We start from the raw sequence: 488,216 nt of genomic DNA, 5'->3' as shown, positions 1-488,216 counted from the left end.
TGGCACCTTAGAGACTAACCAATTTATTTGAGCATAAGCTTTCGTGAGCTACAGCTCACTTCATTGGATGCATACTGTGGAAAGTGCAGAAGATCTTTTTATACACACAAAGCATGAAAAAATACCTCCCTCCACCCCACTCTCCTGCTGGTAATAGCTTATCACATTGTAAGGAGAGTGGTCACTTTAGATAAGCTATTACCAACAGGAGAGTGGGTTTGGGGGGGGACCTGGATTTGTGCTGGAAATGTCCCAAGTTGATTATCATACACATTGTAAGGAGAGTGATCACTTTAGATAAGCTATTACCAGCAGGAGAGTGGGGTGGGAGGAGGTATTTTTTCATGCTTTGTGTGTATAAAAAGATCTTCTACACTTTCCACAGTATGCATCCGATGAAGTGAGCTGTAGCTCACGAAAGCTTATGCTCAAATAAATTGGTTAGTCTCTAAGGTGCCACAAGTACTCCTTTTCTTTTTGCGAATACAGACTAACACGGCTGCTACTCTGAAACCATCATCATTGCTGTGTACCAGTATTAAATTGTTTGTTTAATTGTTTGTTTGTTTCAGGGCTGTTACTCTGAAACTTATCTAAAGTGATCACTCTCCTTACAATGTGTATGATAATCAAGGTGGGCCATTTCCAGCACAAATCCAGGGTTTAACAAGAACGTCTGGGGGAGGGGGGGAGGAAAAAACAAGGGGAAATAGGTTACCTTGCATAATGACTTAGCCACTCCCAGTCTCTATTCAAGCCTAAGTTAATTGTATCCAATTTGCAAATGAATTCCAATTCAACAGTCTCTCGCTGGAGTCTGGATTTGAAGTTTTTTTGTTGTAATATCGCAACTTTCATGTCTGTAATGACGTGACCAGAGAGATTGAAGTTCTCCGACTGGTTTATGAATGTTATAATTCTTGACATCTGATTTGTGTCCATTGATTCTTTTACGTAGAGACTGTCCAGTTTGGCCAATGTACATGGCAGAGGGGCATTGCTGGCACATGATGGCGTATATCACATTGGTGGATGTGCAGGTGAATGAGCCTCTGATAGTGTGGCTGATGTGATTAGGCCCTATGATGGTGTCCCCTGAATAGATATGTGGGCACAGTTGGCAACAGGCTTTGTTGCAAGGATAGGTTCCTGGGTTAGTGGTTCTGTTGTGTGGTATGTGGTTGCTGGTGAGTATTTGCTTCAGGTTGGGGGGCTGTCTGTAGGCAAGGACTGGCCTGTCTCCCAAGGTTTGTGAGAGTGTTGGGTCATCCTTCAGGATAGGTTGTAGATCCTTAATAATGCGTTGGAGAGGTTTTAGTTGGGGGCTGAAGGTGATGGCTAGTGGCGTTCTGTTATTTTCTTTGTTAGGCCTGTCCTGTAGTAGGAGACTTCTGGGTACTCTTCTGGCCCTGTCCATCTGTTTCTTCACTTCTGCAGGTGGGTATTGTAGTTGTAAGAATGCTTGATAGAGATCTTGTAGATGTTTGTCTCTGTCTGAGGGGTTGGAGCAAATGTGGTTGTATCGCAGAGCTTGGCTGTAGACAATGGATTGTGTGGTGTGGTCAGGGTGAAAGCTGGAGGCATGTAGGTAGGAATAGCGGTCAGTAGATTTCCGGTATAGGGTGGTGTTTATGTGACCATCGTTTATTAGCACTGTAGTGTCCAGGAAGTGGATCTCTTGTGTGGACTGGACCAGGCTGAGGTTGATGGTGGGATGGAAATTGTTGAAATCATGGTGGAATTCCTCAAGAGCTTCTTTTCCATGGGTCCAGATGATGAAGATGTCATCAATATAGCGCAAGTAGAGTAGGGGCATTAGAGGACGAGAGCTGAGGAAGCGTTGTTCTAAGTCAGCCATAAAAATGTTGGCATACTGTGGAGCCATGCGGGTACCCATAGCAGTGCCGCTGATTTGAAGGTATACATTGTCCCCAAATGTAAAATAGTTATGGGTAAGGACAAAGTCACAAAGTTCAGCCACCAGGTTAGCCGTGACATTATCGGGGATAGTGTTCTTGATGGCTCGTAGTCCATCTTTGTGTGGAATGTTGGTGCAGAGGGCTTCTACATCCATAGTGGCCAGGATGGTGTTATCAGGAAGATCACCGATGGATTATAGTTTCCTCAGGAAGTCAGTGGTGTCTCGAAGGTAGCTGGGAGTGCTGGTAGCGTAGGGCCTGAGGAGGGAGTCTACATAGCCAGACAATCCTGCTGTCAGGGTGCCAATGCCTGAGATGATGGGGCGCCCAGGATTTCCAGGTTTATGGATCTTAGGTAGTAGATAGAATATCCCAGGTCGGGGTTCCAGGGGTGTGTCTGTGCGGATTTGATCTTGTGTTTTTTCAGGGAGTTTCTTGAGCAAATGCTGTAGTTTCTTTTGGTAACTCTCAGTGGGATCAGAGGGTAATGGCTTGTAGAAAGTGGTGTTGGAGAGCTGCCGAGCAGCCTCTTGTTCATATTCCGACCTATTCATGATGACAACAGCACCTCCTTTGTCAGCCTTTTTGATTATGATGTCAGAGTTGTTTCTGAGGCTGTGGATGGCATTGTGTTCCGCATGGCTGAGGTTATGGGGCAAGTGATGCTGCTTTTCCACAATTTCAGCCCGTGCACATCGGCGGAAGCACTCTATGTAGAAGTCCAGTCTGCTGTTTCGACCTTCAGGAGGAGTCCACCTAGAATCCTTCTCTTTGTAGCGTTGGTAGGGAGGTCTCTGTGGATTAGTATGTTGTTCAGAGGTATGTTGGAAATATTCCTTGAGTCGGAGACGTCAAAAATAGGATTCTAGGTCACCACAGAACTGTATCATGTTTGTGGGGGTGGAGGGGCAGAAGGAGAGGCCCTGAGATAGGACAGCTGCTTCTGCTGGGCTGAGAGTATAGTTGGATAGGTTAACAATATTGCTGGGTAGGTTGAGGGAACCATTGCTGTGTCCCCTTGTAGCATGTAGTAGTTTAGAAAGTTTAGTGTCCTTTTTCTTTTGTAGAGAAGCAAAGTGTGTGTTGTAAATGGCTTGTCTAGTTTTAGTATAGTCCAGCCACGAGGAAGTTTGTGCGGAAGGTTGGTTTTTTATGAGAGTATGCATTTTTGAGAGCTCATTCTTAATCTTTCCCTGTTTGCTGTAGAGGATGTTGATCAGGTGATTCCGCAGTTTCTTTGAGAGCATTTGGCACAAGCTGTCAGCATAGTCTGTGTGGTATGTAGATTGTAATGGATTTTTTACCTTCAGTCCTTTTGGTACGATGTCCATCTGTTTGCATTTGGAAAGGAAGATGATGTCTGTCTGTATCTGTACAAGTTTTTTCATGCAGTTGATAGATTTCCACTCCATACGGCTAAATGCAGTGCCTTGCATAATGACAGGTTTCAGAGTAACAGCCGTGTTAGTCTGTATTCGCAAAAAGAAAAGGAGTACTTGTGGCACCTTAGAGACTAACCAATTTATTTGAGCATGAGCTTTCGTGAGCTACAGCTCACTTCATCGGATGCATACCGTGGAAAGTGTAGAAGATCTTTTTTCATGCTTTGTGTGTATAAAAATACCTCTCCCCATCCCATTCTCCTGCTGGTAATAGCTTATCTAAAGTGATCACTCTCCTTACAATGTGTATGATAATCAAGGTGGGCCATTTCCAGCACAAATCCAGGGTTTAACAAGAATGTCTTGGGGGGGGGGGAGGGTTCTCCTCAGATGGTCCATCCTGGTTCCAAGCCCCCACCAGCAGCTCCAACAGCTGCTGTTCCTGCAAGCAGTGGACAAAGAAGGCGGCTGCCAAATGACCTTATAAGGGAGCATTGCGCAACTTTAAATGGGCATGTTCCCTAATTGATCAGCAACGTTAACAACAAAACAACATTAACTGGGACGACTTTAAGTGAGGAGTTACTCTATTGCAAGGGCAGCCATGGAAAGGACAGGAAGCAAAGGGACAAGAGAGAAGAGAAGACAGATGAGGTTGTATACCCCGTACTGGGAGTTGATCGCCAAGTAACACATTTATTTTTCATGCTTGGAAGATTCCAAACCTCTGAGCAGCTGCAAAACCGCTGCTGCTGCTTGAAGACCTGCCTGCGAAAATGTTCCACTTTCCTTACGTGGAATTCCCTCTTCTCCTCCCTCCTGCCCCCCCCCCCGCCCCGCACAAATCCCCCCTGCTCAAAAGCCAGGTCAGGCCAAACAACCCCAGGCCAGTAATGGCTTGTATAGAAACCAGACTGTCATGGCTTTTGGACTCTGTTACCTGGTGACCTCACAGAACTAGGAACTGAGATCTTCTTAGCTCCAGAAAGGGGAGGTCCTCAGTGTCCTGCTGGGGACCCAGCATATTTCTAGCCCCAGAAGGGCCTTCAAGCTTTTGTTACTGGCTTTCATTAGCAGGCTTTTATGGATCCCTCTCAGCACAGTACCAGCGCCTTTCTGTAGTCCAATATTCTGGGAGCTGAGCCTCCACCCTGTAGCTGCTGCAGATTTTCCTAACAGTTGTAAATCATGTAAATATGGCCCTTGGTGGAAGGATACAAAAATAGTCCCAATAACACTTTTTTTAAAAAATCCCCCTCTAAAGCATTCCTTAACCATTTTCTCTTAACCAGCAGGGTGCAGGCAGACTCCAGGATGGTGCTAATCCCTAGCATAAATGTGCTGCACTAGTATGAATAGTAACTTGCACCAGTGTTGCGGGGAAAGGGGCGTATGCTACAGTCTATTTCTAGACCAGTGCTAAACCCCAATGTAGACATGGCCTGAGGTATCAGGGCTTGCCAGACACACCCTCAGAGACCCCTTCAGCAAAGTGCAGTCCAAAGGTGGTATTTCTAACATAACAAAAAACAAGCAAAGCCCTCACCTACACATCCCTTATCTTTTATTTGACACCACCCCTTTATCCATCAAAGAGGCACAAACCCAGCTTTTTAAAAATCCTTTGCAGGGCTCCTTTAAGACAATAAACTTAAGTGTGCAAATTCCTGCACAGGGAATGTTTAGGGAACAGGCTTTATTATGGCACAAGACAGGCTTGATCTTGGTTTGGTCTAGCTTTGGAAACACTTAGAAATAAGTCACGGGTTTTTAACAGTGATGGTGATTGGAACCAATGCCAAAGGTAAATGGTGGATTTGCCATCTCTTGATGTCTTCAAATCCAGACTGGCCTTTCTGAAAGAGCTGCTTTCTGATCTAGCTTAGGAAACACTTAGAAATAAGGCACAGGTTTTTAACAGTGATGTTAAAAGAAGGTGTAACAGTAGGGGGGGAACCATGGGGAAATAGTTTTGTGAACTATTTCCCTGTGCTAATTTTTTCCTCTACTGTTACTCACACCTTCCTGTCAACTGTTTGAAATGGGCCACCCTGATTATCACGACAAAAGTTTTTTTCTCCTGCTGATAATAGACCACCTTAATGGATTTGTCTCATTAGAGTTGGTATGGCAACCCCCATCTTTTCATGTTCTGTGTGTGTGTGTGTGTGTATATATATATATAATCTTCCTACTATATTTTCCACTCCATGCATCTGATGAAGTGGGTTTTCGCCCACGAAAGCTTATGCCCAAATAAATTTGTTAGTCTCTAAGGTGCCACAAGTACTCCCCGTTCTTATTGTTAGGAATGTTTGTTGATAAGTAGTTTATTGAAGTCAGGAGAGGTGATGACATTATGATGTGTCCTTATGAGCTGTATGTTTTGTAAAAATTAATTATAAAAAGGCTAGACAATAGAGTGTACTTTGGAGCAGTTCTCTGAAAGGATCCTGAGAGACTTTTCTGAAACCATACTCCCCAGCAGGGAAGTGACCGGCCATCGCGGCCCTGCTGTGAACTACTCAACACCATCTCAAATTCTAGGTAATGATTTAGATTCATAGATATTTAGGTCAGAAGGGACCATTATGATCATCTAGTCTGACCTCCTGCACAATGCAGGCCACAGAATTTCACCCACCACACCTAAAAAAGACCTCACACCTATATCTGTGCTATTGAAGTCCTCAAATTGTAGTTTGAAGACCTCAAGGAGCAGAGAATCCTCCAGCAAGTGACCCGTGCCCCATGCTACAGAGGAAGGCGAAAAACCTCCAGGGCCTTCCAATCTGCCCTGGAGGAAAATTCCTTCCCGACCCCAAATATGGCGATCAGCTAAACCCTGAGCATATGGGCAAGATTCATCAGCCAGATACTACAGAAAATTCTTTCCCGGGTAACTTGGATCTTACCCCATCTAAAAACCCATCACAGGCCATTGGGCCTATTTACCATGAATATTTAATTACCAAAACCATGTTATCCCATCATACCATCTCCTCCATAAACTTATCGAGTTTAATCTTAAAGCAAGATAGATCTTTTGCCCCCACTACTTCCCTCGGAAGGCTATTCCAAAACTTCACTCCTCTGATGGTTAGAAACCTTCGTCTAATTTCTAATCTAAATTTCCTAGTGGCCAGTTTATATCCATTTGTTCTTGTGTCCACATTGGTATTGAGTTTAAATAATTCCTCTCCCTCTCTGGTATTTATCCCTCTGATATATTTATAGAGAGCAATCATATCTCCCCTCAACCTTCTTTTAGTTAGGCTAAACAAGCCAAGCTCCCTGAGTCTCCTTTCATAAGACAAATTTTCCATTCCTCGGATCATCCTAGTAGCCCTTCTCTGTACCTGTTCCAGTTTGAATTCATCCTTCTTAAACATGGGAGACCAGAACTGCACACAGTATTCCAGGTGAGGTCTCACCAGTGCCTTATAATTTGGGGTGTTCTGAACCTATTGCTTATGTTCTAGTGTGCTTAAATCTAATAAATTGTAGTTTTTAGGTAAGAGCTTGCTTACTTGTAACAATTTTTCATCAGCCAGAAGCGCTGTGTTCCCACTGATTTATTCCTGACACTGCCTGGAGTGAAACAGTTAAGTTACCACTGCTTTGGGTTCTGAAAACCCTGGGTAACACAGCTAAGGAATGTAACAAACATCATCCCTGTCTCCTTTACATGCACCCAGTTCTCCCCCTCCAGTCATTTGTCCATGGATTGGCTCAGAAAAGAGGAGCATTACTAATCAACAAATGTGGTCTCTCTTCAACCGATGGAAGTGAATTCTGGAGCCAAGGGCTCGCTGCCCCAAGTCGATGGTAGACAGAACTCATGCTGGGCCTCAGGTAAGGCAGAGGGAAAACTGCTCTTAGTGCGGCATCTCCTGAGCTGCCCAAACATGGCCAGGGCTGTTAGTGATGAACACATGCTGGCTGATCTGCACTAGTGAGTGCTATTTGGGTTCTTTACTTTCTTATTGTTTTTTTATTTCAAAGCAAATAGACACTCCCATGCCCCTTATTAGAACTTAGTTCTTTTCCCAGACACCTCTTTTTTGCTATAGTCCATCGGTAACAGATGTTTCCAAGGACAATAAACTGACCATCTACTACTTCATGAAAGCCTTGTTTAACCTATCCATCGTGATCACCTGCTCTAACCTTCAGTGACATTGGAAAGCCTGACCCTAATTTTCTCCCCAAATGCCATTCTTTTTACCCTTGCACTGTGGGCAGAAATAGCTCACTGCTGAAGGAATAATGTAGGGTACCATTAGCCTGTAGGAAGAGAGGCTGGAGTCCTTTTGTTAACTCTAGCTATTGGTGAAGGAAGTCCTGCTGTAAGTCAATACCAGGAGCCAGGGAGCTACAACTACAACCCTCTTTCACACATGACCTTTCTAAAAGGTCAAACTAAATGGCTTTCAAACTAAGTTCCTCAGACTTTGTATCTTAGCCATAGTTGCTACACACAGTGGGCCAGATCCTCAGCTAGTGTAAAATACTGTAGATCCATTGCTGCCAATGAAAAATAAGAGAAGATATAGGGTTAAACCCTCCTGCATGACTTCAAAGAGATTGTCTTAGGCTGGCCCAGACAGATTTTGTACTAGTATAACTATGTTGGCTAGGGAAGCGATTTCATATAGTTATACCAGTACAATCCCATGTGTGGATACAGTTATACTGGTATAAAGCTGCCTTATACCAGTACAACTTATTCTCCTTCCCATACAGGAATAAGCAACATCAGTAAGAGGGCTTGTCCGCACGTGGACTCTTTCAGGAATAGCTACGCCTACCTGCATAGTTGCTCAAATTATTCATTGTACGTAAATTTGCTGCCAGATGGAGCCCTTCTTTCTATAGAGGAATGAGTCACTGCCTGTGATTTACATGTTTCAGAGTAGCAGCCGTGTTAGTCTGTATTCACAAAAAGAAAAGGAGGACTTGTGGCACCTTAGAGACTAACCAATTTATTTGAGCATGAGCTTTCGTGAGCTACAGCTCACTTCATCGGATGCAACATATGATTTACATATTCACTTTGCATGTGTGCAAACAAACTTTCGCTGAGCACTGTTTGACTCTTGCTGGAGTGGGAGGGTCTGATGCGGTACAGACACCCCACAGCAGGTAGGAAGGGGTTAAAGAGCAGCCATGGGATCGGGCAGCCCCGCCCTGCACACCTGTGACTGATGCCAGGTTTGGAGGAGATGCTTACCAGGGAGAAGCCCAGCTCAGAGGACCCCAGCCCTGGGAGGGCATCAGGCCTCTACCCCTCAGCTCCCAGAGGGGAGCCCAGCTGCTGTCAGGCTCCTGCACACAGCGGGTGCAGGACGATGGCCAGGCTGCTGGTGGGACAGGAGGCATGGTGCTGGGCTCTACTGCTGTTAGTTTGGTTTTCATGCTTTGCTGCCGCACCCCCTGGCTTGAAATGGTTTCCATCATTAACAGTTTGGTTTCAAGTCTCTCAGCACCCCCACTATAAAAACGGTTCCAGCACCCCTGGCTGTGGCAGCGGCTGAGACCACGAGCCTGGCCCCAGGGCAGGGTGCAGACAAGGCGAGCCCCTGCACCCAAGCTGGGCTGGTTCAGGAAGTAGCTGAGGGAAGAAGAAAGAGGGCTGATGAGGCAGAAAACCCACTTGCTGGGTCCCTGGGCTGGATCCAGGGTGGAGGCAGGGACTGGGTCCCTACAGGCTCACCAAGGGAAGGGGATGGGAGGCGGGGTCCTGCATGGAGGACCCAGATACAAGGTCTAGAAGTACTAAGGGGTCAGGATTCAGACCAAAGATCTGCTCTGAGGCAGTGGACTCTTTTTTGAGTTGGACTCTTATTCCCCCCTGTCAGGGTTCCCTCCCCACTCTGAACTCTGGAGTACAGATGTGGGGACCCGCATGAAAGACCCCTTAAGCTTATTTCTACCAGCTCAGGTTAAAAACTTCCCCAAGGCACAAATCCTATCTTGTCCTTGGATGGGTACTGCTGCCACCACCAAGTGAGTTAGACAAAGATTCAGGAAAAGAACCACTTGGAGTTCCTGTTTCCCTAAAATATCCCCCCCAAGCCCCTTCACCCCCTTTCCTGGGGAGGCTTGAGACCAGATTCTTAAAAAACAGAACTTTTTTATAAAGAAAAAAAAGTAAAAGAAGCACCTCTGTAAAATCAGGATGGAAGGTAACTTTACAGGGTAATCAGATTCAAAACACAGAGGATTCCGCTCTAGGCAAAACTTCAAAGTTACAAAAAAACAAGCATAAACCTCCCTCTTAGCACAGGGAAAATTCACAAGCTAAAAACAAAAGATAATCTAACGCGCCTTGCCTTACTTACTTACTCTTTTTGAACTATTGAGACTCATTTTAGGATGATTTTAGGAGAAGGAGTTTTCTGACCTGATGCTTCTCTGCTTCCCCAGTGAACACACAAACAAAGAGCCCAAACAAAGCCTTATCTTCCCCCTGCGCAGATTTGAAAGTATCTTTTTTCCCCATTGGTCCTTTTGGTCAGGTGCCAACCAGGTTATTTGAGCTTCTTAACCCCTTACAGGTAAGGAGGAATTCTAGGTTACCCTTAGCTGTATGGTTATGACAACCCCTAAAGGGATGTGGCCTGGCTGGAGGACGGAATCACAAGGTAAAGTAAACTATCAGCAGACCTGGATGGCTGCCTGGTGAGGGCCATGGAGCAGAAGACCCCACAAGGTCATACCCAGTCACAAGGGGGTGTGCTGGCTGATGAGGCACTTTGTGACTGAGGGGGTTATTTAAGTCACATGACGTCGTTTCTGGTCCCTGATTAGATGACTGTAATTTTTCAAAAAAGCGATAATATATACCCTGGTTTGCTCATTAATATTTTTAAACAAAAGGAGACTCTGCGGGAAGAACCGCCGTTCCGCAAATGCTCATGACCAATCCTCATCAGCCATGAATGGCCAAGAATAGCAAATAAGAAGGGCTATGAAGGTGATTGGACTGAACAGCCATAGGATGTTTGAACAAATGTTTGTAAACAGCACTACCTATTAGATGGGGTGGGATCTGAGTTACTACAGAAAATTCTTTCCTGGATATCTGGCTGGTGAATCTTGCCCATATGCTCAGGGTTCAGCTGATCGCCATATTTGGGGTCAGGAAGGAATTTTCCTCCAGGGCAGATTGGAAGAGGCCCTGGAGGTTTTTCGCCTTCCTCTGTAGCATGGGGCTCGGGTCACTTGCTGGAGGATTCTCTGCTCCTTGAAGTCTTTAAACCGTGATTTGAGGACTTCAGTAGCTCAGACATAGGTGAGAGGTTTTTTGCAGGAGTGGGTGGGTGAGATTCTGTGGCCTGCGTTGCGCAGGAGGTCGGACTAGGTGATCATGATGGTCCCTTCTGACCTTAGTATCTATGAATCACGCTGACCAACACTGTCTCTTTTTCATTGTATTGCCCCATCTGGCCATATCCATTTGTTGTTGCTTGTTTTATACTTAGCCCAGGGGTGGGCAAACTTTTGGGCCCGAGGGCCACATCGGGGTGCAAAACTGTATGGAGGGCCGGGTAGGGAAGGCAGTGCCCCCCAAACAGCCTGGCCCCTGCCCCCTACTTGCCCCCTCCCACTTCCTACCCCCTGTCTGTCCCCCTCAGAACCCCTGACCCATCCAACCCCCCCTGCTTCTTGTCCCCTGACCGCCCCCTCCTGGAACCCCCCACCCCAACCCACCTGCCCCCGGGATCCCAGCCCCTATCCAACCCCCCCAATCCCTGTCCCCTGACTGCCCTGACCTATCCACACCCCTGCCCCCTGACAGGCACCCCGGGACTCCCACACCCAATCCAACCCGCCCCATTCCCTGACCCCTGACCGCCCCAGAATCTTCACCCCATCCAACCACCCCCTGTCCCCTGACTGCTCCCCAGGACCCCCTACCCAACCCCCACACTGCAGCGCGCACCACTGCCGCCCCCTTACCATGTTGCTCAGAGCGGCAGGAGCTCGCAGCCCCACTGCCCACTCGGTGGCGTGGCTGCGGGGGAGGGGAGACAGCGGGGGAGGGGCCGGGGACTAGCCTCCCGAGCCAGGAGCTCAGGGTGTGGCCCATGGGCCATAGTTTACCCACCTCTGATTTAGCCTGACAGCCAGGGCCACCCAGAGGATTCAGGGGGCCTGGGGCAAAGCAATTTTGGGGGGCCCTTCCAGTGGCATAGCCAGGTGGAGCAAACAGGGGAAGCGAACATAAAAAAAGGTGCCAGCCGCTTATAATCACCCAGCAGCACTCCGGGTCTTCGGCGGCGAGCCCTTCGCGCGCTCCGGGTCTTCGGCGGCGAGCCCTTCGCGCGCTCCGGGTCTTCGGCGGCGAGCCCTTCGCGCGCTCCGGGTCTTCGGCAGCACTGAAGGACCCGCAGCCGAAATGCCGCCGAAGACCCGGAGCGCCGCTGGGTGAGTAAAAATTAAAAAGGAGCCAAAAAATGTAAAAGGCGGCACTTGTGCTCAGTGGGAGAGCGGCTGCTGCCCGTTTCCCCCCTTTGCTATGCTACCGGCCCCTTCCCTGTCTCAGACCTCAGACTTCAGACATTCTCGTGGGGGCCCCTGAGGGGCCTGAGGCCTGGTGCAAATTGCCCCACTTGCCCCCTCCCCCCGGGTGGCTCTGCTGACAGCTCATTGTGGGAGGGACTGTCTCTATACAGAGTCTAGCACACTGGGATCCTGGGCCATGGCTGGGGTTCTTGGCACTGCTGCAATATTAATTAATATTGGGGTCTTCTGGCAACATCCAACCAGCATTGCACAAGAGCACTCCAGGGTTTGGTTTCCAGTCCAACTACCACCTTCCTACGTGACATTGTCCAAATTATTTGGCTTTCCTGTGTCTCAGTTAAGCAGCATAAATCTAGGGCCAGCATTGCCCCTGCTATGTATGCCGCCCTGGGCTATTATTTGTTTCTTTGTGAGATCCACTAGCTGGGTTGTGCATCCAAGCCAGGACACAAGCTCTGCAAAGTATGTCAATTTTAGAAAAGGCTCAGTAGATTGACTGATGCACTCTATATTTAGGTTAGATATTAGGAAAAACTTTCTAGCTCTAAGAGTAGGTAAGCTTTGGAAGAGGCTTCCCAGGGAGGTTGTGGCATCACCGTCATTGGAGGATTTTAAGAACACAGACTCATAAACTTCAAGGCCAGAAGGGACCATCACGATCATCTACTCTGACTTCCTACACATCGCAGGTCACAGAACCTCACCCACCCACTCCTGTAACAAACTCCTAACCTCTGGCTGAGTGACTGAAATCCTCAAATCATGATTTAAGTTACAGAGAATTCACCATTTACACAAGTTTAAACCAGCAAGTGACCCCACTCTAAACTCTGGGGACCCTCATGAAAGACCCCCTAAGTTTATTCTTACCAGCTTAGGTTAAAAACTTCCCCAAGGTACAAACTTTGTCTTGTCCTTGAACCGTATGCTGCCACCACCAAGCGTTTTAAACAAAGAACAGAAAAAGAGCCCACTTGGAGACGTCTTCCCCCAAAATATCCCCCCAAGCCCTACACCCTCTTTCCTGGGGAAGACTTGATAAGAATCCTCACCAAATTGTACAGGTGAACACAGACCCAAACCCTTGGATCTTAAGAACAATGAAAAATCAATCAGGTTCTTAAAAGAAATTGTAATTAAAGAAAAGGTAAAACAATCACCTCTGTAAAATCAGGATGGTAAATACCTTACACGGTAATCAGATTCAGAACATAGAGAATCCCTCTAGGAAAACCTTAAGTTACAAAAAGACACAAAAACAGGACTATACATTCCATCCAGCACAGCTTATTTTACCAGTCATTAAACAAAAGGAAATCTAACACATTTCTAGCTAGATTACTTACTAACTTAACAGGAGTTGTAAGTCTGCATTCCTAATCTGTTCCTGGCAAAAGCATCACACAGACAGACCAACCCTCTGTTCCCCCCTCTCCAGATTTGAAAGTATCTTGTCCTCTCATTGATCATTTTGGGTCAGGTGCCAGCTAGGTTACCTTAGCTTCTTAACCCTTTACAGGTGAAAGGGTTTTGCCTCTGGCCAGGAGGGATTTTATAGCACTGTATACAGAAAGGTGGTTACCCTTCCCTTTATATTTATGACATGCCCCATGCTGAAAAACTCCCAGGGCCTCCGCCAATCTGACCCAGGGAAAAATTCCTTCCTCACCCCAAATATGGCTACCTGTTAGACCTTGAGCATGTGGGCAAGATAGACAGACACCTAGGAAAGAAGTCACTGTAGTAACTCAGAGCCCTCCCCATCTAACATCCCATCACCAGCCATTGGGGATATTTGCTACCAGCAGTTGCAGATAAGACACACACCATTGTAGATAGTCTCATCATACCATCCCCTCCATAAACTTATCAAGCTGAGTCTTGAAGCCAGGTTTCCCCATCCCTGGCTGCTCCCCTAGGAAGGCTGTTCCAGAATTTCACTCTGATGGTTAGAAACCTTTGTCTAATTTCAAGACAAAACTTGTTGATGGCCAGTTTATATCCATTTCTTCTTGTGTCCACATTGGCCCTCTACAATAGAAACTCAGAGTTATGAACACCTCAGGAATGGAGGTTGTTCGTAACTCTGAAATGTTTGTAACTCTGAACAAAATGTTATGGTTGTTCTTTCATAAGTTTACAACTGAATATTGACTTAATACAGCTTTGAAATTTTACTAGTCAGAAGAAAAATCATGCTTTCAACCATCTTAATTTAAATGAAACAAGTTTCCTTATCTTGTCAAATCTTTTTTTTAATTTCCCTTTATTTTTTTTAGTAGTTTACATTTAACACAGTACTGTACTATATAGTATTTGCTTTTTTGTGGTCTCTGCTTCCTAATTGCATACTTCCGGTTCCAAATGAGGTGTATGGTTGACTGGTCAGTTCATAACTCTGGTGTTCGTAACTCTGAGGATCTACTAGACTTAAATAATGCCTTTCCCTCCTTGGTATTTATCCCTCTGATGTATTTATAGACAGCAATCATATCTCCCCTCATCTGTCTTTTGATTGAGCTAAAAAAGCCAAGCTCTTTGAGTCTCCTCTCCTAAGGTAGGTTTTACATTCCTCTGATCATCCTAGTAGCCCATCTCTGCACCTGTTACACTTTGAATTAATCTTTCTTAAACACAGGAGACCAGACTTGCACGCAGCATTCCAGATGAGGTCTCACCCGTGCCTTGTATAATGGTACTAACACTTCCCTGTCTCTACTGGTGGGATCTGAGTTACCCAGAAAAGAATTTTCTGTAGTATCTGGCTGGTGAATCTTGCCCATATGCTCAGGGTTTAGCTGATCGCCATATCGTCGGGAAGGAATTTTCCTCCAGGGCAGATTGGAAGAGGCCCTGGAGGTTTCTCACCTTCCTCTGTAGCATGGGCCACGGGTCACTTGCTGGAGGATTCTCTGCTCCTTGAAGTCTTTAAACCATGGTCTGAGGACTTCAATAGCTCAGACATAGGTGAAAGGTTTTTCGCAGGAGTGGGTGGTTGAAATTTTGTGGCCTGCATTGTGCAGGAGGTCAGACTAGATGATCATAATGGTCCCTTCTGACCTTACTATCTATGAATCTATGAATACCTCACCTGATGCATCCTACAACTGCATTAGCCTTTTTCACAGCTGCATCACGTCGACGGTTCACAGTCATCCTGTGATCAACCAGTACACCCAGGTTTTTCTCCTCCTATGTCACTTCCAAGTGATAAGTCCCCAGGTTATAGCAAAAATTCATGTTGTAAATCCTTAAGTGCATGACCTTGCACTTTGTACTATTAATTTTCATCCCATTTCTATTACTCCCATTTTCAAGGTAATCCAGATCTTCTTGTAGGATATTCCAGTCCTCCTCCATATTGGCTATACCTCCCAATTTTGTGTCATCTGCAAATTTTATTAGCATACTCCCACTTTTTGTGCCAAGATCATAAATAAAAATGTAAAATAAGACTGGTCCCAAGACAGATCCCTGAGGAACTCCATTAATAGCCTCCCTCCAACTTGACAGTTCACTTTTCAGTATGACCTCTTCTAGTCTCCCCTTTAACCTGTTCCTTATCCACCTTTCAGTTCTCATATTAATTCCCATCTTCTCCAATTTAACTAATAATTTCCCGTGTAGAATTATATCAAATGCCTTACTGAAATCTAGGTAGATTGGATCTACTACATTTCCTTTGTCTATCAGTTATCTTCTCAAAGAAGGAGATCAGGTTGGTCTGGCACAATCTACCTTTTGTAAAACCATGTTGTATTTTATCCTTATTACCATTTACCTGTATGTCCTTAACGACTTGGAGCAGGTCCTCAAAGAATCAATCCTGAAGCACTTGCATGAGAGGAAAGTGATCAGGAACAGCCAGCATGGATTCACCAAGGGAAGGTCATGCCTGACTAATCTAATTGCCTTTTATGATGAGATTACTGGTTCTGTGGATGAAGGGAAAGCAGTGGATGTATTGTTTCTTGACTTTAGCAAAGCTTTTGACACGGTCTCCCACAGTATTCTTGTCAGCAAGTTAAGGAAGTATGGGCTGGATGAATGCACTACAAGGTGGGTAGAAAGCTGGCTAGATTGTCGGGCTCAACGGGTAGTGATCAATGGCTCCATATCTAGTTGGCAGCCGGTATCAAGTGGAGTACCCCAAGGGTCGGTCCTGGGGCTGGTTTTGTTCAATATCTTCATAAATGATCTGGAGGATGGTGTGGATTGCACTCTCAGCAAATTTGCGGATGATACTAAACTGGGAGGAGTGGTAGATACGCTGGAGGGGAGGGATAGGATACAGAAAGACCTAGACAAATTGGAGGATTGGGCCAAAAGAAATCTGATGAGGTTCAATAAGGATAAGTGCAGGGTCCTGCACTTAGGACGGAAGAACCCAATGCACAGCTACAGACTAGGGACCGAATGGCTAGGCAGCAGTTCTGCGGAAAAGGACCTAGGGGTGACAGTGGACGAGAAGCTGGATATGAGTCAGCAGTTGCCAAGAAGGCCAATGGCATTTTGGGATGTATAAGTAGGGGCATAGCGAGCAGATCGAGGGACGTGATCGTTCCCCTCTATTCGACATTGGTGAGGCCTCATCTGGAGTACTGTGTCCAGTTTTGGGCCCCACACTTCAAGAAGGATGTGGATAAATTGGAGAGAGTCCAGCGAAGGGCAACAAAAATGATTAGGGGACTGGAACACATGAGTTATGAGGAGAGGCTGAGGGAGCTGGGATTGTTTAGCCTGCAGAAGAGAAGAATGAGGGGGGATTTGATAGCTGCTTTCAACTACCTGAAAGGGGGTTCCAAAGAGGATGGCTCTAGACTGTTCTCAATGGTAGCAGATGACAGAACGAGGAGTAATGGTCTCAAGTTGCAGTGGGGGAGGTTTAGATTGGATATTAGGAAAAACTTTTTCACTAAGAGGGTGGTGAAACACTGGAATGCGTTACCTAGGGAGGTGGTAGAATCTCCTTCCTTAGAGGTTTTTAAGGTCAGGCTTGACAAAGCCCTGGCTGGGATGATTTAACTGGGAATTGGTCCTGCTTTGAGCAGGGGGTTGGACTAGATGACCTTCTGGGGTCCCTTCCAGCCCTGATATTCTATGATCTCTAATAAACCTTCTGTTCTACTGGCTGGCTAAGAATCACGGTGGATGTGAATCACAGGAAGTGGGGGTACAGGGCCCTGACTCCCCCATGCTTCATGACAACTGGTGTTAGCTGTGGGATCTACTGCATCCCGTGGATGGCGCTTCCTGCAGTGTGACTGGGGAGCAGTAAAATGATGGGGGATTGACGGGGACCTGGCGTGCTGAAGATTCAGAGAGGAGTGGTTTCGGGGGGCGGAGGAGATACGCTTAACCCCCTGGAGTGTGTGACCAGCGAGAAAGACTGAAAGAATAACGGGGTCCCCTTGGGCACTACGGCGAGCAGTCTCAGGGGCAGAGAAGTCTGTGACTTGACCCCGGGAGAGAGGTGGTGACCTGGAGAAGGGCTGGCACACTAGGGGGTCCGCCTGGAAACCGTGGGGATCTGAGAGCACCCAGGCCTGCGAGTGGCCAGCAGGAAGATGTACGCTAAATGCCTTAAGAGCGACCTGGTGGAGCTGAGCAGGCAGAGGGGGCTGCGCATTGGGAGGCTCACCAAAGAACAGCTGATTGCCCAGCTGGAGGAAAAGGATCGCTCCGATGCACCAATCCCTGCCTCTGAGAGAAGCAGCCCAGCAGATGCAGCGCAGGCCCCGGTCCTAACCCGGCTGGGAGGGGTCAGATGGCTGCTGAGGGCAACCTGAGACCGCTCCTACCTATGCCTAGGGGAGGGGCTGGGAGGAGCCCAGCGAATACTGAGGGCACCCTGACCCCGGTAGCCAGCTGGGGATCCTCCCGGTGGAGCTCCCCATCCCTGGAGCTGAGGCGGCTGGAATGGGAGAGGGAGATGAAACTGAGAGAGCTGGACAATTGAGAGAAGGAGCAACAGGACAGCAAAAAGCAGCATCAGCATGAGCTGGGACTGGCCAAGCAACTCGCATGGTGCCCTGGTCGTAACGTGTAGCCAGAGCCAGTAAGGGGTACTACGCCCTGACCTCGGGGAGGGTACCTTGCCAGAGGCGCAGGACCCCACCCAGGAGGGGAGTGAGTGCCCAGGGACATGTCTCAGAGAGGCTGCAGCCTCAGACCCAGAGCTGGCGAGAGGGAGCAGATCCCCATCCCTTCTCCAGCCGCTGAGTTCCAGGCCGAGTTGAGGAAAGATCCCTCCTTGCGGAAGCTCAGTGACCTGGCCGACCTCAGTGCGGCACAGACCATGGGGAGAGGTTGCCAGGAGAGGTTCCTGTGGGAGAAGGGGTTCCTGTACCGAGAATGGGCAGCCCCCAGGGAAATGGAGACATGGGGGATCAGGAGGCAGCTGGTGGTCCCCCAGAAGTATCGCTGCAAGTTACTGTACCTCGCCCATTACATCCCCCTCACAGGGCACCAGGGAATCCGGCGCACCCGGCAGAGGCTGCTACAGAACTTTTACTGGCCCGGGGTCTTTACCACCATCTGGTAGTATTGCCGATCCTGTGACCCCTGTCAGATGGTGAGGAAGGCCCGGGACAAGGGGAAACAGGCTTTGAGACCTTTGCCCATCATAGAGGAGCCTTTCCAGAAGGTGGCCATGGACATAGTGGGACCTCTCAGCAAGACGACCCAGTCAGGGAAGAAATACATTCTGGTGGTGGTAGATTTTGCCACTCGCTACCCCGAGGCAGTGCCCGATCTTCCATCGAAGCAGACACTGTGGCAGATGCGCTGCTGACCATTTTCAGCCGAGTGGGGTTCCCCAAGGAAGTCTTGACAGACCAAGGCTCCAACTTCATGTCTGCCCTGCTCCAGTGCTTGTGGGAGAAATGTGGGGTCCAGCACAGCTGGGCCTCAGCGAATCACTCCCAGTCCAATGGCCTGGTGGAGAGGTTCAATGGAACCTGAAAATGATGCTGAAAACCTTTAGGAACCAGCACTCGCAGAAGTGGGACAAGTACTTACCACACCTGCTGTTCACCTACAGGGAAGTGCCCCAGGAGTCTACCGGGTTCTTGCCTTTCAAATTGTTATATGGAAGGAGGGCAAGGGGGCGCCTGGACCTGATGAGTGATGAATGGGAAGGGAAGGCCACTCCTGGTGGGGAGTCAGTGGTGGAGTATGTCCTGACCTTCCGAGAAAGACTTGCTGAGCTCATGGGCCTGGCCAAGGAGAATCTGGCTAGAGCACAGAGGAAGCAGAAAGTCTGGTATGAGCGCATGGCGCGGGCCCGCACCTACGCCACTGGGGATCAGGTGATGGTTCTCATCCCCATGAGAAAAAACAAACTACAGGCCACCTGGGAAGGCCCTTTTAAGGTTGTCAAGGAATTAAATGAGGTAAACTATGTGGTGGAGCTGTTGAACCGGGCACACCAATGCTGAGTGCACCATGTGAATATGATGAAGCCATATTATGACAGAGGGAATATGGTGCTGGCCATGTGTGGACACTGGGCGGAGCAGGGAGATGACCCTCTAGTAGATCTATTCCCTGAGACAGGAACTGGCTCCTCCCAGGAAACAATTCCCCTCTCTGATCAGCTAACCCCTGCCCAGCAAGCTGAAATCACAGGGGTGCTGCATCTGTACTGACAGCTGTTTTCCAACCAGCCTGGACTCACTAATCTGACTGTCCACCGGGTGCAGACAGGAATGCACCTGCCTATAAGGTGCTCCCCCTTCCGAGTCACAGGGAAAACTGCTAAGGACCTGGACAGAGAGGTCAATGACATGGTGGCTTTGGGGGTGATCCAGCAGTCCAGCCCTTGGGCCTCGCCGGTGGTGCTGGTCCCAAAAAAGGACGGGTTGATCCAGTTCTGTGTGGACTATCAGAAGCTCAATGCCATCACTGTATCTGATGCCTACCCCATGCCCAGGCCTGATGAGCTCCTAGACAAGCTGGGAAGAGCTTGTTACCTTACCACCATGGATCTTACAAAGGGCTACTGGCAAGTGCCACTGGATGCAGATGCCCGGCTAAAATCCGCCTTTAGTACCCCTCTGGGGCTCTATGAGTTCCTGACCCTGCCTTTCGGCCTCAAGGGAGCGCTGGCCACCTTCCAGCGCCTGGTGGATCAGCTACTGAGGGTGATGGAGAGTTTTGCCGTGGCGTATTTTGAAGACATCTGTGTCTTTAGCCGGACCTGGGAGGACCATGTGTCCCAGGTTAGACAAGTGCTGGACTGACTCCAGGAGGCTGGGCTGACCATAAAAACGGAGAAGTGCAAGGTGGGGATGGCCGAAGTGTCCTACCTGGGCCACCGGGTGGGGAGCGGCTGCCTAAGACCAGAACCAGCTAAGGTGGAGGCGATCAGAGACTGGCCCACTCCCCCAAACCAAAAAGCAGGTACAAGCCTTTATTGGGATGGCAGGGTACTATCAATGCTTTGTGCCCCACTTTAGAGCCATAGCTGTCCCCATCACTGAGCTATGCAAGAAGGGGAAACCAGAGAAGGTGGTCTGGACCGAGCAGTGCCAGAAGGCTCTCTGTGCCCTGAAGGAGGCTCTGGTCAGGGGCCCGGTTCTGGCAAACCCAAACTTTGACGAGCCCTTTATGGTGTTCACCAACACCTCAGACATGGGGCTGGGGGTGGTGTTAATGCAAGAGGATGAAAAGGGGGAGAGACACCCCATCATGTGCCTGAGTAAGAAACTGCTACCCTGAGAGCAGAACTACATGGCCATTGAGAAGGAGTGCCTGGCTATAGTGTGGGCCCTTAAGAAACTAGAGCCGTACCTCTTTGGGCGACACTTGTACACCGACCGCTTACCCCTGACCTGGCTGCACCAGATGAAAGGAGCCAACACCAAGCTCCTGAGGTGGAGCCTGCTCCTGCAGGATTATGACATGGACGTGGTCCATGTGAAAGGAAGTGCCAACATGATAGCGGATGCGTTGTCCTGCAGAGGGGGCCCTGGACTTCCCCAGGTCACTGGTCAGAGTGACCCTGCTCAGTTCTGTCTCGAAGGGGGAGAAATGTGACGCAGCAGGGAGGGGGGAGTGTTGACCTGGGAATGTTGCAGGGGAGTTTCATTGGGGATGGGATACCTGAGAGCCTGTAACCTCAGCCAGGAGGGGGATGGGGGAGGTAACACCTCTGCCAAGGAAACTGGACAAAGGCTGGAGGAGGAGCTGGGGGAAGCTGGGTGAGACACTGAAGGGGTTTTTCAGTTTGGAGTGGGCTAGGGAAGAGGGGAGAGCCCCAGAGAAGGGGGTCTAAGCTCTCCACACCCCCCAGAACGACCTGACAAAGGGGTCCTGTTTAAGCCTACAAGCTCTGGGTTGGATTGTATTCCTGTTATCTCTAATAAACTTTCTGTTTTACTAGCTGGCTGAGAGTCACGGTGGATGTGGGGATACAGGGCCCTGACTCCCCCATGCTTCGTGACACCCCCCCAACCCAAGCCTAAAAAAAAAGAAGGCAAATAACAAGAACCCATCATATAATCTTTTTAAAAGCCCTAATGATTTTTGCATTTGCCTCATGAGTCTGGAATCCTGCTTATTGAATAGATGGGATTGGCCATACCGAGTCATGCTGATGTAAAAATGAGAAGAGACTCACCTCTAGTTAGAACCAAGGAAAGAATCAATAATGAATGTTTATTAATTGAATTTATTTATTTTACTACTGAAAAGCTAAGCACAAGCAGATCACGAAATTCTCAAGTGTTCTGAGAAATTATTCACACATTTCCTTGCAATTTACTCATATTTCCAAATATTTGAAATTTAGACTGTGTTGCTTAGTTACATATGTCACATGATATTATTTTAGTTCTGAACTACAGAGCAAGCTGTGAATTGGTTGCTCAGCTCTGCCCCTAGTGGCAATTTTACAGCTTTGCCACAGCTTAGATTCTGCACAGTAGTTAAATGTCCTGAGTTGAAGCTTTCCTAACCCAAAGGTATAACCTTCCTCATGAGTGAATGGTTTGTTAATATTAAAGTGATTGTCCCCAGATGACCACAAACAGATAATTTAAGACCATGTTTCTCCCCCCCCCCCCCCAAGGAATGAAAGATGGTTGACAGTGTTTCTTTTAGCTTGCTAAAATCTGACCATCTGGTTCAGTGGCTTCTTTGGATTTATAGTACATACCTATGAAAGGGGTTAATGGTTATGGACATGAAGACTCAATTAAGTATCTGGTAGTACAAGATAGAGCAGTGCATGATGAGACCTGTAGTTTCTGCAGGCAGCAGCAATTGGCACAAGTTTATGCAAGAGTTAGGTATAGGTCTTGGGCACTTGGCAAATTGCTGATGCAGCCATCATTTGGGCAGTTTGGTGTTCTTAATGTAGATGATAACGTGATCTACTGCACATAATTGCAATGAAGGAGGATGTCAGGCAGGCAAATATCCCTCCCCAGCTCTCCATGCCTGATGGAATGGCTGACTCAGGAACAGACTGAGTCACAGGAGTTCATTTCAGGCAGTCACAGTAAATATAGGCAGGATTGCCGGGAGCCAGTGACATTTTTCCTAGGAACAGTATGAACCCTCTGACAGAGCATGGCTGATACATGGGAAGAGAACACAACACCATTTGCAAAGGGTTTCTAAAGGAAGTATCCATCATGTGTTACAAACATGCAGTTTGTCAATGGAGAGGCTCAGCAGGGACTTGGGAGAGTCACCTCTCCTAGCAACAGCCAACCTGTTCATAGACTTACTGAGGCACACAAACAGCCTATACTGTCCCTTGGTACTATCTCACTGTCATAGATGGTGCATGGGAGGAAGTCTCACCGTGCCAAGTCCATTCTTAAAACGAAATGCTGTCTTTTTTTATTTTCAGTCAAATATGTTTCAATAAGAGGCTGTCCTTGAGTGCCTACTCAGGTGCATGAGCTAGTGGAAAATGCAGCTGCTCCCTTGTGTAGTGATGTGTCTCACATGCAAACTGTTACACCTGTGGGATCAGATTCACCCCTGGGCCAGAGCAAAGCTGTTGTACAATTCAAGTCCACTCACACCCTAGAGCAGATACACTCAGGCTTGCGAGCTGCAAGTGGCTCTTTAATGTGCCTCCTGTGGCTCTTTGCAGCAAATCATATTAAAACACTGTATGATTTAATTACTAACTGTCATAACCATACAGCTAAAGATAACCGAGAATTCCTCCTTACCTGTATGGGGTTAAGAAGCTCAAATAATCTGGTTGGCACCTGACCAAAGGGACCAATGGGGAAAGAAGATACTTTCAAATCTTGCTGGGGGGAGGCTTTGTTGGTGTGTTCTCTGGGGAAAGCAGAGAAGCATCAGGTCAAAAAAACTTGCTTCTTCTATAAACCATCCTGTACAAGTCTCTGATATTACGAAAAGAGTAAGTAAATAAGGCAAGGCATGTTAGATTACCTTTAGTTTTCAACGTGTGAATTTTCCCTTTGCTAGAGGGAGGTTTATCCCGGTTTTTTGTAACTTTAAAGTTTTGCCTAGAGGGGAATCCTCTGTGTTTTGAATCTGATTACCCTGTAAGGTATTTACCATCCTGATTTTACAGAGGTGATTCTTTTACCTTTTCTTTAAATAAAATCCTTCATTTAACCATAAATTAAATTCTTAAATTCTTCATTTAAGAACCTGACTGATTTTTCCATTGTTCCAAGACCCAGAGGTTTGGGTCTTTGATCATTCTGTAACCAAATGGTTAGAATATTATTCTCAAGCCTCCCCAGGAAAGGGGGTGTAAGGGCTTGGGGGGATTGCTGGGAGAAGAGGAACTCCAAGTGGTCCTTTTCTCTGGTTCTTTGTTAAATCACTTGGTGGTGGCAGCGTTACTTAAACCCAAGGTACAAGGGAGACTTTGTGCCTGGAGAGTTTTTAAACTAAGCTGGTAGAAATAAGCTTAGGGGGTCTTTCATGCAGATCCCCACATCTGTACCCTAAAGTTCAGAGTGGGGAGGGAACCCTGACACTAACCAATCAGGATGCTTTTACTATTGTGACGGACTCAGACCAGAAAGATATAAGAGAGTGGAGGAAGGCAGGTATATCAGCCTCAGCCTGTTGGGATACTGGAAGTGGGCAGGCGGAGCTAAAGGACCCTCCCCGCCCCCAGCCTAAGGGGAGGATCCACAACGTCCAGGATCTCAATTAATTACATGGGACAACTAAAGATATAAGAGGGACTGTTACCCAAAATTGGGCCAGCTAGTAAGCTTAGGGAGGACTAATGACCCACCAAAGTTTGGCAGAGAGCAGCATGTTTATTATACTGATAGCTAAGCTCAAAAGAAGGGGGTGCGGTCACACTCATACTCATGCTCCCAAGACAGGCACGGTGCTGAAGATGTCAGGATCCTTCAAGGTAAGCATCCCACAGCACAACGATGGATGGTGCGATGAAGGTAAGTCTTCCCAAGGCACGACGAAATGCAACATGGCAAACCACTGGCCAGGTGGTCCTCCCATTAGTCCTCCCTAAGCTTACTAGCTGGCCCAATTTTGGGTAACAGAGACAGGAGTGAGGTCACAGGGCTAAACGAAGGGAACCTGATGGGGATATTGAGCAGAGAAGCCCAGACAGCACCCACTGCTCCTCAAAGGCATCAAGGGAGCCAGAAGACGCTGCCCAGAGGAACTCTGCCCGGATGCGTGAGACAAGGGAGGAGCGGAAATAGGCCCCACAGTCTCAGAGCACCCCCTCGTCTAACATCCTCCTCCTGGTGTTGTAGATGGCTACTTTGGCTAGGGCCAGGAGGAGATTGACAACGAGGTCTCGTAACTTAGTGGGGCCACAGATAGGGTGTGCAAATATAAACAAGTTGGGGAGAAGTGCAGCCAGAACCTCAGCAGGAGGTTCTGGAGGAGCTGGAATAGGGGCTGCAACCTGGAGCACTCCAGATACACATGCACTAGGGTCTCCCTCATGCCGCAAAAGGGGCAGGTGTCCAGGATGGGGATGAACCACTCCAAGAAAATGCCTGTGCTTACGGTTCCGTGAAGGAGCTTCCAACTGATATCCCAACGGGCTTCAGAACTAGGGTGGAGTATAGGCTGGCCCTCCAGGGTTCCTCACCCTCCAAAGGTGGTAGGAGGTCCCACCTCTTTGTGACAGGGTGGGATGCAAGGGTGAGGATATGAAGGGTGTGGAGCACAAGCATGTACAGATGTTTCCTTGGCGCAGTCCGGAAACGAGCTGGCTGCAGCTCATGGTGAAGGGGTTGGGTGGCTGGGTGGGTCCCCAGGGCAGGGGCCCAATGAAAAGGTCCGGAGGGCCTGGGGTGTAGGGTGTAGGTCCTCTCTCAGGACCCCATCGAGGTAAGAATGATCAGTGGGCGGTAAAGCGGCCTCACCTCCTGAAGTACGCGCTGGGGAGTACGAGAGCCGGAGAGCCCCATGACTGAGCGAGTGTCAGGGGATCCAGACAGTCTCCCCAGTCACAGTCCAGGAGGTCTCCGAGTCTGGTGACTTCTGCCAGGACCAGCCTCTGTTGCACCAAGCGGGACTCTGCCACCTGCACATGGAGCTGAGGGTTGTGTACCAGGGGCTCCGCGAGGAGATCTGCCCCCTTGGTAGCCGTCATGGACCTGGTTGCCAAGACCAGTTTCCGGGTCTGGAGGAGGTCCTCATAGAAGACTGGCAGCCCGAAGAGGTCTTGTGGAAGACCCCTCAGATGGGAGATAAAGGAGCTGCCAGTCGTATTGGAAACCTCGGAAGCTGTGCAGGAAGGCGTGCGCCAACATTCTCTTTGCCAGACAACCTGCACCATAAAGGAGTCTTTGCAGGGCCTGGAGGCAGAAGACGTGGACCTGAGTGTGCAAGCACTTCAGGCCCTGTTCTCCCTCTTCCAGGGGCAGGTGGAGGACCCCTGCAGAGACCCAGTGCAGTCTTGGCCAAAGGAACCCCAGAACCAGCCTCTGGGGATGAGCCAGGAAACCCGGGGCTGGGACCAGAGTGTTGAGCCAGTGCCAAAGCATGGATAGGACTAGCTGGTTGAGCACCAGTGCCCTCCCCCACAAGGAGAGGCACCGGAGTAGTCCTGTCCACATCTGCAGCCGCTCATGTCAGGGTTCCCTCCCTATTCTGAACTTTGGGGTACAGATGTGGGGACCCGCATGAAAGACCCTCTAAGCTTATATTCCACCATTTTAAGTTAAAAACTTCCCCAAGGCGCAAATTCCTTTCCTTGTCCTTGTATGGTATTGCTGCAACCACCAAGTGATTTAACCAAACATTCAGGGAGGGGCCACTTGGAGCCTTATCCCCTCCCAAATATCCCCCCCACACTCCTTCACCTCCATTCCTTGGGAGGCTTTAGAATAATATATCAACCGATAGGTTAACAAAATGAGCACAAACCAAATTCCTGGGTTTTAGGACACTGAAAATCAATCAGGTTTTTAAAAGAGAATTTTACTTTAAAAAAAAAGTAAAAGAATCACACCTGCAAAATCAGAATGGAAGATAACTTTACAGGGTAAATAAAAAGATTTAAAACCCAGAGGATTCCCCTCTGATTCTGCTTCCCAGTTACAAAATAGGAATAAAATTACCTCTTAGCATAGGGAAAATTCACAAGCTAAAACAAAAGATAATCTAACACATTTCCTTGCTATTACTTACAATTTCTGTAATTTTAGATGTATCATTTCAGGATCTTCTTAGGAGATGTTTTTTCCTGCCCTGGTCCCTCTCTCTGTTCGAGAGGGCACACAACAAAAGAGCACAAAGTATCTTCTGTCCCCATTGGTCCTTCTGGTCAGGTGCCAACTAGTTTAATGGAACTGATTAACCCCTTACAGGTAAGTGATTCTGTACCTCTGGCCAGGAGGGATTTGATGTTACTGTATACATAAAGGTTGTTACCCTTCCCTTTATATTTATGACAGACATCCTGCCCTCCAACCCCAGCCAGTTCTCCAGCGGAGACGGATGCGTGGCAGAAAGGTAAATGCCAAGATAGAGCAGTGGACCCATGTTCCACTGGATGGCTTGAAGCGCAGGTGGGAGGGAGCTCGCCTGCCACCCATCCCCGACCACCAGATCAGAGTTCTTGACCCAGTTGATCCGGGCGGAGGAGGCCACTGAGTAGATGGCCTGGCAAGCCTCCACCTGCACCGGGTGGCCTGGGTCCTGGACCACGAGGAGCACGTTGTCGGCATGTGCTGACAGGACCAACTGCAGCTCCGGCTCCCAAAGCACCAACCCCATCAACCTTCGGCAGAGGAGACAGAGGAAGGGCTCGGTCACCAGAGCATACAGCTGGCCTGACTACAGATACCCCTGACGCACCCCACGCACGAAGCTGATGTACAGTACCTGGAGATAACCCATGAACTGGGGTCTGAAGCTGAATACCCACAGAGTGCCTAGGAGATACCCATGATCCACCCTGTAGAACATCTTCTCCTGATCCAGGGACAGAAGGGCGAATGACAGACCATCCCTAGACCTGAGCTCCAAGGATCCCTGACCAAGTACAGATTATCAAATATGGTATGGTCCAGGATGGTGTAGGTCTGGTCAGGGTGGACCACGTCCGCAAGCACGGACCCGAGCCACAGTGAGATGGCCTTCACTACGACCTTATAGTCTGTGCTGAGGAGCGAGATGGGACACCAATTTCAAAGGTCACGGGGATTCCCCTTCTTTGGAAAAAAGGTGAGCATGATTCACCTGCATGACAGGAGAAGGACCCTGCTCTCCAAGGACTTGACCCAGATAGTGTCAAGGTCTGGGCTGAGGAAGTCCTAGAACACATGGTAGTACTCCACGGTCAGCCCATCCATGCCTGGGTATTTATTCATGGGCATGCGGGAGTTCGGCCAGAGTAAGAGGCAGCTCTAGCCAATCCCGGTTGCCTGCGCTGACCATTGGGAGTCCATCCCAGAGCACTCTTCAAGCATCAGGATCGGTCGGATTCAGGGAGAAAAGGCTCACATAGAAGGCCCTGGCCCTCCTGTGCATCTCCTCTGGATCCGTGAGGTGGATGCCATCCTCTTCCAGAAGGCAGGTGATGTGCTTCTTAGCCCCCCTCTTTTTCTCCAGGGCATAGAAGAAGCAGAAGCCGTGGTCCATCTCCCGAAGGAAGTAGATGCAGGATCGAAGAAAGGCACCCTGGGCCTGATGATCCTCAAGGGCTTGGAGCTCCTCCAGCTTCTCCCAGCACGCTCCACAGAGGGATGGATCCTCAGGGCTGGCAGCCAGATGCCTCACCACCCCTAAGACCTCCTGTTCCATCTGCTCTATCGTCGCATCCCTCCTCCAGCTGGCACCCAGGGTGTAGTCACAGCAGAAGAGCCAGGCGCACACCTTCCCCAGGTCCCACCACCGCTGCACTGAGGGAAAGGCATGCCTCTGTCCTTGCCAGGCTGGCCAGAACTCCTGGAAGGACACCACAAAACCCACATCCTCCAGCAAGCTGTTATTAAAGTGCCAATAGGCCAGCCCCAGCCTCTCCGCGCTGAGAAAGGCTGTCATGGTCACCAGATGCTGGAGGAATGGGCCCATGAATGGTGACAGCATGATAAGTAAATGCAGTCCAACCGGGAGTGGCACGACCGATGGGCCACCACCCGGACAAAGGTGAATGTCAACAGGTCGTCTGGGTGGTGATCGCGCCAGACATCCATCAGAGAATGATGGTTGACAATCTCCCGGAGGACATCCGCAACAGCCAGACACCGCTTGGTCCCCGAGCAGTCCTGCTCCTCAAGGTTGGTGTTAAAGTCCCCACACAGGGCCAGGCACTCATGAGGATCCAAGAAGCTGAGGAAGGCAGATGCCTGTTGAAAAAATCGCAGCCATTCTGGGCCTGATGTCAGGGCATAAATGTTGATGAGATTCACCACCAGGCCCTCCATGCAGACCCGGAGGTGCAGCAGGCAGCCTGACACAGCCTTGGCAACCCCCAGCACCTTGGTCTGTAGTTCGGGGGAGAATAGGGTAGCCACTCCAGCCATATGAGCTGTGAGGTGGCTAGAATAGACCCTGTCCCCCAACTCCAGCCACCAACTTGCTTCGGCAGCTGGATCCATATGGGTCTCCTGCAGGAAAACCACAGAGTACCCCCCTTCCTGAAGGAAGGGGAGCACCTGGCATCTGCAGAGACCCACCCTATAGCCCTAGGTGTTTAGTGTAGCGAAAGTGATGGGCACCATAGGGAGGGTTGGGGGGACCCTCGCTGGCACCCAAAGTGACACTCGCCTTGGAGCTTAGGTGGCAAGGAGGCAGGAGAGGCTCCATCAGAGGCCCCCTGAAGGAGGCACTCCAGAAGAGGGGCAGTGCTGCCCCCATTGCTGCCACATCTTTCCCAGCTGACTCTGGTGGATGGAACTCACTTGGGGACAAGGCAGAAGCCTCGGCATCTATGGCCCCCTTCCTGGTCTTACACAGCACATCGGAGGGGAGGAGCTGAGCCTGAGCCTTCCGCTTGACCCGCTTCCCCTGTACCAGACCCAGCCCTCCATGGTGTCATCTGCAGGCTGGCTAGCAGGGGTCAGGCCGGGAGGCAAGGGCGATGGCACGGGGATTCGGGGCGGTAGCAGTGGGGTGACACAATGGAGGGAAAACTCCTCATGGGGCAGGCCTTCTCCCACACCCGGCGGCACCCCCGCCACACCCTCCTTCACAGCAGGAGGATGCCCCATCACCCATGCTAAGGCTGAATCCCAACTCTGTCAGTCCAAGTGCAGAAGTGGGGCCTGCAAGGATTTTAAAAATTAATACTGGCCACTCCAGGCTTGTGTTAAACTCCCAGGGTTACAGCTTTTCTTTGACCTTGGCTTGGTAAACGCTGCCACCACCCAAATGCAAAAAAAAAAAAAACCCTTTGAACCCTAGAATGAGCACTTTGGAATTCCTCCCTGTGGGGCACCCTCAAGCCCTTTCACCCCACCCCACTCTCAGGGGAAGAGCTGAGAAAGAAAACAAAGGAAATTAGCTGTGGCTACCAGCTAATCAAAAAACATGCACAAATTTCTTAGGACACCAAAAATCCAGTCCTGTTCTTAAAAAGGTGAAATTTATTAAAAACAAAAAGAAAGAAAATACATCTGGAACTTAGGCTTATGTTAGATTTTAAAAGAACAATTTCAAAAACCAAGCACCAAAAATAGCTTTCTTGTGGGTTCAGCTTAAAGGTTACAAGCAAACGAAAGCATCTGGGGTTAGCACAGAGGAATCCACAAGCCAATAAGAAATAAAATGGGGAGGAGGTGACCAGCCCTCTGAGGAGAAAGAAGTGGCTCGGGACTATTTAGAAAAGCTGAACTGGGAGGAGAGGTAGATACGCTGGAGGGTAGGGATAGAATAGAGAGGGACCTAGGCAAATTAGAGGATTGGGTCAAAAGAAATCTGATGAGGTTCAACAAGGACAAGTGCAGAGTCCTGCACTTAGGATGGAAGAATCCCATGCACCGCTACAGACTAGGGACCGAATGGCTAGGCAGTAGTTCTGCAGAAAAGGACCTAGGGGGTTCAGTGGATGAGAAGCTGGACATGAGTCAACAGTGTGCCCTTGTTGCCAAGAAGGCCAATGGCATTTTGGGATGTATAAGTAGGTGCATTGCCAGCAGATCGAGAGATGTGATCGTTCCCCTCTATTCGACATTGGTGAGGCCTCATCTGGAGTACTGTGTCCAGTTTTGGGCCCCACACTACAAGAAGGACATGAAGGCATGAAGGACAGAGGCTATAACAGGGACCTGCAGCAGTGCCGCGTGAAAATTAAGGAGCTCAGGCAAGCCTACCAAAAAACCAGAGAGGCAAACGGCTGCTCTGGTTCAGAGCCCCAGACATGCCACTTCTATGATGAGCTGCATGCCGTTCTAGGGGATGCAACCTAATGGCCCGTGATGGGATGTTAGATGGGGTGGGATCTGAGTTACCCAGGAAAGAATTTTCTATAGTATTTGGCTGGTGAATCTTGCCCATATGCTCAGGGTTTAGCTGATCGCCATATTTGGGGTCGGGAAGGAATTTTCCTCCAGGGCAGACTGGAAGAGGCCCTGGAGGTTTTTTGCCTTCCTCTGTAGCATGGGCCACGGGTTTCTCTGCTCCTTGAAGTCTTTAAACCATGATTTGAGGACTTCAATAGCTCAGACATAGGTGAGGTTTTTCACAGGAGTGGGTGGGTGAGATTCTGTGGCCTGCGTTGTGAAGAGGTCAGACTAGACGATCATAATGGTCCCTTCTGACCTTAGTATCTATGAATCTATCCCAACCCTGTGCTTCGACTCCATCCAAGAAGTGGGAGGCAACATGGAAGCGGGTTTTGGGGACAAGGAAGATGATGATGAGGAGGAGATTGTAGATAGCTCACAGCAAGGAAGCAGAGAAACCGGTTTGCCCAACAGCCAGGATCTGTTTATCACCCTTGGCCTGGACCCAGTACCCCCCGAACCCACCCAAGGAGACGTAAGCCTGGGATCCCTCTCAGAAGCCTTTCATGTTCATTGGTCTCCAGATCCAGATCCCCCCAGATGTTCTGGTTTAACTTGGATTTAAACTTGGAGAGTGGTCAGTTTGGATGAGCTATTACCAGCAGGAGAGTGAGTTTGTGTGTGTGGTTTTTGGGAGGGGGGTGAGGGGGTGAGAGAACCTGGATTTGTGCAGGAAATGGCCCAACTTGATTATCATGCACATTGTGTAAAGAGTTGTCACTTTGGATGGGCTATCACCAGCAGGAGAGTGAATTTGTGTGGGGGGGTGGAGGGTGAGAAAACCTGGATTTGTGCTGGAAATGGCCCACCTGATGATCACTTTAGATAAGCTATTACCAGCTGGACAGTGGGGTGGGAGGAGGTATTGTTTCATATTCTCTGTGTATATATAAAGTCTGCTGCAGTTTCCACGGCATGCATCCGATGAAGTGAGCTGTAGCTCACGAAAGCTCATGCTCAAATAAATTGGTTAGTCTCTAAGGTGCCACAAGTACTCCTTTTCTTTTTGCGAATACAGACTAACACGGCTGTTACTCTGAAACCTTAGTATTTTTGCGCTTCAGGGCAGGGGAAAGCAAGTCACAAAGTTCCATGAAAACGCCCTTACGCATGCGAAAGTTTCGCAGCCACTGGGAATCGTCCCAGACCTGCAACACTATGTGGTCCCACCACTCTGTGCTTGTTTCCCGGGCCCAGAATCGGCGTTCCATGCCATGAACCTGCCCAACTGACACCATGATGTGCATACTGCAGGGGCCCGTACTTTGTGAGACGTCTATGTCCATGTCTTCATCACTCTCGTCACCGCGCTGCAGTCGCCTCCTCCTTGCCTGGTTTCGCTTTTCTTGTAGGCTATGGTTCTGCATATCCTGCTGGATAATGCGCGCGGTGTTTATAGTGCTCATAATTGCCACGGTGATCTCAGCAGGCTCCATGTTCCCAGTGCTATGGCATCTGCGCTGAAAAAAGGCTCAAAACGATTGTCTGCTGTTGCTCTGACGGAGGGAGGGGTGACTGACAACATGGCTTACAAGGTTGGCTTACAGGGAATTAAAATGAACAAAGGGGGTGGCTTTGCATCAAGGAGAAACACAATGGCCGCCTCAAAGATAGAACTCAAAACCCTGGGTTTAGCAGACCGTTCATTTCACGGAGGGAGGGAGGGAGGAATTTTTTTACAAATTTTTTTCTCTGGAGGTCCGTTATAGGGCAAGGAATAACAGGCTGGTTGGTGGGGGGGAAAGGTGGAGGAGGGTTGTATGGGGACAGGGTAAGCTTCACGCATGTAATAAATAGTTTGTTATTAAGAAAAAATGGGCTCTCGTCTACTTCCAAGCTCTCTGCATATCTTCTGAAGATTTTACACGCATGTTTATGTTCATGTCTCATATATATATATACAGCTTGCTCAAACCTGCATATAGTGAAGTCAGCTTTCATACAGGATGACTTGAAGCATAAGCATAACTTTGCTATAACCAGAGCCAGACTTTAGAAATTGTGGCTTCAATTATATTCCTGTAGGGCCTCCACTTCCCTCTCCACTTAAGAACATAAGAACGGCCATATTGGGTCAGACCAAAGGTCCATCTAGCCTAGTATCCTATCTTCCGACAGTGGCCAATGCTATTTGCCCCACAGGGAATGAACAGAACAGGTAATCATTGAGTGATCCATCCCCTGACACCCATTCCCAGCTTCTGGCAAACAGAGGCTAGGGACACCATCCCTGTCCATCTTGGCTAATAGCCATTGATGGACCTATCCTCCATGAACTTATCAGTTCTTTTTTGAACCCTGTTATAGTCTTGGCCTTCACAACATCCTCTGGCAAGGAGTTCCACAAGTTGACTGTGCATTGTGTGAAAAAATACTTCCTTTTGTTTGTTTTAAACCTGCTGCCTATTAATTTCATTTCACTTCTTGTAGCTAAAGGGAATTCCATAGGTACCTTATAGATTCTAAGGCCATCTAGTCTGATTTCTTATACAGCGGCCATAGAACTTCCCCACAATAATTCATAGAGCAGATCTTTTAGAAAAGCATCCAATCTTGATTTTAAAATGATCAGTGCTGGTAAATTGTTCCAATGATTACTTTAACCATTAAAAGTGTACACCTTAAAACCAGTCTGAATTTGCCTAGCTTCAAGTCCCAGCCATTCGATCTTTATATACCCTTCTCTGTTACACTGAAGAGCCCATTATTAGATATTTGTTCCCCATGTAGGTACTTATAGACTAGAGGTGGGCAAACTGTGGCCCACGGGCCACATTTGGCCCGTGGGACCCTCCTGCCTGGCCTTTGAGCTCCCGGCTGGGGATGCTAGCCCCCAGCCCCTCCCATGCTGTCCCCCCTCCTGCGCAGCCTCAGCTCGCTGTGCCACCAGCGCTCTGGGTGGTGAGGCTGCAAGCTCCTGCCAGGCAGCGCGTCTGCGAGAGACTGCGCGGCGGCGTGGCTGGCTCCAGCCAGGCGGCGCGTCTGCCAGTCCTGGTGCTCTGAGCGGCATGGTAAGGGGGCAGGGAGAGGTGGAGGTTGGATAAGGGACAGGGGGTTCTGGGGGGCAGTCAGGGGACAGGGGGCGGTTGGATGGGGCAGAGGTTCTGGTGGTGGGGGCGGTCAGGGGATGGGGAATGGGGGGGGGGGGGTTGGATAGGCGTGGGAGTCCCGGGCGGGGCTGTCAGGGGGCGGGGGTGTCGATAGGGGTCGGGGCAGTCAGGGGCCAAGGAGCAGGGGGGGTTGGATGGGGGTGGGGTCCCGGGGGGGGCGGTTGGGGCGGGAAGTGGGAGGGGGTGGATAGGGGGCGGGAGTCAAGCTATTTGGGGAGGCACAGCCTTTCCTACATGGCCTTCCATACAGTTTTGGAACCTCGATGTGGCCCTCAGGCCAAAAAGTTTGCCCACCTCTGTTATAGACCATAATCAAGTCACTCTTTAACCTTCTTTTTGTTAAGCTAAATAGATTGAATTATTTGAGTCTATCACTTCCAGGCATGTTTTCTAATATTTTAACCATTTTCTCATCATTCTTCTCTGAACCCTCTCCAATTCATTAATATCCTTCCTGAACTGTGGACAGCAGAACAGGACACAGTATTCCAACAGTGGTTGTACCAGTGCCAAATACAGAGGTAAAATAACATCTGTGTTGCTACTCAAGATTCCTGTTTATGCATCCCAGGATTGCATTAACTCTTTTGGCCACAGCGTTGCACTAGGAGCTCATGTTCAGCTGATTATCCACCTCAAGTCCCAAATTATTTTCAGAGTCACTGGTTCCCAGGATAGAGTCCCCTGTCCTGTAAATTTAGCCCACATTCTTTGTTTCCAGGTGTATACATTTACATTTAGCCATATTAAAATGCTTATTGTTTGCCTGCGCTCAGTTTACCAAGTAATCCAGATCACTCTGTATCAATGACCTGTCCTCTTCATTATTTACCACTTTCCCAATTTTCATGTCATCTCCAAACTTTATCAGTGATGATTTTATGTTTTCTTCCAGGTCAGTGATAAAAATGTTAAATAGTATAAGGCCTAGAACTGATCCACCTGGAATCCCTTTTTGAAACAGCCTTGCTCAATGATGATTCCCTGTTCAGTTACATTTTGAGACCTATCAGTTGGACAGTTTTAAATCCATTTTATACGTGACATGTTAATTTTATATCATTCTAATTTTTTATCAAAATGCCATGCAGCTCCAAGTCAAATGCCTTACAGAAGTCTAAGTATATTATATCAACTCTATTACGTTTTCCACCAAACTTGTGATCTCATAAAAAAATATATCAAGTTAGTTTGACAGGATCTATTTTCCATAAATCTAGGTTGATTTGCGTTAATTATGTTATCCTCCTTTAGTTCATTATTAATCAAGTCCTGTCGCCACTCCATTATCTTGCCTGGGATCAATGTCAGGCTGATAGGCCTATAATTATCCACATCATCCTGTTTACCCTTTTAAAAAATTGGCACAACATTAGCTCTCTTCCAGTGTTCTGGAACTTCCCCAGTGCTCCAAGACTTATTGAAAATCATCATTGATGGTCGAGTGAGCACCTAAGTCAGCTCTTTTAAAACTCTTGGATGCAAGTTATCCGGACCTGCTGATTTAAAAATTAATTTTTTAAAAAAAATATAACTTTAAAAGCTTCTGTTTAACATCTTCCAGAGATACTAGTGGAATGAAAAGAGTGTTATCATCACCACATGATGAGACTGCATCATCTGTTTTTCCCCAAATATAGAACAGAAATATTTATTGAAAATCTCTGGCATTTCTGCATTATTATTAATAAATCTACCATTTCCATGTAGTAATGGACCAGTACCATTGTCTAGGTTATTTTTGTTCTTAACATATTTAATAAACTCTTTATTGTCCTTAACTCTGCTGGTCATATATTTCTCCTTGTGTCCCTTGGTTTCTCTTATCAATCTTCTGTGATTCTTAAAGTCTGATATATAGTCATTACTATCAACTTCCCCTTTCTTCTGCTTGGTTTTTATATATAAGTTTTTACAAGTGCCTTCACTTCCCTTCGAAATCAGTTCAGTTTTTTAGACAGCACAGCCTTCTTTCTCAATTGCAGCTTTTTGGGCACCTAGTAAGGTGTTCTTCAATGATTCTCTCTTATCATTTACATATTTGTGATTAAATTCTTCCTCCCAGCTGATTTGGCCTGGATTTTATTCTGATTGCACACTATAAATAAGATCAAGTCATGATCACTTATACATAAGCTATCCTTAACATTTACTTCTGTGATTAGTTCCTCTATCTATTAGGACAAAGACAGAGGATGTGGAAAAAGCTAATGTACTCAGTGCTTTTTTTGCTCTGTCTTCACGAACAAGGTCAGCTCCCAGACTACTATGCACTGGGCAGTACAGCATGGGGAGGAGGTGACCAGCCCTCTGTGGAGAAAGAAGTGGTTCAGGACTATTTAGAAAAGCTGGACGAGCACAAGTCCATGGGGCCGGATGCGCTGCATCCGAGAGTGCTAAAGGAGTTGGCGGATGCGATTGCAGAGCCATTGGCCATTATCTTTGAAAACTCATGGCCATCGGGAGAGGTCCTGGAAGACTGGAAAAAGGCTAATGTAGTGCCCATCTTTAAAAGAGGGAAGAAGGAGGATCCGGGGAACTACAGGCCAGTCAGCCTCACCTCAGTCCCTGGAAAAATCATGGAGCAGGTCCTCAAGGAATCCATTTTGATGCACTTAGAGGAGAGGAAAGCGATCAGGAACAGTCAGCATGGATTCACCAAGGGCAAGTCATGGCTGACTAATCTAATTGCGTTCTATGACGAGATAACTGGCTCTGTGGATGAGGGGAAAGCAGTGGACGTGTTGTTCCTTGACTTTAGCAAAGCTTTCGACACAGTCTCCCACAGTATTCTTGCCAGGAAGTGAAAGAAGTATGGGCTGGATGAATGGACTATAAGGTGGGTAGAAAGTTGGCTAGATTGTTGGGCTCAACAGGTAGTGATCAATGGCTTCATGTCTACTTGGCAGCCGGTATCAAGTGGAGTGCCCCAAGGGTTGGTCCTCGGGCTGTTTTTTTTCAATATCTTCATAAATGATCTGGAGGATGGTGTGGATTGCACCCTCAGCAAGTCTGCAGATGACACTAAACTGGGAGGAGAGGTAGATACACTGGAGGGTAGGGATAGGATACAGAGGGACCTAGACAAATTAGAGGATTGGGCCAAAAGAAATCTGATGAGGTTCAACAAGGACAAGTGCAGAGTCCTGCACGTAGGACGGAAGAATCCCATGCACGGCTACAGACTGGGGACCGAATGGCTCGGCAGCAGTTCTGCAGAAAAGGACCTAAGGGTTATAGTGGACAAGAAGCTGGACATGAGTCAACAGTGTGCCCTTGTTGCCAAGAAGGCCAATGGCATTTTGGGATGTATAAATAGGAACATTGCCAGCAGGTCAAGGGACGTGATCGTTCCCCTCTATTTGACACTGGTGAGGCTTCATCTGGAGTACTGTGTCCTCTTTTGGGCCCCACCTTACAAGAAGGATGTGGAAAAATTTGAAAGAGTCCAGCGGAGGGCAACAAAAATGATTAGGGAACTGGAACACATGACTTATGAGGAGAGACTGAGGGAACTGGGGATATTTAGTCTACGGAAGAGAAGAATGAGGGGGGATTTGATAGCTGCTTTCAACTACCTGAAAGGGGGTTCCAAAGAGGATGGCTCTAGACTATTCTCAATGGTAGCAGATGACAGAACGAGGAGTAATGGTCTCAAGTTGCAGTGGGGGAGGTTTAGGTTGGATATTAGGAAAGACTTTTTCACTAGGAGGGTGGTGAAACACTGGAATGCGTTACCTAGGGAGGTGGTGGATTCTCCTTCCTTAGAGGTTTTTAAGATCAGGCTTGAGAAAGCCCTGGCTGGGATGATTTAGTTGGGGATTGGTCCTGCTTCGAGCAGGGGGTTGGACTAGATGGCCTTCTGGGGTCCCTTCCAACCCTGATATTCTATGATTCTTAGGTCTAATATAGAATTTCCCATGTCGGCTGCAATACTTTTTGAGTTAGGAAATTGTCATCTACTATGTTTAGAAACTGGGTGCCTGGCAAGCCTAGGCGGGCTTGGGCCCAGCTGCGTGGGGAGAAGGGCCCAGCCGGGGCGCTGATGAGATGGCTGATTGGGGCCCAGAGGTGGGGACCAGGCGCCCCACTGTGGGATGGACAGGGGGCTGGCGGGCTGGCAGCTGTGGGGGGACAAGGGGCCCAGCTGAAGAGTGGAAGGGGGGCTGGGCTGGGGCCCACCTGTGGGGATTGTGGGGGCTGACTGGGTCCCAGCTATGGGGGAAAAGGGGGCGGGGCGGGGCTGAGTTGTAGGGGGAGGCCGGGCTGCTGTGTGCGGACCCCAGTTCGGGAACAGCCCAAGGCGAGTTTCTCTGGGTTTCCACAGGCCCCCCGCGAGAGGAAGAAGCGGCCCCACCGCCCTCCTCCGCGGGGCTTTGGCGAATCTCTCCGAACAGCCGAGCGCTCACGGAGCGAGCCGAGCCCTCTCGGCCGCGGGGCCGAACGCTCCCTTCCCGAGGATCTCCGAAACGGCCCGAGCCCGACGCCCGAGTCCCCCAGGCCGCTTTCCAGACAGGCCCGGACGGTCCCTCGCCGAGGATGTCCGGAGTGACCCGACGTTTCCCGAGGGCGGCGGAGCCGAGGATCTCCGGAAGCAGCCGAAGTGTTCCGAAAGTCCTGAGGCCGAGCGGCTCCGGAAAAGTCCGAAGCTTTCCGAACGCGTCGGGGCGAGCGGCTCCGGAGCGGTCCGAAGGCGCCCGAGCGTCCGTCCTGCCGGACTGCTGGAGGCGGCCGCAGCGCCATGTTTGATGCTCCGCTCCTTCAGTGAGGAAAATCCGCCGGAATCGCCCGAGAGCCGCCACCGCGAAGGGCGCCGCTTCCCCCGGGGCGGGGGACCGAGACTCCCTGCCGCCGGCGGCCCATGAGCAGCGCGGCTTGAGCGGCCCCGCCGGCCCCTCTCCCCGCCCCGGCCCTCCCGGAGGCGCGTTGTCACGGAGACCGGCCGGTGGTGCCGGGCCGCCCCCGCGCTGTGCCCCGGCCCGCTCCCCGCTCCTCCGGCCCGGCTCCTCCCTGCCCCGCTGCCCGCACACAGCGGCTGGTGGCTGCGCTTTGCCATGAGTTTACCGCAGAAAGCGGCTCTGAAGCCCGGCTCAGCGGCGGCGGGGACCGGCCCCGGGAGCGGGGCGGCGGCGGCAGCGGGGCCGCCTCCCCCCGCGGCTCCTCCTCACCCGGCCGCGGCAGCGGTGGCGCCGCCGCCTCCTCACCCCAACATCAGGGCCTTACAGACCCAGCCGCCCCAACAGTATCCTTTACACCGGCCAGGCCCCTCCCGGTCTGAGCCCCCTCACAGGGAGGGATGGGTGGCGGGAGCTGAGCCCCCGCAGGGAGGAGGGTGTGCAGGGGCCGCGCCCCCCGATATAGCGAGGTACCGGGGGCTGGAGTCCCCACTCACAGGGAACGGGAACTGCAATCCCTAATCTCTATAATTGGGGCTTGCTTCAGGGTTGGGGTGCACCCCCGAAGTATATAAGGAAGGAGGACTGAACCCCTTTTTCGTGGAGAGAAGGGGGGCTGAGGGGGCTTTGTATATACGTATGGAATGGGGTTTTTACCCTTGCTTGTGGAGATGGGGTTGCATGCACTTATTTTTATGGGAGGGATGGGAGCTTTTATCCCCTACTGTTGCAGTGGTGGTGAGGGGGCTATATTTTTTCATATATAGAGAACTGGGGATTACGCCTACTGATAGTGGTATTGTGAGAAGGGGTCATAGCCCCCTGTACTTTAAATAACGAATGCAGTGTGAGCTATACCTATCTATTCATGGAGAGAGCTAATGGGACTTCACCCCCTTCTTTGGGGAGGTACAGGATGACTACAACCTTTGCCCTCAAAGTAGAAGTAGTGCAAATAATAAATGTCAGTTGTGCTGTGACATATATCGGGTCATGTTGAGGTAAGTGGGTGGTTTTTTTTGTTTTGTTTTTTAAATTAAGTTGAAGAGAGAGCCCAGCTCCCTGGCTAATCTGAATTGTGGATTTTTTAAATTTATTAAATTATTTGTAGTGGATTATTATTTATAGTGGAAGTGAATCTAATGTGGAAATGTCACACTAGGCACCTTTCTCCGTAAAGCAGCTTGTGGTGGGAGGAGGAAATTTTCAATAAGAAACCCACCAAAAATGTTAGTGATTTAAGGAAAGGTCAGTGTTTCTTTCAGTGAATGTTTTAAAGGTCTTTAATTCTCTGCAACTGGACCTGAAGTCTGGAGGTAAATACTGCAGAGATCAGCAGGAAAGTACTGTGTCTGTGTATATGAGCTGTAGCTCACGAAAGCTTATGCTCAAATAAATTGGTTAGTCTCTAAGGTGCCACAAGTACTCCTTTTCTTTTTGCGAATACAGACTAACACGGCTGTTACTCTGAAACTTGTGTATATATACACATGTTTTACATTTCTAGTGTTTGCAAAAAGAAAAGGAGTACTAGTGGCACTTAGAGACTAACCAATTTATTTGAGCATAAGCTTTCCTGAGCTACAGCTCACTTCATCGGAGGCATTCAGTGGAAAATACAGTGGGGAGATTTATATACACACAGAACAAGAAAAAATGGGTGGTGTTATACACACTGTAAGGAGAGTGATCACTTAAGATGAGCTATTACCAGCAGGAGAGCGGTGGGGGCAGGGGAAGAAAACCTTTTGTAGTGATGATCAAGGTGGGCCATTTCCAGCAGTTAACAGGAACATCTGAGGAGCAGTGGGGGGGAAATAAACATGGGGAAATAGTTTTACTTTGTGTAATGACACATCCATTCACAGTCTCTGAAAAGTTATTGATTTTTCAGTGACTTTTGAGAGCGTATTAAGAGAGCTCCCCATTGAAAATCAGTGGAAGTGAAATGATGTTTATCAATATGTTAACCTAACAATATGTTTCATGCTCTAAGATGACTGTATTGGTGGTTGTCAGCTGGAAGTGTTAGTTTTGCTTTGTGTTAGTGCTAATCCGTATTTTTCAAATAAGGAAATGCAGAATATTTTTATAAAGAGGTCGAGCTGTCTAATGTGTACACAAAGAACATATTTCTTATACAGCATATAATGGGTTTACTACTCTTACTTTCATTTTGAGGTGAGAAATGGCCTTTCATAATCTGTTAGGCCCGCTCTTTTCTTGAACTTCTAGAGTCGTTCTTGCTGCTAACCCCCATTTTTTTTTTTTAATCAGGAGACTGTTGATACAGATCTGTTTGGGTCAAAGTTAAGTCTTTAGAGACTTAAGAGTGGTAACCGAAGGGCAAACTCTACATTTGTCCTAGTATTTTTGGCTAGCTTGTAATATACTGAAATTTTTAAAAGTACTTACTGAATAGTGAGGATGTCTTAAATGTTTTTTTTTCCTAAGTAAGCATGTCAGTGATATGTAAAACTATTGCTGGGGGAACTTGCTTAGTTTTAAGTGATGTGCTAGCTGGCTGGCTTTTACATCTTAAGTCAGTGCTCAGCTGAAGGTCTGTCCAGCAAGGTGCTGCATTGTCTGAATAGGGTGGTTGTTGTTTTTTTTTTTTTTTAAACTTTCCACTTGTTATACAATACTTTTGTGTCTTGGCAGTTAAATGGTTTCTGCTTGCCTGAATGCATGAGGGTGCTAGAGTTTCAAAAGCATTTTCTTTTAAAGTAATCATTAAAAGCGTCTTGGAGGGATTTCCAACTTCAATGAATGCTAGTTTAGTTTGGCTTGCAAGATTGGCATATACTTTTGAGGTTAAAACTGGAAAATGCCATCATGTTTGGTAAGTTCTGTGGTGCTATTTGACCAAAGGCATTTTGTGAGTGTGTTAGAGGAAGGAGAGTGAATTAATCCTAGACGGGAGTCTAAAGGGCTCACAGCAAGAGTGGTTGATTCTGTCAAAAAGGAGCCAGTAGTGGTGCTGCATCATGTCACCTCACATGAAAGTGACTAGGCTCTAAGAACAAGAGACCTAAAAGAAAGAAGCATACGGTAAATAAGGTGAGTTTAACATGTGTAAATCTAGAGGAGGACCAATGATCTGATCGGATTTTATTATTTATTTTAGTGACTTGATTCTGTTATGAAGACTTTTATTTAATTAATAAAATGCCTCAACCTTTAAAGCTATATAAACTGTGTTTGTAATATATACACATGCTCCGTTCTCTCTTCCATTTTTCCTTAAATATATTTAGATGTCCCAGATATTTTTCTCTGAAATCTGGAAATGTATGTAAATAGTAAGTGAAAGCTGTTACCTAGTATAAATTGTAATGTGATTGTGAATATTTTTGGAGAGTATTTTTTGGAGGGCAGTTCCTTAGAAACTTACTGAAATCCATTTTTATTTTTAGTTCTGTTTATTTTTTTTAATGTTTTTATGACATCAAGAGATCATTACCTTACAGCAGATAATTTACAGCAGCAAGTGTCCTTCTGGCAGCATGGGGTGAGCTGCATATGGCAAGATCCTTGTTTGCTTCCCAACACAGTAAAGTATCAGGGGGTAGCTGTGTTAGTCTGTATCCACAAAAACAACAAGGAGTCAGGTGGCACCTTAAAGACTAACAGATTTATTTGGGCATAAGGTTTTGTGGGGGATTTATTTGTTGATGCAAATGGTCAGTGTGCTATACACTGATAGTTGTGTGAAGATCTGAATCAATTTTGCAAAGCTGAAATTGAGCTTATAAGGTTAGTTCTGTGTCCTTGTGCCTTCAGAAATATATATGCATCTCTAACATTTCTTATACTCTGTTAATTTAATTAATAATAGTTATCTGTACACTTTGCTGTAAGAATAGACAGGACTGTTTAGGAGGAGAGCTGGTGTCCATCCACTCCATGTATGTTTGCAGAAAAGAATGAAAAGTGAGACATGATCTGAAGGATTGGTGGGGTGAGGAGGAGAGGGGAATTTTTTAAAAAGGAAAGTGAAACTTAATAGTGATAGGTGTAAAGAACAGAAATGTTTCTAATGAGGTTCCATTCTATTGTCCAGCATGTTGAACAGGAAGTTATTTTTGTGTCTGCTGCAAAACAAAGATGAGCTCGGAAAAACAATCTTAACGTGTAATGATTTAAAGGGTTAATTGGTGTCCTATAAAGAAGATCAACTGAAATAATTTTGTAGCTACAGTAGTAGCATGTGTCTTAAGTCAAACCTGTATTTTCAAATGAAAACTTTCAAATAGAACATTCATCAGTCAAACAAAGCATCTAAGTGAAATTAACTCTGAAATGTGGGAAAACCCGCTAATATTTTGAAAGTTGTGTGTGTGTGTGTGTGTATCACTGCAGAGTGACATAATACGGAATAAGAACAGGAGTACTTGTGGCACCTTAGACTAACAAATTTATTTGAGCATAAGCTTTCGTGGGCTACAGCCCTCTTCATCGGATGCATGCCTTGGAAAATACAGTAGGACGATTTTATATACACAGAAAACATGAAACAATGGGTGTTACCATGCACTCTATAACGAAAGTGGTCGGTTAAGGTGAGCTATTACCAGCAGGAGAGAAAAGAAACCTTTTGTAGTGATAATCAAGATGGGCCATTTCCAGCAGTTGACAAGAACGTTTGAGGAACAGTAGGGGGGAAAAATAAACATGGGGAAATAGTTTTACTTTGTGTAATGACACATCCACTCCCAGTCTTTATTCAAGCCTAATTTAATGGTGTCCAGTTTGCAAATTAATTCCAATTCTGCAGTCTCTCGTTGGAGTCTGTTTTTGAAGTTTTTTTGTTGTAATATTGTGACTTTTAGGTCTGTAATTGAGTGACCAGAGAGATTGAAGTGTTCTCCGACAGGTTTTTGAATGTTGTAATTCTTGATGTCTGATTTGTGTCTATTGATTCTTTTACATAGAGACTCTCTGGTTTGGCCAATGTACATGGCAGAGGGGCTTTGCTGGCACATGATGGCATATATCACATTGGTAGATGTGTAGGTGAACGAGCCTCTGATAGTGTGGCTGATGTGGTTAGGCCCTATGGTGGTGTCCCCTGAATAGATATGTGGACACAGTTGGCAACAGGCTTTGTTGCAAGGATAGGTTCCCGGGTTAGTGGTTCTGTTGTGTGGTTGCTGGTGAGTATTTGCTTCAGGTTGGGGGGCTGTCTGTAAGCAAGGCCTGGCCTGTCTCCCAAGATCTGTGAGAGTGATGCGTTATCCTTCAGGATAGGTTGTAGATCCTTGATGATGAGCTGGAGAGGTTTTAGTTGGGGGCTGAAGGTGATGGCTAGTGGCGTTCTGTTATTTTCTTTATTGGGCCTGTCCTGTAGTAGGTGACTTCTGGATATTCTTCTGGCTCTGTCAATCTCTTTCTTCACTTCAGCAAGTGGGTATTGTAGTTGTAAGAATGCTTGATAGAGATTTAATAGGTGTTTGTCTCTGTCTGAGGGGTTGGAGCAAATGCGGTTGTATTGTAGAGCTTGGCTGTAGACGATGGATCGTGTGGTGTGGTCTGGATGAAAGCTGGAGGCATGTAGGTAAGTATAGCGGTCAGTAGGTTTCCGGTATAGGGTGGTGTTTATGTGACCATTGCTTATTAGCACTGTAGTGTCCAGGAAGTGGATCTCTTGTGTGGACTAGTCCAGGCTGAGGTTGATGGTGGGATGGAAATTGTTGAAATCGTGATGGAATCCCTCAAGGGCTTCTTTTCTATGGGTCCAGATGATGAAGATGTCATCAATGTAGCGCAAGTAGAGTAGGGACGTTAGGGGACGAGAGCTAAGGAAGCGTTGTTCTAAGTCAGCCACAAAAATGTTGGCATATGTGGGCCATGCGGGTACCCATAGCAGTGCCGCTGATTTGAAGGTATGCATTGTCCCCAAATGTGCAATAGTTATGGGTGAGGACAAAGTTCAGCCATCAGGTTTGCCATGACATTATTGAGGATACTGTTCCTGACGGCTTGTAGTCCATCTTTGTGTGGAATGTTGGTGTAGAGGGCTTCCACATCTGTAGTGGCTAGGATGGTGTTTTCAGGAAGATCACCGATGGATTGTAGTTTCCTCAGGAAGTCAGTGGTGTCTTGAAGATAGCTAGGAGTGCTGGTAGCGTAGGGCCTGAGGAGGGAGTCTACATAGCCGGACAATCCTGCTGTCAGGGTACCAATGCGTGAGATGATGGGGCGTCCAGGATTTCCAGGTTTATAGATCTTGGGTAGTAGATAGAATACCTCTGGTCGGGGTTCTAGTGGTGTGTCTGTGCAGATTTGTTCCTGTGCTTTTTCAGGGAGTTTCTTGAGCAGATGGTGTAGTTTCTTTTGGTAACCCTCAGTGGGATCAGAGGGTAATGGCTTGTAGAATGTGGTGTTGGAGAGCTGCCTAGCAGGCTCTTGTTCATATTCTGACCTATGATGACAGCACCTCCTTTGTCAGCCTTTTTGATTATGATGTCAGAGTTGTTTCTGAGGCTGTGGATGGCCCTGTGTTCTGCACGGCTAAGGTTATGGGGCAAGTGATGCTGCTTTTCCACGGTTTCAGCCCGTGCACGTCAGCGGAAGCGCTCTATGTAGAAGTCCAGTCTGTTGTTTCCCTATGTTTATTTTTCCCCCCTACTGTTCCTCAAACGTTCTTGTCAACTGCTGGAAATGGCCCATCTTGATTATCACTTCAAAAAGTTTCTTTTCTCTCCTGCTGGTAATAGCTCACCTTAACTGATCACTCTCGTTATAGTGTGCATGGTAACTCCCATTGTTTCATGTTCTCTATGTATATAAAATCGTCCTACTGTATTTTCCACTACATGCATCTGATGAAGTGGGCTGTAGCCCATGAAAGCTTATGCTCAAATAAATTTTAGTCTCTAAGGTGCCACAAGCACTCCTGTTCTTTTTGTGGATACAGACTAACACGGCTGCTACTCTGAAACCTGTCATAATACGGAATATAAATGAATTAAATCTGGCTTTCTGACCACCGGCTTTCTTCTGCACTGGCATTAAGCTTTCAAATTACCTATAAGAAATTGGATTTAGCTGAACTCCATTTGTCCATAGTAAGGGTTGGTCTAAGCTGAAAAGTTACATTAGCATAGCTGCATCTCTCTGAGGTGTGAAAAATCCACAGCCCTGGGAGAGAACTTAAACCAACCTGACTCCTGGTGTAGACAGTGCTAGGTTCTTCCATTGACCTAGCTGCTGCCTCTCAGAGAGGTGGATTAACAGCCCCTCCCTTCACTGTAGCAAATGCCTATGTTGAAGTGTGACAGCAGCTGCAGTGCTTCAGTATAAACACTCGCTAAAGCAGTGGGCAACGCTTTCCTCTCCCTGTAGTTAGTTCACCTCCCTGAGAGGCGGTAGCTTGGCTGACGGAAGAACCTAGTGCAGTCTACACCAGAGGTTAGGTTGGCAGAGCTACGTCTCTCAGGCGTGTGAATTTTTCACATCTCTGAGAGACGTAGCTGTGCCAATGTAATTATTCAGTGTAGACCAGCCCTAAGATTCCTTACATGAAGGTATGCATCAGACTGCAAGCTCGCCATGGATCTTGTATTTCTGCTTAATAGAACTTCTAATGTGTATTAACTAAAGAGTTTCAGAGTGGTAGCCGTGTTGGTCTGTATCAGCAAAAACAACAAGGAGTCCTTGTGGCACCTTAGAGACTAACAAGTTTATTTGGGCATAAGCTTTCATGGGCTAGAACCCAATTCATCAGATGCATGGAGTGCAAAATACAGGAACAGGTATAAATACATGAAAAGATGTGAATTGCCTTACCAAGTGTGAGATTAGTCTAACAACAATTCAATTGACAGCAGGATACCAAGGGAGGAAAAATATCTTTTGAAGTGGTAATGAGAGTGGCCCATTTCAGACAGTTGGCAAGAAGGTGTGAGTAACAGTTGGGGGAAATTAGTATTGGCGAAATTAAGTTTAGTTTTTGTAATGACCCAACCACTCCCAGTCTTTATTCAGTCCTAATCTGATGGTGTCCAATTTGCATATTAATTCCAGTTCTGCAGTTTCATGTTGGAGTCTGTTTTTGAAGTTTTGTTGTTGAAGAATTGCCACTTTTAGGTCTGTTATTGAGTGACCAGGGAGATTGGTGTGTTCTCCTACTGGTTTTTGAATGTTAGGATTCCTGATGTCAGATTTGTCCATTTATTTTTTTGCTTAGAGACCGTTCGGTTTGGCTAATGTACATGGCCGAGGGGCATTGCTGGCACATGATGTGTTTCCTTTCATAGTAACCCTGTATGCTCATCTATAACGTGTTTGAAAACTTGAGTATTTTTGGCATGTTGTTCTACTTTACTTGGTGACCACCCTTGGTGTTGTACAAGTGTCATTTGTAAAGTGTAAAAAAGCAGAAAATGGCTGAAAACTTAAATATTGGACAGTGACAGACTGCAAATCCCAGTGTTGATTGAAGCTGGTGATGATCTAAAAAACCCCTCTCTGCTAAGCTTGTAGCTGTTTTCCATTGCTTCACGCTGACTCAACAGACATTCTAGGCTTCAGAGTCACCCAGAGTGACCATCCTGGAATCTTACTATATAGATAAATAACTACTTTTTGAGTCTTTAAAAGAAATGTCTATATACTCTAAATAAATTTCATTGCTCAGTATAATTAGATCATCAGTTTCTTTCCAGCACCAGCGTGGACAGCAGGAAATAGTGCATTATAAAGGACAAACAGATTGATTTGTACTGAACTTTAATAAAATTGCATATCTGCTTAAAGTTTATAATCCTGGCTCTTCGGGGTTAGTTGAATACTGTACCGTAGAGCCAAATTACGGCCATCCTGAGTTCTGTGGTGGTGTGAGTGGATTTTTTTTTTCTTTTTCAAACTTGTTTACATTTGGAACCAGTTCAGCTTTGTGGTAGCTGATGGTCTCAAAGCAGGCAACAATAAACTTGACGTTAGCTTATCACTTTAACTGCTGCAGAGTGAGACTGGACATATCTCGGCATGGTTATTTTCAGGGTTATTGTAGTTACAGTTTATTTGGGGGTGGGTCATTGGTGGGTTTTTTTTTTTTTTTTTTTTTTTTTTTTTTATAATTCTGTTTCTGTGGTAAGAGACTCCAGGCATTTAAGCATAGATGAGGCTGGTGAGGAGACTCTTAGGATTTTTTGTTACAGTGCCATTACTATAGCAGCTAAGTGTTTCCCTAGTAAATTAGATCTATATAGCAGGGTCCCTAATTGACTTCATGGAGTTTCTGCTTTTCAGTTTTTCTTGGTTATAGAATAGAGGGGGGCAAACTATGGCCCGCTGGCCATGTCTGGCCCGCAGGACCCTTCCCTCTGGCCTCCGAGCTCCTGACAGAGAACTGGTTCAGGACAGGCTTGCTGAGGAGCCAGCCCAACTCCCCAGCAGCAAGGTGAGCAGGGTGGAGGCTAGCCCCTGGCCTCTCCCCTTCTGCGCTCCTCCCTCCCTGCCTCCCTCGCAGTCACAGTTCCCCCAGCACCTGGGCAGTGTGGCTGCAGCTCCGGCCTGGCGGTACGGCTATAGCGCGGCCAGACCTGGAGCTCCAGGGTGCCATGGTCAGAGGGAGTTCCGGGGTGGGGGAGGCGAGGAACGGGCCCTGGACGGGGCAGAGCAAACCACGGCCCCCCTCCAGGGGCAGTGAGTTGTATGCGCCCGTGGTGCCTGGGCTCCAGCAATATTCAGGGCCTAGGGGCCCAACTCCACCAATGTTTGGGCCAGGGTCTGTCCCCCCAGCCCCACCTGACACCCCAATGCACCTCCCCCGAGTGTTCCCTGGTCCCCTCTTGCTGCCCCCATGCACCTCCCCCAGGTTTCCCTGCCTCTCCCCTGCAGCTCCGTGCTGAGTTCGCTCTGCTGGCTCCCGGCATCAACTGCCACTGCAGGGTCCTGTGCCCCCCACTCACTAGTGGCAGGGCAGGCTGCCCTTACCCTGTCCTTCCGCCTCGGACCCTTCCTTTTTCTGACAGGACTCTCCACCAGCACAGGAGGGCCCGCCCCACCTGCAGTCACCACTCCTTCCCCATCCCTCACCCCCAGTGAGGCTAAAGTGAGGGGCAGCAGGAGGGGAGGAGGCGCACATGTGATGGCAGCACTCACCACAGGGGAGGCGAGGGGGCTTCCTGGATCTGAGAGGGGCCCTAGGAGCACATGCAGTGACAGTGGTGTGGGGTAGAGTGTCCTGCTGGGCGTGAGAGGGGGGCCCCTCCCCCAGAGCTCACTGCTGCTGGCGGGGAGAGTGCTAGGGGAAGTCCTCCGCTCTGGCCCCAGCTCCGGGTCAGTCTTCCTGCCCCCCAAATTCATCCCCAGCCCTGCCCCACCCCAGAGCCTGCACCCCCAGCCAGAGCCCTCATCCCCCCACACCCCAACCCTCTGCCTGAGCCCCTCCCACACCCCAAACCCCTCATCCCCAGGCAGAGCCCTCCAACCCAACTAATGGAAACTGCGTGACCATGGGAGACTTCAACTTCCCAGATACAGACTGGAGGACAAGTGCTAGTAATAATAATAGGGTTCAGATTTTCCTAGATGCAATAGCTGATGGATTCCTTCATCAAGTAGTTGCTGAACCGACAAGAGGGGATGCCATTTTAATTTGGTTTTGGTGAGTAGTGAGGACCTCATCGAAGAAATGGTTGTAGGAGACAACCTTGGTTCGAGTGATCATGAGCTAATTCAGTTCACAGTGAACGGAAGGATAAACAAAAATAAATCTGCGACTAGGGTTTTTGATTTCAAAAGGGCTGACTTTCAAAAATTAAGGAAATTAGTTAGGGAAGTGGATTGGACTGAAGAATTTATGGATCTAAAGGCAGAGTAGGCCTGGCGGTACTTCAAGTCAAAGCTGCAGAAGCTATTGGAAGCCTGCATCCCAAGAAAGGGGAAAAAATTCATAGGCAGGAGTTGTAGACCAAGCTGGATGAGCAAGCATCTCAGAGAGGTGATTAAGAAAAAGCAGAAAGCATACAGGGAGTGGAAGATGGGAGAGATCAGCAAGGAAAGCTACTTTACTGAGGTCAGAACATGTAGGGATAAAGTGAGAGAGGCTGAAAGTCAAGTAGAGTTGGACCTTGCAAAGGGAATTAAAACCAATAGTGAAAGGTTCTATAGCCATATAAATAAGAAGAAAACAAAGAAAGAAGTGGGACCGCAAAACACTGAGGTTGGAGTGGAGGTTAAGGATAATCTAGGCATGGCCCAATATCTAAACAAATACTTTGCCTCAGTCTTTAATGAGGCTAATGAGGATCTTAGGGATAATGGTAGCATGACAAGTGGGAATGAGGATATGGAGGTAGATATTACCGTATCTGAGGTAGAAGCGAAACTCGAACAGCTTAATGGGACTAAGTCGGAGGGCCCAGATAATCTTCATCCAAGAATATTAAAGGAATTGGCACACGAAATTGCAAGCCCATTAGCAAGAATTTTTAATGAATCTGTAAACTCAGGGGTTGTACCGTATGATTGGAGAATTGCTAACATAGTTCCTATTTTTATGAAAGGGAAAAAAGTGATCCAGTTAACTACAGGCCTGTTAGTTTGACATCTGTAGTATGCAAGGTCTTGGAAAAACTTTTGAAGGAGAAAGTAGTTAAGGACATTGAGGTCAATGGTAAATGGGACAAAATACAACATGGTTTACAAAAGGTAGATCGTGCCAAACCAACTTGATCTCCTCCTTTGAGAAAGTAACAGATTTTTTAGACAAAGGAAACACAGTGGATCTAATTTACCTCGATTTCAGTAAGGCGTTTGATACGGTGCCACATGGGGAATTATTAGTTAAATTGGAAAAAAATGGGGATCGATATGAAAATTGAAAGGTGGATAAGGAATTGGTTAAAGGGGAGACTGCAGCGGTGAAAACTGAAAGGTGAACTGTCAGGCTGGAGGGAAGTTACCAGTGGAGTTCCTCAGGGATCAGTTTTGGGACCAATCTTATTTAATCTTTTTATAACTGACCTCCGCACAAAAAATGGGAGTGTGCTAATAAAGTTTGCAGATGATACAAAGCTGGGAGGTATTGCCAATTTAGAGAAGGACCGGGATATTATACAGGAGGATCTGGATGACCTTGTAAACTGGAGTAATAGTAATAGGATGAAATTTAATAGTGAGAAGTGTAAGGTCATGCATTTAGGGATTAATAACAAGAATTTTAGTTATAAGCTGGGGACGCATCAATTAGAAGTAATGGAGGAGGAGAAGGACCTTGGAGTATTGGTTGATCACAGGATGACTATGAGCCGTCAATGTGATATGGCCGTGAAAAAAGCTAATGCGGTCTTGGGATGCATCAGGCGAGGTATTTGCAGTAGAGATAAGGAGGTGTTAGTGCTGTTATACAAGGCACTGGTGAGACCTCACCTGGAATACTGTGTGCAGTTCTGGTCTCCCATGTTTAAGAAGGATGAATTCAAACTGGAACAGAGAAGGGCTACTCGGATGATCCAAGGAACGGAAAACCTGTCTTATGAAAGGAGACTCAAGGAGCTTGGCTTGTTTAGCCTAACTAAAAGAAGGTTGAGGGGAGATATGATTGCTCTCTATAAATATATCAGAGGGATAAATACCGGAGAGGGAGAGGAATTATTTAAGCTCAGTACCAATGTGGACACAAGAACAAATAGATATAAACTGGCCATTGGGAAGTTTAGACTTGAATTAGACGAAGGTTTCTAACCATCAGAGGAGTGAAGTTTTGGAATAGCCTTCCAAGGGAAGCAGTGGGGGCAAAAGACCTATCTGGCTTCAAGATTAGACTCAATAAGTTTATGGAGGAGATGGTATGATGGGATAACATGATGTTGGCAATTAACTGATCTTTAACTATTCATGGTAAGTAGTCCCAATGGCCTGTGATGGGATGTTAGATGGGGTGGGATCTGAATTACTACAGAGAATTCGTTTCTGGGTATCTGGCTGGTGAATCTTGCCCACATGCTCAGGGTTCAGCTGATTGCCATATTTGGGGTCGGGAAGGAATTTTTCTCCAGGGCAGATTAGAAGAGGCCCCGGAGGGTTTTTGTCTTCCTCTGTAGCATGGGGCACGGGTCACTTGCTGGAGCATTCTCTGCACCTTGTCGTCTTTAAACCATGATTTGAGGACTTCAATAGCTCAGACATAGGTGAGAGGTTTATTACAGGAGTGGGTGGGTGAGATTCTGTGGCCTGCGTTGTGCAGGAGGTCAGATTAGATGATCATAATGGTCCCTTCTGACCTTAATATCTACGAATCTATGAAACCCCAAACTCCCTCCCAGAGCCTGCACCCCTGCCCCAGCCCAGAGCCTGCACCTAGCACCCAAACTCCATCCCAGGGCCTGCACCCCAGACCCCCCTCTCCTACCGAAACTCCCTCCCAGCGCCCAACCTCTCACCGTTTTGCACCCAAACTCCCTCCCAGAGCCTGCACCCCAATCCCCTGCCCCAGCCCAGGGCCTGCTCCATAGCTCTCCTCCACCCCCCCCCCCCAAACTCCCTCCCAGAGCCTTAGGCAGGTCGGGGGCGGACTTTGTGGGAGGCAGGTTCTGGGCACCACCAAAATTTCTACAAACCTGCCACCCCTGCCCCCCTCCACCTCCAGCATGTTTGGCCCCTGTCCCCAGCAGCGAAGCCAAGACAGGGAGTGAGCCCTGCCCAACTGTCAGGGAGAGCAGCCAAACGAGCAGGGGAAATGCACAAGGAAAGGACTGAGTCCCCCTTTCCCCCACCCCACAGGTAACGTGGGGTGGAGAGAGCAGGGAGGGTTGGGTAGGTGGTCCGGGGGTGGGGAGCAGGGGAGACTGGATAGGGACGGGGGTCCCAGGGATGGTCATGGGGTGGGGAGCAGGGGTGCTTGGATAGGATGCAGGAGTCCTGGGGGGCAGTCAGGGGTGGGGAGCAACACAGCATGGGGAGTAGGTGGCCAGCCCTCTGTGGAAAAAGAGGTGGTTAGGGACTATTTAGAAAAGCTGGACGTGCACAAGTCCATGGGGCCGGATGTGTTGCATCTGAGAGTGCTAAAGGAATTGGCGGCTGTGATTGCAGAGCCATTGGCCATTATCTTTGAAGACTCGTGACGAACGGGGGAAGTCCCGGATGACTGGAAAAAGGCTAATGTAGTGCCAATCTCTAAAAAAGGGAAGAAGGAGGATCCTGGGAACTACAGGCCAGTCAGCCTCACCTCATTCCCCGGGAAAATCATGGAGGAGGTCCTCAAGGAATCTATCCTGAAGCAGTTACATGGGAGGAATGTGATCAGGAACAGTCAGCATGGATTCACCAAGGGAAGGTCATGCCTGACTAATCTAATCGCCTTCTATGATGAGATTACTGATTCTGTGGATGAAGGGAAAGCAGTGGATGTGTTGTTTCTTGACTTTAACAAAGCTTTTGACACGGTCTCCCACAGTGTTCTTGTCAGCAAGTTAAGGAAGTATGGGCTGGATGAATGCACTACAAGGTGGGTAGAAAGCTGGCTAGATTGTCGGGCTCAACGGGTAGTGATCAATGGCTCCATGTCTAGTTGGCAGCCGGTATCAAGTGGAGTGCCCCAAGGGTCGGTCCTGGGGCCGGTTTTGTACAATATCTTCATAAATGGTCTGAAGGGTGGTGTGGATTGCACTCTCAGCAAATTTGCGGATGATACTAAACTAGGAGGAGTGGTAGATACGGTGGCAGGTAGGGACAGGATACAAAGGGACCTAGACAAATTGGAGGATTGGGCCAAAAGAAATCTGATGAGGTTCAATAAGGATAAGTGCAGGGTCCTGCACTTAGAACGGAAGAATCCAATGCACTGCTACAGACTAGGGACCGAATGGCTAGGCAGCAGTTCTGCGGAAAAGGACCTAGGGGTGACAGTGGACGAGAAGCTGGATATGAGTCAACAGTGTGCCCTTGTTGCCAAGAAGGCCAATGGCATTTTGGGATGTATAAGTAGGGGCATAGCCAGCAGATCGAGGGACGTGATCGTTCCCCTCTGTTTGACATTGGTGAGGCCTCATCTGGAGTACTGTGTCCAGTTTTGGGCCCCACACTACAAGAAGGATGTGGATAAATTGGGGAGAGTCCAGCGAAGGGCAACAAAAATGATTAGGGGTCTGGAACACATGACTTATGAGGAGAGGCTGAGGGAACTGGGATTGTTTAGCCTGCAGAAGAGAAGAATGAGGGGGGATTTGATAGCAGCTTTCAACTACCTGAAAGGTGGTTCCAAAGAGGATGGTTCTAGACTATTCTCAGAGGTAGAAGATGACAGGACAAGGAGTAAATGGTCTCAAGTTGCAGTGGGGAAGGTTTAGGTTGGATATTAGGAAAAACTTTTTCACTAGGAGGGTGGTGAAACACTGGAATGTGTTACCTAGGGAGGTGGTAGAATCTCCTTCCTTAGAAGTTTTTAAGGTCAGGCTTGACAAAGCTCTGGCTCGGATGATTTAATTGGGGATTGGTCCTGGTTTGAGCAGGAGGTTGGACTAGATGACCTCTTGAGGTCCCTTCCAACCCTGATGTTCTATGATTCTAGCAGGGGGATTGGATGGAGGTGGGAGGCCAAGGGGGCTGGAATGGGGGCGGGGGCTAGGCCATTCCTCGCTGTTTGGGGAGGCATAGCCTCTCCCAGCCTTCCCTACCCAGCCCTCCAGAGAATTTTTGTACCCAATGTGGCCCTAGGGCCAAAAAGTTTACCCACCCCTGTTATTGAAGCTCTCCTTGGGTTAAATATATATACCTATATAATAATATAAATTGTTTTAAAAATTCCCATTACAGTGAAAAGGATGTTTCCCAGAGGAGTGCCTTAAGATGCCCTAACCTAACGATGGCCAGACCAGGCATAGGATTAGTCTGTCCTCTGGGAGCTGGTTCCACAGCTAACCCTCGTAATAAGCGAACTTTTCGTCTTTGGTACTTACTTGTTTTGTGATCAGCATTGTCCCATAGAGTTCAGCTGATGAGGTGGGTAGTGGATGACGTTACAGTCCTTGATGTTGCTTACGTGTTGATGACTTTGAAGATTATGACCAAAGCCTTAAACTGCTGATTGAGGTTGCTTGGAAACCAGTGAAGGGATCTAAAACATGGGTGTTGTACTCGTGGCAGCATTTGAGGAGGTGGGCTGGTGCATTGTGCACAAGCTATAGCTTCTGCTTTGCTTTCATGTTCAGCCCAAGGTACAGTGGGTTATAGTAATCCTGTGTTGAGGTAACCCTCTACTCTCCACTTCCAGTCATAGTTGCCTTCAAAGAGTCTACACTGCACTGGAACCAGAGATGTGGGGGGGGGCTTTCACTATTTTATTAATGTGGTCTGCATTTGTGACAAAGTGGGGAATTTTATATAATATTTTTATGACATCTGTGCATGTCTCAGGTTCCCTATGTACTTTAGTTTGCTAACCCAGTGGGTGCAGAAGAGTTAAATAGTGCTCTTGGAGCAGAGCAGTAACATGAGGTGGTATCACGTGACTGTGTGGGGTGGAATGAATGAGTCACCAAAGGACTGTCTGAAGCTGACCAATGTCAATGGAGAGGCTGCAAAGACAATGGAAGCCCCAAAGACTGAGCAACTTGCACTTTTCCACTGAAATCTCTGGAGGCAGAACATATGAACTCAACAACGGTCTGCAGGAATGGGACAATGGACTGAGAGGTGTCAGGTGCCTGGTATGAGAGTTCTCTTTTGGAAGAGACTTAAGAGCTCTCACCTGGGACAGATGAAGATCCAGAAAGAGATTCCATGGCAGCTTGGCTGGGAAGAACACTGGTTTAAGTAGAATGGACTATGTCTTAATCTTTTTCTCTATGCTTGCCTAGGGACTTTGGAACACAGCATCACGGTCAACTAATAAACTCTACTCTGTTTTGGAAAGACTGCCTGGTTTTGCTACAAATACTTGATGAGCTGCATTGGTCCCGGAAGAGTATAAAATTGTTTGAGCAGGAGTCTATCTCAGTTGGACTAACTGGACAGAGCTCATGATGTGAAACTGGAGTGCGGGAGCCAGAGAGCGGTCTCTGAGTTGTTGAGGCTGTGTGATCTGTAAGGAAGAGTGGGACCCTGTGGGGGTCTGGCACACTGAAGGGTTTCCTCAAAAGGAATGTTTAAAAGCTGGGCTGTAGCACAGATCCTGTCTTTCCATGACAGTAGTGTCACCTTATGTTAAAGCTTAATGAAACATCGCTGGATCTGTTTTGAGTACAAGTTCTTAGGCCGTAGAAGGAATCTTCAAAAATTTCAGTCTGTTCAAGGAACAAAGGAGGAAACAGTGTGGCCTTCTTATAGCTACCTTAAAGAAATAAAAATCTTAATATTGTCTCATACTTTGGGAGGTGCATATTAGGGAGGGATTCTCTTGAACCCTGAGGTTCTCCTTGCTGCCACATCATCACGACTCTTCTGCAGAGGACTGGACATATGCCACTCATTGCATTGCCAAAAAAAGTTACTGCGTCTCAACCACTGGGCCATCTTCTGCGTTACATTCCCCGCTCTAGCACATCTTGCTATTCGTTCAAATGAAAATCGTATTTGATTTTGTTTGTTGACAGGAGGTGAAGAAGATTTGTTCTTGACTAGAGTACCTGTAATTTTTCCTCTAGGAATTGTAGAAGAGCAATATCAGCAATACAGGAATTCCTTTGAGAGTAAACATTGATTGTCTTTGACTCGTGTTTTTTAAAACTACAATATTTTCTGTTAAAGAATAACAGTAGCAGGTGAGGTCTGTATCTAGTAGCATTGTAGTAATTAGATTTCATACTTATGTAATCCTCTGGTTCTTTGAGTTTGTGCACTATTTAGTTTGAAATGATTTTCCTAGTTTTTTTTTGTTTACGATACTGAATCAATCACAGTGGTTAAATATATGTAGTACAGAAATATAAATATGTAGTACAGAAATGTTAATGTAGTACAGTGGTTAATTATATGTAGTACAGAAATGAACAAGAACAATTGTTACATTTTCTTTTTGTGCCAAATGCTGGTAACAATTCCTGCCTCCTCTTAATGGGTAAGTGTCCTTTGGCTTCAGGCTCAAGTTAAGATAGTTAGATAAATACGTGTGCCTTGCACTGCTTTCTTTATATTTAAAAAAAAAAAAGTTGTCAAATTCAGGCTCTCTGACTGTATGAAAAAGTTAATTTTATAGCTGGGTGATCTCCATCGTGAATGCCCTGTTGCCTGTCCTCCTGGACTTCAATACTGGAGATAGTCAGCAAAAGCTTTCTAGTAAAAGCAGCTGCCTTAATGAGCCTTATGGGAAGAGATGATGTCAGAGATAGTCGGGTCTCATGCAGTTCAGGGTTTTATAAAAATGTTAACCAATACCTTGAATGACATGATCCCAGTTTCCTTTTACCAGTGCTGAGTGTGGCATTTATGCTTGCTTGGCTCACTTAGGAGGTGGGCAGCTGCATTTTGCAGTAACTAAGGCATGGGTGGTTTTTGAGAGTTCCAGGAAGAATGCGTTACTACAGCAGTCCAACCAGGAGTTGATAAAAGCATGGGTAACTGGTAAAGTCAGCATCAGAAAGATTATTGATTATCACTACAAAAGATTTTCTCCCCTCCCCACTCTCCTGCTGGTAATAGTTCATCTTAAGTGATCACTCTCCTTACAGTGTGCATGATAAACACACATTTTTTCATGTTCTGTGTGTATATAAATCTCCTCACTGTATTTTCCACTGAATGCATCCGTTGAAGTGAGCTGTAGCTCACGAAAGCTTATGCTCAAATAAATTGGTTAGTCTCTAAGGTGCCACAAGTACTCCTTTTTGTGAATACAGACTAACACGGCTGCTACTCTGAAACCTATCAGGAAGATTGCAATCTCTGGGCTAGCTGAGGATGGTAAAAGGCACTTGAAGACTATTCTGCTGTCTGGGAATCCAAGAACATCAGTGAGGTCTAATGATTGCAGGGAAGCCAAAGGTATAGATGAATTCCACAGTAAAATTTTGGAAGTGTATATATTTTGACAGAAATTTGAGTTATAGAATTGAGTATTGGCATACAGGGTGTATTACAGCCCAAAAATCTCTGTCCTCTGGGGCCTCAAATCTGTTACATAGGAGGATGATGGGATGGAATCGCGTGAAACACCTTGGGGAACATGAGCAATTGCCTCTTGTGTCCTTTGGGTTCTCCTTGAATAGAATGGTTGAAGCCACTGTAAAGTGATCCCATCTAGTCCTATGGCAACTGACTGACCAAATACTAGCATCTTGAATATGTTATAAATTATCCTAGTAACAACCACTGTTAATTGTTATGCTTGTGCTTTCCTTTTTGCTAGGAAAAGAGGATAATTAAGATCCAAGTAATAATTCAAAATTTACCGGGTTTGTATTTTAGGATCTAGAGGAGTGGTAGGGAACCTTTTTTCTATCAGGGGCCATTGACCCACAGAAAAATTCAGTCGTGGGCCACACACATCCCTGCGTTGGGGGCAGAGGCTTGGGGCTTCCTCTAGGCTCCTGGGTGGGGTCAGAAATGGGGTTCAGGGTATGGGAATGGGCTGGGGCAGGGGGTTGAGGTGGGGGTGAGGGTTCCGGCTGGGGGTACAGACTCTGGGGTGGGGCTAGGGATGAGGAGTTTGGGGTGCAGGAGAGGGCTCCAGGCTGGACAGGGTATTGGGGTGCAGGGTCTGGGAGGGAGTTAGTTTATGGCAGGGGGTTCGGGGTGAAGGCTCCAGCTGGGTGGCGCTTACCTGAGGTGGCTCCTGGTTGGCAGCGCAGCGGGGCTAAGGCAGGCTCACTCCCTCCCTGCCCTGGCCCTGCGCTGCAGCACATCTGGCCCCTAGGTGGAGGAGCAGCCAGGGAGCTCTGTGCAGTGGAGGGATCTGTCCAAGTCTCCTTTATGACAGTTATGATGTAATTGTAGTGAACATGGCTGGTATGTACAGTTTAAAATGAATCTGCATTATTAAGACGTCTTGAACTTTTCACTGGAAGGTAAATTGGCTAATGTTTTATTCCCCCCTTGTCTATTTCATTGTCTTCATTGTGTTTTCAGGTCTGACAGACCTACTTAGAACTCAAAAGAATGCTGAAAATACCCTTTAGAAAGAGCGACAAATTAGAAACTCTCATTCCTTCTTTTCTGCTCCTATTTAGACTGTAAGTTTGTCTTAAAACTTTCAATACTAAATTCAGTTCGAGGAAAATGAAGAGCGTATGTATGCTCTTCAAAACCCTCCCTCCCACCTCTGCCCCACGTTTACCTTGATCATGTTAAAGGTTGCTAAAATGTCACTGATGTGTAACCATGCCTTAAGACTACATTGTACTAGAGAGTTTAGTGGCGCAGCTGCACCAATGCTGCTGCACTGTTGTAAGCTCTCTAATGTAGCCGCTCTAAGCTGACGGGAGACAGCTCTCCTGTCGGCTTAACTACTCCAGTCCCTGGAAGCAGCAGAAGCTATGTTGACGGGAGAAGCTCTCCCACTGATATAGTGCTGTCCACACTGGTGCTTATGTTGGTGTGACTTATGTTCCTCAGGGGGACGATTTATTCACACCCTGAGTGACACAAGTTATGCTGACATAAGTTGTAGTGTAGAGGCTATGTCTACACTAGAGACCTTACAGCGGCGCAGCTATACCACTGCAGCTGTAAGGCTCCCAAGTAGCTGCTCTGTGCTGATGGGAGAGAGCTCTGCTGTCTGCATAATTAAACCACCCCCAGCTAGTGGCAGTAGCTGTGTTGGATGGAGAAGCTCTGTGTGACTCTAAAGCTTGTCTACCTCCCCCCGCAATATTCTGGGACCAATATGGCTACAACTACACTGTAATGAACTCCGAACACATTTAGGCACTTTTCAGAATCTCACTCCTAATTCCCCATAGCTTGAAGAACTTGGATCCAGCTGATTTTATGATAACTATTTTTAGATACAATGCTGGTTTTAGGGCTTCTCAAAACACTAAGTTGTACTGTAAAAGTGGCAAAGAGTCCTGTGGCACCTTATAGACTAACAGGCGTATTGGAGCATAAGCTTTCGTGGGTGAATACCCACTTCATCGGATGTATTCACCCATGAAAGCTTATGCTCCAATATGTCTGTTAGTCTATAAGGTGCCACAGGACTCTTTGCCGCTTTTACAGATCCAGACTAACATGGCTACCCTTCTGATAAGTTGTACTGGTTTCACTTAGATTGGTTTTTAAGTCAATGTAGGTAAACTGATGCAAATCCTATTTGGAAGCTCATATCAGTTTAAAACTAGCTTTGATGGTTTGATTTGTGCCTGTAAATTTCCTGATGCAAATGAAACCAATATAAACCAGATTCAAACTGATGTCAGCATGTCCACATACTTTGGTGCACTTGTTTAACTAAGTTGTCTTAAAATAACCTCTTTAGTTAAACTGGTGCAATTTTGTGTGTGGACCAGGTCTTAGGGCTTGACTTTACTCCTGGGAGATTGATGCCGCTGCAATCGATGCAGCGGGTGTCGATTTAGCGGGTCTAATGAAGACCTGCTAAATCAATGGCACAGTGCTCTCCAGTACTCTGGCTCCCCGAGAAGAGTAAGGTAAGTCCACTGGAAAGCGTCTCCCGTCGATGCAGCACAGTGAAGAAACCAGGGTAAGTCGACCTAAGCTATGTCGACTCCAGCAACGTTATTCATGTAGGTGGAGTAGCCTAACTTAGGTTGACTTACCCCTGTCGTGAAGACAAGCCCTTAGATAGCAAACAGGAGTCTGTAGGAAACATTAATAGTTAACATCCAAACTTACCTAACAAAGCTATAAAGGAAAAAATAAATTCGGCATTTTTCCAATCTTTGTGCATGTGAGAAAATCTTGACTCCCTTGGAAGAAAAGGGGCTTGATGTGCATTGGGGAGACTGTTGCATTTTTTTTTTTTTTTTGAGCTCTTAATTCAGTTTCTCTAAGGAAATTCGTTTAATTGAAAAAACACTTTGCAAAGGATGATTACTACAACGCTGTGGCAGAAAATTTATTTCCTGTCAAACAACACATACTCTGAAGATAAATCTTACTAACCTTACGATTTTGGAGGTTGGCAATCTTCGTAGAAATGTTTGAAATTTAAGGCTTGTCTAAACGTAGCTGCACCGGTTTCACTAGAGGTGTGATAAAATGCTTTAAATCAGTGAAACTTTATGTGTAAACTGTATATCTGAACATTAAGGCCTGATTTTCATTTTCATTTGTATTTTCTTCCAAATGGCAATGGTAGCAAGTAGCCTGATAAATTTTGTTTTCAGCTTCTTGGGCCAGACTTACTTTTGTTGTGAGTTTATTTATTATTGCATTGTATTTGACTATACTGTGGTATTTCTCGGGGAACTGCCATGTTAATTTAAGTATAGTAAGTCGTGGATGTTAGCTGATAATCCATTTTATGCATAGTGCACTAGTAAAAATGTGGTACATTATATTAGCTTTAACCCAGTGGTTAGAGCACTTTCCAGGGGTGTGGGAAACTCAGGTTCATATCTCTGCTCTACATCAGGCAGATGGGGTGATTGAACCTGGGTGTCTGAACCTGATTGAACCTGGGGGCTTAAAGCTTATAAGGGGTGTACCATCACCTCCTTCACTGTTGTCACATAATTTTTTTTCAATTCAGTCAAAACTGTTTTGCAAATTTGTGTAGAGTTTGCCATAGTTTCTTGACCTAAAACTGCATTTTTAATTGAATAAACTATTTGCTGAAAATTTTTTCACCCAGTTCTAGACCTGAGGTCAGAGGAGGTGCCTTTTGCTGTGTTTGTGGAGATTCATACAGATCTGACAAAAGTGTAAATCATGGAAAACTACCATTTACGTTACACTCGCCCCTTGGTTTTCTGAAACTTCAACTTGCATTGTGCATGCTCCTGAACTTGCCTGCTGCTGCTCTAACTACTTAACTTCCTTTCCAGACCCTGTAATACATCTAGGGCTTCTGATTTTAGATTTTAACCAATAAACACAGGTAAAACACCTCCATACAAAAAGAAAGAAATTGGTGTTTATACAATAAACACTGGGAATGGTTACTTGTATCCAAGGGCTTGTCTACACATATCAATAATGTGGAGTATGGGGGTATGATTTCTAAAGCGCACTAATGTATTGTCAGGTTTCAGAGTAACAGCCGTGTTAGTCTGTATTCACAAAAAGAAAAGGAGTACTTGTGGCACCTTACAGACTAACCAATTTATTTGAGCATGAGCTTTCGTGAGCTACAGCTCACTTCATCGGATGCATACCGTGGAGACTGCAGCAGATATTATATGCACACAGAGATCATGAAATGATGATGATTGTTTCATGATCTCTGTGTGCATATAATATCTGCTGCAGTTTCCACGGTATGCATCCGATGAAGTGAGCTGTAGCTCACGAAAGCTCATGCTCAAATAAATTGGTTAGTCTCTAAGGTGCCACAAGTACTCCTTTTCTTTTTGCTAATGTATTGTGTAGACCCTGCTGGTGTGCTCCTAAGAGTCCCTTGTGCACTTTAAGATAGAACTGTTTGAAACAGTGCAACATTAAAGTGCATTAGGGAATATTACAGTATATACAAGGAGGTCAGAAAACGCCTTATTTTTGGACATCTAGTTAAAACTCAAATTGCTAAAATAAATGAAAAATGAAATTTAATAAATCTTGAAAAACAGAAGCCCTAAATACAGTTCAGGAATCTTGATTCCCAGCATTCCATTACTGTCTAGCAAATAGTTGTGAAATTTACTAGCAAAGTGTGTTTTTATGTCCACAGAACAGCCAAGAGGGGATAATTGTCTTCTAGTACTAGTAGTTATTCCTTTAGCTCAGTCTGGTTAGATTTAGTACATTCCCTTCTCTGTTCGTTATCTTCTGGATCTCATCCTCTCCTTGCATCCTTTACTTTCTTACTGCCACTTTCGAAGATTCCCACTGTGTAGAGATTCTAACTCTAGCCAAAAAGAGCTGGATGTAAACTCCTTTTAGAGTCTTTCATTGTTGTTTTGGCCAGAGATGCCCACTTAAAATGAATGCCAGATATCCTTTTGGAGAGCTGAGTACTCAGATTCTGTAGCACTCCTGTACCCTTTTGTCTCTGGGAGTGAACACAAGACTCGGTCCCTATTTCTGATGACACCTGGCAGGGAAAGATAACAAATATTCATGCCTATCTAATAGTCTTCAAGTCTTTTCTTTCCCACCTAATTCCTACTACAACAGAAATTAGGGTCCCAATTGCCTAAACCAGTCCAGCCTCCAGACTTTAAATACCCAGCAGGTAACATTCTGTAAAGTGTATGACTGCCAGAGCTGAAGTCCTGAGTAACTAACTGCACAACAGAATATGAAGGACATATATGTTGGTCACAGCCCCTTTCGATACTTGTGCAACTGAATGGATTATATATGAAACTGTTTGATAGAACTGTGTATATATCATATGAGGTTCTCTCATCCCTGTCTCCCTTTCATTTCTGTAGGAGGCAAAGTATAGACAAAGTCTATCAGTTTCTCCAGGTTTGTTTTGGAAATCTCCCCTAGGTGCAGCTGGACCTAGTAACTACAGTGGGGGCTCTATTATAGGTAGGACATGTGACTCCTTGCTCAGGTTACCTACAACTGTGAACCACTGTGTTACCACTCTGCCTCAGCAAGAGTGAGCCTTGCTGCTGCTAAGGTGTGAGTCAGCTCCCTGACTTACCAGCTTGTCTGCCTTGCCAGCAAACTCCTCGGGACTCGTCCCATCCAAATTTTGCCTTGCAGGTAACAAACAATGATCTCCAGTTTCCCAAGTTCCCAAGAGGCAATTTTCTGCAGTATCCAGTCCCTCTCACTGGACCTTCACAGAAGTTATCAAGTTTGCTGTTAGTTCAGTTGAGGATTTTACCCTTCAGTCTAATACAGAGCACTGGGATGGTTTTGCAATAAAACAAGAATAAGTGTATTAATACAGAATAGATATTTAAGTAGTGATTAAGAATAGAAGGGACAGATATGAATACAAATAAAACAAAACAAAACATGCTATCTAGTGACTAAAACTTAACTTCATCCAGTTGCAATCTTTTGTAGATTTCTCACCTGTAGTCAGTTTCCAGAAAACTCAACTCCCTTGGATGAAGGATCCAAGTTTCTATAATTACAACATAAGAACAGCCATACTGGGTTAGACCAAAGGTCCATCTAGCCCAGTATCCGGTCTTCTGAGAGTGGCCAATGCCAGGTGCCCCAGAGGGAATGAACAATCAACAAGTGATCCATTCTCTGTTGCCCATTCCCAGCTTCTGGCAAACAGAGGCTAGGGACACCATCCTTGCCCGTACTGACTAATAGCCATTGATAGACCTATCCTCCATGAATTCATCTACTTCTTTTTTTGAACCCTGTTATAGTCTTGGCCTTCACAACATCCACTATCAAAGAGTTTCACAGGTTGACACTGCATTGTGTGAGTGGAAAAAATACTTCCTTTTTTGTTTGTTTTAAACCTGCTGCCTATTAATTTCATTTGGTGACCCCTAGTTCTTGTGTTATGAGAAGGAGTAAATAACACTTCCTTATTTACTTTCTCCACACCAGTCATGATTTTATAGACCTCAATCATATCCCCATTAGTCGCCTCTTCTCCAAGCTGAAAAGTTAGTCTTATTAATGTCTCCTCATATGGAAGCCATTCCTTACCCCTAATCATTTTGTTGCCCTTTTCTGAACCTTTTCCAATTCCAATATATCTTTTTTGAGATGGGGCGACCACATCTGCCTGCAGTATTCAAGATGTGGATGTACCCTGGATTTATATAGAGCAGTGGTTCTCAAAGTGTGGGTTGGGACCCCAAAATGGGTTGCCAGGGCTGGTGTTAGACTTACCCCAAGCCCAAGCCCCACTTCCTGGGGCCACAGCCCAAGGGCTTCAGGGATGGTGGGACTTGGGCTTGGCTTTGCCCCCCTCCCTGGGCTCAGGCGGGCTCAGGTTTCAGTCCCCCTTCTGGGATCATGAAGTAATTTTTTTTTGTCAGAAGGGGGTTGCAGTGCATTGAAGTTCGAGAACCCCTGATATAGAGGAAATATGATATTTTCGGTCTTGTCTATCTCTTAATGATTCCCAACATTCTGCTCCCTTTTTTGACTGCCGCTGCATATTGAGTGGATGTTTTCAGAGAACTATCCACAAGTGACATAAAAAATGTTTTTAAAAACATTTGAGCTCTGGCCATTTATATCCATCCAGTGATGGATAACAAAATGGCCTTTTTGTTTCTGTTTATATCTTCCCAAAGTTTATTGATCCTGTTTCAAGAGGCAGGAGGGCTTCCAAGAGGCAGCCGGGCTTCCAAGAGGCAGCCTTCATTCCATTGAGATTAAGGGGGTCACCTTCCCCCACTTGCTTGTCTGATGGGTGTCTCACTTGCTTAATTTGTATCGGAGACATGGTGAAGACAGCGAAACAACTTTCTTTTGTTTAGGACAGGCTGGGTTAGGCTCTGCCTGCCAAGCGCATTTTGGGAACATATTTCCAGTACACATCCATGATTCTTTATGCACCACGCATATGTATATTAAGCAGTAATATTAATGACTAGTGTGTTACCAGTTTGCATATGTCATAGTACATGACACCTTTTAGGTACAGATTATGACAACAGTTAGTTGAGGCAATGAGTGTGTCAGGCCTGATGATAATTATGGGGTGGTGTGCCCCCTGCCAGTTGGCATTGAGGGGCTCCCTGGGTCACAGGGTACATGTTTCTTTACGTCAGTGTCCTTCAGCTCTGCTAAGAGTGGGCTTAGAGGACAGCAAAGTGACAGGAAGAAAGAAAGAGAGGGGGAATTACTTGAATATACAAGGACTGAGGATCCTTGAGGTCTGTTTGTTTTGTTCCTCCTGATGTGCACTTCTCCATTACCAAAACGCTTTCCCTGCATTTCTGGCGGGGAGAATCTCTTGGGATCGACAGTGGTCCTACTTATTATGGCTTGTGGCTCTGAAATGGAAGTTAGTAACAGTACACAAGAATAATTGATGGCAAACTCCCTTTTTAGGTATATTTTTCAAGGGTGCTTTTCTGAAACCATTTTGTTTGTGTGACATAACACCTTCTCGTCACAGTGCACTTGGGGAACAAAAAATAGATTTTCATGCTGTGTTACCTACTGCTCTTCCTTCCACAAAGTAAACCTCTGTTTACATGATTTAACCCTAATTATCTGCTCTAACTAAATGTAAAATTATACAGTTCTCATCTGGTTATGTATTTGCAGTGTAAATTTGGATTAGAAATTAGCTTTGTGACTGATTTTAAGTAACTTGTGTACATTTAAAAAAAAAGTGTGTGTGAGAGAGATTTCATATATGAACTAACAAAGGTTACTCTACTGTTGGATTTATTATTATTTAGGCAGGGTATTAACATGACACTAATTTAATCATAAATTCCTTTATTAAATCCAAAATTCAAATGGTATTTATACAATTGCTCTAAACATACCTAAAAAGCCTAAATAATAAGCAATTTACTATACCCTAACAACAAAACATTTGATCACGATATTTACAAACAAGCTAACAGCAGGGGTGCTTACCCCATATTGATTGGCTCCAACTTGGTCAAGCAGGTATTAATAATGAAATCTAAGAGTTCACTTGTTTATTAAAAGGTATAAAAAAGTAAGGTCATTGCCAGTTACTGACTTCAGCTAAAAAACAGTTTGAGATGGTTTACCCTTTTTTCCAGTCTTAATCCAGATAAGATTTATAATCTCCTTTCTCTCCAAGGCTGTTCCTCCATATCTCTTCCTCTTCTTGCTGACAACAGTTTTTCCTTTGCGCCTGTGTTCACATAGGCCCTAATTGTTGATAACATTGGTATGTGGAGTAGAAAGGTCCATGTTGGCTTCTTCTAAGACAGATTCTTTGTCTTATTTAAAACCATCTGCAGTCACCCCATTGGTCAGGGGCCATCTTATTAGAAACTTATTTTATTATTTGTTTAAACCAGGCATCCTCCTTGCTCTATTCCTTCTGTCTTTATAACCCATTGTTTTCAAGGCCTACCATCTACTTACTAGTCAGAGCCTTTCTTTACACCACATATATTTCCTTAATCAGAGTTTATCTTAAATTGGTTCTTTAATTTCATATTCATTCTACATCTACCAAATTACAGGATATTGTTCATTTTAATTGATTCTGTACAAATACTGCATGGCATGTATGACATAGTTATGGTTCATACTGTACATTCTGCTTAATTGGGACATAATCCAGTGAATCATTTTGAACACAGCAATGCTAAAAAGTAATTAAAATACAAAATTTTGTGGTAGTGGTGTTATTATTAAGGTTATGTGCTTAAACAGTTAATTGTCAGAAAATGTGAAATTTAAGGCTGAATGCACATTCAACCTTATCTCTGCCTTCATATGCCATTATCATAGTTTGTAACATTGCACACTGTATCTTAAATATACACTACTATTCAGTTCTTACACACTTTCACAGTGTGTGGCTAAAGATATAGAGGATAGCAGACCAGCCAGATCTGCTATTTTAGCTTTACTTCTGTGTGGGCAAGAAGGTAGGGAGAGTGTAGGGCAGTACAGTGGATTGTTGGTTCCAGCTGGCCAGGTTTGGAAGCAAAACTTTGTTCTCTGTAGACTCTCCCTTCCTTAGGTTGCTACTATGTATGTTCAAATAAAACAGGTTAGGGAACAGTCAGCCCTCTCTTGTGTAACTCCTTAGGTAGGGTATGTCTACACTACAGTGTAACCTCAGGCTCAAAGCCTAACCCTCGCCCTTCTGTCTACACATCGCACTAAACCAGAGCTTAACCCAGGACCCTAAGGGGGTGGAGGGTCCAAGTCTGAGTTAAGCCAGGATCCAGGGTTCAAGCCCTGTTGATTTGCAGTGTAGATGCAGCCCCACTGGATTTGTGTTCTGGGAATCCACCAAAAGTATTCCATGTACCAACTTTCTTTGTCCTCTGGACCGTTAAGTTTTCCCACACTACACGATGAACAAAAGGTTAGAGCGGTCACATTTTGGGAGGGTGCTAGGTAGTCTGGAGTATGAGGGGTTGCCTGCAGTGTAGATGCTGGAGCCCCAGGTTTCAGCAATTCCTAACCTGGGGTTATAAATAAGTGTAGATCAAGCCCTAGGTTTACAAACCCAGGGTCTTCTAACGGCCGTTCTGCTAACCATGGGTGTTTACATTGGAATGTAGACATATCCTCAGTGTTCACCAAGACACTTGCTTACAGTAATACTTTTCTTTTCACAGTACCTTTTGTATCTTTGTTCATTGTCAATCAGGAGACTTCTCTTCATTGTTGCCCACAGCCCAAATCTGAGAGGGAAATATGGCATTTAATAACTGTTTGACTCTAAAGTTTTATTTCATCCACCTCCTTCTCCTTGGGGTCTGGGTTCTCTCCCTTGATCTTAAATCCATATGTTAATGGGTATGAAATCATCATCACAAGTGTAAGTGGTTTGTATGGTCATCTCTTGATACAGTCTCAAAACATTGTAGACTGGAAGCTTTATCTTCAAATGTGCCTTTAGACACCCCCTTTTTAGTAAAGATTCCTTGGTTCCTCACTTCTTCCTCCAACACCTTTCTGTATGGCTTGTAGTTTGTGTTCTATCTGAAGAGATGACTAGGCATATCTTATCATTAGAAGTTGCTGTCCAAGGATTCAGAAATAATATATTTTACCTGTTAGTTTATTTTTTTTACTCAATATATCAATTTGAAAGATGCACGTTCATTTGTATCGCATGCATCCCATCCATTTCTGTGGCAACTGGCATGTAGCCAGGATAGCATTCTCTAACACATCTGTTAAATTGCACAGTATTCATTTTGCATTTAAATACAGGGTTTAAATATTTACCACATGCTTAGTAGTCAGAGACTGGTGTGGAAGAACGACTGGCAACAAAGAAGGTTAAAATACCTTTTTTCATTCACTTTCTCTTGTACCCTAAGTATGATTACAAAAGAAAATATTCTGGGAGAATGAATTTTTATTTTTCCTAATGTTGGCACACATTGAAAAATTACTTGTTCAAGATGCATCCTTTCCAGGTTTGCTTCATTTCTAGGTGCTGAATGGCTTTGTTTTAGGACTTCATTAAAATTAGATTTCAGTTCATTTTTACATGGAAGAAACAGACAGAAAACACTGTTGTGCCTTGTCAATGCTTGAGTAAAAAGAGACCTTTCTGTAATCATTTCAATATGACTGGTGCTTTTTGCTGCATGAAAAGTAAAGCAGGATCTTTTCTGTGTTGGAAAAAGGCTTTGAGACATTATTCTTGAAATAATCTCTTGAGCAGGCTGATTAAGAAACACACGAGACATTAGATTTAATCAAGATTTGAATAATGGAGTTCGGATTGACTGTCACTTTAGAAAATCAGTTATTTTTAGAACTGAATGAACCAGCATGCATTATTCCCTGAATAGTCTATCCTTGGGGTACAGATTGTCCAAAATACCATCTGACAATCTGGGTCCTCTCCCTTAATCATATACCCTTATGTTAATGGGTACGAAATCACCATCCTTATTACAAAACATATAAAGAATTTTGCCATGATGCGATAGTAAAGAAAGGCATGCATTATGAGCCACAGCTTTTGAAAGCATCATCTTAAAGTCTGCTCTGAAAAATGACACTTAAAAATTGTACCGTCTACTCAGTTGACCCATGTATTCAAGGTTAAGTTTGCTGACTTTAATGCCAAAAATGTTTTACTCATAAGCGCTGCATAGCTACTGTGACAAAGTTCCTTCTTTGGTGGGTATTGCGCTTATTGGCGGATTTTCTCGCCTTGGAGCTTCACGGCAGCCCTCAGTTTGGCCATTTTCATGAGTCCACAGTCCAGGTCAACTCCTCCTGTGTCTGACCAGGAGTTGGAAGGTTTGGGGGGAACCTGGGCCCGCCATCTACTCCAAGTTCCAGCTCAGGGCCCTGTGGAATGCAGCTGTGTAGAGTGCCTCCTGGAACAGCTGTGTGACAGCTACAACTCCCTGGCCTACTTCCCCGTGGCCTCCTCCCAACCCCTTCTTTATTCTCACCATATGACCTTCCTCCTGGTGTCTGATAATGCTTGTACTCCTCAGTCCTCCAGCAGTATGGGTTCTTACTCTCAGCTCCTAGTGCCTCTTGCTCCCAGCTCCTTACACGCGCACCACAAACTGAAGTGAGCTCCTTTTTAAACCCAGGTGCCCTGATTAGCCCGCCTTAATTGATTCTAGCAGCTTCTTGATTGGCTGCAGGTGTTCTAATCAGCCTGTCTGTCTTAAATGTCTCCAGAAGGTTCCTGATTGTTCTGGAACCTTCCCTGTTACCTTACCCAGGGAAAAGGGACCTACTTAGCCTGGGGCTAATATATCTGCCTTCTGTTACTCTCCTATAGCCATCTGGCCCGACCCTGTCACACTACAGTAATTAAGTGAGCGAAATTCTGTTTTCTTGTGCCTCATAAACAATCTAAATTCCAGTCAATTACAACTATGTGATTTATTATGTGGAAGGCAGTGAAACTGACCAGATATAAAGGTGGGCTTCAGTTGGCCTGCAGAACCTTTATTCTCAGTGGTGATGTGCAAGATGGAAAGAAATCAGCTTGATTCTCAGCCCTAGCTGAACTACAGACCCCACTTCAGTCCCTGGCAAAATCATGGAGCAGATCCTCAAGGAATCTATTTTGAAACACTTGGAGGAGAGCAAGGTGATTGGGAACAGTCAACATGTATTCACCAAGGACAAGTCATGCCTGACCAACGTGATTGCCTTCTATGATGAGATAACTGTCTCTGTGGATATGGGAAAGTGGTGGGTGTGATATATCTTGACTTTAGCAAAGCTTTCGATACAGTCTTCCACAGTATTCTTGCCAGCAAGTTTAAAAAAAAGTATGGATTGGATGAATGGAAAAGTTTATCTTTGAAAACTCGTGGCGAACCGGGGAAGTCCCGGATGACTGGAAAAAGGCTAATGTAGTGCCAATCTTTAAAAAAGGGAAGAAGGAAGATCCTGGGAACTACAGGCCAGTCAGCCTCACCTCAGTCCCTGGAAAAATCATGGAGCAGGTCCTCAAAGAATCAATCCTGAAGCACTTGCATGAGAGGAAAGTGATCAGGAACAGCCAGCATGGATTCACCAAGGGAAGGTCATGCCTGACTAATCTAATCGCCTTTTATGATGAGATTACTGGTTCTGTGGATGAAGGGAAAGCAGTGGATGTATTGTTTCTTGACTTTAGCAAAGCTTTTGACAAGGTCTCCCATAGTATTCTTGTCAGCAAGTTAAGGAAGTATGGGCTGGATGAATGCACTATAAGGTGGGTAGAAAGCTGGCTAAATTGTCGGGCTCAACGGGTAGTGATCAATGGCTCCATGTCTAGTTGGCAGCCGGTATCAAGTGGAGTGCCCCAAGGGTCGGTCCTGGGGCCGGTTTTATTCAATATCTTCATAAATGATCTGGAGGATGGTGTGGATTGCACTCTCAGCAAATTTGCGGATGATACTAAACTGGGAGGAGTGGTAGATACGCTGGAGGGGAGGGATAGGATACAGAAGGACCTAGACCAATTGGAAGATTGGGCCAAAAGGAATCTGATGAGGTTCAATAAGGATAAGTGCAGGGTCCTGCACTTAGGACGGAAGAACCCAATGCACAGCTACAGACTAGGGACCGAATGGCTAGGCAGCAGTTCTGCAGAAAAGGACCTAGGGGTGACAGTGGACGAGAAGCTGGATATGAGTCAACAGTGTGCCCTTGTTGCCAAGAAGGCCAATGGCATTTTGGGATGTATAAGTAGGGGCATAGCGAGCAGATCGAGGGACGTGATCGTTCCCCTCTATTCGACATTGGTGAGGCCTCATCTGGAGTACTGTGTCCAGTTTTGGGCCCCACACTTCAAGAAGGATGTGGATAAATTGGAGAGAGTCCAGCGAAGGGCAACAAAAATGATTAGGGGACTGGAACACATGAGTTATGAGGAGAGGCTGAGGGAACTGGGATTGTTTAGCCTGCAGAAGAGAAGAATGAGGGGGGATTTGATAGCTGCTTTCAACTACCTGAAAGGGGGTTCCAAAGAGGATGGCTCTAGACTGTTCTCAATGGTAGCAGATGACAGAACGAGGAGTAATGGTCTCAAGATGCAGTGGGGGAGGTTTAGATTGGATATTAGGAAAAACTTTTTCACTAAGAGGGTGGTGAAACACTGGAATGCATTACCTAGGGAGGTGGTAGAATCTCCTTCCTTAGAGGTTTTTAAGGTCAGGCTTGACAAAGCCCTGGCTGGGATGATTTAACTGGGAATTGGTCCTGCTTTGAGCAGGGGGTTGGACTAGATGACCTTCTGGGGTCCCTTCCAACCCTGATATTCTATGATTCTATGACTATAAGGTGGATAGAAAGCTGGCTAGATTGTCGGGCTCAACAGGTAGTGATCAATAGCTCGATGTCTAGTTGGCAGCCGGTAACAAGTTCATGATCTTTATTTATGATCTGGATGATGGGATTAATTGCACCCTCAGCAAATTTGCAGATGACACAAACTGGGGGGAGAGGTAGATACGCTGGAGGGTAGGGGTAGGGATAGGGTCCAGAGTGACCTAGACAAATTGGAGGATTGGGCCAAAAGAAATCTGATGAAGTTCAACAAGGACAAGTGTAGAGTCCTGCAATTAGGACGGAAGAATCCCATGCACAGCTACAGGCTGGGGACCGACTGACTAAGCAGCAGTTCTGCAGAAAAGGACCTGGGGATTATAGTGGACGAGAAGCTGGATATGAGTCAGCAGTGTGCCCTTGATGCCAAGAAGGCCAATGGCATATTGGGCTGTATTAGTAGGAGCATTGCCAGCAGATTGAGGGAAGTGATTATTCCTCTCTATTTGGCACTGGTGAGGCCAAACCTGGAGTTTTGGTCCCCCCCCCACTACAGAAGGGATGTGGACAAATTGGAGAGAGTCTAGCGAAGGTCAATAAAAATGATTAGGGGGCTGGGGCATATGACTTACAAGGAGAGGCTGAGGGAACTGGGGTTTTTCTTTGAGTGATTGCTCATGTGCATTCCAATAGGTATGTGCGTGCGCTGCGTGCACGATCGCCGGTAGCTTTTCCCTAGTGGTACCCTTTGGGTTGGCTGTGGAGATCCCTAGAGTGGTGCCTCCATGGCGGTGTATATATGTTCCTGCCGACCCACCGCCTGCTCAGTTCCTTCTTACCGCCCATGACAGTCGTTGGAACAGCTTAGTCTCTTGCTTTGCAAGTGCCTTACCTAGTGGTTCCCTTGTTTCTAGTGTACATAGTTGTTAGTTAGTTGTTAATAGGTGTAGATCAGATTAGTTTAGCATACTTCGGGGGGTTTCCCCCCGATCTACTGTCCCTGGCGCCGGAGCATGCCTTGGTCGCAGGGGTTTAAAGCATGTGAGAGGTGTGCAAAACCTATGCCAACAAGTGATCTGCACACCGCCTGTCTCAAGTGCCTCGGGGAGGGCCATTAGACAGATAAGTGCTCTATTGCAGGAGCTTCAGACCCAAGACTAAGAGGGAATGGGACTATCACTTGAAGCTCCTCTTGATGGAGTCGGCCCTTCAGCCACAGCCTGAGCTGACTCCAGCACCCTCGGTGCACAGCGCACCGGCCTTGGTGCGGGATGTCCCGGCACCAAAGAAAGAATCCACAAGGGAGCACCAGCACTTCTCCCCGGCCTGCAAGGCCAGCGCCTTGTGGCGGCACCATTCACAGTCTCCAGTGCCGCATAAGGAAAAGAAACCAGACAGGGGATGTTCCGCGGTCAGGAAGCTAAGGGGGGATTCCAGTGGGGCGTGTCCTCCGGTGGGACACCCTCGGTCTGGTCCGCAAGAACCACTGCCATTGAGTCCAGTGAGAACAGATTCTCCTACCCACAACGATTTGGAGGAAGAGCTCGATCTCCCCTCCACTCCAGACACACATGAGGTGGCTCAAGACCTCATTGATACAATGACCCAGCACCTGGCTCCGCAGGTAGGGGGCCCAGCCTCGCAAACTCAGGCGCTGCCAGTAGCATTGGCGACGGCACCGACTGTGGCGTCATGCCCATCACCTCTGGCAATTCCAACACCGGTCACCACACCGATGCTGATGGTGGCACTGTCGGCTGCACCCATGGCGGTGCCAGCACCGATGGCGGCACCGCGGTTGATTCATCATCGGGGGAAGCCCATGATGTTGCGGCGCCAATCTCCATCTCCCCGGTACCGCTCCCTCGCACTGAATACTCATCAGAGACAGACGATTCAGCGTCTGAATCTCGATGCAGCCACTCCTGGTCCTGGCACTGATCCCGGCATTGTAGGTCGGTGAAAGAACCGGCACCAGTCGCCACTTGGCTGGCCCAGTGCAATGGCCTTTTTGGACCCCCTGGGCCTACCACCAGCCTTAAGATCAGGGATCTAGGCCGGTATCGGTGGTATCGGCCCCCCGTGCCCCTCCATCAGCAACGTTGATGGCACGCTACACCCGTAGGGCCCCTGAGCGGGACAGGGCTGTTGAGCGGGCACAGTCAAGCACGGCCCCTCCTCCACCGATGTCGGTGGCACCTGAACCTCTGGTCGTGGGGTGCTCCGAGGTACCTGACCCAGCCTCCAGAGAACCTGAGGGGCAGGAAGACCCTGTCCCGGGAACCTCTTCCTCCTCTTCGCCGGACGAGGTGGTGTCGGGCACCTGCAGCACTCTACCACAAATGGATACCAAAGGCCACCAGGAACTGCTTAGGAGGGTAGCAGTTAACCTCAATCTCCAGGCAGAGGAGGTTATGGAGGACTCAGATACGATGGTGGACATCCTCACCCCCGAGGGTCCTTCCAGAGTAGCTTTGCCCCTCATAAGGACAATTGAGAACATCACGAAGGTGCTCTGGCAAACCCCAGCCTCTATACCACCAATGCTACTTTGTGCCACAAAAGGGCTGTGAGCACCTGTTTACCCACCCCCAACCGGGGACTCTGGTGGTTGATGTGGCAAACCACGAGGAGCGGCAGGGTCAACCAGGCCCTGCACCTAAGTCACATGAAGCCAAGAAGCTGGATCTCTTTGGCCGTAAAATCTATTCGACTGGAGGGGGGGGCTCTAGCTTCGGGTAGCGAATCAGCAGGTGGTGCTTAGCCAATACGCTTTCAGTTCCTGGAGCTCATTGGCTAAGTTCTAGGAGTTAATCCCGGCTGATTCTCACAGGGAGTTTGGTCAGCTCCTTGAGGAGGGTAGAGTGGTCTCTAGGACCGCCCTCCAGGCAGTCCTGGATGCAGCGGACTCTGCGGCTAGAACCATGGCCACTGCCATTGCTATGAGGTGCAGTGCGTGGCTTCAGGTTTCAGGGAGCCCACCTGAGGTCCAAAATACAATTCAGGACCTCCCCTTTGACTGTGAGGGCCTGTTTGCTCAAAATATGGATCCGCGCCTGCATAGCCTGAAGGACGCGTGGGCAACTCTGAAGTCTTTGGGGCTACACAGCCTCAGAGAAAGCCCTTTAGACCTCAGCCACTGTCCTGTTTCTACCCCCGGCCTCCTAGGTGGGATCCACCTAGGAGGAGGGGCAGAAATAATAGGAGGTGCCCACCGCAATCCTCTTTGGGCCAAGGCCAGGGTTCGACCAAACAGCCCCCCTTCTTGGATCCTTTCTGTCCGCTCCCCCATGTTGTGAATCAGCTCTCCCCCTTCTACCGTGCTTGGTCTTAGATCATGTCAGACTGCTGGGTCCTCAGCACAGTGGGGGCTGGATATTCTATCCAATTCTGTTCCCTCCCATCCCCCTTCCCCGTCCCTCTTCAGGGACCCTCTTACGAGCAACTCCTTTTACAAGAGGTACAATCTCTCCTAGCTCTAGGGGCAATAGAGGAGATTCCTCAGGAATTCAGAGGCAAGGGGTTCTACTCCCTCTATTTCCTCATCCTGAAGGCCAAGGACGGGCTTTGGCCTATCCTGGACCTATGAGACCTCAACACATACATAAAAAAGGTGAAGTTTTGCATGGTCTCTCTGGCCTCCATCTTTCCCTCCCTGGATCCGGGAGACTTGAAGGATGCGTGTTTTCACATTGCTATTATTCCAGCCCACAGACGCTTTCTCAGATTCATGGTCAGTGGCCAGCACTACCAGGTCAGGGTGCTCCCATTTGGCCAGGTGCAGGTGTTTCCGTATTTGGACGACCGGCTCATCAAGGCCGAGTCCCAAGCACAGGTGGTGAAGCACGTATCCCTGGCCCAGGCTACATTTCACAGGTTGGGACTTGTATTGAACGAGCCCAAGTCCACATTGACCCCCACACGAACAATAGAGTTAATCGGCGCTCTCTTGGACTCCGGAACTGCGTTTCAAAGTGCTTACAGACATTATCCAGACCCTCCTCCGCTTCCCCCAACTACCGCCAGGAATTATATGAGACTACTGGGGCATATGGCTGCCTGTACGTACATGGTACAGCATGCCAGCCTGCACTGCCAGCCCCTCCAGATGTGGTTAGCGCAGGTGCACAGACTGGGCAGGGACCCATTGGACTCAATCATGACCCTCCAACCTCAAATTCTCCACTCTCTCTAATGGTGGCTGCAACCACAGCTAGTTTGTATGGGAGTACCCTTTGCAAAACTGCAGCCTGCGCTTTCCCTCGTCACAGATGCCTCGGCACTCGGTTGGGGAGCGCATCTGGGCAGTATCAGAACCCAGGGCCTCTGGTCCCATGCAGAGCTATCGCTGCACATCAACGTGAGGGAGCTTAAGGCGGTTCACCTGGCATGCCAAGCCTTTCAGGCCCATCTGCAGGGCATCTGCGTATCGGTGCTCATGGACAATACTGCAGTGATGTTCTATATAAACAAACAGGGTGGTGCTCGTTCCTCTCCCCTCTGTCGGGAAGCCCTCACACTGTGGGACTTTTGTATCACCCACTCCATACACTTGCAGGCGTTGCATCTTCCGGGGGTGCAGAACGAGCTGGCAGACTGCCTCAGTCGCTTGTTCCATGGACACAAGTGGTCCCTCAGACTGGACATCACTTACTCAATTTTCCAGAGGTGGAGCTCTCTACACATGGACTTGTTCATGACACGGAGCAACAGGAAGTGCCAGAGATTCTGCTCCTTACTGAACCACAGCCCAGGCTCCACCGCAGATGCCTTTCACCTGTCATGGACGGGTCATCTGCTGTACACGTTCCCGCCATTCCCCGTCATATACAAGGTGTTTCTCAAGACTCGTCAGGACAGGGCTTCCTTAATTTTCATAGCGCCAGTGTGGCCCCGCCAGCACTGGTTCACTATGTTACTGAACCTCTCAATGGACAGACCATGTAGCACTCCCTCTCTGTCCAAGCCTAATCTCACAGGACCACGGCCGTCTACAGCACCCCAACCTGGAGTCGCTCCACCTCATGGCCTGGAAGCTCCATGACTGAACCCTCTTGAGCTTCGGTGTTTGCACTTGGTTAGGGAGGTTCTGCTGGGAAGTAGGAAACCCTCCACTCGAGCCACGTACCTGGCTAAGTGGAAGTGTTTCTCCATTTGGTCTAAACAAAAGGAAACTGAGCCGCAATCAGCCCCAGTTCCCCTTATTTTGGACTATCTTTTAGATCTCAAGCACCAAGGGTTAGCAATATCATCCCTAAGGGTACACCTTGTGGCCATTTCGGCCTTCCACCCGGGAACAGCGAGGGGTTCAGTGTTTGGTAATCCCATGGTGAGCAGGTTTGTTAAGGGCCTTGACAGACTTTATCCTCCAGTATGTGAGCCCGTCCCCACCTGGGACCTCAACCTGGTCCTGTCCTCACTCACGGGGTCCCCCTTTGAGCCCGTGGCTACCTGTCCTCTCGGCTACCTTTCCTGGAAGGTGGCTTTCCTAGTGGCTATAACCTCTGCTAGGAGGGTATCTGAACTCAGGGCACTGACCTCCGAATCTCCGTACACGGTATTTTATAAAGACAGGGTGCAGCTATGCCCCCACCCTGTGTTCCTGCCTAAGGTTGTCTTCCAGTTTCATGTGAACCAGGACATATTTTTATCTGTGTTCTTCCCTAAACCCCATGCCACTCACAGGAAGCGCATGTTCCATTCCTTGGACGTTAGACGGGCCTTAGCATTTTACATTGAACGCACAAAGCCATTTTGTAAGTCACCATAGCTCTTGATTGTTATTGTGGAAAGAATGAGGGGGCTCCCAATCTTATCGCAGCGCATCTCGTCATGGATCACGTCCTGCATCAGGACTTGCTATGACCTAGCTAAAGTTCCAGCCCTGTCGATTACGGCGCACTCTACCAGAGCGCAGGCGCCATCCGCAGCTTTCCTGGTGCAGGTGCCTATCCAGGACATTTGCAAGGGGGCAACCTGGTCTTCAGTCCACACTTCTTTACTCTCAGGCAAGTAGAGTACTTACACCTGTCAGCATAGATAGCATCTTCACTAAGCACTACAGTGGCACAGCTGCAGCTCTGTACGTTTAGACAAGCTCTTAACTTTGTCTAGCAGGTAACAATCGGTGAACTCCAGCTCCAGAGCTCCTCAGAGATATCTGTGTCTCTGCAGTACACAGCCCCATCACTGTACGTTCACAGAAGATAATCAGTTTTGTTGCTCCTTTAAACAGTTAATACACTGATGTCCATTAATTTAACTGATGTTTGTCAAACTCTCTTATTTCAATCAGATCACTGAATTTGTTTATAGTACGAGTAAAACAAGTTTGTTAAACAGTCATAGGTTTAAGTGATACCAAGTATGAGGAATAAAGATAGTGTTACAAACAAACAAAAGTATAAATGTACTTTCTAATGATTAAGATTTAACTTACAAGTTGGTCTTTGTTCAAGGTAGTTTTCTCACAAGTCTTCCCTTTTCAGCAATGGCTGACTAGCTCTTAGCCAGGATCCCTGCAGATTCCAAGGTTCTGGCTTTCCGTGTGTTCTTAGGTGAAGGATAACCGAAAGTCTGTCTGTGTGTCCTTATATCTCAGTCTGCCTTTTTTCAAGGGTCAGATTGATCTCCTGGGGATCAGTCACCAGTTTTCTCTAGGAGGCCGATTCCATCTTGATTAAGGTATCCCCAGTGTGTTCCAGTGTGATGCTTTCTGCTGCAGTTTTGCAATGTAAATAACCCTGTAGTAATTCCTGATGCCAATTTACTAGTGTCCATTCCTTTGTGATGTAGACACATTGATTCCCCAACCACCTTGTGAGCTTTGATGCTTCTGTTCACTGAATATGTAAATTGCGGTCCCATTGTCACTGGTCAACCCTGTTTAATTTGTATTCAGGATCTGAGCAGACTGGTTTTCTACTTTGTTCAAATACAGACTTTAAAACATTAATATAAGAGGGCATCATAACTCCACATACAGCATTGTCACATACATTTCATACTGATATTAATGACCAGCATGGTGTTAGTTTTCAAATGATACCTCCATAAGCCATATTCTGTACGCCTTTCATTGCATTATTGTGTAGGACGTGAATACAGGGATTCCTGGGGTCACAACTAATATAGATATCTAAGTGCTGTGTGTCAAGTAAACTGGTGATCCCGAGTTGAAGCTTACAAACTATGTACTATTCATTTGGGAATAGCAGATGTAAGAATTCTGTGAGTGTTCAGTGGAACAGGGCTGAGCACTACAGAGGGACATTTGGAGTACTCTGAGGCTGGTGTGTGCCTATCGCTAATCTGTACAGAGAGAGGCCTGTGGAGGCCTGGAAGATAGTGCTTGTGCTGCCAGAGGGTGGTCATTTCATGGAGTTGATCCATAGCAGGTACAGACAGGACTCCTTCACAGTAAGGGCAGGTGGTGGTGAGGTGCCTCACAACCCTAGGCACCCCTGGGAAGTGTCACTGTATCCTGGCCTCTGTAATCCCTTTCTTGGATTCCATGGGCTGATTCATGACTCTAGATTTACAGGATGCATACTTCCACCTTTCAGTACACCCTGCTCACAGGAAATACTTGTGATTCTTGGTAGGCAGATCTCACTGTCAGTACGAAGTCCTACCCGTTGGCCTCTCCAGGGCTCCACAAGTGTTAATTAGAGGTCTGGAAGTCAGAGCCACACAGCTGAGGCAGCAGGGAATCCAGGTGTATCCCTGTCTTGATTGGCTGGTGTGAGGAAAATCCCCACAGCAAGTGTCTGACTCTCTTCAAAAGACATTAAACCATTCTGGGGCTTAGAATCAACAGAGTGGGGAAAAAAATCTGCATTGACCATAACCCAGAATATAGAGTTCACTGGTAGATTTGAAGAGCATTCTTACCTATTCAGAGGTTCCATACTATGACAGACTTCATAAGGCAGCTCAAGACTCACCCCAGTACACCAGTGAAGGCTAATTATCTCTCAAATACCCTCAACCTTTGCAAGTGTGGTTGAAATCAGTGTTTCTGTCTGATTGGTCACTAGTCCTTGAATTCTAGTCTTCCATTAAATAGGTGGATAGGAGGATTAATAGGTGTGCCCTGGAGTGCCTCTGAATCCCACTACTAACAAAGAGTCTGGTTATGGTTGTCTTCATCCAAGGCTGAGCGCATCTTGAATGCTTCAGAATTGTCCTCCACATCATATTTCACTGATGATGGTTCGTATGGGTGGACTTATGTGTAATGTTTCAGAGTAACAGCCGTGTTAGTCTGTATTCGCAAAAAGAAAAGGAGTACTTGTGGCACCTTAGAGACTAACCAATTTATTTGAGCATGGGCTTTCGTGAGCTACAGCTCACTTCATCGGATGCATACCGTGGAAACTGCAGCAGAATTTATATATACACAGAGAATATGAAACAATACCTCCTCCCACCCCACTGTCCTGCTGGTAATAGCTTATCTAAAGTGATCATCAGGTTGGGCCATTTCCAGCACAAATCCAGGTTTTCTCACCCTCCAGCCCCCCCCACACAAATTCACTCTCCTGCTGGTGATAGCCCATCCAAAGTGACAACTCTTTACACAATGTGCATGATAATCAAGTCGGGCCATTTCCTGCACAAATCCAGGTTCTCTCACCCCCTCACCCCCCTCCCAAAAACCACACACAAACTCACTCTCCTGCTGGTAATAGCTCATCCAAACTGACCACTCTCCAAGTTTAAATCCAAGTTAAACCAGAACATCGGGGGGGGGGGGGGATAGGAAAAAAACAAGGGGAAATAGGCTACCTTGCATAATGACTTAGCCACTCCCAGTCTCTATTTAAGCCTAAATTAATAGTATCCAATTTGCAATTACTATTTAAGTAATTTAATTAATAAATTACTTAAGTATTTAAGTAATAGTAATTTGCAATTACTATTTAAGCCTAAATTAATAGTATCCAATTTGCATACCAGTTTCCACGGTATGCATCCGATGAAGTGAGCTGTAGCTCACGAAAGCTCATGCTCAAATAAATTGGTTAGTCTCGAAGGTGCCACAAGTACTCCTTTTCTTTTTGCGAATACAGACTAACACGGCTGTTACTCCGAAACCTGTCAATTTGCAAATGAATTCCAATTCAGCAGTTTCTCGCTGGAGTCTGGATTTGAAGTTTTTTTGTTTTAAGATAGCGACCTTCATGTCTGTGATTGCGTGACCAGAGAGATTGAAGTGTTCTCTGACTGGTTTATGAATGTTATAATTCTTGACATCTGATTTGTGTCCATTTATTCTTTTACGTAGAGACTGTCCAGTTTGACCAATGTAAATGGCAGAGGGGCATTGCTGGCACATGATGGCATATGTCAGATTGGTGGATGTGCAGGTGAACGAGCCTCTGATAGTGTGGCTGATGTTATTAGGCCCTGTGATGGTGTCCCCTGAATAGATATGTGGGCACAATTGGCAACGGGCTTTGTTGCAAGGATAAGTTCCTGGGTTAGTGGTTCTGTTGTGTGGTATGTGGTTGTTGGTGAGTATTTGCTTCAGGTTGCGGGGCTGTCTGTAGGCAAGGACTGGCCTGTCTCCCAAGATTTGTGAGAGTGTTGGGTCATCCTTTAGGATAGGTTGTAGATCCTTAATAATGCGTTGGAGGGGTTTTAGTTGGGGGCTGAAGGTGACGGCTAGTGGCGTTCTGTTATTTTCTTTGTTAGGCCTGTCCTGTAGTAGGTAACTTCTGGGAACTCTTCTGGCTCTATCAATCTGTTTCGTTACTTCCGCAGGTGGGTATTGTAGTTATAAGAAAGCTTGACAGAGATCTTGTAGGTGTTTGTCTCTGTCTGAGAGGTTGGAGCAAATGCGGTTGTATCGCAGAGCTTGGCTGTAGACGATGGATCGTGTGGTGTGGTCAGGGTGAAAGCTGGAGGCATGCAGGTAGGAATAGCGGTCAGTAGGTTTCCGGTATAGGGTGGTGTTTATGTGACCATTGTTTATTAGCACTGTAGTGTCCAGGAAGTGGATCTCTTGTGTGGACTGGACCAGGCTGAGGTTGGTGGTGGGATGGAAATTGTTGAAATCATGGTGGAATTCCTCAAGGGCTTCTTTTCCATGGGTCCAGATGATGAAGATGTCATCAATATAGCGCAAGTAGAGTAGGGGCTTTAGGGGACGAGAGCTGAGGAAGCGTTGTTTTAAATCAGCCATAAAAATGTTGGCATACTGTGGGGCCATGCGGGTACCCATAGCAGTGCCGCTGATCTGAAGGTATACATTGTCCCCAAATGTGAAATAGTTATGGGTAAGGACAAAGTCACAAAGTCCAGCCACCAGGTTAGCTGTGACATTATCGGGGATAGTGTTCCTGACGGCTTGTAGTCCATCTTTGTGTGGAATGTTGGTGTAGAGGGCTTCTACATCCATAGTGGCCAGGATGGTGTTATCAGGAAGATCACCGATGGATTGTAGTTTCCTCAGGAAGTCAGTGGTGTCTCGAAGGTAGCTGGGAGTGCTGGTAGCGTAGGGCCTGAGGAGGGAGTCTACATAGCCAGACAAGCCTGCTGTCAGGGTGCCAATGCCTGAGATGATGGGGCGCCCAGGATTTCCAGGTTTATGGATCTTGGGTAGTAGATAGAATCTCCCAGGTCGGGGTTCCAGGGGTGTGTCTGTGCAGATTCCTGTGCTTTTTCAGGAAGTTTCTTGAGCAAATGCTGTAGTTGCTTTTGGTAACTCTCAGTGGGATCAGAGGGTAATGGCTTGTAGAAAGTGGTGTTGGAGAGCTGCCGAACAGCCTCTTGTTCATATTCCGACCTATTCATGATGACTACAGCACCTCCTTTGTCAGCCTTTTTGATTATGATGTCAGAGTTGTTTCTGAGGCTGTGGATGGCATTGCGTTCCGCATGGCTGAGGTTATGGGGCAAGTGATGCTGCTTTTCCACAATTTCAGCCCGTGCACGTCGGCGGAAGCACTCTATGTAGAAGTCCAGTCTGCTGTTTCGACCTTCAGGAGGAGTCCACCTAGAATCCCTCTTTCTGTAGTGTTGGTAGGGAGACCTCTGTGGATTAGTATGTTGTTCAGAGGTATTTTGGAAATATTCCTTGAGTCGGAGACGTCGAAAATAGGATTCTAGGTCACCACAGAACTGTATCATGTTCGTGGGGGTGGAGGGGCAGAAGGAGAGGCCCCGAGATAGAACAGCTGCTTCTGCTGGGCTGAGAGTATAGTTGGATAGGTTAACAATATTTCTAGGTGGGTTGAGGGAACCATTGCTGTGGCCCCTTGTAGCATGTAGTAGTTTAGAAAGTTTAGTGTCCTTTTTCTTTTGTAGAGAAGCAAAGTGTGCGTTGTAAATGGCTTGTCTAGTTTTAGTAAAATCCAGCCACGAGGAAGTTTGTGCGGAAGGTTGGTTTTTTATGAGAGTATCCATTTTTGAGAGCTCAGTCTTAATCTTTCCCTGTTTGCTGTGGAGGATGTTGATCAGGTGATTCCGCAGTTTCTGTGAGAGCGTGTGGCACAAGCTGTCAGCATAGTCTGTGTGGTATGTAGATTGTAATGGATTTTTTACCTTCAGTCCTTTTGGTACGAAGTCCATCTGTTTGCATTTGGAAAGGAAGATGATGTCTGTCTGTATCTGTACAAGTTTTTTCATGCAGTTGATAGATTTCCACTCCATACGGCTAAATGCAGTGCCTCGCATAATGACAGGTTTCAGAGTAACAGCCGTGTTAGTCTGTATTCGCAAAAAGAAAAGGAGTACTTGTGGCACCTTAGAGACTAACCAATTTATTTGAGCATGAGCTTTCGTGAGTTACAGCTCACTTCATCGGATGCATACCGTGGAAACTGCAGCAGACTTTATATACACACAGAGAATATGAAACAATACCTCCTCCCACCCCACTGTCCAGCTGGTAATAGCTTATCTAAAGTGATCATCAGGTTGGGCCATTTCCAGCACAAATCCAGGTTTTCTCACCCTCCACCCCCCCACACAAATTCACTCTCCTGCTAGTGATAGCCCATCCAAAGTGACAACTCTTTACACAATGTGCATGATAATCAAGTTGGGCCATTTCCTGCACAAATCCAGGTTCTCTCACCCCCCTCCCAAAAACCACACACAAACTCACTCTCCTGCTGGTAATAGCTCATCCAAACTGACCACTCTCCAAGTTTAAATCCAAGTTAAACCAGAACATCTGGGGGGGGGGGGGGAATAGGAAAAAACAAGGGGAAATAGGCTACCTTGCATAATGACTTAGTCACTCCCAGTCTCTATTTAAGCCTAAATTAATAGTATCCAATTTGCAAATGAATTCCAATTCAGCAGTTTCTCGCTGGAGTCTGGATTTGAAGTTTTTTTGTTTTAAGATAGCAACCTTCATGTCTGTGATTGCGTGACCAGAGAGATTGAAGTGTTCTCCGACTGGTTTATGAATGTTATAATTCTTGACATCTGATTTGTGTCCATTTATTCTTTTACGTAGAGACTGTCCAGTTTGACCAATGTAAATGGCAGAGGGGCATTGCTGGCACATGATGGCATATATCACATTGGTGGATGTGCAGGTGAACGAGCCTCTGATAGTGTGGCTGATGTTATTAGGCCCTGTGATGGTGTCCCCTGAATAGATATGTGGGCACAATTTCCACAGTATGCATCCAATGAAGTGAGCTGTAGCTCACAAAAGCTCATGCTCAAATAAATTGGTTAGTCTCTAAGGTGCCACAAGTACTCCTTTTCTTTATGTGTAATGTGTTACAACAACAAATGCCAGAGGTTTTGTTTCACTGGAGACGTAAGCCTGGGATCCCTCTCAGAAGCCTTTCATGTTCATTGGTCTCCAGATCCTATATATGCCTTTATTCCAATACCCATGATACCCAGGTTGTTAAGGCAAGATGATGACCACATCACCACGATAGCACCTACATAGGCAACACAACTCTGCTAGGAGACCAATCACCTTGCCCAATGTAGTCTCTCACCTTGCCCAATGTCCTGTCTCTGGATCTGACATCCTTGCACCTGACAGCATGGATACTGTCTGGATGACAGATACCGAGAGGAGATGTTCTGCTGCAGTTTAGGACATCTTGTTACAGAGCAGGAAACCTTTGACTAGGCTGATGTACGAGGCCAAATAGAAGAAGTGTTTCTATCCCAGGCAGTTCAGCAACATCTCTCGTTGCTGGTGGCTCTGATTTCCACAAATCTGATGTACCTACTTCCCCTGAAATTATTGGGTTTGTCCCTCAGTTCCATAAGAGTTCAGCACTGGTCTTTCACCACTGTTGGATGAGAGAAGTTTCTTAAAGGGCTTACCTATATTTTGGGAACCTCCTCCTCCCTGGAATCTTAACTTGGTTTTGACTGAACTGATGGGTTCCCCATTTGAGCCTGACTACCTGCTCTCTTTACCATCTGTCTTTAAAAACAGTCTCTCTGGTAGCTGCGACATCAGCTAGGGAAACAGGGGTGATTGAGGCCCTCGTAGTGGGTCTTCCCTACTCAAGTTTTCATAAGGTCAGAACCACTCTTAAAACATCACCCAAAGTTTCTGTGCAAGGTAGTCTCTGACTTTGACATTGATCTATTCACCTCCCACTTTTCTTCCCTAGACCATATTCTATCCTGAGTAGAAATGATACTCCACATGCTAGATGTCATAAAAGCCTTTTTTAAATTTAGATATGACCATATGTTCATTCAGGTGCATGCCTAGACTGTTTGTGGCATTTGCTGAGGGACAGTCTGTGTCTCAGACGTTGTCCAGGTGAGTTTCGAATTGTATTGAGACTTACTGCAATTTAGCTAAAAAAGATCCCACAGGACAGATTAGAGCTTAAGTGGCCTTTAGAGCTTCTAAGGGTAGTATCCCCATTTCAGATATGTAAAGTAGCAGTGTGGAGCTCTGTCAACACACTAGCCACTCACTGTTCCCTAGTTCAAGTGTCCAGATCAGATGCTAGTATTGGTAGGGCAACCCTATAATATCTGGGCAAGTCGAACTCCTTTTGCCCATCTCCAGGTGAATAGACAGCTGCTTGTTAGTCACCAACGGTGGAGTCTGAGCTTAAAGAAGAATGGTTACTTACCCTAAATTAACTGTGGTTCTTCCAGATGTGTTGTCCCCAAGGATTCCACAACCTCAAATAAATTGGTTAGTCTCTAAGGTGCCACAAGTACTCCTTTTCTTTTCACAACCTGTCCTCTGTCCCTGCTAGGCAGAGCTCTGTTCTCATGGGATTCTTACGGGCAAAAGAACTGAGTGCAGGGGGGTTAGGTTCCAGGGAATTTTTTTCACCCGACAAAAGACATTATATACGTATATAGTATAAATTTTAAACAGTTTTAAACAAACAGTTCAATATTGTACACAGCAATGAATGATTGTGAAGCTTGGTTGAGGTGATGGAGTAAGGGTGGAATATTTCCCAAAGAATGCCTTGCTGCTAATTGATGAATAGCACTCGGCTGAGCCCTCAAGGGTTAATATGCAGCTGTTAATGTAGCCTCACACTCTACAAGGGAGCATGGACTGAGGCAGGAGGGAGGAAACACAATAGATGCAGGGCAATAGCTGCAAACACTTCCCTGCAAAAACTGAACATGATGATGAGCCCACGCTAACCAGCTGGAGCACACCACTCCCTCCTCCTGACAGCACATGAACGGCTGCACAGGTGCCGCCTTTCCAAAGTGCTGGAGGGTGCGTGCATGAGCGAGAGATTTGCATTGCCCCTTTACATACGCTGACACCACTTCAAGTACGTTGCCCTTTTAAGCAGATCGGACAGGAAGCAACAGCTTCCAGCAAGCTCCCTTCTTTCTGCCCCTGAGCCCTGTCCCCCTCCTCCACTTTGTGGAAAGGGGGTATGGGGGGGAGGGGGAGCTGGCAGGGGCAGGAGAAGGAGGACATCCTGATATCAGCACTCTTCTCCACTCCTCCCCCAGCAAGCAGGAAGCTCCCAGGAGCAGCTCCATGGCAGAGGGCAGAGCAGGAGCAGCAGGGCAGTGGGGGGAGGGCCACCTGAACTGCTGCTGGGCAGCTGCCGAGCCACGCCTTACAGGGAATTTAGGAGAGCGGGGGAGGGGGGAGGAGGGTCGAAGGAGCTGTCTGCTCCCCTGGTTCTAATTTCTACAAGGAGGGGCTGCTCTTCCAGAGAATCCTGCAAGCAGTGGACAAAGCAGGCAGCTGCCAAATGACGTTGTAAGGGAGCATTGCGCAACTTTAAACGAGCTTGTTCCCCAGTTGATCAGCAACTTAACAACGTCAACCAGGACAACGTTAAGTGAGGAGTTACTGTATTAGCCATGGTCTATACTACAAACGTACATTGGTATAACTACATTGCTCTGGGGTGTGGAAAATCCATACCCTTAAGCCACACGGTTATACCGACTGAACTTCCAGTGTAGACAGTGCAACTACCAACTCTCAGGGAGGTAAGGTACTTACGCTGATAGGAGAAGCTCTCCTATTGGCGTAGGTAGCATCTTCACTAAGCTGTGCTGCGCTTTACAGCTCCATTGCAGCACTGTAAGTGTAGACAAGCTCTTAAAATTTTTAATAGGAATGCAACTGGATACATGCAGTAACTTCATTTGGATTATTAAAGCTGTTTTAAAATGCTTTCTAGTTGCTCCTAAAATATTACTGAAAAGGAATATGTTACTGCAGACAGGAAACTTGCCTGTGGGAGGTGGATTTACAGTGCTTGAGTTTTCTCTTTATAGCCAGCTAAAACTGGAGGAAAGCCAAACAGATGCAAGTTGCAACTAACATGTTTATGGGGTCCTTGTTTATAAATTTAGTAAACATCTGCTAGTTCCACTTGTCATCTGTGTTCATGTGGATTAGTCAGCTTTTTTCCTGTAAGGCTATAATTTTTGAAAAGACAGCAAATCTTCTAACGATAGACTAATTCTCTCAAATATCCTGAGCATTGGTGACTTAGAGGAGACTCTATTCGGGGTGGGTAGAAAGGGAGGAAGGACCGAGAGAAAGCTAATATCGAATCATACTTTACCACTACTCTAGCGTGCAGCATTTTGACTAACTATTGAGACCCACTAAGTATTTACAATGATGCTAACAAGTTTAGATTTTTACTATTTTAAGTTTTATAAAGTCAGAATTGAATTCTGTTTTAGGCTTCAGAATATTGTACTGTGGATAAGAATATTTATAATGTGGAGCATTTGCTTTTATACTGTACATATCTTAGATGTTTAGCTTTTGATCTTGCTGGATAATTATCTTGAGATGTAGGGCAGGTTTCTAAATTTAAGGACACTGAGGCATGAACTCCAGTGTTTTGTCAATACAGAAAGTGGAACATTAACTCATTGTTAGAAGAAAAGGATTGTAGAAATAAAGGGTACATTTTAGGAATAAGGATTTATTTTCTGTAGTTTATTTATATTTGAGAATCATTGGGAACTAGATGTCCAGTTCCTGGAATTTGTGTTCCCTTAGTCAGGTAAGGTTCTATGTTAGCAGAGCATGTTCTTTCAATTTGTGTTTATCAATGGACAATAACTGGATTACTGACTGCTTGGAAAGCTCCACTGTGTTTTTTGCAAGCATCCTCTCTTGCAGCTGAGGAGATGTCCCCTAAAGAGACAGCAGCACTCTTCTTCCCACCATTACTTTCTTTCTGCTATATACTGGGACATTCAAAGGGCATGCATTGATTAGAAAGACAAAGAATCCTTTCAGGCCCTGGATTTAGCCACAGCCAGTGTGTTGGGCTTTTGTGAATACTCTCCCTTCCCCTTTCTCTTTCACCACCCCTCACTCTCATTGTTAATGTTTCAGGAGCAACAGTTAGAATTTTGGAACTATTTTCACTTCCTTCTTTAAAAAAAAAAAAATGGAAAAGAATGGGGGCGGGGGTGAGTGCTTTGTCTTTGTATTCTTCTTACAGTATTTTCTTACAGGCCTTTGGAAAAGGCGAGAGAATCATGTAAACAGATATAAGCAAATCTCGCTGTATAAGTGGATCATGGAAATAGAAGGTTAATGCTTAGATCTGTGTGCAGACTCTGTACATATAGACAAAATGGTTTGTTCCAGTGCTTGAGAATATTAACTGCATTTTTCTTTGAATTATTATAATTTATTGTTTGGATTATTGCAGTGCTGAGGATTAAACTCTAGATTGTCATCCCTTTTTTAAAAGTTATCCAATTAAAGATAAAGGCAATTGTTAAAACAACTTTTTTTCAGTGCATTGATGCATGGCAAAATGATACTGTTCTGCAGTAGTAATTCAAAATATTCTGATTCAGATTCTACATTGTTAATCATTAACATCAGCCTAAAGCAGTTCAGGTGTTCTGTTGTCTTCACTTATTAGTGGGAAGAAACAAAGAACAAGATACTTATATATATCCCATCATATAGTAGTAAATGTGAAAGCTCTTAAATGATTAGTGTCCAGTGGTTACCAAACGTCCATGTAGGATTTTCTGGCTCAGCATGCCTAAAATTAAAGGAAGTAAAATGCATCAAGCAATTAAATAGACTGAAGTATTGCATACGGTTCTTCTTAAGTAAAACATAAACATTGTCAAAAGTTAATCAGTAATATAGAAAGGACTATTGCTCATCTCAAAGTACAGAAAATAACTTTTCTTTGGATCCTTCAAGATCAAATGTGCCATTGATTGACACTTTGTCTAGTGAAGTGGAAGAGCAGAAGGCTGAGTTTGATCCTGCAAGTGAGATGTTCCACTGCCATTGAAATGTACTAATAGTCTCTGTTCCAGGTTTCTGATCAACTCTTCAGCCTCAGCTTTGTTCAGAAGCACTATTAGTCTTTGACACCCAAAAAAGGCTAATATGAATTTCTGATTATGCTCTTAAAAATATCTTCTTTTAAATGGCAACCTTTTTTTATGCTAACATCATCTCAGTGTAGCATAAAATAAGTAGGTAGAGAAATATTGAAGTACCCTTCAAGATAGATTTAACTTCACATGCCCATTTCAAAATGTGGCAAGTGAAGAAATGGAAGAAAAAATTATGGAACTAAAAAATTAAACCTTGATAGTAATGCAAGATGGGTAATCAGGCATGAGAAATGACCCTTTACTGGACCTTTTACTGCTAAACAGGTAAAAATGATTCCCACTTCTGTGTCTGAAAAGAAAGCTGCAGAATATTTTGTCCAGGTTCCTGAAGATGCCATTTGGGAATGCAGGAGAAAAATATGAGAAGGAGGTGTTTTGTCATTTGCTCAAACAAAAGCAAAATGAAATATGAACTTTTCTGGTACAGTCCTCTTAAATTTCTGATGTATGGAGGTTCAGCACACTATTAAAACTGTTGAAACAAAAGTAGCTCCCTGACACGCATGGTTCAAAAAATTTTCTTGACAGCCATTGGGCCTATTTACCACTAATAATCAAAGATCAATTAACTGTCAAAATCATGTTATCCCATCATACCATCTCCTCCATAAACTTACCGAGTTTAATCTTGAAGCCAGATAGGTCTTTTGCCCCTACTGCATCGCTTGGAAGGCTATTCCAGAACTTCACTCCTCTGATGGTTAGAAACCTTAGTCTAATTTCAAGTCTAAACTTCCCGATGGCCAGTTTATATCCATTTGTTCTTGTGTCCACATTGGTACTGAGCTTAAATAATTCCTCTCCCTCTCTGGTATTTATCCCTCTGTTGCTTGGAAAAGTCATGATTAGGGCCCTACCAAATTCACGGCCATGAAAAATGTGTCACAGACTGTGAAATCTGGTCTTTTGTGTGCTTTTACCCTATACTGTACAGATTTTACGGGGGAGACCAGCATTTCTAAAATTGGGGGTCCTGACCCAAAAGGGAGTTGCAGAGAGGTTGCAAGGGGGTCATGGTATTGTCACCCTTATTCCTGCACTACTGCCTTTAGAGCTGGGTGGCCAGAGAGTGGTGGCTGCTTAATAAGCGCCCAACTCTGTAGGCAGCAGTGCAGAACCAAGGGTGGCAATACCATACCATTCTTACTTCTGCGTTGTTGCTAGCAGCAACTCTGTCTACAGAGCTGGTCTCCCCGCCAGCAGCCGCTGCTCTCCAGCTCTGAAGGCCGCACTGCCGCCAGCAGTAGTGCAGAAGTAAGGGTAGCAGTACCACAACACTCCCTACAATAACCTTGCAACCCCCCCACAACTCCTTTTTGGGTCAGGACCCCTACAATTACAACTCTGTGAAATTTCAGATTTAAATAGCTGAAATAATGAAATTTATTATTTTTAAATTCCTGTGACACTGAAATTGGTCAAAATGGGCTGTGAATTTGGTAGGGCCTTAGTCATGATCATCAGCTGAGTCAATGAAGCTGAGGAGCAGTATGATCTAGTGAATAGAGCACAGAACTGGGCCGCAGGAGAGCTGGGTTCTATTCGTGGCTCTGCCCGTTATCTTCTGGGTGATCTTAGGAAAGCCTCTGTGTCTCCATTTTCTACCTGTAAAGTGAAGACCATGATACTTCTTTAAGGTGCTTTGAGATCTACTGATGGAAAGAGCTAGATGGCATTACATTATTTGCTGACCGAGGAAGAAAACTTTGCATATTATTTCAAAGTTTAGTTCACATTTGGAAGGCTTCCTGCACAACCGTATGTGCTGAAACTTAAACTGATATTAAACTGATAGCTTTAGACCTTTTCACTTAGCAGGACAACTTCTCATTGTCAGTAGTGAATAGCTGATGGAATTTTTTCATGCCTTGGTAAATGCTGTTTTTTAATGCTATTAATCTTGTTACATAAAATTAATAGAACCATGGCATTTAGAAGTAAATACCTGGAGTAAGATTGCAGTGCTGCAGTGCAGTCAAGTGGGGGAATCTGAATTTAAATAAAGCCCTGTCTGAAACCTTTTCAATTGTGTGCATAAAGAGGTGGGCCTTGCTGCATGGCTAGAAGGCTAACCACATTTGGGCTTTTGTGGATCAAAGAGGGAAATGAATTCTAGGGCTGATAGGCCTTCACTTCCATTAAAAATAGCATTATTCCTGGGGGAATTCTGCACCACTGCATGTGCACATGATTCATGTGCCATGCATATTTTTAATTTTTTGTGCAGAAAACAGCTTCTGCTGGAAAGTTGCTGCAGTTCCGCCTTTTGGCCATCAGAGGGTACTGTGGTGATAGAACAGAGCAGCAGCTCCTGGCCAGCTAGGGAAGAGAGAGCCTGTGCTTGTCAAGCCAGGTCAGGAGACGGGATATGAGGAGACAGTGTGGGGCTGCTTGGCAGTCACAGACTAGGGCTCATAAGGGCTAGTGGGGGAGGACAGACTGGGGCAAGGCCACGGGAAGGCAGGGGATGGCTGAGTAGGTGCACAGAGACACATGGGGGAGAGGGTGCAGGGACATCTGGGGAGTGGGCTGGCTGAGGGGGTGCAGGATCACAGTGGGTGTCTGAGTGGGAGTGGAGGGACATGTGGACAGGGGATGCAGGGACACATGGGGACAAGGGCAGATGTGCCTCACTGAATGGGGGAGGCTAGAGGTCAGCCGGGGTTTGCATGGGGGAAGCTCCCTAGCAATCCCCCCTCCCCGCCCCCCAAAAAAACCTGTTCTATACTTATTCCCACCCATATCCAACAACCCTCCAAGTTCACAACCCAGACTCCTTCCCAGCAGTTAATTTTCTCTCCCTCAGCTCCACTGTTACCCCTGACTCTCCCAAGTCTTTGCACTGCCTCTGAGGAGGGTGGGAAATATGGTTCTGTATTGTAGTTTAAATGAATTATTAGAGTTCTATATTAATATGCCTAGTAAGGAATCTGTCAAAAATCATTTCCTGAATTTCAATGTTGATAAATCCAAAGTAATTCACTTTGGAAGACATAATTTCAACTATCCATGTAAAAGGATGGGGTCTAAATTAGCTGTTATCACTCAAGAAAGAGATCTTGGAGTCATTGTGGATAGTTCTCTGAAAACATCCACTCAATGTGCAGTGGCAGTTAAAAAGGCAAACAGATTGTTGGGAATCATTAAGAAAGGGGTAGATAATAAGACAAAAAATATCCTATTACCTCTGTATAAATCCATGGATTCACCAAGGGAAGGTCATGCCTGACTAATCTAATCGCCTTCTATGATGAGATTACTGGTTCTGTGGATGAAGGGAAAGCAGTGGCTGTATTGTTTCTTGACTTTAGCAAAGCTTTTGACACGGTCTCCCACAGTATTCTTGTCAGCAAGTTAAAGAAGTATGGGCTGGATGAATGGACTATAAGGTGGGTAGAAAGTTGGCTAGATTGTCGGGCTCAACGGGTAGTGATCAATGGCTCCATGTCTAGTTGGCAGCCGGTGTCAAGTGGAGTGCCCCAAGGGTTGGTCCTGGGGCCGGTTTTGTTCAATATCTTCATAAATGATCTGAAGGATGGTGTGGATTGCACTCTCAGCAAATTTGCGGATGATACTAAACTAGGAGGAGTGGTAGATACACTGGAGGGCAGGGATAGGATACAGAGGGACCTATACAAATTGGAGGATTGGGCCAAAAAAAATCTGATGAGGTTCAATAAGGATAAGTGCAGGGTCCTGCACTTAGGACAGAAGAACCCAATGCACAGCCACAGACTAGGGACCGAATGGCTAGGCAGCAGTTCCGCGGAAAAGGACCTAGGGGTGACAGTGGACGAGAAGCTGGATATGTGCCCTTGTTGCCAAGAAGCAGTGTGCCCTTGTTGCCAAGAAGGCCAATGGCATTTTGGGATGTATAAGTAGGGGCATAGCCAGCAGATCGAGGGACGTGATCGTTCCCCTCTATTCGACATTGGTGAGGCCTCATCTAGAGTACTGTGTCCAGTTTTGGGCCCCACACTACAAGAAGGATGTGGATAAATTGGAGAGAGTCCAGCGAAGGGCACAAAAATGATTAGGGGTCCGGAACACATGACTCATGAAGAGAGGCTGAGGGAACTGGGATTGTTTAGTCTGCAGAAGAGAAGAATGAGGGGGGATTTGATAGCTGCTTTCAACTACCTGAGAGGTGGTTCCAGAGAGGATGGTTCTAGACTATTCTCAGTGGTAGAAGATGACAGGACAAGGAGTAATGGTCTCAAGTTGCAGTGGGGGAGGTTTAGGTTGGATATTAGGAAAAACTTTTTCACTAGGAGGGTGGTGAAACACTGGAATGCGTTACCTAGGGAGGTGGTAGAATCTCCTTCCTTAGAAGTTTTTAAGGTCAGGCTTGACAAAGCCCTTGTTGGGATGATTTAATTGGGGCTTGGTCCTGCTTTGAGCAGGGGGTTGGACTAGATGACCTCCTGAGGTCCCTTCCAACCCTGGTATTCTATGATTCTATGGTATGCCCACACCTTGAATATTGCATGCAGATGTGGTCGCCCCATCTCAAAAGATATCTTGGAATTTGAAAAGGTTCAGAAAAGGGCAACAAAAATGATTAAGGGGAATGGAACAGTTTCCATATGAGGAGAGATTAATAAGATTGGAAAGTCTCAGGTTGGAAAAGAGACAACTAAGGGGGGATATGATTGAGGTCTATAAAATCATGACTGGTGTGATCCTGCTTTGAGCAGGGGGCTGGACTAGATGACTTCCTGAGGTCCCTTCCAACCCTGATATTCTAGGATTCTATGAAAGAAAATAAGGAAGTGTTATTTACTCCTTATCATAACACAAGAACTAGGGATCACCAAATGAAATAAATAGGCAGCAGGTTTAAAACAAACAAAATGAAGTATTTCTTCACACAACGCACAGTCAACCTTTGGAACTCTTTACCAAAGGATGTTGTGAAGGCCAAGACGAATAAGAGGGTTTAAAAAAGAACTTGATAAGTTCATGGAGGATAGGTCAATCAATGGCTATTAGCCAGGTTGGGCAGGGATGGTGTCCTTACACTCTGTTTGCCAGAAGCTGGGAATAGGTGACGGGAGGATCATTTGATGATTACCTGTTCATTCCCTCTGGGGCACCTGGCATTGGTAACTGTCAGAAGACAGGATACTGGGCTGGATGGATCTTTGGTCTGAACCAGTATGGCTGTTCTTGTGTTTCATTGTCCGTATTGTTACAGATGTACTTGCTGACAGGGATTTTGAAATAAATTACCAAAAATAATTGAAACTGGTGTGATTATATTGTGTTTATTTTGACAAATAAAATATACAGAATTTTGCAGAAATTTAAAATATTGTGCTTAGAATTTTTAATTTTTTGGTGCAGAATTTTTAATTTTTTGGCACAGAATACCCCCCAGGAGTAAAAATAGGGAATGTATCTAGAAAGCTGAATTGAGAAAATTGCCCTTTCTAAAATGACAGTTTCAGAGTAACCACCGTGTTAGTCTGTATTCGCAAAAAGAAAAGGAGTACTTGTGGCACCTTAGAGACTAAGCAATTTATTTGAGCATGAGCTTTCGTGAGCTCATGCTCAAATAAATTGGTTAGTCTCTAAGGTGCCACAAGTACTCCTTTTCTTTTTTCAAATAAATTGGTTAGTCTCTAAGGTGCCACAAGTACTCCTTTTCCTTTCTAAAATGTTTTCCAACAGAACAGGTTGTGTTCCTTTTGTGGCAGAGCAGGAGCTCTCCAGTTCAGTGGTTTTCAAGTGTTTTTTTGCCATGGTAACCATGATACCTTTAATTATTTTGAGACACACCACCATATTGTCTCCAGATTAACACATGAATATTCATGAGCCAGAACAAGGCTAGTAGGGTTAAAATCAAAACAACCATAGCAGTTAACAATAGATTGCTATCTGTCTTTTGTGCCAGAATTAACATTTTCAGCAGTGGAAACTAACATTAAAGCTAAATACAAGAACTCTGGACAAAAGCATGCTCAGTGGAGAAAGTGACACACTTGAGAATATTTTGGGATGATAAGCAATTAATAAGTAATTGTTTCTTCTCATTGCCAAAATAGTCTTTCCAATGGTGTATAACTTTTTAAATGCAATCTAATTAAGTCCCACTCAGAGTATTGCCAACCTCAAGAGATCCAAAAATAAATGAGACACACCCCAGCAACTCAGGAGACTGGGTCCCCAAATGTGGTTTTTTACAAAGAGATTATATTGTTTTTTCATTCACGATTGCTGACCTGCTCGTGCCCATCCCCAGAGAGAGAGAGAGAGAATGTGTTAGAGCTGCCCGTGCTCCCAAACGGGTATGAGGATTTTGGCCCCTGCTGAAGGAGGTCTCACCCCCACATCTGCCTGTCCTCTGCCCAACAATAAATTTAACCTCCAAATCAGTCCTCCCCCTATCCCCTGCCCCCATCACTTTTGTCCTTATTCTCCTCCAGTCCAGCTTCATCTCACCCCAATTCTGCCCTGTCCACACTCCCCTGTTCAGCCCCTCTGCCTCACCTCTGCTTCTCCTGGAGTTCTCCCCTCCCCCGCACTTCCAACCTGGGGGCCTACAGTGGGGTCCCCGTTCCCCTATCCCTGGCTGGCAGCTGCAGTAGAGAAGGAGGGGCAGAGGAGCTGACCCATTGCTCACAGGAGGGGAGGGGGGAAGGAGAGGGAAATTGAGCTCTAATGGGTTGTTCTGCCCCTGGAGGAGGCAAGACAATGAAGCAGATAGCCAATCAGAAGGCAACTTCCCCTCCTTCTTTCCCCTCCCCCACTTTGCAGGACTCAGATTTGCTATCTTAACCTGGCTTTGGGAATGGAATGTGTCTGATGGATAATATTTGAAATGGCCCTTGTCCTGGAGAGCAAAAGTACAGAATGCAATCCATTGCTGACATGAATTAAAATACACGGGAATAGTTTTTTTTGTTCTCACATGTAGTTTTTAAAAGATTTCTGTGGCACACCTGTTTGGGCCTGAGGGCACACCAGGGCACCGTGGCCCACCAGTTGGGAAACACTGCTCTAGTTTTCTGTTAACAGCTCTCTTGTCCTAAGTACTTTAAAATCTCTATAGTTAACCAGAATGCCTTGAAATTTGGTGTGCCTTATGCAAGTGCAGGGCTTTGTTTGTGATCCAAATTCGGGATCATTTGACTGAGATACACCCCTTGAAAAAAACCTGAGCTTTTCTTAACGTTGACAGATTCTTGTAATTTATTTTTGCTCATAGCAGGAGATCAAATCAGCACTCAGATCATCACAGCACATCTCAGATGCTCAGGGTTTACTCCAACAGAGTGCATGGCACCCACCAGTCGTTTGGGGAAATCAAATCTGTTCATGTGCCTAATGATTACACTGAGTATGCACGGACAGAAGAGTTAACAGGATTGTTAGCTTTTTAACTTTCCCACTAGCTAGATATTTTAAGGGGATAAGCTGTAACCCTTTGAATCTAATCCATCCATTCGTTGTCAGTTTGAGTCCCTCCTTGGGCAGAAAATTGGAAAAAGTTGAATGCCTAATTACTAAAATTTCTGGGGTGTCTGTGTGTGTTAATTCAAGGGAACGTAATCAAAGTATTTTTGTAAAAATAAATAAGACCTATAAATGCTTGCTGGCTGGGAGGAGTGTGTGGGGGGAAATAGAGGTGAGAGGTTGGGGATATGTTGAAGGGAAGGGGGATAAATAGAGAGAAGTGGTAGGGGAGGTGAGAGGTTGGGACAGTGAGAGGGACAGGGTGAATGGCGGGAGAATAGGGACAGAGTATCAGCCCCACATTCTCCCCTTTTGTGGGTTCCAGGATCTGGGAGACCTTTACCCCTCTATTGGGGTCTGACTGTCCCCTTCCTGCCCCTTTATGGGTGCCAGGTTTGGGGGGGGCTTGCATGCGATCTACAACTGCCACAATGACCACTGAATCCTATCAAGAAGTTTTCTTTCTTAAAAAAAAAAACCAAAAAACAATCCTCCCCCAACCCTTGGAAATTAAACTGCAAAAAAACTTTAATACAAAGTAAAGATTTCCTGTTGACAGATCATGTCCTTCCAGAATGCCAAGTTCAGCAGATCTTAGACTGAAGAAAACTAGGAAATAGAGTTAAGGTACACATACATTTAACCTTAACTCAGTCTTCTTTGGGTGATGCCCCATAACATACAGTACATGCTCTCACTCTGCCTTTCCAGTGTAAAGGAGTTACTTGCACGCGCCCTAAACCCAAACACTTAACCTACTGGACCGTGTTTATTTGACTTCATATGTTTAGCAGTAGTTCTAATCAAAGTGGGATAATGAGGTATCCCTTCTCTTAATCCTGTCGTGTCCTTGGCCCAAAAAGCTGTTACAAATATTGTATGCAGTAGTGTTGTCGTGTTGGTCCCAGGATATTAAAGGGACAAGGTGGGTGAGGTAGTATCTTTTATTGGACCCACTTCTGTTGGTGAGAGAGAGAGAAATTTCTGAGTTATACAGAGCTCTTCTTCCGTTCTGAAGAAAAATTTGGATTCTTCAGACCAGAATGTAGCTCGAAAACATCTCTCTCATCAATAGAAGTTGGTCCAATAAAAGATAACTTACCCACCTTTTCTCATTTAAAACTACTGTGTGTTTCAGCATAAACACTGATGTCTGGCAATTGTCACTGGGAGTGACTTTTTTTTAGGTTTGCTACAACTGAATATTGAATTTATATACTTCATCTGTCCTATTAACTGATATCCTCCTCTTGATTTGTAAGTATTTCTGGAAGATTGCCACAACTAAAATCTCATGTATTAAAAGTGCTCACGTGTGTTTTGACCTTTAGTGCCATTTTTTAAACAACCTATTTTCTTCCCTACCTTTTGACGTCTTAAAGCTGTATGTTTGTGGTGATTTCCAGTCATATATTAAGACAGATGTGACTGCACTTCCTGCCTTACTGCTTGAATACCCAAACTTTTGGTTTGATTGTTCAAATAAAGTGAGATCTTTTAACAAAAAAAAAATATGGTCATGTGATATTATGAATGCACTGCGTCACAGGGCTGATTGCTGGAAATGTTTGTGGAAATAAAGTCAATAAAAAGTGGATTAACATCGTTACCTGACTTGTTAGTGAATGAATATTATTAGTCAATTATTGCCTGACTTAGACAATAATAATTACCATAAACAATTACCTGGAACAGTTCTTTTTTTCCAGAAGAGTCAACCCTTGACTTAGTCTCTTAGGCCTTGTCTACTCTATGGAATTTAAAAACAAACAAACAAAAACCAATCTCTCAAACTCATGTGTATTAATTTTGGTTTGGCTGAAGTGGTAAAAGCACTAGTGGGAGTCCTACTATACACAAAGCTCTGTTAGGTTCTGTCGTTTTTTTAACAATACAGTAAACGGGTAGGTTTGACGGACACAGGTATAAAAAAGCCAGAAGCTGCTAGATCCTGGTCTACAGTCAGACTCCTATCTGTGCTAATACTGCTGGGGAATAAAAAAACAAACAAAAAGCACTACAACCATGGTATGGATATGGTGTTACTAAAACCCAGGAGCTGATTCAGGAAATAAGTGTGATTGAGCCAATTCATTACTGTAATATAATTAAGTTAAACCTTTTTACAGGGGCTATTGTGTACTAAAAGATACCAGACTTAGCTTAGACTGCAATAAATATTAGGGTAGCCAAAGATGGATTTTCTCTTTCGTTTGAATTTAAAATTCTTTCAGCTTCTTTTTTCCTTCTATATTCCTTTATTGTTTTCCCCTACATTGTGAGCTCTAGCTTCTCTACTCGAGAAATTAACTAAATTGTATGAACATAAATGGTTTCAGAGTAACAGCCGTGTTAGTCTGTATTCGCAAAAAGGAAAGGAGTACTCGTGGCACCTTAGAGACTAACCAGTTTATTTGAACATAAGCTTTTGTGAGCTACAGCTCACTTCATCGGATGAACATGAATGAAAGAAATAAATGAATGAAAGAAATAAAATGAGCTAACTTAAATACTCTCTATATTTTTTCTTGCTTTCATGTTCCTCTATATCCTTTCCCCTGTTCATTCTGCCATCGTCTTCCTTATTTTTTCTCTTCTTTTTGTTTGCATAGAAAAATAAGTATGGGTTGGATTGTGTATGCATTCCGTAGAAGGCAAATGGATTGGGGTAAAAATTTCAAAAGCAACAGTCCCATTTTCAAAAGTGATTTAGAAGGCTAAATGTCATTAAAAGTTACTGGGACTTCCATGCCAAACTCACTTTTGAAACTAGGAGTTGCGCCTTGTGTACATGAAGCAGCAATGCTCACTATGGGATTATGTGAGATTTCTAAACAGCATTGGGTTAATGTGTTTGAGAGAACCTTTTTAGTGTGCACCAGCAGAGTCTACCTGGACCTATTAATGTGTAACACATTCGTGTGCTTTAGAAACTACACCCCATTACCACCCTATATAAACAAGCCCTTAGACTCCTAAGTCTCTTAGACACTCCTGAAAATTTTACCTTACACCTCTGTAGTTTGGAAAGGAGAAGGCAAAAGGAAGAGATAGATATGTCTGAAATAATTAATGATACAGGACAAGCCAATCATGTGACTCTTATCTTACCCTTATCATAAAGGAGAAAATACTCAATAAAATTTAAAGGGAGCAAACTTAAAAAAATCAGTCCAGTCAGTGTATAATTAACTCCCTCCCACCTGAATTAAATACTCAGCAGTCAGAATGCAGTTAATTGGTTAATTTACAGAACCTAATGACACAGAATATTTTTAGGTGTATGGCTTAACATAAAATAATACACCAAAAATGGTATCTGCAGTTGACTAAATAGAAGGAATAGAACTAAAAAGGAATTGCTGTCAATTCTTATGTTTCAGGTTATAAGCTTGAGATCAGGAAGAAATTTTCTTCCAGTAATATACTGGAACACAGGTGTAACTTGGGGCTTTATGCCTTCAAGTGAAGCATCTGGCAATGATGATTGCCAAGTAAATGGACTGTTGTTCTGGTTGTACAAAACAGTTGCTCTGTTCTTAAAAGAGGCTGTGAAATAGATGGAGAAGACTCTTCTGGACCACATAGCTGTTGTAGTGATATCTTCACAAAGGGACACTTAGAATATTAGCGTTAGAAGAGATCTCAGGAGGTCATCTAGTCCAATCCCCTGCTCAAAGCAGGACCAACACCAACTAAATCATCCCAGCCAGGGCTTTGTCAAGCCTGACCTTAAAAACCTCAAAGGAAGGAGATTCCACCACCTCCCTAGGTAACCCATTCCAGTGCTTCACAACCCTCCTAGTGAAATAGTGTTTCCTAATATCGAACCTAGACCTCCCTTACTTCAACGTGAGACTTGATACTGCCTAAGGAAAACATGACTTCTTAAAGCACATATTTTGCATGATTAGGGAATGCAAAAATTCTCCCGCCGTCTGCATTGAGATTGTGATAGAAGACATTGCAAAGTTAGTTTTGTTTGTGTTATGGTGTGGTGTATTTTAATAGCTCTTTTAATATAGCGGATTCAGTAAATCCAGAAGAAAGCAACCTTATGTTGAAACAAAATATTTGTAATGATGACTTAAATAGCTAATGAATTAATGGTGCAATTATAGTAAAAATACCGAATTCTTAAGGTAAGGTTGTATTAAAGCTGTCTAATGAAGTGTTTTTATATTTTATTCCTTAAATGTGTCAGACATATACTTTTGAATTTTCAGTTTTCTCTTTATTTAAATATTTGTAACTTCTAGTTTTTCTTTGCCTGATTTGAAATAATAAATTGGATGTATATTTTTCCGTATCTCAGCACATTTAAAATATCAGTCTGTGAGATGAATCTTGTTAGAATTCATATTTTATTTTTAATCGAGTGTCTGAAAGGTAGGATAACCAGATGTCCCATTTTTAAAAGGACAGTCCCGTATTTAAGCCCTGCTGTAGGTGTCCCACCTTTTTCTTAAAAACGGACAAATTTTCCTGTATTTTCCACCCTCCCCTCCCCCCATAAGTACCAGTGGGTCCTGCTGCTGACCGGATCCCTGCTTGCCAGCTGCCCGCCCACCAGCAGGGGGGGCGGGTCCAATGACCAACAGTGCGTGTGGGTGTGCAAAGTTGGTGGTGGGGCGAAGATGCAGGGCTCGGGGACGGCCACTCTCCCTGCTGGTTGGTGAGCGCAGCAACCGCTGTGTCTCGGCTCTCAGCCAGCAGGGCTCCACCCCCTGTCCCATTTCTGGCTGGTGCTGGCTATGCGCTGTGGTGGCCGGTGAGAGTGGGCAGGTGCCAGGTGGTGGCCAGTTATGTGTCATCTCTGCCCACCCATCAGCCCTTTACATGCTCTCCCTTTTGCTGTCCTCTCCCTACTTTTCCCCGCTGCTCCTCCATATCCCCCCGGCCGGCGTCATCCACCTATCAGCACTATATGGAGAACCAGCCCCTGGTCGGAGTGCTCAGCTCACCAACAGCCTGGCCAGCAGGCTCTGTTCTTCCCCCATTGCTTCTGGCTGGGCCGGCTCCCCAGGAAAGCCTGAGACTCTTTGGCCTGGGCTACCTGCCAGGAGGAGCCAAGCCCTGCATGTACCAAAGCCCTGCACAGCGCTGGCACAGGGAAGCCTCTCCGCTCCTCAGCTAAGCTCTGGAGTGGTAGAGGGGAAGCGATTTCCAGCCTGTTCGCGTTCTAGCCCTGCAGGCTCCACAGCAGCCTCCTGGGCAGGGGCTTAGCACGCTATTCACCCACCCACCCCTCCTTGGGTCCTGCCCCCAGGGAATGCGGGCCTGCTTTGTCCCCTAGGCACCCTCCTCTGCTGCCAACCCCACCTGTCTGGCTGGGTTTGCTGAAGCCCCTGCAGTCAGGTTCCCTGGGCCCTGGTGTACAATGCATCCTTAGGGCTTAATCCCTTCCTGCACACACTGTAGCCAAGGGACAGGAGGTGATTGCGTTATATCGGTGGGTGGCCAGCAGCAACCTGCAGTTATTAGCTGCCTTTCAACACAGTGCTGGCAGGCGGGGACAAGCGGCTTCCAGCCATGGTGATTGGGAGGGGGAGAGATGAGCTCTGCAAAGATACGGGCCAACTCATCTGTCTCCTCCTCCCATGTGGCTGAAAGCAGCTCCCGTCCCTTCCCTCCTCACTAAACTGGGAGGAATGGTAGATATGCTGGAGGGTATGGGTAGGATACAGAGGGACCTAGACAAATCAGAGGATTGGGCCAAAAGAAATCTGATGAGGTTCAACAAGGACTAGTGCAGAGTCCTGCACTTAGGACTGAAGAAACCTGTACACTGCTACAGACTAGGGACCGAATGGCTCGGCAGCAGTTCTGCAGAAAAGGACCTAGGGGTTACAGTGGACAAGAAGCTGGATATGAGTCAACAGTGTGCCCTTATTGCGAAGAAGGCTAATGGCATTTTGGGCCGTATAAGTAGGAATATTGCCAGCAGATTGAGGGACATGATCATTCTCCTCTGTTCGGCACTGGTGTGGCCTCATCTGGAGTACTGTGCCCAGTTTTTGGCCCCACACTACAAGAAAGATGTGGAAAAATTGGAAAGAGTCCAGCAGAGGGCAACAAAAATGATTAGGGAGCTGGAGCACATGATTTATGACGAGAGGCTGAGGGAACTGGGATTATTTAGTCTGCGGAAGAGAAGAATGAGGGGGATTTGATAGCTGCTTTCAACTACCTGAAAGGGGGTTCCAAAGAGGATGGCTCTAGACTGTTCTCAGTGGTAGCAGATGACAGAGCAAGGAGTAATGGTCTCAAGTTGCAGTGGGGGAGGTTTAGGTTGGATATTAGGAAAACCTTTTTCACTAGGAGGGTGGTGAAGCACTGGAATTGGTTACTTAGGGAGGTGGTGGAATCTCCTTCCTTTGAGGTTTTTAAGGTCAGGCTTGAGAAAGCCCTGGCTGGGATGATTTAGTTGGGGATTGGTCCTGCTTTGAGCAGGGGGTTGGACTAGATGACCTCTTAAGGTCCCTTCCAACCCTGAGATTCTATGGTTCTTGCACAGTGCTGAATGGCTGCTGCTGGCCACATTCTGGTTTGAACCTTGGCAGAAATCTGGGGAGGAGGGCATGTGACCCTGTCTGCCCCCCCACCATATGTTGCCTTGGGAAGATGCAGTACCAGGAGAGGTGGGTCCGTCCCAGGGCACAAGCCAGGCATAGAGGTTGGACAGCGCAGGGCAGGGAGGGTCAGGTTGGTCAGTCACCCTCCCTGTGTTAGAGATGTGTACAGGAGTGTGTCACCCTTCCCGTGTGACCCAGAAAGCCTTAAAGATAAGGTAAGTAAAAAGAATCCAAGTGCTCAGTGTTTCTTTTTAACAGGGGCTCAATCAACTTGATGTTAATTCCGTTTGTACTGCATAGTTCTGATTGATTGCCATTAAACTCACTTGAATATGAGTGATTGGGCCAAAAGAAATCTGATGAGGTTCAACAAGGACTAGTGCAGAGTCCTGCACTTAGGATGGAAGAAACCTGTACACTGCTACAGACTAGGGACCAAATGGCTCGGCAGCAGTTCTGCAGAAAAGGACCTAGGGGTTACAGTGGACAAGAAGCTGGATATGAGTCAACAGTGTGTCCTTATTGCCAAGAAGGCTAATGGCATTTTGGGCTGTATAAGTAAGTGCATTGCCAGCAGATCGAGGGACGTGATCGTTCCCCTCTATTCGACATTGGTGAGGCCTCATTCGGAGTACTGTGTCCAGTTTTGGGCCCCACACTACAAGAAAGATGTGGAAAAATTGGAAAGAGTCCATCAGAGGGCAACAAAAATTATTAGGGGACTGGAACACATGACTTATGAGGAGAGGCTGAGGGAACTGGGGATGTTTAGTCTGCGGAAGAGAAGAATGAGGGGGGATTTGATAGCTGCTTTCAACTACCTGAAAGGGGGTTCCAAAGAGGATGGCTCTAGACTGTTCTCAGTGGTAGCAGATGGCAGAACAAGGAGTAATGGTCTCAAGTTGCAGTGGGGGAGGTTCAGGTTGGATATTAGGAAAACCTTTTTCACTAGGAGGGTGGTGAAACACTGGAATGTGTTACCTAGGGAGGTGGTGGAATCTCCTTCCTTTGAGGTTTTTAAGGTCAGGCTTGAGAAAGCCCTGGCTGGGATGATTTAGTCAGGGATCGGTCCTGCTTTGAGCAGGGGGTTGGACTAGATGACCTCCTGAGGTCCCTTCCAACCCTGATATTCTATGATTCTATGAATTTTACGAGGTGTCCCATATACAGCATAGGGAAATACGGTCACCCTACTGAAAGGGATGAACCATATAGCTGTGTCCTGGATTGCCACTGATTCCTTTTGAACCTGTTTACAAATCTTGTCTGTACGATGTAAGATTGTAGTAAAGAAAAGATGAAACTAGTTAATAAGGGGGGTCTGGTCCCTGCCTCCTTCCCTTCTCCCAGAAGGTGGGTATCACTTGCAGCTCCCATTGACTTCTCTTCAAGGTTTGAGTGCTCGGCACTTCAGAAAATCAGACTGTGTTCTTTTCGTTTTCATAGACTTAGTATCCTTGCCCTTGATTCATATCATCTGTGTCTTCATTCATTTGAAAATATGCTTGCGTGCAGACACACAGACTAATGGTTGAGGGTTGAGCTGTAAATTGTTTGTTTTCTCTGAAATGACAATAACAGTCGAGGCGTGACTCCATCAATCTCCTCATTAAGAAAGATAAGTCTGTGATGGGATCAGTGGAGTACAACCTGGAACTGCTGGAGTGTCACTGTGCCCTTTTACCTCTCCAGCAAAACATTCTCTCACAATGCTTTGCTAGTGACAAGCAGCAGACCCCTCTGGGCACTATTATCACTCAGCACGACAGCATGTGGAGCCCCACACCCAGCTAGATTACATGAATGCTTCCAGAGCCACTCACGAATCGCACAGAGAAAGGCACCAGCAGATCTCCCAAGCCTCCAGCCTTGCACCCTAGAACTGTACTGCCTTGCCCTAGTCAGAAGCCTTACCAGTGTAAGTTCATTATCTGGTCTGCCCATCTCTCAAGGGGGAGAGACCACACACTAGCCTTTGTAAACTGAGCTGAGATTTCCCAAGCACTTCAACCAAAACACACTGTTTTAGGTAAAATATAAAACAGATTTATTAACTAGAGAAAGATAGATTTTTAAGTGATAAGTAGTAGGCATAAAAAGTCAGAGATAGTTAAAGAAAATAAAAGGTAAGCATGCAGTCTAAATCTTAAACCTTATTTAGAGTGAGCAATATTTGGATCAAGCAGTTTTTCTCAACCCATTGGATGTAGCAGGTGGGTTACGGTCTTTAATACACAGGCTTTCCCTTTAAACCTGGGACCAGTCTCCTTAGTTGAAATCTTTGTCTTTCCAGCATTCGTGTTGCTTCCAGCGTAGGTGGGGGAGGAGAAAAGTAATTACATGATGTCACTGTCCCTTGCTTTATATTCTTAGTCCATGTACCTGGAAAGAAACTAGCCCAGGCATGCCTGGAGGGCCTTGCTGAGTCACAGGGTGGTTCAGCCTCCTGTATTGCATCTCTTGCAGAATTGTAAATCACTTGTTTATAACTCCCCTGCTGATTAATGGTTGTTTAACAACCGCCTAGGTGTGGATCACCTCTTTTGTTGTCACTGGAGAACGAGCAAGGGATGACTCCCAAACTTACAGCATATTTCAATAAGAATCATACAACAAAAGCTCATAACTTCATACACACTAATGAGATACATATTTTGACAGGACTGGGGTTCCCGCAGATCATGACCTTTCCTATCATAATTACATGACAGTGGTGAATATGGGGTTCCGTGATGCTGCTTTGAGGTACAGAGTGCTACTAAATCCTAAAGAATTTCTTTTCAGGGCTGTCGTCTATAGCAAAACAAGGATTCAATTCTATGGCAGAACAGTGGAAAGAAAACTCTTTTTGTCAGTAGAGTATGTGGCTAATGCAAAGTGGATGACCTTAGTAGCAAAAAGGATTTTTATGTTTGTGAGTTTGTTTTTATAATTGTTATGTTCTACTTCAGATTGAGTAGCATCTAGTAGTATAATAATCTGACCAGTAACTAAGTCAAGCCATCAAGACAATGACTATAGTGTTCTGTTAACTGCCATCCCGTGAAGATAGTACATATTATACAACAGGGTTTCATTACAGCAGGTGACAAACCCCAATAATTGCATGATGATTGAATTGTTGTTAAAAATCACTCTTGATTTATATACCCACTTTCCCTACGAAGGCACTCACTAAAAGGAGCATTGAAGTGTAAAGCCTTATATGTACACAAATTTGCATCTAAAAATTGCTTATATCAATTTGGCTTAATTCATTAAGGAAGCTATTTAAGTTAAATAGATATAAACCTTGTTTAAATTGAATTGAGTGTCCAAGTAGGTTGTGCACTTCAGTAATTTTTAAATTACTTTTAGTTTGAACTAGCACAACTTTGTGTGGACTAAACTCTTCAGGATGCTGCAAGTTTGACTAAGGGCATGTCTACACTGGCAGAGTTACAGCACCGCTCAGAGCGCGCTGAAGGGAAACCGCTGTTGTGTGTTCACACTGTCAGTTGCCTGCGCAATAGTGTGTTCACACCTGTGGCACTTGCAGTGGTATTTGAAGCAGTGCACTCTGGGCAGCTATCCCACAGAGCATCTCTTCCTCTTCTGCCGCTAAGAGTTGTGGGAAGATGAGGGGGTCGCGGGGCATCCTAGGTTCTGTCCCAATGACCCGTAATGCATTGCTTCGCATCCCAGCAATCTTTGTGCTTCCACCTGCATTTGGTGCCATCTTTTAATGGTTTGTGTACTGCGCACTCTGCCTCTTCGGTCTGCAGGAATGGATCCTGAACTGTTGATCAGTATGCTGCTCGCTCTGACCATATGTCATGATGGCAGTGGAGTTATTCCTTAAACTACAAAGGCAAGAGGAGTGCAACATTGATCTCGCCACGTGTACTAGCAAGGACACGAGATTGCTTGTGGCATTCATGGAGGTGCTGACCACAGTGGAACGCTGCTTTTGGGCTCGGGAAACAAGCACTGAGTGGTGGGATCACATTGTCATGCACGTCTGGGATGACGAGCAGTGGCTGCAGAACTTTTAGATGAGGAGAGCCACTTTCATGGGACTGTGTGATGAGCTCGCCCCAGCCTTGAGGCAAAAGGATACGAGAATGAGAGCTGCCCTGCTGTTGGAGAAGCGCATGGTGATTGCACTGTGGAAGCTGGCTACTTCAGACTGCTACCAATTGGTTGCCAACCAGTTCGGAGTGGGAAAGTCGACCGTTGGACTTGTGTTGACAGAAGTGTGCAGGGCCATTAATCGCATCTTGCTATGAAAGACTGTGACTCTGGGCAACATGTATGACATTATGGCTGGCTTTGCATAAATGGGCTTCCCTAACTGCGGAGGAGCAATAGATGGCATGCATATTCCAATTCTGGCACCAGACAACCTGGCCACCGAGAACATTAATCGCAAGGGGTATTTCTTAATGGTTCTCCAGGTGCTTGTGGATCACCGTGGGCGTTTCACAGACATTAACTCAGGCTGGTCCAGAAAGGTGCATGACACACGCATCTTTCAGAACATTGGCCTGTTCAGGAAGCTGCAAGCAGGGACTTCTTCCCGGACCAGAAGATCATCGTAAGGGAAGTCGAAATGCCCATTGCCATCCTGGGAGACTCTGCCTACCCCTTAATGCTGTGGCTTATGAAGCCATACATGGGGCAACTTGACAGCAGCAAGGAGCGGTTCAACAACAGGCTGAGCAAGTGCTGAATGACTGTTGAGTGTGCTTTTGACCGTTTAAAGGCCCACTGGTGCTGCCTCTATGGGAAGCTGGACTTGGCCGATGACAATATTCCTATGCTTATAGCCACGTGCTGTACGTTCCATAAAATTTGTGAAGGGAAGGGTGAAAGCTTCACTCAGGGCGGGACCACTGAGGCTCAGCACCTGGAGGCTAGAGACCAGGGCTATTAGAGGGGCGCAACTTGGGGCCATAGGGATTAGGGATACCTTGAGGCAACAATTTGAAACTAAAATGCACTAATATTTGTTGCTATGCTTGGGAGTGCACTGCTTGTAATACTAGGACGTGATTGTGATTGGTACAGACTATGCAATATGGAAGTTTAACATAATTGTATGTTGCTTTGCAGGGCTGTTTGCTTTTAATTAATAGAATAAAGATTGCTTTCAAACCAACACAGTTTTTTATTAAAAAACAACAACTGGAGGAGAGTGTCAAAAAAAAAAAAATCAGCACTGAGGGGAATGGGGGAAGGGAAAGTCCCAGGAGGAGGTGGGGTCCCGGGCCAGCTAAAGATTTGTGTATGTCCAGGGATCATATTCAACCTTCTCCTTTGGAATACAGTGCAGAGGGTGCTGTACTTTAGCAGGGCCAAACTGCAGAGGACTGGGTGTTGTGGGTAGTGGGAGTCTGCAGTGCTGGACTTTGATGGGGGAGGAGTGGAATGTCGCAGGTATAGACTGGAGCCAGGAGATTGATAAGAGTGTGTTGACGGTGTCTGTGGGGAGCATGGGAAAGAGTTTTGTGACAGCAGCTGCAAGGGAGGGCAGGCATGGAGCTACTAGGTTTGCAGTGCTAGTGTCACTTGGAGCGTGTCCTCTTGGCCCTCCATAATGTTTTAGAGTGGCTTCATTCTGGCATGCTCCGTTCTCCTTTCAGTCTCTCTTTTCTCACTGTCCCGCCACTCCTTCAGTGCTTGTTTCTCAGCTGCAGAGTGCATCATAACATCACACAGAAAGTCCTCCTTAGATCTTTGTGGCTGCTTTCTAATACTGCGCCGCCGTTCAGCTGCCGATAACGAAGAGGGAGGCTGGGCTCCCAAGGTCATCTCTGTAAAGTTTAAATGCAACATTTTACAGAAGCAGTATTGTTTGCAACACACAGAACACTGATTTAAAACACAGCCGGTATTCACACACCTGTCACTAACTGGCTGACCCCAGGCAAGCACACATGAGCCACAAGACCCCAGAATGGTGAGCAGGGGCAGGGTAAATCACTCTTACCGGACCCTGCTGTACACTGGGCACATGGCTCTTGGGGAGAGCCAGCAGTGTAGGTGGGGGCCTGATAATCATTCCTGTCCCCACATTTTCCACAGGATGTGATCATTATGGGAGATAATCTCACTGCTGAGGGTGAGCAGGGAATCAAGGGAGGGTCTTCTCCAAGACTGCGGCTTCTGCCCTGGCCCTTATGCAGCTTGTCTGTGTGCAGCAATGGTACTGTCTGTAACCAGAAAGCAAAAAATAAGACATCTGTAAGATCTGGCATGTAGTGGAAGAAGACTTGTACTGAATAAAAGTAAAGAACATTGATGCAAACTCACAATTCATTGTCTTTTGAAGCAAGAACTTTATTTCTAGGTGAACATATTAGAAACTAGTGCAGCATAATTGTATTTAAATGTGAACAGACACCTTGTTAAACATTTCAAACAATTTGAGTAATTTGAGCAGCAGCTAGCCTTTCAAATTGAAATCCAGTACCGGGTGCCCAAAAATCCTTCAGTTCAGTGGTTCTCAACCAGGGGTACATGTACCCCTGCGGATACACAGAGGTCTTCCAGGGAGTACATCAACTCATTTAGATATTTGTCTAGTTTTACAACAGGTTACGTAGAAAGCACTAGCAAAGTCAGTACAAACTAAAAGTTCATACAGACAATGACTTGTTCATACTGTTCTATATACTATACACTGAAATGTAAGCACAATATTTATATTCCAATTTATTTATTTAGAATTATATGGTAAAAATGAGAGAGTAAGTAATTTTTCAGTAATAGTGTGCTGTGACACTGGTATTTTTATGTCTCACTTTTTAAGCAAGTAGATTTTAAGTGAGGTGTAACTTGGGGGTATGCAAGACAAATCAAACTCCTGAAAGGGGCACAGTAATCTGGAAAGATTGAGAGCCACTGCTTTAGCTAACCAAACAGCTGCTGTGTACATTTTAAATACATTTAAGGATGTTTAAAGTGAAGTAAATCTAAGTAATGATGTGGTTTTCTTAAATTATTCTTACTCCCATGGGATTTTATTCATGAGGGGATTCTGCACCAAAAAACTAAAAATTCTGCAAAATTCTGCTAATTTTGTCAAAATAATGCAATATAATCACACCAGTTTCAATTGTTTTGGTAAGTTATTTAAACTAATATACAGAAAAAAGTCACAATAATAATTCAGCATTTCCTAAACACATGAAAGTTAAGTTACAAATACTTGGTAACTAATACCCTGCATTCCAGTTATAATCCTGGATTTTCATTTAAATTCCATTACAGAACACCAAACAGAAAAAAAAAAAAAAAAAAGAGAAAGTCATTTCAAATTGCTTAGACTTTCACATGTGAAAGTCATACAGTTTTGCTAATCATTGTCCTGGACCTAGCTGGGTACTTTGGAAAGTGCTTGGTTCCGATTATCCTGACATTTTATTGACTGCTTGGTAAATGTTTTATTTGCCCTCAAAAGACTTTTTTTTTTTTTTTTTAAGGGGTAAGTAAAAATCTAACCCCATTGTGCCACTTTGACACAGGAAAAAAGTGAGAGATTGCATAGATCTTCCTAGCCGATTCCCTTACTGTCATTTATAAGGCTTTACATCACTCTGTCAATGTAGGGGCCTTAAAACTTCTACAGGTTTTTATGCTCCTGGGGAAATTGACTGAGAATGGGAACAGTTAACTAACAATAGAATAAAAAGAAAAGGAGTACTTGTGGCACGTTAGAGACTAACAAATTTATTTGAGCATAAGCTTTCATGAGCTACAGCTCACTTCATTGGATGCATTCAGTGGAAGTGAGCTGTAGCTCACGAAAGCTTATGCTCAAATAAATTTGTTAGTCTCTAAGGTGCCACAAGTACTCCTTTTCTTTTTGTGAATACAGACTAACATGGCTGCTACTCTGAAACCTAACAGTAGAATAATTAACAATGTTATTATGCAGACAGGTTACTACATTTCTGCCTCAGAGACTGAGATCAATTAACCAGGAACATTAACAAAATGTGTTTTTTTTGTTTTGTTTTACAAAAGCTATTTGCTTTAACTTGATACTAATATTTAATTAAGTGTTTTTTCAATTCTCAAGAAGTTACATTTTACTAGGCAGCTACATTTCTGCCTCAGGGACAGAGCCTTCCTCCTGCATAACAAAAAGACCTACCCTCCTCCATGCCCTTCAAACCTCAGTGTCAAGTGAGGGTCAAAGTCTCTCTTGCTTGTTGGGCAGCTCCACCCCCTGACAGTGATCAACGTCTTCCTCATGGGCAGGCACGCCAAGCCCTCCCCCCCCCCCAACAGTGATTTGCGTCTCTGAAGCTGCTCCAGGCACGCTGGAACAGACGCGCTGCTTGGGCTGCCAGGGAACAGACGCGTATCCCCCCGCAGATTTCTTTTGTTTTTTTTCTGTGCAGGGGGCATAAAAATATGCGGGCCATATGAATTCTGTGCCCCTGCATCAGTGCAGAATTCTGTCAGGAGTAAATTTATATTTCCATTAATCCGTTTAGTGAATGCATGTGAAAAATGAATCACTAAACTCGGTACATTTTAATTAGTTGAAGTGCCTCTGAAGGGGTTGCTGGTTACACTGAGCTTGAAAGTGGAGTTTGTAGAACTTGAAAGCATTCTCTCACTTTAAAAAAAAATCTTTTATCTCTGTAGGATTTAAAAAATTTGCAAACCTCTGATCTGAGTCATTGAAAGTTTCTCTTCAAAACACATTTTGAGGCAAACATTTTGATAAAGTGACAGACTTGGCTTGTTTTGCGATAATCTGTTTTAGTGTTCTGATCACGTGATGCTAGATATCTGGTGATTAAATTGGTTTGGAATGTATGGAGATGGAGGTCTAGCTACACCCATCTGTATAATCAGAATGCAGAAAACTATAGCTAATATCTAGAAAAGATCCATATTCTGTAACAGTGGTTTTCAACTTTTCTTTCACTTGTGGACCCCTAAAAAAAAATTTGAGTGGAGGTGCGGATCCCTTTGGAAATTCAGCCTGTGGTTCATGAATGCCTACCATAGAAGTCTTAGACTGAAAACTGACTGAACAGAATTCAGCTATAAATGTTGCATGTGCTCAGCACGGCATTTGATGTAGCATGAGAAAGGGTACTAAACTATGAGTTTCTATGGTAATGAGAACACTTCCGGTTTTTGACCTGTGTGTGGGGTTTATCACATACTTTTGATCAGTAAAACAGAATGCCTTCTCTGGGATCTGAAACTTTATTTTCAGAGAGCATGTCTCAACTGCAAAATTAAATTGACTTAAGTCGACCTATAGCCACCGCAATAATTAAATTGGCTCTTCATGTTTTCTGTTGGTGGTATGCATCCTCACCAGGAGCGCTGGCACTGACTTAAGTGGGGCATTGTTGGGGACTGACAGCCAGAGCCCTGTTGCCCTGGGGTGGCAGGGCTCCAGCTGTCAAAAGCAGCAAGAGGTGATGGAAGAAACAAAGTGTCTACATGGACACAGTTGACCTAAGTACATCACCTAAGCACTACACCTCTTGTGGAGGTGGAGTTACAACGTCAGTGTAGCAGGCAAGTTAAATTGGCAGGAGGAATATTGTAGCATAGACACTTACACAGGTTGACGTAAGCTGCCTTACATCGACATAACTCTAGTGTAGACCAGAACATAGCCACCTTTCACAGACCCCTTAGACATAGTCTGCGGACTGCCAGGTGTCCGCAGACCACAGGTTGAAAACCACTGGTCTATAAGATTACACATTAAACACAGGGGATGCCAAGTTTTTGTGTTGACAGAAATGGTTCTGAAGTTCCATTTGTGTTTGTTTTAAAATTGCCTTTTTTGTAGGCCATTCAGGTACTGATTTTACTTTTAGGGTGGGAGGTAGCAAAAACATCCCTTTTGGCTTTTCCTATTTATGCTGTTTCAATTATAAAATGTAAAGGAAATGGTATACTACTGCCCTTTTGAGAATGGTTTGTACTCTATTACATTTATTCCTTAAATGCAATAATTTAAAGTATTTAGAAAATTAGTTAAATACTCTCAAAATATACGGGCTAGTATGTGATGTAAATCACTTGAAATATGTATTCTCCTCCGTACTGGTGTATGGTGTATCACTAGGGTTGCCAAATTTGGATGGCATATTCCTGGAGGTTTTATCACATTATATAATCATTAAAGATTAATATTTAAATTCCTGGAGACTTCAGGACAATCCTGGAGAGTTGGCAACCCTATATACCACCCCATTTTAAAAAAAAAAATCAGTTTGTATAGTGCAGTTGATTTGAGCTTGGCTGACCTTCAGCTGACCTGAGAAATGTTTGCTTATGTGTTAGAATTCCTTTGTTGTGTCAGTGGTTATCACAATGAAGACTCTTCAATTCCATCTCTGTCAAGTGGCACCATTTATTGAGAAGATCTTGGAGAGTGTGTTGTCAACTTTGGCTGTGAGTCTGCAAGTAGATTAAGACTGTGAAATATGACTCAGGTGTTTCAATCTATAAGAATCATGACCATGGAATAAACTGGAGCAACAGTTTCCTGGAACATGATTTTCACATCCCTAGCTTTATAAAAATCAAAATACAGTGCTTCAGTTACCAATGAAAAGTTTGTTTGAGTTAAGTCTGCAAAACAATCTGCACTTGTTTTACATTTCTGCCATGCAAGATGGGGATGCGTGCATTGTTCCCCATAAATCTAGTCCCCAGTGTGTATTTCCACATGAAACTTTTTCAAATATATGTGTGTGTGTGTGTGTGAGTGTGAGAGAGAGAGAGAGAAAGAGACAAACACACCCATCCATCCACCCACCCCTCTTTAGTGATTCATTAGGCCAGTTCTCTCACTCATTCTCAGTAATCCAGTGTTGGTGGAAGAACATCTTCTGGAGATATCTTTGCATTTGATCTTTGGGCTGACTCTATTTCCAGTGTATTCCCCTGTGAGAGCTAACAGCTTATTTTTAAGAGAAGATAAATTTGTAAAATTGAGTGATTACAAACATGGTTTTATATAACTTGCTAATATGTGAAAACGAAGCAAGGAAAGTGATTAGCAGAAAAGGAAAACACACAAAAGGGTTACAAGGTAAGAATTGTGAACATGTACATTGTTTTAGGTAAAAGAACGTTATTTATTTCAACAGCAACATAGGTGTCCTTGTCACAGTAAGACAGGTTCCAGCTGCAGCAAGCTTACGTGAATGGAAACAATTGGATCACTACCCAAGGCAATGCCTTATGCAGGACATGGTGTAGAGTAGAGCCAATTCCACAAGCCTCTTCTAAAAGCCAGCTAAATTATTTTCTCTCAAGGCATGTCAGGAAGCGTCTTGCACATGAGTAGAGTGTTCTGGAGCCTTCCTAGAGAGGAATTTGTTTTACTGTATAAATTGAGTGCTTTGACACAGATCAAAGTGGAAAATCCTCTTGTGACAAAGACCTCTGCTACCTTTAATCTATGAGACCCTACAGCCTCTTTCCTTGTGTTTGCCAGCTGCAGCCTAATGCAACAACTAACTGGGATAGGATGTCTTTCCTGAGGCCCTTTGAGTGAAACTAAGGGGGTATACGTTCCAGAAACTTTTACTCTTCAACATCTCAACAGACCAGACCAGGGGGATGAGGTGGACGAGGCTTTCTTCCGGCAACTAACAGAAGTTACTAGATCGCAGGCCCTGGTTCTCATGGGAGACTTCAATCACCCTGATATCTGCTGGGAGAGCAATACAGCAGTGCACAGACAATCCAGAAAGTTTTTGGAAAGTGTAGGGGACAATTTTCTGGTGCAAGTGCTGGAGGAACCAACCAGGGGCAGAGCTCTTCTTGACCTGCTGCTCACAAACCGGGAAGAAGTAGTAGGGGAAGCAAAAGTGGATGGGAGCCTGGGGGGCAGTGACCATGAGAGGGTCAAGTTCGGGATCCTGACACAAGGAAGAAAGGAGAGCAGCAGAATATGGATCCTGGACTTCAGAAAAGCAGACTTTGGCTCCCTCAGGGAACTGATGGGCAGGATCCCCTGGGAGAATAACATGAGGGGGAAAGGAGTCCAGGAGAGCTGGCTCTATTTTAAAGAATCCTTATTGAGGTTGCAGAAACAAACCATCCCGATGTGTAGAAAGGATAGTAAATATGGCAGGCGACCAGATGAGCTTAAAAGTGAAATCTTTGCTGATTTGAAACACAAAAAAGAAGCTTACAAGAAGTGGAAGATTGGACAAATGACCAGGGAAGAGTATAAAAATATTGCTCAGGTATGCAGGAGTGAAATCAGGAAAGCCAAATCCCACCTGGAGTTGCAGCTAGCAAGAGATGTTAAGAGTAACAAGAAGGGTTTCTTCAGGTATGGTAGCAACAAGAAGAAAGTCAAGGAAAGTGTGGGCCCCTTACTGAATGAGGGAGGCAACCTGGTGATGGAGGATGTGGAAAATGCTAATGTACTCAATGCTTTTTTTTGCCTTTGTCTTCACAAACAAGGTCAGCTCCCAGACTACTGTACTGGGCAGCACAGCATGGGGGGAGGTGACCAGCCTTCTGAGGAGAAAGAAGTGATTCGGGACTATTTAGAAAAGCTGGACGAGCACAAGTCCATGGGGCTGGATGCACTGCATCGGAGAGTGCTAAAGGAGTTGGCGGATGCGATTGCAGAGGCATTGGCCATTATCTTTGAAAACTCATGGCCATCGTGGGAGGTCCCGGACGACTGGAAAAAGGCTAATGTAGTGCCCATCTTTAAAAAAGGGAAGGAGGAGGGTCCTGGGAACTACAGGCCAGTCAGCCTCACCTCAGTCCCTGGAAAAATCATGGAGCAGGTTCTCAAGGAATCAATTCTGAAGCACTTAGAGGAGAGGAAAGTGATTAGGAAAAAGTCAGCATGGATTCACCAAGGGTGAGTCATGCCTGACTAACCTAATTGCCTTCCCTATGACAAGATTACTGGCTCTGTGGATGAGGGGAAAGCAGTGGATGTGTTATTCCTTGACTTTAGCAAACCTTTTTTATGGTTTCCCACAGTATTCTTGCCAGCAAGTTAAAGAAGTATGGGCTGGATGACTGGACTATAAGGTGGACAGAAAGCTGGTTAGATTGACGGGCTCAACGGGTAGTGATCAATGGCTTCATGTCTAGTTGGCAGCCGGTATCAAGCGGAGTGCCCCAAGGGTCAGTCCTGGGGCCGGTTTTGTTCAATGTCTTCATTAATGGAGGAAGGCGTGGATTGCACCCTCAGCAAGTTTGCAGATGACACTAAAGTGGGAGGAGTGGTAGATACACTGGAGGGTAGGGATAGGATATAGAGGGACCTAGACAAATTAGAGGTTTGGGCCAAAAGAAATCTGATGAGGTTCAACAAGGACTAGTGTAGAGTCCTGCACTTAGGATGGAAGGATCCCATGCACTGCTACAGACTAGGGACCGAATGGCTCGGCAGCAGTTCTGCAGAAAAGGACCTAGGGGTTATAGTGGATGAGAAGCTGGATATGAGTCAACAGCGTGCCCTTCTTGCCAAGAAGGCTAACGGCATTTTGGGCTATATAAGTAGGAGCATTGCCAGTAGATCGAGGGACGTGATCGTTTCCCTCTATTCGACATTGGTGAGGCCTCATCTGGAGTACTGTGTCCAGTTTAGGGCCCCACACTACAAGAAGGATGTGGAATAATTGGAAAACGTCCAGCGGAGGGCAACAAAAATGATTAGGGGACTGGAACACATCACTTATGAGGAGAGGCTGAGGTAACTGGGATTGTTTAGTCTGCAGAAGAGAAGAATGAGGGGGGATTTGATAGCTGCTTTCAACTACCTGAAAGGGGGTTGCAAAGAGGCTGGAGCTAGACTATTCTCAGTGGTAGCAGATGACAGAACAAGGAGTAATGGTCTCAAGTTGCAGTGGGGGAGATTTAGGTTGGATATTAGGAAAACCTTTTTCACTAGGAGGGTGGTGAAGCACTGGAATGGGTTACCTAAGGAGGTGCTGGAATCTCATTCCTTTAAGGTTTTTAAGATCAGGCTTGAGAAAACCCTGGCTGGGATGGTTTAGTTGGGGATTGGCCCTACTTTGAGCAGGGGGTTGGACTACGTGACTTCCTGAGGTCCCTTCCAACCCTGATATTCTATGATTCCTCATTGGCAACTAGGGATAAAGGGGGAGGGGAGAACCCAGGCCCGCCCGCTACTCTAGGTCCCTGCCCAGGGACCCTATAGCTGGCAGCCAGTTACTGCCCCACCTCCTATTCCCACTGCCTACTTTCCATGGGCCACTTCCCCGATAGCCCTAGCACCTACCCTGCCCTTGCTTCACGGCCTCAGTCTGGCCATGGTCAGCTAATAGCTCCCCCATTGTTCTGCTACCCTGCTCAACACTGCAGTATTTCTGGTGCTCCTCAGCAGACAGTCCTTCCCCCTTGCCCTCTAGTGGGAGACTCTCTTGCTCTGCTGAGCAGCCCTTTATATATGGGCTGCTCCAGCAAGCCTTCTCTTGATTGGCTCTCCCAATGAGCCCTTTCCTGATTGGCGGGGTTCTGCACAGTCTCTCCAAGGCTGCCTTGACTCTTCTCCTGCCGGCGTGGGGCAGCCGCCCCACCACAGGACCATATGATAGAAACTGTAAGGAACACAAGTTTTGCAAAAGACCTTCTTCTTGCGCACACATTTTACTTATAGAGTTCAAGAGATTTACAGATCTATGGAAAAATAACCATCATCTGAGTGCACTGAGTTGCTCCAGAGTTCTTATCACTCCTAGAGTTCTTCGGAAGGCATAGCAACATTACCTCCCTGAATGACATCAGTTATGCTGACAGAAGCATTCTTCTGTTAGCATCGTTGCATTTACACTGGGCATCATGTCAGCATAGTTATGTTGGCTAGGGTGTGTGGGTTTTTTTGTGTGTGTCCATCTGCCTGGTTGGTATAGCTCTGATGGCTAAACTTTGTAGACCAGGCCCCAATCTTCTCATTCTGGTGATGGTCTGCTTGTTTGGTGCAGAGTCTGTCGTGTTTAAATACAAGTAAATTTTCCTGCTTCTCTTCTTATGCTGGGATTTTCTATGATCCAGTCGTCAAGTGGGTTGCTGTCAGAGGATAATTGAAAGCCAGGGCTTAGGTATTAGCCCCAATTGTCCTGCCATTCATGGTTGATGGCCCTGTTTCAGCTTCTCAGATTTAGGCTATGTCTACACTTGAAATGCCATAGTGGCACAGATGCAGTAGTGCTTCAGCAGACCCTTCCTACAGCCATAGGAGGAACACCAGCCTTTCTTGTCAATTTCAGGGGCTGAAGAGGGGAACTGTGAAACTGACAAGAATGACAGCCAACAGCTGATGTAAGTAATGCAGTGTCTACACAAATGCCAGGTTGCCTTAACTACACCAACATAAGTGCTGCGTCTCTCATGGAGGTGGAGTTATGATGTTGGTGTAGGAGGGCACTTTCATCTGCAGGAGAGAGGCTGTAGACACTGATATAATTAGGTTGACTTAAGCTGCCATACATTGACCTAACTCTGTAGTGTAGACCAAGCCTTGAGGCTATGTCTACACTTAAATCACTACATCTGCACCGCTGTAGTGCTGCAGTATAGCTACTCAGTACAGAACTCCCGTCTCTGTAGTTAATCCACCTCCCCGAGAGGCAGTAGCTAGGTTGATGGACTAATTCTTCCCTCAGTGTAGCACTGTTTGCATAGGGACTTAAATTGGCTTAACTATGTTGCTCAGGAGTGTGGATTTTTCACACCCCTGAGCAACATAGTTTGGTCAAAGTAATTTTCTTGAGTAGACCAGCCTATAGTCTGTTTTCTGTCACAAAATGGAAGTTCTGATCCACACTGGCTGTTACAACAATTAATTATGTTAATAAAATAAAATGGGATTCATAAGTTTGTATAGACGTATTGTACAAACTTTCACATCCTCTGTAGAGAGGTTACATAATGAATTTGCAGTTGAATATAGACTTGATAATCTATGGTCTTTTCCATCTGTATTTGATACTGTATAGTGTGAAATCCAAGTTTCCTTTTTATTTGTTTTATTACCTAATGTTTTGTAGACCACATAAGATTATGACATAAATATATACTACAGTAACTCCTCACTTAAAGTCGTCCTGGTTAACGTTGTTTCATTGTTATGTTGCTGATCTATTAGAGAACATGCTTGTTTAAAGTTGGGCAATGCTCCCTTATAATGTTGTTTGGCAGCCGCCTGCTTTGTCCACTGCTCACAGAAAGAGCAGCCCTTGGGAATTAGCTGGTGGGGGCTTGGAACCAGGGTGGACCAGCAGCCCCCCATCAGCTCACTGCTCCCCTAACTTCTCTAAAAAGAAAGGAGTACTTGTGGCACCTTAGAGACTAACAAATTTATTTGAGCATAAGCTTTCGTGAGCTACAGCAGGCTATCAATTGCAGGCTACATGCTCAGCAGGCTATCAATTGTCCGGCAGTTCAGCTATCCCTCCTGCCACTGCCGTGTGCTGCTCCTGCCCTCTGTCTTGGAGCTGCTCCCGGGAGCCTCCTGCTTCCTGGGCAGGGTGGGGGGGAAGGGTTGCTAATGCCAGGGTGTCCCCCTCCACCCGCTCCTTTACCCCACCTCCACAGAGGGAGGCGGGGGTGGGACATGACATGGCTCAGGAGGAGGGAGCTTGCTGGCAACAGCTGCTGTCTCAACTTCCTTAAAAAGGCAGTGTACTTAGAGTGGGGTCAGCATACTTACAGGGGCTATGCACGTGTCTCTCTCTCTCTCTCTCTCTCTCTCTCTCCTCCCCCCCCCCCACACACACACGGTGTGTGTCTCTGTCTGCCATGCTGTCTCCCCTCTCTCCATTCCTGCTACCTTGTAAACTGTGAGGCTACGTTAACAACAGTGTGTTAACCCTTGCAGGCTCAGTTGAGTGCTAGTTCATCATTTAGCAGTAAGGCATCCCCTGGGAAATGTCCCACCCTCTGACTCCACCACCTCAACCAAGCTTCACAATCATCATTGCTGTGTACAGTATAAATTTTTTTTTAAACTTATACTCTGTGTGTGTGTGTGTGTGTGTGTATGTATGTATATATATATATAAAATTTTGTCTGGCAAAAAAAAATTCCCTGGAATCTAATCCCCCTATTTACATGAATTTTTATGGGGAAATTGGATTCGCTTAACATCGTTTCGCTTAAAGTAGCATTTTTCAGGAACATAACTAGAACATTAAGTGAGGAGTTACTGTATTTAAACAAGTGAAGTGATTAAAAGTTCTCCATGACAGTGTACACAGTGTTCCTGTCTGTGCATGAGTTACATTTCTGATTCTCTTTCAGTCAAACTGATTTATGAGGGTGCTGGCTAGTTCTTCCCTCATAGAGTTTGTGTTGAGTGGTATGCATCAGAGATTGGTAGAAGGCCTGTTCTTATTTATCATCACTAGTGATTGTACAGAGGAGACAAAGTACATATTGAATTCATACTTTGATACTAATGGGGAGATTTTGCAAACGTTTATAAAGACAGATAATCAATATGGCAATATCTAGGGCAAAATTTTCTGAAACGGGTATTTATTGGAATTGATATTTTAAAAGCATTAAGACTAAATGAAGGATTTAGAGGTGAGTGTGTGTGGCAGATTTAGTATGCCCTTTTAATGCAATATGGCAGCAAAAAGCTAATGCAGTTTTAGTATGGCAAGGCAGAGGCAGTGTATCATGCCACACATGGCAATTCCTCTCTATTTGACACTGCTGAGCCTACATGTACAATAGTAGGTATAGTTGTGGGGATCTCTAACATATGTCACTGAACTGGAAGGGAGATACAATTAATCAAAACAGATCAAGAAGCCGGAGGGGTGTGTTTATGAGGAAAGAGTAAAAGTAATATGAGTGATTGAGGGGTGGAAGGAGAATAATATAGTCTGTCAAACATTTTAAGGGGGGTGTATGCTTGAAAGCCAAATTTTATTCTTAGGCTGGGATTTTCAAAGGAACCTAGAGGAATTCATCTCTCAAATCCCATTGTGTTTCACTGGAGTTTCTGTGCCTAACTCCTTCCTTGCTAATGACATGGCTGGAACAAAAGAAAATGGAAATTTTAAAAAATGATTTATGATATGCTCAGACCTCTGATTCATAGTTTTATTTTGATATCTAAGCACAGTGCGCCAGAAAACTGTGCATCTGGGATAATTAAAATAAGCTACTATTTTATGCAGATTGTTTCTTTTAGGGTTTTTATAGGCATGCAGTGTACACCATAGGCATATTACTAATTTCCTGTGAGTGACATTATCCTTCATTAAGGCTTTTTATTAATCCATAGCCTATTATTTATAACTGTCTGCATCCCCTCTGTTAATGCTCCTAGTGTCTACCTTGGGTGATTATGGTTATGCTGTGGGCAGGGGTGGACAATAGATTGGCAAGTGAGTGTGTACATTTCAGATTGTTAGCTTCTCCCCAGTTCTTTATCAATTAAATTAAGCCTCTTCTTTAATAGATCCTTTTGTAAAGTTAAATGACTGTCACATTTTGATTTTGTGATGTTGTTTGTCTCTTACCTCTGTTATAATAAACACTGCTTAGCTCTATGTTTCTAATGCAGTCTGTATAATACTGGGTATCTGTTGTACCCAGTAGAAAGAAAATGAATGAGGCCGGGACCCTGTGGGAAAAATAGCATGTGATCAAGTAATTAAAGAAACTGTCAAAATGCATATGTACAAGGGGACTGAATTAAGGTACAGGCAACCCTAATTCTGGCATTTTCTAACTTTGTAGTGCTAGACATTGCAACCTTAATGTTCTTTGAATGTAGGGTTTTATTTGTATAATAAATATAAATATTTCAAAATATGGTGAGCATATGATTTCATTTTGATCAGTTTATTTCCTAGCCTCTCATATGTGACGTGTCGTATGGTATGGGTTTTTTTGTTTTTTTTCTGAAGATTGTAGTTGTTTGGCATATTAGGCTTCCTTTCCTTGGCTTCTGAAAAGTAGCCTATCAGAACAGGGATTTATTTTGAAGGGCGAGTTGATTCATGAAGGACTTACTAAATAGTATGGGTTTGTGGTGTTGCAAGTTATTGTATTTGGGGGGAGTAATCAGTTATTTTGTAATGGACCAGCTGAGAGGTAAAGTTGTATTGCAAATGTGATGTGGTTGAGAAGTTTAGGCTGAGACTTCGTTCTCCTTCGAACAAGAAACAATGGGATTTCCCAAACCCTCCATATAAATTATCTGTATTAAGCATAGTGTATTTTAGGTGAGTCTACCCATTTAAAAGCTTTATTTAATTCTAGCTTTTATCAGGTGGTAGTCTGTTTTGATTTTATCCTTCTTGGGCTTTCCAGCAGGAATGTACAGTTAACTCCCTTCCTTTTTTGGGGGGCTACATAAAGCTAAAATAAGGCAGAAAAAGTGGGAGGTAGAGTGATTAGCTGCTGTTCCACCGGAGCTGATGAGCATGGAAACATGAACTGTAATAGAGAAAAGAATCTTTGCATTCTTCTACCAGCTTCCTTGAAATTTGGCATTGACAGTCTTGGAAAATGCTTTATATGCCACTGAATCTTTTGTGACTGCCATTTTTGAACAGAGATAAAGCTTTATGTCTTAAACAGAGTTTGGAAGAAGCACTAACTAGCCAATCGAACTCTTAAATCGATGTATGTCAGCAGATAGGTATTGATGGTATTGCTTAAGGACTTCCATTGTAGCTATCGCTTTAAGAATATCTTTGTGCTCTGCAGTGGTGCAGAAGCTTTTCTTGTAAGGGCAAGATAGACGCAGGCTTTAAGAACAAGTAGCAGGGTGGTGTGAATGCAGCCTTATGCTAATAGCAAACCAAAAGAGGAAGACTATGGATTGCACTCAGGATTTAAGAAACAAATTTCTTATTAATTAATCAAATTAATCCTTTTATGGAGGTGCTCAGTGGAAATTAAAGTCCAGTGCCAGGTAAGAATGAATGTGGTTAACAAAAAGCCTCAACGAGGGGTGGATCATCATGGAGTTTCAGTACCTGCTATGTATTGAATAGCTCTGACTATTTCAAGTTTCTCTTCCTTAGTATTATATAAATAAAGCAGGTTTGAGTTATTGTCTTAGCATTATTTTCTGAAAGTCTCCAGAGTGTCAGTGATCCAGGTTCCAAACCCTGCTAAACTAGAGCATCTGCAATTAGGATTTTATATATTCTGTATTTTTACTGAGTATCTTAAATACAGAAAAAACTACAATAGTGATGTATGGTGCTTTACAATGTATACCATTTTTACATCTTTACATAATTTTTTCATTCTTGAAACCAAAAAGCTAAAAAGGATTAAGCTGACTGTTTGCATTTGTTTTTGTTAGTCTGAATCATGTGGTTTCTTGATCTTCTCTGTAATTTTGCTGACAGTTTTAACCTTTTATTTTAAGTCATTTAATACAATGCAAGTGGGATCATGTATAGAGTTTACATAACCCTAAAGATAGCTGGTGGGAGACTTGTTATATTTCTGCAAGAAAATAGAAGTCCTTATTCTGGAGTGCTTCAGATACAAGTTGTATTGCCCTTTCGGTGGTCATGGATTTTTTTATTTTTATGAAAAGATGGTTACTTGTTATGCCAAGCAGTAAGTGATGAAAGAGGCCAGTGATTCAGACTATGTTAAAACCAGTTGCTGGGGCTGAAAATGAGCTTGGGTGACAGGAACCATTATGGGGAAAATGCATCCATTTTAAAAACAAATGTCGTAGATGGTTTCAAGTCCATTCTTGAAAGTGCATAGCATCACAGAGAAACCATAGACATTCTCGTTATGTGATACTATAATAAATTGCTATATATTTTCAGTTTTAGATAACACAATCTAAAAAATGTACAAAATCTTGGCATGTCTCTTTCGTGCATTAATGCAAAAATGTAGACTCTGTGGAGAGGGAAATTCTGACTTCGTTATTTGTCTAGAGTTGGGTTGTGGGAAAGGATTGAAGTAATGGTTGTACAGATATTTTTTTAACTGCTCTTCCACCTGTTTTGAATACTCTGTAAAACGATAGTTACTATAACAGGTTGGCAAAGAGTCCTGTGGCACTAGACTAACAGATGTATTGGAGCATAAGCTTTCATGGGTGAATATGTCTGTTATTCTGTAAGGTGCCACAGGACTCTTTACCGCTTTTACAGATCCAGACTAACATGGCTACCCCTCTGATACTTATAACAGGTTGGTAAAGCAATAAGTTTTATTTTCTCAAAAAACAGAATGGAGAGTGGTAAATAGTGGTATCCCCCCAGGGGTCTGTATTGGGACCAGTCCTATTCAACATATTTATAAATGATCTGGAAAAAGGAGTAAACATTGAGGTGGCAAAATTTGAAGATGATACAAAGCTACTCAAGATAGTTAAGTCCCAGGCACACTGCGAAGAGCTACAAAAGGGTCTCACAAAACTGGGTGACTGGGAACAAAATGGCAGATAAAATTCAGTGTTGATAAATGCAAAGTAAATCACATTGGAAAACATAATCCCAACTATATAAAATGATGGCGTCTAAATTAGCTGTTATCACTCAAGAAAGAGATCTTGGAGTCATTGTGGCTAGTTCTCTGGAAACAGCCACTCAATGTGCAGCAGCAGTCAAAAAAGCAAACAGAATGTTGGGAATCATTAAGAAAGGGATTGATAATAAGACAGAAAATATCATATTACCTCTATATAAATCCATGGTATGCCCACATCTTGAATACTGCGTGCAGATGTGGTCACCCCATCTCAAAAAATATATATTGGAATTGGAAAAGGTTCAGAAAAGGGCAACAAAAAAGATTTAGGGGTATGGAACAGCTTCCGTATGTGGAGAGATTAATAAGACTGGGATTTTTCAACTTGGAAAAGAGACGACTAAGGGGGGAAATGAAAGAGGTCTAGAAAATGACTGATGTGGAGAAAGTAAATAAGGAAGTGTTATTTACTGCTTCTCAGAACACGAAAATTAGTTGTTACTAAATTAAATTAATAGGCAGCAGGTTTAAAACAAATAATAGGAAGTATTTTTCACTCAATGCACAGTCAATCTGTGGAACTCCTTGCCAGAGAATGTCGTGAAGGCCAAAATTATAAAAGGGTTCAAAAAAGAACTAGATAAATTCATGGAAGATAGGTCCATCAATGGCTTATTAGCCAGGATGGGCAAGAATGGTGTCCCTAGCCTCTGTTTGCCAGAAGCTGGGAATGGGCGACGGGATGGATCACTTGATGATTGCCTGTTCTGTTCATTCCCTCTAGGACACCTGGCACTGGCCACTGTTGGAAGACAGGATACTGGGCTAGATGGACCTTTGGTCTGACTCAGCATGGCTGTACTTGTATTCTAAAAACATCCAATTTTGAATTCAAAATTGTCTGTGATGGAGAATCCACTACAACCCTTGGTAAATTTTTCCAGTAGTTAAGTACTCTCGCCATTCAAAATGTATGCCTTAGTCTGAATTTGTTGAGCTTCAACATCCAGCCATTGATCATATTATACCTTTCCGTGCTAGGCTGAGGTGCCCATCATTAAATATTTGTTCTCTATGAAGACACTTACAGACTGTAATCAGGTCACTCATTCAGCCTTCTCTTTGTTAAGCTAAATGGAGTGAGATCTTTGAGTCTATCACTATACTATTACTGTTGCTATATTATTCATTTTTGTGGCTCTTCTCTGGACCCTCTCCAATTTATCAACATACTTAAATTCTGGACACCAGAACTGGACACAGTATTCCAACAGTGGCTGCACTAGTGCCAAAACAGAGGTAAAATAACCTGTCTACTTCTACTTTGTTTATGCATCCCACTGGGGCCACAGCATCACACTGGGAGCTTATGGTCAGCTGATTATCCACCACGACCTCCAGTTCTTTTTCAGAGTCACTGTTTCCTAGATTAGAGTCCCCCATCCAGTAATTAAAGATTAGGGCTCTCAACTGAATCACAGGAGACTTGAGTTCAATTCCCTCTTTTGTTATAGACTTCTTGAACAAGTCACTTAGGGTATGTCTACACTACAGGGCCTGTGTTGGCATAGTTATGGATTCTCTTCCAATAAGCAATGTTTCTTCTCAGTGTTTTCTCTACTTTCACAACTGCTAGTTTGAACTATAAGGGCATAATTTTATTACCTTAACTAGGTTGAATCAGGTAAATTTGGTATTTTGCCCTTTGTTTTATACATTAAACACTTTGCACACAAAGACCGACCATAAACCATAGCCACAGAATAAACCTCCGCTGCTTTTGCTCAATTAGATAATAAAACTGTTCCATCTCTTGGGTTACTGTACTGTATCTTAAACAAGTTTTGGGAAAGGGGTGGAAGAAGGATGGAATGGCAAAGGTAGCCTTTCACATTTCCTTGTTGGCTTCTTTACAAAAATGGTTACCCACAGACGGAAACGAAAGCTTCCTTTGAATCAACAAGATTGATTCACATGATCAGCAGGAAACGTGAAGTTATCCTTTCTTCTGAAAGGCCAAATGCTATTGCTTTCCACAGCTGAAGCAGAATTCTCAGTGTGTGAGAACCAAGCCTCACTGCTGTCATCACCACAAAGTGCTGCAGGCTATTCAATAACTCAACCTGTACACGTTGGATACTATTATCCTGCCCTGGGGATACAGAGAACTCCCACTAAATTCATATCCTGCAATGAGAGAATAGGTCCTGTTGAATATGGCTTGCTTAAAACTTTAGATAACAAATAACTCAGTTTTAGGTAAAGGACAAATGTCATCTTAAGTTATTATCTACGCAGCATCATTGGAATACATGGTACTTTGCAGACATAAATAAAATAGCTGATGGTATGTTTACACTACAGTCACTACAACAGCAAAGCTACAGCGCTGCAGCTGTGCTGTACTAGTGTCATAATCTAGAAACTTCCTACACTGATGGAAAGAGCTCATCTGTTGATTTAGATAGTATACCTCTCCAAGAGGCCGTAGGTTGATGGAAGAATCCTGTCAACCGAGCTGTATCTGCTCCAAGGGTTAGTTCAACCTAATTTCAGAACTCAGGGTGCAAAATTTTTCACAGCCCTGTGCAAGGTAGCTATGTCAACCTAAGTTTTAGGTGTAGACCAGACTTCAGGGTTTCAGAGGGGTAGCCCTGTTAGTCTGTATCAGCAAAAACAATGAGGAGTCCTTGTGGCACCTTAGAGACTAACACATTTATTTGGGCATAAGCGTTCGTGGGCTATAACTGACTTCATCAGATGCATGGAGTGGAAAATACAGCAGGCAGGTCTAAATACACAGCAAATGAAAAGATGGGAGTAGCCTTACCGAGTGGGGGTTCAGTGCTAATGAGGCCAATTCAGTTAGGGCGGATGTGGCCCATTTCCAACAGTTGGCAAGGAGGAGTGAACATCAACAGAGGGAAATTATTTTTTGTAGTGACCCAGCCACTCCCAGTCTTTATTCAGGCCTAATTTGATGGTGTCAAGTTTGCAAATTAATTCCAGTTCTGCAGTTTCTTGTTGAACTCTGTTTTTGAAGTTTTTTTCTTGAAGAATTGCCACTTTTAAGTCTGTTATTGAGTGTCCAGGGAGATTGAAGTGCTCTCCTACTGGTTTTTGAAAGTTACAATTCTTGATGTCTGATTTGTGTCCATTTATTCATTTGCGTAGAGACTGTCCGGTTTGTCCAATGTACATGGCAGAGGGACATTGCTGGCACATGATGGCATATATCACATTGGTTAGATGAGCAGGTGAACAAGCCCCTGATGGTGTGGCTGATGTGGTTAGGTCCTATGATGGTGTCCCTTGAATAGATATGCGGACAGAGTTGGCAACGTGGTTTGTTGCAGGGATTGGTTCCTGGGTTAGTGTTTTTGTTGTGTGGTGAGTAGGTGCTGGTGAGTATTTGCTTCAGGTTGGGGGGGCTGTCTTTAAGCAAGGACTGGCCTGTCTCCCAAGGTCTGTGAGAGTGAGGGATCGTCCTTCAGGATAGGTTGTAGATCCTTGATGATGCGTTGGAGAGGTTTTAGTTGGGGGCTGAAGGTGATGGCTAGTGGTGTTGTTATTTTCTTTGTTGGGCCTGTCCTGTAGTAGGTGACTTCTGGGTACTCTTCTGGCTCTGTCAATCTGTTTCTTCACTTCAGCAGGTAGGTATTGTAGTTGTAAGAATGCTTGATAGAGATCTTGTAGGTGTTTGTCTCTTTCTGAGGGGTTGGAGCAAATGTGGTTGTATTGTAGAGCTGGGCTGTAGACAATGGATTGTGTGATGTGGTCTGGATGAAAGCTGGAGGCATGTAGGTAAGCATAGTGGTCAGTAGGTTTCCAGTATAGGGTGGTGATTATGTGACCATCGCTTATTTGCACAGTAGTGTCCAGGGAGTGGATTTCTTGTGTGGACTGGTCCAGGCTGAGGTTGATGGTGGGGTGGAAATTGTTGAAATCCTGGTGGAATTCTTCAGGGAGAAATTCTGGCTCCGTTAAAGTCATTGGGAGCTTTGCCATTGACTTCAGTGTGGCCAGGATTTCACTCCAACACTCTGTCCTATAGAGTTTACAACTTATTCCTATTTTGGAGAAGCAGAACTAAAGACTTTTCTTTAAAAAATTGTAGGAAATGGCAGGCAATAGAGATTCATAGATTACAAGGCCAGAAGGGACCACTGTGATAATGTAGTCTAACCTCCTGTATAACACAGGCCAGAGAACTGCCCAAAAATAATTCCTAGAGCATATCTTTTAGAAAACGGAACAGTTTTATTATCTATTGAGCAAAAGCAGAGGATGTTTATGGTGTGGCTATGGTTTATGGTCTGGCTTTTTGTGGAAAGTGTTTACTATATAAAACAAAGGGATAAATACCAAATTTACCCCGATTCAACCTAGTTAAGGTAATAAAATTATGTCCCTTATGTTCAAACTGGCAGTTGTGAAAGTTAAGAAAAGAAGGAACATTGCTTATTAGAAGAGAATCCTTTATATCTTTATTTAAAAAAAAATATTAAGATATGGGCTGAGCACAGTCTTGGAAGTCAGGGATTCCAGTTTTCTATTCTCAGCTTTGTTGCTGATTCTGTATATAGGCATGTTTACCTCTGCCTAGCTCTAATATTGTGATATTGCTAATAATGGAGGGATGTTGGGAGGATTAAAATTATGAAAGGTGATCTCTGTAATAAATATTATTATCTTTTTAATTCTTGTTTAAATATTCAAATTAGCAGAAATTCAAATTCTGTTTTGAGCTTCCTTGCTGCAAAAGTGACATTCTTCATGACAGTTTCATGGAAACACAGTTTAAAAGGTTGCAAACAGTTTTCGATGCTGCTCTAACAGTGATAGAACTGTTCTAGGGAGAGCTTCAGCATTTAAAAATCAAACATTTTATTTAGTTTTTAAACACTCAAGTAGTTGGTCTTCTGATTGTTCAAGTAGTATTAAAGGCATGGAATTGGTTTATATGCTTTGTGGCACTGACAATAAGCTTTTTTGTATTGCTGATATCACAGTGGCCACTGTCAACAGAAGGCTCAGAAATACTCTTTGTAAGTAAAGGGTTACAGGGCCTGATCAGCAGGATGCTGTGGACCGTCAAGTCTTTAGAGTTAATGGATGTTGAAGATTGGCATCTTGCAGGATTAGACCCATGATTAGATAGTTTAGGCTCAAAATTTAGCTTTTGTGCATTTATTTTTCTTTGAACAAATCCTAAGTGTTTGTTTTCATGGTATTTAAAAAAAACAAACAGTGAGAATATATTTTAGTTCGAATTTGGGCAATCTCCTGTAGCATCCTGAACACTATTAAGACAGTAGTTCTCAAACTTATTTGATCGCGCCCCCTTCTTTGTGTCGGTAGTATGTTGCGCCGTCCCCCCTTCTTCCCCCACCACACAACTACATATACAGATTAAAAAAAAAAGACTGCAACTCTCACTAAATATTACAAACAGTAAGGCATTGATTCAAACAGAGCCAATGATCCATTGTAAGAGCAAAAGCAAAACTGATTGTGGTTGATGCTTACAATTAAATGTGCACACCCCGTCTTAGCAAACGGATTAACGTACAGATGGCAACGACTTTGTCTAATGCTATGCAAGTTTAACAGAAATCCATCAAAATGCACAGCGCCATCTGAGGACCTGATATGTCTGGAGGAATCAGCTTTTGTAGTTATTCATTGCTGTGGGTAAAATGTGCAAAGTACATTTCTCCCCCTGCCTGCCCACAGCGCCGCAACCCGCTCCTCCCCCGCCCCCCCCAACACATTCTGGCATAAGAACCTCTGGAATAAGAAACGGAATGTGAATCTAACGGAAAACAATATAGAACTGATCATTCTGAAATGTAAATATGATTTTAAAAATGTCTGGTATTACTGATTAAGGCCCTGATCCTTCAAACCCTTGAAGGCAATGAGACTATTCTTGTGCGTAGAATTAAGTGTGTTACATTTTCAAGATTAGAACCTTAAAGAGTTTCTAAAAGTAAAGAAATGTTGTTTTTTAAATATCTTTTTGTATCCCTGTACAAATGTCATTTCCAAATAAATATCAGGTTAATTATCTTTAGAAGGTCTGTTTTCGTGGTTTACTGTAGTATCTTTCCAATGTAAAATTGCTGAGAAGAGCAAGATGATTGCAGCTTTCTTTTAAATCACAGTGCCAACATATTAAAAATTGGATTATACTGGCAGCCCCCTTTAGAAGTGATTGTGGTGGATGGGGGGAAGGATTTAATGGTTTTAAAAAACCAAAACAAACAAGGAAACAATTATAATTTCCACATGATTACCAAAACAGGCCAGGCTTATGTCAGAGCATTCAGTGCTGATTAGCAGAGTTTGTCTCACTGAATGTAGAGTTTATTTTCGTATTCTTTAAAGAGCAGAGGTAGGTGTAAAAAGAAAAGGAGTACTTGTGGCACCTTAGAGACTACCAAATTTATTTGAGCATAAGCTTTCGTGAGTGACAGCTCACTTCATCGGATGCATGCAGTGGAAAATACAGTGGCGAGATTTTATATACACAGAGAACATGAAACAATGGGTTTCAAATATACTTTAACGAGAGTAATCAGGTAAGGTGAGTTATTACCAGCAGGAGAGAAAAAAAACCTTTTGTAGTGTGACAAAGTTCCTCCTATACCTTGGTGGGTCTTGCGCTTATTGTTGGATTTGCTTGCCTTGGAGCTTCACGGCAGCCCTTAGTTTGGCTGTTTTCATGAACCCACAGTCCAGGTCAACTCCTCCTGTGTCTGACCAGGAATTGGGAGGTTTGGGGGGAACCCGGGCCCGCCCTCTACTCTGGGTTCCAGCCCAGGGCCCTGTGGAATGCAGCTGTCTAGAGTGCCTCCTGGAACAGATGTGCGAGAGCTACAACTCCCTGGGCTACTTCTCCTGGCCTCCTCCCAACACCTTCTTTATCCTCACCATAGGACCTTCCTCCTGGTGTCTGATAATGCCTGTACTCCTCAGTCCTCCAACAGTATGCTTTCTCACTCTCAGCTCCTAGCGCCTCTTGCTCCCAGCTCCTCACACGCAAACCACAAACTGAAGTGAGCTCCTATTTAAAACCCAGGTGCCCTGATTAGCCTGCCTTAATTGATTCTAGCAGCTTCTTGATTGGCTGCAGGTGTTCTAATCAGCCTGTCTTAATTGTCTCCAGAAAGTTCCTGGTTGTTCTGGAACCGTCCCTGTTACCTTACCCAGGGAAAAGGGACCTACTTAGCCTGGGGCTAATATATCTGCCTTCTTTTACTCTCCTATAGCCATCTGGCCCGACCCTGTCAGAGTAGTGATAATCAAGATGGTCCATTTCCAGCAGTTGACAAGAGCATGTGAGCAACAATGGGGGGAGGGGGGAAAATAAACATGGGGAAATAGTTTTACTTTGTGTAATGACACATCCACTCCCAGTCTTTATTCAAGCCTAAGTTAATGGTGTCCAGTTTGCAAATTAATTCCAATTCTGCAGTCTCTCGTTGGAGTCTGTTTTTGAAGTTTTTTTTGTTGAAGAATTGCCACTTTTAGGTCTGTAATTGAGTGACCAGAGAGATTGAAGTGTTCTCCGACTGGTTTTTGAATGTTATAATTCTTGACGCCTGATTTGTGTCCATTGATTCTTTTACATAGAGACTGTCCAGTTTGGCCAATGTACAAGGCAGAGGGGCATTGCTGGCACATGATGGCATATATCACATTGGTAGATGTGCAGGTGAACGAGCCTCTGATATTGTGGCTGATGTGATTAGGTGTCCCCATAGGGATATTACCCATATTTGTCCAGGAAATCAATTCTTGAGGGATATACTTACTCACTTTAGGAAACCTGAAGGATTGTATCTGCTTGGTTGAATGAGAGTGCCTTTGGAGATGTTTGTGTATCTGCTTACACTAGAGAGGTGGTTTTAGATGTTTTAACAAATAAAATGCGTTCTGTTTGTACCATGCTCTTGTCATTATAGAACACAATCCTTTTTTCCATTTTGTTTTCCTTAACTTGATGTACTGTAGAATTCCCAGAAGTCCTGTGCAGCAGCCCCTTGAGGACCGGATCTTCACTCCGACAGTCTCAGCTGTGTTCAGCACTGTAAGTATGTAAGGGCAGTTCTGCAAAATCCTAAACTGTCAGTTTTCTGGGGTTTTTTTGTTTTTTTTTTAAAGAAGACACATTTTTCTTATGCATATAAGCAAGTAGAAATTGTTATGCACTTTTAGTAATAGCAAAAAATAAACTTCGTTACCCCCCTAAAATTGCTCCTCGTTAGCACAGGATATAAAAAACCATTTTTTTTTTTTGGCACATAAATGGAGAGCAAGACCTGTTGAGCTATACCCTTATTTCTTAAACATTTGCAGTTCTACGCACAGAATTTACAGTTGAAATTTCTAAGCGTGCTTCGCTAAGTAAAAATGTTATCAGCCATATTCTTAGTCCGTCTGCTCCCCTTCTCTTCAAAGAATAACTTGATGGAACATATTAATTACTGCACAATTCTATCAAGACACTGATGTTTCTATTTCATAAGAAAAAGTTATGTGGGATAGTTGTTCTTCATGATCATCAGGCTCAAAGGGTAGTGATCAATGGCTCCATGTCTAGTTGGCAGCCAGTATCAAGCGGAGTCCCCCAAAGGTCGGTCCTGGGGTCAGTTTTGTTCAATATCTTCATTAATGATCTGGAGAATGGTGTGGATTGCAGATGACACTAAACTCGGAGGAGTGGTAGATACGCTGGAGGGCAGGGATAGGATACAGAGGGACATAGACAAATTGGAGGATTGGGCCAAAAGAAATCTGATGAGGTTCAATAAGGATAAGTACAGGGTCCTGCACTTAGAATGGAAAAACCCAATGCACAGCTACAGACTAGGGACCGAATGGCTAGGCAGCAGTTCTGCAGAAAAGGACCTAGGTGTGACAGTGGACGAGAAGCTGGATATGAGTCAGCAGTGTGCCCTTGTTGCCAAGAAGGCCAATGGCATTTTGGGATGTATAAGTAGGGGCATAGCGAGCAGATCAAGGGACGTGATCATCCCCCTCTATTCGACATTGGTGAGGCCTCATCTGGAGTACTGTGTCCAGTTTTGGGCCCCACACTACAAGAAGGGTGTGGATAAATTGGAAAGAGTCCATCGAAGGGCAACAAAAATGTTTAGGGGTCTGGAACACATGACTTATGAGGAGAGGCTGAGGGAACTGGGATTGTTTAGTCTGCAGAAGAGAAGAATGAGGGGGGATTTGATAGCTGCTTTCAACTACCTGAGAGGTGGTTCCAGAGAGGATGGTTCTAGACTGTTCTCAGTGGTGGAAGAGGACAGGACAAGGAGTAATGGTCTCAAGTTGCAGTGAGGAAGGTTTAGGCTGGATATTAGGAAAAACTTTTTCACTAGGAGGGTGGTGAAACACTGGAATGCGTTGCCTAGGGAGGTGGTGGAATCTCCTTCCTTAGAAGTTTTTAAGGTCAGGCTTGACAAAGCCCTGGCTCGGATGATTTAATTGGGGATTGGTCCTGCTTTTGAGCAGGGGGTTGGACTAGATGACCTCCTGAGGTTCCTTCCAACCCTGATATTCTATGATTCTATCATTCCCCTCTGTTCGACATCGGTGAGACCTCATCTGTGTCCAGTTTTGGACCCCACACTATAAGAAGGATGTGGAAAAATTGGAAAGAGTCCAGCAGAGGGCAACAAAAATGATTAGGGGACTGGAACACATGTCCTATGAGGAGAGGCTAAGGGAACTGGGGATGTTTAGTCTACAGAAGAGAAGAATGAGAGGGGATTTGATAGCTGCTTTCAAGTACCTGAAAGGGGGTTCCAAAGAGGATGGCTCTTGACTGTTCTCAGTGGTAGCAGATGACAGAACAAGGAGTAATGGTCTCAAGTTGCAGTGGGGGAGATTTAGGTCGGATATTAGGAAAAACTTTTTCACTAGGAGGATGATGAAACATTGGAATGCATTACCTAGGGAGGTGGTGGAATCTCCTTCTTTTAAGGTTTTTAAGGTCAGGCTTGACAAAGCCCTGGCTGGGATGATTTAGTGGGGGCTTGGTCCTGCTTTGAGCAGGGGGTTGGACTAGATGACTTCCTGAGGTCTCTTCGAAGCCTGATATTCTATGATTCTGTGATGATTCTATGATTCTAATTATGAGGGGAATTCAGGTTGGAAATCTAGCAATGTTTATTTTTGCATACGTGATAACATTTTTCAATTCATGACTTTTATTTTTCAAATAGTAAGAGCCAGAAGCCCATTACTCCTTTAGAGCTTCAATATACTGAAAGCTAGTATGCAGCTCTGATTGTGGGGGAAAAAGAAAAGTACAAAGAAAAATAAATGCTTCAGTTTTCCAAAAAAGTATTACAAACTAATGTATTTAATTACCAAAAATACTCTTAAACTCTTTTTGAAACGTTTTGGAAAAAAGGAAGAAAAACTTGTAGATCTTAGAAACTCATGTTTAGCATGATAGCATAAATTACTTATGGAAACGTCTTTTAGTAGAGGTGCTTCTGCTTATTTGGATGACTGGCAGATGAAGGGGTCTTCTCCTCAAGATGCAGAATCCAAAATAATTTGTTGCCTTTTCCATCTAGGATTCAGGATAATCATGGAAAAGAACTCTGACCCTTTGTCAGAGTTTATTCCACTTGAGAGACCTCATCAACACAGTGGAAGGGAAAGGTTTTCTTGACTCAGGTGGGATCAGTGGTTCTACCCTCTGTCACCCCACATTTCCCTGAGAATCAGGGAGTAGCTACAATAGTGGGAGGACTCAGATAACCTATCCACAAGGGTTCCTTTGGCTGCCTCGCAGTGTGTATCTGTTGCAACAGATACTGGTCTGAAAGGTTACAGCACAACACCGACCAGTCTGTTGGTTAAAAGTTTATGTGCGCGAGTAGTTTAAAAAATGGCATGTCAACAGACTTGAGTTGCAGACTGTTTGCTGATGTTAGCAGTCATGCAGTGGATTCAGAACCAACCTTTAATGCAAACCAGTGAAGTGTCTTTGATAGCAATCATAATCAAACAAGAGGAACAAGAAGGAAGACACAGACTGTTGAAGCTAGGGTTAGCATATTTCAGGTTTCCAAAAAAGAGGATACTGCTGAAAAAGGGGGAGCTGAGGAGGGGAGAACAGTAACTAGCCCAGTATCCTATCTTCCAATAGTGGCCAATGCCAGAATGAATAGAACAGGTAATCATCAAGTGATCTATCCCCTGTTGCCCATTCCCAGCTTCTGGCAAACAGGGTTGCCCATTCCCAGTTCCTGCCCATCCTGGCTAATAGCCATTGATGGACCTATCCTCCATGAATTTATCTAGTTCTTTTTTTAACCCTGTTATGGTGTTGGCTTTCACAATATCCTCTGGCAAAGAGTTCCACAGGTTGACTGTGCATTGTGTGAAGAAATATTTCCTTTTGTTTTTATAAAACCTGCACCCGATTAATTTCATTTGGTGACCCCTAGTTCTTAAGTTATGAGAAGGAGTAAATAACACATTCTCCACACCCGTCATGATTTTATAGACCTCTATCTTATCCGCCCCCTTAGTCGTCTCTTTTCCAAGCTGAAAAGTCCCAATCTTACTAATCTCTTCTCATATGGAAGCTGTTCCATACCCCTTAATAATTTTTGTTGTCCTTTTCTGAACCTTTTCCAATATATCTTTTTTGAGATGGGGCAACCACATCTTCACGCAGTATTCAAGATGTGGGCATACCATGGATTTATATAGAGGGAATATGATATTTTCTGTCTTATTATCTATTCCTTTTTTAATGATTCCCAACACTGTTACCTTTTTTCACTGCTGCTGGACATTGAGTGGCTGTTTTCAGAGAGCTATCCACAGTGACTCCAAGATATTTCTTGAGTGGTAACAGGCAATTTAGACCCTATCATTTTATATATGTAGTTGGGATTATGTTTTCAATGTGCATTACTTTGCATTTATCAACATTGACTTTCATCTGCCATTCTGTTGCCCAGTCACCCAGTTTTGTAAGATTCTTTTGTAGCTCTTCGCAGTCTGCTTTGGATTTAATTATCTTGAGTAGTTTAGTATCATCTGCAAATTTTGTCACCTCACTGTTAAACCCTTTTTCCAGATTATTTATGAATATGTTCAACAGCACTGGTCCCAGTACAGACCCTTGTTGGAAACTACTATTTACCTCTCTCCATTCTGAAAACTGACCATTTATTCCTACCCTTTGTTTCCTGTCTTTTATCCAGTTACTGATCCATGATCTTCTCTTTTATCCCATGATACCTTACTTTGCTTAAGAGCCTTTGGTGAGGGACCTTGTCAAAGGCTTTCTGAAAATCTGAAGTACACTATATCCACTGGATCACCCTTGTCCATGTCAAGGAATTCTAGCAGATGGGTGAGGCATGATTACCTTTTACAAAAACCATGTTGACTGTGCCCCAACAAATCATGTTCAGCTCTGTGACTGATAATTTTGTTCTTTACTATATTTTCAATCAGTTTGCCTAGTACTGAAGTTTAGACTTATTAGCCTGTAATTGCCAGGATCACCTCTGGAGCGTTTTTAAAAAATTGGGGTCATATTAGCTATTCTCCAGTCATCTGGTACAGATTTTAATGATAGAGTACAGTTGGGAGAGCTGGAGGGAATACCTGCAGCAGGGTATTGCTAGAGGTGGGGGGCAGCATCTCTCCCTGTTATAGAATCATAAAAGACTAGGGTTGGAAGAGACCTCAGGAGATCATCTAGTCCAATCCCCCTGCTCAAAGCAGGACCAACCCTAACTAAATCATCCCAGTGAGGGCCTGGTCAAGCCGGGCCTTAAAAACCCCTAAGGATGGAGATTCCACCACCTCCCTAGGTAACCTATTCCAGTGTTTCACCACTCTCCTAGTGAAATAGCTTTTCCTAATATCCAGCCTAGACCTCCCCCACTGCAACTTGAGACCATTGCTCCTTGTTCTGTCATCTGCCACCACTGTGAACAGCCTAGCTCCATCCTCTTTGGAACCTCCCTTCAGGTAGTTGAAGGCTTCTATTAAATCCCGCTCCCTCTCCTTCTCTTCCGCAGACTAAATAAGCCCAGTTCCCTCAGCCTCTCCTCATAAGTCATGTGTTCCAGTCCCCTAATCATTTTTGTTGGCCTCCGCTGGACTCTGTCCAATTTGTCCACATCCTTTCTGTAGTGGGGCCCAAAACTGGATGCAATACTCCATATGTGGCCTTACCAGTGGTGAATAGAGGGGAATAATCACTTCCCTCGATCTGCTGGCAACGCTCCTACTAATTCAGCCCAGTACGTCATTTGCTTTCTTGGCAACAAGGGCACACTGTTGACTCATATCCAGCTTCTCCTCTACTGTAATCCCTAGGTCCTTTTCTGCTGAACTGCCACTTAGCCAGTCAGGCCCCAGCCTGAAGCAGGGCATGGAATTCTTCCCTCCTACATGAAGGACTCTGCATTTGTCCTTGTTGAACCTCATCAGATTTCTTTTGGCCCAATCCTGCAATTTGTTTAGGTCACTCTGGACCCTATCCTACCTTCCAGCATATTTACCTCTCCCCCCTGCTTAGTGTCATCTGTGAAGTTGCTGAGAGTGCAATCCATCCCATCATCCAGATCCTTAATGAAGATTTTGAACAAAATTGGTCCCAGGTCCAACGCCTGGGGCACTCCGCTTGATACCAGCTGCCAGCTAGACATTGAGCCATTGATCACTACCTGTTGAGCCTGATGATCTAGCCAGCTTTCTATCCACCTTATAGTCCATTCATCCAATCCATAATTCTTTAACTTGCTGGCAAGAATACTGTGGGAGACAATATCAAAAGCTTTGCTAAAGTGAAGGTATATCACATCCACTGCTGTCCCCTTATCCATAGGGCCATTTATCTCATCATGAAGGCAATCAGATTGGTCAGGCATGACTTTCCCTTGGTGAATCCATGTTGACTGTTCCTGATCACCTTTTTCTCCACCAAGTGCTTCAAAATGAATTCCTTGAGGAAATTCTCAATGATTTTTTTTGGGGACTGAGGTGAGGCTGTAGTTTCCCAGATTCTCCTTTGTTCCTTTTTTAAAGATAGGGCTATAATTGCCTTCTTCCAATTGTCCGGGACCTCCCCTGATCGCCACGAGTTTTCAAAGATAATGGCCAATGGCTCTGCAATCACATCGGCGAACTCCCTCAGCACCCTCGGATGCATTGCATCTGGCCCCGTGGACTTGTGCATGTTCAGCTTTTCTAAATAGTCTTTAACCTGTTTTTTCACCACGAAGGGCTGCTAACCTCCTCCCCATACTATGCTGCCAAGTACAGCAATCTGGGAGCTGACCTTGTCTGAAGACCAAGGCAAAAAAAAAAGCGTTGAGTACTTCAGCTTTTCCCACATCATCTGTCGTTTTCACTGACCACCTTCTTTTTGCTAACATACCTGTAGAAATCTCTCTTGTTACCCTTCACATCCCTTGCTAGCTACAACTCCAGTTGCGGTTTGGCCTTTCTGATTACACTCCTGCATGCTCAAGCTGTATTTTTATACTCCTCCCTAGTCATCTGTCCAAGTTTCCAGTTCTTGTAAGCTTCCTTTTTGTGTTTAAGCTCATCGAAGGTTTTTTGTTCTTTGTGTGCTTGCTCATGTCCATTCCATATGAGATGTGTGTGCTTGCCACATGCACCGGTGCTGGCAGTTTTTCCTCAGCCATATCCATAGGGGACTGGCTCTAGCGCTCCCTGGAGTGGTGCCCACAAGTTGCCTAGTATAAGAGGCTCCGCAGACTCCCCCCACCCTCAGTTCCTTCTTGCTGCCAGTGACAGTGCTGGAATTTCTGCTGCTTCGGCTAGCATTGTTTCGGTCTCAGTTCTTGCGAACTTTGAAAACCTGTAATGTAGTTGTATATAGTTAGTAGTTCCGTACTTACCCTTAGTAGTAGTTCTTCGTTAGTTCCAAACAGGACTCAGCCGTGGGACGGGGCATACCCTGATCCCCAGGCTTTAAGTGCTGCAATTGCTGCAAAGAGCCTATGCCCATCAGCGATCCACATACCAGCTGCCTAAGGTGCTTAGTCGAGGGGCACATAAGTGATGTGCCGTATCTGCACGTCCTTTAAACCTAGGGCGAAGAAGGAGTGCAATACCCTTTAGAAAGTGCTCATTGTGGAGTCGGTCCTCACTTCGGCACCAGAGCAGTGGTTCGACTCCGAACCGAGCACCGTGGTCTCCGTGTGCAGTGCTCTGGCGGTGCTGTCTATGAGCCGGCACTGGTCCCCCTCTATGGCTCCAATCAAGAAGCCAAAAAAGACTGTGAGGGAAAGATCTCCTACCTCCAGTAAGGGTAAGGAGCGGGCTGGGGATGAGCCACGACCCGTGCTGGACAGCACAATGTCCCCCTCGGGAAGTCGGGCCCCAGCTCAAGTTGAGCGGTGCAGCTCATCCCACACTTCACCTGTGACTCTGTATAGCAGCACAGGCCCTGGCCAGCTTCAGGTGCCGTCGATGGCCGAAGTCCTTCAAGCAGCTCAGGAGATCCTGATACTCCCGCCCTCAACGGCTCCAGTGGTACCTTGGTCTCATGGAAAACTCATGTTGGGACCTGTGTGTGTCCCCCCGCCTCAGTGGCACTGTTACCCATTGAGAGGAACATCCTGCCATTACTTGCCCGCCTTTAGTTGTCATGCCTCAGGACGAGAGAGGCAGGCTCAGTGGAGCCCTCTTCAGTCGCCGCACAGAGGGCACAAGTTGAGGTGTGTCTCGCCAGTAGATTGGTGCAGATGCTCTGAGGCATGTGCCACCTGACAAGAACTTCTGGACCAGCCCCTACTGTCTCCAAGGGCCCGGTATCGAGCATGGGACCAATCGAGGATCAGAGACTGCAGATCGCCTGGCCATCATCGCCCGTCTCCCAGCAGTAGGTCCCCTACTTCATAGAATCATAGAATATCAGGGTTGGAAGGGACCCCAGAAGGTCATCTAGTCCAACCCCCTGCTCGAAGCAGGACCAATTCCCAGTTAAATCATCCCAGCCAGGGCTTTGTCAAGCCTGACCTTAAAAACCTCTAAGGAAGGAGATTCTACCACCTCCCTAGGTAACGCATTCCAGTGTTTCACCACCCTCTTAGTGAAAAAGTTTTTCCTAATATCCAATCTAAACCTCCCCCACTGCAACTTGAGACCATTACTCCTCGTTCTGTCATCAGCTACCATTGAGAACAGTCTAGAGCCATCCTCTTTGGAACCCCCTTTCAGGTAGTTGAAAGCAGCTATCAAATCCCCCCTCATTCTTCTCTTCTGCAGGCTAAACAATCCCAGCTCCCTCAGCCTCTCCTCATAACTCATGTGTTCCAGTCCCCTAATCATTTTTGTTGCCCTTCGCTGGACTCTCTCCAATTTATCCACATCCTTCTTGAAGTGTGGGGCCCAAAACTGGACACAGTACTCCAGATGAGGCCTCACCAATGTCGAATAGAGGGGAACGATCACGTCCCTCGATCTGCTCGCTATGCCCCTACTTATACATCCCAAAATGCCATTGGCCTTCTTGGCAACAAGGGCACACTGCTGACTCATATCCAGCTTCTCGTCCACTGTCACCCCTAGGTCCTTTTCTGCAGAACTGCTGCCTAGCCATTCGGTCCCTAGTCTGTAGCTGTGCATTGGGTTCTTCCGTCCTAAGTGCAGGACCCTGCACTTATCCTTATTGAACCTCATCAGATTTCTTTTGGCCCAATCCTCCAATTTGTCTAGGTCTTTCTGTATCCTATCCCTCCCCTCCAGCGTATCTACCACTCCTCCCAGTTTAGTATCATCCGCAAATTTGCTGAGAGTGCAATCCACACCATCCTCCAGATCATTTATGAAGATATTGAACAAAACCGGCCCCAGGACCGACCCTTGGGGTACTCCACTTGGGAAGATCCTTCTGGCAACCGGCCCATATTAGCTCCCAGTCCCGTTTGATGTCCCAGAGGGGGTTCCATTCGACAACCCCACTCAGTCCATCCAGTTGGTGTCTGACGCCTTGGACCTCGGCTGGGACGCACATCTCAGCGCTCTCCAGACACAGGGGATGTGGTCACCGGAGGAGGCGAAGTCGCACATAAACATCAAAGAGTTCTGAGTAGTCTGGCTGGCGTGCGGAGCTTTCCTGCCCCACTTGTCGGGCAAGGTAGTATGAGTCCTGACGGACAACACAGCCTCAGTCATAGAATCATAGAATATCAGGGTTGGAAGGGACCTCAGGAGGTCATCTAGTCCAACCCCCTGCTCAAAAGCAGGACCCATCCCCACTTAAATCATCCCAGCCAGGGCTTTGTCAAGCCTGACCTTAAAAACTTCTAAGGAAGGAGATTGTTCTACAATGTTCTACAGCAAGAGACAAGGGGGAGCATGTTCGTTGGCACTCTGTCAAGAGGCACTCCTTCTATGGGACTTCTGTATCAGCTATGAAATCCACCTGGAAGCTTTCAGAGTAACAGCCGTGTTAGTCTGTATTCGCAAAAAGAAAAGGAGTACTTGTGGCACCTTAGAGACTAACCAATTTATTTGAGCATAAGCTTTCGTGAGCTACAGCTCACTTCATCAGATGCATACTGTGCAAAGTATAGAAGATCTTTTATACACACAAAGCTTGGAAAAAATGGGTGTTTACCACTAAAGGTTTTCTCTCCCCCCACAAACCCACTCTCCTGCTGGTAATACCTTATCTAAAGTGATCACTCTCCTTACAATGTGTATGATAATCAAGTTGGGCCATTTCCAGCACAAATCCAGGTTTTCTCCCCCCCCCCACCCCCACAAACCCACTCTCCTGTTGGTAATAACTTATCTAAAGTGATCACTCTCCTTACAATGTGTATGATAATCAAGGGAAGCTTGTCACCTTCCCGGTGCCAGGAATATGCTGGCAGACCAGCTCAGCAGGGAGTTCTCCTCTCACCACGAGTGGTCGCTCCATCCAGAGGTAGCCTGCATGATCTTCCAAAGGTGGGGAACTCCCCAAGTGGACCTGTTCGCTACCTGACAGAACAGGAAATGCCACCTGTTTTGATCTTGGGAAGGTCTAATCAAGGGCTTCCTCTATGATGCCTTCCTGCTGTCGTGGTCAGGGATCCTGATGTATGCATTCCCTCTGATTCCACTCATCAACAGGTCCTGGCAAAGATCAAGAAAGACCAACACAAGTTGTCATGACCTCGCCAACATTGGTTTGGCATGTTCATGACATTGTCAGTGGCCCCTCCCTGGCCCCTTCCCAACCGCCTGGACCTGCTGTCACAGGACAACGGTCGGCTCCTACACCCCAACCTTGAGTCCCTCCACCTCTCGGCATGGATGCTGCATGGCTGAACCCGGAGGAACAGACCTGTTTGGAAGCAGTCCAACAGGTCTTCCTGGAGAGTAGGCCCCCTTCAATCAGACTGACTTACCTGGCCAAGTGGACGAGATTTTCCCACTGGGCATCCGAACGTGGCATCTCTCCCTCGCGTTCTTCCATACAGTCTGTCCTGTACTACCTGCTCCCTTTGAGGAGCCAGGGCCTGGCACACTCTTCCATTAGAGTGCATCTAGCGGCCATCTCCGCTTTTCACCCGCCGATCCAAGGACAGGTGGTGTTTTCCCATGAAATGATGATCAGATTCTTGAGAGAGCTTGAGAGACTCTTCCCGCAGGTTCAGACTCCTGTCCCATAGTGGGATCTTAACTTGGTCCTCTCTAGGCTCACAGGCCCGCCCTTTGGGCTGCTAGGTTCATGCTCCTTTTCCCACCTGTCATGGAAGGTCGTTTTCCTGGTGGCGTTGACATTGGCAAGATGGGTCTCTGAAATTAAAGCCTTGACCTCAGAACTGCCATACACGGTCTTCTACGAAGACAAGGTTCAGCTGTGGCCCCATCAGGCATTCCTGCCGAAGGTGGTATCTACCTTCCATATGAGCCAGGACATCTTCCTCCCGGTGTTCTGTCCCAAACCTCAGAAGACCGGTGAAGAGAGGCATCTTCACGCGCTGGACGTTCGAAGGGCCTTGACTTTTTCTTTAGAATGTGGCAGGCCTTTCCGTAAATCAACTCAGCTCTTAATTGCTGCGACAGATAGGATGAAGGGACTTCTGTTGTCCTCGCAGAGGATTTCCAGTTGGATCACCTTGTGCATAAGAACCTGTTATGACCTGGTGGGGGTTCCACCGCCGTCAGTTGTGGGAGCCCACTCGACGAGAGCGCAGGCGTCTTCGGCGGCATTCCTGGTGCACATCCCTATCCAGGACATCTGGAGAGCTGCAACATGTTCCTCTGTCCATACGTTCACGGCTCATTATGCCATTACTCAGCAGGAGATGATGCTGGATTTGGCAGAGCTGTGTTGCAGTCGACACATCAGTGAACTCCTACACACCTCCGGTGGTACTGCTTTGGAGTCACCTAATGTGGAATGGACGTGAGCAAGCACTCATAGAAGAAAAGACAGTTACCTTTTTCATAACTGCTGTTCTTCGAGATGTGTTGCTCGTCTCCATTCCACAACCTGCCCTCCTTCTGCACTGTAGGAGTTTCAGGCATGAAGGAACTGAGGGTGGAGGGAGCTGGCGATGCCCCTTATACCGCTCCATGCGGATGCCACTTCAGGGGCCGCCAAAGCCGGTCCACTACAGATATTGCTGAGGGAAAAACTTCTGGCACCGGTGCATGTGACGAGCACACACACCTAATAAACACTGGACATGATCAACACATCTCCAAGAACACCAGTTAGGGGAAAGTAAGTGTCTTTTAAGCCAAGCTGGTCGCCGGCCATATTTGCTATTCTTTCTGCACATCAGGATGGTTTGTTCCTGAACCCTCAATAAGGCTTCTTTAAAATACAGCCACCTCTCCTGGACTCCTTTCCCCCTCATATTAGCCTCCCAGAGGATCCTGCCCATCAACTCCCTGAGTGAGTGAATGTCTGCTTTTCTGAAGTCCAGGGTCCGTATTCTGCCGTTCTCCTTTCCTCCTTTTGACAGGATCCTGAACTCTACCATCTCATGGTCACTGTTGCCCAGGTTGCCACCCACTTCTCCTACCAATTCTTCCCTGCTTGTGAGCAGCTTGTCCCCAGCACTCTCCAAAAACTTCCTGGATTATCTCTGCACTGCTGTATTGCTCTCCCAGCAGATGTCAGTGTGATTGAAGTCCCCCATTAGAACCAGGGTCTGTGATCTGGAAACTTCTGTTAGTTGTCCGAAGAAAGCCTTGTCTACCTCATCCTCGTGGTCTATAGCAGATGCCATCCAAGACATCATTCTCCTCTAAACTTAACGCAAAACTCTCAACAGGCTTTTTTCCTGTTCCATACTGGAGCTGTGAGCAATCAGACTGCTCTTACATACAGTGCAACTCCCCCACCTTTTCTCCCCTGGTTGTCATCATAGAATATCAGGGTTGGAAGGTTCCTCAGGAGGTCATCTTGTCCAACCCCCTGCTCAAAGCAGGACCAATCCCCAACTAAATCATTCCAGCCAGGGCTTTGCCAAGCCTGACCTTAAAAACTTCTAAGGAAGGAGATTCCACCACCTCCCTAGGTAACCCATTCCAGTGCGTCACCACCCTCCTAATGAAAAAGTTTTTCCTAATACCCAACCTCAAACTACCCACTGCAACTTGAGACCATTACTCATTGTTCTGTCATCTGCTACCACTGAGAACAGCCTAGATCCATCCTCATTGGAACCCCCTTTCAGGTAGTTGAAAGCAACTATCAAATCTCCCCTCATTCTTCTCTTCTGCAGACTAAACAATCCCAGTTCCCTCAGCCTCTCCTCATAAGTGATCTGTTCCAGTCCCCTAATTCTTTTTGTTGCCCTCCACTGGATGTTTTCCAATTTTTCCACATCCTTCTTGTAGCGTGGGGCCCAAAACTGGACACACTACTCCAGATGAGGGCTTGATCAGTCTTAGCAGACATTCTGTCACATCTTGAATTCTAGCTCCAGACGAGCAGCATGCTTCTTGAGTTTCCTGGTCTGGATGGCAGAAGGATGACTCAGTCTCCCTTAGGGGAGGGAGTCCCCGACCAACACCACCCTTCTCTTCCTCTTGGGAGGTGGTCATGGAACCCGCATCCCTAGGACAATGCATCCCATGCCATCCAGTTGATGGGGTCTCCTTTTGATCCCTTCCCTCAGATGTCAAGTATCAGGGGGTAGCTGTGTTAGTCTATATCCACAAAAAGAACAAGGAGTCCGGTGGCACCTTAAAGACTAACAGATGACTCTTCCAAACCATTCTCTGCCATAGTACCTATGTATAGAGCCTGAAAATGGTTTCTTACCTCTATCTGCAGTGGGGTAGAGGGGTTCTCCTCTTTCTAGGTGGTAGGACATGTGACGTGAGCCCAGGATGCAGTGATAGCTGTCAGCCAGCTCCTTCCTTTGGGACCCCTTCCCCAGGGCTGAGCACTGAGACCTGGGTGGGAGGAATCCAGCAGCTGTGGCTTGCAGGAGAATGGACCAATCATCTGCAGATGCAGGGCCAGGACCAATCAGGAAGCAAGATGTTGAAAATCGCACCCTAGAGATCCAGTAACTTCCAGAACTTATAACCAGGTGGGAACAATCATACCATCATGTATTGTGTATGTACAACATATGGTATTTAAATATAAATTTTAAATTTAAAATTTAAATTTTAAATATTTGATATAGTTTTGAAAAGAAATTAGATTATTTTTCTATCCATTCTTTGGCAAAAAAATGTAATAAATGTGAAACATCTTAAAATGATTGTTCATTATCACTTTTGATAATGTACAATGACATACCTTTAAATGTTGGTATCCTGGGATAGTCTAAGATATGAAATAGGGAAATCTGGGAATATCCCCTCTCCAGTAATATAAAGCTCTAATTTCTAGCTCTGCATAGTCATGAGATATTGAACCTTAAACCCACCACTATTCAAGACTGAACATTTTCTTTCTTGGGCCTCAGGCAGATACAATTTTGGGTAGAAAATTTCACATTTTTTGGAGGAAAAAGAAATGTTTCTCATCCAAGTTGATTTTTGAACTTGATTTTTTAGCTTCTGTTTGAAGCTGATTAGAAGTTTGGAATGTTAGAATAAGTCTCAGAGATGATGGATTATTATGCAGGGGGCACATGGGTGATAAGAGGTGCCTGCATGAGGCTCTCCAGTTTATCCCATGAATATTAACTCCACATATTTTGGGTTTGTGTGTAGCAAACATAATATCCATTACGTATTCTATATGATCTAATGTTTCTTTTGAATCTTGAAATGCTCAGGCATGAACATCTGCTGTGGTGTACAATCAGTAATTCCTTTTTCATTACTGTGTTTTATAAGTTGTACCATTGCTTTGTGTGGAATTTAGGTTTTGAAATCATAGCATAGGGGTGTAAGACTGACAGTTTGGGAATGAGCAGCTATGATTCTAATTGAAGGATTAGGAATCTGCAGTCTACGTATTGACACAAAGTTGAGACACCCTGTTGTGTCAGTTACTTTATCTCTGAATTAGGAGTGGGGCAAGTCATTGAGATGTAATGTTGTTTCACTTTAAATAAATAAGAAATGAAGTGCAGAAGTATTCTTTCCTTGCCTATTCTGATACATGGTACATTCCTATTGTGGATAGTACTGATTTCAGACACTTTTTGGCACCTGATTTTTCAGGATTCAGATCGGATATGTATGGATTTATTTTTCATAAATATATACTAATTTTTAGTATTACTCATTAATTATTAATCATTAATAAAGTGGAAATCTTGTAGCTTTCAATGTGAGCCACAGTTAAGTTGGCCCAAAAGGTTCAAAGAATCAAATGAGAGGGACACCTATTTTATTGCAGGGGAGAAATGGCAGGTGAGGGAGGAATAGGTAGATGAATTTAATTTGACATATTAAATGAGACTGTTTTGGCCTTGGGTACCTCCAAGAACAAAAGTGATACAGTATATAGTGCACAACAAAACTTCATTTTTCCTTTAGATTGAATATTTTGTTCAGTGAAATTGCATCTATGTGGTTTAAAACAAACAAACAAAACCCCAGCCCTCTTAAATGTGTAACCTGTAAAACATTAAATAAACTGAGATTTAATCTTTCACTTCTTTCTAAACCCAGTGATGGAATAATTGTTTTAATTTAATCAACTAATTCTGAGGGGTAATGGGTTTTAATGCAAGCATCTTAATCATACATCTTATTATTAAAGGGGGATAAGTTATCATGCCATATCCTCAGGAGCTACAGTAGAGTTTTTTCTCTATGCAGTTTCCTTACAGCAGCATTTAATAGAATTCCTTATAGCTCAGGAAATTACTTAGTTCATATCGTTTAAGAAAATTACTCATAGGTCAAATCTGTGCTTCAGAGCCTGAAGAGTCCTGAAGGAGGCCAGGGGGGCAATCACATTGTGTTCCTGTCTTAAAATACTCATACATCCAAATTATACCGTTATCAATGGGAGGGGACAAAAAGAAAGGAAGCTGATTGGTAACTCAAATGCAATGGAAATAAATCCCAACCTTAAATATTTCATAGCTTAATCATTCCACGATATATGGCGTGTAACAGATCAAAGACTCACCGACGCGGAACCACCTGCTGGTCGTCTGGGAATTAGCTCTTTTCCAGCCTCGAAGTGCCCCCTTCTGGCCGGTGTCTTGCCTGCGTCAGGCCCCCATGTCCCTCCCGGACCCCGGTGCCCTTTTCCTTGGGGTTCTGCCCCAGCAGTACCCCCACACTCTGGGTCTTCCTTCCCAGGGGAACCCCCTCCCCCTATACCCACCTTGCCTCAGTGGCTACTGCCAGTCCTCATCTAGCCCCCTGTCACGGGGGCAAACTGCAGTCTGTAATGGCCACTCATCATTGGCGAGGGGGTTGGACCAGCTGTGTCTGCCTATCCCCAGGCTACACCTCTTTAGCTCAGGTAGTTGAAGGCTGCTATCAAATCCCCCTCACTCTTCTCTTCTTCAGAGTAAATAACCCCAGTTCCCTCAGCCTCTTTTCTTAAGTCATGTGCCCCAGCCTCCTAATCATTTTCATTTCTCTCCGTTGGACTCTCTCCAATTTTTCCACATCCTTTCTGTAGTGGGGGGCCCAAAACTGGATGCAGTATTCCAGATGTGGCCTCACCAGTGCCGAATAGGCAGCGCTCCTACTAATGCAGCCCAATATTGTTAGCCTTCTTGGCAACAAGGGCACACTGTTGACTCATATCCAGCTTCTTGTCCACTGTAATCCCCAGGTCCCCAGCCAGTAGCAGTGCATGGGATTCTTCCGTCCTAAGTGCAGGACTCTGCACTTTTTTAACTTGCTGGCAAGAATACTGTGGAGACCATGTGAAAAGCTTTGCTAAAGTCAAGATATATCATGTCCACCTCTTTCCCCATATCTACAGAGCCAGTTATCTCATCATAGAAGGCAATCAGGTTGGTCAGGCATGACTTGCCCTTGGTTAATCCATGTTGACTGTTCCCGATCACCTTCCTGTCCTCCAAGTACTTCAGAATAAAAGATAAAATGCAACTAATATCTAACTTAACAAGCTAAATAAATTCAAAGCAAAGGATTCTCTCACTACATGCTTCAGCAGTCTTACTGTCTGGAATCCTTTCAGCCAGGACTCCTCCCCCAATGCAGTGTTAATTTCCTTGTCCTTCAGGTGTTGATGCCATGGGCAAAGAGAAAGGGAGGAGATGATTTGGGGTTTCTTTATACTTAATCATCTCCATTTTTGAGGTTCAGGAGACATCAAGTCTGTGGGGATGGGAACCTTCAGCTGTTTCTTTGCTAAGATGTACATTTCTTGTTTACACCCTTTATCCTGCCAAAGAATGACCCCTTTACCAGATGATAGTCCATTTGATTTCAGAAAAGGGAGCTACACAAAAAATGAAGTTAGTTAAACAGAAATTAAAAAGATGAAAAACCAAAAGTGAAATCCCTGGAAGCTTCATGGAAACTTTTTAAAGACACCATTATAGAGTCTCATTTTAAATGTATACCCCAAATTAAAAAATATAGTAAGAGGACCAAAAAAGTGCCACTGTGGCTAAACAACGAAGTAAAAGAAGCAGTGAGAGGCAAAAAGGCATTCTTTAAAAAATGGAAGTTAAATCTTATGGAGGTAAACAGAAAGGAGCATAAACTCTGGCAAGTGAAGTGTAACAATATAATTAGGAAGACCAAATCAGAATTTGAATAATAGGTAGCCAAAGACTCAAAAAGTAACAGTAATTTTTTTTTAAGTACATCAGAAGCAAGAAGCCGGCTACACAAACAGTGGGGCCATTGGACGATCAAGATGCTAAAGGAACACTCAAGGAAGATAAGGCCATTGTGGAGGAACTAAATAAACTCTTTGCATTGGTCTTCACAGCTGAGGATGTGAGGGTGATTCCCAAACCTGAGCCATTCTTTTTAGGTGACAAATGTAAGGAACTGTCTCATATTGAGGTGCCATTAGAGGAGGTTTTGGAACAAACTGATAAATTTAACAGTAATAAGTTACCAGTCCCAGATGGTATTCACCCCAGAGTTCTGAAGGAACTCAAATGTGAAATTGCAGGATTACTAACTGTGGCATGTAACCTATTGCTATCATAGTGTCTGTATATAAATTCATGGTGTTACCAGTCCCCCCCCCCGGGTGCCACCTGGAACTGGGGTATCACTGAGCCTTCTGACCCACCAGCCTGGGCTCTCTCTCACATTATGCTGCTCTGACAAGCTACAAAGCCCTCCAGCCTGCACTTCCACTAGCGTTCACACACACCCAGCTGCAGTTACACGCAGGCTCTCTAGGCCAGGAGCAGACAGTCTCCTCTAGCTGTTGAGCGGGACGAGTCTGGCTGCTGGGGTGCGTACCAGGCTACCTGAGGTGAAGCAGGGTTGGGGAAGGCTAGAGAAGCTGGGAGGCTCCAGACTGGAAAAGCCCCGGGCTGCAGGCCTGGTGGATGGTCCAGGATAGGTACAGGGGTTGCAGAGGGCCGCCCAAAGGTAGGCAGAGGCAGCAGGTCCAAACCCCCCCTTGCCTGTGATGATTGGCTTATACACTGCAGTCCGCCCCAGTGTGTGGGGGCTCAATGGTGACTAGCAGTAGCCCAAGACTGAGGTGAGGTGGGGATAGTGGGTGGGAGTTCCACGGGGAGGAGAGACCCTGAGACTGTGTAGTACCCTGGGAAAAAGGGGCCCCAGGGTCCCAGAGGGACATGGGGGACAGCGGCAAGCGGGACGCCAGCCTGCAGAGGGCGCTCCGGAGGCTGGAGGAGCTAATTCCCTGAGAGACCAGCAGGAGGCACCGCGTGGGTGAGTCTCGCCCTGCTACATCGTGGTAGAGAAAGTGGGCATAGGAGGTTCGACCCCGATACAAGGGGCAGGGCAAGGACAGCGGGACTATTTCCCGGAGACTTAAGAGCAGCAGGAAACAGGGGATGGTAGATCTATGGGGAGACCCCAGGTGTTGTCCCTGGGTGGGCACCGGTGTCAGGGCCCTGGAGGAAGGGGGCTGATGACCTGAAGAGGGGCCAGGAGACCCAGAGGGAACTATGGGAGGTGCAGAAGGCCCTCCAGAAACAATTGGGCCAGCTGGTGAGGGAACAGCAGGCCCTGGTAAGGCTCCTCCGAGGAGAGTTTCGGAGGAGCTGCCGAAAGCGGGATGGACAGCCCAGGGCTAGGAGGCCGGCGGCAGAGCAATGGAAGTGTTATCCCTGTTTAAGGCAAGGACATGTAAAATGGGACTGTCCCTATTGCGATGGGGGCAGGTGCCTCACCCAGAGGAGGGGCAGGGGCAGGGGCGGGGCGAGTCCTGAAGACAGTCCGCCAGGTAAGGGAACCAGGGCATCTGTCGACATGTTCGGCCTGTGGAGAAAGAGGCCATCTCTGGAGGGACTGTCCATGCCCCGGGGGTTCGACACAGGGCAACCCAGGGAGGGCTAGGCCCAGAAAATGGGGGGAAAAGGCCCAAGCCAGCAAAGAGGCGGGGCTCCTGCTGGGTCTGCCAGAGGCCAGGCCAACTGAGAAGGCACTGCCCTCTCAGGGGAACTGAGGTATGGCGGAAGGAGGTGCCTGAGGGCTCGGAAGGGCCGAACTTGGAGTTGCCGAACTTGGCAACCGGGATGGAGGAAACCCAGCGAGAGTCATAGAATCAAAAAATATCAGGGTTGGAAGAGACCTCAGGAGGTCATCTAGTCCAACCCCCTGCTCAAAGCAGGACCAATCCCCAACTAAATCATCCGAGCCAAGGCTTTCTCAAGCCTGACCTTAAAGACCTTAAAGGAAGGAGATTCCACCACCTCCCTAGGTAACACATTCCAGTGCTTCACCACCCTCCTAGTGAAAAAGTTTTTCCTAATATCCAACCTAAACCTCCCCCACTGCAACTTGAGACCATTACTCCTTGTTCTGTCATCTGCTACCACTGAGAACAGTCTAGCTCCAGCCTCTTTGGAGCCCCCTTTCAGGTAGTTGGAAGCAGCTGTCAAATCCCCCTCTCATTCTTCTCTTCTGCAAACTAAACAATCCCAGTTCTCTCAGCCTCTTCTCATAAAGCATGTGTTCCAGTCCCCTAATCCTTTTTGTTGCCGTCCACTGGATGTTTTCCAATTTTTCCACATCCTTCTTGTAGTGTGGGGCCCAGAACTGGACACACTACTCCAGATGAGGCCTCACCGATATTGAATAGAGGAGAATGATCACATCCCTCAATCTGCTGGCAATGCCCCTACTTATACAGCCCAAAATGCCATTGGCCTTCTTGGCAACAAGGGCACACTGTTGACTTATATCCAGCTTCTCATCCACTGTAACCCCCAGGTCCTTTTCTGCAGAACTGCTGCCTAGCCATTCGGTCCCTAGTCTGTAGCGGTGCATGGGATACTTCCATCCTAAGTGCAGGACTCTGCACTTGTCCTTGTCGAACCTCATCAGATTTTTTTTGGCCCAGTCCTCTAATTTGTCTAAGTCCCTCTGTATCCTATCCCTACCCTTCAGTGTATCTACCTCTCCTCCCAGTTTAGTGTCCTCTGCAAAGTTGCTGAGGGTGCAATCCACGCCATCCTCCAGATCATTAAGATATTGAACAAAACCGGCCCCATGACTGACCCTTGGGGCACTGCACTTGATACCGACTGCCAACTAGACATGGAGCCATTGATCACTACCTGTTGAGCCCGACAATCTAGCCAGCTTTCTATCCACCTTATAGTCTATTCATCCAGCCCATACTACTTTATCTTGCTGACAAGAATACTGTGGGAGACCATGTCAAAAGCTTTGCTAAAGTCAAGGAATAACACATCCACTGCTTTCTCCTTGTCCACAGACCAAGTTATCTCATCATAGAAAGCAACTAGATTAGTCAGGCATGACTTGCCCTTGGTGAATCCATGGTGACTGTTCCTGATCACTTTCATCTCCTCTAAGTGCTTCAGAATTGCTTCCTTGAGGACCTGCTCCATGATTTTTCCAGGGACTGAGGTGAAGCTGACTGGCCTGTAGTTCCCCGGATCCTCCTCCTTCCCTTTTTTAAAGATGGGCACTACATTAGCCTTTTTCCAGTCGTCCGGGACCTCCCCTGATGGCCATGAGTTTTCAAAGATAAGATTGCCAATGGCTCTGCAATCACATCCGCCAACTCCTTTAGCACTCTCGGATGCAGTGCATCCAGCCCCATGGACTTGTGTTCGTCCAGCTTTTCTAAATAGTCCCGAACCACTTCTTTCTTCAGAGGACTGGTCGCCTCCTCCCCATGCTGTACTGTCCAGTGCAGTAGTCTGGGAGCTGACCTTCTTCGTGAAGACAGAGGCAAAAAAAGCATTGAGTACGTTAGCTTTTTCCACATCCTCTGTCACTAGGTTGCCTCCCTCATTCAGTAAGGGGCCCACACTTTACTTGGCTTTCTTCTTGTTGCCAACATACCTGAAGAAACCCTTCTTGTTACTCTTAACATCCCTCGCTAGCTGCAACTCCAGGTGTGATTTAGCCTTCCTGATTTCATTCCTACATGCCCGAGCAATATTTATATACTCATCCCTGGTCATTTGTCCAGTCTTCCATTTCTGTAAGTCTCTTTTTTGTGCTTAAGATCAGCAAGGATTTCACTGTTAAGCCAAGCTGGTCGCCTGCCATTTTTACTATTCTTTCTACACATCGGGATGGTTTGTCTCTGTAACCACAATAACGATTCTTTAAAATACAGCCAGCTCTCCTGGACTCCTTTCCCCCTCATGTTATTCTCCCAGGGGATCCTGCCCATCAGTTCCCTGAGGGAGTCAAAGTCTGCTTTTCTGAAGTCCAGGGTCCGTATTCTGCTGCTTTCCTTTCTTCCTTGTGTCAGGATCCTGAACTTGACCATCTCATGGTCACTGCCTCCCAGGTTCCCATCCACTTTTGCTTCCCCTACTAATTCTTCCTGGTTTGTGAGCAGCAGGTCAAGAAGAGCTCTGCCCCAGTTGGTTCCTCCAGCACTTGCACCAGGAAATTGTCCCCTACAGTTTCCAAAAGCCACCATTCCAAATTGTCCCCTACAGTTTCCTGGATTGTCTGTGCACCGCTGTATTGCTCTCCCAGCAGATATCAGGATGATTGAAGAACCAGGGCGTGCGATCTAGTAGCTTCTGCAAGTTGCTGGAAGAAAGCCTCGTCCACCTCATCCCCCTGGTCTGGTGGTCTATAGCAGACCCATAGCAGTTATGGTCTTGGCCTTTACAATATCCTCTGTTAAGAAGTTCCACAGGTTGACTGTGCGTTGTGTGAAGAAATACTTCCTTTTATTTGTTTTAAACCTGCTGCCTCTTAATTTCATTTGGTGACCTCTAGTTCTTGTTGTATGAGAAGTAGTAAACAACACTTCCTTATCTACTTTCTCTACACCAGTCATGATTTTATAGACCTCAATCGTATCTCCCCTTAACGGTCTCTTTTCCAAACTGAAAAGTCCCAGTCTTATTAATCTTTCCCCATATGGAAGCCGTTCCCTACCCCTAATAATTTTTGTTGTCCTTTTCTGAAACTTTTCCAATTCCAATATCTTTTTTTGAGATGGGGTGACCATATCTGCACACAATATTCAAGATGTGGGCATACCATGAATTTATAGAGAGGCAACATGATATTTTCTGTCCTATTTTTTATCCACTTCTTAATTATTACCAGCATTCTGTTCGCTTTTTTGACTGCCACTGCACATTGAATGGATGTTTCCGGAGAACTATCCACAATGACTCCAAGATCTCTTTCTTGAGTGTTAACACCTAATTTAGACCCCATCATTTTATATGTATAGTTCGGATTATGCTTTCCAATGTATATTACTTTGCATTTATCAACATATAAATTTCATCTGCCATTTTGTTGCCCAGTCACCCAGTTTTTAGAGATCCTTTTTGTAGCTCTTCACGGTCTGCTTGGATATTACCTATTTTTAGTAATTTTGTATCATCTGCAAATTTTGCCACTTCACTGTTTACCCCTTTTTCCAGATCATTTATGAATATGTTGAATAGGTCTGGTCTCAGAACAAACCCTGGGGGACACCACTATTTACCTCTCTCCATTCTGAAAATTGATCATTTATACCCACCCGTTGTTTCCTATCTTTTAACCAGTTACCAATCCAAGATAGCACCTTCCCTCTTATCCCGTGGCAGCTTTCTTTGTGTAAGTCTTTGGTGAGGGACCTTGTCAAAAGCTCTCTGAAATTCTAAGTGCACTATATCCACTGGATCCCCTTGGTCCAGATGCTTGTTGACCCCCTCAAAGAATCCTAGCAGTTTGGTGAGGCATGATTTCCCTTTATGAAAACCATGTTGACTCTTCAACAAATTATATTCATCTATAGTAGTATCCATTGGACCGTGAATCCGCCTCATGGTTTCAACCGAGGCGACAAAGGGAGTGAGGGACTGAGCATGCCCTCAGTTCCTTCTCACTACCACATAGTCTGAATTGGAGCCTCTTCTGTTCTTGCATCTCGTGTGATGCATTTCCTAAATACAGAAAAAGACTACTATAATAACAAAATATTAATTAAATACAAGAGTAAAAGTAGTTTTAGAGTTAGCGATAGATAGCTTTTAGGATTTTAAGGAATTGGGATGCTGTTTTACTGTCTGCCTTCCTTTCCCCTCACCCTGATTATTCAGGCTGCTATTGAATGGGCCAAGCAGCAACATCCGCTTTCCACTCCCAACAGACAAGGAGGGTAAGAGATTGGTCCTCCTAGGTTGTAAGGTCTTTTTGCCAGCCAGCCTTCAGTTTCACATCTCTAATTACCTGGAATTATTGGCAAAATGACTTTTTGAATTATGGCCAATTAGTGGACTTTGCAGATAAGCTTCCCTAGCAGGATCATGCCCACTTCCAGGCTATTTTAGAAGAAGGAAAACTGGTCACCAGGATGATTCTTCAAGCTGCGGTGGATTCGGTGTAAGAGATTGGACCTTCTAGGTCATAAAGTCTTTTCTTCAGCTAGCCTTCAGTTTCAAATATCTAATTACATGGCATAACTAGTAATACGACTTTCTGAATTAAGGCTAATTAGCAGACTTTGTGGAGAAGCTTCCTTGACAGGATCATGACCATTTACAGGCTTAGAGGAAGGCAAACTGGTTGCCAGGACAACACTCCAGGCCTCAATAGATTTGGCAGATATCTTCATGAACTGTGGCCACAAGGATCGTCATGAGGAGAGAATTCTGGTTGCATTTATCTGTTTTCCTATGGGAGGTACAGAACACATTTGAGGACCTCCCTTTCAATGAGTCTCAACTCTTCAACCAGAAGACTGATGATTGCCTGCACTTCCTCAAAGAGTCTAGAGCAGTGGTTTTCAAACTGTGGGTCATGACCCAGTACTGGGTCATGGAATGTAAGGCACTGGATCGCGGCTGCTCTGGTGAGCACTGCTGACCAGGCTATTAAAAAGTCCCATCGGCGGTGTTGCCCGGCTAAGGCAGGCTAGTCCCTACCTGTTCTGACACTGCACTGTGCCCTGGAAGCGGCCAGCAGCAGGTCTGGCTCCTAGGTGGGGGGGCCACGGGGCTCCACACACTGCCCCCACCCTGAGCACCGACTCTGCACTCCCATTGGCCGGGAGCTGCGGGGGAGGTGGTGCCTGCGTATGAGAGCCACATGGAGCCGCTTGCGTGCCTCCGCCTAGGAGGCGGACCTGCTGCTGGCCGCTTCCGGTGTGCAGCATGGTCCGCAGTGCCAGGACTGGCAGGAAGCCTGCCTTAGCACCCCTGCTGCGCCACTGACCCCAACCCTGTGCCCCAATCCCCAGCCCTGAGGCCCCCCCACAACCCGGAGCCCCCTCCTGCACCCCAAAGCCCGCACCCCCAGCCCACAGCCCTGACGCCTTCCTGCACCCCAACTCCCTGGCCCAGCCGAGAGCCCCTTCCCATACCCCAAACCCCTCATCCCCAGCTCTGTTGGGTTGCGGGCATCAACAATTTTTTTCAACTCAGTCACCAGAAAAAAAAAGTTTGAAAACCACTGCTCTAGAGCCATTCTGCAATCGCTGTGTATTTATACGCCAGCATCCAAGCCTAAATTCGATCATCCACCTCCTGCAAAATGGTATAGAACTCCTTAGTTCTTTCATCAGTTTTGACTTCCCTGCTGTTTCTCTTCCTCTCCTCCCTGGGGTTGAGTGTAAATGTATAGAAATTGATGTTGGACCCCACACGCTCCCTGGAGTTCATCGGGGCATGCATTGATGAGTTCTCTGCGCATGCTTGCCTACCAGAGTTCAAGTTCCTGACCCCATTAGAACTGATTACTATGGACACTTCCAGTCCTTCTGTAACGGCCAGAACTTGCCTTTCCCTCCTTGGCCACATGGCTGCATGCACATATGTTACAGCCTTTGCTCATCTTTGCTTCCGCTGTTTACAGATGTGGCTGCAGAGATCCCGTTCCCTGACGCTCCATTCCATGGGCACCTTACAGACTTTCTCCTCTCCTCCTCCCGCAATGTTCTTTCCTCCCTTTGGTGGTGGATGGACCCAGGTCAGGTTTGCACAGGGATGCCTTTCCTTTCATCCTCTCCAAGCATGATGATCATTACAGATGCATTGCTTTTGGTGGTAAGGAGAGCATGACTTGCATTTCTCCTGTCCATCCACTCCCATCATGTCACACACCACCACCACTTATTACAGGAAAAAAAAGCAAGGGAGCAGAAGGTCACCAGTGCTTTGTGCGGACGTGGTTCGCCTTTGGGAATGGTGCATTGTACACAGTCTCCTATTGTTAGTGGCTTACCTCCTGGGAATTCAGAATGTGATTGCAGATGCTGTCAGCAAGAATTTCTTGGCTGACCACGAATGGGAGTTGCACGACTCAGTAGTCATAGATAGTTTCGACCACTGGGGGCTCTAACCAGGGATCTTTGTCTCCTATGCCAACAGCAAATGCACTCAGTACTATTCTAGGAGAGGGCTTTGTGCCCATTCTCACAGTGATGCCCTAGTTATCTGTTGGTTGGGCCAAATCAGTTATGCCTTCCCCCCCGTCACCACTCCTGCGCCGTGTTGTCCACAGGGTCCAGTGGAAAAGAGTGATGGTCATCCTGATTGTCCCATTCTGGCCTCGCCAGTTCTGGTTTCCACATCCTCTCCACCTGTCAAAGCATTCTCCATTTCTGCTGCCGACGTTTCTGGAACTGCTCACACAACACATCAGCAGGATCAGACGTCCCAAGCTGCAGACACTTCCTCTGAGAGCCTTGTTTTTTGATGGGCATCTTTGCTAAACTGGGAGTGTTCGTCGGCAGCGTGTGATGCCCTCTTGAGTAGCTGGAAAGAATCCACCTGGCGGTCCTACCGAGCAAAATGAAAACATTTAGCCTCCTGGGCCCAGCAGAAGGGTCTTTTCCTTTACTCTCCTGTCCCTGAAAGTGTTGGGACTCGCTCTCAGTTCCATTAGGGCACATGTAGTGGCTGTTAGCGCGTTCCACCCCTCTGTGGATGGGCACTCTGTCTTTGCTCCCCCCTTGAGTGCCAGGTTCTGGAAGGACCTGATATGCATGTATCCTCCTGTTCAGCCCATTGCTCCCCAATAGGACCTCAAGACCTTGATCTTGTCCTAGCGACATTGATGAAATTGCCCTTCAGACCTCTGGCCTCCTGGTCCCTGTATCTCCTCTCCATGAAAGTCACCTTCCTGGTACAGTAGAACCTCAGAGTTATGAACACCTTAGGAATGGAGGTTGTTCGTAACTCTGAAATATTCATAACTCTGAATAAAATGTCATGGTTGTTCTTTCAAAGTTTGCAACTGAACATTGACTTAATACAGGTTTAAGAACGGGGAGTACTTGTGGCACCTTAGAGACTAACAAATTTATTTGGGCATAAGCTTTCGTGGGCTAAACCCACTTCATCAGATGCATGCAGTGGAAAATACAGTAGGAAAAATATACACACACACAGAGAACATGAAAAAAAATGGGGGTTGCCATACCAACAGATGGGGGGCGCATCTCTGCTGTTGCCTGATTGTGTAATTCCGATTTCAAATGAGGTGTGTGGTTGACTAGGGAGTTCATAACTCTGGTGTTCGTAACTCTGAGGTTTTACTGTAGCTATTATTTCTGCAAGAAGGGTAGGCAAACCCGTCCACCCCCTTCACCATGTTCTATAAGGACAAAGTTTTCCTATGCTTGCATCCCATGTTTCTGCCGAAAGTTGTTTCCTGCTTTCACCTCAACCAACCCATACACTTACCTGCCTTCTTTCCAAAGCCACATGCCTCAGCAAAGGAACCATACCTTCACTCCCTCCATGTCTGTAGAGCCCTGGCCTTTTATCTGCAAAGGATGAAGCTGTTCAGGAAGTCCCCTAGATTGTTTATCGCTATAGTGGAAAGGATTAAGGGGCAAGCCATCTCCATTCAGTGGATTTCTAAATGGGTTTTGGGGTGTATTACACTCTATCAATTATCAGGATAGTCTTCACTCATCAGAGGCACGAGTCCACTCCAGGAGAGTGCAAGCCTTGACTACGGCCACACTTCATGACATGCTGCTCATGGACCTATGTAGGGTGGCTATGTGGAGTTTGAATGCATCCTTTTTCTTGACATTAGTCTCTGGTGCAAAGCTATGCAATGGATGCCTCATACAGCATGGCTGTTCTCCATTCCACATGGTTCTGTCATTTTCCTCGCAACCTCCTCCTAACTGGGTATCGCTTGTGAATCACCCTCAATGTAACACAGTAGGGACCATCATTCGAGGAGGTTACTTACCTGTAACTGGAAGTTCTTCGGGATGTGTGGTCCCTATCTGTTGTTCAGTCCTGCCCTCCTTCCTCTCTGCTGCGGATCTTTTCTATTTGCGGTGGAGAAGGAACTGAGGGTGCTGTCGGTCCACCTTGCCCTTTGTCACCTTGTTCTAAACCATGAGGCGCAGCAACAGCGCATGTGTGCGCCAAAGGAAAGTGCTATTTTCAAAGCTATTCTCCAGCTCTGGATGTATGGTGCATGCATATAACCCTCAGTGGAATACAAATAGGGACCACACATCTTGAAGAACCTCCAGCTACAGGTAAGTAACCTCCACTTCTAAATCTGGACTGATCATCCCAGAATTTACTTCCATAGGGGTCTTTTTGGTAAGAAAAATGTGGACTGCTACTGAACAACTGAAGTGTATGTAGCAGCCACATCTGTATACCATGTCTCTGTGTAAGGCAACTTTGCTTTTGGTCATTCTGTACTGTGGTATGGAAGAAGCGTTTGGCAATTAGAACAGGGGACTGCGTGTCTGGAATCTTGGGTTCTCTACTTCACTCTGGAAGGAGTATTGTTAAGTGAGTTAGAGCAGAAGAGTGGACGTTATGACCAATGTTCCCTCTAATTTTTTCCATCCATGTGAATGAAGAATGAATTTTGTTACATGCACCAATATCGAGGTAATGTGTGGATGTCCGCCACCAGTGGAAACCAAAAAACTAGATATATATTTTTAAAAAGTTACCATAGGGATAATTACTCCAGCCAGGACAGGTAGGCATTTTAGAACTCACTACTCAAAGAATTAAATTTAAGCATGAGAGAGAAATAAAATTATGAAATGTATAGACCAGTCAAGAAACTAAAATAACAGCACTTGGAAAAAATAAAATTACAGAGAATATCTGTGCATTGCAGGAAGTAACAACAACAACACAAGTATGCGTGGGGAGGTGAGTGTGAAAGAGACTGTGTGAGAGAGAGAGCGAGAGAGAGGTGTGTGTTGGCTGCTGGGGAAGTCAGAGAGACTGTGTGCTGTCCCTTTAAGCACAGTGGCACTCACCAGAAGGCTTGCTGTTCAGTCCGTAGCAGCTGCCAGCAGCTCCGTTCTGCTCCTGAGCCCTGTCTCCCCTTCCGTGCTCTGAGGAGATGGGATACATGGATAGGGGGAGGCTGGGGGAGGGGGACGCCCCTCCCTCCCTCTGCTTTGCACAGCAAGCAGGAGGGTCCTGGGAGCAGTTGGCCGGGCCCTCCAAGGCAGAGGGCAGGAGCAACTCGGCTCCAGAGCAGCGGGAGGAGGGGCACCTGAACACATCACTGGAAGTGTACGGCTTTGCTAATCAAGTGCTGGCACTTGATTGACTCTTGAGGGGCTGCCTGGGTTAGAGGGGACACAGGTTAGGACTCGTGCTTCAGTCTCATCTTTGCCATGGACCCACCATGTGACCATAGGGCCCACACTTCACCTCTATGCCGTAGTTTCTCCTCCTGTAAAATGTATCTAATAACATAATATTGACTTACCTTCTAGGGGAGATGAGGTTTCTTTTAAAATTATAAATGCTTTCAGGTTTTTGCTACAGAAGGGCATAGGATTAGTATTATTAATGAGACTCTCATGGAAGGTTGCAGACAACCTGTAGCAATGCTGTCATTCCTCTACATTGTGTTAATATTACTGTCTACAGCATGTCCAAGTCTAAATTATGGATTAGGTTCTCTGCCACTTACTCCCTTTTTGTGCCCTCACTGTAAGTAGTTCCCTTCCTGTCGCTCAATTAGAAGACAGCATAGTTCTTTATAAACATCTCCTGAGCTTGTTCTGGGTAAATGACAGGCAATGGTACTCTGAAAGAACTCTCTGATTGTACATAATGCTGATTGTTCCTGAACCATAAAGCTTTCAGAGATGGTTTTTGAGGATTAAAAGGGAGAAAGGATTTCTGAAAGTCCTGATTGACAGGTTTTCACCATTGCATGAATCAATGGGATTTTAATTTAGGCCTTTATAGTCACCAGACATTCAAGAGACCTTTTAAAGACTGCATTACTCCTAGCACAAGTGTTCTCAAACTGGGGGTTGTGACCTCTCAGGGGGTGCAAGGTTATTATGTGGGGGTCACGTCACCAGTACATGCAGAGAGCAACTGCTATAACTTATATAATTTAAATCTAGCGTTTTAGAAAATGACACCTTTCCATTGCAATGCAGTGTATTTACTTCAAAAAATATTGTAAATGTGTAATGCAGCGATGTTTGTTCCTAAACAAGCTATATATTTGTATTATCATCACTTTAATGAAATTGGACTCTGGGGATTGTAGTATCGTGTGCATGTTTATTGTCTAGAGACTAAAAAGGTGGGACTGAGACAACATTAGAGGGCTTGATTGTTCAGCAGCTGAAGAGCTGCATTAAACTGCAGACCAATCAGAACACTGAGTTTGGCAAAAAAACCCAGTAATTTATAATTTAGCAGTCAGAGACACAGGCGGGTTTGGGCCTTTGGGGTCTCTTGTTTAAAATGCTAAATTTTAGATGTGCTGCTTTCAGAGCTGGGAGGCTGTGAAAAGTGATATTAACAAATATATAAATACCACTTTTCACAGCCTCCTAGTTAGCTATCAAGTCTACTGTGAAGTCTGTGCTAATAAGTCTGCTATGAAAAGTAATATTAACAAACATACAAACATCACTTTTCACAGAAGGCTTAGTGCCACATTGCCACCCTTCCTTCTGCATCCAGCTCTGAAGATGATCATAGAATCATAGAATATCAGGGTTGGAAGGGACCTCAGGAGGTCATCTAGTCCAACCCCCTGCTCAAAGCAGGACCAATCCCCAATTAAATCATCCCAGCCAGGGCTTTGTCAAGCCTGACCTTAAAAACTTCTAAGGAAGGAGATTCTACCACCTCCCTAGGTAACGCATTCCAGTGTTTCACCACCCTCCTAGTGAAAAAGTTTTTCCTAATATCCAACCCAAACCTCCCCCACTGCAACTTGAGACCATTACTCCTTGTCCTGTCCTCTTCTACCACTGAGAATAGTCTAGAACCATCCTCTCTGGAACCACCTCTCAGGTACTTGAAAGCAGCTATCAAATCCCCCCTCATTCTTCTCCTCTGCAGACTAAACAATCCCAGTTCCCTCAGCCTCTCCTCATAAGTCATGTGTTCCAGACCCTTGCCCACCTTGATTACCATGCACATTGTAGGGAGAGTGGTCACTTTGGATGAGCTGTTACCAGCAGGGTAGTGAGTTTGTGTGTGTGTTTTTTGGAGGGGGGTGAGGGGGTGAGAGAACCTGGATTTGTGCAGGAAATGGCCCAACTTGATTATCATGCACATTGTGTAGAGAGTTGTCACTTTGGATAGGCTATTACCAGCAGGAGAGTGAATTTGTGTGTGTGTGGGGGGGTGGAGGGTGAGAAAACCTGGATTTGTGCTGGAAATGGCCCAACTTGATGATCACTTTAGATAAGCTATTACCAGCAGGACAGTGGGGTGGGAGGAGGTATTGTTTCGTATTCTCTGTGTATATAAAGTCTGCTGCAGTTTCCACGATATGCATCCGATGAAGTGGATGTGGATAAATTGGAGAGAGTCCAGCGAAGGGCAACAAAAATGATTAGGGGACTGGAACACATGACTTATGAGGAGAGGCTGAGGGAGCTGGGATTGTTTAGCCTGCAGAAGAGAAGAATGAGGGGGGATTTGATAGCTGCTTTCAACTACCTGAAAGGGGGTTCCAAAGAGGATGGCTCTAGACTGTTCTCAATGGTAGCTGATGACAGAACGAGGAGTAATGGTCTCAAGTTGCAGTGGGGGAGGTTTAGATTGGATATTAGGAAAAATTTTTTCACTAAGAGGGTGGTGAAACACTGGAATGCGTTACCTAGGGAGGTGGTAGAATCTCCTTCCTTAGAGGTTTTTAAGGTCAGGCTTGACAAAGCCCTGGCTGGGATGATTTAACTGGGAATTGGTCCTGCTTCGAGCAGGGGGTTGGACTAGATGACCTTCTGGGGTCCCTTCCAACCCTGATATTCTATGATTCTAAGTGAGCTGTAGCTCGCGAAAGCTCATGCTCAAATAAATTGGTTAGTCTCTAAGGTGCCACAAGTACTCCTTTTCTTTTTGCGAATACAGACTAACACGGCTGTTACTCTGAAACTAATCATTTTTGTTGCCCTTCGCTGGACGCTCTCCAATTTATCCACATCCTTCTTGTAGTGTGGGGCCCAAAACTGGACACAGTACTCCAGATGAGGCCTCACCAATGTCGAATAGAGGGGAACGATCACGTCCCTCTATCTGCTCGCTATGCCCCTACTTATACATCCCAAAATGCCATTGGCCTTCTTGGCAACAAGGGCACACTGCTGACTCATATCCAGCTTCTCGTCCACTGTCACTCCTAGGTCCTTTTCTGCAGATATGCGGCCTAGCTATTCGGTCCCTAGTCTGTAGCGGGGCATTGGGTTCTTCCGTCCTAAGTGCAGGACCCTGCACTTATCCTTATTGAACCTCATCAGATTTCTTTTGGCCCAATCCTCCAATTTGTCTAGGTCCTTCTGTATCCTATCCCTCCCCTCCAGCGTATCTACCACTCCTCCCAGTTTAGTATCATCCGCAAATTTGCTGAGAGTGCAATCCACACCATCCTCCAGATCATTTATGAAGATATTGAACAAAACCGGCCCCAGGACCGACCCCTGGGGCACTCCACTTGACGCCGGCTGCCAACTAGACATGAAGCCATTGATCACTACCCGTTGAGCCCGACAATCTAGCCAACTTTTTACCCACCTTATAGTCCATTCATCCAGCCCATACTTCTTTAACTTGCTGACAAGAATACCGTGGGAGACCATGTCAAAAGCTTTGCTAAAGTCAAGATACAATACATCCACTGCTTTCCCTTCATCCACAGAACCAGTAATCTCATCATAGAAGGCGATTAGATTAGTCAGGCATGACCTTCCCTTGGTAAATCCATGCTGACTGTTCCTGATCACATTCCTCCCATGTAAGTGCTTCAGGATTGATTCTTTGAGGACCTGCTCCATGATTTTTCCGGGGACTGAGGTGAGGCTGACTGGCCTGTAGTTTCCAGGATCCTCCTTCTTCCCTTTTTTAAAGATTGGCACTACATTAGCCTTTTTCCAGTCATCTGGGACTTCCCCCTTTCGCCACGAGTTTTCAAAGATAATGGCCAATGGCTCTGCAATCACATCCACCAATTCCTTTAGCACTCTTGGATGCAACGCGTCCGGCCCCATGTACTTGTTCACGTCCAGCTTTTCTAAGTAGTCCCGAACCACCTCTTTCTCCACAGATGATGCCAACACCAGCAGCAGTGCAGAAGTAAGGGTGGCAATGGGGCACTAAGTCTGCTGTGAAAAGTAATATTGGCAAAGTTTCTTCATAGAATCATAGAATATCAGAGTTGGAAGGCACCTCAGGAGGTCATCTAGTCCAACCCTCTGCTCAAAGCAGGACCAATCCCCAATTTTTGCCCCAAATCCGTAAATGGCCACTTCAAGGATTGAACTCACAACCCTGGGTTTAGCAGGCCAATGCTCAAGCCACTGAGCTATCCCTCCCCCCTAGTATTAAACAGTATCTTTAAAAAAAAAACACGACTTTTTTGCTTATAATAATAATTCAGTGAAAATGTGTTTTAGTCTTAATTTAAAAGTGGTGAGAAAAGGTAAATTTATTTTAAACAGTAGGGTGTGGCAAGATGTCCAATGTTAGTATGGTGGGTCCTGCGCTTTTCTTGGCGAGGGCTAAGACACCATCCCTTGCCCCTGCTTTTGGGCTGCTGAGGTCTCCAATAGTGGCCCGGGAAGGTGGTAGAGGAGGGAAGTAGGGGAGGAGTCTGGGTTTGCTCCTCGCTCTGAGCCCCAGCACCTCTCAACCTCTGCAGGTTCTTTCTCCACCCAAGGGGGAAGAGGGTACCTTCAGTCCTTAGATGTTGGGGGAGGAAGTCTCCCTCCCCTGCTGGGGCAGGGTCTCCCTTACTTCAGTTCTCTGGTTTTTCAAAGCTTACAACACACCTCCAAGTTCCAGTCCTTCCTCCTCCTCCCCTGACTGCCTGAAGCAGGGGGGTTTTATTAGGTTCCTGACAGGACTTAATTGACTACAGGTGCTCCAATTAACCTGTAGCAACCCTCCCTAGTCTACAGGGAATCACACCTTAATTAGCCTAGGGCTTATATATTTCCCCTCTACCACTACTCCCTGGCCCTCCTGTATCACAAGGGTTATAAATTTACCATTTATAATAGTGTTAAATATATATTAAAAATCGTGGCTTTAATTTATAATGGGGGATCGCACTCAAAGGCTTGCTGTCTGAAAGGTGTCACCAACACAAAAATTTATAAATTACTGTAATCTCAGCAAGGAGAGTCAGTAAGCTTCAGGCTTTGATGTCTGAACCTTCTTATACATTTTCATAAAAAGGCAATGTATTTTTTGTTTACACTCATTCGTACCAAGTTCCTAAATTCTGCTTGAATGAGTTGAAATCAATACCTCCTCCCTCCCCACAGCACATTTTTTTCTGGGAAAAGTTAGGTTGCATATCTTAGATGTTAAGAGGCTCCATATTTACGATCTAGAAAGGATAAGCCTTCTAGGGCAGGGGTGGGCAAACTATGGCCAATGGGCCACGTCCAATCCGTCAGACCTTTTAATCTGGCCCTCGAGCTCCTGTCAGGGAGCGGGGTCAGGGGCTTGCCCCACTCCGCTCATGCCGTGGCTCCATACAGCTCCCGGAAGCAGCGGCATGTCCCCCCTCTGGCTCCTACACATAGGGTAGCCAGGGGGCTCCGCACACTGCCCCCATCCCAAGCGCTATCCCTGCAACTCCTAATGGCTAGGAAGTGCAGGCAATGGGAGCTGCAGGGGTGTTGCCTGCGGATGGGGCAACTCGCAAAGCCCCCTGGTCAGCGCAGTGCCTCCACATAAGAGCCAGAGCGGGGATATGCTGCTGCTTCTAGAAGCTGCGGGGGTGACACCTGCGGACAGGGCAGTGCACAGAGCAGTCTGGCCACGTCTCTGCATAGGAGCTGGAGTGGGGTCATGCTGCTGCTTATGGGAGCCGCTTGAGGTAAGCACCGTCCCGAGCCTGCACCCCTGACTTCCTCTTGTGCCCCAGCCCCCTGCCCTGCCCTAGCCCTGCTCCCCCCAAACCCTCCGAATCCCTCGGTCCCAGCCTGGAGCATTCTCCTGCACCCCAAACCCCTCATCCCCAGTCCCACCTCAGCGCATGCACCCTCAGCCAGAGCCCTCACCCCACCCCCACCCCCCCGTATCTCACCCCCCTGCCCCAGTCCAGAGCCCCCTCCCACACCCTGAACTGATTTCTGGCCCCACTACAGAGCCTGCTGGAGCCCTCACCCCCTCCTGCACCCCAACCCCCAATTTTGTGAGCATTCATGGCCCGCCATACAATTTCCATATCCAGATGTGGCCCTCAGGCCAAAAAGTTTCGTGCTCGAGGGGCTTGTCTATACAATAAGTTACTTTGTGGCTAGCCAGAATGTGAATGAACAACACACCAGCTTGCCATAAGAACGGCCATACTGGGTCTGACCAAAGGTCTGTTCAGCCCAGTATCCTGTCTACCGACAGTGGCCAATGCCAGGTGCCCCAGAGGGAGTGAATCTAACTGGTAATGATCTAGTGATCTCTCTCCTGCCATCCATCTCCACCCTCTGACAGACAGAGTCTAGGGACACCATTCCTTACCCATCCTGGCTAATAGCCATTAATGGACTTAGCCTCCATGAATTTATCCAGTTCTCTTTTCAACCCTGTTATAGTAGTAGCCTTCACAACCTCCTCAGGCAAGGAGTTCCACAGGTTGACTGTGTGCTGAGTGAAGAACTACTTCCTTTTATTTGTTTTAAACCTGCTACCCATTAATTTCATTTGTGGCCCCTAGTTCTTATATTATGGGAACAAGTAAATAACTTTTCCTTATTCACTTTCTCCACACCACTCATGATTTTATAGACCTCTATCATATCGCCCCTTAGTCTCCTCTTTTCCAAGCTGAAAAGTCCTAGCCTCTTCAATCTCGCCTCATATGGGACCCGTTCCAAACCTCTAATCATTTCAGTTGCCCTTTTCTGAACCTTTTCTAATGCCAGTATATCTTTTTTGAGATGAGGGGACCACATCTGTACACAGTATTCAAGATGCGGGCGTACCATGGATTTATATAAGGGCAATAAGATATTCTCTTTTTCTCTATCCATTTTTTAATGATTCCTAACATTCCGTTTTGCTTTTTTGACGACTGCTGCACACTGCGTGGATGTCTTCAGAGAACTATCCACGATGATTCCAAGATCTTTCTCCTGATTGTAGCTAAATTAGCCCCCATCATATTGTATGTATAATTGGGGTTATTTTTTCCAATGTGCATTACTTTACATCCACATTAAATTTTATTTGCCATTTTGTTGCCCAATCACTTAGTTTTGTGAGAACTTTCTGAAGTTCTTCACAGTCTGCTTTGGTCTTAACTGTCTTGAGCAGTTTAGTATCATCTGCAAACTTTGCCACCTTGCTGTTTATCCATTTCTCCAGATCATTTATGAATAGGTTGTATAGGATCGGTCCTAGGACTGACCCTTGGGGAACACCACTAGTTACCCCCCTCCATTCTGAAAATGTACCATTTATTCCTACCCTTTGTTCCCTTTTAACAAGTTCTCCATCCATGAAAGGATCTTCCCTTTTATCCCATGGCAACTTAATTTATGTAAGAGCCTTTGGTGAGGGACCTTGTCAAAGGCTTCCTGGAAATCTAAGTACACAGTGTCCACTGGATCCCCCTTGTCCACATGTTTGTTGACCCCCTCAAAGAACTCTAATAAATTAGTAAGACATGATTTCCCTTTACAGAAACTGTGTTGACTTTTGCGCAACAATTTATGTTTTATTCTTTACTATTGTTTCAGCTAATTTGCCCGGTACTGATGTTAGACTTACTGGTCTGTCATTGCCGGGATCACCACTAGAGCCCTTCTTAAATATTGGCGTTACATTAGCTATCTTCCAGTCATTGGGTACTGTAGCTGATTTAAAGGACATGTTAATAGTTCCGCATTTTCACCTTTGAGTGCTTTCAGAACTCTTGGGTGAATGCCATCTAGTCCTGGTGACTTGTTACTGTTAAGTTTCTCATTAATTCCAAAACCTCCTCTAGCGTCACTTCAATCTGTGACAATTCCTCAGATTTGTCACCTACAAAAGACGGCTCAGGTTTGGGAATCTTCCTAACATCCTCAGTCGTGAAGACTGAAGCAAAGAATTAATTTAGTTTCTCTGTGATGACTTTATCGTCTTTAAGTGCTCCTTTTGTATCTCGATCGTCCAGGGGCCCCACTGGTTGTTTAGCGGGCTTCCTGCTTCTGATGTACTTAAACATTTTTTTATTACCTTTTGAGTTTTTGGCTAGCTGTTCTTCAAACTCCTTTTTGGCTTTTCTTATTACAGTTTTACATTTAATTTGGCAGTGTTTATGCTCCTTTCTATTTACCTCACTAGGATTTGACTTCCACTTTTTAAAAGATGCCTTTTTATCTCTCACTGCTTCTTTTACATGGTTGTTAAGCCACGGTGGCTCTTTCTTTAGTTCTTTTACTGTGTTTTTTAATTTGGGGTATACATTTAAGTTGGGCCTCTATTATGGTGACTTTGAAAAGTGTCGATACAGCTTGCAGGGATTTCACTCTAGTCACTGTACCTTTTTAATTTCTTTTTAACTAACCTCATTTTTGCATAGTTCCCCTTTCTGAAATTAAATGCCACAGTGTTGGGCTGTTGAGGTGTTCTTCCCACCACAGGAATGTTAAATGTTGTTATATTATGGTCACTATCTCCAAGCGGTCCTGTTATAGTTATCTCTTGGACCAGATCATGCTCTCCTCTCAGGACTAGATCGAGAGTTGCCTCTCTCTTTGTGGGTTCCTGTACCAGCTGCTCCAAGAAGCAGTCATTTAAAGTATCGAGAAATATTATCTCTGCATTTCGTCCTGAGGTGACATGTACCCAGTCAATATGGGGATAATTGAAATCCCCCACTATTATTGAGTTTTTTATTTTGATAGCCTCTCTAATCTCCCTTAGCATTTCATCATCACTATCACTGTCCTGTTCACTTGGTCGATAATAGATCCCTACTGTTATTCTTATTAGAGCATGGAATTACTATCCATAGAGATTCAGTGGAACACGTGGATTCATTTAAGATTTTTATTTCATTTGATTCTGCATTTTCTGTCACAGATATTGCCACTCCCCTCCCTCCCCCCGCACAACCTGTTCTGTCCTTCCGATATATTTTTTGCTCCAGAATGATTGTGTCCCATTGATTGTCCTCACTCCACTGGGTTTCTGTGATGCCTATTATATCAATATCCTCCTTTAACACGAGGCACTCTAGTTCACCCATCTTATTATTTAGACTTCTACCATTTGTGTACAAGAACATTAAAAATTTGTCACTGTTTATTTGTCTGCCCTTTTCTGATGTGTCAGATTCTTTATGTGAATGTTTCTCGTCTGATTTGACCAATACTTTGTCCTCTTTCATCCCACTCACCATGTGTTGCTGTCATAACACAGTGAAAGTCCTGGAGTGCAGTTTAGTGGTTTGTAGTATATGAAGGCCCACTCCAGGACTGTGACTGCACTATATCATTGTCCACATGGTGAATTACTGTGCAGCAAGCTGTTGCAGTGTAGATTCACAGCCAGGCTTGCTGTGCAGTAAATTGCCATGTAAACATGACTTGGTGTCACAGAGTGTCAGGGAGTCAGGGCCCTGCACCCCCTCCCCCCACTTCCTGTGATTTACCGTGACTCTCAGCCAGCCAGTAAAACAGAAGCTGTATTAGGTAACAGGAACACAGTCAAAAACAGAGCTTGTAGGTACCGAAAACAGGACCCCTCAGTCAGGTCCATCTTGGGGGGGGTGGGGAGCCCAGACCCAGGTTCTGGGCCTCCCCCTGTCTCCCCAGCCAGCTCCAAACTGAAACTTCCTCCAGCAATCTCACCCAGCCACACCCTCCGGCTCCTCCTCCAGCCTTTGTCCAGTTTCCTGGACAGAAGGCGTCACCTGGCCCCAACCACCTCCTGGGCTCAGGTTATGTGCTGGCCGTCAAGTATCATCCCTCAGTGAAGTCACACCCTTATATCCTACCATCATCTAGTATTAATGGAGACAGTCAAACTAGTAAAACTCCCATGCAACATCAGGTTAATACTCCCTATTCTGTCACATCTCTACCCCCTTCAAGACTGAACTGAGCGGGGTCACTCTAACCAGTGTCCTGGGGAAGTTCAGACTCCCCTTTCTGGGACAATGCATCAGCTATCATGTTTGTATTCCCCTTCACATGGACTAGCTCCATATCATAATCCTGCAGGAGCAGGTTCCACCTCAGGAGCTTGGCATTGGCTCCTTTCATTTGGTGTAGCCAGGTCAGGAGGGAGTGGTCAGTGTGCACAGTTAAGTGTCGCCCAAATAGATATGACTGTAGTTTCTTAAGGGCCCATACCATATCCAGGCATTCCTTCTCTATGGCCGTGTAGTTTTGCTCCCGAGGTAACAACTTCTTGCTCAAGTCTCTCCCCCTTTTCATCAACCTGCATTAACACCACACCCAGCCCCGTGTCTGAGGCGTCTGTGAACACCATAAAGGGCTTGTCAAAGTCTAGGTTTACCAGAATTGGGCCACTGACCAGAGCCGCCTTCAGCTCACAGAGAGCCTTCTGGCACTGCTTGGTCCAGACCACCTTGTCTGGCTTTCCCTTCTTGCATAGCTCAGTGAAGGGGGCGGCTAGGGAGCTAAAGTGTGACACAAATCTTTTATAATTCCCTGCCATCCCAATAAAGGCTTGTACCTGCTTTTTGGTTTGGGGAGCGGGCCAGACTCTGATGGCCTCCACCTTGGCTGGTTCTGGCTTTAGGCAGCCACTTCCCACCCCGTGGCCCAGGTAAGATACCTCGGCCATCCCCACCTTGCACTTCTCAGCTTTTATGGTCAGCCCAGTACTTGTTTAACCTGGGACACATGGTCCTCCCAGGTTTGGCTGAAGACACAGATGTCATCAATGTACACCACAGCAAAACTCTCCGTCCCCCTCAGTAGCTGATCCACCAGGCGCTGGAAGGTGGCTGGCGCTCCCTTGAGGCCGAAAGGCAGGGTCAGGAACTCAGAGCCCCAGAGGGGTGATAAAGGCAGATTTCAGTCTGGCATCTGCTTCCAGTGGCACTTGCCAGTAGCCCTTTGTCAGATCCACAGTGGTAAGGTGGTGAGCTCCTCCCAGCTTGTCTAGGAGCTCGTCAAACCTGGGCATGGGGTAGGCATTAGACACTGTGATGGCATTAAGCTTCTGATAGTCCACACAGAACCGGGTTGACCTGTCCTTTTTGGGGACCAGCACCACCGGCGAGGCCCAAGGGCTGGAATATGGCTGGATCACCCCCAAAGCCAGCACTGACCTCTCTTTCCACGTCCTTAGCAGTTTTCCCTGTGACTCGGAAGGGGGAGCATCTTATAGAAGGATGCGATCCTGTCTCCACCTGGTGGACAGTCAGATTAGTGAGTCCAGGCTGGTTGGAAAACAGCTGTCGGTAGAAATGCAGCACCCCTCTGGCTAACCCCTGCCCAGAAAGCTGAGATCAATCAGAGAGGAATTGTTTCCAGGGAGAAGCCAGCTCCTGTCTTAGGGAATAGATCTACTAAAGGGTCCTCTCCCTGCTCCTCAAAATGTCCATGCACAGCCAACACCACATTCCCCCATCATAATGTAGCTTCATCATATTAACATGGTACACCCGGTGATGGTGTGCCTGATTAGACAGCTCCACCACATAGTTTACCTCATTTAGTTGCTTGACGACCTTGAAAGGGCCTTCCCAGGCGGCTTGTAGTTTTTTTTTCCTCACAGGGATGAGAACCATCACCTGGTCTCTAGTGGTGTAGTTGCAGGCCCATGCCGTGCGGTCATACCAAACCTTCTATTTCCTCTGGGCTCTGGCCAGATTCTCCTAGGCCAAGCCAATGAGCTCAGCAGGTCTTTCTCAGAAGATCAAGACATACTCCACCACTGATTCTCCATTGGTAATGGCCTTTCCCTCCCATTCATAGAATATCAGGGTTGGAAGGGACCTCAGGAGGTCATCTAGTCCATCGCCCTGCTCAAAGCATGACCAATCCCCCACTAAATCATCCCAGCCAGGGCTTTCTCAAGCCTGACCTTAAAAACCTTAAAGGAAGGAGATTCCACCACCTCCCTAGGGAACCCATTCCAGTGCTTCACCACCCTCCTAGTGAAAATGGTTTTCCCTAATATCCAACCTAAACCTCCCCCACTGCAACTTGAGACCATTACTCCTTTTTCTGTCATCTGCTACCACATAGAATAGTCTAGATCCATCCTCTTTGGAACCCTCTTTCAGGTAGTTGAAAGCAGCTATCAAATCCCCCCTCATTCTTCTCTTCTGTAGACTAAACAATCCCAGTTCCCTCAGCTTCTCCTCATAAGTGATGTGTTCCAGTCCCCTAATCATTTTTGTTGCCCTCCGCTGGACATTTTCCAATTTTTCCACATCCTTCTTGTAGTGTGGGGCCCAAAAGTGGACACAGTACTCCAGATGAGGCCTCACCAATGTCGAATAGAGGGGAACAATCACATCCCTCAATCTGCTGGCAATGCCTCTACTTATGCATCCCAAAATGCCATTGGCCTTCTTGGCCACATGGGGACACTGACTCTCATCCAGCTTCTCATCCACTGTAACCCCTAGGTCCTTGTCTGTAGAACTGCTGCCTAGCCATTCGGTCCCTAGTCTGTAGCGGGGCATGGGATTCTTCTGTCCTAAGTGCAGGACTCTGCACTTGTCCTTGTTGAACCTCATTTGTCTCTCATCAGGTCCAGGGGCCCCCTTATCCTTCTTCCATATAACATTAAAAAGGTGAAAACCCAGTAGACTCCTGGGGCACTTCCCTCTATGTGAACAGCTGGTGAGGTAAGTACTTGACCCAAGCTTGTGGGTGCTGGTTCATAAACATTTTCAGCATCATCTTTAGAGTTCCATTGAACCTCTCCACCAGCCTATTGAACTGGGGGTGAAATGTTGAAGCCCAGATGTGCCGGACCCCACATTTCTCCCACAAGCATTGCAGCAGGGCTGACATGAAGTTGGATCTTTGGTCTGTCAAGACTTCCTTGAGGAACCTCACTCACCTGAAAATGGTCAGCAGCACATCTGCCACGGTGTCTGCTTCAATAGAAGACAAGGCCACAAAATCTACCACCACCAGAATGTATTTCTTCCCCAACCTGGTCCTCTTGCTGGGAGGCACCACTATATCCACAGCTACCTTCTGAAAAGGCTCCTCTATGATGGGCAAAAGTCTCCAAGCTGCTTTCCCCTTGTCCCAGGCCTTCCCCGCCCTCTGACAGGGGTCACAGGATCTGCAATACTGTTGGACAGTATTAAAGACTCCAGGCCAGTAAAAGTTCTGTAGCAGCCTCTGCCTGGTATGCTGGGTTCCATGGTGTCCTGAGAGAGGGATGTTATGGTCCAGGTACAGTAGCTTGTGGCGATACTTCTGGGGGACCACCAGCTGCCTCTGGATCTCCCATGACTCCACTTCTGTTGCGGGAGCCCATTCTCAGTACAGAAATCCCTTCTCCCACAGGAACCTCTCCTGGCAGCCTTTTCCCAGGTTCTGTGCCGCACTGAAGCCAGCCAGGTCCCTTAGCTTCTGCAAGGAGGGATCTTTCTGCAACTTGGCCTGGAACTCAGCAGCTGGGGAAGGGATTTGGACCTGCTCACTCTCGCTGGCTGGGTCTGAAGCCGTCACTCCTCTGAGCCTTGTCCCTGGGCGCTCCCTCCCCACCAGGGTAGGGTCCTGCACCTCCGGTGAGGTATCCTTCCCAATGTCAGGGTGTAGTGCCCCTCACCGGCTCTGGCTACGGGTCATGCCTAGGGTGTTCTGGGGGTTGCTTGGCCAATTGTATCACCCCCCGATGATCACCTCAGCACCTGTGTCCCAGTATCCATGACCTTCCTCCCATCCACCTTCAGGGGAACAAAGCACTGGCTCACAGTGACAGCCCCGCGCCCACCCTGTAAACTGAGAACCTTGTGTCTGGAGCATCCAGCCGCACAGAGAAGCTGGTTTGGGAAACTCCTCCCTCCTGAACAGTTGGTAAGCTGAAGCCTGCCCCTCCTCCGGCTGGGTCTCTACCCAGTTAACTCTGTGAGGGTTCGATTTGCTCAGTCTATCCTTAAGCTTGGGGCACTGGGTCCATATATGGCCTCTCTGCCACAGGAATAACAATTTATGTTCCGTTGGTCCTGATGCTGGTTGTTTCCCTTAAGAGGGGGTTCTCCACATTTCCCCTTTGTGGGATCCCAGTGTGACTCACTCTCTGCACCGTGGTGGGCTTATTCTTTTGGGACTCCTCGGTTCCACCCAGACCAGCTGTCTGGCTTTTTGTCCACCAACCATACCCTCAGGTTGGATGGGCAATGTTCATACAGGTGCTCCAGTACAATCAGGTTAACCATGTCCTCCTTAGTCTGGTCCTCATCTGCCCACTTTTGGACATATCCCTCCATTCGGAGGATCAGTTCCAGATATGTGTCCTCAGGGGTTTTACGCTGACTCCGGAACTTTTTCTGGTACGCCTCAGGAGTCATCCCAAACTTGCGTAGCAGGGTCTTTTTGAACAGTTCATAGTCCCCTGTCTCCACCCCTTCCATTCGGCTGTACATCCCCAAGGCTTTGGGGTCTAGTAAGGGAGTGAGAAACTGGAGCCTGTCTGCAGGGTCAACCCTATATAGCTCACAGGCTCTCTCAAAGGCAGTGTCCTCCCCTTCCTTAAACTGGGACAGGATGCGCTTATCAAAGCTCCATGTAGTCCTGGGTCCCCCCTCACTCACCTCAGCAGGGGGCTCTCTGCTCCTCAGCCTTCCCAACTCCAGTTTATGCTGCCGCTGTTTCTCCTGATCCTCCAGCTCTTTCAGTTTTATCTCCCTCTCCCATTCCAGCTGCCTCAGCTCCAGCAATGGGGAGCTCCGCCGGAAGGATCCTCTGCTGTCTGCGGGAGTCATGGAGCCCCTGGTGTTCGCCAAGCTCCTCCCCTAGCCTTAGGTAGGAGGGGCCTCGGAGTGCTCTCGGCAGCAGTCTGACCATTCCCAGCCGGGACAGACACGAGCGCCGGCGCTGCATCTGCCATGCTGCTTCCTCCAGGGCAGGGATCAGTTCCTCCGAGCTATCCTCCTCCAGCTGGGCAATCAGCTGTGCTTTAGTGAGGTTTCCAATGCACAGCCGTCTCTCTTTGCACAGCTCTACAAGGTCCCTCTTAAGGAGATGGTTATACATCTCCCCGTTGTTCCCAAGTTGTTGTGGACTTGCAGGCCTGTGTGCTCTCGGCTCCCCACGGTTTCCAGGAAGAACTCCTGTTGTGCCAGCCCTTCTCCAGGTCACCACCTCTCTTCCAGGGTCAAGCTGCAGACTCCTCCGCCCCTGGAATCGCTCACCAGAGGGACCCCATTCCTGCAATAGTCCTTCTCTCTCCCAGAGTCAAGCTGTAGAGTCCTATGCCTCTGGAACTGCTCACTGCAGTCCCCAGGGGGACCCCGTTACTGCGACAGTCCTTCTCACTGGTCACACACTCCCAGGGGTTAAGCGTAGCTCTTTCGCCTCCTGAAACCGCTCTTCTCTGAGCCTTCAGCATGCCTGGTTCTTGTTAATCCCCCTTCGTTTTACTGCTCCCAGTCACTTACTGCAGGAAGCGCCATCCACAGGGTGCAGTACATCCTACCACTGCCACCAGTTGTCACAGAGTGTGGGGGAGTCAGGGTCCTGCACGCACTTCCCCCCCCCCACTTCCTGCGATTCACCATGACTCCCAGTGTGACGGGGTTGGGACTCACCACTGCAGCACCTCCTGCTGACTCATCAGGGAATTAGCTCAGTCCAGTGTGGAGCACCCTCTACTGGTGGTGTCCCATCCATGTCTCGCCCTCTCTTGGCACCTGGACCCATATTGCTCCCTTCTTGCAGCGTCCTCTTCAAGACACTGTCCTCCGGCAGTGCCCCCTAGTTCTCGTTCACCCCCTTCCAGGGTGGGGTTTAATCAGCAGTCTTTCACTTCGCCCAGCCACAGCGGCCAACCATACCCAAAGTCTAACCTCTTTTGCCAGGGGTCTGGTGCAGTCCACTATCGCCACGTCCAACAGCTGGGTGTATGGGGAAGGGGGGGATCCAGACCCACCCTCTACTCTGGGTCCTGACCCAGGGACCCTTTGGCAGCTGCCTTCCTGCCCTCCTTCTCTCCCCTTGTCCGCCTCTCTCCCTGGGTCGCTTCCCCTTCATCCCCTTTGCACCAGCCCGACCCTTCCCTCGGGGCCTGCAGCCTGGCAGATACCAGGCTGGAGTTCCTTCTGCTCCCCTCACCTGCCCCCACACTGCGCTGTCCATGGTGCTAGTCCCCTCGCACAGGAGACAGACCTTCACCCTCTGAAGGCCTAGGAGAGACTGACTGCTCACTTCCTGGGCAGCCTTTATATAAGGCTGAGTCTGGCCCTGGTTGGCTATCTCTTACTCAGCCTCTGATTGGCTCCCTAGCAGGCCTTCTCTGATTGGCCACCCACCCGCACAGCCTCTCTGGCCTGCTGGAGCCCCCTCTAGTATAGGAGTGGGGCAGCCACCCCACTACACTCAGCCAGCCAGTAAAACAGGTTTATTAGATGAGAGGAACACAGTCTGAAACAGAGCTTGTAGGTACAGAAAACAGGACCCCTCAGTCAGGTCCATCTCGGAGTGTGGGGAGCCCAACCCAGGTTCTTGGCCTCCCCCTGTCTTCCCAGCCAGCTCCAAACTGAAGCTCCCTCCAGCAGTCTCACCCAGTCCCCGGCTCCTCCTCCAGCCTTTGTCCAGTTTCCCGGGCAGAAGATGTCACCTGGCCCCACCCCCTCCTGGGCTCAGGTTATGTGCTGGCTGTCAAGTATCATCCCTTAGTGAAGTCACACCCTTAGATCCCACCACCATCTAGTATTAATGCAGAGAGTAAACTAGTAAAACTCCCATGCAAGATTACCAGGTTAATACTCTCTACCACTGTTCCCTCTAAGCTGTGCGTGTGTGTGCGTGCACACAGATCCTAAACCCCACGTACACAGCGAAACACGATGCACAAAAAATGAAATACTACATTGGATCTAGGCTGAAATATCATTTACGGGCGACTTTTGACATTGTTCGCCCGCCATCTATCAACACAGCCAGATTCTACTAGCTGGCAAGGGGGGGGAAGGAAAAGGAGGTTAAATTTCCTTTTTTCTAAGTATTTAAAAAAGACATTTATAAAATAACATGGTGTAAAACTGTTATCACAAATCGCAAATTAAAACTTTTAAAATGTATAAGCATTTTACTCGCTTGGGTGCATTTGCCTCATGGCGCACAAATTTGAACTCTACTTCAAAATTTTGCACAGAAGAAATTTTTTGTGCACACGGCCTGTCAACAATTAGAGGGAACATTGCTCCCTACTCCGTCACACTTGGGACTAGATTTTTGTGAGGGTTATGGTGAGACGTTCAAGAGTGGTGGCTGACTCTACCCAGATATTGCCCAAATGGATTAGGCTTAATATACAAATCTGCTATGACTTTACATTTATTTCAGTACCCGAGGGTCTCAAACTATATTCCAACAAATCCATAGCTATTTCGACAACATGTCTCAGAACTACATAATTGAATTATGAAAAGCTGCTGCCTGGAACAAAATTCTTGTATCTACACAGCATTTGTCTCTTGACTTGGCTTCCAGATTTAATGCTCAGTTTAGGTGAATGATCCTGCAGTCTTTAATTAGTTGACCTCAGACCTGCATTCTTTGCGCATTGTTACTGCTGTTTAATCTCAGAATGGGTTCGGTACTGACAATACTCAAAAGATGTAACTTGCCAGTGTCTGTGGTTTCTTGTGAAGAATGTCAGTATAGATGCACATTTTCATTCTCCATCCTCCCTTCTTCAGCATCTCCGACGTGGATTCCGTTTTAATGGATCTGAACATTGGTGTTGTGAGAGAGCATGCTGCCTCAATGGTCAGAGCATTGTAGAGGGGTCTGCTTTTGGTGCTGAAAGCGTATGCGCATTTGAGTGTGGATCTATGCTGACAATACTTGAAGAACCAGTTATTGTTTAGTAACCTCTTTTTTTTCAACAGAAAGTCAACCACTTTTTCTAGGGGGTGATGACTAGCATGCACATATTCTTCAGAATGGTTTGGTTATAAGTGAATAATTTCCTTGTACTCTGTGTGTCATTTTGTTCTTTTTTTCGAGCTGTGGATTCTGATGTCCTTTCTAGCTGCTCTTTAATCATAGAATAAAATCTGCTTTTGACTTGACAAGCCCTCCATGATAACTAGGAGGACTGAAAAGGATTTTAGTTTTCCTAGGGGCAGATTGCAAAAGTTTCACAATATCCTCTATGAACTGGTTTCAGTTAAGTTGACTGGACCTGTATGTGTGCATCCCTGCCAGTCTATATCAGCTAGGAATAAGATGATTCCTCTCTGAGAAAGGGACAAAACCAGTTAGGGGAAGGAGTAGCAGACTCTCTTTACCACCCTTTTCTCTGATCAGCACAAAGGTGCTTTAAATCTTCCTGCACGGAATTATTTTGGACTATGTCCAAGCCTTCATATATTGCCCATTGTCATTTTCATTTGTATGTTGCAGCTGTTTTGAGTGTCTCTCAAGTGATGTAACTGAATGCATCACTACTTAGAATGTAATAAAGGGGATTGGACAACCCCTTAGTCATAAACCATGTGTCTCATGTGCCCTACCTCTCGTAGTTTTCAAATAGACTGAAGATATTCTTTGTTTGTAGATTAGGAGCCTGGAATTTCCTTCTACTTTCTTTCTAATATCCTTTATTGCTGGCTGATTTTTCTGTGGGGTACACACATTTATCTATATGTTGGCAATATCTCCTTTTATTAATTTTTGTAGTGTTTTGAAATTCCTGAGATTTAAATGGCTTTTTTTAAACAGAGAGTTGTTGGTGTGAATACTGTTCATTGGGAAAAGATTGCTAGATTGTTGCACTGTGAGTATAAAACAAATTAGCAAAGATTTCATTGCGCTGAATTGCTGGGGGATATCTCTTGCAGTTGTGATTCCTTGTTGATATTCCATCTCTTGTTTTACTGACCTGGAAACTGCATTTAAGCACCTTAGGTTGCATCATAAATATGGTAGAATAGAAACACATATATGAGCCATGGAAAGTATTTTATTTAGATCTGCATAGTATGTTTGGCTTTTTTGAGAGACTGAGGAAGGAGCTAGTTTTCCAAAAGAACTGCTTTGAATTTTTATTCTTCTTTATTGATGGCAAGTCCATCAGTCAGCAATGTCAGATTTTCTGTGCAGTCTTCATCCCCTTTTTAAGAATAAATGGGGAATTTCGTCTCTTGTTGCCATTGTGTGTCACTTATTATTCTGACTGGTAGCAAGCCCCTGTTGCACTACTTTGCAAATCCCAGTGAGCAGTTTTTTGCATCAAAAATCACAACGTTGTTTGGTATAACTTATGATGTAGTCTCATAGTAAGGTCACATGACTGAAATATCAAGGATATTGCAATGAAAGCCCCCCACTGTAACTGAATCAAGTTGTGGTATTAGTTTCCACACCTTCATGAGCACCAGTTTCACATATGTAGTTAAATAATGTTTGAATTGGATCACATTTTAAAAATGCTGCTGATTCTGGCCTCCTTCATATCTGGCAGTTCCTTACTCCCAAAGAATAGAATGGTATAAAGATTGAATTACTAATATTATGTTTTACTAATAGTTTATCTCCTTACAGGTAACACAGGTAGCAAGACAACCGGGACCTCCTGCTCCATCCCCTTACTCTGCACATGAAATAAACAAAGGACATCCAAATCTTGCTGCAACGCCACCAGGACATGCATCATCCCCTGGACTTTCACAGGTAAGAGAGGTGCTGGTTAGAAATTTGCCTGCTCTTGGGTTTTTTTAGTATTTTTCCCTCAGGTCAAGGAGCTCAATTCAAATTTTTTGAATTATTTACTTTCTGTGACCACTATAAAACTGATTAATGGGGAGCATGCCATTTTAAAGCAACTCCAATCCTGTAGTGACTTATGTGTACCATGCTAGTTGGTTGTTAATCATTAGTGTGTTGTTGCTCATGAAGTGAAAGGATTATATTGGTGTCATCTTAAAAAATTGCAGAAAATATTGGTGACAGTTTTGAGGAATATTCCCATTTCTCACAAACTGTTCTGGGTTATGGTCCATTTTTGTTTTAACCATTGCAGAAGTGCCTCACATATTGTTATAGTGTTTTTCCATGTTACATTTTTTATACAGTGCTGATGGGAAAAGCACTTTACAATTAATATTAAAAATAGTGAAATAAATTTACAAAAAGAAGTGCCAATAATACAAGACAAAATGACAGATTGCACACAAAAGAAGGTACAGAAGAAGAGCAAAAAAAGAAATAATAGTAAGGATGAACAAATAATGTTTGATTAGCAAGTTGTTGAGAACAAATTAGTTTTTAGATGTTTTAAAAGTCTACTGTTGTACTGGAGTGAAAATGAAAGGAGGAGCATACTCCATAAAAAAAGAGGCAAGAGAGAATGAGAAAAAGGAAATTGAGAAGGGATGCTGCATGAAGTTCTGAAGGATTGGAAGTGGAGGAAAGCCAGTGGTGTGGGAGCAGACAAAATGAGAACTAGAATCTTAGGACTTTTCTACACAGAAACTTAGTGTGTGGTAGGCTAGCGTGCTGTAGATTCACACACTGGTTTACTGCACACTAAGTTCATGTAGATAAGCCCTTAAACTTAATTTGGATTTCAGTTGACAATCAGTTGAGCAGATGGAAAAAATGTAAAGCCGTGAGATACCCAGGAGGTTAAGATGGGCAGTAGAGTTCTGAACAAGATCCATCAGTTTACAGGAGAAAGGAGGAAGACCAATTGTGGAATTGGGGGAGGGCAGTGTCCAGAAGACAGGATAAGAGATAATGAGAGCTTCACGCTTACTCTAGGGCTAGGAAAAAGCAACTAAAAATTTTGGCAAACGCTGCTGAAATTTCCAGCCAACCTCTCTAATGTTGGAGAAGCAGAAAAGTGTGTGATCCACTTTTCAGACTGTTTTGATGTGTAAAAGCAAATGAGGATATGTGTGAAACATTCCAGCTAGTATAAATATAGCATATTAGCAGATTACAGATAAAGCACTATGTATATGATACATAGGGTAAAGCACCTCGCTAGAAATCTGGATACTTGTCTGGATACTTGTAAAGGCTTATCTTCTTAGAGGCCTGGAAAGTGGATTCTAAAGTATCTTGCAGGCATTGTGGATGCTGTCGCGGAGCATTACCTTGTACTTTTATGTCACTGCTGCTACTTATCCATTCTTTGATTTGAAGGTGAAGCCTCACACTACAAAGAGAAACAAATTCCAAGGGTGAAGGAAGCAGGGGAAACCCTAATATCTTTTTTGACCTTTCTTGCATACCAGCAAACTCAGTGAACTTACTGACAAAGGGAAAGCCAATCCCTGAACGACACTGGCGGAGGAGAGGAAGGAGAGTGACCCACACAAAGTTTTAAAATGTTAGCCAAGTTTTTTTCCCTTAATATTTTCCAATTGAGTCAATGTTTACAAAGAAGATGGGGTCTGTGCCAGAATCCCTACTCTAGGCAGCCGTGGAGAATGCTAGTTTGCTGTTCCAATGACTCTTAGGGGCTTTGAAATTAGACCCAGATTGTGCCACCACTGCTTAGACTACAGTATTTTTTTTTATCTGTGATGATCAGTAGGAGGGGCATGGCCTTGTATCCTCCCCACCATCTTGGGGACACTTGTGGGTACTAGGATGGAGCAGTTCCTATGCTTAATTGTACCTGTCCCATGCATTCGTGGCGTAAAGGAAGGAAAGCATAAGGGCCAGATACAATCTAGCCCTGTTGAATAGATGGAAGCATCCAGTCATTTGTTTCTCTAGGTGGTTCTGGCAGCTCTTCCGCCAGTACCTTGGACAACCAGTGGTTAGAAATCTTGTTAAAGTGAAAGCTTTCTGAACTCTGTAGACAAATAGTAAAAAACGAAAGGGAGAATAATAGTTGTTTTCACTGGTTTTCATTGTTTATGCAAATTGCCTTTAAACAGAGTTTTTCTGCTGTAGTGGGACACATCTGCTGACCCTCTTCTTGTAAGGAGAGTCTCCTCTGCTGACCAGATGGAGGCAGCTAGAGCTTTGTATCTGGGCAAGCCTGGCTAGCAGGAGGTCTGTCCATCAATTGCTCTCTATAGTGTCAAGCCCCTGTGGGAGCTTCCATTAATTTCCCCAGTGGCGAATCTATTCTGTAATAAGATCTTTCTTCACTTCTACACCCTTTTGATTGCCCTGCTTTTGTCTTGACTGCTTTTACTCTCTTTTCTCCCCTGTGTTCCTTTGCTGGTTTCTTCACTGGGCAGAGTACATATTCCTCTGCCTGACTTGCCTCCAGCAGGAAGAATGAAGATGGAAGTGGCTCACACCGATGGCTCCCCATCAAAGCACCAATATCCTCTTCTGCTCTGTGGGGCACTCCACTGAGGCATGGCCCTACTGGAGCTGGAAGATACAGAAATTTTGGGAGCAGCTGAGAACCCCTCATAGAGCCGGGCAGTAGCTGCAGCAGGCTTCTTGGCTCCTATCCGAAAACAGTGTTACAAGAGAAATCAGCTGCAGTTGTGGCAACAGTTGCACTTTAGAGAGCAAACCAGCATGGAAGAGAAGCAGCAGCCCCTACACTGTTGAGAGAAAACTCCAGCAAACAAGGTAAAACCAGTTCCTCCTCCTCAGCAGGCAAGAAAGTGGGGGTTGAGATTAACAGGGATCTTCTCATTCGTCCCTACTTTGCTTTGATAGCCAGAACCTCTGCACATGGGTAAGCTCCCAGAGGTACTACACTGAATGCATTTAGTGATAGGAGAGTAGGCAGGTCTCCCCCCACCTATCCTTTGTGAGTGGCCTAGTAAATGTCTCCCCATAGCTATCCCACCTCAGCATCTGTATCATTACTGTCAAAAGCAGCCTCCAAAAATCCAAAAGTCAAAGTGTAAAGATGGTTGCTCTCTCCTCAACTGGTTCACCTGAGTCTCTTCCAGTAGGCACACCTGCAAAGGTTACAAACAAAATTTCTAGAGAACATAAAGGACACATAGGTGGATCTCAGATTCTTTCTCAGTTGATGCCACCTCCTTTTTCTGGAAGAGGGAGAGCTATCATAGTTCAGTTTGGAAAAAAAAATCTGACCACAGTAGCCAAAACACACTATTCATGATGGAATACCGTTACACCAGGTTCAAAAGGATCTTCTAAGCTTCTTGAGCTGGACTAAACCCTAGAAGTTCCCAAGCAGAAAATCATTATAGTTTCTGATAGGGAATATTTTCCATGCAAATGTTAAAAGAGTGAAATTTTCCAACTCAGCTCAGTTATAAAGGAGATTATCTCATTAGAATTGGATCAGGCATCTAGTGGGAGATGCCTCAACAGACAGGAAGTAGTACTCTTGTACAAACTTCAAATGACAAAGCCCTGGTATGAATGCCAGAAGTCTGTTGTCTTGCATGCGGAGGCCAAAGAGCCGGTTGTTCCCATTGAAGACAACTGCATGAGGGACCAAGTAGATAGAAGGACTGAGGCCTCACTTTGCAGAAACTATGAAAAGGCAGGTATCTGCAATCCTACAGTTCAGGCACCTACTTTGCTAGGGTATCTCTTCAGTCTATCAGTTGAGTGTGTCCTGATTCAGCAGTGACAGCGCACACAATGCACTCAATACTATAAGAACAAAATTTCCATGACATTGTTGCCAATGACATTGTGATTGCTGTTAGTTTCTCCTCTTATTCCTTGGTTTCCCGTGAGCTACCAATAATCACAGAAGTGTAGGGCTGGAAGGAACCTCACAAGCTGATCTAGTACAGCCCCCTGTATTGAGGCAGGACCAGGTACACCTAGACCAAGGGTTTTTAGACTTTTGTACTGGTGACCCCTTTCACACAGCAAGCCTCTGAGTGTGACCCCCCTTATACATTAAAAACACTTTTTTATATATTTAACACCATTATAAATGCTGGAGGCAAAACGGGGTTTGGGGTGGAGGTTGACGGCTCGCAACCCCCCATGTAATAACCTCACGACCCCTTGAGGGGTCCCGATCCCCAGTTTGAGAACCCCTGACCTAGACAGTCCCTGACAGGTGTTTGTCTAACTCAGGGGTGGGCAAACTTTTTGGCCTGAGGGCCACATTGGAGTATGGAAATTGTATGGCGGGCCATGAATGCTCACAAAATTGGGGGTAGGTTTGCGGGATGGAGTGAGGGCTCCAGCTGGGGGTGCAGGCTCTGGGGTGGGACCAGAAATGAGGAGTTCAGGGTGCGGGAGGGGGCTCTGGGTTGGGGCGTGGGGGGGGTGAGGGCTCTGGGCTGGGGCTGGGGATGAGTGGTTTGGAGTTAAGGAGGGGGCTCCAGGCTGGGACCGAGGGGTTCAGAGGGCGGGAGGGGGATCAGGGCTGGGGCAGGGGGTTGGAGTACGGGGGAGAGGTGTGAGGGCTCCAGCTGGGGGTGCGGGCTCTGGGGTAGGGCTGGGGATAAGGGGCTTGGGGTACAAGAGGGGGCTCTGGGCTGGGATAGAGGGGTTCGGAGTGTGGGAGGGAATCAGGGCTGTGGCAGGGAATTGGGGCGGCGGGGGGCCTCAGGTGTGGAGGCTCCGGGCAGCAATTACCACAAACAGCTCCCGGAAGCATGTCCCCTCTCCGGCTCTGAGGCGCGGCCAGGTGGCTCTGTGTGCTGCCCTGTCTGCAGACGTCACCCCTGCAGCTCCCTGAGCTGCTTGGCCACGCCTCCGTGTACTATGTAGTAGCTGGAGGGGGGTCATGCCAGCTGCTTCCTGGGAGCCGTGCGCAGCAGGGTAAGCCCCCAACCCTACTCCCTGGCTGGAGCACCGGGAGTGGGGCAAATCCCTGACCCTGCTCCATGGCGGGAGCTGAGGGCCGGATTAAATGGTTTGACGGGCCAGATGTGGCCCGCGGGCCGTAGTTTGCCCACCCCGGTCTAACTTGTTCTTTAAGACCTCCAGTGATGGTGATGTCCCAACCTTCCTTGGACACCTATTCCAGTGCTTAACTAACCTCAGAGTTAGATTGTCCTAATATTCAACCTAAATCTCCCTTGCTGCAGAGCAAGCCAATTACTTCTTGTCCTGTTTTCAGTGAACATGGAAAACAGTTGATCACAGTCCTCTTTATAACAGCCATTAACATATTTGAAGACTTAGCAGGTGTCCTCCCCCCCACCCCCCCGAGTCGTCTTTTCTCAAGACTAAACATGTCAGGTTTTTTTAACATTTTCTCACTGATCAGATTTTGGGGATTATTTATTATTTTTGTTGCTGTCTGCAGGACTCTCTCCAGTTTCTTCACATCTTTCCTAAAGTATGGTGCTCAGAACTGGACACAATACTCCAGCAGAGGGCCTCACCATTGTGGAGTAGAGTGGGACAGTTACTTCCCATTTCTTACATACAACATTTCTGTTATACATCCCAGAATGATATTAGCTTTTTTTACAGTTGCTTCACATTGTTGACTCATGTTCAGATTGTGATACACTATAATTCCCAGATCCTTTCCAGCAGTATTACCACCTATCCATTATTCCCCATTTTGTAATAGTTTATTTGATTTTTTTCTTCCCAACTATAGTATTTCACACTTGCCTTTATTGAATTTCATCTTGTTGATTTCAGACCAGTTCATTAAGGTGGTCTTGAATTCTTATCCTGTCGTCCAAAATGCTGGCAACCCCTGCCAGTTTGGTGCCATCCGCAAATTTTATAAACATACTCTCCACTCCATTATCCAGGTTACTAGAGAAAACACTGAATAATACCGAGAGTGCTAAAGGGATTGGCGGCTGTGATTGCAGAGCCATTGGCCATTATCTTTGAAAACTCGTGGCGAACGGGGGAAGTCCCAGATAACTGGAAAAAGGCTAATGTAGTGCCAATCTTTAAAAAAGGGAAGAAGGAGGATCCTGGGAACTACAGGCCAGTCAGCCTCACCTCAGTCCCCGGAAAAATCATGGAGCAGGTCCTCAAAGAATCAATCCTGAAGCACTTACATGGGAGGAAAGTGATCAGGAACAGTCAGCATGGATTCACCAAGGGAAGGTCATGCCTGACTAATCTAATTGCCTTCTATGATGAGATTACTGGTTCTGTGGATGAAGGGAAAGCAGTGAATGTATTGTTTCTTGACTTTAGCAAAGCTTTTGACACGGTCTCCCACAGTATTCTTGTCAGCAAGTAAAAGAAGTATGGGCTGGATGAATGCATTATAAAGTGGGTAGAAAGTTGGCTAGATTGTCGGGCTCAACGGGTAGTGATCAATGGCTGCATGTCTAATTGGCAGCCGGTGTCAAGTGGAGTGCCCCAGGGGTCGGTCCTGGGGCTGGTTTTGTTCAATATCTTCATAAATGATCTGGAGGATGGTGTGGATTGCACTCTCAGCAAATTTGCGGATGATACTAAACTAGGAGGAGTGGTAGATATGCTGGAGGGCAGGGATAGGATACAGAGGGACCTAGACAAATTGGAGGATTGGGCCAAAAGAAATCTGATGAGGTTCAATAAGGACAAGTGCAGGGTCCTGCACTTAGGATGGAAGAACCCAATGCACCGCTACAGACTAGGGACCAAGTGGCTTGGCAGGAGTTCTGCGGAAAAGGACCTAGGGGTGACGGTGGACGAGAAGCTGGATATGAGTCAGCAGTGTGCCCTTGTTGCCAAGAAGGCCAATGGCATTTTGGGATGTATAAGTAGGGGCATAACGAGCAGATCGAGGGACGTGATCGTTCCCCTCTATTCGACACTGGTGAGGCCTCATCTGGAGTACTGTGTCCAGTTTTGGGCCCCACACTACAAGAAGGATGTGTATAAATTGGAGAGAGTCCAGCGAAGGTAAACTAAAATGATTACGGGTCTGGAACACATGACTTATGAGGAGAGGCTGAGGGAACTGGGATTGTTTAGCCTGCAGAAGAGAAGAATGAGGGGGGATTTGATAGCTGCTTTCAACTACCTGAGAGGTGGTTCCAGAGAGGATGGTTTTAGACTATTCTCAGTGATAGAAGAGGACAGGACAAGGAGTAATGGTCTCAAGTTGCAGTGGGGGAGGTTTAGGTTGGATATTAGGAAAACCTTTTTCACTAGGAGGGTGGTGAAACACTGGAATGCGTTACCTAGGGAGGTGGTAGAATCTCCTTCCTTAGAAGTTTTTAAGGTCAGGCTTGAGAAAGCCCTGGCTGGGATGATTTAATTGGGGATTGGTCCTGCTTTGAGCAGGGGGTTGGACTAGATGACCTCCTGAGGTCCCTTCCAACCCTGATATTCTATGATTCTATGAATACCAACCCAGGACAGATTCCTACAGGACCCCAGTGGATATATTCCCCCAGTTTGATGGCGAACCATTGATAACTACTCTTTAAGTACAGTCTAGTTTTGCACCCATCTTACAGTGATTTCATCTAGACCACATTTAATCTAGATTGCTTATGAGAATGTTATGTGGGACTGTGTCAAAAGCCTTACTAAAATCAAGATCGATCATGCCTACATTTTCCTCCCTATCCACTATGCCAGTAACCCTGGCAAAGAAGGAAATTCAGGTGATATGGCACAATTTGTTCTTGACAAGTCCATGTTGGCTGTTAATTATAACTCTGTTATATCCTCTAAGTGTTACAAATTGATTGTTTAATGATTTATTACAGCATCTTTCCAGGTATCAAAGCTAGGCTGAGTGGTCTATAATCCTCCGGGTGCTCTCTATTCCCCCTTTTAAGGTAAATATTATGTTGGCCCTTCTCCAGTCCTCTGGAACTTCATTCGTCCTTCATGAGTTCTGAAAGATATCTGCTAATGGTTCTGAGATTGCTTCAGCTAGTTCCTTTAATACCTTAGCATAAGGTGTATTTTGGCTTTCAAAGAATTTACTGTGCATTTTGTGTTTTGCCATCTTACTTTTCCTGTTTTCCAACAGATGTCTGGGTAGTTAATGTCCCCCATTGTTAACAGGTCTCATGTTTTGGATATTTCTGTTGTTTTTAAAGCCCTCCTCCCTAGGTTGGTGAGTCGGTGTGTGAAGATGCTTTTCCCTTTTTTGGTTAGGCAGACCCCCATCTCTTCCCAGAATGAAGACATCTTTTTCAAACAGACCAATCAGTAAAGCATTTTGTAGTATCTGTCCCTTCCAAGACAGATTCATATTTGGTGTCCTGCTTGACAAAGATATGAGTTGCCTTACTGGATCAGATCAATGGTTGACCTAGTCCAGTATCCTGTTACCAAAAATTACCATCACTAGCTGCTTAAAAAGGAGGTTCAAGAAACCTTGTAGAAGGCAGTTATGGGATGTCCTCCCAGAAAGTTTCCTCCTAATCTCCAATAGTTAGAGGTTGACATAAACCCTGCAGTATGAATTTATATCCTTTCCAAAGCTTTTGTTTATTTTTAATATTTTTATTATAACTAGATATTCTTATTTATATAAATTTTGAATCCCTTTTTGACTCCTGCCAGATTATTGGCCTCAATCTTATCTTGCGGCAATGAGGTCCCCAGGCTAATTGTGTGTTGTTTGAAATAGGATTTCTTTATATCAGTTTTGAATTGATCACCTTTCAGTTTTCTTTAATGTCCCCTTGTTCTAGTATTATGAAGCTGGGTGAATAGAAGTTCCTAATCTACCTTCTCTATACCATTCATTGTTTTATAGACTTTTATCTGTTTCCTCTTAGATAAGCAATGCCAATCTTTTAAATCTCTCATCATATGAGAGTTTTTCCATGTCCCTTATCATTCTTGTCACCTGTCTGTTTATTACTTCTTATCCTGCTATATCCTTTTTATAAGTACCAGTAAGATAACAACGGACATAGGTATAACAAGATCCAATCGCTGGAAGTTGCATCTAGACAAATTCAGACTGGAAATAAGGTACATTTTTAACAATGAGTGTAATTAACTATTGGAATAACTTATCGAGAATTGTGGTAAAGTCTCTATCACTGGCAATTTTGAAAATAAGGTTGGGTGATTTCTAAAAGGTCTGCTCTGATGCAAACAGGAATTAATTCAGGAAAGTTCTGTGGCCTGTGTTATATAGGAGATCAGAATAGATGATCACAGTGGTTTCTTCTGGCCTTAGAATCTGTGAATCTATGAATGTTTAGAAAGTCTACCCTCTGCATCTCATATTTATTACAGTTGCCTTTCTAGTGGCTATAACATCAGTCAGAAGGATTTTGGAGAATTACAAACTTATAAGAGATTCATAGATATTAAGGTCAGAAGGGACCATTATGATCATCTAATCTAACCTCCTGCACAACGCAGGCCACAGAATCTCACCCACCCACTCCTACGAAAAACCTCTCACCTGTGTCTGAGCTATTGAAGTCCTCAAATTGTGGTTTAAAGACTTCAAGGAGCAGAGAATCCTCCAGCAAGTGACCCGTGTCCCATGCTGCAGAGGAAGGTGAAAAACCCTCAGGACCTCTTCCAATCTGCCCTGAAGGAAAATTCCTTCCCGACCCCAAATATGGCGATCAGCTAAACCCTGAGCATATGGGCAAGATTTACCAGCCAGATACCCAAGAAAGAATTTTCTGTAGTAACTCAGATCCCACCCCATCTAACATCCCATCACAGGCCATTGGCCTATTTACCATGAATAGTTAAAGATCAGTTAATTGCCAAAATCCTGTTATCCCATCATACCATCTCCTCCATAAACTTATTGAGTCTAATCTTAAAGCCAGATAGGTCTTTTGCCCCCACTGCTTCCCTTGGAAGGCTATTCCAAAACTTCACTCCTCTGATGGTTAGAAACCATCATCTAATTTCAAGTCTAAACTTCCCAATGACCAGTTTATATCTATTTGTTCTTGTGTCCACATTGGTACTGAGCTTAAATAATTCCTCTCCCTCTCCGGTATTTATCCCTCTGATATATTTATAGAGAGCAATCATATCTCCCCTCAACCTTCTTTTAGTTAGGCTAAACAAACCAAGCTCCTTGAGTCTCCTTTCATAAGACAGGTTTTCCATTCCTCGGATCATCCGAGTAGCCCTTCTCTGTACCTGTTCCAGTTTGAATTCATCCTTCTTAAACATGGGAGACCAGAACTGCACACAGCATTCCAGGTAAGGTCTCACCAGTGCCTTGTATAACGGTACTAACACCTCCTTATCTCTACTGGAAACACCTCGCCTGATGCATCCCAAGACCGCATTAGGTTTTTTCACGGCCATATCACATTGGCGGCTCATAGTCATCCTGTGGTCAACCAATACTCCAAGGTCCTTCTCCTCTTCCGTTACTTCTAATTGATGCGTCCCCAGCTTATAACTAAAATTCTTGTTATTAATCCCTAAATGCATGACCTTACACTTCTCACTATTAAATTTCATCTTATTACTATTACTCCAGTTTACAAGGTCATCCAAATCTTCCTGTATGATATCCTGGTCTCTCTCTAAATTGGCAATACCTCCCAGCTTTGTATCGTCCGCAAACTTCATTAGCACACTCCCATTTTTTGTGCGGAGGTCAGTAATAAAAAGATTAAATAAGATTGGTCCCAAAACTGATCCCTGAGGAATTCCGCTGGTAACCTTCCTCCAGCCTGACAGTTCACTTTTCAGTAGGACCCGCTGTAGTCTCCCTGTTAACCAATTTCTTATCCACCTTTCAGTTTTCATATTGATCCCCATCTTTTCCAATTTAACTAATAATTCCCCATGTGGCACTGTATCAAACGCCTTACTGAAATCGAGGTAAATTAGATCCACTGCATTTCCTTTGTCTAAAAAATCTGTGACTTTCTCAAAGAAGGAGATCAGGTTGGTTTGGCACAATCTACTTTTTGTAAAAGCATATTGTATTTTGTCCCATTTACCATTGACCTCAATGTCCTTAACTACTTTCTCCTTCAAAAGTTTTTCCAAGACCTTGCATACTACAGATGTCAAACTAACAGGCCTGTAGTTAACTGGATCACTTTTTTCCCTTTCATAAAAATAGGAACTATGTTAGCAATTCTCCAATCATACGGTACAACCCCTGAGTTTACAGATTCATTAAAAATTCTTGCTAATGGGCTTGCAATTTCGTGTGCCAATTCCTTTAATATTCTTGGATGAAGATTATCTGGGCCCCCCCGACTTAGTCCCATTAAGCTGTTCGAGTTTCGCTTCTACCTCAGATATGGTAATATCTGCCTCCATATCCTCATTCCCATTTGTCATGGTACCATTATCCCTAAGATCCTCATTAGCCTCATTAAAGACTGAGGCAAAGTATTTGTTTAGATATTGGGCCATGCCTAGATTATCCTTAACCTCCACACCATCCTCAGTGTTTTGCGGTCCCACTTCTTTCTTTGTTTTCTTCTTATTTATATGGCTATAGAACCTTTTACTATTGGTTTTAATTCCCTTTGCAAGGTCCAACTCTACTTGACTTTTAGCCTCTCTCACTTTATCCCTACATGTTCTGACCTCAATAAGGTAGCTTTCCTTACTGATCTCTCCCATCTTCTACTCCCTGTATGCTTTCTGCTTTTTCTTAATCACCTCTCTAAGATGTTTGCTCATCCAGCTTGGTCTACAACTCCTGTCTATGAATTTTTTCCCCTTTCTTGGGATGCAGGCTTCCGATAGCTTAAAGTAATCCCAGTCTTTGTCTGCCTTTAGATCCATAAATTCTTCAGTCCAATCCACTTCCCTAACTAATTTCCTTAATTTTTGAAAGTCAGCCCTTTTGAAATCAAAAACCCTAGTTGCAGATTTATTTTTGTTAATCCTTCCTTTCAGTTTGAACTGAATTAGCTCATGATCACTCGAACCAAGGTTGTCTCCTACAACCATTTCTTCGATGAGGTCCTCACTACTCACCAAAACCAAATCTAAAATGGCATCCCCTCTAGTCGGTTCAGCAACTACTTGATGAAAGAATCCAGCACCAATCACATCTAGGAACATCTGAGCCCTATTATTACTACTAGCACTCGTCCTCCAGTCTGTATCTGGGAAGTTAGTCTCCCATGATCATGCAGTTTCCATTAGTATTTACTTCATTAAAAACATTGAAGAGGGCTCTATCCATATCCAAATTAGATCCCGGTGGTCTATAGCACTATCCCAGGGGAGGCTCTAGTAGTTTTCTTCCCCAATGTAATTTTTGCCCAGACGGACTCTGTCTTATCCAGTCCATCGCTTCTTATTTCTTTACATTCTACCTCATCATTGATATATAATGCTACTCCACCACCTTTACCTTTATTTCTGTCTTTCCTAAACAGCACATACCCTTCAATATCCATAGTCCAGTCATGAGATGTTAGTTTTCTCCCTAATAGCCATAAATATCTAGTGAATTTTCTAAAAAATGTAGTGCTATCAAGGAATGACATTAAGAGTTAAGCAATAGTGAGCCAAAGGCATTCTCCTTTGATTAATTATGTGTTTAGACTTCCTATGATTTGACCCAGGGCTCAAGTGCCAAGTGGAGATAGAATTCATTTTACTAGAGTGGTGACAGCATCTGTAATTTGTATTTGCCATGTGCCTAAAGCTGAGATTTGTAAATTTAAGTTACATTTTCATAAATTACTGTTCTCTCAATGCTAAGTCTAGATCAAATATTCAGTCAAAGAGCAGTGTTCCAATCTCTGTTTAATTAGTAGAGTTCCTCAGCACTCTTCCTCCAGAGCAGGGGTTCCAAAACTTGTTCCGCCGCTTGTGCAGGGAAAGCCCCGGCGGGCTGGCCGGTTTGTTTACCTGCTGCGTCCGCAGGTTCGGCCGATCGCTGCTCCCAGTGGCTGCGGTTTGCTGCTCCAGGCCAATGGGAGCTGCTGGAAGCGGCGTGGGCCGAGGGACATACTGGCCGCCGCTTCCAGCAGCTCCCATTGGCCTGGAGCAGCAAACCGGAGCCAGGGGGAGCCGCGATCAGCCGAACCTGTGGATGCTGCAGGTAAACAAGCTGGCCCGGCCCGCCCCGCCAGGGACTTTCCCTGCACAAGTGGCAGAACAAGTTTGGGAACCACTGCTCCAGAGGATCGTAATTGCTTTCTAGCTTCCTAAAGTGAGGATCTTGTAGAAGCACTACCATGAAGGAGAAAAGAACGTGATTAATAGGAACGCTGATTCTCCAAATGTTTTGTTTCTGCAGGCGTGGTGCGCTCAGTACTTACTTCCTCCCATCTGCTTCAGAGTTTTAATAGCATTCCAGGAGGTAGAGTAGAATTGAGCAGTGTTTACAGACAGTGGAACTTCTATGTCCTCAGTTCAAGAATGCTGGATCTTAGATACAAGTGTCCCCTCATTGCCTTACTACTATAGAAGGATCCATGTCTATGTGACAGGGCACACAGTCCTAAAGTGTGGCTCCTTCAAAGGGGCATTGAAGAATAGCTGATATCTGTTAAATGCTAGTAAGTCATAGTATTAAGGAAGTGTCAGTGTGTGGTTAAAATGAAATGAAGACCTTTAAGAATGATGCAAAATGCCTTGGCAGAATGGTGCCTGGTCCTCTTTAAATATTTCCAAATGTGTATATGGAAGGTTGCAGTGTGATGGTGTGGAATGGTACTTTGGGACTTCAAACGTAGGCTTCCAGGACACCGATTAAGGAGTAATGGGATGTATGATGTCTCTTGTGGGAAAAGAGATGTAGGTGTGTGTGTCTTGTCATACAAAGCTAGTTGGGTTTTATTTAATTTTTTTTTAAATAAACACCAAAAGAACTCTTTTAATATGTTTGAATGCACAGCACGTACTGATATAGAAATCTCATAGCAATGATCTGGAGTCATACATACAGCTTCTCATTTGCATTTCTTTGCGCTAAAGAATTCTCAGTAATCAAGAGACTAGGGAGGGGTTGAAAACTCTTCTTTCCTACCTACCCTTCTCAGTTACAGACTTTGAGAGAAGTAGAGTAGCTGCAACACAACCTGGCATCATCCAAGAGGCTCTGGATGGGGAGAAAAGACACAAAGCTCTTTCATCCTTCTTTAGCTGTTGGAAAGAAGGTACCAGAAACTGAAATGAAATCTGGAGCCCTAAAGTAGGGAACAAGAAGATCACTGTGTTAGAAATACCGACATGTTCCCACTCTCTATACCTGGAGGAGTTCAGGGCTAGGCTTCTCATTAGGACCTCTCTGATGAGGCCTTTCTGTCCTTGGTATCTACCTTTTAGCTATGAGGAGAGGGTGGGCATGGAGAGAGAGTGGAACTGTTCTTTGAACTGCCTTTGGCCAGATTGGGGGCATCAGTTGCCATTCTCAGCAGTGAGGGGAAAGAGATAAAAACCTTCCTCAGTCAGGGTTAGAGGACAAAGTGGAACTCCACCAGAGCAAGCAAACTGGGAGCTGGAGAGAAAAAAACTCTTAAGATGTTGCAGCTGTCTGTAATTATTCAAAAAGAAAGGGGCAGAGAGTGGAAAATACCACCCTCCCCCGAGCCAGGAGGAGAGGAAAGAGTGAGTAGAGCTTCTACATGCACAAACTCTCTCTCTCTCTCTCTCTCTCATTCTTACCCTTTCAATCTCTCTCACTCTCACTTCAGCAGCCAGGAGGGAGGAGGGACAGAAGCTTTCAACCCCACCCAAGAGCCAGCAGTCTTTTTGAAGATCCAAGGGAACTGGTGCAAAGGATTCTGGGATGTGGGATGGTGAGTCACAAGAAGAAAAAGGTTGAGAAATTTCCCTCCAAAAAGCATCTGTCCTTGTTTATTTTAGCTTAAAAAAGCTGGCTCTGATTTGTGAGGTTAGGGATTTTTTAGTTTGGGATCACAGTTTGCAGGGGATTCACTGACAACTGGGGAACAAATGATCATTAATTTCTTTTGTAAACATGGAATGCTTCCGGTCCTTTTTAAAACATTCTGTGTACAGAGCAGATCACAGTTTTGTGTCCATGTAGTGTGAGTAATTCTAAAATAGTTAAATATTCTGTTAGCCACAGAGCCAGTGGCATATAACAAAGCTTTGTTCCGAAAATGTTCCAGTTACAGACAAATACTAAGCATATTTAGCAATTCACATTGTAAATACATATACCATGGAAAACATAACTACAAGGGAACTGAATTCTCACAGGATTAATATTTAAGCCTTTCACTTGTAGGGGACTGGTTTAGACCCAAAACAGGTCTGTACTAACTGAAAGCTGTTACCACTTTGACTTAAGTGAAAGTCGTGTTGTGGTCTCATTCTAGTTGCTGTAAATGCCACCATTGGGAAGGCTAGCTTTTGTAATGGCATTTAAACATTCTCCAGCACCTTTAAAGTCTGAGGGTTCTTGTGCCAGCAAAGACGCTGTCATATGTGGTACATTCATGGGCAGACTTCACAGCTCCCCAAGCTCCTTTGTCTGATGTTGGATCCCTTCTTCAACAGCAGAAATTGTCTTGTATCTAGGACATTTATTCAGCACTTCAGCACAGTCAAATTCAAACTATAGTTAAATTTGTTTAATTGAAGAAAATAAACCCATAAACAAAGACATTGTTTAGCGTTAATCTGAGCTAGTCGTGGTCTCTGAAAAGCTGCGGTATCAGGTGCTTTGAGACTTGAAATCAAATGTTAAAGATTGATAGCTTTAGACCTTCTCCTTTTACAAGCGGTCCTGTTCTCCCAATCAGTGGCTCACTGCCTGTGAGTACTTATCAGCTCCCAAAGTTCAGCCATCCTCTGTTGTCTATACTTTATATAGAAATACTTTCTTTTTTCTTGGCAAAGTCAGATAGCAAAGTTTTCATAGGTGAACTGAGGCATGATGTCTCCCTTATTTATCTCCTTTTCAGTTTTTTTTCTCCATATTTGGTCACTTCAGAGGCCTCTCATCCATTTACTAAAAGATGCCTTTTGAAGCTGTGTAAACTGTGATGCATTTAAAATTATCCCCACCCCTTTTTAGGGATGTTTGGCAAACATTTTAGTTAAAGCCAGTTTCTTTAGTAATCCAATGAAGTCTCCACCAAAAGGGATCTTCGTATACAGGAAGCCTGCAGGTTTTATGCAAGATTGCATTATAACAGCTTTCACATTGATAAAAATAGAACATTACAAGTCATAACGAAAGGTACAGTAATGGGTCATGACATTAATTAGCAGTCTTCTTGGCCGTCTCGGTAATCTAGACAGAGAGACGTCGAGGTTGAGGTACAGTGATACACAGTGATAACTTTGGGGAAGCTTGCACTGCTTTTGCCCATGCTGTCTCTCGTCTGTGGATAAACTGGGAAATTCAGTTTTCAAGATGTTCAGTCCAGCGGCAAATATACACAGATACTTTAAAATGTAAGGATGGAGAGAACCATAAACAGCCTAACTCATGCTGGTGCTGTGCATGCAAACTCTGTCTTCAGCTGTTCTGCCCATGGCTTTTCTGCTTCAGTTGTGCCAATTACTCCGAGCTTTGAGACTTGCTAGACCTACCATGTATTTCCCCCGCAGCAATTGGCATTCAAGCTGCCTCTGCCGCCTCGGAGAATGCCACATCCTGTCTAAGTGCAAGGTCTGTGCTGGCTTCAAAAGTAGCTCTTGCAAGCTGAGAGAGGATAGGCTGCAGCTCCTTCTCATGGAGTGCTCTCTGGGATCAGCTGGGTCTGAGGCTCCCCACCCCATACATTGGCTTCAGCCGTGCTGGAAACTTTGACCTCAGCAAGTAAAGAGAATGGGGCTGCTTTGGAATTGAAGCATTCTTTGAAAAAAAGGAGACTTCCTTTCCAGAGAGAGACTCCAGGGAAAAAAAGGGAAGTCACCTCCAAGGTCAGGAATTAGGACCCCAGGAGACGTCGTGTCTTGGTGTGAGTGCTGCTGAGACTTCCATGGGCCTGGTACCAATGAACCATTACCAGTCATGAGCTCACGCTCTGAAGAGTAATCTAGAAAACATGGATTTTCTCCAAAAGTGGTACCAGAAGAGAAGCCCTCTAAATGCAAGGACTCTATACCAGAGGTGGGCAAACTTTTTGGCCTGAGGGCTGCATCTAGATATGGAAATTGTATGGCAGGGCATGAGTGCTCACAAAATTAACTATTCAGAGATATTCAAATAAACTCTATTTAATAAAGATACATTTTAGTGGTAATAAACATAAAACCTTACTTACTATTATAAATATACCATCATAACAACATATTACTATAATTAAACCAAACTTAACTCCTTTCCACACCCTCTTTGATTAATGTGAACAATGTAGCTGGTCACCCTTCTTTACAATGGCATCAAAGTCCTGTGTCATTTTTGTTGTGGAAATCCGCAATACTGAGCTGAGATACTGGTCAGTTAACTGGGATCTGTAGCGAGATTTTTTGTAATTCAGCAGGGAAAATGTTTGTTTGCCCACATAGGTGGAGCCAAAGAAGGGTTTTCTGTGCCACCTTGCAGATATTTGGGAACTTTGTTTCACTCAGGGAGGCATAAACTTGTCCAGTTTTTCTGAATTATACTTTTCCTTCAAGGTGGAATTGCACTGTAGATCAAAGAGCTCCAGTTGTAATTCTTGTGGTGCTTTCTTGTAGTCAAATGACAGTGGGCATGACACCAGCTCCAGTGTATTCTCTATCTTCTCAAAGTCAGAGAATCGATGAGAAAATTCTCCATAAAGTCACTCAGAATTTTGCTGTACTTTTCTGTCTGCTCTGGCGACACTTCCAAGTATTTCAGTGTTGTAAAGTGAGTGAATACTTTGTCCTTAATTTGTTTTGAAAACAAGACTAACTTGGCTTTGAAAGCTGTCACACTAGAATGTAACTTGTATACAAACACATGCTTTCCTTGCAGCTTCACATTAAGTTCATTTAAATGTGCCAAGATACCCACACTGAAAGTGAAGTTGCATACCCAGTTTGAATTCTTTAATTCAGGGAAATCATTTTCTTTTCCCTGCATCTCCAGAAAAGTGTGAATTTCATCTCTGAGCTCCCACACTTGCTGCAAGACCTTTCCTAGGCTGAGCCAGCAGACAATTGTATGATAAAGTAATTCCTGGTGTTCGGCGTCAGTGTCTTCAAGAAGGGAAATGAATTGCCGAGGATTAAGTCCCCTCACTCTTATGTAGTTCCCTATTTTTACTACTGTGCGAACAACATGATAGATGTCCAGGACATTTTTGCAGAGGGCTTTATATTATGTATAATACAATGCAGAAAAATCACCTCTTTATCGAGGTCGTCTTCTTTTACTTTGTCCTGAATTCTTTTTAAAAGTCCTATGTTTTTCTCAATTAAAATTAGTGATCCATCTGTGGTTACATTTGCCAGTTTACTACATGGGAGCTTCAGACATTCACAGCAGGCAGAGACCCTCTCGTATAAATCCAGTCCCTTACTTGTGCCTTTCATTGATTCCATTGATAAAAATTCTTCTGTGATTTCAAATTTGTCGTCAATTCCTCTGACAAAAATCAGTAACTTTGCTGTGTCCTTAATGTCAGTGCTGTCATTGAGAGCTAACAAATACAACAACTCTGTGCTTTCTTGTTCAAGTCAGAAGCAAAGTGTTCATCAATCACTTCCACACAGTAAGTAACAGTTCTTCGTTACAAACTAATGTTCTCAAATTTGTTTTGGTATTCTGGGCACAGCATGCCAGCAACATCAACCATGCATTCTTTCAAAAACTCCCCTTCAGCAAAAGGCTTATTTTGTTTAGCGATTTTAAATCCAGAACATAACTTGCCTTTGTAGTGGCTTCCTGAACTGTAGCTTGTCAAACATAAATATTTTGCTGAGCTTTTAAGTTTGTGGCGAGTTTCTCAACTTTTCTTGCCCTTTCCTCAGTTGTTAAATTGCTGCCATAATTAGGATGTTTCATTGAAAAATGGTGATTCAAATTGTGCTCCTTGAACACTGTGATGCTCTCCTGACAAATCAGGCATACAGCCTTCGAGTTCATGTTTGTGAAAAAATATTTTGCATTCCATTCTTTGTTGAAAACTGGACATTCACTGTCTTCTTTTCTTTTCTTTTCTTTTCTTTTCTTTTCTTTTCTTTTCTTTTCTTTTCTTTTCTTTTGTGCAGTGCTCATTTTTGAAAGGGAAAAGAAAATCCCAACTGCTACCCTTATTTCAAACTGCTGTTTTACAAGATTGCATGCGCTATGAAAAAATTGGGTCCTGTCTCTAGCCTGGATTTGTCGGCAGTGCCCTTGACCATTTTGAGTCATGGCACTCTATCCCAGAATCTGTGTGGACAAAAAGAGGCAGAGGCGGAAGCCCAAGGGCTGGATAAAAAGGTCTTGCGGGCTGGATACAGCCTGTGGCCCATAGTTTGCCCACCCCTGCTCTAGATGGAGGGACTCCTCTAAGAAGCCCAAATCTATCTCACTACCTCCTCTTTGGGACTCAGCTACAAGGACCGTCCTCATCATAGAACTGGAAGGGACCTCAAGAGGTCATCTAGTCCAGTCCCCTGCACTCGTACTTTGGCTTAGTCCTGGAACCATCCTCATTGGCCTGCATTCATACTGGGTGTATGGTTTGCACCTCTATACCATCCCTGGTGTCTTCCCAGGCTATAATAGAGCACTCCCCGGTGCCAACTGTGTTCCTCTTGCACAAAAGCTTTTTGGTCGTGGAAGAACCAGGCTCTCGCCTTCTAAGAGGCACTGAGAGGGATCCTTCTCTGGTACCATCCCGCCTGTTGGAGCAGGAGCCTATTACACATTAGCACAGGATCACGTCCACTGGTATTTACTCAGCTGCCTGTCCCTCCTCAGGCTTGTATCATGAGGTGTAGATCGCTGGGTCTCCAACGCAGATCTGCCGAGTGCTATTGGTCCCTGAGATCCCGACCAAGATGCCTGTCTTGCTCGGACAGGTTGGCTTCGGGAAGCAGTGACTGGCACCGGTCGGACAAGAGCCACCGCTCCACCCGATAGCGGTCGCCTGGTACCGACCGCTCTTCTTATACCTCCAGCACACAGTGAGGCTCCCTGACTGCAGGACAAGCCTCAGTATCTGCAGTGGCACCTACATCATCAGCACCGAAACCTGTCCCATGGCTCTAGGTACAGTGGCCGGTGCCATGGTACCCATGGAACCCTTGGGGGTTCACCCAACCCTCCCAGGCTGCCAGGTCGGCATTGGGAGCCTCAGAGAGGCCAGCGGCCTCAGTATCCCGTCCCCCGTCCCCCCCCCGGTGCTCAAGGCTTCAGGGGGTAAGACCCCACAGGTCCAGGAGGACCCAGGGGAGCAAGCTGCTGGACCGCCAATTGAAGTGGAGGTCCCTGCGGCACTGGCATCGTCCTTGTCATTGCCAGACAAGGCTATCATAGGGCTCCCTCACCCAGTTCCTCAAGATGATGCCAGAGCGCACGAGGAACTTTTGAAGAGGGTCGCGTCTTTCCCCCCCAAAATCCTCCCAACCCTTGCACCCCACTTCCTGGGAAAGGTTTGGTAAAAATCCTCACCAATTTGCATAGGTGACCACAGACCCAAACCCTTGTATCTGAGAAGAATGAAAAAGCATTCAGTTTTCTTACAAGAAGATTTTTAATAGAAATAGAAGTAAATAGAAGTAAAGGAATCACCCCTGTAAAATCAGGATGGTAGATACCTTACAGGGTAATTAGATTAAAAACATAGAGAATCCCTCTAGGCTAAACCTTAAGTTACAAAAAAGACACACAGACAGAAATAGTCATTCTATTCAGCACAATTCTTTTCTCAGCCATTTAAAGAAATCATAATCTAACACATACCTAGCTAGATTACTTACTAAAACTCTAAGACTCCATTCCTGGTCTATCCCCGGCAAAAGCAGCATATAGACAGACACAGACCCTTTGTTTCTCTCCCTCCTCCCAGCTTTTGAAGGTATCTTGTCTCCTCATTGGTCATTTTGGTCAGGTGCCAGCGAGGTTACCTTTAGCTTCTTAACCCTTTACAGGTGAGAGGATTTTTCCTCTGGCCAGGAGGGATTTTAAAGGGGTTTACCCTTCCCTTTATATTTATGACAGCTATGCCAGGCTCCGGATGCGGCCTCTGCAACAATGGCTGGGAACAGTCTATTCCCAGTCCCAGGACCCCCTGGAAAAGATCGTTACCATTCCCCAGGGAATACTTACCTTGCTACAATGGTGGACCGACCGTGGGACAGTCCTGGAGGGGGTACTGTTCGACAATCCCGCTCAGTCCATCCAGTTGGTGTCAGATGCCTTGGACCTCGGCTGGGGTGCGCACCTCAGCGATCTCCATACTCAGGGGATGAGGACTCCGGAGGAGGAGAAGTCGCACATAAACGTCAAAGAGTTCCAAGCAGTCTGGCTGGCGTGCGGAGTGTTCCTGCCCCATTCGTTGGGCAAGGTAGTATGAGTCCTGACGGAGAACACAGCCTGGATGTTCTACATCAACAGGCAAGGGGGAGCACGCTCGTCGGCTCTGTCAAGAGGCACTCCTTCTATGGGACTTCTGCATCAGCCATGAAATCCACCTGGAAGCTTGTCACCTTCCCGGTGTCAAGAATACGCTTGCGGACCAGCTTAGCAGGGAGTTCTTCTCTAACCACGAGTGGTTGCTCCATCCAGAGCTAGCCTGCATGATCTTCCAAAGGTGAGGAAGTGCCCAAGTGGACCTGTTCGCTACCAGACAGAACAGGAAATGCCACCCGTTTTGATCTCAGGAAGGTCTGATCAAGGGCTCCCTCTATGATGCCTTCCTCCTGTCGTGGTCAGGGATCCTGATGTACGCGTTCCCTCTGATGCCACTCATCAACAGGGTCCTGGCAAAGATCAAGAAAGACAAGCGCAACTTGTTGTGATAGCCTCGGCATGGCCTTACCAACATTGGTTTGGCATGCTCATGAGCTTGTCAGCGGCCCCTCCCTGGCCCCTTCCCAACCGCCTGGACCTGCTGTCACAGGACCACGGTCGACTCCTACACCCCAACCTTGAGTCCCTCCACCTCTCGGCATGGATGCTGCGTGGCTGAACCCGGAGGAACGGACCTATTCGGAAGGAGTCCAACAGTTCCTCCTGGGAGTAGGCAGCCCTCAATCAGACTGACTTACCTGGCCAAGCGGACGAAGTTTTCCCGCTGGGCATCTGAATGTGGCATCTCTCCCTTGTGTTCTTCCATACAGGCCGTCCTGTACTACCTGCTCCATTTGAGGAGCCAGGGCCTGGCACACTCTTCCATTAGAGTGCATCTAGCGGCCATCTCCGCTTTTCACCCGCCGATCCGAGGACAGACGGTGTTTTCCCATGAAATGACAATCAGATTCTTGAGAAGGCTCGAGAGACTCTTCCCGCAGGTACAGACTCCTGTCCCATAGTGGGATCATAAATTGGTCCTCTCTAGGCTCACAGGCCCACCCTTTGGGCTACTAGGTTCATGCTCCTTTTCCCACCTGTCATGGAAGGTTGTTTTCTTGGTGGCGTTGACGTTGGCGAGACGGGTCTCTGAAATTAAAGCCTTGACCTCAGAACCACCATACACAGTCTTCTACAAAGACAAGGTTCAGCTGCAGCCCCATCTGGCCTTCTTGCCAAAGGTGGTATCCATCTTCCATATGAGCCAGGACATCTTCCTCCCGGTGTTCTGTCCCAAACTGCAGAAGACCAGTGAAGAGAGGCATCTTTACGCGCTGGATGTTCAAAGGGCTTTGGCTTTTTCTTTAGAACTTACCAAGTCTTTCCGTAAATCAACTCAGCTCTTCATCGCCAGAGCACATAGATGAAGGACCTTCCGGTGTCCTCACAGAGGATTTCCAATAGGATCACCTCGTGCATAAGGACCTGTTAAGACCTGGTGGGGGTTCCACCAATTGTCAGAGCCCACTTGACGAGAGCACAGGCATCTTTGCCGGCCTTCCTGGTGCACATCCCTATCCAGGACATCTGTAGAGTTGCAACGTGTTCCTCTGTCCATACGTTCACGGCTCAGCAGGCCAGAGATGATGCTGGATTTGGCAGAGCTGTGTTGCAGTCGAGACGTCCGTGAACTCCTACACACCTCCAGCTGTACTGCTTTGGAGTTGCCTAATATGGAATGCACGTGAGCAAGCACTCACAGAAGAAAAGACAGTTACCTCTTCCATAACTGCTGTTCTTCGAAATATGCTTCTCATGTCCATTCCACAACCCGCCCTCCTTCCCACTGTAGGAGTTTCCGGCATGAAGGAACTGAGGGTGCAGTGTCCAGCGGCGCCCCTTATACCGCTCCATGCGGGCGCCACTCCAGGAGCCACCAGAACCAGTCCCCTATGAATAGTGCTGAGGAAAAAACTTCCGGCACCGGTGCATGTGGTGAGCACACACACACCTAATATGGAATGGACATGAGCAACACATCTTGAAGAACACCAGTTAGGGAAGGTATCTCTCTTTTAAGCCAAGCTGGTCGCCTGCCATAGTTGCTATTCTTTCTGCACATCAAGATGGTTTGTTCCTGTGCCCTCAATAAGTCTTCTTTAAAATACTCCTTTCCCCTTCATATTAGCCTCCCAGGGGATCCTGCCCATCAGTTCCCTGAGGGAGTCTGTCTGCTTTTCTGAAGTCCAGGGTCCATATTCTGCTGTTCTCCTTTCTTCCTTTTGTCAGGATCCTGAATTCAACCATCTCATGGTCGCTGCTGCCCAGTGCCCACCCACTATTTCTTCCCTACCAATTTTTCCCTGCTTGTGAGCAGCAGTTCAAGAGGCGCATGGCCCCTAGTTGGTTCCTCCAGCACTTGCACCAGGAAGTTGTCCCCAATACTCTCCAAAAACTTTGTGGATTGTCTGTGCGCGGCTGTATTGCTCTCCCAGCAGATGTCAGTGTGATTGAAGTCCCCCATTAGAACCAGGGCCTGTGATCTGGAAACTTCTGTTGTCCGAAGAAAGCCTCATCCACCTCATCCTCGTGGTCTGGTGGTCTATAGCAGATACCTACCATGACATCACCCTTGTTGCTCTCTCCTCTAAACTTAACCCAAAGACTCTCAGCAGGCTTTTCTCCAGTTTCATACTGGAACTTTGAACAATCATACTGCTCTCTTACATACAGTGTAATTCCTCCATCTTTTCTCCCCCACTTGTCCTTCCTGAACAGTTTATAACCATCCATGACAGTGCTCCAGTCATGTGAGTTACCCCGCCAAGTCTCTGTTATTCCAGTCACATCATAATTCCTTTTCTGTGCCAGGACTTCCAATTCTTCCTGCTTGTTTCCCAGGCTTCTTGTGTTCATGTACAGGCACCTAAGATAACTAGCCACTTGCCCTAGTTTCTCAGTATGAATCAGGAGCCTCCCCGTTGCACTCTCCTCCTTGATTCCTCCCAGTATTCCACTGCCCCACTTACTTCAGGGCTTAGGTCTCCATCTCTCAGCGAACCTAGTGTAAAGCGCTTCTCACTAGGTTAGCTAGCCTGCCTGCGAAGATGCTCTTCTCTGTCTACGTTAGGTGGATCTCACCTCTTCCTAGCAATCCTTCATCCTGGAACCACACCCCGTGGTCGAAGAATCCAAAGCCTTCTCTTCAACACCACCTGCGTGACCATGCGTTTACTTCGACAATTCGATGGTCCCTACCTGGGCCTTTTCCTTCAACAGGAAGGATGGACGAGAACACAACTTGTGCCTCAAACTCCTTTATCCTTCTTCTCAGAGCCTCATAGTCTGCAGTGACCCATTCCAGGTCATTCTTGGCAGTATCTTTGGTGCCTGCGTGGGGAAATAGGAAGGGGTAGTGGTCCGAGGGCTTGATCAGTCTCGGCAGACATTCTGTCACATCCTGAATTCTAGCTCCAGGCAAGCAGCACACTTCTTGAGTTTCCTGATCTGGACGACAGATGGATGACTCCGTTCCCCTTTGGTGCGAGTCCCCCAAAACCACCACCCTTCTCCTCCTCTTGGAAGTGGTGGTCATGGAACCCCCATCCTTAGGACAATGCATCCCATGCCAATTGGGTCTCCTGATCCTTTCCCTCAGATGACTTCCAAACCATTCTTCATCGTAGTAACTATGTAGAGAGCCTGAAAACAGTTTCTTACCTCTATCTTCAGTGGGGGTACATGGATTCTCCTCTTTCATGGTGTTAGGGCAGGTGGCCCGAGCCCAGGTGGCCCAAGCCCAGCATGCAGTGACAGCTGTCAGTCAGCACCTCGCTTTGGGACCCCTTCCCCAGGTCTGAGAGCTGAGACCAGGGTGAGTGGAATCCGGCAGTTGTGGCTTCCAGGGGAATGGACCAATCATCTGCAGATGCAGGGCCAGGACCAATTGGGAAGCAAGGTGTTGACTTATAAGCTGGAGGGTAGGTATATGATAGAATCATAGAATCTCAGGGTTGGAAGGGACTTCAGGAGGTCATCTAGTCCAAACCCCTGCTCAAAGCAGGAACAATCCCCAACTAAATCATCGCAGCCAGGGCTTTGTCAAGCCTCACCTTAAAAACCTCTAAGGAAGGAGATTCCACCACCTCCCTTGGTAACCCATTCCAGTACTTCACTACCCTCCTAGTGAAAAAGTTTTTCCAATATCCAGCCTAAACCTCCCTCACTGCAACAAGGGCACACTGTTGACTCATATCCAGTTTCTCATCTACTGTAACCCCAGAACTGCAGAAAAGGACCTAGATACAGAGGGACCTAGACAAATTAGAGGATTGGGTGAAAAGAAATCTGATGAGGTTCAAGAAGGACAAGTTCAGAGTCCTGCAGTTAGGAGGGAAGAATCCCATGCACCGCTACAGACTAGGGACCGAATGGCTTGGCAGCAGGTCTGCAGAAAAGGACCTGGGGGTTACAGTGGACGAGAAGCTGGATTTGAGTCAACAGTTTACCCTTATTGCCAAGAAGGCTAACGGCATTTTGGGCTGTATAAGTAGGAGCATTGCCAGCAGATCGAGGGTCGTGATCATTCCCCTCTATTCGGCATTGGTGAGGCCTCATCTGGAGTACTGTATCCAGTTTTGGACCCCACACTAGAAGAAGGGTGTGGAAAAATAGGCAAGAGTCCAGTGGAGGGCAACAAAAATGATTAGGGGGAGAGGCTGAGGGAACTGGGATTGTTTAGTTTGCAGAAGAGAAGAATGAGTGGGGATTTGATAGCTGCTTTCAGCTATCTGAAAGGGGGTTCCAAAGAGGATGGATCCAGACTAGGATCTAGATCTAGGCTCAGTGGTAGCAGATGACAGAACAAGGAGTAATGGTCTCAAGTTGCAGTGGGGAGGTTTAGGTTGGATATTGGGAAAAAAAATTTCACTAGGAGGGTGGTAAAGCACTGGAATGCGTTACCTAGGGAGGTGGTGGAATCTCCTTCCTTAGAGGTTTTTAAGGTCAGGCTTGAGAAAGCCCTGGCTGGGATGATTTAGTTGGGGATTGGTCCTACTTTGAGCAGGGGGTTGGACTAGATGACCTCCTGAGGTCCCTTCCAACTCTGAGATTCTATGATTCCGGCACCGATGCATATGACGCACACACGCCCCCTAATATGGAATGGACCATGAGCAACACATCTTGAAGAAAGTCAGTTATGGAAAACGTAACTGTCTTTTCTTCTTCAAGTGTTGGCTCATGTCGATTGCATGTTAGATGTGTGTGCACTCACGTGCATGGCTGCCCGAGATTTTTCCCTTTTTGGTGGTATCCATAAGGCCAGCTCTGGCATGCTCTGGAGTCCCATGCTTGTGCACCGGTATATGGGGCGCCGCTGGCCCCGCGCCCTCTCGGTTCCTTCTTACCGCCAGTGACATTTGCTGGAAAACTCCTTGCTCTTGAAAATTCCCTTTGGTCTCTGTTCTGGACTTCAGAGTTGTTTCTGTAAAAAGATGTAGTTATTTGGTTAGTTTAGGGTTAAAGTCCCATCAGGGACTTTGTCCCAGGGATGGGGCATGCCCCGATCTCCGGAGTTTAAACTGTGCGCTGCCTGCCACAAACCCATGCCAGTTAGTGACCCGCACACGGGCTGTCAAGTGCCTGGGAGAGGCGCATGTTAAGGAGAGGTGCTGGATCTGTAAGAGTTTCAGACCGCAGGCTCTCAAGGACAGAGACATACGATTAAAGGTCGTACTCATGGAGGCTGCCCTGCGCTGTGCATTGGAGATGTCTTCTGACTGAGCATGTTGGCGTCAGTGCTCTGCCGGCACCAGGCCCCTTCACTAGTGCCCAGAAAGAGGCACAAGAAATCGCAGCCAGCAAAGAGTAGCTCCCTTCTGCAATCATGGGAGCCTGTGAATGAGTTGCGACCCGTGACAGGCTGCTCGTCTTCTCTGAGGCCACCATTGCAGGCAGGGGCACCCAGAGCATCCAGCCCTGCAACAGATCTGCCACCAACTCCTCGGAGCGGTCGGGACCCTCTCCATTTATGGTGCCTTTGATGGTGGAGTCCTTCCAAGCTGCATAGGACTTGATGTCTGTGCCCTTGCTGCCCACGCTCCAATACTGGGCCAGGCTACAACAGAAGCCTCAAGAGCATTCCCATCCAAATGGAAACCCACACTGAGGCTACCTTCCTGAGCAGAGTGTGACCTCGGTCACCGTGACTCCTATCGCCATCCGTGCAGAGTTGATCACCGTTTCAGCATCGTTCGCCATCCTGGCACAGAACAACGCTGGTTGACGTCGCAGCACTGATTGAGATCTCCAGTGTACTTCCAATCAGCTTGATGCTCTCCATCCCCGAAGGCACCGCTCACCGACAACAAGAAGCCACTCTCCATGCCACAGCTGCCGGTAGGTGGCATCCACGGCATTGCCATGGTCTCCCAGGGAAGAATCCTCGGGATCAGAGAGCGACCCAGTCTCTTACCAAGAGCATTGTCAGCACCGCTCCTATGGACCAGATCCCATGGTGGGCCTGGCATTGGCCACCTGCTCAGTGGCCACCACATGGTAGTTTTGGAACCCTTGGCTACCAGCTGCTTTATTCTCAGCAGGCACCCTCGCTGGCATTGGAAGGACAGGACAGGGCTGTTACCCTGCTCGTACCAGTGGCCAAGTCAGTCGCAGACCAGGGCATCGAAACCTCCGGTGTAGAAGACCCAGCAGTACTGCCTGTGGCTGCTTCCTCTTCCTCCTCTCCTGATGAGGCAGTGACTGGACCAGCTAACATGCTGCCACCTGATGACTTTTGGGCCCATCAGGAGCTCCTCAAATGGGTAGCCGCAATCTGGGGCTAAACATGGAGGAGTTAAAGGAGCAAACTGACAGTCTTTTTGACATCCTGGCTGCAGCTGCTCTCTCTAAGGTGGCCCTGCTGGTGCATGACTGGAACTTCCAGCTAGTTACAGTACTGTGCCAGACACCTCTGGTCCCAACATCTTAAACAGGCAGAGAAAAAGTACTTTGTCCTGGTCCAAGATATCGAATATATGTATACTCCCTCTCCCCCTGGGTCGTTGATGGTTTCCGCTGCTAACAAATGGGAGAGGCAGGGGCAATTTAGCACACCCCCCAAGAACAAAGATGCTAAAAAGCTGGACCTTTTCGGGGGAAAAGTATATTCTACCACAAGTTTGCAGTTGCACATCGCTAATCAGCAAGCGCTGTTAGGATGGTATGATTTCAATACTTGTCACTCTTTGATCAAAGTCATGGACTCCCTCCCCCAGGACTCAAGGCAAGAGTTCGCTGCCATTGGTGAGGAAGGCAAGGCAGCGATAGATGTGGTGGACTTGGCAGCACGGTCCATGGTATCGGCAGTCTCCATGAGATGTAGTTCCTGGCTCCAGTCCTCAGGGTTCTTCTTAGAGTGATTGCTCATGTCGTTTCCAAGTAGGTGTGTGCATGCCGCATGCACAGTCACCGGAAGGTTTTTCCCTTAGCGGTACCTGTCCAGTTGGCTGTGGAGTCCCCTGGAGTGGCGTCTTCATGGCGGTGTATATAGGTCCCTGCAGACCCACCGCCTCTTCAGTTCCTTCTTACGGCCAGTGACTGTCGTTGAGTAGCTTCTCTCTCTTGCGTTCAGCAAGTGATCCCCTAGTGGACTGTTTTCCATTGTTTTTCTGTAAATAATTAAAGTTTTTGTAGTTAGTATTAGTAGTTAATTAAGTTTTAGTTAAGGGTTATCCTACCCTGCACCCCCCACTACTATTTCATTCCCATCCCAGTGGCCTGGGCATGCCTCGGTCTCAGTGTTTGAAGCCATGCTGGTCCTGCCTGAAGCCTATGCCAAAGGGAGACCCACACAAATTCTGCTGAAGTGCCTGGGAGAGGCACACCAGTCAGATAAGTGTAAAATCTGCAGAGGCTTCAAGCCCAGAACCAAAAAGGAAGGAGACTTTCAGCTAAAACTCCTCCTGATGGAGTCAGTCCTTCATCTGCAGCTCGTCCAGGCGGCATCTGACCCCAAGCCTGGCATTTCGGTGCACAGCATGCCAGCGTCAGTACAGAAGACATAGGTGCGGAGAAAAGACTCGGCTAAGGACTCTCAGTACTGCCATTACCCAGCGCCGAAGACCACCTCTAGTGCAAGCGCCAGGCACCGTTCCCATTTTCTGGTGCCGCACAAGAAAAAGAGAGTGGACAGCGGGCAACCCTACGATGATGCGGCACCGATCACCATCGCCATGGCACCGTTCTCCGATACCGTCTCTGTCCGCACCGCCCTGGGCACTGGGATTGGACTACTCTTCGGAGTCTGAGGCGGACTCCTATGCCTCTAGGTGGAGCCGGTACAGCTCCTGCAGGGCCGGATTATGACATTGTGAGGCCCTAAACTATGTCAAGTGTAAGAGGCCCCATACCATAAAAAAATGAATTTATTATTTTCACAGAAAGGACATTGAATTTATAAACACAAAAGCTTTATATGTGCATATATACAAAGGCGAAGTTGTAAAACTAGAAGAATAATCTTCATTTTCAGCAGCCCTCTCTGTAACAATGACATCATGATAGAAATAAATTTTAGACAAATTCTTTGAACTAATTGCGTATTTAAGTAAAGTAGAAGTAAACAATACAATATAAAACATGCAAAATAAAAAAAATACAGTAAATAATACAATTTACTAGAAGAGTTCTCAGAACATTTTTCTTCTGTGTTGGGGCTTCTAAATTGTGGAATTCCTTGTCTGATATATATGTATATCTTCCTTCGCTTCTCTCAAAACCCTCTATTTAGCCTTTCGTCAGCACTCTCTGATATTTACTGTGAAGGTTCTCGAATCTGACGGAGGGAAGCCAACACAAATTTATCCTCCTTAAGATCCACTCGACCAAAGTCCATAAGATGATTATCTGCAAACTTAATCATGTGAAGCATGGATAGCGCACGAAGCAGAAAGTGGCATGTGCACTAAAATACACAATTGTACGTATGTACAGATCAAAAGAAGAACGAACACACTAACATAGGAGTATGAGCTTGGCAGGATTGCTTCATGACACTGCTGTCTCTGACCTCACATTTTCCCTGATTTTATCGGAAGTGAAATTTGTTCATTTAAATAAGCTATGAAGATATGGTCAGAATTTTACCAGTAGCATCTGGCTAACAAAACACTGCCTTAGGAGACTGATAGCAGACTTACTTATAGAAATACTAATTTTACAAGTGCAATTATTGTTTTTTTCTCAGCCCTGGCCTCCCACCCAATAATGAACAATTAATGAAGGGTAAGGGTAGGGCAAGGGTATTTGTATAGCTAGATATGTATATTTTTGTCATATTTGAACCAAAAAAATTATTTAGAGATTTAGAATATTTAGAGAGCATCTTCTTTTTCCCATATCTCCTTTATTTATCAACCGATTTTAATACAATTTGAAATGGAGTCAGTTTTTTCTTTTTTACAGGCCCCTCACATTGTGAGGCCCTAAACTGTAGCTTAGTTAGTTTATGCCTTAATCTGGCACTGCGCTCCCGGCAATGTTCCCGGCACTGCTTGATGCAGGATGAAGGGCAGCTGTTGCCCTTGATGTCCTGGTGTCCAGAGTGGTAGGAGCTAGCCCAATGGTCCTTTTGCACGCTGTGGGCCTACCACCGGGCCCAGGCTCCAGATCCCTGTCGGTGTCTTCAGAGTTGCAGATCCCTCCCACTGCCATCTCAGTGACGTGGGAGCCTCCGTGTGGACAAGAAATGGGCGTCCAGGTTGGCTCCCGCACCACTACTAAGACTGGCACGTAACTAGGAACCAGCATTGTCCCCAGCATGGCTCAAGGGGCTGCCTCTCAGGGGATCCCCATGAGCTGGAGGGTCAAGAAGACCCAGTGCCCCTGAAGGCATTGTCCTCATCCTTTCTGGATGAGGTGGTGGCAAGTACCTCCACCACTCTGCCTGCCATGGACACCAGGACACATCAGGACCTGCTCAAGAGGGTGGCCCAGAACCTGAATATACAGACAGAATGTTGGTGGCTGTTCTGACAGATTTTCATTGGTGGAGACCGATCCCATGGTGTGCATTTTGGCCTCTGAAGAACCTTCGAGGGTGGCTCTGCCCCTCATTAAGACAATCCAGAACACCATTAAGGTGTTGTGGCACACACCTGCCTTTATTCCCCCCATGGCTAAAGGGGTGGAGCGCAAATACTTCGTGCAATTTAAAGGGTATGAACACCTGTTCACCCACCCGCAGCCGGGTACTCCAGTGGTGGAGGTGGCTAACCTTAAGGAACAGCTGGGACAGCCGGAGCCAGCCCCCAAGTCCAAGGAAGCAAAAAAGATGGATCTCTTCGGTCGGCAGATGTACTCCGTGGCGGGGGACGGACTCCAGCTTTGCATATCTAACCAGCAGGCAGTCCTCAGCCATCATTGTTAAAAATCCTGGAACAACTTGTCCAAGTTCCAGGAATTGCTTCCAGTAGATTCCCACTCCAAGTTTGGGGTAGTCCTGGAGGTGAGAGCAAGGTGGTCATGAAGACCGCAGGCTGCCTTCGACTCGGCAGATTCAGCTACTTGCACGATGGTTACCACCATAGCCATGAGATGCAGCACGTGGCTTCAGGTCTTGGGGCTCCTGCATGAGGTCCAGAATACTACCCAGGACCTACCCTTTAACTGTTCGGGACTCTTTTCAGAGCAGACAGTCTCTAGGCTCCATAGCCTGAAGGACTCATGGACAAACCTTAAATTCCCGGGGCTACACACGTCAGCCCCCAAAAGGAAGCTGTTCAAACCTCAGCCCGCCTCACGCTTCTACTCTGCTCCTCCCAGGCAGGACTATAATAGGAAGCGAGGCAGAAGTAATGGGAGGTGCCCATCTCAGTCTTCCTCAGGCCAGGGCCATGAGGCAGTGAAACAGCCCTCAGCCTCAAAACTGAACTTTTGAAGGTGCGCCTGAGGATGGCGCACCTGTTCGTTACCCGGATCCTTCCCCTCCTTTTGTGAATAGTCTATTCCATTTCTATCGTGCCTTTCTACTCCCATGGATGGAAGAGCTCTTATATGCGTTTCCACCAATATTCGTGGTGGACAAGGTCCCCTTAAAGATAAAAAGAGATAAGGCAAAGGTCATCATGATAGCTCAGCATTGATTCAGCATGCCTTTAGACCTTTCAGTAGCAACCCCGCTAGTCCTTCTGCTTCAGCTGGACCTGCTCATATGGAACCAGGGCAAGCCTGTTGCACCTGAACCTAGCACCCCTTCATCTGACAGCATGGCTTCTGCACGGCTGAATGCTGTAGAGCGGGCCTACTCGGCCCAACTCCATGGGGGGTTAAAAGAATTGAGAGGCATGGTCCTGTACAGAGTGTGATCCATGCTAGTGATTGCTCTGTCTGTGGGGGGGGGATAACAACCCGAAAGAGAATTATTTTTGTTGTGTTATATAACACAAGTTTTAGGCTTCAGATGTGCTGATAATTTTAGATTAGTAAATAATTGTATATTAAGTATAAATCATGTGGGTGAGTGGGATAACTTTTGCTTCTTTTTGTGGGTGCAAGACTTGTTTAAATAATTTTTGTGGTCTAAAATATGTACTGATCCAACTGCATATGTGTGTTTACAAAGCTCGGCACAAATAAAGCTTAGTGCAGATTGTCAGGGGAAACTCATTTGTTCTTTACTTTTTTAAATTGAAACTATCAGGTAATTAACATTTTTAAAGTATGGTAGGTGCAGTATCTTCCCAATATTTTCTTTTCAGTCTTGTCTGTTTTTCTGTATGCACTGATTAATATGCCTTAGTGACACAGTTTTCAAGACATTTTTAATACAAATTTTCAGTGACGATGTCAGCAGTATAAGCCCAAGAGAATGCTATTTCATTGATTACCCACAGTTCTCCAAGGATTCATATTTAATTAATGGCATAGCTTTAACTCCAACAGAACAAAAAATATCACGTGCCTACATATGTGAAATGAATTTTGGAGAAACAAGATGTCTGATGTCCTCCAATGGGTGAAGATCAAGTATCCATGCTCATCCTTTTAGATATGTCAGCTGAATTTGATATTATTGACTACAAGATTTTGTTTGTATGTCTTTGGTCCTTAGCAGGGATGAATAGATATGCTTTTGAATGGTGCTGTGTATTCCATTCTGAGACGTCCCAGAGAGTAGTTCTGGGAAATTACTTTTCTATCCCAAGGGACCTCCTGCGTGTATATGAGGCCATTAGTGAGAATACATGGGGTGCTTTGTATTTAATATGCTAATAACATACAGATCTATCTCTAGCTCTTTCCATTTAGGGGTCACCAAATGAAATTAATAGGCAGGTGATTTAAAACAAACAAAAGGAAGTATTTCTTCACACAATGCACAGTTAACCTGTAGATCTCTCTGCCAGAGAATATTGTGAAGGCCAAGACGCTAACAGAGTTAAAAAAAGAACTAGCTAAATTCATGGAGGATAGGTGCATCAATGGCTATTAGCCAGGATGGGCAGGGATAGAGTCTGTTTGCCAGAAACTGGAATGGATGACATGGGAATGGAAGAATCCCATGCACCGCTACAGACTAGGTACTGAATGGCTCGGCAGCAGTTCTGCAGAAAAGGACCTGGGGTTACAGTGGACGAGAAGCTGGATATGAGTCAACAGTGTGCCCTTGTTGCCAAGAAGGCCAATGGCATTTTGGGATGTATAAGTAGGAGCATTGCCAGCAGATGGAGGGATGTGATCGTTCCCCTCTATTGGAGAGGCTGAGGGAACTGGGATTGTTTAGTCTGCAGAAGAGAAGAATGAGGAGGGATTTGATAGCTGCTTTCAGTTACCTGAAAGGGGGTTCCAAAGAGGATGGATCTAGACTGTTCTCAGTGGTAGCGGATGACAGAACAAGGAGTAATGGTCTCAAGTTGCAGTGGGGGAGGTTTAGGTTGGATATTAGGAAAAACTTACTCACTAGGAGGGTGGTGAAACACTGGAATGGGTTACCTTGGGAGGTGGTGGAATCTCCTTCCTTAGAAGTTTTTAAGGTCAGGCTTGACAGAGCCCTGGCTGGGATGATTTAGTTGGGGCTTGGTCCTGCTTTGAGCAGGGGGTTGGACTAGATGACCTCCTGAGGTCCCTTCCAACCCTGATATTCTATGATTCTGTAATTCTATGACAGGATGGATCACTTGATGATTACCTGTTCTGTTCATTCCCTCTGAAGCACCTGGCATTGGACACTATCGGAAGACAAGCTGCTGGGCTAGATGGACCTTTGGTCTGACCCAGTATGGCCGTTCTTATGTTCTTATGAGTGGTGCAGGGGAGTGGAGTACACGAAATAGGAAGCAGCATGTGGGTTAATTGGAGGAGGGTCAACATGGAGAAGACTGAGACAATATTGGTAGATAGGAGTAGAGAAGGGAGGACAAAGAGCAGAATTGGCAAGTTTGTCTTCTCAGTTGAGGGAGTGTGAGCCATGTGCAAAGTAGTTTGGAAGGTACGTGCAAATTAGATACTGGGTTACTATTAGAGTAAATGACTACACTTCACTAAAAGACATGCGGCTGGCCCAGATCAGCTGATTGGGTTTGTGGGGCTCAGACTGCAGGGCTATAAAATTGCTGTGCAGGTATGCAAGCTCGGACTGGAGCTTGGGCTCTGAGACCATGTGCGGGAGGTGAGTCTCAGAGCCCCAACTCCAGCCTGAATTCGAACGTCTTCAGTCCTATTTTTAGCCCCGTAGCCCAAGGCCCGTGAGCCCAAATCAGCTGAGCCAGGCTCTGAGACTTGATGCTGCAATTATTTTATTTCAGTGTAAACATACCTTTAGACCAGGGGTTCTCTCAACAAATTTTTTCATGGCCTCAGAGGGCAGCCTTAATTTTAGGCATAACAAATAGATATGCATATATACATGTCCGAATCATTGTAATTTATTTATGGAGGGGTTTATGGTTTTTGTTTTTGTTTTTTGCAGACTGGATAATAAAAATAATATTGGGTTGTATTTTGGTGCCGTTGGCTCCCACTGCCTCCCCCAGAACCCCACTGTGTTCCCCCCCCATTGCCCCAAGCTCCCTTCCACGGTCTCGCACCCCAGGCTTACCCCGCTCCTTGCTTCTTGACCACGGTGCCCGATAAGGCCAGCCCTGCTGCACCTCTGCTGGCTTGGGCTGAAGTCCAGAGCCAAAGCCCCACAGCTGGAGCCAGAGGAGGGGAGGGAGGAATGAGAACTGGAGCCCCGCCACCCTGGGGGACTGAAGCCCAGAGCCTGGAGCCCCCCAGCTTCAGCTGTGGGGTGTGGGGGAAATGAAATATGGATCCCACTGCCAGAGCCCCAAGGCTGAAGGGGCAGGGATGAAACCCACCACTAGAGCCTCTGGCTGAAGCCTACCACTGGAGCCTCCAGCTGAAGGTGGGGGCGGGGAAGGTGAAGCCCACCCCTGGAGTCCCATGCCAGGGAGGAGCCACTGCTTTGCCACCTACTCCATCTCTGTCCAGAAGGCTGTTGTGGTCGCAGGAAAAACTGCCGCTGTCCGCCTGTGGCCACAATGGCTATATGTAAGAAATGCTACCTTAGAGTCTTGGGCACGAGTGGTGGCCATCTCTCCTTGGCAATAAGAGTACCTTTCTGTAACTTTCAATTTTTTGTCACCTTCACGTTAGGTTAGTGAAGTTGCTTGCTTCATGTTGAGGCCATTCTGAAACTGAAGCTAGTATAGAATGTGGATGCCTGCTGACTACTAGTGGGGCCTCAGAGAGAGAACACTACACTCAGTGCTCTGGTATCTCCCCTGACTGTCAGTTAGTTTACTCGGTAGAATTGAAGGTGTTGGTTTTAAACTGTAAATCCCTAAGAATTTGTTAGCTGGTTACCTGAGAGATTGGCTCTCTCCCGATGGGCACTGCCAAGTTGCAGTCAGCAGAGATCTTCAAGTTGGAAACTCCTTGGTATAGAGGACATGGGCTTCTGGCAGAACCAGGACATTGTCTGTAAGCCTTCCTCAACTTTGGAATTCACTCCCCTGCATAGTCTCTCTTAGTCTGGTTTTGTTCATGTTTGAGGCATACTGCAAAGCACAGTATTTTTCTTGAGTATTTTAGGATGGGACAGGTTGATCACTGAATTATGTTGTGCTTGTATGAATTATTATTGGTAACAGACTGGCTTTCTTGCTGTTTTTGTAGACTCTCTATTAAGCAAAATACAGGTCTCTTAACTCTTGCATGAAATGCTTATTTATTATTGCTGAGTGCTCACAATTTGGAAAGATGCTAGAAAGTTGAAATGAATACAACAAATAAATGAAGTTTTGGAATATAAAAGCTTTGTTGTTATTGGAGTTTTAACCTGAAAAAATAAAAAGTGGTGAAATGAGTGGAATGCTGGGAGCTGAAGCTGTTTCTCCATCTGCAGCCTATCCAGACCCTTCCAACCCAGAGCAGCAGCCCAAGGGACAGCTTTGTGTGAGTTCTCCTTGCTACAGACTGCCTGGTTCTCATACTGGGTTTGGACCCCAAAGTGGGTCTTGACCCCATTTTAATGGAGTTGCCAGGGCTAGCATTAGATTTGCTGGTACCTGGGGCTGAAGCTGAAGCTTGAGCTCTACTCCCACCTGAGGTGGCGGGACGAGGGCTGCAGCCCTCTCTCCGCCCACCCAGGGTGGCGGGGCTCTGGCTCCACCCTCCCACGGGGTCATGTAGTAACTTAGTTGTCAGAAGGGGGTTGCGGTGCAATGAAGTTTGAGATCCCCTGGCCTAGACTGGAGGGAGCATCAGGCTGCTGCACCAACAGATCGTTTCGTGTCCCCCCTCCCCCCCACACTTCTGAGACTGATTGTGGGAAATAAAGGTCCTATTCCTCTGCTAATAGTATTGTAGTAGCAGGGGAAGCTGGGTTTGGGGGCATGGTTGCATGTATGCAGTGTATGCATCTCCAGACATGACAGACTTTGAGTAAATGAGAATCCCCTTAAAGCTCCTTCTCCCCTCAGTAGTAGGTATTAGATGGAGGCTGTTTGGCAGGGTTTGCTGCTAGTTTTTAGTTGCTTATTTGTTTTTCTAACATGTCAAAGGCCCCTACAGTTTCACATGGTTTCCTTTATTTAGATTCATTTTAAAAAAAATGGAATGATTTCTCAAACAAGATTGTTGTGTAGTATTGTTATGTTCTGTTACAGCTGTGCACTTACACTGCAAAGGTGTCTGTCTTTCCATGGAAGACAGAATAATCCCTCTGTAGAATTTGCATGTTCGTTGGTGAATTATTTTATATTTCTTTAATATAAAGGACACCGTGAATATCTTGTACCCTGCTTGGTCTCAGTGAGTATTCTGGAACTCCCTGATAAAAAGCCACCATCATCCATATAAAGAAAAGGAGTACTTGTGGCACCTTAGAGACTAACCAATTTATTTGAGCATAAGCTTTCATGAGCTACAGCTCACTTCATCGGCATCCGATGAAATGACCTGTAGCTCACGAAAGCTTGTGCTCAAATAAATTGGTTAGTCTCTAAGGTGCCACAAGTACTCCTTTTCTTTTTGCGAATACAGACTAACACGGCTGCTACTTTGAAATGAAAATCATCCATTTGTGTCTCTACCTGTCCTGATATAAGTGTGTGTAGGTACATATGCATGTTTTATTTTGGAGGTTTTTTGGGGGGGAAAGGGGTGTAAGTTGTAACAGTCTTCACTCAGAATTTCCCATTTTTTTTAGTTTTATGTCTCTGCTTTAACATTTTTAATAATTGTTTCCAGTGTTGGGTAAGATATTAGTTCCCTTTAATTTGTAGGCTTTTAGATAGATACTCTGTATTTCGATCAGCATGGTTATTTCAATGTTCAAATGGAATATCATACAACTTGTTAAGGCACCAGTTTTAGTATTTAAAAAACCAAATTCTATCTTCAATTTTACCCATGCAGCAAACTGTCATAAGGGTTGCTCAGATGTAACTGAGAGCTGAATTTGCTCCAGAGTATTTAATATTTATATATCCTTCTGTCCTACTGAAGCAGGTTCCAGCCAAGGATTTTGAAGCACTTTACAAATATTCAGTTAAAATCTCACATCACTCCAGTTTAGTTGCTTTCTCTAGATGGTGGGTAAATGAGGGCGCAAAGGGTTACTCACCCATGACCACACAGTGAATTAATGGCAGTGATGGGAATAGAACCTGTCCCCGACTCATAGTCATGTGGTTAAACTACAAGAGCATTTCTTCTCCCTGTATGTAACTTTAGTAAATATAGAATCTTAGAAACATATTATTTCCCTTTGTCAACATAGGAATCAAGGAACAGTGTGATAAAGGCTTCCTCCTGAACTAAGTGTTCAAAGAGCAGCACCTTTCTGCCAGGTTATTTAATGACTGTGCTCTGACAGAAATTTCCACTGGGCTGCCATGAGCAAGTGGTGAAAGATCTGGGGGTGACTCAGCTTTTTTCTGAACCTGTCTGACATGATCAAGTATGTACTTTACCTGGTTATTCCCAGCACAGTCAGTACTGGGAGAGACACATAACACAGCAGGCATAGTGTTTATTAACCAGCTCAGTAACTGATCTAAAAATAATTTATGTTTTAGTTCTTGTTTGCTTACTAAAGTTAGCAGCATGGGGTGGAAAATCTGCACAGAAAATAGTCACTTGGGGTTTTCCCTAGCAAGTGACTTTGAATACATAAACATTCAGATATTATTTCTTTACTCCACTGGTAATCAAATTTCAAATGTAAAATCACAAAGAAGAAAGCTTTGAGGAAGGCAAATTGCTCTGATTAGAAAATGGAATGCGTCAGCAGCAATCCATCCTACTGCAGCTATGGGTGCTGAACTTCAGTGGTTTCCAGTCCATCATTTTGGTGCGTGTGAACCAAAACCTTTATACACAGCAGCATTTTCTTCCCCTCTCCTTCCCCCACAATATTGTATCCAAAGGGTTTTTGAAGTGGTTTCCTTGCTGGTCTCTTTATTTGTCCATCTCATTCCCAGGTTTCAGTCACAGGGCACAAAAGTAGCGTATATTCCAGTGTGACTGAAGGGGATTACAATTACCTTGCCTACCTATTTATGTACTTGGTGCAGAAGAAGAACCCTCTGAAGGTTGAATACACAATCATTTTAAAAAGAAAAGGAGTACTTGTGGCACCTTAGAGACTAACGAATTTATTTGAGCATGAGCTTTTGTGAGCTACAGCTCACTTCATCGGATGCATTCAGTGGAAAACCATTTTAATCGGTTTACTTGTACGAAAAGCAGTGGATCATTATGATTTATTTAGTTTGGCATTTTTAAAGTTCTTCTTCGAGAGATGGTCCCTATTGTATTCCACTGAGGGTTTATGCATGCGCGCCCTGCGTCTGGAGCTGGAAAATTTGAAAGTAGTCATGTCCATTGATCCGCTCGTGCACCCTTGCCTTGCATCATGGTTTCGTCCAAGGCGATAAAGGGCAGGGCAGGCCGACTGCATCTAGTTCCTTCTTACTGCTGCATGATCCAAGTAGGAGCTAATTGTGTCCTCTCAGCTCTGATGCACTTTTAAAAGAAGAAGTTGTAGAAATTGTCTACAGTTTGTTTTTATTCTACTGTTTCTTATGTAGTTTAGTTTTTAGTAGCAGGTTTTCTAGGATTTGGACTTCGGGGGAGTTTGTTTTTCCAGTCCCACCCGCACCACTGTACCCACATGTGGATACTGGATTATACTGAAGGTGCCAGGATTCAAGATCCTGCCCATGTTCATTCTCAAACAGCAATGGGCACCAATGCTCCATCTACTGCTTGGAAGAAGCCCACATTTCATCAAGGTGCAGTATCTGCCAGTCCTTCCCAAGCTGCACAGGAGAAGGCCAGGCTCTCTGCTGCAAGAAGTACCTCATGGGGCCACCCCCAATGGCCACAGGCACTGTCATAAGAAGGGAATCATAGCTTCACTCATTCAGTTTTCCCAGAGAGGTGAAGAATACCATTGAGGACCTTCCATTCGATGAGTCACACCTGTTCAATCAGAAAACTGACGAATCCCTCCACTCCCTCAAGGATTCCAGAGCTGCACTTCAATTGCTCGGTATCTATATAGCTGAACCCAAGCAAAAATTGTACAGTCCATCGCCTACACAGTGTTTTGGGTCTCCCCAGTACTTCCGCCAGAGGCCATACAAACCTCCTGTGAGCACCAGAATCTGCCATGATCCCGCTTTCTGGACCTGCCTTCACAGTCTTCATTATCTCACATGCAGTCCACTCAGAAGAGATATTTCTGAGTGCCAATAGAGAGCTGTCAACTGTTGTGTCCACTGCCATGCGACCAAGCACCCCCTTCAGGTTGTCTATCACTCTTCTTACCAGCTTGGAGTGCAAGAACAATGGATAAGCAGGTCCTGGATGTCATCCATTATGGCTATACAATCGAGTTCACCACGCTGAGAGGCTCATGGAACTGGGATTGTTTAATCTGAGGAAGAGAAGAATGAGGGGGGGATTTGATAGCTGCTTTCAATTACCTGAAAGGGGGTTCCAAAGAGGATGGAGCTAGACTGTTCTCAGTGGTAGCAGATGACAGAACAAAGAGTAATGGTCTCAAGTTGCAGTGGGAGAGGTTAAGGTTGTATATTAGGAAAAACTTTTTCATTAGGAGAGTGGTGAAACACTGGAATGCATTACCTAGGGAGGTGGTGGAATCTCCTTCCTTTGAGGTTTTTAAGGTCAGGCTTGAGAAAGCCCTGGCTGGGATGATTTAGTTGGGGATTGGTCCTACTTTGAGCGGGGGGTTGGACTAGATGACCTCTTGAGGTCCCTTCCAACCCTGATATTCCATGATCCTATGATTCTATGCTACCTCATGCACATCCCCCCGTCCTGTTCCCTTTTCAGGGCCCACTCTCATGACAGCATCCTTGCCTTAGAAGTATACTCTTTCTTGTAAAGAGGAGTGATAGAGCACATTCCTCCAAACTATCAGGCACGGGGTTGTATTTTACTTGCTTCCTGATACTGAAAGAGACCAATTCTGGACCTCCATTGACTCAGTCTCTTCATCCACAAGCCCAAGTTTCATATGGTTACCTTAGCAGCCATCATACTGTCACTAGAAAAAGACTTGGTTTATTGCTCTCAATATTCAGGATGCCTATTTTCACATGGATATCCATCCAACCCACAGGAGATTTCTGAGGTTCACGGTTGGCCCTCAACATTTTTAGTACAGAGTCTTACCGCTGTTTCCTGGGTCTTCACCAAGGTTTTCTTTGTTGTAGCGGCCCATCTCATGCATTCTGGAGTCCTTATTTTCCCCTATCTTGACAACTGGCTTCTCAGTGCGATCCAGAGAAGAAGCTCATCTCTTGACCTCCGTGTTGCTCAGACTTCTTTCATCCCTTAGGGGGGCGTCAACAACAAAAACCCCTTTGATACCCATGCAGTCCCTAGAATTCATAGGGGATTCCATCAACTCGGTCCCAGCCCACACTTATCTACTAAGGGATAGTGTGACAGGGTCGGGCCAGATGGCTACAGGAGAGTGATAGAAGGCAGATATATTAGCACCAGGTTAAGTAGGTCCCCTTTCCCTGGGTAAGGTAACAGGGAAGGTTCCAGAACCATCAGGAACTTTCTGGAAACAATTAAGGTGCACAAGTCCATGGGGCCGGACGAGTTGCATCCGAGAGTGCTGAAGGAATTGGCGGCTGTGATTGCAGAGCCATTGGCCATTATCTTTGAAAACTCGTGGCGAACCGGGGAAGTCCCGGATGACTGGAAAAAGGCTAATGTAGTGCCAATCTTTAAAAAAGGGAAGAAGGAGGATCCTGGGAACTACAGGCCAGTCAGCCTCACCTCAGTCCCTGGAAAAATCATGGAGCAGGTCCTCAAAGAATCAATCCTGAAGCACTTGCATGAGAGGAAAGTGATCAGGAACAGCCAGCATGGATTCACCAAGGGAAGGTCATGCCTGACTAATCTAATTGCCTTTTATGATGAGATTACTGGTTCTGTGGATGAAGGGAAAGCAGTGGATGTATTGTTTCTTGACTTTAGCAAAGCTTTTGACACAGTCTCCCATAGTATTCTTGTCAGCAAGTTAAGGAAGTATGGGCTGGATGAATGGACTATAAGGTGGGTAGAAAGTTGGCTAGATTGTCGGGCTCAACGGGTAGTGATCAATGGCTCCATGTCTAGTTGGCAGCCGGTATCAAGTGGAGTGCCCCAAGGGTCGGTCCTGGGGCCGGTTTTATTCAATATCTTCATAAATGATCTGGAGGATGGTGTGGATTGCACTCTCAGCAAATTTGCGGATGATACTAAACTGGGAGGAGTGGTAGATACGCTGGAGGGGAGGGATAGGATACAGAAGGACCTAGACAAATTGGAAGATTGGGCCAAAAGGAATCTGATGAGGTTCAATAAGGATAAGTGCAGGGTCCTGCACTTAGGACGGAAGAACCCAATGCACAGCTACAGACTAGGGACCGAATGGCTAGGCAGCAGTTCTGCGGAAAAGGACCTAGGGGTGACAGTGGACGAGAAGCTGGATATGAGTCAGCAGTGTGCCCTTGTTGCCAAGAAGGCCAGTGGCATTTTGGGATGTATAAGTAGGGGCATAGCGAGCAGATCGAGGGACGTGATCGTTCCCCTCTATTCGACATTGGTGAGGCCTCATCTGGAGTACTGTGTCCAGTTTTGGGCCCCACACTACAAGAAGGATGTGGAAAAATTGGAGAGAGTCCAGCGAAGGGCAACAAAAATGATTAGGGGACTGGAACACATGAGTTATGAGGAGAGGCTGAGGGAGCTGGGATTGTTTAGCCTGCAGAAGAGAAGAATGAGGGGGGATTTGATAGCTGCTTTCAACTACCTGAAAGGGGGTTCCAAAGAGGATGGCTCTAGACTGTTCTCAATGGTAGCAGATGACAGAACGAGGAGTAATGGTCTCAAGTTGCAGTGGGGGAGGTTTAGATTGGATATTAGGAAAAACTTTTTCACTAAGAGGGTGGTGAAACACTGGAATGCGTTACCTAGGGAGGTGGTAGAATCTCCTTCCTTAGAGGTTTTTAAGGTCAGGCTTGACAAAGTCCTGGCTGGGATGATTTAACTGGGAATTGGTCCTGCTTCAAGCAGGGGGTTGGACTAGATGACCTTCTGGGGTCCCTTCCAACCCTGATATTCTATGATTCTATGATTCTAAGGTAGACAGGCTGATTAGAACACCTGGAGCCAATCAGAAAGCTGCTAGAATCAATTAAGGCAGGCTAATCAGGGCACCTGGGTTTTAAATAGGAGCTCACTTCAGTTTGTGGTGTGCGTGTGAGGAGCTGAGAGCAAGAGGCGCAAGAAGCTGAGAGTGAGAAGGCGTACTACTGGAAGACTGAGAAGTACAAGCATTATCAGACATCAGGAGGAAGGTCCTGTGGTGAGGATAAAGAAGGTGTTGGGAGGAGGCCATGAGGAAGTAGCCCAGGGAGTTGTAGCTGTCACGCAGCTGTTACAGGAGCCACTGCAGACAGCAGCAATCCACAGAGCCCTGGACTGAAACCCAGAGTGGAGGGCAGGCCTGGGTTCCCCCCCATCCCACCAACTCCCTACTCGATACCGGAGGAGTTGAACTGGACTGTGGGTTCCACCAGAGGGAAAGGTCTCTGGCCTGTTCCCCGATCCATTAGGTGGATCAGCAGAGACTGTGGGGATTGTTCTTCTTCCTTTCCCCATGCTAGCCAGTGATGAGGCTAAGTGAGTGGCAGATTTGAGTCACAAAAGTGGCCAAACTGAGGGCTGCCATGAACCTCTGAGGTGAGAAAATCCGCCAATAAGTGCAGGACTCACCAAGACAGAGGAGGAACTTTGTCACAATAGGTTACGGACTCTGCAGGAACTTTAGTTAACAGTCCATCTGTCCCAGTCAGGACTTGCTTATCCCTCCTTGACCATATGGGAACCTGCACATACGTCACCGCTTTCACTCACCTCCACCTCCGCTATCTACAGATGTGGCTCCAGGAAGTGTATTCACCCATGCAACGTGTCCTGGATCTTGTGCTGACAGTTCCTCCCACGGTGCTGTTTTCCCTCCATTGGTGGATGGACCTGTAGCAGGTCTGAACAGGGATCGCCTTTCTTTCATACTGTGGCAGAACGATAATCACAGACACATCCCTCGCAGGATGGGGAGCACACATGGGTGACAACATGGTGTAGGCAATATGGACCCCCTGGGAATCCAACATGCACATCAACATTCTGGAATTCCGAGCCTATGTGCCTATCAAGCATTTCTACCTTCCGTTCACTCCCATCTTGTTCTTATCATGTCAGACAACCTCCACAATCTATTACAGTAACAAACAAAGGAGCAAGAGGTGGCGGGCAATCTATGGGATTGGTTCATTGCCTACAAGATCCTTTTGTCGGCAGCCTGTCTTCCAGGTACTCGGAACGTGATTGCATACTTTCTCAATAGAATATTTGTCGCTGATCAGGAATGGGAGCTTCATGACTCTGTAATAAACCACATCTTCAGTTTCTGGGGGACTCCGACCAGAGATCTTTTTGCCTCCCACGACAAGAGCAAATGAAGCATGTCCTGCTCAAGAGGGGGTGTTGGTATCCACTCTCAAGGTGATGTCCTCATCATCCGCTGGTCAGACCAGATCAACTATGCCTTCCCCCCTCTCCTACTGCTCCTGCGAGTCCTCTACAACAGGGATTCTCAATCTTTTTCTTTCTGAGCCCCCACCATGCTATAAAAATTCCACTGCCCACCAGTGCCACAACAGCTGTTTCTTCTTTGAGTATTATCCCTATGGGTGCTCCACTGTAGGTATGCTTGCATCTCTGCGCTGCTGATTGGAGAACTTTGGTAGCAGTGTCTGTTAGACCAGCACATGCGCTGTCTCTCCTCGTGCCCTTCCATGAGACTAACCAGCACGTGTAGGCTAACCCCCTAAGTTCCTTGTCAACCACCCCTGACTAGAATCATAGAATCATAGAATATCAGGGTTGGAAGGGACCTCAGGAGGTTATCTAGTCCAACCCCCTGCTCAAAGCAGGACCAATCCCCAATTAAATCATCCCAGCCAGGGCTTTGTCAAGCCTGACCTTAAAAACTTCTAAGGAAGGAGATTCTACCACCTCCCTAGGTAACGCATTCCAGTGTTTCACCACCCTCCTAGTGAAAAAGCTTTTCCTAGTATCCAACCTAAACCTCCCCCACTGCAACTTGAGACCATTACACCTTGTTCTGTCCTCTTCTACCACTGAGAATAGTCTAGAACCATCCTCTCTGGAACCACCTCTCAGGTAGTTGAAAGCAGCTATCAAATCCCCCCTCATTCTTCTCTTCTGCAGACTAAACAATCCCAGTTCCTTCAGCCTCTCCTCATAAGTCATGTGTTCCAGACCCCTAATCATTTTTGTTGCCCTTCACTGGACTCTCTCCAATTTATCCACATCCTTCTTGTAGTGTGGGGCCCAAAAGTAGACACAGTACTCCAGATGAGGCCTCAGCAATGCCGAATAGAGGGGAACGATCACGTCCCTCGATCTGCTCGCTATGCCCCTACTTATACATCCCAAAATGCCATTGGCCTTCTTGGCAACAAGGGCACACTGCTGACTCATATCCAGCTTCTCGTCCACGGTCACCCCTAGGTCCTTTTCCGCAGAACTGCTGCCTAGCCATTCGGTCCCTAGTCTGTAGCGGTGCATTGGGTTCTTCCATCCTAAGTGCAGGACCCTGCACTTATCCTTATTGAACCTCATCAGATTTCTTTTGGCCCAATCCTCCAATTTGTCTAGGTCCCTCTGTATCCTATCCCTGCCCTCCAGCGTATCTACCACTCCTCCTAGTTTAGTATCATCCACAAATTTGCTGAGAGTGCAATCCACACCATCCTCCAGATCATTTATGAAGATATTGAATAAAACCGGCTCCAGGACCGACCCCTGGGGCACTCCACTTGACACTGGCTGCCAACTAGACATGGAGCCATTGATCACTACCCGTTGAGCCCGACAATCTAGCCAACTTTCTACCCACCGTATAGTGCATTCATCCAGCCCATACTTCTTTTACTTGCTGACAAGAATACCGTGGGAGACCATGTCAAAAGCTTTGCTAAAGTCAAGAAACAATACATCCACTGCTTTCCCTTCATCCACAGAACCAGTAATCTCATCATAGAAGGCAATTAGATTAGTCAGGCATGACCTTCCCTTGGTGAATCCATGCTGACTGTTCCTGATCACTTTCCTCCCATATAAGTGCTTCAGGATTGATTCCTTGAAGACCTGCTCCATGATTTTTCCAGGGACTGAGGTGAGGCTGACTGGCCTGTAGTTCCCAGGATCCTCCTCCTTCCCTTTTTTAAAGATTGGCACTACATTAGCCTTTTTCCAGTTATCTGGGACTTCTCCCATTCGCCACGAGTTTTCAAAGATAATGGCCAATGGTTTTGCAATCACAGCCGCCAATTCCTTTAGCACTCTCGGATGCAACTCGTCCGTCCCCATGGACTTGTGCACATCCAGCTTTTCTAAATAGTCCCTAACCACCTCTTTCTCCACAGAGGGCTGGCCATCTATTCCCCATGCTGTGATGCCCAGTGCAGCAGTCTGGGAGCTGACCTTGTTCGTGAAGACAGAGGCAAAAAAAGCACTGAGTACATTAGCTTTTTCCACATCTTCTGTCACTAGGTTGCCTCCCTCATTCAGTAAGGGGCCCACACTTTCCTTGGCTTTCTTCTTGTTGCCAACATACCTGAAGAAACCCTTCTTGTTACTCTTGACATCTCTTGCTAGCTGCAGCTCCAGGTGCTATTTGGCCCTCCTGATTTCATTCCTACATGCCCGAGCAATATTTTTATACTCTTCCCTGGTCATATGTCCAACCTTCCACTTCTTGTAAGCTTCTTTTTTATGTTTAAGATCCGCTAGGATTTCACCGTTAAGCCAAGCTGGTCGCCTGCCATATTTACTATTCTTTCGACACATCGGGATGGTTTGTCCCTGTAATCTCAACAGGGATTCCTTGAAATACAGCCAGCTCTCCTGGACTCCTTTCCCTTTCATGTTAGTCCCCCAGGGGATCCTACCCATCCGTTCCCTGAGGGAGTCGAAGTCTGCTTTCCTGAAATCCAGGGTCCGTATCCTGCTGCTTACCTTTCTTCGGTGTCAGGATCCTGAACTCAACCAACTCATGGCCACTGCCTCCCAGATTCCCATCCAGTTTTGCTTCCCCCACTAATTCTTCCCAGTTTGTGAGCAGCAGGTCAAGAAAAGCTCCCCCCCCCCAGTTGGCTCCTCTAGCACTTGCACCAGGAAATTGTCCCCTATGTTTTCCAAAAACTTCCTGGATTGTCTATGCACCGCTGTATTGCTCTCCCAGCAGATATCAGGAAAATTAAAGTCACCCATGAGAACCGGGGCGTGTGATCTAGTAGCTTCTGCGAGTTGCCGGAAGAAAGCCTCATCCACCTCATCCCCCTGGTCCGGTGGTCTGTAGCAGACTCCCACCACTACATCACTCTTGTTGCTCACACTTCTAAACTTAATCCAGAGACACTCAGGTTTTTCTGCAGTTTCGTACCGGAGCTCTGAGCAGTCATACTGCTCCCTTACATACAGTGCTACTCCCCCATCTTTTCTGCCCTGCCTGTCCTTCCTGAACAGTTTATAACCATCCATGACAGTACTCCAGTCATGTGAGTTATCCTACCAAGTCTCTGTTATTAGAGACGGAGTCATTAGCAGTCCATCTGTGATAAGTTAGCTTCTTTAGCATTTTTATATGTTAGTCTCCTCAATCTTAGTAATAGTTTTATCTCTTTATTTCTCTTAAAAATAATAAAAAAAAACAAACACAAAATCTTTATTTCCCCTGCTTTTTTTGTCGGGGACCCCTTCCCCAAGAGGGCTATGCCCAAGCTTCAAGAAGTGCCTTTCCTGCAAAGAGGCCACCCCTGTGGTAGACAAGCCCTTTCGCTGCATATGCTGCCTTGGGGAAGGTCACATTCCACAGAAGTGTTATCTCTGCCAACAATTCAGACTCAGATTTCCAAAGGACAGGGAGTTGAGACAGAAGATCATCTTCATGGAGACAGCTCTCCAGCCTTCCTCAGATCCGCGCCAGGAGTCACCCAGAAGACGCAAGTCTTCCTTGCAGCCCTCAACATCTAAGAATTATGGGTCGAAGAAATCAGCCATGGACCCCTATTGTAAGACATCAAAAAAGAGTGTGGTGGGTCCCCAGAGTGGGTCCCGAGCTAGCTGCAAAAGATCATCAGCACACTCGGTTTCATCAGCACCAAAACAACCCAAGCTTGTTACCATGGCTCACAAAGATCTGGACTGGCAGGTACTGGTGATGCACCTAAGGACGTGATGGGCACAGGTACTGAGCCAATGGTACCGAAGGACAAAGATAGGAGCAAGCAACACTCCAGTAAGAAGATGCTGCAGATATGCACTGTACCTTTAGCACAATCATCGGTGCCCCATCCAGCACTGGAGCAGTTGGTGCAGGCAAGATTTCCAACTTCCTCAGTACCATCAACGGCACCAGGTCGGTCGGACAGCCAGAATTCCAGCACTCTCTGATATACCAGCGTCTCCTCTTCTCGGCACTCGGACTTCGGTACTGAATTTTCTCCAAGTACGGGAGCCTTCTCTGGTGCCCTGCCATGCATCTTCACTTTCTAGGGCAAATCAGAGGTCGTTTCCCACCAATCCTTCCATGCTCCCTATTGTGCTCGCCATCAGGAGGCTCCTCAGGTATATCCTCAGTCTGTAGTGCCACCACCATGGTATGGCCAGCCATGAGCACCACCACTGGGCTTTGTTCCATTGACCCAGTGAACATACTGGGATCCCTGGGTGGCATATTGCCCTCACACTTCTCAGGCTTCCAGCGTCGCCAGTGAGCCCTCAAGATGTTTTTGGCTACAGTATGCAGAACCTTGAAACCTCCAGAGTAGATCTTGGAGGAACAGGAGGGTGGACTTGAGTATGAGGTTACTCCAAGGACCAACATAACTTCCTCCTGTCCAAATGAGGCAGTCATGTCCCCCGCCCACATCCTTAGTCAGTGATTTCCGGCTCTTCTAGGACTTGGCAAAAAGGGTTGCAGACATACTGCAGATACACTTGGAGGAAATCAAGGACACTCACCACAAACTCCTTAACATCTTACACTCTTCCTCATCCTCCAGAATAGCCATCCCTATCAATGAGGCTCTCCTGGACTCCGCAAAAACTATGTGACAAACCTCAGCATCAGAAATGGCTCCTTGTAAATGGGCTGATAAAAAATATTACGTCTCAGCTAGGGAGATGGGATTTCTTTTCTCCTACCCTCCCCGTAACTCCATCGTTGTGGACATGGTAAACTCCCAGGGCCATCAGCACCAAATGAGATCCACCCCCATGATAGGGATTGGAAGCCCTTAGACCTCTTCGGGAGGAAAATCTACTCCTCTGCCACATTGCAATTTCAAATGGCAAATTATCAAGCCTTAACAGCAAAGTATGACTAAGTTAACTATTCAAAACTCAACAGATTTAGTGATCAGTTCCCAGAGTCAGAGCATGACCAGTTCCGAGCTATTATCCAGGAAGGGCATCTAATAGCCAGAACAATGTTCCAGCCAGCCCATGGTGATGCAGCTGATACAGTAGCCCAGTTCATCTTCAGAGTGGTGGTTAAGCAACATGCGTCGTTGTTACACCTTTTGGGCTTCCCTAAAGAAGTGCAAATGACTGCTGAGAACCTTCCCTTTGAAGGCACCAAGTTGTTTGCGGAGAAGATAGACGCATCCCTCCATACCCATAAAGATTCCAGGGCTACTCTCTGCTCATTAGGGATCTATACGCCTAGAAAAAAAAGAAAATATAGTCCGCGCCCCAAAAATGAATCATGTACCGCTCAGTACCTGACTCACCACTTTTATGAACCTCAACAAAAGAAATGTAGGTTCTCCAGACACAAACAATCAGGTCCACAGCCTCCCACATCACAAACCTCAACCTTCAGACATCAATTTTGACATGTTTGTTAAGGTGATGACAGACCACTGCTCTCAACGACTACAGCTGACCAGCCTATCCTACCCATTTAGCTAACGTCTTGCCATGTTCCACAGCACTGGGAACACATAATGTTGGACTGATGGGGCTTGGAAATCATTCGCAAGGGTATTCTATCCACTTTACCTCCCTCCCCCCTCATAACACTCTTCCCTGTCTCTCTTTAGGGACCCTTCTCACAAGAGTTTACTACGAAAAGAAATAGATTGCCTCCTCCAATCAGGAGCCATAGAACCAGTACCTCAACATCTATGAGGCAAAGCTTTTTACTCTTGCTGTTTCCTACTACCCAAGAGGAAGGGTGGTTGGAGACCCATACTAGACCTCAGAGCACTCAACAAGTTTGTCAAAACTCTGAAATTTAAGATGATCACTCTTGCAGTGATAATTCCAGCATTGGAACAGGGAGAATGATTTTCAGCCCTCAAAATTCAGGATGCCTATTTCCATATCTCAATCCTACCCTCCCACAGATGGTTCCTCAGATGTACTCTAGGACAAGACCACTACAAGTACAGAGTACTCCCCTTCAGACTCTTATCAGCTCCGAAGATATTTTCCAAGGTTCTTTCACAAGTGACAGGTTTCAGAGTAGTAGCCGTGTTAGTCTGTATTCGCAAAAAGAAAAGGAGTACTAGTGGCTCCTTAGAGACTAACCAATTTATTTGAACATAAGCTTTCGTGAGCTACAGCTCACTTCATCTGATGTAACTAGTCACTAGTGAATGCTCATGTTTGTTCCTAGGGGATCATTCTCTACCCTTACCTAGACAACTGCCTCTTCAGAGCCCACTTCTTCAGTGAGGCTTGCTGGTTACCAAAACCGCAATAGACTTGTTCACAGAACTGTGCCTACAGATCAACGCCCAGAAATCAACCCTCACCCCGGTACAGCTCCTGGAACTCATAGGGGCCCACATCGACTTGTTACAGGCCAAAGCATTTCTACCTCAACACAGGTTCCTGTCCTTGGTCATGCTCATAGAGACAGAACAAAAAATCCCCCAAATATCAGCCAGACTGCCTCCAACTCTTATGGCATATGGCAGCCAGCACAGCAGTGGTACCTCATGCCAGGCTTCACATGCAGTGTCTCCAGATGTGGTTAGGCTTGGTCTACAGACTAGACAAACCTCTGTCACTGCCCACCGAGATCAAGAACTCCCTAGACGAGTGGAAAAACCCAGGAGATGTTTGCAAAGGGCTTCCCTTTTCACAAAGTTCCCTGTTGTTACTTCTTACCACCAATGCATCCCTGGTAGGATGGGGCTTGCAACACAAAGCGAGTGGTCGTCTGTGGGGACATCTCTCCACATTTACCTCCGGGCAGTCAGGAATACCTGCACCCGTTTTGTCCCACTGAACAAGGAAATACACACAAGAGTCCTAACACACAGCATAGCATGTTTGCATTATATAAATTGACAGGAAGGAGCAAGGTCACCCTCCCTCTGCACAGAAGCACTAAAGTTATGAAACTGGTGAAACATTACACTATCAGCAGCCTACCTGCTGGTCACAAAAAACTTGATAGAGGACAGTCTCTGGGTCCCCCTCCAGATCCGTCATGTTGGCCCTATTGAGGACCCTGGCTCCAATACTGACCCATCATCCTCACCGGTTGCTGCAGTGGCTTCAGTGTCCCCCTTGCCCCCTGATGACTTCCGTCAATTTCAGGATCTCCTGTGTAGAGTTTCACATTCCTCTGCTGGAGATCGAAGACACCAGCATAAGCTCCTGGACATTCTTCACTCATCGGCACCGGGTACAGTTGCTCTGCCAATCAATAATGCCATCCTCGAGGCAGCTAGAATAGATTGGCATACGCTGGCCACATGTACACCTACCCCTAAGGGGGCAGAAAAACACTACTATGTACCTGCTAAGTGATCTGAGTTTCTTTTCTCGTACACTCCCCTCCCCAATTCACTTGTGGTCCAGGTGGCGACGAAACACCGTTCCAGACAGCAGCACCCATGCTCCACTCCATCCAATAAGGAGGGCAAATGGTTGGACCTTTTGGGCCACAAGGTCTTCTCCTCAGCCAGCCTTCAATTCAGGATTTTGAGTTATCACCATTACTTGCCAAATACAATTTCCTGAAACTGAAAAAGCTGAAGGAATTTGCTGAGAAACTGCTGCAGCAAGATTGGGGCTGCTTCCAGGCAATCTTAGAGGACATGACTTCAGTCAGCTGTAGATGCAGCAGATAATTCATCGCGCTCTATGGCTATTGGCATACTCATGTGGAGGGAATTGTGGTTCCATTCCTCTGCTTTCCCCAGGGAAGTACAAAATACATCAAAGACCTTCCTTTCAGTGAATCCCATCTTTTTAACCAGTAAGTGGACAATTCCTTTCACACCCTCAAAGATTCAAGAGCCACACTTTGTTCCTTGGTTGTTTACACACCTGCACCAAAGCGTAAATTCTGCTGCCCGCCGCCCATGCAACATTACAAATCCTCCTAGTTTTTTCATCAGAGATCTTACAAACCACCACAGAAGCATCAAAAGGCTCAAAGATCTCGTCCTCCGGGTCCTCCTTCACAGACTTCCTCCTCATAGATGCAATCCCCAGAGAAAAGATATTTCTGAGAAACTCTAGAGAGCCGTCAACCATCTTGCCTACTGCTAGCACTCTTTCTAACAGCTTGGAGTGCAACGTCAATGGATAAATGGGTGCTAAATGTCATCCACCCTGGCTATATGATCGAGTTTGTCATGCTACCTCATCTACAGCCCTCATACCCCCTGCCCTGATCCCTACTTAGAGACCACTCTCATGACAGCATCTTCACCTAAGAAGTGAACTCCTTACTACAGAGAGGAGCAATAGAGGGGGTTCCTCTGGAATGTCAAGGGTTAGGGTTGTATTCAACTTACTTCCTGATACCCAGAAAGAAAGGTAGGTGGAGGCCAATTCTGGATCTCTGCCTTTTCAGTCACTTCATCTGCAAGCCCAAGTTTTTTATGATTACTCTAGCAGTGATGATCCCCTCCTGCCTTATCCAACCCACTCCCCCCCGCATGCTGCTGAGAGCGGCAGGATAGGCTTATTGGAAAGCCTGGGAGGTGGGCAGGTGCAAGCCACGCTGCCTGTGTGGCAGTGGTGCTGGGGGGAAGGGGGACAACGGGGGAGGGGCCGGGGGTTAGCCTCCCAGCTGGGAGCTCAGGAGCCAGGCAGGACGGTCCCGCAGGCCGTAGTTTGTCCACCTCTGCCATAAACCCTACAGGATCATTAACAGATGTATGCCCGTTACAACGGGGGACTTTCCATTCCCCCCCAGGACAGAAAAAGACACCCCCTCTGTGACCCCTCTTTTATACACCGATACAAAGAAGTTACATATTATACCTCTAACATGGTTAGTTACCACCCTTTACCTTGTATCTGTTGGTTGAGCAAAACATCTCTATCCATCATCCTGCCATCCTGACCTTATCTTTAAGGGAAGTCCATGTGTCCTTGTATCGTCTTCGGGGAGTGTGTTTCCACTATAACCTTGTATCGGCATGTTCTGGTACTACCCTTCTGGAATGTGTTTCCTTAGTGCCCAGGAGTGCTTGTGTTTTTGCATGCCAGACCTGTTCTTGCCAAGTTCATGTAGTGGATAGTGAACCTGCAAGCAAGTATCTGCTTTGTAACAGGGCCTGACTTTTGCTCATATCTTGACTCTTGCTATAACTTTGCTTTATCTCAGCGGGGCCTACTTTAGTTCAGGTCTTAGGCTCATACCAGGCCCCTTGTACCAGGCCTTATGTCTCAGTCTCTCTCTTTCTACTACTGTGCCATGTGGTTTACGGCTATTGGTATGCAAGAGGCCTACTTTCACATTCATCCAGCCCACAGACAGTTCTTGAGATTCAAGGTTGACTCACAGCACTTTCAGTTTCAGGGTTCTTCCCTTTGGACTCACGACTGCTCCCAGAGCCTTCACCAAGGTGTTTTCCATTGTGGCTACATCAGGCATTATGGGGTCCTTGTATTCCCATATCCTGGCAACTGATCCTGGTGACATAATCCAGACATAAAGCCCAAGTTTCAACCTCCATGTTGCTCAGCCTCCTTTCCTACCTTAGAGTCAGCATCAACAGAGAAAAATCAACCTTGGACCTCACACAATCCCTAGACTTTATAGGGGCATCCATCAACTCAGTCGCAAGGTGAGCGTACTTACCGTGCAAGAACTCAGAACCTGCGTCATCAACAATCCTTCTGTCCCAGCCAGGACTTGCTGATCTCTCCTTGGCCACATGGCTTCCTGCACATATGTCACCACCTTTACTCAGTTCTACCTTCACTGCCTTCAGATGTGGCTCCAGAGGGTTTACTCATTGTGACACATGGCCAGAAAGGCTTAAGCATCCAAATTCAATCTTTAGGGACATATTGGTAGATAATAGAAAAGGAGTACTTGTGGCACCTTAGAGACTAACCAATTTATTTGAGCATGAGCTTTCGTGAGCTACAGCTCACTTCATCGGATGCATACCGTGGAAACTGCAGCAGACTTTATATATACACAGAGAATATGAAACAATACCTCCTCCCACCCCACTGTCCTGCTGGTAATAGCTTATCTAAAGTGATCATCAGGTTGGGCCATTTCCAGCACAAATCCAGGTTTTCTCACCCTCCACCCCCCCCACACAAATTCACTCTCCTGCTGGTGATAGCCCATCCAAAGTGACAACTCTTTACACAATGTGCATGATAATCAAGTTGGGCCATTTCCTGCACAAATCCAGGTTCTCTCACCCCCTCACCCCCCTCCCAAAAACCACACACACAAACTCACTATCCTGCTGGTAATAGCTCATCCAAAGTGACCATTCTCCTTACAATGTGCATGATAATTAAGGTGGGCCATTTCCAGCACAAATCCAGGTTTTCTCACATCCCCCCACCCCCATACACACACAAACTCACTCTCCTGCTGGTAATAGCTTATCCAAACTGACCACTCTCCAAGTTTAAATCCAAGTTAAACCAGAACATCTGGGGGGGGGGTAGGAAAAAACAAGAGGAAATAGGCTACCTTGCATAATGACTTAGCCACTCCCAGTCTCAATTTAAGCCTAAATTAATAGTATCCAATTTGCAAATGAATTCCAATTCAGCAGTTTCTCGCTGGAGTCTGGATTTGAAGTTTTTTTGTTTTAAGATAGCGACCTTCATGTCTGTGATTGCGTGACCAGAGAGATTGAAGTGTTCTCCGACTGGTTTATGAATGTTATAATTCTTGACATCTGATTTGTGTCCATTTATTCTTTTACGTAGAGACTGTCCAGTTTGACCAATTTACATGGCAGAGGGGCATTGCTGGCACATGATGGCATATATCACATTGGTGGATGTGCAGGTGAACGAGCCTCTGATAGTGTGGCTGATGTTATTAGGCCCTGTTATTATTTCCTCTTGTTTTTTCCTACCCCCCCTCCCCCCAGATGTTCTGGTTTAACTTGGATTTAAACTTGGAGAGTGGTCAGTTTGGATGAGCTATTACCAGCAGGAGAGTGAGTTTGTGTGTGTATGGGGGTGGGGGGGTGTGAGAAAACCTGGATTTGTGCTGGAAATGGCCCACCTTAATTATCATGCACATTGTAGGGAGAATGGTCACTTTGGATGAGCTATTACCAGCAGGATAGTGAGTTTGTGTGTGTGGTTTTTGGGAGGGGGGTGAGGGGGTGAGAGAACCTGGATTTGTGCAGGAAATGGCCCAACTTGATTATCATGCATATTGTGTAAAGAGTTGTCACTTTGGATGGGCTATCACCAGCAGGAGAGTGAATTTGTGTGGGGGGGTGGAGGGTGAGAAAACCTGGATTTGTGCTGGAAATGGCCCAACCTGATGATCACTTTAGATAAGCTATTACCAGCAGGACAATGGGGTGGGAGGAGGTATTGTTTCATATTCTCTGTGTATATATAAAGTCTGCTGCAGTTTCCACGGTATGCATCTGATGAAGTGAGCTGTAGCTCACGAAAGCTCATGCTCAAATAAATTGGTTAGTCTCTAAGGTGCCACAAGTCCTCCTTTTCTTTTTGCGAATACAGACTAACACGGCTGTTACTCTGAAACCTGTAAATATAGTAATATCACTGTATTATCTCTCTTTGAAGTATATAGCAAATCACCTGTGAATGGTGAAAAACAGGCAATTTCCTTATGGTAATCTCTGTAGCTAATTACCGGTGATGCTTAGGAAATATGTCTAGTTCAAAGTCTTGATGATTGCCTATTGTTCACCTAAGGACTCCGTGCTGTCAAGAGAAGGCCTGGAACTGTATAAAGGTGTCTTGGTATCTCAGATCTGCTTGATGCTTTATGCAGGGGAAGCTTGAGTCGTCAGACTGAGATCTCCAGTTCCACCTGGATCACCCTGGATATGAACATTGGACTATAACCTATGGACTAATTCTGAAAGAACTCTTTGCATCTACAAAGTTCATTACCTCTACTATGAAACTGATCTCAGAAGTGTACTAATGTTTGTGTGTATACTGATCTTTCAACCAATACTCACTCTCTCTCTCTCTCTCTCTCTCTCTCTTTTTTTTTTAAATAAATTTCAGTTAGTAAGAATATTCATTAGCTTGGGAGGTAATGTATCTGATCCTTTGGGATTGGTAGAACTTTCTTATATGATTAATAAGATTTTCAGTAATCCTCCCCATATTTGAGTTGGGTGTCTGGGTGGAAGTCCAAGGCTCGGCTGCTATAAGGGAACTGTGTTTTGGCTTCTGGGTAACAATAAGATATTACAGAAGTTGTTTTGTGCTCGCTGGGTAAATCTAAGTATTGGAACATCCACCAGTTTTGGGGATTATCGGCCCCATTCTTTGCAGTATGCCTAATTGAGTAACCTCAGTGTGGCTCCCCTGGGACCCCGTCACACTTGCCCACACATCAAGCCATGGACCTCGTGTTGACAGTCCCTCCCGGGGCATTCCCTTCCCTCTCCTGGTGGAAGGACACACATCTGGTCTGTGTAGGGGTTCATTTTCTCCCCTCATCACCAGACAAGATGATCATCACTGACACATCCCTCGTAGGCTGGGGAGTGCATATAAGTGATCGCATAACACAGGGAAACTGGACTCCTCAGGAATCCAGGAGGAGAATCCACATCAACATTCTGGAATTCCGGGCTGTAAGTAAGGCTATGCCAAGCATTTCTCCCATTCATCTGCTCCCATCATGTTCTTATCATGTTAGACAATACCACCATTGTTTGCTACATCAACAAACGGGGTAAGAAGTTGACCACTCTATGTGCAGAAAGCAGTCAACCTCTGCAATTGGTGCATTGCCCACCAGATCCTCTTATGTGCAGCCTGTCTCCCAGGGACACAGAACATGATTTCAGACTTGTTCAGCAGGCAGTTTGTGATCATCCATGAGTGGCAACTCCATGACACCATGGTATGACATCTTCGACCAACGTGGGACTCTGGCCAGAGACCTCTTCACCTCCCTTGCCAACAACAAATGCAGCACATACTGCACCAGAGGGGTCTTGGTCATCACTCTCAGGGTGATGCTCTTGTATTCCTCTGGTCAGACCAGATCAACTATGCCTTCCTTCTTCTCCCGCTCCTACGATGAGTACTCCACAAGATCAGATGAGACAGTCATTCTGATTACCCTTTGCTGGTCCAGAAAGTTCTGGTTTCCCAGCCTCCTTTGTATGTCTGCCTGTCCCCCAATTCCCATCCCTGCTTTCCCTGATCTACTGATGCAGCACAATGGCAACATCAGATATCCCAGTCCCACAAGTGCTTCACCTCATAACATGATATTTGGATGGACATCTTTTCTAGAATGGCCATGTTAATCAAAAGTGAAAAATATTTTGTCTACCAGCAGGAAATAATCTACTAGGTCAAGTGGAAATGTTTTGCCTTTTGAGCCCAACAAAAGGGACTTCCCCCAGAAGTGGTGGGGATTCCCCTCCTCCTGGACTATCATAGAATATCAGAGTTGGAAGGGACCTCAGGAGGTCATCTAGTCCAACCCACTGCTCAAAGCAGAACGAATCCCCAACTAAATCATCCCAGCCAGGGCTTTGTCAAGCCTGACCTTGAAAACTTCTAAGGAAGGAGATTCCACCACCTCCCTGGGTAACACATTCCAGTGTTTCACCACCCTCCTAGTGAATAAGTTTTTCCTAATATCCAACCTAAACCTCCCCCACTGCAACTTGAGACCATTACTCCTTGTTCTGTCATCTGCTACCACTGAGAATAGTCTAGATCCATCCTCTTTGGAATCCCCTTTCAGGTAGTTGAAAGCAGCTATCAAATCCCCCCTCATTCTTCTCTTCCGCAGACTAAACAATCCCAGTTCCCTCAGCCTCTCCTCATAAGTCATGTGTTCCAGTCCCCTAATCCTTTTTGTTGCCCTCTGCTGGACGTTTTCCCGTTTTTCCACATCCTTTTTATAGTGTGGGGCCCAAAACTGGACACAGTACTGCAGATGAGGCCTCACCAATGTCGAATAGAGGGGAACAATCACGTCCCTCGATCTGCTCGCTATGCCCCTACTTATACATCCCAAAATGCCATTGGCCTTCTTGGCAACAATGGCACACTGTTGACTCATATCCAGCTTTTTGTCCACTGTAACCCCTAGGCCATTTTCTGCAAAACTGCTGCCTAGCCATTCGGTCCCTAGTCTGTAGCGGTGCATGGGATTCTTCCATCCTAAGTGCAGGACCCTGCACTTGTCCTTACTGAACCTCATCAGATTTCTTTTGGCCCATTCCTCTAATTTATCTAGGTCCCTCTGTATCCTGTCCCTACCCTCTAGCGTATCTACCTCTCCTCCCAGTTTAGTGTTATCTGCAAACTTGCTGAGGGTGCAATCCACACCATCCTCCAGATCATTTATGAAGATATTGAAGAAAACCGGCCCCAGGACCGACCCTTGGGGCACTCTAATTGATACTGGCTGCTGACTAGACATGGAGCCATTGATCACTACCCGTTGAGCCTGTCAATCTAGCCAACTTTCTATCCACCTTATAGTCAATTCATCCAGCCCATACTTCTTTAACTTGCTGACAAGAATACTGTGGGAGACCGTGTCAAAAGCTTTGCTAAAGTCAAGGAACAACACATCCACTGCTTTCCCCTCATCCACAGAGCCAGTTATCTCATCATAGAAGGCAATTAGATTAGTCAGGCATGACTTGCCTTTGGTGAATCCATGCTGACTGTTCCTGATCACTTTCCTCTCCTCTAAGTGCTTCAGAATTGATTCCTTGTGGACCTGCTCCGTGATTTTTCCAGGGACTGAGGTGAGGCTGACTGGTCTGTAGATCCTCCTCCTTCCCTTTTTTAAAGATTGGCACTACATTAGCCTTTTTCCAGTCGTCCAGGACTTCCCCCGATCGCCACGAGTTTTCAAAGATAATGGCCAATGGCTCTTATCTCCTGTCTTTGAAGGCATTGGGTCTTGCATTCAACTCTCTTAAGGTCCACCTAGCAGCAATTAGCACCTTCCTTCCCCCCGTGGAAGGGCACTCTGTCTTTACACACCTGTCGACGTCTAGGTTTTGGAAAGGCCTCTAGACCCTTCCCACCTGTACAATGCATTGCTCCCCAGTGGGACCTCAGCCTAGTTCTATCCATATTTGTGAAACTGCCCTTCCAACTGCTGGCATTGTGCTCTATGTTCCTCCTTTCCATGAAAGTCACCTTCCTTGTTGCTATCACTTCGGCAAAAAGGGTAGGTGAACTTGGGGTCATGATGGCGGACCCTCCTTTCACAACTTTCCATAGAGATAAAGTTTCCCTGCTCCTGCATCCCAAATTTCTGTCAAAGGTCATCTCCCAGTTTCACATTAATTAATCCATTCACTTACCTCTTTTCTTCCCAAACTCATACGCCTCGGAAGAGGAACGACAACTCTACTCCTTTAAGACACGTCAGGTCTTGGCCTTCTACCTGCAGAGGAAAAGACCAATCAGGAAATGCCCCAGACTGCTTGTTGCAGTAACTGAAAGAGTTAAAAGTCAAGCAGTCTCCACACAGAGAATCTCCAAGTGCATTTTGGGGTGCATTATACTCTGCCACCAATTATCTGGACCGCTGCCACCCGCTGGGGTGTGGACTCATTCCATGAGAGCCCAGACTTCTAACATGGCCTCCTTCCACAATGTGCTGTTCTGGGATATATGTAGAGTGGGCACGTGGAGTTTGGTACACACTTTGCTATGCATTATGCCTTGGTGCAGGATTCGGCAGCAGATGCCTCCTTCGGTGTGGCTGTTCTCCTCTCAACCTTCCATCTTCATCCTCGCACCCTTCTCCAACTTAAGTACCGCTTGTTAGTCACCCTCCGTGGAATACAGTAGGGACCATCACTCAAAGAAGAGGTTACTTACCTTTAACTGGAGGTTCTTCTAGATGTGAGGTCCCTGTCTGTATTCCACTTCCCACCTTCCTTCCCCTCTTCTGCGATCTATTCGATTTGCGGTGGAGAAGGAACTGGAGATGCAGTCAGTCCATCCTGCACTTTATCGTATCAGACAAAACCATTAAGCAATCCAGGGCCCATGCACAGACCAACAGACACTACTTTCAAATTCTCTGGCTCCAGCCGCATGGTGCGCATGCATAAACTCCTCAATGGAATACAGATAGGGATCACACATCTTGAAGATCCTCCAGTTACAGGTAAGTTGCCTCCTCTTTTCATTTTATTCCAGGCTGGACTCCAGGGATTAATTCCCAGGGCTTTATTTTCAACAGAACATACATTCATATAGCAATCAGTCCCTGACAAACTAATGTCTAAAATACGTTGGGATCTAGTCATGGAGAGAACAGGTGAGGATCACTCTCAAAGATTCTTTGAAATATGAAACTAGAAGTTACACAGAGAATTAAGGGTGAAATGTTCGTCCAGTATCTGGATGTAGACTAACTACCACTAAAGCTCTATGGAGGGGGAGCAAAATATGACAGAAAAGCCCTCAGACAAGCAAAAGGGGAAGAATAATAGCTCTGTTGTATGCTTCCCTCAGCCTTCAGACTCTTGGAAGACCCAAACTCTCTAATTCCCTAGGGTCAGACCTCCTCTGCTTTGGGAGCTGTGTGGTATAGGACAAGAGATAGGAGGGGCAGGTAGTTAACCAGCTGATTTCTGAGTGAGAGGTTACTCAGTTTAAGTAAGAGTTTAACTGCCAAAGTAACTTTTTTGTGCCTACTACCCTCTGGTGGGTCGCGAAGGGTAGCAATGGGTCCCTTGGAAGCCATGGTAGTATAATGGAGGCAGGCCCTTCACAGAGGGACAGCCTTATGTCTGCTGGATTTTCTATTGCTTATTCTCCTTAGGATATGTTGCATTTGAAGGCCATCCCTATCACCTTCTCTTTAGATCATCAGATCACTTCCCTCTTTGGGGAGAAACAAGGAGACAGTTGTAATATTTTCAAAGAAGTCTTTACCTTCCTATGGATTTTTTCCCAAGTGTGTGTATGTGTGAGGTTGTGTCCCAGAGAATTTACTTATGTGGCTACTAATGTATGTATGTTCAGCTATCTGATTCTACAGAAGAAACCCTGCCAAAGGGTTGGAAATGCTGTGGGGGAATCAGCAAACCCACCTGCATGGTAGGTGGGAGTACCTTCAGATTCAGGAATTTTGGAACCAGCTATTAAGTATATAGTAGAAACTCATTGATACGTGGACAGAAAACATCAGGCTTCCACCACACTGAGGTCTCGCATTACTAAGACTTATTTCTACAAGATGTATGTAGTACATTTACTGGTTTACTGTGAAGTATTATCATAACTATTTCAAACTAAATCATAGGTGCCACATAGAAGAAAAAGAACATTTTATGACACCCTGTCCTAACCTAAATAACAAAATTTATTAATTCACATTAGGTCTCCCAGTCATCAGTATGGATTAAAGTGATTCTGCTTTCGGTATGAAAAGATGTAGGAGTCATTGGCATTCAACCTAAACTTCCTGCTGTCAGGGTGATGACACAAGGAAAGCCTTTTTAAATAGAACAAAGGATTGACTGTCCAAATGATGCACACAGCAAGGCATGAGACAACATTAAATCAGCTGTTTCTGAAAGAAGGTGCCCAAAGACTGGCCAGCAGATGCATTGCTTAGAGGACGTTGGCCATCTAGTTTTCTAGAACGGCAACTTCAAGGGCAGATGAAAGAAATAAGATGAATGCTGCACAATTTTGGGGCACTCTAGAGCATCAGAAAGGAACTCCACCTTCCTAATGGTGGAATAGAAGGGCCTGCAAGATCTATTGTTATTGCTTTATTTCCCCTTGGTTGTAGAGGGCCAGTGTATTTTCATTAATTATTATACTGGTACTCTGTGTTTCCATTGAATATTGTTACCTGGGTACCACGTTGATGGGGCATATTAGAAATTCTTAATCAGGTAGAATAGATAGTTTGGAAAATTGCCGGCACTACTATGATGGGTCCAATGCTTTCTCTTCTTGTGGGTGGGTTCAGGGTGCCGTTTCTCACCCCTGATCTGGGGTATTAACTGTCCCACTAGTATCCTAGAGGAGGGGAGTGGAGAGGGAGGGACCCGGGCCCGTCTTCTACTCCGGGTCCCAGCCCAGGGGCCCTAGGGATAGCAGCAAACCGCTTGAACTAGCGATTCCTTCCCCTGGACTACTTCCCTCTCTGGCTCTTCAGCCTGTGGGGCTTCCTGCCCCCTCTCTGCTTGGGTTTCTCCCAACCCCTTGTGTCTGTGAAGTCCCTCTGCTCTGCACAAGCCGGCTTTCCCTTTACCTAAGGTCTTGGTCTTCTGGCCTGCCACAGCACTTGTCCAAACTCTCCTCTGCTTCCCTCCAAACTGCTCTCCTTCAAACTGCTCTCTGCTTCAACTCCTCTAAACTGCTCTCTGCTCCAACACCAGACCACTCTGCTTCAACTCCTCCAACTGTCTGATTAAAGCAGGGGTTTTTTATCAGGTGACTGGCTTCAGGTGCTCTAATTGGCTTCAGGTGCTCTAATTAATCTATAGCAACCTTTCTGCCCTCTACCGGGACTAAGGCTCTCATCATCCTGGGGCTTATATATCTCCCCTCTGTCACCCTCCTGCTGCCCTCTGGCCATGCTGTATCACAATAGAAATCTAGCCTTTTAAATTAAAAACAATTAAATACACCTGGTAGAGTTTGGCAAAATTGGGGCTATTTGGAGGAGATGGGGAAATTGGTATAATTTTGTCATTTCTGTTTTATTCTTTGTTTTGCAAAAGCAGGAGTGGTTTGATTGCATGTGACTCCTCAAAGCTTGAGGGGGCTTGAACAAATGGCTCTTGTTTTGGCCTATCTTAGTTTCCACTTCCAATCTTTGTTTTTCTAGGTACCTGAGCCTCTATGCTGCTGATGTTGTGGGGATCAGTGGATATGTGATTTATAAAATATGTGTTTGGCTTGCAGCCTGGATCTCCCTCTCCCTGCCCCTGCTGATCAACTGCCAGGTCCTAGTCTTTTCCCCACCCGTCTCTTTTAGAAAAATAGCAGAGAATCTGAAATTGGTACCTCAGTCAGGGACTGAAACTCCATTATATGATGTTTCTACTGGCCTTTGATATTGAAGTAGCTCTTCAGTTGTCTCTGTGAAGTTAAACTGCCACTTTTTAAAATTACATAATGGTGCTGCTCTGCTGCAAATAACCCAAAGAGATTAAACAAGCCAAGTCTATTATCTCCATTGCTGCCTTTGCAGAGATGAATCAATTGCAGTGTGGGACCTTGCAGCAGTGTGGGACCTTGGCAGCAGCAGAAAGTTATTAGTGTTGCTGTCACAAGCCAGGATGCAGCCAATGCTTTGGGAATTAGGGTGTTTCTCTAAAAGGTACGTGATGTAAGGAGAGACGTTATCAAGGATGCCAAAGAGGAAAATAGTGGATTGAGGGGAGGGGGGGCGTGAGAAAAGGGGAAGAGTAGCCTACAAGATCTGCCAAAGACATTCCCCACTTTTATATGGGATATCAGTGTGGCATTACACCCCAAGTTCTTCATAGCAATATTATTATGATAATGGCATAACAATGATGTATTTTATGCAAGATAGGTCATGTACGATATCATTGAAAAGGTTATGATTCACTGAATATGATTATCCTATTTGTATGCATGTATCGTATTGGTATCTGAAGTTAGGAATATTGTCTATGCCTCTGTTAGCAATGTGTTTACACCTGGGCAACGCCCCTAGGCAGAATGCAATCAGTCTAGATGGTTGGATGGGAAGGGCCATTAGGGAGAACAATAGGTCTGAAGATGCTAATCTTCCACTGGGGAGCCTTCCTGAGGATGCTACAAACAACCTCTGAGTCATGGCTGCTGTGTCCGTACAGGGGCATGTGACCAAGTCACCTGGTACTGGACTCCATCTTGGAATATCAGTGTTTTTCCACTGACTGGGCATGGGAACCAAGAGGGGAGACAAAGGGTTCCCGCCATATGGAAAAGCTATTTAAGGCAGGGGAGCGACATCATCATGGTTCTTCATTGACTCCCCGCCCAAGAAGATTGCTGGAAAGACCTGAGGAACAAGGACTGAACCGGGGGAGAAGGGCTGAATGCAGGCTAGCCTGTCAAAGGAATGCCTGGGCTTTTAAGCAGCAGGCAAGTGCAGCTTGCCCTCAAGAATCTCTGCAAACTTCCTAAATCAACAATGAGGGTGAGAATTTCCTACTCATATCCCATCTCTTTAGTATATTAAGCGTAGATCGTGATTTTGTTTGTTTGCTAGGTAATCTGCTTTGATCTGTTTGCTATCCCTTATAATCACTTAAAATCTATCTTTTGTAGTTAATCAACTTGTTTTGTTTTGTCTAAAACCAGTGTGTGGAAAGCATAACTTAGGGCAGAAAGCTGTGTATATTCCTCTCCGCATTGTGTGTGTGTGGTGGGGGGCATGAATTCCATGAGCTTACACTGTACGATTCTCTGTGCAGTGCAAGACAGTATAATTCTGAGTTTACTCTCCAGAGAGGGGTTGCACACTTTAGGAACTGGGAGGTGCCTTAGCTGAGCCTTCCCATGTAGAGCTGATCTCAGCATCTGTGTGTAGCTGCAGCTGGGTGTGTCCATACCTGTATGTGTGCTGGATGTGGCTTGAGCCCTGTCACAGCAGTGCAGTGTAAAGGGGGCCCAGGCTGGTGGGTCAGGCAGGCCCAGGCTGGTGGGTCAGGCTGGTGGGTCAGTGGTACTCCAGTTCCCGGTGGCACCCTGGGGGGAACCCATCACAATCAGCATAAGTAGCTGTGGTCCCAAGGAAAAGGAGGTGTATGTATCAGAAAGGCGATATACATTTCAAAATGATCATACAATTATTATTTTATAAAAATGTTTAAAGTGTATATTTTGTGGGCTGTCATGATGATCAGTTGCGGAGAGGCATCATAGTCCCAATGTGGGAATTTAGGAAGATAATTTGGGTTTAGAAGTCTCTTTATCTAATTAGAATACAACTTTTATCAAAGCCAATATACAGTGTTAAATGTTCCTTACTCTGCACACAGGCTTATAAGACTTCCTGTACCCTGAATATGGAAATACACCGGACCCTTGCTAGTACGAGGGGTTCGGGATCCATGCGGGGTTCGGGATACATGTGCGGTACCACATTAATGCGGGGACCATGTTACCATGGATCCCAATTTAAATATTTAAATTTGGGATCCATTGCTGCGACCGCGCTATATGCGAATCCACGCTATAGCGATGCGCGCTCTAGTGAGGGTCCGCTGTAGGTCTTATTTGCTTTTGGGGCCCTGTCAGCATCCTAGTACTGCTGAATGCAGCTCTTGAGTTTCTAAATTGCTGGGAAGACCCAATGATAAACTCAGATGCATTCCCTTCTGAATCATCAGCTGTTTTCCGAAAGGTGAAATTTTAATGTATCTTGGTGACTCTAGAGTAACATGAAAACCAGTTGTTGATGATAGATGATCCTGTTTGTTTAATTGTGTAATAGGAGCATTGCATTTACAAGTTATTTGTCTTAGAATGTCACTCAGGCTGCCACCCACTGGGAGATCAGAGTTCATGTCTGAAGCTTGATCCCTGGGACAGCACAATCTGGAAGTGTTGTAGAGGCAGGTATCTCTAGCTATGTTTGAGATAGGAATACTTTCATTTACTCTCAAGACACCCCCATTGCCTTATGAGTCAGAATCTTTATGTAAAATATTTTTGCATATTTTTAGTTAATTTTTTACCAGCAGGAACATTAAGGAGGAATTTTACACTGGGGTGAAAAAAGAAATGGTGACGCCCTAGGTCAGGCCAGAATTTGGGAGGTGTAAAGTTAGCATAAAATTATACCCGGCATGTTTCCTACATTCAGCATAGGAAAGGAGCAACTGAGAAACATAAAGTTTCATGTTTAACTTGCAGTGTCCCCTCTAGTTAGGCCTTTCTCTGTCATAGTCCCAGCTTCTTCTCCTGAAAGACGCTACAGAAAGGTAATGATTCTGTAGTCATATTATTGTTATGGATTTCTTGGTACGCAGAGATGTATTAGGCACTGTGTCAAAGTAAGACGTGTTCCTTGCCTCAGAGAGCATAGAGTCTAAATTTGAGTGACACAAGTGAGGTAGGGGAGATTAAAGACAAGGGTGACAGTAAGATCCCATGATTATGCAGAAAGGCACAGACACACCTGCGTGGTTTTGTTTTGTTTATACTGACTTTCCATTTCTTCATGTCTCATATGTGAGAAAACAGAAGTTGTTTCTGCAGAGGGATTTGGATGAGATGAGAACAGTGGCATGTTGGGGGAAGGCTTTCCAATAGGGCTGTCAATTTAATCGCAGTTAACTCACGCGATTAACTCAAAAAAGTTAATCGTGATTAAAAAAATTAATTGTGATCAATCAGGGTGGATTTGATTTAAATTGATTTAAATCACTAGTCAGGAAGACTCGATTTAATCATGGATTAAAACCTATCCTGAAGGATGACCCATCACTCTCACAGATCTTGGGAGACAGGCCAGTCCTTGCTTACAGACAGCCCCCCAACCTGAAGCAAATAAAAGTGACAATTCTTCAACAAAAAAAACTTCAAAAACAGACTCCAATGAGAGACTGCTGAATTGGAATTAATTTGCAAACTGGATACAATTAACTTAGGCTTGAATAGAGACTGGGAGTGGATGGGTCATTACACAGAGTAAAACTATTTCCCCATATTTATTCACCCCCCCCCCCCCACTGTTCCTCAAACGTTCTTGTCAACTGCTGGAAATGGCCCACCTTGATTATCACTGCAAAAAGGTCCCCCCCACCCTCCCCGGCCTTCCTGCTGGTGTGAGCTCAGCTTAAGTGATCATTCTCCTAACAGTGTGTATGGTAACACCCATTGTTTCATGTTCTCTGTGTATATAAATCTCCCCACTGTATTTTCCACTGAATGCATCTGGTGAAGTGAGCTGTAGCTCATGAAAGCTTATGCTCAAATAAATCTGTTAGTCTCTAAGGTGCCACAAGTAATCCTTTTGTTTTTAAATGAAATATTAAAAAAAAAAATTAAATTGACTATGTCCGCCAGGTCAACATGAGAAACTTAAACTATTGGCTTCTGCAGCTAACTCAGTCATCTTCACCTTCATTTTCCAATTTGTTAATAATCTGGAAAAGAAAAACAAGCTTTCCTGCTTTTTCATGTCCCAAATGATTTCTCAATTTGGAATGAATTAGTCCAAAGGAAGAAAATATTCTTTCTGTACTGGCAGAAGAAGCTACTGCTGTTAAAAGTGAGATTATCACTTCAACAGTCTCTGAATCCAAGTGCTTAAGTGACTTCCACCAGTTCACTGGTGTGACTTTCTTTAAAACATCATCAGCAAACATCTATTTCTTGAATGGTTCACCCTTAGCTCTGAAGTTTCTTATAGTTGGCATTATGGAGGGATGGTTGCTGGATGTCCATGTCATAGCCAACTCCTCTTCTGCAGCAGTTAAGGTTTCACCCTGGCACCGAGTATTGAGAATATTTGCAAGAAAATGAACTGGAGATAGTGCTTGTCCCATTCATTTTTCTAATGCTGGTAATTTAACTGTCATTGCATATTTATCTTTTTAAGATCTCGCTCAGTTCTTTCCAAATTTCAACAGCATCAGCAATAAAACAGCTATTTCCCTGCATTTTGTTCAAGGCTACAGAAACCAGCTTCAGGATACTCAGCATGTGTTCAACATTTCTCTTAAGCCCAATGTTGAGAACTTTGGCTGTGACAGTGCCATTCTATTTTTTCACTATTTTGTTCACAAACTGTCATCAGATTAGGCCAGTTCTTCATATTGTGCTCAAAACAGTCCACTACTGAGTTCTATCACACATCTTGTGGGAGAGTTAGCTTGGTTCATCCCACTTTTTTTGCTGCAAAGTGGTTGTTACGGAAGTATTTTGCAGTTTCAACATTAGCCTTTATTTCTGGAACACTGAAGTCTTCGGCTGAGAGGTGCATCAAATAAACACTGCAATCGTATGTTGTTAGCTTGGGACTCTCTTCACTCTCTTCTAAATAATTTCTTCTCATCTTGGATACATTTGCAGAATTGTCTGTGACCAAGCTGCGTACTAGACATTCAAATTTTTTTTCACAGTTTGTTATAGCTTTTACTGCTGCTTCTTGTAAGTATTCTGCTGTGTGTGCATTTCCTGATCTATAAATTGTTTCTGTAAGGAAGACATTCCCTTCTTCTATTGTCACAGAAGCACATGCAGCAGGATCATTGTGGACATTGCTCCACCCATCAAGACTCAGGTTAACAGTTTTGCCCTCTAGACTTTTTTGCATACGGCTCAATTTCTCTTTCATACACTTTATCCAGCAATTTGCCTGCAACATCTGCTCTGTTGGGTTGACTGTATCCTGGTCTTAATGACTGAACCATGTTAATGAAGTGTGGGTTCTCAGTCATACGGAAAGGAGAGTTTGTTGCATAAACAAATGGGGCAATTTTTTCATCAGTTACCTCTTTTTGTAATCTTCTGGTTCTTATCACAAACTTATCTATGGTTGTTTCTGCATGGTGGAGTTTTTTTTCTTTCTGCTACAGGCGATATGCTGTGGCTCTGTAAATACATGATGTGACTAAAACACTATCATTGACAGATAACTCTGAAACTATAGAAAATGATGATGCTCTTGAAGGTGTATAGTCTTCAGAATCCTGTATGTTGAGGATGAATTCTCCTAAACAAAATAAGTCAGTGCAGTTATTTAATTATTATTACCGTACTGTTCATTTAGTATTACTCATTCTATTCACTGACAGTCAGTACTACTTTAAAGGTGAATTTGAAAAAGGAAGATCTGCCTATTTCAGCTGTTTTTTTTTTTATCACAACTGCATCTAAAATGATAGCACCATAGACTAACAACTATATTTTTTGCTCAAACATGAGAATTCAAGAATAGTCAGGAAGGAAGACAAGTAGTTCTTAAGAAAGAAGTATGCATTCCATTGACACATCCGATGAAGTGATCTGTAGCTCATGAAAGCTTATGCTCAAATAAATTGGTTAGTCTCTAAGGTGCCAAGAGTACTCCTTTTCTTTTTGCGAATACAGACTAACACGTCTGCTACTCTGAAACTTCTCTAAGAGTTTCTGTGATTCAAGAGGACTTAGGTCATATGTGCTGTTAATTCAGTGATTTCATCAGCATTATAATGAACACAGGTTTTTGTTTTTTAATTAACAGATTTGCACCACAGTTTAAGGAATTTAAAACTGAGAAAAAAGAAAAACTGCTTTGATAATAGAAAGGCAGTGCTGCAGTTGGGCAGTGTCATCATTAAATGGCTTAAAATTATTTAGGCAAATACATCTATTAAGGAATGAGGCATGGAGAGTAATGATAAGATAATGTAAAGTTTTTAGTTAAGGTTTTTAAATAGAATGTTCTGAAATTTCTAGTGTAAAAAACCTACAATTGTCAAAACTGTACTACTCCAAGTTACTGTTACTTTTGGAATAAGTACCATTGGGCAGATTCTCTGCTAGTGTAACTTTATATCAGCAGAGGATCTGCCCCCATATGCCTATGACAGTTTTAGGCCATTTTGCTCTGAACACTTTATAAGGACAGAAACTTATACTAGTTGCATGCTACTTACTTTTTTGTCATCTGTCTCATTTTGGAGCATTTGTCAGCAGCACCTCGTTATTCTAAGTTTTCTCAGAAATTTATAGAGAATGCTATTAAAATCAGCACGTGGACCAGAGGATTCAAACAATGCAGAGCTTTTTAATTGATAAGCACTATTCATCATGATTAAGGCTACAGTTTTGTTACGGAGATTGTGAAAGTCACAGAATCCGTGACTTCCAAAGACCTCTGTGACTTCAGCTCCCCGGCTGCAACGGCTGGGTAGGGAGACCTCCGCAGCTCCCCAGCCACAGCAGTGGCAGGGAGATCCCTGCAGCTCCCCAGCTGTGGCAGGGGGATCCCCACAGCTTTCTTCCTGCTGAGGTGAGGCAGAGGGATCCCCACAGCCCCAGCCGCCACGGGGAGTGTGTGGGGGAGGGCAGGGGGACCCCCGCAGTTCTCCACTGCAGCGGTGGCAGAGGGGATCCCTGGAGCTCTCTGCCGTGGGGAGGGAGCTGGGGGACTCTGCAGCTTCCCACCACCATGAGGGGCAGAGAGACCCTGGAGCTCTGAGCCCCCACAGGTGGTGGGGGCCCTGGAGCTCCCAACCACCCCTCAGCTGCCCAGCCCCTTCGCATTTTATCATGGATATTTTTAGTAAAAGTCATGGACAGGTCATGGGCAATAAAGAAAAATTCACTGAAACCTATGAGCTATCTCTGACTTTTACTAAAAATATCCATGACACAATCTTAGCCCTAATCATGATCTCCTCTGCTGAGGTTTTTAAAGAAAACGAATGTAGTGTTGTGTGCACCATATAAATAAATTGGTAGACATTTCATCTCAACAGAAGAGAAATCTGTCTATTTGAAGTACCTTATCTCAACAGTAATCACCAGTTCATCTGACGGTGTGTTTTGGTGCCTTTAATTTACTTCTCTCTGAATAAATTATTTGGTATATTAACATTTTTTCTCTGTTCTCTGCCAGGCCCCTTACCCCTCAGGGCAGAATGCAGCTCCAGCCACATTGGTGTACCCCCAAACTCCTCAAACAATGAACACACAGCCTCAGACCCGCTCTCCGGTAAGGGAGCACTTGTTTGCTCTAGTTTCTGTTCTTTCTCTCTCATTTGTGTGTCTTTCTATGTGTACGGTAGCATTTCTCTGGAAAGTGCTTTATTGACTTCTGAAAGCAATTTCCAAATAGCAAATCTTTATTGCATTTTTAAACGCTTTCATGTTAGGAGTAGCTTTTTTCAAGGTAGCTTATGTGAAAGAAAAGTGATGGAGGGATTCTCATCTACTTCCCAATGGCATGATTTATTTTTAGTGTATTATCACTCAGGTTCACCTCATTTTAGAACTTTAGATTCATTATCAGTGTCTTTCTCTTTGCTTCATTTTTTTTCTTTGTAGAAACATTTGATTAAGTGTTAGAACAAAGATCAGTAAATTAAATTAAATCTCCAAAGTAGCACTCTGTCTGCAGTGGCTCAGGGAACATGACTTCAGAATCATTGCCACTGGATCAGTTCAAACTCTTCAATATATCACTGTGTACATGCAACTTTATATAGTTTCTGAATCTCAGAATCTTTTTGTGGTAAGGCCTTTTCATCAAACTTTGGACGCTAACATCCTCCTTTTATGCATATTTTAATACTGTTCTCCTGTTTTAGGCCTCTGACTCCCTGAAACCAGCCTCATGTTGGAAATCTGCGCTTGTAGTGCAATTCCATCTGATGCTAGGCGGTCCTCCTGCAGCATCAATGCTTATCCCTACTTTTGGAGGCAGAGTAGATCACCTCCGCTGTACCTGAAGCCTCAGCTAGCCCAGGGAGCAGCAGTACCTCTGTCCCTTCAAGCACCACCTCTCCTGTGTCATAACATTTTCGGTTACCACTAAAGTTGCTGCACCATCTCCAGCACTCTTCTTTTTTTTAGAGTGGAATGCTGCTGAAGGGTGGCAACTGAAAGTCTTCAAGACAGCAGTCTTCTGTTTATCAGGTATAATACAGGGCAAGCTCCCCCACTTACCACCCCCAGCCCCACCAATGTGCCTTAACCCACTTTGGAACTTTCACCTCTAGGGAATTCAGAGAAGGGTTAGTCTCTGTGGCCTATTGAGTCCTTGATCTCTGTGCTGAGAGAGCCTATTAATTCCAGGTTTGATGGTGTTTTTATGACATGGACAGCTGCACATTTGTAACTGGGAAGAGATCCCCAACTCATTTCATTTAGTACCCAGTTCTAATCAGTAATCTGGGATACCTATGATGGTAAATCTTTTCTCTGTAAGTATGATCATCATCTTTATCTCTAATTGTTGAAAAGCAAGAGTAAATTTACATGGTTAGAACTGGAGCAAAACCTGACTGAAGAGCTGCATCTCTAAACCAGTTTTTTTGACAGCCCAGCAGAACAGTGCCAATACATTGCACAGACAACTGGAAGAGGAGGAAGGTTTTGGAACAGAATCCGGTTTACAGGTCCCTGGCTGGAGGAGGCTGGATAAAATACTGCATTGTAAGCAATATAACAAACTGTACTCCTTCTTGCAGGCAATTGTGCCAATGGCACTGTTTAATTTTTTGTTGTTGTTTTTTTTACCACATGATTTTGTTGACTGATCTACAGAAATGCACTGATTGCTTCTTTACGAAAAACATGAGATACCATGGCAGTTTCTGCCAGGTTAAATGGTGAAAGAATGGTTTGGGAGGGTCTGATCTTTCAGGATTTAGACAGGAAGAATTTGGGCTTACACTTATCGGGGTGACACTTTCAGAAAATTGGGCTGAAAATTCACAAAATTGTAGGGATTTTGCCACATAATTAGAGAAAATAATGAAGAAGAGTTTGTCTGCAGTTGTCAGCTATTTTTCTGTGGTCATGAACTATTTTATTTTAAACTATCCTGTATGCAGTTTTTGCCATCTGCTCTGCTAGTGATCATTACCACTCCATTACTAAAAAAACGCACATATAACATTCCATTACAACCCCTATCCCCAAAACAAATGCATGACTAGCTGGTCCTGAACTACTCTTGCGTTTTGTTCTGGGTTTGATTTATTTTAGTTTTATCTTCTTTTCTGGTGGTGATGGGAGGGCGAAGAGGGGATGAGAAAGATGGCGTGATAATTCCTTTGCCATCCTGGGATTCTCTAGTGTAGTCCAATCGATCACACAGCTGACCAGCTGGTGAGGATAGGTAAGCTGTTGCACTGATGAAGTGACCCTAATACTGCATTCTAGAGCAGCCAAAGCTTACTCCATTCTATTTCTGCATTAAAGGGCCATTGGCAATTGCACAGTCTAGGCTTTTCTATTCTTCCCTGGACAGCTGCCTTTGCAATTCAAGTGGCTTCAAATATTTTCCCATTTAGTTTTTCTAGTGTCATTTGTATTTGATACCAAAAATTTCAAAGTTCAGTTCCAGTTGGGGAAAAAGTTTTAAATACTGGTCAGCCCAAGTATAATTACTGCTTTACTTCCATTTCCTGTTGTCAATCCCAACCCTAAACACTAGTTTATTTTAAAGCAATCTGTCTAATGTAGAGAAACTGCTGAAAAACATAATCTGGGAGAAGGGAATGTAGTGGCTATTGTAATAACCTATAAAAAGTGGTTATATTTATGCAGTGTGCAAAATCTACATCAGCATATGTAGAAGTTGCCAGCAGTGCGCAAAAGGGTTTGTGAGTGAGACCAATAAGGACGTGAGTGGCAGAAATGTTGGATCCGGGTTTCACAGAAGGCTGTTTTCCGCTGTATCTACTACCTTCACCATCTAAATAAAAAACAAAGTATTTTTACTCTGAGCCAGCAGTGACTACAGTTTGTTCTGTTGCTTACAGCTACCAATAGGAGTAAAGAATATTGTCAAGAAGAATTATGAAAATCAATAGCCAATGGTGACCAGTGCAAAATAGACTAGGGTACTTTTCCACTAACTTTGAGGTTTTATTTTATTTTTTTCTTATAACATGTATTACTTTTTATTAATGGAATATATTTTGGCTTAAGTATTCTTAAGATGTAACTTTCCAACTCTTATTTCAGAGCCAATTAAAAGTTAGAATTTTCCATGGAACAGTGATAAAACAGGTACTTCTGCTCTCAGATTAATCAACACTGGTTTTTGCACCCCACAACTCTCTTTGTAGGGTTTTTGAAGCAAATTGCTTTTTCTGCTTTCATTGGCGGATAAAATAGAGCCTGTAGTCCATCAGGAAATATTTATGTTGGTGCCTTGTCCTTGTCAGGGGAAGTGCTATCCTGTTTCCTCAGCTGTGAGACAGAAGAAACGAAACCCATACTCTGCTTTTGGGATTCCTCCTGTGAAAAACCTGATTTGAATTGTAATCTGTGCATCATCTCCTTAGAATCATCGTAGTCTCCGCTTACTACTGCAAGTGAAGGGTCAATAAAGCCACCACCCTCCAATATACCTAAAGGTTTCGGAGAGGGGTTAGAAGCTGTGTGTACCAAGTGTCTCTTCAGTATATCACATGACAAATTGCCAAAACTATTAAAGCTGAAATTTTAATTTTTTAGTGTAATAAATTGACATTTTCTTGTGTTTTAAAATCTGAGGTTTAGTGGAAATGTCACACGGGACCGTTTAGGGTGGAAAAGAAATAAAGTTGTATATGATTTGTGAATTGGTACTGTAGATTATACTTTATATACTCTTATGGTAGAAATAGACTGTGTGCATTTCTTCTTCCTGAAGATTTTGATTATTCTGCATCCAACTGTAATGAATAGATGAAGGTAGGAGGAATATATAAACACTGTAGAATAAACTATAGTATTTATAGACTGCTGCTTGGAAGTATTAAATATAGGCAATTTTTAAAAATGTTTCTAAAGGGGAAAGGAAAATCAATTCTATCAGTGGTGAATGCTTGTTTTGCTTCTGTCATGTTTGGTGGTGTTAGGAACATTAAGAAGCAGTGAAATGGGGCTGTAATCCAGCCTTACCCCATTTACTTATTTTTATTTATTTGTTTATTTGTTACTTTCTATTTGGGTGAAATAAAAACTCAGTAACTTGAAACCAGCCTTTGTCACCTACTTAGAATAGTTTAACTATCCCAGTAGTTTGTATATGAAATGTACAAACTTCACTGATAGGTGTACTTTTCTGCCCTTATTGTTCTTTGTTAAACTCCCATTTTAGAACATATGGTAGCACAGGAGAAGAAAGTAATATGTATTAAATCAGTCTCTGCACAAGTACCATGAATTAGCAGAGCTGTACTGCTTTGCTTGCCCCCCTGTGTGTCTTACATTACTGGCAGGCACAGCTAGCAGGAGGGAGGAGTGCGCACACAGTGTTTTGCTGCTGTGCATAAAAACTCAATGTGGGATCTAATTTAATGTACTCTGTTTAATTATTTGAGCTATTATTAATAGATTACCAGATATCATTCCAGGAAAGACTGGAGTTCAGTTAACAAACTGAGAATTAAGGGCTTAAATGCTTAACTTGAATTCTTCTAAGAGATATCCTTTCATTTTTATTTATATTTTCCATGCCTTGCATTCATTTTTATTTCCATTTTAACACTTAGCGAATTACCAGAGAATGTTCTAAATGTTCATTGCGTGTGTTAAATGCTGAATCCTTTCCCCCATTATAATGTGAGGGGGTAGGAAGTGATTTAATGATATGAGCCCGGAACTGGGAAACAGGAACTCCTAAGTTCTGTCCAGGCTCTGCCATTGGCAAACTCTGTTTTCCTGGACAAACCATGGGTTAACCTATTTGCTTCAGTTCCCTCATTTGTAAAATTGGGATAACGATACTTACCATCACATGTCTGTAAATACTTTGTAGATGAAATGCACTATATATGTGCAAATTATTGTTTTAGTCTTGTTTGCCTTGCAGAGATTTTCATGCGTTCCCTGTAGTGTGCAGGACACTAGAAGTGCTTACCTGGCTGTTAATTGCAGTGTTGTAAGCAGAGGTATACCCTCCACTCTCCAAAAACTTGAGTCAGTCAAACCACTTTAAGGATATCCACTTGTCTTAAACACTTAATATTTAACCTTTTTCTCTGGACTGTATTAAGAATTTCTTTATTCTTATAGTAGAATGCCTTTAAGATGACTAGCAGCTTTGGTTGTGGCTCTTCCAGCTCTTGGGCAGCCCACTATCACTGGAGTGGTGTTAACCTGTTATATTGTAGTACCTGTCTGTCACTGTCCTTCAGCAAAGCTTTGACTTTTTGTGGTTTTTCTTGTGGGTTTATTTTGCATGTAGTATGACATTTTGTTTTTTGTTATGGTCTTTCTGACTCTTTGTGCCTTTCCTTTTGTGTTTGTTTCTCCCACCTTTCCTCAGTTTGCAGCGGGGCCTCGACCTGCCCATCACCAGGTACAGTACCCTTGCCCCTTCGTTATCATCCTAAACTAATCTGTTGGGAGAAGGGGGAGGTTGGAGTTTATCCACCTACTAACTTTAAAAATGCAAGCTTGCTTTGTGAGCCAGATCGTTTCCAAACATTAGCACGTGCTATAACCTCAGCTAACAAGCAAGCATAATATCCCATGATGCTTTGCCTCCTAATTAATTTCACTGTACTTACTATTAACAATCCCATTAAAAACATTTGCTTAGCTTAAAAAAAAATGTAGTAAGACTATTGCCAGGTATCTTTCAGATTTTCTTGCTTTTGGGGGAATTTCTGAAACTTACTCGAAACTTCAGATGGCTTCAAAGGGGAGTAGGATATCCAATACACACAGATTCCTTTGAAAATATCGGCCTTTAAATTCTAATGGCTTTTAACAAGTCATATTAGTTGCCAATTTGTTTGTGGGTACAGTGAAAAAACAATTATACATACCTTTGTTGTTCCCAGTATATAAAGTCACATGAGGAACACATGCTTTCTAGAACAGGGCAGAAAACAAGAGTTTAAAGAATAATAACACTTAATGCATCTGCTCATTCACTCACACACAGAAACCACATGTGAGGAAGAAATTATCATTTGTTACTATTTATGCATAGTTTTAAGCTCTCTTGTTGCTATGGATTGTATGGATAGGCTTATGGTGAGGGAAGAACCATTAAAGGTGAGTGTATTTGCACCTGCCCTTTACTGTGTACTAATAAGCACCATGACAGAATTTGTAACTTGCTGGGAGACCTACCATTTCCTTTTCTTGACCTTCTCTGAAGTTCTGTGGTTATAAAAGAAGTTATGGGAAAATTAGTAACAGTTCAAAGATGAGAAATATTCATGAGTTCTTTTCTAGATCATTTACCAAAAGACAAAATTTGTGTTTAGTGTGTCTTGCTAAAATTCTCTCCTAAACTCAATGAGAACCAGGTGTACCCTCTATATGAAGAATTTGGATCTAGAGATTTGCAGATCTTTAACAGTTAGCGGTGTATAATACCAGTACAGTGTAAAAAGTGTTTGGTTGCTTTACAATTATAATCGAGTTAGGAATCCTATTACAATATGATTAAAACGGTTTTATCCATTGGACCCAGCTGTGACCCTATAACTGGGTTTCAACCTGGGAATGTCCAAGGCTTTAGTATGCTTACAAAACCAATATATATCTTAACTTTGTTGCACCCAGGTTCTTGACTTAGTTGTTGTATAAACACAATTCTCTCTCAGAAACAAGAATTTATTAGAACCACACTAAGACCTAGATTCTTACCTGTTCCCAGTATCCTCTGGACACAGTTCTGTATGTGTGTGAGGGGGAAGAATGGGATTGGTGTATCGACAGGCTAATCCTGAGACTGATTCTATGCCTAGGTAGTCCCCGGTGTAGTTTATATAAGGGGTTCTCAACCTTTTTCTTTCTGAGGCCTCCCCCCCTCACCTCCCCACATGCTATAAAAATTCCATGGCCCACATGTGCAGCAACAGCTGGTTTTCTGCGCATCCAGTAGATTAAAAGCCAGGGCTGGCATTAGGGGTTAGCCAGCAGGGCAGTTGCCTAGTGCCCCATGCCACAGGGGGCCCCGTGAAGCTAAGCTGCTTGGGCTTTGGCTTCAGCCCTGGGTGGTGGGGCCTGGGCTTCAGCTTCCTGCCTTGGGCCCCATCCAGTCGAACACTGGCCCCTCTCTGTTCTATTTTGGTGGCCTCCTGAAAGGCCCCCCAGAGGGCCCCGGACTCCTGTTGGAGAACCTCTGGTTTATATATGCCAGTGCCAAAGGGTGATGATGGAGGTAATCTGACACTAAACCTGAAAACTGACACTGAGAATGTTGTGCCATCATGTTAGGAATCTTGGGGCTAACTTAAATTATTATTCCCATGTGAACTGAAAAATGTTACAAATCACTACGTTGCAGTCTTTACTCTCATGGGTTAATTAAAATGTTACACAGTCGTTACTTTGAGAACCCAGAATGAGAAATTTTTTATGCAAAACATTTACCAAATACTGAAATTTACTATATTTGGTACCAACTTTTGCTATAATTGATATTTGGAAAAAAGAATTTTTGTCTTCTAACACAGTATCAGGAAGAGCAGGTTTTTATCCTAAATTTAAATTTTCTGTGTAATATGCACATTATATCATGGTTAAGTCACATCTCTTGTGCATTGATTCCATATCACTGTGAATGAACACATATAATACAGAGTATTCTTTAGTGCTATTTCCTGTAATTATTGTATCATTAATATGCTCTGATGAGCATGACTTACGTTCTCGAAGTGACTAGCAACTTTATAAAGAATTTATTTAAAATATATTATGAATATGTCAGTTATAATTATTTGAAGCCTGTTGATGCTATAAAAAACAAAATTGAAGCTCTTGTGATTTCATAACCTCTGAAAGCCCAGTTTTAATGTTTTTCAAGTAAACAACAACCAAAGTCAAATGAAAATAGCTGCCGTGGTTTTGTTGAAAAGCTAAGCAATTGCTCCTCTCTCTCTTGTCAGCAAATGTATTTCCTGGGGCGGAGGATGTGTATGAATGTGGGGAACGTCCTTTCCTAGCTCCATAGATGGAGCTAGGAAGGGAAGCAGGAGGTGGAGGGAGGTGTTCTTCACTCCCCACCTCTCTGTATGGAGCCATGGGGGAGTGTTCTCTTTTCCCACCCCATCCTTGAAGACAGAGATAGTATGGGAGTGTGATCTCCACACACATGGAGCAAGGTTCCATGGAGATGGGGAACCAAAGCGCATGCTGATGGTTCCACTGTGGGAGCAGTTGTTAGCTCTTTTTCCATTAGTGGATATTTGAAAGGACAGAGAGGCTGTGAAGGAACGTGGCTGGTACAGCCATGGTGCTAGTGCTTAAACTAGTGCCATGGTGTAGTAGAATCTGTTTATAGGTTTTTATTATTTCTTTTAATTTATAAAAGCATCCATCATACGGACTCTGGCTAATGAAAGATAAAAAATAAAGTACAGAATTTGATGAGCACTACTAATACTGGAAGACTTTTGTCCACTAATAAACTACATACCATCACCTTCAGGCAAAAGCTTGGAAAAAGAAATGAGCCTTACATCAATTCCCTTAGGTCAGCACTCAGGCTTTTGCAGGCCAGTTGGGGAAGTAAATTCCAGAGCCAAGGGCCCTCCACTGCAAAATCACTGTCTCTGGTACCCAGACCTTTAAATTCAGAGAGAGTTTTAACTCAAGCTCCCCAGCTCATCTCGGTGAGATGGTGAAGGTGCAATTATCTCAGCCAAGACTCAAGCCAGATTAAAGATCAGAGACAATACTCTGACTTGTACCTGGTGGTAAGTGCACGTCTCACATCCACTAAGAAAACAGCATTCTTCGAAAGTGTTTCCATCTTTCCTGTGCAGATACTCCCTCTCCCTCTCCCTCTCTTAGGGTCAGGGAAAAGTTATCCTGCCAGTCAATTCTTCTCTTTCTCTTCTACCTCAAAATTAATAACAAAGGAGTTGTCTAAGGCTGTGGAGAGGCATAATTAACAGAAGAAAACAGCCTTAATGTACCAGTCTGATTTGGTTGTAATCTTGACAATTTGTTGCTTTGTCCTTGTGTTTCCATTGTTACTTTTTTCAGCCTTTTGCAAAGCCATGTCTGCTTATGGATCTGTAACAATTACTAGTCGTTAATTGACCTGGACATATGTAAACAAATGGCTAATGTTTATTATGTTTAAAATAAATGTAGCTTGTTTGCAGAACTCCTGCTAGAGAGACTGCCTTTATTTTTCAGTCATATGGGGTGCGCTTCACAGGCTTTTCAGCGAAAATGATGGTTTCGTTTAGAAGCATGTCTTTTGCATATGGCAAAGCAAGCTCTTTCCCTCTCCTTTCAGAGTTCTTGATGATTTAGATCGCATGGAGTTTATCTCATGCATTGCAATACGCCAACACATAGACAAGGGAGTGTTCAACTAGACCAGTGTGCTAGAGAGCATAATGTAGAAAATCCACTGAAAACCATGTGGGACTAGAAATAGTCTGTAGAGAACAATCCTGCATCACTTGGGGATGGACTAGATGAGACCTTGTAATGGGGTCAGCACCCATCTCTCATGAGTGCCCCCTTTTCTCTGGCCAATATACCTGCAGTTAGTCTTTTCAGCGAGGCAGCACCCGCTTCACATGGGTAGCCCCCTTTGGTTGGTTGAGTGTGAGCCTGCTTTTAGTTTTAGTTCTTATGTCGGGGTGGCACCTGCCTCTCGTGAGCATCCCCCGGCTGATGGTTCTCTTGGTGGGTCTTCAGCGACTCAGCCCGAGATGCAGACACTGTCCCCCTTTCCGGGGTATACAGTCTTGAGTTCTTATCACTGCCTTGGTATGGAGCTATAGCTCTTAGGCTTCTTCCCAGAGGCTCTGTCGTCTTCAACCACCAAGCCATGGCCCACCTCAGTACCCGCAGCTGGTGGAGTTTTAGCAGGCCTCCCTAGGCTCAGTCTTCAATCAGGCCAGTGGGACTCATCTCATTACCCTTGCTAGCCAGGCCAGGTTCTGTGCTCAGTCCCCCTGGGCTTCAGCCTGCCCGCACTGACCTTCCGCTGGTCCTCCTGCTCTTCCCGCCAGCCAGGCACCTGGTCTTCAGCAACCTGGGCTTCATGTCCTGTTAAGCAGCAATTTTCTAGTTTTGTTTCAGATACATTGTGGCATTCATTTCACAGTGATGAGAACTTCGTTAGGTCTTGCAGTACTTAGGCCAGGTTTACACTACAAACTTGTATCAGTATAACTGCGTTGCTCAGGGGTCTGAAAAATCCACATCCCTGAGTGATGTAGTTATACCGACCTAACCCCAGTGTAGATAGTGCTATGCCAATGGAGAGTTTCTCTTGTCCATGTAGCTACCACCTCTTGGAGAGGTGGGTTAACTACACTGACAGGAGAAGCTCTTCTCTGGGTGCAGCAGCATCTTCATTAAAGCACTCAAGTGGTGGAGCTCTGCTGCTGCAGTGCTGTACATGAAGACAAACCCCTAGCCTTAAAGAGAGGGCGGGATTTGTGGGAGAGGTTGTCAGGAATAGGTTGCTGGTGTTGAGGATTTCTAACAAAAACCACATCATGGACCTCCTTACCCTAAATGCTGGTCCTGACTCTGTAATGCATGTGCTCCAAGGTAACACTTGCATACAGGGGAATGAACTGTGGACAGTTTCAACCTCAATTCTGAATTTCCTTGCTCTTGTCAAGGAAGGCATTGTTAGTATTACGTCAGCCTTTGTATTTGCATATAAACTTGTGACATTAAATTGTTAGCAAAACAGAGTTGCAAAATGCCACCCTCTAGGAGTAGGTTTAGATATTGGCAGCTTCACTTTGGAGGGGAAAGAGAGAGGATAGGGCATAAAGCGTTTTGCCAGCTAGGGCTTGTTTTGAATGGCTGAACCTATATACAGCTTAGGTGTTCTCTCATGCTTCGCTGGGTTTCTGCTTTTTTCCAGAATTAAGGCCTTAGTTTTTTTCATTTGGAAGGGTTTGCTGTATCTAAACATAATGAAGTAAATTCTGCTAGAGACTTCTCACGTTGGATTGACTTTTTTTTTTAACGTAGTTCTCCCCTACCCCCTTGTACAATAACAAGAAGGATATTCTCCCTGCTCCCTCTTAAAGACTCACTTTCTTTGGGAGCTCCACTAACACTGACCCACATGTTAGTATGGCATTGCAACCCAAGACTCAGGTTTGTAAATCCTCTCACTCAAATTTGACCCTTCCCCACCCCCCCACCCCCCAAAAAGAAAAAGTTTTGGTTCTCCTGTACCACCTGGTTGACAACCTATTCTCTAAACAATGGGTGGTATTCTCCTCTCACATTAGTTGACAGAATTGTAACTCATTGATTTCCCAGTGTCTGTCTTTTTAGAAGTAATGAAATCATTGTGTCTTTGCTCCCCTTCTCCCAAGAATCATAACTGGCTGTCAGCAACTTTTGCTATGACATAAGCAGTATTATTTCTTAAAACCCAGCAATCTCCTCACTATGGGTTCACTTTGAACCCAGAACTGCAAGGATGGATAGTTATGTAACAGTTTAATATAAGGCCTCAAGCTTGCTAAGCATGCCATGTGTTTTGGAAGGCACTATGTTTTGGTTCTAAGTGCACTTTCATTCTACTTATGACAGCAGAAAGAGGAGCCAGTTTGTTTCTCAGGAAGCAGCATTGTTTTAGAATTGAATTCCTGTGACTTTACAGACCGCTTCAGATGTTCTTTTAGACACACTGATTGATGGTAAAAAGCCATACACAAATCAGTAATTTCCATTTCCATACATTTCTTCACTATTTTGGTGGCCTATATTGCATATTTCCTAGCAGGTTTGTTTGTTTGCTCCTAAGAATGGAGAGACCTTGTTGGAGGAGAAAGGCAGGTTTCACATACTTCAATTCCAATGTTGAAGGACCACACTCTTTATTTTCTGAATTTGAAAATAATATTGATTTTTTTTTCTATGGTAGCTGTGAACACGTGATATTGACTGTAGATACTGGCCTGGCAAGCTGTCACACTAATTTGGATAGTGGAGAAATTCTTGACTAGTTGACATAATGAGAGACGAGATCAAAGTTGAGTCTCCATCCAATCTGTTTCCACCTTGAATACATATAGAAACAGAGGGACACTGATTCTGTATGAGGCGTTCCATTGTGGTTCACTGGTGGGCTAGAAGTAACTACATCTCAGCAAGCCAGCCAAGAGGTAGTCAAAACTAACACCAGAGGAAGAACTACAGAGAAACAACCTTCATCCTTGAATCCTACATACAAGCCTGTTCTTGCTCATCTTTGCCAGCTCAAGAGAATGCATAGGTTAAAAGGCAAAAACACAAAGATGGAAGAAAAATGAGATTTAGAATTGCAGTCCTGGCAAGATCCTTTTCAAGCCTATATCTGTGATGCTGTGTCAGTAAGAATATCAAATTTCTGAATTGTTTCCACGCTCTTTCTGGTGTCTCTGGATACTGGAAATCATAGAAATCATAGCCACTATCAGCATGAACTTCTCCTATATCAGATAGTGATCACTTGGTACTCCAGGGCTAGACAACCATCTAGTTTCCACTAACCCAGAAGTTTGGGAGTTTGTGTTTTTTGCCCCAACAATTGAGCTTTCTTCTGATTCAAAACACGTTGTAGAATGTGACTGATGATACAATTCTTCATCCAGGTGAACTGGCTTAGTAATAAATTTTTTGCTTTCATCTTCATATTCATTTTATCTGGTCCTCAGAGAAAGGGAGTAAGTGCTGACATTTGTGGAGAGAAATCATTCAATACAGGGACTATCATGGTGTCTCTCAATCTTCAAGAATGACCAAAGTACCTGTTTTGTTCTCACTGTCACTGTTTCTAAGTACAGGTGCATCATAGGATCCTTCTGTCTTGCTCTCTTCTCCAGTGAACTTAAGAGTGAAACATATATGTTGGCCCATCCTTTCCCAGTGCCAGGCTAGTCTCCCTTAGCCCAGACTTCTATTCCCTAATAATTATCTGCCTCTCTTCTTCCCTGTACTCATGGTATAGTTTGCCATGGGCTGACTGCTTGCTTTAATGCACCTGATCAATCAGCAGTGGTCGCTGTAGAGTGATGTATGACTACCTTACTTTCTGCTTAGCAGTTTGAAGCACATCTCTCTTATTCTTCTAGTCTTGGTATAGAGTTGGAGACCAAATCTAGGATTTCAGCATAGGCTTATTTCTATTTTGTGCATAGTGCTATTTCTGGACTACCAATATAACTAAGAGAGGAAGAGAAAAATGTTTGAAGTTAAGAACAAGCTGCACATAAAGTCTTTCTCCAGTATTCTATTTGCTGCAAATTTTATTTTTTTTAACTTATATTTTATTCTTCAGTGTAAAACTTTCTAGAAAACTTCTGCTTGAAACATGCTTGGGATTCTGACAGGAAAAGATTTCTTGACACTAGCTCAGTATCTTTCCTGCCCTGTTATATAGAAAAAAGGATAGAAAGATTATTGAAACTATAATATTAGGGTTAATGTTATATCCTCTCCCTTCATATTGATCTGTAAGTTGTTCCATTGGCTTTCTTTCTGTTTCCTGTTGCTTTCTTGCTTCATTATTGAAGGGAGGATTCAGACCCATCCAGGTAATTTTAACTACTGGTTCTGCATGGCATAAGTGTTCCTTTATCACATATTTCATTATTAAATTAATGAATGTATTAATGTATAATGCATATCTTACCTGTTCAGTTTCAAGATTATTAAGACTGTAGTGCCCTGAATGCTTCCACATCCTGGATGCTGATGCTTGTCTTAAAGAGAGTTGAGACCTGAGCCACATATCACCAGGTTGCTGGGGCTGTCTGTGTGAGCTACACTTGTGTGGTGGGTTACTTTATGCAAGTGTGCTGGAAAAGCTTGGTGCAACTTAGAAAGGGGTTGCCACCTTTTTGAAAAAGGAATGCAGGACATATAGGCCCTTCAAACTTTCAGTAGGGTAAAGAGGATAAGTATGGGGGAACCTACAACCCCCATAAAAGTCTGAATTTTAGCTTTTCTGGAATATTTTCAATGCAGTTTCCTTGATCTTTTACTGCCTTATCAAATCACATATAAAGTTGGTATTTTTTTCAGTGTACCCCACCCTATAAAGTACATTTTGCATAGAATCCTTTCCTCTGACCTTTAGTCTGAAAGCTGGTGCATATAGTTCACTAGACACACATTAACAGTTATACCATTACAGTTTAAAACTTAACTGTTTGCTCCTAGTCTGTCTGTTCTACTTTGTGCCTTGTAAAACTGAGGATTGTGTGTAAAGGGCCATTGTTAAAAAATGAATGGAAACGGTCCTGCAGTTTTCTGAATGGGTGGCAATCCTCTGAAAGTGAGTTTGGTGGGTTTTTTTTAAAGTATAGTATGGTTTTCTCTACTATTATTTGATATTGCAAATTCGTTTTCTTTTCAGGAAAAAAAACCTTTTGACTTCTTTTTGTTTTTGCTTTTTGCTTCCCTCCTCTAGTTTTTTCAGAGGCCTCAAATACAGCCTTCTAGAGCTGCCATCCAGAACAGCAGCCCTTCTATCCGTCCTGGTGCGCAAACACCAACTGCAGTGTATCAAACCAACCAACACATCATGATGGTTAACCATCTGCCAATGCCGTACCCAATGCCCCAGGGCCCCCAGTACTGTATACCACAGGTAATATATTGCCTAAGCACATGTGACCTTGGAAGAGCTACAGTTATTTTTCCTGGATTAAAAGAAGGTGATCTTTTGGGACTGCAGGAAAGGTGGAGGAAAAGGCTGATATAATTAGCAGCATAACCCCTGTCCTTTTTGTTCTTTAAATGTATACATTTACCTATTGAGGCAGAGATGGAGAGTGGATAATCATAAACTGTATCCTTTTCATTTTTAAGATGAAAAAATTCTACAATAATTTTCTTCCTCTGAAAGAGATGATGGAAAACTAAATCCTTCAAAAACATCTAGTACTGTAACAGCTCTTAAATTGATTTAAGAGCTATGCTTTTACTATTAAACATTGGCCTTTGTTTGAGTCCTGCATTACAGAAATGAGGGGAATAAAATCAAGTTGACTGTGGTCTGCCTCAGCACTGATTTTGTGCATATCTTTACCTCAGATGACACAGCATGCATTTCATTATGTCTTTTTTTTTGGCAGGCAACATTCTGAATCCGTGTTTAAAAGGGTTTCATAATCTTATTTTTAGGATATTTTTTAAACCAGGTTAATTACAGCTTAAGTATGTAATGCCATATCACATGACAGTTATTTGTAAATTCCTTGTAATTTTTCTCTTCCAGTATCGTCATAGTGGCCCTCCTTATGTTGGGCCTCCACAGCAGTATCCTGTTCAGCCACCAGGGCCAGGCCCATTTTACCCAGGCCCGGGTCCTGGAGAATTCCCCAATGCCTACGGTAAGCAGGGAGGAGGATTGTGCATGGTTTGGGGAAGGAGGGTGTTGCTGGATATTTGGGGTGGGGGAATGTTTCTTGATTTGTTATTTTTTTACAGCTGGTTTAATATTGTAAAGCCAAAATAATTCTTTTGAATTCAAAACCATTGCTAAATTTTAAAAAGATGCATCCGATGAAGTGAGCTGTAGCTCACGAAAGCTTATACTCAAATAAATTGGTTAGTCTCTAAGGTGCCACAAGTACTCCTTTTCTTTTTGCGAATACAGACTAACACGGCTGCTACTCTGAAACCTGCTAAATTTTAGCGTGTTGTGCTTCTGATTAGTCACTCTGTGATCATACACGCACACAGTTTTTTGTTTGTATGAATGTTAGTAGAAAAAAGCTGTTGTTCATACAAATATTCTTAACCATGTGCAAAAAGGAGTATTCATGTGTGAACAAGAGTATTGGCTGTTTGTCATACACTGTCTAATCATCATCATTATTATTATAATTATTTATTATTAGGGCTGTTGATTAATTGCCGTTAACTCACACAATTAACTCAAAAAATGAACTGTAATTAAAAAAATTAATCATGATTAATCGCACTGTTAAACAATAGAATACCAATTGAAATTTATTAAATATTTTGGGGTGTTTTTCTACATTTTCAAATACATTGATTTCAATTACAACACAGAATACAAAGTGTACAGTGCTCACTTTTATATTATTTTTTATTAAAAAATACACTGTAAAAATGATAAAAGAAATAGTATTTTTCAGTTCACATCAGACAAGTACTGTAGTGCAATCTCTTTATCATGAAAGTGAAGTTTACAAATATAGATTTTTTTTTGTTACATAACTGCACTCAAAAACAAAACAATGTAAAACTTTAGAGCCTACAAGTCTCCTCAGTCCTAATTCTTGTTCAGCCAATCACTAAGAGAAACAAGTTTGTTTACATTTATAGGAGATAATGCTGCCCACTTCTTATTTACAATGTCACCTGAAAGTGAGAACAGGCGTTCACATGGCACTGTTGTAGTTGGCATTGCAAGATATTTACGTGCCAGATGCACTAAGGATTCATATGAACTCTTCATGCTTTGGCCATCATTCCAGAGGACATGCTTCCATGCTGATGACACTGGTTAAAAAAATAATGCATTAATTAAATTTGTGGCTGAACTCTTTGGGGGAGAATTATATATCTCTTGCTTTGTTTTACCTGCATTCTGCCATATAATTTCATGTTCTAGCCGTATCGGATGATGACCCAGCACATGTTCGTTTTAAGAACACTTTCACTGCAAATTTGACAAAATGCAAAGAAGATACCAATGTGAAATTTCTAAAGATAGCTACAGCACTTGACCCAAGATTTAAGAATGTGAAGTGCCTTCCAAAATCTGAGAGGGATGAGGTGTGGAGCGTGCTTTCAGATGTCTTAAAAGAGCAGTACTCTGATGCGGAAACTACAGCACCCAAACCACCAAAAAAGAAAATCAGCCTTCTTTTGGTAGCATCTGACTCAGATGATGAAAATGAACATGCACTGCTTTGGATCGTTGTCTAACAGAACCTGTCATCAGCATGGACGCATGTCCTCTGGAATGGTTCTTGAAGCATCAAGCGACGTATGAATCTTTAGCGCATCTGGCATGTAAACGTCTTTCAACACCAGCTACAACAGTGCCATGCAAATGCCTGTTCTCACTTTCAGGTAACGTTGTAAACAAGAAGCACGCAGCATTATCTTCTGCAAATGTAAACAAGCTTGTTTGTCTGAGCAATTGGCTGAACAAGAAGTAGGACTAATTGGACTTGTAGGCTCTAAAGTTTTACATTGTTTCATTTTTGAATTCAGGGTTTTTTGGTGCATAATTCTATATTTGTAAGTTCAACTTTTATGATAAAAAGATTGCACTACAGTACTTGTATTAGGTGAATTGAAAAATACTATTTCTTTTGTTTTTTACAGTGCAAATATTTGTAATAAAAAGTAAATATAAAGTGAGCACTGTACACTTCGTATTTTGTATTGTAATTGAAATCGATTTATTTGAAAATGTAGAAGACATCCACAAATATTTAAAAAAATGATATTCTGTTATTGTTTTACAGCGCGATTAATCATGTGATTAACCATGATTAATTTTTAATCACATGATTAATCACGATTTTTTTTAATCACTTGACAGCCGTAATTATTATTTATTAATGTTAAGGTCTAAGCGCCATTGGGTTGTGCACTGAATACATCCATAGCCATCCAGTTAACATTTTTTATTCATTTTTCTCCTATTTCAAAAAATTTTGCATGTAGTCAGGGAGCAGAGAAAAAGATCATGTGACTTGAATGGCCAGTCCCGCACCATAGTCAAACCAGTTTGTGAACAGCCCAAAGACTGAAATTACATAACAACACATGGTTTGTGAATGATTCACTACAAGTGAAGGCTATTGCATAACTTATTTGCAACAAATTATTTGGCCAGCAAGGGGGCCTCTCTGTTTCATGGAGAGAGTGAGTGTGGTTTTTGTGGCAGTGAGTTTGGATGGTAGAGGAGTTTTGTGGGAAATGCTCCAAATATGACAGACCTGTAATAACAGATTAAATGTTGACAGTTATTGTAATTTGTATGAGCAAAGATGTGGCATTAAGGGGACACCATATTAAATTAATCTAAATTTTGTAACAAGGATAGTTTTGTGAAATCAAAACAAAAATGAACTTTAATGAGCTTTTTTAAATGACAGTGAAATACATTCCAGAGAGGAAGCAAACTCTATCCTCACCTCACCCTCTGCAAGATGCACTTCCAGACTTTTCATGCCCCCAGTTTTTTCTGCATAGTGGGTAGAATTTGGTCTTTATTATAACAAACTAATTTGAAATATTAGCTAGGTATTTGTTGTTGTTGTTACTATGCTGACAGTGTACCTTTAAAAAAGTAGTATATGTTCATTAACATGAGTCCATTTTCCCAACTTATTCCTTGTTGAATTTGGGTGAATTGTAGGATTAGGTAGCCTGTAAATAACAATGCAAATAACAATGCATGTGCCTGTTACTTACTTTGTAGGACCATATTTAGCAATAGGAGCTAGGTAGGTGGACCCCTGTGCCCACATAGGTCCCTTTGGAAGCCATTGGGGCTTTTCATGTAGGTGCAGGGGTCCATCTATATGGATCTCATTGCAGGATTCGTGCTCTGGTCAGTAATTTAATGTAGGCCAAGTGATGTCACTTCTGGGTATTTTAATTACATTTGGAAAAACTATGATGGGTGGTGGTGTTTGCCTTGTTTTGTTTTATTTGCTATTTGGTGCACTTGGGGTATTTTTTGAAGGAATGCGAAATTGTATTTTAGACCTTTATTCTTGTGCAACTTTCATCAAATTTCATCAGATTTTTTTTTAATTCACTATGGTGATTTATGGGAATATTTTGAAAAAGTCTCAAGAATGTGTGCAATAATAATACTTAGTTCTCATCTCCACATTTTGCTATTTTATTAATTTTTCATTTTTGCCTTATGTAATCTCACTGTTGAAAAGTGGTTTATTTCACTACCACTACCTTGGCACAACATTCTGAAATCTGCTGGATTTGCTTTATCAACTTTTCATGCACTTCTAGCTTTTAATATTTTCATTTAGTATTTCTGAACTTCAGAAGTGGACTGAAAAGTTTGGTGGTTAAACTAATTATTAAAATTGTTTAGGATCCCAAAATAGGGTAGTTTTCACAAATGCTGACTCAATTTAAAGGAAATTGTAATTGAAAATAAGTTCTCACTTCGGTTATTATTTACTTGTCATGAACCAAGGTCTGGACCTTTTATTTGTTTATTCAGCAACAGTTAATCATAGAATCATAGGACTGGAAGGGACCTTGAGAGGTTATCTAGTCCAAGCCCCTGCACTCATGGCAGGACTAAGTATTACCTAGACCATTTCTGATGGGTGTTCGTCTAACCTGCTCTTAAAAATCTCCAATGATGGAAATTCCACAATATCCCTAGGCAATTTATTCCAGTGCTTAACAACTCTGACATTTAGGAATATTTTCCTAATGTCCAATCTATACCTCCCTTGCTGCAATTTAAGCTCATTGCTTCTTGTCCTATACTCAGAGGTTAAGAAAAACAATTTTTCTCCCTCCTTGTAACAACCTTTTACATACTTGACACTGTTATCATGTCCCCCCTCAGTCTTCTCTTTTCCAGACTAAACAAACCCAGTTTTTTCAGTCTTCACTCACAGCTCATGTTTTCTAGACCATTAATCATTTTTGTTGCTCTTCTCTGGACTCTCTCCAATTTGTCCACGTCCTTCCTGAAATGTGGCGCTCATAACTAGACACAGTAACCCAGTTGAGGCCTAATCAGCGCAGAGTGGAACTTGTTCTTTCCCTATTTTAGCCTCTTCTGATCCTACCTCATTTTCATTAGTGTTCACTATGTTAGGTGTCAAATCGCCACCAACCCTCTTAATGTTGTTTTTGTTTCGGTTTTCACTAAGAACCTCTGCCATATCCACATTTTTTGTTATTGTTTTTCCCCCCTCATTGAGTAATGGGCCTACCCTGTCCTTGGTCTTCCTCTTGCTTTTAATGTATTCGTAGAATGTTTTCTTGTTACCCTTTATGCCTGTAGCTAGTTTGATCTTGTGATGATGTGATAGTGACTTACATTTATAATAGCCCACTTATCCCAAAACCTTATAGTGATGTCACCAACCCTACATTGTGTTATCTCTGAATTAATTGGGCAGTAGGAAAGGGAACATAAGGGAGACAATTTCAGTTTATATTTATGAAATCATCACTGCAGGAGAAATAAAGAAAATAAATGTGGCAATGACTCTCTAATTCTGATACAGTAACTTGGAGAATACATGGCGTAGCTTTAATTTTTTGTTTTTCTGGTGATTCTCTTGTCTGGCTTTTGAATCACTTCCCACTCTCCTGACAGAATTTTCCTTTCTTTATTTTGTATTTTGAAAAAGTTGTTGTCCTGATTTCTTTTGTGCTCTTTGAACTGCTGTGATTTCTTGCCACGTAGGCTGTAATCTTTCAGTCCCAGTCTAGTGCAGGAAATAGCCCAACTTGATTGTCATGCACATTGTGTAAAGAGTTGTCACTTTGGATGGGCTATCACCAGCAGGAGAGTGAATTTGTGTGGGGGGGTGGAGGGTGAGAAAACCTGGATTTGTGCTGGAAATGGCCCACCTGATGATCACTTTAGATAAGCTATTACCAGCAGGACAGTGGGGTGGGAGGAGGTATTGTTTCATATTCTCTGTGTATATATAAAGTCTGCTGCAGTTTCCACGATATGCATCTGAGGAAGTGAGCTGTAGCTCACGAAAGCTTATGCTCTAATAAATTGGTTAGTCTCTAAGGTGCCACAAGTACTCCTTTTCTTTTTGCGAATACAGACTAACACGGCTGTTACTCTGAAACCAGTCTAGTCTAAGGCTGCCTTGTCTGCTGAGCTTTAGTATGCTGAGCTAGTAGGCCAGAGATGATAATCTGCAGTCCAGCCTTCTATAACACAGTTAGTGCTTTTAATTCCAGGCAGGCAGAGAAGTTCTAGCCAAAGAGGAGGATGCCAGCGCATACAATAGGTGAAATGAGATTTGTCTGTATCATGCATCTGTCTCCTGCTGTTGTTTCCTGTATGTGTAGGTAGGCCTGGGATACTATTTATCTCTTCACTGAAAGAGTAAGCATGGTGCCAGGCGCTGATCAGCTTCTTTGACTCCAAATAGTCTGAACTTGAACTTGTTTAATTTGTGGCCATTAATAACAATCAGATAGCATGTAGTTTAAATTTGAAAGCCTTCTTTATCACAAGAAAACAGGATACACAGCTGCTTTTACGCAACTGTGCTGTTACCTTTTTGTCCAGCTGTGTGACACATGTAACTGCTACTGGCCTGAGAACCTTGTATCGTGTGTAGCTGCTAACCAGCCAAAATCCAAATATCAGACAAGCCCCAAATAAGGATACGTAAGAAATTTCCAAATATGAAATTTATAAAGATTGGAAGGGGTTTTTGGTTGACTGGTTGGTTGGTTTTTTTACCAACTTAGAATCATAGAATCACAGAATATCAGGGTTGGAAGGGACCTCAGGAGGTCATCTAGTCCAACCCCCTGCTCAAAAGCAGGACCCATACCCAATTAAATCATCCCAGCCAGGGCTTTGTCAAGCCTGACCTTAAAAACTTCTAAGGAAGGAGATTCCACCACCTCCCTAGGCAACGCATTCCAGTGTTTCACCACCCTCCTAGTGAAAAATATTTTCCTAATATCCAACCTGAACCTCCCCCACTGCAACTTGAGACCATTACTCCTTGTCCTGTCCTCTTCCACCACTGAGAATAGTCTAGAACCATCCTCTCTGGAACTACCTCTCAGGTAGTTGAAAGCAGCTATCAAATCCCCCCTCATTCTTCTCTTCTGCAGACTAAACAATCCCAGTTCCCTCAGCCTCTCCTCATAACTCATGTGTTCCAGACCCCTAATCATTTTTGTTGCCCTTCGCTGGACTCTCTCCAATTTATCCACATCCTTCTTGTAGTGTGGGGCCCAAAACTGGACACAGTACTCCAAATGAGGCCTCACCAATGTCGAATAGAGGGGGACGATCACATCCCTCAATCTGCTCGCTATGCCCCTACTTATACATCCCAAAATGCCATTGGCCTTCTTGGCAACAAGGGCACACTGCTGGCTCATACCCAGCTTCTCGTCCACTGTCACCCCTAGGTCCTTTTCCACAGAACTGCTGCCTAGCCATTTGGTCCCTAGTCTGTAGCTGTGCATTGGGTTCTTCCGTCCTAAGTGCAGGACCCTGCACTTATCCTTATTGAACCTCATCAGATTTCTTTTGGCCCAATCCTCCAATTTGTCTAGGTCCCTCTGTATCCTATCCCTGCCCTCCAGCATATCTACCACTCCTCCCAGTTTAGTATCATCCGCAAATTTGCTGAGAGTGCAATCCACACCATCCTCCAGATCATTTATGAAGATATTGAACAAAACCGGCCCCAGGACCGACCCCTGGGGCACTCCACTTGACACCGGCTGCCAACTAGACAGGGAGCCATTGATCACTACCCGTTGAGCCTGACAATCTAGCCAACTTTCTACCCACCTTATGGTGCATTCATCCAGCCCATACCTCCTTAACTTGCTGACAAGAATACTGTGGGAGACCGTGTCAAAAGCTTTGCTAAAGTCAAGATACAATACATCCACTGCTTTCCATTCATCCACAGAACCAGTAATCTCATCATAGAAGGCGATTAGATTAGTCAGGCATGACCTTCCCTTGGTGAATCCATGCTGACTGTTCCTGATCACTTTCCTCTCATGTAAGTGCTTCAGGATTGATTCTTTGAGGACCTGCTCCATGATTTTTCCGGGGACTGAGGTGAGGCTGACTGGTCTGTAGTTCCCAGGATCCTCCTTCTTCCCTTTTTTAAAGATTGGCACTACATTAGCCTTTTTCCAGTCGTCCGGGACTTCCCCCGTTCGCCACGAGTTTTCAAAGATAATGGCCAATGGCTCTGCAATCACAGCCGCCAGTTCCTTTAGCAGTCTCGGATGCAACTCATCGGACCCCATGGACTTGTGCACTTCCAGTTTTTCTAAATAGTCCCTAACCACCTCTTTCTCCACAGAGGGCTGGCCATCTATTCCCCATGTTGTGATGCCCAGCACAGCAGTCTGGGAGCTGACCTTGTTCGTGAAGACAGAGGCAAAAAAAGCATTGAGTACATTAGCTTTTTCCACATCCTCTGTCACTAGGTTGCCTCCCTCATTCAGTAAGGGACCCACACTTTCCTTGGCTTTCTTCTTGTTGCCAACATACCTGAAGAAACCCTTCTTGTTACTCTTAACATCTCTCGCTAGCTGCAGCTCCAGGTGCGATTTGGCCCTCCTAATTTCATTCCTACATGCCCGAGCAATATTTTTATACTCTTCCCTGGTCATATGTCCAACCTTCCACTTCTTGTAAGCTTCTTTTTTATGCTTAAGATCCCCTAGAATTTCACCATTAAGCCAAGCTGGTCGCCTGCTATATTTACTATTCTTTCGACACATCGGGATGGTTTGTCCCTGTAACCTCAACAGGGATTCCTTGAAATACAGCCAGCTCTCCTGGACTCCTTTCCCCTTCATGTTAGTCCCCCAGGGGATCCTACCCATCCGTTCCCTGAGGGAGTTGAAGTCTGCTTTCCCGAAGTCCAGGGTCCGCATCCTGCTGATTACCTTTCTTCCCTGTGTCAGGATCCTGAACTCAACCAACTCATGGTCACTGCCTCCCAGATTCCCATCCACTTTTGCTTCCCCTACTAATTCTTCCCGGTTTGTGAGCAGCAGGTCAAGAAAAGCTCCCTCCCTAGTTGGCTCCTCTAGCACTTGCACCAGGAAATTGTCCCCTACGTTTTCCAAAAACTTCCTGGATTGTCTATGCACCGCTGTACTGCTCTCCCAGCAGATATCAGGAAAATTAAAGTCACCCATGAGAACCAGGGCGTGCGATCTAGTAGCTTCTGCGAGTTGCCGGAAGAAAGCCTCATCCACCTCATCCCCCTGGTCCGGTGGTCTGTAGCAGACTCCCACCACTACATCACTCTTGTTGCTCACACTTCTAAACTTAATCCAGAGACACTCAGGTTTTTCTGCAGTTTCGTACCGGAGCTCTGAGCAGTCATACTGCTCCCTTACATACAGTGCTACTCCCCCACCTTTTCTGCCCTGCCTGTCCTTCCTGAACAGTTTATAACCATCCATGACAGTACTCCAGTCATGTGAGTTATCCCACCAAGTCTCTGTTATTCCAATCACGTCATAATTCCTTGACATCACCAGGACCTCCAGTTCTCCCTGGTTGTTTCCAAGGCTTTGTGCATTCGTATATAAGCACTTGAGATAACCTGCTGATCGCCCCTCATTCTCAGTATGAGGCAGGAGCCCTCCCCTCACAGACATTCCTGCCTGTGCTACCTCCCGGTATCCCGCTTTCCCACTTACCTCAGGGCTTTGGTCTCCCTCCCCCGGTGAACCTAGTTTAAAGCCCTCCTCACTAGGTTAGCCAGCCTGCTCGCAAAGATGCTCTTCCCTCTCTTCGTAAGGTGGAGCCCGTCTCTGCCCAGCGCTCCTCCTTCAGGGAACACCATCCCATGGTCAAAGAATCCAAAGCCTTCTCTCCGACACCACCATTTGTAGCCATTTGTTGACTTCCACTATTCGGTGGTCCCTACCCAGGCCTTTTCCTTCCACGGGGAGGATGGACGAGAAAACCACCTGCGCCTCAAACTCCTTTATCCTTCTTCCCAGTGCCACGTAGTCTGCAGTGATCCGCTCAAGGTCATTCTTGGCAGTATCATTGGTGCCCACGTGGAGAAGCAGGAAGGGGTAGCGATCAGAGGGCTTGATGAGTCTCGGCAGTCTCTCCGTCACATCGCGAATCTTAGCCCCCAGCAAGCAGCAGACTTCTCGGTTTTCCCTGTCAGGGTGGCAGATAGATGACTCAGTCCCCCGGAGGAGAGAGTCCCCAACCACCACCACCCGCCTCCTTCTCTTGGGAGTGGTGGTCGTGGAACCCCCCATCTCAGGACAGCGCATCTCATGCCTTCCAACCAGCGGAGTCTCCTTCAGCTTTCTCCCCCCAGACTTATCATCTGGTCCACTCTCCACAACGGTACCTGTGGAGAGAACATGAAAGCGGTTAGTTACCTGTGTCCGCGTTGCTGGAACCCGGACATTCCCCCTTCTTCTTCTGGAGGTCACATGTTGCCAAGCTTCTTCACTGGCCTCTTGGCTCCGCTGTGCAACCTGTTCTAAATCTTTAGAGCTTTGTGCCCGTAGAAGCATATCCTGACTTTTGTCCAGAAAATCCTCCGTTTCTCGTATGCAACGCAAGGTCGTTATCTGTTGCTCCAGACTTTCAATCTTCTCTTCCAGTATGGAGACCAGCTTGCAGTTTGTACACACAAAGTCGCTTCTGTCCTGTGGAAGAAAGACAAACATGGCACATCCAGTGCAGGTCACAATAGCTGAACCCCTCCCTTCCATACCATCTTCTTACTATGAGCTTCCTCAGAGAAGTTGGCAAGATTTAAGCCTCACTGGGCTCACTCCAGGCGAAGTCCCAGGCAAACTCCTGCTGTGTGGTACAGACTAACTGTGTAGGTTAGTCTGTGTACCTACCAGCTGTGTAGGTTAGTCTGTGCACCTACCTGCTGTGTAGGTACAGACTAACACGGCTGCTGCCCTGAAACCTAAGTAAACAAAGGTTTCAGAGTAACAGCCGTGTTAGTCTGTATTCGCAAAAAGAAAAGGAGGACTTGTGGCACCTTAGAGACTAACCAATTTATTTGAGCATAAGCTTTCGTGAGGTACAGCTCACTTCATCAGATGCATACTGTGGAAAATACAGAAGATGTTCTTAGACATACAAACTATGAAAAAATGGGTGTTTACCACTATAAAAGGTTTTCTCTCCCCAACCCCACTCTCCTGCTGGTAATAGCTTATCTAAAGTGATCACTCTCCTTACAATGTATATGATAATGAAGTTGGGCCATTTCCAGCACAAATCCAGGTTTTCTCTTCCCCCCCCCCCCCCCCCGCCACACACACACAAACCCACTCTCCTGTTTAACAAGGATTTAACAGGGTTTAACAAGAATGTCTGAGGACCGGGGGTCGGGGGCGGGCAAGTAGGAAAAAACAAGGGGAAATAGGTTATCTTGGATAATGACTTAGCCACTCCCAGTCTCTATTCAAGCCTAAGTTAATTGTATCCAATTTGCAAATGAATTCCAATTCAACAGTCTCTCGCTGGAGTCTGGTTTTGAGGTTTATCTGTTGTAATATCGCAACTTTCATGTCTGTAATCGTGTGACCAGAGAGATTGAAGTGTTCTCCGACTGGTTTATGAATGTTATAATCCTTGACATCTGATTTGTGTCCATTTATTCTTTTATGTAGAGACTGTCCAGTTTGACCAATGTAGGGGCATTGCTGGCACATGATGGCATATATCACATTGGTGAATGTGCAGGTGAACGAGCCTCTGATAGTGTGGCTGATGTTATTAGGCCCTGTTATGGTGTCCCCTGAATAGATATGTGGGCACAGTTGGCAAAGGGCTTTGTTGCAAGGATATGTTCCTGGGTTAGTGGTTCTGTGGTGTGGTGTGTGGTTGCTGGTGAGGATTTGCTTCAGGTTGGGGGGCTGTCTGTAGGCAAGGACTGGCCTGTCTCCCAAGATTTGTGAGAGTGTTGGGTCATCCTTCAGGATAGGTTGTAGATCCTTAATAATGCGTTGGAGGGATTTTAGTTGGGGGCTAGTGGCGTTCTGTTATTTTCTTTGTTAGGCCTGTCCTGTAGTAGGAGACTTCTGGGTACTCTTCTGGCTCTATCAATCTGTTTCTTCACTTCCACAGGTGGGTATTGTAGTTGTAAGAACGCTTGATAGAGATCTTGTAGGTGTTTGTCTCTGTCTGAGGGGTTGGAGCAAATGCGGTTGTATCGCAGAGCTTGGCTGTAGACTATGGATTGTGTGGTGTGGTCAGGGTGAAAGCTGGAGGCATGTAGGTAGGAGTAGCAGTCAGTAGGTTTCCGGTATAGGGTGGTGTTTATGTGACCATCGTTTATTAGCACTGTAGTGTCCAGGAAGTGGATCTCTTGTGTGGACTGGTCCAGGCTGAGGTTGATGGTGGGATGGAAATTGTTGAAATCATGGTGGAATTCCTCAAGGGCTTCTTTTCCGTGGGTCCAGATGATGAAGATGTCATCAATATAGCGCAAGTAGAGTAGGGGCGTTAGGGGACGAGAGCTAAGGAAGCGTTGTTCTAAGTCAGCCATAAAAATGTTGGCATACTGTGGAGCCATGCGGGTACCCATAGCAGTGCCGCTGATTTGAAGGTATACATTGTCCCCAAATGTAAAATAGTTATGGGTAAGGACAAAGTCACAAAGTTCAGCCACCAGGTTAGCCGTGACATTATCGGGGATACTGTTCTTGACGGCTTGTCGTCCATCTTTGTGTGGAATGTTGGTGCAGAGGGCTTCTACATCCATAGTGGCCAGGATGGTGTTATTAGGAAGATCACCGATGGATTGTAGTTTCCTCAGGAAGTCAGTGGTGTCTCGAAGGTAGCTGGGAGTGCTGGTAGCGTAGGGCCTGAGGAGGGAGTCTACATAGCCAGACAATCCTGCTGTCAGGGTGCCAGTGCCTGAGATGATGGGGCGCCCAGGATTTCCAGGTTTATGGATCTTGGGTAGTAGATAGAATACCCCAGGTCGGGGTTCCAGGGGTGTGTCTGTGCGGATTTGATCTTGTGCTTTTTCAGGGAGTTTCTTGAGCAAATGCTGTAGTTTCTTTTGGTAACTCTCAGTGGGATCAGAGGGTAATGGCTTGTAGAAAGTGGTGTTGGAGAGCTGCCGAGCAGCCTCTTGTTCATATTCCGACCCATTCATGATGACGACAGCACCTCCTTTGTCAGCCTTTTTGATTATGATGTCAGATTTGTTTCTGAGGCTGTGGATGGCATTGTGTTCCGCACGGCTGAGGTTGTGGGGCAAGTGATGCTGCTTTTCCACAATTTCAGCCCGTGCACGTCGGCGGAAGCACTCTATGTAGAAGTCCAGTCTGCTGTCTCGACCTTCAGGAGGAGTCCACCTAGAATCCTTCTTTTTGTAGTGTTGGTAGGGAGGTCTCTGTGGATTAGTATGTTATTCAGAGGTATGTTGGAAATATTCCTTGAGTTGGAGACATTGAAAATAGTATTCTAGGTCACCACAGAACTGTATCATGTTCGTGGGGGTGGAGGGGCAGAAGGAGAGGCCCCGAGATAGGACAGCTGCTTCTGCTGGGCTAAGAGTATAGTTGCATAGGTTAACAATATTACTGGGTGGGTTGAGGGAACCATTGCTGTGGCCCCTTGTGGCATGTAGTAGTTTAGAAAGTTTAGTGTCCTTTTTCTTTTGTAGAGAAGCAAAGTGTGTGTTGTAAATGGCTTGTCTAGTTTTAGTATAGTCCAGCCACGAGGAAGTTTGTGTGGAAGGTTGGTTTTTTATGAGAGTATGCATTTTTGAGATCTCATTCTTAATCTTTCCCTGTTTGCTGTGGAGGATGTTGATCAGGTGGTTCCGCAGTTTCTTTGAGAGCGTTTGGCACAAGCTGTCAGCATAGTCTGTGTGGTATGTAGATTGTAATGGATTTTTTACCTTCAGTCCTTTTGGTACAATGTCCATCTGTTTGCATTTGGAAAGGAAGATGATGTCTGTCTGTATCTGTACAAGTTTTTTCATGCAGTTGATAGATTTCCACTCCATACGGCTAAATGCAGTGCCTTGCATAATGACAGGTTTCAGAGTAACAGCCGTGTTCGTCTGTATTCGCAAAAAGAAAAGGAGGACTTGTGGCACCTTAGAGACTAACCAATTTATTTGAGCATGAGCTTTCGTGAGCTACAGCTCACTTCATCGGATGCGTACTGTGGAAAATACAGAAGATGTTCTTAGACATACAAACCATGAAAAAATGGGTGTTTACCACTCCAAAAGTTTTTTCTCCTCCACCCCACTCTCCTGCAGGTAATAGCTTATGTAAAGTGATCACTCTCCTTACAATGTGTATGATAATCAAGTTGGGCCGTTTCCAGCACAAATCCAGGTTTGCTCTCCACCCCTCCCCCCCACAAACCCACTCTCCTGTTGGTAATAGCTTATCTAAAGTGATCACTCTCCTTACAATGTGTATGAAACAGGAGAGTAGGTTTGTGTGTGTGGAAGGGGGGAGGGAGAAAACCTGGATTTGTGCTGGAAATGGCCCACCTTGATTATCATACACATTGTAAGGAGAGTGATCACTTTAGATAAGCTATTACCAGCAGGAGAGTGGGGTTGGGGAGAGAAAACCTTTTGTAGTGGTAAACACCCATTTTTTCATGGTTTGTATGTCTAAGAACATCTTCTGTATTTTCCACAATATGCATCCGATGAAGTGAGCTGTAGCTCACGAAAGCTTATGCTCAAATAAATTGGTTAGTCTCTAAGGTGCCACAAGTCCTCCTTTTCTTTTTAAGTAAACAAAGTGTCCCAGCACACCAGCTGCTTACCCTGACGGTCCAGGACAGCAACTGGTGGGGAAACTTTTTTGGGGGGAGAAGCTGGGGGTTAGGGGAGTAACCCCTGTGACCACCCCCACAGGACCCCACCCCTAACCTGGGACCCCCATGCTCTCCCCATCCCATGCCTTCCCACCTTGTCTGGGGAGGGCCAGGGGAGGATGTCTCTGGCCTGGCTAGAGCTGCTCCAGGAGGCTGGGCCGCGCGGCCTCAGCCTGCTCCGGCGGGCCAGGCTGGGCAGTGCGGCACGGCCACAGCGAGCTCCGGTGGGCTGGGCGGCGTGGCCACAGCTTGCTCTTGAGGGCGGGGCCAAGCGGCACGGCTGCAGCCTGCCAGCCCCGGAGCTGAGGCTGCTTCGGAGGCTAGGGGGAAGAGCAGCATGGCCAGAAGTGGAGACACTCTGGCCCCGCCTCTTCCCTTCTAGCTTTGCTGGCTGTGGTGCCTCTCCTTGCTCCCTCTGTTGGGGGGGAGGGGCTGTGTCCCATCTCTCCCTCTATATACCCGTTGATAAGCCGACCCCCTTCTCTGGTGCTTCCCTTTTTTACTAAAAATATTCAGCTTATGAACGAGTATATACGGTATTTTCAGTGCCTCTAGAAAGTTGATGCATGTGGCCACAGTCGCATGAAAAAAGTGGACTAATGACTCTCTCCATCACTTGTCATGTTGTGATGTCATATTCTGATTTGATAGAAGTGCAGAAGAAACACAGGCTACTAAGAAAATGGAGATTCAAACTGGGATTTCGCAAAGGAATAGAGGGAGGATCAGAGGGCTGTCACTCACTTGCTGCTCCTCATTTACAAATGAACTGAATATGTGTTTATATCTTGTTGTGATTTCCTAGGAACACCATTCTACCCAAGTCAGCCAGTGTATCAGTCAGCACCCATCATAGTGCCTACACAGCAGCAGCAACAACAGCCTCCACCAGCTAAGAGAGAGAAAAAAACAGTAAGAGCCTACTCTTCTGGTACTTTCTTTATGGATCTCCTAAGTCTGATATAGCAAGACTGGCACATTGAAGGGGGCACACTGATATAAAATTCAATATTAAACTCAGATTGTTACTCCCTCACCCTTTTGTAGGTTTTTTCCCCTCCCTTGTAGTTCCTTGTTAGTCTAGAACTTCTGATGATGGGCAGGGCATCCAATAACATAGTTGTATGAAAAGCTGGCTAGCTTATCTTATTTTTCAGTCTTCACAGTGTTGAATTTACTGGGTGGTGGTTTCTTATTCTCACTATAGTAAACATGAAAGCTGCTTATTGATACTTCAACTGAGAAATTAATGCTTAGTGATTACCAAACATGGTATGAATTTATCTAGCTCAACATGTCTAAAATTGAAGAAATGGTTGGGAACAAGTGATAGAATGGACTGAAATAATGAAGAAAGAATTCTCTTAAAGGAAAATACAAACATTGTCGAGAGTTGTTAGCAAGATAGGAAGGATTTCCTACATCTCAAAGTACAGGATATCTGTTTCTTTTGATTTGTTAAGATCAACTGTGACATTGAATGAAATTTTGTCTATTGAAATAGAAAAGTAGAACATTTAACTGGGTGGTACTGCAAGCAAGACATTTTTTGTACCCCTGTCATCAACACATAGCTGTGGTAATAAGTCCCTTTATCAGGCCTTTCAGCAACTCTTCAACATCAGCTTCGTTTATGAGCAGTCTCTTCATTTGTAACATCCAAAAAATATCACACATAAATCAGTAGTTATGCCATAAAAAACAACTCAAATGCAAAGACTTAAACTTGATAAGAAAGTTACAGTCTTGTATGCTAATAAAATTATATTCAATGTACAGTAGAACCTCTGAGTCATGAGCATCAGAGTTATGAACTGACCGGTCAACCCCACACCTCATTTGGAACCAGAAGTAAGCGCGCGGGCGCACACACAAGCAAATACTGTACAGCACAGTACTGTGTTAAGTGAAAACTGCTAAAAAAAAAAAAAAGGAATAGTTTTTTTAAAAAAGACAAGATAAGGAAACTGTTTCTGTGCTTGTTTCATTTGCACTAAGATGGTTAAAAGCAGCATTTTTTTCTGCATAGTAAAATTTCAAAGCTGCATTAAGTCAATGTTCAGTTATAAACTTTTGAAAGAACAACCATAACATTTTGTTCAGGGTTACAAAAATTTCAGAGTTACGAACAAACTCCATTCCTGAGGTGTTCGTAACTCTGAGATTCTAAAGTAGCAGAAAATGAAAAGTTTTAAAAAATGACTAAAGCCCTTCTCCCTGGATATACTCTTCTAGACAGAATTAAACTCACAGGCCTACACTTCTAAATGCTGCAATTGAAGAAACAAAGGAAAAATTATAGGAAGAACTAAGAGAATCAACAATGATATAAATGCAAGATGGCTGGTTGAACATGAGATGTGACCCAGTAATTCTACAAGCATACATACAAGGAAAATGTATTTTTTCTGCAACTGATTCGTTGTCTGGAAAAAAAAATTGCAGACTATCACCTCCTGCTTCCTGTAGAGTCAATAAAAGAATGCAGAGAAAAGTATGACAAGGGAAGTGTTTTCCATTTTCTCAGACTGTAAAAATAAAAAGATTAGAAAACTTATCTGGTATGGTGATCCTGACAAGCAGATATGTATTCAGTATACTGTTTAAACCTGAGACTGAAGTAAAATCTAACATAATACTAAACCTCATAGTGCAAAGTCAAAAAGTTCTTCTGGACAACATTAGCCTATTACATTCTATATAGGTTCTCATAATGCTCATCAAAGTATCTGAGCACCTTCTGAGAGTGCATTGAACCATGTGACTTCACCACTTGTTTTCTTTCTCATCCTCTCCTAGGGGGATACAGTGAGGGAACATGTAGAAAAATTATAGTATCATAGAAGATTAGGGTTGGAGGAAACCTCAGGAGGTCATCTAGTCCAACCTCCTGCTCAAAGCAGGACCAACCCCAACTAAATCATCCCAGCCAGGGCTTTATGAAGCCGGGTCTTAAAAACCTCTAAGGACAGAGATTCCACCACCTCCCTAGATAACCCATTCCAGTGCTTCACCACAATCCTAGTGAAATAGCTTTTCTTAATATCTGATCTGGACCTCCCCTGCTGTAGTTTGAGACCATTGCTCCTTGTTCTGTCATCTGCCACCATTGAGAACAGTCTAGATCCATCCTCTTTGGAACCCCCTTTCAGGTAGTTGAAGGCTGCTATCAAATCCCCGCTCACTCTTCTCTTCTGCAGACTAAATAATCCCAGTTTCCTCAGCCTCTCCTCATGGGTCATGTGCCCCAGCCCCCTAATCATTTTTGTTGCCCTCCTCTGGACTCTCTCCAATTTGTCCACATCCTTTCTGTGGTGGGGGGCCCAAAACTGGATGCAGTACTCCAGATGTGGCCTCACCAGTGCCGAATAGAGGGGAATAATCACTTCCCTCAGTCTGCTGGCAACGCTCCTATTAATGCAGCCCAATATGCCATTAGCCTTCTTGGCAACAAAGGCACACTGTTGATTCATATCCACTTCTCATCCACTGTAATCCCCAGGTCCTTTTCTGCAGAACTGCTGCTTAAGCCAGTTGGTCCCCAGCCTCTAGCAGTGCATGGGATTCTTCTTTCCTAAGTGCAGGACCCTGCACTTGTCCTTGTTGAACCTCATCAGATTTCTTTTGGCCCAATCCTCCAATTTGTCTATGTCACTCTGGAACCTATCCCTACCCTCCAGCATATCTATCTCTCCTCCCATTTTAGTATCATCCACGAACTTGGTGAGGGTGCAATCCATCCCATCATCCAGATCATTAATGAAGATGTTGAACAAAACTGGCCCCAGGACCGACACCCCGGAGCACTCGCTTGATACCAGCTGCCAGCTAGACATCAAGCCATTGATCACTACCCGTTGAGCCCAACAATCTAGCCAGCTTTCTATCCACCTTATAGTCCATTCATCCAAGCCATACTTCTTTAACTTGCTGGCAAGAATACTGTGGGAGACCTTATCAAATGCTTCACTAAAGTCAAGGTATATGTGCAGTGAAGTATCTTGTTTTGGTAGGATTTTAGGGATTTGCTTTGGTTTGGTTTTAAATCTACATACTGCTAGATATTTATATTAGAGAAGGCAAGTTCAGAGAAATGCGCCTTGCACTTGGAATGAAAGATGATGAGATTTGTGGTTATCCCAACCTCCCAGAGAAGCTCATTCCACAGTCTCGAACCAGTCTCTAAGAAAGTTCTGTCTCCCACAAGTATGAGCTGAATCTCTATTGGAAAGAGTTCCATTGTGCCAGAGGAGCATAGCTGAAGACCATGGTTGACAACCCAAAGCTTTAGGTCGTCTTTGAGGGTTTGTCAACGCTGACCCATGGCACGGCTGCAGATCACCCAGGTCAGCTGATTTAGGCTGCAGGAGTATAAAATTGTAGCAAAGACATTCAGGCTCGGTCTGGAGCCCAGGCTCTGAGACCCCTCAATGAGAGTGTGTCTCGGGGGGGAGGGATAGCTCAGTGGTTTGAGCATTGGCCTGCTAAACCCAGGGTTGTGAGTTCAATCCTTGAGGGGGCGATTTAGGGATCGGGGCAAAAATTGAGGACTGGTCCTGCTTTGAGCAGGGGGTTGGACAAGATGATCTCTTGAGATCCCTTCCAACTCTGATATTCTGTGATTCATTATTAAAGCCTGGGCTTCAGCCCGAGCCAGAAAGTCTATACTGCTATTTTTAGCCTGCAGCCTGAGCCCTGCAAGCTCAGGTCAACTGACATGGGCACTGAGACTCAGGCTACAAAGTTAAGACGACTTCATGTAAGTCTACATCGAGCCTCCAATTTAAGCAAGTCAGTCGTGTGTGTCAACACTATGCTCATTGTGTCAGCGAAGTGCATGCTCACTAGCAGGTCTTGCATGGACGCACGGAGCACTGCACTGTGGGTAGCTATCCCATCGTGGACATAGGCGAGTGGAATTTTGGGTTGGGCTTGCAATGCCTTATGGGACCAAAACATTGGTGCGGGTAGTTACGGGAACATGGCGTTAGCCTCCCATGATGCACTTCCCTCTCTCCCTCCCTGAAATCAACGGTAAACAAACCAAGCCTTTTTCGCACCTTTTTTCATAAGCCTGGGTTACCCGCGTGGATGCCGTAGCACAAAAAGCTTGGCCCCGCTCAGCTGTACGCTGCTGTTGTGAGCATTACAAACGTCTCACGCCTTGTGCTGCAGTATTTACACAGCCAATTCAGGAGCTGCCACATGGAACCATATGATGCCATGCAGGCAGCCCTGCTGGAAGACAGAGTGGAGCAATTTGCAGTTGCTGTCAACAGTCATACATCACCTTGACTGTGTTGAGCGCCATCTCTGGGTCCGGGAAACAAGCACTGACTGTTGGGACCGCATACTTATGCAACTATGAGATGACGAGCAGTGGCTGCAGTCATCTTTAAAAAAAGGAAGGAGGAGGATCTGGGGAACTACAGGCCAGTCAGCCTCACCTCAGTCCCTGGAAAAATCATGGAACAGGTCCTCAAGGAATCAATTTTGAAGCACTTAAATGAGAGGAAAGTGATCAGGAACAGTCAGCATGGATTCACCAAGGGCAAGTCATGCCTGACTAATCTAATTGCCTTTTCTGACGAGATAACTGGCTCTGTGGATGAAGGGAAAGCAGTGGATGTGTTATTCCTTGACTTTAGCAAAGCTTTTGACATGGTCTCCCACAGTATTCTTGCCAGCAAGTTAAAGAAATATGGGCTGGATGAATGGACTATAAGGTGGATAGAAAGCTGGCTTGATTGTCGGGCTCAACGGGTAGTGATCAATGGCTTCATGTCTAGTTGGCAGCCAGTGTCAAGCCGACTGCCCCAAGGGTTGGTCCTGGGGCCGGTTTTGTTCAATATCTTCATTAACGATCTGGAGGATGGCGTGGATTGCACCCTCAGCAAGTTTGCAGAGGACACTAAACTGGGAGGAGAGGTAGATACACTGGAGGATAGGGATAGGATACAGAGGGCCCTAGACAAATTAGAGGATTGGGCCAAAAGAAATCTGATGAGGTTCAACAAGGACAAGTGCAGAGTCCTGCACTTAGGACGGAAGAATCCCATGCACTGCCATAGACTAGGGACCGAGTGGCTAGGCAGCAGTTCTACAGAAAAGGACCTAGGGATTACAGTGGACGAGAAGCTGGATATGAGTCAACAGTGTGCCTTGTTGCCAAGAAGGCCAATGGCATAAGTATAAGTAGGAGCATTGCCAGCAGGTCAAGGGACATGATCATTCCCCTCTATTTGCCATTGGTGAGGCCTCCTCTGGAGTACTGTGTCCACTTTTGGGCCCCACACTATAAGAAGGATGTGGAAAAATTGGAAAAGATCCAGCGGAGGGCAACAAAAATGATTAGGAGGCTGGAATACATGATTTATGAGGAGAGGCTGAGGAAACTGGGATTATTTAGTCTGCAGAAGAGAAGAATGAGGGTGGATTTAATAGCTGCTTTCAACTACCTGAAAGTGGGTTCCAAAGAGGATGGATCTAGACTTTTCTAAGTGGTACCAGATGACAGAACAAGGAGTAATCGTCTCAAGTTGCAGTAGGAGAGGTTTAGGTTGTATATTAGGAAAATCTTTTTCACTAGGAGGGTGGTCAAACACTGGACTACGTTATCTAGGGAGGTGATGGAATCTCCCTCCTTTGAGGTTTTCCAGGTGAGGCTTGACAAAGCCCTGGCTGGGATGATTTAGTTTGGGATTGGTCCTGCTTTGAGCAGGAGGTTGCACTAGATGACCTCCTGAAGTCCCTTCCAACCCTGAGATTCTATGATTCTATGATTCATCCTCAATCCTATCTTTTTGTCATCTTGCATTTAAATTGAAGATCTAGATTTCTACCCCAAATGTGAGTTGCAGTTACAGTAGCAGTGTTATGGAAGTAAAATCGTTCAAAGCAAGACAGTAGGATTTTGTCAACTTTTGAAAGTACTGCATTCTTGTCCAGCCAACTAAGTGTCGATTGAGTGTATGTTCAATATATATGGATTAGTTTATTCAAGACTTCTGTATAACAAGGTTGGTGCTGAAAAGGCAAAGTGTATCAGTATCTCAGGGCAGATACAAAAGAGTAGTAGGTGTAAATTGTTAGTAGGTTGAGGGCTTGATTGGTGTGTTCTTGTCTTACTTGCAGGATTGTTAATGTTTTCTTTGGGACAATATATGTTCTTTTATATATTTGAGGAATAAGTATGATTACAAAATGAATCATGTAGTATGTGCATTGTGTTCCATTTTATTAAAACCTTCATGCTGTGTTTTCTTTGCTGTTGCTTGTTTCACAATATCCCTGATCCTTCCCATTCTCCACAGCTGGGGTTGGGAGGAGAGGACGGATTGATAGGGTACTAACCTAGGACTCAGGAGACTCGGTGTTAATTCCCAGTCCTGCCACAAATTTTGTGTGTGGCCTTGGGCAACTCACTTAGCCTCTCTGTGCCTCAGTTGCCCATCTGTAAAATAAGAATAATACAGTTCCCTCCTTCACAGAGGTGTTGTGAGGATAAATCCATTAAAGGTTATCAGGTGTTCAGATACTGTAGCGATAGGGACCATATAAGGACCTTAGGGGGTACTAGGTTTCTTATCAGAGTGTTGCTCATGGACCTTCACCTTTGTCTTTTGTATCTACCTCTGACTGACAGTTTAGTCCTCTGGCTAGTAAGTGTCTGGTACATTTAATCCAGAGTAGGAATAGGTACCCCTTAGTTAAAGGGTCATGCACCATCATGGGCTGATTTCTTTTCTTAATTGTTCCACTATTTCTCTGGATTTGGGAAAGATTTGGAAGAGATGTTCACATTTAGACCTGATCGTGATGATTGATGAGTGCCTTATCATCTTGTTGACAGTTATTCAAATAAGCTTCATTTCTTTGTGCCCACAGAATGCCATCTTAAATCAGAGCCATGTCAGTTTGCAATTGTAGATCTGATTTGTGTGGCATAGGCTGACAGAGAATACACTGTATTTAATACTTAGTGTAATGGGAAATATATGACTTATGCATGCTTTCCTTCTCTTTATACTCCCTAGCATGGTGTCTAATGGGAATACCCATTTGAAGTATTTCTCTATTCAATTCTGTAGATCCGAATCCGGGATCCAAACCAGGGGGGCAAAGATATAACGGAAGAAATAATGTCTGGAGGAGGCAGCAGGAACCCTACGCCTCCCATTGTGAGACCCACCCCCACACCTACCCCTCCTCAGGTAATAAGATGGTGAGCTCTAGTAATGTCAGCTTTTGTCATTAATGTCTGCTGAACTTCGCTGTTTGCTATTGCCAGTTTCTGTATTTTCCGTTCACACTAGGTGCGTTATCACCTCGGATATCTAAATGATCCTTTCATAAATAGAAAAGGAGTACTTGTGGCACCTTAGAGACTAACCAATTTATTAGAGCATAAGCTTTCGTGAGCTACAGCTCACTTGATGAAGTGAGCTGTAGCTCACGAAAGCTCATGCTCTAATAAATTGGTTCGTCTCTAAGGTGCCACAAGTACTCCTTTTCTTTTTGCGAATACAGACTAACACGGCTGTTACTCTGGAAACCTTTCATAAATAGGCCATTTAAGGGTTATTGTTAGCTAGTTTTTGGTAATTTTTTGCAAGCCCATATTCAGAGAAGAGTTGCTTTTACAGACTTCCTATCCAGCTTTGGCATGACATTATCAGGAGTTGTTTTTAAGCATTGTTACAGTAACTGCTTTGTTTCTAAAAGAAAGATCAAGAACAGTGGGGGTCCACTGCTCAGTGGAGAAGGTGAGCTGATAATGGAAGATGATAGGAAGGCAGACCTGCTCAGTGCCAACTTTGCATCTGTCTTTTCACAAAGAATAACATGTGACTGAACGACTAGTGAATTTACCATAGATATATTGGGGAAGGGATGCAGATTGGGATAAGTAAAGGACACGTCAGAGATCTTCTGACCAATTTGAATGAATTCAGATCAGTGAGGCCTAATGCTATTCACCCAATGGTACTGAAGGAATTAGCTGAAAAAATCTCGGTGCCACTAATAACAATATTTTCAAACTCATGGATGACAGGAGAGGTCCCGGAAGACTGGAGAAGGGCTAACATAGTGCCCATCTTTAAAAAGAGGGGAAAGGAGGAGCTGGGGAATTACAGACTAGTCAGCCTGACTTCGATATCTGGAAAGCTAATAGAAGGATGTATAAAACATTCAATTTGCGAGTACCTGGAGGATTAAGGGGTAATCTAGCAGCTATTATGGATTTACCAAGAACAAATCATGCCAAACCATCTTGACTTCCTTCTTTGACAGAGTAACTGGTTTGGTGGATGAGGGAATGCGGTGGATATAATATACCTGGACTTCAGCAAGGCTTTTGACACAGTCCCACATGACATTCTGATAAATAAATTGGAGAAATGCAGGCTTGGCAGAACTACCATTAAGTGGATACATAATTGGTTAAACAACCACAAACAAAGAGTAACTATTCATGAAATGTCAGATTGGAGGGACGTTCCACAAGGATCTGTTCTGGATTTGGTATTGTTTAACATCTTTATTAATGACCTGGATGTAGGAATAGAGAGCATACTGATCAAATTTGCAGATGCACAAAGCTGGGGAGGGAGCGGGGGGTTGGAGAATTGGGTTATAGATCGAACCCTACCAAATTCACGGCCATGAAAAATGCATTACAGACCATGAAATCTGGTTTTGTTTATGAAATCTGGTCTTTTTTATGCTTTTACCCTGTACTATACAGATTTCACGGGGGAGACGAGTGTTTCTCAAATTGGGAGTCCTGACCTAAAAGGGAGTTGTTGGGGGGGAGGGTCGGAAGGTTATTGTAGGGGGGTCACGGTATTGCCACCCTTACTTCTGGAGTGTCTTCATCACTGGGTGGCCAGAGAGTGGTGGCCATTAGCCAGGTGCCTGGCTCTAAAGGTATCACCCCACCAGCAGCACAGAAGTAAGGCCATAGCATACCAGGCCATTCTGACTTCTGCGCTGCTGCTGGCGGCGGCACTGCCTTCAGAGCTGAGCTCCCGGCCAGCAGCCGCCGCTCTCCAGCAGCCCGGCTCTGAAGGCAGTGCCGCTGCCCGCAGCAGCGCAGAAGTAAGGGTGACAACACCACGCCTCCCCACCCCCACTCAATAACAATGTGACCCCACACACACACACACACAATCCCCTTTTGGGTTAGGACATCTACAGTTTCAACACCGTGAAATATCATATTTAAATATTCGAAATCATGAAATTTGCAATTTTTAAAATCTTATGACCATGAAATTGACCAAAATGGACTGTGAATTTTATAGGGCCCTAGTTATAGACAACAAAATAAAATTCAACAAAGACAAACATAAGGTACTACACTTAGAGAAGAAAAACCAAATGTATAAATACAGAATGGGGGATAATTTGCTTGTCAGCAGCACTGCCGAGAAGGATCTGGGAGTTGTGGTGGATCACAACCTCAGCATGAGTCCTCAATGGCGTGCTGTTGCAAAAAAAGCAAATGCAATTTTATGGTGCTACGATGGGATCTAGAGGTGCAACCTGGGACTGTGGGACCGCTGTGCCTCCTTTTCTCACTATTCTGGGTAGTCTGTCTCAATGCCTTACTGCTGGCAAGCAGCAAACCCCTCTAGGTGCTGTTACTACTCAGTGCAACCGCATGTGGAGCCCCACACCCACCTAGATAGCATGAATGATTCCCAAGCCACTCATGAATTACACAGAGAAAGGCACCAGCCAGATCTCCCCAGCTCCCAGCCTTGTACTTCAGGAATATAACTTGCATTGCTCAAGAAAGTACAAAACCCTTTCTTGAGCAATGCAAGTTTATTAATTAGTTCAACACTTCATCAATAGAAAGTGGACATACACCAGCCTTTGTAACCTGAGCAGATTTACCAAGCACTTCAGTCAAACTCACTGGTAAGGATAAATGTTAAAATACGTTTATTGATTACAAAAAGATAGATTTAAGTGATTATAAGGCATAGGCAAAAAGTCAAAGTTAGTTATCAAAGAAAATAAACACACAATCTAAATCTTAAATCTGTAAGACACTCGGCAGTATGTCAATCAGGCGGTTTTCTTAGCTGTTTCCAGATGTTACAGTTCATAATGCACAGGTTTCACCCTTGAAACCTAGGCCAGTCTCCTCTGTTGGAGTCTTCTGAGTGTTCTTGTTGTTTGCAGCAAAGGTGGGGGTGGAGAAAAGGCAAAGCATGGGGCCACTGTGTTCTATTTTATGCCCTTATTCCTTGTGCTTGGAGAACATAAAACCAGGCATGTCTGAGCACCTGGCAAGCCTGAGCAATTCCCCTGGTGTGGCCTTGTGAGTCATTGAATTGTAATTCCCTTGCTGGAAAATGGCTGTGGAATGGTTGTTCGACACCTGCCCATTGGTTAGCTCCCTCATTCTTGTCTCTGGGGATTTAATATCTGGGCAGTTCCCCAGCTCACAGCATATTTTAGTGACAGCCATACAACACAATCTCATAACTTCATATGCAACAATGATATACATATTTAGATAGAACAATGGCATTTAGCAGATCATAACCTTTCCCACAATACCTCAAATGGCATGATTTATTTGAAATATCACAATTATATGTAAATGATGAATATGGGGTTTACAGGGCACTCCCCTGAGATATAGAGTGTCACAGGTGCATTAATAGAGGCATTGAATGCAAGCCATGGGAGGTGATAATACTGCTCTACTCGGTGCTGGTTAGGCCTCAGCTGGAGTAGTGTGTCCAGTTTTGGTCACCAGTGCATAGAAAGGATGTGCAGAAACTGGAAAGGATCCAGAGGCGAGCGACAAAGATGATCAAAGGGATGGAAGGTAAGCCATATGAACAAAGGCTGAAGGAACTGGGTTTGTTTAATTTGGAAAAGAAGAGACTGAGGGGGGACATGATAGTGGTCTTCAAATACTTGAAAAACTTCCATAAAAAAGATGGAGAAAAGTTGTTCCATCTTGCCACAGAGGGCAGGACAAGAGGCAATGGGTGCTAACTACAGCATAACAGATTTAGATTAAACTTCCTAACTGTAAGAACAGTCGGAGATTGGAACAGACTACCTAGGGCAAAGGTGGGCAAACTACAGTCCGCAGGACCATCCTGCCTGGCCCTTGAGCTCCCGGCCGGGGAGGCTAGCCCCCGGCTCCTCCCCTGCTGACCCCTCTCCCCCACAGCCTTAGCTTGCCATGCTGCCAGTGCTCTGGGTGGCAGGGCTGCAAGCTCCTGCCGGGCAGCGCAGCTGCCAGTCCTGGTGCTCTGAGCGGCATGGTAAGGGGGCGGGGAGAGGGGAGGTTGGATAAAGGGTGGGGTCCTGGGGGGCCTGTCAGGGGGCAGGGGTGTGGATAGGAGTCAGGGCAGTCAAGGGAAAGGGAGCAGGGGGGTTGGATAGGGGATGGGCAGTTGGGGGCATGGGATCCCAGGAGGGGGCAGTCAGTGGACAAGGAGCAGGGGGGGTTGGATGGGTTAGGGGTACTGAGGGGGGCAGTCAGGGGGTGGGAAGTGGGAGGGGGCAGATAGAGGGTGGGGGCCAGGCTGTTTGGCCACAGTCTTCCCTACTCGGCCCTCCATAGAGTTTCAGAACCCCGATGTGGCCCTCAGGCCAAAAAGTTTGGCCACCCCTGGCCTAGGGCAATTTTGGGAGCTCCTTCACTGGATGCTTTCAAAAGGAGGCTGGATAGCTATCTGTCTTGGATGGTTTAGACAAAACAAATCCTGTATCTTGGCAGGGGGTTACACTAGATGACCCTTGCAGTCCTTTCTAACCTTATGGTTCTATGATTCTACCCTATAAAGGAGAATCTTGTATTTTTAATATAAAAATGTGACTATTCCACTGAAGCACTGTAAAGGAGAGAAAAGTCCATATGACACATTTATACTGAATTAATTTGTGCTGTCAACTATGTGCTTTAATATATTCTTGCAGTGTGACCAAGTTAACTTTCCTGTGGGAATCTTTACGGAAGAATTTTCCGACTCCTATGTGCATATATTCTCAACCTTAATATTACACTTTGGTGTTAACCAAGGAAAAAGAATAAATAACCTAAATGGACCCTTCTCCCGGCTCTTCTCTCTTGATTTCCCCAGTAAAAAGTGAGCTGTCCAGCTTCCAATTGCTCTACCCTCTTGATTCTCCTTACCTCGATTTCATGTGAATAACCCACTAACAGGAGCAAAAATGACTTTGATTTGATGTCCAGGACTTGCTACATTCAGCCCTGAATCAGGGCCAGAAGAGAACTGTTAAGACCAAAAAATCCTGGTAGCCCTGACATGTATTTGAAGTGCATATTGTAATGAACTGCCATGGCTAGAGGTGTATTCTTTATACTGTTGAAAAATGCAATTTGGAGCAGTATTGTTGAAATAAAATATGATCATGGCCCCAGATTCTGTCTTCTGGTGGTACAAAAGGGAAGGAGAACTGCCCTAAGAGAGCAATTGACAATTCTCCTGATTTAAGAAAATCCCCATGTGGCATAAAGCCATGTTGCTGGGTCTATACTATCTTCATTTTTTCCCCACACCTCACCAAGCGTAGATGTTCTGGAGTAGAAGGGGAAAAGGGGCAGAGCATTCTGTGCTCCAACCAGCTGAGCATTTCCTAGGGAACTATTCTAACTAACACAATTCAGAGCAGCCAAGAGCCAACTCTAAGTTAAACTGGGGGCCAGTTCATTTCCCAGTCAGCCTCAGGATTAGAGGAGCAGGAAGGTGGCTTAAAGGTTTTGCTGGACCTGGGGGTTTGGTCCTCAGAAGATTCTGCATGTAGGCTCTTTTTCTCTAGCTCATAGCTTTTCAGGAATACTGTAGACACCAGCTAAATAGCTTTGGAACTAATGGAGAGGAGTGAGGTGGGGAGGGAGGGACACAATATGCACACCAAGTAAGTTTTGTAATGGTATTCCCATAGAACAAACAAAGAGATGCTGATACTGTTAGTGATTATTTCACTTCTTGTTGTCTAAGAGATGCTGATGCTGCTTTGTTGATTATGTTGCTTCACCAGGAAGTGTGACCCAACTAATTGGTTGCATGGCCCATGGATTCTGGAAAGAGGCATTGTAGGACTTAGGATATTATCTTATACTGTCAGGTCACTTTGCTGCATTGAATCAGCTCCTGCTAGACACAGGGAATCAGCTTTACTAATTGTATGTTATCTAAAAATAGGTCTTCCCCTAAATAGATTTATTGGAAAGCATGGTATCCTTAAGTTGTCCAGACCAGGGTTTCTCAACCTGTGGGTTGGGACCCAAAATTGGGTCGCCAGAATGTTTCCAAGGGTTGTGTGGCAGCAGAGCTGTAACTGGGGTGGGGTGAGCAGGGCAGCCGCCCAAGGCACAAAGTTGAGGAGGGGCGGTAGGGAGGTGTGGAAAAATAACGAGGAAAACGATAGGGGGCAGAGCCCTGCAGAAGGCATGGTATTGCCACCCCTCCGCCCTGCTGCTGGCGGCGGCGCTGCCTTCAGCGCTTTCCAGCCCTCTCTCTTCTCTGGCCACCCAGCTCTGACGGCAGCGCCGTTGCCAACAGAAGCACAGAAGTAAGGGTGGCAATACCAGGCATAATACAGTATGGTGGCTGCTCCAGGCACTGCAACCTCTGGGGTTCCAGCACCACTCAGATTTGGCCCAGCCGTCAGGATGGGTCAGGTAGGCCAAATTTGAGTGAGTGGCATTGCAACCATATGAACCAGGTCATACCTCCACTCTCACAAATTTGGTCTTTTAGAGGGGCAGGACCAAACCTGAGTAGTGCCTCAACTCTGGAGGTTGCAATGCCCAGAGCGGAGAGCCGAGCCAAGCTAAGCCAAGCCAGCTCCACAATACAGGACCTGAAGGAGCTGCCACTGTGGTGTGAGTGCCAGACAGGACATAATCCCCTGGGGGACAGGACCCAACCAAAACCACTCCAGGGCCTCCACCCCCTGTCTACTTACTGGGTCGCAACAGGCCATGAACATTTACAAATGAATCCTGAACCCAAAACAGTTGAGAACCACTGGCAAGTTTTTTAAATTTTAAAAAGAAGCCATTTTTGATGATCAGAAAAAGCTTCTGAAAAATTTCATGAAGTGAAAGGCCATATTTACCAAATTCTCAAAACCACCTTTGGGCTGATAACAAACATGAGAAATTTCAACCCAAAGAGTAATTTTTTCACACCAAGTTAAGTGGCTGAACACGTAGATTCACAAGAGATGTAGCTCTCATCCAAAAGACAGGTATAACTGCCCTGATGCTATTGCTCTGTATGCTTTTGCACCTTCCCTGCTTTTTATATCTCCTGTCCTCAAGGCGTCTTCTCATCTCAGTCAACATCTCTGACTAAAGAAGATTTAGAAGGGAATGCTCTTCAATGAACATATGTTGGGGAAGGGTCAACATGTTTTTTGTAAAAGGAAATCATTTCTCATCTACTAGAATTCTTTGAGGGGGTCAACAAGCATGTGGCAAGGGTGATCTGGTGGATATAGTATACTTAGATTTTCAGAGAGCCTTTGACAAGGTCCCTTACTAAAGGCTCTCAGGTCAGTGTATGTGAAGCTGTGGTTGTCCTTATTGTTCCCCAGTGTGGAGTGACAGGGGTAGGGATGTGGTACCTGATGCTATATGCTTGACAGAACGAGGAGCAATGGTCTCAAATTGCAGTGAGGGAGGTCTAGGTTGGATATTAGAAAACACTATTTCACTAGGAGGGTGGTGAAGCACTGGAATGCGTTACCTAGGGAGGTGGAATCTCCATCCTTAGAGGTTTTTAAGGCCCGGCTTGACAAAGCCCTGGCTGGGATGATTTAGTTAGGGTTGGTCCTGCTTTGAGCAGGGGATTGGACTAGATGATCTCCTGAAGTCTCTTCCAACTCTAATCTTCTATGATGCTATGTGGAATGTAGGGAGGTGCTATACGGGAGTTCTCCATGGACTGTAAAGGGAGGCGATCCCAGGAGTGTTGACCCTGTAAGTCTGGAAAAGTTTGCAGCATCTGTTTGCTGCTGGTGCATTTCTCTATCCTTTTCCTACTGGGACTCTTGGGTCTTTCTCTTAGATGCTCTTTCCTTCTTCACACAGTCTGCAATATTCATCCTCCAGGCCTTCTGCTGGAGGATGTAGCACTGGCTTGCAGGATATCGCTGAACATGTCATCTTAAGTCCCCTTCTTTTTCCTCCTTAACTGGCTCAGGCGTTCCATGGGTATGAAAGGGGAACCCCTCCAGGCCGCACCAGCAGCAGCTATAGATAAAACACCCAGAAGTACCGTTGTCGGTATAGTATTATAGTCGGTATATTATAGTATAGTCAGTATTTGGGGGGGAGGGATAGCTCAGTGGTTTGAGCGTTGGCCTGCTAAACCCAGGGTTGTGAGTTTAATCCTTGAGGGGGCCATTTAGGGATCTGGGGCAAAAATCGGGGATTGGTCCTGCTTTGAGCAGGGGGTTGGACTAGATGACCTCCTGAGGTCCCTTCCAACCCTGATATTCTATGATCTATGATTTAGTCACAACAGAAAGCAAAAGTTAAGAGATTCAGAACTCCCTTCTCTTGCTTGCCTAAAGTTTTAAACAAGACATGCTGATGGAGTCTTTTGCTTTGGAGTGCTTGTGAACAGTACCATGCAAAGCACCAGCCATGGTGAGTATGGCCCTCCAGGGGTGAGAGAAATGAGGAGGGAATTGTTCAATTGCATGAAAGTGTGTATAGGGCAATGGCACTGAATGCTGGTACCATTTTCCACAGGGGGTGGGGATTTTAGTTGATATCTCGTTCCTGAGGGACAGAAAGCATAGCTGCTGCTGGTGTCCCAAATCTGCCCAGGCCTGCATGCCACTAGCCTGTTGACTGCCATGATGCCTGCTGAAGTTATCTCCAACTGGTGTGGGAAAGTGTCTTACTGTGGAGGGAAAAATAAGTCTGCCATTCCTAGAAACCTTCAGAAGAGGATTGCAGAGGACCTCCATGAAAGTTTCATCGAGATATCTCAGAAGAGCTCAAGGGACGACATCCCTGTGTACATAAACAAACTGGTCCGCATGCCCTCCCTCCCACAACTTTACAGGGAAACGAAAATCAGATAACTGTACTTCTCTTGTTGTACTGCTATCTCTTGTAGTATGAGTAAATTAATGATAAGGTAGTAGCTGTGTCCTGCTAAGTTGGGGCACCATCACTGTAATGGGAAGTACATTTACACATTTACCCAGGGTTCCTTCCCCTGTATCAGGCTTGCCTGTGCTCAGCTGCCAGGATTGACTTGACTGCAGTGGAGTCTCAAACAGGTCTTGGTTCACAGCATAGCTGGACCCCCTGGTCAAATGCCCCGTCCTGCTCCTCCACCTCCTCATCCTTGCTGTTCACACCAGGGACATGTGACTCGGGCTCCTCGGTGGTAAACACGGTGGTTTGCAGGGTGATGGTGGGGTCTCTGCCAAATATGACATGCAGCTCTTCGTAAAACCGGCAGCACTGGATCGACTCTTGGTCTCCCTGGCCTTCGGATATCTTGCCATGGTTCCTTCGCTTTCACGACATACTGCTGCCGATCCCTTTCCTACCCATTCTGCATCCCCTGTGCAGTCCACTCGAAGATGTCCGTGTTTCCACAGCTGCTCTATAGCTCTGTTTGCACAGCCTCTTCTACCCACAGGCCTAGGAGATCCAATGTCTCCTGTCTACTCTAGGCTGAAGTGTGTCTTGAACATGGAGCCAGCATGATCAGCTGAGCAGTTGCATGTAACAATGTAGAGCTGCTAGATGTGCTCACCAAGCTGGACAATCAGGAAAAGGCATTTCAAAAATTCACAGAGTTTTAAAAGCAGGGCTTCTAGTCTCCCTGTCCCCAGGGCAATGGAGTTCACAATTGCGACCAGAGCAGTCAATGTTGGGCATTGTGGGACAGCTGCCCAGAAGACTGTTATGGTTGACATAGGTAGTGCAGTGTCTACATTCATGCTGTGTTGTCCTCAGTACATTGACCATCGCTCAACGCCGCTTAAGGAGTTAGTGTTACTGTATTGACATAATGGATAGCTTATGTTAGTGGGAGACGTATTTAAGTGTAGACACAGGCACAATTAGGTCAATGCAAGGTGGCTTATGTAGACCTAACTTTGTAGTATAGACCAGGCCTAAGTGGATCCACACAGGGGGAAATTAATTTGGTCCTGTATATATAGGAATCACATAACTGAAATTCAGCAGTCTAAGACAGAGCACTGCAACTGTTTACCCTTTGTTACGATACTAGATCAGGGGAGGGCTCCAGCTGGGGGTGTGGACTCTGGGGTGAGGCTGGGGATGAAGAGTTTGGGGTGTAGGATGATGCTCCGGGCTGGGACTGAGGGATTTGGAGGGTGGGAGGGGGATCAGGACTGGGAAAGGTAGGTTGAGGTATGGGTGGGGAGGGTGGATCAGGGGTGCAGCCTCAGGGCAGTGCTTACCTCAAGTGGCTCCTGGAAGCAGCTGCATGTCCACCCTCCTGCTCCTATGCGGAGGTGCGGTCAGGTGGCTCTGCTGCACGCTACCCCATCCGCAGGTGCTGCTCCTTCAGCTCCTTTGGCTGCGGTTCCCAGCTAATGGGAACTGTGGGGGCAGCACTTGGGGGTGTGGAGCGGAGCCCCCTGGCTTAGAAGCCGGAGGGGGTACACACTGCTGCTTCCGGGAGCCGCACAGAGCTGCCCCCGACCTTGTTCTCCAGCTGGAGCTGGGCAAGCCCCAGACCTTGCTCCCCAGCGGGAGCTCGAAGGCCGGATTAAAATGGCTGGGAGGCCAGATGCAGCCCCAGGGCCGTAGTTTGCCCACCCCTGTACTAGATGGTGATTTAGGACAGGAAGCACAGAATATTGTATTCCAGTTGAAACTGCAAGGAGAAGGGATGTAGAGTGAATGTAATTCCCAAATTCCAACTAATGTAATGTGGTTTAGTTAGTGTGTAGAACAGGGATCCGGGTGTGAGGATAGAAACTCTTCCCAGAGTGCAATCTTGATGTGTGACTTGATGAGCAATCTTGGCCAAGTCGCTTCCCCTCTCCATACCTCCATTTCCTCATCTGTGATATGGGGATAGTGCAATTGGTGCATCTTGTGTCTTGTGAGGTTTAGTTAGTTTGTCTAATTCTCTTAAAACACTTTAAGGTTTTTGGATAAAAGGTGCTATTCAAGAGCAAGTACTATTATTATAATATATCTGACAGCATGCACTTTCTGACAGGTAATTAAGACTTTTCATTTACCAGCCAAAAACCCCACACTTCCAATAGTGAAATACAAACTAACACAGCCTGAGGCATAGGTTCAATACAGACTTATTAGCAGGGATCCTAGCTTTCTGTAATTAAAAAAACCAAAATTCTCCAATAAAAAAAATTAAAATCCATGATTTTCCGCAATTAAAATGAAATGCTGAACTTTAATTTCCCTAACAACAGTATATATATATATATATATATATATATAGGTATCAGTTGAACGTAATGTTTTATTGATATATTTACAATTTTTAAGCAAGTTTGATGCTTACCACTGACCCATCCTACAGAAACAAAATCAATTTGTTAGATTCTACGGTGCCACAAGTACTCCTCATTGTTTTTGCAAAAACTAATTTCCCCTTGGTAAATACTCACACCTTGTCAACTGTTTGAAATGGGCCACCTTGTTTACATTGGCCTTATTAACACTATAAAAGTGATTTTGACTCCTCCTTGTCAACCGTTGAGAATTGCCTACTTCCAACTTAAACTGAATTGGCTCGTTAGTTCTGACCCCTCACTTGTTAAGGCAACTTCCATCTTTTCATATTTTGTGTATTTATACCTCCCTAATGTATGTTCCACTCCATGCATCTGATAAAGTGGGTTTTAGCCCATGAAAGCTTATGCCCAAATAAATTTGTTAGTCTCTAAAGTGCCACAAGGACTCCTCATTGTTTTTGCTGATACAGACTAACACGGCTACCCCTCTGAAACCTGTCACAGAGCATTGTTTCTTTACTGTTGATAGCCCTGCTGTTTCAGCCTCTTGTTTTTGTTTCTTTTCATTCAGTTTATGTTTAGCGCTTTCCATGTGTTCTACAACTGTCTGCCTTTGAACATAATCCACACCTTGCTGCGTACAGAACAGCACACTACTATCAATGTGAAATTTGTACTTTCCAAACTCTGTGACATGGTCTTTAGGGGGTGATTTTTAAATTTTTTGGCATCTTTCCATAACTTTAATTACTCATGTCTGCAGGCTGAAGTGAAATTTGAGATGCATTAAAACATGAACCCCTATACATCACTGAGTAACCTCTATATGCTGGAAGCGAAAATCAGTTACAAGTGTGGGAGGTCATGTGCATTGAATACATGACACTGAGACTGTTAGTAAAATTTAGTTAATATACGTTTTTATTTTTTCACACAATGTAAAAACTCAAGATTCTCTGTAAAAACACAAATTCTGCGTTTTTCCGCGGCAAATGGATTTCTAGGATCCCTGCTTATAAGGAAGAGCACTCTTTACTGAACCAAAAACACCCTGGGTTTTCCTAGAGAGTCTCTCATCCAAATGATGACCAAACCTTCTTGCCTTATATGTTTGCTAGGACAACAACCCAAGGTGGAAGGTAATTGCATAGAAAAGTTCTTTTAACATCGTAAGTCATAACAGTGATACTTGAATAGTTTACTACTAGATCCTCCTTCTAAATATTGAATTTTTAAACTGTTCACCTTTTGAGGATGCTTTATTTTAATATCATTATTTTTATGTATATATTTACATTGTTTTAATTCCCACAATGTGCTTTCCAACCCTCTAAAAAAACATGGTTCCTTCCGAACCCAAATAGTTCACAGTTTTTAAAAACTTCTTGTCCTTCTCCAGTCTCATTTGGCTCCTGTTGCTTTTAGTCCCATTCTCCATAATATTTTTCTATGTAGATTTTTTTTAATTAAGCTGATAATCCAGGCAGACAGTGAGGAAAGCATTACTGAAATCAGTTAATCTGTAAAATGTCTTTTATTTGGCTTCATTCAGGCCTGGCTGCAGTATAAAAAAAAGTTCTTCACCCAGGGCCTAGCCAGCTTTGTAAATTTCATTTTTGGAAAACTTAACTGTTCCCAAGAAACTACTAGCTCCCCTTCGCATTATGTCTGTTTACCATTCTGCCTTTTTTAACAGTAATATCTTATTGCTTGTTACTGCTTTTGAGTGTGAATGATAAGCATATATAATGTAATATTTAGAAGGGCATTAGTTTCTTCTTCAATAATGGTCAGACATGGCAGCCAAAAATAGATATTTGCTGAATTTTTTTAAGTGTACACCTCAAATGTTGTCTCTTCAGTATATCAATAATGCAAAAACAGCAGCAGCAGCTTCACAAAGGCTTGATCTTTTTTAGTCCCACTGGAAGAGGGAAAGAGATGCTGACATTATGGCCAGGAGGTACAGAAGGGAGGAGCAAGTGGCTCACTATCATGCTCACCAAACCACATTTTCCCCACACCTGTCCTGTAGCCTGCAGAGGCTCCTTCACAATTCCACAGGATTTGGTAGGGTACTTGCTCTATATTGATGACATCTTCATCATCTGGACCCATGGAAAAGAAGCCCTTGAGGAATTCCACCATGATTTCAACAATTTCCATCCCACCATCAACCTCAGCCTGGACCCGTCCACATAAGAGATCCACTTTCTGGACACTACAGTGCTAATAAGCGATGGTCACATAAACACCACCCTATACTGGAAACCTACTAACCGCTATTCCTACCTACATGCCTCCAGCTTTCATCCAGACCACACCATACGATCCATCGTCTACAGCCAAACTCTACGATACAACCACATTTGCTCCAACCCCTCAGACAGAGACAAACACCTCCAAGATCTCTATCAAGCATTCTTACAACTACAATACCCACCTGCTGAAGTGAAGAAACAAATTGACAGAGCCAGAAGAGTTTCCAGAAGTCACCTACTATAGGACAGGCCCAACAAAGGAAATAACAGAACGCCACTAGCCGTCACCTTCAGCCCCCAACTAAAACCTCTCCAACGCATCATCAAGGATCTACAACCTATCCTGAAGGACGACCCATTACTCTCACAGATCTTGGGAGACAGGCCAGTCCTTCCCTACAGACAGCCCCTCAACCTGAAGCAAATACTCACCAGCAACCACACACCACACCACAGAACCACTAACCCAGGAACCTATCCTTGCAACAAAGCCCATTGCCAACTGTGTCCACATATCTATTCAGAGGACACCATCATAGGGCCTAATCACATCAGCCACACTATCAGAGGCTCGTTCACCTGCACATCTACCAATGTGATATACGCCATCATGTGCCAGCAATGCCCCTCTGCCATGTACATTGGTCAAACTGGACAGTCTCTACGTAAAAGAATCAATGGACACAAATCAGATGTCAAGAATTATAACATTCATAAACCAGTTGGAGAACACTTCAGTCTCCCTGGTCACTCAATTACAGACCTAAAAGTCGCCATATTACAACAAAAAGACTTCAAAAACAGACTCCAACGAGAGACTGCTGAATTGGAATTAATTTGCAAACTGGATACAATTAACTTAGGCTTGAATAGAGACTGGGAGTGGATGGGTCATTACACAAAGTAAAACTATTTCCCCATGTTTATTCCCCCACCTCCACCCACCGCTGTTCCTCAGACGTTCTTGTTAACTGCTGGCAATGGCCCACCTTGATTATCGCTACAAAAGGTTTCTCCTCCCCCCCCCCCCCCGCCCCGGGCTCTCCTGCTGGTAATAGCTCATCTTAAGTGATCACTCTCCTTACAGTGTGTATGATAACACCCATTTTTTCATGTTCTGTGTGTATATAAATCTCCTCACTGTATTTTCCATGCATCCGATGAAGTAAGCTGTAGCTCACGAAAGCTTATGCTCAAATAAATTGGTTAGTCTCTGAGGTGCCACAAGTACTCCTTTTCTTTTTTCAGAAGTTAATGTTGCTGAAAGCATCTGGGTTTCACCCTCATTTCCATAAGGAGTATGGCCTTTAGTTTAGTAGGGAAAACTCGTATGATGAAGTTTTCAATACTACTGAAGATTTTATTAATCTGTACCCAAGACCTCTCTTTCCAATGAAGACTCCGGCACTGTAGTGTGCACATCACAACCTCCTTTCAATGTTAGAACCTGTGTTTGATTGTGTGTGTTTGTGTATGCATCTATCCATTATTTTTTGTTGTTGGACAAACGTCGCAGCTGTACCCAGATGTACACTCAGAATCTGAAAACAATATAAAAATGAATCTCTCCCAGACTTCTTTTATTTTTCTAGGTGCCGGAATGGATTCTACCTTAAGGAATTTAGAGAGAGAATTTTTCTTTAGACTTCTGCTACAATTTTCAAAGAGCCTGAGGGAGTTAGGTACTCAAATGATATTTAATTTCAATGGAAGTTGGGCACTTAGCTCCCTCCAACTCCTTTGAAGATCACAGCTTTTTAGTATACCCCATCTGAGATGTCACTGAAGGTAGATGTGTAGATGGGAACTTCACACTGAAGCTACTACATCAGAAATTAATATACATTGCAAAGCAAAAGTGTGGGCTTTTTAAAATGATAAATGTTAAATTTGTTGGATTTTTTTCTCCCCATGTGGTTTCTGGTTTGTGCCTTAAGGAGGATTTACTGATAGGAACATTTTCCCCATCCATCTACAAAGTAACTTGCAAAAGAGCCCTGCTCTGAAAAATTGGAGTGGGTTTGAAGTGGGTTTGATATTGTCATTTATAGTTTCATAAAAAGTTTCTATTAGATTTCTGAGGGGAGATGCTGGCTTTTGTGGCTTTGTTATCTCCACAAATACAACCCAAATCCAGAAGAGCATCTGATTTCAGTGTTTTGCCAGAGTGAACATTTATTTGTCCTGTCAGATAGATGGTAGTGGTGATGGTGAAGATATTTGTTCTGAGATAAGCTGTACCTGGAATTTCCTCAGTCCTGGTCAAGTGGCTTTCTGTCCACTTCTAAATTTTTAATCTGGCCATTTAAAAATATGTAACTTTTGTCAGGCCTGCTGTAAATCTGTCAAAATTTTGACTTTTGTTATTCACACTTGTCTTTGCAAATTCTAATGTTTTCTAATGGTTTGATCAAAAAATATCAAAGATTTTTGAAATTGCTGATCATTTGCAAATGGAGTTAGCCAGTTCTTTTTACACAGCTTTTTTTTTTTTTGGGGGGGGGGGGAGGATCTGATTGTACCCTAGTTTTTGAAAATTATTACCAGGAGCATTTCTGCTGTACTTGGAAGAAACATAGATGAATGAAGTGTATTAATGACTGTGCAGTGCTGTCTTTTCTTGCTGTTGTTAATAGTAATCGTCTTTTTCCCCCCTTTTCCTGCTGCCTTTTTCCTTCCTCCCCTTCCCATGTACTTTTTGAATTTATTCAATTGGTCTGTGTATATTTTTTTCCTGCCTTTTGCTTTTCTTTTATCTCCCACCCTGCTCTTGTCTTCCCCTCTTGCTTGCTTGTGTTCCATGTTGCCAGCTTTTATGTTCGCATGCTCATTATCACCCTTTTTTGTACTTCAAATCCCAGCAGCTGTCCAGCCAGGTCCCAGAGCACAGCCCTGTGGTTTACGGGACTGTGGAGAACACTCATCTCGCCACCAGCACTCCTGTGACTGCAACTAGCAACCCGAAGCAAGGTTTGTTAATGGATATTTTTTCCCTGGTATTTTTAGTCATTTGTCTCCTCTCTTATAAGTCTGACTTTTTATACATCTGTAAGCAAGCAGGGTGGCCAGTACCAGAAATAGAAGCTTCTCTTTTGAGCCTTTGACAAAGCTGGTGTATTATTTATAGATTCATTGCAATTTGGCAAACAGAATTGAGTAAAAACTGTTTCATTAAAAGTCATTCTTCCAAAACATTGTTCCAGAGCAGCTGGTAGTGTGAACCTCCTTTTTCCTTCTCCAAACGATCCTTTCTTCAAAACCAGCAAAATTATTGCCAATAAAATGGTCACTTGGACAGAGGAACTTCTTAAGTAAATCATTTAAACATACATTTAGCCACAGAGATATCACTTACCCACCACATCGTAATGGTTCCTGTAGAGCTGTTTGTTCATCATGTCTTGCCAGCATCCTCAGTACATCTGTAGAAGATATTAATTAGAAAATTGTTATTGCTATTGTGCAAATTGTGCAGTAAAGGCTTGCCAAATTTCACTTTCTACTTAGAGCTATTTTCAAATTGTGCAGGTGAAAATGATTAAATTTAATTCTTCTCGTATCTAAAAAAATATGAATGGAGTTTTTAAAATTTGTATTTAAAATAGAAATTATCCTCGGACTTGAGACACTGCATGCAAGTTCCTTCCCACAATGAAATTTTACATCCAGTTAGAAACGCTTAAAAACTTGGGTTTATAATGTAAGTGCTATGCTCTGCAGTGTTAAGTGTAATTTGTAATATATAGCCCGAGCATTCCAGTTCTCCACATTCATTCATAGCATTTAGGGTTCTGCCTACAGCCGTGGGTACTTGAAAATTGAGAAGCACTATCTTTTTCTTTGTGCACTTCCCAAAAGCTTTGTGCCTAAGTAGATTTTAAAAAAGTTATTGCTAAAAGAAGAAACACTAACCACAAAAGAGTTAAAATTGTAGCCAGGGAGGAAAAAGAAGCTGGCTTTTAATTTTTCAGAGATACCATACATCCCGGTTCTAGCATGACCACTGGTTGACAGAAGGGGAAGTAAAATGTCCCTGAAAATGTTGCGATTGGCAGGCACAAATTAGATGTTTGTTTTTTCATCAGTTTAAGTATATTCTGTAAATGTAAGTGTAGAGTATTAAAATTCTATGTGTAAAAATTCCATATCCTTCCTTTATGAAAAAGTTGTGGATAAATTTATCATAGAATCATAGAATATCAGGGTTGGAAGGGACCTCAGGAGGTCATCTAGTCCAACCCCCTGCTCAAAGCAGGACCAATCCCCAATTAAATCATCCCAGCCAGGGCTTTGTCAAGCCTGACCTTAAAAACTTCTAAGGAAGGAGATTCTACCACCTCCCTAGGTAATGCATTCCAGTGTTTCACCACCCTCCTAGTGAAAAAGTTTTTCCTAATATCCAACCTAAACCTCCCCCACTGCAACTTGAAATGAATGAAACTGATGAAACATGCATGAAACTGATACTTGATTGCATTGGCCAAACATAGCACAAGTAGTCCTTACTGCACCTTATTCCTGACCCCCAACATGGCTCCTGCTCCAGATCTGGACCCACTTCCCATCTCTGCAAAAGCACCATAATCCTGATCATCATGCTTGCGACTTCAGTCTTGGACTTTCTATGAAAGTAATGGTTGGCGATCCCTCAGAGTTCGAGGATGATTGTCTTCCATGAAATGATAGCCAGCTATTGCTAGTGGATCTGCACATAATTCATAAGACCAGTCCGGGATCCACATATTTTGTCATAATTGGGGCAGACTTTTCCTGGTGAAAGGGGCAGATCTGGATTGTTGAGTTGTGCTGTGATGCATTCTTTCCTGTTTCTCCATTGAGTCTCATAATGCTGGAATCCTTGCCACAAGGTCCTTCTCCATTTTAGTCCATCGATTGGCTTGGGTTTCCCATGACTTAGTGGATGTTGTACTTTTTCATGTTGGCTTTGAGGGTGTCTTTGAAGTGCCTTTCCTCTCCCCCTCCCCGCCCCCCATTTGTTGGCCTTGGCCAAGTTATGAGAAAATGACCTGCTACAGGAATCGATTATCTGGCATTCGAAGAATGTCACCAGCCCAATTAAGTTGGTAATGGATAATCATAGCTTCAATGCAGGAATTTTTGGCTTGGGACAAAATGCTGATGTTGGCGCATTGATCATCCCTTGATTTGGAAGGTCTTGTGCAGACAATATTAATGGGATCATTCAAGAGCCTTAAGGTGTCTATTATACGTGACCCAGGTCTTGGCACTGTGCAGGAGAACAGGAATAATGATGGCCTGCTACATGAGAAGCTTGGTTTGGTTCTTGAAGTCATGATTCTCCAAAGACACATTTTCTCAAGTGCCCTAGCATATTGGAGGCAGTATTGAATCTCCTTTTTCAAAGTCGTCTTTCTGCGACAGATGGCTACCGAGGTAATGGAAGTGCTTGACATTATCTAGGTCTCATTCTTGATCTTTGATTGAGGGAGCAGAATTGTGGTGGTTCGGAGTCCATTGGTGGAGCTCTTTAGTTTTCTAGGTGTTGAGTGTTAGGCCTAGTTGATTGTAGGCCTCAGAGAAGATGTCAGATGTTTTTTGAAGATCTTCTTCCAAGTGGGTGCACAGGGCACAGTCATTCAGTGAGTGATTTAGTGATAGTCTTTGTCTTGAATGGGAGGCAATTGAAGTTGAAGGCTTGCTATCCATTCTGTATTGAATATCAAGTGCAGAGGTGAGCTTGTCAACGATGAGAAAGAGGGTAACAGCAAGGAAGATGAAGAAGAGGGTTGGAGCGATGACACAGCCTTGCTTGACTCCTGTCTTTAGTACAAAGTCCGTTTTTGATCAATTGGTGATATCCATCACGGACATGTTGTAACAGAGGAGTTGGAGAATGGCAAATTTTGGCAGGCATCCAAACTTGAGGAGAATTCTCCACAGAGCCTCACAACTGATGGAATCAAATGCTTTCATGAGTTTGATGAAGACTATGTAGGGAGGTTGATGATGTTCTCTGCACTTTACCGTTCGCCAACTTCAGGAAAAGATCATATCCTTGGTACCTTGAGATGGTCTGAATCTGCATTGTGATTCTGGGAGGATTTCCTTGGCAAGAGGGAGCAGCCAGTTAAGAATGCTGGTGAGGATCTTTCTGGAAGTGGACAGCAGGGCAATTCATTGATCGTTTCCACAATCCGATTTTTCTACTTTCTTGAAGATGGCGGTGGTCATGATAATGGAATCCCTATGGTCAGCTAGGTTTTCTTCTGAATGCCAGATCTTGAGTATTAGGGTGTGAAGCTGGCAAGCCAGTTCTTCTCCTCCTCCTTTGAAGATTTTAGCAGGGATACTGTCAGGTCCAGATGCCTTATTGTTCTTCATCTGTTTGATGGCTTTCTTTACCTCAACAAGTGTTGGTGGTGTTCTGAGGTCATCCTTAATAGGATGTTGGGGGATTGAGTCAAAAATGCTTTCATCAATATTGGAGTCACTATTTAGAAGGTCTTGAAAGTTTTCCTTCCATTGTGCATTGACCAATTTGTTGTAAAATAGTATATCAAAGTGTGTGGTAGCTTTGTGATGTGAACAAATGGTGAATGTGATAGTCAATCTCATTTCCACTTGTGAGTCATCCAGGATTTGAAAACAACTTTCTTGTCATGAAACTACAGTACACTAGCCATTATTGAGAACTGTCCCCCCCTCACATTTTTAATGCCTGTATTTCATTTTTAAATCAACAGTTTAAAGAATAGTTGCAGTAACTAGGAAGTGATTAAAACCAATTAATGATATCTCAGGCCTTGTCTAAACAGGAAAGTTTTACCAATTAGACCAATCTAGTTATACCAGTATATTCCTCTGTTTGGACAGTTTAATTGGGTCCAATGTAAGAGTGGCTTTTTCAGTTAAATTTAGGAAGGAGATTTAAGCAACATGAACTAAACTGGGGGGAAAAAGCACTCCCATTGGAATATGAGTCTCCACATGAGGGGCTATGCTGGTATAACTATCGGTTTAAATTCAAATCTAAGCTTATACTGCCATAACTTTCCTGTGTAGATAAGCCCTCAGATTATATACAAAAAAAGAAAGACCAATGTTAGAACAGATTAGAACATAATTATATTACAAGTGTAATTATAACTGATTAGGTACAAAAATGAAAATCCAGGACCTTGAGATATACTGATGATATACTTCACGAACAAGGTCAGCTCCCAGACTGCTGCACTGGACAGCACAGCATGGGGAGGAGGTGACCAGCCCTCTGTGGAGAAAGAGGTGGTTAGGGACTATTTAGAAAAACTGGACGTGCACAAGTCCATGGGGCTGGATGAGTTGCATCCGAGACTGCTAAAGGAACTGGCGGCTGTGATTGCAGAGCCATTGGCCATTATCTTTGAAAACTCGTGGCGAACGGGGGAAGTCCCGGATGACTGGGAAAAGGCTAATGTAGTGCCAATCTTTAAAAAAGGGAAGAAGGAGGATCCTGGGAACTACAGGCCAGTCAGCCTCACCTCAGTCCCTGGAAAAATCATGGAGCAGGTCCTCAAGGAATCAGTTCTGAAGCACTTAGAGGAGAGGAAAATGATCAGGAACAATCAGCATGGATTCATCAAGGGAAAGTCACGCCTGACTAATCTAATCGCCTTCTATGATGAGATTACTGGTTCTGTGGATGAAGGGAAAGCAGTGGATGTATTGTTTCTTGACTTTAGCAAAGCTTTTGACACGGTCTCCCACAGTATTCTTGTCAGCAAGTTAAGGAAGTATGGGCTGGATGAATGCACTATAAGGTGGGTAGAAAGTTGGCTAGATTGTCGGGCTCAACGGGTAGTGATCAATGGTTCCATGTCTAGTTGGCAGCCAGTGTCAAGTGGAGTGCCCCAGGGGTCGGTCCTGGGGCCGGTTTTGTTCAATATCTTCATAAATGATCTGGAGGATGGTGTGGATTGCACTCTCAGCAAATTTGCGGATGATACTAAACTGGGAGGAGTGGTAGATACGCTGGAGGGCAGGGATAGGATACAGAGGGACCTAGACAAATTGGAGGATTGGGCCAAAAGAAATCTGATGAGGTTCAATAAGGATAAGTGCAGGGTCCTGCACTTAGGACGGAAGAACCCAATGCACAGCTACAGACTAGGGACCGAATGGCTAGGCAGCAGTTCTGCGGAAAAGGACCTAAGGGTGACAGTGGATGAGAAGCTGGATATGAGCCAGCAGTGTGCCCTTGTTGCCAAGAAGGCCAATGGCATTTTGGGATGTATAAGTAGGGGCATAGCGAGCAGATGGAGGGACGTGATCGTCCCCCTCTATTCGACATTGGTGAGGCCTCATCTGGAGTAGTCTGTCCAGTTTTGGGCCCCACACTACAAGAAGGATGTGGATAAATTGGAGAGAGTCCAGCGAAGGGCAACAAAAATGATTAGGGGTCTGGAACACATGAGTTATGAGGGGAGGCTGAGGGAACTGGGATTGTTTAGTCTGCAGAAGAGAAGAATGAGGGGGGATTTGATAGCTGCTTTCAACTACCTGAGAGGTAGTTCCAGAGAGGATGGTTCTAGACTATTCTCAGTGGTGGAAGAGGACAGGACAAGGAGTAATGGTCTCAAGTTGCAGTGGGGGAGGTTCAGGTTGGATATTAGGAAAAACTTTTTCACTAGGAGGGTGGTGAAACACTGGAATGCGTTGCCTAGGGAGATGGTGGAATCTCCTTCCTTAGAAGTTTTTAAAGTCAGGCTTGACAAAGCCCTGGCTGGGATGATTTAATTGGGTATGGGTCCTGCTTTTGAGCAGGGGGTTGGACTAGATGACCTCCTGAGGTCCCTTCCAACACTGATATTCTATGATTCTATGATGAAAAGTGCTATATAAGAGCAGTTAGGTATTTATTTATTTATTTTATCTCTTACTGAAAAAGTACTAAAGAGCTAATTTATTAAAGTACAAGAGAGCAGTAGGTAAAGAGAGAGAGAAAATATCCATTAAAAATCAAAGCCTAAAGGATCATGAAATAAAACTGAGTTGAAATAATGACACTGGATGAAAAAGTGATAGTACAATGTTATGGTTACATATCTAAACTAAAAAAAATGAGGAGTACTTGTGGTACCTTAGAGACTAACAAATTTATGTGCCCAAATAAATTTGTTAGTCTCTAAGGTGCCACAAGTACTCCTCGTTTATTTTGCTGATACAGACTAATACGGTTACCACTCTGAAACATATCTAAACTAGTTCACAGTAAATTTAAGGGGTGGTCTACAAACAAACCTGTACCAAAGTAACTAAATAGGCTTTAATTCAGAACTCTTGTTATTTGAGAAGTGTCCTATTTAAGTCACTTTTATTCCAAAATAAGTGTGACCACACACAGATTTGCATTGAAATAACAAAAGGTCTGTGTTAAAAGTTAACCAGTGTAGTTCCATTGCAAGTTTGTGAAGGCCAGACTTAAGTCACTTCCATTGTGCATACTGTATAGACCCGAGCCTCTTGTACTTTGCACCTTCTGTATTTGTTTACATCAGTTCACAGTTAGTAAGGTTGTATGCCTTAAAGCAATGGAGAATTGGACCAGATGTTTAATGACCTAATTAGGAATCAGAAATACTATATGTGTGTGACAGGGCGCGCTTACCTCTCGTGAATGCCTCCTGTCAGTTGGGTGCGAACCTGCACTCTTTCTCTGCTGGTGGTACTCCCTGTCTTTTGCCCTCATCAGGCGGGTCTTCAGTGGCTCAGCCTTCTGGCTAAGTCACACAATGTCTAAAATGAATGAAGCCCTTCTGGGGTAACAGATAAAGGACAGTCACTGTGCCCTTGTTGGTATCTGTAGCCCTGCCTCCGGATTCAGTTCTCAGCCCTTTCTGGGCTAGCTTTATGTCTGTTCCTGCCCTCCAGAACTTTCGCCTTGGCAACTCTTTGGCTTTAACAGTTCTCTGGTGCCCCTTTAAGTCATGCCCTTCACTTGGGCCCCTAAACAAGACTTATCCCCTCCTCAGGGCTTAGGTCACTTCCTCGGTGGCTGTTGGGCAGGACCCAGGGTCATCCACTATTGTGTCCCAACGCGGGGTCCCTATAAACAGCAGTCATGTGCTGCTTCCCTTTAATAATTGCTGCTGCCTTCCCTGAGCTGCTTTCTACTTAGTCCCATCATCTGCTTGGGTTCTCTGTTCCGTGCTTGAGCAGGGTCTCTCCCAGGCCTCAATGCCTGGAGAATTCTTCTGTCTTCCGGTCCTTCCTTCCCCTTCTGGTCCTGGCCAGCAACTGACCTGTTCAGGCCCTGCAGTTGTTTTTAACTGAATCTGCTGGGCTCTGATTGGCTTCTTCACTGCAGCCTTTTTAGCCAGGCCTGGAGGGCCCACCCTTTACTGCTCCTTTTGTGGGGCGGGGGGTAGTAGGACCATGAGGCCTCCAGCCGGGGGTCTCAAAGGGTCCAGTACACCCCGTCACAATGTGTAATGAAGGTGAGTTGATGTCTCTTCTGACGATCTTATTTATTGTATTCCCTGACATTTTTTGTGTTTAAAAATCTGACTTTAACATTGGGGTTGGGAGTGATTTGCATTTAATGTTCTTGGTTTTTTTCCCTTTATTTAAAAAAAAAGTAGAGAAATAAACTATTAAAATCATCTCAGTCAGACTTTAAAGCTCACAGCAGACATTAAAATATCAGACATTAAAATAATCTCAATTCAGACTTTAAGGCTCTCATTTCATTGGGGGAAAATAAGCCTTTGTATGTCTGAACTAATTTTTTGGAAGGGTGCATTCTTAGGGCGCAAGCAAATCACAATTTGCATTGTTTGCCCTAGGAATTCATAATAGTCCATATAGACAGGGGTTACATCCCAACATAACCTTAAGAAAGCCAGTGCCCAATGAACTCAGGAATATCATGACTGTGGACTTGGATAACTGTTGCCTTACAGATGAGCTCCAGAATCCAAGCTTCTACTATCTTTTATAAGTAAGTTTCTAGGCTTCCTGATTGTGAAGTAAACCTTCTAAACATGAACTGAGGGAAAGAGGGGTGGCTTGTCCACACTATGGAGGCTCCAACGGCATATGTATGGTGCTGTGGCTACACTGCTGTAACCCTGTATTTTAGGTGCTACACCGACAGAAGGTGTTTTTCTGTTGCTGTATCAACACCACCTCCCAAGCACTGGTAGCTAGGTTGATGGAAGAAGTACTCCCGCGGGAATTCTGTGCCGCTACACATGCACATAATTCATGTGCCATGCATATTTTTATTTTTTTCCTCAGAAAATAACTTGTCAGAAACTTGCTGCAGTTCCACCTTTTGCCCACCAGAGGGCGCTGTGGTGCTAGAACAGAGCAGCTGCTCCCGGCCAGCCCCAGCTACCATAGGGAAGAGAAAAAATCATAGAATATCAGGGTCGGAAGGAACCACAGGAGGTCATCTAGTCCAACCCCTTGCTCAAAGCAGGACCAATCCCCAATTTTTGCCCCAGATCCCTAAATAGCCCCCTCAAGGATTGAACTCACAACCCTGGGTTTAGCAGGCCAATGCTCAAACCACTGAGCTATCCCTCCCCCCAAAAGAGCCTACAATGCCTTCTTCACAGCACCTGTCGGGCCAGTTCAGGAGACACACAGCGTGGGGCTGCTGGGGGGTCAGAGATAGGGCTTCATAAGGGCAAATGCAGGAAGACACACTGGAGCAGGGGCTGAATGGGAGTGGAGGCACAGGGCCACATGGGGGAAGGGAGATGGCTGAATGAGGGCACAGGATACATGGGGATGTGTGGGGGGGATGGCTGAAGGGATTCAGAGACACGGGGAGGGAGTGCAGGGCTACATGGGGGAAGGTGGATGTCTGAGTGGGAGCACAGAGAAACATGTGGGGAGAGGGTGCAGGGACACATGGGGATGAGGGGAGGGGCTGGCTGGGGGTGTGGAGGGACACATGGGGAAAGAGGGGAGTGGGTGTCTGAATTGGGGTGGAGGGACACATGGGGATAAGGGCAGATATGCCTGACTGAATGGGAGAGCCTGGGGGTCAGCCAGTGTCTGCATGGGGGAAGCTCCCTAACAATCCCACCCTGCCCCGCCAAAAAACCTGTTCCATACTTTTCCCACCTATACCCATCAACCCTCCAAGTTCACACCCAGGCTCCTCCTCAGCAATTACTTCCCTCTCCCTCAGCTCCTCCGATACCCCTGACTCCCCCAAGCCTTTGTTTTGCTTCTGAGGGGTGCAGGAAATACAGTTCTGTATTGTAGTTTAAATGAATTATTACTCAGAGTTCTGTATTAATATGCCTAGTAAGAAATGTATTTGTTAAAAAAAATTTCCTGAATCTATTTTGTTGTCTATATTGTTTCAGACATACTTGCTGACAAGTATTTTGAAATAAATTACCAAAATAATTGAAACTGGTGCGATTATATTGTGTTGTTTTGACAAATAAAATATGCAGAATTGTGCAGAATTTTTAAATGTGCTTAGAATTTTTAATTTTTGGCGCAGAATTCCCCTAGGAATGAAGAATGCTTCTGTTGACCCAACAATGTCTACACCAGGGACTGGGTCGGCATAGATGTATTGATCAGCTGTTCCCCTGAATGTCTGAGTATCTGTGTCAGTCTACTTTTTAAGTGTAGTCTAGGCCGCAGTGTAAACTGATGCAGTGATGTCTGCCTGAGTAGTAGGCAGCCTTCAGCAATAACTCTGAAAGATGTGAATTTCTCCATTCATCTCAATATCATAATTATTAACATTGTAAACAAAATCACTGGTGAGCATGTTCGCATCCAGCTACTGTGCTTATCCCACAAAGTATCTCCTCAGAAGCCACAAGGTCTAAAAAAGAAAAGGAGTACTAGTGGCACCTTAGAGACTAACCAATTTATTTGAGCATAAGCTTTCGTGAGCTACAGCTCACTTCATCGGAAGCATTCAGTGGAAATGAAGTGAGCTGTAGCTCACGAAAGCTTACGCTCAAATAAATTGGTTAGTCTCTAAGGTGCCACTAGTACTCCTATTCTTTTTGCGAATACAGACTAACACGGCTGCTACTCTGAAACAAGGTCTAAAGTGCCTGCTATCCAATTTCACAAATCTTCTTCCCTTTGACAACATCGGTCATACAATTATGATGTACAGTACAAAATTCTGCAGCATATGGAAACATTAGGATCAGTGTAAAATAAATTAAATGTTATATTAAATTAAGTAACAGAAGAGATAATGTAGTGCTTGAATTATTTATTTTTATTTTAATTCTGTAAGAATCTCAATTTTTTAACTTTTTCAAAAGCTGCTGTGGAATCTTCAGTCTGCTGCACTGGAATGCTGCATAATACAGGCGGGATATTGCTGCAGAATTTAGGTCAAGTTTGTCACAGAGTACACAGGGCTGTGGCTATGACTCTGTTGGAAAAGCTATAATTGGGAGTGGAATCAGAACTGCCAAATTTCAGCCAAAGGTTGCCGAGATTCTGCATGTTCAGAGCGGGTTTGGAGTGGGTTTATTTAAACCTCTGCTTAAGATTTTTCAAAATCTTCACCATGTTCATTTTTTAAACATATAGTTGGTTTTAGGAAAATGGATTAATATTGGAGAAAAAAAGCAGAAAACAGCCACCCTATATTGAATACTCGTAATATGTGCAAAATCAGCATCAGCGCTGCACTGGAAATGTTCATATCAGAACAAATTATGGGAAAACGTCAGTGCTGTCTGTAGACTAGGTTCAGATAAATATTCTGAGGTACAGACCATAGAATCATAGAATATCAGGGTTGGAAGGGACCTCAGGAGGTCATCTAGTCCAACCCCCTCCTCAAAGCAGGACCAATCCCCAATTAAATCATCCCAGCCAGGGCTTTGTCAAGCCTGACCTTAAAAACTTCTAAGGAAGGAGATTCTACCACCTCCCTAGGTAACGCATTCCAGTGTTTCACCACCCTCCTAGTGAAAAAGTTTTTCCTAATATCCAACATAAACCTCCCCCACTGCAACTTGAGACCATTACTCCTTGTCCTGTCCTCTTCTACCACTGAGAATAGTCTAGAACCATCCTCTCTGGAACCACCTCTCAGGTAGTTGAAAGCAGCTATCAAATCCCCCCTCATTCTTCTCTTCTGCAGACTAAACAATCCCAGTTCCCTCAGCCTGTCCTCATAAGTCATGTGTTCCAGACCCCTAATCATTTTAGTTGCCCTTCGCTGGACTCTCTGCAATTTATCCACATCCTTCTTGTAGTGTGGGGCCCAAAACTGGACACAGTACTCCAGATAAGGCCTCACCAATGTCGAATAGAGGGGGACGATCACGTCCCTCCATCTGCTCGCTATGCCCCTACTTATACATCCCAAAATGCCATTGGCCTTCTTGGCAACAAGGGCACACTGCTGACTCATATCCAGCTTCTCATCCACTGTCACCCCTAGGTCCTTTTCCGCAGAACTGCTGCCTAGCCATTCGGTCCCTAGTCTGTAGCGGTGCATTGGGTTCTTCCGTCCTAAGTGCAGGACCCTGCACTTATCCTTATTGAACCTCATCAGATTTCTTTTGGCCCAATCCTTCAATTTGTCTAGGTCCCTCTGTATCCTATCCCTGCCCTCCAGCGTATCTACCACTCCTCCTAGTTTAGTATCATTCGCAAATTTGCTGAGAGTGCAATCCAAACCATCCTCCAGATCATTTATGAAGATATTAAACAAAACCGGCCCCAGGACCGACTCTTGGGGCACTCGGCTTGATACTGGCTGCCAACTAGACATGGAGCCATTGATCACTACCCGTTGAGCCCGACAATCTAGCCAACTTTCTACCCACCTTATAGTGCATTCATCCAGCCCATACTTCTTTAACTTGCTGACAAGAATACTGTGGGAGACCGTGTCGAAAGCTTTGCTAAAGTCAAGAAACAATACATCCACTGCTTTCCCTTCATCCACAGAACCAGTAATCTCATCATAGAAGGCAATTAGATTAGTCAGGCATGACCTTCGATTGGTGAATCCATGCTGACTGTTCCTGATCACTTTCCTCTCCTCTAAGTGCTTCAGGATTGATTCTTTGAGGACCTGCTCCATGATTTTTCCGGGGACTGAGGTGAGGCTGACTGGCCTGTAGTTCCCAGGATCCTCCTTCTTCCCTTTTTTAAAGATTGGCACTACATTAGCCTTTTTCCAGTCATCCGGGACTTCCCCCGTTCGCCACGAGTTTTCAAAGATAATGGCCAATGGCTCTGCAATCACATCCGCCAATTCCTTTAGCACTCTCGGATGCAACGCGTCCGGCCCCATGGACTTGTGCACGTCCAGTTTTTCTAAATAGTCCCTAACCACCTCTTTCTCCACAGAGGGCTGGCCATCTACTCCCCATGCTGTGATGCCCAGCGCCGCAGTCTGGGAGCTGACCTTGTTCGTGAAGACAGAGGCAAAAAAAGCATTGAGTACATTATTTTTTTCCACATCCTCTGTCACTAGGTTGCCTCCCTCGTTCAGTAAGGGACCCACACTTGCCTTGGCTTTCTTTTTGTTGCCAACATACCTGAAGAAACCCTTCTTGTTACTCCTGACATCCCTTGCTAGCTGCAGCTCCAGGTGCGATTTGGCCCTCCTGATTTCATTCCTATATGCCCGAGCAATATTTTTATACTCTTCCCTGGTCATATGTCCAACCTTCCACTTCTTGTAAGCTTCTTTTTTATGTTTAAGATCCGCTAGGATTTCACCGTTAAGCCAAGCTGGTCGCCTGCCATATTTACTATTCTTTCGACACATCGGGATGGTTTGTCCCTGTAACCTCAACAGGGATTCCTTGAAATACAGCCAGCTCTCCTGGACTCCTTTCCCCTTCATGTTAGTCCCCCAGGGGATCCTACCCATCCGTTCCCTGAGGGAGTCGAAGTCTGCTTTCCTGAAATCCAGGGTCCGTATCCTGCTGCTTACCTTTCTTCCCTGTGTCAGGATCCTGAACTCAACCAACTCATGGTCACTGCCTCCCAAATTCCCATCCACTTTTGCTTCCCCCACTAATTCTTCCCAGTTTGTGAGCAGCAGGTCAAGAAAAGCTCCCCCCCTAGTTGGCTCCTCTAGCACTTGCACCAGGAAATTGTCCCCTACGTTTTCCTTAAACTTCCTGGATTGTCTATGCACCGCTGTATTGCTCTCCCAGCAGATATCAGGAAAATTAAAGTCACCCATGAGAACCAGGGCGTGCGATCTTGTAGCTTCTGCAAGTTGCCGGAAGAAAGCCTCATCCACCTCATCCCCCTGGTCCGGTGGTCTGTAGCAGACTCCCACCACTACATCACTCTTGTTGCTCACACTTCTAAACTTAATCCAGAGACACTCAGGTTTTTCTGCAGTTTCGTACTGGAGCTCTGAGCAGTCATACTGCTCCCTTACATACAGTGCTACTCCCCCACCTTTTCTGCCCTGCCTGTCCTTCCTGAACAGTTTATAACCATCCATGACAGTACTCCAGTCATGTGAGTTATCCCACCAAGTCTCTGTTATTCCAATCACGTCATAATTCCTTGACATCACCAGGATCTCCAGTTCTCCCTGGTTGTTTCCAAGGCTTTGTGCATTTGTATATAAGCACTTGAGATAACCTGCTGATCGCCCCTCATTCTCAGTATGAGGCAGGAGCCCTCCCTCACAGACGTTCCTGCCTGTGCTTCCTCCCGGTATCCTGCTTTCCCACTCTCCTCAGGGCTTTGGTCTCCTTCCCCCGGTGAACCTAGTTTAAAGCCCTCCTCACTAGGTTAGCCAGCCTGCTCGCAAAGATGCTCTTCCCTCTCTTCGTAAGGTGGAGCCCATCTCTGCCCAGCACTCCTCCTTCATGGAACACCATCCCATGGTCAAAGAATCCAAAGCCTTCTCTCCGACACCACCTGCATAGCCATTCATTGACTTCCACGATTCGACGGTCCCTACCCCGGCCTTTTCCTTCCACGGGGAGGATGGACGAGAACACCACCTGCGCCTCAAACTCCTTTATCCTTCTACCAAGAGCCATGTAGTCTGCAGTGATCCGCTCAAGGTCATTCTTGGCAGTATCATTGGTGCCCACATGGAGAAGCAGGAAGGGGTAGTGATCCGAGGGCTTGATGAGTCTCGGTAGTCTCTCCATCACATCGCGAATCTTAGCCCCTGGCAAGCAGCAGACTTCTCGGTTTTCCCTGTCAGGGCGGCAGATAGATGACTCAGTCCCCCGGAGGAGAGAGTCCCCGACCACCACCACCCGCCTCCTTCTCTTGGGAGTAGTGGTCGTGGAACCCCCAACCTCAGGACATCGCATCTCATGCCTTCCAACCAGCGGAGTCTCCTTCAGCTTTCTCCCCCCAGACGTATCGTCTGGTCCACTCTCCGCAATGGTACCTGTGGAGAGAACATGAAATGGGTTAGTTACCTGTGTCCGCGTTGCTGGAACCTGGACATTCCCCCTTCTTCTTCTGGAGGTCACATGTTGCCAAGCTTCTTCACTGGCCTCTTGGCTCTGCTGTGCAACCTGCTCTAAATCTTTATAGCTTTGTGCCCGTAGAAGCATATCCTGACTTTTGTCCAGAAAATCCTCAGATTCTCGTATGCAACGCAAGGTCGTTATCTGTTGCTCCAGACCTTCATTCTTCTCTTCCAATATGGAGACCAGCTTGCACTTTGTACAGACAAAGTCGCTTCTGTCCTGTGGAAGAAAGACAAACATGGCACATCCAGTGCAGGTCAGATGAATATCTGAACCCACTGAGATCTCATTCATCCAGCCCGCCCTGTAGATATCATCACCATAACTACTCTTGTCCCCAACAACCCAGCTCGCTCCTATTGTTGGTTTCTTGGTGGGACATTGGTGACTTATTCCCCCTTTCTAATATCTTAATGGAGAAGCAAGCAGGCCTCTGCTCTGCTGAAGTCTTCAGAGTACTTTAATCTCCTCTGTCTCCCTGTTTTCCTCTATCTGAAGTTCAGATCTTCCCCCATTGCCTCCACTCCATCCCTAGAGTTCCCCTTCCTTTCCCTCCAGTTTTCCCAATCTCTGTTTCGGAAAATGTATCAGTAAGAGTACTTCTTTGACTGATGGTACCTACTGTATTCCACTTAGGGTTATATGCATGCAGCATGCGTTTAGAGTCGGAGCTTTTGAAAGTAGTAGTGTCTGTTGGTCTGTGCATGTGTCCTTGTTCCATGCCCTCAGTTCCTTCTCACTGCCGCATGGTCCAAGTCAGAACCTCTTCTGTTCTCTCGTCTCTTGTGACGCACTTTTTACAATACAGGGAAAAAAGACTGTTTATTCTTGTATATAATTAGTATTTTGTTGGTTTTTGTAGTAGTTTTAGTGTTAGTAGTAGTTTTTAGAATTTTAAGGACTTTGGGATGCTGTTTTGCCGTTTTCCCATTTCCCACTCCCCCCAGCACCCACACTTGGGTACTGGATTATGCCAAAGTCACCGTGATTCAAGATCTGTGCTTCCTGCCCTCGCTCGTTTTCGGTGAGCGACAAGCACCAGCGCTGCCTTTACTGCTTGTGGGAAGTCCACATTGCATCCAGATGCAGTATCTGTCTCTCCTCCTAGCCGGTAACAAGAAAGGTCGGGATGTCTGCCTCAAGAATCACCTCCTAGAAGTCATCGTGATGATGCAGTCGGATCCAGGCTGTGGAACCCCTCCTATACATGAGCCTGAGGAGTCAAGGAGTGCGCCTCATACCGTGGAGCTCCAGTCTGGTTCCACTGATATCAGCGCTATGAGTCCCATGCTGGGGCCTAGCCATGAGGCAAGGACGCATATGCATAAGCATGGCAGTAAGTCTTCCTCAAGTCCCAAGAAGGACGCTTCATCCTCTGTGAGTTCCAGCCATGGGGAAGCGGCACAATCCAAGGGTCACAAGCACAAGAAGAAGTCGAATAGGCCACTGGACCTGCTGGTTCTGGTTACTGAGCCGCATACCCCTTCTGAATTGGTACCACTGAAGTCACGGAAATCATCGGTTCTGAAGCAATCTGCTGTACCAGGCTGGATTCCAACTCTGGAACACATGCCGCTGACACCAGGAAGCAGTCTGCACCTAGATCTCATGAACTGTTTGAGGTGAGGGCTCAACATCTCCTGGTGCATTTGCTTCCTAAGGGAGCCCGCTCCCCTGCTTTTGGTCGTGTTCCAGAGTGCTCCCCGGTGATGTGCTCAGTTCTGCTGGCTCCCCTGTTGGAACAAGGATCTGTCTTCTAGGTATCAGAGGACTCCAACGGAACACAGGGTCCGCCTCTCCTGTACCGTTGGCACAAATATCCAAAGGTTCCGGCAGCTCGGTGGTAATATCCTCCCTTTCCTCAACACAGGAGCTATTGCTACCTTGCCCACCACAGCAACCACCTGGTTGGCCATACTGGGGGTCTTGGCCCCCGTATCTGCTTTTGGAATCTTCCTGATTGGCCTGAGAGGAGTTCCCCATCTTGCCACTCCCAACCTTCATCAAGTAGACAATCGGAACCAGGGTTGGAGGATGCCCTGGTTAGCCTGACTTCAGTGGTACCACCAGATCTGGATGTGGTTCCCCTTGTTGTCTCCAGATGTCATCGATTCCTTCCTCCTCACCAGACAACTACCGCCAGTTCCACAAACTGTTCCGGAGCGTGGCTGATGCCTTCCATGTTCCACTGGAGGAGATGCAGGACAGCCAACATCAGTTACTTGATATTCTGCATGCATCAGTACCTGCCAGAGTGATGCTACCAATCAACGATGCCATTCTCCAGCCAGCCTGCACTGTCTGGCATACTCCAGACACTTGCACACCCACCCTCAAGGGGGCAGAAAAAAGATGCTATGTACCTACAAAGGAGTCTGAGTTTCTGTTTTCTCACCCCACACCCAATTTCCTAGTTACTCAGATTGCTAGTGAATGGGCCAGGCAGCAGTATCTGTGTTCCTGTCCAACAGAGAAGGATGGTAAGAGATTGGACCTTCTAAGTCATAAAGTCTTTTCTTCAGCCAGCCTTCAGTTTCAGATATCTAATTACCTGGCATAACTAGCAAAATATGACTTTCTAAATTATGGCCAATTAGCAAACTTTGTGGAGAAACTTCTTCAGCAGGATTTTGACCACTCCAGGAAGGCAAACTGGTTGCCAGGATGATGTGCCAGGCCGCAGTAGATTCAGCAGACCTATCTTTGTGCCCAGTTGCATTCATCTGGTTTCCCCAGGGGGATACAGGACATAAATGAGGACCTCCCTTTCAGTGAATCTCACCTCTTCAACCAGAAGATCTATGATTCCCTGCAAGGACTCTAGAGCCATTCTGCAAATGTTGGGTATTTCTACACCAGCATCCAAGCACAAATTCTACTGCCCACCTCCTGCACGACAGTACAGCGCTCCTCAGTTCTTCCATCAGCAACCCTATGAACCTCCTCATAAGCATCAGAAGACCCAACAGTCCCATTTGCCTGGGTCATCAGCACAGTCCCCAAGAAAAAAGTGAAGATGAGGACTAGTCCTAGATCCGTCATCTCAACTGATTCATATGCAAGCCAATCATATTTTTGCTAGAAAACGGCACGTGATTTACAGCTCTTGTTATGCAAGACGCTTCCTTGTACATAGATATCCACCTGACCCACAGACAGTTCTTGAGATTTACAGTGGGCCCTTGTCACTTCCAGTACAGAGTTCTACCGTTTGGTTTCACCACTGCTCCTTGGATTTTCACCGAGGTTTTCTCTGTAGTGGTGGCTCAGACTTAACATTTGAATCTCTCTTCACTTACTCTGAAGAATTACTAGGAATGTCCCTCTGGCAGCACAATCCAGATGAGAGGCTTGAGTATCGACCTCGCTGCTGCTTCTACTCCTCTACTCCGTAGGGATGACTGTAAATGTCAAAAAATTGACATTGGACTCCACATAGTCAGTGGAGTACAAAGCAATCTCCATTGGTAACAAAGGCCTCTTCAAGTTCACGTCTACTTGCAGTGTCCCTTGTAAAGTGCCATTTGTGCCATCGGCCCCAGTATGTCTATAGAACCAGTATTCAGCCAGGCAGCCCTAAAGAAGGGTGTTTCTGCTGAATGCACATTCAGATAGGCTCTCTGTCTACAACTCTTTCTCTTCTGCTTGGCCATTGAACCAACCCAAAAAGGAAAGCAAGAAAAACAAATACAAATGCTTACAAGATCATTGGGTTCCCAGAAAAGATAGGCAGAGCTTTTTAAGTTGTATAGGGGAACGCTCGCAGATTAAGTGTCCAATCATATATCTGTTAAGTTCACATCTTGTATTACTCTCCATCCTTCCTTTTAGATTGATTAGATCTGTCTTAGCCTCTATATTTTTACAGGGTCTCATTAAATTCAGTTTTGCAGGTTATATTCCAGGGTCTCAGAGACACTAGAGCTACTACTGTTGTTATAAGTTCTCAAAATTACAAGGGCCCTTGTGTAAAAAAACAAACAAACAAAAAAAAAAACCCAACAACAACATATACAAATGTCAAAATGGAAGTTTATTCTGAATCATAACCACTCCCCAGATCTGAGATGTTGCAGGTTTCCCCTCTTCCTGCAATTACCAGAGGCAGTTCTGCCTTTACACCAGATCCTTTGCTTTCACAAGTGCAGAGCAGCAGGTCAGCTCTCCCACCTCATCCATTAGCAATCCTAGAACTTATTTAGAATTTATTTTGGAATTACACTAAACAAAATCTCCCTCCATCTTTAGGAGGTCAAGGTTTCTGGAGTTCTGTCCTCTGAATGGAGCCACCTGGCAAGTTTCTTCTCTCCATTTATTTCCCACTCCTCTAAAAATAGTGGTGAAGGCTAAATGAAATGGGAAAAAGATCAAGAGATCCTCTCAGGAACCAAAGAACACACAACCACACTCTGTCTGCAGACCTGCACTCTGCTCAGCATCTGGACATCACGCTCAGGCCTCCATATCCTTCCCCACACCAACTGTAATACCTCCAGATGCACCTCCATAAGGTCAAATCACTCCTCCTTGGCACTTGTCCAGTTTCATATTAAGGGATGAGGAGCACCACAGTGAAACCTAAGAGTCCTTCTTACCAGAGAAGGGACTCAGTTTACCTGGGGGCAAAATATGAGTTTGAACCGCTAGGGGGAAGCTCACACCCAACAGTGGAGCCAATTGTTCCGGTCCAAATCATCAGTATGATGCCTCTGGGTCGACTTCAAATTCAGAAAAATGCCTAGGGGGCAGGGTATTCCACATATCAAAGACTTAGATCTAATGACTTTTGACAGGTGAGTATAGGAAATATTGCAACACAGATGCTCCCTCAAGCTCAAGGTGCCTCAAAATCCCTTTTTGTCCCCTCTTGAAGCTTGAGAGATGTCATAATACATCAAACCATCCTGCATACAGTCTCACGTCTCCCTGAGCTGAGTCCCTTAAGATAAAAAGTGCTCAGGGTTCTACTCCAGATTCTTTGAAGTACAAAAACGATGAGGAATTTGAACCATATGAGATTTCAAAAGAGAGTGAACAAGTCAATGAAGGTGATGAAATTCAGGATGGAAATGCTCTCTTCTGATAATACTGAAATCACTTGTGGAGACCAATAGAGGGTTGCTGGACTTTACAGAAGCTCTATATGTGTTTTACAGTTAGGCCCTATGATTGGAAAATTCTCTGGTTTGCCAACAGAAATCATCACTGCTGATACAACGTGGTCTTTCTGCCTTTCATGGTTTTCATGAAGCTATTGGTAGGTGATAATAACCAGATTGGTGAGTTTAGGATCTGAGCAACAGTCATCAGAACTGATCCCAGGAGACCTTGCAGCAAGTAATTCTGGCAGTGCTCTTCAGGCACTGGGGTTTGTGACAAACTTGAAAGAAAATCTCTGGACTCTCTGAGGATTGTCTATGTAGACGTCAACATTGACGCAAGGAGGGCTCTAGTCCTCTCAAGGTAGAGGATGTTTGCGACAAGGTTCAAGTACTTATCCATGAGATATCACAGAACCAAGTGACATACCTCTGTTTTATGCAGCTCCCTGATCTTCTATTCTCATGCATAGAGATTATTCCATGGGCAAGACTGCCCATGAAAGAACTTCAGAGATTCCTCTTATGGGCTTGGAATGATTCCCAAGCAAGGTAATGAAAAGGAAAGATGCTGTCCAGTGTGATCAAGTCTCCCAGGTGATGGAAGCAGGAAATCCCTGTAATAGTAGAATTTTTCTTTCACCATCTGAACCTCAAAATCCTAACCGCTGACTCCAGCATTTTAGGGTTGCAAGGACATATAGGACATCACAATACACAGAGAAGTGAGGTCAAACTCAGAGATGATTTTTAGAGCATCAGTTCTGTAGCAGAAAAAGAATCCAGGTGGGCTGTTCAGCACTTCTCTGATCACCTGAGAAAGATGCATGTCTTGATTTAATCACAAAAACATGATGTACCAAAAAAACATGGTGTACAAAAACGTAAAATATTGAGATTATGTCTAAATCTGGAAGCAATGCAGATCCTTTCCTGGATGGAATGTCACTTAGCCTCCCTTAAGATGAGCCACATAAAAGGGACTTGTAACACAAATGCAAGCTGGCTACGCTGTCAGCAGGTAAACAACTCAGAGTAGTCCCTGAATCAAGGTGGACCTGTTCACATTCAGTCAAAATGTGAAAATAAGACTTTTCTTCATCAGAAAAGCAGACCAGAAATCACTGGGAAAATATGCTTTGACTCAAGGAAGGTTGAATCTGTTTCTCTATGCAAAAAGAAAAGGAGTACTTCTGGCACCTTAGAGACTAACAAATTTATTTGACCATAAGCTTTCGTGAGCTACAGCTAAGATTGGAGAAACAACAGTTTCTTCCCTCCTCTCGCCTCCCCAGAGATACGTCCCCCCCACCCACTGAAGGTCTCTTCATCCATTTAAACCCCAATCTGCAGCCTTTGGGAAGCCCAAGGAGAGGCTCATGGCAGGATGGGCTCCATGTCTGCCCTGCTCCAGCTGCTGCTGTGTAACACTCCAATGTCACATGTGCAGTGCCTGGGCAGTGTCCACTGTGGAGTGTGACCCTGGCTGGCACAAGCTGCTCTGCCAGGGCTGCAGCTCACCCCTGCCTCACACCTTCGCCTCTAACATGGCGTCCATCAGCCGGGCGCTGCTTGCGATGGCTGTCGTCAGGAGTATAAACTTGTATCCTTTCTCCTTCCCCAGGAATCGGAGAGCAGAGATCTCAGAAAAGGTGCAGCATCCCAGGAAGACTGCTAGGATGACACGCTGCACCTCCCAGGCAGGATTCTCCTCCATGACCAAACTCATTGCCATTTAGCAGGCGCACCACCTCCTCCAGGCTCAGCCAGCCCTTGCACTCCAGCATCTGATGAAGTGAGCTGTAGCTCACGAAAGCTTATGCTCAAATAAATTGGTTAGTCTCTAAGGTGCCACAAGTACTCCTTTTCTTTTTGTGAATACAGACTAACACGGCTGCTACTCTGAAACCTGTTTCTATATGCTTTCCCTCCTGTTCTGCTACTAGGAAAGTAATTCCAAAGATCAAGAAAGAGGAAGCTATGGCCATTCTCATTATCCTAGACAAAATCTCCTCTTTTATCTATTATTTGAACCTGACAGTGTGGCTTATGAATGGCATCTCCTAAACAAGATGAAATACTTCTCTAAAGGAATAAATTATTCTCCTAGCCTGCCATAGGCTTTTTTGCCTACATGAAGGTAAGGCTGAGCCCTGGAACCTCATGGACAAGTCTGAACTGTATATTTTAGGAAAAGAAGTCTAGCTTGAGTGTCTCCAATTGCAGGAGAGATCCGTCCCCAGAAAGGAAATTGTTGGGTAACAAATTTTCCATTATCCTTGATCATATCTAATTCTATCTTTATTCTGAGGGAACATAATGCAATTTCAGAACTGTAGCACTGCAAAGCACAGTGAAGGCACTATTGATAGGAGCACTGAAACATTTTACTTCTGGCTATTTCAGCATTTGGAGATCCCATTTATTTCTTAATGATTCATAATGAATAAATTTAGTATTTCAAAATATCCACTTTTTAATAGTTTTGTAAAAATGATTTCTCCTGGTGGTAGACTGGTTTTGGTCTTGTTCCATGTGTTAATGAATAGAGGTGCTAGACTAGTCCCTGAGTGTAGTTCCCAAATGGTCATACGCTGTCATGTAGTTGCCCAAAAGCAGTTCTTTACACTATCCAAGTCCATCCCAAGATTTCGAATGGAAAACAAACAGATCATGTTCAGAAGAGATCCAATCCATCCTTAATAAAAATAGGGAATCCTCTACAAGGAAGTATTATACTGCCAAATGGAAGCGGTTCTCCCTCTGCTGTCAGCAATGTCACTTACCTGTAGAGGAACCTGGGGCCCTCTATGGACTATCTTCTTTCCATAAAGGCATTGTGTCTTTCCATTAGTTCACTGTGCATACATTTAACGGCTACTAATGCCTTCCATCCCCTGGTGGAGAACTGCTCTGTTTTCACCTATCCTACAACTCTGGGGTTCGTAAAAGTTATCATCAGAACCTTTCCCCTGGTATTAAAACCTATATCTGCCTGGCATCTGAACTTGATACTGTCAGTGCTTATGAACCTGCCATTCAAGCCTTTGGTCACTTCTTCTGTTTTACACCTTTCTATGAAAACAGCCTTCCTACCAGCAATCACGTCTGCCAGGAGAATGGGTGAGCTCAGGGCCCTCATGGTGGACTCTCCCTACTTAATCTTTCATAGGGATAAATTGTCCTTAAGATTTCATCCCTAAGGTTCCCTCTGATTTTCACTTGAATCGAACTGTCCACTTCCTCTTTTTCTACCCAGAATCTCACATCAACAAGGATACAGAAGATTGAATTCACTGGGTGTCCACAGAGCTTTGGTCTGCTACTTGGAAAGGACAGAGCCCTTTGGGAAGTCTTAGACACTTTGTTTCCATTACCGAGCAAATGAAGGGGAAACCCGTCTCTTTGTAAAGACCCTTTAAATAGATTTTGTGCTACATCCTCCTTTGCTATGAGCTCATAGAGTCCTTTCCCTACAGGTGTCAGGGCTGCTCAACCAGAGCACAGGCCACCTTGGTGGCTTCCCTGCAAGGAATTCCCCTCTTAGAAATCTGTAGAGTAGTGAATGGGGCTTAATACACACTCTTACTAGACATTATGTCCTTGTTCAAGCTTCATCCATGGATTCCTCCTTTGGTTCAACGATCTTTCTATCTGTGGTGTAACATACTTCCTCACACCCTCCTCCTCAATGAGTACTGTTTGGGAGTCGCCCACAGTAAACACCCTTAGGGACAAGCACTCAAAAACAAAAAAAAAACTTATAGTAACTGGAGTTGGAGCTGTGCGGTCCCTGTGGGTATTCACGACCTGCCCTCCATCCCCTCTGCTTGAATCTTCACTTTATTCACTGTAGTGTAGGAACTGGGCAGGTGGTTGGTGCCTTTTATGCCCTTGGTTCAGGCCACAGGGAGGTATAGGGCACAGGTATGGACCAACTGCTACTGAAAAATCTTCTGGTCACAGGCACATAGGGTGCGTGTGCAACCACAGTAAATACCCATAGGGACCACACGTCTCAAATAATGCATTATGATATGGTAATTCACCTTACTTTTTCCAACCCAACCTGATCTCTTTCACTAGCATACCTCAAAATGAAATAGAACCTCTCTTCAGTGGAAACCATACTTAAATCCCCTTCATTTTCAGTTTTACCTGGGATAAATTTTAATTTTCACTGCTAGAATTTAAAACAAAAGTGTAAAGGTAGAGTGTAATAAGTCTTTTCTGATATCCTGAAGGTCTGAGGAATTTAGAAACTTAGTTTGTTTTATTATTGTTGGACTATAAGGTGGATAGGAAGTTGGCTAGATTGTCGGGCTCAATGGGTAGTGATCAATGGCTCCATGTCTAGTTGGCAGCCGGTATCAAGCGGAGTGCCCCAAGGGTTGGTGCTCGGGCCGGTTTTGTTCAATATCTTCATCAATGATGTGGAGGATGGTGTGGATTGCACCCTCAGCAAGTTTGAAGATGGCACTAAATTGGGAGGAGAGGTAGATACGCTGGAGGGTAGGGATAGTATACAGAGGGACCTAGACAAATTAGAGGTTTGGGCCAAAAGAAATCTGATGAGGTTCAACAAGGATAAGTGCAGAGTCCTGCACTTAGGACTGAAGAATCCCATGCACCGCTACAGACTAGGGACCGAATGGCTAAGCAGCAGTTCTGCAGAAAAGGACCTAGGGGTGACAGTGGACGAGAAGCTGGATATGAGTCAACAGTATGCCCTTGTTGCCAAGAAGGTCAATGGCATTTTGGGATGTATAAGTAGGGGCATTGCCATCAGATCAAGGGACGTGATTGTTCCCCTCTATTCGACATTGGTGAGGCCTCATCTGGAGTACTGTGTCCAGTTTTGATCCCCACACTACAAGAAGGATGTGGAAAAATTGGAGAGAGTCCAGCAGAGGGTAACAAAAAGGATTAGGGGAGTGGAACACATGATTTATGAGGAGAGGCTGAGAAAACTGGGATTGTTTAGTCTGTGGAAGAGAAGAATGAGGGGGGATTTGATAGCTGCTTTCAGCTACCTGAAAGGGGGTTCCAAAGAGGATGGATCTAGACTGTTCTCAGTGGTACCAGATGGCAGAACAAGGAGTAATCGTCTCAAGTTGCAGTGGGGGACGTTTAAGTTCGATATTAGGAAAAACTTTTTCAGTAGGAGAGTGGTAAAACACTGGAATGCGTTACGTAGAGAGGTGGTGGAATCTTCTTCCTTAGAAGTTTTTAAGATCAGGCTTGAGAAAGTCCTCGCTGGGATGATTTAGTTGGGGCTTGGTTCTGCTTTGAGCAGGGAGTTGGACTAGATGACCTCCTGAGGTCCCTTCCAACCCTGAGATTCTATGATTACTTGTCAAATTATATCACTTCTTAATAATAGCATGCTGTTTTGCATCCTTAAAGCAATAAACAAATTACTAATCATCACAACAGTCTACTCAGGTTGGCAAATAGTAGTATTCCCATTTTACAAATAGAGAAAGTTAGAGTTGTGACTTGCTCAAGGTCACAGAGGGATTCATTTTTAGAATGAATTTCAGAATGTTGTAGTTCCTGGGTCTCAGTGTTACACGCCATCTACTAAGCCATTCTGTCCTCTTCCCTAGAATTTAACTTACGTTTATTTTTGTTTTGTGTTCATTGTCATTTTTAGGAAGAAGAGTCCTGTTTTGAGCAACAAAATCTCTGTAGGTTTCCAGAATTAACAAACCTGTCTTCCGTAGTTAAGGTTTCTAAGTATGCTTTGCTCAAGAAAAGGGTGATTTCTTGAAAAGACTTTTGTTCTTAAAACTTCAACTGTCCATTAAAGATTAAAGTTCCCCGAGAGTCTTGGTTCTCACTTTAGATTTAAAGGTTAGCTGCTGCTTCTGCAGTTCTTCCAAGGAGCTCCTGGAATAATGGACAGAACACAGAGTGGAGCAGTGAAAAGGACCCTAAGCATGGCTAGTTAAAACTAAATTGGTAAACTAATCTGTCCTTTTGTCCAATTTTGCAACAGAAAAGCTTCAAAAACAGACTCCAAGGAGAAATTGCTGAGCTTGAATTAATATGCAAACTAGATACCATTAACTTGGGTTTGAATAGAGACTGGGAGTGGCTAGGTCATTACGCATATTGAATCTATTTCCCTAAGTTAAGTATCCTCACACCTTCTTGTCAACTGTCTAAATGGGCCATCTTGATTATCACTACAAAAGTTTTTTTCTCGTGCTGATAATAGCTTATCTTAACTAATTAACCTCTTACAGTTTGTATGGAAACTTCCAGCTTATATGTATGTATATATATATCTTCTTACTATATGTTTCATTCTAGGCATCCGATGAAGTGGGCTGTAGCTCACGAAAGCTTATGCTCTAATAAATTGGTTAGTCTCTAAGGTGCCACAAGTCCTCCTGTTCTTTTTGCAGATATAGACTAACACAGCTGCTACTCTGTAATCTGTCCTTGTAATGTTGTTTTTTTTTCTTCCCTAGAAGAGAAGCCAAAACCAGATTCAGTATTAAAATCTCCTTCCCCAGTCCTCAGACCAGAGCCTAGTGGGGAGAAAAAAGATCAAGCTGACCAGACCTCTGAGGCTGCCTCTGAGGAACCACCACCAGAACTTCCTCTTGCTGCATCACCAGTCCCTCTTGTTCCTATTGCTGCTGCTGCTTCTAGTAAATCTACATTCACAGTTGACTCAGAGGAGAGCTGTGAACTAACTTCCCCGAAAGAGGAAACAATGCCTATATCCAGTGCCACACCCTGCACAGAAGAATCAGACCCTTCACCAATAGAAGAGGTTGATGCTGATACGTGCAAGGAGCCTAGTACTGTAGCAACTAGTGATATTCCAGTGACTGCTAGTACTAATCTAATTAATGAAATTAATGGAGTTAATGAAAAAGTAACTGCTACAGATGGCATAGCAGAAATAGTTCAACAGGAAGTTGCACCATTGACTCTTGAATTTGAGATTTTGGAAGGCCTTCCTGCAGAAGTGGAAAGTGTACCATCTTCCATTGCTCTTTCCACCTCTCCCTCTCCTCCTCTAACTCCTCCTATTCCTGTTTCTGCTGCTGTTACCACTACAACACCTCCTTCCCCTCCTCTTCCTCCTCCTCTTCTTCTTCCATCTCCAATTGCCCTCTCTGCTGTTCAGGGAGATTTAGATGGAGAGGAGAGCAGAAGAACTACCCTTAATGAAGTTGTAAAAGATACTCAAAAGAAAGAAGAGGTGGAAGCAGATGGGCAACCGGAGGAGAATGCAGAGTCTCAGAATTTAAACTCCAGGAAGAACCCTGTACCAGGTAAGTTCTTGACATTATGGTCCAGCATGCATTAAACTTGAGGACAGAGAGAAAGGGGGGTTATTGGGTACCATTTTTATTCAGTGTAGTTCCTTTACCTTCCCTCTGTCCCCACCCCTGGATCTAGCTTGTACCAAATCACCACTGGTTTAATCAGAGAACGTTAATCCTTAATTAATAAGCACATCCAGTAAAACTAATGAGGTTATTACTGTTTGTTATACTATGTAACTCTGATCTTCATATAAGGGATAGGTTATTAGATGTTCCATAAGAATGTGTTATTTATTAAATATATCTTAGGATTTGTTCACTTTAAATCAGCTTCTGGTTTATTTTGTTTCAATGGGGGCAGGGGACAGAACTGCACCCCATGTGTGTCCAGCCAGGAAACCTGAAAGACATCACTCTCCTTCTCTCTAACACCAGCTGGCTGGCTGAACAACCAGCTTCTTTTGATTTGTCATCCTGCACCAAAAACAGCTGTAATATTCATCAATCCTTGAATGTGAACCTTCTGAGCAAGCTATTTCATAGCCTTGCATTTTGGACAACAGTGTCAAAAAATAATATTTCTGAAAGTGATAAATGAGTTGGACACTTACGTGCTTTAGATGGCTGAAATGCCAAATGTAACACACTAGATCTACCCATCCTAACTTAATTTTAACAGTGCATCCATTTTCCACTACGAAAGCAATGTTACAATATACCCCGTCACATAAGTAAAATGGTCTTCCCTGCTCAAGAGACTTTATTGTTATACCATATTTCAATATTTCTGGTTTTAAAAAAACAAAACTATACATAGTAGTCTAGGAAGGTTGAAAATTGTTTATGAATGATTTGGAACCCAGAAATTAGATGCAAAACCTCTGTAATTACTTCTAAAGCCTGCATTTTTGTCCCAGAATTGTTAACTACATTTGGTTTAAACTCTCCTATAAGAACTTTGTGATTCTAACTTTAAATGGATTAGTTCACCCATTTTTTTTTTATTTGCTGCATTTGCTTCATTTTACGTGGAAGATTGTTGTTTCTGAAAACATAAAGGGTGGAAAATTTGTGAATCAGTGGATGATTTGCATTTAGCTATTCTAAAGTAATGTTGGATATAATATTATGCATAGGTTTATTTAATAATTAACAGGACCAAATGTTGCTAAAGCACCACAACCTCAGGAACAATTCTGACATCATAATCTAAAAGGCTGACAAAGGAGGTGCAGTCGTCATCATGAATAGGTCGGAATATGAACAAGAGGCTGCTAGGCTGCTCTCTGACACCACATTCTACAGGCCATTACCCTCTGATCCCACTGAGGGTTACCAAAATAAACTACACCATCTGCTCAAGAAACTCCCTGAAAAAGCACAGGAACAAATCTGCACAGGCACACCCCTGGAACCCCGAGCAGGGGTCTTCTATCTGCTACCCAAGATCCATAAACCTGGAAATCCTGGACGCCCCATCATCTCAGGCATTGGCACCCTGACAGCAGGATTGTCTGGCTATGTAGACTCCCTCCTCAGGCCCTACGCTACCAGCACTCCCAGCTATCTTCGGGACACCACTGACTTCCTAAGGAAACTACAGTTCATCGGTGATCTTCCAGAAAACACCATCCTGGCCAATATGGACGTAGAAGCCCTCTACACCAAGATTCCACACAAAGATGGACTACAAGCCGTCAGGAACAGTATCCCCGATAATGTCACAGCAAGCCTGGAGGCTGAACTTTGTGACTTTGTCCTCGCCCACAACTGTTTCACATTTGGGGACAATGTATACCTTCAAGTCAGCAGCATTGCTATGGGTACCCGCATGGCCCTACAGTATGACAACATTTTTATGGCTGACTTAGAACAACACTCCCTCAGCTCTCGTCCCCTAACGCCTTTACTCTACTTGCACTACATTGATGATACATTTAACTGGGAATTGGTCCTGCTTCGAGCGGGGGGTTGGACTAGATGACCTTCAGGGGTCCCTTCCAACCCTGATATTCTATGATTCTATGACTTAGAACAACGCTTCCTCAGCTCTCGTCCCCTAACGCCCCTACTCTACTTGCGCTATATTGATGACCTCTTCATCATCTGGACCCATGGAAAAGAAGCCCCTGAGGAATTCCACCATGATTTCAACAATTTCCATCCCACCATCAACCTCAGCCTGGACCAGTCCACACAAGAGATCCACTTCCTGGACACTACAGTGCTAATAAGCGATGGTCACATAAACACCACCCTATACCGGAAACCTACTGACCACTATACTTACCTACATGCCTCCAACTTTCATCCAGAACACATCACATGATCCATTGTCTACAGCCTAGCTCTAAGATACAACCACATTTGCTCCAGTCCCTCAGATAGAGACAAACACCTACAAGATCTCTATCAAGTATTCTTACAAGTACAATACCCACCTTCTGAAGTGAAGAAACAGATAGACAGAGCCAGAAGAATACCCAGAAGTCATCTACTCCAGGACAGACCCAACAAAGAAAGTAACAGAACGCCTAGCCGTCACCTTCAGCCCCCAACTAAAACCTCTCTATCAAGGATCTACAACCTATCCTGAGGGACAATCCCTCACTCTCATAGATCTTGGGAGACAGGCCAGGCCTTGCTTACAGACAGCCCCCCAACCTGAAGCAAATACTCACCAGCAACCACATACCACACAACAAAAACACTAACCGAGGAACCTATCCTTGCAACAAAGCCCGTTGCCAACTGTGTCCTCCTATCTATTCAGGTGACACCATCATAGGGCCTAATCACATCAGCCACACTATCAGAGGATCGTTCACCTACACATCTACCAATGTGATATATGCCATCATGTGCCAGCAATGTCCCTCTGCCATGTACATTGGCCAGACTGGACAGTCTCTACGTAAAAGAATAAATGGACACAAATCAAATGTCAAGAATAACAACATTCAAAAACGAGTCGGAGAACACTTCAACCTCCCTGGTCACTCAATTACAGACCTAAAAGTCGCAGTACTCCAACAAAAAAAACTTCAAAAACAGACTCCAATGAGAGACTGCAGAATTGGAATTAATTTGCAAACTGGACACCATTAAATTAAGCTTGAAAAAAGATTGGGAGTGGATGGGTCATTACACAAAGTAAAAACTATTTCCCCATGCTAATTTTCCCCCTACTGTTACTCACACCTTCTTGTCAACTGTTGGAAATGGGCCACCCTGATTATCACTACAAAAGTTTTTTTCTCCTGCTGATGATAGCCCACCTTAATTGATTAGTCTCATTATAGTTGGTATGGCAACACCCATTTGTTCATGTTCTCTGTGTATATATATCTTCCTACTGTATTTTCCACTGCATGCATCTGAAAGTGGGTTTTAGCCCACGAAAGCTTATGCCCAAATAAATCTGTTAGTCTCTAAGGTGCCACAAGTACACCTCGTTCTTTTTGCTGATACAGACTAACACAGCTACCACTCTGAAACCTGTCACCTAAGTGTGTTATTTCCATTAATCAACAGTGCGTACTGCAAGATTTGTGTCTGTGTTGGGGGGTTAATTTTGTAAAATACTCTTTACATGAAACTGAAAGTTTACTCATTTTTTGTTATTGAAGGACAAGAGAAAATGAGAAAAATTAAAGATTTTTCTGATATTACACATAATTTTTCACATATCAGAACTATTTTAAAGGCTGCCAGCCTGAAACCTATAGGACCAGATTCTGCCCTTGGATGATCAAATATGGTTCCCATTAGACTACAGTGAAGTATCCGTGGGCAAAATTTTACTTGTAATTTCATTACACTTACAGTATTTACCTTTCACTTCTAGACCTTTCCTTCTGCATTGGTCTTACTGCTACTTTCAGAAGAGTTTCAGTCACAGATAGACCACTTCAGCTTTCAAGGCATCAGAACAGGTGTAGTCAATAGGCGGACCGTGGGGCAAATTCGGACTGCCAGAGACTTTAGAACAGACCCTGAAATCTTTTATTTACTTATTATTATTGGGTTTTTTATATTATTTTCTCTGGAGTCAGCACCTTGACTGTACCTTGACCAAGAAATGTGGACCATGACACAAAATAATTGACTACCCCTGCATAAGAAGTTCCTAAGAGGTTTTAAAACCTGTTATATACAGAGACAAAGTGAACTTGAACAGGAAAAAATCATTATGATTTTCTGTCAATTTATATTTTACCCTTTCACAAATGCATTTATAAATGTGTAATGGCATTAATTAATTACATCTACTGTATTATTTTCTGATATTAAATTACTTCTGTGAAAAGCTGTGAGATGGCTGAAAATTATGCCATATTCCTGTAAATAATTTGCATGCTGGATCTAAACAGGCTTTTCACCATCTGTATAACATCAGATATTTTTCAGTTAATAATTTTCTTCTGTCTTCTCCTGTTTTAAATTTGTCATTGCTCTTGCAATAACAGTCTTCTCTCAGTCTCAGCCGTTTCATAACACACATTTAATTTCTTCATTGGTTCAATAGTGGAATAGGACTACTTGTGTAAGTAACAATTTATATGATCAGCTCCTAAATTATAGGATTGTAGTTTGCTTTTAGATCTACCATAGTTTAAATTCAAAATTATTATATACAATGTTTTGGTTTTTTTATTATGAAGATTTTAATGCTTTAATTTCATTATTGGTAAATAGCCCAACACACAGTCTCTGAAAAAATGTTTTTAGGAATATGGAAAAAAATATTCCTCAGGTTTTGTGTAATCTTCCTTGAAGTCCTGATTCTTCTTCAAGTGCTGGTCCTTATATGAATGACAAATGCTAGTGTGCATGCGCACCGTGTGCCAAAGCTGTAACTGTTCATAGTAGTGTCCGTTGCCCCCACCACCACCACCACCATGTGTGTCTTGCGTCGGCAAGTGGCGCATCCCAGGCTTTAAGATAATGCACGGTCAACGCCGCTCCAGTTCCCTTTTACCGCTGCATGGCCACAGTTGGAACCCTTTGTTCCTACGTCTTCTTAGTCACCTAAGAGTATTGTGTTCGACCCTTTTTAACTGTATATAATTCCCATTTTCCTCCTCTTTAGTTCAATAGTTTTACATTCTTAGTATATAGTTAGGTTATTTTATTGGACTTTCCCCTTTGGGGACTTCTCCACCCTTCCCGGCCCAATCCCATCAAGCCAGCTTCAAAAACTGCACCTTGTGCCCTCGCTCCTTCTCAGTGAGTGACGAGCTCACCTGTTGTCTCTACTGCCTGGGTGAAGCCCATATAGTTTCCTGCTGCTCCATTTGCCACTCATTTCCATCACGGACCTGAGAAGCTCATGCACTTCATCTCCATAACTTTTTAATAGAGGAGGCAATGTGCCCACATGCGCAACAAGACCTGGCTCCAATGGAACCACCAGAGTGACACCCGTCACTGGCGGTAAGTGCCACACTTGGCTCCTCATATGCAGCACTGCCGCATCCACTGAAGCCCGACCGCGTGCACAAGAAGCACAGGCACAAGGGCGGCTCCCTGACCGTGACCACCTCAGAACAACACATTTCTTCCACGAGCTGCGATTGGTTGGGTGAGAAGTCGTATGCTGCAACAGAAGTTCTGGCTTTGACTTCAGCCCCTAAGAGTGCGCACGCAACACCGTTCCTAATGCCACCACTTACCATCAGCCCCATGTAGTCCAGCAGTGGGACCTTCTACCTCGCTCTTGGCACTGTCAACTCCATTGGGACCCTTAGGCTTGATGCATCCGGTCCCAGGCACTCCAGGCTGTCTATCGCCTCTCACGCTGTCAGCAGAACTTCGGCTACCCTTCGCAGGTACTCCCCTGCACTCTGTACTCCCTTCTCTAGTTGATGAACCCCTTGTCCTCCGTCATTCTCCACTGGCTCCAGGACAGACGAGCCCCTCTTGCTCTTCAACCGTCCTCCTCCGCCATGCCTGGCACCATTGGTTCCACCAGCGCCGACAGCTCCTCCCTTTCCAGAACCCTTGGAGTCTGACTGGTCTACCGAACCGGACACGGCCTTTTCCCTGGCCTGCTCTTACAGTCCTGATCCTTGGCACCCTCTGGACTACATTCCTGCATCTGACTCCTAGTCCAGAAACCCACAGGCAACGTCGATGCATGGCAAACCCTACTCCTGACCTAACTGGCCCTCATGGTACCCCTAGCATCATCGTGGTATACATCGCCCACACCGTGCATCTCCTTCCCATACTGCCACTATCCAGGATGAACCCTTGGATGGTCCTGCTCCATCAGCACTGCCGGTCCTGGTGACACCTCCAGAACCGCCCATCCCTACAAGCACTTTGTCACTAGAAAATGCCTTTATTCCACGTTCCGTCTCACACCTGGTGACCACATGCAATATCAGTCCCTGCTCCATCACATGGCTACTGCCCTCAACCTTCCAGTGAAAGATGTTTAAGACCCTCAGTACCAATTCCTGGACATCCTTCAACTTTCTGGTCCCTCTCATACAGCCTTACCCATCCCCACCACCATACTGCATGGCGGTGCCATACATGTTAGGCAGTGTGGCATACGCTAGCCTCCTGCACCCCTACACCAAAGTGGGCAGAACATCAATACTTGGTTCCCTCTAAGGGCACAGACTTTCTGTGCTAATTGGCTGTAAAATGCTAGCAAATTGGAATGGTAACTTTTTACACCTACTTTGTAAGATATAAATTACTTCAAAAGGTTCAAGGCAATGGAGAATGAGGTCCATGCTCCACATTGCAGTTTAACTCTACTTTCTGTTGCAATGGAACATCTCAGTTCATCCAGTATAATTATGTAGTTACTTATTTGTATTCTGACATTTCTCTTTATGAATGAGGAGTGGAAGAACACGAGATACTCTGTCATAAGAAATCAGCCATCATATATTTGTTTGTTTTCTCCAGTGGTTTTCTAGACCCTAAATGATAGTTGTGGAACGGAGAGCCTTTGTGCATCGGGTATTTAAATAACTGTTAAACCAGATGTGCATTATCATCACAAAAATTTACCAGCCCAGATACAAACATTACTCCCATGATGATGAAAAAGTAATGCTACTTTACTCGTTTAAAAAACAAACAAAAATACCATATCCTTCTCCAGGCAAATGGGTGAGTAATTTATAGTTAATGTCATTAATGTAACAATAACTATAATAGATTGCATACTGCAACTTTTGTAGTATGCCAGTGAGCAATATACACTGTGCTAAAAGGTGTGTGTATGTGTTTGAATGTATAATGTATATACAAAGATGCAATCACATGTACCACTTGCCTGTTGTGGAGATATCCATACAATTAATTCAGTTCACCTCGGGCTTTTGGCCACCTCATCTTCATTCTACCTAATAATCAAATTCCAAAAGGACTGTTTCTAACATTTCAAATCTCTGAGGAGCTTCACAAATAAATTGTTTTAAAAAATGGCATGTTTTCTTCTGTCCCTCTTCCCCAACATGTGAAATTTCTTCTTTCTATAGGAAAGAACAGAATTATCAGACACATAGATTAACATGATTTGTTGGGACATTGTCAACATGGTTTTTGTAAAGGGAAATCATGTCTCACCAATCTTCTAGAAGTCTTTGAGGGAGTCAACAAGCATGTGGTCAAGGGTGATCCAGTGGATATAGTGTACTTAGATTTTCAGAAAGCCTTTGACAAGGTCCCTCACTAAAGGTTCTTAGGCACAGTAAGCTGTCATGGGATAAGAGGGAAGGTCCTCTCATGGATCAGTAACTAGTTAAAAGATAGGAAGCAAAGATTAGGAATAAATTATTAGTTTTCAGAATGGACAGAGGTAAATAGTGATATCCCCTTAGGGATCTGTATTGTGTCCAGCACTGTTCAACATATTCATAAATGATCTGGAAAAAGGGTGGTTCTTTGAGTGCTTGCCCATGTCTATTCCATTCTGTGTGTGCATGTGCGCCGTCGTCGTAGATTTTTGCCTTAGCGGTATCTGTAGGGCCAGGTGTGGCGCCCCCTTTAGAGGCACTGTCGAAGCTAGGTGTGCTTTCCAGATGGCATGGAATGTGGCAGATTCAGTGGCTAGGGTAGTTGCGGCGGCGGTTTTCATGAGGTGCAGCTCCTGGCTTCACACCACTGGTCTGTCCCAAGAGATGTAGACCTCTATCCAGGACTTCCCATTCAATGGGAAAGGTCTCTCGGACACTCGGGCCACTCTGCACTCTCTGGGCATGCATATGCCGCAGTCTGCATGGAAAGAGTTCCACTCCCCCTGCCGCCAAGACCGGCAGCCTCATCAAGGACCTGCAAGGAGAAGGGATAGAGAAATGAGCTTTAGTCGTTGCCGCCCTTCCTCCTCCACTCACCCTCGCAGCCCAGCCAAACGTCCCAGGGACCAGAAGCGTTCATTTTGAAGGTTCACTCGAGAGCAACGCCCCAGTCAGTTCCCCAGATCCACCTTGTTCTTTCCTCGTCCATCTTCGTCCCTACCGTTCGGCCTGGTCGTGGGTCACCTCGGACCAGTGGGTGGTGGACATAGTATCTCGGGGCTATCCCCTGCAATTTTCGGCCACCCCTCCCTCCCACCTCCCCTCTTCTGGGTCCGTTCTCACAAGTAACTACTCGTCTAAGAGGCTGAGAACCTCCTGTACCTAGGGGCAGTGGAGGAGGTCCCTCAGGACATAAAGGGAAAAGGGTTCTATTCCCACTACTTCCTAATCCCAAAAGCAAAACGGGACCTCAGACCCATTCTGGACCTGCATCACCTTAACAAGTCTCTCAAAAAGTTGCAGTTTCGCATGGTCTTCCTGGCCTCCATCATCCCCTCCCTGGATCCAGGAGACTCGTACACGCCACCCTTGACTTGAAGGATGCTTATTTCCATATTTCCAAGGTCACAGACATTTCCTCCATTTCATAGTGGGCAGATGCCATTTTCAAGTCATGGCGCTTCTCTTTGGCCTCTCATCGGCCCTGAGGGTGTTCACAAAATGTATGGCGCCAGTGGCTGCTTACCTGAGATGTCAAGGGGTCCAGGTCTTCCCATATCTCGATGACTGGCTCATCAAAGGCAGGTCTCGGGAGCAAGTGCAGAGGAGCCTCAATCTGGTATGTTCCACCTGCCACGACCTGGGCCTGTTAATAAATGAGAAAAAATCCATCTTAATGCCTGTCTAGCAAATAGAGTTCATTGGGGCAGTTCTCAACTCCACACAAGCAAGAGCCTTCCTTCCAGAAGCTCATTTTCAGGCCATATCGGCCGTGATCTCACATGTAAAGAACAACCAGCTCACCATGGCTCACACCTGCCTGCGGCTGTTGGGCCACATGGCGGTGTGTACGTATGTGGTCAGCCATGCTCGGCTCCATCTCCGGCCTCTGCAAGCATGGGTGGCGTCTGTCTACATCCCCAACAGGCATGACCTAGACCAGGTAGTCAGGGTGCCGGACCACATCAGGTCGTCCCTGGATTGGTGGTTAGACCCCGGATCGGTGTTGGAGGGAGTCCCCTTTGTAATCCCATCCCCATCATTGACCCTGGCCTCTGATGCTTTGGACCTGGGCTGGGGAGGCAACTTGGGCTAGCTGAGCACCCAGGGCCACTGGTTGCAGGATGATCTGACCCTCCACATCAATGTCAGGGAGCTAAGAGCAGTTATTCTGGCCTGCCAGGCTTCCTTACCCCACCTGAAGGCAGATGTGGTGCAGGTCCTGATGGACAATATCGCCATTGTATTACATCAACAGGCAGGGTGGTGTCAGGTCTTCGGCCCTTTGTCAAGAAGCTCTCCATCATTGTGTGCGGCATGCCATCCATCTGATAGCCACACACCTGTCTGGAACCAGGAACATCTTGGCAGATCTCCTCAGCAGGACTTTCTCGTCTCACCACAAGTGGTCGCTCCATCTTCCAGGGGTGGGGGACTCCCCAGGTGGACCTGCTCGCATCCAGGCGGAGCAGAAAGTGCCATATGTTTTGTTCAATAGGGGGGATAGACAGGGGCTCCCTGTCGGAAGCCTTTCTCATTCCTTGGTCGGGAGTGCTAATGTATGCCTTCCCGCTAGTGCTGTTGATTCACAGAGTTCTTGTGAAGATCAAGCAATACAGGGCAAGAATTATCCTAATAGCCCCCACATGACCTTGCCAGCACTGGTTTGGCACATTGCTGCGTTCGGTAGCCTCCCCACTGCAGCTGCCCCTCTGGCTGGATCTGCTATCCCAGAACTACGGCAGCCTTTTGCACCCAAACCTGGTGGCGCTGCACTTGGTGGCTTGGCTACTGCATGGCTAAGTGTGGACAAATGGGCATGCTCAGCCCATGTTCAGCAGGTCTTACTGGGTAGCAGGAAACCCTTCACCAGAGCAGCTTACCTGGCCAAATGGAAAAGGTTCGTGTGCTAGGCCTCAGAACAGCGTATTCGGGCCAAACAGTGCTGCAAGCTGCAAGACTCTGAACTCTGAGTCCACCTCCATTGATACTGCTTGTGAGCTAGTTCCCTCTAAGCTGTGTGGCCGCACAGCTACCTATCCCCTAGCCCCAGACCTGCTGCATCGCCCCTCTCCTCACCCCAACCCAGCCCAGTGCCAAATCTGATGCGACCGGGGGACAGGTGCCCTGCCGCAGCCCAGCACCAAACCTGACAGGCAACAGGCGCACCCTTCCCCGGCCTGAACCTAGGCTGGCCTGGATCTGCCACGGCCTGGAGAGGCGCCTCTCCCCCACCCCAGCCCAGGTGCTGCTGCAGGGAGAGAGCGTGGGGGCAGGGGAGTCCTCTCTCCCCACCATAGCCCTGGGGAGCCCCACTGCGCCCTCACCCCCCACACCTCAACTGTCTGTCCCAACCCTGACCCCCGCGTCCCCAGCTGCACCCCAACACTCTGCCCCAGCCCTGAGCCCCCTCCCACACTCTGAACCCCTTGGCCCCACTCTGCCACATGAATTGTGTTATGTGCGCCAACATGGAGGTGATGTGTTACACATCACCTCCATATTTGTGGACATAACAGAATTCATTCTGCACATGGGTGGGAAAAATTAGAGGGAACGCTGCTTGTGAGTCACCTAGAATAGAATTGACATGAGCAAACACTTGAAGAAGAAAAAAGGGTTACCTACCTTTCATAACTGTTGTTCTTCGAAATGTGTTGCTCATGTCCATTCCAATACCCGCTCTCTTGCCCCTTTGTTGGAGTTGCCGGCAAGAAGGAACTCAGAGGGCGTAGGGCTGGCAGCACCTGATATACCAACGCATCAGCGCGGCACTCAGGGAGGCTCCAAAGCTGGCCCTTCGGATACTGTGAAGGCAAAAATCTCCGACAACCGCGCACGTGGGTGTGCGCACACCTAGAATGGAATGGAAATGAACAACACATTTTGAAGAGCAACAGTTATGAAAGGTAGGTAACTGTTTTTTAAATAATGAGGTGGCAAAATTTGCAGATGATGATACTAAACTACTCAAGATAGTTAAGTCTAAAGCAGACTGCAAAGAATTACAAAGGGATCTCACAAAACTGGAGGACTGGGCAACAAAATGGCAGATTAATTTCCATATTGACAAATGCAAAGTAATGCACATTGGAAAACATAATCCCAAGTATATATATAAAATGATGGGGTCTAAATTGGCTGTTACCACTCAGAAAAGAGATCTTGGACTCATTGTTCTCTGGAAACAGCCATTCAGTGTACAGCAATGGTCAAAAAAGCTAATTAAATGTTGGGGATGATTAGGAAAGGGATAGATAATAAGACAGAAAGTATAATATTGCTTCTATATAAGTGCATGGTATGCCATGCACTTGTATAGAAGCAATATTATATTTTAGAAGCATAGAATCATAGAATCATAGAATCTCAGGGTTGGGAGGGACAGGAGGTTCTAGTCCAACCCCCTGCTCAAAGCAGGACCAATCCCCAACTAAATCATCCGAGCCAGGGCTTTGTCAAGCCTGACCTTGAAAACCTCTAAGGAAAGAGATTCCACCACCTCCCTAGGTAACCCATTCCAGTGCTTCACCACCCTCTTAGTGAAAAAGTTTTTCCTAACATCCAACCTAAACCTCCCCCACTCCAACTTGAGACGATTACTCCTTGTTCTGTCATCAGCTACCACTGAGAACAGTCTAGATCCATCCTCTTTGGAACCCCCTTTCAGGTAGTTGAAAGCAGCTATCAAATCCCCCCTCATTGTTCTCTTCTGCAGACTAAACAATGCCAGTTCCCTCAGCCTGTCCGCATAAGTCATGTGCTCCGGCCCCCTAATCCTTTTTGTTGCCCTCCGCTGGACTCTTTCCAATTTTTCCACATCCTTTTTGTAGTGTGGGACCCAAAACTGGACACAGTACTCCAGATGAGGCCTCACCAATGGCAAATAGAGGGGAATGATCACAACCCTCGATCTGCTGGCAATGCCCCTACTTATATGCCATTGGCCTTCTTGGCAACAAGGGGATACTGCTGACTCATATCCAGCTTCTTGTCCACTGTAACCCCTAGGTCCTTTTCTGCAGAACTGCTGCCTAGCCATTCAGTCCGTCGCAGTGTATGGGATTCTTCCATCCTAAGTGCAGGACTCTGCACTTGTCCTTGTTGAACCTCATCAGATTTCTTTTGGCCCAATCCTCAATTTGTCTAGGTCCCTCTGTATCCTATCCCTATCCTCCAGTGTATCTACCTCTCCTCCCAGTTTAGTGTCATCTGCAAACTTGCTGAAGGTGCAGTCCACACTATCCTCCAGATCATTAATGAAGATATTGAACAAAACCGGCCCCAGGACCGACCCTTGGGACACTCCACTTGACACCGGCTGCCAACTAGACATGGAGTATTTTCTTGAATACTGCGTGCAGATGTGGCCGCACCATCTCAAAAAAGATATATTTTAATTGGAAAAGGTACAGAAAAGGGCATGAAAAACATTAGGGGTATCGAACAGCTTCTGTGTGAGGAGAGATTAATAAGACTGGGACTTTTCAGCTTGGAAAAGAGATGACTAAGGGGGAATATGATTGAGGTCTATAAAATCATGACTGGTGTGGAGAAAGTAAACAAGGAAGTGTTATTTTCTCCTTCTCATAACAGTAGAACTAGGAGTCACCAAATGAAATTAATAGGCAACAGGTTTCAAACAAACAAAAGCAAGTATTTCTTCACACGATGCACAGTCAGTCTGTGGAACTCTATGCCAGAGGATGTTGTGAGGCCAAGACTATACCAGGGTAAGGATTAGATAAGTTCCTGGAGGATGGATCCATCAGTGGCTATTAGCTAGGATGGACAGGGATGCAAACCATGCTCTGTAGTGTCCCTAGCCTCTGTTTGCCAGGAGCTGGGTATGGGCGACAGGGCTTGGATCACTTGATGATTACCTGTTCTGTTTATTCCCTCTGAAGCACCTGGCATTGGCCACTATTGGAAGAGACAATACTGGGCTGGATGGACCATTGGTCTGATGCAATATGGCTGTTCTTATGTACTCTCTCTACTGTCCAAAATTTCACTGCTCTGTGAGGTGAAGGATTCAGTGCTGCGCCAGTGGCAAGTTTAAGGAGAAATTCCCAGGTTTCCCTTAGGGCCCATACAGCATACACTTCTAGTCAAGGAAGGTCACATGATATCAGACCTTAAAATTGTAAAGTTGTCATGTGTATGTAAAATAAATTAAAGTAATGTTGTAATGCTCTGTAAGTTGTTTGTTACCATTGTCTTCTCCCTCCGTGTTGTGACCAGTTGGACTCAGGCTGGATTTGTCAAAGGATCTTAAAGGATTTAGGTGCAGCTCCCTTTGCATTCCAGTGGGATTTGATTTTACAGGCAGAAATGAAATATTGTAACAATGCGTCTCATTGTAAGGCTCTGAAGTATTTTTAAATAGTTTCTCTATAAACTGTGCAGCAAATATGAAACATGTAGTAGAGTGATTGTAAAGATTTTATTGGCACTTCTGAGGATGACCTGCATAATTCATTAGTGGCTTCACCACCATCTTCATGTCAATAAAACCTTGATAAAACACCACACAATCATTTGTCCTCTCTCAATTCATATATTTAAAACGATAATGACATTTGTAGGATTGGAATACAAGGCTGATGCATCAAGCTTTAAATAAATATGTTGTACCACTTTGTGCATTGTCAGACATTTACTTCTGTTTCATGGAGCAATGCTGTAACAGTAAGCCATTCCAGAGCAATTATCAACAAGCTATGTGTGTGTAAAATACTTACGGAGATGTGTTTTCTAAAATACACAATATTACAGTTAATCTATTTCCTGCCATCCTTCTGATGTTAGTTGTAGATACCTTCTAAATGTGCTAATATATTACAATGGTCCTTGCAGTTGAATGGGACGAAAATGGATGTACGAAATTTTAAAAACCCCATAGAGAGAGGTTCAGTGATAGATTAGGAGTGACTTATGTCTCAGTTCTGGCAGGTGTTGAGCACTTGCGAAAAGTGTTGAGTACCCACAGTTCACAATGAGGTCAATGCTCAGCACTTTGCAGGACTGAGTCCTTTTTGTATTACTTGTATTCCTTGAGTCCAAGATGTGAAAAAATATATTCTTGAAGATGAAATTATGTTGGCAATGACTGTTTAGCACGCTCCACGAGTAATGGAGAAAAGGTGATGGAAAGAAAATAAGTACCTCAAACACATCAAGTTGATTATATTTCCTTGGGTTTTAATTGGTCTTCATTGTTGCCTGTATGGATGTTTTGAGTGCCACGAAGGGGTGGCCTAAGCTGGCAGGGGGAGGAAGGAGCCCAAGAAGCCGTAGTGATTCCTTTTAAGAAAATGTATCCTTTTCATCTGAAAAGACAAAGTTTTCAGTGACAGCTTCTCTTCATGGCAGTATTTCTCATCTGCAAATGGCCAGCAGTTTTAGGAGGATATTATTAAATACCTTTTTGTATAGCTGCACCACTTTGAAAGCCTGAAAATGTTTGTCTTGATTTCTGCTCATTGCTGCTTCTGCAGAGACACAAGGTGGAAGCACTCTTGTGCAGCTTTACTTTGTTGAGTTCCATGGAATTCTTTAAAAAAAAAAATTAATTGACTTCTAAACCCCAGAGGACATTCTTTGCTAAATATAGCACAATAGGTGGTGAAATGTAGGGCTCAAACTATTTGCATTCTGTCACTGACAGTGGATTCTCACTTATATCCACACTTTGCTAAACCACAGACTCTATAATCTGCACAGAAATCTGACAGTTTCTTCCCACGTTAGCAAACTTTTAATAGCAGAGACAGCACTCCTATCACTACGAGTTTATGACCTGAAGAAGAGCTCTGTGTCTCTCTCACCAACAAAAGTTGGTCCAAAAAAAGACCAACCCACCCATCTTGTCTTTCCAATATTCAATCATTTATAATGAGTCTTCCCAGCTATTACTGATAATTAGCAAGGTTCTTCAGTACATTTAAATTTAAATTTTCTTAACAAGCATGGTCCAGTGGATATGGCACTGGACTGGGAGTCAAAAGATTGGTTATTTGTCCAGCTCTTCCATAGACCTGCTGGGTGGCCTTAGACAAGTCACTTTCATCATAGAGCTTCAGGATATGATGCAAGTCCCAGCGTGTGGCTAGTCCATTGGGAGTGACCCCGGTAGTATGCTGGACTCCAAGGACTCACATAGTTCCACAGGGACAGACCTGTGGCCTCTTGAGATTCTAAGACTGGGCCTTCAGGTCCCAGCAATCTCTGTCTCTCTCCATAGCTCTCTGCAGTGAATTCAGCTGAGACAGACCCTGTGGGAGGCTTGTACTGTTCTGCTTTAGGGTGCAATTCTTTCAGTGAATATTTGCAGCAAGAGCAGGCAGCCTTTTCAAAGCAAGGTAACAATTTATTAGTGACCTGGCTACAGAACCTGCAAGTCCTTAGGTTAGCATAGAGAGGCATGCCATTTCTGTCTTTGTGTCTCTCCCTTGTCCTTAGTCCCAGGTGAGAGCCTGTTTCTCCCCAAAGGGCAGCCTTTACTCCAGCCACCTGATGCCTTTCTCCTTTGTTTTCCAGCTGAGTTCATGTCGAGGTTTCCTACTGTTAGGTGTCAGTTCTCATTGTCTTTCCGGATTCTTTGTTGGCATGGATCAGTTTCAGTCAGTTTTTTAATGATCCTTCATTCCACCCCAGACAGTGATACACAGACTTCATGTCTCCTGTGCTGCTCCAGGAGCAGCTTTGGCCCTTTCACACCCACTAGGTAGCGATGCAAAGGGAAACGGCACATATAGGAGTCATAAAAATATTATAGGAAATTCCCACAAAAATTGTCACAAATTTTTCTTTCTGTACTTCAGTTTCTTCATCTGTAAAGTAGATATTTGCCCTCCTTTTAATGCGTTTTTAGATCTACAGATGAAAAGTACTGTATTAAGTTCAGTAGTTGTATAAAGTTGTTGTTCAGAAGTTTGGGCTAGTTACAGCTGATGTGCACAGTAATGTTTTTCAACCAAGTTATGACTGGTATTTAAGATGAAATTGCTGTCAGTATTGTCATGCATTATATAAAAGAACCAGACGAAATTGGGATATTTTGTTTATCAAGAGCTTACTTTTGTGTTCATATTATGAATTCCACTTTAATTAGCCTAGTATATATTGTTAGGCCATCTTTGTTATCTTCCATAGAGACAGCGATTGTCTCAGTATTCGTAGCAGTTTATTTTGTCACACACCATGTTCCAACTGACATGTTTGCTGTAATGATTTCTGCTGATTCCAGTTATATCTCCGAAAATCCACAGTCAAACTAACCTCTGTTAACAAGCCACGGAACCACCAAGGCATCTTTTTGGGCACTGGAAACTTAATGAACCCAATTTCCTTTTTGCCCTGAGGAACAAATTTCAGCAACTTAGGATCTAGTTACGGTTCCATACTTAATGTGTATCGGTGCATTGTCTTTAGTCACTCTCCCTTCAGTCATCTGTGTGTAAAGCCTCTTAATTCCATTTTATTGTTTTATATTGAAGTACGTACATGCCATGTTGTTCTACAGATGTTATAGAGAAAAGTTAGTAATTGAGGCGCTGATCCTGCAAACGCTTTTGTACATGCTTAATTTTAAGCATGTGAGCAGTCCCATTCATTTCATTGGGTTTTTTTTCATGCTTCTAGTTAAGCATGTGTGTGTTTCCCAAGCCTGGTAGAGCTGATACTACAGATCACAGAGATTTTGGATGAATATAGTTTGTCTGTCTTGAGTATTAATATTCCTTGTGGTCCTTCACTTTTGAGGAAAAAAAAATAGTGATCAGATAGATCATTGATGGCTGTAAATATTTTATGTTATATATTCAACCAGCTGGTGGTGATAAACAATAGAATTATTAATTGGCTTTTGAAATTCATTAAAAACACAATTAAAGATAAGCAGGTTGCCAGTGACGTGTTGCACATCTAGAGTGCCATCCTTTTGGATGACACATTAAAACATTATTCCTTCTGTTTTGTTTCTGGTTGCTGTTGAAGTAGAAATTAAAAATTTTAGGACACTCTTGGAAAAAACTGGTTTCAGAGTAACAGCCGTGTTAGTCTGTATTCGCAAAAAGAAAAGGAGTACTCGTGGCACCTTAGAGACGAACCAATTTATTTGAGCACGAGCTTTCGTGAGCTACAGCTCACTTCATCGGATGCATACCGTGGAAACTGCAGCAGACTTTATATACACACTGTGTGTATATAAAGTCTGCTGCAGTTTCCACGGTATGCATCCGATGAAGTGAGCTGTAGCTCACGAAAGCTCGTGCTCAAATAAATTGGTTCGTCTCTAAGGTGCCACGAGTACTCCTTTTCTTTTTGCGAATACAGACTAACACGGCTGTTACTCTGAAACCTGTCATTATGCAAGGCACTGCATTTAGCCGTATGGAGTGGAAATCTATCAACTGCATGAAAATTTTCAGTGGAGTGGGGTGGGAGGAGGTATTGTTTCATATTCTCTGTGTGTATATAAAGTCTGCTGCAGTTTCCACGGTATGCATCCGATGAAGTGAGCTGTAGCTCACGAAAGCTCGTGCTCAAATAAATTGGTTAGTCTCTAAGGTGCCACAAGTACTCCTTTTCTTTTTGGAAAAAACTATCGAGTATAACCCAGTATCCTGGTCAATAGTAGTACTCTTTCAATCAATTATAAGGTATGAAGTATTGCTGTGTATTTTCCTACATTATTATTGTATTGCCAGTTGTTAACTCCTTGCTCTGTAAAGTAATTTTTGGCCCAAGGGCCATATCTGGGTATGGAAATTGTATGGCGGGGCCATGAATGCTCACAAAATTGGGATTGGGGTGTAGGAGGGGGTGTGGGCTCTGGCTGGGGGTGCGGGCTCCGGTTTTGGGCTGGGGATGAGGGGTTTGAGGTGTAAGAGGGTGCTCCAGGCTGGGCCAACGGGTTCAGAGGGCGGGAGGGGGACCAGGGCAGGGGAATGGGGGGGTGAGGGCTCTGGCTGGGGGTGCAGGCTCTGGGGTGGGGCTGGGGATGAGGGGTTTGGGGTGCAGGAGGGTGCTCTGGGCTGGGACGGAGGGTGTGAGGGGGATCAGGGCTGGGGCAGGAGGTTGGGGCACGGGAGGGGATCAGAGATGCAGGTTCCGGGCGACATTTTAGAAGCAGCAGCATGTCCCCCCTCCGGCTCCTATGAGGAAGCACAGCCAGGCGGCACCACCCCGCAGCTCCCATTGGCCAGGAACTGCAGCCAAAGGGAGCTGTGGAGGTGACACCTGCGGACAAGGCAGTGCTTGGAGCCCTCTGGCTGCCCCTAAATGTAGGAGCCGGAGGGGGACATGCCACTGTTTCCAGAAGCCATGGCGCACACGGAGCAGCCCCCAACCCCGCTCCCCAGATGGAACATGTGAGTGGGGCAAGCCCCAGACCCTGCTCCCAGTGGGAGCTCGAGGGCTGAATTAAATTGGCTGGCTGTCCGAATGTGGCCCGTGGGCTGTAGTTTGCCCACCCCGTCTTAGAGTATGAAAAAATAGCTTGTAAAACAAATTCTGTCTTGTTCTAACATTGCTCTGGCCGTTTAGCTGTCACTGCTTTTTGGTAAAAACTGATCATTTGGATCTTAGTTCTAGAGAATGGTTTGGGTATTTTTATTTTTCTATGTGGTTGAAAACAAAGCTCAAGTGAGAGTGAAGGTAGTACCCAGGACCAGACCAGTCTAACCATGATTTGGTGTTGGCAAGTAATGGGCGTAAACTTGTATTGCAGCCCAAACAACTGTAGCTGCACCAAAGATGTGGAAGAAACCAAAAGATCGGACCCAAGCCACTGAGGAGGTGTTAGAGGCGGAAACAGAGGTAAGGGGCAGTGTAATCTTCCTATATCTTACTTTCAAGATAATGTGTAACCCTCTTGTAAAGCTAGCTTGGGTCACACACTACCACTCATTTAGCTAAGAAGGTGTAAATGGACTTGATTGTGGGGGCAAACTGTCAGATACACTCCATTATATTTTAAACAGATATCTGTAGTCTGCAGATCTTTTGGATACCTAAATATGCATTCATTTTGTCTAATTTATATCCTCCCCACGCTCAGGGTCACTCGTCGTAACTACTGTAGTTCAAGTGAAGGATTGGACAGGTCTCGCTTTGGAGCCCATTAGAGCTGCTCAATAAATAGCCTCAGATGTTGGTGTTGAGTGGCATAGCATGCCTTTCCCCTTCACAATGCTGTATTTGTGATGTCATGAACAAAGAACTATGTCTTCATGGCAGAATCAAGCTGGAGGAGAAGCCGAGAAGTGAAAGAGTTGAAGTTGTCATGCAAACCTGCATATCAACAATAGCTACATGAATAGAGAAAATTTTCAGCAAATCAGAGATTCCCTCTACCTGTTCTCTCAAGTTTGCACTGGTGTGAGGTCCTTCTTTCTGGTAGTCTGATGTGGGCCACCATCTGTATTAAGGGACAGAAGATAACCCTTGGATGAACTTGCACAGTTCCTGTTGACTTCAATGGGATTATTGCAGTACATCTTCAAGGACAGAATTTTGGCAGTGGGTCTCTCAGGGTCAGAACACTGGGAGTCTTAATGGGGTTACTTCTGTAATGTGTAGCAGACTAAAGGGAATTGCAACTATTGCCACTAGAAAGTCTCATTTTGGAGTCCTCTTCCCATGTAGGCCATGTTTAAATGTGCAGAAACTGTTGGAAGTCTGAGAGAGTTCTACTCTTTGTACAGAGACAAACAAAAAACTAATATGAGTGCATTAATTTCATTCGGTTTGTCTTGGTGGGTTTTCTCTTCTCACATTGCTAGTTAAACTAGTTTCTGCAATTCATTACCTGCTTCTCTATGTGCTATCATCTCTGTGCTGTCAGTCCTTTAGCAGTAACTACATTTTTACGTGTTGTGGTACTAAGTTGAGGAGAAGGGTGGGGAGAAGTTCATACATAGATATTGAAGATAGAAAACCTTCTCAGTTTTCACTACTTTTTCAGCCAGTGATATCTTATTTTCTTCCCCAGTTGTCCTAACCGAGCTTTTAACTACCCCAAAGGTCCATATCTTGGTTACTACCCTTCTTATCAATCAAACTTTCCAGCTTGGGTGATGGACTCTGCAGAGTGGCAAGAGCGCTACTGCAGCATTCCCAGCACTTGCTTTTCCAGGGAATGAGAGACATGTGGCAGGGGTCTGTTCTAATGTCAGTATAGTTCCATTTTATTTATCCTCTTCCCACACATAAGTGTTGCATTCATAACTATATTTATCAACAATAATCCACATATCTCATTCATAGTTTTAAAAATATATTTTGAAAATTTGTTTCAGTTCTTCTACATATGCACTGACCCACTATAGTTATAATTTGTCAAATGCTATGGTAAATAATTTTAAATGTTCTGAGTGGTGGAATTGTTCATGATCTGGTACACTATGAAGAATGTAAAGGTAACTTGAAAGTTAAACTAAAGCTTTTGCTCATAAGGCATGTTTGTAAATGGCTTGATTTGAACTGTTCTGCACATACAACCCTGGTGTCCAGGATGAATGACAGCCCTGGCATGACTTTTTTGAGAAAGCTACCTGGGAGCCCTGTGGTATTATGTTTACATTCTTATGGGGTTACTGTCAAAATGTATTTTAAATTATCTGGGGAAATCTAGAATTAGAAGAGTCATGAAGAAGGGGGAATTAGCAATAGACTCTATAATCAGATTGATTAAAACTGTCCTTTATCAGCACATCTAGAAAAACTGCCTGCCCTTAGCCAAACTGGGTAAATGGAAGCATTATTCATTGTCTCTTCTGAGAGCACCCTGCATGTGGGCAGGCTGTATGTTCCACAGCTTTCTCTGATCACTCAGATCAGTTTACTGCAGCTCTGTCATCCTTCCACTGTAGAAGTATGTTGCACCAATTTGCTTGTATCTGCAGAATTAATCATGAGTCTTTGCTCCTAGTATATCCTGTCAATGAGGATTGACAGGTGGATGTACTAGGAGCCTCATCCTTGGTGTCAGCAGGTGCCTGTTTTTACTATGCAGTAATGGCATACAGTCTAATTATGTGAATATCCAGTTCTTAGTAGACAGGTGCCCACATCACACTTTCACATTATATATCCTACCATCACAGTTTGCCCCCTAGTTGGCAAATTCAGCAGAAAGGCTAATTATTAAGTGGACCGTTGAAACTGAAGTCATAGAATCTACAATACTAGGGTTGGAAGAGACCTCAAGAGGTCATATAGTCCAATCCCCTGCTTAGAGCAGGACCAACTCCAACTAAATCATCCCAGTCAAAGCTTTGTCAAGCAGGCCTTAAAAACCTCTAAGGATGGAGATTCCACCACCTCCCTAGGTAACCCATTCCAGTGCTTCACCACCCTCCTAGTGAAATAGTGTTTCCTAATATCCAACCTAGACTTTCCCCATTGGAACTTGAGACCATTGCTTCTTGTTCTGTCATCTGCCACCACTGAGAACAGCCGAGCTCCATCCTCTTTGGAACCCCCCCTTCAGGTAATTGAAGGCTGCTATCAAATCCCCCCTCATTCTTCTCTTCTGCAGACTAAATAGCCCCAGTTGCCTCATCCTCTCCTCGTAAGTCATGTGCCCTAGCCCCCTAATAGTTTTTGTTTCCCTCCACTGGACTCTATCCAATTTGTCCACATGCCTTCTGTAGTGGGGGGGACCAAAACTGGACTCAATACTCCAGGTGTGGCCTCACCAGTGCCGAATAGAGGGGAATAATCACTTCCCTCGATCTGCTGGCAATGCTCCTACTAATACAACCGAATATGCCATTGGCCTTCTTGGCAACAAGGACACACTGTTGACTCACATCCAGCTTCTCGTCCACTGTGACCCCTAGGTCCTTTTCTGCAGAACTGCTGCCTAGCCATTCGGTCCCTGGTCTGTAGCGGTGCATGGGATTCTTCCGTCCTAAGTGCAGGACTCTGCACTTGTCCTTGTTGAACCTCATCAGATTTCTTTTGGCGCAATCCTCTAATTTGTCTAGGTCACTCTGGACCCTATTCCTACCCTCCAGCGTATCTACCTCTCACCCTAGCTTAGTGTCATCTGTGGACTTGCTGAGGGTGTAGTTAATCCCATCATCCAGATCACTGATAAAGATGTTGAACAAAACTGGCCCCAGGACTGACCCTGGGGCACTCCGCTTGATACCAGCTGCCAACTAGACATCCAGCAGACCCATTGTTTACCCGTTGAGCCCGACAATCTAGCCAGCTTTCTATTCACCTTATATTCCATTCATCCAATCCATACTTTTTTAACTTGCTGGCAAGAATACTGTGGGAGATGGTATCAAAAGCTTTGCTAAAGTCAAGATATATCACATCCACCTCATATCCACAGAGCCAGTTATCTCATCGTAGAAGGTAATCAGGTTGGTCAGGAATGACTTGCCCTTGGTGAATCCATGTTGACTGTTCCTGATCACTTTCCTCTCCTCCAAGTGCTTCAAAATGGATTCCTTGAGGACATGCTCCATGATTTTGCCGGGGACTGAAGTAAGGCTGTAGTTCCCCGGGTTCTCTTTCTTCCCTTTTTTAAATATGGGCACTATATTTGTCTTTTTCCAATCGTCCAGGACCTCCCCCGATCGCCACGAATTTTCAAAGATAATGGCCAATGGCTCTGCAGTCACATCGGCCAACTCCCTCAGCGCCCTTGGATGCATTAGTTCTGGACCCATGGACTTGTGCATGTCCAGCTTTTCTAAATAGTCCTTAAGAATATAAGAATGGCCATACTGGGTCAGACCAAAGGTCCATCCAGCCCAGTATCCTGTCTACTGACAGTGGTCAATGCCAGGTGCCCCAGAGGGAGTGAACCTAACAGGTAATGATCTAGTGATCTCTCTTCTGCTATCCATCTCCACCCTCTGACAAACAGAGGCTAGGGACACCATTCCTTACCCATCCTGGCTAATAGCCATTAATGGACTTAACCTCCATGAATTTATCCAGTTCTCTTCTAAACCCTGTCCTTAACCTGTTCTTTCACCACTGAGGGCTGCTCACTTCCTCCCCATACTGTGTTGCCCAGTGCAGCAGTCTGGGAGCTTCCCTTGTCTGTGAAGACGGAGGCAAAAAAAGCATTGAATACTTCAGCTTTTTCCACATCATCTGTCACTATGTTGCCTCCCCCACACTTTCCCTGGCCACCTTCTTGTTCCTAAGTTCAGGACCACCTTCTTGTTACCCTTCACATCCCTTGCTAGCTGCACCTCCAATTGTGCCTTGGCCTTCCTGATTACACCCCTGCATGCTCTAGCAATATTTTTATACTCCTCCCTAGTCGTCTGTCCAAATTTCCACTTCTTGTCAGCTTCCTTTTTGAGTTTAAGCTCACCGAAGATTTCACTGTTAAACCAAGCTGGTCGCCTGCCATATTTGCTATTCTTTCTGCACTTCGGGATGGTTTGTTCCTGCGCCCTCAATAAGGCTTCTTTAAAATACAGCCAGCTCTTCTGGACTCTTTGCCCCCTCATATTAGCTTCCCAAAATATAAGGGAGTAAGCCATGTAGTGTGCATCATCATGCCCTTTTCCAAGCCAGGGTGTGAAGTACACTGGCAGGGGGCAATGCCAGGAAAGCTTGCAGTTGCTGTGTGTTTTTTCATCATTCAGTTGAGGACTCAGTCTCCAAGGCCATTATGCCAAATTTAGTAAAAGAAAAATTAAGTAAATTTACAAATTCTTTACTTAGAACAAAAAGAAAAGGAGTACTTGTGGCACCTTAGAGACTAACCAAATTATTTGAGCATGAGCTTTCGTGAGCTACAGCTCACTTCACGAAAGCTCATGCTCAAATAAATTGGTTAGTCTCTAAGGTGCCACAAGTATTCCTTTTCTTTTTGCGAATACAGACTAACACGGCTGTTACTCTGAAACTTAGAACAGTGCAGAAAGCATTTTTGAATGCTATGTTTTAGATAGGAAAGTGATCAAATTCTTCTTTTGAGCATCATAAATTAATTACACCATTCTTTTAATGGATGAATGTGGTTTGAATCTGGACTTCTCCCAGGAAAATTGTGTTCCTAGTACTTCACTGATTGTCATCAGAATAAGGCTGTCCCCTTGGAGCATTTTAAAATTTAATAGTCAGGGATAACATACAAAATATGCAAATACAGACTAACACGGCTGCTACTCTGAAACCATACAAAATATGGGGTTTCCTGAGAAATAGCAGCCAGATGAAATTACATTTGTGTGTTACATTAGCATTATTTATTGGAAACTGCTCCAATTTGCAGCGGGTGTTTTTCATTTAGAGAAACAACCCCTATGAACAGGGTTCTGCACTAGTGGAGCTGCTGTTTTCCCATCAGATGAGGGAGTGAGAGATTGCATGGGTTTGGATTCCTATCTGTTACTCCTGATCATCGTATTACAGGGCTTAACTGTTCCTTCCATTCTAACTCAACAGTACATGTAGACTTTATAGGTAATATTAAGCCATTCCAGTTACAATGTTAATTGACAGTGGGTTACTTCAGAAAATGAGATACTGTGTTTTGAGTAAATGATCTTATTTACTCTGTTTCATTATAGTCGTACATGTCACAGTTTAAGATACATATACATTATAGTGTTGTGCAAATGTGCTGTAGTGAAGAGTATGTAGCCGCTTCACATACGGAGTGTCTTGGAAAGGGTGTTGTTTTTAATCAGAATCTCTCTCTTGCTTCTGCTTCAGCGTAAAGTAGAAGAGGAACTTTCGGGTGACAAAGTACCTGAATCTGAACAGGATAAAATGAGACATGTGTTCCACCTGGAAAGAGATACCTCTGAACTTAAAAAAGCAAAAGTTGTGGAAGAAAATGGAGAGCAGGAAGCAGAGCCTATACGTAATGGAGCTGAGTGTGTTTCAGAGAGTGAAGGAGCTGATGCTAATTCAGGCTCCACAGAGAGCTCTGGTGAAGGGCTAGAATACCAGTATAAACCAGGTAAATCCGGCGTTCCAGCCTGCCTGAATGCATGCATGCTTTGCTTTTCTCTCTTTCCCCCTTCCTTCAGGATGAGTAAGGAATGCTACATAGGCCCTAAGAAAAGAAGGGTGCTTATGGACTGAAAGCAGTGTACTCACACTGGGGAGATGTTGTGTTTTACAGTATTTAGCTGTGTTGCGATTTTGCTAATCTACAAGCCTAGAGAGCCCTTCTAGGAGGAGACAGTATTGAAAGTGTCATTTTTCCTTTCTGGTGGTGAAAGAGAAGAGAGAACTGGAGAGGAAGCGGGTGAGAGGAGAAGAAAATTCCTGGCTGCGTCAATTTATATGTCTGTGTGTAGATGACTTCAGCACAAGTACAAGTGGCTGTGTGAGGTAGCTGCCGCACGCCTGGCTTTTGAAATTGATCAGAGAAGTCCTTTTAGTTTTAGAAACTTTAATTAGAGGAGACACGAGAATATTTGACACACAAAACAGAACCATGAGATCTTTTCATTAGAATAGTAGCTCTGCTGTAATATAAAACAACAGATATTAATTTAAAGTGGGTTTAAAAGATTACACTGTCAGATTTAACTACTGAATACCAAACCCAGTTGTATTATTTTAAAACAATTACCCAGTTATACAATTTCATATATTTTAATGCCAGAGGGTTGCATATGATCTAATCTAACCTACTGGCCTCTGATTTACATCTAGACATTCAAAACCTTCCATTTCTAAATTGGTCCCAGTTGGAGAAGGTGATCCTTTACAAGTCTATGCTGAATAAAAAATAAATAATGTATGTTAATAATCTGACCAATCCTAGTTATCTAGCCCTAATCAAGATATGAAATGTTATTCTGTTGTCAAATGGTTAGAGTGTGGGTTCCAAGAAGACAATACCTTTCCTGGTATGTAGTGTTATAGATGCTATACCTGTTTTCTTTTATTAATGATTGTATTTATTTTGTATAGCCTGAACTGCTGTATAGTCTCCCTGTTTAGCAAAGACTCTGAAGCGATGTTCTTTACTCGGTGTTAGTACTAACTTTCAAGTATTTTATTTTCCAGATGCGGTTTCCTCTGAATAAATGAAACAATTTCCTTAAGAGCTTAATAAATATAAAGTGTTAAGTAAAATAGGTAGGGAACATGGACACAAAGCTGGGGAGTGAAATATAGGCGATGAGGAACTATTGCAGTCCAATTACACTGCTGCTGCTTCTGCAGCATTCCATTCTGTTGATGATCAGAGTAGCTTTTCTTATATTAACTTGCAGAAAGAAGCACATCTGTTGATAGCATGATAATTCATAGCATGGCTACCAAAAAAAAATAAAAAGCCTCTGGTAGTCTACTATCTATTTATGAAAAAAGAAAAGGAGTACTTGTGGCACCAGCTGTAGCTCACGAAAGCTTATGCTCAAATAAATTTGTTAGTCTCTAAGGTGCCACAAGTCCTCCTTTTCTTTTTGCGAATACAGACTAACACAGCTGCTACTCTGAAACCTATCTATTTATGGTAGACCACCTACTTATCAGGTAAACAGATTTTAAAATAAACCTGCAATTTATAAGATGTCTTTTAATAGAAACATGTCAGGCAGAGTCAATGGTCCTACAAATTTCAGGCTTTTTGGGTGGTTCATAGACTAATTTTGGCCGTGCTGTAACTTGTTCCTAAAAGGAATGAATCAAGTGAATCCCTTTTGAAAGCAAAGAGCACTTCATTTTTATTCTTCATTTATTCATTTTATTATTCATTTTTATTCTGACTAGTTTGCACAATAATCCTCAGTTGTTAGATCTTTTCAAAGCTATACAGATTTTCCTTCTAGTAGATTTTAGGAAGAATTCTCCATTTGGCCTTGGTTTGCTCTATATGTAAGAAGGCTGTCTCTGACATTTACTAGCTGCTTACTTTTCACACTATAATTTCTTTTTAGCAAACTTCCAAGAAAAAAAGTTGTGTGTATGTAATTATTATTTTTGTTATTTTCAATATTTATCCACATACAAGTGGGGAAGCAGTGTGGTCCAGTGGACAGGCTGCTGGATTTGGATTTCTCGCCCACTGAACTGGCACTGACCCTGTTTTTCCCATATGTAAAATGGGCATAGTGATAAAAACTCTTTAAGATCTGTGGGTGAAAAACACTGTAAAAGGTCTAGGTATTATAATCCTTTGTATGTGGTATATTTTCTTTCTCAATGAAAAGCTTGTTGTTTGGAACAAGTTTCTCTTTGTGGTCATAGGGGTGCAGATGATGTCATAATGTAGAGAATCTGAACTCAAGGTTCAAAGGAATTAAATGAGGAAAGAGCAGAAAGACATAGGAAGAAAAGTTTAATAGAATAGACTGATGGATTAGGTAGGAAACAGAGCAATGCTGTTCAGTCTCAGTAAAACACACAAAAAAGAATCTCAGATGTTTTTCTTCAGATAAAAGTGTGTTTCCCCATTTATGAGCCTGATTAATCAACCTGGCTGTTGAGCTAGTAGATGTTTTCTTCAAGTGCTTGCTCATGTCAATTCCAAGTAGGTGTGTGCATGCTGCATGCACAGTCGCCGGAAGGTTTTCCATTAGCAGTACCTGTCGTCATGGTTCAGGTGCTCCTGGAGTTGCTCCTTCATGGCGCTGCATGTACAGTCCTGCCGACCCACCACCTGTTCAGTTCCTTCTTACCTCCAGTGACAGTCGTTGGAGCGTTCTCTTCTCTTGTTCGTGGCTTGAGTGATCCCCTAGTGGTCTCTTAGTTTAATCTGTGAATAGTTAAGATAGTTGTTAGCAGTTCTGCTCCTTTCTGAATTACAGCCCGGGCTCGTTTGCAGATGCATTCCTCCTTCCTTGGAAGGACCACCTGTTCTACGAATTTCCGCCTATTCTACTTGCCCACAAGGTTCTGCTCAAGGGCAGAAAGCAAGGAGCCTTGGTGATATTGATAGCGTCAACCTGACCCTGTCAGCACTGGTATAGCACTCTCCTGGAACTGTCAGTGGACACCCCGATCATCCTGCCCCTAGTTCCGGACCTGATCACCCAGGACCACAGCCATCTCTGGCGTCCCAATCTCAAATCTATCCACCTCACGGCATGGAGGCTTCATGGTTAAATCCACTCGAGCTGACATATTTGGGGCCCTTGGCAGTAGGAAACCATCCACAAGGGCCACCTACTTGGCCAAGTGAAAAAGATTCTCAATTTGGTCCTTATGGAATCATATTTCTACGATGAAGTCATCAGTACCCTTCATCTTGGACTATCTGCTGCACTTAAAGTAGCAAGGACTGTCGGTGTCGTCAATAAAGGTTCACCTGGCTGCCATTTCGGTGTTTCACCCAGGGGTTGCCAGCCAATCAGTCTTCGCTAACCCAATGGCCAGCTGTTTTCTTAAAGGACTTGACAGGTTATACCTGCAAGTACAACAACTGATTCCTACATGGGAACTCAATCTGGTGCTTTCTAAACTAATGGGGCCCGCTACGAACCCCAAGCAACATGCTCACTACTCTACCTGTCAAGGAAGGTGGGATTTCTGGTGGCAATAACCTCATCTAGGAGGGTATCCAAGCTTAAGGCCCTAACATCCAAACCTCTTTACACTTTCTTATATAAGAACAAGGTACTGCTTCGGCCTCATTCAGCCTTTCTTCCAAAGATCGTCTCAGTTTCATGCCAATCAGGACATTTTTCTCCCAGTATTTTACCCTAAGCCACACACTAATAGCCGGGAACAAAAAGTCCATTCCCTGGATGTTCGGTGGGCATTGGCCTTTTATATTGAATGGACAAAGCCATTTTGAAAATCGAACCAGCTTTTTGTTGCAGTAGCAGATAGGATGAAGGGCCTCCTGGTGTCTTCCCAAAGAATTTCATCGTGGGTCACGTCCTGTATCTGGGCATATTAGGATTTGACAAAGATACTTGCCCACTCACTGATGGCACATTCCTCGACGGCAGTCCTGGCACCGGTCTCGATCCAGGAGATCTTCAGGGCCACGACATGGTCATCAGTCCACACCTTTATGTCTCACTATGCCATTACACAGCATTCCAGGGACAATGCAGCATTTGGCAGAGCAGAGCTTCAGTCGGTGAGTCAGTGAATTCCAACCCCACTTCAAAGGTACTGCTTGGTAGTCACCTAATTGGAATCGACATGAACAAGCACTTGAAGAAAAACCAGTTACCTACCTCTCATAACCGTTAAAAGAAAAGGAGTACATGTGGCACCTTAGAGACTAACAAATTTGTTTGAGCATAAGCTTTCGTGAGCTACAGCTCACTTCATCGGATGCATTCAGTGCATTTTTTCCACTGAATGCATCCGATGAAGTGAGCTGTAGCTCACGAAAGCTTATGCTCACATAGATTTGTTAGTCTCTAAGGTGCCACAAGTCCTCCTTATCTTTTTGTGAATACAGACTAACACGGCTGCTACTCTGAAACCTCTCATAACTGTTGTTCTTTGAGATGTGTTGCTCATGTCCATTTCCAGACCCCCCAGCCTATCCCTCTGTTGGAGTGAACCGGCAAGAAGGAATTGAAGAAGTGGCGGGTTGGCAGGGCCCCATATGCAGTGCCATGAAGGCATGACTCCAGGGGGTGCCTAAACCGATCCGACGGGTACCGCTAGGGGAAAACCTTCCAGCAACTGTGCACACGGCGCGCACATACCTACTTGGAATGGACATGAACAACACATCTTGAAGAACAACAGTTGTGAGAGGTAGATAATGAGGGGTTTTTTTCTATCCTAATTTTAAACACTGCTGCCAGCAGAGAAAATCATGGCTCCAGATCCTCGGATGCTAATTTTCTGTAGACTGCGCAGCTGCAGTTGTGCTTGTCCCTCATGGTTCTGCCATTTGTCTTACCTTGAGCATTGACATTGTAAAGCAAAAAACTTTCACATTTTCAAGCTGCACTTGAACTCTGTTCCACTCCCAGGATAGAGTGCTCAGAAGTCAAAGCATTTTGTTGCCCTGTTTTCAAAATCTCTCTGATTTTGCTCCTCCGTTCCTGAATCTATTTACTTAAGAGCTGTATCCTGGATTTTTATTGTCTCTAGCATCTAGTCATGGGTGAAAGTTGGTGACATTAGTACTTTATGTGACTCCTCCTGGACTGTGCTGTGTGTTCCCCATTGCTTATGCTCTGACAATTTAACTTGTTTATTTCTAAGTGAAAATTAAAAAAACAATTTTAGCCAAAGATACCTTCTTCCAGGTTTATCTAAAGTGTACTCTCCAGGAGCAAAGCTCTTTGTGTTGCCTATGAACCTTAGCCATCTTCTATCATTACAGAACAGTGGAAGCCCATGGATCCTGAAGGGAAGAAGCAGTACGATAGGGAGTTCCTGCTGGATTTCCAGTTCATGCCTGCCTGTATACAGAAACCGGAAGGGCTGCCTCCCATTAGTGATGTGGTCCTCGACAAGGTGAGAGGAGACCCAATAAAACAGGTGTGTGCAAATTCTGTAATAAAGAGGTGAAGACACTAAGAATCATTTGACTGAAAGGGAATGGGATGAGAAAGAGGAGGTTTAACTTTTAAATGCCAAGAATCTGAATTTCTCAATGCTAACAGCTCATCCAGGTTCCTGGTTCTGTTGCATATTCAGTAAGCATCAGGATTCTATTCATATTAATAACTATGGATTCTAATGCAAACTAGAGTATTTGGTGAGCTTTTTGGCATATGTTTTGTCAGCAAGGGAATGGGACGGTATTTGGTTAAAGCCACATATTATAAAATAACACAAGCTTGGGCTGTGATTTTCAAACTTTTTTTCTGGCAACCCAGTTGAAAAAAATTATTGTTGCCCGCAACCCAACAGAACTGGCGATGAGGGGTTTGGGGTGCGGAACGGGGCTCTGGGCTGGGGTAGGGGGTTGGGTTCAGGAGGGTGTCAGAGCTCTGGGCTGGGGGTGCAGGCTCTAGGGTGGGGTCAGGGATGAGGGGTTGGGGGGAAAGGGGCTCTGGGTTTGGGCCAAGCTCAGGGCTGGGGCAGGGGGTTGGGGTGCGGGAGGGGGTCAGGGCTCTGGGCTGGGGATGTAGGCTCTGGGGTAGGGCCAGGGATGAGGGGTTTGGGGTGCAGGAAGGGGCTCCAGGTTTTGGGGGGCTCAGGGCTGCAGCTGGGGATTGGGGCATGGGTTGAGGTTGGGGTTGGCTTACCTCGGCCGGCTCCCGGTCAGTGGCGAAGTGGGGGTGCTAAGGCAGGCTTCCTGCCTCTCCTGGCACTGTGACCGTGCTGCATCCCAGAAGTAGCCATAAGCAGGTGTGGCTCCTAGGCGGAGGCGTGCAAGGGGTTCCACATGGGTCTCACACACAGGCACCGCCTCCCCCCAGGAACCAGCCAATGGGAGTGCGAAGCCGGTCCTTGAGCAGGGGGAAGTATGCGGAGTCCCATGGCCTGCTGCTGGCTGCTTCCGGGGCACAGCGTGGTGTAAGAACAGTTAGGGACTAGCCTGCCTTAGCCATGCAGCACTGCCGATGGGACTTTTAACAGCCCGGTCGGCTGTGCTGACCAGAGCCGCCACGACCCAGTGCCTTCCATTCTGCGACCCAGTACTGGGTTGCTACCCACAGTTTGAAAACCACTGGGTTTGGGTGTGATCAATTAATGAATATGAACTGATCATCAGTGCGGACTCGATTTTTTAAAAATGTGCTTCACTGTGAGATTATATTGATTGGTTGATGCTAGCACATAGTTGACCAAATGTCATTACATAATGAGTCTTCTCACTATCTTTTTGTATCTCTTGAAGGAAAGTTATTCATTATTATTTTAAAAGAGGTAGTCATTGGGAGTCTTACCTCAGTTACGGCCATGTAAATCTGTTGACTCCTGCAGATTTACACATACTTGACAGAACAGATTTGGGCCCCTAAGATTCAAGCACAAATCAGAGTATTTGTGATTTCCTATTGGGTGAACATTTCCACTTTAAACTTCCAGGACTGGCAATGCTGTAAAACCCAGCTATGCCATCAGGAAAGGCTTTATCTAAACTACTGCCCTTTCAGTTTTCTCTGACCTCACCTGGTCATCATCTTTCAAGGTTGCTTTGCTTGGTCAGCCATTTGCCTTGTTAAAACTAAGGGTATTTGTTTCATATCAGATGACAGTTTAGTGATCCTTAACCATGACCATCAAATGTATTTCTCAAATAGTAGCCCTACTTAGCCATTTTTTTATTCTCTATAAGTCATGTCAAACCCTGACAAATTTTCCAGAGTTCTCATTGTCCTTGTTGTGTATTTATATAACAGCCATTGGTGTAAGGCATGGCACAAATGAAATACAATTTTTTGTGTAACTCTGGAAATTAATAGAAAACATTAAACTTACTGTTTGCTAAAATAACAAATATATGTTGTAACCCTGCTTATAACTAATTGGACATTGGCAGAGGACTGTCTACAGATTACACATGTTTGTAATAACCACATCACAAAAGTTTAACAGACTCTTTTTGTTGTTGTTGTTGTTCCACCATGCAGATTAATCAGCCAAAATTGCCAATTCGAACTCTGGACCCTCGGATATTACCTCGAGGACCAGACTTCACACCAGCCTTTGCCGATTTTGGGAGGCAAACTTCCGGGGGAAGGGGTGTAGCTGTAAGTATGAACTATCTTCAGGCTTACTAAGTTAAAAAATAGTGTGAATGAAGTTAAAAACTGGCCTTGATATTCATGAAATCTATCCTCAAGGAAAGAAAGTGCCCTTTAGGGATCTTAGATATTTTGATTTCTATTCAATCTGCCTAAAGCAGAGAAGTTGTTTTCCTTGAGCGCTAATATAGAAGCAAATAAAATCATTGTGAGTGCTTCTAACTTGATAGAAATTAAGGTAAATGAGTTTGGTAATAATTTTTCCCCTTTCTTGCTCAAAAGAGATCTGCTTCAAAATCATCCTTGCAGCAGTGGGGCACAGCCTCTGTGGTACCAATGGCCACTTTGGTAACATGCCAGGAGCTTGAAGGACACGGTTAATATAAATACATATTTTTCATACAGTTGCATGAGTTTTGTGTCTGTGTGTGTTCTCACAGAAATCCATTTATATTAAACGCAAATAAATAAACTATATTTTCCTAACTGAAGAGCTTGCTTTCTCTTTGTTCTATTTCTTTATTTTATTTTATTTCTTTCCATTTGCCACTTTGCTTCATTCACACTATTTTTTCTTTCCTTACTTTTTGTTCTCCCCTTTTTGTATTATTATTTCATTCCTCTTCCTCTGTTTTCCTATCTCTGCCCTGCCTCCTCCTCTTCCTGAATTCTTAAAAATCTTCCCCCTCAATTCTTACTTCTTCCCTTCCTCTTGCATTCCTTGTTCCTGGCTCATGATTGGCTGAAATGTGCTGCCTCACTAAAAGGGCCAAGCCAGCTGCAGCCTGAAGACAGAGGCTGCTGTGATTGGATGAAAATAAGGCTCAGTTTTGCTCTGCTCTGCTATGCCACCAGCTGATGCTGTATTCAATAGTATGTCTCAGCTGTGTAGCAAGGAGTGGATTTCACTTCTGCTTCTCACTGATCTGCAGCTGTTTGAAGCAGGAAAAGGAGAGGAGCAGCAAGCAACTGAAAAGGGAAATGGCTTCTAGAGGAGGGAGAAGCAGGGAATGGGAAGAGATTTCATCCTTTAAAACTAATAGTTTCCAGTAAGAAATCTCTTCAAATATCATTCACTTGATAACTCTTTTGAATGCTAATATCAGCAACTTTCCAGGATATTAGCATTCAAAAGAGCAGATTTGTTTAGGGCTTTGTATAGATATAATGTATCCATTTTGGAAGGTAATACTGTGAACTTAGTGTGTGTGCCTGTCTTTGATAGCTTTAAATCTTGCTTTTAGTCTTAAAAAATGAAGTTACTCAGCCTTGAAGCTTTGATGCAGTTAAAGATGGCAACATCTTTTTTATTCAGAAACTCTTCAATGGGTTGCAGGTTGCACACCAGTGCCATACAGCATTAGTTCTTCTTTGAGTGATGGTCCCTATTGTATTCCACTGAAGAATTATGCCTATGCACCATGGGTCCAGAGTTGGAGAATCTGAAAGTAGTGTCTGTTGGTCCACACATGCATCATGGCTACCTTGTGCTTCCGTTTGAGGTGATGAAGGGCAGACCAGACCAACCATGTCTCCAGTTCCTTTTCAGTGATGCATGGTCTGGATCAGAACTTCCAGGGTCCTCGTCTCTGACACACTTCTGAAAAGATAGTTGTAAATAGCTTTAATTAGTTTTTTAGTAGTTTTACCAGGCTTATTTTCTCTTAGTTTTAATAGTTAATACTTTTAGCACTTGTTTTTAGATAGGCTTTGAGGTTTTCACCTCCACATATGGGTACCGGACTATGCCCAGGACTCCAGGCTTTAAACTTTGTGCCTTCTGCCTGCAATCCTTTTTGGTCAGAAACAACCACCAACGCTGCCTCTACTGCCTGGGAGAAGATCAAATCATGACCAGGTGCAGTATTTGCCAGTCCTTCCCCAGCTGTACCCAAGAAGTCTGGGCACTTTGCCTCTAGAAGCATCTTGTGGAGCTCGCCATGAGACCACACTTGGACCCAGGCCAGGGAACACCCCCCATACATTGGCCTGGTTCAGCAAGGAGCATGCCTCCTGCTACTACATCTGACTCTGGTGCCAGCAGAACTGCCCCTGTGATGGGGCTTGGTTAGGAGGTAAGGAAGCCCTCCCATAAGCATGGGACTAAGTATTTCTCTAAATCAAAGAAAATCGACACTCCTTTCCCCAGCTCAGCCCAAGGGGACTGAGTATGTTCTAAGTTTCACAGGCACAGGAAAAAGACCCATAAACAATAGGACCCAGCAGTTTTAGGTGCCAATCCATTGGTACTGCCATCTCCGGCACCCCACAAGACGCGGGACCTGTACCAGGAGTGATCCCAGTGCCAGGACCAATGCCTCTCACACCAGGGATATCTGGAGCTATGGCTGCGTCTCGGGACATCTTTTCCTTGCCAGACCCGGAGTACCCCCTCCATCGAGTCCCTCTACTGCTAGAGAGATTCTGTCCCATCCAAGGAATGTGTCTCTGATACGAGGTCCCTCACCCTCTGCACTGATGCTCTACACTCTTCCACTGGCTCCGACGGTACCACCATTAAAGCCAGAGTGCGCTGTCTCCTTTTCAGATGAGTCGGAACTGAGAGAAGAACCACCTTTATCATACCACCCTTATGCACCATCGCAGAGACCACCACATCTCCAGCAACAACTACCACCTCAGCTACCACAGAGCCACTGGTACCACGCCTTGGGACCGCCACAATCTCTTTTGGATCTGACCTATTGGGCATATTGGAGACCCTGTGCACAATACGGCCCCTCAAAACCCACCTGATTTGCGAAGGAACTGTCAACTGCCTTCCCCTTGAGGTATCCTTCCAGCAGGCATATGGATCCAGTGGTGGAGAAAGAACTTTTTAGCCTGGTCCCAGCAGTTCCACTGGAACCGGCAAGATTCCCTTCCTCCTCACCAGACAAAGTGGTTGCTACATCATCCACTTCCCCACTGGATGACTTCAGGCAATTCCAGGAGCTGTTACAGAGAGTCATGGTGAAACTCCAGATTCCTTTAGAAGAGATCCAAGACTTCCAGCACAAGCTTCTGGATGTCCTTCACACCTTGGGGCTGGCAAGAATAGCATTACCAATTAACTAAGCTAGACTGGAGCCTTCCAGAATAGTATAGTACACCCCTGCCACATGCATGGCTATTATGTTCTGGCCAAAGGATCTGAATTTCTTTTGTTCCATCCGCCTCCAAATTCCCTAGTAGTCCAGGCTGCTGCAGAAAGGGCCAAACAGCAACATCTTCGATCCACACCTGCTGATAAGGAAGGGAAGTGTATAGATCTTCTAGAACATAAACTTTTTCATCTTCTAGCCTACAATTCAGAATCACAAATTATTAGCCAAATAGGACTTCCTAAATTACAGTAAATTCGAGGAATTTTGATAGCCTTCCACAACAAGATCGTGCTCATTTTCAGGCACTTGTTGATGGAGGGAAGCTCATGGCCAGAACTGCTCTCCAATGTACAGTAGATGCAGCATATTCCTCCTCCAGGGCCATGGCTGCAGCAATAGTCATGCATAGATAGTCTTGTCTCCATTCTTCTGGTTTTCCTAGGGAGTTCCAGAATACCATTGAGAACCTCCCTTTTGACAAATCCCATCTTTTTAACCAGAAGACAGATGAATCACTACATACACTAAAGGACTCCAAGGCTACTCTTCACTCATTGGGCATCTACACTCCTGCCCTGAAATGAAAATTTCACTGTCCATCATCCACCCAGTGCTTCAGATCTCCTCAGTTCTACCCACAGAGACCTAATGAGCCCCAGGGAAACGTCAAAAGACACAGAGAGGTCTTGCCTCCCATGGCATCCCTATCAGACTTCAACGTCCCAGACTCAATCTCCAGCCAAGGGGTGTGAGCCCAGGAGCCAGACTCAATCTCCAGCCAAGGGTGTGAGCCCAGGAGCCGCTGACCACTATGTCTACTGCCTCATGACCTTCCTACTCCCTTTGGGGGTCATTTTTCTATGCTTAGAGTGTGATAACAGACAGATGGGTATTGACATCATTCACTGTGGCTAGATGACAGAGTTTGTCACATTCCCTCCTCGAAAACTCCCATCCCCATCACCCTTGGGGGCTGCTCTCACGACAGTATTCTTGTCCAAAAGTTGAACTCCTTGTTACAAAGGGGAGCAATATAATACATTCCTCCAAAATATCAGAGAATAGGATTCTACTCAACTTACTTTCTGATACCCAAAAAGAAAGGTGGGTGGAGACCAGTCCTTGATCTTTGGCACCTCAGTCATTTCATCTGCAAATTCAAGGTTCATATGGCAGTGACGAATTTTCATTACAAGGTGCTCCCCTTCAGGATAGCTACTGCTCCCAGAGACTTGATCAAAGTATTTTCCATTGTAGCAGACCACGTCAGGCATTATGGACTCCTTGTGTTTCCGTATCTCAACGATTGGCTCCTAGCCACCAGCTCCAGGCAAGAAACCCACGCATCAGCCTCTGTTACTTAGAATCATAGAATATCAGGGTTGGAAGGGACCTCAAGAGGTCATCTAGTCCAACCCCCTGCTCAAAGCAGAACCAATCCCCAACTAAATCATCCCAGCCAGGGCTTTGTCAAGCCTGACCTTAAAAACTTCTAAGGAAGGAGATTCCACCACCTCCCTAGGTAACACATTCCAGTGCTTCACCACTCTCCTAGTGAAAATTTTTTTCCTAATATCCAACCTATATCTCCCCCACTGCAACTTGAGACCATTACTCCTTGTTCTGTCATCTGCTACCACTGAGAACAGTCTAGATCCATCCTCTTCGGAACCCCCTTTCAGGTAGTTGAAAGCAACTATCAAATCCCCCCTCATTCTTCTCTTCTGCAGACTAAACAATCCCAGTTTTCTCAGCCTCTCCTCATAAATCATGTGTTCCAGTCCCCTAATCATTTTTGTTGCCCTCCGCTGGACGTTTTCCAATTTTTCCACATCCTTCTTGTAGTGTGGGGCCCAAAACTGGACACAGTACTCCAGATGAGGCCTCACCAATGTCGAATAGAGGGGAATGATCATGTCCCTTGACCTGCTGGCAATGCTCCTACTTATACAGCCCAAAATTCCGTTAGCCTTCTTGGCAACAAGGGCACACTGTTGACTCATATCCAGCTTCTTGTCCACTGTAACCCCTAGGTCCTTTTCTGCAGAACTGCTGCCGAGCCATTCGGTCCCTAGTCTGTAGCGGTGCATGGGATTCTTCCATCCTAAGTGCAGGACTCTGCACTTGTCTTTGTTGAACCTCATCAGATTTCTTTTGGCCCAATCCTCTAATTTGTCTAGGTCCCACTGTATCCTATCCCTATCCTCCAGCGTATCTGTCTCTCTTCCAAGTTTAGTGTCATCTGCAAACTTGCTGAGGGTGCAGTCCATGCCATCCTCCAGATCATTAATGAAGATATTGAACAAAACCGGCCCGAGGACCGACCCTTGGGGCACTCCACTTGATACCGGCTGCCAACTAGATATGGAGCCATTGATCACTACCCTTTGAGCCCGACAATCAAGCCAGCTTTCTATCCACATTATAATCCATTCATCCAGCCCATACTTCTTTAACTTGCTGGCAAGAATACTGTGGGAGACTGTGTCAAAAGCTTTGCTAAAGTCAAGGAACAACATGTCCACTGCTTTCCCCTCATCCACAGAGCCAGTTATCTCGTTAGCCTCCTTTCTTCCCTGGGAATCGGTGTCAACTTCAAGAAATCGATAGTCGATCCCATGCAGTCTCTGCACTTCATCTGTGCTACCATAAATCCAGTGATAGCACAACTTTACTTGCCCAGGTACAGATTTCAGACAATGAGCGACATCGTAACTCACATCATGAGCAATCCTTATGTACCGGCCAGGACTTGGCTGTCCCTCCCTCCTTTCGTCACATGGCTTTATGTGCCTACGTGACCCCTTTCAAGTGACTTCACCTCTGCTACCTTCAGATATGGGCCCATTTACTCACCAAACCGTCACTCCATGGACTTCATGCTGACAGTCCCTGACAAGGTGAATTCATCCATCCAATGATGGTCAGACCCACATCATGTATCCATGTGGATTTCCTTTCTTCCCTCCTCCCCAGACAAGATGATAATCGTAATACTTCCCTGGTGGGCTGAGGAGCTCACATGGATGATCACATGACACAAGGAACATGGACTCCCAGAGAATTCAGGATGCACATAAATATTTCAGGACTCCGAGCTGTAAGAAAGGCATGCAAATCTTTCCTTCCATTCATTCACTCCCATCATGTTCTCATCATGTCAGACAACACCACTGTTTTCTATATCAAGAAACAGGGGAATGAGGCAGTCAATCTCTGGAACAGGTGCATCAATCACCAGATCCTCTTGTCCACAGCCTATCTTCTGGGGACACAGAATGTACTCGCAGACTCGCTCAGCAGACATTTTGCAATCGACCACGAGTGGGGCTTCATGACTTAGTAGTACACAATATTTTTGCCAGTTGTGGTCCCCGACCGGAGACCTATGGGAGAACAGCCAGTGCACCACATACCGCTCCAGGGGAACCCTCAACCACTACTTCAAGGGCAACACTCTCCTACTCTCCTGTTCAGACCAACTCAGCTATGTCCTCCCTCCATTACCGCTCCTGCCTTGAGTGCTTCACATAATCCGACAAGACAGAGTGACAATCATTCTGATCATCACCTGCAGGCCCAGACAATTCTAGTTTCCCAATCTCCTCCACGTGTCTTCCTGCCCACCAATTCCCATCTCCAACTTCCCTGATCTGCTGACCCAGTTCAATGGCGAGTTCAGGCATCCCAGTCCACATGCGCTCCACCACAGAGCATGGTATTTGGATGGGCATCTGCTTTAGAATGGATGTGCTCTTCAACTGTGCAAAACATTCTCTCCAGCAGTGGGAAGGACTCCATTCAGTAATGTTACCAAGCCAAGTAGAGATGTTTCTCATCTTGGTTTAACAAAAAGGAGTTTTACCAGAATTGGCAGAGATTGTCCTCATCCTAGACATTCATTAAAGTGATCAGGTCTCATCTTCAGCTCTTTGACAGTCGACCAGGCGCTAATTAGTGCATTCCAACCTCCAGTGGAAGGGTACTCCGTCTTTACATATCCACTAATCACTAGATTTTGGAAAGGGCTCATCGGAACCTTCCCACCCATTCAAGCGATCGCAACACAATGGGACCTGAATCTAATTCTCTCCGTGCTAACAAAGCCTCCCTTTGAGCCCCATTAGCATCGTGCTCCATGTCTTTTCTTTCCATAAAAGTCCCCTTCCTTGTTGCTATCGCTTCCACAAGAAAGGACAGCGAACTCGGAGCTATGAGGGCAGACCCACCTTTCAAAGTTTTCCACAATGATAAAGTCTTTCTATGTCTACACCCAAAATTTTTACCAAAGGTGGTCTCCAGGTTACACATTAATCAATCCATTCACTTACCTATTTTCTTCCCGGAACCACACGCACCTGCAGAAGAACGTTGACTCCACTCCCTCAATGTCCAACAAGCTCTGACCTTCTACCTGCAAAGCACTAAATCAATCAGGAAGTCCCCTAGACTGTTTGTTGCAGTGCCAGCGAGACTCAGCAGACATGTCATCTCCACCCAAAGAATCTCCAAATGGATTTTGGGTTGCATTAAACTCCGCTACCAGCTGACAGGCCAGCCTCCCCACCACAGGGGTGCGGGCCACGATAGCTCAGGTGTGAACCACAGCCTCCCTTCAGGATGTGCCCCTCATAGACATACGTAGAGCCACGTGGAATTCTGTACAGGACTCAGCGTCAGATGCCTCCTTTGGCATGGCAGTTCTCCACATGACCATTCTATCCTCATCGTCGCTCCCTCCTCCATCTTAGGTACTGCTTGTTAATCACCCTCGGCAATACAAGAGGGACCATCACTCAAAGAAGAGGAGGTTACTTACCTGTAACTGGAGGTTTTTTGAGATGCATGGTCCCTATCTGTATTCTAGTCCCACCCTCCTTCCCTTCTGCTGCGTATTTGTCAGATTTGTGGTAGAGAAGGAACTGGAGATGTGGTTGGTCCACCCCGCCCTTTATTGCCTCTGACAGAAGTACAAGGCAAGTCAAGGTGCATGCGCAGGCCAACAGACGCTACTTTCAAATTCTCTGAATCCAAAGGCACTGTGTGCATGCATAATCCCCAGTGGAATCCAGATAGGGACCACACATCTCAAAGAACCTCCAGTTACAGTAAGTAATGGCCTTCTTATCTAATCGCCTTTTATGATGAGATTACTGGTTCTGTGGATGAAGGGAAAGCAGTGGATGTATTGTTTCTTGACTTTAGCAAAGCTTTTGACACGGTCTCCCACAGTATTCTTGTCAGCAAGTTAAGGAAGTATGGGCTGGATGAATGCACTACAAGGTGGGTAGAAAGCTGGCTAGATTGTCGGGCTCAACGGGTAGTGATCAATGGCTCCATGTCTAGTTGGCAGCCGGTATGAAGTGGAGTACCCCAAGGGTCGGTCCTGGGGCCAGTTTTGTTCAATATCTTCATAAATGATCTGGAGGATGGTGTGGATTGCACTCTCAGCAAATTTGCGGATGATACTAAACTGGGAGGAGTGGTAGATACGCTGGAGGGGAGGGATAGGATACAGAAGGACCTAGACAAATTGGAGGATTGGGCCAAAAGAAATCTGATGAGGTTCAGTAAGGATAAGTGCAGGGTCCTGCACTTAGGACGGAAGAACCCAATGCACAGCTACAGACTAGGGACCGAATGGCTAGGCAGCAGTTCTGCGGAAAAGGACCTAGGGGTGACAGTGGATGAGAAGCTGGATATGAGTCAGCAGTGTGCCCTTGTTGCCAAGAAGGCCAATGGCATTTTGGGATGTATAAGAAGGGGCATAGCGAGCAGATCGAGGGATGTGATCGTTCCCCTCTATTCGACATTGGTGAGGCCTCATCTGGAGTACTGTGTCCAGTTTTGGGCCCCACACTTCAAGAAGGATGTGGATAAATTGGAGAGAGTCCAGCGAAGGGCAACAAAAATGATTAGGGGACTGGAACACATGAGTTATGAGGAGAGGCTGAGGGAGCTGGGCTTGTTTAGCCTGCAGAAGAGAAGAATGAGGGGGGATTTGGTAGCTGCTTTCAACTACCTGAAAGGGGGTTCCAAAGAGGATGGCTCTAGACTGTTCTCAATGGTAGCAGATGACAGAACGAGGAGTAATGGTCTCAAGTTGCAGTGGGGGAGGTTTAGATTGGATATTAGGAAAAACTTTTTCACTAAGAGGGTAGTGAAACACTGGAATGCGTTACCGAGGGAGGTGGTAGAATCTCCTTCCTTAGAGGTTTTTAAGGTCAGGCTTGACAAAGCCCTGGCTGGGATGATTTAACTGGGAATTGGTCCTGCTTTGAGCAGGGGGTTGGACTAGATGACCTTCTGGGGTCCCTTCCAACCCTGATATTCTATGATTCTATGTGCTGAATGTCTCAAACAGTAAAGTAGACACTCAACATTTTAGTAATTTAAACATGGCTCTTTCTCTTTCAGCAGGCCTGCAAAGTGCAGAACAACCCCGGATTGCCTTCTGTGGCTCGGTGTGGCACCCCAGCATGCCCTCTGTTGGTCTCATCTCACCCACCATTGAGGAACCTGCCGATAGGGGTAAGACAAATCCCTCCTTCTCCCCATCCCCACCCCAGTTTTTGCACCTTTCTGTAAAGTTTTCTTTTTCATAATTGTATTGTTTACAGAGAATAAAATTAACAGAAAACTTTACAAAAAGATGCAATACTGTAAAAAACAAAAAAAAACGAAACAAGACTTGCATTGTACCCCTCTAGGCAGTCTCTTCAGTGGTGGGTGGGACATCACCAGTAGAGGGCATGCTGGGACGTTGGCCTGAGCGGGATCTGCGAGGGGTGTGCACTTTGCAGACCTGTGGAAAGGGGGAGACAAGGTAAGTCCTGCTTACCCCGTTCATTTGGAGCATTCAGCACATAACATACATTTTACATTTATGCCTGTAAAGAGTAGTTTCTTACTGTGCATTTTTAGGGTAGGTTTTAAAGGTAACAGTATTTAACAAACCTGCTATCCTATAATATTATTCATTGTAGGATAAGAGGGATTTCAGCCTAGAAAAATCAAATGTTATCCTCTTGTAAAATGCACCAACATCTGTTTTGGCATTATATGTCCACTCTCGTCATTTCACTTTTACACATGCCACGCCCATAAACCACTGAAGCCCACCACCTAATCCCTACTCTCAAAATGATGTCAAGCAGCTCAGAGTTAATAAGCTCTCAACACATGACAACGTTCTTTCTTTGCTTCTTTTGGCTTTCTGTCTGTCATTTCAGAAATAGCAAATTTCAAACAAAACAACATGGAGGGATAATTCAGAGTTACTCAAAATAGAACCAAGAGAGATATTTATGGTACAGATGAAAACTGAAAAATATAGAAACAAATAAGGCCTACTTGTGTACGAAGAGAAAAATGTACCCAGATGAGCATAAAGAGGAGCAGTTAGCCTTCTTTGGTTTCCTGGATGTTTCTGAGGGATTTGGATTAGTTTGATGATATTCTAAGAAGGGAATCTAAACCAGAAAGAAAACACTAGGGACCCATTTTACTATTCATGAGTTCCCTGCTGTGCTTCTGACTCACCTGACAAGTCCTTTAGAGTTTTCCCCAGCTGTAAGGAGGGTGTGTGGTGAGTTCGTTAGACACTTTTGAGATCCTTGGATGGAAGGTGTTATAGAAGTGTAAAGTGATAGCATTATTATTGAAGGTGCTATATAATTAATGATTACTAATAGTAGTAGTAATTTAGTAGTGGTAATAGTGGTAGCAATGAGGAGCCCCAGGCAGGGGCCAGGCCCCCATTGTGTTAGGCACCACAAACACAGACCAATATTCAGTTCCTGCTGCAAAAAGCTTATAATATATTATTTTTAATATAAATCATTCCAAACAGACTACTGTTCACTGATAGGTATTTTAAAAGCCAACCACAAATATTCAGCCAATTTGAAATCAGTTTATTCATAAATATAGATATTATTCTTTTAAAAAAACTACTTTTCTGGATTAGCTGCTTTGATGTATTGAAGGTCTGTAAACCAAACCGGTTTCAAAAAGACTGCACTGGTCTAGTCAACATTTGCCACTGTGGCACCAATGCCCATTAGGCGAAATAATGAATTCTACCTCAGCCATTTAATATAACAGAAATAAATCACTGCCCTAGGATTAATGTAACCTGCTTTAATAACAAATGCATTGACTTGACATGTTCTTATATTTCAGTACAGTAACTCCTCACTTAATGTTGTCGCGGTTAACATTGTTTCATTGTTACGTTGCTGATCTATTAGAGAACATGCTCATTTAAAGTTGCACAGTGCTCCCTTATAATGTTTGGCAGCCGCCTGCTTTGTCCGCTGCTTGCAGAAAGAGCAGCCCGTTGGAGCTGGTGCAAGCTTGAACCAGGGTGGACCAGTAGCCCCACTATCAGCTCCCCTAAGTTCCCTGTGCGGCAGCTGCCCATCAGGCTATCAATTGCCAGGCAGTTCGGCTGTCCCTCCCCCCACTGCCCTCTGCTGCTCCTGCCCTCTGCCTTGGAGCTGCTCCCGGGAGCCTCCTGCTTGCTGTGCAGAAGGGGGGGAAGAGAAGTGCTAATGTCAGGGTGTCCCTCTCCCCCCGCTTCTGTCCCACGCTCCTGTACCCCTTCTCCACAGAGCAGGCGGGAACACGCCAGAGCTCAGGATGGAGGGAACTTGCTGGCAGCAGCTGCTGTCTCAACTTGCTGATATACTTAAAAAGGCAGTTTACTTAGCATGGGGTCAGCGTACTGAAAGGGGCAATGTGCATCTATCTCTCACACACATGGTGTGTGTGTGTGTCTCTCTCTCTCACACACACACACACACGGTCTGTGTCTGTCTCTCTCTTTCTCACACACATACATGGTGTATGTCTCTGTCTCTCTCTGCCACGCGGTCTCCCCTCCCCCCATTCATGCTGCCTTGTAGAGTGTGAGGCTACATCAATAAGAATGTGTTAACCCTTGAGGGCTCAGCTGAGTGCTAGTTCATCATTTAGCAGTAAGGCATCCCCTGGGAAATATCCCACCCTCTGACTCTACCACCTCAACTAAGCTTCACAATCATCATTGCTGTGTACAGTATTAAATTGTTTGTTTAAAACTTATACTCTCTGTGTGTGTATAGTCTTTTGTCTGGCAAAAAAAAAATTCCCTGGAACCTAACCCCTCCTATTTACATTAATTCTTATGGGGAAATTGGATTTGCTTAACATTGTTTTGCTTAATGTAGCATTTTTCAGGAACATAACTACATTAAGCGAGGAGTTACTGTAGGTGTCTATAAACCCTAAATGTTTTGGTACTTGCCTATTTGATACCTCTCTCCCCATGCTTTACTGGCACAGCTGCAGTTAATGAAGGGTCCCTCAAGCTGAAACCCAGTTGGTGTAAAAGAGAGGGGGCTTCTGGCAAGCTGTTTTCCATGGAGGGCCCTCAATTTAGCAAGAGGCCCAAATCTGTTTACTTTCAGGGCACTCTGCAAACTGTTTTCTTTACTTAAGGCTTTTCTACATTTACAGTGCTGCAGCAGAGCCACTGTAGTGCTTACTGAAGATGCTACCTACGCCAACAGGGAAGGTACTCCACCTCCCTGAGAGGCAGTAGCTGTGTCGACAGGAGAAGTCCTCTCATCAACATAGCGCTCTCTACTCCAGGGGCCAAGGATTTAGAACTCCGTCGCTCAAGGATATGTATTTTCTACACTCCTGAGTGACGAAGTTATACTGACATAAAATCCACACCCCTGAGCAACATGGTTATACCGCGTGTAGACCAAGCCTTAGTTTTTTCAAAAGGATGAGGCATGATATGGGCTGGTGTTTATGGCTGAAGCAGATAGTGTTTGGGTTTGATTTTGTGTGTAGGTGGCTGTTTTCTGGTTTTAGTATGAAGGAAAGTTTCTGTCTTATGTGGTTGTACATTTGCAAAGGCACTTAGAGCCTGGAATAGGTACTTTGTAATATTGGTTATAAACTGATCGGGCTCCAAGCAGATTTTGTTATATCACACCAGCATCAAACCAGAGCGAGCATGTTTTGAATGAAAATGGTGAGTGAATTTTCAGTAGTCATGGAACTGAAGTGACTGATGGCATGGATTTCAACAAGGCATAGTGCAAGCAAGTGCTGTATAAATTTCCACACAGTTGTCTGCCAATACACTGTAATACGGATCTGCTAATCTTGTCAGTGATATGGATTTACTTGTGCAATTATGTGGCTTTTATGGTGTGCACAAATGGGAACTAGAATGAGACTGTTAGATTCGTTTATACGTGTCTTGCAATTAGATTTGAAAGTGTCTTCATACGTGAAAGGCTAGTAGGTTGGTACACAAACCCTCTTTACCACATAACTCTTTCAGTGTTTTGTCATGGCTTGCCTTGTCAGCAAGTTAAGGAAGTATGGGCTGGATGAATGCACTATAAGGTGGGTAGAAAGTTGGCTAGATTGTTGGGCTCAACGGGTAGTGATCAATGGTTCCATGTCTAGTTGGCAGCCGGTGTCAAGTGGAGTGCCCCAGGTGTCGGTCCTGGGGCCGGTTTTGTTCAATATCTTCATAAATGATCTGGAGGATGGTGTGGATTGCACTCTCAGCAAATTTGCAGATGATACTAAACTGGGAGGAGTGGTAGATACGCTGGAGGGCAGGGATAGGATACAGAGGGACCTAGACAAATTGGAGGATTGGGCCAAAAGAAATCTGATGAGGTTCAATAAGGATAAGTGCAGGGTCCTGCACTTAGGACGGAAGAACCCAATGCACAGCTACAGACTAGGGACCGAATGGCTAGGCAGCAGTTCTGCGGAAAAGGACCTAGGGGTGACAGTGGACGAGAAGCTGGATATGAGCCAGCAGTGTGTCCTTGTTGCCAAGAAGGCCAGTGGCATTTTGGAATGTATAAGTAGGGGCATAGTGAGCAGATCGAGGGACGTGATCGTCCCCCTCTATTCGACATTGGTGAGGCCTCATCTGGAGTACTGTGTCCAGTTTTGGGCCCCACACTACAAGAAGGATGTGGATAAATTGGAGAGAGTCCAGCGAAGGGCAACAAGAATGATTAGGGGTCTGGAACATATGAGTTATGAGGAGAGGCTGAGGGAACTGGGATTGTTTAGTCTGCAGAAGAGAAGAATGAGGGGGGATTTGATAGCTGCTTTCAACTACCTGAGAGGTAGTTCCAGAGAGGATGGTTCTAGACTATTCTTAGTGGTGGAAGAGGACAGGACAAGGAGTAATGGTCTCAAGTTGCAGTGGGGGAGATTTAGGTTGGATATTAGGAAAAACTTTTTCACTAGGAGGGTGGTGAAACACTGGAATGCGTTACCTAGGGAGGTGGTGGAATCTCCTTCCTTAGAAGTTTTTAAGGTCAGGCTTGACAAAGCTCTGGCTGGGATGATTTAATTGGGTATGGGTCCTGCTTTTGAGCAGGGGGTTGGACTAGATGACCTCCTGAGGTCCCTTCTAACCCTGATATTCTATGATTCTATGAAGGATGTAAGTGCTTGAGATCATTATCCTGTGACAACATTTCATTCCATTGGCATTATCACTTAATGAAAGCCAAACTAAACTCCAGTAGTGACCATTAGTATGTTGTGATGTTCTTTTATCAGCAGCAAGCATTTATGCTGTCAAAGTGAAATGTTTAACATTCCTATTATAAGCACCTATACTCAGGGGTTGTCTAACTCTGGCAAAAATGTGTTTTAGGCTGAAACTTGGCATGCAGGGCATCAGCCCACAAGCATTTTTTTCATGTAATCAGTTTAGCCATTTGAATATCTCAGATGATTTTGCTTCAACAATGTGGATTAATCACTTAGTCAAACAGAGACTGGCTTTTGAAGTGTCCAAAATTGTGTGTAAAAGTTGTATACAGCACAGAAAAGATGTCAAATATGTTTTGTTAACAAGCATTAAAGAACTGTTTGTTGACAAACATATCAAGCACACTCAGAGATATACAAGTTAGTGCACTATTCAGTACATTTAGTGTTTAAACCAGAGACCAAAGGTCACTCTGGCGCGGCGTGTGTGTTATACCCTTTTGCCAATACAAATGATCTTTCTCTACTGTACCGTCAGCATTCTTCATGTGTGGTTTTGAATAGGCTAAACTGTCCCACTCTGCCTACTTTGTGGGAGGTGGTAAGTGCCATCATTCAAAAGAAAAATTTACATTCCTCCAGCAGTGAAGTTTAGAGAAAATTTGAATCATACCAGTTTTGAATTACTCAGCCTCAGGGGAATTGACCCTCCTTTCTATGTGCAATTCAAAAATAGCTTTGTTGTTTAAAACCAAATTCAGTTGAAACGTCAGTAATAGGCTAATAGTTTTACCAAAAACATAATTTACTAGCCTGAGCTTACATGTTTAAAATAGACAGGAAGATTCTGCTTAGTCCTAAAACATGCTTTTACTGTGACCTCCTATCTTAATAGTCTCTATTTTTCAAAACTTCCCGTTGGACACTAGGGGTATGTTTACACTACGAAATTAGGAGGAATTTATAGAAGTCGATTTTTTAGAAAGCGATTTTATACGGTCGATTGTGTGTGTCCCCACTAAGCGCATTAAGTCAGTGGAGTGTGTCCACAGTACCGAGGCTAGTGTCGACTTTCAGAGCGTTGCACTGTGGGTAGCTATCCCACAGTTCCCACAGTCTCCACCGCCCATTGGAATTCTGGGTTGAGCTCCCAATACCTGATGGGGCAAAAACATTGTCGAGGGTGGTTTTGGGTACATGTCATCAGTCGCCCCTCCCTCTGTGAAAGCAACGGCAGACAATCATTTTGCACCTTTTTTTCCGTGCTGGTGCCATACTGCTTTCAGCAGATGGTGCAGTAGGGCTGCAAACCATCATCATCGAACGACCACTTCCACTGCCACTCTGCTCTCCTTGTGCTATAAATCCACCTCACAGGTCCTCCATATGACCGTCATCATCCACCGCTTCCACTGCAACTCTGCTCGGCTGCTCTTGTCTCGCCATACCACGCCAAGCGTGCAGCCCACTCAGCTGTTGTGTCCTGGTAGCAGACGGTGCGGTAGGTCTTCACAACTGGTATTCCAACCACTGCTTCCCCTGCAACTCAGCTCTCCTGCAGACGCCATACCACGGCAAGCATGGAGCCCGCTCAAATCACCGCAGCAGTTATGAACATTGTAAACACCTCACGCATTATCATGCAGTTTATGCAGAACCAGAACCTGCAAAAGCAGGCGAGGAGGTGATGGCAACGTGGTGACAAGACCGATGAGGACATGGACACAGACTTCTTTCAAAGCACGGGCCACGGCAATTTGGCCATCCTAGTGATAATGGGGCAGGCTCATGCCATGGAACGCCGATTCTGGGCCCGGGAAACCAGTCTGCAAACGATTCTGGGCCCGGGACTGCATAGTGTTGCAGGTCTGGGATGATTCCCAGTGGCTGCGAAACTTTCGCATACATAAGGGAACTTTCATGGAACTTTGTGACTTGCTTTCCCCTGCCCTGAAGCGCAAGAATACCAAGATGAGAGCAGCCCTCACAGTTCACAAGCAAGTGGCGATAGCCCTCTGGAAGCTTGCAACACCAAACAGCTACTGGTCAGTCGGGAATCAATTTGGAGTGGGCAAATCTACTGTGGGGGCTTCTGTGATCCAAGTAGCCAACGCAATCACTGAGCTGCTGCTATCAACGGTAGTGACTCTGAGAAATGTGCAGGTCATAGTGGATGGCTTTGCTGCAATGGGATTCCCTAACTGTGATGGGGCGATAGACGGAACGCATATCCCTATCTTGGGACTGGAGCACTAAGGCAGCCAGTACATAAACCGCAAGGGGTACTTTTCAGTGGTGCTGCAAGCACTGGTGGATCACAAGGGACGTTTCACCAACATCAACATGGGATGGCCGGGAAAAGTACATGACGCTCGCATCTTCAGGAACTCTGGTCTGTATGAACAGATGCAGCAAGGGACTTACTTTCCAGACCAGAAAACAACCATTGGGGATGTTGAAATGCCTATAGTTATCCTTGGGGACCCAGCCTACCCCTTAATGCCATGGCTCATGAATCCATACACAAGCACCCTGGACAGTAGTCAGGAGCTGTTCAACTATAGGCTGAGCAAGTGCAGAATGGTGGTAGAAAGAAAAGAAGTACTTGTGGCACCTTAGAGACTAACCAATTTATTTGAGCATAAGCTTTCGTGAGCTACAGCTCACTTCATCGGAGCTGTAGCTCACGAAAGCTCATGCTCAAATAAATTGGTTAGTCTGTAAGGTGCCACAAGTCCTCCTTTTCTTTTTGCGAAGACAGACTAACACAGCTGCTACTCTGAAACCTGTCATAATGGTGGTAGAATGTGCATTTGGACATTTAAAAGCGCGCTGGCACAGTTTACTGACTCGGTTAGACCTCAGCGAAACCAATATTCCCACTGTTATTACTGCTTGCTGTGCACTCCACAATATCTGTGAGAGTAAGGGGGGAAATGTACGTGGCGGGGTGCGAAGTTGAGGCAAATCGCCTGGCTGCTGATTACACGCAGTCAGACACCAGGGCAATTAGAAGAGCACACCAGGGCATACTGCGCATCAGAGAAGCTTTGAAAACCAGTTTCCTGGCTGACCAGGCTACAGCGTGACCGTTCTGTTTGTTTCTCCTTGATGAAAACCTGCCCCCTTGGTTCACTCTACTTCCCTGTAAGCCAAGCACCCTCCCCGCCCCCCTTTGATCACCACTTGCAGAGGCAATAAAGTCATTGTTATTTCAAATTCATCCATTCTTTATTAATTCGTCACACAAATGGGGGATAACTGCCACGGTAGCCTAGGGGCAGGGGAGGGAGGAGGGAAGGACAAGGCCACACTGCACTTCAAAACTTATTGAATGCCAGCCTTCTGTTGCTTGGGCAGTCCTCTGGGGTGGAGTGGTTGGGTGCCCGGAGCTGCTCGCGCGCCCCCTCCCTCCCCACGCTCTTGGGCTTCTGGGTGAGGAGGCTATGGAACTTGGGGAGGAGGGCGGTTGATTACACAAGGGCTGCAGTAACAGTCTGTGCCTTTGCTGCACCTCAACCATATGCTGGAGCATATCAGTTTGATCCTCCAGTAGCCTCAGCATTGCATCCTGCCTCATCTCATCACGCTGCCGCCACCTCTCCTGTTGCTCCAGCCATCTATCCTCTTGCGTGTCCCTCCTTTCCTCGCGTTCATTTTGTGCTTTCCTGGACTCTGACATTGTCTGCCTCCATGCATTCTGCTAGGCTCTTTCAGTGCAGGAGGACTGCATGAGCTCAGAGACCATTTCATCGCGAGTGCGTGTTTTTTGCCTTCTTATCTGCACTAGCCTCTGGGACAGAGATGCTAGTGGCAGCGTTGAAACATTTGCAGCTGCTGGAGGGAAAAAAGGGAGAGTAAAATTGAAAAAGACCATTTAAAAGGCCATTTAAGGCCATTTAAAAGGAGGAGCTGACGTTTTCAGGTTAACGTGCAGCACAAACCCAACTATACCTCCCCCCCCCGTACCCAATTCTCTGGGGTGATGGCTTCACCCCTTGCCCCACTGCATGGCTTACAGCGGAGATGATTTCTTTTCAGCCACAGGCAAACAGCCCAGCAGGAACAGCCATCTCTGAATGTCCCCTTAATAAAATTCCTCTGTTTCAACCAGGTGACCATGAATGATATCACTCTCCTAGGATAACACAGAGAGATAAAGAATGGATGTTGCTTGAAACACCGGGACCGCATGCTGCCATGCTTTCTTATGCAGTGATTCAAAACTATGTGCTACTGGCCTGGCGTGGTAAAGTGTCCTACCATGGAGGACGCAATAAGGCTGCCCTCCCCAGAAACCTTTTGCAAAGGCTTTGGGAGTACCTCCAGGAGAGCTTCATTGAGATATCCTTGGAGGATTTCCGCTCCATCCCCAGACACGTTAACAGACTTTTCCAGTAGCTGTATTGACTGCGAATGAATCCCAAGTCTTCAGGGCAAATTAATCATTAAACACGCTTGCTTTTAAACCATGTATTATATTTACAAAGGTACACTCACCAGAGGTGCCTTCTCCGCCTTCAAGGCCTGGGAGCCCAGGTTGGGAGGGTATTGGCTCCAGGGTGATAAACAGTTCCTGGCTGTCTGGGAGAACGGCTTCTCCACTTGCCTGGTATGTGCTATCTTCAACCTCCCCCTCCTCATCATCTTCCTTGTCCCCAGAATCCTCATCCCTGTTGCGTGAGACTCCCTTGCAGGAGAAGGGAAGCGGCATGTCTGGGGATCTGACCCCGAGTGGGCGTTTGCCTCTTTGTTTTTTTGTTAGGCTTGCCTGAGCTCCCTAAGTTTCACGCGGCACTGCTGCGGGTCCCTGTTATAGCCTCTGTCCTTCATGCCCTTGGAGATTTTTGCAAATATTTTGGCATTTCGTCTTTTGGAACGGAGTTCTGATAGCACGGATTCGTCTCCCTATACAGCTCTTTTGCGATTCTGCGACTCCATGGTCACCTCTGCTGATGATATCTGCACAGTCACTTGCGCTGATCAGCTTGCCACGGAGGCCAAAAAGGAAATGAAATTGAAAAGTTTGCTGGGCTTTTCCTGTCTACGTGGCCAGTGCATCCGAGTTGAGAGTGCTGTCCAGAGTGGTCACAATGGAGCACTCTGGGATAGCTCCCGGAGGCCAATAACCATCTAATTGCATCCCCACTACCCCAAATTCGACCTGGCTATGTCGATTTCAGCGTAATCCCCTCGACGGGGAGGAGTACAGAAATCAATTTTAAGAGCCCATTAAGTAGACAAAAATGGCTTTGTTGTGTGGATGGGTGCAGGATTAAATCGATCTAACGCTGCTAAATTCGACCTAAACTCGTAGTGTAGACCAGGGCTGGGAATCAGTTCCACAGAGCTTAAGCAGTGTGGTGGGATTGAAGAGGTTCTGATTGATAGGTAGCAGCCATCCTATTTCAGTTGTGATGATGGCTGACAGAGGGAAGAGTGTCTTCTATTTGTCCCTTTAATCTGCATTGCGCAGATACCAAGCTGGAAGCTAGACCAGTTTACTGTCTGAGAGGAATTCATAACAGTAGCAGGGTGAACTGTTGATTGATTGTATTGTCACCCACAGCTATTACTTGAGTACTGGAGCATGTATTGTGAGCCGTGAGTATTAAAGGGGATATAATAAAGAATTTTTTTGTCCTAGTTGTTGAATGTTGGACCAAGAAGATCACAGCAAAGCCAGAGGAGGGAGCCCAGGAAGATCATCACTGTATGTGTGAAAGAAGATGTCCACCTGAAGAAAGCAGAAAATGCCTGGAAGCCAAGCCTGAAAAGAGACAGCCAGGCTGAGGACCCAGAAAATATAAAAACCCAGGTGAGAACAGTCTCAACACACTTTGTGAATGCCAGTGAACTTCTGGAGTGGTCTTACACACAGTTAATTGAATCCTCAATAGACACTAACATTTCATTCTATTAACACTGGAACGATGGTAGTTTCTTCTTGCTGCTGTGATACTCTTGTCTGGACAATAACCCTAGCAGCACTGCTGTCCAGTTTGAGTCACAGTTCAGATCTGACTTTATTTTTTTGTTTTACTCTTATTCAGAGTTAAAATTGGGTCACTTCATATATAAAGAGAGTGAAGACAGGGAATACCAGACAACCTACTACCTCTCTACCAAGATTATTTTTATGCAACTATTTTACTTGAATATTTCTGCCTTCCCCTTAAAAATAAACAACCTCCAACTTTCAGTGTAGCACAGAACTTCCTTTTCATCCCATTGTAGAATGTATTTCTGTACTGAGCCTGAGCGGCACTAAGATTCTTCTGTAGATTTCCCTTTAGCAAAGACCCGCCCATGCCCACACTGCTGTATCTCAGACTTTCTCTGTAGGTTTCTCTCCCTCCGCTCTTTCATGCTCTTTCATGGGATAACCACAGCGGAATATTTTTGGAGTACAGTGGAATTTTGTTCCAGTTGACAAATACAGACTTGACCAAATGAATATAAAATTATCTGTCTTAGAGTAAATATAGTAAAAGCTTGTTACCTCTATTGATAAAAAAAAACAAAGCTTCTTCAAGTTAAACTTAACTATAGAACATAAATGACTGCTTCTGAAGTTATTCCAGATAAAAAAAATTTCAAGTGCCCAAGTCCTATTTTCAAAAGTGACTTAGGCATTTAGGAGCCTGTGTCACTAAAAGTCAATGAGACTTTGGTTCCTAACTGCCTATGTTACTTCTGAATCACATAGACACTTTAGAAAGGGTTGCCCCTCTTCTTCTATTGCTGTTAATCCATAGATGAGTTAATATTAAAGGTGAACTGAAAAGCTTTTTACCTTAGAAAACTGAGAGAGGTGCATGTTCCTGCACTTCCTGGTCCTTTAGATACAGGTGAAGTTATCAACTGTTACAGGAGAGATCCACAAAATCCATCTTGTGGGTAAGTGGCGGCAGAACTGACTTTCAAGTATTTTGTTATAAAATGTACAGTGGAGCCTGCCTCCACTGGAATGGGGATATAGTGAAATTCTATTAATTGTCAAGTACAGTGAAAATCACTCATAGTTTCAAAGCACTGCAGATTGCAATTCCAATAATAGGAAACCTCTGTTTGTGAGTAATAATTAATACAATTTTGATGCGGAGTAGATAGGACTGTGTTTAAGGACTTGTCTGGGGGTTTCACGGTATGTATGTCTGATCAGTTCTGGACATACATTCTGTTAGTGACTTGGCATCTTAAAAACTCCTTTTAAAAGTTTTTCTGTTCACCTTTAAAATGCATACCAGTTTATTATTCAGATCACCTCCTATAATCTTGCTGTGTTTGTGCTCTGCACTTATTGTTGTTTTTACTGACATGTTTAGGAGTTGTTCCGCAAGGTACGAAGTATCTTAAACAAATTGACACCACAGATGTTCAATCAGCTAATGAAGCAAGTAACAGACCTGACTGTAGACACAGAAGAGAGGCTAAAAGGAGTCATTGACCTGGTCTTTGAGAAAGCCATCGATGAGCCCAGCTTCTCTGTGGCTTATGCAAATATGTGTAGATGTCTTGTAACGGTAAGAGTGGCAAAAGTCAATCAGGAGTTTCCTGTGGGTAAGTTCTCCCCTTGCTGGACATCATTCCCATGGACTAAAATGGGAATTATGTAAACACATCCAGGGCAGAATTATACCCTTTAGTATTTTTATTGAACTTCTTAGTGTAGCTGAGAAAATCTTATATTACAAAATTGTGTTTACATGTATATATTGGCCACACATGCACCCAGAAAACCCAGAGTGAAATTGACTAGGAGTGATGTTAAACTGAGGTCCAGATTTGTAGCTATTGGGTGCTGAGCACCTTTGAAAATTTGGTGATTAAATTGCAGTTCAGTCCTAAAAGTAGCTCCATAAAAACAGGTTTCAGAGTAACAGCCGTGTTAGTCTGTATTCGCAAAAAGAAAAGGAGTACTTGTGGCACCTTAGAGACTAACCAATTTATTTGAGCATAAGCTTTCGTGAGCTACAGCTCACTTCCGATGAAGTGAGCTGTAGCTCACGAAAGCTTATGCTCAAATAAATTGGTTAGTCTCTAAGGTGCCACAAGTACTCCTTTTCTTTTTCCATAAAAACAGGATTCCAGATTCAAGTTGTGTCACTGATTTCCAGAGCAAATTTGTTCAGTTTGCGAGTAGAAAGCTGAGGCAATTTCTACATTCCAGCCCCACAAACTGACCCTGGGCTCTGACAATCAATCCACTTTTTTTTATCTTGAGCCTCATGGTTTTGTAGTCCCAACTGTGTTCTCAGTTACACTTATAGTGGCTTTTTGCAGTGTTTATGATGTATTATGTAAAAGCATATTTACACAAACTTTTTAAAGCTGTTTATTTATTTGATAGAGAGAAGGCTTTGATGTGTATCGTGTAAATCTGTATCGAGGCACATTTTAAACTAAAAAGTAGGTATCCTGACTCATTACTGCAGTGACTGTCATGAAAACAGGTACACAGTTCATCAATGTGATACTTCATAACCACTCCAGTAGTGATTCAGTAACAGAATGGTGCAAATGCCATCTTGAAATGGACATGCAGATTAAAGAACTATTACTGATTTATGATAGAATTTAATGCCTTTTTGGAATTGACCTCATCAGATCCAGAGTTCATTTCAGGCCACAGGATTGTGCCCTGGCCAGATAATTCCAATTCTACATAGAACTTGAGTGATTTTTATCCTAATGGTGCACCATGACAAACAATACAGTCGAGGATTGCTGGCCATGCTATTGGCAGTAAAAGTGAGATTTTCCTTATGTTAGACATCAGTCACCCTACTAGTGTCAGTCATTAGACCTGTTACGATATCTAACACAATAGGTACTTTAAAAATGAAAGGAAAAATGGAGATTGAGGGTGGAGAAAAGAGGGGTAGAAGTAGAGAAGAGGAGGGAAAACAGAGAAGAAGAGGTAGTGATGGAGAGAACTAATCCTACCAGAAATAGCACCTCTTGTCACTCACAGACAAGAAGCACTGCCTCCAGAAAAGCCATTTCAGGCATCAGAAAGTTTCAGGCGAGATAGGGGAGGGCCGAATCACCAATCTTAAGGTAAGAAACATTTACCCGTAACATTTGGGGAATGACCCTTATTTTTCCAAGTGTTGATCCCTGTTTTTGTCATTGGTAGAGCACTGCCCCAGAGTGGCACATTTCTGAAATGAACCCTGCAAATCATGGACCTGATAAGATTTAGCTATGGTGTACGTACTGTTACATAGGCAATACATACAGAGTGCTCTGTGAATGTTTATTAACAATAATATATATTGTTGTGGCATAGCTCTGGAATCTGAAACGCATAATACAAATCTGTATTTTAAAATGTTCTTATTTTTAAAAAATCATGAATCATAAACAGGATTCTTTGTAGGGAAACCATAATCTACTTCTACGCTAAGATGTTGTCAGACAAGGTTTAGTATGGAGAAAATTTTCATATCTGAATTTTGTTGTCTAATGAAAACACTGGCAAGATGGTTGTCTAATGAAAAACACTGGCAAGATGATTGTCTAATCAAAAACATGGTTGTCTAATGAGAACACTGGCAAGATGCTTAACTGTAGTAGCCTTGCAATCTCTGCTATTACTGTTTATAAAATATGTAATAAAATGTAACTGAGAGTGCATAGCTGAGATCCTTTGTATGGCAAGGTTTAATTGTGCTTTTCCCTGTGTTTTTCTTCCACTGGATACAGCTGAAAGTACCTATGGCAGACAAGCCTGGGAGCACAGTAAATTTCCGCAAGTTGCTACTGAATCGTTGCCAGAAGGAATTTGAAAAAGACAAAGCCGATGATGATGTCTTTGAGAAGAAGCAAAAAGAACTTGAAGCTTCTACCACTGTGAGTTTCTTCATAAAATCTCAGTGATCTTTGATAGTCCAATCATAGAAGACTAGAGCTGAAGGAGACCTCAGGAGGTCATCTAGTCCAACCCCTTGCTCAAAGCAGGACCAACCCCAACTAAATCATCCCAGCCAGGGCAATCTTGAAGGACTGAATCATAGACTATCAGGGTTGGAAGAGACCTCAGGAGGTCATCTAGTCCAACCCCCTGCTCAAAGCAGGACCAATCCCCAACTAAATCATACGACTGCTGTGGATGCTTTGGAAAATTTTGATTTCCTATGTTGCTGTGGTTGGGTTTCATAAAAAGGCTATTTGCATTAACTGAAGCCCTTATGATTATATGTTTCATAGTTTGGGGAGTAAGAGGTTGGGAATGTGAACAGCAGTAACTCTAGCTTTTCAGAAGCATGTGCTACTGTGTGGTTTCCATTTGCATGCTTTCTAGAATTCCCCTTTCTGTTCTACAGCAAGAGGAGAAGACGCGACTCCATGAGGAGCTGGAGGAGGCCAAGGACAAGGCTCGACGGAGATCCATCGGAAACATCAAATTCATTGGTGAACTCTTCAAACTTAAAATGCTGACAGAGGCCATCATGCATGACTGTGTGGTGAAGCTGCTTAAGAACCATGATGAAGAATCCCTGGAGTGCCTTTGCCGCCTGCTCACCACCATCGGCAAGGACTTGGACTTTGAGAAAGCAAAGGTAAAGAAAGGACTGAGTGACAGTGGCTGAACAGGGATGCAAAAGTGGGGGCTCAGTACTTTCCATTGCCGTTGTTTTCTCTAGGAATTTCTGTCATGTTCTATTAAATCAGATGCTGAGAATGTTTCATCCCCACCCTGTCACATTGCCTTCCCACCCCTTTCCAATATATTATGTACTGTTGGCTACATTAAGCACTAGCTGAAATATTTTAATTCCTTTTGCTGTTTAGCTGTTTCCAAGTAATTCACCCAGCTACACAACCTGAAAAGTATTTGACATACATAATATCTTCCTTTTACACATGGAATCTTAATCTGTCAACCGCAGTCCCCAAAGCCTTAAAATGTATTCCGGTTTCTTTGCTCCTTGGGGATTGTGTTACATATGGAAATACATCTTCAAATGAATTGTTCATGGTAACATCTGCAAGGCACATTGACTGACCTAAACTTCCTCATTATCAAAGCAATCACAGGCTTAGACAAAAAGAAAAGGAGCATTTGTGGCACCTTAGAGACTAACAAATTTATTTGAGCATAAGCTTTCGTGAGCTACAGCGCACTTCATCGGCTGTAGCTCACGAAAGCTTATGCTCAAATAAATTTGTTAGTCTCTAAGGTGCCACAAGTACTCCTTTTCTTTTTGCAAATACTGACTAACACGGCTGTTACTCTGAAACCAGGCTTAGACAAGTCTTCTGATTGTATTGTCTTCTCTGAAAATTCACCTTGTGTTATGTTGTGATCACAACCTGTAGTGTGATCATAGAATCATAGAATATCAGGGTTGGAAAGGACCTCTGGAGGTCATCTAGTCCAAACCCCTGCTTGAAGCAGGACCAATCCCCAATTTTAGCCCCGATCCCTAAATGGCCCCCTCAAGGATTGAACTCACAACCCTGGGTTTATCAGGCCAATGCTCAAACCACTGAGCTATCCCTCCCCCCTGAGGCAGATGTTTCACACTGCACTGCTACATTGTCCTTCCCCTATTTTTCCAGTAGATGTAAGTGTAGTTTAGTGCATTAAACGTTAGATTAACTCAATCCCATTGGCATTAATCATCTGCTTCTATTTCACACAAGCCAGGCAAGGGATGAAGACGTATTCAGATTTGTCTGCCAGATCTCAATCAGACACAACTCTGGAAACTGAGCTAATTGTTTTCAGCTGCTCTTAGAAGGGAGTTTCCTTGCAGCTTGGTGGATTGCAGGGATCACAATGGAAACCAATCCTGATCCTTACAATGATCCCTCGATGGATTGTTTGGGGGACCGTGGGCTGAGCCTAGTGGCCTGCTAGGCAAGGCTGAGAGCTTCTTAACGAGGCTTTGATCTCTAAGCCCTTTAGCACCCATCAAGCCTTAACCAGGGTCAGGGCTGCTCAGGGAGACCCGGGCTTTAAAATGCCTGCTCCTAAGCGACCAGAGGAGCTAGCAAACAGGAGTGGCTAACAGAGGAGTTTTGAGAGGGAGGAGTGTGAGGGGAGCTAGATACACTTAACATTCTTTAAAGTTAAAGCCAAAAATACCTGGGTAAAAAATCAAAGAACAACAAAGGAATGAGCTTCAGGAGTTAAAAGAGAAGTCCAGCAACAGAGTGGGGGCTATCCAATTTATTGCACTCAATGCAGCATGTATGATTACCTGCCCTATGGGTGCATTTGGTGCAAGGAGCTCCTGGCCCTCAGAGACCATGTACGGGCTTTGGAGACCAGAGTGGCTGAACTGGAGGAGCTAAGGAAGACAGAGACTTTCCAGGACACAATAGAACAGTCCCACCTCTGGTCTGACAGCCTCTGTGCTCTTGAGGAGGATGGAAATCTCATGGAAGGAGAACATCCAACTGGGGCAGAGGGAAACGATCCCATAGTTGAGACCCTTCTTCCAGATCATGTTGTGGTATCCTCTCACACTGAGGATACCTCTCCCAGGGAGGGAAGTCCAGTTATTAAGAAGAGACAGGTATTAGTAATGGTGATTCGATCATTAGAAACATAGAGAGCTGGGTTTGCGATGACCGGGAGAACCGCATGGTGACTTGCCTGCCTGTTGTGAAGGTTGCGGATGTCTCAAGACATCTAGATACACTTATGTGTAGTGCTGTGGGGGAGCCGGTGGTCATGGTACATGTTGATACCAGAGATATAGGAAAGGATAGGAGAGAGGTCCTGAAGACCTAATTTAGGCTGCTAGATAAGAGATTGAAGTTCAGGACCTCCATGGTAATCGTCTCTGAAATTCTTCCAGTTCCATGCGCAGGCCCAGTTAGACAGGCAGAACTGCAAGGTCTCAGTGCGTGGATAAGATGATGGTGTAGTGAGGAGGGGTTTAGATTTATTAGGAACTGGGGAAACTTTTGGGAAAGGGGGAGCTGATTCAGGAAGGATGGGAAGTGCTTATATACCGATGCTAGGAGTCTAAATAATAAGATGGGTGAACTAGAGTGCCTCATATTAAATGAGGATATTGAAATGTGGCGGAATGAGGATAATCAATGGGACACAGTAATACCAGGGTACAAAGTATATCGGAAGGACAGAATAGGTCATGCTGGTGCAGGAGTGGTACTATATGTGAAAGAAATGAATCAAATGAAGTAAAAATCTTAAATCAATCAAACTGTACCATAGAATCTCTGTGGATAGTAATTCCATGCTCTAATAATAAGAATATAGCGGTAGAGATATATTACCGACCACCTGACCAGGATGGTCATAGTGACTGTGAAATGCTCGGGGAGATTAGAGAGGCTATTCGGATTAAAAATTCTATAATAATAATGGGGATTTCAGCTATCTCCATATTGACTGAATACATGTCATCTTGGGATGGGATGCAGAGATAACGTTTCTTGACACCTTAAATGACTGCTTCTTGGAGCCGCTAGTCCTGGAACCCACAAGAGGAGAGGCAATTCTTGATTTAGGCCTAAGTGGAGCACAGGATCTGGTCCAAGAGGTGAATATAGCTGGACCCCTTGGTAATAGTGACCATAATATAATTAAATTTAACATCCCTGTGGCAGGGAAAACACCACAGCAGCCCAACACTGTAGCATTTAATTTCAGAAAGGGGGACTAAACAAAAATAAGGAGGTTAGTGAAACAGAAATTAAAGGTACGGCACCAAAAGTGAAATCCCTGCAAGCTGCATGGAAACTCTTTAAAGACACCATAATAGAGGCTCAACTTAAATGTCCACCCCAAATTAAAAAACATAGTAAGAGAACCAAAAAAGTGCCACTGTGGCTGAACAACAAAGTAAAAGAAGCAGTGAGAGGCAAAAAGGCTTCCTTTTCAAAAGTGAGGAAAATAGAAAGGAACATAAACTCTGGCAGATGGGAGATTCCCAAACCTGAGCCATTCTTTTTAGGTGACAAATCTGAGGAACTGCCCCAGATTGAGGTGTCATTAGAGGAGGTTTTGGAACAAATTGATAAACTAAACACTGATTTGTCACCAGAACAAATAGATAAACTAAACAGTGATTAGTCACCAGGACTGCAATGGCCTTTTCTCATTTGAGTGCTCCTTTAGCGTCTCCATCGTCCAGGGGCCCCACTGGTTGTTTAGCAGCTTCCTGCTTCTGATGTACTTAACAAAAAATTTGCTGTTACTTTTGGTGTCTTTGGCTCATTGTTCTTCAAATTCATTTTTGGCTGTCCTAATGATATTTTTATGCCTCATCTGCCAGAGTTTATGTTCCTTTCTATTTTCCTCACTTTTGAAAAGGAAGCCTTTTTACCTCTCACTGCTTCTTTTACTTTGTTGTTCAGCCACGGTGGCACTTTTTTGGTTCTCTTACTATGTTTTTTAATTTGGGGTGGACATTTAAGTTGAGCCTCTGTTATGCAGTCTTTAAAGAGTTTCCATGCAGCTTGCAGGGATTTCACTTTTGGTGCCGTACCTTTAATTTCTGTTTCACTAACCTCCTTATTTTTGTTTAGTCCCCCTTTCTGAAATTAAATGCTACAGTGTTGGGCTGCTGTGGTGTTTTCCCTGCCACAGGGATGTTAAATTTAATTATATTATGGTCACTATTACCAAGGGGTCCAGCTATATTCACCTCTTGGACCAGATCCTGTGCTCCACTTAGGCCTAAATCAAGAATTGCCTCTCCTCTTGTGAGTTTCAGGACTAGCGGCTCCAAGAAGCAGTCGTTTAAGGTGTCAAGAAACGTTATCTCTGCATCCCATCCCAAGATGACATGTATTCAGTCAATATGGGGATAGTTGAAATCCCCCATTATTATTATTACTGAGTTTTTAATTTGAATAGCCTCTCTAATCTCCCCGAGCATTTCACAGTCACTATAACCATCCTGGTCAGGTGGTCGGTAATATATCCCTACTGCTATATTCTTATTAGAAGAAGAAAGTACAATTACTTACCAAACAGTAACTGTGGCTCTTTGAGATGTTGTAGTCAGTGTGAATCCCATGACTCACCCTTCATCCCCGCTTTTCAGAGTCCTCAGCTAAATGGGCTTTGAATTGCAAAGGAACTGAGGGAGGGCCATGACCCCTCTATGGGAGTACAAGGAGGCACAGGATATATGTGCGGCCCTGGCAGACACAGCTATTAAAAGAAATCTGGTCTCATGCACATGGAATCCACATTGACTACAACATCTTGAACAACCTCAATTACTATAGGGTAAGTAACTGTACTTTCCCTCAATTCCTCCCCTTCTCAGTATCTACACACTAGCTGCATCACTCAAGGCTTCAATCCTGCACCATTGATGTCGGTAAGAGTTCTGTCACTAAGGGTATGACTTACACCGCAACTGGAGGCGTGATTGTAGCACATATAAACATACCCGAGCTAGCTTTTACCTTGCTGGCTTGGGTTTGGGTACCATTAGCAGTGAAGCTGCAGCAGTCTGGGCTAGCCACCCAAGTACAAGTCCACCAGTGATCCTTGTAATGTACTCAGGTGACTACCCTGTTCCACTGTGGCTTCACTGTTATTGGTACCCAAGACATCTAGAGTAAAGCTAGCTTATGTCTGTCTACATGTGCTGCAATCACACCTCTGATTGTAGTGTAGACAGACCCTCGCTTCCTAGGATCAGGAGCGGGCTCGTAGGCTGTACTTACTGTTAGGATATAGATATTCAGGCCTGTCTGTAAAGGCCTATACTCTAAGAATTTAGGTGTATTCTTATCACTTGGCTAGTTATAGAGGTATAAAAGAAAGTATCAAAATCACCATCTGCCGGTGTAAGAGTCTTCTCCTACTGTGACAGTCTGAGGCCCTGTTCTTAGGCTAAGGACTTTGGCTAAGCAGCAGAGGCAGCCATAAGCTGGGAAGCGAACGGTCACATCCTCACACTGAAACCTAGTCACATTGAAAGAAGGTGCTATTGGGCTGTTAGGAATACAATCCTGTCCTGATAATGCCTATCGCCTCCAGAGAAAGGGAAGTGCTTAGAAGATGTAAAAGGAAACTTAGTTTGATAGCATCCTGTCTGGCAAGAACTCACTTATCAATAGCTAGGATGTGAAATCCTCATTTCTGTGTTTGTTCTATCACTGTAGTCCTCATTTCCCTATTGTTTGCCTGCATGATCTCTGTCTGGTTCTGTGATTGTTTCTGTCTGCTGTATAGTTAATTTTGCTGGGTGTGAACTAATTGAGGTGGTGGGATATAATTGGTTAAATAATCATGTTGGGATTGGTTGGTTTAATTTTAGTGGAATGATTGGTTAAGGTATAGCTAAGCAGAACTCAAGTTTTACTATATAGTCTGCAGTCAATCAGGAAGTGAGTGTGTGTGGGGGGGGGGGGGAGTGGGAACAGGGAATGGGGGTGAGGAAATTGGAATCATGTTTAGCTAAGGGCAGGAATGGGAACAGGGCCACAGGTAAGGTTCTGTGGTGTCAGAGCTGGGAAGAGGGACACTAAGGAAGGAAACTGGAATCATGCTTGCTGGAAGTTCACCCCAATAAACATCAAATTGTTTGCACCTTCGGACTTCAGGTATTGTTGCTCTCTGTTCATGCGAGAAGGACCAGGGAAGTAAGTGGGTGAAGGAATAAGCCCCCTAACACTTAGTGTATTGTTTTTTCTATTCTTATTGCTTATTTATGTTAATACTCTTTCTGCCAAATTCATTAACTTCATTAGAATTACAACACCAGGGTTGAATTTGACCCCTTATATTTACTTTCTAATAATAGCGGGAACATTTTATTAAGCATTTTCATTGTAGCTGAAATGCTAGCAATAGTTACAATTAAAGTTGCTGGAGAATTTCCTGTTTAAGTATCTGTTTTCCATCACTCATTGCTTTCTGAAACTTTCACCTTTAAGGATGACATTTTCCGGGATTGGCCCATGCCCAAGAGTTAATTTTTTAAAAAAAAGTTGGAAGGAAAAGGGTTCCACGGTTTTTGAATGAGAGGACTGAAAAAATTAAACTTTTTGGTTATTAACAAAAAATCTTGCAACTTCTTTTTTTATAACATTTCTAGCTCCAAAATGACTGGTGGTTGAAATTTGAGAGTTTGGCAAGCCCTTGATAAATAGAAGTGCCCTTCAGTGTCCTAGTGAAAATTGATTTTAATGTGGCCAAATGTATGAGCTTTTGGGGAAAAAACACGCTTCTTGTCAGTAAATGATAGCACTATTTGTAATGAGAACGTAACTGACTGAAAGGATATTGTGTATATAGATGTGGCAACTTATCTATGTAGTCAAAATATATTGAAAGTTTGCAGTGAATTAGGCAGGGATCTGTAGAATCCCATTGTCATTCCCCTGCCATCATGTAAGCATGCTTTGGGCCATACACACATAAGTCCAGTACATGCATGAAAGTGTGCATGACCTGATGCACATTTTCACACAGAGCAAATCTAGATCCCTGAATCAATCATACCGTGCCTTGCAGCAATGATCAGTAGACTACTCTGGGACAAAATTGATTGCCCAGGTAAAGTTGCATTCCGTTGTTCTTCTGAGAGTTGATGGCATTTGTGTCTTTTTTTTATAGCCCCGTATGGACCAGTATTTTAATCAAATGGAGAAGATTGTGAAAGAGAGAAAAACGTCCTCCAGGATTCGGTTCATGCTTCAGGATGTAATAGACCTAAGGCTGGTATGTACCCACTGAAGTAAGTAAAAGAGCACGGTCATTGGCACTACTGTAATGGAATATCCCTCAAATGAGAGTAATAATTATTGATTACAGTAGTAGGAATGATGAAAGGAAAATATGTACCCTTTTTGCTCATCCCAGATGTCCGGTCATTTGAAAGGTAAGAAGTACTCTCACCCCCACACCCCCACTTTATTGAGGGCTAAGAGATTAGTGTTTGGTGGACAGATTAATTGCTTCACATGTTTAGGACACTTAGGACCTGTCTACACTGCAAATACAGGCATGTGTTTGTAATGAGTTTTTGAAACACTTACCAACCCGATTACAACAAATACAGCTCAGCTTTTGTCCAAAGTAGGTTTGGGGTTTTTTTATAAACAATATAAACTTGTATCATTTGTTGCGTGTCTATTCTTAGTGCTCTGCTTAACCATATATGTGTAAATGCATTCTGGGTAGCTGTCTCAAAGTGCTGGAACTGAAGACAGAGTGCCCAGAGAACATGAGCACATTGCCACACCAGCAGCACTCTGGGGTGCTCTTAACATACAGAGGTTTGAGATGACTAGCCAGTCTGGTTACACAAGGGTGTTCAGAAGCCCTCTATACATCAAGGAAAAAAGGTTGCTCAGTTTGTTACAGGAAGTTACGAGTCTCAGCCTGTACTGCAAGCAAGAATGATAATATGGTTAGCTACTGTGATTACTAGTTGATTACAGTACACCCTCGCTATAACGAACCTGTTGGGATCCAAGCCTTTTGTTCATTGTAGCCAGGGGTTCGTTATAGCGAAAGGACAATAAAAAAAAAAAATGGGCAGAGGGGCTGAGACCTGGGCTGTGAGTCCCAGGCGGCTGGGGCTTCGGGCATCTGCCCTGCATGGCTGGGGCTGGGGCTTCGGGCATCTACCCTGCATGGCTGGGGCTTCGGGCATCTACCCTGCATGGCTGGGGCTGGGGCTTCGGGCATCTGCCCTGCATGGCTGGGGCTGGGGCTTCGGGCATCTACCCTGCATGGCTGGGGCTGGGGCTTCGGGCGTCTGCCCAGCATGGCTGGGGCTGGGGCTTCGGGCGTCTGCCCAGCATGGCTGGGGCTGGGGCTTCGGGCATCTGCCCTGCATGGCTGGGGCTGGGGCTTCGGGCATCTGCCCAGCATGGCTGGGGCTGGGGCTTCGGGCATCTACCCTGCATGGCTGGGGCTGGGGCTTCGGGCATCTGCCCTGCATGGCTGGGGCTGGGGCTTCGGGCATCTGCCCTGCATGGCTGGGGCTGGGGCTTCGGGCATCTACCCTGCATGGCTGGGGCTGGGGCTTCGGGCGTCTGCCCTGCATGGCTGGGGCTGGGGCTCCGGCCCGTCTGCCCTGCACGGCTGAGGCTGGGGCTCCGGCCCGTCTGCCCTGCACGGCTGAGGCTGGGGCTCCGGCCCGTCTGCCCTGCACGGCTGAGGCTGGGGCTCCGGCCCGTCTGCCCTGCACGGCTGAGGCTGGGGCTCCGGCCCGTCTGCCCTGCGCGGCTGGGGCTGGGGCTCCGGCCCGTCTGCCCTGCACGGCTGGGGCTGGGGCTCCGGCCCGTCTGCCCTGCGCGGCTGAGGCTGGGGCTCCGGCCCGTCTGCCCTGCACGGCTGGGGCTGGGGCTCCGGCCCGTCTGCCCTGCACGGCTGGGGCTGGGGCTCCGGCCCGTCTGCCCTGCGCGGCTGAGGCTGGGGCTCCGGCCCGTCTGCCCTGCGCGGCTGAGGCTGGGGCTCCGGCCCGTCTGCCCTGCGCGGCTGGGGCTGGGGCTCCGGCCCGTCTGCCCTGCACGGCTGGGGCTGGGGCTCCGGCCCGTCTGCCCTGCGCGGCTGGGGCTGGGGCTCCGGCCCGTCTGCCCTGCACGGCTGGGGCTGGGGCTCCGGCCCGTCTGCCCTGCGCGGCTGAGGCTGGGGCTCCGGCCCGTCTGCCCTGCGCGGCTGAGGCTGGGGCTCCGGCCCGTCTGCCCTGCGCGGCTGGGGCTGGGGCTCCGGCCCGTCTGCCCTGCATGGGCAGCCACACGTGGCTGGGGCTGGGGCTCCGAGCTGTCAGCCACGCACGGCAGTGGGGTTGGGGCTCCGGGCTGTTAGCCATGCACAGCAGTGGGGTTGGGGCTTCGGGCCGTCTTCCCCGCATGACTGGGGCTGCAGCTTTGGGCCGTCTGCCCTGCATGGCTGGGGTTGGGGCTTCGAGCTGTCTGCCCTGCATGGCTGGGGCTCCGAGCTGTCAGCCATTCACAGCAGTGGGGTTGGGGCTCCAGGCTGTCAGCCCTGTGTGGCGGGTTTGGGGCTCCAGGCTTCAGCCCTGCGCACTGGGGCTCCGGCTTCAGCCCTTGGCAGGGGGAGATGGGATAGGGGCCTACTCCTTAGTTTCTGCCCTTGGGCTCAACGTGTGACGCTGGATAAAAATTGTTGGTTATTTTACAATAGAGTACTTACTGTAGTTGGGATCCAGGGACCGGGTTTGTTATACCCAAAGGTTCATAATAAGGAAGGGCCTTATAGTGAGGATGTACTTATTAACCATATTGTGTGTGGACACAAATTACCTTTAGAGCCAGCCATATCAATAACTGGTTCCAAACTTGTCTGAAAGTTAGTGAAGATGAGTCCAATCTAAACTAAAAATGTAAACAAATCTAAAAATGTAGCCAGACTAAAGCTTAATACATAACCCGGGCTTTAACGCCGTTACATAGTATAATTGAGGTCATCTACACTGAAAATTGTAAAAGCGGTTGTAGCCAGGTCAAGAAACAACCATGGTATATTTGGATCCTTTGTGTTTTTGGGTACATGAATCTGTACAGTATGGGGTCTAGTGACAGCATCAGTCACCTAAGTTTTTCTTGTGCATAAAGGTTCCACTTCTTTTCCCAAAGAGTTCTTATTTGGCCCATATTAGATTCTTTTATAGTGTGGGGTAGTGTTTCTCAAAGCAAGTTATTCCAGCCCCTGTTGATTCGGGACCAAGTAAACTGTCTCACATTAGTATATATTGAGTCTTGGATTAACTGGCAAATCACAGTTTTCTGCAAAAATACACCCTATTACTGCTCTTTTGGATCAGTTGTTGTTTTCATTGTCTTTCCAGAGGTGGAAGAAACATGCTGGCAAACACTGAAATTATGTAACCTATTTGGAGTAACAGCAACTTCCCCTCAAAGACATCTCTTTCCTATTAAGTTGGTATTAAGTTATGCTGCATAGGATAGAAAAGATAATGATCTGAAGACTTTTATAGCACAAGTGGTTAAAGCAGCCTTGCATGTTATGTCAGTCATGTTCTTTTATGAAGGTGGATCCTTGTTACAGAAGCCAAATTCAATGATATATATTTGCATTATATATACATTCTACTATTGTAAGTCTGAGGCTAGAAATGGGGTACGGGTTAGGTGACCCAGCTCCACAGCATCCTTTTCACTGGTGGTCCTTCTAATTTAAAGATACATGTACTCTAAAGACACTAACAGTGACATATAGAGTACAGACCGTGCACGCCCAGCTAGTACAGAAGTAAATAGCAGTGTAGACAGTGAGGCACAGCTTAGGTGTGTAGAGAAGAAGAGAGTGCCCTACATTACTGAAGCCCCAGGATATATACCATACATGGGCTAGCTACATGCCCAAGCAGTGCCTCCCGCATCTGCAGTGTTATTTTTAGCAGTGCAGTGTCCTGCTGCCTCCCTGCTGCCACAGCCTTTTCCCACAAAGTGAAAGGCTGAGGCACGGGAGAAAGACTCTGGTATCAGGAAAAGGATCTGGCAGCTCTCAGCTGACTTCCCCCTGCCAGAGCCTTTCCTCATTGCAGTAAAAGGCTCTGGCAGTGGAGAGCTTTTTGAGCCTTTCACTGCAGCATGTAGCTACACATTGTGCTTGTATTCCACATGCTGCTGTAAATGTAGACATAATCCTTAAGGGTATGTCTACTCTGCAATTAAAAACCCATGGCTGGCCTGTGCCAGCTGATTTGGGCTCACAGGGCTGTTTAATTGCAGTGTAGACGTTTGGGCTCAGGCTGGAGCCCAGGCACTAGGGGGACCCTGCGAGGTGATAGGGTCCCAGAGTTTGGGTTTCACCCTGAGTCAGATTGTCTTCATCGCAATTAAACAGCCGCGCAGCCTAGGCCACGGGCCAGCATTTGGTATCTGATTGCAGTGTAAACATATCCTAAGGGTGAGAGGATTACTGGGAAGCTAGCTATTGAACTGTGTATGCCACTTTTACAACCTTACTCTCATCATGTCCATGATATCACATTTACTAGGCTTCTCTGTAAATACCACAGAACTCATTTTTGGTTCTTATGTACCTCCTTATACAGTGCAACTGGGTATCCCGGAGAGCAGATCAAGGCCCCAAGACTATTGAGCAGATTCATAAAGAAGCAAAAATTGAAGAGCAAGAAGAGCAGAGAAAGGTCCAGCAACTCATGACCAAAGAGAAGAGAAGACCAGGTAAAGAACCACACAAATTAGCTCTCATTTCACTGTGGGCACCCACTGCCCACTGTTCAGAATCTCATAAAAAAGGCACAAATCTGTTAAGGAATATCTGTCATGGACCTGAATGAGATTGGAAGAGGAGGAAAATCTGAGGATACTTTCTCCAACATCCCTCTACAGTATCAAGCACCATCCACCCTCCCAGAGAAGCTGGTTTCTCCTGCTACAGTGATCACTGATGAGATAGCTAACACTGTTGACAAAAAGAAAAGGAGTACTAGTGGCACCTTAGAGACTAACCAATTTATTTGAGCATAAGCTTTCGTGAGCTATAGCTCACGACATTGGATGCATTCAGTGGAAAATACAGTGACCAAAAGGTTTTCTTCCCCCCGCCTCCCCCTGCTCTCCTGCTAGTAATAGCTCATCTTAAGTGATCACTCTCCTTACAGTGTGTATGATAAAACCCATTTTTTCATGTTCTGTGTGTATATAAATCTCCTCACTGTATTTTCCACTGAATGCATCCATTGAAGTGAGCTCACGAAAGCTTATGCTCAAATAAATTGGTTAGTCTCTAGGGTGCCACAAGTACTCCTTTTCTTTTTGTGAATACAGACTAACACGGCTGCTACTCTGAAACCTGATTGTTGACAAAGAGGGTCTCCTGGAAATCTGGTTCTGTTGCCTGCTCTGCATTGACTTCTTATGTGTGTTCTTTTTGGGAAAATCACTTAAGTTCTCAAATGCCTCAGTTTCCTTATTTGTAAAATTGTAATTACACCATATGGGTGGTTGCTTAAATGTTACATTTATGTGAAGCCCTGCACTTCTCTGGGGCTTCACAGGGATCTCAGAGTATTATAATTACTATTTAGGAGTCATATTCTGCCTGTCTTACTCACATTGAGTATCATAGAATCATAGAATATTAGGGTTGGAAGGGACCTCAGGAGGTCATCTAGTCCAATCCCCTGCTGAAAGCAGGACCAACACCAACTAAATCATCTTACTTCATGAATACTGTGATTTCAACAAATGGGAGTACTCCCATAGTAAGGTGCAATTCAGTGTGTGAAAGGGTGTGGTAGCCTGACCTTCAGTTGTTGTTAGGCATCAAAATTAAACACCCATTAAGATGAATAGAGGCTGTCCATACCTTTCTGAGCTGTTGTACCAAAATCAGCCGTACTAAAAGCTGGTCTGGATCCTTTTGATTTCAGTAGCATCACACTTGGTTATCCTAGCACTGAGTTGTCTCATTGTTTTGGCCAGTCTCAGCAGTTTCAGTTAGACAGCAGTGCACTGATCCATGGTCAGAATTTTTTCTCCATAACCATAATGGCTAGAATCTTTTTTTCTAAATGTAATTTTCTAAATTATTCTGAACTGATGGGGCCACTAGAGATGTGATACAATCTACACCAAGTACCAGCTCAGTCCAAGGCCTGGATCCAGAAAAAAATAAAACAAAAAGTAACTTTAAACAAATTTTCAGTATAAAATGGCTTATGAGAATACAAGTATGGAGAGCAGTTTTACATATAAGAACCAGTAGGTAAAGAAATGTGATAAAACAAGAAAGTAAGATAAAACAGTTGGCAAGCAACGAATCAATTGTGAAGGAAGAATGCTTGGCAGACCTAATGCAGAATAGTCTTCTATGGGATATTAAACAAGAGGTACAATAAAAAAAGGAAGAAGACAAAGTGCATATTGGCTTCTATTTTTAATGCTGCTACAATTTATAGAATTATAGAATCATAGAATATCAGGGTTGGAAGGGACCTCAGGAGGTCATCTAGTTCAACCCCCTGCTCACAGCAGGACCAATCCCCAACTAAATCATCCCAGCCAGGGCTTTGTCAAGCCTGACCTTAAAAACCTCAAAGGAAGGAGATTTGACTACCTCCCTAGGTAACACATTCCAGTGCTTCACTACCCTCCTGGTGAAAAAGTTTTTCCTAATATCCAACCTAAACCTCCCGCACTGCAACTTGAGACCATTACTCCTTGTTCTGTCATCTGCTACCACTGAGAACAGTCTACATCCATCCTCTTTGGAACCCCCTTTCAGGTAGCTGAAAGCAGCTATCAAATCCCCCCCTCATTCTTCTCTTCTGCAGACTAATAATGGTGGGAAAGAAATTCTACCTGAACCTCTTGAAGTGATTCCTCATTCAGGCTGAAATGTGTGTGTGTTGAATCTATGCAGTGAGTGCCACTGTTTCAGGTAGCAGGAAGCCATTTCTTCTGCCTCTTTTTGGAGCTTTTTATTTTGCACAATACATGCAAATGACTACATCAGAACACCAAGAACACAGGCTGAGAAAACAGTGCTGTAGTCAGAGGGAAATATCACAAAAGTTTGCCCTTCAAAATTGTGGTTCTTTCTCAGGCCTGTTTATAATACAACAATTAATAATCTACATATGCCACAGTTCCTGAGGTAACTGCACCTCTAACCCATTCAGGTGGCCTCCTTAAGAGCACTCCACTTAAGTCTCATGCTTCTAACTATCACCTTGCTCAGGGCGGAGGTCTGTGACTCCCCCTCTAGACCAGAAATTTGGGCTGCAATTCCTCATGCAATTCACTGTTGTTATCCCAGCTGGTCTAAGTTTAGTTCAGCATCTGCAGCTCTGCTTTCTTTCAGTTCGATGACAGGCACTAACCAGTGGCCAGTCAGCCTTCATAAAGAAAATATTATTCAGAACAAAAGCATTACAGAGAAAACCTATCTTAAAAACAGTAAACAACTCACATGCAGGTCTCAGTTTACCAGGCAAATCCATCTTAAACATGAAAACCCTGATAGGAACAAAGTACTTCAGACCCTTCCTGCAGGTCTGCCCCTCTTGGTCGCAGTGTCATGCTAATTCTTGGATTGAGTGAGAGTGACTCCCTCCCATGTTAGGGTGACCACTTTATACAGCTCTCAGTTCTTTGTTTGGTAATCATCTTTAACCAGATCAAACTAGCATATGCCATTTCTCCCAAAAGATGAGCCCTCTCTAGTCTTGCCACCTGCCTAGGAATTTTCATTAATTACCCCCCAAATGATGTTAGTTCCTGCAGTAAACCCCTGTAACTCCCCCATGGAGCCAGAATATAATCTGTAGCTCAGAAAGATATACATAACATTTATAAAGTTGATACAATAGTCTTTGAATATCCCATGCCTCTATAATATCTAATCTAGAATAAACCTCTAAAATTCATGCTTAACATTCGCACTGTAGAGTTGTGTTGGGCTCACAGTAGGGCTGCAGCCCCTTCTTTGACTTTCTCAGATCACGTTTTTGAGGCAAGGACTGTACACATTGCACTTGGATACGTTTGGACCATGAGCAAGTTTTAAGGAAGTTTTGATTGACTTTGTTATTTTTGTAGGTGTCCAGAGGGTAGATGAAGGTGGATGGAACACTGTTCAGGGGGCAAAGAATAGTCGTGTGCTTGACCCTGCCAAATTCCTTAAAATCACCAAGGTAAGTATCAATGGACTGAGTCACTTAATGTTGACAAAGCTACTTGGATATTAGTTTGGGAAATTTTTGTTTGTTTAGATCTATGGAGGAGATGGTTTGGTGCTTATGGGTACAAAGAGGCCTTACTCTTTTTTCTAGGGTGTTTTAATTCGTAAAATCTTTGGGGAGGCAGGTCTGAGCTGAATGTAAACAAAACATTGAGCAAATGTTATTGGTTCTGAATGTCCAAAGATTATTTGAACTGAGGAAAGACAACATATGTACACATTTTTTAAGATTCATAATTATCCTTTTTTGATCCAAAATTTCTTCAGTTGAAAAGAGAATGTGAATTCAGGTACTGTCTTTGACAGGAATAATACATCAAGCAGCTATCCCACAAGGCCTCTCAAGTGCCTTGGAAGGCCTGCCTGTGGTTACTGGGGGGAAGGATAGCTCAGTGGTTTGAGCATTGGCCTGCTAAAGCCAGGATTGTGCGTTCAATCCTTGAGGCGGCCCTTTAGGGATCTGGGGCAAAAAATGAGGATTGGTCCTGCTTTGAGCAGCGGGTTGGACTAGATGACCTCCTGAGGTCCCTTCCAAACCAGAGATTCTATGAGTTATCATGGAGGCAGCACTCAGGAAGATTCTTGGAGTTTAGTTTCTAGTCTCTGTAGGCAGAGGTGCCCCACCATACTCTGAGTACATAGAGTCCACAGTATTCTCTCAGTTTTGCCTCGGGCCTCATAGCAGGCTCCTTCTAGACTACAACTTTCTGAGAATTGGCTCTTGTATCTTTTTGTCTCTTGTTCAGACCGTTTTTTTCTGAACACCATCCTGTCCACTTCTGGATCTTCCAGAGAGAGGCCCAGGATTTCACCTTGGGATGATTCTTCTGTAGTTTCATGATTCTCATTCTGTTTTTTGGACTCCCCTCCCACAAATACACAGGAAAAAAGGTCAGAGGGAAGGGGCACTCTCTTCCTCAGAGGATGGCAGGTTTTCCACGTCATCTTCTCTTAGTTGGCAATGCTTTAAAGAGCTGCCTGGGCAGGGAAGATTTAAGCACCAAGAGTTCTGGTGCAGGCAGAGTAGGAGCGGTCGGAGCCAAGGAAACTGGCCATATCTCCCCCTACTGCCACTTCTTCTCTAGTGTTCCACTACCTCCCCTCTTCTCAGCTGAACTACTCTTTGTGGAGAGGAGGGTTGCTTTCCCTCTACTTGCTGCCTATCATAGGTGGCAGCACCAAGAGCTTTGAGGATCTGTGGTTTGAAATGAGCGATGAACGCTCACGTTGTATTTGTAGATTTCTGGGTGCAATCAGGAGACTCATACCGGCCTTTCACCTTCCTATAAACTGTTATAAATTTTTATCTGATCCTGCAAATCTTGCCGCAACCATCATCTGAGCCTCTGATGAACTGCTTTTTGTTATTCTTATCAGCAAAGTGGGATTTTTTGTGACAGTAGTCTCAGACTCAGGTTAAGTGTATTGTCCTTCCCTAGACCCCTGTCCTTTGCTAGAGTTCTTTCCAGACAAAATGGTCCTGAGAACAGCTTTGGAATTTCTATCCAAAGAAAGAGAACTTAGTCCTTTACATTATTAGGATGATTTCTTTATTTCTTTTTGCCCTAATCAGTGCCACCCTATTGAATTTTCCTTCAGTGCCTGGATGTTAAGAGGCATATAAAGTAGGACCGGGACAGAATAAAATCTTTCTGCAGATCAAGTGCCATTTGTTCTTTATGGAGATCATACAGGAGGCCTCCAAAGCCCTGTCTAGTGAGGTGGATTTATTCTGCTAATAATCAAGCTTTCAACTCAGATGAGAGAAGCTCTTCTACTGGGCTTAGTGTACATATCACTCTCTCCATTACAGCTTCATGGGCAGAAAGAAACAAAGGCTGTTCCAAGGAGATCTGCAGTGTCGCAACCTGATAGTCAATAAATTTGTTTGCTGATCATTACAAAACGGATTTCCAGTTCTTATAAGACACTGCTTTTGCCCCTCCAGATCCTGCAAACCTTTTCTTTACATGGCTTTCTCTGTTCTAATCCTTGCTGCTTGCAAATTCCCAGCAGTGCCAGGATTGGCAGATTTCATAGTGAGTGGAAATCATTAATTCATTACACACAAAATGGTCATCCCTCACACACTCAATGCATCAATCCTGTATTCCCTCCTTAAAACTACTGTTAAGATCTTTTGATCTTATTGATAGAAAGTTCACAGATGCTTTATACTTACTCTTTGTGAGGGTTGCTTTCCCCCAGATGTTTTACATTTACGCTTTGGAAGTATCTATTTGGGGTGTGCTTAGACACTCCCTGCCTTTTAGAGGCTGAGGAATGATCTCCAAGAATCTACTAGAAATCTCTGTGCTAATAAGGGTCTTACAAGCTGTACCAGAATTAGTAAGTGGAGTTATATGAAAAGATCCATTTACAAGTAAGGAGCAAAATTTTCCTATTTGTAAGTGCTTGATCATCTGTGTTGATTTGTATTGCAGTCCACAATAGATGAGAAGATTCAGCTTGTGCCTAAAGCCCAGTTGGGCAGCTGGGGGAAGGGCAGCAGTGGTGGAGCAAAGGCCAGTGAGATTGGTAAGTTTTACCTCAGTTTATATGCTGTCCTTGATGTTGATCCTTGTAATCGTAGTTTAGCTCCTTGTTGATCCATCACTGTGGTAATTTTGAACAAATCACGTAATGTGAAGTAAGAGGTATATATGCTGTGACCATCTAAAATTAATGAATTCAGAGCTCAGGCCTAGATAATGTCCATTCCTGTAAAGTTTGTGTCATGAATGATCAAGAATACATCCCTTACAGCAGAATGTGACATAACAGTAGCGTAATAGTAACACATAGTAAGGGCATCAGCTATTTGCAGGCTGGTTTTCCCACCCAACTTCTTTTTCATGCGAGGAGCCCCTTAATACATAAGTAAAGCAAAATATAATGTCAGCATGGGCCATGTGGTTCCTGGCACTGATACCTGGACTCGTTAAGACTCTTCCTTTTCTGTTTGGAGACTTTCATTTGAATTGTTTTCAAGACTTGAAGAGAAAATCTTGTGGCTTTGCCTTTTTGTGGGAGCCAGCAGCCTAAGAACTAATTAAAGTCTTCAGCAAGTTCAAAAACCTTAACAAATGAACAAATTCTTCAGGCCAGTTACTAATTAGAAAAGAGTCTGTTTTATTATTAGTAATTGATTGTTTTCTGCTGTACTGACCATATGTGCCAAAGTGTTTTATATAGTCATAAAACAAATAATAAAGAAATACAATTATACAACAAATTAGGAACAAATTCAATTCCCAAAATAGATCTCTCTAATAGAGTTTTAAAACTTCCTGAAAAGTTTGGAGCACAAGTGATCTGGAGTAAAAGTTTTCACTAAATTATAACATGTGCAGCAAGACTAGGACTCTGTTGCAGGTAATCTGTTGTCACAGAAGCTGGGTGGCTCAAAGTGACATGCTGTGGTCACTAAACCTGAGCTATAACAATATACTGTCAGTCTGAATCCTGGCCATGGCAGTTTTCAAAGAAAGTGTATTGTGTATGTTGCTTGCATTCTGCAGGGGCTCCTTTTGGAAGTTTTGCTCTGAGATAAAAATTTCTGGTTTAAAACCAATATTTTAAATTTCTTTAAAATACACAAGAGGACTTTGATTTTACTTTGTAGGTGTTATCAAGGTAATTACCATTAATTAAATAGGGGGAAGATGAAAGACTCTAATAAGCAGTTGGGATAATGTGATAATACTCCTCAACTATTTCCTGAGCAGAGGGACTGAGTACGCTCAAAGGACAGCAAGTTAAGCAGTCACAGTCATTTGTGGTATGTCTACACTGCAGTGTAAGCCCAGGACTAGTAGAACTCAAGTTGCAGACTGTGGGTTTGTTAGTGTAGGCCCTGAAACCCTAGGTTCTTTTGTAAACCCAAATTAGGAACTTTTGAACCCTGGGTCTCAACCTGGGACTCCAGTGTCTACACTGTATTGTGTGGGCCCCAGTCCAACAACTCATATTTCAAACTTCCCAAAATGTGGCCACTCTAGTGTTTTGTTCATGGTGCAGTGTGGGAAAACTTGAGTGTCCACCAAACTTGACTGTCCAGAGGTCAAAGAAAGTTGGCCTAAGGGATTGTGGGATAATTTTGATGGACTTCCAGAGCATAAGTCCACTGGTGCTATGTCTACGCTGCAGACCAATAGGGCTTGAACCCTGGGTCCTGGCTTGACTCAGGCTTGGACCCTCAACCTCTGGGATCCTGGGTGTGAGCCCTGGATTAGCGCAATTTATGTGTTGATGGAAAGGAGGTTAGGCTTAAGCCTGAATTCAAACCCTGAGCTTACATTGCAGTATAGCTGTACTGTTGGACAAATTACACAGCTCCCTTAAAATGAGCTGCTCATAGTATTTTCAGATTCTTCCAACTTTTTTAATGCAGAGCTCAGGAATATGAAGGATCAGAGCAGTAAGGAGAAATGTGCAGGATGTTGGAGCAGTGCAGAAGGAGAGGGGTTGGGAGGATGTAGGAAGGAGGCTATGCACCTTTGCCAACCTTTTCCCCTTGGGATTGTGTTCTGGCACAGCTATCAAGAGGCCAACACACTCCTATACAGCAACTTATTAGAGTAAGGGATCATTTAAATGCTGTGTTTTTGAAAACACATTTGGATGACTAGGACTTAGACATTCACTGAATGCATCCAATGAAGTGAGCTGTAGCTCACGAAAGCTTATGCTCAAATACATTTGTTAGTCTCTAAGGTGCCACAAGTACTCCTTTTCTTTTTGTAGAACTCTACTCCATCCCCATGCTGCCTGCAGCAGTGAGGATGGGAATACTAGGCTCACCCTTACCATGATGCTGATGCTTGTAGGAAAATAGGGGAGCTTGGAACAGTGCAGGAGAGTGTGAGGAGGAAAAAAGAGGATCAGAGCTGTGCAGTAGGAGATACAGAGTTGGAGCTTCAGCTCTGTCCCCCAAACCTCACCACATCCATACCCCCTATTCCTGTCCCCCTTCAAAAAAAGCCCCCTCAGTGCTGAGACCAGATTGGGAGCTAGGAATTAATATGTGCAGTGCATGGCACAGGTACACAGTGCTGAGATGAAGTGAGCTGTAGCTCACGAAAGCTTATGCTCAAATAAGTTTGTTAGTCTCTAAGGTGCCACAAGTACTTCTTTTTGTGAGTGCTGAGATGGGGTAGGGAACTGAGAAAGGGCTTCCTTGGAGTATGGCACAGGCCCACAGGCTGAGAACATCTCTTCAGTCTACTTCACACCTTTCCGAACCTCCTTTCCTGCAAATGGATCTGTAGAACCCCATCCCATATACCCATACTTGGGTTAGGACTTTGTATCTACACTCTCCTTCACCTTCTGACCTCCAACTGGTACAGGTAGTCCTCAAAGCCCAATCACCTCTCCATGACCCCTCCAAACTTACAGGTAGAGAGGCAAAGAGGGTGGAGAGTGTGTGTGTGAGAGAGAGGGAATGTTAGAAGAGTTAGAGCAGGAGTGTAAGAGTCTGAGTAGGTGGGGGAAGTATGAGCAGTGAGGGAGAATGTGTAGGGTTTTGGAGCAGTGCAGGGAAGAGCGGGCTAGAGAGGAGAGCATCAGAGCTGTGCTGTGGGAGATATTGGGGCATTTTAGCTCTGTCCCCTAAAAAATTCCCCATATCCATGCTCCCTCATGTCTGTCCCATACAAATGTCCTTCTCTCCATATGGAGGTGAGCTGAGGTGGGGAAACTAGGCTATGCTGGGGGGCAGAGATGGGAGATGAGATGATGCAGGGGCAGTGAAGGGACTAACATACAGCCAGTGCATCCTATGGCTGGGATAATCATTGCCAAGTAACCTTGAGCAGTAGAGTGGGAGGGCTGGGCTGTGGAAAATGGGGATGCAGAAAAATTCATTGCCCAGAAACTTAGTGAACACAGAGTTAAGGTTGCTCAGTGATGCCTCTTGCCATTCAAAAATGTAGAGATTGGCTGAACTTAAACTTCTGAAAACCAGGAAATACAGGATTATGGTATGTGCCATTCCTGCAATACAGCCTTAACTCTCCTCTCTTTGATCGATGCCCGAATACACATACTAGCATAATAACACACGTACTAACACTTTACCCTTGCAGATGCTACAAAACATTCTGGGAATGCTGCAGGTGAGCACTGTAGGACAAAGTTTAACACCTTCCTTTGCTGAAGTAAAACTCAGGGTTAGGTTAGGCATAGCAAATAGGAGCTACGTACACCTAGTCTATACTCAAACACTGAGCTTTGAGACATTGCTTTCATTTACCTCTCACTAAGCCTTGATGCCAAAGTCATGTATGCCACCAACTCCCCATTAAAAGACCCCTGTGAAGTGCTACTGAGACAAACTACAGAAGTCAGCACTGAAATGAGGCATGGCTGATCCTTCATGGTAACTATGCACCTCTCCTGCTAACTTGCTGTAACTAATCCCTCCACCATTCAGCACAGCTGCAGCTAACACAGTGAATACAGCTGGAGTGCATGCAGGTAAATGCTGTAATTCAAATCTGTGGTACGCAACACAATAATTGGCATGTTTTCTTAGTCTCCAATTTATCCACATCCTTCTTGTAGTGTGGGGCCCAAAACTGGACACAGTACTCCAGATGAGGCCTCACCAATGTCGAATAGAGGGGAACGATCACGTCCCTCGATCTGCTCGCTATGCCCCTACTTATACATCCCAAAATGCCATTGGCCTTCTTGGCAACAAGGGCACACTGCTGACTCATATCCAGCTTCTCGTCCACTGTCACCCCTAGGTCCTTTTCCGCAGAACTGCTGCCTAGCCATTCGGCCCCTAGTCTGTAGCGGTGCATTGGATTCTTCCGTCCTAAGTGCAGGACCCTGCACTTATCCTTATTGAACCTCGTCAGATTTCTTGATGCTGACCAGAAGCCCCAGAACAGGGCATTCGGAAGAAATTTTGGTGCTACCCTGTATCCTTTTGTAGATTGTACTTAGTATTCTTTCTGTGTTTACTGCTTTGCAGTTACATGAACAGAAGGCAGCAGGACAAGAAAGATTACTTACATTATAGTAACTGGTTTCAGAGTAACAGCCGTGTTAGTCTGTATTCGCAAAAAGAAAAGGAGTACTTGTGGCACCTTAGAGACTAACCAATTTATTTGAGCATGGGCTTTCGTGAGCTACAGCTCACTTCATCGGATGCATACCGTGGAAACTGCAGCAGACTTTATATATACTTGTATATATATATATATTTGTATATATAAAGTCTGCTGCAGTTTCCACGGTATGCATCCGATGAAGTGAGCTGTAGCTCACGAAAGCTTATGCTCAGATAAATTGGTTAGTCTCTAAGGTGCCACAAGTCCTCCTTTTCTTTTTTTGATTATAGTAACTGGAGTTCTTTGAGCTGTGTAGTCCCTTTGGGTATTCACTGTGCGTGAATATATATATATATATATACATTCTGTCTGAATTAGGCTCAGGTGCATTTAATTAGCGCCCAGCTGATAGTGCCTCCTTGATCTGCCTCTGAACCCTGGCTGAGAATTAACCCCCAAAACTCTTAGCAGTTCCCTGGTTTTCCAGAGTTTCCATCCAGGAATGCTAGTGGAGTGGAATGCAAGATACACCCTAGGGATCCCAATAGATCTCTGTACCCCAGTTTATCGGGTAAATAAAGCATTGTGATAATCCAGCCAAGAAAGAGAATCAGGCATGCATTCAATGTTAGGAATCAGAAAAAATCATAAAAGTTATGAATGAGCCCTGCATGCCATGATGATAATGAGAAGCAAGAATAAAATGGAGTCAAGCCAGCCCTTTTCCACAGGTTTTCCATGCTATCAACTCTGGAATAATGGAAGATTGTTTAAATTATTTTGTGGCACTGTGTCCTTGATAATCCAATGTTATCACTGTTCCCTACATCTTCTTTTGCAATCTCTTGCAGAGTCCTTACGACCAAGTGCCACTAGTTTGAACAGATTTTCTGCACTGCAGCCCCCAGTGTCGTCTGTGTCTTCTTCTTCTGTATCCTCAGAGTTAGACTCTCGCAGGGCCTTAACTAGGTAAGATTTAGTCAGCCAATAGAATTTGCCATTCCAATATTTATGCATCCTAACATTTATTTGCTACTTTTACTGCCACCGCACATAGGGAAGAGGTGGCCATTGAGCTGTCTCTCAGTGATGCCCAGGTCTTTTTTCCTGAGTGGTTAAAATTAATTTAGAACCTATCTATATGTATCATTTGTTCCAAAGGTCACACTTTATGTTAAGGGTGTATTTATAAATACAGGAAAAGCTGTGTTCTCTAGCACTTTACAAACCAGAAAGCTCTATGAACCAGCATTTTGGGAGAGGTTGCGGGGTGTGGGCTCTGGGAGGGAGTTTGAGTATGGGAGAGGGCTTGGGGTTGGGGCTCAGGAGGGGTTTCGGGTTGCTGGATCCGTGCGGCGCTCACCTTGGGTGGCTCCTCGCAAGCAGCGACATGTCCAGAGAGGCACGGCCAGGCGGCTCTGTGTGCTGCCTCCACCCACAGGCACCGCCCCCACAGCTCCCCTTGGCAGCTCCCCGCAGCTCCCGTCTGTGCTCCTAGGCAGAGAAATGGCTCCATGTGCTGTCCCTGCCCCGAGCACTGGCTCCACAGCTCCCATTGGCTGGGGACCGCAGCCAATGGGAGCTGCAGGGGCGGTGCCCGTGGGCAGAGGCAGCGTGCAGAGCCACTTGGCCACACCTCCACCTAGGAGCATTGATCTCGGCCAGTCGGAGCTGCAGGGGTGGCACCTGCAGGTGGAGGCAGCACACAGAGCTGCTTGGCCGTGCCTCTCCAGACATGTCGCCACTTGTGGGGAGCCGCCCGAGGTGAGCGCTGCCCAGATCCGGCACCCCGAAACTCCTCCCGCGTCCCAACCCCCAGCCCTGAACCCCCTCTCGCACTCAAACTTCCTCCCTCCTAGTTAACCAGAATTTTTGACTTACCGGCACCCCTCATCCCCCAATATTCCGGATAACAAAGCTTTTACTATCGTTTATGAAGGGTTAATAAATTATTAAGATAGGTGTATTAAATGATTAATTTTTGTAGAAGGTTATCGGGTCCAACACGTCTGTCAGTTGCTTACGTATAAGACTTTCTACCATTATGTTTATAACTAGCTATAAAACATACTACTCATATCTGTAACGTGCTTATAGTATTTATTAATTATTTACTAAATTATTATAAACTATTTACTTTAATGTACCCTTAATGTAAAGTTGACCAATTATTCATTCCAATGTGCATAACTTTGCATTTGTCAACAATGAATTTCATCTGCCATCAGGCTGTCCATTCACCAAGTCCCTCTGAAGTTCCCCACAGTCTTCTCTAATCTTGACTGTTGTAAATAATTTTGTCTCATCTGGGATTTTTCCACATCAGTATAATCTTCCTTTTTCCAAATAATTAAAATGTTAACATAATTCCTAGGGTTTATCTGTCAGAAATCCCAGTGTTTAGCATTTTGCTATTTTGAAATTATACTTCAATATATGCATAGGTAAAGAATATACCAGTTAGGCCACTTCACAGTGAAATGGTGCCATTACTTTAACATTAAAATTCACTGTGTTTTGAACCTGCAGAAGTGTAGTATATCCTCAGAGTGTTTTGTTTCAGATGTGCACTATGACACATATGCTCTCCCTCCCCCTCCCCTGTGTGCATGTATATATGCATTCGTCATTTGGATCAAGCGTCTGAGGTCCACACCACAGGTTTAAAGGTGAGGGAATCCACAGGCTGCATATTGACCACAATCTGTACAGTTGAACTGTATTAAAAATAACTTTCATTGACTATTAAATTACTTTCTCATTTTTTCTGTAACAAATAGACTGTATAAGAGACAGCTACCCAGCTGCTTTTATAATGTTATGGGAAATGTGTCCAGTGTTAATTTTTAGCAGTAAGAGGATAAGAGCCTTCCATATGAATGTGTTTTCACTTTCTAGTCGTGGGAGCACAGGCAGAGAGAAGAATGACAAACCACTCCCATCTTCGGTCACCCGTCCAAACACCTTCCTGCGCGGTAGCAGCAATAAAGAGCTGCTGCTAGGCAATCAGGCACAAGAAGAACAACGGCGAGAGATGCTAGAGACAGTGAAACAGCTAACAGGTGGCATGGATATGGAGAGAAACATCACAGAGACAGACAGGAACAAAGCCAAGGAAATTGGTGAGAGACTCCTCCATGAGTGCTAGGTGAGCACTCCTGGAGCTCATTAATACAGGGGAATCCTTCTGAATGTGCAGAAATGTTTACAGGAGAATTAATCAATATAAGTGACAGTTCTCTGTGTTTCAGAGTAGCAGCCATGTTAGTCTGTATACGCAAAAAGGAGTACTTGTGGCACCTTAGATAAATTTGTTAGTCTCTAAGGTACCACAAGTACTCCAGTTCTCTGTGTGTCATTGTGGATTTTTTCCCCACAGTGACTCACAGTGGAGCTTTTGTAGCTGAACCGTGTTTCCAAAGTTTTATAACTCAGCTGATTTACACATTTCTCCTCTTATTGTCATCTTTGCTCACCAACAGCCTTTTGGTTTCACATAAGTAAAAATACAGTTTCTTCTTCAAGTGCTTGCTCATGTCCATTCCATGTAAGTGTGTGCCTGCACCGTTGCCAAAGATTTTTCCCATAGTGGTATCCATTAGGCCGACTCTGGCGCCCTCTGGAGCCACATGCTTATGCGCCATTATAAGGGACACTGCCGTCCCCACACTCTTTCAGTTCGTTCTTACTGCTCATAACGTTTCTTGGAACGACCCTTCTTGTTGCAGCAAGGCTTCTTTCCAGTGGTTTTTGAACTCCTCCTTGGTTCGTAGTTATCTTAGTTATATAGTTTTGTGTATATAGTTTTTACAAGTAGTGGTAGTGTATATAGTTAGTGTAAATAGATAGTTCCTATTGTTGAAAGACATCTTCGCCCCAGGGACCAGGCATGCTTCAAGCCTTGTGCCTCCTGCAGTAAACCTATGTCCTTAAGTGAGTCTTACTCCAGCTGCTTTAAGTGCTTGGGGAAAACGCATGTGAGGAACTAGTGCCAGATCTGTTGGGATTTCAGACCTCGCACTGAAAAGGACAGAGACATCAGGCTGAAGACTCTCCTCTTGGAAGTTGTCCTCAGACCAGTCTCAGAACGAAGCCACTCTGATTCAGCGCTGCATACTTGAGTGTCGGTGCGAAGCGCTTCCCTGGCACTGAGCTCTTTGCAGCACCGTTCACCAATTTTCTGGTGCCAAGAAAGAAGCCCAAGAAGCAGCACACCAACAGAGGGTGCTCACCGGTGCAGAAGAGAGATAAGCGGGGGGAGGAAAGCATAGTGAGACCAGTGCTGGGCCACTCTTCTGCTTCTGGGCTCATGCTGGCACTGTCAACTCTGCCTAGGGCATTGAGTCCTGTGCAGAACCCTCAGCTGACACCAGGAAGCCACCATGGTACCAGCGGTCTGATGGTATCATTGACTCCAGAGGCTTTCCAGTTGGCTACGGACCTACTTTCTCTGCCCGTCCTGCCAACCCCAATGGGGTGCCTGTCAGCTCCAGCATCTGTAAGCAGGAGGGAACAAGGAGCGTAAGGTGGCTTCCTGGCTCCAAGCCTCTCAGCTCCTTCTTGGGCAAACCTTCCCTGATCCCAGTGTCCCGATCTCTTGTGCGTCACTGGTCCCCGGAACCCTAGCACCATATATGGAGGTAGAAGCAGGTACTGCTCCACCGTGGTCGCCAGGAGAAAACTCCTCTTTGGGGTTCAAAGGGGACCCTTATGTGCCACCGAAAGCCCACCACCGGTACCAAGCATATGCACCACCAGCAGGCCTTTTGAAGGTGCACCCAATGGGTCCTGTATCAGTCACCATTTCAGATTCACCTCCCCTTTTATTTTTGGACCATCTGTCACCCTTCAGCCTGGCATGGTCATTCATAACATCAGACCACTGAGTCCTGAGCAATTCCCTTCCACCCCCTATCCCCATCACTCCTCAGGGACCCTTCTCACAAGCAAATCCTCATCTAGGAGATGCAGTCCCTCCAACGTATGTGGGCCATGGAGGGAGTTCCTCAAGACTTGAGTGGGAAGGGGTTTTATTCCCGGTATTTCCTAATCCCAAAGGACAAAGAGGGCCCCGCCCAGCTCGGACCTGCATGGCCTCAACAGATATCTCAGTAAACAAAGGTTCCCCATCGTCTCCCTGGCCTCCATCATTCCCTTCCTGGGTCCAGGAGTCTGATACGCCACCCAGGTCTTAAAGGACACATACTTTCACATTTCTATCTTCCGTGGCCACACAAGATTTCTCAGGTTTGTAGTGGGTCAACACCACTACCAATTGACTGCCCTCCCCTTCGACCTATCGGCAGCCCCACGGATTTTCACAGTGTATGGTGATAGTAGCAGCCTTCCTCAGGCAGCGAGGCATACAAGTCTACACATACTTTGACGACTGGCTGATCAAAGGTCAGTTGCAGGCTCCAGTACAGAACAGCATCAGCATAGTCCGAGCCACCTTCAGAGCGCTGGACCTGCTGATAAATGAGCAGAAGTCAACTCCTGTCCTAGTTCAGAGAACAGAATTTACTGGGGAATTTACCCAATTCCAGACCATGTCAGACCTGATATCCAAGGTCATGGCCCACCCAGTCATGACAGCTCGGATGTGCCTCAAGCTTCTGGATCATATGGTGGCTTGTACTTACGTGGTTCGGCATGCAAGGCTGTGCATCAGGCTCCTCCAGATGTGGTTAGCATCAGTTTACTCCCTGAGCAGACACCACTTGGACTTAGTGCTCATGGTCCCTCCCTAAGCTGGTGGAAAGACCCAAGATTAGTAATGATGGGGGTGCCCTTTGTTACCCCTCAACCATCAATAACCTTAATCTCAAACATGTCTGACCTAGGGTGGGGTGCCCACCTTAACAACGTCAGGAGTCAGGGCCTCTGGTCCCAAGAAGAATTCTCCCTGCACATAAACAACAGGTTGCTCAGGGAGGTATGCTTAACATGCCAAGTGTTCCTCCCCCAGATCTCAGGTGAGGTGGTGCAAGTCCTTACAGACAGTATTGCAGCCATGTTTTATATCAACAAGCAGGGAGGGGCTTGATCTTTGGCCTTGGGTCAGGAGGCCATCTGTCTGTGGGACGTCTGCACGAAGCACTCCATCTCGAGGCGTCACGTCTCCTGGGAGCCAGGAATATATTGGCGGAGCACCTCAGCAGATCCTTCTCCCACCACGAGTGGTCCCTTCACCCACAGATTACCAGATTCATCTTCCAAAGGTGGGGGTCTCCCCAGGTGGAGCTGTTCACCGCCAGGCAGAACAGGAAATGCCATCAGTTTTGTTTACTGTGCAGACACAACCCAGGCTCTCTTTCCAACACCTTGCTATTCTTGTGGATAGGCCACCACCTGTACACCTTTCCCCCAATCCTCTTGGTTCACAAGGTCCTCCTAAAAATCAAACAGGACAAGGCAAGAGTTATTCTGATAGCACCATCACGGCCACGCCAGCATTGGTTCGTCATGCTCCTGGATTTCTTGGTGGCAGCTCCACTCTCACTCCCACTCTGTCTGGACCTGGTTTCAGAAGCCCACAGCTGGTTACTTCACCCAGACCTCACCTCACTGCATGGATGCTGCATGGCTGAACCCTGAAGAACAGGCCTGCTTGGAACAGGTTCGGCAGATCTTGCTAGACAGTAGAAAGCCTTCCACCAGGGCTGCCTACTTGGCCAAGTCATAGAATCATAGAATATTAGAGTTGGAAGAGACTTCAGGAGGTCATCTAGTCCAATCCTCTGCTCAAAGCAGGACCAACACCAACTAAATCATCCCAGCCAAGGCTTTGTCAAGCCGGGCCTTAAAAACCTCTAAGGATGGAGATGCCAGTGCTTCACCACCCTCCTAGTGAAATAGTGTTTTCAAATATCCATCCTAGACTCCCCCATTGCAACTTGAGATCATTCCTTCTTGTTCTGTCATCTGCCACCACTGAGAACAGCCTAGCTCCATCCTCTTTGGAACCCCCTTTCAGATAGTTGAAGGCTGCTATCGAATCCCCCCTCACTCTTCTCTTCTGCAGACTAAATAACCCCAGTTGCCTCAGCCTCTCCTCATAAGTCATGTGCCCCAGCCCCCTAACATTTTCGTTGCCCTTTGCTGGACTCTCTCCAATTTGTCCACATCCCTTCTATAGTGGGGGGACCAAACCTAGATGCAATACTCCAGGTATGGTCTTACCAGTGCCGAATAGTGAAAGTATTTCTTCTGTTGCTTCTGAATGTGCTCTCTCTCCATCTCAATCTTCCCTTCGGTCTACCTTGGACTACTTGCTGCATCTAAAACAGCGGGCCTGGCCCTCTCATCTATTAAAGTGCATTTGGCAGCCATATCAGCCTTCCACACTCCAGTGAACAGCAGGTCACTGTTCTCCCACAAGGTGACGGTCTGGTTTCTAAAGGGGCCGGGAAGACTCTGCCCTCAGATACACAAGCCAACCTCCCCAATGAGACTTAAACCTGGTTCTGTCGAAGCTCATGGATCCCCCCTTCATGCCGTTAGCATCATGCTCCCTGATATTTCTCTTCTGGAAGGTCACCTTCCTGGTGGCAATCACCTCAGCCAGAAGGGTCTCTGAGATCAAGTCCTTTATTTCAGTCCCACAGTACACCGTGTTCTCCTTCAAGGACAAGGTCCAACTGTGCCCCCATCAGAACTTCCTACCAAAGGTGATGTCTCAATTCCATAACAACCAGGTCATTTTCCTAACAGTCTTCTTTCTGAAACCTCACAAAAACTCTGAGGAATGACAGCTTCACTTGTTAGATATTAGCCTGGCCTTCGCCTTTTATATTGAGAGGACTAAACCCACAAATTCACTCAACTGTTCATCCACACAGAAAGAATGAGAGGGCTATCTGTGTCAACCCAAAGGATCTCATCCTGGATAAATGCCTGCATTCGAGCTTTCTATGAGCAGGCAAATATCCCATCTCTGGCCATCTTAACTGCTCATTCCACAAGAGCCCAGGTTTCGTCAGCAGCAGTCCTTGCACAAGTCCCAATCCAGAACATCTGCAGAGCCGGTCATGGTCACCGGTGCATACCTTTGCATCCCACTACACCATCACCCAACAGGCCTGAGATTATGCCAGTTTCGGAAGAGCAGTGTTGTAATCAGTATGTCCTTTAACTCCAAGCCCACCTCCTTGGGTATTGCTTGTGAGTCACCTAATATGGAATGGACTTGAGCAAGCACTCAAAGAAAAAATGGTTACTAACCTTTTGTAACTGTAGTTCTTCAAGTTATATTGCTCATATCCATTCCATAACCCACCCTCCTACCCCTTTGTCAGAGTTAACCAACAAGGAACTGAGAGACGATGTGGAGTCAGCGGCACCCCTTATATCACCGCATAAGACATGGCTCCAGAAAGTGCTAGATCTGGCCCAATGGACCTCACTGAGGGAAAAATCTCCAGCAACAATACACGTGGCATGCACACACCTAACATGGAATGGACATGAGCAACACATCTCAAAGAACAACTGTTACGAAAGGTTAGTAACCATTTTATTTGTCTGCAAAAGTAACTGGGACCCAGTTTTCTGTATAATTGCCTTTTCCATGTCTTGTTGCTCTTGCTGTCAGTTCCTGGGATAGTTCTTCCTAGGACCAGTGGAAGATATAGTCTCAGTTCTGATCTCATGTATCTGGAGCCTGTTGCCTGGGGTGGTTGGTCAGATCCCAAGCCTGGTGAGGTTCGGGCACAGTGTAAGAGTCATCTGTTTGGCTAGACCTTTAATTGATTGTTGGACCCGTCTATCAGCAGGATGTGGTCATTTTAGAAATAACTATTTTTGTTGGATATTGTGTTTGTGTTAATTTTTATAAGGTGCCAAGGTAATGGACACAACTAAGAAATAAAAATGGGGCTGAGTCCTGGTTGCCCAGTCACCACCTTGCTGTCTTTGCACCTTCTCAACAGTTGAGACTAGCCAAGATGCTTCTGTTAATGGTCCCAGGATGGAATGCTGAGGCATAGCATTTTCAGTGGAAGGCCTTTAACTCTCAAACTTTATCTGCCTGGGCCAGAACCTATGAACTATCTGAAGGGTAACAAGAAGGGTTTCTACAGGTATGTTAGCAACAAGAAGAAGGTCAGGGAAAGTGTGGGACTCTTACTGAATGGGGGAGGCAACCTAGTGATACATGATGTGGAAAAAGCTGAAGTACTCAATGCTTTTTTTGCCTTGGTCTTCACAGACAAGGGAAGCTCCCAGACTGCTGCACTGGGCAACACAGCATGGGAAGGAGATTAGCAGCCCTCAGTGGTGAAAGAGCAAGTTAAGGACTATTTAGAAAAGCTGGACGTGCACAAGTCCATGGGTCCAGATCTAACGCATCCAAGGATGCTGAGGGAGTTGGCTGATGTGATTGCAGAGCCATTGGCCATTACCTCTTAAAATTCGTGGCAATTGGGGGAGGTCCCAGAAAATTGGAAAAAGGCAAATATAGTGCCCATATTTTAAAAAGGGAAGAAAGAGAACCCGGGGAACTACAGCCTTACTTCAGTCCCCGGCAATATCATGGAGCATGTCCTCAAGAAATCCATTTTGAAGCACTTGGAGGAGAGAAAGGTGATCAGGAACAGTCCACATGGATTCACCAAGGGCAAGTCATGCCTGACAACCTGATTGCCTTCTATGATAAGATAACTGGCTCTGTGGATATGGGGAAAGCGGTGGATGTGATATATCTTGACTTTAGCAAAGCTTTTGATACCATCTCCCACAGTATTCTTGCCAGCAAGTTAAAAAAGGATGGATTGTATGAATGAACGATAAGGTGGATAGAAAGCTGGCTAGATTGTTGGGCTCAATGGGTAGTGATCAACGGCTCGATGTTTAGTTGGCAGCCGGTATCAAGCGGAGTGCCCCAGGGGTCGTTCCTGGGGCTGGGTTTGTTCAACATCTTTATCAATTTATCTGAATGATGGGATTAATTGCACCCTCAGCAAATTCGCAGATGATACTAAGCTGGGTGGAGAGATAGATACGCTGGAGGGTAGGGATAGGGTCATAGAATCATAGAATATCAGGGTTGGAAGGGACCTCTGAAGGTCATCTAGTCCAACCCCCTGCTCGAAGCAGGACCAATTCCCAGTTAAATCATCCCAGCCAGGGCTTTGTCAAGCCTGACCTTAAAAACCTCTAAGGAAGGAGATTCTACCACCTCCCTAGGTAACGCATTCCAGTGTTTCACCACCCTCTTAGTGAAAAAGTTTTTCCTCATATCCAATCTAAACCTCCCCCACTGCAACTTGAGACCATTACTCCTCGTTCTGTCATCTGCTACCATTGAGAACAGTCTAGAGCCATCCTCTTTGGAACCCCCTTTCAGGTAGTTGAAAGCAGCTATCAAATCCCCCTTCATTCTTCTCTTCTGCAGGCTAAACAATCCCAGCTCCCTCAGCCTCTCCTCATAACTCATGTGTTCTAGACCCCTAATCATTTTTGTTGCCCTTCGCTGGACCCTCTCCAATTTATCCACATCCTTCTTGAAGTGTGGGGCCCAAAACTGGACACAGTACTCCAGATGAGGCCTCACCAATGTCGAATAGAGGGGAACGATCACGTCCCTCGATCTGCTCGCTGTGCCCCTACTTATACATCCCAAAATGCCATTGGCCTTCTTGGCAACAAGGGCACACTGCTGACTCATATCCAGCTTCTCGTCCACTGTCACCCCTAGGTCCTTTTCCGCAGAACTGCTGCCTAGCCATTCGGTCCCTAGTCTGTAGCGGTGCATTGGATTATTCCGTCCTAAGTGCAAGACCCTGCACTTATCCTTATTGAACCTCATCAGATTTCTTTTGGCCCAATCCTCCAATTTGTCTAGGTCCTTCTGTATCCTATCCCTCCCCTCCAGCGTATCTACCACTCCTCCCAGTTTAGTATCATCTGCAAATTTGCTGAGAGTGCAATCCACACCATCCTCCAGATCATTTATGAAGATATTGAACAAAACCGGCCCCAGGACCGACCCTTGGGGCACTCCACTTGATACCGGCTGCCAACTAGACAGGGAGCCATTGATCACTACCCGTTGAGCCCGACAATCTAGCCAGCTTTCTACCCACCTTATAGTGCATTCATCCAGCCCATACTTCCTTAACTTGCTGACAAGAATACTGTGGGAGACCGTGTCAAAAGCTTTGCTAAAGTCAAGAAACAATACATCCACTGCTTTCCCTTCACCCACAGAACCAGTAATCTCATCATAAAAGGCGATTAGATTAGTCAGGCATGACCTTCCCTTGGTGAATCCATGCTGGCTGTTCCTGATCACTTTCCTCTCATGCAAGTGCTTCAGGATTGATTCTTTGAGGACCTGCTCCATGATTTTTCCAGGGACTGAGGTGAGGCTGACTGGCCTGTAGTTCCCAGGATCCTCCTCCTTCCCTTTTTTAAAGATTGGCACTACATTAGCCTTTTTCCAGTCATCCGGGACTTCCCCGGTTCGCCACGAGTTTTCAAAGATAATGGCCAATGGCTGTGCAATCACAGCTGCCAATTCCTTCAGCACTCTCGGATGCAACTCGTCCGGCCCCATGGACTTGTGCACGTCCAGCTTTTCTAAATAGTCCCTAATCACCTCTATCTCCACAGAGGGCTGGCCATCTCTTCCCCATTTTGTGATGCCCAGCGCAGCAGTATGGGAGCTGACCTTGTTAGTGAAAACAGAGGCAGAAAAAAATTGAGTACATTAGCTTTTTCCACATCCTCTGTCACTAGGTTGCCTCCCTCATTCAGTAAGGGGCCCACACTTTCCTTGGCTTTCTTCTTGTTGCCAACATACCTGAAAAAACCCTTCTTGTTACTCTTGACATCTCTCGCTAGCTGCAGCTCCAGGTGCAATTTGGCCCTCCTGATTTCATTCCTACATGCCCGAGCAATATTTTTATACTCTTCCCTGGTCATATGTCCAACCTTCCACTTCTTGTAAGCTTCTTTTTTATGTTTAAGATCCGCGAGGATTTCACCATTAAGCCAAGCTGGTTGCCTGCCATATTTACTATTCTTTCGACTCATTGGGGTCCAGAGTAACCTATACAAATTGGAGGATTGGGCCAAAAGAAATCTGATGAGGTTCAACAAGGACAAGTGCAGAGTCCTGCACCTAGGAAGGAAGAATCCCATGCACGGCTACAGGCTGGGGACCGACTGCCTCAGCAGCAGTTCTTCGAGTGCTTGCTCGTATCGATTCCAATTAGGTGTGTGTGCACCACGTGCACAATCATCAGCAGATTTTTACCCCAGCAATACTTGGTGGGTCGGCTGATGCACCCCCTGGAGTGGCACCTTCATGGCACCAGATATATGCCCCAGCCGACGCAGCACCCCATCAGTTCCTTCTTATCGCCCGTGACGGTCGTTGGAACTGTGGAGCGCAGCGTAGCTGATCTCACTTTCTCTAGCTTTCTCTCTTAGTACCTGTTAATAGTTGTAATTAGTTCTTAATAGTTGTTTATACTTGTTAGTAGTTAGTGTAGTTAGATTAGTGTACTTAGTATGGTGGAGCGGGGTCTTCTCCCCCTCCCCTGTCTCGGTACCGGGGCCCATGCCTGGGTCTCTGGTCTTCAAACCCTGCTCAGCTTGCCTGAAGCCGATGCCAACAGGAGACCCCCATGACTCTTGCCTAAGGTGTCTGGGGGAATCTCACCAAGCGGACAAGTGCCGCATTTGCAAAGCGTTCAAGCTGAGGACCGAAAAGGAGCGGGACTTTAGACTCAAGCAGCTCCTTATGGAGGCGGCACTTGGGCCGGTCCCTTCCTCTGCACACCGGGACTCGTCGTCGTCTTCGGTGCGGAGTGCCCCTGCAGCACCGACTGGTCCGGCACCACGTTCAGACTCTGATAGACTCAGCGTGGGAAGGCACCCCCAGAACCTCCACCACCGCGGCACCAGTCCCTGTCTCCAGGCCAGAAGAAGAAGCAGCCCAAGCAGATGCCGACTGCTTCTTCTTTGTCGGTTCGACAGCCACTGACACTTCCCGCACCGCAGTCGGAGCCGCGTCCATTGCTGGAGCGCACAGGACAAGTAACGGCTCCTGCACCACTGACTCCAGTGCCGCAAGGCCCGTCGAGTCCGGTGCATATAAGCTCACCGGCGCACACCACGGTCAAGCTAAGGCTGCCCTCCATGCCGGAGACCTTCTCACAGAGCCGACTCCCCTGCAGCCGGCGGCACCTCTGGTGCGGGCGGTGCCGTCGAAGGGAAAACCGTCCCTGATACGACTGCCGTCGCCGAATGAAGCAGGGCGGCACCAATCCCAGTCCCGATCTTGGTCCCAGCACCTTTCACAGCGTCGCTTGCAGTCCCGGCACTGATCCCGTTCTCGGCGCCGGTCGTACTCGCGACGCCACTCCGGCTCGCAAAGATCCGAATCGCGGTACGGCCAGTACCGATTGGACACTCTGCTCTGCACCGCTCCCGCTACCAGTCAGAGCAGCACTCGACCTGGAGCCGATCCTGGCGCCGATCTCATCGAAGGTCACCGTCAAGATCCAGATCAGGCTTCCAGTACCGATACGACTGCAGGCACCGATAGACGTCTCGGTACCATTCTACATCACACCACCGGTCCCCGGCACCGTACAGCACTGGGGTACTCTGCACCGACAAGTTGGGCACCGCCTTGGCCGTCTCGCTCTGCCTCCACATTGTCACGCTTACAAGGTGGCCACCATGCCCAGGACCAGGGCGAGGACGGTGCAGGCCAGTGGCTGGACGAAGACCAGGACTGGGGCCAAGGACTTCCGCAGTGGTCTTTTTGGACCCCCGGGCATACCATCAGGCCCAAGGGGTTCCTTCGGGGGCTTCCCACTCCGCCCCTTTGGAGCCCCGAGTACTGGAGGCCACTGTGTCTCCCCCCCCCCCCCCCCGGGAGTTCTGAGGGGACTGCTCCAGCGCCAACACAGGCCCACGTCCCTAGCGTGGTGGACCTTGGGCAACAAGTTCCTCCACATGAGGACCCCACACAGGATCCCTTAATCCTGCTTAATCCTAGGGGTATCTTCCTCGTCCTCACCTGATGAGACAGTGGCAGGGACTACGATTTTGGGCCGTCCTCCTATGGACCTCCGCTCACACCAGGAGCTGCTCCGCAGAGTGGTGCACAATATGAACCTCCAGGTAGAGGAGGTAGTGGAGGTAGAGGACCCAGTTGTTGACATTCTGTCCAGGGAGGCACGGTCCAGCGTGGCCCTCCCATCATACGGACTATACAGGCCAATGCCAAGACAGTCTGGCAATCTCCAGGCTCTATTCCACCTATGGCCAAGGGGGTGGAAAGGAAGTACTTTGTCCTCTCAAAGGAGTACGAGTACCTTTACATGCACTGCCAACCGTGTTCCCTTGTCGTGGCTTCAGTCAACGAGAAGGAACGGCACGGTCAGCAGGCCCTGGCACCTAAATCAAAGGACGCTAGATGCCTAGACTTGTTTGGGCACAAGGTAAAGTTGAAGTTCCGCATAGTCTCTCTCGGGACCATTATTCCTTCCTTAGATCCTGGAGACTGGTACGCCGCCCTCGACACGAAGGACGCGTACTTCCACATTGCGATCTACCCAGCGCACAGACCCTTCCTTCGCTTTGTGGTCAATCAACTGCACTTTCAATTCACCGTCCTTCCTTTTGGCCTATCAGTGGCCCCCAGGGTGTTTACCAAGTGCATGGCTGTTGTGGCTGCCTCCCTTCGTCGACAACGGATCCAAGTGTTCCCCATACCTCGACGACTGGCTTATTCGTGGCCACTCCAGGGATCAGGTGCAGTCTCATGTCCAGCTCACCATGAACATGTTCAATCGACTGGGCCTCCTGCTCAATGTTGCAAAATCTACTCTGGTACCAATCCAGAGGATAGAATTCATAGGAGCAGTCTTAGACTCAGGCCTAGCCCTAGCACTTCTGCCGGAAGCACTCTTCCAATCCCTGGTGAGCATCGTCCACAGCCTGCAAAACTTCCCAACCTTGACCATGAAAACATGCCTATGCTTCCTGGGACATATGGCCTCTTGCACGTATGTGACCATGCACGTCAGGCTGCGACTACGTCCACTCCAGTCCTGGCTATCAACAGTATACCACCCAGGTCACGACAGCTTGAGGACGGTGGTTACCATCCCGCCAGGGATATTAGCCTCTCTAGGCTGGTGGCTGGACCCCAAATCAGTGTGCGAAGGGGTGCCATTTCACTCCCCGCAGCCCTCCATGTCCCTAGTCACGGATACATCATCCCTGGGATGGGGAGCCCACCTCGGGGTCCTCCATACACAGGGGCTATGGTTGGCAGGAGAGATATCCCTGCACTTCAACGTACAGGAACTCAGAGCTGTGCGCCTGGTGTGTCAGGCATTTTGAGAGCGCATTCAAGGCCGTTGTGTTGCAGTCCTCACACACAACACAACGGCCACGTTTTTACATCAACAAGCAAGGGGGAGCCCGGTCATCCCCCCTCTATCAGAAGACCACTCGTCTGTGGGAATTCTGTATAGCCCACTCAATCCATCTGGTGGCATCGTTTCTCCCAGGAGTCAAGAACATCTTAGCAGACCATCTCAGCAGATCATTACAGACTCACGAGTGGTCAGTTCGCCCGGACGTCATCCACTCTGTCTTCCTGAAGTGGGGCTTTCCCCTGATAGACCTATTTGCCTCTTGCAAGAATCGGAAATACCAAGTGTTCTGCTCTCTACAAGGACACTCTCCGGGTTCCCTGTCGGACGCCTTCCTAATACAGTGGAAGGATCACCTGTGCTACGCCTTCCCTCCATTCCTGCTAGTCCACCGGGTCCTGCTCAAGCTGCACAGGGACAGAGCCCGTCTGATTTTGGTCGCCCCAGCATGGCCCAGACAGCACTGGTATACCACTCTCCTAGAGCTGTCGATGGACACTCCAATTTCACTTCCGCTGTGGCCAGACCTGATCACTCAGGACCACGGACGATTGTCATCCCGACCTGCGATCTTTTCACCTCACAGCATGGATCTGAGCTGTGCTGCTCTCGCTTGGTACAGCAGGTCCTTTTGGGAAGCAGGAAGCCCTCTACCAGGTCAAAGTACTTAGCCAAGTGGAAGCGTTTTTCCTGCTGGTGTGCTCAGAGTCATATAGCCCTGCTACAGGCGTCAGTACCTATCATCTTGGACTACCTCCTGTCCTTAAAACAGCAGGGCTTGGCAATATTATCCATCAGAGTGCACCTGGCAGCTATTTTGGCTTTCCACCCGGCCGAAAACGGGCGTTCTCCAATTGGGTCTTCTCCAATCTCATGGTCAACAGATTTCTCAAGGGGTTGGAGCACCTGTTCCCACGAATTCAACAACCAGGCCCTACGTGGGATCTTAACCTGGTCCTCTCCAAACTCATGGCTGCCCCGTTCGAGCCAATGGCCACCTGCTCGCTCCTGTACCTTTCGTGGAAGACAGCCTTCCTCGTAGCTATCACTTTGGCAAGGCGTGTCTGACCTCAGGGCATTCACATCGGAACCATCGTATACAATGTTCCATAAGGACAAGGTACAGCTGCGACCCCACCCTGCCTTCCTCTCTAAGGTAGTGTCTGCCTTCCATCTCAACCAGGACATCTTCCTCCCCGTCTTCTACCCGAAGCTACACGCCTCTCGACGGGAACAACAGCTGTACTCCCTGGACGTTCGCAGGGCCCTCGCCTTCTACATTGAGGGAACGAAACCTTTCAGGAAAACATCGCAGCTGTTCATTGCTGTGGCAGACCAGATGAAGGGCCTTCCGATCTCCTCCCAGTGCATCTTGTCCTGGATCACATCATGCATCTGTGCGTGCTATGACTTGGCTGGTGTCCCAACTACGCACTTCACCGCCCGCTCCATGAGGGCTCAGGCTTCATCTTCTGCTTTCCTGGCACATGTACCCATACAGGAGATATGTAGGGCAGTGACTTGGTCTTCGGTGCATACCTTTGCCACCCACTATGCGATAATTCAGCAGTCCAGGGGTGATGCTGCATTTGGTTCAGCAGTCCTTCGCTCCACGACATCTCACTCTGACCCCACCGCCTCAGTAAGGCTTGGGAGTCACCTAATTGGAATCGATATGAGCAAGCACTCCAAGAAGAAAAAACAATTACTCACATTTGTAACTGTTGTTCTTCGAGATGTGTTGCTCATATCCATTCCAAACCTGCCCTCCTTTCCCTCTGTCGGAGTATCTGGCAAGAAGGAACTGAGGGGGCGCTGAGTCGGCTGGGGCATATATCCGGCACCATGAAGGCACCCAGTCCAGGGGGCGCCTCAGCCAAACCACCAAGTGTTGCGGGGTTAAAAATCTTCCGACAATTGTGCACACGGTGCACGCACACCTAATTGGAATGGATATGAGCAACACATCTCGAAGAACAACAGTTACAAAGGTGAGTGACCATCTTTTCTGCAGAAAAGGACCTGGGGATTACAGTGGATGAGAAGCTGGATATGAGTTAGCAGTGTGCCCTCATTGCCAAGAAGGCCAATGGCATATTGGGCTGTATTAGTAGGAGCATTGCCAGCAGATGGAGGAAAGTGATTATTCCTCTCTATTCAGCACTGGTGAGGCCACACATGGAGAACAATAACTCCTCACTTAAAGTCGTCCCAGTTAACGTTGTTTCATTGTTACCCTGCTGATCAGTTAGGCAACATGCTCGTTTAAAGTTGTGCAATGCTCCCTTATAACGTTGTTTAGCAGCCGCCTTCTTTGTCCACCTGTTGCAGGAAGAGCAGCTGTTGGAGCTGCTGGTGGGGACTTGGAATCAGAGTGGACCGGTAGGCCCCCTATCAGCTCCCCACTCCCCTAAGTTCCCTCTGCGACAGCCGCCTAGCACACTATCAATTGTCTGGCAGTTCAGCTGTCCCTCCCCCCACTGCCTCCTGACCTCTGCCTTTGAGCTGCTCCCCGGAGCCTCCTGCTTGCTGTGCAAGGGGCGGAAGGGGTGCTAATGTCAGGGTGTCCCCCTCCCCACCTCCCATCCACAGAGCAGGAGTGGGGACACCACAGGACTCAGGACAGTGGGAGCTTGCTGGCAGCAGCTGCTGTCTCAGCTTGCTGATCTACTTAAAAAGGCAGTGTACTTAGAGTGGGGTCAGCTTACATAAAGGGGCAATGCACGTCTTTCTCTCACACACAAGGTATGTGTCTTTGTCTCTGTCTGCCGTGCTGTCTCCCCTCCCTCCATTCAGGCTGCCTTGTAGAGTGTGAAGCTACATTAACAACGTGTTAACCCTTGAGGGCTCAGCTGAGTGCTAGTTCATCATCTAGCAGTAAGGCATTCCCTGGGAAATATCCCACCCTCTGACTCCATGAGCTTAAAGTAGCATTTTTCAGGAGCATAACTACAAAGTTAAGTGAGGAGTTACTGTACTGTGTCCAGTTTTGCTCTCCCCACTACAGAAGGGATGTGGACAAGTTGGAGAGAGTCCAGCGGAGGGCAATGAAAATTATTAGGGGGCTGGGGCACATGACTTATGAGGAGAGGCTGAGGCAACTGGGGTTATTTAGTCTGCAGAAGAGAAGAGTGAGGGGGGATTTGATAGCAGCCTTCAACTATCTGAAAGGGGGTTCCAAAGAGGATGGAGCTCGGCTGTTCTCAGTGGTGGCAGATGACAGAACAAGAAACAATGGTCTCAAGTTGCAGTGGGGGAGGTCTGGGTTGGATATTCGGAAACACTATTTCACTAGGAAGGTGGTGAAGCACTGGAGTGGGTTACCTAGGGAGGTTGTGGAATCGCCATCCTCAGAGGTTTTTAAGGCCTGGCTTGACAAAGCCTTGGCTGGGATGATTTAGTTGGTGTTGGTCCTGCTTTGAGCAGGGAATTGGACTAGATGACCTCCTGAGGTCTCTTCCAACCCTAATATTCTATAATTCTAAGAACTTCTGATTCTTGAGAGGTGCTATGCACCTCATGTCCCACTGACTTCAGTTTTGGGTGTGTACTCTCAGGATCTAGTACAACTGAATCCCTGGTTAGTCGTGTTCTGACTATTTTAGATTCTTTCTAGGTTCTTACCACTATGGTGTCTAAGCACCAGTATTGGTTGTCTCTTTAGGCTGTGTCTATACTTTAACATTTCCCAGTGGTGGGAAATGGAGTGTAGACAAAGCGCAACGTCTTTACCACTGTGCCACCTAACCTTGCTCAGAGCAAGTCATGATGCCACAACAGTAGAAACATTGGTGGCTGTTGACACCTTGTCTGTGCTCAAGGCCTGCTGTTGCTCTCCTCATTGGAGCTGAGCCAGTATTGGGAGAATACTGGGGAAATGTAAGAAAAGGTTCTGTGTGTAAAAGCTTTGGATTGTGAGCCTTTTGGGGTAGGGACAGTGCCTTACAATTTGCTTGGACAGTGCCTAGCATGTCATGAATGCTACTGCAATACAAATACTAAATAAAGGTCATAACTTGCAGAGCACAGTGCGAGCCCTTCTGTGTATTCAGGCTTTTCTCTGAAGTGAATTTGAGGGGAGGCATGTCCAGACCTGGAAGATTGGCTGGGGAGAGAGTCTTTGGGGGTTTGCTTTCTACTGTGGATTTTGGAATTAGGGAGATTGCCTTAGGTTTCTGACATTCACAGGCAACGTGCTGTAAATTTGCAGTATTCAGTGAGAACTGCTGTCACAGCTCAAAAATTAATTATTTCATGTTTGTAAAGTGCTTTGAAAGTATAAAATCCTACGTCACTGCCAAGCATTATGCTGAGAAAGGTGATTTGTAGACATGGAGTTGAAAGACAAGCTAAATAAGAAATGATTTATGCCTGATGATCAGATCATGAGAAACTGGCAGAAAACAGAATCTAAACTGTTTATTTTACCCACACCCTGTCATACTTCCAAATCAGCCTTCTTTCAGTCATCACAGCAGAGAGTGCCTATCAAGAGTTCTGTTCAACCAGCAGGAATGGCTGAGAGAGGAGACGTGAGGGATTTTTTAAATACTTTTTTAAAAATACTTTTTTTGGAACTGAAGATGACCTGTTTATCCACTGTCTGTTTTCTCTACCTTATTACCAGCCAAGCCAGAAACTCCCTCAGCTCCAGTAAAAGACAAATCTTCACTGTCAGAAGAGGAAATGGAGAGAAAGTGCAAATCCATCATTGATGAGTTCTTGCACATTAACGATTATAAGGTAAACAGAATGAAAACCTCACCTTCCAGAAAGCCATGGAACAGTGGGATCTTTAGCATTTTTTCCTTTCCAGGAACAGTGTCTTTTTAAGCACCCTTTTCTTAGTTCTTTAACATAAACATGGGACCTGCTGGAATTTGGATAGAAGGGATCGGTGCACAACTTTAGCACAGTTCTTCGACTGTTCTGGTTCTTCCATTGCTTACGATAGAGGAAAAATAGTCCCCTTTGGGTATTTTATGTAAAAAGTTTTAGATATGTCTGTCATGACCACTGAGCAGCACTGTTATAATAGTATGTCAATGCTGGATGTAGAAAGCTAGGGAAACTAGACAAAGTTTAATTCACTTATAAGGAACCCGTTGTTCTGATCTCAAGGAAGATGAAATAATACATATTGAACAAAGTTCTCCAGAGACAGTAAATGTTGAGAATTATTGAGCAACTGTCATCACTCCATAGTTAGGGTTGCAAATGAGTTTCCATTGAAGCTGGATTTTGGCCTCTCCTGTAAAATCCAAAAGTATATTGTCCTCAGAATTGATAGACTAGGTCTGTCGCACATTTTTCGGCAAAGTTTCAAGTGACTAGGATGAGGGATTCCTGAACTGACATCCTGCAAATAGAGTCATTAAACACAGTTCCCAAATTCTTCTAAAATTTTGTAGCCAAAAAAACAGGCAGGAGAGGTAAATCCTATTGTACAGGACTCAACTTATCCAAAAGCTAGCTCCCAGGACAAATATTTGGTTTATTAAAGTCTGATTTCATGAGTTAATAAAATTTGATTTAGTGTTGTCACCAGGGAATATTTACTTAGTATCTTAGTATAGGTCATCTGAGGACTGCTTACTCTAAAAAAAAAAAATCTCCAGTCCTTTTTTTTTTTTTTTTTTTTTTGAGATATACCTCCAAGTTTACCCATTATAAGGCATTTTAGTTTCTATGGTCACTAATACAATGAAACAGTTTGTTGTGGCTGGATATAGGAGTATGCCCTTTCTGATTTTCTCAGGATATTTCTATGGAGGCAGAGTTAAAGTAGTTTGGGTTCTTGTTTGAGAAGTGCAGCCATAACTGCATTTCCTAAGGGTTAAACATTTTGAGGTTGGTTATTATAGGTTTTGTTTTATGCTTTTTAGCTCCAACATTCTTGAAATGTAATAGGCACTCCAACCACTGGTATGTGTCTACAACCTTAACTTCACCTTAACAGAGTTTTGATGTGGCACATATCAGTAGAAACACCCTGGTTCTTCATGTGTTTAACCACAGTGTTTACTCTGTAATCAAATTAAAACTCAGATTTAGCTTTGTGGCATCCTCTAGTGACAGCTGGGATGTACAGCCATGGACTGAGCAGTCCATTGTAAAAACCCTTAGTCACATTATCCTTGTTTTTGTCAGGCACTAACATGCACCTGATTTAAAACTATGGCCTCAACATGGAGTCTGGGACTACCTTAGACTCTGTGACCTGTGGAAAATAGCCACCTAGAAAGTCCAGACATTCATCTGGGGCTACAACAGAGGGTATGATCCAAGATAAAGGGCATTTAAATGTACTGAGTTATAAAGAGTCCACTGAAGTCTACTGTGTTTGACTTAAACATTCAGTTGAAGAGCTTCTTCTCTGATGATAGTGCAGATATTAGAAGTATGGTGTTACTGTATTTCTCTCTGACTATTCTTCAGAGTATTATACTTGTGTATTTTGTAAAGTGTGGGTACCAGAATGTAGGGGCTGTATATAGAGGAAATGTTGCATTTGCCAAATATGATTCATATATTTTCTGCTTCATTACATGGCATGTTTTCATAACATAGGAATTGCCACACCAGATTGGACCAGAATTCCATCTAGTCGAGTATCCTCTCACTAAGGTGGAACAATGTTTTAGAGGAAGAGGCGAGAACCTTTCTAGAGGACAATAAAAGAATACCCTGTCCACTGAAGAATTTTCTTCCTAGCACCTGTCAGTTAGCAACTAGTGTATTCCCTGAAGCATGAGTATTTAAAAATTCTATTAACTGTAACTATGGTCACTCTGATCTGTATAAATATCTAATACTTTTTTTTTTTTTTTTTTTTTTTACCCGTACTGAGTTCTCTGCCTCAGGGATGTCTTGAGGCTTTGCTAATTATGCACCCTCACCTTTCAGTTTCCCTGAATGACAAAAGTGTATCAAAATAATGTATTGACTTCAGCCAAAAGAATTAAGTGTTGTGGACTTCGTTTTAGTGAAGAACATTCTCCTGCCTTGCAAGTCTTGATGATTCCCAGAATTCAGATAAATGATTCTCTGTGTTGTTTGAACAGGAAGCAATGCAGTGTGTGGAGGAGTTGAATGCACAGAGTCTGCTGCCCATTTTTGTGCGAGTCGGAGTGGAGTCTACTCTCGAGAGGAGTCAGATCACCAGGGATCACATGGGCCAGTTACTACATCAGTTGGTGCAGTCGGAAAAGCTAAGCAAACACGACTTCTTCAAGGGGTTGGTATTCTGCCATATGAACACTTCAATTAGATCACTAAGTTCTTTTTGTGTTAATTTCAAAAACATACTCCTTGTATTGGAGGATACCCCCTTCCCAGCTTCCTGTGAGAGCAACAGTGTCCTACAAGTTTCACAGTAGCAGCCATGTTAGTCTGTATTGGCAAAAAGAAAAGGAGGACTTGTGGCACCTTAGAGACTAACCAATTTATTTGAGCATAAGCGTTCATGAGCTACAGCTCACTTCATCCGATGAAGTGAGCTATAGCTCACAAAAGTATCCTACAAGTATCCTTTGTGAAAGAGGATTTATATTTGCCCATTGAGGAGTCTCGTATAACTGGGGCAAGGGGTGTGTTAAATTAATATTTGAGTGAAATTAATGCTTGCAAACGGTGCCATATTGGCAGCTCTTTAAACTAAAGTCCTCCATCCATCCACAGAATAGGGATAGTTCTTGCAATGACAAGACAGGCTTCACTCATGCAGGACCCGCTGCCAGTGACTCAGCTCTGATTTATAGGGACCAACTCTGGAGATAAGGGTAGTATGGTGCCAAGTGCAGTTACGTTGCTTGTGATGTGGACACCTGTCCTCTAGGAACTGAAGATAGACCACCTCATTGGTCACTGCACAGGTGTTAAGATTGTCATATGGTAACTGCATCCAGATCACACTGACTTAGCCTAGATTTGAACCTGTTGCACAAAAGTAAAACAAACCATGTGTCCCAATAAGAGTAACCTAAGCCAGCCAGTACACCCCAGGGATCATAATGTAATGATAAAACCAGGAATAACTAAGAAAGTAGTGCTCAGAAATGACAGAATAAATTAATGTTTTTACATATTAAGTGTTAGTGTCTGTAGCCACTTCCTGGTGCTTTTATTTGAAAGATTGCCATATCACACTGCTATTGACTGCTTAGTGATGACGGTGTCAGCAAGTCTATCACTAACAGTGAGTTTTGACATCAAAAAAATCTAAAAGCTGATGCGGCTGGATTACATAACCTTGATTTATCAATAGACTTGGAAGGCCCTTTTGCTTCTATGACTAGTGGAGGCCAGATAGCTCATAGAGTAGAAACATTTGGTCTCCAAGTATAATGTGTGGTAAGTACACCTTCCCAGTAAAAGGCTTGCTGCTGGACAAGATGAACATTCACTTTGGAAACACATACTGTCACCAAAACACAAAACTAACATAATAGGCTTTATAATACCTAATTAAAATCTGTTGTTCCATGTGAGCTAGGGTAAAAAATACATACACAAGGGTTTAAATTGTGTGTGTGTGTGCGCACATGCAGTGACTCACAGATTCAGGATTATTCACATTGAGTCTGGTCTTCAGACCAGAAGAAGAGCTGTGTATCTTGAAAGCTTGTCTCTTTCACCAACAGATGTTGGTTCAGTAAAAGGTATTACCTCACCCACCATGTCTCTCTAATATCCTGGGACCAGCACAACTACCACAACACTGTAAACTACAGTTTATCACACTTCATTTGATATTGATAACGAATCATAGAATATCAGGGTTGGATAGGGACCTCAGGAGGTCATCTCGTCCAACCCTCTGCCCAAAGCAGGACCAGTCCCCAACTAAATCATCCCAGCCAGGGCTTTGTCAAGCCTGACCTTGAAAACCTCTAAGGAAGGAGATTCCACCACCTCCCTAAGTAACGCATTCCAATGCTTCACCATCCTCCTAGTGAAAAAGTTTTTCCTAACATCCAACCTAAACCTCCCCCACTGCAACTTGAGACCATTACTCCTTGTTCTGTCATCTGCTACCACTGAGAACAGTCTAGATCCATCCTCTTTGGAACCCCCTTTCAGGTAATTGAAAGCAGCTATCAAATCCCCCCTCACTCTTCTCTTCCGGAGACTAAACAATCCCAGTTCCCTCAGCTTCACCTCATAAGTCATGTGCTCCAGCCCCCTAATCATTTTTGTTGCCCTCTGCTGGACTCTTTCCAGTTGTTCCACATCCTTCTTGTAGTGTGAGGCCCAAAACTGGACACAGTGCTCCAGATGAGGCCTCACCAATGTCAAATAGAGGGGAATGATCATGTGCCTCGGTCTGCTAGCAATGCCCCTACTTATACAATCCAAAATGCCTTAATGCCTTCTTGGCATCAAGGGCACACTGTTGACTCATATTCAGCTTCTTGTCCACTGTAACCCTTAGGTCCTTTTCTGCAGAACTGCTGCCTAGCCATTCGGTCCCTAGTCTGTAGCAGTGAATGGAAGTCTTCCATCCGAAGTGCAAGACTCTGCATTTGTCCTTGTTGAACCTCATCAGATTTCTTTTGGCCCAATCCTCTAACTTGTCTAGGTCTCTCTGTATCCTATCCCTACCCTCCAGCGTATCTACCACTCCTCCCAGTTTAGTGTCATCTGCAAACTTGCTGAGGGTGCAGTCCACGCCATCCTCCAGACCATTAATGAAGATATTGAACAAAACCAGCCCCAGGACCGACCCTTGGGGCACTCCGCTTGATACCAGCTGCCAACTAGACATAGAGCCGTTGATCACTACCCATTGAGCCCGACGATCTAGCCAGCTTTCTATCCACCTTATAGTCCATTCATCCAGCCCATACTTCTTTAACTTGCTGGCAAGAATACTATGGGAGACCGTATCAAAAGCTTTGCTAAAGTCAAGGAATAACACATCCATTGCTTTCCCCTCATCCACAGAGTCAGTTATCTCGTCATAGAAGGCAATTAGGTTAGTCAGGCATGACTTGCCCTTGGTGAAACCATGCTCACTGTTCCTGATTACTGTCCTCTCCTCTAAGTGCTTCAGAATTGATTCCTTGAGGACCTGCTCCATGATTTTTCCAGGGACTGAGGTGACTGACTGGCCTGTAGTTCCCCGGATCCTCCTCCTTCCCTTTTTTAAAGATGGGCACTACATTAGCCTTTCTCCAGTCGTCCAGGACCTCTCCCGATGGCCATGAGTTTTCAAAGATAATGGCCAATGGCTCTGCAATCACATCCGCCAACTCCTTTAGCACTCTTGGATGCAACGCATCCAGTCCCATGGACTTGTGCTCGTCCAGCTTTTCTAAATAGTCCCGAACCACTTCTTTCTCCACAGAGGACTGGTCACCTCCTCCCCATGCTGTGCTGCCCAGTGCAGCAGTCTGGGAGCTGACCTTGTTCGTGAAGACAGAGGCAAAAAAAGCATTGAGTACATTAGCTTTTTCCAATCCTCTGTCACTAGGTTGCCTCCCTCATTCAGTAAGGCGCCCACGCTTTCCTTGGCTTTCTTCTTGTTGCTAACATACCTGAAGAAACCCTTCTTGTTACTCTTAACATCTCTTGCTAGCTGCAACTCCAAGTGTGATTTGGCCTTCCTCATTTCACTCCTGCGTGCCTGAGCAGTATTGTTATACTCCTCCCTGGTCATTTGTCCAATCTTCCACTTCTTGTAAACTTTTTGTGTTTAAGATCAGCCAGGATTTCACTGTTAAGCCAAGCTAGTCACCTGCCATATTTAGTATTCTTACTATTACATAACTATGAGTTATGGTGCTCAAAGAAGTGGACTGTTGGTGAAGTATTAGGATGTGTGGTATTCCTGTGGGGGAGGGGAGGGCGAGAAACCAAACGAATGCACTAGAGATAATTGAATGAGGGTGGAGAGCCATGACATTCAGTGGACATGCAGCAAAATTGCTGAAGACTTGCTGTACTGTTCACCAAGACATGTTACCCTGAGATTCAGGGCCATGGTGTGAGAAAAGATCATAGCACAAAATCTAAACTAAGCTCAACTCTAGCAAGAAACTCTCTGCATGACAGGAAATAAACAGCCAAATTACTGGCAGAAGAGCTCAGTCAAACCCAGGATGAACCAGTACCAGAAGCCTTAATAAAGAAACAGGCATATGAGACAGCCACTCCTCAAAAACCATCCCTGAAACCAGTGAACAAGAAAAAGAATTTACCAGAATCCATTTAAAATGGATACCAGAAGACTGTTGAAGGTTCCTGGGAACCAATGAATCAGTGTGAATTTTCTGATAGAGGCACATTTATAATCCACCAGGTAAAAAGTGAGTGCCTGGTACCACTGATGAAACATGAAGCCGGTTCATTGATAATTTGGCATTGTGCTTTTGGAAGAGGTGTTGAAAATTCTGAAATCTGGATTTGCAGTTTGAGAAAAGACCTCATAAATCAGCCATAGAGCCTAGTGTTTTGGAATGCCAGGTCCTCCTGCTAACCCAGCCAAGTATACAGGTGATTTTCCTAAAAGAGAAAAATTGAACTTCTCAGGCCACATTCCGGTTTATTGACTATTTTCTTGTGTTATGTTTTAGGCACTTGATGGATCACACCTGACTTAATCAAACATTGTTCAGTTGAAAATCTTATGCTATATTTTCTATGTCCTCCCACATGTAAAATTCTGTTTGTTAGAGATTTTGTATTTAAAAAAGAAAATGCTTTTTACCCTTACAGATGTCAGGACTGTTAATGAGCTCATTATTGGGTAATGGGAGTTTTAAAAATTGTTTTCCTCTATGTTTTGACTACCACCCTCCATGGAGGGAATTTCCTCTTGCACATTCTTCCAGTGCTTCAGCATTTCCAAGAAGTAATTATGCTACACAAATACCTGGAGAGGATTGGATGGCATATCATTGGGCTTTTTTAATATAAGTCAAAAGTATATAATGCAGGGTGGATTTACTTGGCAGAAAAAAATTCAGTGAGATGGGAATTGGATTTAATATTTGGAGTTTCTCTTTTCTTCCAAAGGTTTTCAGACACCTTGGAGCTGGCAGATGATATGGCAATTGATATACCACATATTTGGTTGTATCTAGCTGAATTGGTGACCCCCATGTTAAAAGAAGGAGGAATCTCTATGAGAGAACTTATAACGTAAGCAATGCTATTTTTGTTTAGTGACCGTCATGCCTAAACTAGCCTGATTATGCTATAACATCTAAGCAACATGATTTCTGTCAGTTGACTAGACAGGAATAATAAGAGACTCAGCGTGTGAGAGTCAATGTGAGACCTTGTGAGAGGTGTTCCAGAAATCAGGTTTGCATTAATGTGGAAGCTCTGATGGTGCAAGAGCTTGCTGTTGTGCAGTCTTTCTTTCTTTTTCTTTTTTTTTTTAAGCGTTATCTACCAATCCTCTTCAGTCCCAGTTTTTTTCTAGCTGAATTAAAAACCACCTAAAGTTGTAGGACCAGATTGACTCTCAGAAATATTAAGGTCCTGATCTTTTAAAGGGATGTGAATTCTGCCTTCATTTTCTGAAGATAAAGTTTTTCACTTATGATAATTGTGCCTAGAATTAATTACCACTTAGACATCTGTCTGATTACTATTAACCAGCAGCACAAAGCTACACCCGTAAAAATGGAAAACCATTTTCAAAAATCAGAGCATTACTGTATTTTTATCATTATCACCTTCAATCACATTTATATTGCAGGTTTCAATCACATTTATATTGCAGCAGCACAGATAGGCCAACCAGGCTTGGGCCCTGTTATTGTAGCACTATACTAATATCTAGAAAGCAACAGTTCCCTGCTCCGAAGAGCTTAAGGACAGGTTTTTAAAGGTACTTGGGCACCTAAATCCCATTGAAATCAAGGACCTGCATATGTTTAAAATCTAGGCCTTACAGTCTACAAGATTCTACAGACCAAATCCTCATCCCATCAAAATAAGTAGATTTGGCCCTATGTAAAACTAAAGTATAGGGGTGTTTTATTTGTTCCTGTTGTGCAGTTTTTCTAAGTTTTAGTCTAATATGGGCCCAATTCTGCATCAGTGACGTTGGTCGGAGCTTTAACATTAACTTCAATGGGAGCAAGATGAGATCCCATATACAGAGCAGAAGTTAAAGCTGTGCAGTTTTCTGCATCAGCTTGATCCCCACCTCTCTCCTACCCCGAATCAAGAGCTGCTTTTCACAGCAGTGTAACTTGTCTGAGACAATAAAATATTATAATAAAAGTATTTATTTCTGTTCCATTCCAGAGAATTTAGCAAACTGTTACTTCCTGTGGGAAGAGCTGGGGTCTTGCTTTCTGAAATATTGCACCTTCTATGCAAACAAATGGTAAGTATGCAGGGATAAAACTTATAAATTTTGTTGGGTGCAGAAAGTAAATGGTCATGCATAAAGACAATGTGCTCGTATTCCCAACATTTAGGTATAGGTGAACCTGTGCAAATAACATTAAAAACCTGCCTTTCCTTCCCCAAATTTCAAACCAAGCCTCATAAGATTCCAAAAAGTTGGGCTACTATTTTCTTATCAAGTTTCCCCTTTGTAGGTACCTCTGCACCTGGCTTCTTCGAGAAGCTGGAGTACTGAAGTATTGCAAGAGAACCATTCTCAAAGTATTTCTGGGCTGATCAGAAACAAGTACTGGCAATCTCACATAAGGGCCTGTTGTTGCAGACCTGAGAGGTTCTGGGAGTTCGGATAAGCTTCAGATGGCCATTCAGACTTCTGGGTGTTTATCCAAACTAAACCTGCAAACTCTTGAGATTCACCTGTCTCTAGGGATAGAGATACCTATTCACCATGTTACTTCTAAAGCTGTCTTACACATTTTCACAGTTGTCTGTGCAGACACCTTGGTAGTTTCCCTATAAGTGTATCATATATTTAAATTTTTATTTCTAAGGTCAGGATAAATAATTCACTTTGTGTAGTCTTGTACGTTAAACATTCATCACCTCCTTTTTAAAGCATGGATTCAAATTAGGTCAGCTTTCCATGCAACAGCTCCTTAATGTAGCTAGAAGCTTATATTTTATTTTTTAAAATAAGTAATATGCTGCTTGTTTGGATTGTGTATTGCCATTTTCTCTATATCATGTGGGAGAAGAACAGGGAGAGGAGCCATGATCTTGTGGTTAAAGCACAGCCTAAAGTCAGAAGATCTGGGTTCTATTTCTGGCAGAACCTTAGGTAAATCATGTAAGCCAAAATTTTCAGTGTTGGGTGCCTAAAGTCAGGCATCCAACACCATATTTAGTCACCTAAATCTGAGGCTTGAGTCACAGAAATACTGAGCACAAGCAGCTCCCACTGACATCTATAATCTACCTCTGAAAATCAGGCCACATTTATAAAGTCTAACTTTAGACACCCAATAACTCATTTGTATGAGGATAATAATACCTTACCAAACATGTGTTGTGAGGCTTAATTCATTAATATTTGCAAAGTATTTTGAGATTCTTGGGTGGAAGGCACTAAAGAAGAGCTTATTACTATCACTGTCTTCAGTATTGTTTATTATATATATAAACATTTTGGGGATTTCTAAAAAGTCAGGCATGACTGGACTGTCAGATGCAGAAGGTTGTACACATACTGTTGTAAAGGTAATTTTCCGTAGATTTACAATGAATTGTAGGATTTAAACTGTGACCTTGTCACACACATGACGTTGAGGATTGATCTCCATACAAAAGATATCCATGTAATCATGATTTTTCTGAAGTAGACATGCTCTAACTTTATTCATGTAGAGGGATGGAAAGATAAGTAATTTCTTACTAGGGCACAGCAAGTCAGTGGCAGAGCTAGGATTAGAACCCGATGCATTTGAGTCCCCGTTCTGTATCATGTCCACTGGACCACACTTTTAATATGGTCACTTTATTGTAGATGATCTTTGGTCATGTTGTTGCAAACTCCATATATCACATCAAGCCAGCCATATTTATTACACATCATTGTGGCATCTGTGCATCTTACAAGGTACAACGTTTACCTGTAAAAGGTAGGATATTATATATAACTTCTCCAGCACAGGCTTTCTGGAAGTTTTCACATCTTGGCTAGGCATATTTTTGGATGGCTAAATGATTATTTATTTCTCTTTATGCAGCACCATTCCAGCCTGTTTAAGCTCCTGTACTTTTCAGATTTAAAAATGAACAAATTGCTTTGTGTTTTAGAGCCATAAGAAAGTAGGAGCCTTATGGAGGGAGGCTGGCCTCAGTTGGAAGGACTACTTACCTGAAGGGGAGGATATACATACCTTTCTCACGGAGCATGTGAGTTGAAAGCAAGTTTCTTCTAGAGAAGAGCGCTGTGAGATATATTTGTAGGATACATTTGGCCCATTGGTTTGTATTTTATTTTTACTTTGAGTCCTAGTTGTTCATTTCAATTCCATCCCTAAATATTGTCAAAATGGAACATGAAGATGAACTACTCCAGTCATTCAGATTAGGTTTAGGCAGTACATTTGGTGGAAGACACCAAAGGAACACTTGAAAGTGATGTGGGTGATTAAAATAATGGCACTCTTCCCTTGAGTCAGTACTGAACCAGAGGCCCAGCATGATTTTAGGGAGCACTGTGCTACTGGAAATGCAACGTAAAACCAAGATCTGAGAACTAATGATCATTATAGATTCTATGTCACATTTTGCAAAAATAGTGTATTAGCCTTAGCTTCCGGATAGGGCTGTCAATTAATCACAGTTAACTCACACAATTAACTCAAAAAAATTAATCACGATTTAAAAAATTAATCACAGTTTTAATCACACTGTTAAACAATAGAATACCAATTGAAATTTATTACATATTTGTGGATGTTTTTCTACATTTTGAAATATATTGATTTTAATTACAACAGAGAATATGAAGTATACAGTGATCACTTTATATTATCATTTTTATTACAAATATTGGCACTATAAAAATGATCAATAAAAAATAGTATTTTTCAAATCAGCTCATACAAATACTGTAGTGCAATCTCTATCATGAAAGTTCAACTTACAAATGTAGATTTTTATTGTTGTTACATAACTGCATTCAAAAACAATGTAAAACTTTAGAGCCTGCAAGTCCACTCAGTCCTACTTCTTGTTCAGCCAATTGCTAAGGCACGGTCTACAATACGCAGTTATTTCGGAATTAGCCGAGTTACTTCGAAATAAAACTGATTCCTTCCACATGACCAAACCTTTTCGTTTTAAAGGGCTCTTTAATCCGATTTCTGTACTCCACCTCGGCAAGTGGAGTAGCACTAAAATAGAGATCGCAGTTCTGGGTTACAGGTACTGTGGACGCAATTCGACGTTATTGGCCTCAGGGAGCTATCCCAGAATGCTCCCTTGTGACCGCTCTAGACAACACTTTCAACTCCGATGCACTAGCCAGGTAGGCAGTAAAAGCCCCAGGAACTTTTGAATTTCCTGTTTGGTCACCATCAGCTCAGGTGAGCATCACAAGAGACCATGCAGTCCCAGATTCGCAGACAAGCTCCAGCATGGTCCGAATGGGAGGTACTGGATCTCATTGCATGTTGGGGAGACACATCTGGTATGGCAGAACTACGTTCCAAAAAAAGAAACGCAAATACGTACACTGAAGTCTCCAGGGCCATGGCGGAAAGAGGCTACTCCAGGGACACAGAGCAGTGTCGTACAAAAATCAAGGAGCTCAAGCAAGCGTACCAAAAAGCCAGGGAGGCGAACAGCGCTCTGGGTCACAGCCCCATACATGCTGCTTCTACCATGAGCTGCATGCAATTATGTGGGGTGATGTCACCACTACCCCACCACTGTCCATGGACAGCTGCAAGGGGGGAGTAGCACAGAGCGAGGAGGATGAGTGTTCGGAGGACGAGGAGGACAGTGCACAGGCGGCAAGTATGGAATCCGTTTTCCCCCCTAGCCAAGAACTGTTCTTAACACTGGAGCCAATAGTCTCCCCCCACTCCCAAGGCATGCTCCCGGACCATGACCCTGGAGAAGGCACTTCTGGTGAGTCAGAGCTTGATCAGAGCCACACTGTGGAGGGTGGGGGGAAACCCAGCCGCACTGGGCTGTTCATGTTTAGTTTAAAGGGCTCATAGCATCATCGGAGTCACGCAGTGGGGGGTGGTGAGGGTGTTGTGTGAAGCGATCATCCCAGAGAGCCTCCTTTTATATGGCAAACCCACAAGGCATAGCTTGCTATGGGAAAGGGGTCCCGGCAGTTTGAAAGCATTGAAATGAATATGGAAGAAGCAGAACCCCGCGTGCCCCTAGGGTGTACCATGGCTGCCTGCAAGCTGAATTCTGTTGCCTGGCCGCATGTGATGGCTTACTCACACCAAAGTGGCAGACACTTCAGTATAAGAGGCAAAATGTGACCTTGTACAAAAAGAACATGTGCTGTGTACTATGAATTGCCTGTTTCACTGAGAAAGCGTGTCCCCTTTGTTGTCTAAAATGTGTCTTTTAAAATACTACCCTCCCTTTTTCTCCTTCCACAGCAGGTGCAAATGTTTCAACGCGGCCTCTATCTACTCCATCCCAGAGGCTGGTCCAGATTAGAAGGCAGAAAAAACAAACTCGGAACGATATGTTTGCCGAGCTCATGCAGTCGTCTCTCACTGATAGGGCCCAACTCAATGCGTGAAGGCAAACAATTGCGGAGACGCGTAAAGCGTTACATGAATATGAAGAGAGGAGGGACATGTGCAATGAGAGCAGGCAGGATGCAATAGTCAAGCTCATGGGGGAGCAAACTGACATGCTCCTCTGTATGGTGGATCTATGCAGGAAAGGCAGCAAGACCACAGACTGCCGCTGCAGCCCCTGTATAACCACCCTCCCCAGGTTCCATAGCCTCCTCACCCAGACGCCCAAGAACGTGGCGGGGAGAGGGAGGAGGCTACGGGGACCCACACAGTCAACCCCAGAGGATTGCACAAGCAGCAGAAAGCTGGCATATCCTAAATTTTGATTTGGTTTCTGAACTTGTCCTTCCCTCCTCCTCCACACCCCTAACTCAATACCCCCTTTCCCCATCTAGCTTCTGATTTCTCTCAGTGTTTTTTGCAACAAATAATAAAGAACGTTTTTTAAACAATTGTGACTTTATTTCCTTTCATATATATAGGGGGCAGGTAACTTTAAGAGAAGCAAACACTACTGTCACACCGTACCCTGGCCAGTCATGAAACTGGCTTTCAAAGCTTCTCTGATGTGCAGCACACCCTGCTGCTCTCTTCTAATCGCCCTGTTGTCCGGCTGTGCAAAACTGGCCGCCAGGCGAGTTACCTCAACCTCCCACCCTGCCAAAAATGCCTCCCCCTTACTCTCACATATATTGTGGAGCACACAACAAGCAGCAATTACAATTGGAATATTGGTTGTGCTGAGATCTAACCAAGTCAGTAAACTGCGCCAGCGCACTTTCAAACGTCCAAAAGCACATTCTACCACCACTCTGCACTTGCTCAGCCTATAGTTGAACTGCTCCTTACTACTGTCCAGGGTGCCTGTGTACCGCTTCATAAGCCATGGCATTAAGAGGTAGGCTGGGTCCCTGAGGATAACTATAGGGATTTCAACATCCCCAACAGTAATTTTCTGGTCTGGGAAGTAAGTTCCTTCCTGCAGCTGTTCAAACAGACCAGAGTTCCTGAAGATGCAAGCGTCATGCACCTTTCCTGGCCATCCCACGCTGATGTCAGTGAAATGTCCCTTGTGATCCACCAGTACTTGCAGAACCATGGAAAAGTACCCCTTGTGGTTTATGTACTGAACGCCCTGGTGTTCCGGGGCCAAGATAGGGATATGCGTTCCGTCGATGGCCCTGCTGCAGTTAGGGAACCCCAGCGCATTAAAGCCATCCACAATAGTCTACACATTTCCCAGAGTCACTACCCTTGATAGCAGCTGGTCAATGATTGCGTTGGCTACTCGCAGCACATCAGCCCCCACTCCAAACTGATTCCCGACTGTCTCGGGCTTTGCAAGCTTCCACAGGGCTATGGCCACTCGCTTCTCAACTGTGAGGGCTACTTTCATTTTGGTGTCTTTGTGCTTCAGGGCAGGGGAAAGCAAGTCACTAAGTTCTATGAAAGTGGCCCTACCCATATGAAAGTTTCTCAGCCACTGGGAATCATCGCATACCTGCAACACTGTGCGGTCCCACCAATCTGTACTTGTTTCCCAGGCCCAGAATCGGCATTCCATGGCATGAACCTGGCCCAACACCACCATGATCTCCCAATCGCCACATGCCATGCTTCTAGGAACGTCTGTGTCCATGTCCTCATCACTATCGTAATCGCACTGTCATCGCTTCCTCACCTGGTTTTGCAGGTACTGCACATACTGCTGGATAATGCGCAAGGTATTTACAATGGTCAGAACTGCAGCAGAGATCTGAGCAGGCTCCATGGCTATGGCACCTGCACAGGTAATCCTGGAAAAAGGGCGCAAAACATCGAAGAGCAGAGTTGCAGCGGAAGAGGTGCTGTTCGGTTCACGATAGCCCAAAAAAGGCGGGAAATGGTTGTCTTCTGTAGCTTTCATGAAGGCCGGAGCCCAGGACAGACAACATGGAGAAGCTCGGAAGCACGGCAATAGCAGGAGAGCAGAGTTGGCAGCGGAAGCTGTGCTGCTTGGTTCATGATGGCTGAGCAGAGTTGGCAGAGGAAGAGAGAGTAGATAGTAGAGATTACATAGGAAGATGAGAGGAAATGAATAGTGGATTCATAGTAGCAGGAGAGCAGCGGTGCACCGTCTGCTGAAAGCAGTATGGCGTCTGCATGCCAAAAAGGCGCAAAACGATTGTTTGCCGTAGCTTTCACGAAGGGAGGTGCGACTGACGACACACACCCAGAAACACCCACAAGAATGTTTTTGCCCCATCATGCTCTGGGAGCTTAACCCAGCATTCCAATGGGCGGCGGGGACTGCGGGAACTGTGGGATAGCTACCCACAGTGCACCGCTCTGACATTCGATGCTAGCCTTAGTACTGTGGACGCTCTCCGCCGAATTCACGCGCTTTAGTGGGGACACAGAAGACTGAATGTATAAAATCACTTCTGAAAATTCGAATAGAATAATTTTGAAATAATTTCGTACTGTAGATGTACTCTAAGACAAACAAGTTTGTTTACATTTACGGGCGATAATGCTGCCTGCTTCTTATTTACAGTGTCACCTGACAATGAGAACAGGGGGTCACATGGCACTTTTGTAGCCGGCATTGCAAGATATTTACTGTCGGATATGCTAAACATTCATATGCCCCTTCATGCTTCAGACACCATTCCAGAGGACATGCTTCTACGCTTACGATGCTCGTTACAAAAATTATGCATTAATTAAATTTGTGACCTAACTCATTGAGGGGAGAATTGTATGTCTCCTGTTCTGTTTTACCCGCATTCTGCCATATACTTCAGTCTCAGATGATGATCGTTTTAAGATTTGACAAAACGCAAAGAAGGTACCAATGTGAGATTTCTAAAGATAGCTACAGCACTTGACCCAAGGTTTAAAAACCTGAAGTGCCTTCCAAAATCTGAGAGGGACAAGGTGTGATGCATGCTTTCAGAAGTCTTAAAAGAGCAATACTCCGACAGAGAAACTACAGAACCCGAACCACCAAAAAAGAAAATCAACCTTCTGCTGGTGGCACCTGCCTCAGATAATGAAAATGAACATGGATCAGTCCGCACTGCTTTGGATCATTATCGAGCAGAACCCGTCACATGGAATGGTGGTCGAAGTATGAAGGGACATATGAATCTTTACTGCATCTGGCACGTAAATATCTTGCAACACCGGCTACAACAGTGCCGTGCAAATGCCTGTTCTCACTTTCAGGTGACATAAACAAGAAGTGGGCAACATTATCTCCTGCAAATGTAAACAAACTTGTTTGTCTGAGCAGTTGGCTGAACAAGAAGTAGGACTGAGTGGACTTGTAGGCTCTGAAGTTTTGCATTGTTTTATTTTTGAAAGCAGTTATTTTTTGTACATAATTCTACATTTGTAAGTTCAACTTTCATGATAAAGGGATTGCACTACAGTACGTGTATCAGATGAATTGAAAAATACTATTTCTTTTGGTTTTTACAGTGCAAATATTTGTAATCAAAAATAAATACAAAGTGAGCACTTACACTTTGTGTTCTGTGTTGTAATTGAAATCAATATATTTGAAAATGTAGAAAACATCCAAAATATTTAAATAAATAGTATTCTATTATTGTTTAACAGTGCGATTAATCGCTGTTAATTTTTTTAATCACTTGACAGCCCTACTTCATGACCAAATTCCAGATCTGGTATTTGCATTCTGGCTCCCTGTAGTTTCAATTAGACAAGGTATATGTTTTCATTTCATGGGTTAAAGTGTAGTGGAGCGTTGCACTGTGCCACTTTTTTCTTCAAAGGTGGCTGCATTTCCTTGCTGGATGAAGTGATCCCTCAGTATAGATTGTACGTCAGTGTGTTGTTTGTAAATTGCTCTGATTCTTTGAAATGAAAGGTAGGACATACGTCATTACAATGATAAAACAGAATAAAGTGTTGTTTGTTCTTTTTCCTTAGTATGATTCAGTGTAGAAAAGCATATTTAATCGTTTCTCATAACTTCTAATGTTGCAGAAGTTGGACTTCACAGTGTCTGACTGTTCCAGTTCCTCAGAAGCACTTTCAGAGGAAGAACTCTCTGCTGACGAACTGAACAAACAGCTAGAAAAACTCATTATTGAGGACAAGGCGAACGATGAACAAATCTTTGATTGGGTAGAGGTATAAACACTGTTTTCACTGTACCTGTGCATTAACCATCTTTATAAACATTTTCCCAGCCAACAGGATCACCTCTATCTTTTGCCACCTCTTTGTTTTGCCCCCCTGCACTGCTCACCCCAGTCTGATATTGGTTCTCCAGGAATAATATAGCCAAGTGCTAGCCACTAGATCTAGTCACTGTCACAGAATAACTTCTCTGTTGCTTCATGGCTTCCAGTTGTGGTTAGTTGTTGATAGATGTTAAGGGTTAATATAATGAAGGGGTAAAATAATTAATTTACTGTATTTATTTAAAGTTTTTACCTTGTTTCCTGTTTGTTGTTTTGTTCGGATTTTAATTGCTTTATTTTTTGGAGGTTTTTGTAAAAACTATAACTTTTAAAACAAAGAGAGAGAAAGCAGAAGTGAGGAGAGGCAGGGGAAGGAAGGTGAAGAGCAACCTGGGAAGGTAGGGAGACCTGAGCCAAGAGAGATTTGCTAGCAACCCGGCATGTGCATACCTTATTAAACTCTCTGGGGCTTAACAGTGAGGGGTTAAGGGAGTTTCCTAGCTTGTGGCTATCTGTCATGTTAGGTTGTGATTTATACAAAGGACACCTTGCTTACCTACCAGATTAATGGTCGGGGTCATCAGTGTAGTCAGGTGGTAATAGATGTTTGGCTGTGTGTGTGTGTTCCCTCTGTGTGACGACCCAGCCCTGTGCAAACAGCTGACTCTGCAGACCTCAAGCAAACTGGCCAATGACCACAAAATCCATTAAGGAACAAAGGCATCCAGCCAGGTTTATTGTCGACAAAGCACAGTACTAGTATCCTACAGACACTACTGGACCACTAATACATGTATGTCCGTAACAGTGCACCAGCTCAGTAAATGGTGGGACTTTCTGTTCCTCCCTAGGCCAAACAAAAATACTCCCTCAGAGATACATCTTTATACCCTGATACAAACAAGTTAGTACTGTCCCTCTGACATAGTTACTGCCCCCTAACTTGGCTAGTTATCATCCATCACCTTGTATATGTTGGTTTGATCAAAACATTTCTGTTACGTACTGTCATCCTGACCTTATCTTTTAGGAGGGGTCAGTGTGTTCCTGTTATCCTTGGGGAATGTTTTTGTTCCATCCTCGATATCGGAATGTTCTGGTACTACTTGATATCGAGATGTGTTTGTGTGAGTACTCTGTGACTAGCAATTCTTCGGAATGTGTATTTTTGCAATATCAGTCCTGTTCTTGCCAGATTTTGTCAGCGGGTCCTGCCTCATACCAGGCCTCTGCTTCAAGGGCTTAGGTCTCAGGCTCTCTTCCTACTACACCAGTCTCCAGGGAACCAAGCAGAAATGCTCATAACCACCACCAATTCATCTCTGGATAAGGCATATAGTATTTGTACAGTTGACCACTCTGCATTCTTCAGTTCACAAAGATTATTAAATTTCCATAAAGCATCCGCCCTATGGCCTGACATCTTAAGGACTTTCCCAATATACGCTTTGGAACAGTAAGATTCAGTACAGTTACAGCAGAAAATGGCCATTTCAATTTTATCTCCATCCTAAGCACAGGAGAGCAAGATATAGATATTGTTGTAAAATCAGCATTTGCCTAGAGATAAAGAATATAATTTGCAGGAAGAAAAGGTTAACTTCTTTAAAGTTCTCTTATTTTTTTGTCTGGATCCTTATTTTGAAGGCTAACCCATTATCTGATAATGGCCTGTTCAAATGTATAATTTTGTGAAAACATGTTTTCAATTATCAATGACATTTTAAACCTGGTATGCTATAACAGTTTATTTTCCAAGTATGGGGTGAAATTGGTTGGTTTTCTTCCTGACATTATCTGTGCCCCATTATGAGATTATTTGGCTTCCCATGCAACAGTGGAATTCTTTGCAAACAGTTACCCACTGGAGATGCATGTGCTCCGCTCTGTTCCAGTATTTTAGAACCAAGAGTATAAAAGCCTGCACCCACCCACTGTCTCTTCTCTAACTCTGGGCACATCCTTTAAACCAGATTTTAACCTCTATGTCTGAAATGATGCTAAACCAGATTTGTCCTATTGGCATAATAGGCATCATGGAAACTTGATGGAATGACGATAATCAGTGAGACACAGTGATAGCAGGGATCAAAATATAGAGAAATGACAGAGTAGGTCATGCTGGTGCGGGAGTGGCACTATATGTGAAAGAAAGCAAGAGTCAAATATAGTAAAAAAATGAATCAAACTGTCCCATAGAATCTTTATGGCTAGAAATACCATGTTTGTATAATAAGAGTATACCAGTAGGAATATACTACCGACCACCTGACCAGGATGGTGATGGTGAACTGCTCAAGGAGATTAGAGATGCTGCAAAGGCAGAAAATGCAATAATAATGGGGGATTTCAGCTATCCTCATATTGACTGGATATATGTCACCTCAGGACGGAATGCAGAAATAAAATTTCTAGACACCATAAATGACTGCCTCTTGCAGCAGCTTGCCCTGGAACCCAGAAGGGGAGAGGTAATTCTTGATTTGGTCCAAAATGAAGCACAAGATCTGGTCCAAGAGGTAAAGATAGCTGAATCGCTCAGTAAAAGCAATCACAATATAGATTTAACATCCTTGTAGGGGGAAATATGCCAAAGAAAACCACAACAGTAGTGTTTAATTTCAAATAGGGGAACTACACAAAAATGAAACTAGTTAAATGGAAATTAAAAGGAACAGTCAGAAGAGTGTAAAGCCTGCAAATTGCAAGGAGAGACTATTGAAAAAACATCATCACAGAGGCTCAAACTAAAGGTATACTCCCCTCCCCTGAATTCTACCATGGCTAAACAGCCAAGTGAAAGAGGTGGCTAGAGGCAAAAAGGCATTCTTTAAAAACTGGAAGTCAAATCCTAGTGAGGAAAATAGAAAGGATCATGAACTCTGGCAGTCAAGTGTAAAAAGTATGATAAGACAGGTGGAGAAAGAACTTGAAGATCAACTAACTTAGGATACATAAATGAACAGCAAAAAAATTAGTAAATCAGAAGCAGGAAACCTGCCAAACAGTCAGTGGGGGGTCACTGGATGATCAAGGTGCTAAAGGAGCACTCAAGACAAAGCCATTGCAGAGAAGCTAAATGAATTCTTAGCATTGGTCTTCACTGCAGAGGATGTGAGGGAGATCTCTACAGGTGAGCCATTCTTTTTAGGTGACAGATCTGAGGAGCTGTCCCTGATTTGAGGTGTCAGTAGAGGAGGTTTTGAAACAAAATGATGCATTAAAATTAAAATTGATACATTATTGATATAAGTCACCAGGACCAGATAGTATTCACCTAAGAATTCTGAAGGAATTCAAATGTGAAATTGCAGAACTACGAATTATGGTATGTAACCTATTGCTTAAATCAGCCTCTGTACCAGATGATTAGAGGGTAGCTAACGTAACACGTGTTCTTTAAAAAGGTTCCAGAGCCAATGTTGGCAATTACAGGCCAGTAAGTTCACTTCAGTACCAGGCAAATAGGTTGAAACTAAAAACAAAATTATAAGACACAGAGATGAACATAATATGTTGGGGAAGAGTCAACACAGCTTTTGTAAAGGGAAATCATGTCTCACCAATCTGCTAGAATTCTTTGAGCATGTAGGCAAGGATGATCCAGTTAATAAGGTATAATTAGACTTTCAGAAAGCCTTTGACAAAGTGAGCAGCCTTGGGATAAGAGGGAAGGTCTACTCATAGATCAGTAACTGGTTAAAAGAAAGAAAACAAAGAATAGGAATAAATGGTCAGTTTTCACAATGGAAAGAGGTAAATAGCGGGATTCCCCAAAGATCTGTACTTGAACCTGTGCTTTTCAACATATTCATAAATGATCTGGAAAAAGGAGTAAACAGTGAGGTGGAAAAATATTTAGATGACATAAAATTACTCAAGATAGTTATGCCTAAGGCTGACTGCGAAGAGTTGCAAAGGGATCTCACCAAACTGGGTGACAAATGAAATTCAAAATAATGCACGCTGGAAAATATAATCCCAATTACATATACAAAGTGATGGGGTCTAAATCAGCTTTTACCACTCAAGAAAGAGATCTTGGAGTCGTCATAGGTAGTTCTCTGAAAACACCTGCTCATTGTATAGAGACAGTTAAAAAAACTAATAGAATGTTAGGAACCATTGGGAAAGGGATAAATAATAAAGCAGAAAATATCATAATGCCATTATATAAATCCACGGTATGCCCACACCTTGAATACTGGGTGCAGTTCTGGTCACCCCATCTCAAAAAAGATATATTAGAATTGGAAAAGGTGCAGAGAAGAGCAACGAAAATTATCAGGGCTATGAAACAGCTTCCATATGAGGAGAAATTGAAAGGTTTGGGATGATTCAGCTAAGGGGGATATGATAGAGATGTATAAAATCGTGAATGGCATGGAGAAAGTGAATGGGGAAGTGATATTTACCCCTTCACATAACATAAGAACTTAGGGGTTCTTCTTTGAGTGCTTGCTCATGTCCATTCCAGCGTAGGTGTGTGTTCGCCCCAAGCACTGCCGCTGGAAAGCTTTCCCCTCAGTGGTATCTGTCTGGTTGGCTCTGGGTCCCCCTGACGTTGCGCCTTCATGGCACCAGTATATAGGGCCCCACCATCCCCTCAGTTCCTTCTTACCATCTGTGATGGTCACTGAAATGTCAACTTGTCCTTGTGTTCTTTGCAAGTACGCCTCTCAGTGGACTTTTTCGATTTCTTGTATATAGTTATTCACTAGTGGTTAAGTTTCGGTTCTAATTTTTAGTATTTCGGTTAGAGAACTTTGCTTAGTGAGGTTAACCTCTCCCCAGCATCAGGGCATGCCTCAGTCCCCGGGGTTTAAGCAGTAAGCGCCATGCCACAAGCCAATGCCTTGCAGTGATCCCCATTATAGCTGCCTTAAGTGTTTGGGGGAGTCCCACATGCAAGAGCACTGTAGAATTTTTAAAGGGTTCAGGCCCCGCATCCAGAAAGACAGGGATAAGAGACTGAAATTCTTCCTCATGGAGGCAGCACTCCATCCCCCCTCAGAGCCTGGCTACATCGACTCAGCTCTGAGCTCTTCTACCTTGGTGAGAAATGCTCTGGCTTCTCCGATGAAAAGGCAGCATAGTTTGGCCTCTCCGGCACCAAGAAAGGACTCCTCTTCAGTCCTGGGACTCTCGGAACTGTCAGTCACCTCTGGTGCAGAGGAAGTCTGCTCCTCCATGGGACTCTTGGCACCGCTCTCCATCAAGGGTGCCAAGAAAGAAGCAAAAGAAGACAGACTGGAGGCACTCCCCAACCCCAAGGTCCAGTTGCAGAGAGCCAGGTAGAGTGAGACACCATGCCACGCCACTCAGAAGTTAGCTGCCTGCATGGCACCGTTGACTCTGGCCCCAGATTTGTTGAGTCTGGCACTGTTGGACTCTCCACCAAGAGGGAGCCACCAGAGTACAGCCCTGGCACTACCATCCACACCAGAGGTGTTTGAGACAGGGAGGGAGTTGCTATCACTCCCAGTACCGCCATCTCCCACTGTTCAGGAACTGTCATTGCTGGCACCAGAGGCAAGGGCAACCATGGCACCGAAGCCCCAAGTGCCATCAAAAGGGAAGCCTGCCATGATGGCACAGCACTGGTCTCACCATTCCAGGTACCACTCTCCAGCCCCGGTTGGTTCCGTTCTGCCTTGGTCACCAAGAAGCAACTTCCTGAGTCAGACTTGAAGGCAGAGTCTTACACCTCCTGCAGGAGCTGACATCTCTCCAACCGGCTCTACCCAGCAGCTGACAAGAGCCAGGGTATCCTGCCAATGGCCTGGCCACCAGTACAGTGGCAAATTGCCTATGCAATGGCCTTTTTGAACTCCCAGGGCATTTCCACTAGTCCAAGGATCGCAGTCCAGGAGAGCATACTCCATTGTATTGGAATGTACAGCACCTCCAACACATCCTGCGGTGCAGGAATCATCTACTGGTATCAAGTACAGTACTGAGCCCTCAGTAACAGCACTGTGAGATCCTTCTGGTGCGGAAGGAGAAGAACAGTGCTCCATGCCTGTGCAGACTTCTTTTTCTTCCTAGCCTGATGAGGCAGTGGCAGGAACATCTATAGCAAACATGCTAAACTTGCGAAAAAAACACAGAAATTGGGCTCGTTTTTGGCTTAATTGGCTTGTGAGTTGCTTGTTGACTAGATTTTGCTTGTAGCTTGTTGCTTGTTTGGCTTGAAGCTTGTTGCTTTTTGTAGCTTGTTGCTTCATTTTTTTGATCGGCTCCCAGCAAGGGAGGGAGAGAGTCAGGGGTGCACAGCAGGCCCACCACAGTCCCAGACTGCACACCAGTGGCTTGTTTGGCCACTACTTCAGATGCACATGGTCACACTGAATGTTGGGGTTCTTAGGAATTGGCTTGTTTTGGCCTTATTTTGAAATTAGATTAGCTTAATTTTTGACTTATTTTGAAAGTCAGGCTGCTTATTTACTGCGTGAAAGTTGGCAACTGTGATCTATCGCCCCCGCTCAGGATGACTACAGAGCATACCAGAAGCTTCTCAGGAGAGTAATTCAGAACCTGGTGATTCAGGCAGAGGATATTTCAGAGTCCTCCCATGCCCTGGTGGATATCCTGGCACCATCTGGTCCATCGCAAGTGGCTTTGCCCCTTAACGATGCCATTTTGGACCCTCTGGCAGAATCTAGCATCTCTGCAACCTACAGCGAAAAAGATGGAGAAGAAGTACTTTGTCTCTTCCAAGGGATTCGAATTCTTATATACCCAGCCTCCTCCAGGTTCACTAGTGGTTACAGCGGTGAACGAACAGGAGCACACAGGTAGCAAGGACCAACTCCAGAGGCCAAGGATGCCAAAAAGTTAGCTCTTTTTGGCAGGAGGGTCTACACTTTATGACTTTAATTATTGGGGTTCGATGTCTAAGTTCAGGCAGCTGTTGCCACAGGAATCCAGAGCCGAATTCTTGGTGTTGGTTGAAGAAGAAAGAGCGGTGGCAAAAGCATCACTTCAGGTGGCTTTGGACGCAGTGGACTCCATAGCATGAACCATGGTTTTGGCTGTGATTATGAGGAAGAGCTCATGGCAGCAGTCCTCAGGCTTTCCCTGAGAGGTGCAGCAAACAGTGCAGGACCTCCCCTTTGAGGGCCTCATCACTCTTTTCGGAGCAGACAGACTTTAAATTACATAGCCTGAAAGGTTCTAGGGCCATCCTAAAATCCCTAGGGCTACACACACTTGTTCCATCTAGGAAGCATTTTTAGCCCCAACCGTTGCCACGTTTCTACCCACCTTAGTCTAGGCAGCACTACAGTAAGAGCTGGGATAGAAGCTATAAGAGGAAGCCTCCTCCCCAGTTCTCATCTGCCCAGGGTTTTTTAAGGTCAGGCTGGGATGATTTAGTTGGGGATTGGTCCTGCTTTGAGCAGGGTGTTGGACTAGATGGCCTCCTGAGGTCCCTTCCAACCCTGATATTCTATGATTCTATGTGCCTGGCCCCACCAAACAATTATCAGGGTCTAAGCAGGCCTTTTGAGGTCACGCTTAAGGATGGTGTACCAGGACACTGTCTGGATCCATCTTCCCCAACTTTTGAGGACAGGTTATCCCACTTCTATCGGCCAAGGGCCCACATTACCTTAGATCGCTGTGTCCTACACACTATAGGACTGAAATACACGATTCAGTTCAGTTGTTCCCCTCCTTCCCACCCTCCCTCCCCGTCCCTCTTCAGGGACCTTTCTCACAAGCAACTTCTAGCCCAAGAAGTGTGGATGCTCCTGGAGGTGGGAGAAGTAGAGGAGTTTCCTCCAGAGCTAAGGGGCAGGGGGTTCTACTCTTGCTATTTCCTAATCCCAAAGGCCAACGGTAGTCTCAGACCCATCCTAGACCTGTGAAACATCAATAGATTTATGAAGAAGCTGAAGTTCCGCAAGGTCTCCTTGGCCTCCCCATTATCCCTTCTCTGGATCCAGGGGACTGGTATGCTGCCCTCAACTTAAAGGACACTTATTTTCACAAAAAGAAAAGGAATACTAGTGGCACCTTAGAGACTAACCAATTTATTTGAGCATAAGCTTTCATGAGCTACAGCTCACTTCATTGGATGTATTCAGTGGAAAATACAGTGAGGAGATTTATATACACACAAAAAGAAAAGGAGTACTAGTGGCACCTTAGAGACTAACCAATTTATTTGAGCATAAGCTTTCGTGAGCTACAGCTCAGTCTCTAAGGTGCCACCAGTACTCCTTTTCTTTTTGCGAATACAGACTAACACGGCTGCTACTCTGAAACCTATATACACACAGAACATGAAAAAATGGGTGTTGTTATACACATTGTAAGGAGAGTGATCACTTAGGATGAGCTGTTACCAGCAGGAGAGCGGGGCGGGGGGGAGAAAACCTTTTGTAGTGATAATCAAGGTGGGCCATTGCCAGCAGTTAACAGGAATGTCTGCGGTGGGGGGGAGGAGGGGAATAAACATGGGGAAATAGTTTTACTTTGCGTAATGACCCATCTACTCCCAGTCTCCATTCAAGCCTAAGTTAATTGTATCCAGTTTGCAATTAATTCCAATTCAGCAGTCTCTCGTTGGAGTCTGTTTTTGAAGTCTTTTTGTTGTAATATTGCGACCTTTAGGTCTGTAATCGAGTGACCAGAGAGATTGAAGTGTTCTCCAACTGCTTTATGAATGTTATAATTCTTGACATCTGATTTGTGTCCATTTATTCTTTTACATAGAGACTGTCCAGTTTGACCAGTGTACATGGCAGAGGGGCATTGCTGGCACATGATGGCATATATCACATTGGTAGATGTGCAGGTGAACAAGCCTCTGATAGTGTGGCAGATGTGATTAGGCCCTATGATGGTGTCCCCTGAATAGATATGTGGACACAATTGGCAACGGGCTTTGTTGCAAGGATAGGTTCCTGCGTTAGTGGTTCTGTTGTGTGGTGTGTGGTTGCTGGTGAGTATTTGCTTCAGGCTGGGGGGCTGTCTGTAGGCAAGGACTGGCCTGTCTCCCAAGATTTGTGAGAGTGATGGGTCATCCTTCAGGATAGGTTGTAGATCCTTGACGATGCGTTGGAGAGGTTTTAGTTGGGGGCTGAAGGTGATGGCTAGTGGCGTTCTGTTATTATCTTTGTTGGGTCTGTCCTGTAGTAGGTGACTTCTGGGTACTCTTCTGGCTCTGTCAGTTTGTTTCTTCACTTCAGCAGGTGGGTATTGTACTTGTAAGAATACTTGATAGAGATCTTGTAGGTGTTTGTCTCTGTCTGAGGGGTTGGAGCAAATGCGGTTGTATCGTAGAGCTTGGCTGTAGACGATGGATCGTGTGGTGTGGTCTGGGTGAAAGCTGGAGGCATGTAGGTAGGAATAGCAGTCAGTAGGTTTCCTGTATAGGGTGGTGTTTATGTGACCATCGCTTATTAGCACCGTAGTGTCCAGGAAGTGGATCTCTTGTGTGGACTGGTCCAGGCTGAGGTTGATGGTGGGATGGAAATTGTTGAAATCATGGTGGAATTCCTCAGGGGCTTCTTTTCCATGGGTCCAGATGATGAAGAGGTCATCAATATAGCGCAAGTAGAGTAGGGGCGTTAGGGGACGAGAGCTGAGGAAGCGTTGTTCTAAGTCATAGAATCATAGAATATCAGGGTTGGAGGGGACCCCTGAAGGTCATCTAGTCCAACCCCCCGCTCGAAGCAGGACCAATTCCCAGTTAAATCATCCCAGCCAGGGCTTTGTCAAGCCTGACCTTAAAAACCTCTAAGGAAGGAGATTCTACCACCTCCCTAGGTAACGCATTCCAGTGTTTCACCACCCTCTTAGTGAAAAAGTTTTTCCTAATATCCAATCTAAACCTCCCCCACTGCAACTTGAGACCATTACTCCTCGTTCTGTCACCTGCTACCATTGAGAACAGTCTAGAGCCATCCTCTTTGGAACCCCCTTTCAGGTAGTTGAAAGCAGCTATCAAATCCCCCCTCATTCTTCTCTTCTGCAGGCTAAACAATCCCAGCTCCCTCAGCCTCTCCTCATAAGTCATGTGTTCTAGTCCCCTAATCATTTTTGTTGCCCTTCGCTGGACCCTCTCCAATTTATCCACATCCTTCTTGTAGTGTGGGGCCCAAAACTGGACACAGTACTCCAGATGAGGCCTCACCAATGTCGAATAGAGGGGAACGATCACGTCCCTCGATCTGCTCGCTATGCCCCTACTTATACATCCCAAAATGCCATTGGCCTTCTTGGCAACAAGGGCACACTGCTGACTCATATCCACCTTCTCGTCCACTGTCACCCCTAGGTCCTTTTCCGCAGAACTGCTGCCTAGCCATTCGGTCCCTAGTCTGTAGCGGTGCATTGGATTCTTCCATCCTAAGTGCAGGACCCTGCACTTATCCTTATTGAACCTCATCAGATTTCTTTAGGCCCAATCCTCCAATTTGTCTAGGTCCTTCTGTATCCTATCCCTCCCCTCCAGCGTATCTACCACTCCTCCCAGTTTAGTATCATCCGCAAATTTGCTGAGAGTGCAATCCACACCATCCTCCAGATCATTTATGAAGATATTGAACAAAACCGGCCCCAGGACCGACCCTTGGGGCACTCCACTTGATACCGGCTGCCAACTAGACATGGAGCCATTGATCACTACCCGTTGAGCCCGACAATCTAGCCAGCTTTCTACCCACCTTATAATGCATTCATCCAGCCCATACTTCCTTAACTTGCTGACAAGAAGCATAAAAATGTTGGCATACTGTGGGGCCATGCGGGTACCCATAGCAGTGCCGCTGATTTGAAATAGTCCCCAAATGTGAAATAGTTATGGGTGAGGACAAACCCCTCAGACAGAGACAAACACCTACAAGATCTCTATCAAGCATTCTTACAACTACAATACCCACCTGCTGAAGTGAAGAAACAAATTGACAGAGCCAGAAGAGTACCCAGAAGTCACCTACTACAGGACAGACCCAACAAAGATAATAACAGAATGCTACTAGCCATCACCTTCAGCCCCCAACTAAAACCTCTCCAACGCATCATCAAGGATCTACAGCCTATCCTGAAGGACGACCCATCACTCTCACAAATCTTGGGAGACAGGCCAGTCCTTGCCTACAGACAGCCCCCCAACCTGAAGCAAATACTCACCAGCAACCACACAACAGAACCACTAACGCAGGAACCTATCCTTGCAACAAAGCCCGTTGCCAACTGTGTCCACATATCTATTCAGGGGACACCATCCTGCTGGTAATAGCTCATGTTAAGTGATCACTCTCCTTACAGTGTGTGTGATAACACCCATTTTTTCATGTTCTGTGTGTATATAAATCTTCTCACTGTATTTTCCACTGAATGCATCCGACGAAGTGAGCTGTAGCTCACGAAAGCTTATGCTCAAATAAATTGGTTAGTCTCTAAGGTGCCACAAGTCCTCCTGTTCTTTTTGCAAATACAGACTAACAAGGCTGCTACTCTGAAACTTATTTTCACTTTTCAGTCTTTCAAGATCACAGAAGATTTCCTCTGATTCATTGTGAATCGGGTACACTACCGGTTTACTATGCTCCCATTTGGCCTGTCAGCAGCCCCTCAGGTTTTCACGAAGTGCATGGCAATCGTTGCGGCCTTCTTGAGGAACCAAAGTACTCAGGTTTACCCTTACCTCAATGACTGGCTGATTAAAGGTAGAACCAAGGCCCAGGTGGAGGCAAATGTATGGTTAATACTGTCAACCTTCAAGAAGATAGGTCCGTTGATAAACATGCAGAAATTGACACTCTCACGAGTTCAAAGAATAGAATTTATAGGGGTAGTCCTTGACTCAGTCCAGGCCAGAGCCTTCCGGAGACCGGGTTCCAGGCCCTAGGCACGACCATAGAAAGCCTTAGAAACCACCCCATCCACCATGGCAAGAAACTGCGTAAAACTCCTGGGGCACATGGCCTCGTGCACTTACGTGGTGCAGCATACAAGATTACGACCTAGACCTCTCCAGACTTGGCTAGCATCAGTGTACCGGCAGGGCTAGAACTGCTTGGTCATGGTTCTCACACTTCTCCCTTTGTTAATTACCACTCTCCTTTGGTGGTTGGACCTGAAGACAGTATTTGTAAGTCTCCCATTCTTGAGACCACATCTATCAATTTCTTTTGTCACTGACGCATCTGGGCTGGTTTGGGGGGGCGCAGCTAGGTGTACTCAGAACTCGGGGCCTCTGATCCCAGGTAGAGCTCTCGCTACACATCAACACGGGGGAACTCAGAGTGGTGTGCCTTGCCTGCCAAACGTTCCAGCCCCACCTGGAAGGCAAATGTATGTCAGTATTTACAGACAACACGACAGCGATGTTCTGTATAAACAAACCGTGTCAAGTGTGCTCCTCTCACCTTTGCCAGGAAGCCGTTTGCCTGTGGGATTTCTATATAACCCACTCAGTCCACCTCAAAGCCTCCTATCTTCCATGCACAGAACAAGTTAGCAGATCATCTCAGCAGATCCTGCAGCTGTAATTTTCACTCCATGCATCTGAAGAACTGTTTTTTTACACACAAAAGCTTATGCCCAAATAAATCTGTTAGTCTTTAAGGTGCCACCGGACTCCTTGTTGTTTTTGTGGATACAGACTAACACGGCTATCCCCTGATACTTTTCTCCAATTATGAGTGGTCCATTCACCCAGACATCGTGAAGGACATTCCACAGAGGCGAGGAGATCCCCAGATAGATTTGTTTGCAACAAGACACAACAGGAACTGTCTGCAGTTTCTGCTCCTTCCTGAATCACAGCCCAAGCTCACTCAAAGACATGTTTCTCCTCCCTTGGAAGGACCATCTCTTTTATGCATTTCCTCCCATTCCGTTCATACGCAATGTCCTGCTGAAAGTCAGAGAGGAAGAAACAAGCCTGATCCTGATAGCCCCGGCCTGCCCACGTCACCAGTGGTTTACCAGCCTTCTGGACTCTCAGTGGAAACACCAACCAGCTTGCCTCTGTTTCCAGATCTGATCTCTGAGGACCACAGCCGTTTACATCATCCAAACCTCGAGTCCCTTCATCTCACGGCCTGGAAGCTCCATGGCTGAACTCCTTGGAGCTAGCATGATCCGGACTGGTTCGAGAGATCCTTTTAGGGATCAGGAAACCATCCACTAGAGCTGTGTACCTGGCAAAGCAGGAAAGGTTCTCTATCTGGTCAGCACAGAAAGGTGTTTCACCCACGCAGTCATCAGTGCCATTCATTCTGAATTACTTACTACACCTGAAGCAGCCAGGGCTATTGCTGTCATCGATTAGAGTCCACCTGGCTGCAATTTCGGCATTTCACCCTTGGGTAACTGGCTGGTCCATCTTTGCAAACTTGATCTGAAGTAATTTCCTCAAAGGCCTGGACAGACAGTACCCCTAAGTGTGACAACCACTCCCACCTTGGGATCTCAACCTGGTATTGTTGAGGCTCATGAGTCCCCCATTTGAGCCATTGGCAACATATTCTCTCCTCTACTTGTCCTGGAAGGTGGCCTTTCTGGTGGCCATTACTGCTGTTAGAGGAGGGTCTTGGAGATTAGGGTTCTTACTTCGGAACCTCCTTACATGGTATTCTTCAAGGACAAGGTCTAGCTACACCCTCACCCAGCTTTCCTACTGAAGGTGGTTTCACAATTCCATAGTAACCTGGACATATTCCTTCCTGTCTTCTATCCAAAACCACATGCCAATAGCCAGGAGCAGAGATTTCACTCACTAGATGTCAGACATGTGCTTGCCTTCTACATAGAAGGACTAAATCGTTCCGGAAAACTACACAACTCTTAGTGGTGATGGCAGACAGGATGAAAGGTCTTCCAGTCTCAGCCCAGAGAATTTCATCGTGGATCACTTCTTGTATCTGCACATGCTACGACTTAGCGGAGATCCCTGCTCCGTCCCTGATGGCACATTCCACAAGGGCACAAGCATCTTCAGCTGCATTCCTGGCAGAGCTTCCAATCCAGGACATCTGTAGAGCAGGAACATGGTCTTGGCCCACACTTTTGCATCACGCTGTGCCATCACTAGGCAGGCCAGAGACAATTCTGGATTTGGCAGAGCGGTGCTACAATCTGCTTGTCAATGAACTCTGAACCCTCCTGCTACACCTGCATTGGAATGGACATGAGCAAGCACTTGAAAAAATGCTAACCTTCCGTAAAGTGTTGTTCTTCAAGATGTGTTGTTCATGTCCATTCCAAACCCCCACTCTCACCCCCACCCCTCTGTTGGAGATAGCCGGCAAGGAGGAACAGAGAGGGTGGCAGGTCCCTGTATCTCGCGCTATGAGGGCACGACTCCAGGGGGCACCAGAACCAACCTAATGAATACCACTGAGGGAAAACTTTCTGGCGGCGGTGCTTGGGGCAAGCACACACCTACATTGAATGGACATGAGCAACACATCTTGAAGAACAAGTTACAGGTTAGTAACTGATTTTTATTCAATTAAATTAATAGACAGCAGATTTAAAACAAATAAAAGGAAGTTCTTCTCACAATGGGATGTCAACATGTGGGACTGATTGCCGTGGGATATTGTGAAGGCCAAAAGTATACCTGGGTTCAAAAAAGAATTAGATAAGTACATGGAGGGTTGGTCCATCAATAGCTATTAACTGTGATGATCAGGGAATGCAACCCCATGCTCTGGGTGTCTCTAAACCTCCAAATGCCAGAAGCTGGGACTGAATGACAGAGGATGGATCACTCAGATTTGCCTTGTTCAGTTCATTCCCTCATCTGGCACTGGCCCCTGTCACTGGCCACTGGCCATTGGTCTGACCCAGTATGGCTGTTCTTATCTTGATGTATGCTTGCAACTAAACATAGTTCAGCACCATTTCACCTCTCTGTTGTTAACACAGTTTGTCAGAAACAGGTCATTTTTCTACTGCTGTAGAGTCAGCATGGTCCGGAGGAGAGATCACAAGACTGAAAGTCTGGGAACATCTCAGTTCTGGTTCTGGTCCTGGCTTTGCCATCAGCTCTCTTGTAGATTTGGGCAAGTCATTTAACCACTCTGTCAGTTTCCAATCTGTATGATGAGGATAAGACTCACCTTACAGAGATATTGTGTAGCATGATTAATTAAAATTGTACATCATTTTGGAAACGTAAAATGTTGTATAAATGCCAAGTATTATTTCAGAATGTTTCTCTAGCTAAATGAATAGTGAACGTGTGTAGTTAGATAGATTGTAGTGTTGATTACAGGAGATATATTGGCAAACATTAACACAGCTGAGCTATTTTTGAGAAGTTTAGTGGGGAAGATGAATTTTTACACAAGGGATTAATTGGAGTCCTACTGTAGCAGCTTTCACTGAACTTGCACTTAGTGCCAAATGCAGCAGTGGATTTTGGAAACAGTTTCTTTTGTACATTAGAGTGCTTTTAACTGGTCCATTTACTCTTGATTTCAGGCTAATCTAGATGAAAGCCAGATGAGTTCACCTACATTCCTTAGAGCTTTAATGACAGCAGTTTGTAAAGCGGCCATTACAGGTGAGTAACTTTCAAGATAAGGCTGTACAAAACCATCAAATATGAAAGTAATGAATTTACAGATTACTTGGATTTTAACCACTTATTTTTCTGTTTGAGGCTGGCTAATCTTTGATACAAACTGTGCATCAAGATTTTTTTCTCCCAGATTGTAGAGTTTTACTGCTGAAGAAAGTGAAGACAGAGACTGACACCACTGTCAAGAGCCAGTCATAGTGCAGGAGAGGTGTGCCAGCTGCCCCTTCCACACATAGGTCTGCCAGTGCCCTTCAATTCTTTACCTGCAGCATCTTGGTCCCCCTTGAGTGGGGACTTACGCCTCTGTTGAATTATGCCTGATTGCTGATTTTCCAATGTAGATGAAAATCCACTAGATGCTATTCTGAAATAGGTTCTGTTTGTGTGTTTGTTTTTTTGGTACTCTAAATAAAAAATTGGACTTAAAATCTTTGCAGAGGTCCCTAGCGTCCATGGAACATGGAGAGTGCAGCATTTCACTTTCAAAGTCTGATACTAGAGAAAAATAAATTTATGTGGCTTAAATACTGCTGTTATTTTCCTCTAAGATAACAGGAATCATGAGAATGTGCTAACAAAGCAGCAACTAATTTACAGGTATCTGGATTGAACTGTCTGTGAGGTTTCAGCCTTTTAAAAATTATTCTTTCAAGTGTTTTCTCTTGGGATGGGTGTAATTGAATTTCATCTCACTGTTGCATGGATTTCAGAGAGGACAAAATCAAGGGAGAGTTCTTTTTTCTCTGAGAGTATAATCTTCTTGATGCCACCTACTGTTAAAATCTAGATGCTGCAGGATTTCATCATTAATATTTAGGGATTTCCTGATACATCCTTGCTCTGTGAATATCAGTAATGTCTTGTTCTGGTTTTGTTTTCTATCATAGAATATCAGGGTTGGAAGGGACCTCAGGAGATCATCTAGTCCAACCCCCTGCTCAAAGCAGGACCAATCCCCAACTTTTGCCCCAGATCCGTAAATGGCCCCCTCAAGGATTGAACTCACAACCCTGGGGTATCCCTCCCCCCTATCATCTCTATCTAGGTTTTTTCATTTTTGCTCAGACTTTTTCTTTCATGCTCTTTTGAGTATATGCTGGCTAAAAGCTGCTGAATATTTTTCTATAGATAACTCTTCCTGTGGGGGTGTACATTTTTGTGGACTTCTAGCAGGGCTAGATATACTTTGGTTTTCTTATTTGTGATTTAGTGTTCTATTCCTGTTTGTCTTTTGAAAGAAAAACGTCCTTGTAATTATTTTCAAATCTCAGGAAAAAAAGAAGAATGTCAACCTCTCTTTGTGCGTAGATATTCAAGTATTCAAGTGCATGTGCTTACATGAAGGCTGGATAGAGACCTCAACTTGGTCTCTCTTTCACCTGTCCATGAAGACAGCATTTCTAATTGTCATCACCTCAGCTAGGCACATAGGAGAAATAGCAGCCCTGATGAGACATCCACCATACACGGTCTTTTTTAAAGACAAAGTAATTCTGAGGCTGCCTCCCACCTTTCCTCCTAAAGTTACCTCTGCTTTCCATATGAATCAACAGATCCATCTTCCTTTTTTTCCCCAAAAGCACATCGTGGTAACAGGGAGGTAATTCTGCACATGCTAGACGTTAGAAGCATTCTACTTGGACAGGACTAAGGACTTCAGGATGTTCTCTAAACTTTTCCTCTCGCTCATGGAAAGATCCAAAGGCTCCGTGATATGGGCTTAAAGACTATCCAAATGGGTCTCTGGTTGCATTAATCACTGTTATCAAGGGTGCAATCTTTGTACGCACTCCACAAGGTCAATTTCTAACTTGGTCACATTTTTTAAAGATGTCCCTATTGCAGAAATCTGCAGAGCAGCACTTTGGGCTTCTGTCCACATTTTCACAGAACATTATGTGATCACTGGAGATTCAGCCTTCGATGCCATCTTCAGCTCCACAGTACTCTCTGTAGTAACAGAGTCTACTTTGAAGCCCCAGCCCTCCATGGAGAATATTATTGTGAAGTCATCTGTAGTGGAGCACCCAGAGGGACACCACTTGAAGAAGAAAAGGAAGTTACCTTGTGCAGTAACACGATGGTTCTTCAAGGTGTGTGTTCTAGTGGGTGCTCGACAACCCGCCTTCCTCTCCTCTACTTCGGAGTTCTCTATAAGGGGCTCTGCGGTAGAGAAGGAACTGAGGGGGGGTCACCCACACAGTGCTAGATAGCCTCCAGGCAGACCATGAGTGGGGGAGAGCACATGTGCAGGCTGAACAGACACTGCTACCTAAAATCTCTGATTAGAGATGCTGGGACACAAATACACGTAGAGTGGAGCACCCATGGGGACACACATCTCGAAGAACCATTGTTACCGCACAAGGTGAGTAACTTTCTCTTCCTATTATAGAAATAGCCAGTACAATATGAGTGCAATTTTGCATGTGCATACATGAAGGCTGGGTTGAGAGGCCTGGCTGAAAATGTGGTCCAGAGTCTCTGAAAGTGTTCATTGGAATTGGGGAGTGAGAAGCAGATATGTTCCTATCATAGAAATAGCCAATACTCTTTTGTGTCCCATCTGTTTCAGTCCTCTTCCCGTTTCTGACTAACCTGAGTTTGTTATTTCTATTTCTATAAATAAATATGATGAAAAACCTGCCCCTGGCTTCAGATCCATCAAAAGTAACCCTGATTCTTCTTTTCTCTCCAGCGGATTCTTCTAGTTTCCGTGTGGACACGGCTGTTGTCAAGCAGAGAGTGCCGATCTTACTCAAGTACCTAGACTCAGATACGGAGAAGGAACTACAAGCACTTTATGCACTACAAGCATCAATAGTAAAACTTGATCAGCCTCCTAGTAAGTGTTTTTTTGTGTTTGGGATTTGAAAAATGACTGTATGGCATTGAAGGAAAGATCCAGGTGGAGGGTCAGACTTGGGTCTTAGATAGAGTCTGGCAGATTGTGCTCTTCCTGAAGGTGGAACAGACTGGTTAGGTGGGTGCCAAGGGGCTGAAGGCAAACTACTATTATAGCTTTCAGAGGAGCAGCCGTGCTAGTCGGTATCCGCAAAAAGAAGAGGAGGACTCGTGGCGCCTTAGAGACCAACCCATTTATCGGAGCATGAGCTTTACATCCGATGGAGTGAGCTGGAGCTCAGGAAAGCTCATGCTCCAATAAATGGGTTCGTCTCTAAGGTGCCACGAGTCCTCCTGTTCTTTTTACGATTACAGCATCCAATTATACAGTGCATGGCTTTAGAATCATAGAATATCAGGGTTGGAAGGGAACCCAGGAGGTCATCTAGTCCAATCCCCTGCTCAAAGCAGGACCAATCCCCAACTAAATCATCATAGACCAATACTCTTCCCCACCCTCCTGGCTGAAGGTGAGCTCCTCTATTGGCTGCCACCATAAGCAGTCGAGAAGGAAATGCCCATAATGTGGAGAGAGGAAAAAAAATGTTTTATCCTCTGCTGCATTTAGTACCAATCGCTCTACTTACATTTCAGGGCAACTGCACCTGCACACCCGCACCATGAGCCCTTGAGGGCATCTGCTCTAGGCTCTTGGGTCTTCAGCCATCACCTCTCTAGGTTAGAGACCCAGGTTTCTCTCCCTCCTGACAGAAGTTTTTGCAGGCTGTACAGTTCCCTGTCTACACTGTGATATCTCAGCAAGCCAGGCTGCATAAACAGGCCAACGTCTGCGCTTTGCTTTCTCCCCAAAGGCTGTGAACAGTTGTAATTGCCAGAAGTCCCAAGCTACCACACAGCCCTCTCTAAGCAAGTACATTTATTCTTAAGACTAAAGCATTACAGAGAAAACTTATTAAAAACCATAAAAGAATCTACATGCATGACAATAAGCCTACCAGACTCCAACACACCTCAGCTCCAACCCGGACTCTGGTGGAAGTCAGTCCTTCAAACCCACCATGGGGATTTTCTGTGATTACAAGTTCATAACAAACAGTTTTGGCGTTTGATCTTGAGACTCTGGGAACATGTAATCAGCAGACAATGGTCTTCTCAAGGCATAACTTCCAAAGGCTGGCTTTTTGCATAGATGGGGTGGGGAATTTGCATTCACCTCCCACTAGAGATTCCCCCCAAGCAAATCACTTGACCCTGTTTGTCCCCAAAGTCCATTCTTGTCTGGCACGTTGTTCAGTACAGTCGTTTGAAGTTCATAATACTTCCCAGGGTTCACATCACATTTCCTCCCTAGAGAGATTACATACAATCCTGGCCCACAATCATAGATAACCTTTCCATTTAATGCAATGGACTCCAAAGATACTTAAATCATAGAGTCATAGAATATCAGGGTTGGAAGGGACCTCAGGAGGTCATCTAGTCCAACCCCCTGCTCAAAGCAGGACCAATCCCCAACTCAGTCATCCCAGTCAGGACTTTGTCAAGCCTGACCTTAAAAACTTCTAAGGAAGGAGACTCCACCACCTCCCTAGTTAACGCATTCCAGTGTTTCACCACCCTCCTAGTGAAAAAGTTTTTCCTAATATCCAACCTAAACTTCCTCCACTGCAACTTGAGACCATTAGTCCTCGTTCTGTCATCTGCTACCACTGAGAACAGTCTAGATCCATCCTCTTTGGAACCCCCTTTCAGGTAGTTGAAAGCAGCTATCAAATCCCCCTCATTCTTCTCTTCCGCAGGCTAAACAATCCCAGTTCCCTCAGCCTCTCCTCATAAGTCATGTGTTCCAGACCCCTAATCATTTTTGTTGCCCTCCGCTGGACTCTTTCCAATTTTTCCACATCCTCCTTGTAGTGTGAGGCCCAAAACTGGACACAGTACTCCAGATGAGGCCTCACCAATGTCGAATAGAGGTGAACGATCACATCCCTCGATCTGCTGGCAATGCCTCTACTTATACATCCCAAAATGCCATTGGCCTTCTTGGCAACAAGGGCACACTGTTGACTCATATCCAGCTTCTCGTCCACTGTAACCCCAGGTCCTTTTCTGCAGAACTGCTGCCGAGCCATTCGGTCCCTAATCTGTAGCGGTGCATGGGAGTCTTCCATCCTAAGTGCAGGACTCTGCACTTCTCCTTGCTGAACCTCATCAGATTTCTTTTGGCCCAATCCTCCAATTTTTCTAGGGCCCTCTGTATCCTATCCCAAACCTCCAGCATATCTACCTCTCCTCCCAGTTTGGTGTCATCTGCAAACTTGCTGAGAGTGCAATCCACACCATCCTCTAAATCATTTATGAAGATATTGAACAAAATTGGCCCCAGGACTGACCCTTGGGGCACTTCACTTGATACCAGCTGCCAACTAGACATGGAGCCATTGATCACTACCCATTGAGCCGGACAATCTAGCCAACTTTCTGTCCACCTTATAGTCCATTCATCCAGCCCATACTTCTTTAACTTGCTGGCAAGAATACTGTGGGAGACCGTGTCAAAAGCTTTGCTAAAGTCAAGGAACAACACGTCCACTGCTTTCCCCTCTTCCACAAAGCCAGTTATCTCGTCATAGAAGGCAATTAGATTAGTCAGGCATGACTTGCCCTTGGTGAATCCATGCTGACTGTTCCTGATTACTTTCCTCTCGTCTAAGTGCTTCAGAATCGATTCCTTGAGGACCTGCTCCATGATTTTTCCAGAGACTGAGGTGAGGCTGACTGGCCTGTAGTTCCCCGGATCCTCCTCCTTCCCTTTTTTAAAGATGGGCACTACATGAGCCTTTTTCCAGTCCTCCGGGACTTCCCCCGATGGCCATGAGTTTTCAAAGATAATGGCCAATGGCTCTGCAATCACATCCCCCAACTCCATTAGCACTCTCAGATGCAGTGCATCCGGCCTCTTGACTTGTGCTCGTCCAGCTTTTCTAAATAGTCCCGAACCACTTCTTTCTCCACGGAGGGCTGGTCACCTCCTCCCCATGCTGTGCTGCCCTGTGCAGCAGTCTGGGAGCTGACCTTGTTCGTGAAGACAGAGGCAAAAAAAGCATTGAGTACATTAGCTTTTTCCGCATCCTCTGTCACTAGGTTGCCTCCCTCATTCAGTAAGGGTCCCACACTTTCCTTGACTTTCTTCTTGTGGCTAACATACCTGAAGAAACCCTTCTTGTTACTCTTAACGTCTCTTGCTAGCTGCAACTCCAGGTGTGATTTGGCTTTCCTGATTTCACTCCTGCATGCCCGAGCAATATTTTTATACTCTTCCCTGGTCATTTGTCCAATCTTCCACTTCTTGTAAGCTTCTTTTTTGTGTTTAAGATCAGCAAGGATTTCACTGTTAAGCCAAGCTGGTCGCCTGCCATATTTACTATTCTTTCTACACATCAGGATGGTTCTTTCTACACATTGGGCTGTAACCTCAATAAGGATTCTTTAAAATACAGCCAACTCTCCTGGACTCCTTTCCCCCTCATGTTATTCTCCCAGGGGATCCTGCCCATCAGTTCCCTGAGGGAGTCAAAGTCTGCTTTTCTGATGTCCAGGGTCCGTATTCTGCTGCTCTCCTTTCTTCCCTGCATCAGGATCCTGAACTCAACCATCTCATGGTCACTGCCTCCCAGGTTCCCATCCACTTTTGCTTCCCCTACTAATTCTTCCCGGTTTGTGAGCAGCAGGTCAAGAAGAGCTCTGTCCCTAGTTGGTTCCTCCAGCACTTGCACCAGGAAATTGTCCCCTTCACTTTCCAAAAACTTCCTGGGTTGTCTGTGCACCGCCTTATTGCTCTCCCAGCAGATATCAGGGTGATTGAAGTCTCCCATAAGAACCAGAGCCTGCGATCCAGTAACTTCCATTAGTTGCTGGAAGAAAGCCTTGTCCACCTCATCCCGCTGATCCGGTGGTCTATAGCAGACTCCCACCACGACATCACCCTTGTTGCTCACGCTTCTAAACTTAATCCCAAAAGGTTTTTCCAGGATACTGTAAGAAATCATCGTATCTGTAACTTAGATGCTGTCCTAATTTCTAAACTAGTGAAACTAGGTAGCTCAGAATGGCCACTGTAGATTCTGTTCCATGGCCACTTGCTGGTATATGCGCACACGCTGCTGCCTTTCCAGCCCTCTCTTTAACATATGACAGCATGTTTTGTAGCATCAGAGGAATCTTTACTTTAGCAAGTGTGTATTTAACCTTCATATCCTGCATAATCAGGGCACAACCACTATTAACAGCAGTTCCCGCTACTTGCTTTTCCACTTCTCACTGTAATAAAGTCCACTTTTATTCAGGTTTTAAACAGATAATCTCTAATCATTTCTGTATTTCCTTGTCTACCAACTACTGTACATTACTAAACAGATGTTTCCCCCTTGCAGATCTGTTGCGGATGTTTTTTGATTGCCTGTATGACGAGGAGGTGATATCGGAGGATGCCTTTTACAAATGGGAAAGCAGCAAGGACCCAGGAGAGCAGAATGGGAAAGGAGTAGCACTGAAATCAGTCACAGCATTCTTCACATGGCTACGGGAGGCTGAAGAGGAATCAGAGGATAATTAAAACTTAAAATACAGAAAACAAAACAAAAAAAAGAAACAATTTAAGTATTTTTTTAAAAAGTTTCACGTCTTCGCCAATCACAGTGCAGCAAGGCCAATTCTCGCGCATAACCCCCTCCTTCCCCCACATATGCACGAGTGGGAGAGGAAAAAAAATAGATAAACATAAAGGTGATCATGGAGGAAAAAGGTACTTGGGAAAAAAAAGTAAACGTCAAACCTGAGGGCGGGAGCACTAAACCAAAATACATGTATTATTTATAGAAAATATTTTCTGTTTTAATCATTTTTTGTTTTCTTTTTAAACAAGGACTCATACTTTAAAAAACAGATCTGTTTAGCAAAAAAAAAGTTGAAAACTTTAATTTATTATTTTAAGGACTGCAAATGCCAGTGTAATTTTTAAATTTGCAGTTTCTGTAAACAAATTGTATGATAGAAAAAAGCAGAGAAATAAATTTCCCTCCCCTTCAGCTGCACCTCAGTTTTGTATCAAAGCATGGTAGATAGTCAAAACTTTCAACAGGGTTTGGGGTAAGCTACATGAGGGAGAGATTTTTTTTTTTTTAATTGTCAGATTTTTCTGCCTGCCTCTCAGCTTGCTTCAGAGATTAAAAAGAAAATAGTAATCAAAACACACATAACCTTGGAACAGAAGGAAATGCATTTGGGAAAAACGCTATGGACCAGAGTGCTCCAGAAAAAAGTCATTCAAAACAAAGTGCTACCCCGGGGGAAAAAAAGTACTAGTGATACTTTCAAAACCTTTAGAACAACTTTAAGGCTTGTAAATACATAGAACAAATATTTAAAAAGAGAAAGAAAATGACTCAATAGTATTTCTTTTCACTTTGAAAATATAAAGAACAAAAATAAAGACAAACATTGCAAGTTTAAAAGAAAGTAAAGCGATTTCTCCTTTAGACAGCTGTTGAATGCACCACCATCTCTGAGTGGTGCTGTCTTCCTTCTCAATGTGTAGATTCTGTATCCAAATTTATGTTTATTTAGTGTGTGTGTGTGTGTGTGTCCACACCAAAGAAGAGAGGTGTAGGCCACTGTGGTAAATATGGGGCTGCTGCTTGGGAGACCCTTTTTGCAGAGTGAACTTAAAGGTTGAGGAGCTAGCTGTGTCACTGTACAAGCTAGGTTCATCCAATTTCAAATACTTCTCCTCTAGGCTGGGAGATGACCTATGGGCCAATAAAATAACTGACCCCCGTTTAGTTTTGCAGCTGTTGGACTACAGTGTGTCTTGTGACTCAAGAACACTGCATTGTTATGGTGGTAGCTCTATCAACAGGTTGCAGCGTTGGAAGCAGATAACCAACATCTCTTCTCAAAGGCTTGTACATCCATTGTCACCCAGCCATCACTACTGTTCTTTGTGTCTGTCAGTTGCCTTGCTGTGCTTAAGGAACCCAAAATCCCCAGAAGTAAAAAAACAAAAGGAAGAAAACAAACTACAACATTAAGCAAAAGAGTTGAAACAAGTGCTGCAAGTGACACAATGCTTTTCCCAGCTCTGCCCAATCCCTACTGGTGTATGAAGTCTGAGTGCAGCCTGGGCACTGGCTTCTCTGGCACAAATAGGTGTACGTACTATCTCTGTGTCCAAAGATGACTCAAGCATGCTCTTCTTCACAGGGCTGGTACTATACAAAGTACACTTCACAAAACTGAGCTGCTTCTGAGCAAATTAAGTCTCTGTGTATCTCTCTTGAACAACCAAAGATGATCTGCTGGCTGTCACTATGAAGATGCATCCACAATCTGCAAAGTTTGTGAAGCCCTAAAATGATGATTTGTGAACTGTGGCCCATGGACCATGAGCGACCCATGGACCATGAGCGACCCATGGAGCTCTGGCTGGTGGTTTATGGAGCACTTGGTAGTGGTCCGTGGAGTGCTGGCCACTCACATGGTGCTCTCTCTCCTGCTAAATCACTTTTTTAAAGGCTACAAATATATTAAATACTTTCCTACTCTTACTTTTAAATGTAAATAATTGCTGTACATGCACAGGGATGATATTTGATTGCTAGTGGGAGTGGACAAGGTGTCTGGTTGTGGATGGAGGGAGAGGTATCCAGGAGACCAGGCTCTCCATTAACATTTGGTCCACACTATGAAATCAAAGATGGATAACCTGTGCCCTAAAAGATGAGACCATTTTTTTTTTAAGTAACAATAAAACATTTTCTCTGGTGTGTTGTTTAAAAAAAAAAAAAAAAAAACCACCCTTAATATACCCACATATATGTACCCACTTACATTAAAGACAGCTAATCATTCCCACTCCTCAGCAGCTTTTGCACACCCCTTCCAGCCTTCCTGACCAAAGAGCTATTTCTGCAAATTGGTGAAAAATTCTGGGCTCGTCCAGGCAGAGGTGTACCAATTTAATTACAGAAGCGATAAACCAGTGCAAAGGGTTTCATAGGCACTCTTCTTTGGGAATAAGTCTCTCTTAAACCAAAACAAGAATGTCCACACAGGGATTTTCACTGGTTTAATTAAACCAGTGCAAGTTTGTGTGTAGTACAGGGCTTGGACTTCACTTAAAAGTTAGGTAGACATAGCCAATCTATTTCCCATTGTAGATGCAACTGTGTTGACAGAAGAATATGTTGTTATCTGAGGAGGTGGTGTTCCTACACCTATGGAAAAACTCCTTCCATCAGTGTAGGCTGCACTTACGCTACAGGTTTATGCTAGCACAGCTATGCCAGTATAGTCTGTAGTGTAGACACAACCGAGGTCTGAGATAGATTACGAATCTGCATGTCTTCCATTCAGGCAGAATTCTGAGGAGGCTTTCTACTATACACTAGACTCGTGCCTTGCAAATTTCTGCAAGGAGGATGGCCATCCTAGCAGCTTGCTTAAATGGATTAGAATGAGCTTTTGAAACCCAACCCGCTCTGCAAGGTGCATTTAAAGTTATGTGATGTATTTAAGTGTTGCCTTGCCCAAAGGGGAAGAAATTCTAGCACCTTGAACAAGCAGGTGCTTCTGCTGCAAAAGAATCTGTCACTAGCAGGTTATTTTGCTTGAGAGACTTGAATCATTTGAATGAAGGAGATGGCAAAACATTGATCAGTGCAATGAGTATTAGATGAGCAAAATCAATGGGGATGAGCAACTGGGAAAGGAGAAATAACTCCCAATATCCCCTGGCATTGTCTGACCCTTTCAAGTTAAATGTTTTTGGGGAGTAGGCAACTGTGTAAGTGCCTAGCGGGGATGTTGTAGAGATCTAAGCATCCTTTTAGAGTATCTAGAATCCTGGAAGCACAGGTTCATATGTTGGCAAGCTTAATTAAGTCATCTTTTAAGGTAAATGAATTAAGTTACATGCATCGTGTTACGGGTATTTTGGATGAGACCTTAGGACTGTAGTTGTATCTGCCCTGCCTGGACATTAAAGACCCCCATGTCTCTTTTCATAAGAACAGTTTGCTCTGGTGTCATTGACAAAATTGTCTCCTCCCATTACCAGTGTGATGCATTCTGTGTGCTGTTTGGTTACATGGTCCACGCTGCTTTTCAGTGGGCTAATGGATATACAAAGTCAGATTCACAAGGAGCTGAAGCTCTCAGAATGTGGCATATAGTTTGTGATGTGCTTTGAGACCTTTCAGGAAGAGAGGTGCTAAAATATTTAAAATATTTTTTTTGTTCAATATCTTCATAAATGATCTGGAGGATGGTGTAGATTGCACTCTCAGCAAATTTGCGGATGATACTAAACTGGGAGGAGTGGTAGATACGATGGAGGGGAGGGATAGGATACAGAAGGACCTAGACAAATTGGAGGATTGGGCCAAAAGAAATCTGATGAGGTTCAATAAGGATAAGTGCAGGGTCCTGCACTTAGGACGGAAGAATCCAATGCACCGCTACAGACTAGGGGCCGAATGGCTCAGCAGCAGTTCTGCGGAAAAGGACCTAGGGGTGACAGTGGATGAGAAGCTGGATATGAGTCAGCAGTGTGCCCTTGTTGCCAAGAAGGCCAATGGCATTTTGGGATGTATAAGTAGGGGCATAGCGAGCAGATCGAGGGATGTGATCGTTCCCCTCTATTCGACATTGGTGAGGCCTCATCTGGAGTACTGTGTCCAGTTTTGGGCCCCACACTACAAGAAGGATGTGGATAAATTGGAGAGAGTCCAGCGAAGGGCAACAAAAATTATTAGGGGTCTAGAACACATGACTTATGAGGAGAGGCTGAGGGAGCTGGGATTGTTTAGTCTGCAGAAGAGAAGAATGAGGGGGGATTTGATAGCTGCTTTCAACTACCTGAAAGGGGGTTCCAGAGAGGATGGCTCTAGACTGTTCTCAATGGTAGCAGATGACAGAACGAGGAGTAATGGTCTCAAGTTGCAGTGGGGGAGGTTTAGATTGGATATTAGGAAAAACTTTTTCACTAGGAGGGTGGTGAAGCACTGGAATGCGTTACTTAGGGAGGTGGTAGAATCTCCTTCCTTAGAGGTTTTTAAGGTCAGGCTTGACAAAGCCATGGCTGGGATGATTTAACTGGGAATTGGTCCTGCTTCGAGCGGGGGGTTGGACTAGATGACCTTCTGGGGTCCCTTCCAACCCTGATATTCTATGATTCTATGATAACTTCATTGTTAAATGATGACTGATTAAAATAGAAAAGGAGTAACTAACAGTAGGTTCCATCTGGAAGCTCTGATCAGAAGGTATTTTTACAGGTATTAGGTGTTTATTTCTAATCTGGAATGTTACTAAGGATGCACAAAAATAGGTTTATGTTAATTTCTGTGGAACCACCAACGAACAAATTACTCTTTGTTTCCTTTTGCCCGTCACAGACTAGTAGTGTAGTTTGTTCATGAGTAGTCTCATAGTAAGACAAAGGGGTGTGTGAGTGGATGCATCGTAGGCCTGAGGTAACAAACAAACATGGCTTAAATTTTGCCAGGTGTGACCTTCCTAATGGGGACCACTGACCAGACTGGTCATTAGGGGTCGTGAAAGACCTTGCAAAAGAACAGTACAGTGCCCACACAACTGTTGTACATTGGCACAAGAGAGGCGTAGTCCCACTCTCGTGTAGCTAAATCCTGCACAGCACAGGTGTGGAGTAGTGCACTTACAAGCGCAACGTATCAATTGGTGAGCAGGACAGAGAGATGAGGGAACCTAATTCTGCATTAATGAGAGAGCTGGCTGGTGTTTGGCAGCCAAGATTACTCCTGCCAAGTACAGGAGTGAGGCCTAAGGGGAAAGGGTAACAAGTTCCTCGCATGAATGCTGAGGATCATTTTTAAGTCATTGTCCTGTAAGTAGGGCCCTACCAAATTCACAGCCATGAAAAACGATTTCACAGGGGAGACCGGCATTTCTCAAACTGGGGGTCCTGACACAAAAGGGAGTTGCAGGGGGGTCACAAGGTTATTTTAGGGGGATTGTGGTATTGCCACCCTTACTTCTGCGCTGCCCTCGGAGCTGGGTGGCTGGAGAGCGGCTACTGTTGGCCGGGCGCCCAGCTCTGAAGGCAGCACCCCCCCAGCCACAGTGCCGCAGTAAAGTGGCAATACCACACCAGGCCACCTTACTCCTACGCTGCCGCCTTCAGAGCTGGGCAGACAGAAGGTGGCGGCTGCTGACTGCGGGCCTCGCTCTTCAGGCAGCAGCACAGAAGTAATGGTGGCAATACCACACCAGGCCATCCTTACTTCTGTGCTCCTGGTGGCAGCTTCTCCGCCTTCAGAGCTGGGCTCCTGGCCAGCAGCTGCCGCTGCCCAGCTCTGAAGACAGCGCCGCTGCCAGCAGCAGCGCAGAAGGGTAGCGGTACTGCAACCCCTCCCTACTACAACCTTGCAACATCCCCCCATGCACATAACTCCTTTTTGAGTCAGGACCCCTACAATTACAACACTGTGAAATTTCAGATTTAAATAGCTGAAATCATTAAATTTACGATTTTTAAATTCCTGGGACCATGAAATTGACCAAAATGGACTGTGAATTTGGTAGGGCCCTACCTATAAGCCAAACCAACAGCACATCCCTTCTTTGAGCAGTGTACCTGTGGGTGCTCCACTTGAAGTGTCTTGGTGCCCTGCTTGTGCTGCTCCGAACAGTTACATAGCAATGCGCAGCCAGCCATCCCCAGTTCCTTCTCTGCCGCCTTTGGCTTGAATCAGAACGACTGCAGCACTCTTTTTTTTTCTTTCAGATAAGCTTAGTAGTTCATAGTTGTTCCTGATAGCATTAGCTTAGTTGTAGTTAGCTACCCTATCCGTTCGTCTTTTATATTTTACTTTCTTTTTCTTCTCAAAAAAAATTTTTTTTCCTTCCCTCTTTTACCCCGCCTCAAGGTTCTCAGCTCTTGCCTTAAAAAAAGAAAGAAAAACACAGTTTATCCCTGTTCTTTCTCCAAAAGACTTTCTCTCTCAGGCATTCCCGGCTCACCTGGCTTTAAATGTTGCCTGACTTGCAGACTCTCCATACCAGTCTCTGAGGCTCACGTTCAGTGTTTCCACTGCCTTGGCGAGACACACATTACCCAAAATGTCTGCACTGTAGAAAACTGACAGGCGGGACAAGGCAGGCCAGGGATTTCCAACTGAAGCTCCTTATGATTGAGAAATCCCTCAGACCAGCCTCTGATCCCGAGTCCAGGACGCCTCCTGGCCAATGGTTGCCAGTGTCAATGTCTGACAGGGGATCTGCTTCAGCAACGGCTGCTAAGGAGCCTGCTCCTAGAAATGCTACCAAAAAGCAGCCACACTCGTCCACACACCAAGAATCACCTAAAAGAAAGCAATCTCCAAATGAAAAATCTGCCACAGCACCTAGAGTGCCAGACTGCGAGGCACTGGGAACATCCGATACCAAGACTTCCCAAGGAGCTGAAGACCCTATGCGGGCAAGCTCTAATGGAGGTGCATGCAGCAAAATCAAGTCTCCCAGCTCAGCACCTATGTGGCTGAAGAAAACCTCCGCACCGAGCAGTACAATGGTGCCACCTGCTGTATCTATGCAGCACAGCTCTAAGTCATTGGCACCAACAGCTTCAACTCTAATTCCTGGTCAGTGCATGATGCTGTCCCCAGCACCGAACTTCACAGTCCCACAGCAATTCATGAGGCATGCGGACCTGATAGTGGCCTCAATGCCTGAATCTCCTTTACTCAGTACCGACGGTACGCCATCTAGACCGGGACCAAGCCTGGTAACCACTCCCTGTGGATCAGCCCCTCCTGTCTCCAGTGATGAGGAAGGAGAGGATGAGGCAGTAATATACACTCCTTGCCACTCCTCATTTAAACCTGCACCTTCTCATCACCAAATATCTACAGACATGGGCACCGCCCCCTATACCATTCCCACCCAACTGGCCATACTGGGATCCATGGGCAATGTATAGGGCCCAAAACTTCAAGCCCCCTAACTCACGTAGGCCCAGAGCGACATGATCCCCTTCACAAACTGTCCCAGCACCCTAAAAGACACAAGAGGAAGAGACTGAGGAGCCTGAGGACACAGCTGAAGGTGACACTCTGCCGCCCACTCACATCTCATTTTCATCACTGGACAAAACAATAATGCCACCCTCCTCCACTACGGGGGATGATTTCAAATCTTTTCAAGACCTTTTCAAAAGAGTAGCTGAATCCCTGGACATTTCGCTGGCACAACTACCAGAAACCCAACACAAGCTCATGCACGTACTCCAGGCACCCCCAGCGGCAAAGATAGCCCTGCCAATTAATGATGCTATCATGGAGCCTGCAAAAATAATCTGGCAGAAACCTGCTACAGCCCCTCCCTCATGTAAGAGATCTGACAAAAAGTATTATGTGCCAGCAAAAGGAGCTGAATTTTTATTCACGCACCCTGCACCAAACTCTCTCGTGGTGGATGGGGCCAATTAAAGGGGAAAACAACATGAGTCCAGAACGATCCCTTATTATAAGGACTGGAAAAGGCTAGATCAATTCAGACAGAAAACCTACTCCTCTGCCACACTCCAGTTCCAAATGGCCAATAATGCCACCTTACAGGCAAAATACACACATTATCTGTTTGCAAAAATGTCAGAATTTATTGAAAGTTTACTTGATGACAAAAAATACACCTGATGACATTTCTGAAGAGTCTCATCACCAGGACGGCCATACAGGCCTCTCTTGACTATGCAGACACAGCAGCCTGGTCCATCGATACATCTGTGGCCATGTGCTGTGTATCCTGGCTCCACCTTTATGGGTCCCCAAGGGAAGTCCAAGCAACTGTTGAGGACTTACCCTTTGAAGGGCAAAAATTATTTGCAGACAAAACCAATGTCTTTCTACACACCTTAAAGGACTCAAGGGCGACCTTAAAAACCCTGCACATATATGTACCTTCAAATATAAAGAAACAGAGCAGGTTTTACAACCAGAGATTCTGGTCTATGCCATACTCCCAACCACAAAGACAGTACGACCAACGGTGTAAACAAAAACAGAACAGACGTCAAAAGAGTCAAAATCATTCTTCAACGTCTCAACCATCCATTTCCAGACAATCCTTTTGAAGGTGTGGTCTAGGGCACAAGACCTCAACACTCTCTCTGATTCTGGAATCAGATATGGTTCCCCACCCATTCAGAAACTGTCTGTCACCATACTTACCCAGTCTGAACACCATCACAACAGACAGATGGGTTCTAGAGCTTATTCAGAAGGGCTACCCCATCCCCTTTATTTCTGTCCTACCTGCCCACTCCCCTTTCCTGTTCCTCTTCAGGGACCCCTCTCATGAGCACCTGTTACAACAGGAAATAAACCACCTCATACAATTTGGTGCCGTGGAACCCATACCATCCCAACACAGGGGGAGAGGTTTTTATTCCCATTACTTTGTAAGTCAGAAAAAGAACGGTGGTGGCGGGGGTGGAGACCTATCCTGGCTTTACGAAAACTCAACAAATTCATGAGAACACAACGTTTCAAAATGGTGACTAACCACAATAATTCTGACATTAGAGAAAGGAGATTGGCTTTCAGCCCTCGACTTCCAGGACTCTTATTTTCATATTACCATTCACCCGTCACACAGAAGATTCCTGAGATTCACCCTAGGGAAACAGCATTTCCAATATAGAGTACTACCCTTCAGCCTGTCCACTGCCCCAAGAGTTTTTTCCAAGGTTCTCGCTGTCATTGCAGCTCACCTTTGTAGACAGGGAGTGATGATATTTCCATACTTAGACGACTGCCTGATAAGGGCACCAATGCAGCAAGGAGCAATAAACATGACTCAGACCACAATAACCCTGTTCACGGACCTAGGGTTGCAAATAAATGTACAAAAATCCACACTAGTTCCTGTCCAAAAGTTGGAATTCATAGGGGCCTACCTCAGTTGTCTCACAGCAACAGTAATGTTACCCCAACAACGCTTCCTTACTCTAGTCAACCTAATTTCAACAGTGTTAGACACCTCAGAAACATCTGCCAGAACATGTTTACAACTCTTGAGGCACATGTTGGTAACAACCTTTGTTGTAAAGTATGCCAGACTCCACATGAGATGCTTACAGGCCTGGCTTCGAACAGTATATATACCACACAGACACTCTCTCAACAGATGCTTCACAAATGCCACACAGATTAAAAGTCTCATGGTCTTTTAACATGGTGGACACAAACACAGAATGTCTGCTCAGGAGTCCCTTTCCAACAAAAAGCTCCAACCATGACAATCACGACAGAAGCTTCCCTAGTTGATTGGGCGCATATCTACATGACAATACGATCCAAGGCCACTGGTCCCCAGCAGAGTCCAACCCACACATAAACTTATTGGAGCTAAGCACAGTCCGAAATACACATGAGCACTTTCTCACAACAGCAGATCAACTAAGTAGGGATTTTTCACAAACCCACGAGATGATCCTGGAATTCTCAAAGCCGTATTCAAACTATGGGGTTCCTCACTCAGAATGCCAAGTGCCCATAATATTGCTCCCAGGCCAGATTGGGACACCACTCCCTAGGCAATGCGCTCCTCCTAAAATGGGAGGTGCCACTGTTGTATGCATTTCCCCTGACTCCACTCCTAAGCCGAGTCATTTACAAGATCAGGCAGGACAAATCCATGGTCATTCTCTTTGCACCCTCATGGCCCAGACAAACATAGTTCCCATACCTGCATCAGATGGCAGTGAAAACATTTCAAACCCTTCCCTTCTATCACAAGATGCAGGATGCATCCATCATCCCAACCTCACAGTACTCCATCTCAAGGCCTGGTTACTCCATGACTGACAAGAGTCAAGAAGGACTGTTCTGAGGAAGTGAAAAATATATTATTGAAGAGTCAGAGACTAAATACAAGAAAGACATATATCCATAAGTGGAAACGATTCTGCACTTGGTGCCAGGACAAACAGATCTGTCCACAGTCAGCCCCACTACCAAGAATCCTTGACTATATACTGGGACTTAAAAAATCGTGGCTATCCACAAACTCCATCAGAATACACTCGACTGCTATCACCTCCTTCCACAACAAGGTGGATGGAGTCACTATATTTGCTCACCCAATGATTAAATGCTTCCCTAAAGGCACTTATCCCACACTAAGAAACCGTACACCTATGTAGGACCTCAAACTTGTTCTCATGGAAAAACATTTGAACCCCTTGTAACTTGCTCCTTGTTGCACTTATCAGTGAAGGTGGCTTTCCTCATTGCCATCACGTCCACAAGACGGGGTGGGAGAATTAGGTGCCCTAATGGCACACCTACCTTATACAACATTCTTTAAGGATAAAGTAATCCTACAACCGCACCCTAAATTCATACCCAAGGTCACCTCCCCTTTTAATTTAAATCAGCCCATTTACTTACCTGTATTTTTCCTGAAGTCACATGCTGACGGGAGGGAGGCCTCCCTCCACATGTTAGATGTTCGTAGAGCATTAGCTTTCTGCTTAGAAAGAACAAAAACTTTCAGAAAAATCACCTAGACTATTTGTTTCCATAACAGAATGCTCAAGGGGCCAAACCACATCAAAACAGAGACTTTCCAAATGGATATCTGGATGTCTAGTTGGCAGCCGGTATCAAGTGGAGTGCCCCAAGGGTCGGTCCTGGGGCCAGTTTTGTTCAATATCTTCATAAATGATCTGGAGGATGGTGTGGATTGCACTCTCAGCAAATTTGCAGATGATACTAAACTGGGAGGAGTGGTAGATACGCTGGAGGGCAGGGATAGGATACAGAAGGACCTAGACAAATTGGAGGATTGGGCCAAAAGAAATCTGATGAGGTTCAATAAGGATAAGTGCAGGGTCCTGCACTTAGGATGGAAGAATCCAATGCACCGCTACAGACTAGGGACCGAATGGCTAGGCAGCAGTTCTGCGGAAAAGGACCTAGGGGTGACAGTGGACGAGAAGCTGGATATGAGTCAACAGTGTGCCCTTGTTGCCAAGAAGGCCAATGGCATTTTGGGATGTATAAGTAGGGGCATAGCAAGCAGATCGAGGGACGTGATCGTTCCCCTCTATTCGACATTGGTGAGGCCTCATCTGGAGTACTGTGTCCAGTTTTGGGCCCCACACTACAAGAAGGATGTGGATAAATTGGAGAGAGTCCAGCGAAGGGCAACAAAAATTATTAGGGGTCTAGAACACATGACTCATGAGGAGAGGCTGAGGGAGCTGGGATTGTTTAGCCTGCAGAAGAGAAGAATGAGGGGGGATTTGATAGCTGCTTTCAACTACCTGAAAGGGGGTTCCAAAGAGGATGGCTCTAGACTGTTCTCAATGGTAGCAGATGACAGAACGAGGAGTAATGGTCTCAAGTTGCAGTGGGGGAGGTTTAGATTGGATATTAGGAAAAACTTTTTCACTAAGAGGGTGGTGAAACACTGGAATGCGTTACCTAGGGAGGTGGTAGAATCTCCTTCCTTAGAGGTTTTTAAGGTCAGGCTTGACAAAGCCCTGGCTGGGATGATTTAACTGGGAATTGGTCCTGCTTTGAGCAGGGGGTTGGACTAGATGACCTTCAGGGGTCCCTTCCAACCCTGATATTCTATGATTCTATGTATGCATTTGTGCTACCAAAACAACAATCTGCAAAACCTCCCCCCCCCCCCTGCCTCCACATCTGTGGCCTTTCTCAATAATGTACCTATCATTGACATTTCCAAAGCAGCTACCTGGGCATCAGCCTATACTTTCACTAAACAGTATGCTTTAGAACAACAATCAGTAACAGATGCTCATTTTGGACTTACGGTGTTATCCACCATCAATAAACCAACTCCAAAGCCACTCCCCTCCACTGAGGGGCACTGCTCAATAAAGTGAAGCACCCACAGGAACATGAAGAAGAAGAGAAAGTTACTCATCTTGTACAGTAACTGAGGTTCTTTGAGATGGTTGTCCCTGTGGGTGCTCCGTTACCTTCCCTCTTCCCTTCTACTTAAGAGTTTCACGCCAATTCTCTGGGGTAGAGAAGGAACTGGGGGACAGTTGGCTGTGCACCCACTATGTAACTGCTTGGAGTGGTACAAGATGGCTGTGGCATGTGCATGGCCCAACCGGTCACTGCTGCTACAAATCTCCAATTGCAAGTGCAGGGTGTCAAGACACCTAAAGTGGAGCACCCACAGGGACAACGATCTCAAAGAAGCTCAGTTACTGCACAAGGTAAGTAACCTTTTGTTCTTTACTCCAGACTCCTGTGAATATGAGAGTAAGTTATTGATCAGTGTGAAAGACTATACTAGACATTACTTTAGTTAACATCTAGCTCCTACTGGTGCTGGAATGCTACAACCTTGTGCACTGGTTGCGTGCCGCCTAAGAAGTGGCCGAATCAAAGTCACTCTTATTGGTGGAGCTGGCAGGGCCCCTTGTTATCAGATGTTT

At 45.0% G+C, this 488,216-nt stretch overlaps 1 protein-coding gene across 10 annotated transcripts; it reads left to right on the top strand.

Annotated features, from left to right (window-relative positions):
- The first annotated feature begins 38,598 nt into the window (after nucleotides 1–38,598).
- On the top strand, nucleotides 38,599–478,764 carry EIF4G3 (eukaryotic translation initiation factor 4 gamma 3). 10 transcript variants are annotated; one of them, XM_084651411.1, is made up of 38 exons: nucleotides 38,599–39,135; nucleotides 133,511–133,586; nucleotides 181,680–181,808; nucleotides 196,547–196,651; nucleotides 253,424–253,519; nucleotides 254,848–254,961; nucleotides 256,501–256,545; nucleotides 258,794–258,826; nucleotides 267,881–268,060; nucleotides 268,691–268,805; nucleotides 283,806–283,912; nucleotides 291,091–291,213; nucleotides 307,623–307,731; nucleotides 333,784–334,599; nucleotides 353,812–353,900; nucleotides 359,784–360,033; nucleotides 365,332–365,465; nucleotides 367,535–367,654; nucleotides 377,173–377,286; nucleotides 387,935–388,105; nucleotides 389,616–389,813; nucleotides 391,999–392,145; nucleotides 392,619–392,855; nucleotides 399,857–399,961; nucleotides 404,295–404,427; nucleotides 407,809–407,903; nucleotides 410,395–410,488; nucleotides 415,866–415,983; nucleotides 417,913–418,136; nucleotides 435,043–435,158; nucleotides 437,480–437,652; nucleotides 442,434–442,559; nucleotides 443,679–443,760; nucleotides 445,620–445,718; nucleotides 452,081–452,227; nucleotides 467,731–467,812; nucleotides 470,529–470,675; nucleotides 475,129–478,764. In XM_084651411.1, the coding sequence occupies exons 1-38, from the start codon at nucleotides 38,948–38,950 to the stop codon at nucleotides 475,308–475,310; spliced, it is 5,619 nt and encodes a 1,872-aa protein (XP_084507537.1). In that variant the 5' UTR covers nucleotides 38,599–38,947; the 3' UTR covers nucleotides 475,311–478,764. The 10 variants fall into 10 exon arrangements, with proteins under 10 accessions (XP_084507537.1, XP_084507540.1, XP_084507539.1 ...); XM_084651414.1 differs by lacking the exon at nucleotides 256,501–256,545 and having other exon boundaries at nucleotides 307,626–307,731; nucleotides 365,332–365,489; XM_084651413.1 differs by lacking the exon at nucleotides 256,501–256,545 and having other exon boundaries at nucleotides 365,332–365,489.
- Nucleotides 478,765–488,216: the final 9,452 nt, after the last annotated feature.

Source organism: Lepidochelys olivacea (genome assembly GCF_965140295.1).
Source record: "Lepidochelys olivacea isolate rLepOli2 genome assembly, chromosome: 18".
In the NCBI taxonomy this organism is placed as follows: domain Eukaryota; kingdom Metazoa; phylum Chordata; order Testudines; family Cheloniidae; genus Lepidochelys; species Lepidochelys olivacea.
This window is presented reverse-complemented; position numbering and strand designations above follow the sequence as displayed.

Bases quoted from the DNA above. Each gene is read 5' to 3' on its own strand.
- EIF4G3 (XM_084651411.1), top strand. From the start codon at position 38,948: ATGAGTTTACCGCAGAAAGCGGCTCTGAAGCCCGGCTCAGCGGCGGCG. The intron at 39,136-133,510 runs GTATCCTTTACA...GATGTACTGTAG, and splicing joins CAGACCCAGCCGCCCCAACA to AATTCCCAGAAGTCCTGTGC. The intron at 334,600-353,811 runs GTAAGTTCTTGA...CTTGTATTGCAG, and splicing joins CAGGAAGAACCCTGTACCAG to CCCAAACAACTGTAGCTGCA.